This window comes from Schistocerca gregaria, chromosome X (genome assembly GCF_023897955.1).
Source record: "Schistocerca gregaria isolate iqSchGreg1 chromosome X, iqSchGreg1.2, whole genome shotgun sequence".
Lineage (NCBI taxonomy): Eukaryota > Metazoa > Arthropoda > Insecta > Orthoptera > Acrididae > Schistocerca > Schistocerca gregaria.
Genome location: NC_064931.1, coordinates 692,514,229 through 692,934,616, shown reverse-complemented (window position 1 = coordinate 692,934,616; position 420,388 = coordinate 692,514,229). Strand labels below are relative to the sequence as shown.

The following is a 420,388-nucleotide window of genomic DNA, read 5'->3' as shown; positions in this document are numbered from 1 at the left end:
TCGAAATGAAACACAGAGTCATCAGCTATCCTGTCACTGTGACAGATGAGTTTAAATGTAGAGGTCGTCAGTCACCTTCGGAGAGCAGTTTGGAAACACTCTATGATAACCGCAAATCTCTTCCAGTTACCTGATGTTGTAACTGTCTTTTATTTAAAATCATCCTCTGTGTGTGTGTGTGTGTGTGTGTGTGTGTGTGTGTGTGTGTGTGTGTGTGTGTGATGATAGCAGCAGCAGCAACATGATTTACACTGTGTGGTGACTAGTTTTCAGTGAGAGGCAATAGATCGGAATGTGTTGATGTCAGTTTAGAGCCTGACACATACCTCAAAGTCGTGTCGGAAAAAGCAAAATATATGGCAGTGTACAATGTGTGTTACAGCAGAAAAACGTGTCTGTTGCATTACTTTGTGAATAGGTCTGTAGGCTATGCTATCCATTATTTAAGTAATTTACGAGTTGTTTGCATGTCTGTACATCAGTGCAGTGCATTATTTCGGTAATTTACGAGTAGTTTGCAGATCAGTATGCTGTGTAGTGTGACCCCAAGAACATCAGAGCGAGTGTTTTGTATCAGTGTATTAAATGAACTACATGACATCCATCGTTAAATAAGTTGTTCCAAAATAAATAAAGTACAGTCCTTCCTGTCAAGCAGCCCACAACTGGTTGAGTCCTTTTCCCGCCATTTTTTCCAAACAGCCATGGGACGACAGCACCCTCTGTTGGCAGTACTGTGTACTAGGTCAGTTAGACTCGGGACGTCAGGGAGAATACACTGGATACAGCTACTGCCTATGACAACCGAAATTGTTTAAATAAAGACTGCCTGCAAAATAAAGACTTACATCCATCCTATACAGCAGCCCAGCACAGGCTGAGTCCTTTTTCCAACAATTCCAAGGGAGAGGTGGCGGTCGGATGACTTCAGATAGTGGAGGTAGCCCAAGTGACCTTTTTTTCCCGCCATTATCTTATGTTAGTGGAGATGGTGCAATTGTCCTATTTTTCCCGTCAACATTTGAACTTCCCACCATTCTGTTGTGGAGAGGGTGGTAGGGAGGGGACTGGGTTAGGATAGTGGAAGTAGCATAAATGACCAATTCTCCTACAAAAATTTGAACTTTCCACCATGACATCGTTTGATGTTGCCATATCTATCGCCGCCATCTTGCATCCGCCATCTTGAATAAATTTTGCAACAGTCCAATGTAGGGTGGTGGGGGCTTTGGCCCCTTTCTACTGGCTCCTCAAATTTCTATATTAATCTTATATTGTTATAAAAAATTTAAAAGTATGGTATCTAGTTCTCCCTATATGTGACCTTCTGCAGGAATTAACGTCAGGAAAGATTCTGCTGCTTCTCCATTTGATGTAAATTACCTCAGCATTACAGTCAGCTGATCAGTATAAAACTGAAGCTTATCGAGAATTATTTGACTTCAGTAACTATAACAATAAATTTTAAAACCTTGTTTCCCAATATATCAATAAGTTTCTTGCAAATCGTTGAAGACAAATATGACTGTTTTCCCTTACTTAAATTACAATATTTGGATAAATGAGAACTAAGGAACGAGTCTTATTCTGCGAATCCTAAAATTCCCAAACTGTTGTCATTATGTTGAGAACCAAGAATTTCATTATCATCATGAAATGATAAGTCACAGGATGATAAAAATTTAATCACTGAGACCACACTGAGTAAAACTTTCACTGAGTATTCCCTTTCTTGAATGTAATTTGCGATTTACGAGTATATTGTCTTCTTATTGCGTGTACACATACTCGGAGCGTTTCGTTATTCCCTTGCGACTGAATTCAGTGCGACGCTTTTTTTCCAATCAGAAAATCCAATTTGAAATTGTGATTGGCTTTGAGCTCCAGGGAAAAGAACGCATGGAAAACAGTACACTTCTGCTGCAGACTGAGAATACACGAGCCCACTCTCGGTTAATTTTACCACCACATATATGTTTCCGAAAAAACAGACGGTGAGAAAAAAAATTCTATCGTCGTATTGTGAGCTCGAAGTAGAAAGATCACAGTCAAAGTGTTGACATTCGTTAGGATCTCTAAAACACCAAAAATCTTGTATTTTGTTTTTAATATTTTGCTATAAGCCAATATCAGTCTGGTATTCTACTCCTAGATGGGGTAGCAATTGGAACTCTGTCTCGGCCTCACTTTGCTGTGCACCCACTAAAGTAGCTGTTTCTTCATTCTGGTCATTATGTTTAGAACACTAGCAATGAATCTCTATTGAGACCACCACTATTCTGATATACCCTAAGGCTGATTTTACGTTGGCTGGCAACTAAATCCGAGTTGAAAAAGATTTTTTGTCGCGTTCATCAGGCTCATTTTGGTGCTCTTGCAGCTTTTTACGTTTTCCCGAACCACTTTCGTGTTCCCTTTAGAGTACCTTAGATGTTTTTATTTTCCTGAAAGGAAAGATAAATAATGGTGTGATTAGAGCGTGGACCTAGAATGTACAACAGACATTTGACAAATAAGCAATAATTTATGTATTTAAATAAAATTAACTGAACGTAGATAGTTACCTACCCTATATGTGTATATATTACTTATTATTTTCCCACCTGGCTATTAGGCGCATGGAGAGAAAATGAAGAAAGGCTCAATATGAAATAGTAACACTTTCTACAGTATCCACAAAAAAAACCTCAGCACTTCGCACTCGACAAATTCTATAATATTAGATGAAATATGTATGTAAAATAAAGTCTCGTAATCAAACTTACGTTGCATCGTAAACGTAACTTCAGTTTATTACATCCACCGTCTCGCCGATTTTCTCGAACCTTTGCACTCTTTACAAAAATCTAGCACTATTATCCAAAGCGGACCTAGGCGCTTCAGTCTGGAACCGCGCGACCGCTACGGTCACAGGTTCGAATCCTACCTCGGGCATGGATGTGTGTGATGTCCTTACGTCTACATCTACATCTACATGACTACTCTGCAATTCACATTTAAGTGCTTGGCAGAGGGTTCATCGAACCACAATCATACTATCTCTCTACTATTCCACTCCCGAACAGCGAGCGGGAAAAACGAACACCTAAACCTTTCTGTTCGAGCTCTGATTTCTCTTATTTTATTTTGATGATCATTCCTACCTATGTAGGTTGGGCTCAACAAAATATTTTCGCATTCGGAAGAGAAAGTTGGTGACTGAAATTTCGTAAAAAGGTCTCGCCGCGACGAAAAACGTCTATGCTGTAATGACTTCCATCCCAACTCGTCTATCATATCTGCCACACTCTCTCCCCTATAACGCGATAATACAAAACGAGCTGCCCTTCTTTGCACCCTCTCGATGTCCTTAGGTTAGTTAGATTTAAATAGTTCTAAGTTCTAGGGGACTGATGACCTGAGATGTTAAGTCCCATAGTGCTCAGAGCCATTTGAACCATTATCCAAATTTGTAAGTTTTCAAATACGTACACTAGTGAAACCTCTTAATTTTGTTTCACTGTCGCAAAATTCGCAAATCACAATTACAGAAAAAAATGGAATTTAAGCAACTGCAAGTGTTTCCGAAGTTTTGTTTATGTTACAACATACACTACTGGCCATTAAAATTGCTACACCACGAAGATGACGTGCTACAGACGCGAAATTTAACAGACAGGAAAAAGATGCTGTGATATTCAAATGATTAGCTTTTCAGAGCATTCACACAAGGTTGGCGCCGGTGGTGACACCTACAACGTGCTGACATGAGGAAAGTTTACAACCGATTTCTCATACACAAAGAGCAGTTGACCGTCATTGTCTGGTGAAACATTGTTGTAATGCCTCGTGTAAGGAGGAGAAATGCATACCATCACGTTTCCGACTTTGATAAAAGTCGGATTGTAGCCCATCGCGCTCCAAAAACTCTTCATTCTGAACGCACAATTACTGGTATGTGTAATAATTTATTTTTTTATGGCCAAGAGAAAGAGCATTTGGGAAGTCCCCGATTCGTTGGATACATACACGGGAATTTCGGAAGATGAGTTGAGGTGTGGTGAATTTGAAGACAATTTTGATATGAAAGAGGAAATTATTTAAGCTAACAACCACAGTAGTGAATCCGGCACAGTCACAGGAAGATGACAGTCAGGAAACAGATGCATATGATGTTGCGGAAGGTAACTATACATTTTATACTGGAATAAACGGTGAAACGCTTTGGACTAGTTAGCCCCTAACTGTAGGGAAAACAAGTGCTAAAAACTTTATCAGAACTTCACCGGACCCAAAAGAGACTGCCAGAAACGCACTTTCACCTTTGCATGCATTTTATCTTTTTATCACTAAAAACATGATACAAGATATCGTAGCTCATATCAACAGATGGCTTGGGAGATCCTACGAATTCTAGCGGGAATTTCGCAAGATGAGTTGACGTGTGGTGAATTTGAAGACAATTTTGATATGAAAGAGGAAATTATTGAAGCTAACAACCACAGTAGTGAATCCGGCACAGTCACAGGAAGATGACAGGAAACAGCGGCATATGATGTTACGGAAGGTAACTAAACACTTTATAGTGGAATAAACGGTGAAACGCTTTGGATTAGTTATCCCCTAACTGCAGGGAAAACAAGTACTAAAAACATTATCAGAACTTCCCCAGACCCAAAAGAGACTGCCAGAAACGGACTTACACCTTTAGATGCATTTTATCTTTTTATCACTAAAGCATGATACAAGATATCGTAGCTCATGCCAACAGATGGCTTGGGAGAATACGTAGTGATATAGAGCTTGCGATTGCAAAGGCACTTCAGCAGAAGAAATTCATGCTCTTTTACGTTTCCTTCTTAGAGCAATTAGGTTTGACAGTATAGAAACAAGAATCGAACGAAAGTCTCCAGATAAACAGGCACCCCTTTCCTGAATTTCGCCAAGAATTTATAAATAACTGTATTGCTCACTATAATAATGTCAGCGAATTTCTGACAATTGATGAAATGCTGCAGGCTTTTAGAAGCCGTTGTGGGTTTGTAAAAAATGGTTCAAATGGCTCTGAGCACTATGGGACTCAACTGCTGTGGTCATTAGTCCCCTAGAACTTAGAACTACTTAAACCTAACTAACCTAAGGACATCACACACATCCATGACCGAGGCAGGATTCGAACCTGCGACCGTAGCAGTCGCACGGTTCCGGACTGCGTGCCTAGAACCGCGAGACCACCGCGGCCGGCGTGGGTTTGTACAGTACATTCCAAATCAGCCTGCGAAGTATGGTATCAAAATATACGCCCTTAATGACGCAAAAACATTTTCTACCTTCAATTTCGTAGTGTATTGTGGTAAACATTTCGCTGGGCCATATGTAAAATCAAATAAACCTGAAGATGTTGTCGAAAGATTTGTAACTCGCAGAGAGGGCATGACTCATAACTATTACACCAGTTATAGTCTAGCTCAGAATATACTAGATAAAAAGTTGACCACCATCGGCAATTTGAAACAAAAACAAAAAAACAAGGAAATTCCACCTGAATTTCAGGCTAGTAACACAAGGGAAACCAAATCGACACTCAATGGATTTCAGTACGATTTCTTTTTATCTTCAACTGTCACTAAAAAAAAAGAAACAAAGCTGTGATCCTCCTCTGTACGACACATGATACAAATGAAATTGACGTCGAAATCGGAAATCAGCAGTAAATTTGGACTACAACAGAACCAAAGGAGGAGTGGATACCGTGGATCAGATGCGTGCATTATATACAACAGCCAGAATAACCAAGAGATGGCAGCTGGCATTATTCTATCGACACCTTGATATCACAGGAATAAATTTGAACGTCATCTTTAGCCACAATATTCCAGACAATAAAGACAGACGACGACTTTTTCTAAAAAAAAACTATCGTATAGTCTTATGAACGCTCATCTAGGACAAAGAGCGAAACTAGCGAACTTTCCCAAAGATATACAAATATTCTTAAAAAATTCAGAAAAGAAGGCTCAGTTCATGACGAACCTGAACCTGGAATATGTCACGCATGTGGACGACACAAAAGTGTCAGGACGAAGAAATCATGCAACAGTCGTGGAAACAATGTCTGCAAGAAGCATTCTCGTCAGAACGTTATGTATTTCTCTTGTGATGCCGCTAACCAGCGGATGGAAATTTGTTCTGACTGAAGATATTTATTTAAGCAAGCTGATTTTTTCTTTTACTTTTATCCGAAATAAATAATTTATTCCATGACATGCTGGTTTACTTTAGTTTTTACAATTTTGTGTGCCTAAAAACTATAACAATGTGAAGACAAAATTGCTGTGTGAATGCCGCGGCGCGCCCACTCAAGTGAAATCAGAAGGCGCGCCCACCAGAGAGTTAAAGACCTTCCGATGCTTTCTACTAGATCGATAATATAATCTATAAGCAGGAGCGATCCTATCGCACTTCCTTGTGGTACTCTGGAAGTTACTTTTACATCTGCCGATTTTGTTCCGTTAAGCGCGACATGTTGAGTTCAATCTGGAAGTAAGTCTTGAATCCAGTTACTAATCTGTTCCGTTACTCGACGGTGTCAGATGCCTTCCTGATTTCAAGGAACGCGGCATCAGCTTAAACGTCTTTGTCTACAACGCTGTGGATCTCATGGAGGAAAAGAGCAAACTGAATTTCGCAAGATCTGTGTTTCTGGAATCGTTGCCGATTTTTGTAGAGGAGATTTTCGTTATCCAAATACGTCAGAATTCGTGGGCGCAAAAAATTTTCCATAGCTCTAAAACAGGTTGACGTCAATGATATATGCATATAATTATGTGCGTCTATCCTACGGCCCTTCTTGAGAACGGGGATGGCCTGCGCCTTTTTTCCAGTCGCTAGGCCCTCTTCGTTGCTATTCAGTTTCGGAAGACCGAATTCAGTATTTCGGCCTTCTGTCTTTTATCTTCTCTTTCAATGCCAGTATGACCACTGAGTGAATGAACTGAGGATTTCGAATCGCTTACTGATTTTACATATGACAATGACCTCTTCTCTCATTGCTCCAATTACGCTTATCTCCTCCTCGTTCAGCGTTTGTTTGTCAGCTAGGTACTAACTTCTCTCGAATCTGTGATGCAGTTCTCTTTGTTTAAGTAGCATTTTTTTTCGAAAAAAAGTGTGTGAAATCTTATGGGACGTAACTGCTAAGGTCATCAGTCCCTAAGCTTACACACTACTTAACCTAAATTATCCTAAGAACAAACACATACACCCATGCCCGAGGGAGGACTCGAACCTCCGCCGGGACCAGCCGCACAGTCCACGACTGTAGTGCCCCAGACCGATCGGCAGCAGTTTTTTAACACGGATATTAAACTACGGTGGGTCTTTCCCTTCCCTTAAGAGCGTGCTCGCAACATACATCTCTCCTTCATACTGAATGATGCTTTCGAATTTTTTCCATTTGTCCTCCATACCTTCGTCCTTGTCAGTGAATATTTGATGCTGACTACTCAGATACTATGCAATTTGGATCCTGTCACTTCTGCTGAGCAAATATATTTTCCTACCTTTCTTAACGTGCCTTGTAAAACTTGTAATTAGTTGCTACCACAGCATTATGCTCACAGATACCTTCCTTTGTCCATGTCTCTTTGTTGCTAGATCTGAGGCGTTACGTTTTCGAGCTGGTTCTGTAACTATCTCCTCGAAGTAATTTTCGGACAATACATTCAGAATAGCGTCACACGAATCACTGTCTCTGTCAGCAGTTTTGATAGCATGACTCTCCAATCTATACCTGGGAAACTTAAGTCACTCCCATTATAACAGCTTGATCAGAAAAATTACTGACGATATTCTGCAAGTTCCCTCTGAAGCGCACTACCACTACAGCTCCCGATCCAGGTGGCCTATGAAAGCATCTGATTACCATTTTTGGGAGACCTTTGATGCATAACATCATCCACATTGATTCACATTCGGAATCTATAATAAGAATCTAGTTCTTTACTTCTACAAATATGCCGCCACCATTGGCGACTAATCTATCATTATTATAATTATTTCACCCTGTACTTGGTATTTCGTTGCTATTCATTTCTGGATTAAACTAACTTTCTGTTCCTAATGCTATCTCGGCATTATAATCTTCAATAGGCGATACTAATTCTGAGACCTTTCCTTGGATGCTCCTGCAGTTTATTGATATCATATTTACCTGTTCTGTGTCCAATCTGCGAGGTCGAGAATTCACTGAAAATTTTGTAGCTGCTGTAACTTCGTGTTTTGAAGGCAATTCGTCTGTGATCCCAAGGGAGAGACTGGTTCCCTAATCTAAAAAACACCGATGTGCATACCACACGTATTCTGCTCCCTAGTAGTCGCTTCCTACGTGTAGTGCATGCTTGACCTCTATAGCGGAGGTCAAGAAATTCGCACCCATTACCTTCGCTGAGGAGTCTGAGCTTCTGGTTTAGAGCTAACACTCTGCTTCAAACCAGAGGACCGCAATCGACTCTGGCTCTGGGTGTGATGTCACAAATAGTCATCTTAGCCTACAGCGCATGTGTCATGCTAGTTGCCTTCACCAAATCAGCCATCAGCCGAAAGGAGCGGATAATAGTCTTAGATCCCAGCCGGTAGACCTCATTCGTGCTGAAATGTGCAACTATTTGCACCCGGTGTCACCCAGTGCACTCGAAAGCCTCCGACAGGGCCTTCTCCACATCACTGACCAGACCCCCCTCCCCCGGCAAATGTACCGAGTGCACACTGGGATTCTTTCCCCCGTTTCCTTGAGGGGCTCCACTGCCTGCCTAAAATTAGAGCTCCCAATAACCAGCATACCTGCCCTCTAATCTTCTCCAGACTGGGCAGGAAAATCGGCCACTGACTCAGCAGGAGAGGCATCCTGTGCTTGTTCAGAAGTATCAACAATGGGTAGCACTTCATACCTGTTGCTAAGGCGTAAGTAGCCAGCGATGTAGCCTGTTCCCTGTTTTGTCTTCCACCCAATTATATGCGAACCCATTCAGATGCCATGGTGGCCCAGTGCTGGACTGCAGGCATACTCACCATTGAGGTGCTGCTTGACCACATCTGACCACCACAAGGAAGGATCGCCATATTCTGTGCCTAACACATTATACACCTTCACGTTTTCACCTGCCGTCTAGAACAAGTAGGACACCCTGCAATATCCTGTATCATCCTGCAACTCTGGTTGGAGAGTAGCAGCAGCTGGACTAGGATGGTTCAAATGGCTCTGAGCACTGTCGGACTTAACATCTGCAGTCATCAGTCCCGTAGAACTTAGAACTAATTAAACCTAACTAACCTAAGGACATCACACACATCCATGCCCGAGGCAGGATTCCAACCTGCGACTCGAGCGGTCGCGCTCTTCCAGACTGAAGTGCCTAGAACCGCTCGGCCACACCGTCGTGCGCTAGACTAGGAAATTACAGTTTCATGTGTAGGGCGCCATTAACACTACAACACAAATGGCTGCATTTGGAGTGGCTATGTGACTGAGAAGCGCCGAAGAATCACAGTTTTGCAGCATTGCAAATGTCTATCATCTGAGCAGTATGTTGACCTGGGAAGAAGTCCCACTCTCCCATTGTTTTTGAGGTGGACTCTTGGTGTCATGATGTGTTGAGCAATTGGGTATGATTTCAGGTCATGACTGGTAGTGACTCAGGAAGATGTGCTGGCGTGATGGTATGTCACTGACATCTTGTGACCTCACGTGTTACCTCCAATGTGACTGTATCGTGGTGCTATTTTTCAGTAGGACAATGCTCTTAACGCATGGCACGTGCCTGTCAGAACTGTCTGCTGGTGTTGAGGTACTCGCATGACCAGCAAACTCCCTGGATCTGTCGCTAATAAAACGTATGGGACTAGCTCGAATGTCAAGACCATCCCATTGCAATTATCCAGGATATCAAGGATCACAATTGTGGGCCAGGTTGCCTCAGGACTGGACACAATGGCTTTATGATACTCTTCCCAACCGAATCAGTCCACGCATCCAGACCGGAGAGATTGGCTATGAGCACTATGGAACTTAACTTCCGAGGTCATCAGTCCCCTAGAATTTAGAACTACTTAAACCTAATTAACCTAAGTAGATCACATACATCCATGCCCGAGGCAGGATTCGAACCTGCGACCGTAACGGTCGCGCGGTTCCAGACTGTAGCGCCTAGAGCGGCTCGGCTACTACGGCCGGCAGACCGGAGAGATTGCAGCGTCATACAGATAAGTAGGTTCATACTGCCAAGTTCCTTGTAAATTTGACTCAATCTTTCGACTATCGAAATGCACCACATACACTTGCAACCTATTTAGTCTGATTTCGTTTTCTCCTCCCGTTGTGGCAATTTCCCTTTTGTGTTAAGCAGTGAATTCATCCGAAAAGAAAATATTTTATGGAAACCAAATAACATGTAGGCAAGACACAAAATTGACTGTGGCCAGCCTGTGACTGCCTGATATATCGGGATACCCCATTTCTGATATCATGCAAGCACTGAGTTTTTCGAATGCCACCATAGGGTGCTCCAGGAGTATCTTGATTTGGGGACAACTACCTCCAGCAGAATCATCTGCTGTAGACAACAATACGCAATCTGATCAGAAGTATCTGGGCATGACTATGCAGTTAGGAATTGACCACTAGATGTCACAAGAGGTAGATCCAGCATCGTAAAAGGAGATGGGGAGTATTGTGTTGTCTGTAGTGAACAAAAGAATAAGTTGGTTACGAGAGTTCAGTGACTTCGAATGTGGGCTTCTCAATTGATGCCACCTGAATACCAAATCCATCAGCGACAATTTAACACTTCTAAATCTGCCCAAGTCGACTGCTTGTGATGTGACTGTGAAGTGGTAATGAGAAAAAATAACCACAACTAAAACAAGACCAGACAGACTTCACCTACTGATGGACATGGGTTGTCGAGCATTGTGGAGAGAGGTAGTAAAATAGAACACAAAATTATTGGATTGAATCACCTGAGAGTCCCAAAGTGCTACCAAAAGTCCAGCTAGAGCAAAGGCTGTACGCAGTGAGTTAAAAAGAACGGGGTACAATGGTCGGCCTTCTCCTCACTGCGACTGTATCTAATGGTTACTGCTCAGTAGTTGTTCTTCTAAACAGCAGTCGGTACCAGCAGATCAGTTGTACTTTGCCTAATATTGCTCGTATTTTAGGCACTTGGGCTATGCACTGCTTTGTTGTAAAAAAATAGTTCGATGTAGTCACAGGGTCGAGCCGTGCACTTCTGCTTTCATGCCACGCAGCTAACTCGCTGCTAATAACAACATGCAGCTGTGATACTGCAGCCAAACAATCTGTGCACCGGCTAGAATTTCGAGTTAATAAAATACGCAGAAATACATGATAAAAGTTAAACGAATAATTTAATGACAAGGGTTCTATTCTAACGTCTGTAATTGATACAGACGTCAGGGATAATGTGGAATAATGTTTATTCAAGAAACAACATCTTAAATAAACGGGAAGTGGTCCTACGGTATTCAGTTAGAGTAGAGATAAAAATAAGCTTCTCAAATGCAGCAAAGTTACATTGAGAGCCTTACGAGCCGGGTAGCAAAATCCCAAACCAACTTGTTATCAAAGATACGCGAGAACTATGCCCATTTCATGATCACAATACATGAAATATTCATCAGCTCGAAACAAATCAGAGTTCAACATGACGATTCGAAAATTATAACACGCGATAGAAAGAATAGTAACTCATACTCTGTCTTTCCTCAACTCCATGATACGAGTGGAAGAGGTTAGAGTCCTACTATGGAGCACATTCAGCCCAGAAGCAAGCACCTTGACAATCGAATACCCCTCGTTACCAGAGGCAGGGCAGACTTCTTTCAGAACTCGCGTTGAAGTGTACAGAATCGCTTCCTTGAGCTCTTCGCTCGAAAAGTTCCGGTCTCCACTTGAGTACAGCACTGTTCCACCACTGTTCACCTCTCATTGGCTGCAGCCCATCCCCACCAAAGATACATCGTTCTCTTGCACTACAGACATACTTTGACTCACTCCACTGCATTCCCGGACCAAACTAATATATTTTAATAATTTTTAAAAAAAGAAACTTTATAGACATTTGGTTACACTCCATTTACAATAACTATAAACAATAGTTGGTTCATAAGTAAATAACCCAGCATTCTTGTGCAAGTGCGCTCTCGTTAAGTGACAACGAACTGTCGTTAAATATAGTTTAAACAATTATTTAGGACTGATTGTCAGAAGCGCCTTCTGGCCTTCTTTTACAAAGGTGGTGCCCACTAACACATGAGACTGACCACTGTCAAATTAGCACAGTTTCAATAACACTTGCAATCGACGTTTGAATCAAGTTACTGGCACTGAGGTAAACTATTCATTCAATAAAAATACAAGTATGAAAAAATATGAGGTATTCATGCTGCATTCATCTGCTGTGTAAATGTGAAGGACGCGATGTTCTGGAAAACATTTGTATAATGAAAAAGATATAAATAACGTCGTCAATCAGTAAATAAAATACACTCATGCTCATAAACTAAGGATAATTGCAGAATGTGGTGCCAGGGAACACACACGACACAGATCTGTAAGTCCACGGTATTGGTGATAAGGCGAGAAAACCGTCAGGAAACACATGTGCTACAAACCGCCACTGTTTCCTGCGTATGTACCCCGACATCAATACGGGACACACAAAGGCAGACATACTGGTGCAAAATGACGTCCTGATACACATGACCTGTTAAAGTGCCTCTGTCAAAAGCATGCAGGGGTGTACGTGCATCAATCATAATCCCACCCCACACCACCAAACCACCACCTCCATACAGGTCCCTTTCAAGGACATTAAGGGGTTGTTATCTGATTCCTGGTTCACGCCAGATGAAAACCCGGCGAGAATCACTGTTCAGACTATACCTGGACTCGTCCGTGAACATAAGGTGGGACCACTGTTCCAATGACCATGTACTGTGTGCTTGACACCAGGCTTTACGAGCACTCCTGTGACAATAGATCAGCGGAATGCACCTTTCACGTCTCCAGGTGTATAAAACATGTCACTTCAGTCGTCTGTAGACTGTGTGTCTGGAGACAACTGTTCCAGTGGCTGCGGTAAGGTCCCGAGCAAAGCTACCTACAGTACTCCGTGGCCGTCTGCGGGCGCGGATGGTGAGATATCGGTCTTCTTGTGGTGTTGTACACTGTGGACGTCCCACACTGTAGCGGCTGGACACGTCTCCTGTCAGCTGGAACCGTTGCCATAATCTTGAGCTCACATTTTGTGGCACACAGAGGGCCCATTCTGCGACCTGCTGTGTTTGACCAGCTCCGGTCGCCCTAGTATTCTACCCCTCATAACGTCATCAATATGTGTTCTTTGAGCCATTTTCAACACACAGTCACCATTAGCATGTCTGAAAAAGTCTGCACACTTACTCGTTGCACGGTACTCGGACTTACACCAACACACTTCTGCGTATGGACTGCTGCCAGCGCCACCGTGCGACGACCGCAGGTCAAATGCACCGCTTGGTCATACCCCGAGATGATTTAAACCCGCAAACCGCCCACCAGATCGTTGTTTCACCATGTATCAGCACTATCGTTAATTTATGAGCATGCGTGTAGATACAGATTCGTAGCGTTCAGCGATGATAGCTACAGTGTAATGCTATCATCTGAGATAGATTATGTTGAAATCGCGTAAGGGGATTAAAAGTTGTTAATTCAGGGGTTTACTTTGCAAATGTTTGTTCATTGTGAAATATTACATTTTTTGTTTTAAAGATACGGAAATATTGTCATGTCACTAGACATCCCTCAATTTTCGGAGATCGCAAACGTATTCAGATTTGCATTAATATTTGATGCTGGTTATTGTCGAATCTCAAAAAGCTTTTACTTGCCCATCTTTGATAGTGTCTGAGACTCCGTCTTTTCTGGGCCATATTCTGCACAAAATCAATGTGAGCGTCAGCCGTTCAGATTCCCAGCTCTGGGATTTACTCGCTTCAGACGAAGTGCTCATTATCTCTCCACCTGGCTGGCCAGAAACCTTCAAGTACCAAGGCTTGCCGCGGCACTCCATGAGACCCGGGCCCGCTAGTGTTCTGCAGTGCATCAAATTCACCTTACTTCGCAGCAACTCTAGGCGACCGATTAGCTCGTCTAAATACGCGTAACGCTGCACCATCGGCCACAGACATTGTAGCCAGTAAAGAGTGATGCCAGTGGACAGTGGATGACAGGAAATGAGTGATACGGAATGCTAAACCATGTCATACAATGTAGCAATCCAATGGAGGGGTTTAGCTTTCTCGAATTCCTGCAGAATGATATCTACCATCATTTTTAGTGGCAACAGTGAATTACAGAGGAGGCGGTATTAAAGTATGGTGGTGTTTTTCGATGGTCGAGTGTGGTGCCCTTATTACACTTTAGAAAACATTAAATGTGAATGGATATGAACACATTTTAGAGCACTGTGTACTTCATACAGTGGAGGAACAGTTTGAAGTTGATGACTGTGTCAGCATGACATTGCACCTTTTCGTACAAATGGTTGAAATGGCTCTGAGCACTATGAGACTTAACTTCTGAGGTCATCAGTTCCCTACAACTTAGAACTACTTAAACCTAACTAACCTAAGGACATCACACACATCCATGCCCGAGGCAGGATTCGAACCTGCGACCGTAGCGGTCGCGCGGTTCCAGACTGTAGCGCCTAGAACCGCTCGGTCACTTAGGCCGGCGAACCTTTTCGTAAAGCTGCTTTTGTGAACCAATGCTTTGTGGGCAATAAAATTTGTTAAATGGACAAGTCTGCCCAGAGTCATGACCTCAACCTAATGGAACATCTCTGGGATGGATTAGTAAGTCAGCTTAGCTCCAGACCCCAATGTGCAGCCTCACTACCCACTCTTGTTTCTGCTTTTGAGGAAGAATGGGCTGCCATTCCTCTTGAGACATTCAGACACTTCATTAAAAGAGTCGCTAGAGAAGTTCAGATAATCATAAAGACGAAAGGTGGACACACTGCATTGATACGTACGTATCGATTTATGTCCTGAGTCGGCTTCACTGGCCCTAGGAGCTACACTTCCTGCTCGTAGTGAGAGGGTGCGCGCTGCTGTCTGGAATAGTTCTAACTGGTGCTGAAGAGCGGAAAGGAGGTCTTCTCTTGTCTTTGGAGAAGAGAGCAGAGCGTACGCCGGTCAGTGATTTAAACCTGCACTTGTCGGGATCATGAGCTAGTTTAAACACCTGAGATGGACAGGCATTAAGGCAGGCAGTCTTGTAACCACCACTGACCAGAATATATGTGGTGTCACCGCCAGACATCACACTTGCTAGGTGGTAGCCTTTAAATCGGCCGCGGTCCGTTAGTTTACGTCGGACCCTCGTGTCGCCACTATCAGTGATTGCAGACCGAGCGCCGCCACACGGCAGGTCTAGAGAGACTTCCCAGCACTCGCCCCAGTTGTAGAGCCGACTTTGCTAGCGATGGTTCACTGACTAAATACTCTGTCATTTGCCGAGACGATAGTTAGCATAGCCTTCAGCTACGTTATTTGCTACGACCTAGCAAGGCGCCAGTATCCGTACTATTGATATTGTGAATCATATACCATAAAGAGCGACGTTCTCCATTAATGGATTAAAGTTAAGTATTCCACCAACTACGTCCGTTTATCTCAATTCTAATTCCCTTGTCATATTCCAGACCTCACGCCAGCCTGCGTGAGATGAGACGCGTGCATTTCGGCCTCCTTTAGAAAAACACGGTTGGCTCTCCTGCCAACCACAACAATATAAATATGAGGTTGCAGCATGCTGTTGCTGGCCCACTGGATCAGGGTGTGGGACGTGGAGGCCACGCCGTGCTGAGGGCTCTCGTCTTGCTCTCGTCTCTGTCATCTGATTAACGGTAAGAACTCGTCGGATACTTCATTTCGAGTAGAATTTCCTCAGGTTGACACTTAAATTCATTTGACGATTATGGTGTCAATTGTCGGTGATTGACTATAGGCCGTTTTTCGAGTTCCTGGGTTAAGGCATGGAACTGCACGTTGTGCTTGTCAAATGCATGGATACCAGCGAATGCTTTGTGTACAAGTCTGCTACACATGTCTGGAGTTCTTTCATAAAAACAAATTTTTAGTGACTGTTTAAATTCTTAACTGTTTTAAAGGACAAAGTACACTGAAAGCTAAACGAGGCTATGCATGCTTCTTCCAACAGCGCAGGCGATGCATTCATTGAATGAAATGTGGTTGTGATTTTTTTTCAGCACTCACTATTGGACAACAGAGAAATCGCGGAGAGCTGTTGGTTCTATGGCATCTCACAGGTGATCATGTTTAGCAGGATGATGCGCCAGCTCATCACTTCCATATTTTGTTAGACTGTTCTGAGGACCACTCCATGAACTGAACCTCTGTTTAATGAGCGCATCGGAGACGACATCAAGCAATTTGTGTGGTAGATTTTGATCCATTTTCAACAAGATTACTAGATTTTTTAGAGGTTGAGTGATGATGAGTCTTAAACACATTATTTCTCTCAGGGGTCTATGTCCCAGGAGTTACCATCAACATCAGGATGAAAGACCATGCAACACAACTAGGTGCCTCAATGTCAGTCACCCACCAGCTCTGTGAATCATAAATTTATAAGTAAATGTGTCAATTAGACCTTGTAGCTTTAATTATTATTAATTAAAATCCATGGAGAAGAAATAAAAACTTTGAGGTTCGCCGATGACATAGTTTTGTATTCAAGCGGAGCACACGTGGACGGGCGATGACCCTAGCGAAGATATGGGTGGGTAAATCCATTGACGTACGCGACTTTGGCAAAGGGTAGATTATTATGAGGCAGAGCCTGTGAGCGAGTATCTCAAAAACGGCGATGCTGATCGAACGTCCACGTGCTACTGTCGTCAGCATCCACGGAAAGAGATAGGACAGTGAAACTACCACTAGGAGCCAAATAGTTGGATGTTTACGACTCTTCACACATGTTCGGAGGCTTGTCTGCTCTGTAGAGTAGGATAGACAGTGATCTGTAGCATATCTGCCGAAAGAGCACAGTGCTGATGCACACACAAGTGTTTTGGGGCATACCGTTCGCCGTACATTGTTGAACATGGAGCTCCGCAACAGACCACCCATACGTGTTTACATGTTGACCCAATGACATCGCCAATTACGATTGCAGTGGGCACGGGACCACCGGGACGCGACCGTCGATCAATGGAAATGTGTCGTCTCTTCGGTTGATCACATTTCTGCTACACTAGGTCAATGATCGTCTCCACAAACGCCTTCATCAAGGTGAACGGCGGCTCGAAACGTACAACGCGCAACGGACGCAGGCTGGTAGAAGCAGTATTATGGTATGGGAGACATTCTCCTGCCCTTGCATGGGACCTGTGATAGTAATTGAAGATACGCTGACAGCGATATCATCTTTCGGCGGTATAATTACCCGTGTCTCGGAACCAGAGCCGTGCCATAGTGGTTTGAGGGGTATTATAGTGGACGCACGTTGATGTCTCGGCGAGGAAATTCGACTGAAGTAAGTCTTGTGGACCCCATCTGGGTCAGGAGTCATTACCGCGTACGCATATCAGTGGTTCGTTATTTTCGTGAATTATATGGCCTGTGCGTAAACATCTAATGTCATATACCTCCAACAAACTATCGGATAACTGATACGCAGAATCAGTGATGATTTTCGCACCAAAGACAGTCAAACAAGCTTTTAAAGAGGTGGTCATAATGTTTAGGCTCATCACTGTATTCCCTTCCTCGCCGATTCTGTGGAAACTTCCTCATTCCTTACCTAATTTCCAACGTTCATCTGTAGCATCACATCTCAGATGCTTCTAGTCTCTTATGTTCCGGTTTCCCCACAGTCCATGTCTCACTGCCATACAATGCTGTGCTCCAAACGCACTTCTTCAGAAATTTCTTCCTGAAATTAAGACCTTTGTTTGAGACTAGTAAACTTCTCTTGGCCAGGAATGTCGTTTTTGCCAGTGATCATCTGCTTTTTATGTCCTCCTTTCTCCGTCTGTCACAGGTCATTTTGCTGCTTAGGTAGCAGAATTCCTTAACTTCACCTACTTCGTCATCAACAATTATGATGCTAAGTTTGTCGCTGTTCTCACTCCTGCTACTTCACTTTACTTTAGTCTTTCTTCGATTTACTCCTAATCCATATCCTGTACTTATCAGGTTGTTCATTCCATTCAACAGTTTCTATAATTCCTCTTCACTTTCACTGAGGATATCAATGTCATCAGCTAAACTTGACATTTATATCATTTCACCATGAATTTTAATTTCGCTCTTGAACTTTTCTTTTTATTTTCGCTACTGCTTCTTCGACGTACAGATTGAACAACAGGGGCGAAAGATTACACCCCTGTCTTACACCCTTTTTAAGCTGCGCACTTCCTTCTTGGTCGTCCACTCTAATGGTTCCGTCTTGGTTCTTGCACGTATTGCATATTACAAATCTTTCGCAATAGCTGACCCGAATTTTCTCAATATATCGAAAATCTTGCACCATTTTACATTGTCGAACGCTTTTTCCAGGTCGAGCAATCGTATGAACGTGTCTTGATCTTTCTTCAGTTTTGCTTCCATAAGCAAGAGCAACGTCAGAACCTCTTCTTTGGTGCCTTTACTTTTCCTAAAACCAAACTGATGGTCATCTAATGGATCCTCTATTTTCTTTCCCATACTTCTCTATATTATTCTCGTCAGCATCTTGCATGCATGAGATGTTAAGGTGACTGTGCGATAATTCTCACGCTTGTCGGCTCTTGCAATCTTGGGAGTTATGTGGATGACTATTTCCGAAAGTCAGATGGCATATTGCCAATCTCATTCATTCTACAAACCAGTGTGAATAATCGCGTTGTTGCCACTTCCTCCAATGGTTTTAGAAATATCGATGGAATATTATCGATCCCTCGTACCTTATTTGATTTTAAGTCTTCCAAACCTCGTCTAAATGCTGATTTAAATACTGGATCCCCTATCTCTTCCCCATTGACTCTTGTTTCTTTTTGTACCACGTCATCAAATATGTCCTGCCCGTCATAGAGGCTCTCAATGTACTCTTCCAACCTATCCACTCTCTCCTCTGCATTTAACAGTGGAATTCCCATTGTGTACTTAATGTTACCGTCATTGCTTTTAATTTCACCGAAGCTTGTTTTGACTTTTCTGTTCCCTGAGTCAGTTCTTCTGACAGTCATTTCTTTTTCGATTTCTTCACATTTTTCATCTAGTCATCATGCCTTAGGTTCCCTGTTCTTCCTGTCTAAGTTTTTTAATAAGTACTAAGTACAACATCCCGGTACTTCCTTTTTTCGTCCATCAGTTGAAGTATTTCTTGTACTACCCATGGAACTTCAAGCGCATCTCATCGTTAGTTATTATTTCCGTATTCCACCTGTTTGCGGATTGATTCTTCCTGATTAGCCTCTTAAACTTCAGCGTACTCTTCACCATTACCAAATTGTAATCTGAGTCTAGATCTACCACTGGGTACGCCTTAAAATCTAATATCTGATTTCGGAATCTTTATCTGATTATGACATAATACAACTAAACTTTTCCTGTACCTCCTGGCCATTTCCAAGTACACGTTTTCCTCTTGTGATAATTGTGCAGAATTTTCGGTATTACCATGTGAAATGTATTGCAGAACTCAGTTAGTCTTTCTCCTCTCTCATTCCTACTGCCAAGCCCATATTCTCCTGTAATCCATTCTATTACTCCTTTCCCTGCAACTAGATTTTAATCTCCCATTGCTATTAGAGTTTCACCTCCCTTTTCGTACTCTCTTCATCTTCTTCTTGCACCGTCGGCATGTATATGTGAACTGCTATTATCGGTGCTGGTTTGCTGTCGATTCTGATGAGAAGAACACTATCACCGAACTATTCAATTTAACACAGTCCCTGTCCAACTTTCCTCTTCATAACGAGTCCAACTCCCGTTATTCTATTTTCTGCTGCTGTTTACATTCCCCTTCACTCGTCTGATCAGAAATCCTGGTCTTCTTTCCACTTCACTTCACTACCACTGACCATATCCAGGCCGAGCCTTAGCATTTCCATTTTAAGATTTTGTAGCTTGCCTACCACGTTCAAAATTCTGACATTCCACGCTCCGACTCGTACAATGTTTCCTGGTGCCAAGGAATCTAATTGTCCCACTAGGATATTAGCTACAAATCTATCACAAATATCAGTGGTCTCGTCGACTGAAAGCCAAATGTAGTAGTCACCAATGTATGTTTTAACATCAGAGATAGTCTTTTCATACACCTGATTCAAATATACACTCCTGGAAATGGAAAAAAGAACACATTGACACCGGTGTGTCAGACCCACCATACTTGCTCCGGACACTGCGAGAGGGCTGTACAAGCAATGATCACACGCACGGCACAGCGGACACACCAGGAACCGCGGTGTTGGCCGTCGAATGGCGCTAGCTGCGCAGCATTTGTGCACCGCCGCCGTCAGTGTCAGCCAGTTTGCCGTGGCATACGGAACTCCATCGCAGTCTTTAACACTGGTAGCATGCCGCGACAGCGTGGACGTGAACCGTATGTGCAGTTGACGGACTTTGAGCGAGGGCGTATAGTGGGCATGCGGGAGGCCGGGTGGACGTACCGCCGAATTGCTCAACACGTGGGGCGTGAGGTCTCCACAGTACATCGATGTTGTCGCCAGTGGTCGGCGGAAGGTGCACGTGCCCGTCGACCTGGGACCGGACCGCAGCGACGCACGGATGCACGCCAAGACCGTAGGATCCTACGCAGTGCCGTAGGGGACCGCACCGCCACTTCCCTGCAAATTAGGGACACTGTTGCTCCTGGGGTATCTTCGAGGACCATTCGCAATCGTCTCCATGAAGCTGGGCTACGGTCACGCACACCGTTAGGCCGTCTTCCGCTCACGCCCCAACATCGTGCAGCCCGCCTCCAGTGGTGTCGCGACAGGCGTGAATGGAGGGACGAATGGAGACATGTCGTCTTCAGCGATGAGAGTCGCTTCTGCCTTGGTGCCAATGATGGTCGTATGCGTGTTTGGCGCCGTGCAGGTGAGCGCCACAATCAGGACTGCATACGACCGAGGCACACAGGGCCAACACCTGGCATCATGGTGTGGGGAGCGATCTCCTACACTGGCCGTACACCTCTGGTGATCGTCGAGGGGACACTGAATAGTGCACGGTACATCCAAACCGTCATCGAACCCATCGTTCTACCATTCCTAGACCGGCAAGGGAACTTGCTGTTCCAACAGGACAATGCACGTCCGCATGTATCCCGTGCCACCCAACGTGCTCTAGAAGGTGTAAGTCAACTACCCTGGCCAGCAAGATCTCCGGATCTGTCCCCCATTGAGCATGTTTGGGACTGGATGAAGCGTCGTCTCACGCGGTCTGCACGTCCAGCACGAACGCTGGTCCAACTGAGGCTCCAGGTGGAAATGGCATGGCAAGCCGTTCCTCAGGACTACATTCAGCCTCTGTACGATCGTCTCCATGGGAGAATAGCAGCCTGCATTGCTGCAAAAGGTGGATATACACAGTACTAGTGCCGACATTGTGCATGCTCTGTTGCCTGTGTCTATGTGCCTGTGGTTCTGTCAGTGTGATCATGTGATGTATCTGACCCCAGGAATGTGTCAATAAAGTTTCCCCTTCCTGGGACAACGAATTCCCGGTGTTCTTATTTCAATTTCCAGGAGTGTATTTTGCGCCATGTCGACTCTCCTTGTATATTTCGACCGCCGATGGTCTCAACGAAGCCCTTAAAAGTAGGGTTCCTTAACACATCCCATGGAACCACAGCGAACACTACAACCTCACGCAAGTCTAGATGAAAGCTGTATACTGCACTACTTGTCGTACGGAAAATATGTTATTTGTTCTTCTTCCGAAAGTAGTCCGTAATTTGAGCTGTGGAATCTTTATACAGAAGGAAATAGGACCTATTATTGTGGCTTGCCTAAAATTAAAACAAAGAACGCAAGTGAGATGGAACTAACTAATAAATGAGAACGTGATTACACAAAATATCATATTCAGTTGAGGCGCATTTGCATGTCAGCAAACCAATTCTTATTCAAATGGCTCTGAGCACTATGGGACTTAACTTCTGAGGTCATCAGTCCCCTAGAACTTAGAAATACTTACACCTAATTAACCTAGCGACATAACATACATCCATGCCCGTGGCAGGATTCGAACTTGCCACCGTAGCGGTCGCACGGTTTCAAACTGTAGCACCTAGAACTGCTCGGCCATCCCGGCCGGCAAACAAATTCTGAATTTCGATTTTAAATATTCGAAGTAATAAGGCTATCAAAACGACTGGTAGATAAAATGAAAAATAACCAGTGTTTATTTATTTGCTTTTGACAGGCGTGGCGAAAAATTACTCAACCGTTGAATGTGAAATTAGTCTCCTCAATCCACTGCCGTAAATGGCCAGTTTTTTACGATTTCTGTTTATACATGAAAGAGTTACACGTAAAACGCACTACTCAATGAGGGTCAACACACCACATCATTTTACTTTGTAACTACGCTAGTAAATAAACGTGTTACCCGTTTTTTTGTCCGCCCCCGGTAGCTGAGTGGTCAGCGTGACAGAATGTCAGTCCTCCGGGCCCCAGCTCTATTCCCGGCTGGGTCGGAGATTTTCTCAGCTCAGGGACTGGGTGTTGTTGTCCTAATCATCATCATTTCATTCCCATCGACGTGCAAGTCGCCGAAGAGGCGTCAAATCGAAAGACTTGCACGCAGCGAACTGTCTACCCGACGGGAGGCCCTAGTCACACGGCGTTTACATCTATCCGTTTATTCCTTTAATATACCTCTCTGTCGTCGAGCAGCATTTAAGTAAAGGCTGGCTGGGTTTAAATGGAAAAACTGGTAGAAGCCGACCTCGGCGAAGATCAGTTTGGATTCCTCAGAAATGTTGGAACACTTGAGGCAATACTGACCCAACGGCTTATCTTAGAAGCTAGATTAAGGAAGGGCAAACCTACGTTTATAGCATTTGTAGACTTAGAGAAAGCTTTTGACAATGTTGATTGGAATACTCTCTTTCAAATTCTGAAGGTGGCAGGGGTAAAATATAGGGACGGAAAGGCTATTTACAATTTGTACAGAAACCAGATGGCAGTTATAGGAGTCGAGGGACATGAAAGGGAAGCAGTGGTTGGGAAGGGAGTGAGACAGGGTTGTAGCCTGTCCCCGATGTTATTCAATCTGTATATTGAGCAAGCAGTAAAGGAAAAAAAAGAAAAATTCGGAGTAGCTATTAAAGTCCATGGAGAAGAAATAAAAACGTTGAGTTTCGCCGATGACATTGTAATTCTGTCAGAGACAGCAAAGGACTTGGAAGAGCAGCTGAACGGAATTGACAGTGCCTTGAAAGGAGGATATAAGATGAACATCAACAAAAGCAAAACGTGGATAATGGAGTGTAGTCGACTTAAGTCGGGTGATGCTGAGGGAATTAGATTAGGAAATGAGACACATAAAGTATTAAAGGAGTTTTGCTATTTGAGGAGCAAAATAACTGATGATGGTCGAAGTAGAGAGGACTGGCAATGGCAAGGAAAGCGTTTCTGAAGAAGAGAAATTTGTTAACATCGAGTATAGATTTAAGTGTCAGTAAGTCGTTTCTGTAAGTATTTGTATGGAGTGTAGCCATCTATGGAAGTGAAACATGGACGATAAATAGTTTAGACATGAAGAGAATAGAAGTTTTCGAAATGTGGTGCTACAGAAGAATGCTGAAGATTAGATGGGTAGATCACATAACTAATGAGGAGGTATTGAATAGAATTGGGAAGAAGAGGAGTTTGTTGTACAACTTGACAAGAAGAAGGGACCGGTTGGTAGGACATGTTCTGAGACAACGAGGGATCACCAATTTACTATTGGAGGGCAGTGTGGAGGGAGACCAAGAGATGAACACACTAAGCAGATTCAGAAGGATGTAGGTTGCAGTAGGTACTGGGAGATGATGAAGCTTGCACAGGATAGAGTAGCATGGAGAGCTGCATCAAACCAGTCTCTGGACTGAAGATCACAACTACAACAACAGCTTTAATAATTTACAAATGGAAATAAATATTGATCTTTTTTTTTCAAATAGTCAATATTTCTATATTTTCACAAATCAAATGTGCCACAGCGTAAGAGTGTGAGGTAGATGTAGGTAATAACAGATTCTTATCTTGCGCAGACAATCCTTTTCCAAGTTAACCATTTGATTGTACCTAGCAGGCCAGTTCCCTGTCTTCCTGTAGTGTTGTCATTGGATGAACTTTAAAGCTTTCTTTATAATAGTATAATAAAGTTCTTGATTGCAGCTCCGTGTTCTTGCTCTGTAGCAGACTGCTCCACATGAGTTCATTAACGAAAAAATCCTATTTGTTTGTTCAAATATCGCAAATCAATCTTTTCTAGCTGAAAAATAGTGATCTCAGACACTGGTGCACTGTGATCTTCTTGATGTAGACACATTAACATGCGTTACCATATTCCTGACCAGTGACTCATTTGTGCTATCAACCACTCTCTCAAAAGAGGCTGCTCATGCTAAGATTAATCACAAACATTATGTTTGTTTGCTGCAGACTGTACCAACAGAGATCCTCATACTTTTTATAAGTTGATATGTGTAAGAACAAAGAACTAATAAACTTTTATGTAATTATGTACAGAAATTACATTACACCATATATGATTTGAAGTACATTGTTGTTTTCCGTTTTTTTAGTTGTTCAAGCAACCTACTGAAATATTCATTCCTCATGTCCTACAAATCATTCAGAGACACTGACCATGCAGTAAGGAGTTGATAAAGAATACTAGTTGCCAGGAACCAATTCTGTATGTATTTAGTGATTATTGAACTGGTATATCCCATTTGTGCCTACACTGGTTAAAACAAACATATTAAAGACACTAAAGACGGCTAATTTGAAAGAAAAAAAGGCTGCTGACTCATCAGATATGCAAAGTACATGCTATTTATCTTACACTTCCTTATCACTTATAGATGAATGCGATGATGAGTGTTTGATTACAGCGCAACTAAATGATGTAAAAAGAGCCTGCTCACAATTACCAGTGTTATTTGTCACTTTTCTAGCATGAGGTTTTACTCTCCAACCAAAGAATTTGCAAAAAGAATTCCTAGCAATTCATGTTTTACTTTTATTTCCTGTTTGAACAAAATTCTTATGTTTTGTTTTAGGTTAGAATGAACAGTCAAGCTGGCAATAATATTCATTTATTAACTGGTTTTGGCATATGTAAAGGCCATCTTCAGAATTTTTGGTGCCCTATGGCTGGTGGTGGCGGCGCCTTCGTTGTCTCGATTGTAAACTTTAGTTTTGCTTGTTCTCCGTTGGTATTTTGTCAAAGGCCTTTATATCAGGAGATAATGGCTCATTACGAATCACAGAGAACGATATGAAGTTTGTGTGGAAATGATTTTTGCTGGCTCATTTAAAATTAACCTTAATATATAAAAATCATTACAAATTAGTTTTCACTTTTAATTTAATATAAACTTTCATAACCATGTACTGAGGAGTTTGGGAGTAGAATTTTAGTCTACGAGATGGGTACATGTAATTATTTTGTTTCTTGTATCATGCATATGTCGAAAATAGTTTTTTATAGGTAATTCTGGATTTTTATGTATAAAGATAAACAGTTCATAACAGCAAATAGATGAAATAGTTACTACTTTGGATCCATTAATAAAGGCTGGTATGAATCTGATGAATTAATATATATATATATATATATATATATATATATATATATATATATATATATATATATATATATATATATACATGGGATGATACTGTCATTGTGAAGACACACTGTTTGGCTTGTTTGCAAAGTAAGTTATATGAAAATAGCGGATAATTCTTTTTTTGTAGAAACATCCCCAGGGATTTCACAGAATCTACTTTCCTAAGTTCCTGTTTTTCTTGGGTTATTTGCAAGCTATGTAATTTTGATTGTTCCATTTTAAACTGTCATGTTAGTTGGGTCTTTTATGTTCAGTGTTAATACATTTACCTCAAACCAATTTTCTAAGCTATTTAGAGTGTCATTAATTCTTTGAAGATTTTCTTCTGTTGTAACACTTATAAAGCTACAGACTAAAACTGAATTACCAGTACACTGATAATGTTACACCGATGTAAGGGTACTTATTTGACCGTTATTGTGCATAACAGAATGGTATCAGACGACTTTTGTTTCTCTAAAGAGTCTTATCGAAGGGAAGCAGTAGCAGAACAAATATGAATCGAACAAAGGGTCTATTAGTAAATAAGTAAGCTGCAGTTAGGCAAAAGGAAACGGTCACCAGTCTAATTTGGCATAGTTGTGCCAAATATTAGTATGGCTCAAAAGGAAGTTGATTATTGTAATTTCCTTTACTTGATGCTTAAACTAATAAATAAATACTAAGAAATTACTTAATTTATGAAGCAATGTAACTATAATTTGGCATGAACAACACAGAAGCAATATTAACCATAACTGCAACAACTGCCTCTCAGTAACACTTACTATCTGATACTGAAGTAGAAAAGCTAATGATTTCTCTAGGTAAATAATTACTGATGGTGGAGCAATAATAACTTGGACAAGATGTTCTTTTATCAGCTTAATTACTGTAAGATACTGTCCTTGGAATGGTTGGCAGGTAATTACAGTTTTCATTCCTATTATTATTTGTATACCCCCAAGGAGCATTATTTCCTTACACTAGTTAGTTCCAATGGAACATTTGATATCTTGATCTACGTTCTATAGTTTGAATAGATGTAACAAGTTCCTTATTATAGCATACAAATGTAAGAGGGCTGGCAAGTGCACTGCATTAATGCTGTAGGCGTCTACTTTATCAGTAGAAGAGATCAAGGTGGAATATTTTAGTTACAATGTAATGTGATAAATGCTATTAATTACACACACATGAAATCATAAACACTGTTACTTTCGCACCTGCACAATAATTAATTGTTATACTGACCCTACACTGTCTACTAGCCAGTAACTATTATGAATCATTACAGTCTTTTCGGGTAACTGTAATCCTGTACTGAGATTTCAAAGAAAACGGTCTTTAAGCTGAGTACTTTAAATATTTTCTTCATAACTGTACTTTGGTTAAACGTAATCTATCCTTTAATGAAAACTACATGCGGTATTTCGAAACTTTGACCCACTGGATAATTATGAAATATACTACTACACAAAGTTTATTAACTCTAGTGAACGTATACTAAAATGGCTTTTCAGCTCAATATAATAGGGTATTCAGAAATATCATAGCACTTGGGATAGGACTCTTTCTGGGTAAATGACTAAGGATAAAATACGGGAGCTCAACACAAAGTTTACAGAACGCAAAGTTATTATTGAAAAAGAAACCACATAACTGGTCCATGCAGTTATGTGGTACTCATCTGATAATTTGAGATGAATGTAGTGTTAGTACCGCTCTCCTGTACTATTCAAAAAGAACGGCAAAAATATCCATGGCTCTTCCTACGTTACATGTTCTGAAAATTCCCTTCTTAGCGTCGAATTTTTGTAGTACAGAGTAAACCAATGTATGTCATGAATAATTGATCAAATTACACCCACATCCAAGGTTATGTTATATAAACTTGCAGTTTTTCTTGCAGAGTACAGTTCACAAGATGTGAACACTTATCCTGCTAGCTTTGCATGAAGTCATTCCACAGAGGAGTTTTGCAGTTCGACCATGAGATCGACCTTATCGATTCCCGCAAAGCCAGTTTCGTCAGAGATGGGCTTTCCTCTATGTATTACATGTTCACAAACCTACATGTGCTATGCATGAATCAGGTTTAGTAGTAAAGTTTTAACGTTTTCATTATTTCACGGTCTTACATTTGAAATTACATCTATATGTTAATTACACTTACATAAACGCTCATAAATAAAGAATAAAACATTTATATGGATGTTACATCAAAGATCATTGTTATACAGAAATCACAATAAGTAAAAACAGACAAAACTGTTAGATGAGACAGTTATCGGTAATAATGATAATAGTGCTACACACTTTCAAAAAATACAGATGTACTGTCTGCAAATAAAACTAAGTGGGATGATATTTAGAGGTAAATCATTTACATGAAACAAAATATAGGATCGAGCCTAAATGGAACCCTGTCGGACTTTCTGTGAAATAATTTTCCAGTATGAGAAACAACTTCCTGTACCTGACATTACAACTATCCTTCGCTTTCTGTGTGTTAAATATGATTTGAAAGATTTTAAATGCTTCTGTTTAATTTCTATCTTTTTAATTTATTTTCCAGTAAGGGGGGATTTACACAGTCAAAAGCTTTTGTAAGGTCACACAGAGCTGCTATGACTTTTTGAGATTTCTCCAGAGATAAGCAAATTTTCTCAACAAAATTACTGTTGGCACATTTTAGCCTTCCCTTACTGGAAGCCAAACTGATTTAATGTGATGATATTAGATCCTGCTATGAAAATTTGAATCTTGATTGCAGCAACTTTTTCGAATACTTTTGAGAATATTGGGATAAGACTTACTCGGCAGTAGTTTCCTACATATTCCTTTGAGCAGTTTTTGAATAATGTCTTTACTACTGCATACTTTAGAGCATCTGGGAAGCATTCTTCTTCAAATGATTGGTTTATTATTTCATATAGGGGTCCTGACATAATACTAAAAGTTGTCTTCAGTGCTCTTGTCTTCATTGCATTCTATCCAATTACGTTTTTATTTTTAACTAATAACAGTACCTTATCTACCTCTTTAGTAGTAGTTAGTTAAATTTGTGTGCATTCCGTGTTGTTTGAACTCCTTGATGTATGGCAGAAAAATTAAACTCGCGAAATTGAAGTAAATGATTGGAGTCGTTGCTTTTGCACAGGCCTGCTGCAGCATCCAAACTGCTGTCGAGATTGTACTACTGTAGTAACTGAAGATCCATGTAATTTGCCAGCCGAAGATGGGTGCAAACCCGAAATGCATATTGTTGTAAATAAAAAAACGCATTAAAAAGTGGCTGGTTGCCGTATTTTTTCAGTGAAATATCATTATCCACTGCCACGGAGCTCAACAGTCCAAATAAAATGGACAAATTGTTATTGACACTACCTCGCCAGGTACTAAGAGTTTTACATGACTTCAGAAAGTACAAAATTAAGTTATAAAAAACAATTCTTAGTATCAAGTTCAATAAAAAGTGTTTAAGTGCGAATGTAACTCCAAAATATGTCAAAGTGAACATCAACAGTCAAAGTAAAGCAGCGAAAATAGCTAAAGAAAGAAGTGAAATTATATGGCTCCAACCTGAAATCCGAAACCAACACAGAAAGTAGCAGTTTTTAAACCACCAGTTATATAGACTACATTCAGAGCTAGATAAACAACTTACTCCCACACAATTCAAACATGCATTAGATTTTGTCACTATAATAGCTATGAAAGAACAGCATAAAGTCAGATGTAGGCATAACAGTAAGTTGAAAAAGCTTATGACACAAGTTACAAAGGTGAATGACAAAGTACCTTCCACTACGCATAAATTCTCCAAACATCTAGTAAATTCAACTAACATCATCTTCAGTGATAAAGAAGTATGTTTTCTGAATAAAGGGCTTCAACATAATATCACCCATCTCTGGCTGAAAATAATATTAAAGAATTAATAGTAGGCACCAAAATAGCCTGTGATACTGCAAAACTAACTCAGAATGATCAGATTGCCATAGGCCACAAAGTTAACAATTTTATCACCAAACAAATAGAGAAATCAAATAATAATAATACACTCCTGGAAATGGAAAAAAGAACACATTGACACCGGTGTGACAGACCCACCATACTTGCTCCGGACACTGCGAGAGGGCTGTACAAGCAATGATCACACGCACGGCACAGCGGACACACCAGGAACCGCGGTGTTGGCCGTCGAATGGCGCTAGCTGCGCAGCATTTGTGCACCGCCGCCGTCAGTGTCAGCCAGTTTGCCGTGGCATACGGAGCTCCATCGCAGTCTTTAATACTGGTAGCATGCCGCGACAGCGTGGACGTGAACCGTATGTGCAGTTGACGGGCTTTGAGCGAGGGCGTATAGTGGGCATTCGGGAGGCCGGGTGGACATACCGCCGAATTGCTCAACACGTGGGGCGTGAGGTCTCCACAGTACATCGATGTTGTCGCCAGTGGTCGGCGGAAGGTGCACGTGCCCGTCGACCTGGGACCGGAACACAGCGACGCACGGATGCACGCCAAGACCATAGGATCCTACGCAGTGCCGTAGGGGACCGCACCGCCACTCCCCAGCAAATTAGGGACACTGTTGCTCCTGGAGTATCGGCGAGAACCATTCGCAAACGTCTCCATGAAGCTGGGCTACGGTCCCGCACACCGTTAGGCCGTCTTCCGCTCACGCCCCAACATCGTGCAGCCCGCCTCCAGTGGTGTCGCGACAGGCGTGAATGAAGGGACGAATGGAGACGTGTCGTATTCAGCGATGAGAGTCGCTTCTGCCTTGGTGCCAATGATGGTCGTATGCGTGTTTGGCGCCGTGCAGGTGAGCGCCACAATCAGGACTGCATACGACCGAGGCACACAGGGCCAACACCCGGCATCATGGTGTGGGGAGCGATCTCCTACACTGGCCGTACACCTCTGGTGATCGTCGAGAGGACACTGAATAGTGCACGGTACATAAAAACCGCCATCGAACCCATCGTTCTACCATTCCTAGACCGCCAAGGGAACTTGCTGTTCCAACGGGACAATGCACGTCCGCATGAACCCGTGCCACCCAACGTGCTCTAGAAGGTGTAAGTCAACTACCCTGGCCAGCAAGATCTCCGGATCTGTCCCCCATTGAGCATGTTTGGGACTGGATGAAGCGTCGTCTCACGCGGTCTGCACGTCCAGCACGAACGCTGGTCCAACTGAGGCGCCAGGTGGAAATGGCATGGCAAGCCGTTCCACAGGACTTCATCCAGCATCTCTACGATCGTCTCCATGGGAGAATAGCAGCCTGCATTGCTGCGAAAGGTGGATATACACTGTACTAGTGCCGACATTGTGCATGCTCTGTTGCCTGTATCTATGTGCCTGTGGTTCTGTCAGTGTGATCATGTGATGTATCTGACCCCAGGAATGTGTCAATAAAGTTTCCCCTTCCTGGGACAATGAATTCACGGTGTTCTTATTTCAATTTCCAGGTGTGTAGTATAAAGCACCATGACAGAACAATAATTAAAAGTGTTAATAAGAAACTAAATGACAGTAAAGCTTTAGTAGTAAAAGCAGATAAAAACAATGCTATTGTTGTAATGTATGAAAGTGAATATGTAAGAAAAACCATTGAATTTTTCAGTAACAATAATATAGTAGAAATTAGGTCTGATCCTACTCTTAAGTTACAGAATAAACTTAAAAATATGATGAAAAAAAGTGAATTCCTCTTAAATGCAAAAGATATACATGAATGCACTGTTATGAACCCTTATGCACCACATCTACGATCACAACCTAAGACCCATAAAGTTAACTGTCCCATATGTCCAATTGTTAATTCTCAGAGCAGCCCAACTTATAAAATCAGCAAGAAACTGAATGAGGTCCTTAGCAACATATTCAAATTTGAAGAGACATACTCAGTAAAGAACAGTTATGAACTTATTAATTGTCTAAAGGAAATTCAGATTCCTGATACTGCTAGGTTTGCATCACTTGACATCACAAACCTCTACACAAACATACCGGTCAAAGAAACAATAGAAATAATTAAAAACAATTTACTTAAACATAAAAATTTGGCATTACCAGAAATATATGAATTCATTGATCTATTAACACTAGTACTGTCACACAACTATTTTTCTTTTAATAACAAAATGTACCAGCAGAAAGAGGGCCTGGCTATGGGTAGCTGCCTTGCCAGTTTGCTTGCAGATATTTTCATCAATAACTTAGAATGTAAATTTTTTAAAGAAAACCCCCAGATAGTAAACAAGATAATTTATTACAAAAGGTATGTTGATGATATAATAGTCTTATTTGATGGCACAGCAGAAGAAATTGATAACCGTGCAAAAGAAATGAATAAAATGCATCAGAACATCATCTTCACTGTAGAACACCAAACAGAAGTAGGTTTAAATTTTCCGGATCTCTGCATAATTAGCTCCAACAACAAACACAAATTTCAAGTATACAGGAAAATAACATACACAGATAACACAATTAATAAGTCATCCTGCCACCCGGATAAACATAAGATGGCTTCATACAGAGTAATGCTAAACAGAATGCACAAAATACCACTAGAACCAGCTGACCAAATAGAAGAACTAAACACCATCAAAGCAATTGCTTACAATAATGGTTACAATCCAAAATTAATAGATGAACTAAACTCTAAGATAAATCCCCACATAAACAAATACAATAACAAAACTACATTAAAGAATACCACAACACAGCCAAATGAAAAATATATAAGCTTGCCATTTGTAGGAAATCTGCCATATAAAATAGCAAACTTGTTCCAAAGAACAGATATTAAAATCAGCTACTATACAAATAACAAAATAAAGGACAAAGCTATCCATAACATTAAAAATAATACCAAACCGTACAATCAATCAGAAATATACAAACTTAACTGCAACTCATGTCAAAAAACATACATAGGCCAAACAGGGAGAAACTTCAGCATACGGTTTCGAGAACACAGGGATGCTCTTCGTTTAAAAAACTTAAATAAATCCACATTCGTCCAACATGTAGCAGAAGCAGAACATCAAGTAACAGACATATCCCATAATCTACAAGTTCTCCACTTAGCCAACAAAGGAAAAAGAATGAACCTCCTAGAAGAAATCGAAATTTATGCACATAAACATGCATCCCCTTCTGACATACTTAACGACCAAACAGAGCTGCCAAACCGAATATTTCTAAAAAAACTTCCACACTCTACTTATCAAACAACTTACTAAGCACAATCAAGAAATAACATAATCCATTATTAACCCAACAAATGCATGTAATAATATAAAACATAAAAATTTTAATTCTAAAATCTTAATTCTATCTTTGTTATATTGTAAATGTATGAATTACTGCTTTGTATAAATGTTTTATGTTAGTTTATTATCTTCAATACTACAAAAAAATGTATACATCGTACTTAGAATACTTCTATCAGCCAAGTCAATATTTAGAAAACAATAGCTTATCTTAGAACCTCAAAACTTTCGTAAAATTATAACTCTGTCCATAGATAAACCATTTGTATCTGAACAAAAACTGTCAGTCGACAACATGGCGGATAACGCAGTGTGTCTGTGCAAAATACGCGATAGAAAGTGTTTGTGTTGTTGCAAAAAAGAAGAAAAGACAAGAAAAAACAAGGAGAGCAGAATGTAAGTAAAATGAACAGCTGATAGTGTGCGACTTTAAACTCGCAAAAATGGAGGAAATGATTGCAGTCGTTGCTTTTGCACAGGCCTGCTGTAGCATCCAAACTGCTGTCGAGATTGTACTACTGTAGTAACTGAAGATCCATGTAATTTGCCAGCTGAAGATGGGTGCAAACCCGAAATGCATATTGTCGTAAATAAAAAAACGCATTAACAAGTGGCTGGTTTCCGTATTTTTTCAGTGAAAGATCTGGATATTATTTGGTATTCACAGAATAATGGAATGACTGTAACATGTTGAAAATCAGATGCCAAGAAGAGGTTTTATAGAGCATACGCACAACAAGAGCCGTGAGTACAGTTAGCCGCCATTTCGCCTGCCACTAATCTTCACCACTGCTTGGCAGACTTCATACATTCAGTGACGTAATATATATTGGCATGGACCAGTTAATTTTTGTGTTGTTTTAATAATAATCACATAAAACCTCAATTTGTGTTGAAAACCATAACTTCAAACATGATCATGAACCTATGCAAGGTCCTCACCTAAGTGCTACTTAAACCGAGTACCTGATTTAAATGAACAATTCTCGCATTCATGTGTTTAAAAGTGATTTTTAGTCTAAAGTAAAATGAGAAGCAAAAATTAAAGTAAGAGTAAAATTTGGATGCTTTGTTTATGGAGTACTCCAAGTGAAATTGTTATGGTATGAAGTTTAAGCACAAAAATTTAAAGATAAATGAATAGGAAAATGAAAACCTTAATTCTTTAAAAGCTAAAACCATAAAAGCGAAGTTGGATAGGCTTTTGCTAAAATATCGTTAGTTTATATAAAATATAGTTTTGTAAAATTAATGTGATAGATCATGTAAATATTATTGCCAAGAGTACCTGCTTTACAGGTGATTACAGTACAAGTACATATAAATCTTTAATGAACCTATTTGCGTTAGTATTATTAGAAGTGAAGTTAAGTACATTTTCAAAGATAGTGTAGTTTTGGTACCCATCAAGAATGGTTCCTTTTGAAGTTAATTAAGGCCAGTGTTTCATTTTATTACCTTGCAAAGTAATTTAAATGAATGATTAGCTTTTAAAGATAGTTTTTACTTTTGCAATAATCAAAGAACCTGGACTAGTGAAAATACACCAGTTTATGGGTCCCTAGCATATTGTCCTATTAAATAAAAATGAGCTATTACTGTTAATAAGGGAAACTGCTACATGTAGAGGAGCTTAAATAGTGTATTTAAGATGTTATTCATCTTTATCTGTGTTATTCATGTCAGTCAAGATATGAGCCCCTCATGTCCAAAATTAATTCTGCACATCATGCAGTGATGTTTCAATATTTTGATTAAGTATGCTAATGATTGTGGCCGTCATTGTTATGAGCTCGGTGCAATTTTGCTCCCCATGATTTACTGGTATGTGTGTGTTATTGGTCACTGCTGCTACACACAGTACAGAGTGCACTGTGTCAGTTTGTATCCTGTTTGCTATCCAAAGGGAAATCTCAACAAAAGTAACCGCAATAATTAATATCCAATTTTCTCAAATATATATTTCCAAATTAATGTGCCTAATTAGGCTGGCTGTATGCCTCATCTGGGCCTGTCAACACCGATATTGGACTATTGACAACTGGAGACACGCTGCCTGGTCAGACGAGTCTCGTTTCAAATTGTATCCAGCAGAAGTATGGGTATGGAGACAACCTCATGAATCCTTGGACCCTGCATGTCAGCAGGGGACTGTTCAAGCTGGTGGAGGCTGTGTAATGGAAGGAGCGTTAGAAGTTGGAGTGACTGGGACCTCTGATACGTCTAGATGCAACTCCAACTGGTGACACGTACGTAAGCATCCTGTCCGATCACCTGCATCCATTCATGTCAATTTTGCATTCCAGTGGACTTGGTCAATTCCAGCACAACAATGCGACACTCTACACGTGCAGAATTGCTACAGAGTGGCTCCAGGAACACTCCTCTAAGTTTAACACTTCCGCTGACCACCAAACCTCCCAGACATGAACATTATTGAGCATATCTGGGATGACTAACAACATGCTGTTCAGAGGAGATCTCCGCCGCCTAGTACTATTACGGATTTATGGACAACACTGCATAATTCATGGTGTCAGTTTCCTCCAGCACTACTTCAGACATTAGTCGAGTCCATGCTACGACGTGTTGCGACACTTCTGCTTCCTCACGGGGGCGCTACACGGTATTAGTTAGGTGTATCAGTTTCTTTGGTTCTTCAGTGTATGTTAACTGCACGAAGGAAGACCCCTTCAGAGACTGTATGTTTGCCCAGTATCATCGAAGGAGGATGGAACTTTCCCTGGAACAGGGCCGAAATGTGCGGTGACACATCGCATAGTCGACCCTAATCATCCATGGATAATATTACTTTGATGTCACTAGATCGAGGGTATTCAAACACTACCACCAGGTAGTACTCCCTCTTAGGTATTATACAGACACTGACATGCTTACATCTACTGGTGTTCAAACAGTAGGTTTGGCTGAACAGCATTATGTTCCCGTCAGGTGCCTGTTGCTGCAACGACTTCACCTCACCTGCATCTAAAACACGCATTATTATTTAAGTTTCTTTGCTCTTTTTCCCCTATTCATCACCTTCGGCGCTAATACTTACACTGGCTCACAGTTCGGTGTGATGACACACGTCTTAACATCCTTACCTTACCTCTGACATTTCTCGCCCAAGAGTGTGAACTATTTCTCGATTGCTGTAAATATATTTTCGCAACCTCTGTTACGATTATTATTATTGTTATTATTAATATCTTGCGTCTTCATCAGTCGTTGTCACTGTCAAGACGCAAGTGCAGCGAGAGAGTGCTGTGCGTGGACACACCTGTATTGTGCCGAGCGCGGGTGGAGAGGGGGAGAGACCGGACGTTGCGCGTGGCTGGATGGTGATGTCAGCGAAATAAGACACGCATGCCGACTGCAGTCAAGTTTCGCTCCCACGAACGCAGAAGTGGTCGGTGGAAAGGGGTGGGGTGGGGGTGGGGGCACTCGAGGTGCGGGGATGATTCATGTAAAACTAGCAGAAATTCGTGGCCCTCACCCCACCTCCTTGATTTCAGCACACGCATGACGTCACGCTTCTTGAAATGAGCTTGGAGATATGGAAGCTCTGCTGAAGCTGTCTGCAAAATGTGACGTGCGCAATTGTCTCAGCTGTTGTTTTATTAATTTTTCAGCCATCTTCTGACTAGTTTGATGCAACCCTCCACGTATTGCTCTCTCATGACAACCGTTTCATCTCAGAGTACCGTTTGAACCTATGTCCTCAATTATGTATCCCTGCAATTTTTACCCTATACAGCTTCCTCTAGTACCATGGAAGTTATTCCTTAACGTCTTAAACAGACGTCCCACCATCCAGTCCCTTCTTCACGTGTCTGTTTTCCGTAAACACCGATCAACGAAAACATTATGACCAGTTCCCACCGCGTCGTTGGATGCTTCATGTCTCTTGATGATCAGTGGCCACTGTGGCGTTGGACAAAATGAATACACTAAGCAGATTCAGAAGGATGTAGGATGCAGTAAGTACTGGGAGATGAAGAAGCTTGCACAGGATAGAGTAGTATGGAGAGCTGCATCAAACCAGTCTCAGGACTGAAGACAACAACAACAACAGCGGGTTTGTCCCAACGCAGCGGTGTGTAGACATATTCTCAAAGCGACAGAACGGTAACAATGCCTCGTACACAGTTTCATTTCAGTGCGGGCTACATTTCCTTCAGAAACATAAAAATGAGTAGACTGAAGTGCAACCGATGCAGCAGCGTGCTGACACATTACCTACTTATAAAGACGAGTGACACTGCGCAGTACACATTCTTGATTTCACTGCAGTGTATAAGTTTATTTGTTACGTGTTTCCTTAAAATGTGCAAATTCGCATTATTGATTTTCGTTATCATTAATTCAGAAAATCCATTAAAAACCTTGAGTTTTTCAAAAATTCTCTTTAACACCTATTTTTACAATGAAAGTTCTATTTAGGCCCTTGTAGGAATTTGAGTACGATTTACCCGCTCTTCGTTCCATTGTCACTAAAAACCTTCAAATCCACGCCCAGTTATGAAACATCCTATCAAGAATCATGTCTCGCCTTTTGAAATAGTCAGGGAGCAATCATAAAACGCTGTTACCTTAGTGTAATAATCTCTGTTCGTCTCATTGCGCCTTTCTTTCAGTTACCTTCGGTAATATACTGTATGGTCCCAGTTCCCTTACTTAGCAGTGCTGTGTCATTAGAAAGTTACTTCCACCCTTAAGTTTTACACACTAGTGCATATTTAATGTTGAGCTTTCACCATGTCGAATGTTCTCGTAATTATTTGCTTTATTCAACCTTAAGTCTCATAAGTTTTCGTGTGCGAATCTGTGCCTTTCCGTATTAAATTTTTCATCCACCTTCTTTTCCTTTCTTCTTACAACAAAGTAGAGCAGCTACACAATCAGCAACATCCAAATCGCTTATTTTTACAGTCCAGACTAAATACTTTTATGTTATCTAGAGAGACCTCCAGTATAGCATTTCCAATAATATTGACCGACTAGAGGTTGTTAAAATGCCATCCCTATCATTTAGATCTCCGCTCGCAAACTGTTAACATCTCCGAAGCGTCTCTATAAAGTAGACATTCTCCCAGCGTTTTTAGGCAAAGGATGAACTTTTATTGAAGTACTCGTTCCATTTAGGCATGTACCGAAACCTCTCCACTTGTTTTGTACTCCACTGTTCCAGTTAGTGCTGTAAGATGACCTCGCAGCGGGAGAAATATATTTTTGGGCACAGTTCAGTAGTCTCGTGCGCGGCATCTACTCAATCTGCGAGGCATTTGAAGGGTGACATAAGAACTGAAGCATGTCGAACAACACAAGTGCGGAACAGCTGTAACAACACAGCAGCTGGCTCGTTAGAACCCCTCTTTTCCTGTACTTTCCGCCGTGACTAGCAAACGGGTCTGCTGAAGACTGGTGGTCATACTGCCGATAGTTACAAAGCTCCGACTTTAGCCTCGGCCCAACTGTGGCCATTGAAAGTTGCTGTTAAGGTAAGCTGGAAAGGCAGATTGCTCCGTTACACAACTTTCTTTATAATTTAAATTCTAATATAAATGTATGTGTTAGGAAATCTCCGAAATTATCTGTCCAGAGCTTAGGCTTTACGTACGTGGAATAATGAACAGAGCAGAAGAGAGTACAAGATTTTAAAATAGGCCTACGATGTTATAGAAGAATGTTGAAGATTTAGATGGGTAGATACAACAACTAATGAAGTGGTACAAAAACAGTTGTGAAAAAAAGAAACTTACAGCACACCATTTGACAGGACACATATTGATACTTCAAGGAGTCGTTTGTATGGTAGTTAAGGGAAGTGTGTTATTGTGTGTAAGAAGGGGGTTTCCAGTTATAATTATGGAGGAAGACCAAGGCTTCACTACGGTAGGGAGATTCAAATGGATGTATGTTGCAACAATTATGCTGAGATATAGGAGACTACACAGATTCAAATGGCTCTAAGCACTATGGGACTTAACATCTGAGGTCATCAGTCCCCTAGATTTCGAACTACTTAAACCTAACTAGCCTAAGGACATCACTCACAGCCATGCTCTAGGCAGGATTCGAACCTGCGACCGTAGCAGCAGCACGGCTCCGGACTGAAGCGCCTAGAACCGCTTGGCCATAGCGGCCGGCGACTACACAGGATACACTAGCGTGTAGATCTGCATGATACCAGTTTTCCAAGTGAAGACCACAACTACTACCACTATTTCACCTGAACTGCATTTTGACTCGCTTATAATAAATAAATAGTCCCATACTTGGGAATGAGCGTTGAAGGAGCAGATACATGAATTCAGCACCGCCGTTCGTGGAGGCGAATTGCCATTGCCTTCCTCCTATGTGCTATCAAGTGTCAAATGTATGCCTGTGTCTTGTCGATGACTGTGATGGGTGCTTGTACAGTTTGTTTTGTCATGGATGAAGGGAAGGGAGCTGGTGAAACCCAGTGTTGATACATAGCCTACTGCTCTCGAATAGCACCGAGGGGTCCGCCGAGCTTTTAACGTCCCAATCCGACGGACAATCACCAGCCTCAGTGTCACATAGCTTCACTGGAGAAAGACCTTCACCAGGTTATTCAGTGTATTGTGCTATATATCTGCGCGCACCCATGTTGCAATTTTTCTGATGTCATATACTCATCTTCCACTAGACCATTGTCTCACTGCCGGTCAGAGTGGCCGAGCGGTTCTAGGCTCTACAGTCTGGAACCGCGCGACCGCTACGGTCGCAGGTTCGAATCCTGCCTCGGGCATGGATGTGTGTGATGTCCTTAGGTTAGTTAGGTTTAAGTAGTTCTACGTTCTAGGGGACTGATGACCTCAGAAGTTAAGTCCCATAGTGCTCAGAGCCATTTGAACTATTGTCTCACTATTTGTGATCTCATCGAATCCAACAAGAAATTTCCTTGATAAATCCGTCGCTGTTCACGAGCTACAACTCCTGCACACCTCCACTTCATTTTCCTTACGCTCACGCTCATTGTACTGTATGACAAACATGTCCCGGAATGTTCTCTGAAAGTGGAGACAGCTCCTGCTGCATGACTGACTATAAAACTATGCGAGATAACGAATAAAACAGATTCGTGCGAAATGCAACATGTGAAAGACTTGAAGTATACCGCAAGGTGCAGAAAAAAGGCCTCAAAACGTATGAAACATAAAAATCAGGCATGCCTGGTCTGTTTAAATGGATATTTCTCAACAGCAGTCAGCTCTCAATCTGCGATAAATAATGAGCCATAAGATAGCACCTTCTTAACAGATGTATTTTCTTAAAATATTGTTTCTGTGTAGACAGTACAGAAAGCCATCATCAGAACGTCTACTGGCGCAGTAAGTGACGACAGCGTTGCCGATATTATTATTCTAGTTCTCGCAGACCTCTTCAACATTTGTCTGGTTAATGGTAAACATCCTACCGAGTGGAAATAAAGCATGATTCGGCCAATACCAAATAATGATCACTCAAATAACGAGGCGACATAGTCCAAGCACCATGTCACCCACAGTATGTAAAGCAATGGAAAATCGTTCAAGAATAGCTTCAGATTTACGATTGACACTTAAGACGTCTGTGTTCCTGCAGTGCTTCTATCCTCAGAATACATTGAATTTTCTCATTATGAGAGTATTGAAGGGCGACCTGTTTTAATTCATAAAATACCATTCCCAAGCCAAGCTAGCACAAAATATTTTTTTCTTTTTAATAAAAAACTATTTTTTGCAACCTTGGCGTTTGAATGGTTTTTAACAACTTCATGACACGATGCATTTCAGTCGTACATGTGGTAAACATTACTAAGTAGATTAAAGTAGTGCGACTATTTAATGATGTCAGCTGTTTGTGACGCATGAAAATATGTGCTGAACCAGTATTCAAATCATTCCGAGCACGCCTTCAGGACCGATCCAAATTTTCAAGTGTCATGTAGTCACACCCATTATGCTCACACAATTCGTGATTCCCGCACAGGGACCCATATATTATATAGTCATTTAAGCCATCGAGGCATGCTCACATCATTCATGGTTAAAACGTCTGTGTTTATACAGTCTCTGTATTTTCACAATACAATGGTCTGGGAACCTTATTTGGATTTTAGAATTTGAGCTGAGTAATTAACATTCTATTGAGATTGGATAAAGACAGTAGGGCCCTAACTGATAGTATTTTATTTGCTGAGATTCAAAGCAAGAAAATAACTGCTTACTCATTAATAGCTGCTCTCTCTGACCATGATGCAGCTAAGATAGAGAAGATAATGTCTTACAGTATGGAGATTCCTCAGCGGGAAGCAGAAAGAATAATTAATGATATTAAAAATAATTTACAAGAGATGACCAGGTATTAAATTTATGATTAACTTAATGCTAACACAAAATTTAATGCATTACATTATAAATTAATCTAATTATTTGAATATAGCTCTCTGCAAAAGCTAATCAAAAAGTACATTAAACAGCTATGTACAAAACCATAGGTCACTAGGAGGATTAAAGATCCTCTTGAAAAACGAAAATGCGTCTGTTGTAAGTAGGCTGTTTAGGTTTATATATTGGAAACGCCACGTAGCGCTCTGTATGATAATCACTGACTGTGCTGTGTGCAGTCTGTGGCTAGTTTGCATTGTTGTCTGCCATTGTAGTGTTGGGCAGCTGGATGTTAACAGCGCGTAGCGTTGGGCAGTTGGAGGTGAGCCCCCAGCAGTGGTGGATGTGGGGAGAGAGATGGCGGAGTTTTGGAATTTGTAAGACTGGATGTCATGAACTGCTATATATATTATGACTTTTGAACACTATTGAGGTAAATACATTGTTCGTTCTCTATCAAAATCTTTCATTTGCTAACTATGCCTATCAGTAGTTAGTGCCTTCAGTAGTTTGAATCTTTTATTTAGCTGGCAGTAGTGGCGCTCGCTGTATTGCAGTAGTTCGAGTAACGAAGATTTTTGTGAGGTAAGTGATTTGTGAAAGGTATAGGTTAATGTTAGTCAGGGCCATTCTTTTGTAGGGATTATTGAAAGTCAGACTGCGTTGCGCTAAAAAATATTGTGTGTCAGCTTAAGCACAGTCTTGTACAATTTTTCTAAGGGGACGTTTCACTGTTAGCAAGAACAAGTATAAATCCTGCAATAAGATAACACTATAATAACTGCCCCCAATTACTAAGAAAAGTTATTAAAATCAGGGAACATGCACATAACGTCAGAAATCAGCAATTCCCACAAAAGACTTAAGTCTATATGAAATGTAGCGAGGAGAGAGACAGAACAACCAGCCACATAACATGATAGCATCACTACTGAACTGAATGGATGGGCTATAAATCTGAGTTAGTGGTTGCATATAAATGTAATAATAATTTCTTAAATGTTGTAGAAATACAGGGATAAACAGTTCTAGAGACAAATCACAACACCACACTGAAAAAGCAACTCTCACAAAATCCAGTCATATGAATGTGTCACCAATTTCTCCATGTGAAACTAGGAAAATTGTATATTCTCTCAAAAATAAAAGCTCATCTTCTTTTGATGGTGTTTTAGTTGAATACTAAAGTCGTTTGGTGATGGGGCTACGACATCAATTTTGATATCAAATTGATAAGTAAATTGATAAATTAATTACCCACCACATGTGTTTTCCCCAGCTGGCACGTGGGTCCGTGTCCCTTCCCTCTCCCTTTCCTCACCCCTCACCCTCATCCTCCCCCACCTACCCTGTTGCCAGGAATTTCGAATTTTGGTTAGAAATTCAAAAAAATGATAGGAATTTAAAAAATGCCAGTAGTTTAAAAAATGGCAGGAACTTCTCTGTCCCAGTGCTGTGTTGATGTCCCACCCCACCCCCCATCCAGTAATTGGCTGAAAACTCAAAATGGTGGAGGCTGTTTCGGAGCTCGAACCCCAGCCCTGGGCAGAAAGCCCATGTATACCTCCCAACACATGGAAACTGTCCAAAGGCAGGTGAGGAAGATTAGATTAGTGTACGTTATTTATATCCCCAGGCTTACTTCAGAACAAGCCACTTTACTAGCGGAATACAGCTACTTATACAAAGAAAATTCTTTCAGTGAAGCAACTGTGGAATCAGGGAACAAGCTTTTTTCCTCTATAAGGGAGGCGAAAAAGGATAAGTGAATGATACTATTGAAAATTTGGATCTGAAAAGAGACAGCCATAAAGCTTGGAGACTTCTGAGACTCCTAAACAATGATCCGACTAAGACCATTACACATCATAGTATCACTGCCAATAAAATAGCACATCAGTTACTGGTGAACGGGAAGTCAACACACAAATCACAAAAACCGAAATTGCAAAGAGAAGATCAAGAGGAGAGTAATGACCTTACATAATCATTCAGCATGGAAGAACCACAGAAGGCTATCAAACAAATTAAAAATGGAAAATCAGCTGGCTTGGATGATATACGAACCGAGCAAATCAAAAACTTCGGCTTAAATACAAAGAAATGGATACTGCAACTTTTCGATAACAGTGTAAGCAGCAACCGAATTCCAAAGATAAGGTGGAAGAGTAGAGTGATTACTTTGCTGAAAGCTGGCAAAGAAGGAAAAGATCCAAAGAATTTTAGACCAGTTGCACTACTCTGTCATCTTTACGAACTGCTGGAAAGACTGAATTTAAAATTGCCCATTACCTGCATTTTACCCCTCACTTACATCTCAGCATTCTGGATTTCGTCCAGGTAAAAGCTGTATTGGACAATTGCTAAATTTCACTCCGTTTATAGAAGATGGCTTTGAAGCTCGGAAGGTGACAGGAGTGGCATTTGTCGACTTATCAGCAGCATATGATACGGTCAATCACCAGCTACTACTAGTCAAGAACTACAATCTGACCAAGGATTTAGGTCTAACCAGACTCATCACGTCCCTTCTGCAGAATGGCAGCCTCTTCGTTGACTTTCAAGGACAGTGAAGTCGACGGAGACTACAGAAGAATGGCCTCCCACAAGGAAGTGTTTTGACTACAATTCTGTATAATGTATACAGGAAGGACCAACCTATAGCCCCAAACACCAGGAGCTTCTTATATGCTGATGACCTCGCTCTAGCCACACAGAACACAAATTTTGAATCAGTGGAGAACAACCTCAGGAATCCCCTTGAAGATCTATCCAAATACTACTACATAAACCAACTTAAACCAAATCCTTCAAAGACCTAAGTGTGTGATTTTCATTTTAGAAACAAGGAAGCCACTAGAAAGTTGAAAATAGTATGGTTGAGGGTCCAACTGGAACACTAAGAGACTCCAAAATACCTTGGAGTGACACTTCATAGATCCCTCACTTTCAAAAAGTACTGCATGAAATGAAAGTCGAAAGATTCCACAAGGAACAATCTCCTACAGAAACTGGCCGGATGACAATGGGGTAGTTAACCTGAAACAATCTGAACATCTGCAATGGCACTATGCTATTCTGCGGCAGACTAAGCCTGTCATGTTTGGTATAATTCAACTTATGCCAAACAGGTGGAGGTAGCGCTCAACGAAACCTGTAGAATTATAACATGCTGCTTGAAATCCACTACAGTCGCAGGAATAGCACCACCACCTGTTCAAAGAGAGATAGCTGTCAGCAAGGAAAGAAAGGCAGTGAAACAGGAAATTACTTATCCAGTGTATGGGCATGAACCTCATCCGCAACGAATGAACTTGAAGAAGAGTTTCCTTAGGACATAAAAGGAACTTAGAGCCACTGCTAAAAAAGCTAGGCTGCAACTATGGAAGGCTATGACCTACCTCCCTCCTGATAGGAAAAGAGTTATTGAAGCTTCTCCTGCAGGCAATGATGTGGAATGGACAACTTGGAAGTCCCTGAATAGACTGAGATCTGGAGTTGGAAGATAAAAAGTTAACTTGGCAAGATTAGGATACACTGATCCAAATAATATTCGGTGTGACTGTGGAGAAGAACAGACTGTTCGGCACATGCTTCTGTGTCGATTGTGCCCAGTCTCCTGTACAGAAGATGATTTTCAACAAGAAACAGAAAATGCACGGGAAGTGACCAAGTTTTGGTCAAAAATAATTTAATCATAACTGTGTAAAATGTATGGTCATGTACCTGTATGTTTATGACACGAGAATAATAATATATTTTGGTTGAGGAACTGAACTGCGTAATTAACCGTAAAGATCGGTCCCAATTACATATCTATGTGCATAGTGCTACACAAGGAGCGAAGAAAATCGCAACATAGCTCACAAATTGACGATGCCATACAACTGGTGTTATCCAGATGGCAAAAAATTTCACAATACTATTCGAAAGTTGTGAAAGACATGCTCAAACTCCACATAGGACGATCCCATCACCTACAAGCAGGTGGGGAAAAGAGTGGAGTGGACGGTACTATCTTTATTTTTGGCAGGAAACATGTCCAACAAACGAGATGCTAGTGCTGCACAGATTGCAGTTTAATAAGTGTATTGCCCGTAAGCACACAGCTGAGGACTGTGTGTATCGCTGTTTGACGCCAGAGTTCGTTACAGACGCCTCCCGTTTCATTGCTCAACATTCACCTTGCAGCCCAGGTATTCTAAATTTGGGAAAGCCAATAAACGCTACCACAACTGATGGAAAACGCTTCACTGTTCTAAATGCACATCGAAATTGTGAAAAAATACCAGCACTCGTAATCAATGGGTCATAATGCAGCACATGTCCTGGGGATTTGGGAATGTCGTTGCCCCAAAAGATTGCACCAGAAGATGGGGACCACAGTTGCACTAGTGATGTGCGGTCACGAACATACCAATTTAGAGCCACTCATACCTCTCTTCATCCCTCCCTCTCCCTCCCTCTCCCCACCATAGGTGGGGGCTGTTCTACCTTGTCGCTGATGGTCCACAAAAAGATTCATCTGGTGGCAGTCAAACAGTCTGCGGAATTCAGACCTCCTGCGCGCCGCTAATAAACGTATTTCTCAGAAAGACTGGAACAACAATGAAATTCGAGAGAACTCTCCAGATCGCTTTTGCAAATGGACAGCTGCCACCGCTTCTGCACACTGCCTATGCTGACTGCCGCCCCTTGCTGTATCTGGGAGCTGACTTCTTCACTCTAATGCGTCCCCAATGAAGCATCTGGCTAGGTGGTCCAGATGGTGGGTCAACGCTAACGACACTGACATACACAATAGGCCGTGACTCCGGCGGGCTACAGAACAAAGTGGGAGAAATGACGGCTACCCCAAGCTCAACTGCTCCGCATTGTCCCCCCATGGCGCTGGCATACCGCCCCCCTCAAGCACCTGCTGTTCTGCGGTGGAGAACACTTCACTGTAACAATTTATTTAACGTCAATGCACCTCTTATAAGCAAGAATCTGTCAAAAAAATAAAACACTATCCCAACGATAGTAAACGTCCTCTTTGCACGAAAATAAGCGCAGTCCGTTTTCTTTTAGTTTTATGAGCAAAATCGCTGTTATTTGAGAGCATGCAATATACTGAAATTATAACATGTCGTGCGCGAGGGCATTACATTCCTTCCATATGGTTGAATTATCAATATAGAATGGCATCTATATAGTCATTCTTTTACGTTCGACTGCAGGATAGAATTCGTTTCTCTTTCTTTCCTCCTGTACCCGTTATTTTGCGACATCCAACGAAGTGAAAAAAAAACCTCATTACTACCGCCGATTACATATGCCCAAATTGTAGAGGTCGGCGCTATACATCTGACAGATATATTAACGTACGTTAAAAAAAATTACCGTAAGCAATTTCTTTCAATTGATGGACAAAACTACCTGGTTTCAGAGCATTGTTCATGTTCAAATCAGTGTCTATAAGTAAATTGTCATAGACATATGTATTACAGACACTTCAGACGAGTGAAATAACAATGCAGAATACTGACTTTCACGCCATTTGCTCACATGTCGGAAAAAGCACAATCATTTTACGTTCAACAACAATACAGTACAATACATTCTGGAACAATACAGTATAGTTCAAGAGGACATTATTGTTTTGTACAATATGGCAGGTCCCGTTTTACCAATGCAATGGTATAACACATTAGCGTTTAGAAAACATTAAAAAAACGTGAGAGCATGTCTTGCAATAGAACCTTATAACGTCAACAAGTAGAGAACCATTTACGATTCCTCCAATACATCGAAAACAAATGTCTTCTACATGCTGACATCTGACATTTTTGCTCCATAGCTCCCCTCTACTGACCTCACTGCAGAGTTTCTTATGCCTGTACTTGAAGAAGAAGTCCAAATACAGCAAACTATCTTCTGCAATAACAGCAGATTCTTGCATTGCAGTTTCGTAAGCAATTTGATCATCACAGAAACACTATCATTTCTGGATTCTACAGTGACCTGTAATTGAAGTGTTGTCTACTTTGTAAGTAGAGGTTATCAAGTTGGTATTTGTGGTAATACATATGTTTAAACACATAATCATGATGATTATAATAAAAACAGTCATGACTCCACAAGAACAGATACAATCGATTTCTACTAGTTTTATGAGTGGCATCATTTGAGAGCATTCCACGTATTCAAATTCCAAAGTGTCATGCAAGAGGGCATTACATTATTTTCAGATGTTTGAAATACTGATACTGATCAGCACCTATACAGTCATTTATTACGTTTGAGAACACTCATCATAATTATTTTTTAACACCCTGAGTAGGTAAAAAACTACGAACTACCTGCGTCCAGACTTTAACCAATCACACCTCTCCTAGTAATAGAACCTACTATAAGATTTTACCTTCCGACATATCGAAAAAGAGAATACTGTCTGCATGTTGACATCGAGCATATTACATATACACGTACTGCTCCATTGGAGAAGGCAGCCAGTGATCAAATTCGCCTGTGTAAAGTTTTAACTCCTGTATTGGAGGTAGATCATATTCCACAAACTATCAGTCACAAGAGAGGGCTCCTGTGTTGTTCTTTCATAAGCAGTTTAATATATTGTTTTTCAGCTGTAACACCTCCAAGCTCTATATGACTACAGCTTTGTACGCTGCCATACATTTTCTTTTTCTATCATGAGTTCGAGGTCTGTGGCAGGTGCCAAACCAATATTAACATGCTTTAACCCAGTAGCTCTTAAAGAAAGCTGAACATCATATGGTGTAACCTATGCTGCTCCCACAGTACACAGGATGGAAGAAATAAAACACAGGGGCGATGTTTCTTATTGACAAAAATGTGGAAGACAGTGCAACATATGGAAACTGGAAGACTGTGCGATGTTGTATAGCGTTTCCAAACAGCTCCCCAAAGTTGATGACCTATACAGTTAATCTCATCTTCTAGAGTAACAGGGTTGCAGATGTCTCATTGTTCCGATTAAAAGAGCATTGTTTCCTCATTTTGTGGTCATTTACATGATAATCATTCTGGTGCTGACCATCGCTGGAAGCTGCTGTTCACAACATATGCAGATTAGCAGAAATAAAAAGAGGTACTGTAATCTCATTGGTGAAAAAGAATGGAGAGGGAATCACAGGATATGGAGATAGGACGAGTCTGAAGCACTGAGGAACACATTCAAACAACTGTCTGAAGATGATGACATCTACATTTAATACCATGATTCACAGTGACAAGTGGCAGTTTTCCAGTGTTCCATCAAGACTCTCTCCATCTCAAACAAGACGTGTCAGTCAATTATTATGTGTCAACCAACAGCACACCAGTGGATGGATGGGATGAAAAAGACACCATTGATATGGCATGATGTACTATCATAAGCGTTTGATACTCTGCAGTTACCATATATTTGACTGCAAATGCGGATAGATGACTGTACAGTATCTCCATTCGGCCATATACACCAAAGTAAACCAAACAGTGATCTACGCCTATGCATTTACGTTATCTACATATTTCTAGCACATCGATCATAGTACAGAATTTACGATTACGACTGGTGATCTTTCCCTTTGTGGATAGGGGAGGGTTTCATCTGAATGCACATGATTTTTAAGCTCTGCTTGGTATCGACTGTCCAGGTACCAGGAACCCATCTCAATTCCCCCCCCCCCCCCCCCCCGCCCTCAGTTAATGGTGCTTTTTCTTTGATTTTATGTATTCTTGGTCAGTTAATCCAATTTTTACAAGTTTTTCGCAATTTTACTTATTTTGTCGTCTTGCCCTCAATTTTAGGTATTTCCCATCGATTTGTCGCAATTTTACCAGGTTTTCCTCGATTTTTACCGATTTTATGTGGTTTTTTTATTTTTTGGATACATTTCCGTATGTATATGATCATACTACTGGCATACCCATGCGTTGTGTGATATTACACCACTGGGTGTGACAGAAAGCTGCATATCACATGATGTAAACTATGGTGCTCCCACTACCGACAGGATGGTTGAAATAAAAGTCAGTGGCAGTGTTCCTTACTCACGAAAATGTGGAGGACATTGCAACACATAAAAACTCGAAGACTTTGCCACATTGTGGACCGTTTCCAAACAGCTCCCTGACCACTACATTTAATCTAATCTTCCATGGTGACAGAGTAGGAGGTGTCTAGGTGCTCCTTTTCGAAGAGACCAAAAGCAATGATTCTTCGTAATGCAGCCATGTACGCGATCACTGTTTTGGTGCTGACCATCCCCAGGAGGTGTTGCATCCACCAAGACTCTCTCCACCTCAAATAAGTCATGTCAGTCGATTATTATATGGCATTGCGTACCAATGGACAAACGGGACGGAAAAGACACTGTCGATAAGGGATGAAATACTGTAATAAGTTCCACAGTTGACAGCGCTATAAATTTTAGCAATTTTAAAAGTTTTTCTGTAACTTCAACTTCATCCAATGACACGGCAGCATGCTTGCCAGTTTCTGGATCCTCGCCAGACCAGTCCTCCACTACTTTGCGTGTTCCATATAAAATATTGCGAATGAAGATAAATGACTATCCATTACTTCCATTCATCGTGAATTCTCGGACATATACACCAATGTATACCACACAGCATCCTATACCGATGCAGCTAGGTTATCTACATATTTCTAACACTTCGATTATAATGCGAATTTGCGATTACGATTGCCCATCTTCACCAATGTGGATATGATTCACAGTGTATTTTCACATTCTTAGGGTAAAGTTGGAGATTGGAAGATCTCCCTGCATTGTTTTGACCTACCCTCCCTGTAGCACTGTCCCTGATTTAAGTTGCAACTGACTAGAAGTAGGTGGGTACTATACCTGCTATGTTTCACATCTCATGAAAGAACAAGACAAGCTGAGTCTGTAAATGCTGTTCAGCAAAGACTGTTCAACACCAATCTTTCTGTCGATATCAGTCCAAGTGCACAAGATCTCTCTAGATGCATGCATCTTGGCGAGGTTTGTATTCAGCACCGGTATATAGAAGGTATGAGCACGTTGTGGCGAAATAATAGACAGTTAAGGAAAAACATGTGTATGCATGATGTACATCCAGACACACGGAATTTGAAGTATTTTACGTACATAATCTGTGCTAGCAATTCTGAAGTATTGTTCTAGTGTCTGAGACCAGTACCATGACTGAATTGGCAAGAGAGAAACCATTATAGCACATAAACATGCCCTCCTTAGCCTACACGACTGTACACTGAACCAGGCTATAATGTTAAAACCATGGGGTTCTGAAATATTAGTCATGCAGACTGCAATGCACTTAATACTCCAATGTAGGACATACTTCTATCCTACTCAGGTAAAGACAGCTCGTGCCAAAGAATGGCCTTATCGAAATAACAAAGGAGATTATATTCCATGGAAAGCAGTTAGATAATATTGCAGGCAAATATTAGTTTTTCTTGTAACAACCGAAGGAAACAGTATAGATGTAAGTAATATCAATATTACCAGCAATACCAACTTTATATTATTAATTTTCTTTCAGCTGCAGAACGAAATGCTGTGATTCCATTGATGTAATTCGATGTAATAATATTTTGGCAAAATTTCTTTATCTTCCTGCCAAAGGTGCCCAGGACCTACATTTACAGCGCCTTATTGAAGGAAAGGAACTAAATCAGAGGTGTCCTCGGACATCTCATCCAGAATGTTGTGAAAACTTCAGGGATGCAACGTTTCTTTACCGTATAATGCTTGGAAGTGAAATGAAATTGGTTTTCAACAAATCTTTCCTGAATATACATGCAGTGACGAATTCGTGATTGTTTCGAACCTGTAAATTGCTACTTAAGGGAATCACACCTGCTTATAAACATGGGAAAAACCTGAACACCAAGAAGGTACCAACCAATACCCTTGTACTAATTCATGAGCATGTAAAGTCTTTCTCCACAAAATCCTCACACTAGGCACAAAAAGAAGTAACATATTTTAAATCTAAACTAAATGTCTGGATAATGTACAGGATGTTCAATGACAAATATGAAGAGTGTAAAAATTCTGGAGATTCATTGTCCTAGTGGGCTGGCGACAATTTAATTATTCCTTCTTGTCAGCTAATCACTGTTTTCCTTGTGTTATCAGTGATTTTTGTAGTAAATATTACTTGGTACACCTTTTCCCTCCAGTGCAGTTTGTGGGCGATTGCCCTATATTCCAGGTATTTCAAAATTGTCATCAGTATTTAGCCTACATTTAGAATAGATTCTTCCTTCATAAGAGCCTGTTGTACACTTTCCTCCAACTAACAGGTGTTATTTTTCTTTGGTAACGATAGCCCTACTCACTGTAAAATATCATTAGGCATATGACATCATGGTCAGTTATATCGCAGACCAGTAGGCCGTGAAATGAAATTGGTTTTCAACAAATCTTTCCTGAATATACATGCAGTGACGAATTTGTGATTGTTTCGAACCTGTAAATTGCTACTTAAGGGAATCACACCTGCTTATAAACATGGGAAAAACCTGAACACCAAGAAGGTACCAACCAATACCCTTGTACTAATTCATGAGCATGTAAAGTCTTTCTCCACAAAATCCTCACACTAGGCACAAAAAGAAGTAACATATTTTAAATCTAAACTAAATGTCTGGATAATGTACAGGATGTTCAATGACAAATATGAAGAGTGTAAAAATTCTGGAGATTCATTGTCCTAGTGGGCTGGCGACAATTTAATTATTCCTTCTTGTCAGCTAATCACTGTTTTCCTTGTGTTATCAGTGATTTTTGTAGTAAATATTACTTGGTACACCTTTTCCCTCCAGTGCAGTTTGTGAGCGATTGCTCTATATTCCACGTATTTCAAAATTGTCATCAGTATTTAGCCTAAATTTAGAATAGATTCTTCCTTCATAAGAGCCTGTTGTACACTTTCCTCCAACTAACAGGTGTTATTATTCTTTGGTAGCAATAGCCCTACTCACTGTAAAATATCATTAGGCATATGACATCATGGTCAGTTATATCGCAGACCAGTAGGCCGACTAGGAAAGGGAAAGTTACAAATGCTTTAGAAATAGCATAAGAAAGACACAGAGGCATAGATATGTTAGTGCCACATGTTGTTCCTCAAACAATCGATCATAATTTAAGACCAACTTTACTTCTTTTAAGATTGTCTGACTATGAATATAATTATTATGTTATCATTAGATGAAGGGAAAATTAATAAAAACAGTTAAACATTATTCGAGATAGAGTTCCACATTCTGAAGAAATATTAAGAATGAATTATGGTCATAATTCTATAAATTTGTATCAGAGAATAAGACAAAATTTGTCTATTATTTGCTATCACAATTATTGTAATATTTTGGATGACCACTCTCAAGGAAAAAATGATTAATAATGCATTCAGCCTAAGTCAACAAATTTTTAATTGCATTCTTTTAATAACAGTTCTACACATTGGACAAGAAACAAGTTCTGTTATCCATTAACAAACAATTTTTTTACGAAAAATACGATTACAGTTTTTTTTACAAATTAATTATTTTGATCATTTAAGCATATAGAACAATCATTAGCTTCAGATTGCTGCATTACTACATGAGATGTTATGATAGAAACAATTTTTGATATTTTAAATTGTAATTCAATTTAACTTTGTTTTTAAATTCTATTATAAAATCTTCAGCCAACTCCTGCCTAGGTGATACAATACTTAAATACTACTTAAAAATCTCACCTAAACCCTCCAAACGAGTTATGTCTTGATGATATTGCTGCCCAGTCTACTTCATTCCGATAATCCCTTATAAGATTTTCATATAATATTTCTTTCGCTTGAACTATAAGACCAATATAATTTATCTTGAAATTCCTTTATGAAATTTATTGTCAATTCGGATTGTGTTTATTTTATTCCAGTTTGTTCTATCTTGAAATTCTCAAATAAAATCTTCAGATAATTTTTCTTTATTTGATATAATGCTCAAACCTAATTAGTCTTCAAATTCTCTTACGAAATTTTTAGTTAAGTTTCGATATAATAATGCATTCCAGTCTAATTTGTCTTGAAATTCTCTCATAAAATCCTCATATAAAACTCGTGTAGTTGATAAAATATGGGAATTAATTTTATCTTGAACTTCTCTAATAAAATCTTCAGATAGATTTCATTGTAGTATTAATTTAAATTCTCAACGTAACTTAACTTAAAATTCTCTAATAAAATCTTCAGTTAATGCAAAATATCCAGATACAAAATTCCATCCTTCTTTACTATATATCTCTTCCTTTTAATATGATCAACAATTACATTTTAATATGTGGTTATCAAACAAGGTTTATATAGTTCTCAATACACAAATTTCCAAATTATAATTAATCAATGGATTAAGTTTTTTCGTTTCTAATTTAGAATACCCTTGCTTTATCCTAATTAGATCCTTTATAGTCAAATTTAGTTCCTTAATGTTGTTGTTAATAAGATCTTTCACATTAAGTGCATTAGTCTCAGAGACATGATCAGTAAGTTCTTGTTTTCTTAGATTAGAATATTTTTCTATTCCTAATTATTTTACACTAGCTTTCAACTTGTTGGCTGACATATAAAAACAATTGGTATTTTGTATTTTTTATATCACATTCCCAAGGACAAATATTTGAAAGTGACAGCTTTAACGTCATTATGTTCAACTTCCCACCCAAAACTATATTCCATATACAGAAATAAAACATGATAATTCATTTGCTCTAGAATATAAAATGAAAACCTTAAGTTTATCAATGTCTATTTGAAGTCTAATAAATAACTTTTTTAAATAGATTCGATGAATTTAGTTTCTGATCGACTGAATAAATTCAACTCTAAGAAACTACATATACTTTTCAGTCAAATGAATTTAAGTCTGCTATCTTAATTTTCTGCATGCTAATCGTTTTTTGTAAAATGGAAATTAACCTAACACTACTTCTATGAATATATTTTATGTTTTACACATTCTTGACAAAAGAAGAACCTAAGTTATATTATTATTTTATAATTGAGTCTAAAAATAAATTTAATAATTAGCATTAGATTGTGCAATTGATAATATTAATTTTCAATATGCCAGATATTATGTAGTTTCAAATATTTGTAAAAGAAGAGTAACTTTAACTGTACATACATTGTACCAACAAATTGATTTCTTTTTACATATTTTAGCCTGAAATGTAACACTTCATATACAAAATCATATGATGCTCATTCAGTTAAAGAGCTGACATATTACACACCTATACAAGAATCGATAGTATACTTGGTATACCTTATTTCTGTCAAGAATGGTAGTGTTAGAGAAAGGGAGCCCCAATAGAACTGGAATAGCCCAATGACATTTAGAAAAAATATCAATAACAGTTAATAAATATTTGTATCTGTTATTTAATTTTGAAATTCCACTTATGTTAGTAGAGTCCATATCTTCTGTAGCAGACTGCCAAGAGAAATGAAATTTCTTCATTTAATATTTTTTCACACTCATTTATGTAATTCACTAATAATTCCTTCTCAGATATTAGAGGTGAGCGATTTACTCACACCTTCACCCAGAACACCTTTTAATGAATTTACTCTTTTTAGCTATACAAACTACACAAAGACCTTCAAACTGTCTTTCGTTTTTAGTTGTTACTCTCTAAGGATTACGTGTCTCAACCAATTTTTTGCACTTCCCACAGTACATATGATCCTTTTATACAGATTAAATATTTCATAAATGTTATATTATTGTTCCATTCTATCATCACCATTTGACAATAAAATCAGTTCTCCAAACATGAGTAATTCACCTGAAACAGGTACAGAGTCAACAGACTGATTATTGTCAGATACAAAATTTGTAGTTCATCAACATAATGTTTATGTATCTCTATTTAAAAATCAGTAGATAACTGTCACCATTTGCATTGTCTCCAAATAAAATAGTTCTCTTTATTTTTAGATCATATTCAAATGTGTAGTTTAGTATTTCATCATCCCCTAACAAACTTAAAATTCAGTTTATGTTTGTCACACATTCTTTTTTGAAGACCACTTAATTTACTTAAGTATGGTGTTAAATCTGTCTTTGAGAAATAATCTGCAAAAGCTTTTTCTGTTTCCTTTCTGTAAAGTTATTTTTTGGAAGTGTTACAGATATCACAATGAAGTTGATTAACCTTTCATTATGGTATGTTTTAGCGATATGATTATTGAATTGAGTTAGAATACTGGTATACTCAGGTTTTCTAATATATTCTTTTTCTAAATATTGTTTGGTAACTGCATCATAACCATTATTGGATCTGTTTAAATCTACTAATCTTCTACTTTTAAAATAGAGATGACTTTTAGTTACTTTAAACATCTTACATAATGCCTTTTAAAATTAGATGACTATATTTTCTAATTTTTGATGTATTATTTTTCAATGTTGAAAATGTTTGAAAATTTTCTAATATTATTTATATTTTGTATAAGTCTTAATTTTTTATTATTCTACTATTTTGCTCATTTTTCTTTTTCCCACAACATCTATTTATTAAATTTTAATATCATTAGTCTTTCGATTAGCAAATAATAGCTTTAACACAAAAATAAGCAAATAGCTGGCAATTACTTCATTAAAATCTTCTGTTCAGTGCTGATTATAGTACAGTTCACTTGAACCAAGCTATTTAACCACTTCTTTGGAAATATTTCCTTCAAATGACTAAAATATAATTTTTTATCTTACTATAATTAAAAATCCAATGTATACCAGGATTACTAGATGTATCTAAATTTACAAATCGAGATTCAGTATTTTTTGGTTTATTAGGTAATTCATTAGTCATGAACATACCACAAAAATGTTTAATTTTTAATTACTTACCAAATGTTTCAATATCGAAATTATTTAGTGCTTAGGACAAATGTGGATTACTTTTTGCAATTTATTTTATACTCCAGCGAACACTGTAGCAGTTTTTGAACTGAACCCACTTCATTTCTTCATCATTCCTTATGCCTTTTTTGTTGTTCTAATTCTTTATCAGTTTTTTTCTTGTTTATTACTGCATTTACAATAGCTGCAGATCCACCACCTAATGCACCAGTAGTGGCTAAGTATGGTAATGCAGCCAACAGTAATAGAAGAAATCCACCTTTATGTGTTGTTAGTCCTGATCAGTTTTGTCAAATATTCAATAATTGTTTTACAACAGGGATACCTAATGTTATAAGCAAATTTCCACCTGGTTTTCATTGCACTTATGAGCTCTTCAGTTTTTCTTTTCAATCTCTCTTTATTTTTGTGCAGAACTAAAAAGTTATCAATATTATTTAACAGTTCATTATTTAGTTTAATTTTATTTGATTTTGGTTTAGTCCAGCCACTAGGTAACAAATATAATTAATGTAGAAATTATTAATTTATATAGATAAAATTTTTATGAGAATGAATATTTTTAGGTAGCACTGAAATGGAGCCACTGAATTTTTTAGATAGCACTGATATGGTGCTATTGAAATTTGTAATTTTTCTGGATAGCGGTGTTTTATCCCAACTGAAGTTTTTATAAACACCATGCATTTTCATCACTTTCTAAACCGACACCTAATTTTCTCTTTATGTGTATTATTCCTCTAACTGTTGCTGCTGCAGTCTTTCTTTTGCAGCTAATTGAATTTCTTTATCTGCTTCTAGTCTTTCATTCTAAATCTTTGTTATCTCTATAGCCTATATCATGGTTTTTGCAAGCTTCATCTAGTTGATTTATTCCTTGATTTCTTGTAGCTAATGTATCACCTAATTTCGTTCCGAGGCCACAAAATCGATAGCCTGTAAGATGCATTTCAAAAGGAAGATTGTTAATTAATATACTTACTAAGTCTTTTCGAAATATTTCACTTTCATGTAATGTATATGGCACGTTATTCAAAAACATAATCAAAAATTGATTTCCTTTTTGATTATAAAATCACTACATTTATTAGTTAAGATCTTTGTCTTAACTACTTTTTCATTATGATTATTTTTAATTTAAGGTAATTCTTCGACATAAGTTACTGCCAGTGTGTCAATTAAATGTCTAACATCATTAAACCAAACATATTCAAGTGGTTTTTCTGTATATTTTTTAATTAAATTAATTTTTTAATTAATACCTCGTGTGGAATTTAGTAAAAGCATACTATGTTATAATTAATTAATATAAATTTCAGTTTAGCTGATAGAATGTTTATAAGGCATACTGATAATGCTGCTTGAGCTGGAAATATATAATCTGCAGAATCTGAGTGATATTGGATATAAGTTTGGAAAATAGATATCAGTAATTTCTTTTATCAGTTTATTGTATTTGTTGCCTATACCTGATTTGGATTAATTTCAGGATATAATGCTCATGAACAATACAATATATCTACATAATTGGATAAAACAACATCTCTAAATATTTTTACTCATATCATTCATAGTACCATGTTTCTTAGTTAAAAGATTCATTAGCCTATCTGTGCCTTTGTTTTCTTTTTGATTAATTTTTAATTTATTTCCATTGAATTCCACCAGCAAAAAACAAACAAATTTAAATGTGTCAACATGTTTTAATCCAAAAACTGCATCTTCAGTATTATTGATAAATTCTAACATTCTTTCACTAATATTTATTTTTTAACATATGATCAACTTTATCTTCGAATTTTTTCCTACTATTAGCCTCTTCATATTTATTCTACACATCTTGTATTTCTCATTCAGTTACCATATAGTCACAGTCTGGGTATTCATGTGGTTTAATTGCTGAAAATTCTTCTAAATGTCTATGATGATGTGAAACCATCTATTTTTCACGCTCTGTGTTTTCTTCAGTAGCTTTCAGAACATCATCACCTATACCTTCAATTCCTTCTTTTCCTTTATGTATTGCAGCAATAAGAGGCTGGTCTTATTTTTTATATTTTTCACATTTTGTTCTTGGTTGTTTCCTTCCAAAATTTGAATTGTTCTTTCATTTCATGGACATTTTGCTGTTTTGTTTAGATTTTTTTATGGTCTCTTGGTCATACAATGAAGTTGTACTTAGTCCTTTTGGAAAACATTTAATATAGAGGAAAAACATTAACAAATTATAAGTAATGATAATGTTTGATGAACGATTCGTTCACCTTATATTGTTAGGAACTTTTTTATTTTATGTCTGAACTTACCTTCATTCGGTTTTCAAGTCATGTCTATCATAAGAAACTCAAACTGATCATTCCAGTGTTTACTACACATTTCTTTAAAATCATCTCCAACCGCAGTGGCCCAAGCAGTTCTAGGCGCTTCAGTCAGGAGCAGCGCGACTGCTACTATCCCACGTTTGAATCCTAACATAGACCAGTCATACTGTACTGACAGTTAAACCCTGAAAATGTGGACTACAGATTATGAAATGCAGAAACTATCGCCAAAGATACTTCCTCAATTATACTGCTCTGCTACTGTCAAGGAAAGCTTGAATTTTTCGATGGGAAACAAATCTGTAATCACCGTACTATATCAATGTAGTAAACAAAATTTGTATCCTGCACTGGCCGTGGTGGCTGAGCGTTCTAGGCGCTTTAGTCGGGAACCACGCCGCTGTCGCAGGTTAGAATCCTGCCTCCGGCATGGATGTGTGTGATGTCCTCACGTTAGTTAGGTTTAAGTTGTTCTACGTTCTAGGGGACTGATGACCTCAGATGTTAAGTCCCATAGTGCTCAGAGCCATTTGAACGATTTTTGAACCATTTTGAACCAATTAAAATCATCAAATTTTATATCTACACCAAGAAATACATGGTAAATGTGATATAAATTTGTGTCATCCTGTCTGAAAATATTTTAAAAAATTGAGATTCTCACTGACACACTGTTTAGTTATTTTTGAGAAAGTTTGAGCTAAATAAAAACAATCTATTCCTCTATAACTACCTCTAGTAAAATAATCTCTAACTATATTCTGATTTTCAAGAATGGAGCCATCGAATACTATAAGTGAATTAACTTGACATTCATCTAGTGATGTAATTTCATCACTATTTGCAATGAGAGTACCAGTCTTCTCATCATGCTCGTCTTCAGTTTTTTGCTCATTTCTATAAAATCTTGTTATTTTGGTTGATCCACACTTTTACAGTAAATACACAAATGCTTAATTTTATTCCAGTTTAACCAATCAGAGGCTAAAATATAATTATCGATCATTAATGCCAGTTTTCCATAACCGCTTGGCCCTATTATTTCACATCATATAGAATTCAGTAAAAGCATACCATGTTCCAATTAATTAATATAAATTTCAATTTAGCTGATAGAATGTTTATAAGGCATTATGACAATTTACACTGGTAAACTAATATTATCGTTTCATTCAAGACAGATGCAGAATCTGGTGGACCAATAATTCATGAACGAAATTATCCTGTATATATTCCAATTGGTGATTCTATTTATGATTTAGAAATAACTACACCTGATGAAAATGACAATTTGATTGACTTCAGTGGTACTTGTGTAACAGATGTTTCAGAAACAGCTTAGTCATAGACCTTTTGCTACCGCTTAATAAAAGCTATTCTTTAATAAATAATTAACAGAATACAGAGTTATGATTTTTAATTATTCCCTGTGAATGAGAAATCTAAAAATAATTTAAACGTACCAATCAAGGATACAGACATTAACATAAATATTGGTGGTGGGTGGATACATCCTAGCCATGCTCAGTTATACATGAGCTTCAGTATTATTGGAATTGATGGTACAGATTATTATACATACAATGGAAAATCCAATAAAAAATTAATTGATAATTATGTACCAAAGCTATTTGTTTTTGTAACTCTAAATAATAGAAATAATATTTTATCTAGAATTGAACATCCTTTTATTTCATCATTTTTATTGTATTTGACTTCATATGTTACCAACAAAATAAGTATGGAAGGACATATCCTTCATAATAGAAAAATAAAGAGTAAGAAAAACGAAGTGCTTTATCCACTGAACATGCTTGGTGGTTTCTTTGAGGACTATAAGGAAATTTTATGGGAAGGAGATCTTACAGTAATTTTAGTTGGAGTTCCACTTCTGGAGATGCTCTTCTTAGATGCCTTGATTATAATCAGCCTGGAGTCGAAATAAAAGATACACTTCCGAAAGAAGGAAAACTTGTAACAAAATCTATGGAAATTCGGATACCAATCGTTAAATATGAGCCAAATTACACATTAGAACAATGAGGAAATATACTGAAAAATCTTAAAAGTCCCATATCTTTTTATAAACTGCAAACTGTAAAGGTTGCTGGAATGACTGGTGATAAAAATTTTGAGTTAGATATTACGAATTTCTATACCCTATAGAGTTTGATATGCGATATTTCCTATTTTTTGGATCTCAAAAAAATCGTAAAAAAATCAGTTGCTTGACTCTTCATTATTCCATCACGTTAAGCTACAGAATATGTACCTGAAAATTAGAAGAAACTAAGATTTGCATCAAGAGATGTGGAATATTTATCCATCAATTAATTTTCTCAAAGCATATGATGCATTTCTCGATATTAAACGAGTTACTCCAATCGAAGTAGACACTGGTGTAGGTCAATATAATTTCGTGATGAACTATCCTGTGTGATTAACATCACTCATAGGATAAATATTGTGACAACTCAGAAGACAACGATGAAATTAGTTGCTACTTTTAATGAAAAAATTCTTGCAGATTCTCTAGCATATGTAGTTATGTATTGTAAAAAGAACCTCACTTACGACAAGCAACACAGAATTTTAACTGAGAATTTTAAACCGAAAAATTGCATATCTAATTTCAACATCCCTTTTCATTTAGATAACGACAGCATTTTGATTTTTAAAATCGGTTGAACAGTTCTTTCGTGAAGTAGCAGTTGCCACAACACTAGCGATAACGGAGAATGAAAGCCAGCTGGCGACTCAAGGTGAAGACTGAGCGATATAAGATGGTAGCTCCTGTCTCTAAAGAGGCTCGTGACTGACTGAACGCCACGGACAGAAGTTGCGATGTACTAACAAAGGTCCGTTTCCTGGTTCACGAAATCACTAACAGATGTCTCATTTTTGTTCTCGAATCAACATCGCTCCTGAATTACCAACTGTATATACGATTTGTGAAGTAGTCTCGTTGCACTGAGGGGCACAGCTGAACTGGTTTGGCTGGCCATTACTGTTGTTATGTGCTAACGTTGTCCACAGCTCGACCCCATCAAGAAAACTAAAATAACCACCATAAGCAGCTCATCCATTGCATACCAATGCACACTGGAAAATACGCAACAGAAGAAGAATGGTTGAATGGTGGACAACAATTAGCATCCAAGCCGCAGTCCAACAGCGACATTCAGGAAAAAAAGGAAAAAAACGGTAGCTTTTCTTCAAAAGACGCTGAAGGCTTTGCGCTTTTGGGAATAAATTATTATGTAAACTAAGTCTACTACGTTCAACTAAATTTTATTTAGGAAGGCTTTGGGTAAAGAAGATTTATATGTAATAAGGGGGATTGCTTCCCTTATTTTCTTAAACTCAAATGTTTATCTTACATTCACCGTCTCCAGAAAAAATTAAGTTTTTATAAGAAAATAGTAAGCCAGAGTTCGTTTCCCTTATTTTCTTAAATTGGAATTTTTTTCCTTACCATCATCTTTTTTTTCATAAAAAGTCAAGTTTTCTTCCTATGATCACATTTTCAGAAACAAATTGAATTTTATAAGAAAATAGTAAGCCATGGCTAAAAAAGTGGGGATAGCAGTACATAAGTGTAGGTTTTTGGTAAGTTTTTTTTTTATAGGAAAGCGAGTGAACGAGCGAGCGAGTTTTCTTATCAAAAAGTGAGCCAGAACCTATACTTCTTCATTCAGCTTCAACCGACGCAGGGAAAGCTGAAGAAGTCTCGCTGCCATGCGTGCCTACTCCTTGCTGCTGCCTTTCTGCAGATTGCCGCCGTCAGAATCCGTCGCTGTTAAGTTTCCCTGTTCATTTACACGTTGAGGCCTTTTCTCTTACGTTAAAGTTCCGGTCTCTAGAGTTTGTGACTCTAGAATTTGTAACCATGATTGATACACGCTCTCGTGATTTTCCAGAACGGCAATAAGCAGCTACTGCTGGAAATGCTGAGGTAGATAATGCCGCTCTACTTCAAGAGCTGGTTAATGCATTATTGCTACAAAAATTTCAGTTACAGGAGCATGTTGCTAATCTAATACAACAACTTGAACGTGAAACTAGGCAGGCAGCAAGCAGAATTAGCGCAAGCATCTCTAGAGCCCCTGCAGGGGAGACAGTATCTTAGCCGGCTGAAGTGGCCAAGCGATTCTAGGCGCTACAGTCTGGAACCGCGTGACCGCTACGGTCGCAGGTTCGAATCCTGCCTCGGGCATGGATGTGTGTGATGTCCTTAGGTTAGTTAGGTTTAAGTAGTTCTAAGTTCTAGGGGACTGATGACCACTGCAGTGAAGTCCCATAGTGCACAGAGCCATTTGAACCATAAACAGTATCTTATGTACCAAATGTCGCTAGCACCCTTCCTGCAGTCTCTTTTGTGACCCTCCGTTGCAGGCAGACCTGGCGAGAATGTTACCACCGTTTTGCAGAATTTCCAAGACGTAGGACACCCTCATTCCCGCCCAAATAGCTTTTTTTTAGAATTTTCAGGTGACGTGCACACCTAAGTAGAACGGTGGATGCCTTACGCGATGATACATTTGATATCTTGGCGAAGGAGTTAGCAGAGCGCAACTCAAACAGAAGAGGTATCAGTTATTACGGAGACTGACTGTACACTTTGCTCCAGAATAACTGTGAAGATTTTGAGTCTTTAGCAGATTTCCAGGTTGGCCAGCGCCAAAATCTAGTGCCTGCAAGAGGAAATTGGCTCCTCTCTGCTAAGTCTACTTGGAGGTAAGTAACTTAAAATCTGTGTGAGCATTGATAATGCCAAGGTCAAGAACACACACGCCATCGGTGGGTGCTAGGTCGGACACTGTAGAGTCTAGTTATTTGGTCAATTATATCGGCTCCGACTTTAGTTTCATTACAAAACTTCGTAGTTACTGGAAGTTTCTTGTCAGAATTTCATTTATCTGACATTCAGCATTCATGTCACTGAGGATAAGGACTCTTTTCTTTTTCCATTGGTTTAATGTGGGAAGGCTGTCGTCTAAACTTTACAAGTGTGTTGCGTAAAATACATCGTCTCCGCCTCTCACTGCAAGAGGGACCTCTTTCAGTGATGTCCAAGGAGTGCCAATTAAACTTGTTCCTTTTTGTTTCAGCTCATCCGCCAGTTTCAGAGAGACGAAGAGGTTGTCAGTCGTGATATTACGACCACAACAGAGGATTGGCTGTCCCAAATTCATAACGACATGGTGATCAAGACGCTTGCTCGGATCACAAGTTACAATTTTGTACGATAAGGAAAGCCGTTCAGGAATTAGGGCTTGTCAGCAACACACAAAAAGTAGTATTTTATCCCATGCTCATCAGGTGTCCTCGGCATATACTGCATGCTTGGGCAGATGCACTTGCAAGGGTACAGTTACTTGTCGACAGTCATATTCTCGCCTGGCTTGTGGCAGGCATGGCAGTTGTCAGTAAATAAATTCCATATTTCTGAAACAAGGCAAAATTTATCAGTTTGTTTGCGTTGTCTCCTTGACGATATACAAAGCAGGAGAGATCTCTTTAAGTGATGTACGAAGAGTGTCAAATAAACTTGTTCCTTTTTGTTTCAGCTCATCTGACAGTTTCACAGAGCTATTACGATCACAACTGAGGGATGACTGCATATTTCTGCAAATCTGTTCCTTGATATTTTCATTGAGGAAAGGAGGCCCCCACGTATTGCTCCATAAGTCTTCCTATGAAATACCATGCGAGCCGTATGCTCCAGAAATGCAGAGTAATCCAATGAAAGCATCGAGTTCTTTTAGGTTTATGGACCACTCATTATTACTAAGAGTGTTATGAGCCTTTTCTTCAGTGTACTTTTTATCAGCTTCAGGATCGGGTTGCTGAAAAATAACCGCAATGCAGAGAGTGGGGAGTGTGATAATGTTCGTATAAGGGGCAAACATATATTCAGAGGCGAACTTGATTGCTTTATGAACCCCACAACCTCCCCTTAATGTACTGTTATGCTCATTGATTTATGATCCCCTGAGGGTTGATTTCTGACCATATGGGGATAATTCATCCTTGTGTAAGAAAAACCACCCCTCCTACTCCCTCTCATCCTCCCATACCCCTATGAGAATCCCTAACCCTCTCCCCCTCCCCCTCACTGAGACAAGAACACTTTTTAATTGAAATTAATTGACTAATTAATTCAATTGATCGATTAATTACCCCTCTCCCACCTGGAACTCCCTCAGCCTCTCCTTCCGCTCTCTCACTCCCCCCTCTCCTCCATCATCTGGAAACTGGCAGGAGAAAGACTCAATCTATGCTGGAGGGAAAGGATCTTACGAGAAGAAATTGAAATCAATCTGAATCACATAGCAGAGGATACATTGTTTATTTTTAAACCCAATTTGCAAGGCTTGGATTGCTCATTTATTTGGTGGGCAAAGCCGGCCGCGGTGGTCTCGCGGTTCTAGGCGCGCAGTCCGGAACCGGCTACGGTCGCAGGTTCGAATCCTGCCTCGGGCATGGATGTGTGTGATGTCCTTAGGTTAGTTAGGTTTAAGTAGTTCTAAGTTATAGGGGACTGATGACCACAGCAGTTGAGTCCCATAGTGCTCAGAGCCATTTGAACCATTTTGATGGGCAAAGCTCGCATCCAGCAACTACATCTACTAATTCCGTAATTACACTGCGCTGGATCCAACTAAGAGCTCTATCCTCACCCTATCACGAACTTACACTGTGCCATGTTAAACAGTTTCTGGCAGACAAGGAAACGTGTGTAATATTGTTTACTTAAAGAATTTATGGGATACAGGACAGTGTATGGAGTACAGTTCACTTATTTTTTTAAAGAGTTTGTCGGGAAATTGACTGCAGTCTGTTGAATGCTGTTTATTTAAACAATTTGTTGGTGACAAGGCATTCTGCTCCCCTGCACCCCTCACCACTAATGAAGACCTGTCGTTGGTAGTAGGCATATCCATCTGTTCTCACACTTCCACTTCTATGCACACCTGTAGCGGATTTCACAAAGTCATTTGAGAAGAAGTGGATAACATCTACCGTGTGCTATACTAACCCCTGCTTTGTCCTGAACTAAGCAGCACATACCTGGAAAATCCCCAGCCCTTCGGAAAATGGAAGGTTGTAGATGTCTTGGAAATATTCCCTTTCTCTATCTGATTTACTGACTAGTTAATCAAATTGATACTCTGTGTGGGACAGTTTTTCCTCACATCCTATGTGTGGATACTAGAACTGGAATATTTTGCAGGATTCGATCTTGCAGCCGCACAGTTTCCAAACCCTACTTTCCCTCTTCTACATTTTCTTCCCTTCCTTCCTATCAGTGGATACTGGCACAGTTAAATCATTTGGTAGAAAGTCCATTACGTTGAAGATGGCTAAATATTTCAGCTCACTTGCATGTTACGTCTTTAAACAATCTGCAGAGGGGTTGATTTAATATGTGGCCTTGCCATAGCACAATCAGAAACAATAAATTTATCAGTCAAGAATCTGATGTGCCGATTGGTTCCTTAAAGTACTATATAATCCCTAAGCTGGTCCTCTCAGCTACACCTGGACGATGAATGAGGAGGAGAAGGAGGAACGATATAATACCTGATAGGACAGTAACAACAACGAATACCACTGCCACTTTTCCGCTGCAAAACACAGTCCGCAAGACTATACTGAGAAGCAGTACACACCACATACATCAATCATGTTCCATTACGGAGTAGTAGGTGTGACTGTTAGATGTCGGAGATCGCTGAAACACGAACTCATGTTACCATGTCCACATATAGTGCCCCATGCCAGAGAGTCACGCTGCATTGGGTGCCACCGTCTACCCAGACTCACATATTTCATCAACCACGGGTCTACAACCTACACTTGTACATCCATTATACCTATTTCCGCACATGTCAGACGTTGTACATGGAAGCTGTAGCCGGCCGGAGTGGCCGAGCGGTTCTAGGCGCTTCAGTCTGGAACCGCGCGATCGCTACGGTCGAAGGTTCGAATCCTGCTTCGGGCATGGATGTGTGTGATGTCCTTAGGTCAGTTAGGTTTAAGTAGTTCTAAGTTCTAGGGGACTGATGAGCTAAGATGTTAAGTGCCATAGCGCTCAGAGCCATTTGAACCATGGAAGCTGTGTGCCCGGTAACGGCACATAAATACGACATTGGAGAGCCTGTGTTATTCTGATCACAATGCTAAGAGCCTTCGACCATGCATGGATGCATCGTAATCAGTATAATCCAGGCACTGCAATATCGTACTTAAAGACAGATATGTCCATTCGTTCTGGTCACCGACTACATCTGCCACGCACCTGGATGGTAGGCAGCCACATATTTACCATTGCAATTAGTATATTATATATATATATATATATATATATATATATATATATATATATATATATATATATATATATACATGGTGAGTCACCTAACGTTACCGCTGGATATATTTCGTAAACCACATCAAATACTGACGAACCGATTCCACAGACCGAACGTGAGGAGAGGGGCTAGCGTAACTGTTTAATACAAACCATAAAAAAATGCACGGAAGTATGTTTTTTAACACAAACCTACGTTTTTAAATGGAACCACGTTAGTTTTGTTAGCACATCTGAACATATAAACAAATACGTAATCAGTGCCGTTTGATGCATTGTAAAATGTTAATTACATCCGGAGATATTGTAACCAAAAGTTGACGCTTGAAACCTCCGACGTTCAGTTGCGTGTTGTAACAAACACAGACCACGGTCGGCGAGCAGCATCTGCAGGGACATCTTTACGATGACAACCGTGTTTACGAGTGTGGCTGTAGTGCACTGTTGTGGGTTGGTCTAGCTGTCGCAGTGTCCGCATGTAGCGCTTGCTGCTACTGTTATTCTGCATTCGTATCCGCACGCAAACCAACTGTAGTACACCGTGTTACCAGACGTCTGTGATAGTGTAGTGTTGTAGGAACTGTGACCATGGTGTATTCGAACCCTGAAAAGGCGGAGATGATACTCATCTATGGCGAGTGTCGTCGAAATGCAGCTGAAGCCTGCAGGGTGTATGCAGAACGGTACCCGGGCAGAGAGCATCCAACGTGCCGCACATTGCAAAACATCTACCGCCAACTGAATGCAACAGGTATGGTCGTAGCACGCAAATGGGTCCTTAACAGGCCCGTCACAGGAGAAGCGGATGCAGTTGGTGCATTAGCTGCTGTTGCCATGAACCCACACATGAGTACACGGGACACTGGGAGAGCCGGTGGTCTGAGTCAAAGTAGTGTCATGCGCATACTGCATCGTCACCGCTTTCATCCGTTTCATGTGTCGCTACATCAGCAATTACATGGTGATGACTTTAATCATCGAGTGCAATTCTGTCAATGGGCATTAACAGAGAATGCGTTGCAGTTCTACCTGTTTACCGATGAAGCGGGTTTCACAAACCACGGGGCAGTGAATCTACGGAACATGCGTTACTGGTCCGTGGACAATCCTCGCTGGCTCAGACAGGTAGAGCGACAGCGACCGTGGACTGTAAATGTATCGTGCGGGATCGTTGGCGACCACCTCATTGGTCCTCACTTCATTTCAGGGGCCCAAACAGCTGCAACATACATCGCGTTTCTACAGAATGATCTGCCAACGTTGCTCGAAAATGTCCCTCTGGAGCCGGCCGCGGTGGTCTAGCGGTTCTAGGCGCGCAGTCCGGAACCGCGCGACTGCTACGGTCGCAGGTTCGAATCCTGCCTCGGGCATGGGTGTGTGTGATGTCCTTAGGTTAGTTAGGTTTAAGTAGTTCTACGTTCTAGGGGACTGATGACCACAGCAGTTGAGTCTCATAGTGCTCAGAGCCATTTTTGTCCCTCTGGAAACGCGTCGACGTATGTAGTATCAGCATGATTGTGCACCTGCACATTCCGCAATTAACACTAGGCTGACCCTTGACAGGATGTTCGACGGTTGTTTCATAGGACGTAGAGGACGCATAAATTGGCCAACCCGTTCTCCTGATCTTACACCTCTGGACTTCCTTCTGTGGGGTACGTTAAAGGAGAATGTGTACTGTGATGTGCCTACAACCCCAGAGGATATGAAACAACGTATTGTGGCAGCCTGCGGCGACATTACACCACATGTACTGCGGCGTGTACGACATTCATTACGCCAGAGATTACAATTGTTTACAGCAAATGATGGCCACCACATTGAACATCTATTGGCTTGACATGTCGGGACACACTCTATTCCACTCCGTAATTGAAAACGGAAACCACGTGTGTACGTGTACCCGACCCTTCATGGTAATGTACATATGCGTCAGTGAAAAAGACAAAAAAAAATTGTTCAAATGGCTCTGAGCACTATGGGACTTAACTGCTGTGGTCATCGGCCCCTAGAACTTAGAACTACTTAAACCTAACTAACCTAAGGACATCACGCACATCCATGCCCGAGGCAGGATTCGAGCCAGCGACCGTAGCCGTCACGCGGCTCCAGACTGTAGCGCCTAGACACGCACGGCCACTCTGGCCGGCGAAAAAGACCAATAAATAGGTGTTAGCATGCGGACATAATGTGCTGTTCCAGTCTCTTCTGTACCTGAGGTCCATAACCGTCCCCTTTGGATCCCTACGTAATTCGGTGCTCTCCGATACACACGATCGAACATCGGAGGAGTGGTACTCAAGCATCCAATTTAGGTTACAATATCTCCAGATGTTATTAACATTGTAAAATGTAACAAACGGCACTGATTACGTATTTGTTTATATGTTCAGTTGTGCTAACAAAACTAACGGGGTTCCATTTAAAAAAGCGTAGGTTTGTGTTAAAAAACATACTTCCGTGCATTTTTTTATGGTATTAACCAATTACACTAGCCCCTCTCCTCACGTTCGGTCTGTGGAATCGATTCGTCAGTATTTGATGTGGTTTACGAAATATATCCATCGGTAATGTTAGGTGACTCACCCTGTATATACACTCCTGGAAATTGAAATAAGAACACCGTGAATTCATTGTCCCAGGAAGGGGAAACTTTATTGACACATTCCTGGGGTCAGATACATCACATGATCACACTGACAGAACCACAGGCACATAGACACAGGCAACAGAGCATGCACAATGTCGGCACTAGTACAGTGTATATCCACCTTTTGCAGCAATGCAGGCTGCTATTCTCCCATGGAGACGATCGTACAGAGGCTGAATGTAGTCCTGAGGAACGGCTTGCCATGCCATTTCCACCTGGCGCCTCAGTTGGACCAGCGTTCGTGCTGGACGTGCAGACCGCCTGAGACGACGCTTCATCCAGTCCCAAACATGCTCAATGGGGGACAGATCCGGAGATTTTGCTGGCCAGGGTAGTTGACTTACACCTTCTAGAACACGTTGGGTGGCACGGGATACATGCGGACGTGCATTGTCCTGTTGGAACAGCAAGTTCCCTTGCCGGTCTAGGAATGGTAGAACGATGGGTTCGATGACGGTTTAGATGTACTGTGCACTATTCAGTGTCCCCTCGACTATCACCAGACGTGTTCGGCCAGTGTAGGAGATCGCTCGCCACACCATGATGCCGGGTGTTGGCCCTGTGTGCCTCGGTCGTATGCAGTCCTGATTGTGGCGCTCACCTGCACGGCGCCAAACTCGCATACGACCATCATTGGCACCAAGGCAGAAGCAACTCTCATCGCTGAAGACGACACGTCTCCATTCGTCCCTCCATTCACGCCTGTCGCGACACCACAGGAGGCGGGCTGCACGATGTTGGGGCGTGAGCGGAAGACGGCCTAACGGTGTGCGGGACCGTAGCCCAGCTTCATGGAGACGGTTGCGAATAGTCCTCGCCGATACCACAGGAGCAACAGTGTCCCTAATTTGCTGGGAAGTGGCGGTGCGGTCCCCTACGGCACTGCGTAGGATCCTACGGTCTTGGCGTGCATCCGTGCATCGCTGCGGTCCGGTCCCAGGTCGACGGGCACGTGCATCTTCTGCCGACCACTGGCGACATCATCGATGTACTGTGGAGACCTCACGCCCCACGTGTTGAGCAATTCGGCGGTATGTCCACCCGGCCTCCCGCATGCCCACTATACGCCCTCGCTCAAAGTCAGTCAACTGCACATACGGTTCAAGTCCACGCTGTCGCGGCACGCTACCAGTGTTAAAGACTGCGATGGACCTCTGTATGCCACGGCAAACTGGCTGACACTGACGGCGGCGGTGCACAAATGCTGTGCAGCTAGCGCCATTCGACGGCCAACACCTCGGTTCCTGGTGTGTCCGCTGTGCCGTGCGTGTGATCATTGCTTGTACAGCCCTCTCGCAGTGTCCGGAGCAAGTATGGTGGGTCTGACACACCGGTGTCAATGTGTTCTTTTTTCCATTTCCAGGAGTGTATATACCTGATTGGGAAATTGCGTTTTCAAAGCATCAATAGCAGTAAGGGGGATGAAAGATTTTATGTTGAAAATTGTGTCCAGTAAGAAGACTGGTGTAGATATTTTCAGAGCCACAGTCGTCAGGAGTAAGTATTTAGATACTTCTCTCATTGTCAAATGTCACCAGATTGGCACTATGTTCGAAATATTTGATTGTAATTGTATTGATAAATATGTGGCTAATTTCCGAGGGGGACTCTGGCAGCCATCAGGGTGCGCAGCATAGGTAGCCAGTGATTGGAACGAATGGACATTTCCTACTTAAGGTGAGATCTACCGCTAAGCCTCACGAACTGGTCAGACAGATACAACTGTGTCGCCCTCTGGCCAGGTGAATAGCGAACTAATATTCAGCATGTGTTGGACAGCCTTCGCGATCGAGTGTGTTGCAAGAATTCTCCGATTTGTACATGGATATATAAGATGATTCAGTAACGATCACTCAAAACGTATTGATAACAACTGCATTATTAGTACTACAGTCGTCCTGGACACAATCCAAGGCACGAGGTCTTTACTGGCAGTCCGAGTTCAGTAGACCCTTCCTCCTCCATCTCATCCTCATCCTCTTCCTCCACATTATCCATCTTGGTGTAGCTGAGAGAACCAACTTAGGGACTATACAGAACTTTAAAAACCTAACCGCAACCTAAAATTCCCAACTGATCAGTTTATTGTCCCCAATAGTTGCACAGTGAGGGAATAATATTTTCCCCTGTTGTAGGACTCTTAAGATTAATTTGAAATAAATTCTGTATTTTAAAATAAAACAACTGATTTTTTAATTCTAGGACACTAGGAACAAATTTTGTATATTATAAATACTTTCTACGAAAATAGGACAATTTAAAACTAAATTCTGTATTTTATAAATAAAAGAACTAACATTTTAAATTTTAAAAATTCAGCATATTTGATTAATTAAGCAAATTCTATAATGTTAACTAAATGCCCCTTTTTTACATGATTTTAACGCAGTAATATGTATTAATTAACAAAACTAATTTATTTTTAAAAAATTGCACTATGAACATAAGTAAATTAATTAAATTGTATTATTTTACAAAACACATTATTTTAACAAAAAACATTATTTTCACAATGTACATTACTTAAAAAAATTTACACTATGAATGTAAGTAAATTAATTAAAATGTATTAGTTAACAAAGTACATTATTTTAAAAAATAACATTGTGAATGTAAAATATTAATTAAAACTATTAGTTACCAAAAGTAAATTATATTAAAAATTTCACATTGAGAAGGTAAGTAAATAAATTAAATTGAATTAGTTAACAAGTGTAAATTATTTTAAAAATTTTAGATTGTAAACTCTATATCATGAAATTCATTTTTCCTTTATAATTCCATTTTATTTGTCCTTTTTTCATTATTTCCAAATTAAATCATCAATAAAATTAGAAAACCAATTTGTTTAAACAACTTCAAAATCATTATTGAGTTCTAGACATTGTTGTTCTCCAAATCTAGTATTTAAATACTCACAGTTCGTAATATTATATAAAACATTTATCTCTAGCTCATTTACTTTTTTAATTTCTTTAGCAATGCTTATATTGCTGAGCTTCTTGATGAAAGTAGTTGCCAGTAACATAGAAAATTTTTATTGGTTTTACAAAAATAAATTTCAAGTTTGTATTTAACACATTTTTAAAAAAGTTTCATTTGGAACTTATAGCTAAGGAATCATTAAAAATTATTGTATTTTGTTTTTTATATATCTACCAAAAATTATTTATTATAAATGAAGAACCTAAATGAAATGCAATCTAAAATAAAAGAAACTTATGAACTAATTGAGCAATCTGAAAAAGATATTGGTTGTCCTATTTCTTTAAGTAATGAAAATAGTAATCGATTTCTTAAAACAAATTGGAAACATATTTTTCATAAAGAACATATTCATGAATGGATAAAGGAAAAAGAAAAATGTCCACTTTGTTGAAATATTATCAACAATAAATTGATATTAATGGTATGTTTGATGCTCAAAATGAAACAGCATATGATGGTGAATCAAAATATTATAGTGAAGCAGCTTATTATTATGATTTTGATTAATTAAATATTTAAATTGTAAAAATTATAAAAATTAAAAAAATTTTACTTTTTCAAAAATCTAATAGATTTTTATATATCACTGGAATAGTTTGACAAGAACATTATGTGAAATCGAATTTTGTAAATATTGCAATACAGACAAATCAGTTAATTGTTTTACTTTACATATAGGACTATGTAAATTATATTTAAATAAATACAATTTAAAACTTACAATAAAATTCGAATTCCTTGTGTATGTGGAAAAAGTGTTCCTAAATATTATTGCAAGGATCATTTACGACGAAATTCAACTAAAGAACATTCAAAAACGTTAATAAAAACGAGTAATTAGAAAAATATACTTCTACATTGAATGGTAACTGAAGAAACATCTACATTTACAAGGAAATGTAAGTTGTAAGGAAATTAAAGATTTAATTGGCTTTATATAGATTCTTAATGTAAACATAATAATAAATATAATAAGTGTCCTTCAGAATATATTAAGAATAAGAATGCATTAACTTTATGATTTACTATTTACTACATTACAATACAAAAAATTGTTTAAAAATAATTGATTGTTAACTAAATAGTAAACTATTTATCTTTTATGGTTAATTATCTAATAAATAATAATTCTTTTCCATTTATAATATAATTATCATTTATTTAAAAAATAAGAGAAGGTATATCACAATGTTGTAAAAGATGTCTAAAAATAAAAAATAAATATTTTAAAAAATTTAATAACAAAGATATATCAAATTATATAACATATCTAGATACAAATAAGTTATATGTTTATGCTATCAACCAATATTTACGATATAGTGTATTTCAATGGGATATACGAAATAATTTTAAATGTACAAAAATAAAAGGAATATCAAACAATTGTGAAAACAGTTACATATTTGAAATAGATTTATAAAATCCAAAACAATTACATGATCTACATAATGATTCATTATTAGCTCGAGAAGAAAAACTTGTTCATGAAAGTAACTTAATAACTCCTTCAGATAAAAAATATAATTATGTAGTATATTATAGAAATCTTAAACAATACTTTACTCTAGCAATGTAACTTACAGAAAAACAAAGTTTCAAAATTTGAAAAAAGGTTTAAAGGAGTATATACACTTTAGCACATGGTTAAGAAACAATGCTATAAAAATTTTTGAGATAGTTTTCTAAAAAATAATAAATAATTATGTTGTTGGTAAAACAAGGGAGAATATAAGGAATAGACGTGCTATAAAAATATTTTCAAATAGTAAAGTATTTGATGAATTCAATGTGGAACATCATTTAATGTAAATCTTGCTGCTATTCATATGTATAAAACAAAAATTACCTTTGATAAACTTATTTACGTTGTATTAAGTATACTTGATTTAGCTAAAGAATTAATGTAGATTTTTCACTACAGAGTTATGGAACCTAAGTATGGAGAAAATATTGAAATATGTTATCAAGATACAGATTGTAATATTTGTAATATTACAACTCAAAATATCTACGAATTTTGATAATTTTGATACAAGTAATGAATCAACAGATAATATACATAATATTCCACAAGTAAACAAAGAACGTATGGTAAAAGGGAGTATGAATGTAATGGAAAAGTGAAGAATTTTGAGGTTTACTAGCAAAAATGTATTATTATAAAGTTGGTGGCAAAAAAGAGAAAAGATTTAAAGTAGTTAGGAAACATGTTGTTAAAAACAAAATAAATTTAGAAGATTACAAATATTGTTTAACAATATAGAGCAAAAGAGAAAAATTAATTTAATGAAAAGTGAAAAACATGAAATATATACAAATCAAGTAAATAAAAAAACACTCAGTGCTCATGACAATAAAAGATAAGAATTGGAAAATAAAATAGATACATTGTGATATGGTCATTAAGGGTTATTAAAAATCTAATACATTTTCTTATATATAATTGTATAAGATTATTTCTACATAAAATTAAAAAATTTTATGTATAAAATTTTTCTACATCAGTGGAAACTTTTTACAAAAATCAAATAAAACACAAGGTTTTCTGTTTACTAAAATACAAACATTGAAGAAAATAAGCATTGATATAATTAAAATAACCGATGATAGATTTAAAATGAAAGATGGAAATATTACAGTAAAAGATAAAATTATTAAAGAAAAATACGATCAAATTTGGTGGAAATTGTTCATACTTATTTTAAAACTAATTGACTGTAAAAACTAAATAGTAAAGTAATACATTAAAATTTAATTGTCTAAAAACTATTTGTCTGTTAAACCAAATAGTAAACTATTTCTTCTCAAAATAATAGTTTAATAACGAAGTTATTGTTAAACTAAATAATAAACTTCTTCTTTATAAAAATACTTCATCTCTGTTTATCCAACAGTTATGTGAGTTATAAAAACCTAACCACTTAACATAAACTTAATTATCTTTCTTTCTTAAGACTTTTATCAACTATTTATACATCTGGTAATTTTGTTTTCTATCTTTTAATTTATATGTAATTTCTAATACTTCTGTTGACCAATTAGCTGTTTATCCTTTTTTCAAAAAGACCTCTAAGTTTACGAATTCTAACTTTGTCGACTTTTTAAAATTTAGCTTATTCATTAGATTACAATGTTACTTATTTTTAAATTATTTCATTAAATTCTATTGGTTTGATTTCTATTGTAGAATGTTTTGTATTGTTTTATTCAACAATTACATTTCTTACTAACTCGTAAAGCAAATTTCTTCCACATTTTTCTGTATGTGATCTGTTAAATCTTTCAACAACAGATGGTTTTAATTCTGAAAAAGTTGAATAATGAATAATACTTTATTTCATCATTATTTCTTCAAATTCTTTGTTATAGTATTCTTAACCATTATCTGTTTGTGAATAATTTAAATTTCTAACCAAATTTTTAGATTTTTTATCATTAACAGGCACAGCAAATGCATATTTTGAAAAACCTCAATTATTGTTAATAATTATTTATAATCTTTGTTTATTTCTGAAATTACTTGAATCAATTTCAACTAGATCAGATTGCCATAAATCTTCTATACTCAAAGAAAATATTTCTTGTTCCAAAATTCTTTCTAATTGTTTTATGTATTTCATTAACTAAATTTTTAAGAATAAAATACAAACCTTCATCTTTTAAAAAAATTTAATGAAATTGTTTTCGTATTTACAGATCGTACAAATACCATCAGTTTTCTGTTTTCCATTTTTTTGCTTATCTATGTGGATCATGTGTTACAGTAAACTTTTCACACTGACTCAATACATATGATCGTCATTAAGTACCAAATGTCAATTTTTATTTTTCATTTATATAGATAAAAAATTTAATAATTTGAAAATATGTCACCAAATACAAATATATTTATGTCTACAGGAAGAATTTTAACATAATTTTTTAATGTTACAATAACAAAATTTAATTTTAGTACTATTACTGATGAGTTTCTTTGTTTACAACATATACCTCATTACCTACACTTACTGTTATGTCAAAATCATCAAAGTTGAAATATCTATTATTACTTTCACCACCAACAATAATCTTTTTTAGTATGTAAGTATATTCAGCATCGTACTTTTTTACTTCACCACCTGTTGCAAAAGTAATTTCAATTTTTCGTTTATCATGGACTTTTTCCTTAAGATTATTTATCTCTTTAATGTTTTTAGCTACATAATCGAGATTTTCTGTAAAAATTTACTAATTCTTTTGTGGTAAAAATGGTGTTTCTTTAGTTAGATATATATTATTTCCAAAAATGTTCATTTCCAAAATGTAAAATATCATTAAAATGAAAATTCTAAGAAAAGAAAACTTATAACAAGTATACATAAATGATCACATATTATTTCATTAAAATTTTTATTCTTTCTGTATTGTAAAAAAGCTAATTTTTTGCTAAATAGATAACTAATTGTTTTGGTATATTACACCAAATGAATCGAAAACTAATTTTTTATGAATATTTTAAAAATAACAAATGCATTGAGTACCAGGATTATCAAATGTATCTAAATTTACTGTATCAAATCCAATTTTTAATGGTTTATTTTTTTAATTCATCAATCGCATTTACACTATGAAAGTGTTTAATTTTTTATTCTTTAGTTAGTTTTTTTATATATCAAAATTACTTGATCAGTTAGGATATATATCAATTACTTTAGGAAATTTTTTATTTAATCCATAACCATTATTTTTTCCATTTTAAATTTTTTTGTTCTTCTAATTCTATATCATTTTTCTTTTTGTTCAGTACTGCATTTAAAGTTGCTGCAGATCCTCCAGCTAATGAACCAATTGACACTAAATATGGTAATGCAGCTAATAATAATGATAAAAATCCACCTTCTGTTTTGTTTGATATTCAATAATATTTTTTCAACAGGACTATGTTTAGTTATAAGTAAATTTCTACCAGTTCTTTCCTTACATTTTGTGGGTTAATTAAAAATGGTTCAACTGCATTTAATTTTTCACTATTTAATTTTAATTTAATTGACTTTTATTTAGGTTTACCACTAACTAGCAAAGTATTATGAATTGTACATTTCCTCATTTATATATTAAAAATTTAATAAAGATTTGTTTATAATATAAAAATTTATAAAGTTTTTTATTGTATAGTTAAAGTTATTAAATATTTTTATATAGTCTAAATATGTATAAAGATTTTTATAATATCCATCCATTTTAATCAATAATAGCATTAAATTCCCAAATCTAATTTTCTTTTTCAATACATTATTCCTCTATCGGGTGTTGCTGCAACGTTTTCACCAAAGGAAGCATCATTTGAATAGATTCGTTCTTTTGCAGCTAAATGAAGTACTTTGTCAGCTATATGTCTATTTTCTAAATCTTTATTATCTCTATAAGGAATATCATGTTTTTTACAAGCTACATCTAATGGATTTATACCTTTATCACCTTCAGGTAATCTTTCTTCTAATTTTGTACCTGGATGACAAAATTTATAACCCGGAAGCTGCACTTCAAATGGCAATTTTTATATCAAAGTATTTACTAATCTTTTTCGATATTTATCACTTTTCGAAAATGTCTGTGGAAGATTATTTAAAAATCGAATTAAACATGGTATTTCTTTTGGCTTATCAATTATAAAATCTCTAAATTTTTTTGTTAACATGTTTACCATAATAACTTTAGCATTATGATGGTTATTATTTCTAGCTAGTTCTTCACCAGGAATTGCTGCTAATCAATCAATTAATTGTCTAATATAATTTAACCAAAGATATTCATTGATTTATCTGTATTTTTTTTAAATAAATCATCACCAATTTTTTGTTTTTAAGGCAAACGTTATTCTGCAGATTCTATAGTTCTTTTCTTCTTAAGTTAGGAAAATATTCATCAACAATTGGTTTTATTAAATATAAATATTTATTACCATAATTTGATCTTATTTTATTTGGATTATTATCAGAATATAATGCTCCTGAATTTAATAATTTATCTGCATAATTTGATATACCTTCACTATTAAACTTTTCATTTAAATCATCTATAGTAATTTGTTTAAGAGTTAAACGTCTCATTAATCCATCTGTGCCTTCATATGTTTTTTACCGTTTGTCAATTTATAGCCATTGCAGTCTACAAGCAAATTACTAACATATTTAAATGTAGTAACAGATTTTAAACCAAATACTTTATAGTGACTATTATTAACATACTTTAACATTCTTTCACTAACATTTATCTATTTACTTTCATTTTTCTTTTTCTTTCGTTTACTTCTTGGTATTTATTAAATGTATTTTTAATTTTGTTGCACTTAATGTATAATCTTATTTTGAAGAATTAAAATCAGACCAATCTCTTAATTTTTTAATTGGTGATAGATCTGCAAAATGATATGGAATCATTTGTATTTCAACTTCCCTATTATCGTCATTTGCTTCAAAAAACCTTCAATACTTTGTTATACTTTTAAATAGCATAATTATAACACGTTGATTTTCCTTCTTATATTTTTCATATTCTGTTCTTGGTTGCTTTCTCCAAAGTTTAAATTGTTCTTTTACTTCTTAAAACTTCTTTCTGTTCTGTTTAGATTGTTTAACAACTTTTTCATCATACTTTGCAAACATTTATTATTGGAGAAAAAACATTAATTATGATTATGTTTATTTAATATGTATGTTAATGTTTTTGTTTAATGTTAAACTTAAAGATAAAGTTAAGTGTTTAAAGTTTTTTAAATGTTTATGTTGTTAAGAAATGTTGTATTTCATTTCTAACCATACCTCCATTTGATTTTCTAGACATTTCTATTGTTAAAAAACCGAATTCATCATTCCAAGATTTAGTACAGAATTCTTGAAATTACTAAACTTTAAATCTCCACCAACAGACTCATGGTCAATATGATTTAAATTTGTATCATCATATCTACAAATATTTAAAAAAATTAAATTTTGTTTAACTAAGTGTTTTGGAGCTTTTGAATAAGATTGATCTAAATAAAAGCAATCTATACTTTTTGTCTACATGTAGTAAAATATTCTCTTACAATATCTTGATTTTTCCCATATAAAGTCGTCAAATACAACACCTGAATTTTCTTCACAATCATCTACTGGAATAATTTCTTCTTTATTTTCAAAAAAACTTACAATTCGTTTACTATTTTTAAATTCAATTTTTTACATTGTTTATAAAATCTTGATATTTTGGTTGTTCCAAACTTTTTGAATAAACATTGAAATTTTTAATTTTGTTACAATTTAACCGTCATGGAGCTAAAATATAATGATGAATCATTAACAATGTTTTTCCACAACCACTTGGTCCAATTAATACATATCTTATTGAATTTGATAAAAGATTACCATGTATGTTTTTAACCTATTTTCTGGAATTCTTACTTGTGGTTCCCAATCGTTTTCTTCATTTATTAATAATTTTTTTCATTTATAAATACCTTTTTCCCATTTTTAACATTTTTTAATTTATTAATAAGTTTTTCAATTATTAATATTATTTTCAATGGTAAATAAGTAGTGATAAATCATCTACACTTAGAAAACGATCAACTGTTCCAATATGTGATAACTATACTACTGTGTCATTAGTTTGTTATTCAACTATTTAACACCAAATATTACCAAAAACATAATAAACTTTATTATAATAGAGAAACAATTCCTGTAGGTCAATATAGTGTGAAAAATTTTTCAAAAATTGCACATTTGAAAAAACCCAATATACACATAAAAGCAGATGAAATTTTAAACAGAAATCTTATTGAAAGTGGTGAAAATTGTATATGGATATAGCAGATCGTATTGGAAGTTTACTTGGTTTTAATAATCAAGTTGTTCATGCTAATGAAAAAGCTGAAACTAAAGATGTTCCTAACATAATTCCTTTTGAATTAATCAATATACATTTTAATCTTGCTGATGGAATTTATATAAAACATAGTGATCATTTTCAGCAAGAAATTAATATTATTGCTTCATTTAAATATAATGCAGAGTTTAGTGAACCAATAATTTATGAAAGAAATTATCCTGTAAATTTTCCTATTTTTAATACAGTTCAACTTTCACAAGATACTATAATTGATGAAAAAGGTAATTTAATTGACTTTAATTGTGTTACTGTAACAGATATTTAAGAAATATCGTAATATCTTAATAAATTTTTCCTTAATAAGTAATGAATGAAATTGAAAGTTATCAGTTTTGTTCGTTTCCTGTTAATGAAAAACTAAAAATAATTTAAATCTTCCTAACAAAGATACAGAAATGGAAATAAATATTGTTGACAGTTGTCTACATCCTAATCATTCACAGTTACACATGAATTTTAGTAGTATTGGAACTGATGGTACCGATTATCCAACTTATAACGTAAAATTAAACAAAAATATAATTGATAATTATGTAACTAATTTGTTTGACTTTATAATAATAAAAAACGAAATAATATATTATCTAGAATTGAACATCCTTTTACCACATCTGATTTCGTCTTTTAGTGACAAAATAAGTTTAGAAGGACATATTCTTAATACAAGAAAAATAAATAGTAAAAGAAATGAAGTACTTTATCCATTGTCATTGTGGAATTCTTAAAGATTATCAAGAATTCATATTTGAAGTAAACTAAACTGTAGTTTTTACATGTAGTTCATCTTCTGGAGATGCAAATTTTACATTGGTTTGATAAAAATGATGCTGGTGTTGAAATAAAAGATACACTTCCTAAAGGAGGAAAAAGAGTTATATAATCTATGGAAATACGTGTACCTTTTGTTAAATATGAATTAAATTATGAACTTGAACAACATGAAAATATTTTAATAAATTCTAAAATTCCTATTTCCTATTATTAACTTCAAAAAGAAGAAATTTTGTAGATTATCTGGCAAAACAATTTTGAACTAGATATAATACATTACTATAACTCTATAGACTTTGATATGCCATATATTGTTTCTGTTGTGTTTCAGACAAATCGTAAAAGTAATCAATTAGTTGATTCATCATTATTTGATGATGTTAAACCACAGAATATATATATATAATAGTAACAGTGAAGTTTTTCCTCAAGAAATGTGGAATATTAATTCACCAAATAATTTTCTAAAAGCATATGGTGCATTTCTTGATTTTAAAAGATTTACTTTACTAAAATCAGATATTGATATTAGTCCATTTAGTTTTATAAGTAATTATCCAATTTATGTAATCAATATTACACATAGAAAGAATGTTATAACTACACAAAAAACAAATATGAAACTTTGTGCAACTTTTAATGATAAAATTCCAAATGACACACTTGCTTATGTAATTATATATGATAAAAAGAATCTTATATATGATTCACAACATAGATTACTTTCTGAAAATTTTTAATTATTCTATATTAATGAAAGAAAAACTTTAAAAAATTTTAATAGTGCTAACTTAATGCTTATATACATTTCTGGATCATTTTAAGAAGCATAGAAAAAATAAAAAATGAAAATTTTAATTATATTTACTTTGGTTAACTAATACATTTTTATTTATTTACTTATATTCACAATCTAAAATTATTACAATAATTTCCTTTGTTACAACTAACACATTTTAATAATTTACTTACCTTCACAATGCGATTTTTAAAAAATGTACTTTCTTAGCTAATAGATTTTATTTATTTACTTACATTCTCAATTTGATTTATAAAATAATATACTTTGTTAACTAATACATTTTAATTAATTTACTTATATTCGCAGTTTAAATTTTTTTGAATAATGTTCTTTGTTAAAATAATGTACTTTGTTAAATAATACAATTTAATTCATTTACTTGTTCACAGTTTAAATTTCTTAAAAATAACTTACTTTTGTTATCTACTACATATTATCATGCTAAAATCACATCGTAAAAAATAGGTATTTAGTTAATGTTATAAAATCGGTTTAATTGATTAAATATACTGAATTTTTAAAACTTCAGTTGTTTTATTTATAAAATACAGAATTTATTTTAATTTTGTCCTAGTGGCCTACAACTAAAAAATTTGTTGTTTTATTTATAAAATACAGAATTTATTTTAAGTTTGTCTTAGTGTCCTAGAACTGGCAAAAATATTCTACTAACGAGCACACAAATCATTCAAACCCCTCCACAGATTTTCTAAGGACAGAGCTATGTCCAACATGAAGGACTTCCTGCCAAATGATCTAACTGTGCCAGTATCCACCAATAGGAAGCAAGGGAAAAAATCCAGAGGAGGGAAGAGTAGTGTTTGGAAACTGTGTGGTTGTAGGATCTAACCGTGCCCAACATTCCAGTCCTAGTATCCACCACCAGGAAGCATGGAAAACATGTCCCACACAGAGAGTATTGTTTTAATTAATTAATCAGTCAGTCTGATAGATTGAGGGAATAATTCCAAAATACCCACAACCATGCATTTTCGAAGGGCTGTGGATTTTCTAGGTATGTGCTGCTTTCATCAGGGCAAAGGAGGGGTTACTGCAGCTCACAACAGACACTACCTACGCCTTCTCCAATGTCTTCGTTCCACCCACAACATGTTTTCTTGCGGTGGAAGAGTGAAAACAAAGTGACATGCTGACTACCAGGTTAGTTCTGCATGAGTGGCGAGGGCGGCAGGGAAGGGCGATGGAAGGGAGGAGGGGTGTGGAGGAACACTGGACCTGTGTGTTTCTGCATACGTTGGTTCACACAAACAGGAGACAGGGAGAACAACTTGAGACAGGGAGAGTGAGAGTTGGGAAGTGAGTCTGGTACCAAATTTCAAAGATATGCCGCTATCTGATGCTCTGTTTGCAGATGACTATTGCAGTCCAGCAGTTGGGGATGTCCCTTGTCGTAGGCGTGTGCAGTAGCCAGTTCGATCAGCCTGGCAGTCATACATGATCAGGAGCTTTTGTTTTCGCTAGATACGTTTAGCGCGATCTGTGACAGTGTAATTATGTGTGGTCAGTGTTTCATGGTGTTATTCCTTTGGAGAGTGGAATAAAAAAGCGCCGCAATTGTTTAAATATTACATACTGTCTTCTCATTCACAAATTGTTATATAAACAGTATTCCATGCACTGCAGTCAGTTTCCTATTAAATTCTTTAAAAAAGTAAGTAAGCTGTATCCCCTACACCATCCCATATCCCACGAATTGTTTAAATAAACAATATTCCACACATTGCCTTTTTCAACCAGAAATTATTTAACATGGCAAAGGGTAGGTTTGGGATAGGATCAGGATAGAGCTCTTAGGTAGATCTACCTCATTGTAATTATACAATTCAGACATGTGGTTGATGGATGTGAGCATTTTGCTCCAAATAAAAGAGATCCAATCCCTGCAAATTAGGTTTTATAAATAAACAATATATCCTCCGCTATGTAAAGCATAGTTTACATGACGACACTAGGTTGCAAGCAACTGCACTACTGGCCACTGCGCATGCACGCAGCGAGTTTGTACAACTTGTAGGTGAAACTAAAGAGTTTCGGCGTGCTCCAACTTTGGCGACACTAATTGCATGGGTTTTGAAGTTATGTGTGTTCGTAGAATGTAGACAAATTGAAATATGAAGTGGGGACTGGAGAATAATGTTTGCTTTTTGGGTAGATATGCTTTGCATAGGTGTATATGGATTTTCAGTGATGCCAGTTACAAAAATAAACAACATATTGCTACTCCTGAGACCGTCATGTGCGATCAGAACACAGATAGTTTGACTATACCTGAACTGCAGGGCAAAATTTCTTGAATTAGAAGCACATGTACAACTGAATTAAGAAATGCACTTGTCTACAAGACTAAAATCCCATCGTTCGAGTTGGCTGACTCCTTTTTTTTAAGGAATATTGTTGACAGGAGGGAAGGCTACACAAATCAAGAAGCTACAGTCTTTATTCAATATTAATCTATTTAAAACGTCGCAGCAGTGCTCCCCATTGACATATGTTTGAATTTTGGAATATTGCCACTGTACAGATCTATCTTCAAGAGAGAAGTTTGCAAACCATTCTTTTCTTAATGCGGCCTGCTTCGAATAATTACTGCTGTCAATGTTAATAATTGTTACAGTTAATGTTAATAATTATTGGTGTAAATATAAAAGCGTCATCATCAACTGAAACCGCATCTTACAGCATGTCGAGTGTTCTCGATTGTAATACATGCAATGTGATATGTAATTTCAGTTCTGGCGACAGTGCTTCATGCATTACAATACCTTTATTTCTTATCGCACAGTTAACTCTATTTAGAAGGAACGTTAACAGTTCTGGTGACATTCTAAGATAATTAAAAGAACTTCTTGGGTCTTCCATTACAAATTATTTCAGCAAGGATGCTCAGCAATAGAGCTGACGTCTTTTCTTCATACAGCCACGAATCGAAACAGGTTTCTCAGTTTTTCCTTATGCAGCGATTCCACTCGACAAGCTTTAACTCTATCACAACTCGTGCGACGTGCAGCTGCAAAACTTTCATTTCAGGCACGACTCAGGAACCTACAAAACGACTAAACTGAAGTATATACTGGTTTCGCCGTGTCTACAGTCAAATATGAAACAATTTGCGTGCAACTCATTCCACGCAACGAGTCTCGCAACCCAATGTCGTCGTGTAAACTAGGCTTAATACAGATTCATTTCAATTTCGTATCGTGAGATCCTTCCTCTCCAGCACAGATTCAGTCTTTCTCCCGCCTCTTTGCAGGTTGGGGAGGGAAGGAGAGAGTGGGGGATGGGGGGGAGGGCTGAGGGTTTCCACAGGAGGAGGTTACGGTAATTAATTGACCAGTTTTATTAATTATACAACCAATTTGGTGTCAATAGCGTGCTTGTATCAGCCAGAGCAGTTTGGGGAAACCATACCTCAATATTGGCCAGTGCAGAAAGACGTACATTTTATATTTGTGCACCTAGAAGGTGTGATTGCAAAGAGCATGCGAAAAGTGGCAATTTCATGCACAACGTATGAGAAGTTTCAACAGGTGTTCTTGACGCTACTGGTTGCGACGTAACAGGCTCTTTCTCACATCGACGTGAATTTGCAACATAAATTGTCCACCTACCTCGATACTGCTGAAGATCTGCACACGTACCTCCTGACTGCAGCTACTTAAGAGATCTCAGAAAAGCAGTGTTGAAGAAACTGAGATTTCATAACTACACGTCGCAGGCCGCTATAAGCACAAAAAGCTGAAAATAGTCTTGTGAACTCTAAAGAATAAATCGGAAATGGGTTGCTGTTCAGAGGTCCTTTTAAACTTGCATTAGCATTTTTTATTGCTATTAAACAAGATCATCAGCCCACATGTGTTCAAATAATTAAAGTTCCTGTTCACAGTCCTCATCACAGTCAAACAGCCGGAACTTTTCCTATCCAATTCCGAAATCATTTACGAGAATAACACAGTCAATAAACTGCTACTTACTTTTGCACTCGGCATTCAGTGGTTGTCTTTAAATAATGTTTTTGCTCGCCATAAATACTCAGTAAAATAAATTTACTTAGTACCACCACACTTTTAGTTCAAGGTTTACCCAGGCGATTTTCTCCAGAACAAAATATCTCTCGACTCTTAAAATTTCACAAATAGTTCATGGTAAACACCAGCTACCTTTATCACTGTACCAAAACGCGGAAGTCACAATATCACTTCATTTTACACATAATGCGTTCAGACACCTTCAGCATGACCGGCTCCTTAGAAAGCTATTCCACACTTCCTTCTTCTCTCTACCTCTACCAGCCCCTCTGTCTCATGCGTTAGGTGGCAAAACCGTCTCACTTCTTATTGGCTGTACAGAATTACAGCCAATCAGAACTGACTTTCAGCATGCGGCTCGCACCAAAATCTAGCAAGAACCAACCATGCTCTCAGCTCATTGATGTCATTAAAATAAACAACACAAAACTCTCTTGTTAAACAAATAAAATGAAATATAACTTTAAGCTGTACTTTTGGAATTTAACTATATATAGTCGCGAATTTTCTGGCTGTCTCTTAGATGTTCAAACATACTTGGACATCTGTCATCCACTAGTAGGGGAACCACTAGTGGATTCGTTCCCATGATACAAAGCTGGAACACTTGCGAGTTCCTATAGAGAATTACAAACTGAAAATTTAATATAGGCGAATGTCCCACATACACTCACACAAGTACTCTCTTTCACACTCACCCTAACATAAAACATAAATATCTACTTGAAATTCTTAAAGTTATTACTACAGCAAAATTACAAAAGGTTTTCTAAAATGAGAACTTCCCAAATTTGAATCTAAACACTGAAGGTGTTATATCTTTTCAAATAGTCACAGCTGGTGATATTGATTTAGTTTTTTAAGTGTTGGATAATTACGTTTTTTGCTGACTTTTCTTTTTTTTGTAACTTACAAATTATGTAAGTTATTGACTTCAGATTTTGACAGATTGATCCTTTACACAACAGAAGGTTATGTACCTAATATGAAGTTCCTCAGGCTATATCTAGATCAGTTATTAATTTTTATAGTTCCAGAGAATGTAGCTACTCTGTAAGCGCTTCTACGCTACTTTCACCGCTGCAATCACGCCATATGGTCATGACGCACATCTGCAGGACACAGCTCGCTCGTCGCAGATCGTATAAGATTCTGACTGCTTACACTGGAGCCCACATACATTCTCAAAAAAGTTTTAATAGACAAATTGGCGATCGTGCCCTAGCTGCGACGCCTCATGGTCTTGCACCACCCAAGACAGAATAAAACACGAGCTTATGATGCACAGAGATGTGGAGTCTTCTGGATTTAAATGCTCAGTAAAGTTTTTCGACTAGGTGACCAAGAAGAATCTGTACCTCGATGTACCATGTAGCGACAGCGAAATCATCCGCATGTGCTTCAAGAAGTATTGATAGGCTAATATGGGGACAATGTCAAGGGGTTCATAGGAATTTTGTGTGAGGTAGAATTTGTGCCGAATTAGGAACAGACACGTAACAAAAGACGACAGCATGACACGAAGTTTGGTCAATGCCAAATTATATAACCAGGGCAATTTTAAGAAACCAAACAGCTGGCAAGGTAATGGGACCAGGTCACACCTTAACACTTCACAATTCTGAAACCAAAATGACAATGGGCGGAACTGGAAAGTAAGTCAAAGAAATGATGGGTCGCGTTTTCAGCATAACGAGCCTGCATGAAATGAGACACAGCCGGAAGTTCAGATCGTAGAGAGGTCTGTCCACCGAATCCAAGAAGGAGAACAGATATGATTAGAATGCAAGGTGGGCATGATTGCAGACACACCCCAAACAGAAATCGGATGCAGTCATCTGAAAATGTTAAGATTTAAATTGTAAATAGATTAGGAACTTATAAATAATATAGGATAAGTTAGTACTTACGAAAAGTAATGAAATATGTTCATTTGGGGCGTCATAAGAACTGTCATACGCACGAAAATATTAAAATGTGCTCATCTGGGATATCATAAGAACTGTCGTAACAACAATGGAGATGTTTGAGGAGTAAGACACTACACTTACATCAGGGCACTTTTAAACCAATAAAATTAAAGACAGGTATGTTTCTTTTGAAATGGGCGGCCATCCCAGGTACTGCAAACATGAGTTCAGTGAAAAGTTATGTGTCAACCCTTTGGACAACGCACTTTACCCAGAGAGGTGTAATGAAACATCATAAGTCGAAGGCAAACGAACTTTACACTGCCTTTGATATGACGAAATCTTCGTCAGGAGTCAGATCATGCAGGCAACCTGTGTATTTGAAAGACAACAAAAACTTAAGATTTTCCAGTTTGGATGACATAATGGCGTCAGGTGTTTCTTGGTCAAATTAGAGTCGATTCATTATTACTGTATTTCTTACTGAGAGACCGACATGAAAAGACCACTTTATGAGGTGTGTTGACGTGAGGGCGATGGTTTTTATCGAAGTTTCAGAGGGCTTGTTTGCAGTGCGCGGAAGTTTATTTGAGGAAACATATGGCGGTAAGAAGGAGGAGAGAGTTCGTTTGATGCAGGTAGGAAGGGAAAATAGTCTTATAATGTTACAAGGATAATATAGTGTAAGTCCGTACAAAAACAAGATTTGTCATGTGTAATATTTTAAAACCAATGTAGGAATGTTCAAAAGATTTGAGACATAACTGACTTGAGAAATAACGGGGAGAAACAACTTGGGAATTACCAGGAATCGAAGAATGGGGAAGAAGGAACTACAGATGAAACTAGAAGGGGAAAAATTAACTGTAAATGGTACATAGCACTTTTAAGTTTATTTACTGAGACATTTTACATCACCATGTCTTATGAAGAAAAAAATGTGATACACTTGTATGGGAGACATTACTACAGTATATTCAGACCTGTTCACAGATGGTGTCACCAGGCCATCTGCAATATTGTTTGCACGTCGAGAGGCCACATCAAAGAACAGGGTGATAGCATTAATAATTTCGTTGCTAACTTTAATAATGGGACTGTAGTTATTTTGGGTAGCAAAAACATTAACTCCTTGAAACGGTTAAATGTACTAACCATCACAACATGTATTCACCCCTCATGCCCATCTACTATAATCACCATTTTTTCAATCATGATGTAACTCATTTTAAATTTTATTCAAGTAGAGTAACTTGATCATCTTAAATGTAAAGCCCAATAATCATTTTTAAATGTAAAGCGAATTAAATATACGAGCTTGTAGTGTTTAGTAATCTTCTACCTTTAAGTGAATAACTGAAGTGTAATCCCAGTTAGTTATACATGGAAATAGTGTTAGGCAATCTTGTGTCTTTGATTCAGTAATTATGTAAACATGTAGCGTTCAGCATGTGTGTGTAGAATGTTGGAGAGGGTGAGAAACGGCGACCAAAGCCTAGCAGAACACACACACAACAGAGGAGGCTGGAACAGGAGACCAGATGGGGACAGGGTGGACATCTAAGGGCTCTTATGCAGCTGACCACATGAGAAGAAAAATGCGCCGGGGGCAGAAGGAGGCAGCCTGTGGCAACCCCTGTGGAGTGCCTTTGACAAGCAGAGCGGCAGCATCTGTGGCGCAGCGTGCGCCACTGGCGAAACAGGTATTCTGGGTGCAGGCAGGCGGCGTCAGAAGAGGATGCGGAGGGCGCACTATTAAAGCCACACTACCCAGATCTCTGGATATGCAGATTTTCGCAGTTCTGATAAAAATTAGAAAGGACAGACGCTGTTAAACTACCACAATTACGTCAGTCTACAGTCCTCATCAGTAATGCTATTTAGGTGGGTACAAGGCAATATTATGATGTGACATTGTCTCGAACGCTGAGTTGATGTCTTCTTACCTAGGTCTTGCTAGTAAACACAAAGGTATAGGTTGCGCAAACTTCTGTTCTTGAGCAATGATTCCATTTAACATTTTACCACTACCATAAGTAGAACCATCCTAAAACCAAACTTGGTACCAAAACAAGAAAGAAGACTCAGAAGAGTACAAGTAAGAAGATCTGGACGCACAAGAGGAAACATATTCAAGAAACAAGTCTCAAAACACAAGAAACCAAAAACTCAAGAAAACAAATAAGTCAAAATAAAGAAAAAAGGTTTCTATTGCACACAGGTGGAGTTCTGTCACACTACCTCAAGCAGCCAGAACTTACGAATGTAATAGCAGAGGTCTGTAGAATGCATCCACAATTGTGAGATGTGAAATGTGTGAATTCCTAAGAGACCAAACTGCTGAGGTCATCGGTATTGCGAGACGCTTATTACACTAGCAGCAGAGGTCAGTCTCCAAATATGAGGTAGTTCAGAAGTGCAATCCATATATCTCTTTTTATCACAGTACCATGGAGTGTGGTCAGCCGTCTTCAGTCTCTGAACACTGATTACACTATGACTTTGAGAGTCTACTGCATACTTGTGGCAGTATGATACCCCTACCAACAGTTGAACAACTGTCATACCTGGGTCTTCACGAGTCAGCAGATACTTAAAATTAGCGTATTAGCTCTTCTTAGAGTTGAGCGAATCCATGCACCACAGTGGCGTGATAGTATGTGTTGCTGTCAAACTCCACGCAGTGCCTGATTCTTGTAGGTTGAACCGCCAAGCCACAACGATAGCCTCTGTCTCGTAAAGCTTCATATATTTCTGTTTAAGAGATTACCATCTCAGTGTATAGTGAAAAATCTCTAGAGCAATTTTTAGTGTTTCTTTACTCTCCTTGTCATATTTTGCGTACATTCCAAACTCAGTAGCACAAGTTCAGATCTTGTATCTATTTTTTACACACTTCGATATGGCTAGGTACTGTGCTTGTTGTGAGCTGACACAAGGAGATGGTTCAAATGGCTCTGAGCACTATGGTTCAAAAATGTGTGTGAAATCTTATGGGACTTAACTTCTACGGTCATCAGTCCCTAAGCTTACACACTACTTAACCTAAATTATCCTAAGGACAAACACACACACCCATGCCTGAGGGAGGACTCGAACCTCCGCTGGGATCAGACGCACAGTCCATGATTGCAGCGCCTTAGACCAGAGCACTATGGGACTTAACATCTGAGGTCATCAGCCCCCTAGAACTTAAACTACTTAAAACTTACCAACCTAAGGGCATCACACACATCCATTCCCGAGGCAGGATTCTAACCTACAACTGTAGCGGTCGCGCGGTTCCAGACTGTAGCGCCTAGAACCGCTCGGTCACAGCGGCCGGCGGACACAAGGAGAATTGGCTGCTGTCCATAAACAGCTAGAAGTTGCGTTGGCTACCGTCGACATGCTTCTGGCCAATGTTCAAAGCTGTGGCGACATCTGGGTGCTGGTGAAGAGACTTGTGACACCTTTGGTGCTGTGGAATTCCCTGGTGACCCAGGTGGAGTCTCTGCATCTTTTTATGTGCAACATCCGATCGATCTAACTACACTCGAGAGTAGGTGGCTGACAGTGGCCAGTTCATGTGTCACTAGGCAGAAAGCAAAAGAGGGATCACGACACACGGCACACTCACTACAGTAGTGGGGCAACAGTGTCGTCGCCTCACTCTGCATTGTTGCCAAATTTATTCAAAATGGCGGTTCCCAGATGGCGGCCATAGATGTGGCAATGTACTAACGTCATAGCGGGAAATTCCAATTTTGGCGGCAAAATAGGTCAGTTGGGCTACCTCCACTAACCTAAATCAAACACCCTTCCCCCCTCCCCTCACTCATCTGCAAATTAGTGGGAAAATGACTCAGTCTGTGCCTGGCTGACAGATAGGATGGATGTAAGCCTTTATTTTGTATACAGTGTGCTACATTGTTTGTTTAAACAATTTGAGTTGTTATTGATTGAGCACTAGACAGTAGTTCCATCCAGTGTGTTTGCTTTGATGTGCAGAGGCCAACTGACCTGGTTTACGCCACCTCCGCCAGAGGGCACTGTTGGAACTTCCCTCTCCCCTCCCTTCCCCCCCCCCCCCCCCCTGCTATGACATAATGCTAGATGGAGGTCCAGAGAAAAATGGCGGAGTACTCTGTCTTACGTGTTCAATGGATGAGAAATCTGTGCTGGAGAAGGAAGAGTTTAACCAGTATATTAGCTGTAATCTTGCAGCTGAGGGCTGTGTCTATAGCCACTTGCATGATGTTTAGAAAATGATGAGATTTTGCGAATTTATAAAGAAGATTAATACACTTCATCAAATAATGAAGATGCAGCAGGATGGGGCTAAATTACTTTTCACAACTCATGCTGATAAATGCGTGTGCTATAACTGTGAAGTACAGTCTTCCAAAGCGCAAGAGACAAGAAGTTCCCCCAAGTCGGCACAAGCATCCATGTGTGCAATTGAGGAAATGCTGCTGATGAATAGGGATGAATTTAATAAGTGTACTACACGCAAGTACATAGCTGAAAACTGTATCCATAGCCTCCTAAACAATGAGTGGAGTGAAAAGATAATGGATGACCGTGTGATGTGAAACCTCCCAGTCCTCTGTACATGTTGGCAGCCTGTCAAGGAATATTTTAGGAAATAGTTTAAAAAAAGTTTTTTAAGGCCCCACTCAAATCTTGTCTAGTTTTCTCCCAGAGCAACTTCTGCTGTACCTATGTGACACAAGTTGCCTGCCTGTCAGAATCGAGGCAGTTATGTCCAGTAAAGCTGCTGACAAAAGACATCTTAAGCTCTCTGCTGAAACTGCTAGCAAACTCACGCCATCGGTTTTAGCCAATAGTGTGCGTGGAATACAGGTCACATGTGTCACTCTGGAGGATTCTGCAGTGCAGAAGACAGCCGCTTCTCTGTCTTGTGATCCAGACCTCAAGCAGAACAGACATCTTTCGTGAGAGGCAGAGCCTACGGCTCTGCGTTTCACGACTGACCATCGACATCAATTAAAATGAACCACCCTCCCTTCCATTACCCACTTCAGTTAGATGTTCGACCTCCTACACTGGCCCAAACCTGGTAACTTCCTCCCTAGGCGCGCATCTTGTATACCTTACATTGAAATATATTCTCTATATTTTAGCTCATTTTTTGTTCTTCCATTGAAGGGAAGCCTTGGATGCCCACTTACAAGTCCTGACAGCACGACCTCCTGTACAGTGTCATCATAAGAAAAATTCAACAACCTTATCCCCCTTCACTGCCTATGTACACTTCATCCCTGAGACACTTCACGAGCTTTTGTGGGAAATACCTGAGCATTCCCTTGTCTTTCAGCATGAGCTCCATCAGGAGTTTTTAAATCCAATTGAACGTGTCTCTAAATACACTTTCAAAAAGATCGATGCATAGTAGTTAGCCTCAATTTAGCAATGTATACCGCCACACTTGAACACAGACTCTAAAAAGATTGCGGCAGGTTCTGGCATACACGTGTGAGATTTCTCCGTCTTCATTCCTGACACATTTCGCGCTTTTGTGGGAAATAGATCCCGAAACCTATATCAGCTGCAATATCCGCTTTTACACCCCAAAACGGCGATATTTGGAAGTCGAAATAAATATCTCTATACCTCTAAACAGTACAGTCACCACTTTTCGAATTTTAGTTGCTTGTTTGAAGGCGCTGCGAGTCCTACAGCTGCTGTGGTGTTCGTCACTTATCCGAAACGCCGAATGGGCTAAGTTTATATTTGCTGTTGGAGTCAGCGATGTTAAGGCTCATATATTTTATATTATTCACTTCTCGAAGCACATTTCTGTCTAAGCACGTAAGTGAAAATCAAAACAATTACATACCTAAAAGTTCATGACATATTTCGGATCCCACAACAGACCGTGGAAAAAAAACAAACACAGAAACAGAATTCGATGTACTGTCCTACAGACTAGAAAAATGGCTGGAATTTTCGATGTCCTACAACTGCTGGTCTGGAGATACTCTAAACCCACAATGGCGGGTGGGGAACAGCATCCCGCCTGTCTGAAGCAGAGGAGGATGGTCTGCTTGGGCTTCTCTCTGAGCACTCGAACAAAGAAGACATCACGTAATTCCCAGACTTCACAAAACTTTCCCTAGATTCCTTGGCTCCATCTTGTTCGAACCAGTCTGTAGGGGCTTCTATGTCCCAAAGAAAGGACATCTTGTGACTTTCTGACGTCATGGCACTTCCTGTGAATGGAGCATTCTGTTTGGTTCTCACTGAATTTACCCATCAAACTGCTGTTGTGGGAGCTCTATCCACCAATTTCTGAAGATGGACAAATTACGAGAGTTTCAGCGACAAACTATTTTGCCAGATCGAGAACCATAGACCAGTCATATTGTACTGACGGTTAAACCCTTAAAATGTGGACAAAAAATTATGAAATACAGAAACTGTCGCCAAAGATACTTCCTCAATTATACTGCTCTGCTACCGTCGAGGAAAGCTTGAATTTTTCGACGTGAAACAAATGTGCAATCAGGTTATATCACCACAAACGATTGTAGCACCGTACCATATCGATGTAGTAAACACAATTCGTATCCTGCGGTGGCCGAGCGGTTCTAGGCGCTTGTCCGGAACCGCGCGACTGCTACGGTCGCAGGTTCGAATCCTACCTCGGGCATGGGTGTGTGTGATGTCCTTAGGTTAGTTAGGTTTACGTAGTTCTAAGTTCTAGGGGACTGATGACCTCAGATGTTAAGTCCCATAGTGCTCAGAGCCATTTGAACCATTTTTCGTATCCTGCACCATACAAAATCATTACTTCTGCTTCCTGCATATAGCTAGCTCATACATTCACCGCGGAGACAGATAGAGCCCAAAAAACACAAGCGCACGCACTATATGTACTCACAGCACTAGATATCCCACGAGGTTAGTCGGTCATCCACCTCGCAAATGGTCACGAGTCAATTGCCCGTTTTACGAGAAAACACGAAAATAGAGAAAACTGGTAGTTCCACTTGTATTTTTAACGAACAGCCATGTCACTGATATAATAGAATCCGGATCAACCTGCTACTTCACTAAGTCAACTATAGTCTTAATACTTATAATGGTATGTGTTTCTCATGTTTAGAGAACCGGCAAATGTCTCTTCCGCCTGTTTTTCACCATCTAGATGCACACAACACACATCACAAACGATGTTCTCTCAACCAAACAAAGATGGGAAATGTGTAGAATGGCAGCACAAGCAGTCAACTGGTCAATTTACATTGGAGGGAATAACTGTCCAGTCCAAACACTTGCCTGTATTGCATCTTCTCAAATTTGCATGGTGAATACTCACACCACACGCAATCACGAAGGCTGCCCAACACATACTGGGGATTAGTTCACTATTCACCCGCCTAAAGGACGCCGCGATGTATGGAGATGTCTCATTTGTTTTTCTTGTGCATGGTACTGGTGTATCTTAGGAAGAGAGATGTAATCGTCTTAGAAGCGACCAGCTTTTAAAAAAACACGATCGCAATGACTATGTTACTGTCACCCTGCATAAAATGTAGTCTTGGCTTTACAGGCGCTCATAAGTATCGCTAACAATAACCATGTTGAAAACTAAACAAGCTTTATAAATCGAGATATGGTATTGCCTCCGAATGAATTAGTGTTCCCCATAAATACAGCGACATTGTACGAGGGTGAGTCAAATGAAAACCTTAAATTTGTAATAACAAATCGAAATTTCGCGCCGTTATCCTGTAAGCTGGTATGCGTGCTACAGACAGCGTGGAGAATCGTCTGTAGGTGGCAGTATAGTGCAGATGCACGCATACCGTCGCAGTATCAGTATAAAAATGGCCGCCCCACTTGCGACTTGCACCAGGGACGAACAGCGTTCTGTTATTCGGTTTTTTCCGTAGCGAAGGTATGAAAACTATTGAAATTCGTCCAAGAATGAAGGTTCAGTACGGTGATGCATGTTTGTCACATCAGCAAGTCTACGAATGGAGTAGGAAGTTCGCAAATGGTGTGACTTCAGTGGAAGATGCTCCTCGTCCAGGTCAGGCACAACGAGTTGTGACTCCACAGAACATTGCAGCAGTTAAGGCCATAGTGAAGGAAAACCGCCGAGTGACACTGAATGACATTGCAGCCTGTTTAGAGACTAGTCATGAGTCATCGCACCACATTGTGCATGATGTGCTCCAGTTTCACAAACTGTCTGCAAAATGGGTGCCACGGCAGCTGACTCCTGCAATTAGAGAACGACGTGTTGATATGCTTGTGAAGAACTTCTTAGGCGCTTTGAACGAGAAGGTGATGGCTTCCTTGCAAGAATCGTTACTGGGACGAAACCTGGGTTCACTTCCACCAACCGGACACGAAGAGAGTGAGCAAGGAATGGCGCCATTCCTCATCACTAAAACCAAAGGAGTTCCGAACAGAACCATCAGATGGGGAGGTTATGCTGACTCCCTTTTGGGACGAAAAAGGCGTCGTTTTGGAGCATTACATGCCTTGAGGGACCACTGTTACCAGTGCACCATACACAGATCTCCTAAAAAATCATCTGCGGCCTGCAATCAAATCAAAGCGACGTGGATTGCTGTCAGCAGGTGTCCTGTTGTAAGATGACAATGCAAGGCCCCACACTACCCGTACAACAGTTGCAACAATCACAGACCTGTATTCTGAGTGTCTTCCTCATCCACCATACTCACCAGATCTTACCCCAAGTAATTTCTATATGATTGGCCCACTCAAAGACGCAATGGGAGGAAAGAAGTTCCGTTCTGATGAAGAGGTACGCCCCACGATGCATGAGTGATTGCGCAGACTAACCAAAAGAATTTTTTTCTAAAGGAATTTATGCACTTTGTAAGCGCTGGAGGACTTGCATTGAGTGTGGGGGAGATTATGTTGGAAAGTGATACAGCTTTGTACCAATTCTGCAGAATAAATAATATTTTAAAAAATATTAAAGGTTTTCATTTGACTCACCCTCGTATATAGACGGTGATCGCTGGGGTGTGTATTAACAGGCTGAAAGCGCAGGTGCGCGTCGCCAGCGGTGTAGGGTCGTAATAAAATCAGCATTCCCTCCGAACTTTGAAAGTGATTAGGCTAAGGAACGTGGTATTAAGCCAATATTTCCAACTTCTTCATGACGCCGCTAGATATTTCTCACGCAAACAAACAAACAGTATTTGCAACACATTCTATCTCGATGCCATGTCAGAGGTTGTGCGATATGTTCACTGGGTTATAGGCATGGGAGGATAATGGTTGATTGAGAATTATCACATACAGTAGATGGTGAGCTATGTGACGAATCACTCAAAAAAATGCAACACTAGCTTGAGGTCGTAAGAAATGTGCCAAATCCTATGACCAGTGCATTGGCTTTTCAGAGTTACAGTGTTTCGCTTTTAAGTAGATATGCTGTCTGTGATTTGGATTCAAGTATTTCCATTCAACCAGATACTTGCACTGGATCCTATGGAGATGCTTTTAATGATTAGAGCCACTATAGATGAATCATATTAGTGGCACTTTCATATCTCGAAAGGAGTCCACTTTTTCGAACCTATCTGCTAAGGACCCTATGCAATACAATTCCAACGTGGTTTTAGACAGTTCCTCTGCATCTTCTAACTGTTCCTCACGCTCTACCCCACCCTCCCTGCAGCTTTGTCCATGTGATCGTCACAATTTAAGTCGGGACTGAGCAGAAGTCGGAGAGTGCTATATCTACCACCTTCTGCAACCCGTGGAGAAACAGAGTGAACTGGGTTAATGTGACAGGACTGTGTTCTGACCACTTGGTGGAATTGGGAACATATTGTCGTAGCTCTGCCAACTGTATACAGCATGTAAGGCCAACGCCAAACAAAGCTTTCTCCTCCAACATGAGATAGTAGAAAAAACAGTACAAGCAGTTATGGGACCGACGATTTTGTTACTGCATTGCAGTACGTCTCCATACTACATACAGGTACTACCGTTCAAAGGAGATCTGCGCCCTTTAGGGGGCATTCATGACTGCCACCCAAACATTCTATTATTGTTATTTTGTACCATCCAACAGAGGAAAACTATGAACTATAAAACCTCCACTAACATCATCCGATAGAAAACTCTGTAAGATTTTACCACATCTCTCTCTTCCAATATATTGGGAAACAAATACCGTCTGTGCGCTGGCGTTGAGCGTATGTGACGATCGTATTAAATATACATGTATTGATCCACTGGAGCAGGTGGCCAGTGATCGAAGTCGCTTGCACATACCAGTGTAAAGTCTCATCACCTGTACTGTAGGTGGACAATATCCCATAGACCATCAGTCATAAAGAGAATTCCTGTATCGTCGTTTAACACATTGTTTTTTTCTCGCTGTAACACATCCAAGCAGGTTTACACACTGCCATACATTTTGTTTTCTCCACCACAACATCGACGTCTGTGTCAGGTTCTAAACTGACATTAACATGTTTTGATCCATTGGCTCTCACAGAAAACTGGACATTGCATGGTGTAAACTAGGCTGCTGCACCCACAACACGCACAAGATGATTGAAATAAAAGATAGAGGTGGTCTATGTTATTGACAAAAATGTGGAAGACATCACAACATATGGAAATTGGAAGGGCTTTGCGGCATCATGGAGCGTTTCCAAACAGCTGTACCAAGGTGACTGATGGTCTCTACATTTAAACTCATCTTTCACTGAGACCAAAGTGACAGGGTAGCAGATGTCTCGGTGTTCCGTTTCGACTGATTCCTGATATTGCAGTCATGTACACAATCACTGTTTTAGTGTCGTCCATCCTCAGAAGGTGTTCAAATGGTTCAAATGGCTCTGAGCACTATGGGACTTAACATCTGAGGTCATCAGTCCCCTAGAACTTAGAACTACTTAAACCTAACTAACCTAAGGACATCACACACATCCATGCCCGAGGCAGGATTCGAACCTGCGACCGTAGCAGTCACGCGGTTCCGGACTGAGCGCCTAGAACCGCGGCAGAAGGTGTTGCCCCCACAATCTCAAACAAGTGATGTCAATCACCATGTGGTAATCAACAGGTTACCAGTGGACAGTTGGGATGAAAAAGACACCGTCGATGTATGGTAATAAGCATAACAATTGATAGTACGATCAATTTCAGCATTTTTACCAGTTTTTCTGTAATTTCAATGCCGACCAGTACTATATACTAGATTGAGAATGTAGATATATGACCATGCAGTATGGCGATTCATTGTTAATTCTAGAATATATATATATATATATATATATATATATATATATATATATATATATATATATATATATGCGCGCATGTCGAAGGGTTAGCACCGCCTAATGGTGTATAGTAAATATAAGAGTGTTGTGATGATATAACAGACGGTTAAGAAGGAGAAGAAGAAGAAGACGAAGAAAGCATGTGGTTTTATGCATGATGGAGCACCAGATGGAAGGAATTTGAAGCATTTTACATAAATCAACTGCGCTATCAATTCTAAAGCATTGTTACAGTGTTTGAGTTAGTGTCGAGAAGGTATTGGTAACAAATAAATGATCACAGAACATAAACACATGGACTTCTAAGGCTACAAGGTTCTGTATTTACAGACTCTATAAAGCCAGGTGCTTTCCGAAATACAGTGACAAACTTTAACATGATGAAACTACTCCCTTCTACGCAAAAAAAATAACAACATAAAGCCGTGCACAATATAGATTTTCGTGGGTGTGTATCGCCCACTGTTCACATCCGATCACGGTTCAGCCCCATAAGAGGATCGTCAGCAGAGGAGAATTCCTCTTACAATGAGACAAACGCATAGCAGCGATGGTTCACATGTGAATTCACGCGCTATGGTGCCACTAACTCTGTAAACAGGGTACCTGCCAAGCAGTTGCATACACGGGGATAGTAGAACCTCACAAACACCCTCCACTAACTTAGAATCACTGTAGTTGTGAAACTGAAGACTCAATTTATGCCCAAGGTGCAGCCGGGGAATGGCATGCGTCGCATAAAACTTCGTTCATCTAGAGGAGGGTGGCAAAACTGGTTTTCCATCAATGGACATGTTTCATCATCACACATGAGTTGGAAATCCTCTGATGACTGTGGTATCGACAGGACTGCTGTTAATGATCGCAGGTAGATAGGCTCTAAGCCACACAGAACATTCAGTTGTATACATGTCGAATGTGGGTTGTACCACACAACTGATACGCTCTGAGGGAACAATGGAAAACAAATGGTTAAATGCATGACAAATGACCTGCAGCAATATCTCCCTCTCTCCAGACTGCATCACCAGTCAATCATTAACTCATACCTCATTACAACCTCATCTCAACCGATCACTCCATCCATTTTTTATCATCCTTTAAGGCACATGCAAAAGAATTTACAGGCAGATGGTTCTCTTTTTCAGCAAAGCATCAAAAACAGCAGTCAACCTGCACCTATCACCATTACCTCAGTAGACATACAAGAGAAACTTGTTAAGAAAACAATATAGAAACTGTTTGTAATGTATTTGTTAACTGACACCACAAGGTTGTGGTTAGTGGAGAACACAGAGAAGCACATTCTAAATATTGTTTGTTAGTGTTTAAAATACGGGTCAAAACCGCGATTCATTCTGTAGTTGTATACTGCAATCCCCCAGCTGGTAATACAACGCTCTTTACCTAAGCACACATATAGTTTCCGTATTTCTTAATCTGTAGACCGCTTTTCAGGTTTTAACTGTCAGTGCAATGGGATTTCTCTCTGGTTTTCGACTGCACAGAATAGTTTGACGCTGAAAGTCTCGTAATTTTTCCATCTTCAGGAAGTGGTGAACAGTGCTCCTACACCGGCAACGGCAGTTTCGCGGGTTAATTCAGTAGCACCTAGCAGAATGCTCTATTCAAAGGAAGTTCCATGACGTCAGAGAGTCACAAGACATCCTTTGTGCGGGGTATAGGAGCCTCCGCAGACTAGTTCGAACAAGACAGGGGCAAGGTTTCTACGGAAAGTTCTGTGACGTCTGAGAGTCACGTAATGTCTTCTTTGTTCGGGTATTCAGAGACAACAGAGACAAGGCCGAGCAGAGTATCCTTCTCTGGTTTGGACAGACGGGATGCTGTCCCCCACGCGCCATTGTAGCTTTAGAGCATCTCCAGACCAGCGGTTGTAGGACATCGAAAATTCACCGAAAATTCCAGTCATTTTTCTCGTCTGTAGGACAGTACTTCGAATTCTGTTTGTGTTTTCTTTCACGATCTGTTGTGGGGTCCGAAATATGTCATGAACTTTTAGATACGTAATTGTTTTGATTTTCACGTCTGTGCTTAGACACCAACGTGCTTCGAGAAGTGAAGAATGTAAAATATAAGAGCCTTTACATCCCTGACACCAGCAGCAAATATAAGCTAAGCCTACTTAGCGTTTCAGAAAAGTGATGAACATCAGAACAGCTGTAGGAGTCGTAAATCTTTCTCTGGTAGCGGCTTCAAACAAGCAGCTAAAACTCGAAAAGTGGTGGGTGCCCTGTTTAGAGTTACAGAGATATTTATTTCGACTTCCAAATATTGTCATTTTGCGGTGTAAAATCGGATATTGCAGGTGATATCGGTTTCGGGATCTATTTCCCGCAAAAGCGCGAAGTGTCTCAGGGATGGAGACTGAGAGGATTCACAAATGTGTGCCAGAACCTGCCGCGATGTTTTTAGAGTCTGTGTTCAAGTGTGGCGGTATACATCGCAAAATTGAAGCTCGCTACCACTCAGCGATATTTTTGAAATTGTATTTAGAGACATCTCTAAGACTGTACTTCCAATATGATGGATGCCCGGTACATAGCTCGAGTGCGGTTGAAGCGGTATTGAATAGCATGTTTCACGACAGGTGGATTGGTCGTCGAAGCACCATGCCACGACCCGCACGTTCACCGGAACTGATGTCCTCGGATTTCTTTGTGTGGGGGGAAAAAATGGGGCTTAACTTCTGAGGTCATCAGTCCCCTAGTACTTAGAACTACTGAAACCTAACTAACATAAGGACAGCTCACACATCCATGCCCGAGCCAGGACTCGAACCTGTGACCGTAGCGGTCTACATCTACATCTACATCCATACTCCGCAAGCCACCTGACGGTGTGTGGCAGAAGGTACCCTGAGCACCTCTATCGGTTCTCCCTTCTATTCCAGTCTCGTATTGTTCGTGGAAAGAAGGATTGTCGGTGTGGGCTCTAATCTCTCTGATTTTATCCTCATGGTCTCTTCGCGAGATATACGTAGGAGGGAGCAATATACTGTTTGACTCTTTGGTGAAGGTATGTTCTCGAAACTTTAACAAAAGCCCGTACCGAGCTACTGAGCGTCTCTCCTGCAGAGTCTTCCACTGGAGTTTATCTATCATCTCCGTAACGCTTTCGCGATTACTAAATGATCCTGTAACGAAGCGCGCTGCTCTCCGTTGGATCTTCTGTATCTCTTCTATCAACCCTATCTGGTACGGATCCCACACTGCTGAGCAGTATTCAAGCAGTGGGCGAACAAGCGTACTGTAACCTACTTCCTTTGTTTTCGGATTGCATTTCCTTAAGATTCTTCCAATGAATCTCAGTCTGGCATCTGCTTTACCGACGATCAACTTTATATGATCATTCCATTTTAAATCACTCCTAATGCTTACTCCCAGATAATTTATGGAATTAACTGCTTCCAGTTGCTGACCTTCTATTTTGTAGCTAAATGATAAGGGATCTATCTTTCTATGTATTCGCAGCACATTACACTTGTCTACATTGAGATTCAATTGCCATTCCCTGCACCATGCGACAATTCGCTGCAGAGCCTCCTGCATTTCAGTACAATTTTCCATTGTTGCAACCTCTCGATACACCACAGCATCATCTGCAAAAAGCCTCAGTGAACTTCCGATGTCATCCACCAGGTCATTTATGTATATTGTGAATAGCAACGGCCCTATGACACTCCCCTGCGGCACACCGGAAACCACTCTTACTTCGGAAGACTTCTCTCCATTGAGAATGACATGCTGCGTTCTGTTATCTAGGAACTCCTCAATCCAATCACACAATTGGTCTGATAGTCCGTATGCTCTTACTTTGTTCATTAAACGACTGTGGGGAACTGTGTCAAACGCCTTGCAGTTCCAGACTGAAGCGCCTAGAACCGCTCGGTCACACAGGCCAGCTCTGTGGGGAACGTTTAAGGATATTTGCCATCGTGATCCACCGACAACGCCTGACAACATGCATCACCGCATTGTCAGTGGATGTGCGAACATTACGGAAGGCGGACGACTCGCTGTTGAGAGGATTGTCGTTACACGTATTGCCAAATGCATTGAGGTTGACGGACGTCATTTTGAGCATTTATTGCATTGATGTTGTGTTTACAGGTAACCACTCTGTAACAACCAACTGTTCGTCTAAAATTGTGAGCCATATGTTTGTGACTATTACAGCGCCATCTGTCACAAAGCGAAAAAAAAATGGTCCAACTAAAACATTAATATTTCTTTACGTACTACACGAATAAGTAATAAAAAATGGGGGTTCCTATTAAAAAAAAAAAAAAAACGCTGTTGATATCGGTTTGACCTATGGCAGCGCCATCCAGCGGGCCAACCATAGCGCCATCTGGTTTCCTCCTTCGAGCTCGCAGAGTTTCGTTTTTTGTAGTTTTTTCTTTTGATGCTTATTTCGTGAGAAATTTGGCCCGGCCACTATCAATGGACCACCCTGTATAGTCCAAACAGTGTTACTGTTCATTGTGGCGTCCCCTGCCCGGATCACGGTTTGATGGCACCTTCTGTGACCGTCAGATCGTAGATAGTGTTACATAGAGAAGTTTCTGTTCCCCGTGTTTAATGTGGTATACTGGGTAGAATAGATTCGCGTTGCTGATGCCTAGACATAGTACTAATGTTTAATTATTGTATTTTCATGTTGTGGTTGTGACTTGTGTGTCACTTGATTGTTTGTTTCTGACGGCGGACGGTGTTGTGCTGATTTGTTAGGATTGAGATTTTCGTTTGTGAGTATTGACAAGCGTACTGTTATCTGAATTCGTTGTCAGGAAATGGGAATCAATAGCTCACGGGAGCGTAATTTAAAGTAGAATCTGAGAGGCATAGGGATGTGTAGTGTTTAAATTCGATTGGGTCAGAGTTAGAGTGCATGCTTGCAAGAAGCAAGGCACGTTTGCTACAGAGTAGCGGAAGTAATTGTGTTTAATTATTCATGAATCCACGTCAGATCATTAACGGTGACCAGGCAGATATTACACAGGGTTCTCAGGTAAATGCAATTACAGACCCGGCAGAAATGTCGAATGTAGAACCTGCAGAGTATGACGACATGTCTCGGTCAGGCCGCTGGGACGAGACGCATCGTCCGTGAGAAAGGTAGACCACAATCACCCAGAATCACGAAAGAAACGTCATAGAATGATGGAATCTCGTTCATCTAGTCCGGAAGGTGTTAGCGTTGGATCTCAGTTTGAAGCTCTCATGCAATGCATGCAAGAGACAGACGGGAAGAGGCAAGAGGCAGAAAGGAAGAGGCAAGAGGCAGAGAAAGAGATACGGGAGGAAGAGGAGGAAAGACACGAATTAGTCATAAGATCGGTGACAGAGAGTATAGATGGAGTCAAGAAACAGATCGCAGGAATCCAAGAAGAGCTACAGAATGTCAAGAAAATGACAGTAGAAGCGCGCGAGGTCGCGGACCAAGCGAATCGCGATGCCAAAAAAGCGTGATTGGTAGCGCAAGTAGCACGAAAGGACGCATCAGTGGCCAAATAACAAGTTAAACAGTCACGAAGTGAGGTGAGTAAGACAAAAAAAGGCATTGCAATTATCCTAAAGCAAGGTAAGAAAGTAGTTCAAGAAACGCAGGAAAAAATGAGTGAAGCTGCGAAGCGACTTGAACAGATAGAAATCAAAGAGGCTGAAATCTCCGAAGTTAAAGATCAGCCGACCCGGGTCGCCGCACAACAAAACGAGTTGACTGAGGACGTTCAGCAGGCACATCAGCGGGTCGCGCAATCGCAAATACACTCCCGTCCGGTAGAACGACATTGAGAGAATCACAGAAGTGAAGAAAATGTTTTGCGACTCTCCCAACTGTTATATGTGGACACACCCCCTGCACATGGGCTAATGTAGCAGGAATATGCCGTAGCGGAACGCGTAATAGGAAATGCTCCGTCGGTAACACGGAGCATGTCAGAGACCGGGCCCGGAAACAACTGTACACGTCTATGGAGCTCAGAAACGTTATTACGAGATTCTGTCAACATGAGGGGATACCATAACAGTGCATGAAGATCGTTGGGGCACGGATACATTGAATAAAGGCCTGCTGACGAGAAGGAAAATTCATACGGCGGATACGTCGAACCTTTCGACCACAAATTTTTCTTGAGCATCCAGAATTTTCAAGTCTACGAGGAGGCAAACAACGCACTACATCCAAAGGCCTGGATGGCACAGTATGATCACGAGCTACCAGAACCTTGGCCACTGAAGTAGAAGCTCCAGTTTATCTGTGGTTTCTTAGAAGGGTCGATTGCAGAACATATGTGTGGAGCACAGAGTTGTCGCTCCTACCAAGAATTTAAGGACTTTGAAGCATCAGGATTCCGCAGGCCTGTCAAATTCTTCGAATCCCTGGTCAAGAAGAACCGTTTCTTGGATCAACCGTACAGTCCCAAGGAAATTATAAAACACTGCTACATTAAGGGGACCAAACCGTGGTTCAGGTCGAAAAAAATCAATTTTCGGTTTTCATCATATTTCGGTAGATTAAGGTTTTATTTAAGTATTCTGAAAAGGACTTTGCTGAAAAAAAATTTTTTCGTGCATTTAAAGAGCATTTTCCTACCACGTGTGTTTATGTGCTACGCCCACTTTTCTGTAACCCACTTTTCTGCACAAATTTTAGATCTTTATATCCCTACATTGCACGTTAGGTTTTTTTTCTTACTCCTCAGTGTGTTAGCTATCGTTGGAATGCAACGGTCGGTATTCTTTTGTTTCTGCAGTCTGTAAACAGAATGCTCAAATATGTGTGAAATCTTCTACATCTACATCTACATCTACATCCATACTCCGCAAGCCACCTGACGGTGTGTGGCGGAGGGTACCCTGAGTACCTCTATCGGTTCTCCCTTCTATTCCAGTCTCGTATTGTACGTGGAATGAAGGATTGTCGGTATGCTTCTGTGTGAGCTCTAATCTCTCTGATTTTATCCTCATGGTCTCTTCGCGAGATATACGGAGGAGGGAGCAATATACTGTTTGACTCTTTGGTGAAGGTATGTTCTCGAAACTTTAACAAAAGCTCGTACCGAGCTACTGAGCGTCTCTCCTGCAGAGTCTTCCACTGGAGTTTATCTACCATCTCCGTAACGCTTTCGCGATTACTAAATGATCCTGTAACGAAGCGCGCCGCTCTCCGTTGGATCTTCTCTATCTCTTCTATCAACCCTCTCTGGTAAGGATCCCACACTGCTGAGCAGTATTCAAGCAGTGGGCGAACAAGCGTACTGTAACCTACTTCCTTTGTTGTCGGGGGATTGCATTTCCTTAAGATTCTTCCAATGAATCTCAGTCTGGCATCTGCTTTACCGACGATCAACTTTATATGATCATTCCATTTTAAATCACTCCTAATGCGCACTCCCAGATAATTTATGGAATTAACTGCTTCCAGTTGCTGACCTGCTATTTTGTAGCTAAATGATAAAGGATCTTTCTTTCTATGTATTCGCAGCTCATCACACTTGTCTACATTGAGATTCAATTGCCATTCCGTGCACCATGCGTCAATTCGCTGCAGATCCTCCTGCATTTCAGTACAATTTTCCATTGTTGCAACCTCTCGATACACCACAGCATCATCTGCAAAAAGCCTCAGTGAACTTCCGATGTCATCCACCAGGTCATTTATGTATATTGTGAATAGCAACGGTCCTATGACACTCCCCTGCGGCACACCTGAAATCACTCTTACTTCGGAAGCCTTCTCTCCATTGAGAATGACATGCTGCGTTCTGTTATCTAGGAACTCTTCAATCCAATCACACAATTGATCTGATAGTCCATATGCTCTTACTTTGTTCATTAAACGACTGTGGGGAACTGTGTCAAACGCCTTGCGGAAGTCAAGAAACACGGCATCTACCTGTGAACCCGTGTCTAAGGCCCTCTGAGTCTCGTGGACGAATAGCGCGAGCTGGGTTTCACACGACCGTCTTTTTCGAAACCCATGCTGATTCCTACAGAGTAGATTTCTAGTCTCCAGAAAAGACATTATACTCGAACATAATACGTGTTCCAAAATTCTACAACTGATCGACGTTAGAGATATAGGTCTATAGTTCTGCACATCTGTTCGACGTCCCTTCTTGAAAACGGGGATGACCTGTGCCCTTTTCCAATCCTTTGGAACGCTTCGCTCTTCTAGAGACCTACGGTACACCGCTGCAAGAAGGGGGGCAAGTTCCTTCGTGTACTCTGTGTAAAATCGAACTGGTATCCCATCAGGACCAGCGGCCTTTCCTCTTTTGAGCGATTTTATTTGTTTCTCTATCACTCTGTCGTCTATTTCGATATCTGCCATTTTGACAACTGTCCGACAATCTAGAGAAGGAAGCACAGTGCAGTCTTCCTCTGTGAAACAGCTTTGGAAGAAGACATTTAGTATTTCGGCCTTTAGTCTGTCATCCTCTGTTTCAGTACCATTTTGGTCACAGAGTGTCTGGACATTTTGTTTTGATCCACCTACCGCTTTAACATAGGACCAAATTTTCTTAGGATTTTCTGCCAAGTCAGTACACAGAACTTTACTTTCGAATTCATCGAAAGCCTCTCGCATAGCCCTCCTCACACTACATTTCGCTTCGCGTAATTTTTGTTTGTCTGCAAGGCCTTGGCTATGTTTATGTTTGCTGTGAAGTTCCCTTTGCTTCCGCAACAGTTTTCTAACTCGGTTATTGTACCACGGTGGCTCTTTTCCATCTCTTACGATCTTGCTTGGCACATACTCATCTAACGCATATTGTACGATGGTTTTGAACTTTGTCAACTGATCCTCAACACTATCTGTACTTGAGACAAAACTTTTGTGTTGAGCCGTCAGGTACTCTGTAATCTGCTTTTTGTCACTTTTGCTAAACAGAAAAATCTTCCTACCTTTTTTAATATTTCTATTTACGGCTGAAATCATCGATGCAGTAACCGCTTTATGATCGCTGATTCCCTGTTCTGCAGTAACTGATTCAAATAGTTCGGGTCTGTTTGTCACCAGAAGGTCTAATATGTTATCGCCACGAGTCGGTTCTCTGTTTAACTTCTCAAGGTAGTTTTCAGATAAAGCACTTAAAAATATTTCACTGGATTCTTTGTCCCTGCCACCCGTTATGAACGTTTGAGTCTCCCAGTCTATATCCGGCAAATTAAAATCTCCACCCAGAACTATAACATGGTGGGGAAATCTACTCGAAATATTTTCCAAATTATTCTTCAGGTGCTCAGCCACAACAGCTGCTGAGCCCGGGGGCCTATGGAGACATCCAATTACCATGTCTGAGCCTGCTTTAACCGTGACCTTCACCCAAATCATTTCACAATTCGAATCTCCGTCAATTTCCTTCGATACTATTGCACTTCTTATCGCTATAAACACGCCTCCCCCTTCACTGTCCAGCCTGTCTCTGCGGTATACATTCCAATCTGAGTTTAGGATTTCATTACTGTTTACATGTGGTTTCAGCCAACTTTCTGTCCCTAGTACTATATGGGCGTTGTGACCGTTTATTAATGAGAGCAGTTCTGGGACCTTTCTATAGACGCTCCTGCATTTTACTATTAGCACATTAATATTGTTATTCCCTGTTGCATTTTGCCTACTCCTGCCTTGCCGCGTCTCAGGAGGCGTCTTGTCGGGCCTAGGGAGGGAATTCTCTAACCTAAAAAAAAACCCATGTGCACTCCACACGTACTCCGCTACCCTCGTAGCCGCTTCCGGCGTGTAGTGCATGCCTGACCTAATCTTATGGGACTTAACTGCTAAGGTCATCAGTCCCTAAGCTTACACACTACTTAACCTCGCTGATGACCTCGATGTTGAGCACCCATAAGCGCCACCCCCCCCCCCCCCCCAACTACTTAGACCGCTTTTTTTTCCTTTTTTTAATATTTTTATTTTATTATTTTCTTATTGCTATTTTTATGTACATAAATAAATAAAGAGAATTACCTCTTCCACTTCAGGCGTTGGCCCTTATCACCCATACTCCCCCCAAAAACCTATATAGCTTACAAACAAAAACCGGCCTCGGTGGTCTAGCGGTTCTAGGCGCTCAGTCCGGAACCGCGCGACTGCTACGGTCGCAGGTTCGAATCCTGTCTCGGGCATGGATGTGTGTGATGTCCTTAGGTTAGTTAGGTTTAAGTAGCTCTAAGTTCCAGGGGACTGATGACCACAGATGTTAAGTCCCATAGTGCTCAGAGCCATTTGAACCATTAAAAGCAAAAACAAAGCTAGTGCCACCGCCACCTTCATCCTAAAGCTAACTAGGACGGCCGTTCGCCACCACTTCAGGTTCCGCCCATGAACAAAAATTAAATATGCCTCTGAACATTTTATTAAAAAAAGAAAAGGAGAAAGGAAAGGCTACAATACTTTATTATATTTTATTTGTTGCTCACTTTGTTCTTATTTTGTTTTTATGTATTAATTTGTATCCTTTTTTCTCGGAGGTTGTCCACAGCGGCCAGACGGCGTGATGTCCTGGTCGTCTTCTCGTTCAGCGAGGGTGAAACACCCTATATTACTGTTGATGACTCTCATCAGTCCATCATGTGCCATCTCTCAGTCTCTTCTCACACCTGGTACACCCCAATGGTCTGGAGGGCACGTAAACAACGAACCCAAGTAATTCGCAAAGAGCGTACCATACGATGCATTGCGCCGTAAAATCGTGTAGTTACTCGTTAAATAACGGCAGAAATCTAGCAACCCTGCAACGCTCTCATTAAAAAAGTATGACAATGCCATACCCTTAACCCACAGCGTGGCGTTATGACGAGTAGTAGGGAAGTAAGTGACGTCGGGATGGATCAGCTCGGTGGGATCTACGGACTGAGGCGTCCGTCGCAGCAACAATGCCAACATGCGCCGTGTTAGGACCCAGCAGTCGGCAGCCGTACCCCAAATGAAACTGTGCATGTCGGTGTCGACAGCGGCGCATCTTGGATCATGTGTAATCGTTGTCGGGTGAGGAATTTTTCGGTCGTTATCACATACCACAGCGCCCTGACCGTGGTTGGAAGGAAAGTGGAGTGTATGTTACTCCACACACGTCTCCAGCCAACCGCCGGATGTCGGCGTTCAACCGCATTAGCAGGCAGCGTTCGTTGAAAGTAGCAGTAGAAGTCCTTGGTGCTAGGATCCCGCGTGGTCAGCAAGGCATCCAACAGATAACTCACGTGGACTAGATAGGTGCGAATGTGACGTAGTGCTGGCGTGATATGTCCAACAGAACTCAGCGGATGGACGGATTGAGGCACCACCTCCTGAATCAGTGTACCAGGGAGGGTAGCCTTGTCCGAAGTACTGAGGCGATGCATCGTCCGCAGGAAGAAAGCGCGCCCTGTTGTGCACGTTCATCATTCCAATGCCGCCTGCGTGTGTGGGCAACGTTAGCGTGTCGTAACGGTTCTTGAACACCCTACCCTCGCTGACGAAATGGCCGAAGACCGCCTGGAACTTGGCAGAGACCGTAGTGGCCATCGGGAGAACATGCGTGTAATGATTAAGTTTCGGAGCGAGGTACACGTTGACAAAGTATACCCGCATGATCAAGTCAAGTGTTCGAAAGTTATGGAGGCGAACTTGCGTGCGGATCACATTAAGTAGTCTGTGATGCGTGTATGCCGCTGCACGCTGCACGTTCACATGGAAGGTCACTGCCAAACACTTCATCTCCGGGACTTTGGTAATGGGCACTGGCGTACTCGTTTGCAGTCCTCAGCCCACATCAATGTAGTGCGACTTTTGCAGGTTGATACGGCTCTCGGACACCTCTCCATATTGCTGAAGCCACGCGATCGCCGTACGTATATCTTCTGTGGACCTCGCCAAGAAACTACATCGTCCGCATAGGCACAACATTTAAAATGCACATCGCGGAGGCGAATGCCCTCCAGACGCTGTCGTAGACCATGAAGTGCAGGCTCGAGGGCGACAGCGAAGAGAAAGGCTGACAGGGGACATCCTTGTCGCACTGAGCGCCCTGTAGTGAACGGTGACGAGCGGTAGCCATTGACCAGAAATGTGGAAGGGGCTCTGTGAATGAGACGGAGAACCACACCTACCGATACTGAGGACAGTCCCATCTTCTCTAAGACAGCGTGCAAAAAATGGTGGTCATCTAGGTCGAATGCGTGGTCTAGGTCAACCACCACGAGGGTGCCTTATAAGCGGCATGCTGACATGAGCACAACCACATCTCTATAAGAGCTTAACGCCGTGTGGAGATTACTGCCACCTCCCAGACGTTTGGTCGGCATGAATGGCATCTTTGACAATAGCGACGAGGCGAGCACGAAGAACGCGTGCAAACAGCTTGTAATCCGAATTCAATAACGTCAACGGCTGGAAGTCCCTCCAAAAATTCGAGGGGGATGCGGAAGTCCGGATCCAGGACTTCACAGCACATCTGCCGCCAAACTTCCCCCATCAGGTCAGAAAAGGTGCTATAAAATTCAAGTAGAAGACCATCAGGTCCAAGTGATTTGTTCCTCGCACCCCGCGAGAGGGCCATGCGCATTTCTTCCTATGTGACGGCCTCCAAGAATGTGGCGTCGCCTTGCGCCCTACCCGAAGGTAGCAGGTCATGTAGGACGTCCTCAGTGTCATTGTCACGCCGTTGATCTGCTAGACAAAGAGTGCGGTAAAATCTGTGAGGGCACGGCATATTGTGGTGTGTGTCTCTGAGCGTTGCCCATCCGCAGAAATAACTGCCGTGATGAGTCATCTCTTACGGTGTCTCCGTTGTCTGATGATGTGATAAAGAGAGGCATGTTCCTATGGGATGGAACTTGCAGTCTCGATCGAACCCGCCTGCCGTCCAATCTGTCAGCCGTGATCTGCAGAAGTCATGCCTGTGTCTGGTGGACGGCCATTTGGCGCTCTCGCGAAGGTGGTTGAGACGCTAGTTACCGCAAGACCGTGTAGTAAAACTCAGAGGTGGATCGGAGCCAAAGCAACCTGTCTCGTCCGTATGCCATGAGCGTGTGACGAAGAGCTGGTTTGGCGCAGTATGTCCACCATAGTGTCGTGGAATCATAGGTATGACGCTGTCACTCACATTTGTGCGAGGTATTAGTGACGGCTACACGGCAAGCCTCTTCCCAGAGAACGTTAACGTTAAGAGTCCAAAGTCCTCTACTACGGCTTGTCTGTTGTGGCAGCGTCACGGTGCAGATGAAGGCCTGATGGTCTGTGAATGCAGTGGGCCACAGCTCAGCACCGACAGTTGCTGTCCAAAGACCTCGGGAGACATAAATCCTGTCCAACCTGCTGGCCGAGTGGCTGGTGAAGTGTGTATATCCGCGTCGGTCACCATGGATTAGGGTCCATGTATCATGCAAAGCGAGATCTCTGACCATAGCATGTAGGGCTGGACATGGGACATGGTGAGGTATCTGATCCTCAGGGCGTAAGACCCTATTTAAGTCCTCGCCCACCACCAGGTGCTCTGTAGCGCCTTGAAACAATGGAGCTAGCTCATTGGAGTAAGAGAGTGTTCGCTCTCGACGCTTCACAGTACCAGTAGGGGCATACAGATTCACAAGATGGACAGCGCCGATGGTGAGCGCAGTGCCCTTCGCTTATGGCAAAAACTGAATATCCGTTGGTTCGATGCCATCGCGTATTAGTATAGCCATACCACCACCACCGTCGGAAGTTGGGTTGATGTAAGACGCATATCCATAAACATCCAGGCGCAGATAAGGCCGTACCTCTTGAAGAAACACGATATCATTGTCCGCTGCTCGAATCACGTCCTTTAACAACTGAGTTTTGATCGTGGAGCTAATGCCGTTGACATTGACTGTACCTATCTGTTACACCTGGATCATTTGATAGTACGATGACGTATCCCTCAGTCTTTTAAATCCTGTATGTGCTACATCGTCCGCCCGACATTCCCTGTCACACACACCGTATATACTATTGTTCGGTTGAGACATGATGTCCGTCCGACGATCCGCCGGCCGCAGGCATCTGGTTGTCACTCGAGTCTGATGTCATTCTTTCCATCTCCATCTCGGACGCCCAATCACCAAATTGGTGGTGTGGTACATTAGGCGACGCATGACGTTCTTCCGATGTCTTTGCTGCATAATCGCCAGGGGCTCGTCGGTGAGCTGAGCATCGTCAACTTGTCTTTGTCCTTGAGCGGACGTTGCCAGCAGCAAACCAGGAACCGTTGGTGTGAGGTCCACAGCCCCTGCCGCAGATGGATTTTCCTCATCCTCCTGCAACGTGTCACCATCTCTAGAATCATTTCCTGCAGGTAGCCTCCTCTTCTTTTGTCACTTGGACAACTTCTGCTTGCGGGAATGCGTGTCCGCCTCCTACGGACCACGGCAAACAGTAGGCACCTCCCGCATCTCCGTGTCAGAGCTCAAATCGATTTGCTGATGCTCTCCTTCCTCACACGGCTGGGATGCAGACGTGGTCGCTGCTGTTGAAAATTCAAACAGGAATTGATAAACAGCCGCTGCGGACTCAGCCCGAAATAATGCTGCAGAAACTATCGGAATGAGCGATGTTAACCCGTTAGAGTACGAAGATACAAGAGAACTGCAAAGGGAAGAGAAGGTGCAGTATGTAAATAGTCTCCATGGATGAACAGTTTAGCGTAATTTAATGTTGATATTGTGTTACTTAGCGTAATTTTCCATTTGTTACGTTTCGGTGTTATTTTGCTTGTTTGTCATTTCGATTAGTTTTCAGCATGAGTCCATGTTGAATGTGGTCAAATGAGTTGCGTATTTGTGACATGTTCACACCAACATTTACAGGAAGCTGTCAGATTGAATTAAAATTCCGTTGCTAGTTATGCGTAATCACCAGTTGGCACTTTTTGTGGCATACCAAACCAGGCACGTTGCAATACTGAGTACTCCAAACAACTGAATACTGCTATTATTTCTTTGGGACTCACAGTTCTGGTCCGATTTCCGCAACTGAGCGTCGTACTCTGTCATAGCATTCTCGTAGAAGAGCCTTCATAATTATCATCATGTTCGATGAAATTGATTCTATTTACTTTCCGTGGTTTCTTGTACACTGTCCAAGGGACGGATGGATGTCACTTTATGTTTTTCGTGGTGTCTAGACGGTAAATAGTGCCACAAAGCATGTGCGTCTTTATTTTCGTATGTGTTTCGTATGGTGTTAGCGGTCCACACTTTGGGCGCGTGTCGATAAAGATACAGGAAAGGGCCCCAGAACTCGTGTAAAAGTGTTCAAAATCGCTCCCATGGTTTCTTCACTCCATAAGTCCCATTTGCTGAAGGCCATCCCCACGAAAAATACATTGTCCTTAAGCTCAACAGACACGGTTTGATTCAAGTTAACTACGAGGGTCGGTCAAAAAGTAATGCCTCCCATTTTTTTTCTAGTTAAAAAAATTAAGTTAAGTGAAAAATTTGAATTTGGCGCCATTCCTCAAACCTTCTTCTGCAATCCACTGCAGTAGTAACTTTCTGTGTCAACAGGTGGCAGCACAGCAGAAGTTTGTAAGATGGCAGACATCGATGTTCGTTTGAGACAGCGTTGTGTGATTGAATTCTTGAATGCAGAAGGTGAAACGCCCATACGCATTCATGAAAGACTGAAGAAGGTGTATGGTGTTGTGACAGTGGATGTTAGCACTGTTAGACGATGGGTTCGTCGTTGTAAGGAAGCTGAAGGGCAAACACTGTTGACTGACGAAAAGCAGAGCGGCAGGCCGGTGAGTGCAGTGACTCCACACAACATTCAGCAAGTTGATGACATCATTCGTGGTGACCGACGGGTGACTGCAGATGAAGTGTGTCGCATTATTTCTCTTAGTAAAGGCAGTGTGATCACGATTATTAAACAATTGGGGTACTCAAAAGTTTGTGCACGGTGGGTTCCAAGAATGTTAACCGATCAGAATAAAGAGGCAAGGAAAACAATAGCCTCCCAACACTTGCAGCGCTTCCGTTTGGAGGGAGATGAGTTTCTGAAAAAAATTGTGACCGGGGACGAAACATGGGTGCATTTTTTTGAACCCGAATCAAAGAGGCAGTCAATGGAGTGGCGTCACACAAGCTCGCCGAGGAAGAAAAAATTCAAAACTGTGCGATCGGCAGGGAAAGTTATGGCAACAGTTTTCTGGGATACAGAGGGTGTGATTCTGGTTGATTTTTTGGAGCAGGGATGCACAATAAATTCTGTTCAATACGTCACAACCCTCAAAAAACTTAGAGCGCGTCTTCAGCAAGTTCGCCCAACAAAATCAATGGCAGATGTTCTTCTTTTGCATGACAATGCAAGACCACACACCAGTCGTCACACCTCTGACGAGATTGTCAAAATTGGATGGGAAGTTTCGCCTCATCCCCCATACAGCCCTGACCTGGCACCATCAGACTTCCATCTGTTCGGGGCACTAAAAGAAGCTCATCGTGGGATTCATTTTGAAGATGAGGAGGCCGTCAAAACATCCGTGCGTCAATGGCTTAGGAAGCAGAGCTGTGATTTTTACCGTGCTGGGATACATGCCCTTGTTCAAAGATGGACCAAAACTGTAGAGATGGGCGGAGATTACATTGAAAAATGACAAAATGATCCTCAATGTTGTGGTTTTCAACCTATGTAATTGCATTTAAATTTCCTGACAATTAAACGTAGAAAAAAAATAGGAGGCATTACTTTTTGACTGACCCTCGTACTTCCTAGACTACATTAATATATTACAACAATATCTAAATAAAGAAATGCCATAAACATTTGGTTGCACTCATATCATTTACAATAAATATAAGTTATAGCTGGTTCATAAATAAATAAGGCAGCATTCTTACGCAATTGCACTCACAATAAATGATAACACATTGTCCTTAAGTATCGTTTTAACAGTTATTTATGCTTTCTTACCTGAAGTGTGTTTTGCTTCTCTTTTCAATTGTGGTGTCACCTAACAAATGCGGTTGATCACTTTTAAACTGGCACAGTTTTTTAATAGCACTTGCATCCAACATTTAAATAAGTTACTGGCACAATAGTACACCATTCATTAAATAAAAGCACAAGTATGACAAAATATGAGGTACTTACGCTGCATTCATTAGCTGTGCAAATATGTAGAATATGATGTTCTGGCAAACATTTGCACTATGAAAAAGATGTAAAAGACGTCGTTAATAAAAATAGTAACAATAATAGATACAGGCATGTTTTTTAGGGATGATAGGTACAGTGCAATTCTATCACCTGGAATAACATGTGTTGAAACCGCATGAAGCCCTTAAAAGGTCATGGTGAAAATGTTTATTTGCTGTGAAGAGGGTCATGGTGAAAATGTTTATTTGTTGTGAAATATTATTTTCTGTAGTTTTAAAGATACTGAGATACCGTTGTGTCATTACATACTCCTCATTTTTCTGAGATCACAAATGTATTCAGATTGGCATTTATATCTGATGTGAGTTATTGTCGCATCTGTAAGAGCTGTAATTTACCCATTGTTGGGATTCTCTGACTCTCAGCCATTTCTTTGAGCATCTCCTGCACAAATAGCATGGGAGTAACAGCCATCCAAATTCCCAGCTCGGGAATTTTCTCCATTTCAAGCGACGCTGCTGGTCTTTGTACCGGTCACCTAGCTGGAAGCCGGAACTTCGCAGCTCGCATTGACACCTGGGCCGCTAGCGTTCAGCCGTACAAGTAAATTCACCTCTTACCAATAATGGATTGCCGATTAGCTCGCCTAAAATGCGTAACGCTACTGTAGGATGTAATACGTTGATACTCTACTTCAAAAAGAGGCATTCAGGACCCATAATGATTTATAAAACTATGAGCTGTATACATACACTACTGGCCATTAAAAATGCTACACCACGAAGATTACGTGCTACAGACGTGGAATTTAACCGACAGGAAGGAGATGCTGTGATATGCAAATGATTAGCTTTTCAGAGCATTCACACAACGTCGGCGCCGGTGGCGACACCTACAACGTGCTGACATGGGGAACGTTTCCAACCGATTTCTCATACACAAACAGCAGTTGACCAGCGTTGCTTGGTGAAACGTTGCTGTAATGCCTCGTGTAAGGAGAATAAGTGCATACCATCACGTTTCCGACTTTGATAATGGTCGGAATGTAGCCTATCGCGATTTCGGTTTATCGTATAGCGACATTTCTACTCACGTTGGTCGAGATCCAATGACTGTTCGCAGAATATGGACTCGGTGGGTTCAGGAGGGTAATACGGAACGCCGTGCTGGATCCCAACGGCCTCGTATCACTAGCAGTCGAGATGACTGGCATTTTATCGGCATGGCTGTAACGGATCGTGCAGCCACGTCTCGATCCCTGAGTCAACAGATGGGGACGTTCGTAAGACAACAACCATCTGCACGAACAGTTCGACGACGTTTGCAGCAGCATGGACTATCAGCTCGGACACCATGGTTGCGGTTACCCTCGACGCTGCATCACAGACAGGAGCGCCTGCGATGGTGTACTCAACGACGAACCTGGGTGCACGAATGGCAAAACGTCATTTTTTTTCGGACGAATCCGGGTTCTTTTTACAGCATCATGATGGTCGCATCCGTGTTTGGAGACATTCCAGTGAACGCACATTAGAAGTGTGTATTCGTCATCGCCATACTGGCGTATCACACGGCGTGATGGTAATGGGGTGCCATTGGTTACACGTCTCGGTCACCTCTTGTTCGCACTGACGGCACTTCGAACAGTGGACGTTACATTTCAGATGTGCTACGCCATGTGGCTCGACCCTTCACTCGATTCCTGAGAAACCCTACATTTCAGCAGGATAATGCACGACCGCATGTTGCAGGTCCTGTACGGGCCTTTCTGGGTACAGAAAATGTTCGACTGCTGCCCTGGCCAGCACATTCTTCAGATCTGCTTAGCAGAGTAACGCCGGCACGGTAGCTCTGCGTGTTTGGTCAGAGGGTTAGCTACCCTCTGTAATAAATAAACTGAGTGAACGGATCAATAAACAGCCTGAACGAGTGTCATCGGACGTCCGTCCCGAACAAATTCAATGAACGATATACACTCCTGGAAATGGAAAAAAGAACACATTGACACCGGTGTGTCAGACCCACCATACTTGCTCCGGACACTGCGAGAGGGCTGTACAAGCAATGATCACACGCACGGCACAGCGGACACACCAGGAACCTCGGTGTTGGCCGTCGAATGGCGCTAGCTGCGCAGCATTTGTGCACCGCCGCCGTCAGTGTCAGCCAGTTTTCCGTGGCATACGGAGCTCCATCGCAGTCTTTAACACTGGTAGCATGCCGCGACAGCGTGGAAGTGAACCGTATGTGCAGTTGACGGACTTTGAGCGAGGGCGTATAGTGGGCATGCGGGAGGCCGGGTGGACGTACCGCCGAATTGCTCAACACGTGGGGCGTGAGGTCTCCACAGTACATCGATGTTGTCGCCAGTGGTCGGCGGAAGGTGCACGTGCCCGTCGACCTGGGACCGGACCGCAGCGACGCACGGATACACGCCAAGAGCGTAGGATCCTACGCAGTGCCGTAGGGGACCGCACCGCCACTTCCCAGCAAATTAGGGACACTGTTGCTCCTGGGGTATCGGCGAGGACCATTCGCAACCGTCTCCATGAAGCTGGGCTACGGTCTCGCACACCGTTAGGCCGTCTTCCGCTCACGCCCCAACATCGTGCAGCCCGCCTCCAGTGGTGTCGCGACAGGCGTCAGTGGAGGGACGAATGGAGACGTGTCGTCTTCAGCGATGAGAGTCGCTTCTGCCTCGGTGCCAATGATGGTCGTATGCGTGTTTGGCACCATGCAGGTGAGCGCCACAATCAGGACTGCATACGACCGAGGCACACAGGGCCAACACCCGGCATCATGGTGTGGGGAGCGATCTCCTACACTGGCCGTACACCTCTGGTGATCGTCGAGGGGACACTGAATAGTGCACGGTACATCCAAACCGTCATCGAACCCATCGTTCTACCATTCCTAGACCGGCAAGGGAACTTGCTGTTCCAACATGACAATGCACGTTCGCATGTATCCCGTGCCACCCAACGTGCTCTAGAAGGTGTAAGTCAACTACCCTGGCCAGCAAGATCTCCGGATCTGTCCCCCATTGAGCATGTTTGGGACTGGATGAAGCGTCGTCTCACGCGGTCTGCACGTCCAGCACGAACGCTGGTCCAACTGAGGGGCCAGGTGGAAATGGCATTGCAAGCCGTTCCACAGGACTACATCCAGCATCTCTACGATCGTCTCCATGGGAGAATAGCAGCCTGCATTGCTGCGAAAGGTGGATATACACTGTACTAGTGTCGACATTGTGCAGTCTCTGTTGCCTTTGTCTATGTGCCTGTGGTTCTGTCAGTGTGATCATGTGATGTATCTGACCCCAGGAATGTGTCAATAAAGTTTCCCCTTCCTGGGACAATGAATTCACGGTGTTCTTATTTCAATTTCCAGGAGTGTAGAACAAAATGAGATCGACAAAAAAAGAAGTGATGGCCTGTTTGTCTACCATGTAGCGGGTCCGGGTTCCACTCCCGGAAGGGTTGGAGATTTTTCTCCACTCGTGGACTGGGTGTTGCGCCGTCCTCATCATCATCTCATCATAATCGACTCGCAAGTCACCGTTGTGGCGTCACCTGAAATAAAATTGCACCCAGCGGCCGAACTTCCACGGATGGGGCCTCCCGGCCATCAATGCGACACGACCGTTTCATTTCATTTCGATCCTGCACATCCAGATGACTGACACTTTGGCGTAAGAAAATCGGTATGGAAAATTCTAGTGAGACTAGATCTGAGAATGCAAAGAACTACTACATATCTGCTTTAGAGTGTCTGCCTGGTTGTGACATACAATAAATTATGCCCTATTTATATGTATGGCAGATGATGTTTATCGAGCAGACGTATTAAAATTACCGAAGATGTATACCTAAGATCGTTCTGCAATTTTGTGTACTGAAGGTGAGTAAATACTACCTTTGATGGACTCAGCCGTGACGTCTTTTCTCGCTATGAATCCTAAAATTCGAATACATCTTTTTGTAGCTGGATGTGTACATAATGTGGACGACTGTAGTTTCAATGTATTCAGTAATGGTAGGATGTAATATCTCGATATTCTATAACAAAATGAGAATCAGGACCTATAATGGTTTACAAAAAAAATGTGTTACAGTGGCAAAAGAGTCACTGCCACGAAGACAGCACCCTTGTAAAACACATTGTTTGACCATAGCACTTTTGTTTTCTTGTGGGAAACAGTGTATGAGTCTGTCTTGTGACACATCGATCGTAATGTAACACCATATACATCGTAAGAATGGATCCCACCACCATGGCAAACATGACCCAAGTTTCTGCATATTTGTCCTGGAACGTCTTTCTCCTACTACAATCGACTTTATAAAATATCACTGTGCAGTCAGACTCTGGAACCATAACACTCGGAAGTATTAGGCTCCGATATTACCTGATTTGTGATTTGTAATAGACAACATTGTGTTGTCAGCGCTCTAACGATATGTGAGAGGCGGATAAGTGGTAAAATCTTAACGGCCAACATTTGCTGATGTAACTGCAATGAGTACAAATGTGGAGCGTTCTTGTTAATAATGTTTTGTTTTAGTTAATCAGACCATATACTGCAGCTCACAGGAATGTAATACAAATTAATTTTCGTACGTCCTTATTCCTCTGGCTGTTGCACGTCTTCGCCAGGCAGCACATACTGACAACATTATAAATCACCAGTTTCTTCCGATACAGACGGCACGTGGCCGATCCTCGGCTACTGTTTCAACTGCAGCACTGCGATCGAGGCGGTGCTGTTTATAAGACGAAAGCCGTTGGAAAACAATTCTAGATTGTTACTCGTTGGCGATTGCCCCCATCTCTCAGTTAGCGTATGATTTTTTCCGTGGTTACTTGGAGCCAATGAGATGACTCTCTGTCTGTCAGACATGCGAGAGAGGTGTTGCATGACCGAATACTAGTCAGTATTCTCAGGCTTGTCTGCAGCCTGAGAGTGGCGATGTCGGCCCTCGAGCTACCTACATCTGTAGCGCTAGCACATACGAGCAGGATGTTGTGATAAATATGGTGCTGACTGCACTGGTACAAGGTATATGCAACTCGCTTTTCCAGTCATCATCTCGGTCCGGCACACAGTTCTCATCTGCCAGGAAGTTTCATATCAGCGCATACTGCGCTGCAGAGTGAAAATCTCATTCAGGTATTATACTACATCCACCCCGACCAACTGCAGAGGAAATTAGTGGGAAATATGCAGTCTCGCCGATGCTCAAATCGTTTTCGCGCCAGTCGTTTTTCTTCAATTAAAGCATCAAACTGAATCCAATTTCCACTTCCGCAATGCGGCATCTTGTGCGTTTCCTTCTGTTACTCTTACCTTTATTTAAACAAAAGACATAACATTAACTTCTTACAGATGTATACGGCCACTTTGTTTCGTCTTGACACATATAAAGCTAATAGAAAATATTTGTGGATACAGTAACATCATCTGTATCCAACTAGGCACAAAAAACAATAGGTAGGCTACGCTAGAGTGCGCATTATGCTGCACACAATAATTCCATGCTACACTTTTGACGCCCATGCTTGTCTTCACGAACCCGGTACCTACCTGTACGAACAACGTTGACTTTAGAGATGTTGAAAGCGACCGCCTTCTATTAGCAGACACTTGGTTGCACGCTGGATCATACTTTCCGACACCCTAAGCAACACACCTTCATCCACCTTGCCGAAGTGCCAAGGTTGCGTACATCCGTGGGTGGAGTACTATAAATTTGTCCCTTTAAGTGTTACCAAAAATAAAAATATTGTGGATTAATTTCCGGGAAACATGGAGGCCAGTACACTGAACCTCCACGAACTATCCATTTCCTTGGAAATGTTTCATTTAAATAGTTAACGCACGTCCGTTCCAAAGTGTGGCATCAACATACTGAAACCATAGCTGTCGCCGAACATCAAGTGGAAAGTTTTCCAGTGAGTCAAGCACAGTATTACAAAGAAACGTAGGATACAGGGACGCATTCAGCTTGTCCGGCAATAAATAAGGGCCGAGAAGAACTCCTCGCACGATTCCAGCTCGCAGGTTTATGCCAAAGCTTGCCTAAAAGCCACGTTCGTGGGTGACATGTATCTTGTGTAATGGCCAATAATGGTTGTTGTGGAAGCTGAAGACCTTCGCGAGTGATGTTAGATTCGTCAGTCTATATCAAGTTAATTGATAAAATGTTGCTTATCTTCCACTTGGTGTAAAAGCCATTCACAAAACTGGGCTTCTGCCTGCTGGTGTTAACGTGTTTTTCAATGTGCAACACTTCGACAACAAGTCGCGTGTGTTGTTCACATTTCTGAATCACGCTGGTTACTAGTCTTTGGAAGATTCACTTATCACTACATGGTGCTCGATCTCTAAGGTCGTATTTAATAGTACTGTGACCTTTGCAAGTACATGATTTTGCATGTAGGAAGAGTTTACTTTTGGTTGCACTGTGACCATTTCTCAGACACATCTACACGTGGCAAAGTCATATATGATTCCGGAATGAGATTTTCACTCTGCAGCGGAGTGTGTGCTGATATGAAACTTCCTGGCAGATTAAAACTGTGTGCCTGACCGAGTTTTAATCTGCCAGGAAGTTTCATATCAGCGCACACTCCGCTGCAGAGTGAAAATCTCATTCTGGAAACATCCCCCAGGCTGTGGCTAAGCCATGTCTCCGCAGTATCCTTTCTTTCAGGAGTGCTAGTTCTGCAAGGTTCGCAGAAGAGCTTCTGTAAAGTTTCGAAGGTAGGAGACGAGATACTGGCAGAAGTAAAGCTGTGAGTAGCGGGCGTGAGTCGTGCTTCGGTAGCTCAGATGGTAGAGCACTTGCCCGCGAAAGGCAAAGGTCCCGAGCTCGAGTCTCGGTCGGGCACACAGTTTTAATCTGCCAGGAAGTTTCATATATGATTATTTCCACAGCTATCTGTGAGTCTTATGGTGACGTCGTATACTAATACCACGAGAATTACAGAACTGGCAGGTCTATCCGCCCCTTTCTATGTGGCTCTTGAATTGTATTTTAGTCGCCAATTTTTGTCTCCGATATACCCGTGTAGTGGGTGGATATGTGTGTTGTGTCAGTCATGCTCGCGTTTAAGAGATACTCATTATTAATGCACTGTTAGCAATGTGTTTCTTTGCACAGGAGCCCATATATTTCCTCTGGTAATAATGTAGATGTCTGCGAGTTATGACTAGTTTGTCTAGGTGATTCATAGGGAAATTATGGATAGGTGAGGAGAGGAGTGCTTGGTATTTAAACTGTTGGCAGTGTTTATCTCCAAAGGCATCCACAATCTACAACAGGTTTTGATGTGGCGGGACACAAACTTCCTGGATGACTGTGCGTCATTTGCGACAGCTGCTAGGTCGGAGGTGATTAAACATAACATTGTTCAAATTTCTCTACCACACGTGGGGAGATGGTCTGGCGTAGTATTAGACCGACATGTGGATCACCCCCGTTCACAACCCAGTAGCCACGATCGTACGAGGAGTCCCATACCATATCAGCATTGTCTGACAAATACAGGGGAGGAGTTCCTCGTAATCTAGGTGTGTATCAGTCTTTGATATTTCCACTTATGTCTTGGGATCTGTTTGCCATTATTACCGCAAGCGGGAGATCTCTCACCCATCAGTGTTAGGCACCAACTCCAACTTCTCAGCAACTGCTGGGCACTGTGTGTGCGCGATCATCGGTGTTCGTGACTACACACAGCACGTCGAAGTCGGAGGGAGGTGCTCTAACCTCCAGCACACGGCATGATTTTCACTGGGGTTGTCACAGATACTGGACGATTCTCTCTAGAGGTGTGCTACAAATACGGTATCTTTTGTTGGAGGTACCAGGATTTTACCATGACAGCACATAATCTATTAATGTAGTGTGGTATTTCTTATATAATATCTTTGGCTTACAGAATAGGCCCTGCTCTGTGATGTCAATGTGTTCATTTATAACACTATGGTGTAACACCGGGACCAAAGCTGACAACCATATCGAGAGAGTTTTAGTTTCTTGGACAAAAATACATAAAATTGTGGAAATCCCTTTAAAAATACGTAAAATTGAGAAAAATATGTAAAACGGAGTAGTTACATATCTTCCTACGTGAGGTCTCTGCTGGTGCCACGTAATATACTTATTAACGAATAAGGCTAAAGTGGTGTAACTTAATGTAATTTGTGGTTAGCAAATATACACATCCTCTCCCTATGCTCTCCAGCTCCTGAGTAACCACTTCCACACAAGTGTCCCAGTTATAAAAGATGAAAGTGTGGAGGGGGTGCATGATCCTCACTGGCTCAGAGGGGGATCCTGCTATTTTTATGTCAAATGACAATTGCCTGGGTGACCCTGATGAATTCCCGATCGTTTCCCGAGGGAAAGGGAGTGGGTAAAGCAAAGAGGCCAAGTTCGTAACCTGACAAAGTATGTGTAATATGACACTGGATGCTTTAAGATCATTATCTCAGCCAGAAACCGCCATGTAGTCCTACTAATATCTACTACCTACTCACAATGTTTGCGAAAAAACAACTGGAGATTCTCTAAAAATGTGAATCGAGTCTGGTGAGTGACCATTTTAGCTTTTAGTAGGCTTAAGACAGACAATACAAATAATTGTGAAAGGTCTATCCTTCACAGACAGCTGCCCTTCAATTGTAACACTTACTAATTTACGACGTTTAGTGTCCAATCTGCGCACTGTTAGTAACTACAGTCTATCTGGAAAAACAAATCGCTGGAAAAGTCTAGGAGTTTACAACTACACCCTAGTCCCTAAACCTAGCTACTGAAAAGCGAATAGCCGGAGCGGTGGCTGAGGGGTTCTAGGCGTTTCAGTCTGGAACCGCACGACTACTACGGTCGCAGGTTCGAATCCTGCCTCGGGCATGGATGTGTGTGATGTCCTTAGGTTAGTTAGGTTTAAGTAGTTCTACGTTATAGGGGACTGATGACCTCAGATGTTAAGTCCTATAGTGCTCAGAGCCATTTGAACCATTTTGAAAAGCGAAGAAGACTCATTGACAAATTCTATGGCTATTCTGGCCCTTGGTAGCTGTGTCTTCGAGACACTAGCTATGGTCACTGTCCAGCCTGTTCCAGGATCACATCGGCTGGCATTCTTCCTGGTAGTAGTATCACAATCTTGGCAACAACATATGATATGTTTGGCAATTCTGTGACCGATGAGTTATTTCCTGGATGGCACAGAATTATGCTGCTAAATTCAGTCGACATATTTTATAATTTACATTGAATAATCTGAGTGTTATTAACACAAGATGTGAAATAAGGTTAGCAGTTTATGGTTTCAAGTCTAGGAAACTCGCTACACACGAGAATTGTCACAATTTCGTCTCTTACGTTGCGCTTTAACAGTCCTAGCCACCTATTGATCAATACGGGATAGAACAACGCCGTAATGCTCTCTAGTCACATGGTTGCCTATAAGTCGAAGACTGCTTTGCATTGTGCTTCCTGTCTCGCTGAAGGTTAAATTTTTAGCAGCTTTGTGACAGAGCTACAGGCAACCAGATCGAAAATCAAAAAGGGAATCTTAATTATTTTGTTTATGAAATGCCAGATTTTCATACACATTCAGAGTGACCCTGGACAGCAAGTACACATAGACCGTTTCAAAGTGCAGAGTGAGTGATATCTTACAAATTTGTGCTGATGTAGGTTACGGGTACCTTATATTTTATTAAAATGGAATTTCGACGTAAGGTTATTGTGATACGCTGTATTTCATTTCTATTAGTACAGTGCATATTATTATAGCGTTTTCCATTAGTTTGTTGAATGCAACAGCAAACCTGAGACACAAATCTATCAACAACAGTATGTTCTCTCACATTATCTAAAACAGTCTGGCAGCATGTGGAAAACTAATGAATCTGAGATAAAAATGTTGTCAAACTAGGTTGGAAGTGTATTTTCATCCTGAAGGGAATTATTTCGACTGTTTTTCGTTAAAGAGCGAGAAAGGTAATACACTCCTGGAAATTGAAATAAGAACACCAGGAATTCATTGTCCCAGGAAGGGGAAACTTTATTGATACATTCCTGGGGTCAGATACATCACATGATCACACTGACAGAACCACAGGCAAATAGACACAGGCAACAGAGCATGCACAATGTTGGCACTAGTACAGTGTATATCCACCTCTCGCAGCAATGCAGGCTGCTATTCTCCCATGGAGACGATCGTAGAGATGCTGGATGTAGTCCTGTGGAACGGCTTGCCATGCCATTTCCACCTGGCGCCTCAGTTGGACCAGCGTTCGTGCTGGACGTGCAGACCGCGTGAGACGACACTTCATCCAGTCCCAAATATGCTCAATGGGGGACAGATCCGGAGATCTTGCTGGCCATGGTAGTTGACTTACACCTTCTAGAGCACGTTGGGTGACACGGGATACATGCGGACGTGCATTGTCCTGTTGGAACAGCAAGTTCCCTTGCCGGTCTAGGAATGGTAGAACGATGGGTTCGATGACGGTTTGGATGTACCGTGCACTATTCAGTGTCCCCTCGACGATCACCAGAGGTGTACGGCCAGTGTAGGAGATCGCTCCCCACACCATGATGCCGGGTGTTGGCCCTGTGTGCCTCGGTCGTATGCAGCCCTGATTGTGGCGCTCACCTGCACGGCGCCAAACACACATACGACCATCATTGGCACCAAGGCAGAAGCGACTCTCATCGCTGAAGACGACACGTCTCCATACGTCCCTCCATTCACGCCTGTCGCGACACCACTGGAGGCGGGCTGCACGATGTTGGGGCGTGAGCGGAAGACGGCCTAACGGTGTGCGGGACCGTAGCCCAGCTTCATGGAGACGGTTGCGAATGGTCCTCGCCGATACCCCAGGAGCAACAGTGTCCCTAATTTGCTGGGAAGTGGCGGTGCGGTCCCCTAAGGCACTGCGTAGGATCCTACGGTCTTGGCGTGTATCCGTGCGTCGCTGCGGTCCGGTCCCAGGTCGACGGCACGTGCACCTTCCGCCGACCACTGGCGACGACATCGATGTACTGTGGAGACCTCACGCCCCACGTGTTGAGCAATTCGGCGGTACGTCCACCCGGCCTCCCGCATGCCCACTATACGCCCTCGCTCAAAGTCAGTCAACTGCACATACGGTTCACGTCCACGCTGTCGCGGCATGCTACCAGTGTTAAAGACTGCGATGGAGCGCCGTGTGCCACGGCAAACTGGCTGACAATGACGGCGGCGGTGCACAAATGCTGCGCAGCTAGCGCCATTCGACAGCCAACACTGCGGTTCCCGGTGTGTCCGCTGTGCCGTGCGTGTGATCATTGCTTGTACAGCCCTCTCGCAGTGTCCGGAGCAAGTATGGTGGGTCTGACACACCGGTGTCAATGTGTTCTTTTTTCCATTTCCAGGAGTGTACATTTGAGGGCATAAAGTGAGAAGAATAAGTGTGTGACAAATGATGTCCCATACAAATTCTGGATAGTTTTGTTTGTGAAATGAGCAGAGTGCGTTACTGTGTAGTAGCAACATGTGACAGTTCTGTCGGTCGTTTCTCTCACAGTCAGTCTAGCTGTCACCATGTAGCAGCATAGTCTTCTGTGTTTGTGCGTGCGTGTTTTATTTTACTCTGTCTCGTCAAAGGATAAAATCCGAAAGCTAGCAAGTCGTCTTCCTCTTTTGTGTGCCTATCGGCGACTCAACATTTCTGTTTTCCTTTCAGTGGTCTCCATTAATCCTAAGGTATTTACGTTCATAAGTTGCAAGTATGGAAACTCCAAAACGTAACTGCAAAATGAAAACTACAGCTTCAAATAAGACAATGGCACTTAATAAATACACTCAAGTGCGCGTCATTTACGACGGCGGCCCAGTTTAGGTTCGTTCTGCGCATCTGACGTCACAAAACAGTCAGCCAATGAACAGGGAACGACGTTGCCAAAACTCGACTGCAGTGCAGAGCACGGACGAGTGTCTTCAGTTTTAGAAACTTTCAGTCATAAATTAAGTAATTAAACAAAAGCAAAGTCTTGATAGCAGACTTTCTTTTATAGAAAGCTTGGAAAAAGCATTCTTTATACCAACTGCTTCATATTCTTTTAATTAATTAAACAAAACAAGCGATAAGCCTCCTAATTCAGGCGATAGCAAGGAAAGGTGTTTTTATCATTCTCACTAACCGCTTTTTCCCAATAAAGAACAGCTGTAATTGTTTCTTTCCTATTGTACTTCGACGAAACGTGAGTAATTCCTAGTCATACCAACAGTGTTTGTCGGTATTTTGCGTGATACTTTAAACTCCTGCGGGAGATCCCTTGAATGACGAATTGCGTTAGTGTAATGGTTAAAGTGTTTTGCTGCTAAGCAAAAGATTCAGAGTTCAAACCTTGTTCGGTGCTTAATATTTTCTTTATTTAAAAAGAATATCGAAGTGTCTTACTTAATGAATTTTATTCGTTTGAATGTAATTTTTTAAAACTTCTAGTGGCAACTAAAATCGACCATACGAAAAGTATACACTATGGACTTTTACCTCTGCAAACTCTTCAAAATTTTGTGCAATTATTTACTACATCTAATGCTGCACAATTAAGTAAGTCATTTATGGGGTAAGGTATCAGTCAAGAAGATGTGTAACAATCAAATTTTTGGGCCAAATAGTTTTTGTGAAATTGAATGATAAAGTGTGTCAAAGCAGAATAAATGCATACCATCACGTTTACGACTTTGATAATGGTCGGAATGTAGCGTATCGCGATTTCGGTTTATCGTATAGCGACATTCCTGCTCGCGTTGGTCGAGATCCAATGACTGTTCGCAGAATATGGAATCGGTGGGTTCAGGAGGGTAATACGGAACGCAGTGCTGGATCCAAACGGCCTCATATCACTAGCAGTCGAGATGACAGGCATCTTATCGACATGGCTGTAACGGATCGTGCAGCCACGTCTCGATCCCTGAGTCAACAGATGGGGACGTTTGCAAGACAACAACCATCTGTACGAACAGTTCGACGACGTTTACAGCAGCATGCACTATCAGCTCGGAGACCATGGCTGCGGTTACCCTTAACGCTGCATCACAGACAGGAGCGCCTGCGATGGTGTACTCAACGACGAACCTGGGTGCACGAATGGCAAAACGTCATTTTTTTCGGATGAATCCATGTTCTGTTTACAGAATCATGATGGTCGCATCCTTGTTTGGCGACATCGCGGTGAACGCACATTGGAAGTTTGAATTCGTCATCGCCATACTGCGGTATCACCCGACGTGATGGTATGGGGTGCCATTGTTTAACGTCTCGGTCACCTCTTGTTCGCATTGACGGCACTTTGAACAGTGGACGTTACATTTCAGATGTGCTACGACTTGTGGCTCGACCCTTCACTCGATTCCTGAGAAACCCTACATTTCAGCAGGATAATGCACGACCGCATGTTGCAGGTCCTGTACGGGCCTTTCTGGATACACAAAATGTTCGACTGCTGTCCTGGCCAGCACATTCTCCAGATCTCTCACCAATTGAAAACGTCTGGTCAATAGTGGCCGAGCAACTGGCTTGTTACAATACGCCAGTCGCTACTCTTGATGAACTGTGGTATCGTGTTGAAGCTGCATGGGCAGCTGTACCTGTAGGCTCCATCCGAGCTCTGTTTGACTCAATTACGGCCAGAGGTGGCTGTTCTGGGTACTGATTTCTCAGGATCTATACACCCAAATTGCGTGAAAATGTAATCACATGTCAGTTCTAGTATAATATATTTGTCCAATGAATGCCCGTTTATCATCTGCATTTCATCTTTGTGTAGCAATTTTAATGGCCAGCACTGTAGGTTCTATTTAGCAGTTGCCAGAGAGCGCCAGAAAAGAGGCCTTATTGCGCGTGCGCAGCTGTAGTGATGTAGTAAGCCCGCATGTTCGTATGTATAAAGCACTAAGAGAGCGCCGACCATAGTGGCCGAGCGGTTCTAGGCGCTTCAGTCTGGAACCGCGAGACCGCTACGGTCGCAGGTTCGAATCCTGCCTCGGGCATGGACGTGTGTGCTGTCCTTAGGTTAGTTAGGTTTATGTAGTTCTAAGTTCTAGGGGACTCATGATCTCAGATGTTAACTCCCATATTGCTCAGAGCCAATTGAACTAAGCTTACATTACGCCACAAAAGAAACAAGACATCAGAGGATACTCCAAGGGCATCGGAATTTCGTAAACCATACTGAAATGCATAATTCGGCTTGAAGTGCACATTGGTGTTTTCGAGATTCACAGTGCTAATAAGCTTTTCAGTGTAGTTTTTGGTATGTACATTTTCTTGGAGTAGCGCTACTGCAGTATGTCATATTTGGTTTTTTATTATGGCATAATGCCATACATGGCAGAAGATGAAAACGTGCACTTGAAAGTCAGCGAACAGTTGGAACTAGCCAATGCTGTGGAACGAAACACTTCGTTTCAAATAAATTGATTGCCTCAGCGGAGAGATTAATTACGCCAAATTTCTTTAGCAAACTGACTAAACTAACGTCCTTGTTCTGTAAGGTGAATAATGCTTGACTGCTAACAATTTGGAAATCAAATAAAATCAGGAAACAGAAACTAATAATATTTTTTTGCCCTCCTTAATTATGTGAAGGTATTATAATTCAATTGAAAGCTCCCGGTCGTAGAAATCCGTTTTGTTTTCATTTGACGTGGGAGCTGTAAACGAAGATGAAATAGTAAAATCACTTAACGCAACAAGGGTCAGGTGGAGACAAACCCCCTCCCCACTACAACTCAGAAAACTCTGCGAAATGCGCGAATCTGGCAGCTACGGCGCGTGAGAAAAATTTTTCTCGTTAGCATCTGACTGCTTGCTGCCGATACAGCAAACAGCTACACTTCAAGTAGCGGGAAGCGGGAGAAGGTATTACTCATAAGCGAGTCAACTGGGCATGCCCAAGAGCCCGCTGGCAACTGGTCAAACGAACCTAATGTAAACCGTTGTGACGTCACGCTCATAGAAAGGTTACTGCTACGAAGTATTACGTAGTCTTCGCCCTAAGGCCTTTGACATACTTTTGCTGTTTGCAGACGTTTGTGCGTGCACGGTGTTTTGTTGTTGCAAATGGCGCATTTCCTTTGCCACTAAAGTTTTATTTTTTTCCCCTCTCGTTCATACTTGATTGCTGCAGTATCATTCTCCAGTAGCAGGATAGAGTAACATTCTTTGGTACAGAATCAATTTTTACCAGTCAAAATTACAAAAATTTAAGTGAAAGCTAAAACAATTAAAATTCCCGGAATTCCGAAAAAATTCACGGGTTTTTCCTGGTTTTCTCCCGGATGAAAGAATTTCCGGGTTTTTCCCGAATTTTCCAGTGGTCCCGGGTCGTATACACCCTGAAATTTAAAGGAACATAAAATCTCCAAGTTTAGCGATATTTCACCGAATTCGAAACTTAGTGCAGACTTCAACATGAGATGCTTGACAGAAGATCCAAAGTGACTCTGGTCACATGTATAGCACACCAGCAGCAAGAAAATTAGGACCTTCATTGTGCGATACCAATAGTAATATTACCAATGTCAGCGAAAATAAGAGAGAGATATTATACATAGTTTTCCGAAATTCCTTCACAAAAGGCAACTATTGCTTCATTTGTACGAGTAATTAGTGCTCTCAACAGAGCATCCCAAATTGATTCCACATGTCTAGATTTATAGAAGACATTTGATACTCTTCTTCACAAGAGACTTCTAATCAAATTTCATGTCTATGGAGTATCGCTTCAGTTATGCGACTGGATTCTTTATTTCCAGTCAGAAAGGTCACTGTACTTAGTAATCATTGAATAAAACAGAAGTGATATCTGGCGTTCCCTAAGAAAGTGTTACAGGCTGTCTGCTGTTCCTGAGACAATCTGAGCACATCTCTCAGAGTATTTGAGTGTGTAACTGTCATTTAGCGTCTAGTAAAGTCATCAAAAGATCAAAAGCAATTGCAAAATGACTTACACATGATATCTGTGTTGCATAAAAAGTGCCAATTGCCTGTAAATTATGAAATGTGTGAAGTCATTGATACGAGCACTAAAAGGAAACCTTTACATTTCAGTTTCATGATTAAAAAAAAAAAAAAAAAAAACACTCCGTCTTCAGGCCACGAGTGGCCTACTGGGACAATCCCACCGCCGTGTCATCCACCGTGGAGGATGCAGATAGGAGGTTCGAGGGGTCAGCACACCACTCTCCCAGTCGTTATGATGGTATTCTTGACCGAAGCCGCTACTATTCGGTCGAGTAGCTCCTCAGTAGCTCCTCAATTGGCATCACAAGGCTGAGTGCACCCCAAAAAATGGCAACAGTGCATGGCGGCCTGGATGGTCACCCATCAAGTGCCGGCCACGCCCGACATAGCTTAACTTTGGTGATCTCATGGGAACCGGTGTAACCACTGCGGCAAGGCCGTTGCCTCCATTTCATAATAAAGCACACAAATCTAAAGACTGTGAATTCAACTAAATACCTAGCAATTACAATTACGAAGCACTTAATTAGAACGATCACATAAATAATGCTGTGTGTAAGGCAAACCAAAACCTAAATTTTACTGACACACCACTTTGAAGATGCACCTTACAGACAGGATTGAAGGACACTGAGGAATTGCAAGGAAGGGTGGCTCATTTTGTATTATCGCAAATTAGTGGAGTGAGTGTCACAGGTGTGATATGTGAATTGTGGTCACAATCATTAAAACAAAGACTTTTTCATTGTGGGCAGATCTTTTCATGAAATTTCAATCACCAACTTTCTCCTCTGAATCTGAAAATATTTTACTGTAGCCAACATATATTGGGAAAGAGAAATCTGGAGCTCGTACAGAAAGATTTAAGTGTTCATTTTTCCCATGTGATGTGTAGGACAGCAGACAAAGAGTCTGAAGGTGGTTTGAAGAACCACCTGCCAGGCATTTAAGTGTGAACGATACAGCAGTCATGTAGATGCAGATGTTCTTGAGATAAACTCTGTATCTCCTGTATTATCCACGGATTTCTACTCAGCCTTGTCTTTCATATTCTCTGATGCCTTCCCCACTTCATCTCTCAAAACTACCAATTTGTCTTCCACCGTATTCACTTTCCCTGTTACAGTGAACTTTGCCTAATACTCACTTTGAAAAGCTCAATAATTTCTGGTTCCTTCGGGTTATCCAGGTTCCATTGTCTTAATTTATTATCTGTTTTCAATTTCTTAAATTTTCATCTATGGTTCATAACTAATAAATTGTGGTCTGAGTCCACATCTGCCCCTGGAAATATCTTGCAGTTTAAAGTCTGGTTTCAAAATCTCTCCCTTACCATTGTATAAGAATTCTAAAACCTTACAGTGTCTACAGGTCTCTCCCAAGTATACAACCTTCTTACATGATTCTTGAACCAAGTGTCACCATTGTTTAAATTATGCTCTGCACAACATTCTATCAGTTGATTACTCTTTCATTTCTTTCCCCTAGTCCATAACATCCTACATATTTTCCTTCTCTTCCTTTTACTGCACTCGAATTCCAGTTTCCCATCACAATTAAATTTTTCTCTTCCTTAACTATCTGCATTATTTCTTTTATCTCATCTTACATTCTCTCAAGCTCATCATCATCTGCAGAAATAGTTATCACATAAATCAAAATACTGTGGTGGGACCAGCTTTGTGTCTATTTTAGCTATGATAATGTCTTCATTATGCTGTTCATAGTAGCTTACACACATTTCTACTTTCTTATTCATTATCAGACATACTCCTGCTTTACCACTATTTGATTATGTATTTGTAGCCCTGTACCCATATGACCAGAAGTCCTGTTCTTTCCACAACCACAGTTCAATAATTCATACTATATCTAACTTCAGCCTACCCATTTCCCTTTTTAAATTCTCTAACCTCCCTACCTGATTAAGGTTTTTAACATTCAAGGCTCAGACCCATACAATTTTTTTTCCCTGATGACTATCTCCTCCTAAGATGTTCCTGCACTGAGATTTGAATGGGGGACTAATTTTCACATGAATGTTTTACCCAGGATAGCCTCATCATTTAACCATAAAGAAGAGATGTATGCCCTTAGAGGGAAATAATGGCTATAGCTTCTCCTTGCCTTCTGATGTTCACAGTACCATCACAGCATGACCATGCTGGCTAACTTTACTAGGTCAGTACAATCAATAATCCACACGGTTACCCCTGCAACAACTGAAAAGGCTACTGTCCCTCATCAGGGACAACATACTTGTTTGGTGTCTCCATATATATCCCTCCATCATGGTTGCACCTACGATATGGCTACATGTAATGCTGAGGCACTGGAGCAACCTCTCCTCCCTTCCCCCCTCCCCACCCCAGTACTGCCACAAAGGTCCTTAATTGATGCAGTTGGGAAAGGCACCTAAAAACAAAAAGACCAAAACTCTCAGTTGTCTATGTTGGTATAGAGTTTAGACATGAATCATAATTCAAAAAAATGATGAAAATTGTAAGAACAAAGGTGGATGACAAGAGTAAATGGCCATCAGAATTATCCCACAAACCAAAATAGTACAAATCTACATCTTTCTTTGAGTAGACATATGGTTCAAAGGCACTGAAAACAAACATAATGCCTATCATGTTCGCATTTTCTGTATAGTTGGATTGTAGTCCATCCATCAAGTCCACAATGTAATATAACAAAGATATTTGAATCTTGTTTTGAACCTCAAATCAGGTCAGACACAGGTTGCAGTCTCACTTCACAAACAATGGAAAATTGTGGTGTATACCAGACTATGAGTAACAATCCCAAAATAGAACTGGTATCTTATTCAACTGCATAAAAAAAATTAACATTTGTAGTATAAATGTCTGCAAAGTTGTGTTAATCAGGTAAACTGTGTGTTAGTAGCTCAGAGCAGTTGGCTTCAATAGTGGAGGTCCACTGAGTATGCCATTCACAGACTTTCTGAACAGGGCCTGCTTATTGTGGAATCGACAATGAAAATGGACAATGAAGAAAGGAAGAATGTGCTTTTTAAACCTGAATCCAATATATTATTATTATTACTTTTATTATTAGTAGTATTACTATATAATTAGTCCAAAGTGTCATGTAGTGAACAGTATTGGCAGTGTACAGCACACAGGTGTGTAACAATGGCCATGGTCAGTGTTATTTGCAGTGAAGATAACTATGTAATATATAAAATCTAGATATTCTGTAATAAAATGATGGGTTTCACAATCAATTTCTGTTGTTTTCTCCATTGCCTACATTCACTTATGCTGTGCACAATGAGATAATATGGATTCCAGTCTGATTAAAGGACAGATGTGAGTTAGTAATTGCTGCCTGCTATCTTTTACACGTTCAGTTCTTCTGTGGAATAGGAGTAGTTACCAAGGAAAAATATATCTGGTTTATTTTTAAATTTTTGTTTGCTGTCTGTTTGATATTTTATATCATTGGGCAAGAGAACACAAATTCTTGGATGCAGCAATGTGGACTCCTTTTTGTGATAAAGACAACCTTAATGTGGAGTAATGAATGTCATTTTTCCTTCTGGTATTGTAATCGTGTACATCATTGTCCCTTTTGAACTATAGTGGATTATTTACAATAAACTTAATGAGGTATCCTGAACAGTGTGAAGAACTAGTCAGGATGTCCAACTCCTTAAACAGGTGTCTACCAGATGAGCATGGGTGATCATCACATATTATTCTTACAGCACGTTTTTGAGCTATGAAGACTATCTTTCTTAATGATAGGTTACCCCAGAACATTATTCCATATTATATTATTGAATGAAAAGATGCAAAAAATGTCAACTTATTGATCTGTCTCTCCCCAGACTTGCAATGATTCTAAGAGCAAATGTGGATGAACTGCACTGTTTTAGGAGTTCTAAAATGTGTTTTTTGAATTAAAATCTCTCATTGATATGAACACACAAGAATTTTGAAGCTTCCATCTTATATTTATTTCCTCACCATGTGCTCCTCTTATCACTGTTTTAGTACCCATAAAAGTGTAAAACTGCATATTTTGTGTCTTTGGCAGAAAATCAGTCAGTGATATTTTTTAAGAACATTGTTTGCCATTTCTTCTCTATCTGTATGTATGCTATGGTTAATACAATACTAGTGTCATCTGCAAAAAGAACTAACTTTAGTTATTGCATATTATATGGAAGATAATTTACATATATGAGGAAAAACTGTGGACCTGAGATGAACCTTAGGGAACCCCACATGTGATTAGTCCTCAGTCAGAATTATGTCCCCAGACTATATTGGTTGAATTACTAAATACAATTTTCTGCATTCCTTTGATTAGATGTGACATCCATTGGTTGACTGTACCATCAGTCCCATAAAACTTCAATTTATCTTTGAGAATTTAGTGATTCACACAGTGAAATGTCTTAGGCAGATCACAGAAAATACCAACCAGCAATATTTTACTATTTAAAGCTTTTAAAATTTGGTGGGCAAACATGTAAATGGCATTCTCAGTGGAGCAAATCTTCTGAAATTCTAATTGTGATTTGCTGAGGATGTTATTGTTATGAAGGTGAGAAACTATTCCAGAATGCATCACATGCTGAAAATTTTTGGAAAATGATACCAGCAGTGAAACAGATTGGTAGTTATTGACTGCTCTCTTAAACTGGGGTTTAACACTGACATATTTGAGTTTCTCTGGAAAAATGTTATCTTCAGTACTCTATCGGAAACACATCAAAACAAGACAAGCTCTTATTTTTTGAGAGAATGTATAATTTTCCCAGTTTCACAAAGAGAAGTTGGTGAGACACTCCTTTGATTGAATTTTATGAGAGTTACTTTTTCAACTTACTGCTATGATTTTTCTCCTGAACTGTCTGCCCCTATGAATCCTACTATAATTAAAATGGTTATTAAATATATTTGCTACTTGTGACTCACCATTTATAGCTCTTTCATTCAGAGAAGAGTGCAGTCCCCCATTCAGGAGCTGGGACCTGAACGGCATGGCTTACATACCAGGGTTTGCATTCATAATCACCAGTTGGTAAGGCTGTGTAAGCAGTAGTTCCAATGATTTTATTAAAATGTACCAAAATTCATTTTGATGAGAACAGAGTGCTCAAAGACAGTCAAAAGTGGACATTTGCAATAATATCTGTTTTGGATGACTGTTCTGACAAGTTATATTAATGACGTTTCATAGGCCTTTCTTATTGCATGTCATAACTGTGTGGAATTTTACTCAGATGCCACTCAGACACTTTATATTAAAACTAAATAACAAATTGTAGAATTTTGGTGGGTATAATGGCAACATATTAAACATCAAGAGAAAATTATACTGTTTATAAAATGACTATATCAGGATTTAGTAACATGAGGCCATGTTTGATATAGTCACCGACTTCTAGTGTGACTTTTGCATATGTAATTACAACAGAACTTTAAGTACTAATTTGAGCAGTGCTCCACAGACTAAGTGGTAATTAACAGTACAGATGAGGAGGCAATTTTGTGACCTCATTATTTATGATTATGTGCTTAATTTTTTTTTTTAAGTACTTATTTCAAGTAGTAGCAAACGTCATCCCAGAAGTAGAATGAATATGCATCTGCTTCAAAGCAAATATGTTGCAGTCTAAAGAGACATGCAATGCAGTCACAGCTATTCTCAGCTGAAGAACTTCATCTGTCACACCAGGTCAGGCAGCAGAATCTATGGAGTTTATTGGGGTGGTGAAACATTATCTTGCACCAGCACAGCAACAGCAAGAGCAGTGCCACAAGCCAGACTGGTATTGTTGTATAGAAATATCTGTTGTAATGTCTCTTGTAGTGGTCTCTTCGCGATATTTTCAGAAATTTTGTAAATTATATAACTCAGTACACATCTCAAAATATCTCTTCTTATCTTACTGATTCCTAAACTTTAATATACGATGATTATCAATGCAAAGTAGTTTCAAGCCCTATTATTCCTTGGAGCATCCATTTACTCCATGGAATAGCTTCTCTGCTATCTATGTTTTCTCTTATGAAAAGAATGAAGGAGATCTTGCCGATTAGCCATGAAAGAAGGAAAATGAATATGTATGTATTGTTGAGCTACTCACCATCTTGATGAGCTTCTGCATGAGAAGGAATTTAATACATGAATTAAACTAAAGTAAGTGTGTTCGCGTATTATTTAACTGATTATTATTGTCAGTGTCTGCTTACTACGCTGTGCTGCACGGGATCAGTGGGGAACGTCTGATTTACACTGGACAAACCTGTCGTTTTGTATGCTCAAGATATCCAGTTTATTATTTCAAAAAAATAGGCTAACAAAGTCTTACTAGCAGACCTCTGGTCTTCCCCATGTGATCACCGAAAGTTAATAATTATTACAAATGTTTTCAGGAGATCAAATGACTTCGAAATTGCTTCACTGCCTTATGGAATTTAAGTTAAGCTCAATTTAATCAGGATAGAACAGTATTGAACTGTGTGAATGTGATAAGCCTGCTTTGTGAATGAAAATTACCTTAATATACGCATGTTTTTTACTATACTTATCAGTGAAGCTAAATCAGGCCAGTGTGAGAGAGGTTTTCAAATTTTAGATCCCACAAAAATTAAACTGTGTCAAAAAAAATTCCTTAGTTTCTTGTTTTAAATGATGATGATGATGATGATGATGATGATGATTTGTTTGTTGGGCACTCAACTGCACAGTTATCACCACCCGTACAAATTCCCAATCTTTACACAGTCCAATCTCGCCACTGTCAGAAATGATGATGAAATGATGACGACAACACAAACAACCATTTCCCAGGCAGAAAAAATCCCCAACCCAGCTGGGAATCGAACTTCTTGTTTTAAAGAATTTTTATTTATGCACTGATAGAATGAACAGAAGAAATCCTTCATTCTGTTTCAAAAGTGTGAACCAAGTAAAATAGTACAATGGGGTTGAGTGTTCTCTGAATTTTTATTATTTATTTTCTGACAGTACAAAAGAAATTAGCACATCAAATTTTGTTAAGTTGTAACATGAAAAATGTGCAGAAATTGTATATCAGTAGTGATAAAAAATATGCTTTACAAGCTGAACACTTACAGTTTCGTTGCAGTTGAAAAAATTATGATAAATATGATGACCTATATAAAGCATTTTATTCTGAAAATTCCACATCTTTATATGTGAGATCCCCCTTTGAGAAGACAATGGAGAAGAATTACAGTCATGTGTCAAGAACAGACTGGAGTAAATTACAACAGTGAGGTATTTTAACATAAATTAATCTATCTTTCCTTTATTTTTGTGAACAGGTTAGGAACATCAAAAGGCACAATTTTCCATTGGCTTATTAAGAGCTTATACATACATGTTTCATACATCTATACACAATATACAGACAAGGAGATGGAAATGGTAACAAAAATTTTGTAACTCAAATCTGTGTGAAGAGTAAAATTTCATTATTTAGTATCTCATATGTAATTACAATTTTGTGAATGAATCCTGCAACGAAAGAACATGGAATAGTAAGTACTATATAAAAAGGTTATTCCAGGGTGGGAAGAGAGTGATGAATATTATGACTCTGACCAGTAAACCCATACTTTTGAAAATGTTAAAAAAAAAAAAAAAAACATTTAAAACATTTTGTCTTAAACCTTCTGCCAGTCTCACAAGAACAAAAATTTCTGCAGCAGACAGTACCCCAGCTTTGTTTGCAATTTTGTTGTTAGCCAGAATGTATGTGTGATTCTCCTTCTGACAGTGTTTTACCTTACGAAATCCTCTTTTATTCCCTGCAAAGTGCAGGTATGCTCTTACTTTCTTGCCATATATTAAAAACATTATTTTTCCCTCTCTGTATTTTACTCAAAATATTTTTTTATTTGGCAAGCTAACTGGTCTCCAATTTTCACATATATTAATTCATATTTTGTATTCTCTTTCTGTTCCGGTCATTTTTCTACATTTCTATTGCAGTAAGTTGGTCTGTTCAAGTGTCTGATACTAATCATGACTCACAATTCATTTACAACATTTCTGCAATTACTTTGACAAAATTCCCTATAGCTTCTCAGTTTCTCTCTTTTTCTGATTAGTAATAGTGTGAACTTTATTTTTAGAGCACCATTTATCTAAAATGTGTTTCGTTTCAAAAATTTCCTTGCAGTCTACATTTTTTTATGTGATGAAGAGAAAGTCCCTGGATAGGATAAACCTACTTTCAGTAAAATTTTCACATCAAGTATCAGTGTTAAGGAATGAAAGACACCCTCCAAAACAACTGAACTTCTGTGCTGCCACAGAAATGTAAGTTGTTGTCAGATCTCTCTAAAACATCTAAACTGAAATACTGTGCAAAAGAGCAGGGGCCACTGAATGTGATGGAGGAGTGTTGCATTAAGAAAAATGAAGTGAGTGAGCTGTAATTTGGGGAGAAGGAAGTGTGAGAAGGGTATAAGAGGAAAGGCACATAGGAGGGGGGGAGGGGAGGACGAGGGAGAGGGAGGAGGAGGGAGGGAGAGGGAGAGACGGGAGAGGTAGGAGGAGGGAGGGAGAGGGAGAGAGGGGAGAGGGAGGAGGGAGAGAGGGAGGAGGGAGAGAGGGAGGAGGGAGAGAGGGAGGAGGGAGAGAGGGAGGAGGGAGAGAGGGGGAGGGAGAGAGGGGGAGGGAGAGAGGGGGAGGGAGAGAGGGGGAGGGGGAGAGGGGGAGAGATAGGGGAAGAGAGAGGGGGAGAGGGGGGAGAGAGGGGGAGAGGGGGCAGAGGGGGAGAGAGAGGGGGGAGAGGGGGGAGAGGGGGAGAGGGGGAGAGGGGGAGAGAGGGGGAGAGGGGGAGAGGGGGGAGGGAGAGGGGGAGGGAGAGGGGGAGGGGGAGGGGGAGGGAGAGGGGGAGGGAGAGGGAGAGGGGGAGGGGGAGGGAGAGGGGGAGGGAGAGGGGCAGGGAGAGGGGGATGGAGAGGGAGAGGGGGAGGGGCAGGGAGAGGGGGATGGAGAGGGAGAGCTTTAAGGAAACTGCAGTGCAAAACAGCACACAAAATTGGCATGTAATACTGCATCAACCTCCTTCAGCTGCTATATACCAAATTATTAGTTCTATTACAAATTATGCCACTGATCAATTTTTCCTCTACTACTACTGCCCAACAAACTGTGTACAGTTCATCCCCCAGATTATCATCATTTATATTTTACTTTATGTATTTCTTCCTGGCATTTTTGGCATCATGCAGTCAAAATAGCAGTTGGAAGAGAGGCATTTTTTGTAACAATACGGACTGGAAAACATCTCAAAGCTGTGTTAACTTTATTTCTGTAAGACTTTTTAAGGGAGCTTGAGTACTGTTCCTCCAGTTTTATTTCCTTGCTCTCATGATTTTCATATGTAACTGTAAAAACCACTGTGCTATACAGTGATACTTTGTACGTAAACCCACAAAAACTGTTGTTTCAACAATTGTAGCTCTATGTATTGATTATCTAGGTGTACCTAAAGCCACAAAAACTATTGTATCAACAATTGTAACCATATGTATTCATTATGTAGGTCTTACTGGTCCTTGACAGGCAATTAACATTTATAAACCTATGAAAAGTATGACATAAATGCAATCTGCACTGACATTATTAAATAATAACTGCAGTTCCTAATTAAACATGAGAATATGGCTGTTCAGTTATATCAAAAGACAGTGTACAAACATAACTTATACTTAGTAAAATATTTAGGGTATTGTACAATGATCAAATGAACATATTTGAGAAACTCGATGTTCATCCCTATGTGTGACGGACATCCTCAAGGAGGTTGTAGCTTCTATGAAAATCTGATTCATCTCCTAGCTCAATATTGACTAATGTAATTTTTTTTTTTTTTTTTTGCATGCTCCCACACACAGACAAGACATCGCATTTTCAAAACTTCAGCACAGTTTGCCAGTGTTGATTATTATTGTCAAATATCACCATTGCCCCATAGAGCAAAACTAATACACATCTTCTGCACAGAAATCCAGATACTATTCAGTTTCGCACCCTCCACCTTATGAGTACAATGTGTCTTTAATGACCATCTATCACCACTCTGAGTAGCCTACGGTAGTATCTGCTCAAGGCTGCCAGGATCTAGACTTTATGAAATTAAATCTGATTTACTCCTGGCAGCAAAGCATATTCCACAATAGTTGATGTGTTTCTCCCCTTCTACAGTTGAAATGTTGTTCTAGATGTTTTTGAGAACTCATTTTGTTGTACACATGCACAAGTATTCACAACTACATGGTATTCTGTAAATTCCTGCTTTTTCCAGCAGCGTGAATACATACTTGGCCGACCTTCGGTGTTCCAAAGTAGCTTGTAGAGTAGAGTGATATTTCATTTCTTTATCATCTTTCCTATGTGGTAAATATCCTTAATAAACAGTAGGAAAACCTCAGATTTTGCAAACAACTGAACATCACTATGATCTTTTCATGGTAGTCTTAACGCACTTTTTATATTAGTGAATACCCATTGTCCAGCAACACACTGGTAAGAGACTCCAGTTCTGCATCAAGCAGGTCCAGTTAACAGATGTACCTCTATCTCTATGTGATAACTTTTCATAACACCACACTTTTGCTATGGACAGTGATTTGAATCCTGATGTAGGTAAGTGTGTGTGTGTGTTTGTTTGTTTCAGTATACTATGTGGCCAATGCTACCAGCATCTTTCTGTCTCTTTCTGTCTTCTTTAAATAGAATGACTCATTCAAAAAATATACATGGCTTGTCCATGGAGACTGCCCTAAGCCCAGTGGTAGCAAATATCTTCACTGAAAACTTTCATGAGCAGACACTGCAAAAAGCCACCAAGAAACCAAACATATGATTCCATTATGTGGATTATATGTTTGTGTTATGTAGATACTGCATATCACTGCAATTAGTAATTGTTGCTTCTGAACAGGGCTTTGAAGAAACTAAACATTTAAGATCCTCAGCCCCTTATTGACTGCCTAGGATGGAATCTATGTAACCCATCTGTATGAGTCTGGAGTGTAGTCTACTTGCATGGGTCAGAGCGTTTTCTAAATGTCTTTGTAACATTTGTCCAAACTGGGACATGAGTACCTGCACGGTATTCACCTAATGGGATGTGAGGAACAGCTCAAAAACCACATCTAGGCAGATTCTCACCAGCCCCCCGTTGTTAATCTGTGAAGCAGGTTTGATATGGGTCAGGTTTGCCTCCCCACACCCCAGAAGTGATGTACTAATTTGCTTCACTATCCAAGTGGGTTAATCAACACGAAGGTAAGGTGTAAATTGGACCTTCATAGAAGCTACGATCCCTCACAAGGATGTCCTTTGCAGATGGCAACAAAAGGTCAGAAAGTTTACATTTTATGAATGTAACTTAACAAAGAGTTTCTTCCAGTCTCAAAGTATGCTATAAAAATGAGTGCTTAGTACTTGTGATATAGTGCTGCTCTCTGCAATAATTTTTTATTTGAGGATATATTTTTACTCTTTGGAGAGTAGCATTTGTGCAAGTAAAAACTGCAAGCTTTACTGGGTAGAACAGATTCCAGTCTTTCACAGTTAATTCAGGGTAGCTTGAGCATGCATCACAGATTGACTCAAAGGTTCAACTTGCCACTGGTTCAGCTCACTTACCTACTTCAAGTGTTCAACAAATCAATGTGGTTTAATTAGAATAACAGGGCTGTGTGTGTCATTTAAGAGTAATAGCAAGAAGATTGATTTGAAACACTTAACATCAACATTACATAAGTACAGTGACATTACTAGGTGTTAAATCTGATACCTAAATACTACATATTCCGAAAACAGTTTTATCTGACATAGAATTCAAATTATGCAGTATAAAAATATAGCAAAAACAGACAAATTGTAGAACATAGATGAAATTTTAATACTTAAAATCCATGAACAGCAGCTAAATAAGATAGATAGATAGATAGATAGATAGATAGATAGATAGAGAGAGAGAGACAGAGAGAGAGAGAGAGAGAGAGAGAGAGAGAGAGAGAGAGAGAGAGGGGAGAGCACTATTCCTTTGTATTTTTGAAACAAAAATACAACTTTTGTTTTCTTTCATTAAGATACTCATTCAGATAGTAAAAAACACAGCATTAATGTGTAGTACAACATATCGCCAACACCAAACCTGATTTATTAACGTTTACAGAGCTGGAATAAAATAATAATGATATAATATATATAAAAGAGTGTGTGTCAAACATCTGATGTATTCAATAAAATTCTCATTTTTCATGTCATTAATTTACCAAACAAGTACCCAAAATATCATCATAAGAAATTTATAAAAATGCTAAGATAATCATATTCCAAATGAGTTTCTCACAGCCCGATCAAGTTATAGAAATTAATCAATAAATGAATATTGCAATTAGCTGAACATATTTTAACTTTAATGAACAAGAGAAATACCTTAACAACACAGTTATTTTAATAATAAAACAATAACACTGTAATATTTAAATTCTGTAATAATATCACATTACACACATACATGAAAGATTCCTCTCTCATATGATGCGGTTCCGACATCAGTACCACAACCAGAAGATTACTTTTAGAACTCAAAGTAAAAATTCACTTACAACCTAATCTGCTATATAAATTTATACATGAATAACTGAAAAAAGCAAGAATTACAAGAAGAGCAACAACAGAGATGAAACACTGACTTTGCAATAAATAATGACATACCGTCATGACCCGTTATGTTGAGTGACTTTGATAGTTGAGGGCTTCCTTGTATGCACATTGCTTTCATGATTCCATTACTATACATTGATATGAAACAATTAGCTACACGTGAAGCCTATTTCAATCACTTGCAATCATTTGAAATTTTGAATAGTACTGAGAATGGGTGAACCACCTGTTTTCCTCTTGGCAGAGGAATGTGCAACTAGTTATTTTTGTGGAATGTTAAGTTGGACACAACACTGTTACCCCACTTGGTAACCAACATCTGTGGACCAAATTCTGTTGTATGACAACAGAAGGTGCAATATTTCTTTTGTAACTTTCTTAAAATAATATTGTGTGTGTGTGTGTGTGTGTGTGTGTGTGTGTGTGTGTGTGTGTGTTTTAGGGAGAGAGGGAGAGAGAGAGAGAGAGAGAGAGAGAGAGAGAGAGAGGGGGGGGGGGGGGGGGGGGGGACGAGGGGGTGATAAAATTTAAATGCAGAGGTTATCTTTTCTTGTTTTCAAGCTTCTGCTGTAAGCAATATGAATTTTTATATAATTCAAACTTCTCTCATTACTGCAGAATTGAGTCCCATATTTAACACAGGTTTAATTTTGATTGCAGGCTTCAGTGATATACCAGTAATTAACATTTGTGACCACAAAAACAGCTCTCACTGAAAAACAATTTTTTTTCAGAAAAAAGGAGAATGTAGTGTAAACTAAATATCTACAATATAATTAGTTCAACAAAATACGGACTAAAGAAGTTAATGATTTCATGACTATTACATTTTATCTACATGGGATGAAATTAAGTCTTGTCACATCTTTGAAGATGCACACAATGCATAAAACACAATATACTCCAGAAGCTTTCAAATTTTTGTACGCTTTCATCATAGGTCCATACCTACATTTGTTACCTTGAATTTTTTCAATAAAAGACAAATTATACTCTCATAGATATTATAATTGGTTTTTCTTCACATTTCCACTCTATTTTGTGCTGCTGAAAAACTATATTTTTAGAAGGTCTGTTATACAAAGTATTTGTTCAATAGTTCCTCCTCTTATTCACTAAAATCTGCACTATTCAATGGTATAAATACTGGCTCTGTAGCAACGCTTGGCACTGATTGTCTCCCAAGTGTATTCATTAACATTGCACTTCAGTGATAAGTCTTATTAAATGTTAAATGTCTCAGACTTCTGATACAACACGAGTTTCACACACACACACACACACACACACACACACACACACACACACACACACACACACACTGCTTTGCACACACACACACACACACACACACACACACACACACACACACACACACACACACTGCTTTGGGTATTTACTTACAAGGATTACAACAATAGCATGAGTTTTTGATACCACACAAAATATGTTCATATGTTCGTACACCAAATTTTAATTCTTCTCTGTTTGCACAGGTTGAAGAAAAGCATCCTAATACAGCTGCGTACCTGTGGAAGAGGCAAAAGGAGGGGAATCTAGTTCAGCCTCCTCAGCCCACTGCTGATGAGATCCCAGTAGTGTGTGTGTATCTTCATCCACACAACGCTGAGGGAACGTGACACCATCTCCCAAACTGAAAACAATAATCCTAGCAAAGCTCTGGCCCTTTGTTTACTTATACAACAAAATAATGCTATGGGCCAAAAGATTAATATTATAAACTATATACACAGAACTACCAACACACACATACATCAAACAGTTTTTTTGACTACACACAGCTCACAAGGCATATAGGCAAGACTACACACAGAATCATGCAGGGATGCCAGAGTGACTGATATTTCATTATCTTTTATAAAAATGAAACATTTCTGAGTCTAATATTTGAAGAATACACTGTCAGATTTTTTTTGTTGTGAACATACTATTTCTACCACCATAAAAGTTAGTGCTTCTACTCCGAACATTATTAATAACATGGAGACTACTATTACTATTACTATTACAAAACAGTCAGTCTTGATGCCTGTATATCAGACAGAATTTTTACTTGAAACCTGTACAGATTTAAAAACAAAAGATTCAAATTATTTCATTATTCACCACCATAAAATGTGGTGAATAGCTTTAATCTAGCATTTCGATTCATGTTTGTGAATTCAAGTGTGCTGTTATTAATCTATACACAGGCATTTTTGGATACTTTTAAAGCATTATGGCATTAATTTATGTTCTCATCTACACTTTTTTGTTTACTAGACATTTACTGTGATTTAAAGCACAGGCTGTTTGTCAAAAGCTAGTGATCGTAAGAGTTTAACTGGATAAATCATAGTGTTTATATCTAAGAACATCTAGACTGTAGCATGTAAAATCTCTTGTTACATATGTTGAAAGAGATCAAATACTGGTAGTATTACTTATCATCTCTATCAGTATAATTTTTTTTCTTTTTTTTTTTTTTACCTTACCTGTTGCCATACAGCAGCTGCTATGAAACAACAGCCACATACGAGGACTTCTAATGCCATATTCCTGTCTTGACAATTTGAGAAAAGAGCTTTAGTTTCCACATGGCTTGCTTCCGTATTAAGAGACCATCCATCTATACAGTCTCTCCACATGTGTATGGGGCATCATGGAAGGAATCTGAGCATTCATGAAGTAAAAACAGAAGGACAATCATGGTTTGATATTCTGCTGATGAAGAGTTCATTGAAGATTGGAGCACAAGCTCAAATTTGGGAGGATGGTGAAAGGAAATGACCATATCCTTTTTAAAAGGTCCCATCCTGGCACCTGCCTTAAGTGATTTAGGGAAACCACAGAAAACCTAAATTTGGATGGCTGGACGATCATTTGAACCACCATTCTCTTGAACATGACTCCAGTGTTGTATCACTGTCCTACCTTGCTTGATCACTCATGAAGTGCTTCAGTGACAAAACAAGTGAGTTGCTGGGAGTACACTACACTGACTTCATGTAATAAAAACCTGATATCATTATATGCCTTGTCATTGTGTTGTAAACAGCTTTTGTCAAATTGAACTGAATCATTTATTTCAGAAACTCGTCAACAGTCATTTTTTCATAAAATTATGTTTTTACAGAATCAATAACTCTTACTGCAAACACACACAGAAACCTGTCAGCTGTCATGTGTCTTATGGGCTAGTATACAAACTAAAGATTGAGTTTAGTGCAGAAAACTGTCAAGTGATATCACTTAACATGTTTCTTCAGTAAAGTTTCATGTCTGTTGTCAACAGTGCTCTGTTGGTAACTTTGGTTGTTTCTGCTTTCCCAGTTGCACCACCTGTGTCTTTTGTCATCACTTCGTAGCTGTTATCATTGAGTTGTCATGTGCAGGTTAAACTAGTGGTGTTATAACAACTAATGTAGCTTTAATTTTGTACTGTTTCACAGTTTGTTTACAGCATCTAGTAGTAGCTGTGAGGATAAACCACAATCAAAATAGTAAAATGGTGTTATTAATAAAGAAAATTACAAATGAAATTTTATGCAAATTGCAAAGGTAAAACCGTGCCGATGAAATTTGTTCCTGATGAAATTATGTGCCACAATCCATGTAAATGCTGTTTATCAACTAGTAATGAAGCATAAAATGAGACTCTGAATTATTTTTATGGACTAGATACTAAAAACAGTCAAGATACATAGCTGCAAACATTAACAGAAGTATATTGTAGGGTTGAAACAAACACAGGCAAAGGTCACTTTGATGCTATTGCAACTAAAGCTTCATGCTCAAATAAAAAAACCTCTAACAATTGCTTGGTGTTTTTATTTTCAAAACGCAACACAACACCAAATTTCGCCATTTAGCTTTCAAAATATGTTTTTTAAGAAAAACCATTTTTTGTTGCAGAAAGCAGTTAACTGCAGTAATTACAAATTAAGGAATAATTGTTATAATTTAGTTATAGGCAACATCTACTTTGAAAGCTTGTTATTTACTACTTCGAATTTTATGAAGTCAAACAATGAGTTGTTATCAACAGCAGAATGTTGTCTCTAGTTTCCCAGAAGTTTCACAAAATGCACTTAGTGAGTTTATAAAATAAAAAATTCAGTTGTGGAGGAAAGCTTGGTATTATCACTGTTGATATACAGGATAAGTCACTTTGCCACCTAGAATAACTCCGAAAGTATGATAGTAGCTGAAATGTTTGTGGGACAAATGTTGCATGGGACAACAGGGGCTGTAATATGATGTTGGTTTTTTGTTGCTAGGTGGGGTCATGTCAGAAATACGAATGTCAACTTTGCTTTTTTTACACGGGATGCTGTAGTTTGGTACTTATTTTCTGATAGCGGCTATTGAGACGAATCCAGTGATGTGTAACAGTAAGGTCTTTGAAGGTCAAAGAAGGTATTCCTTATTACTGCAGCACTTATTGAAGCACATGCTTTGACAGCTCTCTCAAGTATCTCACGCAAATAGTAAATATTCACTGAATACGGCGTATTCATAAAACTTGCCATAGAAATGTTAACACCATTTGATGGTTTCACAATACAACACTAATAGGAATGGCAAGACTAGTATCGTTAAATCAATTGAATGTGAATGATGTATTCCTTCAAAGAACAAAGTCAATATGCTTCTCATTTGTGGAGAATGCCAATGAAATTCGGTGAGAGCTACAGACTTATACACTGAAAGATATCCTCAACATACTCACCCTACACATCGTACATTTAAATATGTGTATGATAAATTGAGAAGAACTGGATCTTTAATACATCGGAAACATATCTGGCAAAGGAAAGTTACTAATGAGGGAACGGAAATTGGTACTCTTGCCACTGCGGTTCAAGGTCCTTGTGTTAGTTTGTGTCAAATTGAAAGGGAATCTGGCATGAGCCAGAGTAGTGTTGTTTGTGTTCTGCATCACCATAAATATCAGTCTTACCACATCAGTCTCCACCAAGAATTAACTGGTATGGATTGTATGAGTTCTGTTGCATTATTGGGCAACTGAAAATCCAATTTGAACACGGCAAGTTGCACACCAAAAACTGTGGTCGGTGAATGTATGGTGTGGGATTCTGGATTACAGTATTAAAGGCCCCTATTTCATTGAAGGAAATCTTTATGGTAGGAAGTACACCACATTCCTGCAAGAAACATTAGGTCTGAAACTTCTGGAAACATTAGGTCTGTTATTGGAAGAAATACTGAAACTTCCTGGCAGATTAAAACTGTGTGCCCGACCGAGACTCGAACTCTGGACCTTTGCCTTTCGCGGGCAAGTGCTCTACCATCTGAGCTACCGAAGCACGACTCACGCCCGGTACTCACAGCTTTTACTTCTGCCAGTATATCGTCTCCTACCTTCCAAACTTTACAGAAGCTCTCCTGCGAACCTTGCACGACTAGCACTCCTGAAAGAAAGGATATAGCAGAGACATGGCTTAGCCACAGCCTGGGGGATGTTTCTTTAAAGTTTGGAAGGTAGGAGACGAGATACTGGCAGAAGTAAAGCTGTGAGTACCGGGTGTGAGTCGTGCTTCGGTAGCTCAGATGGTAGAGCACTTGCCTGCGAAAGGCAAAGGTCCCGAGTTCGAGTCTCGGTCGGGCACACAGTTTTAATTTGCCAGGAAGTTTCATATCAGCGCTCACTCTGCTGCAGAGTGAAAATCTCATTCTAGAAGAATTACCTTTAGGAACAAGGAACAGAATGTGGTATCAACACGATGGGTGTCCAGCACATTTATTGCTGATGGCTAGAAATGAGTTTCAGAGACAATTAATTCCCAAATCATTGGATTGGACATGGAGGAGATTTGTTGTGGCTGTCTCATTCGCTAGACTTGATGCCTCTGGATTTTTTTCTTGTGGGGACTCTTAAAAGACATTGTTTATAAAGATGTTCCAACTACACCTGACAATATGCGAGAGAGAATTGTCACAGTACGTGCTTTGATAGGTGCGAATGTGATAAGGAATACCACTCAATCCATAATAAGAAGAGTGCAGCTCTACATTGACACCAATGGTCATCACTTTAAACACTTTCTGTAAATGGACATTCATGCCGCCTTTGTGACCTTCAATGGCCTTCAAAGGCCTTACTGTTACACATCATTGGTTTCATCTTGATAGCTGATATCAGAAAATAAGTACCAAACTATAGCATCCTATTTAAAAAAACAATGTTGACCTTCATATCTCTGACGCGACCCCATCTAGCAACATAAAACCAACATCATATTATGGCCCCTGTTGTCCCATGCAACTTTTGTCCCACAAACTTTTCAGCTACTATCATACTTTTGGAGTTATTCTTGGTGGCAATAGTTAAGTGACTCAGCCTGTATATCAAGTTACCTGTGTTTATCAATGTCTTGTGTCTGCTTTAATGCAAGATATCTGCATAAAGAACATAGATATTTATTACAAAGGATATAACAAAACCAATTATTTGTATAATCAATTGCTAGGTACAGAAATAAAGTGTACTTTATTTGGGTCAATTGAATCTATTAATACCAGATGTCGGCTTCATTCTGTAATGTAACAATGATGTGGAGTGTAATGCATGCAAACAGAAAGGGAACAGAACACTGACAATATTTCTTATGCATCTATATTACATTATTACATTAGATTAATACTTGCTCCATGGATCATGAATATGACATTTCATAATGACGTAGAAAGTGTCAGCTTAACTTAAATTTTCTTTAAAAAATACAATTTTTTTTCCTACTACATATCTAAAATTTCATCTATTGAGTAGGAGCTGTCATTCAGAAACTCTTTTAATTTGTATTTCAATTCTGGTTGGCTGTCTGTCAGACTTTTAATGCTATTTGGTAAATGACCAAAGATTTTTGTGGCAGCACGATTAACCCCTTTATGTGCCAAAGTCAGATTTAACCCTGAATAGTGGAGACTATTCTTTCATTTAGTGTTGTAGCTATGCACTTCCCTATTATTTTTGAATTGGGATAGGTTATTAATAACAAATTTCAAAAGTGAATATGTGTATTGCAAAGGTGCTGTGAGTATGCAGAGTTCCTTAAATAAATGTCTGCGAGGTGATCTTGCGTGGGGACCAGCTATTATTCTGGTTACATGCTGGTGAATGAAAATAGGCATAGTAGGCTAACTTACTGTCATGTTTATTACCAGACTTTGCAATAACATGAATGACATAAGTAGATGAACCTACACATTTCAGCCGATCATCAATGTGATTCTTCCAATTCAATTTCTCATCAATGCATAAACCCAGAAATTTTGAATATTCTGCCTTAGCAACAGACTTCTGTTCAAAGTCTATATTAATTGATGGAGTTGTACCATTTATTGTACATAATTGTATGTACTGTGTTCTTTTTTAAAATTTAGTGAGTCCACTTGCATAGAACCACTTAATAATTTTGTGAAATACATTATTTACTATTTCATCAGATAATTCTTGCTTGTTGCATGTGATTACTATACTTGTAACATCAGCAAAAATAACTAGCTTTGCATCTTGGCAAATATAGAGTGGCAAATCATACAAGTGACCCAAGCCTCAAGCTTGAACCCTGTGGGACACCATTTTTCAAACTTCTACATTCTTCCCATTAAATATGAATTAAACCACTTGTGCACTGTCCAACACATACCACAATACTTAAGTAAGCTTATCTAGAAGAATTTCATGATTCACAGTCAAAAGCCTTCGAGAGATCACAAAAAACTGCAATGGGCGTCATTTGGTTGTTCAGAGCATTTAATATTTGATCAGTGAAAGCATATATAGTATTTTCTGTTGAAAGGCCTGACATTTTGTTAGTACTTCATTTTTACAAATGTATGAAGCTAGTCTTGAATACAATACTTGTTCAAGAATTTGGGATAAAGCTGTCAGAAGTGAGATTGGGTGGCAGTTGTTAGCATCAGACCCATCCCCTTTTTTATGCACTCATTTAACAATAGCATATTTCAGTCTATCCAGAAAAATGCCGTTTCAGTGCGGTACTACATACATGGCTCAGAATTCGACTTATCTGCTTTTAATACTCTATTGGAAATGTCATCAATTCCATGTGAGCTTTTACTTTTGAGTGAATTTATTATTTTCCTAACTTCAGTACGATATGTGAGCTGAATTTCAGTTTTATCAAATTACATAGGTATTTCCTCATCCACATATAGCCTTGCATTTCCTAATGAATAGCTGGATCCTATTTTCTCTGCAACACTTAAAAATGATTATTAAAAATATTTTCTGCTTCTGACTTTTTATTAGCAAACTTTTCATCGAGTTTGATAGAAATACAATCTTCTTGTGCTTTTGGTTGCCCTGCTTCCATTTTAACAATATTCCAAATTGTTTTAATTTTATTATCAGAGGTGCTAATGTCTGACATAAACCACATACTCCTTGACCTTTTAATAACTTTTCGTAACATAGTGCAGAAATTTTTATAATGCTTTACTGTTTCTGGACTGTTACTCCTAGTTGTAAGATACATTTCCCTTTTCAGTTTACAAGGTATTTTTATCCCTTTTGTAAGCAATAACTTTTTAGATAGTTTCTTACAATTATGCTTCACTGTTTTCTTAGGGAAGCTGTTTTCAAATATATTCACAAAGACACCATTAAACAGGTTAAATTTTAAGTAAGCATCAGGTTCCCTGTACACCTCATCCCAGTCTAACTGTTGGAAGCTTTCCCTAAAATTTGCAACTGTTAAATCATTAATTGAACCCACTATTCTGGAGGACTGTTTTACATTACTGCATGGAGGTATGTCGTATACTGTAACTAGTGCATCATGATCAGAAAGACCATTCTTAACAAGAAAAATTTTTATTTGATTAAATTTATCTTTGTCTTTAAAAACGTTATCAACGTGTTGCTTTCCCATACAACCTGAGTAGGAAAATCAATAACCGATTTCAAACTGAAAGAACCAAGCAATACTTGAAGGTCATGTTTTCTATCAGAAAATCTACATTGAAATCCCCACAAATTATAATCTGCTTCCCCCATCTGACAAATAGCACAACAAAGAATACAAGTTTCTCAGAAATAGCTGAAAATTTCCCAGTGGGGACCTACACCCAGCTGCCATTATATAAGTACCATTATTTAGTTTAAGTTCACAAGCAAAGTTTCTATATGTTGCTCAACACAAAATTTCTTGGTTTCTAAAATTGTTTTTTAATTTTTCAAACTGTTTTATTTTTGTATTAGTTTTTTGCCAGGTTAATTTTCCTTTGTAGCCCTACTGATTGGGTCATGTATGGTTGAGAAAGTAGAAGAACTATGGATACAGTAACATTTACACTATCTACAAATATTAATGAGGATATCTACACTGCATCCATTATATCATTATTGATGCAAATGTCTGCACACAGCAATAAATATCTGCACCCACATAAACCACGGGTGACAAAGGGACAACGACTATCTGATTACACGGACATGGAAGCTTGAAGGTGTTGATTAAGGACAGATATTCTTTTAGAAGGGCACATCCCTGCCCACAGTGGGGTGCTATTTACTGTTTCAATTTACTTACCTCCCAATCAATGCACACAGTGGGTGCCTGGAGAGTGGTAGGAGTAAGGTCAGAGGCAGACCAAAGAAGAGAGGTATCTGGGAAGTTTTTAAGAGATTTGTGTGGGGGTTTATTTATTTTGCTTGAGAAATTTAGAGTTTGTAACCCAACAATCCTTTGGGAAGGGAGGTACTGCTACCAGATTGTTTTGCTAATATGAGACCAGCACTGTATTTTGTGGATAAAAGTTGTGGGTCATACTGGACAGGTTTTTAATTCGGAAACTCTATTGACTTAATCTATTGTGTGTTAATGTGTTGAGTTCCATCACAGTAAAATTAAGGATTACTGCAATGAGCATAATCAATTTCTTCACTGTAAAAGGTGACAGTGTATGAAATTTGATAGCACATTCTACAGTAAACAAAAGACGAGACTGTATATGCTAATAGCACTTCAAGACAAATTTTTGTCTTTGAAGATTTTACTTGGTGGCTTAACTGAATTTAATTTCATAATTTATGAAAATAATTGTATGGGTATTCTTTTTCATGCCAAGTAGAAGTTGCCATGAGATTAAGTCTTAAAATTTTCAGTCCCATACTGTGATTACTTTATCAGAGTAAGAGAGTGTTCAGCAGTGAAATTATGTGCTCGGCATGTAGATATTTGAGTTAAGGTAAAGTACAGTATACCAAAAGACTTACAAACCCTCATATTCCTTAACGTGCACCATACTACTTCTAAGAAACTGCTTTTTGGTAAGTAAGAATTTATAATGAATCCATTACAACTGTGTTTAGGATTTATGGAGTTCAAGAATGTTTTGGACTCTATTTTGACACAATATAATTAGAGAGCAGTTCAGAAATATGAACTGAATCTCCATATGTAAATTTATTGTGCAACAATTACAGTACAGCTACAGTTTCTATCAAACCAAATCAAGAGAGCACAAAATTCAGAACTGATAAAGGAGTTAACTAAGTTAAAAATTTTATGTAAAACTTCCATATACTTGGAAGACACAACAGACAGCTTGAATGACCTCCCAATTTGCAGCCGACTTTCTTATGCCGCACCACCTTTTTTTTTTTTTTTTTTAAAGATACATATGAGAACAGCAATGAACATTAACTGTAGTGATATTCAAATGTTGTATAATCACTACATTGAAAGGAAGACGCTGAAGATTAGTGATCATGTTATTTCATTAATTCATAGTTAAAATTTTTATAAACAGGTGGGATACACATGGACATGTAAGACTAAAGATAGCAACACGTGAAGAAGTGTGGAAGATGTCTTTATCCAGAAGTGGATGAATAATGACTGGTAGTGGTGGTCAATAGAACAGCAACTCACGATGGGTGTCTCCCTTGAGACAAAGCAATATGAAAAGTCCTACAATGGGAACTGAAAATTTCACACAGTATTAAATCAATTTAACATACATTTTACCATGAGTGAAAGAATGAAACATCCTAGACAAACATTCAGGAATGGGCCCTACAGCAACAAAATTAAGAAAAAATTTGCTTTAATATATGAACCTAAATTAGATGTTGTCTGCATAAAAGGCTTTAATTGTTATAACAATACTGTTACATTTGTTCTACATATTTAACAATTCTTAAGGTTGTAATGCAACAAAATGAAAAATTAAGTATCTTTCATGCTGGAACAATTCTTAAAAGTTGAGCCACAAACAAATTCAAATCATATTACATGCTAGTGCTATTTGATTCCTTCAGTTTGTAGGGAACTCAAAGTGAATAATGCCAGTGCCATCAAATAACATTTACTCAGCATTCAGAAGTACTGAAAGCAAAGTCAAGCACTAGAAGGAAACTGTAAACAGCAAAAAAAACAATTAATGCGTGAGGCAACCTAAATAGAGTAACAGTAATCTTTAAGATATGAACAGGTGAAGCACATGTATGAAGGAAGGAGTAAAAGTTACAGTTCATCATAGACATGAAGCACTGAGTGGTCAATTGGTGCATAAACAAGGTTGAAAACATTGCTACACTTTTAGAAAATGTCATCCTATAGAGCTAACTAATGTAGGATGACATTGTACCAGCACTGCACCTAGACTTTGCTCTTTCCATTATTGTATTTCTCCCAGAACATCTCTTTATCATATAAAATACATATATGGACATGTAAAACACAATTATCAGAAGATTGCGTGATAAGATATCAAAACGTTTTACTATACTGTTCTATCTCACATAGTTCTCACATATACCTCAACTTGAAAACCAAATCACAGCTACATGGCTGATAGAAGGACGGTGAAATCTAATATCAGTAGGTAAAGGCAAGTGATGACACAAAGTAAGTTAGAAAGTGCAGATACATTAATAATAAGAAATATTTTACTCATATATGAATATCATGCAATACCACAACAGCATTTCAGAAAAAATACTACATACAACTCGCCTACTCGTTTGTGAACCTAAAACATAAGGAACAGAAAACTGCTAACATTGAAGATGTTTTTCCTATTTTTTCTATCACTACTGTTTTTATCCCAATAACAACAGTTTTCATTACATTAAAGTTTGGGTAGTACAACCACAAAGACAAAGAAAAGCAATCATTTCTCTAACTCTGATAACTTCAGAAAAATGTGTAATGTTTTTGGGAGGCATTTATGAGGTGTGTTCAAAAAATGCCAGAACATTCATAATTTTGCGGTTGGCATCCCTGCACACTCCTGTTTTAATGTGTAACTGTATGTCTGTTAGTCATTGTTCAGAGCTGTATTGAGTAGAACGTTGTGTCAAACAATTTGCAAATTTCAAGATGGTAGAGTTACAGGAGTAATGTGTCTACATTAAATGTTGTATGAAACTCAAGAAAACATTTACAGACACACGCCAAATGATGCAGGAAGCCTACACTGATGAGCTGTACTCTGTGTTATGAATGGTTTACATGGTTTAAAAATGGCCAGACAGAAGTTAAAGATGACCCTCATCTGTAAGTGTCCGAGCCTCTGGAGCCACCTGCATAAAGCTGAGTTCCATACTTTTCAGTGGGTTATCTGAATTTCTCCAAGGTCATAGTCCCTCCCCCCCCCCCCCCCCCCCCCCCATGAAACTGACATGCACACCAGATTGTCAGTCCCAAAATTCATGGTTCAACTTGATATTGGGGAGTGACAATGGAAGCAGCAATGGAGGTGTTGCCGCTCACTGGTCCACATCAAAGTGGTCAAACTGAACATCGAACAGCACTCTCGAGAGATGTTTTTGATGGTATTTTGTCCCCCCTCATGGCATAAAGTTAATCCCCATTGACAGAGTCCCCTGTTGGGAATGATCCATGATTTCAGCATCACATGTTGGATGGACTAAGTAAATCAAGTATGTATGTTGTTCTGTTAGACCCTGGTTGTCTTTAATGGAACCCAGCATAGTTTGCAATTGCACTGGAGGGTGGAAGACAGATTTTATTTGATGTCTCTTGAGCAGCCTACCAATCTTGAAGGAAATGCCATCAACATAGGGGCAGAAAACTACCCCTGTGGAGTTCTCTGTTTCTTCTGAGTGTTCTTGAGTTTTAGTGCAAGCTTGTCAAAATCCGTTACAGCTCTGTTTCACAGAGTACCCATTTTGTACAAACATGGAATGAGGATAGCTAAGCTCTGCTGCTAAGCTCCCTTCATCTGAGATAACTCTAGCCCAATGAAAAAGATTCCACAATACGACACTGCGTTGATATGGGTGATGGTAACTCAAACCTTGTAGATATAGGTCAGCATAAGCTGGGTTACGAAACACACAGGGACCCACGGACTCATGGAGTTGTCTTCTTTTCTGTGGACCAAGACATCTACGACCAGCATGTCTCATTTTTCTCCACTTTGTGCTGAAGCAAATGCTAGGATGGAGGGAAATAAGGTGTTCCAGAAATGCTGGAACCATTTCTGTTCTGTGTGACCGAACTACAAAGGTCTCATCCCCCCCACCTCTGACTGAAGTTCTTTTTCTTTGAAGTCTTTCATAAAAAGGCTAGCCACTATGGTAGACAAAGGGCTACCCATGGCAACACCATCAGTTTGCTCAAAATATTGCTCATTAAATGAAAAGTATGTCGAGGTAAGCACACATTTGAAAAGATGTGAGATGTCTACTTCCAACTTAGTTCCTGTAAGTTGTAACAAAACTTACTAATACATCAGCTGATTTGAGACACAAAGTCTTCAGTCATTGTATCATATCTTCTGAGTTTCGAATGTGATGTTTACATTTTCCTACAAAAAGACTCAGAAGATCCTATACTGCTTCTGATACGGCAAAGTGCAACCCTTCCTTATGGATCTTAGGCAGCTCATAAAGTTGTGGCAGAACTGGTGCTTGTACTCTCAAGCTCTTTTTAAGATGTTCAAGAAACTGTCTGGATTTGAGGAAGTGAATGTCTTCTGTTGTACTGTATCAGTTGGATCCTTCTGGAGGTGATGATATGCTGAGTCGTGTTGTAGATCTGTCATCTTGACAAAGTAAGATGTTGCAGGCAAAAGAAAAGTAGTGTTTCCCTTGTCAGTACATATCATCACTACTTCTGTGTCTTCTCTTAAAGAACTGAGAACTTTCCGTTCTTCATTGTTGATTTTCTGCTTGGGTGCGGGCACACTGGTTATTTATGGCCCTCCAAACATCTTGCCTTAATTCTTCAGCAGTTTCACTCAGTAGTTTTCAAGACACCTTGCTCAATGCACTGATAAAAGTGTTGATAGGCAAGTGTACGCAACAGGAGTATGCACAAAATTTAGTCCATTTTCCAACACCAATATCACAGTGTCCCTCAGTTGTTTACCTGAGAAATTAAACACAGTACATCTACATGGTTGATGTTCTTGTGATAACTGTCATGTAAGGCAATGGAACTTGGAGTTTGACATGCAATGGCCTGTTGCTTCATCCAGTCTGAAAGTGATCCCATAACTCTGCCCACCCACTCCCAGGAATCTGTTGACAGGCACGGCGGGATATTCAGATGTAGTGAAAGCAAGCTCCTGGAGATACTCTCCAATTCTCAGCCAGTATACCAGCTTCTCTCTCTCACCAGAGCCATGCTGGCCCATTGTTTGATCCTCTTGGTGGCTGCAGAATCTATATAATCAGTAAACCTGGTGAATGTCGGTATAGTTCGCTGGTTCCAACATCTGAATAAAAATCTGATAGAGCAAGTGCAGGTTGAAATGGGAAACAGATCCATAATGCATTTCAGCCGGCACGCACTAAAGCTCAAGAACAGACAGAAGAAACAGAGAACTCCATGAGGATGGTTTTTCTGCCACATATTGTTGGCATTTCCTTCATAATTGGCATGCTGCTCTCAAGAAACATCAAATAAAAAATATTGTCTTCCACCCTCCAGCACAATTGCAAACTATGGTGGGTTCCGTTTAAGAAAACCTGGGTCTCAAGATACCAGGGATATACAAAATTCCGTGTCAATGTGGGAAATCATACATTAAGATGTGTCACACTGTCAAAGATAGACATCACACCAGATTAGATCAGCCAGAAAAGTTTGCTGTGCTGCCTTGACATGGTATGCAGCATGACTTACAGAGACACAGTTCACTTCGTCGGCTTTCATGTACTGAGACTCGATCATGAAAGAAGCAGTCAAAATATGTGTAAGTAACAACCTAATTAATAGAGAGATGGGATTTCAACTGAACAAGGCATGGGACCCAGTATTGGTGGTACTAAGGCATCTTTGGCCGCAAACGGATGACTCCAAGTCAACACAATAGAGAATCGGAGTCCGCACACTTAAACTGGGCACCAACACACGGCCCCCACACACGTTGGGCCGCAATTTGCGGCCATGCATTTCCTGCATCCTGCATATGAAAACAGTGCCCCATTTCTCTGGCAGTGGCAATGGAAGTCACCGTGATCTATGATTCATCTACAATGACGTTACAGGCCCACTCTTTGGAGCTAGCGCTTTTCTAGCAAGTCAGTGTATATATTGGCGAGCCACTGCAGCAACACTTCAGTAAGCACCTGAAGACTATGAGCAGCTGTCTCGTTGAAATATTGAGCAGCTTCCACATTATCCGACTCAACACTTGTGAACCAAATAAAGAGTTATTATGTCAGGAAAGTCTTAAACAGCACTTCTGGTACCTCTACAGGGAGGAGATGGTCAACAGAATAAGTGAGTTTGATAAACTCCACAACAAGAGAAACAGACTGCTGTGCTCACTCGCATTTTTACTGACATGTCGGGACCAGCAAACTACACCGACATTCGTCAGCTTTGTCCATTATACGAACACTGTGGCTGCCAAGAGGATCAAATGAGCCAGCATGGCACTGATGAGAAAAAGAAGCCGGTATATTGGGGCAGAATTAGACAGAATCTCTGGGAGCTTGCTTTCACTACATCTGCATTTCTCACCGCTTCTGTCAGCAGTTTACTGGGAATGGGTGGACAATGCTATGTAGCCACTTTTGGACTGGACACGGCAACAGGCTGTGGCATGTCTGCTTCCAAGTTCCACTGCCCTACATGACAGTCATTGCAAGAACATCAACCATGTAGACATACTGTGATTAATTTCACAGATAAACAATTGGTTGACGGTGCAATATCAGTGCTGGAAATGGACTAAATTTTGCCTATCAAGGATGTTATCAGTGCACTGAGCAAGGTGTCTTGCAACTTCCAGGTGAGGCTGCTGAAGAAATTCGGTGAGAGGCTTGCAGGACCATAACCAGGATGCCCGCACCCAAGCAGAACATCAACAATGAAGAATGGATAGTTCTCCATTCTTTGCGGGACAACACAAACAATGATTTTAGACGCTGACAAGGGATACACTCCTTTTCTTTTGCCTGCAACATCTTACTTAAGCAAGATGACGTGTTTACTACAAAATGCAGTGTAACATTGTCTCCAGAAGGATCCAACTGATAAAGTACAATGGAAAACATTCGAGCTCCTCAAATGCAGACAGTTTCTTGAACATCTTAAAAAGTGCTTGAGAGTACGGGCACCAGTTCTGCCTTGACTTTATGAGCTACCTAAAATCAATACGGAAGGGGTTGCACTTCGCCCTATCATAAGCAACATAGGATCCCCAAAATATTACCTAGCAAAACATCTGGCTTCTCTTCTGAGTCCTTTGGTAGGAAAATGTAGACATCACATTTGAAACTCAGAACATATGATACAATGGCTGAAGACTTTGTGTCTCGAAGCAGCTGACGTATTAGTGAGTTTTGGTGTGGTCTCTTAGTTTCTGTAAGTTGTAATGAATCCCCCAGAGGTACTCGTGTGAACTAAGTTGGAAGTGGACATCTCACATCTTTTCAAATGTGTGCTTACCTCGACATACTTTTTATTTATTGAGCAATATTTTCAGCAAACTGATGGTGTTGCCATGAGTAGCCCTTTGTCTAACATAATTGCTAACCTTTTTATGAAAGACTTCAAGGAAAAAACACTTCACTCAGAGGTGTTGAAATGTAAATGTTTCTGGAGGTATGTGGATGACATCCTTGTAGTTTGGTCACATGGAACATCAATGGTTGCAGCACTTCTGGAACTCCTTACCTCCCCCCATCCTAGCATTTGCTTCACCACAGAAGTGGAGAAAAATGAGACATGCTGGTCATAGGTGTCTTGGTCCACTGAAAAGAAGACCATACCTTGGGTCACAGTGTGTTTTGTAAAACAGCTTACACTGAACTATATTTACAAGGTTCAAGCTACCATCACTCATCTCAAAGCAGTGTCGTATTATGGAATCTTTTTCATTGGGCTAGAGTTATCTCAGATGAAGGGAGCTTATCAGCACAGCTTAGCCATCTTCATTCTATGTTTGTACAAAATGTGTACTCTTGAGAAACAGATTCATAATGGATTTCAATGTGCATGTACTAAAGCTCAAGAACAGTCAGAAGAAACAGAGAACTCCATGGGGTGGTTTTTCTCTACTGTGTTGATGGTGTTTTCTTCAAGACTGGCAGTCTGCTCATGAAAGAGTGAAGATGGTGGTTTTAACATTTCAGGTATTCCACATAGTCTTTTCCCAGTTGAGTGCAATGCACAGAATGTTTATAAGACCACAGGAAATGATCAGAATACATCCTCCCTTCGGTTGTTGTTCAACATCACACGGCTTGACTATAAATGGTGGTGTGTATAGGTGTACAGAAATAAATTTAAATTAACTTTATTTTGAGTACTATCATTGACAAAGAAAATGTCGGATTTGATATTCACCAATGTATCCTGTATACATTACTGATCCTTCCTCAGAGCAACACAAATTTTTTATTAATCAGATACAAGTTTTTATTTGATATCTTATTTACATTGTATCTTTACTGTATTTATGTAATTTATATCTGAAACTATGTACACATGACACTTTCCATAACCTTGCAATTCACTCGCTACCTGGATTTATGGAACACAAAATAAATAAATAAATAAAAAGTTAAAATAAAGGTTGACCCTTCATGTGAATTTTTGCACTATGTCATTTTGCAGTAGGTTCGTAATAATAATACCAAGTTATATCACCCTTGATGATTTTTTCAGAAAAGATATGTCCGGTTTCACGTTTCAATCAAGTTGCAGCATGCTTCCACACATTGTGTTGTTCTAGGGTCAAGATATGAAGGACAAACTTTTCATACACTTTTCTCTTCTTCAAAAAGTTCTGTTGAATGTCTTGAGAACACTTGATTTAGAGATGTTGCTGCACTTCAATTTGTGACAGAATAATACTGACACACTGTGGCTGTAAGTCCACTACTTAATACTGCCTGCTCACAACTGAGTGGTCGAATGCACATCTGTTATATTCAATCATTAGTTCAAGCTGCCACCATAGTTACTGCATTGGTGTCACTTACACACCAGAAGTAAAAGCAGTTTCACTAGATGGGTAGTGTAATAAGTAGTAATATACAAACAACAGAGGTAATGAATGGTAAATGCTACTTTCAAAAAACGTAGCAACTCGTTTTCTGCAAATTGCCAGCCATTCCCCTCCCCACCCCTCCTCTGAAATTATATATATATATATATATATATATATATATATATATATATATATATATATATATATATATATATATATAAAACACACACACACACACACACACAGCTTTGGACAAAAGCTTTATCAAGAATTAACAGGAAATAACAATTTTTATTGTATAAATCTCATGATACATCCACTGCAATAAGTAGCAAGTCAAGGACAGATTTAGAAATCGCTGCTAATCACAGTTTCACTGACATTAATAAATGGTTTAAAGTTAATTCACCATCATTAAACTCTGAAATGATGCAGTATATGCCGTTTAGAACCTATAAGAGATTTCCTTCCAGCATGTGTATAACATATGAAGACATGTAGATGGAAGAGGTTGACAGTGTTAAATTTCTGGGATTACAACTCGATAATAAAGTCAGTTTGGAAGGGAATACCACAGCATTGCTAAAGCACCTAAGCAAGTCTGTATTTGCAGTGAGAATTATGTCAGATGTAGGAGATATAAATACATAAAAAACTGCACACTTTCATGCTATTACAAGATCATAATCTGTGGTAACTCATCAAATCAAGCAAAAGTTTTTAGCCAATAATAAAATGCCAACAGCTGGTATTATTTGTTATGCAACCAGTTTCAGCACTACATTATACCATCTTCAGGCCTGCATATATCGAGTAACCCTGGTGTTAGAAACCAATGCAGCACTGTCAACTGATATCATGAAGATTTTTTTGCCATGGGCATGTGCACTCCTTGGACAGTTGCTGACAACAGTTGCTCACCACTGTCCAAGGTGCCCACATGCCCGGGAGAAAAACAATCTTCATGATACCAGTTGACAGTGCTGCACTGGTTTCTAACACGAGGGTTACTTGATATATGCAGGCCTGAAGATGGCATAATTTAATGCCAGTTCATAATTTAATGCCAAAACTGGTTGCGTAACAAATAAAACCAAAATAACAGTAGTTGGTATTTTACTATTGGAAATTGACTAGCCGAAGTCCCGCACTCTGGACACAGGGTGGAGTTACATTCATTAAATGTTTTCAGCATGCAAAAGTGTGTAATAAGAATCATTTGTGGTGTAAATTCAAGAACATAATGTAGAAACCTGTTCAGGGAACTTCGTATTCTAGCCACTGCTTCCAGTATATTTATTCTTCTATGAAATTTGTTGTAAGTAGTATATATATCTATTTCCAACCAATAGCTCAATACATAGTATCAATACTTGGAATAAAAACAACCTACATAAAATGACATACCTTGCTCTAAAAATGGGTACAATATTCAGGAACAAACATATTCAATAAATTGCCAGCAACCATTAAAAACTTGGTTTCCTAAAAAGCATGGTTTAAACAGTGTTTTAAAGACTTTTTGATAGGCAACTCCTTCTACTATATAGATGAATATTTTAACAAGGACTGTTAGACCAGCATAACTAAAAATGTCTGTTAGATTTCAATTTTGACAGCACTTTGACACAATAGTTAAGATTAGGTATTTTTTGTACGATAAATTTATTAAAAATTCATTACAATGTTTAATTCTGACAGTGTATTAATCCTTTAAATATTAGTAGTCCCGGTTTACTGTAATGTATTCACCTATTTTGACACTTTCCTGACCAATGATCTGGGTAGTCAGTATTGTATTCAATTGTTTTATGTTTTTTATGCTACACTTTCTGAGACATTCCACACCCATGACAATCATCTCATTTTTGGGTCTACGGAACAAAAATGAAATCTAATCTAATCTCTTTACAAATAATATCATTACTTGTGAAAAGTCTGAGACTGTAACTAACGCTAACTGCACAGTTTATGCATACTGCATTAAGGAAACACAGTGACTATCTTGTAAAATGTTTTTATTATATATATTTCAGTCTCAGGTCACAGAAATGGTTGTATGACCTAAAATAATAAATAATAAGGAATACTATCTGCTTGGTCATTAATGTCCAACATGAATAGTAATTACACTATTAAACTTCCCGTGACACAAAAAATATTACTTTTGTTTCTGCAATAACCCTCCATACAGGATCACATACTGTGCTCTAGCTGTTAAGAAACTTAAACTCAATCACAAATCTGGTGAGAGATCCTCAGAAATCAGTTTTTAGTACAATTATAAATCCTGGGACTTCACATATTGTGTATAAAGACAGCAAGTTGGGTGTTGCATGATCAGCCTTTTCAGAAAATGTAATATTATTCATCGTTGGAGGTCATTTCACTTTCAGGCAGGTTATTATGTTAGGACTCAGGAGATGTCACAGAATTATGCTACAAATAGAAATGATGAGTGACAAGGTGGTAGTAAAATGGATTAGTTTCACTACCCTCCCCCCCCCCCCCCCCCCCAGCCCTAGACTCCTCATTTTTTATTTAGACTTGCACACTCTTCCAAACGCAAATGATAGTTCTTAGCTAACCCTTTAGCTAAATTTTGGTCAAGAGTGGAGCTAATTCATTTGCAAATTCTGTATAACATCTGACAAGACTTCTGTCAGGACCTGACATCATCTTGAGTTTTAATAATTTCACATGGGTTTCCTACATCACTAGTACTGATTACTTCGTCATCAATCTTTGCAGCACTAAAAGAATTGAATGGTGGTAACATTCCATGATTTTCTTTTGGGAAGTGACGTTTGAAGATGGACTTGAACATTTTGGCTTTTGGTTTGCTAATATTTATCTTGGTCCCTGTCTTGTCAACAAATACTTGAACATTAAGTTTTCTTCCTGTGATAGCCTCCACCTAAGACCCACATACACTGTCCAGTCATGTTAATGTGACCACCTGTCAAAGCCTGAATAACTGCATTTTGCAGTGCAGACCACTGTGAGATGTGCAGGAAGAGAGTCAGTGAGGTTTGGAGCATACCGACAAGGATATGAAGCTGTGCTGACTCCAGTGCCAGCTGTGCTAGGTTTCTTGGTTGAGGCTCCATGGCACCAACAGCCCAATTGAGGTGGTCCCACAGATTCTCATCTGGGTTTAAATCTGAGGCATTTAGTGGCCTGGGGAGTACAGTAAACTCACCCTGGTACTCTTCAAACCACACACATACACTGCAAGCTGTGTGACACATTGCACTGTCCTGCTGGTATATGCCATTGTGCCAAGGAAAAACAAACTGAGGGGTGGACACAATCCCCGAGGATAAATGCATATTTATGTCGATCCACTGTATCTTCCAGAATGACAAGATCATCCAGGGAATACCACAAAAACATTCCCCAGACTATAATGCTCCTTAGACGTTTCACACAATTCATGCTAACAATCATGGAGCATAAAAAATAATTCACCTGAAAAGGCTACCTCAGTGGATGGCCAATTGCAGAACTGGCTTCCAAATTCCATCTTCATTGTTGATGAACAGCTGTCAGCATGGGTGCATGAAGGTCACTGAGGAGACACTGTTGGTAACCCCTTGGTTGATCTGCACAGTCAGTTGCTGAACAGTTGCACGTCTATTCACCTGTACACATCTCAAACCATCATTTACTTGTGTCATCTATGGCCTGCATTGCAGCACAGTTGTCTTGGTACAAGTTGTGGATAGCGCAATTTTGCCATGCACAGTATACTTGAACAACAGTGGCACACAACCAGTTTGCAAACTTTGCCATTTCGGAAATGTTTTCAACATTGATCTGAAAGCCAATGATCTTTTGGAGGTCAGTTAAATCACTCCTTTCTCATATTATGACAATGACTGTATTGTTTTCCATGTCCCCTGACATCAAACGTAAGTGGCAGCCACGTCACTGTGACTAGACTATGTACCTTTGTATTTCACCCGCAGCATCTGCAACAATATATTGTCATAGTATAACCGAAGTCTTCACACATTGAACTTGTTGTTGTACCCAGGCGCATTTGAATTATCATCTGCCTCTCAGTAATATCAGCACTTGTATTTAGTGTGATGGTGTATTGGTTAAAGACACAGATGTCGGTTTTCCATAGTTTTCTTAAACATTGCTCATCATGAATGGCAAGATGGTTGCTTTGAAAAGCGCACGGCTTATTCACTCCATATGTTTAGTTCATAAGAGCTGATGCTGCTCCTCTCAGGGCCTCATTATCAAAGGAATGTTAAACCCTAGTATTTGTTCCATCCATTTTTTCAGTCATTTTTCAATATTACTTTGAGGAAGCAATGGTTTACAGCCTCTAGATTTTTTTCCTTTTTTAAAACTATGGTTTGCACATAGCTGTATTGTCCTTTCACTAAACAATTTATTTCAGTTAGAAATGGACCAGCTTCTACGTGATTATTCTACAGTTCACTATTAATCGCCTGGCAAAAGGTTCATCAATCCACCTTCAAGCTATTTCTCTACTGCTCCACTCTCGAACAGTGGGCTGGAAAAAAAACACTTAAATCTCTCTATTCATGTCTGACTTCTATTATTTTATTACAATGAACATTCCTCCCTATGTAGGTGGGTGCCAACAAAATATTTTCTGAGTAGAAGCCTACTGCCGCTAAACTCTTGCATATCATTACCGACACCAGAGAGATGCATATGACAGATCCTACAACCCAGAAACATGAATAATGGACAGTTATTACAACAGACAATTTTGTTTATTCAGAAATATAAATCAACCACATGGTACTAAATAACACACGTTGTTGTTGTGGTCTCCAGTCCTGAGACCGGTTTGATGCAGCTCTCCATGCTACTCTATCCTGTGCAAGCTGCTTCATCTCCCAGGATGTACTGCAGCCTACATCCTTCTGAATCTGCTTAGAGTATTCATCTCTTGGTCTCCCTCAACGACTTTTACCCTCCACGCTGCCCTCCAATACTAAATTGGTGATCCCTTGATGCCTCAGAATATGTCCTACCAACCGATCCCTTCTTCTAGTCAAGTTGCACCACAAACTCCTCTTCTCCCCAATTCTATTCAATACCTCCTCATTTCTTATGTGATCTACCCATCTAATTTTCAGCATTCTTCTGTAGCACCACATTTCAAAAGCTTCTGTTCTCTTCTTGTCCAAACTATTTACTGTCCATGTTTCACTTCCATACATGGCTACACTCCATACAAATACTTTAAGAAACGACTTTCTGACACTTACATCTATACCTGATGTTAACAAATTTCTCTTCTTCAGAAACGCTTTCCTTGCCATTGCCAGTCTACATGTTATACCTTCTCTACTTTGACAATCATCAGTTATTTTGCTCCCCAAATAGCAAAACTCATCTACTACTTTAAGCGTCTCATTTCCTAATCTAATTCCCTCAGCATCACCCGATTTAATTCGACTACATTCCAATCTCCTCATTTTGCTTTTGTTGATGTTCATCTTATACCCTCCTTCAAGACACTGTCCATTCTGTTTAGCTGCTCTTCCAAGTTCTTTGCTGTCTCTGACAGAATTACAATGTCATTGGTGAACCTCAAAGTTTTTATTTCTTCTCCATGGATTTTAATACTTACTCCGAATTTTTCTTTTGTTTCCTTTACTGCTTGCTCAATATACAGATTGAATAACATTGGGGAGAGGCTACAATCCTGTCTCACTCCCTTTCCATCAACTGCTTCCCTTTCGTGCCCCTCGACTCTTATAACTGCCATCTGGTTTCTGTACCAATTGTAAATAGCCTTTCACTCCCTGTATTTTACCCCTGTCACCTTCAGAATTTGAAAGAGAGTATTCCAGTCAACACTGTCAAAAGCTTTCTGTAAGTCTACAAATGCTATAAACATAGGTTTGAATTTTCTTAATCTAGCTTCTAAGATAAGTTGTAGGGTCAGTGTACTCCCTAACGTGTTCCAATATTTCTACGAAATCCAAACTGATTTTCCCCGAGGTCGGCTTCTACCAGTTTTTCCATTCGTCTATAAAGAATTCATCACAACAAAGTGTTAACATTTTCTCTTAACAATTTAACTGTCCCAACAGGAATAAAATCAGCAACCTCTTTCATTTCGATCACTGTCTAATAAAAATGAGAAACTGATGAAAATGTAAGTAAAATTTGTAGCCACAGACACCTGAGATCTGACCCAGAAATGCATCACATATCAATAAGGAAATAAAGGACACTGAGAAGAGACTGAGTTTATTGTTAGAACACACAAACTTAAAGCAACAGTCACAGCTGCCTTAGAAGTATGTACTGTCTGTTAATAAAAATAACACTTAGCATATTCTGGCTTGTATTCTGCTTCTATTGTTTTCATAATACTGTTCTATTTCATGCTCACCGGATGAGCACAGACAATGACCACTCCTCCTCTTACTTTTAAAGTTGTACCCCCAAGTATAGAGCTGTGTGTCAGCCATGAGATGTATACTACAATACTTAGGTCAAAAAATGATTAAGAAAATTCAAAGTGCTCCTTAACTGTTACAGAATGGGTACTCAACTTCTAAATGTAATGCTGCAATTAAAAGCCTATCACTTCTCAATTTGATTTTAAGCTCACCTGCCTTTTCTGTCATGATAAAGTATGCATGACACTGTGGTAATGTGTATTTAACAGAATGTTCATGGTGGAAGAACAATTTATGGTACCAATGTTTCCATGATGACTATCACTTTAAAAATTGTAAATCATACCATAATAAATAAATGTGTATGCACCTACTGCAATGTTGCTAAACAAATATGCTCTTTGGCCTTGGAAAAGTTCCACAGCTACCACATGCATTGAAAAATTACAACTTATGAAATCCCTATTGGTCAGAACCAGATTTTAAACCAACATATATAAAGTAGAGCTGGTAGTTTTTGCAGATGACGTTTTATAAATCTGGTTAGAGATACTGCAACAAAATTAATTTTTTATGATGTTTCCAAAAGAATTACTATATGGGTCTTTGACAAAGGCTTCTCTTTTCCATTTTGGGGAAAAAAACACAGTATATTAAGTTCAGTAAAAATGACTAGAGTAACCCTAACAATTAATGTAACACATGAACAGAAATTATCGAATATGACAGAATGTTCTAAGTTTTTGTGTGTACATACTGATGAAAATTTAAACTGGAAGAAACAAGCTACTGAGATTCTCAAGCATCTAAGTTCAGAAATTTTTGCTATTTACTTCACTAATAGTCTTAAAAACAAAATATTATTCTTAGAAAACTCATAACTTAAGTAGAAAGTGTTGATTATCTTGTAGGTACCACTTCAAGGAGTTACATATCCGAACAGAACCATATATGTTTGCTAAAGAAATTTGTTCTGAGTAATCCATGACAATTTGAAAGAATACTTACACCCATAGATGAAACAAAGAAAGAAAATGCTTTTTGTTTTTGTATTTTTTATGACACAGTCACAAGAGCATTTCACAATGTCACAACAGGTTTCAATCAGCCAGTTGTCACTTTGTGAAATGCTCATGTGATTGTGCTGTAAAACAAAAATGACATAATCAGTATGCATCTCCATGGGCAATACGTCATTTTTTTCCAAGGAAGAATGAATGACCGTGCCTCACTCCTTAATAAAACTGTCAGTTACTTAGAAAAGAATTAAATATGATGCCACAAGAAAGTTTAATCATTTTTCTAATAAAATAAAATTTGTGACAGTCAATAAAGTAAATTTTAAATCTGATCTGAAATTCCTTCTGGACAAGTCCTTCTATTCTATTGATGAATATTTAACTAAACACTAGTACCATAGTAGGCAAGTACGTTACTTTGTTGTTATGTCCTTTATCATTAGTACCACAAGCAACGACAAAGAGTATTAACGGTATGTTCGCATTGTAAAATTCGATACAATTTGCTATTTAATAATCTGCAAATGGCCAACATGGAGCCGAACAAACAAACAAATCACGTACGGGCTCATTAAATAGCCAGCAAATTAACTTACTCCACATAACTTTGATATAAAATTAACAAACAACAGGCAATCTGTCATTTGGTTAATAACTTATCTGGTATAAAACTACTGTTAATCCATACAGACGGTTTTATAATAATGTCAGCATACATATGGTACTACTTTTATACACTGATGAGCCACAACATTATAACCACTGGTCACTGTGAAATTGTGGGCACATGATACGGTATAGAAAGTATATGAGCAGAGCAGAGACGTATGGAGAAATCATTTTAGTGACACTACAGGCAGCAAATAGAGTTATCCTCTGAAAACAGTGACTTTGACTAAGGACAGATGGTTATGGTCCAGTGCCGGGGAACAAGCATCTCGGACAGGCAAAGCTGGTCAACTGCCCATGGGCTACTGTCATGAGCATCTGTGGAAAATGGTTGAAGACTGGTGAAACCACATGTAGGCAACGAGGTATTAGATGTCCACATCTGATCACAGAATGTGGAGGTCAGAGGCTTGCCTGCTCTGTAAAGCATGATACACACTGACCTGTGGCAGACCTGACAAGATGGTGGTGGTTAGTGTTTAACGTCCCGTCGACAACGAGGTCATTAGAGATGGAGCGCAAGCTCAGGTTAGGGAAGGATTGGGAAGGAAATCGGCCATGCCCTTTCAAAGGAACCATCCCGGCATTCGCCTGAAACGATTTAGGGAAATCATGGAAAACCTAAATCAGGACAGCTCGAGACGGGATTGAACCTTCGTCTTCCCGAATAGACCTGACAAGAGAGTAGGGTATTATTGCAAGTGCAACTGTTTTGGAACATGCTGTTCAGTGTACATTGTTGAAACAGATGACCTCTTTGTTTTCCCATGCTGACCCAACAACACTGTCAGTTACATTTGCAGAGGGTATGGGATCATAGAGATTGGACTGTGGATCAATGGAAATATATAAGCTGGTCTAATGAATCACATTTCTTGTTAAATCAGGCCGATAGTCATGTCCTGATATGCCACCATATAGATGACAGCACGAAACAAGCACTCTGGAATAGATATAGGCCAGTGGGGGCAACATTATGCTACGCAGAACATTCACCTTGGATTCCATTGGACCTATTGGAGTAATCCACCACACTATGATAGGTGTGGACTACATGAAAATTATTGCAGACCATCTGCAGCCCTTTAAGCTTTATGCCTTCCCTGTGGGCAGTTGCATCTTCTGGCAGGATAACTGTCAGTGTCACAAGGCCACAATTCTGCTACAGTGGTTGACAAACATGATAGCGAATTCACATTTTTGTCTCTGCCACCAATTTGCCAAATATCAATCCAATGGAACACACTTAGGATGCCACTGGGAGCCAGTTCTGTATCCACAAACCACCCGGTGCCACAAACCTCCGGAAAGCTATTGAGGGCTTGTCGAATCCTTATCAAACAGAATAACTGTTGTATTGTGTTCGAATGGTGAACCAACATGTTGTTATGTAGGTGGTCATAATGTTACAGATCATCAATGTATTTAAATGGGAATCATAAGATAGTGAATGCACAAATTATTGCACAATATGTGTAATGTTATTAGTAACATTGTTCAAATAATTTTGACTTTTCTAATGATAGATATTAGTATCCTTCACAAGTACAAATCAATTCCTGTTTTTCATCATCAATGTGAGCAGGTAACTTTTTCCAATGATAATCAAGCTCTATGACCATCATGGTTGCAAATATGAGGTACCCTTACAACTATCATTGAAAATGACCAAAAGCCAATTGTAGAGAATGAGAGGTATAAATTGAAAAATAAGGTAAACAAATCATAGGCAGCTTGGCGTTTTTGGATTTCTGTTATTGGGAAAAAAATTTCACTCTTTTATTCAGTCTACAATGAATACAATAACAATTAATTTCAATAGCTTTCACTATCACAACTTACAATCAACAAAATCGAAGCAGACTTATTACATAACTGAAAACACTGACTCAAAGATTTATTCACAAAAATAAACATTCAGATTTTTGTTGCCATACCAAGCAACAATACGACTTAGAATGGTCTGATTGTTTCAGTTAAGAGTATCTACAACATTTCACTCATCAACGTCTTTAAAAAATACACATTCATCCTATAAAAATGTACCACACTTTTTCATTAATTCATCAAAGTGCATCTATGCTCATGTTGTAACCTAGCTCATTTCAATGCTTAAATAAGGTTCACCACTTTCACATCCTCATTTTTCTCCTATTATTGCCGAGTATAGTGTTAGCGTATCATTTAAAATCTAAAAAAAGATCATGTTCCATGGGATGAATACTGTAACTATGCATGTATATTAAATACTATGGTCTAAATGTATTCAATATTCATAACTCCAATACAATATTGACATCCAAGACTTTCCCTTGGAACATTTCAGACTATTTTTTCCAATTATATGCATAAGTTTACACTATTTCCTATTTACCATTGTTATAAATTTGCATGTTAAGAGAGTCATCATATTCACTTCATATACTTCCGATAATATCTGTCAGCTACAAGAATTGTTTTGAACATTCTGAACTCTAAAATTAGATGCTTTAAAGCAAATGATTTCATCAGGTGGTATTACAGATGGAATGTTACCATTATTTTGGTGTAAATGAATATCTGATACTCAACTGATGGTGTGCACTATCACTGAGCAGAAACATCCAAATCAGCAGTTACTGAATTGGTGTAATGAAAGGTGCACAGTCACATGGGAGAGCAGAGGGGTGACTGAACTGGTTTTGCAAATAAATATTATTACGCAGTGCTGCTGATACATTGAAGGCTCTCTACTCTGTAAACCTGGCATTTACATTTTCAGATTTCCTTTGATAACATTTGAAATTTCAGAAGATGTAAATGGTGGTAATAAACTTTATTGCAGCAAAACTTCATAAATAACCATGTGGATTCATAATAATAACACGAGTTCTGACTCCACTTAACTTTTTTCTTTATGTTGTGCTCACATTGCTCTATGCCTAACGTGACAACTGTGAACATAAGGGTAATAAGTTAAACAAATACTTCAGTGTATCAGTACAACCTGCAGAAGCAGAATGGATTCAGCTGAGGTATGGTGAAAATTAGATAAGTCAATCTCTAACAACCATTCAGAAAAGTGGTACACTGAAAATGCTACTATGACTGTACTGACATTATATGATTTTGGCGTATGCATGTGTGTGTGTATGTCAAGTGTGTAAATACTGTAAAAAAATTACTTTTAATAACTGATGATCCATTTTTCTGATGCATCAGTTTATCTCTAGTTGTATGACTAAATGAATATATGTTGACAGTTGAGAATGAGACGGCACATTACACAGAAGAGCCTATGTAAAGCTAGTATTAAGCAAAGAAAGGAAAGATGAGAAAGTTAGAAGAAAAATACAGCAAGGGCAATACAAGGGAAATTAACATGAAGGGAATGCCATAGAAAATAAAGAGGAAATAAATGAAGATTTGATGTGTGATATGATTCTGTGAGAAGAATTTGACAAAGCACTGAAACATCTAAGTGGAAATGAAGCCCCTTGATTAGATACCAGCCATGACAAAACCATTTCACATGACGTGCAAGACATATGAGGTAGACAAAAATACCATTATACTACATGAAGAAAGTAATAATTCACACTCTAAAGAAGGTAGGTACAGTCTGGTGTGAATACTATCAGCTCGATGAGTCATGGTTGCAAACTATTGACATCAGTTATTTACAGAAGAATGGAAAAGGTTGAAGCTAACCTCTGTGAAGATAAATTTGTGTTCCAGAGAAATGTATGAACTTGCAGGGATATACTGACCCTATGACTTATTTTAGAGGATATGTTAAGGAACGGCAAACCTATATTGACAACACACACTTTAGAATTCTGAAGGTAGCATCGGTCTATACACTGAGCAAGTGACAAAGGAAGGCAAGGAGAAAATTGGAGAGAGAAGTAAAGTTTAGAGAGAAGAAACATAAACTTTGAGGTTTTCTAATGACACTGTAATTCTGTCAGAGATGGTACAGGACTTGGTATTGCAAGCATCTTGAATTAGGTGATACTGAGGAATTAAGTTAGGAAATGAGACATTATAAGTAGTAGATGATTTTTGTTATTTGGGCAGAAAAATAACTGATGACAGCCAAATTAGAGACAATATAACATACAGACTGGCAACAGACGGAAACGTATTTCTGTAAGTGAGGAATTTATTAACATCTAACATAAATTTAAGTGTCAGGTTGTCTTTTTTGAAGGTATTTGCTATAGCAGGAGTAGTCAACCTTTTTTACGTACTGCCCACTTTTGTATCAGTGTTAGCAGTAAAATTTTCTAACCACCCGCCGAGTTGATAGCAAGATAAAGCATGTAATAATAATTACTTACAAAATAATTTACATCAGAAATTTTTGATAATCTAATGAAAATGTTTTTAAAACTCCTGCTGCCTAGCATCCACCATGAAAGCTGGAACGCCCACTAGTGGGCGGTAGAGACCAGGTTTACTACCACTGGTCTGAAGTGCAGCCACATATGGAAGTGAAACCTGGACAATAAGCAGTTCAGACAAGAAGAGAATAGCAGTTTCTCAAATATGGTGCTACAGAACAATGATGCAAGATTAAATAGGTATGTCAAATAGCTATTGAGGAGGTACTGAATCAAATTCAGGAAAAAGTTAAATGTATGGTACAACTTGACTAAAGGAAGCTATTGGTTGATAGTTCATGTCCTGAGGTGTCAAGGAACAATCAGTCTGGTAATGTTGGGAAGAGGAGGGAGGTGGTGAAGGGGGGTAAACACTGCACAAGGGAAGTGAATACAGCGAGCAGGTTCAAACTGATGTATATTGCAATAGTTACTCAGAAACAAAGAGCTTTCTTGTGAAATGGATAACATTGAATTATGAGCTGTGATAAAGTACTTAATTTTAAGAGATTTAACCCCATAGAATATTAAAAGAAGAGGACATAGACTTGTAATTAAAGGATTATTTCCCTTTATTTGCTAAGGTTAAGAAATGAGTTACAGTCTGTAAGTGAGGTCATGTGCTCACTGCCGAATAACGGGCACATGGGACACTCAGAAACCTGCGTGACCACCAAGACTGTTGCAGGAATTCACAATGCAGCACTCAGTCATCAACAGTTGAAGATACACAAGCTCACTGACACTGAATGGATATTGAAACGCTGTGATTACCCTATTCTATCCCAAGTTTTGGGTATAAAAAACCTTTCTGCTCAAGAGATTCCATGTTAACTACTGACCAAAAACTTGCATGCAAATGAACAGCACTAAAAATGTCTGGATTTATTTAATTTCAGCCAGTTTCTCAATTATTTCATAATAGCAGATGAAACACGGATTCATTATCACAGGCCAGAGATAAGGAAGCAGTTGAAAAAAGCAACAATGATCTATTTTTTGCAAAAGTCATAACTGCCATTTTCCAATATTCTCACATTGTAGAGCTCAAAGACTATCTTCATGATGGCAAAAGCATCACTGGGAAGTTATAACTTCTGTGTAAGACTAATCAATCACAACTTACAAACAAGTAAGTTTTCTTCCATCATGAGAATATATGTCAAATAGTTCCTACTGAACTGCACAACTTTCACTTCTACATTTGCCAGATTATCCACATATTACATTTTGTTACCAAATCACAATATATAGCTGCAAGATCAAGGATTAAAATCGAATTATAGGTTGAAGCTGATACAGATGCTTCATTTGGAGAAATCTCATTTTAATGTGGGCATTGAACAGTCTTTGTGAGACAGAGAACTTTTAGGACATAATTCATAATTTAAGTCTCAATACTGGGTATGAGTGACTTTGTACATCTCTTATATGTTAAGCTCTGTAACAATTTTTGTTAATCTGAGCTTGCCTTATAAGTTTACAAAACATTGGATTTTTATTACAAAAATAATACGATACAAAAATAAAAGTCAAATATTTTATTAATTAAATATGAGATCTAACATGATGTACTACTCTGTAAAAATGGAGAGGTATCAAACTGGTAAATAAGATTTTAACTGTGTTTAACAAAAAAAGGTAGCAGAAGAACTGAAGACAAATTTATAATATACTGAAAAGGCACAGTAATATACAACAGTCATACAACAGATTCATTCAGTAAGTTGCTCACAGCACACACAACTGAATTGCATCTCACATTTGCGCGCACCCCCAACATCACCCACACACCTCTTTTTATGGACTGCAAATATATTTCATAAAATAAGGATTTAGGACATATGAGTAGCTGAAGTATTCTGCAGCATTTCTGTACAAATGCCGTGGCAAGACAACGTGTACTGCTGTTGACATTAAATTCAGTTAAAATTTACATAGTAATATTGGGTCTTAATGCTCAACAATGACAGGTAACAGTGCTTCGTAGGCTGTGAAAAGTGCACAGCTGAACATGTGTGCATGCGCGCGCACACACACACACACACACACACACACACACACACACACACAACATAATACAGTGCAGCACAATCATGCAAATATGGTCCAGCAGAAGATATAATGAACTGCTGTTGTGAACTTAACAGGTGATCTCAAAAAATATTCAAAATATGTTTGAAAGTTTATTTTTATCTTGCCTGCAATTTCCCTTTGGCACTTTTGTTATGTGGTACAAAGTTTCTTAATCAAATGCTGAAAAGAATGCATGTCAATTTGCTGTATGATCACACAGAGGCTGTTTTGGATGGTGGTGATGAGGATCATGGTAATCCCCTCTATTGCTTGTTTGAGAGTCTGAAAATGCTGAACCTTCTTGACATGCTGTTCCATCCTGTGTGTCCCTGTGAGGAAAAGGTTTCCATAAATGCCTACAACTGTGTTAGGCTGAATATATTAATCAATTAAAAATAGTGTCATGACCTTCGTTATAATTTATTAGTGGGGTGGAAACTGATTTCTAGAGTACTAACACAATACTGGGGGCCACTCATTTGCAGGTGGTAAATGAATTTCACAGCATATCAGTGCATTATAAATTTAACTTTGTTCATGAGTGGAGGCCTATGTACCTGAATCTCAGTCACTAAGCAGAAAAGCATAAAAAAGCCACACAAGATGATTGTGTGTTGTTTTTTTGAGGTGTTCTAAGATTATATTGAATAATAAATGAATTTCCAATCTAAGCATGTGAACAGTATAAGACAAAGCAATTTAACCACAACTTGTGCCATTTTTTTTAGCAGATGTCTAAAGAGGGATAACTTGACAATTCCATTTTTCTTACAGTCCCTATCACCTATCTTTCTTTTTAAGCCTCATACATGACACCACTGTATAGATAATAACTTAGAAAAGTTTAAAATATTTTGAAGAAGTTCTACAGTAATACTGATGACATGACAATACATATATTCATGTGCATACACTGATCTGGAGCAGACTACTCATGAAGCTTCTCATGACGTAATGTTGAAAGAGATTTTTTAATTTCTAGACAAACTTAAATCTTTTATATTGCATTATATGTTGACAGGTAGTACACAGATCACGGATGTCATTTTGAACATAATATTCTCAGTTTACAATAAATAATATAGGGGTGGTCCAGGAAGCCACTTGTCTTACTCTCAATGAGGTGGGTCATGCATTAGCTGGACTCACTTTGTTATGTTGGCTTGAGAAAAGGGAAAGCCATTTTGTCTTTCATATATGACACCTGATTTGAAAATGGGCAAGAGTTGGTCATCACTACCTACAAAATCTATTGCTGACAAAATTTTCTTTACCCAATCCTCCCCCGAAAGTGATGAGCTTCATAAAAGTGAACCTGAAATTAACTCACAATTACAATAGATAACACGTTTTATACTTCAATTCTGTGAATAACTCCTGTAGCATATTGGGAAAATGACACTAGTAAAACAATTAGTTTTACTATATTGCCATTGAGTTGTCCAAGTTGGGCAACTTCAACAGAAACACATAAACACACATTACAGCTTTATATTTCCATTCCTATTGTTTTATTTACAAAATCAGAGGCTGCTAATGATATTTTTACATAAAGATAATTGAAACTTTGCATACTTTTGATTGAGTTTCATGTATTTGTTGACATTTAGTTCAGTTTTGTGGTACAAGGTGAATGAACTGCAGATTGCTAATTTGGCAAGAACATATGATTTTCTGCAAAAGAATGTTATTTTGTAAACAAGAACAATAAGTTATACTATTTTTCACCAGTGTCAAGAGTTTTTACATCAATGAGTTTGGATAAATTAAAATGCAAAGTGCTGCTGTTAAGGGGAGACAGAGGGCAAGTGGGCTTCAAAAATTTGATATTTAGATTTTAGCATATTTGAAATGCCTGGTCTTTCCTGCATGAAACAGTTTTTGTTTTATATAAATACAACAATTTTTTCATGAGATACGATGGTTTTTCTGACACTGTGCAATCTGGCATTTAAATGCCATGTCTTCCTTTTTGCGCCATGCAGAGATAATGCACAGCATTCTTTTACTCCTTGTGTATTATTTCATGCTCCTATTGTTTTATCACTTCAATGTTTCCTACCTTGTATCTACTATCGATACTCATTTTTCTGATTTTGTTTGTTGTTTTCAAACATTAATGGTTGTACTTAGTGAAGTTAGTTGTGAGTGAAGTACATGTTGATTTGTATTTCCTTTGGTTCTGCGTGTTTTCATAAAAATGTCGCAAATAAAGAAATTCTTACCTAAATTAAAATTCAGAGGAATTAAATATGTAAAGATAAATGAGGTTAGTGGGTCAAGGATCCAAGAACGTTAGAAATAAAGAAAATCAGCACATCAAGAAAGAAACTGCAGTGTCTTCAAGGCATTTCCTCCCAGTCAGATTGTTGCGATGAACATTCGTTTGGAAATATTATGGTGAACCTTAGCATGCTCTGTGATTTCATTTCCAAAAATACTGTGCGTAGAATATGTGGAGGTGACGTATCTTTGGGTGAGAATCAGCATCTTCATAAAGGTATTGTGTCAAACCTGGCATTGAGTTGTACAAAATGTGGTGCAGTTCCTACAACGGCATCAAAATGGCAAATAATAATTTAGATGAGAACAACATGGGAAGGACATATTGCACAAATGAAGGATGGAAGATGGACAGAATCAGTTTCAGAGTGGAGTGCCAGAGAAAAACGAAGACCACTAGGGAGACCACCTGATCGCTGGGACAAAGAACTCAACTGGCAGAAGACAGCACTGGACAGAGATGTATTTAATAACTTGAAGAGGCTACATCTGATATATATTGAGTTATCTGAACAATAAATAAATAAAGGGATCCTAGTGTTGTACGATAGCGATCAGCTGAGAATTAGCAATCTTTCACTGCAGCTGCAAAATCAGTAGTCTAGCAAGATCAACAAAAGAGTCATGGTTCACTCTGCACAGTATGGATTTACAAGGTGGGCATCATGTACTGGGATGTCTACAAAGGTAAAAGTATGAGATTATTAGCATCTGCATGGTGGAGCAGAAGTGTTATCTGAGACTAAAACACTACAGAAAACTAGCTACAGCTAAACAATCAGAATGACTGGGAAAGAAGTTGAATGTCAAGATGTCCACATTACAGGAAGAGAAAGATACTGAAATGCAAACTAAGGGAAATGATTCAAATTAAAAAGGATCCAAATGACACGGCTAATAGACAACTACACACTTTGTCAGCTGTCAAACACGAGACACAGTGTGTATGAGGGGCAACAAAATCACAAGGCGAATAATGATCGTGGTGTACCTACATTAATAACAATGTCGTCTTAAGCTGTTCATCCAGGTTATTAAGTCACAATATGGAATGGGAGTAATGGTATAATATAAAAGACAATATATGTGCCTGTGAAGCCCTTGGATGATAGCCCTACAAATAGTTATATGCATGAAAAGTTTTTATTTTAGCACAGTAAAGTGCTATATGAGCCTTAACATACAATAAATGTATTTATAAGAGTCTAAGACATATGCACTGTATGGAATTTATCACAACTGTGTGTATGTCCTTGTACAGATAGACAACTTGGTAAGCCTTACTTACATTCCAAATGTTGGATTTCAATTCTTTCTATCAAAATTTCAAAAAGTTTCTTTGATGTGGCTCTTTCCTGTACCTTCAATTACAACACAATAAACTAATACAATACAGTAATTTCATTGTCCTTAAGGCTCACAATACAACCTCATGACCCAGGATTTTAGGGGGTTAATGATAACAGACTGGCATCTAAGTTCTTCAAGAGCATGTTAACATTTCTAACAAGCTTCTTAAAATGCCAATTACATATTCCTGAAATGCTGCAGCCAATGTACAGAGACTGTTTCACAAGTTGCAATGGCATTATGTCTTCCATACAGATGAAAATATAGTACACGCAGCAAATACACTTGAAAATGTGTGTCGTAAACTACTAAATGCCACTAAAAGAGGCTACCTATGAACACTGGTGTTTAGTTAATAGAACATGCACATGAAACTATAAGCTCACCATGTTTCAAACTGAATGTAAGTCAAATTGCTATCATATGTAAGATTTGCAGTTTTCGAGCCTGAAATGACTGTTCTGTCATAGAAATTAACAGTATAGACACCGAATGTGAGTGTTGTCTCATATCAGGCTGAAGCAGATTGAATTGACATCTTCAAATGTGGCTAAATAGACTAACTTTACCAGACTCAGAGTGGACACCAGTGGTGGTGTTAGAGGGTGTTACTGAACAATGATGCACATGTACTAGAAGTGTGACTGCATTATCTATGCATAATGAAGAAAGGAAGTAACATGAAACTTCAACATTCTATTGATGACTGGGGTCATTAGAGGTGGAGCACAAGCTCAGCCCAGGGAATGACGTGAAAGGAAACTGGTCACATCCTTTTATGAATCATCCTGATATTTGATTTAGGAAAACCCAGAAAACTGCAGTCTGGATGCCTGGGCAAGGATTTGAACTCCAGCCCTCCCTAATACAAGTCAAGTGTCTTCACCACTCTGTCACTACTCTCAGTTGTGCATAAGGATACTTCCGTTGTGACAGTATTCTGATTCTGATGACGTGTGCAGATGGAGTGTCCCACCAACTAAAACAGGCACAAAAAGTGGACTTCGAAAACACACGTTGCATCACCACTGGCAAAAAAATATTGGGGATTTGGGATTATATTTTGCACGATGCCAGATGTATGAAACATTTCTGTCCATTTTGTCCACAATAAAACAATATTTGTTGTTTATGTAGTTCTTGGTCATTCACTGCAACTTTCTCTTACAACTACAATCTAATTTGATGACAGTGTTGGTTAGCACAATGACTGATAAAATCTTTCATGGCTGATGAAGAAGGGTACATGTATCAATTGGGGGTAAGGCCCCCTGGCTGGGAAATGACCAAGTCAAAAGTTACAAGCAAAGATCATTTGGATACCACTGACAGTCAACCTCCTCTTCTTCGCTTTCCATATCTTGAGAGGTGGCAGTATGGACCAAAATTACTGTGAAACACATCTCCTCTACTGAAAAAGTGCTAATAACTCCTAAGGTATGCATTTTAGAGCCCAATGTTTACTTGACAATTTTTGCTTTCGTTTCTGTCCATACTATCTCCTACTAAAATAGATATTGGAAAGAGCTTTTTCACAAATTTTAGTAAGCAGATGGTCATGTGATTCTGTTGTACATGTTATAGTATTAACTCCATATCAAGTGACATATTGAGGCAAGTATTGCTTTTTAAACGATGAACTTTACGACATTCAAAAGTTCTTAAAAAGACAAGTTCTGTGATATAACACTTGGGTTAATGTTGGCGCCAAAAGTTTTCACAAAAATATCCAAAAATGTGAATGGCAAGGCAGCCAGAATCAGCTATTGCAGTGTAAACACCACTCAGTAGGGCTTCCATGTCTGGCTCCATGATTGTATCAAGCCATTTGACTGTTAACTTGTTTCCACAAAAATTGTTACTTAAACATGAATATACACACACATTTGAAGTAGTTTTCCTATGCCCCTTCTGATGCAATAGAAGTTGGTGTACAGCTGCTCCATTTACGGCAATCATACCTGACCTTGTATCTTTGTCATATAATGTATGACCAAGTGGTAATATATATAGGAAAGAACAATATTTCTGTTGAGCAGGGGACCACAGTGAGTTATTGTTTTGAAAATAATTTAATTATCTCACACAATCAGAATTATTTATAATGAAATGGCTGGTTTCGGCTAGTGTTGGACAGCCTCAGATCACAAAATGCAGGACGTGGTTCAATTCCACCACTGGAGAAACCAAATTGTTATTCAAACTGATTGACGCAATGGGATCACCACTGTAGTGGCATCGAGCCATGCCTTGCACTTTATGATCTGAGGATGACTGATGCTAGCTGAAATAGGTCATTTTGTTAAAAATGAATGTGACTATTAATAACATAGGTCCATCTTCTTGCTGCATATTACAATGTAGACTCAGGTGAGAGCCCTACTTGGCAGTGTTTACATCACAATAGTCAATGCACATTTATTGGATACTTCAGCGAAAAGTTTTAACATTAACATTTACAACTGTTATTTCACTGAACTTATCTTTTCAAATCCCATTTAAAATTATGTTGTTCCATTTAAAATTATTATTCTTGCTTTGCTATCTTGATTCATAAAATAATTAAGATTATTACCCACACAACAAAATTATGTGCCCCTCTACCTATGATCACTTACCAAAACCGTGTCTCAACATCTTTCAACGTTCAAGAAATAAAACTGCTCAAAGGTTTAGGTGATCCATCCTGTACAATACACAGTAAAAGTCCAGGAACAAGAAACAAAATTATGACAGACTGACATAAAATTTAGCCAATACATAATATGAAACAACCCCAGGTGGGGAGGGGAGGGGGGAAGGGGGGGGGGGGGGGCAAGCTGAAGAAAATTCTGAAATCATTCACTGAGGAAGATCATACTACAGTTCCTCCTTTAAACAATCAGGTGAACACCAAAAACACAGATATCAAAATGCGTGACTGTGAGATATAAAATGAACTAAAATCACACTTAGATGAAAGGAACTGGACCTGACTTTACAAAGATGAAGTGAACAAAATAAAAGCATACAGAATATAAGACCAGCTCCATGGTTGTACTGAATAGTTTACAGCAGTTAATTTTTAATGTACAGAAATCTTCAGATATAAAACTAGCTTCAGGCGTACCTGAAGAGCAGGTTTGTAGGACCATAACTGTTCACAGGACATATAAATAGCATAGTACATATCGTAGGGAATGCCATACGGCTGTTTGTGGATATGCTCATGTATACAGAAAAGTCACAATGGCATAAAACTGCAGAAAAGCTCAGGAAGACTTTCTGATGATCAATAGTTTGTGCAGGTTTTGGCAGCTGGCCCTAACACAAACAAATGTGAATTATCACACATAATTAGGCAGAAAGACCAGTTATTGTTTGATTACAAAATTACTAAATGGTTACTGGAAAAACAACTTCTATTAAACATCTGGGACTATTTGTATAGTGCTATTTAAAGCAGAAGGACCATATAAAACTAATTTTAGGAAAGGCAGATGCTGGACTGATATTCATTGGAAGAATCCTCAGGAAAAATAGTCCGCCCAAAGAAGAGGTATCTTATAGAAATCTTCCTTCAACATATATCCAAGTATTGTTCCTCACTCTAGGTTTCTTACAAGGAACAACTGGTAGAGGGAGCACAGAAATTTTCAAGAAGAAAAGCACATCTTATCATGGGTTCACTTATAAAACATGAAAGTCACAAAATGTTCACCCACCTCCGGTAGCAGCAAATTCCGATACTCATTCATCATGGTGTGATTTAGAGTTAAAATTCCAAGGGAATCTGGTCTTCAAACAGTAAACCAACATATTGCTTCTCCCTATATACCCCCCATGAAAAGACTATGAATGTGAAATTAAGAGGAATTTGAGCTCATGCAGGGTATTGGCAGTATTTCTTCCCACACTTTGTGTGTAACTGTAACATGGAAGGAAGGGCCAAATGACACTGGTACATGAACTACACTCCACCATATACTGGAACATGGCTTGTGGAGTTTAGATGTAGATCTGCAAGTACCATGTATACTGGTATGAAATGAGCATTAAGATACAAATCTGTCGATACAGAACATTTGTTGTGAACGAGCCTTAATTTTTTTTAATTTTTTATGGTTCATATGACATCTGTCACAGATATTTAGTACACATTAAGTCATGGAACAAACAACATCATTTGTTTTCATCATGTTAAGAATGTCGAATTTTCTACCAGAAAGTGATGATTTGCGGAAAGTATTAATTTTTTGTTTTCATTTGAAAAAAAGTGGTGCAGAGTTGCATCAAATGGTTGTTGAGGCATAAGGTGATCATGTTCTATCAGAAGCAACATGCAAAAGATGGTTTCAAAGGTTCAGAAATAATGATTTTGATGTAAGAAATGAACGTGGAAGACCACCGAAAAAGTTCAAAGATGCCGAATTGCAAGCAATATTGGATGAAGATGATACTTTGAGACAGAGGCAAATGGCAGCAATGCTAAATGTTGCACAACAAACAATTTCTGACTGTTTGAAAGCTATGGGAAAGATCCAAAAGTATGGAAAATGGGTGGCACATGAATTGAATGAAAGACAGACAGAAAACCGAAAAACCATTTGTCAAATTTTGCTTCAACGACATGAAAGAAAATAAATTTTGCATCGAAATGCTACTGGCGATGAAAAATTGATTTATTTTAAGAATCCTAAATAGGAAAAATCATGGGTTCATCTGGGACAACCATCAACATCGTGTGCAAAACCATATCGATCCGGCAAGAAGACAATGCTCTGTGTTTGGTGGATCAGAAAGGTGTGGTGTATCATGAGCTTCTAAAACCCGGTCAAACTGTGAATACTAATCGCTACAGACAACAAATGATCAATTTGAACTATGCATTGATTGAAAAAAGACCAGAATGGGCCAGAAGACATGGCAAAGTAATTTTTTTTTACACGACAATGCACCTGCACACAAAGCAAAACTCTGCACACAAAGCAAAACTGGTTCAGGATACAATCAAAACACTTGGCTGGGAGCTGCTACCCCACCCGCTGCATTCACCAGACTTGGCCCCTTCCAACTACTATTTGTTTTCATCAATGGGACACGCATTGGCTGAGGAACACTTAGATTCCTACGAAGAAGTCGAAAATTGGGTGTCAAAAGACGAACATTTCTATTGTCGTGGTGTCCACAAATTGCCAGAAAAGTGGTCAAAATGTACAGAAAGCAATGGTCAGTACTTTGAATAAAATGTTTTTAATTTTCAATTCTAAATTAGTTTTTCATTTTCACAAAAACGCTCATTTCATACCGGTACACCTGGTAGACTAGGTTGAAGAAAGACACGAAAGACAATTCAGATATGGTCATGAATAGACTATGTTATAGTGGGAAACATTATAGTTTATATAGCCAGTAAATAGAAGTTCGATTTACTTTGTGCACATTTCTTTAATAGTGCATCAACTGTTTGGATTTGTAATGGAGAATATAATTTTTTTGAGACAAGCAAATTTTTCTTCACAGGGTTCTTGAGCAAGCTACCATATTGTGACGTGATACTATTACAGTATTTCAGCAGATTCTGTTTTCCATCAAAGTGTTTTCACAATATCACCTAAAATCCTGACGTGTTCCCTTTGGTGAACTGACATAAGATAGGTGCTCCTAGTATCACTACAATGTTTCCAATGATTGAACTTACAAAACTGTACCATTTTGGAGCATCTGCTCATAATAATGTGTTCTTGTATGATTCTTTATAGACATGAAGAAAACTGCAGTTTGGAGTGGTTTGTTTGAAAGAGTCATGCAAATCTGCAGAATGAATAGAGCTCACTATACAAGAAGATTATATCAAGATAATAAGAAGAAACTGAATATCACTGGCAATAATTTTAATTTTTGTGAACTTTATGGCTCTGCACCAAATTTTGAAAGATACAGAAATACAACATATAGAACAGTTGACTTTGTTATTAGAAAAAAATTACAAAATTCTACACAAGTTTAAAGATAATTAAATGTTAAGCTAGAAACAACTGCATCATATTTTAATGCTTTTTGCAATGAAAACTGTATTCAACATGCATGATGTATGTTATGGATTAACTGCCTCTACACTTGCTTCTTTTGGTCACAACATGCTCAATGTTTTTGTATCTCAAAATGTCATCATTATACAACAACAAGCAGCAGAGATATTAATGCCAAGAGAAAAACATGCATCATATACAGGGTTGCATTTCATACTGATGCACTTAAAATAGACATCTATCACATTAAGTTTGTAGTTTGCTTCATTGTATTGCAGGCATAAATAAATATGCAGTATTAGGTAACTACTTCCTTGCATAAACTGTAACTTAAAAGTGACACTCTAATATTAATCTTTCACAGTAGTTGTGTACAAAACCTCTGCTGGTTCATTAAACCCATCCACAAAGTCTATGAATCATTTGACAACAAAACATGTCAAACCATATGGAGTATGATGATAATATTGTACACTCAAATGAGTCCTCCCTGAAGCACAAACGTAGTATTAGGATCATTCAGCACAACTGCATCTTGTCTACAGGCAGTATTGGCACTGGCACTGGCACTACCGATGCTATATTAGTGACACATGAAACTGAAGGTGACATACCATAGGACTTGGAGTACACAGGGAAACATGCTAAAGCTGTTTACAAAGCATATGTTTCTGACCTGGTCTGTGTACTGCCCATCGAGTTGTATGAGCTGGGTTGGTGCTGAGCCCGGACTGGAAAAACCACACCATCGCCCAGACTAAAACAGAAGCACCACCTTATCTCTAAATATCTGTCCAACAAACACTTTCGGTGGTCCTATTAAGTGTATGAAAGAAACATCACAATCATTGTGACATCTAATAAAACAGCCCTTGGCACAATAAAATTCTTTTGTCACCAGAGAGCAGCAAATTCTGGTATACGAAGTGCCCAAGTATCCCACCGATGCCACTACTAAGCACTACAATAAGTACATGACTCAATAATGATGAATAATGTAAAACAATGTGCCACAAAGAAAAGCCATTAATTCAGGCAGTTCAAGCCACTCCACACACACACACACACACACACACACACACAAAACAATTATATGTATAAAAGCAAAATAACTTAAAACTGTAAGCAAGAACAATAACAGTGATGAAATACTGACAATAAATGAACTGAAAATTATATTTGTCAGATCATTGTCTTGATTGGTAGGATAACACACATGAAGACGATACAATTGCACACATTTTGAGCTGGTGACCAACACACATTAATTGTGGAAGCTAAATGGAATGGACTTTGATTCTTAATAACCCAGTACTCATTTTTGATTGTTAATAACCCAGTACTCAAGATCTATGGGTGCCTGTGAGGAACCTGGATGTAACAGTCAAATAGTGCATTTGGTGGAGTTGTCAGAGACAGAATACGAAGGTCAGACTGGAATTAGAATGTTTGTAGGTTTCCTAACAGAACAAGATTATGTAAGCATTAAACATAAACAGAAAGAGGCAAAATAGAAAACAAATGAAACACTGCAAAGTGATAAAAATAAATACAATTGCAATCGACTGATAGTGAGAGTAATTTATGATTGGTTACAGTTTGGTTATGCCTTTAAAACACACGCTTCTGCTAAACATTCTGTTACTATTCTGAATTCTTTTTCCTAAAGCTATGGGGAAAAGAAACTCATTTAACAATGATATAATTTCAGCAGTTTTGGATTTTATGCACATTTGTGTCAATGGTGTATTTTTGGCTAATTATGTCCTTTTGCTGTAACTTTCCATGCTGGTGAACTAATAAAGCATAACGTTTTAATACTTGAAATTAATTCTTCCTGTGATATTTTTGAATTTGGTTCCATTGCAACATATTTACAGAAGATGGTGCTCTTTCTCAGAATTAAAAACAATGAATTTAAAAATTATTTTTGTCCACTCTTCCATCTGCATTTTGAGCTATCCCCTCTTTTTTTTGTTGTTGTCTTGGCCTGATCATGTTTGGTCTATTGTACTACTAGCAATAGTTAGATTTGTAAGTTAAAGTAGTACATAACTATGAAAATAATTTTTTGTACTATCAAAGACTCTGCAATACCGATCACATCATTTTCTATGATAGCAGTTAATTGGACAAAGGGTACTGTGTTTCAAGTAATTAAAGAGTAAGAACAACCTTAACATAATCACGTAGAGAAGGAGATTTTCCTGAATAAAGATAAAAGAGTGCCAAAGGCATTGGAATGAACAAGTAGTTGCAGAGCAAGCCCACAACAGCTAAAAACATTAGTGAGAAAAAATAGTATTGTGTAAGAAATGTACTGAAATGAATCAAGCATCTATGTCTCACTTTTGGTCTATAGCAACAAACTTTTCACTATTTACTGCTTCTAGTATTGAGGGATCCTCGACTGTCATATTAAGGAGACGAAACAAAACACGGGCCAAAAATGAAAACCTGAGAAGTCAGCATGATTTCTTGTGATACAAATTTAGGGAGGAACTAATTATACAGTGATGAGGGAATCTCTAATCTAGTATTGACAAGTACACATATACATAGAATTGAAACACTAAATTCTCAACTAATAATGTGCTCTGTGGTTTTACATAGATGTTTAATTTGTGTTGCAGCTATAGCTACTAGTTCATGCACAACTTATTTTTTAATTTTAATAGCAGAAGCGAAGTCATTTACTTCCAAGATTTGACACTACCGCATGTCCAGAAAACTGCATTAAAAATTTTAGCAGGATCACTTGAAATCCATTATTAGGATGCTCCACCATAACACCATCTTATTCAGTCAGAAGCTGGTGCAACATCTTGTGCCTCATACAATGCTAAAAACTGTTTACAAACAGAAAAACACATTTACACAGTTTCTATCAATATTACTGCCACAACCAATACTGCCTATAGCAGCTCGATGGTGAAGGGAGAATGAGTGCTGGAGTGTTGTGACAGTAATGGTGAAGAAGGTTTCACCTTCTGACTCACCTACAAGTCAAAGTTTACTTAGGAGGCATCCCTGTGTTGGTACTTAGTTATAAGTGGGCCACTACATTTGCCAGAAATACTCCACATACTTCTTTAAAACTGATTAAAAATTTTATTGAGTTGAGGAACTCTTAAAAATAACTGCCTTTTAGTCTCTGTGACTATTTGTAAGGCAATCCTTGCACCTTAAAATACTGCAACAGTCACAATCAGTTCCAGTCTCTCTTCTCATACAACTGCAGACAGACATTTCATTCTACTGAGTAACAGGTTGCTTCATGGGCTTTTATAAGTATTATGGGATGACTACTTCAATAGCTTAGATCCTGCTGACATGTTTCACCATATTCTGGATACTTACTTCTTTATCTTTCTTACATGGACTGCTCTATCTGTTAACATCTACTGAATTAAAAGAAGATAGATTACTGCTTAATGTTTCATCACAGACAAGTACTTTGGAGTCCACGCACAAGGCTACTGGTATACCTTTTTGAAAGGAATAATTCCAGCATTTGCCTTGACCAATTTACAGAAACTGTAGAAAACCTTCAAATGGATGTCCAGATGGGTATGTGAAGCCCATTATTCCTGAAAGTGAGTTTAGTGTCTTAAAAATCGCACTACTTCACTCGGCCCTTCGTAAATAGAGAAACTCATGACTACCCTACCTATTGGGAAGGTGTACTGAGAGCACAAAATGCATTTTTCATATCCAAGTTCCCAAAAAGAAGAGTAGAGACTACAGGGAGTTGATTAATAGTGTGTATGAAACTTCTTTGGTCTATGGTCTTGGGGGACAATACTGCCTGTAAATTTTTGGAAATGGGTATAGGTCATGAGTGGAAAGTACAACAACAGCTACCCCACCTCCATTTCAGTCATCACTAACCCACACATCAGTTGTGAAAGTAGACTTGTTGAATGACATTAAAATTTTCCAATTGTCAATAACACATGTTTTGGGCTCCTCACCCCACTGAAGCTGCTTCTTTGGATGAAACTGCTTCTTTGGATTAACATGGTTAACAGAAAATTTAGCAAAATCAGCTCTAACATTAAAGTTTTGTTCATGTAATTTACATCACACCATTTTCTTCATCTAAATAACTTTTCTAAAGAACTGAAAAGTGTACTTCACACCATCACTACCTTTTCTGTGCAGGTTGTAAATGGTGTGAAGGAAATATGAGTGTAGCTCCATATGCACCCTCATCTATTTTATCTTCTTACTATACTACTCCCAAGAGATTGGAGATGAAGGCTGCAGAACTGTTTTGCAATCTGCTTCAGATGTTGCAGCTTTAAACATAATTTAAGAGCTCTGTAATTTTACTTCTTAAGTCCATGTCAGCTTTCTGAGCATTTCTGTAACACTTCAATATGAGTTTAATCAAGTGGCCACATATCTAGCAGACTTATCAACAGTTTCTTTGATAATTTCTACATTAATGTAAACTGGTGAGTACCTCAACACTGGAGTAATACCCAAAAAATTTCAGAAGTGTCGTGAATGCAATATACTTTGCCGCTCCTCTACATGCTTTGAGGATTCTTCAAGAAACTAGATATTAATTATTATGATATAGTCAAGTGGCAGATCAATAATGCTAATTTTGATATCAGTCAGTAAAAGATACAGTGTCAAATTTCTTTCAGAAGTCTAGGAATATGTAATATTTCTGTTGGCATATTTCCATCATTTGCAAAATAAAATGTGGGGGATGTGAAAGGGAGGGTTGGGGAGGGGGAGGGGATGATAAGTTGCATTTCACATAGGTGAAATTTCAATTGATGCATAATTTTAATCAAAAGCTTTTATGCCTAAATAATTCTTTATGGTACAGTTCAGAATATGTTCTAGATTCCTATGACAGAAATTTATTATATTCATCTATTATTGTGGGTATATACTCTTTTACCCCACTTATAAACAAGAGTAGGCTCTATTTTTAGTTACTTGAGATATTCACAAGAAATTTAGATTAAGGTGGAGCTGACAGCATTGTGTACTTAACTGTAGACACTGATAGGATTTTCTGAAGTATTTGGCATATTAGTTGGTCTCAACAGTCTTAATTATTTTTCAACGCTGGAGTTTGGCACTTCTGCCAATCGTCAGAGTTTGTTCAGCATTCAGAGGATGGAATGTTACTACAATCTTCCACCACTAATGATTACTTTAAGATTTCAACTTCCCTGTACTACTACCTATTTTCATGCTAATCTGAATCTTGTATGATTTTATAAAAGCTTTTCGATTGGTAAATTACTTTACACTAGACTTTCTAGCTGTAACGTATATGTCCACAAATTACTGGTAACATTTGCTTGTTGGTATTCTGCAATCTTTTTTCTATCAACATTGCAATGAATTGTTTTCCCAATATTTCATGAATGTTGTGTAACTTGTCTACATATGTTCTACTTAAGATAAATATTCCAACTCTTGTTGGTGTTTGCTCATCAGTGCCAGGAAACAGAAAACTGTCTCTGCATTTAGTAACCATTGCAACTACAATGGTATTGTGATCACTAATTTTTCCCCTTTTGTTAACAGTGAAAGGTCATGTTAGGTTAGGTTTTGTTGTTGTAGTTGTTGTTGTTGGTGGTGGTGGTGGTGGTTGTGGTCTTCAGTCTAAACACTGGTTTGATGCAAATCTCCGCTATAGTCTCTCCAAAGCGAGCCTCTTCATCTCTGCACAAATACTGCAGCTTACGCCCATTTGAACTCTAATACTCTAATGAAGCCTTGGTCTCCCTCTAGAATTTTTGCCTGACACTTCTATCCATTACCAAACTGATTATTCCCTGATGCCTCAGTATGTGGCATATTAATCAATCACTTCTTTTAGTCAGGTTATACCATAAATTTCTTTTCTCTTCAATTTGATGCAAACCTTAAAGTTTCCATTTCTTTTCCTTAAATTCTAATTCCTTTTCCAAATTTCTCCTTTGCTTCGTTTATTGCTCGCTCAGTGTCCACACTCAATAGCACTGGGCAGAAGGTACAACCCCATCTCACTCCTTTTTCAACCACTGCTTCTCTTTCATGTCCTTCATCTCTTGCAGCTGCACTATGGTTTTCGCACAATCTGTAGATAACATTTTGCTCCTTGTATTTTATCCCTGTTACCACCGGATTCCAAAGGGTGTACTCCTTTCAACATTGTCAAACTGTTTTACTAAGTCTATGAATGTTATAAATGTAGGTTTGCCTTTCTTTAGTCTATTTTTTAAGATACGTTGTAGGGTCACTATTGCCTCGCATGTTTCTACATTCATCAGGAAACCAAACTGACCTTCCCTGAGGTCAGCTTCTACCAGTTATTCCATTCTTCTGTAAATAAATAATGCCAGTATTCTGCACCTATGGATTATTAAACAAATGGCTCAATAATGTTCAAACTGTCAGCATCTGCCTACTTTGGATTAGGCATTATTACATTCTTCTTCAGGTTTAATGGTACTTCCACTGTCTCATTATCTTGCACATCATGTGGAATAATTTTGTCATGGCTGGCCCTCCTAGAGTTCCCAGTAATTGAAGGGATGCCATCCAGGGGACTTGTTTCAACTTAGGTCTTTCTGTGCACTGTCAAATTATTCTTGCAGTATTGTATCTTCCACCTCATCTTAACATAGTCTCCACTGTTTCCCTTATACAGACCTTTTATATAATCCCTCCACCTTTCCCTTCTTTGCTTAGTACAGGCTTGCTATCTGAGCTATTGATATTCACACAGTTGCTTTACTCCAAAGGTTTCTCTAATTTTCCTATAACCAGCATGTATCATTCCCCTAGACCGGCATTCTTCTACAGCCTTGCATTTATCATCCAGCCATTACTGCTTTGCTACTGTGCACTTCCTGTCAATCTAAATTTTTAGATGAAACTTCCTGGCAGATTAAAACTGTGTGCCGGACTGAGATTCGAACTCGGGACCTTTGCCTTTTGCGGGCAAGTGCTCTACCATCTGAGGTAATGGTAGAGCACTTGCCCACGAAAGGCAAAGGTTCCAAGTTCAAGCCTCGGTCCGGCACACAGTTTTAATCTGCCAGGAAGTTTCATATCAGCACACACTCAACTTTAGAGTGAAAGTTTCATTCAAATTTTTTAGATGTCTGTATTCACATTTGGCTACTTCATTTGCTGCATTTTTATATTCTCTCCTTTTGTCAATTACATTCAATATCTCATGCAATGTCCATGGATATCTATTTGGTTTTGTATTTCTGCCTATTTGATCCTTAGTTGCCTTCACTTTACTATTTCATCTCTCAAAGCTACCCATTTGTCTCATATTGTATTTTGTTCCCATTTCTATTAATTGTTGGCTAATGGTACCTTTCAAACTCAATGTCCTCCGGTTCTTTAAATTTAACCAGGCCCCATTTCCTACCTATCTGCAATTTCTTCAGTTTGAATATGTAGCTCGTAACTGCTATAACGCTGTACATAATACTTGGATTTGCACTGTGGCACCAGGCCACTGGCATGCTACACTTGGAATATTCCACCGACGGCACTGCATGGCCTGGCCATCAGAGGCCACCTGCTGTGGGCCACACCTTGTGCACACGGCACGTTATTTGGCATGCCATCTACCAGAGCCCTCCTCCTTATAAGCGCAGTGCAGCAGGCACTCGCTCCCATGTTGTGTTCATACTTACTGTCAGCAACTGCATGTATCAGATCAGTACTTGGATTATTTCTTCTATGTTTATGTCTACATTCTCAATTGTTGTTTGTTTGTATGTGGAAGAATAATTAATTCTGATTCATTGTGACCATGCTGTTGTTTGTGTCTTACAGTACGATATAACTGGCAATGAGTCTGGTTTGCACTTCTGTGGGCTCAGTCTATTTGGTTGTTCCTTCAGTTCTTGTGACCACAGTGGCAGTGCTCCAATCTCTCCTTAAGCAGCAACAAGCTCTTACGGTTGCTATCACGATCTTGTCAGCCACACTACCTGTGCAGTCTTCCACGCTGTCAACATAACCACCACTCTTTCCCCCTTACAATGATGCAACTGAAGATTTGGTGCTTTTTTTGGAATTCGCCTTGGACCTACCAGTTGTTCTAGTTAGCCCCAGTCCAGGAACTTGCATTACTTTCATTTGACGAAATGTTGAAGTTGTTGTCAAATTATCACCATAAATGCATGCATGTCATTGCAGCGCATTTAGAGTTATGACATCATCACAAACAGTTCCACCAGTCTTACCGGGCTCGGGTAGCTACTGGCCATATGCCACCCACAGCCTAATGCCAGGTGCCGTCTGACCAGGTGAACACGGCACAGTGCTACGAGTGCATTCTCAACTGTAATTTTCTTATTTTCAGTTCTGATATTTATTTTGCACCTAAATATTCAATACTGTGTGCTTGAAACTTATGAACATTGTTCGAGATTTGTAAAATGAAGAGTTGCAAATGAAAAATAGTCTAACATTTGAGACATGCATCAGGAAGGGATATTCTTGTTTTCAAGAAAGAGCATTCTGGCATGATTTTCCACATTCAAGAATTCTCCATAATAGAAATATGTTGTGAACTGTGACAATTTAAAAATCATTTGACATATGCATTTAACAGGTAAGGTTCAGAAGTTGGGAGTAGGAGTGCTGCATGCTCTAATTTGAAGCAACAGAAATCAAATGGATGGTCACTGCTGCATTTTTGCTCGAAAATCATCAGCTCACTCAGTGAGAATTCTTGCACAATACTGTTATTGGTGACAAGTTATGATGCCTTTAACTTATGAACATGAAATTAATAGCCGAGGCCTAAGAAAAGGTGTATACTTGAGCAAAAGGTAGTCTGAACACAACAGTTTGTATCCCGTGGCCCAAAAAGGGTATTGCACACTACGAAACTCTCCCCAGGAGTGCCTATCGCAGCTTGCACTTGCTGCCAACAACTAACATGCATTCGATCATGCCGTAATACACACAACCTACAAAACTGCATCAGGTGTTGCTTCTATAATGAACTCTACTCATTTCACAAACAAAACTGTCCATAGTTAGTCTGAAATCATACCTCATGCACTTATTCCATCTAATCTTATACCCTCAAATGGCAAATGTTCACCATTCTCACTTCTTACTGGAGAACTGGCTAGGAAATACCTTTCTGGATGAAAATGCACTTCAAACCTGGTTTTGGACATCTTTAACTAAGATCCAGTAGAATTATACAGGTGTGGAATGGGCAAAACATCTGAGCATTGTCAGACTGTTTTAGATAATGTGAAAGAATCATCTGCTGTTGATTGATTTCTTTCTAATCCAAAATGATAGAAAAAGTTATTGCGTTACATGCTGCAGTAATACGAATGAGATACTGCTCACCAGAAAAACCATACACCAAAAGTCTATTGTAATACAACATAAGGATTCTCTAACACAAACAAGCCTATGTCAGCGTGAATTAGCAAGATATTATTCACTCAGGACTTTGAAATGGTCTACATTTACTTGATGTACCGTGTCACACTCAAGTAGTATGGAAATATGGCAGTTTATACATAAAATAGTAAGATTTCATTATTGATTTTTATCTGTCTGCCTGTAGCTCTGTCACAAAACTGATAAAAATCTTTCAGTGACACTGGATATGTGAGCTAAAGCAGCCTTCACAGGTAGTGATGTCACATCACAACTGGCAAAGAGCTACAGCATTTGGCTCTCCCCTATTGAAGCAGTGGTGGCTATTACTGTTATATCACAACATAAAAGATGATATTAACTGCAATTTCCATGTACAATGACTTTCTTGGATTAAAAACATTAAACTGATAATCTTTTTTCACATCTTATGTGCAAATCACTCAGGTTATTCAATGAAAATGATATGAATAGATTGAGTTAATTTAGCAATATAATTCTGTACCATCCAGAACGTAACTAGTCATTCACGGAGTTACCAAGCATATCCTGTGTTGCTCCCAAGATTCTGCTATATTACTAGCAGGAAGAATATCAACCAATGTGTTCCTTGAGTCAGCTGCAAAGCGAGTACAGAATCTGTCTAGAAGAAGTGGCTGCCAAAGGTCAGAATACCAAAAGTATGTGTCACTAAGTCTTGTTCGTATGTCCGTAACAAGATTTATTGACTAGAGAGTACTGTAAACTAAAGATCATACATCAAGAACTGTCACAATTATTTGTGTATTTCTGTCTTAAGCATACCAAAAAGTAAAATGCTAATTACTGGATATGATTTACATTTCTGGAGCATCTCCAATGTTTATACTTGTCAATTTTATGAGTAGGCAACACATCTCTTTTATAATTATAAACTTGGACAATATTTTTCTTGAGACTGGTGTCATTAATGCTGTCCCCAAAACAGATTAATGAAGAGAGAACAACACAGCATTGATTTCAGGATGTGAACATCCACAAGGAGATTTCTGAACCTATGAAAAAAAGTTCCAATCAAGAAAGGCTAATGTGCACAAAACCACATACAATGACAGACAATGTGAGCTCAAAATGCCATTGAAAATTAGACCAGTCACAGCTAGTGAAACACCAAGAATGTGAACAGTCTCTCATTGCTGTAGTAGAGACACAGACTGAAAAGAGCAGGTTTTCCAAAACATAAATGACAAGAGCCATTGTAATTTAGTCATAAAATAATAATCTTGCAGTTGAAAATGCAATTTTCCAATTCATTATCACTTATTAAACACTGGTTGATCAGAATATTTCATCAATGTTACATGCAAATATCTAGCGAATGTAGTAGAATTTTTCAGTTCTATTCTAGACAATACTAGTGATTTCCGAAGATTTGTCTTACTATCTGTGTAATACCACATTAATGGCATTCTTTCCTTAGACGTTATTTGGTGATGCCATTAATTCATATCAAATGCATGCAATTCAGAGTGTAGCACCTACAGAGTCTCATAACTAATGGTCAGTAAGTTTCAGAACAGCAGAAGCAGGATTGCGATGAGGTTATTGCTTAACTAAATACAACATATAAAATATGTGTAGTGACTGCCATTTCGGTTGCACAGCAGACAGTAATGTTTGTTAAATAATTATCTGCAGAATTAATGTAATCACCACAAGAATGAACTCTGTGCCTGCTTGGCCATAATGAGACAAGTGCTTTGTATATTAAATTGAGGAGATTGATAAGTGTTTCCTTCAAAAGTTAGGAGTTTTTGGTTCCATTTCCTGCTGCTTCTTAAGGGAAAGGTGGGATGGTGTAGCAGGCCAGGTGTTCCTAGTCACACATCGGTAGTGTGTATGATTGCTTGTGGAGCATATGAAATAGGTAGATCTTAAGCAGAGTAGTTGATCATGCACCAATGCCCACTTGCTATCTTTACTTAGATAGTCAGTGCTAGAATAAGTGCATCACCACTAGCACCATTCAAACCAGGTGGACAGTGTAACAAAACCACGTTCACAAAAAATGGTTCAAATGGCTCTGAGCACAATGGGACTTAACTTCTGAGGTCATGAGTCCCCTAGAACTTAGAACTACTTAAACCTAACAAACCTAAGGACATCACACACATCCATGCCCGAGGCAGGACTCGAACCTGTGACCATAGCGGTCATGTGGTTCCAGACTGAAGCGACTAGAACCGCTCGGCCACTCCGGCCAGCTCCACATTCACAACGCATCAAAGCATCATACTATCCTGATCATACAGTTGTTACTATCATCTACACACAATGCTTACAATGTGACTGCTACTTAGGCTTTGTCCAAACAAAGAAAAGCAAACAGTGCCTTATGAATAATAATTTCTATTTGCAGTACACCTAAGACTGAGCTCTCAAACGACAATAAGAAGTTAGCAAAGTGGAACGAGGGGCAGAGCCTCTACATATTTTCTAGAGCTATTGCAGTTTGAGCTTGATTAATTCCTGACAGTTGCACTCAAACTGCCCCTTCCAGCTATCAGAATATTCATAAGGGTGTTATCAAAGTTTAATTGCTTCAACAGTTGAATACCTTAAGCAGTACTCCATTTTGGGTTGAATACAATTTTGAATGTGACATTAATTTGTCTTTCAGTCCATATCCTGAAGACTTTAGGAATGATGTCTGAACTGTTCCGACTGTTGTGTTGCTGTTGCCCGACTTCTTGAAAGAGCTGTGGCCTCTGACAGTCACTGCTGAATGCAGATATGCACAAAAAGGGATACACACCTTTACTGCATGTTACTCATATAATAACTAGTAGAACAACAAGAAGAACCAGTAAACTGAAAAACTTGATGTCCACAGGTCCTTATATAAGTATATGGGAGCAGTAGTAATGTGTGAAAGGAAACAGCCTGTTTAACTACAGGGTGGAGAACTCCAGATTTTTGCAAAGTTTCTGTAAGAACCTGTCACATTGTGCTTCAGAACCCTAAAATTTTTATTTTCTCAATTCATGGTAAAGCAAGTGCTATGAGATAAGAGGAGAAAATGAATTATCTATTTCTGAGAAAAATTCATTCCTTATGTTCATAGTTCTTTTTGTGTTGCATAAATTTTGTTATCACCACATCATACTTTGTCATTTTGCTGGTCCACATGGTAATGATGCTGATACTTCTCCCCACACATTCTTTATCAGGTTGAGGTCCAGCAATCATGGAACAAACGCCATTAGCTTTATCCTATCTTAGGCCTGAAGCCAACCCTGAGCAGCTATGCTTTGATGGATGGAACTGTGGTCCTGATCGTAAATTGTTATCTATCTCATCATACTCATAACACACACACAGTATTAGTACTTTCTACAGAATTTATGAATTCAGGTCTTGTCATAGTCGAGAGAAGAAGATTAAAGAGTCAGATTAGGAATGTGGTTTACCAAGTCAATCAATGATTAGAATCATACCCAGCCGACAGCCATATTATGACCAATCAGTTGAATCCGATACGAATGATATGGTATGTTATCAAACTGATAAACACAAAATATTAGACAATTTAAACTTCTGTGATGCAACAGTATTGTGGAGAAAAAAATTCCCCTGGATGGAGTAACAAGCAGCAACTGAACAAGAAAATTTGAGGAATATCACGTAGTAGTAGTTGCAAATTTAGAAAAGAAGCATGACAATGCAGATACTATCTGTGCAGTATGAAAGCAGGTATTTGAAGTAACTTCTCAAAAATCTATACAATAATTAATGTCAGTGAGGAAAAAGACTAAAGAGATCAACAGAGATGCAAAAACATAGGGTACTTAAGTTAATCAAGTCCAGCTGTTCAACTATCCTATGGTTACAGTTACAACAGATGCTTAACACATGTGAATGGAAGAATAGTAATGTCAAAACAAGCATTTATGGGTAAGACATTTTAACAATTTAATCTATGAGAGGAAATACATAGCTCTAATGCAGCATCAACAGTATGCAATCTATATCTCAAAGAATCCTGAGGAAGCAAGCAGAGAACCAGCTGAAAGCAACAGTAATTTACACACAACAAAGAACAGAACAATCTAGATGAAAACATTAAAAAACTGAAAGTACAACAAGGACCAAAGAAGGCAAATGGACAAAATAAAAAAAATGGAAGATGCAATTCATCCAATACACCTTTAGACACATCATACTCCTCATCAATGTATTTAGGGACAACATGGTCAGCTAGAAGCTACTAATTACAGTATGGGTTGTATTCAGCAAAGAAGAGTACCCCTTACAGCATATCTGTATTCAGCACTGACTGCCAGAGGTCACAACTTTTTCGAGAACTCAGGCAATAGGCAACAGCAGTCAGAACAGTTCAGGCCTCATTGGTTGGTTGATTGACTGAGGGGGGTTCTGTGACTAACTGGCAAGTTCATCAGTCATCAGTCCTGCACTTCAAATATTACTTGCTTATGATAGAGGTGTCCGCTAAAAGAGGGCAGACCCAGTCATAGAGGTCAAACAATAAAATGAGGAAGCTGGAAACACAGATTGTAGAAGGCATAAAAGGGTAAGGAAATCTAAAACTGAAAAAAGAGGGATAAAAGAGCAGTCTTTCCAAGTGGGAATGGTCATGGGTCACAGACCCAAAAGGTGGGAGATTAGATGATTAGATTAGATCAGATCAGATTCAGTTTCGTTTCATAGACCCAAAAAATGAGATGATTCTTGTGGGTGCGGAACATGTCAGAAAGTATAACATAAAAACATAAAACCTTTGAATATAATACTTACTATCCTGATCATTTGTTAGGAGATTGTCAAAACAGGTGAATACAATGTGGTAAACTGCAACAGCTAATATTTACAGAATTAACATGCCGTCAGAATGAAATATTGTTATGCACTATCAATAAATATATCATACACAACTATACTAATCTTGACTGTTGTGACCAAGTGCTGTCAAAACTGAAATCCAACAGATATTTTTACGTAAGCTGATTTAACAGTCTCTGTTAAGATGTTCATTATGGAGTTGGAGGAGTTGCATAAAAAAAGTCTTTCAAACACTGTTTAAACTGTGCTTTATCTGAAACCAAGTTTTTAATTGTTGCTGGCAATTTATTGAAAATGTGTGTTCATGAATATTGGACCCCTTTTTGGACCAAGGTAAGTGATTTTAGGTCTTTATGTAGATTATTCTTATTTCTTGTATTGATGCTATGTATTGAGCTATTGGTTGGAAATATGGATGTATTATTTGCAACAAATTTCATTAAGGAATGAATATACTGAGAAGCATTGGTTAGAATACAAAGTTCCTTGAACAGGTTTCTACATGATGTTCTTGAATTTACACCACAAATGATTCTTACTACACACTTTTGCACCCTATAAACTTTTGCTCGGTTTGATGAGTTGCCCCAGAACATGATTCCATATGACATTATAGAATAAAGTAAGCCAAGTATGCAACTTTTTATATACTTATATCTCCTACATGTGACATAATTATCATTGCAAATACAGACTTGTTTAGGCACTTAAGCAATTCTGTGGAATGCACTTCCCAACTGAATTTATTATAGAGTTACAATCCCGGAAATTTAACACTGTTAACCTCTTCGATCTCCATGTCTTCATATGTCATACACATACTGGAAGGAAATCTCTTACAGGTTCTGAACTGCATACAGTGGGTCTTCTCAAAGTTTAATGGCAGTGAATTAGCTTTTAACCACTTATTAATGTCAGTGAAAATTTGATTAGCAGCTATTTCTAAATCTGTACTTGACTTGCTGCTTATTGCAATGTTTGTATCATCTGCAAATAAAACAAATTTAGCATCCGGCAATGTAAGAGATGAGAGGTCGTTGATTTACACAAGAAAAAGCAATAGACCAAAGATGGAATATTGAGGAACACCACATGTAATTAGTTCTCAGCCAGATGAAGACAGACTGCTTACTGCACAGGTATTCTGCAACAACACCCTTTGTTTCCTGTTACGTAGATAAGACTCAAACCATTTCGCAGAACTGCCGGTGACACCATTATATTCTAATTTACTTAAGAGAATGCTGTGGCTCACAAAGTCAAAGGCTTTTGACAGGTCACAGAAAATGCCAGTAGCCTCTAATTTATTATCTAATGAATTACATACATTCTCACTGTAAGTGTAAATAGCTTTCTCTGTATCAGAACCCTTTAAGAAATCCAAACTGTGACTTGATCAATATATTATTATATTATTTGCAGTCAGATGCTTAAGGAAACACTTGAACACAACCTTTTCAAATATTTTTGAGAAAGCCGGCAAAAGTGAAATTGGTTGATAGTTTGATGGTATCTCTTTAACCTCCTTCTTGTAAAGAGGCTTAACTTCAGCATATTTTAGCCAGTCTGGAAATGTTGCATTGATAGGAGACTGATTACACAAACAACTTAAGATAGAACTGATTACACAAACAACTTAAGATAGAACTCAACTCGCATGAGCACTCTTTGATTAACTTTGTTGATATGTTACCATACACAATGGAATACTTAGATTTTAAGGGTTTTATAATGTTTGCTTCTTCTATGTGAGTGTCATCTCCATTTTACTGAAGTTATTTTTAAAGACTGGTCTCAGACACTCCACTGCACTGTTCACCAAACCTGATAATCCCAAGCTGTCAGAAATGAAGTACTTGTTTAAGTTTTGCACTACTACAGGTACTTGTTACCAAAGTCTCATTTATTTCTAGAGCTATCTGTTCCTCTTTCGTTTTGGCCCCAGATGTCTCTGTATTCACTACATCCCATACAGTTTTTATTTTGTTGCCTGATGTAATTATCTTTTTCTCATAATAAAGCTGCTTTGTTTTCTGGATTACTCACTTCAGTATTTTACTGTATTCTTTGTAAAACATTACAATTCTAACATCAGTACTGTTCCTAGATAGCAGATGCAGTCTCCTTTCTGTCCCACATGATATCTTTATTCCTTGTATAATCAATGGTTTATTTTTTGACTTCTGTGTGATTTGAGTTACCTTCAGGGAAAACAATCTCCAAAAGTGGAGGTAACTTTATTAATCTATGCTTTGTATTTTACATTTGAGTCAGAAGTATTGTAAACATCTATCCAGTTCATGTCTTTGAGCAATTACTCAAATTTCTAAATTTTTTACTTATTTATTACCCTCCTGTCCTCAGATTTAATAGATTTTTTATCCTGAGAAGTTTTTTAACATTTAACAAGAGATGCTGCATGTCATGATCAGATAGCCCATTTATGTGATTTGTTTTTATGTTTTGTGATATGACTTTTTTCTCTATGTTTGTCTACAAAAATATTATCAATAGCAGTCTCAGAGCATTTACATATCCTAGTAGCAAAGTTCACAGTAGGAACTAAATTGAATGATAGTGTTGCTGACTGCAACAATTTTTCATTGACAGAGCTCTTCAATAAATCCACATTAAAATAACCAGCAATCACTATTTCCTTGTTTTTACCATAAGATGGGACAGCAGAGCATCCAGATTTTTTAATGAAGAGGTTAAAATTTCCTGAAGGTGATCTGTATATACATACTATTATAAAGGACTTCTTATGAAATACTACTACTGTTGCACAAGCATCTAAGTGCTGCTCTGACCAAAATTTATTAATATCAGTATTCCTGAAATTGAAACAGTTTCTGACAAATGTGGCAACTCCTCCTTTCTCCATATTTTCTCTATGGAAGTAAGAAGTTAAGTTGAATCCTGTAACATTTAACATATCTATACCAGTGGACACATGATGTTCAGAGAGGCAGATTATATCAACTGGTTTGCTCAACTCTAATTCTTCAACACAAATAAGTAACTCATTAAGCTTACCCCTTAGTCCTCAGATATTCTGATGCATTAACAATAATGACTTTGTGCACTCACTGAATTACAACTGAATGAACCTAATTTTCCTGCCAATTTTTGAGTATCTCTAGTTTCAATCAGAGGCTGTCTGCATGACAGGTTGATAATTGGCTCCTTTTACCGACCTCCCGACTCAGCAGCATTAGTGGCAGAACAACTGAGAGAAAATTTGGAATACATTTCACATAAATTTTCTCAGCATATTATAGTCTTAGGTGGAGATTTCAATTTACCAGATATAGACTGGGACACTGATGTTTAGGACGGGTGGTAGGGACAGAGCATCGAGTGACATTATACTGAGTGCGCTATCCGAAAATTACCTCGAGCAATTAAACAGAGACCCGACTCGTGGAGATAACAACTTGGACCTACTGGTAACAAACAGACCCAAACTTTTCGATTCTGTTAGTGCACAACAGGGAATCAGTGATCATAATGCCGTTGCAACATCCATGAATATGGAAGTTAATAGGAATATAAAAAAAGGGAGGAAGGTTTATCTGTTTAGCAAGAGTAACAGAAAGCAGATTTCAGACTACCTAACAGATAAAAACGAAAATTTCTGTTCCGACACTGACAATGTTGAGTGTTTATGGAAAAAGTTTAAGGCAATCGTAAAATGTGTTTTAGACAGGTACGTGCCGAGTAAAACTGTGAGGGACGGGAAAAACCCACCGTGGTTCAACAACAAAGTTAGAAAACTACTGCGCAAGCAAAGAGAGCTTCACTCCAAGTTTAAACGCAGCCATAACCTCTCAGACAAACAGAAGCTAAACGATGTCAAAGTTACCGTAAGGATGGCTATGCGTGAAGCGTTCAGTGAATTCGAAAGTAAAATTCTATGTACCGACTTGACAGAAAATCCTAGGAAGTTTTGGTCTTGTGTTAAATCAGTTAGTGGCTCGAAACAGCATATCGAGACACTCCGGGACGATGATGGAATTGAAAGAGAGGATGACACGCGTAAAGCTGAAATATTAAACACCTTTTTCCAAAGCTGTTTCACAGAGGAAGACCGTACTGCAGTTCCTTCTCTAAATCCTCACACAAACGAAAAAATGGCTGACATCGAAATAAGTGTCCAAGGAATACAAAAGCAACTGGAATCACTCAACAGGGGAAAGTCCACTGGAGCTGACGGGATACCAATTCGATGCTACACAGAGTACACGAAAGAACTTGCCCCCTTCTAACAGCCGTGTCCCGCAAGTCTCTAGAGGAACAGAAGGTTCCAAATGATTGGAAAAGAGCACAGGTAGTCCCAGTCTTCAAGAAGGGTCGTCGAGCGGATGTGCAAAACTATAGAGCTATATCTCTGACATCTATCTGTTGTAGAATTTTAGAACATGATTTTTGTTCAAGTATCATGTCATTTTTGGAAACCCAGAATCTACTCTGTAGGAATCAACATGGATTCCGGAAACAGCGATCATGTGAGACCCAACTCGCTTTATTTGTTCATGAGACCCAGAAAATATTAGATACAGGCTCCCAGGTAGATGCTATTATCCTTGATTTCCGGAAGGCATTCGATACAGTTCCGCACTGTCACCTGATAAACAAAGTAAGAGCCTAGGGAATATCAGACCAGCTGTGTGGCTGGATTGAAGAGTTTTTAGCAAACAGAACACAGCCTGTTGTTATCAATGGAGAGACGTCTAAAGACGTTAAAGTAACCTCTGGCGTGCCACAGGGGAGTGCTATGGGACCATTGCTTTTCACAATATATATAAATGACCTAGTAGATAGTGTCGGAAGTTCCATGCGGCTTTTCGCGGATGATGCTGTAGTATACAGAGAAGTTGCAGCATTAGAAAATTGTAGCGAAATGCAGGAAGATCTGCAGCGGATAGGCACTTGGTGCAGGGAGTGGCAACTGACCCTTAACATAGACAAATGTAATGTATTGTGAATACATAGAAAGAAGGATCCTTTATTGTATGATTATATGATAGTGGAACAAACACTGGTAGTAGTTACTTCTGTAAAATATCTGGGAGTATGCGTGCAGAACGATCTGAAGTGGAATGATCATATAAAATTAATTCTACATCTACATCCATACTCCGCAAGTCACCTGTCGTTGGTAAGGTGGGTAGCAGGTTGAGATTCATTGGGAGAGTCCTTAGAAAATGTAGTCTATCAACAAAGGAGGTGGCTTACAAATAACTCGTTCGACCTTGACATGAGTATTGCTCATCAGTGTGGAATCCGTACCAGATCGGGTTGACGGAGGAGATAGAGAAGATCCAAAGAAGAGCGGCGCATTTCGTCACAGGGTTATTTGGTAACCGTGATAGCGTTACGGAGATGTTTAGCAAACTCAAGTGGCAGACTCTGCAAGAGAGGCGCTCTGCATCGCGGTGTAGCTTGCTCTCCAGGTTTCTAGAGGCTGTGTTTCTGGATGAGGTATCGAATATATTAGTTCCCCCTACTTATACCTCTCAAGGAGATCATGAATGTAAAATTAGAGAGATTCGAGCGCACACGGAGGCTTTCAGACAGTCGTTCTTCCCGTGAACCATACGCGACTGGAACAGAAAAGTGAGGTAATGACAGTGGCACGTAAAGTGACCTCCGCCACACACCGTTGGGTGGCTTGCGGAGTATAAATGTAGATATAGATGAATTGTGTACATTAAAATTTGCTTTCTGGCTGCCTGTTTTATCAATGTGAATGACATTTTGAGCCTGTTTTGCTTCTGCCATCCGTATCCTAAAAAACTGCTGATCTGGCACTTGTAGCCACTGGTACTTTACCACTTGTGACAAGGAAGAGAGGCCCTAACAATAATGACCGTGCCCCTGCTCCAGGAGTAAAGCAAAACCCTATAAGTGAAAGTAAAAACCACTTTTATGTAGGAAACTGGGGACCAGTTCAACCATCTGTAAATCGTCCACTAATATTAAAGGGGTAACCAGAGGCCCAACAGAGGTTACAAAACCGTTGATGGTAATGAGGAAAAGTGTGACAGTTAACACAAAAACCCTTGCTGAGTGAAGTGTCAACTCAAACCTGGAAAGGCCGGTGTGATAAAAATTCATGGAAAAAAAATTGCAACAGGACCACAAAAGCCTCAATCATGGAGGGTAACTAAAATGTGACATTACCAAGCCGTGCCGTACGCCTCAAGTAGGTCAAAGCCAACCATGACAAAGTGCCAGTGGTTTGAAAAAGTCCGTTGGATTGGTGTTTCCAGTCAGAGTAAATGGTCAGTTGGAGATTGTCCTTCCCAGAAACTGCACAGATACAAGGACAAAAAGCATCAAGACTTGGGTACCCAACATAGTCAGAAGCTAACCATCCACTTTAGCAGTATACAGAGTATGTTGGTCAGACTACTTGCGCAACACAGGAAAGGAAACATTGAGTTTTTCCCCGGGCTTAAGGATAGGGATAACTATGCTCTCTCACCATTGCGAGGGGAAGGCAACCATGAGCCAAATGCGGTTGAAGACCCTGAGTAGGTGTTGCCTGTGGGTAATGTCCAAGTGTTTGATCATCTGGTTGTGGACGGGACCTGGACCTGGGGCCATGTCACGTGAAGAGATAAGAGCCTACAAGAATTCTCATTCAGTAAATGTTTTATTATAGGATTCAGCTTGGTGGGGGTTGAAACAGAGGGGGGGTCTCTTTAAGTTGTCATTTCTGCTGGAGAAGGTAACAGGATAGGAAGAGGACACCAATGCTGTCACAAGGTTTTCTTTGAGGACTGAAGGAACAGTACACGGAGCACCCTGTACGATAAGACCCTGCATAGCTGATTGTCACTGGCAGCTCAGAAGGCTACAGAACTTGGACCAAACCTGTAATGAAGAGGCATATACCCCCAGGAAGAAAACATAGTGTTCCCAGCATTCCTTTTCACTCTGCTTAATAAAATAGAGAGCCTCAGCACAGAGACACTTAAAAGTGACAAGGTTGGTCTTGGAAGGGGGTCATTTAAATCGTTGCAATGCCCATCGGCAGTCCTGGATAGTGACTGCTGGTCCACCGGACCAGTTGACAACAAGGGGGACCTGTGGATAGGGGGATAACAGTGCCAGTGGCACGAAGAAGCATGGCAGAGACGTATTGCATGACCACATCAATGCAGTCCAAGAGAGAGGTATCGAAGTGCACAGCAGATGCATATAAAGGCCAATCGGCTCTGTGGAATACCTAACGTGGGGGTCTGTCTATCTCGCGGCAGCAGGGGAATGATAGAATCACCTGGAAGTGGTCACTGTCACAAAGATCTTCATGGGGTGACCAATGCAGGAAAGGAGATTTTGAGATAGATAGCAGAAAAGGTGCCATGATCAGTGCCGAGGTGTGTAGTGTAACCATCATTTATGAGACACAAGTCAAAATCTGTAATAATTGGTCAGTTAGAAGATTGTATGGGTTAAACAAAAGGTTTAAAAAGCTATTTTTTTATTTAACTAAGGCGTTTGATTGTGTGGATCACAAAATATTGTGCCAGAAGTTGTACCATTATAGAATACGGGGAGTAGCTCACAATTGGTTCACCTCTTACTTTAGCAACAGACAGCAAAAGGTCATTATTCACAGTGTTGAGAATGCCTGTGATGTGGTGTCTGAGTGGGATACGGTCTGTGGGTGGTGCCCCATGGATCAGTGTTGGGGCCACTACTGTTCCTTATTTATATAAATGATATGCCCTCTAGTATTGTGTGCAACATTGGCTTGGTTTCAAATAGTGGAGTTCATGGCGTGTAGAAAATAAACTACCGCTAAATCTCAGTAAGACGCAGTTTTTACAGTTTCTAACACAAAATTCAACTAAACTCGACATTTTAATTTCACAGAATGGGCATATGATCAGTGTAATTGAACAGTTCAAATTTCTAGGTGTTCAGATAGATAGTAAACTGTCATGGAAAGCCTGTGCTCAGGATCCTGTTCAAACACTTAATGCTGCCATTTTTACTATTCGAACGTTATCTGAAGTGAGTGATCATGTGGCATAAAAATTTGTCTACTTTGCATATTTTGATTCACTTATGTCATATGGTATTATATTTTGGGGTAACTCTTGCCATGCTAAAAGGATATGTTTGGCTCAGAAATGGGCGGTTCAGGAAATAAGTGGTGTAAGTTCATGAACCTCTTGTCGACCTCTGTTCACGAGTATGGGTATTTTGACATTGGCCTCTCAATATATATAGTCTTTACTGTCATTTCTTGTTAACAATATTAGCTTATTCCCAAGAATAAACAGCTTTCACTCAGTTAATCCTCAGCACAAATCAAACCTGCATTTGGATTGGACTTCCTTAACTCTTGTGCAGAAAGGTGTGAAGTATACTGCTGCATCCATTTTCAATAAGCTACCACTAGAATTTAAAAAAATCTAGCAGTAATCCACTCACTTTCAAATTGAAACTGAAGAGTTTTCTCATGGGTCACTCCTTCTATTCTGTTGAGGCGTTCCTTGAAAAATTAAGCTGATTCTTGTTGTATTGTTGATTGCACTTGACTGCATTTACTTAAACTTATGGATAGACTTTTTTCTGGTTCATTAACATCTTATTTTTATCTGTTATTACTTTTATGTTGTAATTTAATGTACTGACATGTTCCATGACCTTGGAGATTTGCTCCTCAATTTGGTCCTATGGAACTTGACGTATAAATAAATAAAACCCCTACCCATCGAAGTGGATGGTGTGCACTGAAGTCCCTGAGGAGATGGTGTGCAGTGGAAGTTGCTGTATTAAGGTGGGCAGGTCAACATAAGAAAGTGACCTACCTGGAGGGAGATAGACATTGCATATGGTGATTGCGGGGGTCGTTCTGACTTTTACCACTATTGCATCCAGGTTGGTATGAAGGGGGTTCCATTCACTGACGACATTGGTGCGAACCAAAGTGCAAGCAAAATCCTCCAGACACTATCTCGGGGCTGGCCCAAATTCAACAAAATACCCGATAACCATGAAATGTTGGAGAGTGGTCATCACGGAAGTGCATTTCCTGAAGATTCCTGAAGAGCAAGACAGAGTGCAGAATAAGAGGAAACAAACTGTTGTGTTTCTGGTAGGTGATGAAAATATCTGTTGCAGTTCACTGGATTATCATGTGGCGAGAATTAAGGTTAAACATACAGAAGCTGAGGGAAGGTCATGTCACCGGGTCAGTGGTCGTCACTGACAAGTATGAGGTGGCATCCATAAATGAGATATCAGACTCAGGTTGTAAAGGGGGAGATGGCACCTCCAGGGGCACTGGTGGGGCCTCGTACTACTACTACTACTACTACTACTTCTTTTTTTATTATTATTCTCTTTGAGAGGTTGAGGAGGGCAAGACACACAGGGAGAGCAGGCTTCCATAAGATCCAGAACTGAAAGAGAGTGAGTGACGTTGGGGTGCACAGATGGTGTTGCCCACGGCAAAGTTGTGGGAGCAGGCCTCCAGCCTGAGAGATGGCAGAGAGAGTGGTCCTGGGAAGGGTAGCCCATCACTGGCAGGTATTGCAGAAGGGGCTACTTCTTCACACGGGGAGGGGTGGCGGCACCCGGAAGGGAGGGCGTGGGAACCAAGGGAGAGGAGAAGATGAGAAGGGGATGGGGCTGGGGTAAGGAAGAGGTAGAAGTGGGAGAGGATATAAGGGAAAAAACAGAAGAAATCAACACTGGTTGGAGGCAGTCATATTTTTGGACTTATACTCCTGCACCAAGCAAGATTCTTCCTTGTAAACTGGGCAATCTGGTGAGCATGGACAGTAGCAGTCACAACAGTTGACACACACAGTTGGTGTAACACAGGGGCTTCCCTCATGGAGTGGGTAGCCACAGTCACCACTCTTAGGGTCTGCTGTACAGCAGGAAGACATATGCCCAAAATGCAAGCACTGAAAGCACCTAGTGGGTGGCAGGACATATGGCATCATGTCACACTGGAAACACACAACCTCAACCTTCTCTGGGAAGGTATCCCCCTCGAAAGCCAGGTTGTCTTTGCGTCACTTCTGCAAATGTCGAACAAAATGAACGCCGCGTCATTCCAGAGTAGCCCGGAGTTCCTCATCAGTTTGCAGGATGAGCTCCCTACAAAAAATCACTTCCTGGATCATATTCAGAGACTGGTGAGGGGTAATAGACACCGATAAGTTACCAAGGTGATCAAAGCACAGAGGGCTGCAGATTGGGTGGCAGAAGAAGCGTTGATCAACAGGGAGCCCATCAGAATCTTAGTAGGAGACTCCAATTCACCAGACTTGTCGTCAATATTCTCCACAAAAAAACAATAGCTTTGTGGTGGTGACTGTGTCCCCATCGATTGTCGATTCTAGCACAGAGCACATAGCGCGTAAAGTGTTTCATCCTAAGACAGCGAGCCTGGCCTCCTCCCAGCATGTAACTAGAGAAGAGAATGCTGCAGGGTCATGCAAAGCACCATTCATTCAATGATTTGGCCATTTGAGAACGGCCACATTTTTGTAGCTTGATACACTTAATGCACCAATCATCTGCTCTGATACCACTCACTCCGATCTTATTGATTGTCTTAGAATCATCAGTGTAAAAGTCGATGGCACCCCGGAACTCTGCTAAGTTGGCACATACAAGACGCTGGAAAACCATAGGAGCGACAGATACCTTAGGACCCTGGAATAGATAGGAACCATCCGGGGTGGGGGGTGGGGGGGGTGGGGGGGGGGGGGGGGGGCGGGGGGGGGGTTATCTACGTCTACATGACTACTCTGCAATTCACATTTAAGTGCTTGGCAGAGGGTTCATCGAACCACAATCATACTATCTCTCTACTATTCCACTCCCTAACAGCGCGTGGGAGAAACGAACACCTAAACCTTTTTGTTCGAGCTCTGATTTCTCTTATTTTATTTTGATGATCATCCCTACCTATGTAGGTTGGGCTCAACAAAATATTTTCGCATTCGGAAGAGAAAGTTGGTGACTGAAATTTCGTAAAAAGATCTCGCCACGACGAAAAACGTCTTTGCTGTAATGACTTTCATCCCAATTCGCGTATCATATCTGCCATACTCTCTCCCCTATTACGTGATAATACAAAACGAGCTGCCCTTTTTTGCACCCTTTCGATGTCCTCCGTCAATCCCACCTGGTAAGGATCCCACACCGCGCAGCAATATTCTAACAGAGGACAAACAAGTGTAGTGTAAGCTGTCTCTTTAGTGGACTTGTTGCATCTTCTAAGTGTCCTGCCAATGAAACGCAACCTTTTGCTCGCCTTCCCCACAATATTATCTATGTGGTCTTTCCAACTGAAGTTGTTCGTAATTTTAACACCCAGGTACTTAGTTGAATTGACAGCCTTGAGAATTGTACTATTTATCAAGTAATCGAATTCCAACAGATTTCTTTTGGAACTCATGTGGATCACCTCAGACTTTTCGTTATTTAGTGTCAACTGCCACCTGCCACACCATACAGCAATCTTTTCTAAATCTCTTTGCAACTGATACTGGTCTTCAGATGACCTTACTAGACGGTAAATTACAGCATCATCTGCGAACAACCTAAGAGAACTGCTCAGATTGTCACCCAGGTCATTTATATAGATCAGGAACAGCAGAGGTCCCATGACGCTTCCCTGGGGAACACCTGATATCACTTCTGTTTTACTCGATGTTTGCCCTCTATTACTACGAACTGTGACCTTCCTGACAGGAAATCACGAATCCAGTTGCACAACTGAGACGATACCCCATTGGCCCGCAGCTTGATTAGAAGTCGCTTGTGAGGAACGGTGTCAAAAGCTTTCCGGAAATCTAGAAATACGGAATCAACTTTAGATCCCCTGTCGATAGCGGCCATTACTTTGTGCGAATATAGAGCTAGCTGCGTTACACAAGTGCGATGTTTTCTGAAGCCATGCTGATTACGTATCAGTAGATTGTTCCCTTCAAGGTGATTCATAATGTTTGAATACAGTATATGCTCCAAAACCCTACTGCAAACCGACGTCTATGATATAGGTCTGTAGTTCGATGGATTACTCCTACTACCCTTCTTAAACACTGGTGCGACCTGCGCAATTTTCCAATCTGTAGGTACAGATCTATCGGTGAGCGAGCGGTTGTACATGAGTGCTAAGTAGGGAGCTATTGTATCAGCGTAATCTGAAAGGAACCTAATCGGTATACAATCTGGACCTGAAGACTTGCCCGTATCAAGCGATTTGAGTTGCTTCGTAACCCCTAAGGTAACTACTTCTAAGAAACTCATGCTAGCAGATGTTCGTGTTTCAAATTCTGGAATATTCCATTCGTCTTCCCTGGTGAAGGAATTTCGGAAAATTGCATTCAATAACTCCGCTTTAGTGGCACAGTCGTCGGTAACAGTACCATCGGCACTGCGCAGCGAAGGTATTGACTGCGTCTTGCCGCTTGTGTACTTTACATACGATCAGAATTTCTTTGGATTTTCTACCAAATTTCGAGACAATGTTTTGTTGTGGAACCTATTAAAGTCATCTCTCATCAAAGTCCGTGCCAAATTTCGTGTGTCTCTAAATTTTTGCCAATCTTCAGGATTTCGCGTTCTTCTGAACTTCGCATGCTTTTTCCGTTGCCTCTGCAGCAGCGTTCGGACCTGTTTTGTGTACCACAGGGGATCTGTTCCATTTCTTACCAATTTATGAGGTATGAATCTCTCAATTGCTGTTGCTACTACATCTTTGAATTTGAGCCACATCTCGTCTACATTTGCATAGTCAGTTTGGAAGGAAGGGAGATTGTCTTTTAGGAAGGCTTCTATTGACACTTTATCCACTTTTTTAAATAAAATTATTTTGCATTTGTTTCTGATGTATTTGGAAGAAACAGTATTGAGCCTAGCTACAACGACCTTGTGATCACTAATCCCTGTATCAGTCATGATGCTCTCTATCAGCTCTGGATTGTTTGTGGCTAAGAGGTCAAGTGTGTTTTCGCAACCATTTACAATTCGCATGGGTTCGTGGACTAACTGCTCGAAACAATTTTCGGAGAAAGCATCTAGGACAATCTCGGAAGATGTTTTCTGCCTACCACCGGTTTTGAACAAGTATTTTTGCCAACATATTGAGGGAAGGTTGAAGTCCCCACCAACTATAACCGTATGAGTGGGGTATTTATTTGCTACGAGACTCAAACTTTCTCTGAACTGTTCCGCAACTGTATCATCAGAGTCTGGGGGTTGGTAGAAGGAGCCAATTATTAACTTGGTTTGGCTGTTAAGTATAACCTCCACCCATACCAATTCGCACCGAGTATCTACTTCGACTTCACTACAAGATAAACCACTACTGACAGACACAAACACTCCACCACCAATTCTGCCTAATCTATTTTTCCTGAACACCGTCTGAGACTTCGTAAAAATTTCTGCAAAACTTTTATTATGGGAGGAAAGACATGTGGTGCAGTCCATTGAGTGGAGATGGAGATCCCAACAGAGCGAAGTGAGACACATGCCAACCGGCAATCCCATCCATGGACAGGTATTACGAGGGAGACATCCCTCATTGGCAAAGAGCACAGGTTACACAGGATGGTCAGGGAATTGATGAATGGTAACTGCGTGAGGAACAAGGAGTTGGTTCTGTCGGATATGTAGAGAGGAAATTCCTGCTTCTGTGAGGAGACTATCAACAGGACTAGTGCAAAAGGCCCACTGGATGGCGCACTGGAGCTGGTACTCAGCAGATGCTACTGAGTGGGAGCTGCACCAAACAGAAAAATAGTCGATGTACAACTCCGGGGTAACCAGAGGCCCAACAGAGGTCACAAGCCCATTGATGGAAATGAGAAGGAGTGTGACACTTAGCATAGAACCCTGTGGGATACCATTCTTCTGAATCAGAGGTTTGCTGAGTGAAGTGCCAACTCGAACACAGAAGAGCCGGTGAGGTAAAAACTTGTGGATAAAAATTGGAAAATTACCATGGAAGCTCCAGTCACAAAGGGTAACTAAAATGTGATGGCACCAAGCCATGTCATACACCTTATGTAGCCAAGCCATGTGATACACCTTATGTAGGTCAAAGGCAGTAGCTGTCTAGTGATGTTGGGTTTCTCCCAGGCTTATCGACGAGGATAACTACACTGTCTTGTCATTGTGATAGAAAAGCTCCCATGAGCCAAATGGAGTTGAAGACCCTGAGAAGCTGTTGCCTCTGGAGAACGTCCAAGTGTTGGATCATCTTCTTGTGAATGGAATCCAGGCCTGGGGCTGTGTCTCATGAAGATATAAGAGCCTGCACCAATTTCCCAGTAAAAGATGCATTATAGGGCTCAACATGGTGCAGGATGAAACAGAGGGGGGGTCTGTTCAACTCTGAATTTCTGCCAGAGAAAGGTAGTAGGGTAGGAGAAGGATAATGATGCCGTCGCAAAGTGTGTCGCTAGGCGTTCTGTGAGGACCAATGGATCAGTGCACAGAGCACCTTGGAAGTTCTGACCCTGGATAGTTGACTGTTGCTGGTGGCCCAAAAGGCTACGGAGCCTGGACCAAAGCTGTGATGAAGAGGCATACATCCCCAGGGGGGAAACACAGCACTCCCAGCATTCCCTTTTGCTCTGCTTAATAAGGTAACAAGCCTTAGCATGGAGAAGCTTAAAAGTGAGGAGGTTGGTCAGTGAAGGGTGTCCCTTAAATTGCTGGAGCACCTGTTGGCGCTCCTGGACAGTGACTGTGACACCCATGGTGTATCATGGTACTGGTCGACGATGAGGGGGACCTCTGGATAGGAGGGCAGCAGTGCCAGCAGCTTGAAGAATAGTGGCAGAGTTGCTTTGCATGACTACATCAATGGAATGCAAGAGGGAGGTGGTAAAGTACACAGCAGACATATATCAAGGCCAATTGGCCCTGCAGAATGCCCACCGTGGGGACCTGTCTGCCTGGCAGCAGCACGGGAATGATAGAATCACCAGAAAGTGGTCACTGTCAAAAAGGTCATCATGGGATGACCAATGTAGGGAAGCCATGAGGGCAGAGGATGAGATTGTGAGATTGATAGCAGAGAAGGTGCCATGAGTGGCAATGAAGTGGGTAAGGGAACCATCATTGATACACAAATTGAGAAAACACTTGGGGGCAATTTGTTCTGACCCTGATGCAGCTGTATGGTGAAATTGTTTCTGGAAGATTTTGCTATCACTGGTGGTTTAGCCAGTGAAGTGAATTATCTTTGAAGTTCCATCATACATAACTTTAGCACACACCAGGAATAAGATTTTAAAAAAATATATACAGTATTGACGAGCCTGAAACTCACGACTTTACATTGCATGACATTTACCACTATATAGAAAATGAGCACATATAGCTTTGTACGGCTCATGAAGAATGACAGCACTTTCTCTGTAGACTTCAGCATCCTACAGTGTTGCCAGATTGTGCATATGGCTGGACTTAGAATTCTGAGGGGCAGCCGGTTATATTGGCCACCTGAAGTGAACGACTCCAAATTAGTCTCTGAAACAGCTGGCCGGTGGTCACGTTTATGTCTGAGACTGTATGTTGAAGACCTTCAGTTATATCTAAGAGCAATACCAATGAACCTGAATACAGCTGCCAAGAATCTCAATATTGATCTATGTGCACTATCAAAATAACACTGCTGGTTGGTCATTCTAAGCTCATTAGCTCAAGATGTCATGAACCCCTACCATCTTTATTCATAAATATGACAAATATCCACTTCTCTGCTTCAGCTAGAAGTCTAGAAGTAATAATAGATTTAAATCTAAATTGGACTGATTACATAACTGCAAGGCATCAGCATCTCTCCATACCCTACAAAAATATAAAGGGAATACAAACGTCTAAAAAATGATATTGATAGGAAGTGCAAAATGGTGATGTAGGAATGGCTAGAGAACAAATGTAAAGATTTAGAAGCATATATCAATAAGGAGGGGAGGGGGGGGGGGGGCAATATATACTTCAAGAAGAATGTAATAATACCAATTCCTAAGAAAGCAGTTGCCGAATAACAAGTCAAGGTTGCAAACTATTAACTTGAATTATTTACAGAAGAATGGAAAAACTGGTAGAAGACAACCTCAGTGCAGATCAGCTTGGATTCCGGAGAAACATAGGAACACACGAGGCAACACTGGCTGGAATAATCTCTTTGAAATTCTGAAGGTAGCAGGAGTAAAATGCAACAAATGAAAGGCAATTTACAACTTTTACAGAAACCAGATGGTAGTTGTAACAGCTGAGAAACATGAAAGGGAAGCAGTGGTTGAGAAGGGAGTGGGACAAGGTTTCAACCTATCCCCAATGTTACTTAATCTGTATATTGAGCAAGCAGTAAAAGAAGCCAAAGAAAACTTTTGAATAGGAATTAAAGTTCAGGAAGAAGAAATATAAATTTTGAGGTTTGCCAATGACATTGTAATTTTGTCACAGATAGCAAAGGACATAGAAGAGCAGATGAATGGAATGGACAGTTTCTCAAAAAGAAGATATAAGATGATCAACAACAAAAGCAAAATAAAGATCATGGAATGTAGTCAATTGAATCAGGTGATACTAAAGGAGTTATATTAGGAAACAAATCACTTCTAGCAGTACACGAGTACTGCTTAGGCAGCAAAATAACTGGTGATGACCGAAGCACAGAGGATATAAAATGGTGACTGGCGATGGAACAAAAAGTGATTCTGAAGAAGAAAAATTTGTTAACACTGATTATAGATTTAAGTGTTAGGAAGTTTTTCCTGTAAGTATTTGTATGGAGTGTAGCAATGTATGGAAGTGAAACATGGACGATGAACAGTTTGGACAAGAAGGGAATGCTTAAAATATATTTAAATTTTTTTTTGCTGAAGTCTAGATGGGTAAGTCAGGTAGCTAATGAGGAGATACTGAATAGAAATGGGAGAGAAAATAAATTAGTGGCACAACGTGGCTAGAAGAAGCGAACAGTTGACAGGACACATTCAGAGACATCAAGGGATCACCAATTTAGTACTGGAGGGGAAGTGCATCGGGGGTAAAAGTAGTAGAGGGAGACAAAAAGATGAACACAGTAAGCAGATTCAGGATGTAAGTTGCAGTAGTTATTTAAAGCTGGAGAGGCTTGCACAGGATAGAGTAGCATGGAGAGCTGCATTGACCTAGTCTTCAGACTGAAGACCACAAGAACAACGTGCACAACCATCCTGGTTGCAAGCAGACAAGCACAGAAATTTCCATACTCTCTGTGTTCTCTACCGTCTTATCAATGAACACTGTCCGTCACATTTCTCCTCAAACTTAGTGCTCTTGTCTGAACAAAAATGGCAGAAACTTTCCCATGAGAGCAAAATCCTTTCTGCCCCACTCCATCACTCAGCCACCTTCTCGAAGTCCTTCTCAGCAGCAGGAACTTATCTCTAGAATAACCTCCCACAGTATATTATGGAACTGAAAAACATTTCCAGCCTCAGATGACAGGTAAAGACAATTATACTAAAGCAACGATAAGATTACTATTATAAATAAACTGGAAGCCATCTTGATCACTTAACTTTTTTAATGGTGACCGATTTCGATCTTTTTAGCAGATCATCTTATGGACCATGAATGTCTGCCAGAGGCAGTGGCACATGGCAATCCTCTTGTTTGTGGCTGGTAGTGGAGTAGGCAATACTGCCCATTTCTGAGTCAAAAATATCCTTTGAGAATAGGAAGAGCTGCCCCCAAGTATAATACCATATGTCTTAAACCAATGAAAATAAGCAAAGTAGAGTACTTTTCGTGTTTAACTATCACTTCCTTCAGATACCATTCTAATAGTAAAAATGGCAGCATTAAGTCTTTGAACAAGATACTGAACATGGGCTTCCTACGACAGTTTACTATCCATCTGAACACCTAGAAATCAGAATTCTTCAGTTTCATTCATCATATGCCTGTTCTGTGAAATTAAAACAGGCAGTTCAGGCACGCACACACACACACACACATTATATAACCAGTTGTGAGCCACTCCCATTATTCCATACTGGTCCAACTTCTAGAGCAATATTTTGTGACCAACACAAACAAACACCTTAGTTAAAAAATAAAAAAATAAAAAAAAGATGCCTAGCATTCAAAACCTTTTGTCTAATCCATCCAGTACCTGACAGAGAAAAGAGAATATAGCATTTTCAGTTGTTAAACTACTTCTAAAACCATTTAGAAATCACTGATGACATAGAAATAGGTCTAAAATTGTCTACATTATCCCTTTTTATAAAGTGGCTTTACTGCCAAGTACTTTAACCGTTCAAGAAACCTACCATTCCTAGAGTAAAAATTACAAATATGAATAAGTACAGGGCTAGCATGTGCAGCACAGTACTTAAATATTCTGATAGATAGTCCATCATATTCATTGGAGTCCTCAGTCTTCGGTGATTTAATTATTGACTCAATCTCCCCTTTTTCAGTATCACAGAGGACTATTTCAGATATCAGTCTCAGAAAAGCATTTTCTAAGAGATTTATATGATTCCCTGTAGAAACTAAGTTTTTATTTAATTACCAGCAGTGTTCAGAATGTGTTTGTTAAATACTGTACAGATATCTGACTTATCAGTAACAGAAACATTTTTACTACGTACTGACTTCATATTGTTGACCTCGTGTTGTGGACCAGACACTTCCTTCATGACTGACCATATGGTTTTAATTTTATCCTGTGAATTAGCTATTCTATTTGTGTACCGCATTATCTTTGCCTTCCTAATAGTATGTAAGAATTTCGCAGATATCCTATTCCTTCTTCCACTACTCCTCACCCTCACACCCACACACTCACTCTCTGTGTGTGTGAGTGCATGCTGTTGCTGGCGTAATTCGGTATGTGGTGGATGGAGAATCATGTATTTAAGCAACAACTGCATTGCTCTCCTCAGCAGTTGATGTTAGTGGAGTCCCAACACTTTTTCCATTCACTACCACCACATACCATCACAGGTAGAATTTATTCTTTTCATGTTGTATGTCATGTATATTATATGTATATGTATTATACAATGGTAAGACAGAGATTTAGGAACCAGGTTTTAAGTTGTAAGACATTTCCACGGGCAGATGTGGACTCTGACCACAATCTATTGGTTATGACCTGTAGATTAAAACTGAAGAAACTGCAAAAATGTGGGAAATTAAGGAGATGGGACCTGGATAAACTGAAAGAACCAGAGGTTGTACAGAGTTTCAGGGAGAGCATAAGGGAACAATTGACAGGAATAGGGGAAGGAAATACAGTAGAAGAAGAATGGGCAGCGCTGAGGAATGAAGTAGTGAAGGCAGCAGAGGATAAAGTAGGTAAAAAGACGGTGGCTGCTAGAAATCCTTGGGTAACAGAAGAAATATTGAATTTAATTGATGAAAGGAGAAAATATAAAAATGCAGTAAATGAAGCAGGCAAAAAGGAATACAAATGTCTCAAAAATGAGATCGACAGGAAGTGCAAAATGGCTAAGCAGGGATGGCTAGAGGACAAATGTAAGGATGTAGAAGCTTATCTCACTAGGTGTAAGATAGATACTGCCTACAGGAAAATTAAAGAGACCTTTGGAGAGAAGAGAACCACGTGTATGAATATAAAGAGCTCAGATGGCAACCCAGTTCTAAGCAAAGAAGGGAAGGCAGAAAGGTGGAAGGAGTATATAGAAGGTTTATACAAGGGTGATGTACTTGAGGACAATATTATGGAAATGGAAGAGGATGTAGATGAAGACGAAATGGGAGATACAATACTGGGTGAAGAGTTTGACAGAGCACTGAAAGACCTGAGTCAAAACAAGGCCCCCGGAGTAGACAACATTCCATTAGAACTACTGACGGCCTTGGGAGAGCCAGTCATGACAAAACTCTTCCAGCTGGTGAGCAAGATGTATGAGACAGGCGAAATACCTTCAGACTTCAAGAAGAATATAATAATTCTAATCCCAAAGAAAGCAGGTGCTGACAGATGTGAAAATTACCGAACTATCAGTTTAATAAGTCACAGCTGCAAAATACTAACGCGAATTCTTTACAGACGAATGGAAAAACTGGTAGATGCGGACCTCGGGGAGGATCAGTTTGGATTCCGTAGAAATGTTGGAACATGTGAGGCAATACTGACCTTACAACTTATCTTAGAAGAAAGATTAAGAAAAGGCAAACCTACGTTTCTAGCATTTATAGACTTAGAGAAAGCTTTTGACAATGTTGACTGGAATACTCTTTTTCAAATTGTAAAGGTGGCAGGGGTAAAATACAGGGAGCGAAAGGCTATTTACAATTTGTACAGAAACCAGATGGCGGTCATAAGAGTCGAGGGGCATGAAAGGGAAGCAGTGGTTGGGAAAGGAGTGAGACAGGGTTGTAGCCTCTCCCCGATGTTATTCAATCTGTATATTGAGCAAGCAGTAAAGGAAACAAAAGAAAAATTTGGAGTAGGTATTAAAATTCATGGAGAAGAAGTAAAAACTTTGAGGTTCGCCGATGACATTGTAATTCTGTCAGAGACGGCAAAGGACTTGGAAGAGCAGTTGAACGGAATGGACAGTGTCTTGAAAGGAGCATATAAGATGAACATCAACAAAAGCAAAACGAGGATAATGGAATGTAGTCAAATTAAATCGGGTGATGCTGAGGCAACTAGATTAGGAAATGAGACACTTAAAGTAGTAAAGGAGTTTTGCTATTTAGGAAGTAAAATAACTGATGATGGTCGAAGTAGAGAGGATATAAAATGTAGACTGGCAATGGCAAGGAAAGCGTTTCTGAAGAAGAGAAATTTGTTAACATCGAATATAGATTTATGTATCAGGAAGTCGTTTCTGAAAGTATTTGTTTGGAGTGTAGCCATATATGGAAGTGAAACATGGACGATAACTAGTTTGGACAAGAAGAGAATAGAAGCTTTTGAAATGTGGTGCTACAGAAGAATACTGAAGATAAGGTGGATAGATCACGTAACTAATGAGGAGGTATTGAATAGGATTGGGGAGAAGAGAAGTTTGTGGCACAACTTGACTAGAAGAAGGGATCAGTTGGTAGGACATGTTTTGAGGCATCAAGGGATCACAAATTTAGCATTGGAGGGCAGCGTGGAGGGTAAAAATCGTAGAGGGAGACCGAGAGATGAGTACACTAAGCAGATTCAGAAGGATGTAGGTTGCAGTAGGTACTGGGAGATGAAGAAGCTTGTACAGGATAGAGTAGCATGGAGAGCTGCATCAAACCAGTCTCAGGACTGAAAACAACAACAACATGTCATGTATTTAATATGTTACTATTACTATCAGACTTCCCTATAAATACTTAGGTGTATGAAAGAATTAAATACTCTAATGTTGTCTAATCTTATAATATAATATGCACTATAATGGATCACCTGTGACTATACTTGTCTTATTGATACAATATTAAACTACAATTCTAAACTAGTATTGTCTCATATGGTCATCTTTTCAATTTTAATGCTCTAAAATAGTCATTTTTGTAGAAAGTATAGTCGGTTAAGGGTTCTCATTAATAGTGCAAAACAAATGTTATCAATTTCTTTACCCAAATTTGTTTCAGTACATCTGCAGTTTCTTCTGTAGGCTTTTTTATTAATTAGATATCTGAACAACAGCTGTTGTAAGTGTGGCTGACTGCCATGTGACGAACCTTGGTTTGCAGCTGCAACTACCAGTGCAATTTTTCCTTGGTACAGAGTGCACTCAGCCTCGTGAGGCCAACTTAGGAGCTACTTGACTGATTAGTATAGGTTCCATGGTTAAGAAACTCGACAACAACTAAGAGAGCAGTAGATTTGTTGAAACATTTCTGGCTAAATAAATTGAGAGAAATGGGTGTTTTCGCAAAATCAGGCAGACTCCGTTACTGTAACTTATTCTCCGGATGATAAATTTTTATATGTGTTGGAGTTTCCCAAGTATAAAAAAAGTAATTTGTGTTTCAATTTGATTTTTGTATTTTCATCTATAAGGGTACTCCCATACTACAGGGTGTCCCGCATAAAACTGATATGCCCCATCTACCAGTTGATCATATCTAGTCAAACTGCTTGTGAAGTGGCACCCCTGCCTCAAAAGTTGGCTACACTGCATTTCATTGGAAAGGTGAGTGCAGCTCTGTGTTTGTACGTCAGTTGTTGTGAGAAGCTTATATTGTTGAGCTGTTACACAAATGTGGCAGTCTGCAATAGAACAGTGAATTGGTATTACAGAGAGTTACATAAAGACAGGCTCCATCAAAGAATGTGAAGAAATTCTACAAGTGAAATATCCTGGTAGTACATTCCCCACGAAAAGCACCTATTCAAGATCTGTACAAGAATGGCTGTTCTGCACATATACTGAATGGTTTCTTCCCTTGTGGATGAGTGCAGTAGAATCATTCTAAGGATTTACAGATATTAATAGCTGCAGGGAAAGCCAGCGAAGTCAGAAATGACCGGAATTGAGCACCTTTTTAGCCACAAGGAACTGCAGCCAAACAGCTAATGGTGGCTCCTATGCCTCTGCACACAAATTCAGTATACAGCTTGTCCTAGAGTCTCCTGTTGCCTATCTGATGTCCTCATGGTGTATGAAGTCCAGCATCTTTAAATATGTTGGCTTTGCCAAGCCATAGACCATACATCCATAACCAAGACATGAGCACAAGAAACCCTTATAGAACTGCAGCAAGCAGGATCTATCTGCATCACACTTCTTCCCATTTAAGCACTTCATGATATCCAGTGCTTTAAGGGCTCTTGTTTTGAGCTTCTTGAGATGTGGCAGCCATGTAAGTTTGCTATCAAATAAGAGATCTAAAAACCACAATATCTCCTTAAAATGTAAAATAGTATGCTGCACCCTTTGTTCTCTTTTTAGACCTGTGGAACTATTATGATTAAAATAAATACATACTGTTTTCTCTGAGGAGCAATTCACAGCCTGTCCAATCAGACCATTCTTCCAGTTGCTTAAATGTCAACTGTAACTGACAAGAGGAAGATATGGGACTAGACGAGGAACAGAAAATAGAAAAATCATCCACAAACAATGAGCACTGCACAGGACTTCTCACTGTAGACAATATGCCACTGACTGCAACTGTGAACAAAGTCATGCTTAAAATGCTCCCCTGTGGGATACCATGAACTTGGGGGAAATCTGTCAGAAAGAGTATTCCTGACTTCATACCGAAAATAATGTTCAGCAAGAAAGGACAACAGGAAAATGGGGAGGCAGTAAAAAAAGTCCCATTCATGTAGCTGTCAAAGTATATTGTGTCTCCACATAGTATCATATGCCTTTTCATTGTCAATAAAGATGGATATTAAATGCTGTTTCCACAGGAATGCCTCTTGTATAGCTGCCTCCAGTAGCGTGAAGTTATCAAGAATGGAACAATGTCTTCTAAATCCACAATGGAAATACCTGAGGAGATTTTGAGATTACAGAGTCCAGACTAGGCATGAGTTGATCATCCGCTATAGAGTTTTTCCTACAGAGCTTGTAAGAGTGACACTCCGATAGCTGCCTGGTAGTGCTTCCCTCATTTAAGAATGAGGACCATTACAGATTCCCTCCAAGAGAGAGGACATTCTCAATCTCTCCATACCTTATTAAAGAGAGCAAATAAGATTTCTTTAGATTGAGAGTTAAGGTGCCATAGCATACCATAACATATAAAGTCTGGTGCAGAAGCAGTCTTGGGGGTGCAGCTAATGCTGTGTCCAAGTGCCATATGGTGAATGGAAGGTTACAGGCCTCGGCATTGTTGGAGGCGAAAGCAAGGCATCTCCTCTCCCAAACTTCATGATGGGCACAGAAACCTGGAACTGGACTCATGGATGATGTTACATCGTTAAAGTATTCCATTGTCGTTTACAGCAGCTGAAGAGACATCCTTTTCCCATACAGCAGTGACAGAATTTCACGGATTAGACTTTAGAAACTTGGGCCATGATTGCTTCTTGCTCTCCTTCAATGTCTGCTGGGCTTTTGCTCTCACTAACCAAAAGGCTTGTACGTTCTCTGCTGTTGGACAATGCATGAACGTGCCCAGCACTGCCTGCCTGTCCCATGTTGCACAGAGACACTGATCATTCCACCAATGAACAGCAGGTTGCCCTCTGTGACAGTCTGACAATTTAGGTATAGATGCATCAGTGACAGTGTGGATTATATTGGTAATGTGACCCACACAATAGAGGACACTGTCCCTGTGCTCAAGCACAGCTGGCTGCTATAAGGCATCCAGTTCACCTTGGGTAGCAGCCCTTCGTCGTAAGAGTCGGACAGTAGTATGAAAGTGGTCACTGGGGTGGAGGTCGTCTGGCGAATGGGGGGTGACAGAGTCCACAAGAGCAGGAGAGCAAGCTGTCAAATCAATGGTGGAGAATGTCCCTGTTGCTGTGCAAAAATGTGTCATGGAGCCGGTACACAAAAGACACATGGTGTCAGTTTGCAATACACATTCAACCATTCATCCTCTTAGGCAGGTGGAGAGACTATCCATAGAATATTATGAGCATTACAATCCTCTAGGACCACAAAAAGTGGCAGAAGCTGGTTGATCAGCTCAGAAAATGCCTCGCCATGCAGTGTTGCCTGTGGCAGAAGGCAGGGGGAATAGAAGGTTACCTGAAAGGACAAAAATACACAGTGACAGCAACTGTTTGTAGTGTGGTGATTAGGGTTACAGGGGAGGAGTAAAGTGTGTCAAGATGAACACTGCTACTCCTCCCTGAGCTCTGTCACCATGAAGGTGATCTTTTCGATATAGACAATAACCCCTAAACACAGGGATATTGGAAACCTTGAAACATATTTCCTAAAACACACACACACACACACACTCTCTCTCTCTCTCTCTCTCTCTCTCTCTCTCTCTCTCTCTCTCTCTCTCTCGTCCGGTGTGCGTGAGGAACTTTAGTTCATCCACCTGAACTCTGAAGCCAATTAAATTCCACTGTAGGATGTCCATACCTTATTGAGAAAGTTTGTCTTTCCTTTCTCTCTGCACCTTGGCAGGGAATGTGAGGTAATTGGTGGTGGACTAGTAGGACTAGATGGGGCACCAATTGGAACCACATCCATTGCCAAATCGTCAATAGTAGCAGTAACAGCTGGTTTCACTGCCAGCACTTTAGGTACTGTTCCACTGGACTTTGACTTTGTCTTTGTCTTTGTCTTTGTGGCAGTTTTCCCTTGTTGGGCTGAAACACAGGAAGGGTCCTGAATGAGTGTGCCAGTCAGTGCCCATGGGACAGTTGCTGCTCGGTGCAATGGCTCCACACTGCAGTCTGGGAAGTTTGTGTAACTGAGTCTCTGGCAAGTGCAGTGTTACACAAGCCTGGTGTTGGCATGTGCAACAACAGGAGCACATGTCGGTAGCAGAAGTTGCCACTTCCATTTGTGTCATCAAACTAACTTTTAATGATGGGCTGTTTCACAGCCAATTCAAATGAGGTAGCGTATGATTGGGGCTGCATGGATTTAAACAGTTTCTTTACTTCTGCATGTGACACATGATGTGTAACTTAAAGTGCTCGAATTTTCTTTTTATCCCTATAGATGGGGCACACTCTACCCCAGACTGGATGTGAGTTAGAGCAATTAACACACTGATGGAGATGAACATTCCACACCTGGTTCTTGACTGTTTGACCACAGTTCCCACAAGTAGCACGACCATTACATGCAATGGTAGTATGACCAAATCTTTGACACTTGAAACACCATATGGGATTTGGAAAAAAAATGGGTGAACTAGTAAGCACAAGAAACCTGCCTTAATTGGGCTGGGCAGGTTTTGCGTATTGAAACTTAGAATGAATGTAGGTGTTGTTTCAAGCTGCCCATTCACTCTCTTCTTCACATTTTGAACCTCCATAACACCTTCGTCTGCCCATTCCTGTTGTAAGATTCTGATTTCCTCATCTATAGGTCTTCACATGTTACCACCTCAGAGCTGGAATTTAAGGCTTTATGCAGTTCAACAGCAATAGGGTATTAACCTGATGCAGCTGCTTTTTGAAATCTCTGTACTTCTCCTGCAGTTGCCATTTCAATCAACAATGTACATTGTGAAGACTTTTTATTGTCTTCAGACCACACATAATACCATCTAAGCCTTTCTGGTTGTAGAATGGGGACACCTTAGCTGTGACCTGTTACCACAACTGATTTTACATGTCTGAGTACATTCAGGAGAGGTACCCTCACAGTTTCTCTTGTTGGGATGGGTAATAGTGCTCACCAGTGGCCCACCTGATTCGCTAAGAGCAGTTTTTTTAAGAATTAAAGAGGCACCATGGTCGTACCAAGAGCAGCTACAAAATGGATGTCCAGCCAGACAGAGCCCCACTTGCCTGGGTAAGCCTTTAAAGACTGAGGTGCAGCAGGTTCCCCAGAGGCCGCCCACTTATGGCTGTTATTCCTCAATACCCATGCATACCATCAGCATGCAACACAACTAAGTATTGAGGGTTTTTTATTTATTTTTTAATATACAGAGGTTAGTACCATCCTTGTGACCCAGGGAGTTAAGCCAACATCCCAGGTGACACACAACATTCCACCACCATGCTGCATGATGTTCGACGAAGCACAGCCAGAGGTTAGAGTGACAGAACTGGCGGCACTCACCAGTCCCCAGCTCGGGCAACTACGGATCGCCAAGCCCATACTCAGCAAATGAATGAAGAGCCTTGTGAGAGGACTAGTTGGAGGCAACTTTTAATCTATCGAGTATAGAGTCTATGGATTCATTGCAGAGGGGGGGGGGGGGGGGGCAGACAGTCATGCAGAATACTTTTGAATACCTATTCTGAAGACTGTCTTTAGCAGCTTGCTTGCCAGGCCACACACAACAGAAATATTTTAGCTCTTGTAGCTAAAAATAGGCCATACAATATTGACAACATCAATACAGATGCAGGGATTAGCGATCACGGTGTCATTGCAGCAACTATAGTTATGAAAGTTAATAAATCAGTCAAGAAGGCTAGGAGAGCGTCTCTGCTAGATAGAGCAGATACACAGTTGTTAGCACCTCTCTTAAGACAGTTAACTGACATCACTTAGTTCCAGTAAGATGAATGTAGAGGAATTATGGACAAAGTCTAAGCACACTGAAAATCATGGTCTGGAAAGTTATGTGGCTAGTAAGTGGATAAAGGATGGAGAACTCCAGCCATGGTTTACGAACAAAATTTGGAAGATGCTGAGGAAGCAGAGGATGTTGCACGCACTGTTCAAAAGAGAATTCACAGATGACAAAAAGCAATGGTTAGCAGAGATTCAAACGTCTCTGAAAATATCTATGGGCAAAGCATACAACAACTACAACCATCACACCTTAGCAAAAGGTCTGGCAGTGAACCCAAGAAAATTCTAGTCCTATGCAAAATCTCTAAGCAAGTCTAAGGTTTCCATTCAGTCCCTTGTTATCCAGTCTGGAGTGGCAGTTAAACATTGCAAAATGACAGCTAATGTTTCAAATTTCATGTTCAAGAAATCATTCACACAGGAGATTCATACAAGCGTACTGTCATTTGACCATCTGACAGACTCCCGTATGGACGACTTAATAAGAATCCATGGTGTTGAGAAACAACTGAAAGATTTGAAAGCAAATAATTCACCAGGTGTGGATGGAATCCCAATTAGGTTTTACAAAGAGTACTCTACGGCATTGGCCGCTTACCTAGCTTGCATTTATTGTAAATCTCTTGCCTAGCACAAGTCCCAAGCGACTGGAAAAAAGCCAGGCAGCTCCTGTATATATGCACAAAAGAACAGACCCGCAAAATTACAGACCAATATTACTAACTTTGGTTTGCTGCCGAATCCTTGAACATATTCTTAGTTAGAATATAATAAATTTTCTTGAGTCTGAGAAGCTTATGTCCACAAATCAGCATCGTTTTGAAAAGCATCGCTCGTGCTTGCCCTTTTCTCACATGATGTACTGCGAACTATGGGTTAAGAGCAACAGGCAGATTCTGTATTTCTATATTTCCAGAAAACATTTGACACGGTGGCCCATTCCAGGCTATTAACGAAAGTACGAGCATATAGAAATCCAAAGGTACAAGCATGTAGAATATGTTCACAGACCTGAGAGTGGCTCTTAGACTTCTTAAGTAACAGAACCCTATATATTGCCCTCGACAGCGAATGTTCATTAGAAACAAGGGAATCATCAGAAGTGCCACTGGGAAGTGTGATAGGACTGCTGTTGTTCTCTATATACATAAATGATTTGGCGGACATGGGTGAGCAGCAATCTGCGGCCATTTTCTGATGATGCTATGGCATAAAAAGTGATATGAAATGGAACCAGCATGTGAAAACTGTGGCAAATGGTCAACTTCAGTTTAATTGGAGAATTTTAGGAAAAAGTGGTTCACTTATCAAGGAGACTACACATAGGACGCTGGTGCAAACTATTCTTGAGTACCGTTCAAGTGTTTTGCATCCATACCAGGTTGGATTGAGGGAAGACATTGAAGCAATTCACTTGCAGGCTGCTAGATTTGTTAACGGTAGGTCTGAACAACATGTAAGTGTTACAGAGAAGCTTCAGAACTCAAATGGGAATTCCTGGATGGATGGCGACACTCTTTTTGAGGAACACTACCGAGAAAATTTAGAGAATTGACACTTGAAGCTGACTGCTCAATGATTCTACTGTTGCCAACATACATTGTGTGTAAGGACTATGAAGATAAGATTCAAGAAATTAGGGCTCATATGGAGGCATATAGACAGTCGTTTTTCCCTTGCTCTGTTTACGATTGGAGTAGGAAGTGAAATGACTGGTAGTGGTACAAGGTACCCTTTGCCTAGCACCATAGGGCAGCTTGTGGAGTATGTACATATACGCAAATGTAGATAATTCTGTATATGATGTTTCAATGAACTAGTAACATAACTTGAACATAAACACATTATTCTCATACCTTTCCTTACAAGAATTTTAATCACCAACATTCCATCCAGACTATCACCCATACTGGTATTCCTGCAGTACATGCAATTGTGTCAGGTAACACTTCCTTAAACATGAAATTTGGTCTCATCTGTCCAAATGATGTGTTTTTCCAAACAAGGATTTTCCATCAGCATTCCTAGTCATTTTTCTGTAAAGTCCAAGTTCCTAGCTGGATGATCATCTTTAAGATCATTTACCAAACAAAGATGACATTACTTTCATTTCAGAATCTCCATTATTTTCTGCAGTGTTGTGTGTAAAAAGTTCAACACACTTGATATATCGCCTTTGAGATTTTGGCTTCCCTGGGAATGAGTTAACACCTTCCAACAGAGGAGAACTGTTATCACTGCTATGCATACTCTGGGGCCTTCCCGCACCCTTCAAGTGCCAAACACTACCACTAGCATTAAAATTTATCATTTATTTTGTGATTGATAACACAGAGGGGCCATTTCTTCCACCTTCACAGAGAGGCCATTTCCTCCACCTTGACAGTCGTCCTCCATATCACCTCCACATAATTGTTTGTTGCAGAATACAAACACACATAATGCACATGCTGTTTCAAAGACAACAGCTCCACATGCTGCTTGGTGTACAGTAAAAGCCATCAGCGCACAGACCATGTATTCGAACATCAACATTGAGCATGCCAAGTTTTTGACATCAATGTGTGGAAAAATCATGGTGAGAAATCATTCCAAACATGCAGAGCACTATCTTCTGTGTCAGATATTCTTAACAAGCATTTGAATGCAGACCAGTGAGGAATGTAGGCCAATGAGATGGAAGAATGCCACCTCTTTTTCAGTACAGAGTCGCGAGATGGCAAACTGGCTTTCTGTTAAAGCCCATATGTACACATTCCATTTCTAAGCACTAGCAAATTGAGGATCTCTCGAAAACCCATCATTATATTTATGATTTGTTATAATAAAATGATAGGAAATGCCATATTGGCAATTAATAACTTGTGTATTATGAAAGTATGCCATTTACAAAGCAACAGCAAATTGAAGATTCACCCAAAACATGGTATTCTTGGTATAATTTGTTGTAATTAAGTGCCAGTTAATAACTTATTTACAACTGAAGTTTTCAGGAGACGGTAAGATGTGAGGTATGGCAGTATGTCATTCATGGCTGGTGTAATGTAATGAGTAAAGAGACAGAGTTCTAAGGTGTCAGGTAATGTGTTGCTGGTTCACATCTTGTTGGATCCAAATATTATTTTACCAACCTTCACATTTTGTAATAGTTTCTGATACCTTCTTGTTAGTGTAACTGAAATATATTCTATAATATTCGATGCTATGCAAATGTAAGTGTGCTCTTTCTGGGGAGCGAGTTGTTTGACTGGCTTTATCTACAAGGCAGCTTGCACTACCACCAGTAAGATAAACTTTCTTGTTTCAAGTCTTGTATTTGACATGTTGTGAAGATTTTGCTACTGAATACGAACAGCAATCCAGGAAGAATGACCTTGGGGTGTTACTAAAAAGTGAGAATTATAAAATACCTTTCACCTTATGTGGAGAACTATTGTAAATTTTTATTGCATTAAGCCAACGTCCTTATTGACTGGGCATGGTACTTTTCTTTTTACCTTATAACATGTTCATGGGTATACTAATTTTTATTTATGTATACTACAGACAGAACAACATGATTAGCACACAGACAAGGGAGCCCCAACATGATTAGCATGTGGACAAGGCAGAGAATGTGCATTTTAATAGAGTTCACATGAGAATTTTATGCTTATCTCTACCATAACAGTGTGATTTGTAAGCCAGGTAAACCCAAAAAACTGCTGTTGGAGCACGCTGCAATCGTGAATACCCCATTGAGGTACACACCATATGAACTAGAGACATTGTTTCTGAGCATTCAGCACTTATGTTGAGCTTGGCATGCTCAACATTTATGTTAAAAAGCTCAGTCCACATACCAACAGCTTAACAGTTCTAAGTTTAGGGACCATACTGAAACACTGTGTCTACAATTACAAATACTACAGTTAGTCAATCATCACATACATAATTACGGGCCACCCTGTACTTCAAAAATTACATTCTTAGGAGACGCCTCTGAACCCTTCAGCATTAAGTGATGAGTTCAGCAGGGCATTGGACTCTCTCTGTTTCTCTTCAATTTAGTATTAGATAAGGTCATGTCTAAAAAGTGCCATCACAGAAGTTACAAAGAAAACCATATGTACGAGGATGGTAACTGTGAAGAATCTATGAGTAATTAGAGAAATTCTTCAACTGATTGAAAAAAAAGGAAGTACAAAAAAATTCAGGGAAATTCAGTAATTCAGAAACATAAGTCATTGAGCAATGAAATAAATAGGAAGTGTAGGAACTAAGGTGAAATGGCTGAATTAAAATTGTGAAGAAATCGAAAAGAAAATGACTGTCGGAATGACTGACTCAGTACACAGAAAAGTCAAAACAACCTTTGGTGAAATTAAAAGCCAGGGCACTAACATAAAGTGACACTGAGGGTCTCTACGAGAGAGAGGGCTTGTCTGGCGATGTGATGGTAGAAGAAAGAGGAACGACAGGGAGGAGATAGGGGATCCAGTATTAGAAGCACAATTTAAAAGGGCTTAGGATGACTTGCAATGGGAAATGAAGTACCGTGGTTCTTGACAGAGCGTAGAGGAACGATGTTGCAGACCTGCACCGCTGTACTAGGAAGGGTCGTAATGGAGATGGTTCACCGTTGCCTTCCTCCAACCGTAATGGGGATGGATGATGATGGTGATGATGATGATGACAACAACAATACCCAGTCATCTCGGTGACACGTGAAAATCCCTGACCCCGCCGGGAATAGAACCCGGGACCCTGTGCTTGGGAAGCGAGAACGCTGGAGTGAGACCACGAGCTGCGGACTTAGGATGACTTAAGATTAAATAAAGAAGAAGGGATAGATAATCCAAAATCCCCAGGGAAGTAGCAATGAAAGGGCTACTCACGTTGAAGTATAGAATCTAAGATTGGCAATGCACCACCAGACTTTCTGAAAACCATCCCACACAATTCCAAAGATAGTGAGAGCTAACAAGTGCAAGAATTATTGCACAATCAGCTTAACAGCACCTGCATCCAAGTTGCTGACAAGAATAATATATGGCAGAATGGAAAAGAATATTGCGGGTCTGTCAGATGACAATCAGTTTGGCCTTAGGAAAAAAAAATGGTTCAAATGGCTCTGAGCACTATGGGACTAAACATCTATGGTCATCAGTCCCCTAGAACTTAGAACTACTTAAACCTAACTAACCTAAGGACATCACACAACATCCAGTCATCACAAGGCAGAGAAAATCCTTGACCCCGCCGGGAATCAAACCCAGGAACCCGGGCGTGGGAAGCGAGAACGCTACCTCACGACCACGGGCTGCGGACTGGCCTTAGGAAAGGTAAAGGCATTGAGAGGCAGTTCTGAAGTTGTGATTGATAATGGAAGCAAGACTGAAAAAAGTCAAGACATATTCATAGGATTTGTCACTCTGGGAAAAGCATCTGACAAAGTCGAATAGTGCAAGATGTTCAAAATTCTGAGAAAAATTGGGGTAGGCTGTAGGGAAAGAGGAGTTATATACAATATGTGCAAGAACCAAGAAGAAACAATAAGACTGGATGATCCAGAATTAAGTGCTTGCATTTAAAAGTGTGAAAGACAGGAGAATAGTCTTTTTCCCCTACTGTTCAGTCACATTGACGAAGAAATGATGGAATTAAAAGAAAGGTTCAAGAGTGAGATTAAAATTGAAGGTGAAAAGATATCACTGACGATTTTGCTATCCTCAGTCAAAGTGAAGAATTACAGAATTTGTTCAATGGAATGAAAGGTCTACTGAGTACAGAATATGGACTGAGGGGGGGGGGGGGGGGGGAAGAAAAGAAAAAGAGAAAAAGAGAAAAAGAGAAAAGAGAGAGAGAGAGAGAGAGAGAGAGAGAGAGAGAGAGAGAGAGAGAGAGAGAGAACACAAAAAGAAACTTAATATCAGAAAAGAGCGTCATGAGGTAGATGAAGTTTAGGAATTCTGCTACCTAGGCAGCACAATAACCCATGATGAACAGAGCAAGGAGGACATAAAAAGTAGACTAGCACTGGCACAAAGGGGATTCCTGGCAAAGAGAAGTTTGCTGTATCAAACATAGGCCTTAATTTGAGGAACAAATGTCTGAGAATGTGCATTTGGAGCACAGAATTTTACTGTAGTGAAACACATATTGTGGGGAAACCAAAGTGCACTGAAAAGGTACGGAATGAGGTGGTTCTCTGTGGACTAGGTGAGGAAAGGAATATGTGGAAAACACTGACGAGGAGAAGGGATTTGATAAGAGGACATCTGTTCAGATCAGGGAATAACTTCTGTTGTACTAGAGAAGCTGCAGATGGTAGAAACAGTAGAGGAACACAGAGATTGGTATACATCCATCAAATAATAGGGGACATAGGCTACAACTGCTACTCTGAGATAAAAATCTTGGCATAGGAGAGAAATTCATGGTGGGCCACATCAAACCAGTCAGGAGACGGATGACTCCATAAAGGTCATGAGGGAGTGGGATAAAGAAGAACAACAAGAGAAAAACATAAAAGGAATCCATCCAGGACAAGAAGAAAGATTCAAGGTGAAATGTCTCACTTTTCGTGACAATACTGACTGTAATACTATCTGAGGACAAAACAGATGCAAACATTTCACAAAATTGCACTTTAATCAGATAACCAAATCATATGAGAAAATAGAATATATTTAATGCAAGCACAACTGAAAAAAGTGTACACAAATATCACACAGAAACATCAAAAGAATTGATAATTTCAGGTATTTGGGAGAACAGATACAACAAATGTATCAGATAACACCACAAGGAAAGAAACATCAAAGAAAATGGAATTAGCATACAAACTCGCCAAAAACCAACATAATAAAATATCAGTATAATTCCAGGCAAAAATTAGACACTATGCAACAGAATAAATGACAACAGGCTAACCAAGAAATTTTTCAATTTCATTTCCAAATTAAAAAACTTCAGAGGCTGTCCAAAAGATACAAGAAGGTATTTTAGAAGACTTAAAATCACAGAAGATACCATACAGCACAGGGAATATTACAGGGCCATCAGCCAAGGCATGAAATTCTGGGACTATAGTCTTAGTTTATATGCATGTTAGAATTGGCCAACTCAAGTAAAACGAAAGGGAGGGTCAGCTTGAGTGTTTAGAAGTATATTCAGATTAGAGTTTTGGCACTTTTGCTTCAGAGAGTGTTAATTATGTTCTTTATTATTATACAACTGAAGTATGTTTACAGATATGCATTTGCTTCATACATTAATAATTTACATAAATGTCACATGGTACAGTCAAGTTCTCATACTTGGGACAGAATCCTAACTTGGAACATTTTGTCACCTTTTATGTTGACAGTTGGAACAGCTCTATGGGAGATTGTAGCTGGTTGCCAATTTATTGCAAATAAAGTTCAATTGTTGTTCCAGTGAACAGACCTCCAGTTTTTGAATTGTTCTTGCAATTAAGGTACCCTATTTAAGCTAAAATCTTTGCTAAACACATGAAAATTTTTATATTCATGATAATTGGGTTTCTGTAAGTTACCTTGTATGCATCAGGTTGTATACATGGACAAGGAAAAAAAATTCCCGGATTTTTCCCGGATTTCTCGGTTGAAAATACACTTTCTCCTGGGTGAAAATAAATGTTTCCCCGTGTTATGAGAGAGTATACTTTTCCTCAGCACTGTAAAACTTATCAGTCTTTTGAATGTTTATGGTTTTATACGCCAACGTTGAATTTCGCGAACTTTAGAAAACGAAACTCGGGGGGGGGGGGGGGGTCACGTTTTGGAAAGACCTTTGATGTACAGCAGAGCAACGTGTACACTGCATATGTTCGTGTTACGAAGATATAAATTCGAATTCCACCGAACACCGCACGTTACTTTCCAAGGCATTGAAATCGACATTGCGACGTGCTTTTGTAAGCCAGTTATGGCTCATATCATGTGATCTCGCCAGCTGGTGACAGCGTAGGTCACCTGATGTACTCAGCCAATAGCAAGATCACTCTTAAGTAGCGCGAACACACAAATAAGAAAAGTTAATTGTTTAAATTAATATACATAGTGTTGCTACAAGAAAAACAGAGGTTTCACATATAATCGTAGTCTCGAAGACTAATAAGCTGCAAGAGAAGCTAAGCTTCCATACATAATGTTGATCTATTTTACGCGTGTTACACTTAAAGATATATCACACAAATGTGCCACTAAAATTTTAAATAACGACTTAAATGTCTGATCTTCTGGGCTCGAAATTCTTCTAGATGGTAGTCCTCAAAGAGTTGATTTTTAATTGACAGACAAACGCTCTGTGGTTTAAGAAATGCATCGTACATTCTCGCATATATTTCATCTTGTGTAGAAGGACATCTACTTTGAAAGTAACGCTTATCAAACCATCATCCCCAATAAAACCTGACAACAACAACATATTTTAGCCTTCCGAAATTATGTGAACGTATTTTGTTTTGATAGCTCCCGGCCACTGAAATCCGTTTCGTTTTCATTTGAAGTGAGAGTAATAAATGAAGAGGAAACAGCAAAATCACTAAATGTAAACACAGGTCACTTGGATACTACCCACCACAACTCAGACTGCTCTGTGCATCAGCCTCGGATCTACGATATTTCCGAACTGGGGCAATACTAGGTAGTGGCGCCCAGCCACACATCCGTAGCCAGAAGCGAGAGAAGGTACTACCCATACGTGACGCAACTGCGCATGCACAAGAGCCCAACTGCAACAGCTCAAACGAATCTAATGTCAACTGCTGTCACGTCACACACATCGAAGGAAATTTGTTGTTATGAATCAATGCATAGTCTTTCTAAAGCCTTACACACTTTGCTGTTGGCAGACACTTGTATGAGCACTATGTTTTGTTGTTGTATATGGCGGATTTCCTTTGCGACATAAGTTTTATTTTTGTTTTTTTCCTCTTGTTAATGTTATGTTGCTGCAGTATTATCCTGCAGATGCGGGATACAGTAATATCCTTTGTTGGAGTATTGGTTCTTACCAGTCAAAATCACAAAAATTTAACTGAAAACTAAAACAATGAAACATTCCCAAAATTCTAAAAAATTCCCGAGTTTTTCCCGGATTTCCCGGTTGTCCCGGGTTGTATACACCCTGATGCATGTAACTCTAAGAAAGTACATAGCTGGTATCACTCAAGTGTTATAATGAAAGCCTAGCCATGATTTTTTGTTTAAATCTTCATGTGTTTCACATGTATGTACTTTTACAATAACAGTTACACTTAAGCCAAACTTTGGATGTTGTTTTAAGTCAGAATACAAAACTGATTCAAAATAATTGATAGGTTATTTTTATATTATTGTTTTACTTTTGAGTTTCAGTGAGGGAAAAGCTTTGTTTGATCATACACGACTTCGAAAGCCTACTATATCTTCAGTGAAAGTGCCATGCAGAATGCAGCTGAAGCCTTAAAATGGAATGAGCTATTTGAAAAAGAAGAAGAAGAAGAAGAAGAAGAAGTTTCAAAGTCATTGATTCAGAGGTGGATAAAAATGTAGTGCCGAATCCTTATAGCTGGGCCACTGTTTTCAACCACAATGAAGAAAAAGATATGTCCAATTTCTCAGCTTTTTAAAAGTGGAGTGGGGATTCTCATTTGCAATCTTTGACATTAGATTTGCTGTGGAGAAGTTTCTTGATAAAAAGGGAGTGGTGGAAACTTGATACAAGAACAATTTCTGCAGCTCAAAACAGGCAAAGACACATTTATCAAGGCAAAGTAATGAGCTAAAAACTCGAATGTGTAATAACATTACATGAGCCTGGACAGCTGTTACACCTGAGCCTACAGATGAAAATTATTAATGAATTGGCCAGTTCCTTAAAAGAGATGTCAGCCCATGCAAATATCAGTTTTAGTGAGTCTACTATGCAAGATAATGCAGGGAAAACAAAACTGATTGTAAACAGAAATACAAGCTCCCACAGAGGATAATGGATGTTACAAGGAAAAACGTTTCTGTTTTCTGGTGCAGCTAATGGGGGTTTTATTTCTACCTTATGTGGTTCACAAGCTGGATAACCTGTATAATACATGAACAGAAGGTAAGCTTATAAGCGCAATATACCACAGGACCAAGTCAGGTTGGACAGAGTAAGTTCTTTTTGAACACTGGTTTCAGATTATTGCTGTGCACTATCTTAAAGCCTAGGAGATGTTCCTACAGTGATTATAGGTGAAAATGTAGCTAGCCATATATCAATCAACACTGTCGAGCAACGCTCCAAGAACAATATATACTTCATTCTATCTCCACCCAAGAGCACACATTTATATCAGCCATTGGATTTGGCTTTTTGCAGACTGCTAAAACAGGAAGCTGTTGTCTGAGTGGAAAATGAAAAACAGAAAATCAGCAAGAAAATATCAGTTCCCAGATTATTAAAAAAATGCAATGGATGCAATTAAGGCTACATATCTACCAATTGGAAAGATCGGAGTCGTCCTGCTGGAAAAGGCTGCAGTTCTCAAATGTTCACCTACAGTGTCAACGACAAATGACACAAATAATGCCTCATGATCTACAGCAGCATGGTCTGAATCCTTTAAGGAATTTCTGGGATCAGGATGAGAAAAAAGATCACTGTCACCACAGAAGGGGGGGGGGGGGAGGGGGGAGGGGGAGGGGGAACTGAGAATGATGTAGTACAGGTACCTGAAAACCTAGAAGATACCAAAGGGCAAAAGAAAAAGTCTGTCACAAAGAAGTCAGATAAATGCAACAAGAAAATAAAGAACAACTTACGGACATATGATGAGTCTTAAGGAACAGGACGTGTCTGCAACATATCACTCCATAACAACAATTCTTCAGTTGGTGGAGCTAGTTATCCATTATTTAATGAAGATTTATGCCAGTGATTAGAAACAGAAACTCAGTTTGAGCAAAGATTGTTGAATAAAGAATTTTGTAATCGTTAAGGTCACCTACTACCAAGACAAGAAGATAAAACATGAAAAGGTCTTTATCAACGAGTTATTGGGCAAGAAAAACAGCAGAACAAAATTACATTTACATCTACATCCACACGACAAATCTGCAATACACAATTAAGAGGGATAAATGAACCACCTTCAAGCCATTTCTCTACTGTTCCACTCTTAGAACAGCACAAAGGAAAAACCAACGCTTAAATCTTTCCATGTGAACTCTCTGATTTGTATTATTTTATTACAATGATCAGTTCTCCATATGTGGGTGGGCACCAAAAATTTTTTTGGATTCAGAGGAGAAAGTCAGTGACTAAAATTTTGCGGAAAGACCCTGCTGCAATGAAAAATGCCACCCCGACTCTCATATTGTAACTGTGACTCTCCCCTCTCCCCCCCCCCCCCCTTCACTTTGTGATAATACAAAAGAAGCTGCTCTTCTTTGAACTTTTTCAATGTCCTCTGTCAAGATAATCTGATGCAGACCCTATACCCTGCAGCAGTACTCCAGAATAGGACGGACATGCATAGGGTGAAGGCAGTCTCTTTTGTAGACCTGTCGCATCTTCTAAGTGTTCTACCAATAAATCACAGTCTTTGGTTACCTTTGCCCACGCCATTATCTATGTGATCATTCCAATTTAAGTTATTCATAATTGTAATCTCTAAGTATATAGTGGAATTTCACAACATTTTGACTTCTGTGAGCTATTATGTAACCAAAACTTCATGGATTCATCTTAGTACACACGTGGCTAACTTAACATTTTTCATTATTTACAGTCAACTGCCCTGCCATTTTTAGCACCATACAGATATCTTATCAATAATTTTGCAATTGGTTTTGATCTTCTAATGATTTTACTAGATGATAAACGACGGCATTATCTGCAAACAACTTAAGACAGCTGCACAGATTGTCTCCTAAATTGTTTATATAGATAAAGAACAGCAGAGGGCCAATTTCACTGCCTCAGGGAATGCCAGAAATACTTCTGATTTACTCAATGACTTTCAGTCAATTACTACAAACTGTGACTTCTCTGACAGGAAATCATGAATCCAGTTTCAAAACTGAGATGATATTCCATAAGCACATAGTTTCAGTACAAGACAATTGTGTGGTACAGTGCCATAGCTTTCTGGAAATCTAGGAATACTTCCTTGTCAAACGCCAGAATATCACTTCTGTTTCACTCCATGACTTTCCATCAGTTACTATGAACAGCGACTTTTCTGACAGGAAATCTCAAATCCAGTTGCACAGCTGAGATCATGTGACTTAGGTATGCAATCTGATTAGAAGTTGCTTGTGAGGAATGGTGTTAAACATATTCTGGAAATCTAGAAATAGGAAATCAATTTGAAACACCCTGTCAACAGCACTCTTTGCTTTGTGTAAATAAAGAGCTGGTTGTGTTTCAGAAGAACGATATTTTCTGAATCTGTGTCATCTATTAATAAACTGTTTTCTTCGAGCTGATAGCCTGTGTAATGCAGTGTATTACTCCTACTTCATAGCTGCCGATACGGACAAGGGGCTATTAGTAATAACATGGCAAATACGGAGGAGGCTCCGTGGCCCCATCACAGAAAATTTCAAAAATTAGAAGCCTAATTTAGGCTAACACTTTGGTGTTACAACATTGCTATCTGAATTTGCTGCAGTATTTGGAGGCCTTTTAGAGTATTTACTTTTTTTATTGTGATCACTTTTCACTTTCCTTCTTAGTGCAATCAACATAAGTAAATCCATTACTACTGGTACTTTGAACATCTACAAAAGCTTCCATCATTTTTTTTTTTTCACTTTCACTCTGGATATCATTTCCACTGTTTAGTTTTGCATTATGATTTGCTTTAGGTTTGCCTTATAGAAACTGTTAACAATTGCTGAACAAACACAAAAAAGTCTAATTCCTTGCATTTTTGAGAAAACAACTAAAAAACTCCTTAGCAGCTAACACTATACACATGTAGTGCTTTTGAATTCTAAAAGTGTGAATAAAATCACCAAACACACATAAAGTCACAAAATTACTGAAAACTGATCAGTCTATAATAATTTACTCCTGGCACAAAAATAAATAAATAAATAAATAAAAAATAAGTAAATAAATAAATAAAATTAAATAAAATAAATAAAGAAGACTGCCATTAAGTATAGATAAATGGGCGCGCTGTGCATCTTATGACATTATGTGGTTAGAGAAACTTGCCTCCATGAAAAAAATCGCAATAACTTAAATACGAATATCGTTAATATTGTGATGCAACTTTGTTCAAAAGAAATTTTATTCCAATTCTTTAAACTAATAAATAAATAAATGTCAGGTGGCACCAGGACCTGGTACGAGTCTTTCAATTGGATGTCACTTTGGTTATTTGCATATCCTCAACACCAACGGCATTTAGTTTTCCCTGAATGATCACCGACCCACCCAAGTACTAGCCAGGCGATGTTGCTTAGCTTCAGTGATTGGGCAGGAACTCGTGTTACCAAAATGGGAAGGCCTTTGGCTACCCTTTAAGCTGACAAGTGCAGAAAGAAAATTTTTCATCACCACTCAGCATAACCTACGTAAGTAGCCATCATGGCTAAATCATTCTCTGAATGATTTACTATGTATTACTGAAGGAAATCATTAAAATCTGTACAACATTTTAACAGTACAGTATATGATTAGTGAAACTTAAACAAAGCCTTTTCCAATTTTTTAAAACATCAAATCCTAAAATGTCTATTTCCTTAACGTTTTTAGCAACTTTCTGTAACTGCATAGTTAAGTTGGCAAATCCATAACAGTTACAGATAATGTGTAATCATAAGCAGCCATGCTAGTTCCTTACTCAAGCACTGGTGTGACCTGTTCAACTTTCCAGCCTTTACGTCCTGATCTTTCATCGAGCAAGTGACTGTATATGATTGTATGGAGCTATCCTATCAGCGTACCCTGACAACACTCTAAGTGGTATGCAATGTGGACCAGAGAACATTCCTTTACTAAGTGATTTAAGCTGCTTTGCTACACTGAAGACATCTACTTTTAAGTTACTACTCATGTTGGCAGCTGTCCTTTATTCAGATTCTTACTTTGTCTTCTTTGGTGAAGGATTTTTGGAAAATTATTTCTAGTAACCCCCACTTTAAGGCCTTTTCACACTGGAGATCATGACACGTCAAAAAATTTCACAATGCATTTCAAATGAAGACATTCACATAGGCCGTCAAGGGAGCATCACATCACATATTTTATTATTGTGCTTTGTTTTCATGGCAACCTGCTAATGTTCCATAACAAATTGAATATTTTTTACACTGAGTATTCTTCCACAAGAGGGGTCAGATATCTGAAAGTGAAAAATTATTTGCATTTTACTGTAACAGCAATTCCATATCATTTCAGATAATGGAAATAGCCTGTCTATTTGTTTGCATGCTATGATTTCATTTTTGTTTAAGAAGTAACTTCATACAGAATATTGTGCATAATGATTAAGGTTATTCATGACTGGGTAAATACCTGGACAATTTGTTATGCCTCAACATATAAATGTGCAGACTATTATAGACAATAATACCCTGTGTAATTCTAGAGAAAAAATTCTCAAGAGTTAAGATTAGAATTGTTCTGCACCATTACTGTACCCTTTCTACAATGTGTATTTTTCGCACTTTCACATTGTTCTCACTTCTCTAGAGTATATATGTCATACACACTTATGTATTCTGGATATAGCATTATTGTATTTCTGTTGCTGGAAGCTATTCTTGTCACCACACAGTCACTTTAATCAAAGATGGATGGGAAATTCATATATGCGATCCATGAATTGTAAAAAGTATTTTTCTGTGTGTTTCAATGGTTTGTTGCATTTCAGGGGCCAGTGAGGGGGAAAAGCCAGCGTTTTCCTGTAAAGTTTGAGAAGCCATCCAAATCTCACACTCTAGCTGACCCGAGTTCATAATATGGTGGTACACATAGGGTGTTCAACAGCAAGGTTATTGGCGACTTGTATTCAATGCAAATGGTCATTAATCTGTTACCTCTCTAGTTTCTCCAGCAGGACTGATTAATAGTGTATTTCCAGATGTCCTACTGATGTTCCCATTTTATACCACAAAATGGAAACAACAACTCTGTAGAACATCTGGTACCATGCCATTAATCATTAATCTGTTTTTTGGATTCAATATTAGTCTGGTTTACTACTTCATTTTGCAACCTAGTGTTCTACAAGTAATATTGATTGAGCAGGTCATTTCTGTTATCTAAATATTTCATTCAGTGAATATCGAAATCTCCACTAATATTCATACACTCCCCTTTGATAACTCACACAATAATGTTTCTAGTTTTGTAATGTAAACTTGAAACTTTCCTAGCAGGAAGCTATATAACTATAATTATGCCATTAGGTAGAATTAGTTTATGGATATTGCTGGGAGCAAAAACTGTTCATTTCAGAAGATATGAATTTTATGATATTTTTAATATTACATTACAACTAATCCATTATCCCAGTTCCTCAGACAAAAATAAGATGCTAACACTTTACAAAGGTATTTTATAAATGTGTACCTCTGCCTGAAATATTAGCACAATTCCTCATTGGGCTCGTTCTGGCGAGGAACCACATGGAACTTAATTATTCCTCATATTTAGTTGTCTGGTGTGGAAAGGTCTAGGCTTTACGGCAGCTTTTTTCCTGGGGCTTGAGATGTTGCTAAACCATGCCCAATCCATGGTACTTTGAAACTGTTCATCATAATGGCAAATTATGCTGGGGCTCAGTTCTGCAGGAACCACAGGAGGCCCAATTCCCTTGTATTCCAGCTGAAGTATTAATTCTGTTTGCTACATGTCCATGTAAGAATTTCCTTCCACATACCCTTCAAAAAAATATTTTCCAAACTGGTATCATGATGAGATCTCACATCAGTCAACATGAGGGCACTTTCTTTCCATTATGGCAAATACTGGACATCTTCCTTTGATTAAAAAACCACATTTCTCGTATGTGAACTTTTATATATTGCACATTCATCACAAAATAACATTCTTGAATGACCCAAGTGGTTCCTTGGATAGCATAGTAAAGGAAGTAAATGTGTTTGATATGTCCTTGATGAAATATCAACAATGGAAGGAGTAACAGTAATGCTGACCGAATAATTGAGATTTTCAGTAGTTGATAGGCACATGACAAACTGAAAATTGTGCTAAGCTTTTTGGTAATATCCCTCAGATTTGACTACAGAACACACACACACACACACACACACACACACACACACACACACACACACACACACAATGTGTGGCTACATTATTCCAAACACCTACATTGTAGCAGCACCTCAGTTCAATTAGAAGGGAGCCACTTTAAGGTTGGAGAGAGAGTGCTCAACATAGGTCGAAATGTAGCCTTAAATGGTTTAATACTGACCACTATCAATCTCACAACTGATAACATGACTGTATGAGGGGAAAGTGGCTAATCATGATGTGGTCAATTACAACTTGACATGATTGAAGAGTACTCAACCAAAATCTTCTGTAAAGTGAACCGCTTGATATGACAGGAGGCTAAGAGTTTTTATAAAATTGTGAATATGGTTCAGAATATTTCTACTTCAACCAAATTTTATGTAGCATTGTGCAAGTGCATTTGGAAACTGTCCAAAGAGCACAGAAGACTGCAACTCCTACTTCATATCACACTCAGAAAATTCATTGACAAAAACATCGGTCTAAATTACACTTCCAAATCTCTTTTTAATGTGGTCACACACTGTTGAGTGTGGTATGCTAAGTTCAGCTGCTTTTTGTGAATCAATTTCAATGGAGACATCCATTAATTGATCAACTGTGTCACACATTTCCTCTTGCATTTTCTTATGTCCACTACCTAGTCTGCCTTTTTATTGCCTGAAACAAAACATTTTTCTTGCTGTCAAGTATGTTTGGTTTATGAGGGCCTGCCAAAGTGATCTAAAAATATACTCATTTCATTGAATTCCGCAGTTCATTGAATTCAATGAACTGTGGACGAAGTATGACCAACAGGCATTACGTGCATTGATCAAAAATGATAGTACATTGAGAATGGCTAGTTTCTAGCTGAAATCTAGATCTGCCAATAAAATTTTAAAAAATGACAGATAGCTGAAATCTATTACTTAAAAGTCAATATAACAGTCACTGTGTGCAACAGCCTTCTGAATGGAATGTAACCTGATTTTTTAGGAATGTTATTTAGAAAATTTAGAGAACCCCCATTTGAAGCTGACTGTAGAATGCTCCAACTGCTGCCACTGTACATTTTGCTTAAGGACCACAAACATAAGAGAAATTAGGGCTCATATGAAGGCATATAAAAACTGTTTTTCCCTTGCTCAATTTGCAATTGGAACAGGAAAGAAAATAACTAGTAGTTCTTCAATGCACCCCTCACCACACATCATTTTTTGTGGAGTATGTATGTAGATCCAGGAAGCAAGAAGAAACTTTGTATTGATTTTAACACTACATTTCTCAGCTTCACTGAACCGTTGATTTCATACCACAGGTCTGATGATGAGGTTTTTCTGAACCTTGTCATGAGATGGTTAAAAAAAATGGCAACCAAGACAAGTGTATTACCTTTTAGTACCAAAGCTCAAAGCTGGTCACAGGTCTTTGTGAAGTCTTTTGTCTAAAGGGGGGGGGGGGGGGGGAGGATCACACAGAAGTTCTGCTCTGACATTTAAAAGCAGGTAGAGATGGGCTAAAATTGTAATGAGTCCTCCATTGCAGAAGTTTAACATTTGTCATGTGTCTCAAAAATCTCCTGGAACTGGCAGACTGCTGCACAATGGAAAGGATTTATGTCACCCATATCACAAAATAGTCCTGGGACTACTGGAAGTAGTGGAGTGAGAGAATGCTGTCAATGTGTATGAAGCACAAAAAGAAATACCTAAATTTGCAAAAATTGACACCAAAATCTGCAAAAAAATATCACTGAATGTGGCCATAAAATAAAGCATTTTGTTCCTAATGTTAGAGGAGGAGGATCAGTGTTTAAAGATCCTGATGACAAACGCGGTCATTAGAGATGGAGCTCAAGCTCAGATCAGATATGGATGGAGAAGGAAAATAGCAATGCTCTTTCAAAGTAACCATCCCACATTTGCCATAAGCAATTTAGAGAAACCATGGAAAACCTAAATCAGGATGCCCGAATGCGGGTTTGAACCATCGTCATCCTGAATGCAAACCCAGTGTGCTAACCACTACACTACCTCATTTGGTTTTTCCTAATGCTAGCTATAACCTTTGCTCCTTCTGATTTCTCCTATTAGACTTTCTATCCAATAACTAAACAAATATTTTTGATTTTCAGTAAAAAGCTACTTCTGAATTTTAATGACTATTAACAGTCAACATATTACTTCATTTCTTTATGTGCGTGTCTTTTGTTCAGCATTTATTTTTTCCCATTTACTTTAATTGTGTCTTATATGTTTGTACCTACTTGCATACAGTATCTCATTTGCTTTTTGTACAACCCATTCTCTCTTCTTTGAGATAAAGTAGCTTTTACATTCTATTTGTAGATTGCATACATTTGCCATCTGAAGAACTATTTGGACTACTAATACACTCTGAGACAAAAAACACACACCATGAAGGAATTATCCAAATGAGATTGAACTCTCCTGGTCACTGGGCCGTATGGCCAGTGACAGGTTGATATCCCACCACTGTCCAGTGTGCCTCCAGACTCACCTATGGCTTGGAACCTTACTGATTGGAGTAGAATTGTCTTCATTGATCAGTTCTGCTTTGAACTGACCCACGATGACCAGTGAAGATGTGGCTCAAGACATCCTGGATAGCGGTGGGATACCAACCTGACTGTTGCCCGCTGTATGGCTCGACAACTAGGAATGATAGTCTGGGGCGTCATTTCATTTCATTTCATTTCATAGGAGGACCCCTTTGGTTGTCACTTTTGACAATCTTACAGCACAGTGGAGTGTCAATAATATTCTACACCCCGTTTTGTTTCCCTTCATGGCACACCATCCTGGATTTACATTTCAACAAGATAACACCCACCTGCATGAAGTGTGAGTTTCTACTGCTTGTCTTCATGCTTGCCAAACCCTATCTTGGCCAGTAAGATCACTGGATCTCTCCCGAACTGAGAATGTCTGCAGTATTAGGGGCAGAGCCCTCCAACCAGTTCGGGATTTTGATGACCTAATGTGCCAGTTGGACAGAATTTGACATGATATTCCTCAGGAGGACATCCAACAATTCTATCAATCAATGCCAAGCTGAATAACTGCATGCATAAGGGCCAGAGGTGGACATCTGCTAAATTTCTCAAGCTTTTTCCCTTCAATAAATCATCCATTTTTTCTGAAATTGCAATCATTTGTTTGTTTGTACATGTACATCACATCCACTGTTTTTGAATACCGAATAAATTTTCAACAGCCGAGATTCAGTATTCATAATACTACAGATCACCCCCAAGTTGGCAATGTCAGAAGAGTACATCTACTGATTTCCACCCCATTCAGGTAATTCCTTCATGATGGGTCAGTTTTTTGTCTTAGAGTATCAACTGTTAGCAATACAGACATCATGCATTGACGAAGTCAATCTTTGTCTTGTACATACAAAGTACCAGTTGGCAGCAGTAGGTTCTATTAAAGAACAGTGCTAATACAGATGTTATGATTATTGCAGTGAGGTACTATTGAACAAATGTCATTCACTTTGGAATGTTCAAATCTGAGGTCAAGCTACTTGTTCAATGAACAAGTAACTGTACGCCCAGATCATGCTATGCATATGAGATTTATCATAGTATCCAATTTGTTGATCTGCCACGGTACAAAAAAAAACTTTGTTATCAGGTTCACTAAAATTTTGCCATCAAGAGATAGCATTTTTTTTTATTTTTTTTTAATAGTGTATTGTCGAAATGATGCCTGTGCAACCTGAAAACAGAATTTCTTAAAATAATGTGCCATTATTAGTTAAACATTAGTGATATGAATCAACAAGACTTGTGGACCTTTTACTAATTGTTCCAGAATATGAAGAAAAGTGGTGGCCAAAACACAGAAGCACTTAAACATATAATTTATGAAAAAATAATTATCTGTGACTGATACTTTCCTGAAGAAAACTGCAGGTTGTCAGTTTGTCTGTCTTGATGCATGTTGCTACTATGTTACACATCATGTTTTCCATAACACTAGTAGGGAGCAAACTGCCCTTTATTGGGCTGTCTTCTCTCTTTTCTCCTCCTTTGTTGTAACACTATCTTATTTATCAGCATTTTAATCTGTGTGTGAAATAATACAGTCAACACATTACAGAGCCGAGTTAGTACAAAACTGATTTTCCATCGGCCTTCATTTTCTCATATCTGTACGAGTCTTCATTATTGTGTCATCAGTTGGAATTGAAAATTGATATCCTTTCCCAGGGAACAGAGTTGGGAAATTTATTTTATTACTATGTTCCTTATACATGGACACAAAACATATTTGACAGGTAATTTACTTTTGGCATGCACTGTATCCTAATTTCAAGGTTGACAGAAAAAAGTTTGTATCAATAAGAAGTATCAGTTACACTGGTATCACTTTACGAGTTTCATTTAAGTCTGCAGGCTTTCATGGCCATTGTCACTGAAGTTAAAATCTTCTGGGTCATTAAACCACATCCTATTTCCTCTAAAATAATCGACATTTCAAACCCTCTGCTGGGATCTTCCAGTGTCCACTACTGCTACAACACTGTCAGAGATTAGTGTTGCATTCGTGCTAGAGAAGTGGTAATATGGGGGCCACCAATAGTATCCACAAGAGTTTAGCCAATAACACCTCTTCTTCTGCATCAAAGTGGGAATATTAGCCTATGATGATGGCCCACCAATGGTAGCCATAAGAATTTTAATGAATATTACCACTTCTCCAGCATGAATGCAGGAAAACTCCCCTTTATAAGAGAACATGACACTGGTCTCTGACAGTGTTCTAGCAGTAGTGGACACAAGAAGATCCTGAGAAAGCTCCCAGCAGATGGGTCAAAATGTCAATTATTTTAGAGGAAATATGACACGGCCTAATAACCCAGAAGATATTGACTTCAAAATGAAATCAGTTTTATATGGCTACATAACAGTTCACACTATATGATTATACAGATATGTGGCAGGGAGAAAAATATTCATTCTTCTGTAATAGTAAACATACCTTGTGAAAACAGGTAAGAACCAGAGTTTCCTGTTGTCTCCAAAAACTTCCTGGAAGTTGTTATATGTCCCCAAGCTGAACCCATCTTTGTCAGCACCCGTACGAAAAACTGGAGGTCTAAAGGCCTCTGAAGACAAAAATTAGGAAAAAATGGTAACATTATTTTTCTTCTTCTTCTGTGAAGCCTCAAAAGATGGAAAATTCTAATCAAAATATTAAATAGTTTCTGTTAACTCTCATTCAGCTCATTCTTTCAGTTTTTTTCACCACTGATACCATTGACATCAATCTTAAAATTTATTGCTCCTAATAAAATTCTGATACATTGTTATAGTGTCAATCTTTCACCTGAGTAAAATAACTCAAGCCCCTGTATGAACTTCTGTAAGAGAAAGTTCTGTTTCAAGCCAAAATGAACCTCTCATATAAACATGATAATCAAAGAATAAATTGTGCGAGGTGGCGATGTATTAACAGAAATAATGGCTTAAAACCAAAATGAGCTGAAAACTATGTTTTTAAGGAAACCTTTACACCATTTCATAGTCACAGGACACCTGCACAAGCTATATATTACAAACTTAACAATTGAAAACAACCATTTTAAATCATCTATCAGTATCATAGCTGCCAAGTTGGCTGTGGTTGCATTGCAACACAGAGCACAATTCTTATCATCACATATCCTTTCCAATTTTTACTCATACTGTAAAACTGATATAGTTGAGAGAAACTATATTTTACACATTACCCATTTCAATTGGATAACTTTTGTTCAGTGGTGTGATGTGCATTGTTATCAGTAGTAGTAGTAGTAGTAGTAGTAGTATTAGGATGCACAACAGCTGAGGTCATAAGCATCTGTGTCATAAATTGTGAATGGTCAAGTACTGGAAAAGTTGAAGTTTATAACACTATGGGCCTAATCGACTGTAGCTGAGAGATAACTAAAAACAATCACTTCCCCTCTAAGGTGGATGCTCAAACAATTTAAAATCAAATTTCCTTCACCATATTACCACGATGAATAAAAATTAAAACACAATCTATGGTTCAAGCTGTATCTGCTAAAATATCTGATAATTCAGATTGCAAACACACATTAAAATGTAAACGGTAATAAAATTGGCAATGAGTCAGAAAATGGCACACCGTCCACGGTTAGTTGCAGTAAGCACAGTGGTGTGGGGTCTCCACCTACCAAATGACAGTGACTGAAACAACAGTGCCCAACACACAGGCGAGCTAAAAGTGTTTCCTCACGAGGAGAAGGGCAAGGGGAAGTTGTCCAAGCTGATGGAAGGTGTTTAATTTTCCAGAATATGTCCCCATATAGAGAAGAATATTGTTCATGACAGAAAGACACTATGTTCCTACATGCAGCAACACAGAGATCATCTGATGGAACAGATTAGCTAAAAGGTCTAGGCAGTCTGCCAGCAGCATTGGTAACAGTATCAATAGCTTCATTCCCTGACATTCTGAGGTGACCTGTGAATCACACGAACATCACGTTGCCTCCACCATCAGCGAGTGAGTGAGTGAGTGAGTGAGTGAGTGGAGGCATTAGTGGATTCATTGTACTAAGGAGTGGTATATGTATAGTACACAGAGGCTCTGAATGGTACTAAGTGAACTGGAACACACAATACATAACTAAGAAGCCTGTGTCATCGAATGTACTGGGTGGCCTAGTACAGAACAGAAAGCTCTGCAGCAAAAATCGAGCACTGGTCTAGAACATGGTATCTAAAGGAGGAGGAGGAGGAGGAGGAGGAGGGTAATCTCCCTCATGAACATCCTTGCTACAAGTTACACATTTGGTTGCGTTTTTACAGGATATGTGAGTATGGTTATAATGCTGACATTGGTAGCAACGCATTGGGTTTAGTATGTAGGGTCCAATGTTAATGACTTTATAGTCCACCTTCATCTTCAATGGGAGCTCCACATGACTGAACATTAAGAAAAGGGTGCGAGTAGGCACGAATTCTGCATCACCCCTTTACACAACCCAATGGGCTGCAGTTATGCCATGATCAGATAGATAATGTCTGGTATCTCCTTCAGTTATACCATCAGTCAGCCATGTGACAACACGTCAAGAATTCAGTGTTGAATGAGCCTCTACACAAAAGAGTATTCATGGAAGCTTGGCCTTAAGCAGTTTTTGGGCTTGAAAGGTATTGTCTGTTTCTAGAAGCAAATGTTCCTTTGTGTAAGCAAGTTTAGGACTTTAGTGGGCCTGCAAATGTGTCCACACATTTCTGAATGATGAATGCGTTCACTGTAGAAAATATCACCCCTCCCTGGGCCTGACCTTTGCCAGGAGGTACACAATAGCCCTACCTGTCAATCCTGGTGCTGGGAGTTACACATTACGTAGTCACCCTTTACGTGTCAAATGCATGAAGCGACCTTCAAGCATGCACAGCAAGGAAAAAAGACAAAAAGGGAGATTTCAAATGCTGAAGTTCAGGAAGGAAAGGAGAAGGCAGAACAACAAAGGAGATAAAGGGGAAAATGATACATTTGTAAGTTTCGTTTACCTGATTTTACACCAGACCTGCTCCCAAAGGGAGGAGATTAAGAATAGTATGAGGATGCAGCATGGAAAAGGAAGGAGTACTGCTAGGGCAGAGACCCCATATGCACCAAGCACGTACTCCCAAAATAGTTGAGAGTCTCCTAGGGGGAGTGTTATCATTACTTTGGAATAGATTAAATTTGTATAGCAGTGTAAGTTACAAGACCCAAGCTTTCTCCACACTTATACACTAGTTTTGTTTACAGAACACTAAGTGGTTAACACTTTACTACTACTACTTCAACTGTCTCCCATAGCACCATAGCAGTACACTATGCCACATAATATATGACTGATTAAAAAAATAAAAAATAAACAGCTAGATTCAGCAATTTCAATGTAAGATCAAGGCAACACTATTCTGGCCACTGTACAAGTGTGCAATGGGACATGAAAGTGGATTAAATTAGATCAAAAACAAGAATAATAATTAACTAATTAATTAAAGGCTTCTGCAAGAGACATGACACAGTGGCACTAACAGTTGAAGAGCTTCAACAGTCTGCTAGTATTTCCCAAGCTTTGTGTGTGCAGGCAGTGCACAAGTATCATCAGAGATTTTATTTGCCAATTTGTCCATTGGTTACTGGAGCTTACAGTTGCAAAGGACTGGTGGCACTAGCCAGACAATACATCACAAATCTAAGGTTTACTGTCTGAGCATTCTCTCATTATCTTCAGATTTTCTGTAATGTGAATATATCCCCAGTTCTTCTAACAAATCCTTTTTATGCCCTGTGTGTGTGTGTGTGTGTGTGTATGTGTGTGTGTGTGTGTGTGTGTGTGTGTAGGATTCAATGTACTCTGTGTACCTGGTGTTGAAGCATAGGCCTGTTTGTTCTAGGCAGAACATGGAGCATTCCTGGCATTTTACTTTGTATATTCCAGAGCCTGAGCATGGCTCATGATTATGCTTTATATTATGTATTAGTTTATTTTATGCAGAAAACCCAACTTCTACTTTGTGATTTTTGAAAATCTTTGTCTATGTATGGGATGCTAGAAAAACATTTGTGCTTGCATCATTCTTCACTTTGTCTAGGATAAATACTGTGTACTGAAAGTTGTGTGTGTGAAGTTAAAACGTGTGCAAGATTCTGCACATATGAACCATAAGGAAACCAAAAGTACAAGTTCTTCCAAATGTTGCCACTAACTACACTCCTGGAAATGGAAAAAAGAACACATTGACACCGGTGTGTCAGACCCACCATACTTGCTCTGGACACTGCGAGAGGGCTGTACAAGCAATGATCACACGCACGGCACAGCGGACACACCAGGAACCGCGGTGTTGGCCGTCGAATGGCGCTAGCTGCGCAGCATTTGTGCACCGCCGCCGTCAGTGTCAGCCAGTTTGCCGTGGCATGCGGAGCTCCATCGCAGTCTTTGACACTGGTAGCATGCCGCGACAGCGTGGACGTGAACCGTATGTGCAGTAGACGGACTTTGAGCGGGGGGGTATAGTGGTCATGCGGGAGGCCGGGTGGACGTACCGCCAAATTGCTCAACACGTGGGGCGTGAGGTCTCCACAGTACATCGATGTTGTCGCCAGTGGTCGGCGGAAGGTGCACGTGCACGTGCCCGTCGACCTGGGACCGGACAGCAGAGACGCACGGATGCACGACAAGACCGTAGGATCCTACGCAGTGCCGTAGGGGACCGCACCGCCACTTCCCAGCAAATTAGGGACACTGTTGCTCCTGGGGTATCGGCGAGGACCATTCGCAACCGTCTCCATGAAGCTGGGCTACCGTCCCGCACACCGTTAGGCGGTCTTACGCTCACGCCCCAACATCGTGCAGCCCGCCTCCAGTGGTGTCGCGACAGGCGTGAATGAAGGGACGAATGGAGACGTGTCGTCTTCAGCGATGAGAGTCGCTTCTGCCTTGGTGCCAATGATGGTCGTATGTGTGTTTGGCGCCGTGCAGGTGAGCGCCACAATCAGGACTGCATACGACCGAGGCACACAGGGCCAACACCCGGCATCATGGTGTGGGGAGCGATCTCCTACACTGGCCGTACACCTCTGGTGATCGTCGAGGGGACACTGAATAGTGCACAGTACATCCAAACCGTCATCGAACCCATCGTTCTACCATTACTAGACCGGCAAGGGAACTTGCTGTTCCAACAGGACAATGCACGTCCACATGTATCCCGTGCCACCCAACGTGCTCTAGAAGGTATAAGTCAACTACCCTGGCCAGCAAGATCTCCGGATCTGTCCCCCATTGAGCATGTTTGGGACTGGATGAAGCGTCGTCTCACGCGGTCTGCACGTCCAGCACGAAAGCTGGTCCAACTGAGGCGCCAGGTGTAAATGGCATGTCAAGCCGTTCCACAGGACTGCATCCAGCATCTCTACGATCGTCTCCATGGGAGAATAGCAGCCTGCATTGCTGCGAAAGGTGGATATACACTGTACTAGTGCCGACATTGTGAATGCTCTGTTGCCTGTGTCTATGTGCCTGTGGGTCTGTTAGTGTGATCATGTGATGTATCTGACCCCAGGAATGTGTCAATAAAGTTTCCCCTTCCTGGGACAATGAATTCACGGTGTTCTTATTTCAATTTCCAGGAGTGTACATACAAAAAAACAACTAACTAAACACTGCAGCAAAGTCAACAAAACAAAGCAGCATATCAAAAACATAACATGAAATGGTGTAGAACAAAGAAAAAACATAATTGAAAACAGAAATCATTTCCCAAAATGTATTGTGTACAATATGAATAAAAGAAAATCATGATCTGGTAACAGAAAAGTTGTTTATAAACAGTCTCAGGCTTTTGCAAAACCATTTATAATAGACAGAATCACATTTACAATAGTTTAAATAAAAGTCTGAGCTTTTTCTTAGAACATAAATTATAAGTGGAATGGTCAAAAGTTGAAATTATAAAAATATGATTAAAATAAACAATTGGTTCCAGCTGAAAATGGTACATTCAGCATCGACAACCTGAAAATATCTTCTAGTACCATCTTAACAATACCAACAAATATTCTGTAATGTGTACAAAGAAGGGAAAGGTACTTTATGACCAGCACGAAAAAACTGGAATCCTACACTGGGTTACTTTAAATCAAATGCCATTGTAAGACGATAGTGAAAGAACTGCTTCCCTAGTTATGAAAACTGTGAAATGTGTTCAGTTTGCAGAAAATGAAATGTGCGATGAGTATCTCCGTGTCCAACAGTTTGCACCAATGAGAAAATCAGTGGACAGACTGCCAACAACACTCTGCAAACTCAAATATGGGTTGAAATGATTTCTCAGAATTATATGCCATTCTCTAATTTATTCAAGTTAGAGAATTTTCTCTTTTTCCTTCCTGGCACTAATGCTGCTACTGAAACGGTATTTCCCCCACATGAGTAATATATGGGAGAGTGAAAAAACACAGAAATCTGTAGAAAATATTAAAGCAATGTTAGTGAGTAGAGGGAATTATGATGAAACTCAAGTTGAACTTTTTCATGTGGCGTTGCCTTGAATTTTTTCATGTTCTGTTGACATATTGAAGAAAATACACAGCACTGTAAATACAGCCAGCCTGCTCGCACACCATCTTAGAAGGTACTAATAAAATACAAATTAATGAAGGAAACTGAAGTGACCTTCTGAATTTATTGCATTTAATTAAGATTTTTTCAATTTTTAAATATCAATACTTGTTATGTGTACCTAATTGGGTCTAAAAGTACAGTCACCTTATTTAAGTGGGGTCCTTTTCACCCTGTGGTTTATGTTGACTGCTTTTTAAACCTTCCTCAATTTAATATAATCTTGTAATTCTAAAACCTGGGATAGTTGCCAGCAATTCTCTCTCATAATGTAATAGTTTTGTTGAGTGAATTCTCTTCTTGTTACAATTAGTGCCTTTAGGATCACATAGAGCTCTGCATCACAGACTATACATTCACCTAAATGCCAAGGCCTCAAAAGCCTTTCTTGAAAGGCTAGTGGACAATGGACACTGTGCCCTTTACTACAACCATGTATGCAAATATGCATGCATGCACACCTGCATCAAGTTGTTTAAATAACAATCTGATTTACAAGATTTCTTGTACTTTGTCAAATTATATACAGCATGGGCCTCACTACCATTTGTTCCAAAGCAATGTTAAAACATTCAAGTCTGCAACACCAAGTTCAGATGACAAATAGTCTTATTACCCTTCTGTTGTTTAGAATGCTTGTTTCACTGAGATTGGAGACTGGTGGATTCACCAGCAATGACATGCATGTCACGCACTACAGGGAACTTCTGCAGGATGATTAACAGCAGTTCTCCAGCTATGGTGTTAACATTAGGTAGAAAGCTCTGCCAAAAATTTTGACTGGGAGCGGCAAGGTTCAATGTTGGGATTAGGTTGGTTCGGTTCGAAGAACTGTAGTGATTGCGAGAAGATACAGTTCATCTAAAAGTGAATAATTATAAAAAAAAATTATGAGAAATCATTTCAACCCATATTTGAGTTTGCAGAGTGTTGTTGGCAGTCTGTCCACTGATTTTCTCATTGGTGCAAACTGTTGGACACGGAGATACTCATCACACATTTCATTTTCTGCAAACTGAACACATTTCACAGTTTTCATAACTAGAGAAGCAGTTCTTTCACTATCATCTTACAACGGCATTTGATTTAAAGTAACTCAGTGTAGGATTCCAAGTTCTGGAAACTTTCTTCCATCCACTTCTTTAAGGAGGATAGAATCATTTCATAGAAAAATATTGCAGTGCTGCCGAACCTTGTTACCTCTACTGGAAGCAGGCCTTCCTCTGTTTCAAGCTTTCCAATAAGTGTTTTAATTACTTGGGGGAAGAAACTGGTCTTCAATTTTGGCCTCCAAGGTAGTTTTCAACTTGCTAATACAATCTGTCACTTACATCACTCATATTATAAATTCAGTGTACTATGTACAAAACAATAATTTGTAATACTTGACTTGTTCTATATCCCATAACCTGTTCATATATGCATCTATGCAACTATAAATAAATAAATAAGTAGCATAAGTGACTCTCCAACTTTTTTCATTGCTTCATGAAATGTTGAAGCCTGGCTGTGAAGAGAGCTATGATCTTGCTGCTCTCAGTTGCAACCAACCTCTCGCCCTAACCACACAGTTTATCACTTTTTAAATAGAATGATATAGATCCACATACACTGCAATTTAATGAAAAACTAGAAGCACACATGTGGCATCTCCCTTTTCTTTTTGAGTGTGAAGAACTAATGCCACAGAAAAATGGAAATTCTTTTTGAAATTGTTCATTGAAGGAGCACATGAACTACTTTGAACTCGTGCTTGCCACTGAGTGCAATATCCTTGATGCCTGTACTCGTCCTGGCCTCAATCTCAGGTAATGAACTGTCCCATCACCCTCGTTCTGCCTGCTTAGCTTATGGTAACATGCTTTCCTACCATGCAGTGGGCCCAAATTCGGTTCCGGCCAGGTTGGAGATTTTCTCTGCTTATCGACTAGATGTTGTGTTGTCATCATCATCATCATCATCATCATCACCACCATATCATATCATATCAACACTGACACGCAAGTTGCCCAATGTGGCAGACAGCGAGGTCATCGGTCTCATTGGATTAGGGAAGGACAGGGAAGGAAGTCGGCCGTGCCCTTTGAAAGGAACCATCCCGGCATTTGCCCAGAGCGATTTAGGGAAATCACGGAAAACCTAAATCAGGATGGCCGGACGGGGGATTGAACCGTCGCCCTCCCGAATGCGAGTCCAGTGTCTAACCACTGCGTCACCTCGCTCGGTTACCAGACTAGAGAGTTGAGAGTTTTGGGAGGCTAGGCAGGTTTCCTCCAGATGGTCGATAAATATGTTTGTGTAGGAGGGTACCATGCAGGAACCAGATTTATTTGTAGACTTTCTCTTCAAAGGAAGAATAGTTCTGAGTCAGTATATAGGTGGAATGAGGTATAAGAAATGAGATGGTGTGTTTGGAGTTTGAAGGATGCTGGAGAGTTAGTGTTCGAGAGCAGGAAGACCCTGGGCATGACAAATGTTGGTGTATAGGGAGGTGGCATCAACAGTGATCAGTAGGGATTCAGGAGGTAAATGGATGGGGATGGTGTAAAGTCAGTGAAGGTACAGTTTAGTATCTTTGATGTGGGAAATAGGTCTCGGGCAATTGGACAGAGGTGGCTGTCAACATGAGTGGAAATTCTTTCAGTGGGGGCACAATAGCCAGCAACAATGGGGCATCCAGGATTGCTAGATTTATGGATTTTTTGGAAAATGTAGGGGGTGGGTGTGCGGAGCATTGTTGGAGTGAGGAGAGGAGACAAGACTCAGGTGACAGGTTCTGTGAAGGGCCTATGATTTTCAGTAGGGACTGGAGGTTACATTGGACTTGTGATATGGGATCACTCTAAAAGAGCTTATATATGGAGGATTCAAGACAGTTGTTGGAGACCTTCCATCAGGTAGCCACTGCGACTCATCACAACAGTGGTGGCGCTTTTGTCTGCAGCGAGGCCAATTAGTTCTGGATGTATGGCTGTCTTTTCTCCTGCTGAAAGGCTCGTGTTCTTAGGAAGGGACCTGGGGAAAGATGGCGACCCAAATCAGAGGTACGGAATTCCTAGAACTGACTAGAGGTTGTTAGGTGGGAGAGGGGAGGGTCACAGTTGGATGGTGGTATGGACTGGGAGCGGCAAGGTTCAATGTTGGGATTAGGTTGGTTTGGTTCGAAGAATTAGTGGCAAAGAAGTGTTTCCACTTTAGTGATTGCGAGAAGATACAGTTTATCTAAAAGTGAATAATTATAAAAAAAAATTAGTGCCAAAAATTTTACTGTGCAAGCTGGTGGTGGCTCCATAATGGTGTGGGCTGAGTTTACATGGAATGGACTGGGTCACCTGGTCCAACTGCACCAATCATTGTCTGGATATGGTTATGTTCTGTTATTTGGAGACCATTTGCAGCCACTCATGGACTTCACATTCACAAACAACAATGGAATTGTCACGGACAACAATGCACCATGTCACAGGGCCACAATTGCTCATGATTGGTTTGAAGAACATTCTGGACAACTCAAGTGAATGATCTGGCCACCCAGATCACCCGACATGAATCCTATCAAACATTTATGGGACATAATCGAGAGGTTATCTCATGCACAAAATGCTGCACTGGCGATACTTTTCAGTTATATATGGTTACAGAGGCAGAATGGCTCAATATTTTCGCAGGGGACATCCAATGACTTGTTAAATCCATGCCACATTGAGCTGCTGCACTAACCCAGGTAAAAGGAGGTCAGAAACTATATTAGGAAGTATCCCATTACTTTTGTCACCTCCGTGTACAGACGTTTATTGAGGGAAATTTTATTACTATGATTTTCACACATAATCTCAAACTTTTTATCATTAACTGTAGTTGCTTAGAACTCATTTCCAGACTAGCTTGAAAACTATTTTTGTGAAAGGGTAAATTTAGCTACCAAATTTTTGATATGTCCCAGGTTCACAAAATATAATAGATGCCAGTTTCATACCATCATTAATACTTCAATGTTTCTGTTAGTATTCACTGTGCAAAGAGGCCTGATGTATTACCATCTCCAGGAGAACTGCATTCAGTGTACAGTGTACCTCCAGAAACCATATTGATGGTGGGAAAGAAATTATTTGCTTCCTAGAGCCTATAACAAGGGACTGTTGATTATTCATTCACATGTCTTCCCTAAATAGGTGATACATGTTATGCTACAGTAACTATTTGGATTGGTGCAATCTTTTTCAGTTTTAGGGCAGAGGCTCATAACTGCTTCCACCCAGGTATTAGGGTACTGCTCCCAAATTCTGATAAAAATCACAATGAGCTGAAGGCACTATTTAACTGGCACAACATATCAGAATGCACTTTGTCTATCTCTGGTGCTGCATTACGAAGCTGTCCGAACACTACCTATACAATGAAAATGGCTGTGCCCTGTGGGATTCAACCATGATCTTCTACTAAGTCTTATCTGTATTGGAATGCAAAATCAAGATTGTCATTGGATTTTATTTTGTGGATGAATTTTGACATTATTTAGACTGCAACTACTGGAGTAGTGAACTCAGCATGTATGTCTCTTGTGGCCATTCACCTGGATAAATCATTCCTACTGCCACTAATGCCTGTCAGTGACTTCCATATAATTGTTAACCACATATGGATATTAAGAAATCTTGCTTCTGTTACTTTATCTCTGTCTGATAAAGTGCTAATCATGTGCTCAATCAATTTGAAAGGTTCAAGGTTGTCAGCTGATGAATTGTGACTGAAGTTTCCTAAGGCAGCCCAACTATCCCTGATGGCAGAATCGCACTTCATGCTCTTCCACGGGGCTGGCCATCTGCTATGTTTTAAAGAATACATTTGAATGCTGTCTGTCAGACATTTTATTTCACTGGATAATCAATCAAAAAATTTGGTAGGAGCATTGTGTACCTCTCAACATTTTGATTTATTGGATGGGGTCTATGGAAATTGTCTGTGCTTATTTAGTTATTTTGCTCAAGGAGTTTTGTGTGAGCATTGTGGGGTCTGGATTTCTAGTGATACAAACCATAAAGAGAGGAAAAAAAAGAAGGAATTGTCAAACATATTTTGTTACAGCGTAGAGATCCAGCTGCAGAAAAAGTACAATGAAACATTTATTTAGACCTCCAAAAAATGAAGTAGAGTTTTTAAAATGTAGCAAGCAATGCTGTGAGAAGCAAACTGGTTTATAATGAGTGCTAAAGAAAGAACACCAAAGTGTACAAAAGTGGAAGTTTTGTTATTACATAATAAACTGAGAACAGTCGACGTCAAAATTGATCTACTGCAAAGCCAATCGTAGATGGAAAGTGTAAGATGGCTTAATCATATCTGTACCATTAAAGACTTAGTAGAATCATAAAATCATAGTTGACACGATGTTGAGGAAATGACAGTTGAGAAATAATGAGTGACTGTGGTATAATAATGAGTTTCTTCTGACAGTATATATATATATATATATATATTAAAAACAAAGATTCCAAGACTTACCAAGCGGGAAAGTGCCGGCAGACCGGCACAATGAACAAAACACACAAACACACACACAGAATTACTAGCTTTCGCAACCGATGGTTGCTTCTTCAGGAAAGAGGGAAGGAGAGGGAAAGACGAAAGGATGTGGGTTTTAAGGGAGATTTTCCCCCTAAGGGAAGTCTTTCCGCTCCCAGGATTGGAATGACTCCTTACCCTCTCCCTTAAAACCCACATCCTTTCGTCTTTCCCTCTCCTTCCCTCTTTCCTGAAGAAGCAACCATCGGTTGCAAAAGCTAGTAATTCTGTGTGTGTGTTTGTGTGTTTTGTTCATTGTGCCTGTCTGCCAGCGCTTTCCCGCTTCGTAAGTCTTGGAATCTTTGTTTTTAATATATTTTTTTTTTTACATGTGGCTGATTTCTGACTTCCTTAGCTTTCAAATGTTACAATGTCTTCACATCCTTACAAAACTATCATCCAGTGTGAATATAAATGTGAATGTTCACTGATGTCATATGTAAGCCAAAGGTGAACTTTAGGTAGACATTCAAGGCAAAATAAAAGCTACATTTTGGTAGCTGCAAAAAGAGGCCCTATATGGTTCACAACATATGCCACACATTCTTCTGAGCAACTCAGCTAAATAATGTTTGGTATAACATCTGACATGTTATACAGTTCACTAAGCATGAAAAGCTACAAAATACACAAAATTTTTGTACCTTTTAAGGGGAAATTCATGAGACATGCAACTATATTTATGTGTATTACAGATTAACAATAATCTGTCATAGATCCCTTAAAGAAAAAACCATACCCAGTAGTTCAAAGAAATCACATGTCGCACCCATCAACAAAAAGGGTGGCAGAAGTGATCCACTAAACTACTGTCTAATATCCTTGACATCTGTTTGTTGTAGAATCTTAGAAAATATTCAGAGCTCAAACATAATGAGATATCTGCAACAGAAGGAAACCTCCTTCATATCACCAGCATGGATTCAAAAGCACCATCTGAAACCCAGGTCTCACTTTTTTCACATAACATACAAAAAGTCACGGATCAGAGCAGTTAGGTAGATGCATTATTTCTCAACTTCCAAGATTCATATGAAGTTCATTGGCTTGGAAAGCTGCTCAGAACTGTAGTGAGAACATATTGACAGCCTAGCAGCCAGACAATGCTCCTGCCAACACATCAACATCAGCAGAAGCTGCTGTCCACTTCCTTGAGGTGTCAGATTAGTGTAGGACAGTGACCGACTGCTGCATGACAACAGCCGAACACTGGTCATGGGCCTCTGTTCCAGAGATTTCCAAATGACACAGAGAATTGGCTTTTCCACAAAATCAGTGCTGGGGACCAGTATTTTAACCCCGACTTCCCGCCCATCATCATTGGTACAACAGGGCCATATTAGGACACACCAATTGTTGCCGAATTTATGATGCAGCCCTGACTATGATATTTGGACAGTAAACGACATACTGTCATCTGACTGCCAGCAATCTGCTCCCACCTCCAGGGTTCAGGCAACACAGTTTGTTACAGTCAGCTCCATGCCATGGGAGACCGCTGTCACCTGCCACAGCTCTGCAGGCTAGGCATGCCTGTCTAGCCCTGACTACCAGTTGTCTCGTAGCTGTACTGCCGCCATGTTTCACTCTGCCAGTGTATCCGTACTGAAGTGCTCATGTCTGAGGAATGTCGTCCACTGCCTGTTGCCTGCCAGCTGCAGATATACTACTGTACATTAATGTATGATTTTTATTGAAGAGTTTTGGCAACAGACTAGCTGACTACATTGTTTGCTCCTCCACTCACCTCCAGCAGAGAGCCACTTGTCCACACCTTCCCAAGGTAGCATCCCATTGCAATATTAGTGAGTCACAGTTGCAATCAATCACCTCATAAAATACCTGAGTGTAACACTGTAGGGATATGACAAGGAACAATCGCAGTCTCAGTCATAGCTTAACTGCTGTTCATTGGAATACTAGGGAAATGCAATCAGTCTACAAATGATATTGCAAACTAAATGCTCATGTGACCCATGTGTGGGTCCCATATTTATCTCACACACACACACACACACACACACACACACACACACACACACACAATGAATTCAAAGCAGGGCAGCACAAATGGTTACTGGTTTCTTTGGCAAATTTAAGAGTTTCACAAATATGCTGAAAGAACTGAACTAGCAGTCACACAAATACAGACAAATTATACCATGAAAATCTACTAAAAAAGTATCTGGAATCACCTAAGTAACAAATTTAGAAATGTATTACAATCTCTTATGCATTGCTCTCAAAGTAATTGTAAAGGCAAGATTGCACTAAGTACAGCATGAACAGATGCATTTAACCCCACTTTCCTCCCCATACTCCATACATTAATTAAAAGGGAAAAAAGCCCTAATAACAGGTACAATTGGACGCACACTCTACCGTGCTCTTCACTGTGCAGAGTATAGGTGTAGATGGCTCTACTACTGGAAAGATGTTGCCCATGTGTTCATCTAATGGCATCGCAGATTATTGAGAACATTGTTCCAACAGTACAAAATTAATGTATATGTTTAAATGAAGTGGGTCAAAAACAAGTACTAAATGTGTGTACTACATCAAAGTGCAGTAGAGCAACAGTAAGCATTCATTGTGTTCCAGGGAGTGTAATCAAGTGGATGGGGGAGGTATGTGTGGTAGAAGTGTGAGGGAAGGTAGGTCACTTCCCTCATTCATAGGTCTGCATACCGCAAGTCGAACAAGTGAGTTCCCACGATATCTATCCCACTACATCATATGAGGCATCTACAGGTTGTTTCACAAACTCATACAGGCCTTCCACAGTATGCCTAACGAATCACTGGCAACACAGTGTGACGACATACCCAAGGAGTGTTTATTTTGCACAAACTATTTTAACACTATGTGGAGTTCAGATATGAGTTACTACTACTGTAGCCAATGCATAAGCACAGAATCTATGCAAATCCCTGTAACTGTTCTAATACACTACTACAGGAGAAATTGATTCTTGGTCAACCTGTATGGATACTGTAGTGTTCTTCTGGGAAAGACAACTTCCCACACCCTGAGCACTGCTCGCCTTTCAATTTACAGACAGACTAAACCTCCTTAGCATTTCCTGTCCAGTTCTCTTATGTGAGTAGACAAAATAACTTCACTGATCTTGTGTTCATCTAGTGGTGAGTACCCTATGTAGTGTACTTGAGAAAGGGGTTGGATTGGTAAATGTGGCACCTTATTGCTGTCTATCATTATCAGCATGCTGTAAGGATGACCAAAAGGTTACTGCACTTCTTTTGTCATTAATTGTGATACTGGCAGACAGCATAAAACTTTCCCATTCATGAATTGCTGGCACTTGTAAAGTGGGCTGGACAAAATGGAGCCACTTATCACACATCCACAGTGCATCTTCCAAGATGGGTGTGATTAGGCCTGATGGAATGGCACTGATCATGGACAAGTGTAGAACAGAAATCTGCTCTTGCGCACCACTTGACTTGCATTTGAGTACCTGAATTTCTGTAAAACTAGGTGTCATACTTCTTTTGCAGAGGGAGGAAGATGTGTGTGAATTCCTATGGGACCAAAATGCTGAGGTAATCAGCCCCTAGACTTACACACTACCTAAACTGATTTGAGCTAAGAACAACACACACACCCACGCCCGAGGGAGGACTAACATCCGGCAGGAGGGGCAGCACAATCCATGACATGGCACCTCAAACCATGCTGCCACTCTGAGCACAGAGGGAGACAATTTAAGCCTCTGGGCCTCTTCATAATCTGGGAGAGTTAAATCTGTGGTGATGAATTTGCTAGACCTCATGCTGTGCCAAGTATTCCAGACAGTGATAGTGGAGATAATGAAATTGACATTGTCAAACACATATGGACAGCATGTTACACTTGGAACAGGATCTTCAGTGTGGCAGACAACTGACAGCTCAAGCTGTTGAGCCTTTTTACGCAACAACTCACTCAACAACTGCAAATAAGTACTCATTTAATAAACAAAGTAACTCTACAATACGAACTCAGTGAAATTATTTTGTCTACTCACATAAACGAACTGGACAGGAAATGTTGGGGAGGCATAGCCTGTCTGTAAAAAAACACAGCAGTCACGGTGGGGGAAGTTGCCTTTCCTGGAAGAACACTACAGCATCAAGATGACTTAGAATCAATTTCTCCTCTAGCAGTGTAGAACAGTGTGCAAATATATAGATAGATTCTGTGCATATGCATTGCCTGTGTTAGTGTTATTAGTAACTTATATCTGCATTTTAGGTAGTGTTAACACATTTTGTGAACAATAAACACTCTCCTGGGATGTCTGCACACTGTCGCCAGTGATTCATAGGCATACTGTGGAGGAGAATGAAGAAATGTACAACGAGATAAGAGAAGTTATTCAGACACTGAAGGGAGATGAAAATTTAATAATCATGGGGGACTGGAATTCGATAGTAGGAAAAGGACGAGAAGGAAAAGTGATGGGTGAATATGGAATGGGGGTAAGGAATGAAAGAGGAACCCGTCTGGTAGAATTTTTCACACAGCATAACTTAATCATTGCTAACACTTGGTTTAAGAATCATGAAAGAAGGTTATATGCATGGAAGAGGCCTGGATATACTGGAAGGTTTCAGATAGATTACACAATAGTAAGACACAGATTTAGGAACCAGGTTTTAAATTTTAAGACATTTCCAGGGGCAGATGTGGACTCTGACCACAATCTGTTGATTATGAACTGTGGATTAAAACTGAAGAAACTGCAAAAAGGTGGGAATTTAAGGAGATGGGGCCTGGATAAACTGAAAGAACCAGAGGTTGTAGAGTGTTTCAGAGAGAGTATTAGGGAACACTTGACAAATATGGGGGAAAGAAATACAGTAGAAAAAGAATGGGTAGCTTTGAGAGATGAAATAGTGAAGGCAGCAGAGGATCAAGTAGGTAAAAAGATGAGGGCTAGTAGAAATACTTGGGTAACAGAAGAGATACAGAATTTACCTGATGAAAGAAGGAAATATAAAAATGCAGTAAATGAAACAGGCACGAATGAGTATAAATGTCTCAAAAGTGGCTAAGCAGGGATGGCTAGAGGACAAATGTAAGGATGCAGAGGAATATATCACTAGGTGGGCAGAGATGTGGCAGGAATTCATTTCCAGAAATCTTGAGGGAAGACACTTATTATTCACCTTAAGTGTTTTAGCAAAATTGGAAAATCTAGAGGCTAGTTACATAGCACCTGAATCACACTTCTCCCTAATACAGGAAACTTCCCTGGTTTCAGAAGCTGACTGTGCGAAAACTATGCAGTATACAGAAATACAGCATGTACCAGTGGGTAAAACATCTTTTCAAGTGTGACATAGTTGCAGATTGAACCAATAGGAGACACATGTCAGTACCTTTAGACAAATCACCCACTCCATATTGTCACATTGAATTACTTAGTGCCTGCTGATAGGCAACCCATAAACAGATTTCCAAAGTGAGCTGCTGGCACATCAGCACCAGTAAAGTGAGTTAAAAACTTTGAGAGGTGCTCTATCCACTGATGTGTATATATTTTCTGTACATCTAGTAGTTTTCATGCATTCATGTAATTGTCTTCCAGAACCCTGGAGGTGCTTATGAGTAAACCTGTATGCATGTTCTGTCTTAACCATTGGACTATCTCATTCAGTAGAAAAAAAGAAATCTAATTAGTCTATAAAAGTCTGTGTGTCATAAATGGCCTACAGTTTTATAAACTTCCAGCAAACTTAAGAAAAAAGGTAATGTGAAGGCATCTCAACATCACATTACAAAACTTGAAGTTAAATGATGAGCCAGTATAAATGTTCAGTTAAACAAAAATAGTAACATTCAGAAATGAGGATCAAAATGACAGAAAACTTATACAAGCTTACCGAGTGTAGATCTGTTCTTCAGAACAAGGTAGCAATGGTAGGAAAACAAAGACGCAAGACTAACTGCGAACATGACAGCCACAAAAAAAAGGAACAATATGTGAAATCTTCCAGCAGTCTTCAATTCATCCTGAAATAGAAAATCGTTTCCTCACATTTGGTCAACAATTTCAAAATTTCAATTAACTATTAAAATACAAAACAGAAATGAGGCTATATCTTTTATATTAAGAAAAATAGGAATAATATAAATTATAATATGATACATACAAAGCACAAATGAATGAATGAATGAATGAAATTTGCTCATGAAAAATAAAAATATTTCACCACTATTGCTGCAAAGCTACATTCCACAACTACACAAGAAAATATTTACCAGAAACAAAGACAATCTATTCCAGAAACAGGAATAATTGCAATAAAAAAACAAAGCACTCACCTTCCAAAAGCTTACGAAGTAAGGCAATGATGTAAATGCGATGAAGAGGCAGTACAGAAGTGCATACCCCAGAAATAAAATAAAAAATTTGTAATTTGTAAATGCCACACAGTTGTTAACCCATGGACAATGGTGATCCATTTTTAGAACACATTCACCACATGCGCTACAGTGATGTGTTCTGTCAGGTTTTATGTGCTGACATTTTCCACAGTATCTGATATCTAGGAAACAAAAAGAAAATAACAGTGAATGACAACATATCAAGTAAAGATAATCATCACTCACTCAGTGACAGCACAGGCAATGAGAAGAACACACTATGTCTAGGGCATGTACCAAATCACCAGTTCTCTCAAACACCTGAGATTTGTACCTTTACTGATTTAATTTAAAGGTGTTATTGTGTGTCTCATGTGTTCAATTCAGTTCTTGTAGCTTCACTTGTAAGGTAAATGATGATGAATTTACCCTCAGCTGTAAATAAACAGAACACATTTTTGTTTTTATCAGGTAAGTTAAATCTCGGGAATTCAATACAGGAAATATGGCATAAATATGTATCTCAGAGAGCTAGTTGTTTTTCTTCTTTTTGTTTCAGCCATCTGTGGACAACATTAATTCAGATCAGCTTTTTTTCTCCTGATCTTTATCCTTGTCCACCATTCTTTCATTCAGATACTTCTACATATGACACTATCAACCATAGAATGCTCTTGAAAAATCCATACAACACACACCATCAGCTCAAAAAAATTACTGGATTCTTTTTTTTAAAAAAAAAAAAAAAAAAAAAAAGACTGTTTTGTGTAACACAGGGGAGTAGGGAAAGTTAATGGTACCAACAAAAGGATGGTCACTCCTAGGGCAGTGTCCTGGCCTCTTTTATTTAATGTATACGCAAATAATTAGCCAACACCAGAACATATTATTCATTTCTTGCAGGTCTATAATTTGGCTATTGCCTCACAAGGAAAGAACTTTGAGGAAGTACAAGCAAAACTGAAATACTTGTTAAGCATCATGTTTGAATATTACCCAGAGAACTCCCTCAAACTAAACTCCTTGAAGAGACAAGTTAGTGCTTTCCACCTTCATTATAAACATGCAAACAGAAATTTGAATGTCACTTGAAATGACAGCAACATGGAAGACACAGAAAAACCAACATATCTGGGTCTCCTGTTGGACAGGTCACTGACATATATATCATTGCGAGAAGACCTGCCAAAACGTTGCCACCAGGATCATCATCTTGAGGAAATAGTGAACAGTAAACGGAGAGCCAAACCTACTATATTAAGAAAAACTGCCTAAGCACTTTGCTTGTCCAGTGTGGCATATGCATCTGCCATATGGTCCAGCTCTGCCCATGCCAAAATGTTAATACAAGCCTAAACGGTAAATGCAGGCTAAAAACAGAATGCATGAAACCTATACCTCTTGGGAAGCTACAAAAAGCAGCTGGATTCTCAGATCCTGAATCCTGAAGAACTGCACACTAGCATAAAAAAAAATAATTAAACAGACTTTCAATGAGCACCACCCCCCACATGCTTCATGCAGACCTGATGGACTTATTTCCCACAAGAGATTCCCTAGTACTGAGCTAAATGAGCTCCCAAAGGACTACCTTGCCTCCCAAGAGATATCCAGTGACACTACATCATGTTGGAGGTTTGCAGAACACTAAATGAGATCAGAATCTGTGTAGTGCCAGTGAAGCCAAATCTAAGTAAATGGGGCCTTAAAGATGAAGCAAACAACAAATGCAACTGTGGAGGAGTCCAGGATACGAATCATCATCTACAATGTGCTAACTGTCCCACAAGATGTTTCATTAATGACCTATGGGTTGGCAAGAAAGCAACACTGGACATCACCAGATACTGGGCTGAAAATATTTAAAAGAAATTTTCCTGACACAGGAATGTCAAGAACGTAAGCATGAAACAAGTTGAGGCAGCAGACACAAATTGTTCCTTGCTCTCAAGTTTCATAAGTGGATGTTATGTGTATGCTTCTCATTCAAAGGACTGCTAGACCTCTTCCTATGGCTGAAAATGTTTTACTCCTGTGGTATAACACTGAACAATGGAAGAATTGTTCACAGTTATACATGGAGAAATTTAAATTACTTTGCCTGTATTTCCTTGGTTACTTGCATAGTCTCTCTGTTTCTATGTGTAAATGACTGTATATTGTCAAACAGTGGAAAATCCAAGATGGGTTGTAACAATTTTATGAAAAGCATAGTTGCTACTCACCATTAGCAGAGATGATGAGTTGTAGATAGGCGCAACAAAAGATTGTCAAGCAGTGAGATTTTGACCAAAAAGGCCTTCATTGGGGAGGAACACGCGCGCGCACACACACACACACACACGCACGCGCACGCACGCGCACGCACGCACGCACGCACGCACGCACACACACACACACACACACACACACACACACACACACACACACACACACACACACACACAAAGAACACAGCCAGCATTTCAGCTTTCAGGAGCACCACAACAACAATTCATTGCAAGATGGTAGTTTGCACATCAAGTTATTGGGCTCACCTCCAGAAATTGTGCGTGTGGTTACAGGTAGATTCTGTGCAAACTGCTCCAGAATTTGGTTTTCTGCTTCCACATTACCTGCTTCTTCTAGTCTCTGGAGTTCTTCAGGTGGAATTTTGAACTGCAAGGCAAAAAAACACACACACTTTGAGCAATATACATTACAAATGTCATATAATATGAGGAAGAAAGTTAATCATGTAATGTTTTTATGCTAGTATACTTAGCACTTCACCTGAAAATGAATTTGAGAACTAAAAAAGGTTTTCTTGCTACTGAAAGGCTACATATTATTTTATTTCTACTTCTTTCATTGTCAGTTATTTTGATCCCACAATACCAAAAGAACTCTACTGCTTTCAGTGTGTCATTTCCTAATGACATTCCTCAGCACCACCTACATTCTATTTCTCTTGTTTTATTTTTGTTGCCATTAATCTTATGCCTAGTTTAAATACATTCTCCATCCCGTTCATCCTAGGTCTTTGCCATCTCTGACAGAATTATATCATGGCAGACCTAAAATTTTTTTAATTCTTCTCCCTGAATTCTAATTCACATACCAAAATTTCTCTTTGATTTCATTTACTGCTTGCCATATACACAGTCTGAATAACATAAGAGATAAACAACCACTCTGTCTTACTCCCTCCTCAACTAATGCCTCGTTTTCATATCCTTCAGTTCCTATAACTGCAGTCTGGTTTCTGTGAAAGCTTTCTCTAAATCTACAAATGCCATAAATATAGGTTTAATTAAGCAATGGAAAACCCAGGATGGAATAATGACAATATTATGAAAAGGAGAGATTGCTACTCACCATTTAGACACTGAGTCTCAGACAGGCGGGGTGGGGAGGGGAAGCGATTAGGGTACAGGTGGGGGACAGAGCTGCTTGTGGAAGCATACTGGGATGACGTAGACAGAGGAAAGGGCAGCTGGATGCCGTCCGAAGGTTAGATGAGGGGGCGGGGATAGCAGAAAAGGATAGAAGTACAAAGACTCTGGATGAGTAGAGGGATGCGTAGTGCTGGAATGCGGACAGGGAAGGGGATGGATAGGTAAAGGACAATGACTATCAAAGGTTGAGGGCAGAAGGGTTATAGCAATGCAGGATATATTGCACTATGTCTATTACAGAGATATGAGCCACGAGGCATGGGGATAGGAATAGGGGTTGTGTAGGGATGGATGAGGATGTTGTGTAGGTTAGGTGGGCAGTGGAATACCACAGTGGGAGGGGTGGGACAGATAGTGGATAGGGCATTCCACATTTCAGGGCACAACGAGAGGTAGTCAAAACCCTGGTGGAGAATGTGATTCAGTTGCTGCAGTCCTGAGTGAAACCGAGTCGTGAGGGGAGTGCCCCTCCGTGGCCAGATGGTGGGACTTGAGAAAGTGGTAGATGAGTGGAGATATAAGGCATGGGAGATTTTCTGCTACTTCGCCCCCCCCCCCCCCCCCCCAGCCATCCATCTAACTGCCCCACTGCAACAAGCTGCCCTACCCTCTCTCCATCTCATACCTATATGCTCCACAAGCAGCACTTTACTGTCCCCCACCCCTATCCTGGAATCACACATCCCCACACCCCCCAGCCCCAGCCTCCTCCTTACCCCTATCCCCCATATTGCTTCTCTCATCATGCACTGCTTGTCACCGTCTGTCCTCAGTAGCCAGGGACTGTAGCCATATGAGTACATGTGCGTATGCGGTCTAATGCTGATAAAGGTCTTTCTGGCCTAAAGCTTACTTTTCTGACAGTCTTTTCGTTGTGTCTATCCACAACTCAGCATCTACTGTATAAGATGAGAAGCAATCTATCCTTTCCAAATATTGTCAGAAATGTAGGTTTCACTTTCCTCACTACCTTCTAAGCTGTAGCGCACTGTTCCTTTATATCTCCCAAACCCAAACTGATTTCCCTTCAAGTTGGCTTCTATCACTGTTTTCATAAATAATATGAGTTATTTTGCTCCCATGAATTGTTAAACTTGTGATTTTGTAGTATTCACATATATCAGCACATTCTTTGGTATGGGGATTATCACACTCCTCTTCAAGTCTGTGGGTATCTCACTTGCCCCTTAAGCCCTGTACAACAGGTCAACAGATCTGTCATGATTAATTCTGCCAAATTTCATAAATAATTCTTAGGGAACATCAGCTACTACAGGTGCCTTATTTCGAATTAAGTCTTTCAGTGCTCTGTCACATTATCCTTTCAGTATCACATCTCTAATCTCATCTTCCTGATCTTCATCCACTTCCTTTTCCTTTTCCAGAAAGTCTTCACAGTTCTCTCCTTTGTATCAACCTTCTACATTTTTCTTCCAATTTTCAGTCTTTTCTTATCTGCTTTGTACTGGCTTGCAGTCAGAGCTCTTGGTATTCACACAGCTGCTTCTCTTTTTCTCCTAAGACTTTCTTATACATGGCATCATGTTTCCCAAAATCATGAAAGCTTCTACAACTTTCCAGTCCTCTATCACGATTAAATTTTGTCTTAACTACCTGAATAATTTCTATTATCTCATCAAACATTTCTGAATCTCTTCATAATTTGCAGTAATTTTAGGAAATTTATCCTCTTAATAGTGTGGTTGAGCCTGTCTTTGTGTGTATTTCAGCTTTCATTATTTATAGTCATTCACCCACTTTCATATTAGTGAGATTATCAGTGCCCTTGCAGAAATTAGTAGGAGCAAATGTAGTTAAAACGTTATAAAACAAGAAAGAGTAAGTTTTACATAATTATGCTCATTGGCTCGCAAACTCCTTCATGGTCCAATAATACAATAACAAAAGCCATTAATTAGCTTTTATTTTTAGGCTACCAGTTTTGACGATACATTACATCATCTTCAGGCCTACTTAAATAGAGTAACATTCATGTTTCAAAATACAGCAGCACAAAGGTTACTCTATCTTAGCAGGTCTGAAGATGACATAATGTATCGTCGAAACTGGTAGCCTAAAAATAAAACCAAATTAACGGTGTTTGATATTGTATTCTTGGATATTGTCCAGGCATAGTCCAACACTCCAGACAGAGGATGGAGCTTCATTCATCACTCATGGTCAGTCACACAATCACATTATCTCACAACCTGTCACATAGCATAAATACATTATCTGATAAGCTGTAAGATAGTGTAAATATGGTCAGAAGTTTTAATATTGCAAATTAAAACACAATTAATACAAGCGAAAAGTTAAGCAGGAATCTGCGGCTGGCTTATCACTTAAAAGAAAAGACCACAGATGAGCCAAACACCCTGAGAACACATTAAAAACTCCTCCCTAAAGTTTTAGGGAACAAGTCTGACATTTCATGAAACGTTAATAGTCATACAGCATTTAGGTAATTGACAGTTAAAATAGAGGACAAATCTGTCAGTAAATTAGCTGCTGCCCTCTTGACTGAATATAAAACAATCTGCTACAATGTGGTGGAGCAAGATCCGTACACCATGAGCACCACACACTGGAGAGTCCTATTGCTGTAACAAGAAGCCACACATCATAGGGCTATGTCCAATGTGAAAAAAGAGTGTGAGACTGGAAGGAGGTACACCACGACCAAACTATCAACTTTACTAGGCACAGTTTATTACCTATCACTGCCAACCAACCTTCTTCCTATCTAAGCACGACTGTGTACTTCAATAGGGAGGTGATAGAATGTAGGTGAATGGCACACTGAATTATCTTACCTTCTGCACCTGCCATTTTGTTTCCCTTAATACCTATGTGTGCTTGTACCCATCAGGACACCTCCTTAGCAGTTACAGTACATCTCTTCCACTCCAATATCTCCTATCCATGTCTCTCTTCAAATCCTCAGATCTATCTACTGTACACGATTAAGGGATCTAACATTTCGTACTCCAGTCCACAGAGAGCCAGATTTGTCATAAGAAATAATAACATCCTTCCAAGTAGTCCTCAGCTGGAAACCTTATCTTCAGAATATTTTAGACAAGAGAATCTCATTATCATTAAACAATGAATCAGAGCTGCACATACTCAGGAAATATAATGGCTGTTGTTTCCCCTCACTTTCAGCTGTTCCTTGTACCAACATAGAACGGGCATATTTGATGTATGTTAGAAGGCCTGATCAACCAATTACCCAGTTTGTTATCCCTGAAACCACTGAAAAGGCTGCCAATCCTCTTCAGGAGCCACAGCAGTCCACCTTCCCCACACACATGCCTCTGATGTGTTGCCCCTATAGTAGTTGAAGCACACAAGTCACCCCATCTCATACTTATGATATTAAAACAGCAACTTTTTGCTTGCCCTCAATAGTGAATCTTCTGCAAACCAGTTTGCATGCAAACTTTATTCCAGAGGTTTTCAACTGCTTGTCTACTGGGATGAATATGCTTCCTCTTGCAAGCACAAGAAATTGCCCATCAAATTGGTAGACATAACAGCAACTTTATTCAGACTTTCTACTACTATTGTTCAAAGCAGAACATTGACGATCTGCCTCGTAGCAGTCACTCATGGTCAGTGGCCAATGACCTCTACGGACAGATTACACATTGTATGTTACTCCGAGGAGAATATGGCAAAATTGTGTGCCATTCTTTATAGGCAACTGTGGAGGCCCTGTCAACTCAAACAGTATGCAACTTCACACAATGAATTTCACCTATAGGTGTCAATTACATAAAGTGAAGAGTGGGTGTTGGTGTAGGTGTGGGTAAGAAAGGCCACAAAGAAGAATGCGGATATGGCCAGGTACCAATGTGTGCACCAAATCTATTGCTGCAGCCTGCCATTCTGGTGGCAGTAATGATGTTTCAAAATGGTTCAAATGGCTCTGAGCAATATGCGACTTAACTTCTGAGGTTATCAATCGCCTAGAACTTAGAACTAATTAAACCTAACTAACCTACGGACATCACACACATCCATGCCCAAGGCAGGATTCGAACCTGCGACCATAGCGGTCGCTCGGTTCCAGATTGTAGCGCCTAGAACCGTACGTAATGATGTTTGATACATATTATTTACTGGGCATTGTTGTTAATTCTGTTGATCACACTACAAACTATTTCATTTATTTCCATGCTAGTTTCACTATATGCTGTACTACTAGGAAATTCAACCAATACTGTGACTCTGATTAGTGGTTGTACAAGTTCTCTTCCAGATGTTTTTGGGCTGGAAGATTGCACATACAGACTAGAATCTGTAAAATCGGAACTTTCAATCAACACTGTTTTAATACAAATAAAGTGGGATGACTAACTTTTAAAATTCATCTATTCTGTGGTCTACATTATTTGCACTATCCATCATAGTAACAGTTTTCAGAATATCTTCTCAGTACATCAAGATCTGAGATTTCAGATACATAAAACCAGGTGCCAAAATGACAGCTAAGGAGTAGGTCACAAGAGGCTTCTCAGATCATTTCTTAAATCATTTATATAGATCAGTACCAGGGCAGGGCCCATAACACTTTCTTGTAGAACCACAGATATCCCACTTCTGTTACACTCTAAGACTTCCGGTCAACTACTATGAATGGCGACATTTCTGATAGCAAGTCATGATACCTGTTGCTCAACTGAAAATCGAAGGGATTGTGAAGCCCAGTGCAAGACTAAACCAAATCCTCACCAGCACTGAAGATTCCAGACATGTATCAACCAATGATTTTGCAGTTCCCATAGATGGCTCAAATGATGTAACAGTAATAAAAAATACCTTAATGCTATGACTTAATAGAGTCATCATGTGTAAACAATGAAATAATTAAAGTTAGTAAGTATTTTGAATCTATCTGCAAACAATTTAAGAATGTAACACTTATTGAAATTAAGAATTCTGTTACTTGTAATCATCCATTGTGAATAATTTTAACTCCAAGAGTTTGCCATACAAGACATGGTAAGAACCCAAATGGATTAAGAAAGACTTTGTTGCCCCCAAAATATACTCAATGTGTTGCATAACAAATTAGCCTGCTCTAGCAAGTCAGATGACATGTCCCAGTCCTCAGAACCAGATTAGGTAAATGTGTAAGCCTAACCAGGCCTGAGATATAGTGGTCTTGGTCAAAGCTAAGAAAATCATAACATAGAATAAAAGACACACTAAAAGTAAACATTCAAACTGGGCCCAGTATAAACACTGTACCTACTTGTGGAAAAAAAAAAAGCTAATTTTCTTACACACAAATGTGCAGTCCTTAAAAGAAAAGTTACTTAACAACAGTACTGGCTGGATGAAATTAATTGCAGTATCCTCTGTGTGAATGAACAGCAGATTAAAATTACAGACATAAAATTGTTTGTGCCATTTGGTTACTCTCTGGGATCTAGTTACTGTAGAATAAACATTGCCCATGGTGGAGTGTCAATCTACACCAATAAGAATATGAATCTGGTATATTCAACAATAGCTCTCACCAGTCCATGTATAGAAGGTGTTCTTAAAGTATCTGCTATGGCATTACAAATCCAGAAACTCATTATAGCAGCTGTTTACCAAACACCATCTTCTGATGTAGAAACATTTGCAGAAAAACTGTTTTAATTTTGCAGAGTACTAAATATAAGCATAATAAAACTTTTATCATAGGAGATGTTAACCTACATATAAGAGTAAAGATAAAAAAAATGTGATTTTTTTACTACAAATGTTATGATCAATGAATTTTTACTGCTTAAATGATAAACCAACCAAGGTAGAAGTGACTTGACAACAGAATTAGTAATGTGTGTAGAAGATATGTAGACTGTAACACTATCAAATTAGGAACATCTGACCATGCTGTCCTACAGCTCAAAATTGGAAGCCTGCCTAGCCTATGGATAATTCCAAGATGTTAACTACAATCTGAGTTCTCAATTCAAATAATACTGAAAGAACAAGGAATGAATTGAGACTAATACAATGGTTCAGTATATCAACCAGTGAGAAAGATACTAATGAATTCTCCTCCTCCTCATTTTCATTATAAAACATTCACTAGACAGCAACTGTCTCCTTGTAACTAAAAGATGCACAACTAGCAATAGGCACGGACCCCAACATACAAAAATGTGGTATACACAACTACTCAATAAAATCAAAATAGTTTCCCTCGTGTTTTGAAAGCAATATATGAAGACTTTCCTACTGGCTTGCTAGGCCTAACACAAGAAAGAATTTTCTGTGGGGGGGGGGTTGTCTTCCTTAGCCTCAGGAGTTTCTCCTCCACCACAAAGCACTGGTTCCCTTCTCATTTAATTCTCAGAAAGGAGGGTTGCCTCATCTGCCAGCTAAGCTGTTCCGAAGTCTTTCTTCTCCACCGTCACTGCCATTAAGATCTTCACCTGTTACCCTGGACATGGGTTCCAAGTTATACCCCACAGGATTGGGTGCCTGCCTGAACTCTGCAACCCTATCCCTCCGGCCTACTTTAAGTGTAGGATGCCCACCCCCATGATGTCGATGTGCCAGACATGAATTACCCCAGTGGAGGAGTAGGGAATGGGACCCTACCTCCTTGGAGCCGGGTTAATGATTGTGTATGGTGCCACAATCAAAAAATGGAGCATGAAAACTAAAAATGATGAGGACCATAAAAGATATATAGAGTGAAAGAAGAAGTGCAAAGAAATAGTGAAGAAAGCAAAGAAAAAGGCATAGGAATAGTTTTAAAAAAAACTTGAAGAAGATGTGAAGAGCAATAAGAAAATGTTATATAAAATGACAAAAAATAAAAGGAAGGATTCTGAAGAAGTACCAGTAAAGATGGAAACAAGAGTTTGGTACTGTGATTGAAGATCCAGGGAATATAAAAGATCTCTGGAGAGAACATTTTACAAAACTGAGGAGCAGGTGCACAAAGAAACAACAAATAATGGAGAAACAGAGAGAAGTTGGGAAGCAGAATTAGGACAAATTACATAAGAAGAAATGGAAATAGATGAATAGAAGATGATTAGGGGGGAAAGTCCCAGGACCTGATGAAGTATCAGTGGACATGATACGAGCAGCAGGTCCAGTTGGAATGAAGTGGCTGTATAGAGTACTATCAAGTATGTGGAGAAATAGTACAATACCTGTCAACTGGAGGAGACATTGTTCCCATTTCCAAAAAAGGCAATAAAAGACTTTGTAAAAACTACATCAGAATAACCCTTATGAGTCATACAGCCAAGATTTTTGAAAGAATTTTACAAAATCGAATAAGTGAGAAGAAAGAGTAGGAGCTGAGTGAAGAACAGCATAGGCTTAGGAAAAGAAGAAGCATGATCAATTGGTGAAAAAAAGTTGGGAGTATAACAAAAGGGTGATAATGGTTTTTATAAACATAGAAAAGGCATATGACTCAGTTAACAGGGAAAGACTCTGGGTGGAAATGAAGAAGATAGGTATAGAAGATGGAGACATAATGTAATAAATGGTAATATGGGGTGATAAAGAGGTAGATGTACAGTTACAACTTGATGCGTGGAAGGAAATAATGAATAGGTATCGATTAAAAAATAAATCAAGATAAGAGTGAAGTAATGGTATTTGGAAGAGATAAAGGTATCAAAGGGAATATTAATTTGAATGGACAACCCCTCAAAGCATTAGACAGTTTTACTTATTTAGGGAGTGAAATATCTAGTGATGGAAGAATAACCAATGAAATTAATAGGTTACAGAAGGGAGACAATTTCTACCAAACAATAAAACACCTGATTTGGAATAAGGAAACATCAGAAAAAGCAAAACTCCTTATGTATAAGAGTTATTATTTCCCTATTGTCACCCATGGAGGAGAACATGGACAATGACAAAGACTGCAAGCAGGGGAAATGAAATTTCTCAGAGCTGTTGAGGTAAAAACAAGAATGGACACAGTAAGGAATGTAGATATTGGAAAGAACCTTAAACAAGAAAGTATGAGAGAATAAATTAAAAAGAAATTAAGATGGTATTGGCATGTTAAGAGGATGCATGGGCAGAGGTTCCCCAAATTATGGAAGAACTAAAGATGGATGGAAAAAGACCTAGAGGACGCCCAAGAACATGGCGGAAAATGGGAGTGAGAATATCTGCAGAAAGGAGAGGTGTGACCCGGCAGCAAGTGGAGGAAGAAAAGTGGTGGGAGGGCCAAGCCGAAGGAGAGGACTCGTCAGCACCCAGACCTGACAGTAGCTGGAGCGGGATCTGGATATAGATAGATAGATAGATAGATACATAGATAGATAGAGTTTCACTCATGCTGAAGGACAGAATTGCTGACAGTTGTGAGAACAAGAACAACTATATAAGCTTAAGAAAGATCTTACAATTCTGAAATTAGAGCAGCAAAAATCAAAGGAAATGAAGAATACAGCCTAAATTATAAAAATTAATGTAAAGCAGCTTGGAATGTAGTGAACAGTGAGATAAAAAACAGCAAAGGAAGATACCAATATTCCAATTAACTGTAGCAATCTCAATGAATATTTGTAAATCCTGCAAGTTTCCTTTTATCACATAATGATAATAAATCTGATGCTGAGGCCCTCCTTTTCCAATCACAGAATAAACCAAATGAAAGATTCAGTTGGAGATAAATTACTGCTAAAAATGTTAATAATGCCATAAATGAGCTGAACAGCTCCAGAAAAAATGTCTACTATGACTCCTGTAACTATATTCTCAAATCCATAATTAAGGAAATCAGAAAGCTTCTGCTCTATCTCGTAAATAAAATTTGTAATTATAGTACTTTACCTGAATGCCTTAAAACAATAGTTACACTTCGAGTACACAAAAAGGGCGACAGAGCCATACCAGATAGCTATAGTCCATCATCAATTGTCCCTATAACACCTAAAACCATGCAGAGTTGCATATGTAGACAGATCTACAGGTATTTTGAGACTATCATGTTGTTGAATAAAAGCCAGGTTGGATTCACATCAAAACAATCAAGATCAATCCACTTAAAATCTGTTAACTACAATTCACAATGGTTATGAAAGGAAACTGATCACCTGTGCTACACTTACAGACTTACATAAGGTTTCTGATCCTGTATCACTTAAGATTATTGTGAAAATGTTAGAAGACTATGGTTTTATATATAAAATCACTGAATTTAGTTAAATCCTACCTAAGCCACAGGCAACAATTAGTGCATGCCAACAAGGAGATGTCAAAATTAATGGAAATTAAGAGAGGAATACCACAAGCCTCTGTCATTGGGGCATTCATTTTTCTTGATGACTTCTCATGCTGTAAGGCATGCATAAATCTTCTATATGCTGATCCAATGAGAGTATGCAGGTAGTTACAGACAAAAATAAAAAAAATAAAAACTGAAAAAAGGGGGTCAGTAGTGTAAAGAAAGCTAACGAGTTGTGTATAAATTAAAAATGAGGGGGAAATATATTTCAATTTAAAGGCACAGCTGCAGTATTGGGTACTGTTATGGAGAAATTCATTACATAAAAGCTGCATTTTCAGATGGCAGGAAAAAGTAGTCAGATGTACTCAAGGATTGGGTCCTACAGAATCTGTAAGATATCCTTCAGTCAACTCAATATAATGACACTCTCAAGTCTTTATGTATAACTGCTTAATATATTTCAAAGAAAATATACAGAAATTTACTCCAACAATACACATATATAGCACCAGAAACAACTGCATTCTAGACATACCATATTCAAGGCTGTTACCAATACATAACAGCCACAGTCAGTGACAATCCTCACTCTAAGCAAAATTAAGGTACTATTAGAGATGTGGTTTAAAAATATAGCATATTATTCAGTGGAAGAATACCTTCAAAGCAATCTGAAGGACATGTATAATCAGGTAGAAAATCCTAATTCCTAATAACATTATCATAGCTGTGCAAGCATAATGTAGGATTGTGTAGATATGTAATGAGATATACTAGAATGTGGTTATGTAGTGAGAATCAATTTGTAAACGTGTTTAAAACTGTATGTATTTACTAAAAAGTACATGTACACGTATAACTTCAACTGACAAAGCCAATTGCATGGTAGATATGCTACAAGGTTAATAAATAATCATCTAAACTAAGACGATACTACACAGGCACAAAATGTGATTAGACGATGCTTACAAATTGCAGTCAGTGATGTAAGTCTATAATTCAGTGGGATCATCCTATTTCCTCTCTTGTCTATTGGTGTGACCTGTGCAACTTTCCGGTCTGTAGTCACAGATGTTTCGTTGAATGAATGATTGTATATGATTGCTAAAAATGGAGACATTTCATCAGCATGCTTTGAAAGAAACCCAACTGGTGTACAATCTGGACTGAAAGGCTTGCCTTTATTTTTTTTTTTGAGTTGTTCCACTACACCAAGGTTATCTATTTCTAAATTAGTAATGTTGGCGGATTTTTTAAATTCGAATTCTGGAATATTTACTGCATCTTCTTTGGTGACAGGATTTTGAAAAACCATGTTGAGTAACTCAGCTTTAGTGACACTGTTGTCAGCAACATTGCCATTGATATTACACAGTGAAAGTAATAATTCTGTCTTTCCACTGATAAACTTCATATATGACCAGAATCTCTCTGGATATTCTGTTAATTTTGAGACAGTGTTTCATTGTGGACACTATATGAAGGATCTCACATTGTCTATGCTAAATCTTGGAGATTTTGCATTCTTTTGAATCTGGCAGGCTTTTTGCATTGCTTTTGCAACAGTGTCTTGACCTGTCTTGTGAACCAAGGGATATCTATTCTGTCTCTTATTAACTTCCTCGATACAAAACTCCCACTTCTTCATGTTGCTGCTACTTCTTCAAATTAAAGCCACATCTGGTCTATGCTTAGTTGAAAGGAGTAGTGACTGCGTCTTAGGAAGATGTCATGCAAATTTTATCTGCTTTTGTAAATTGATATACTTTGCATTTACTTTTAGTAGATTTGGATGTTAAAGTATTCAGGATTTATTGTGTCTAAGAGGTCTAATATGTTGTCACAAACATTTAGATTAGATTATATCAGATTAGATTGAGTTTTCATTCCACAGAGCCAAAAATGCAACAATTCTCACGAGAGCGGAACATGTCAAAGTATAACATAAAAAACGTAAGACATCTGAATATAATACTCACATCCCTGATCATTTGTCATGAGATTGTCAAGATGTGTGTACATATTACAGTAAACTGGAATCGCTAATATTTACAGAATTAGCACACTTTCAGGACGAAGCATGGTTATGCACTTTTAATAAAGTTATCATACACAAAATACCGAATCTTGACTGTTGTGATCAAGTGCTGTCAAAACTGGAATCTAACAGATAGTTTTACTTAAGCTGTTCTGACAGTCTCTGTTTAAGAGATTCATTTGCAGAGTAGAAGAAGTTGCCTACCAAAAACTCTTTCAAACTCCGTTTAAATTGTGCTTTATGTGAAACGAAGTTTTTAACAGTTACTTGTAATTTATCGAAATGTGTGTTCGTGAGTACTGAACCCTTTTCTGGACCAAGGTAAGTGATTTTAGGTCTTTATATAGAATATAATATTCATATTCCCAGTACTGATAGTGTGTATTGAGCTATTGAATGGAAATTGAGACATTTTTTGCAACAAATTTCAACGAAGAATAAATATACTGAGAAGCAGTGGTTAGAATACCCAGTTCCTTAAACAGGTTTCTATATGACTTTCTTGAATTTTTATCACAAATGAGTTTTATTACACGTTTTCACACTCTAAAAACTTCTGCTCAGTTTAATGAGTCACCCCAGAATATGATACCACGTGACATAATAGCATGAAATTAAGTGATGTATGCAGCCTCGCCCCCCCCCCCCCCCCCCCCTTACAGCTGACGTCATTCACATTGCAAATGCAGACTTGCTTAGTTGCTATGATAATTCTCTGGTATGCTCTTCCCAACTGAATTTATTATAGAGCAGTATTCCCAAAAATTTAACACCGTCAACCTCTTCTATCTGCATGTTATACACATGCTGGATGAAAATCTCTTGCAGGTTCTGAACTGCACAGAGTGGATCTTTTCAAATCTTAATGACAGTGAATTAGTTTTAAACCATTTATAAATGTCAGCAAAAAGTTGATAAGAAGCCATTTCTAAATCTGTACTTGACTTTGCCTTTATTGCAAGGTTTGCATCATCTTCAAAAAACTAACTGAGCATCTGGCAATGTAACAGACAAGATTTAATTCATGTACACAAGAAAAAGAAACAGACTGAAGATGGAATCATGGAACACCCCACATAATTAATTTCCAATCAAATGAAGACTGACTGCTAATTCCACATGTATTTCACAATGACACACTTTATTTTCTATTAGTTAGGTAAGACTATAACCATTTTGCAGCACTTCCAATGACACCATATATTCTAATTTACTTAAGAGAATGCTGTGATGCACACAGTCAAAGGCTTTCAACAGGTCACAGAAAATGCCAGTAGACTCTAATTTGTAATCTAATGAATTAAGTACATTTTCACAGTACACGTAAATAGCTTTCCCTATATTGGAACCCTTAAGGAACCCAAACTGTGACCTGGGCAATATTTTATTTGCCGTCAGATGCTTAAAGACAAACTCATCAAATATTTTTGAAAAATCCAGAAAATAGTTTGATGGTATATTTTTATCCATGTGCTTAACTTCAGCATATTTTAGTCAGTCTGGTAATGTCCCACTAATAAAAGATTGATTAAACAAATAACTTAAGATAGACTTTACTCACATGAACTTTCTCTCAGTAACTTCATTGATACGTTATCATAGCCACTAGAATACATTTATTTTTAAGGATTTTATGATGGGTGCTACTACTCTGGGAGAAGTGGGCATCATTTCCTTTTTACTGAAGTTATTTGTAGAAACTGGTCTCATGTGCTCCATTGCACTGTCTACTGAACCTGATAACCCCAAGCTGTCAATAACAGAAATGAAGTACTTGTTTAAGAGCTTTGCAACACTACATGCAGTTGGTTGCAGTTGTTACCAATGTTTCAGGCTCTGCCTGTCTCTGTCTATATTATATCTCTTTTATTTTGTTGCCTGATATAATTAGCTTTTTCTCATAATAAAGCTGCTTAGGTTTTTGGATTACTTGCTCATATATTTTGCAGTATTCTTTGTAATCCATTACAGTGCTAACTTCAGAACTGTTCCTGGATAATAAATACCATCTCCTTTTTGCCCCACATGATATCTTTATTCCTTGTGGAATCCATGGTTTATTTTTAGACTTCTGTTTGATTTGAGTTACCTTTAGGGAAAACAATTTTCAAAAATGAAAGTAACTTTACTAATGAATGCTTTGTATTTTCCATTCAAGTCTGAAGTACCGTAAACACCTATTCAGATTGTGTCTTTGAGCAATCTCCTAAAATTCTCAATTTTTTTACAGATTTATTACCCTCCTGTACTCAGATTTAATAGATTTTTATCCTGGCACAAGATGCTTCATGCCATGATAAGACAGCCCATTTACTATTGGTTTTGTAGTATGACTTTTTACCCCTAGATTTGTCCACAAATATATTACCAACAGAAGTCTCAGAGCATTTACATACCCTAGCTACAAAGTTTACAGTAGGTATTAAATTGATTGATAGTGTTACTGATTGCAATAACTGTTCACTGACAAAGCTTTTCAATAAATCCACATTAAAATCACCAGCAACCATTATTTCCTTGGGTTTTTTTTACTGTGGGATGGGACAACAGAGCCTCCATATTTTTTTATGAAGAGGGTAAGATTTCCCAAAGATCCTCTGTATATACTTACTATTAGAAAGGACTTACTATGAGATACTACTACTGTTGCACAAGTTTTTAAGAGCTGCTCTAAGCAAATTTTTTTAATATCAGTATCCTTGAAATTAGAACAGTTTCTGACAAATGTGTAACTTCTCCTTTCCCCATATTTTCTCTACTGAAGTAAGAGGCTAACTTAAATCCTTTAACATTTAACATGTCTCAGCCACAACCAGTTTGCTCAACTCTAATTCAACACAAATAAGCAACACCTTAAATTTACTCCTCAGTACTCAGATATTCTGACACAATGAGGATAACTGATACTGTGTACTGGCTGAATTGCAACTGGATGGACGTAATTTTTCAATCAGTTCCTGAACATCTCCAGTTTCAATTATAGTACTTTTTGCACAAACAGTTTATATTAAAATTTGTTTTCTGGCTGCCTGTTTTATGTGCGTGAATGTCATTTTCCCTTCATGAGGGTTCCTGAAGTAACTGCACAAAATGATTTTTGGAGAAAGCATTTAGAACAATTCTGGACAATATTTTATGCCTACTACTGACATTAAACATGTATTTTCATCAATGTGTCAAGGATAGATTGAAGTCATTGCCACGTACAATTATACATGAAATGAGACTCAAATGTCCTTGAACCCTCCAGTAACTGTATTGTCCAAGTTGGGAGGTCAATAAAAAGAACAACTTATTAACTTATTCCTGGGCTCGAGTATAACCTCTCTCCATACTAACAAACAGCAACTATCAACTTCAGTTTCACTATAGGGTAAACTACTTTTAACATCAACAAAAATGTCACCACCATCTTTATTTAATCTACCCTATCCAAACATAGTTCATTGATAAAAATGTTCACTGAATGATTTTTGCTTCAGTGCTTTCTACAAGGACTGAGAGCTCAGGTTCTTTCCTGACAGACGCAACAATTTATGAAGTAAAATTTGAAAACAAATTGAAAAAGTTTCTCCTTGACAATTTCTTAAAATTCCACAGAAGAATTCCTATTATTGTAATGTGAAAAACAAGGTGGGTAGGCATTACTAACTCAAATCTCTCTCTCTCTCTCTCTCTCTCTATATATATATATATATATATATATATATATATATATATATATATATATATTAAAAAAACACCACCTTATTCATGTTCAGTATGTAGTCATATTTACAAATCAATTTGCAATGTGACTGTCAAATGACTTGTTCCAAATCATTATCATTCATCGTGCAAAATGATCCATAAAACATGAAAATAACTAACTACCTACAACTATAATACAATTTATCTGTAGGTCTACACTTGTTCTTTGTTTGACCTTCTCTGTTTGAGTCCCTGTTTGTTCTTTTCAGAGACAATCATGTGTGTAATGGGCCCTTTATGTATTATGGGGGTCCCAACACCTCTTCACCTTATAGCGCCAGTCAAGGAATCTGCAGCCCACATGGCTGCAGAACTGGCTGAGCCTCTGATTCAGACACTCCACCTGGCTCTGTACTAAAGGCCTGCAGTCAGTCCTCTCAACAAAGCTACAGGTGGTGAACTCCATCTATACCTTGCAGTCAAGATTAGCTCTCTTTACCACTGCAAATACCAGCTGAAAACAAGAAAAAAATCTTCCTATACCAAATGACATTAATACCACCAACATAAGAGATCACCTGCAGCTGGCTGTACTTCGTGTTCTTTATCGAATCCATGAGAACATACCATATGAACTCAAATTGCCATTGTCTGTTAACGGGGCAGGCTTAAGTGGCACATCTCCGCCATCTCATGGACAGTATGCAAAGGATGACCCAAAAATGTTAAATGTAAGGGATGCAGCAAATCAGTATTGAATATTAACCAGCAGCAGGTTATGATTTCACCAATGCATGCTTTCAGAGTGCCTTTATTTCCAGTTATTGCTTTGCTTCTATTTAACAAAAAAAGTTATGCATGTTTAGTTTATAAGGGTTATTTTGCCATTCTCAGCACTCCTTCATTTGCTACATCACAGGCATCACTAGAATATCTAGTGGCTTTACCTAACTACAATGCTTGGCACCCAATCACATCCCAATTATATATTATATAATGCCATTCTGTAGCAGTTAAGACAATCAGTTGCTCTTTATGAACATGGGGGAGGTAAATGTAAGAAGCTTGAGCTTTTACTTCAATCTGGCATGACAAGAATACTAAGACTATGTTATACAAGGATATCATTGCAGAAAACTTCACTTCTGAAGTAATATCAGAGTGTTAATCTGAGGTCTTCCGACTTCTGAATACTGAGAACTAAAAACACAGGAGGCAAAGAAAGTTATGCACATAGTACTTAAGAAAATTCAAACAGAAAACTGTGTATTTGTGGATTAATTAGCAATACATGAATCACTGAAGTAAACTTTAAAATACATACCTGACTTGGAACTTTGCCTATTTTTGTAAATATTGTCTGCCAGTACGCCCAGCAAAAAATGGCGAACAACAGATGGAACAGAAGTAGGTAAAACACTGAAAAAAGAGAAAGGAGAACCAATTAGTCTTAATGAAGTAAATTTTCAGCAATGAAATGTTTCTGATTAATAAATATAACAGATAGTTTTAGAATAGTGGATCACTCACGCTGAGGTGACAAAAGTCATGGGATAGTGATATGCACACATACAGATGACGGTAGTATCACATACACAAGGAATAAAAGAGCAGTGCTTTGGTGAAGCTGTCATTTGTGTTCAGGTGACTCATGTGAAAAGGTTTTTAACATCATTATGGCTGCACGACGAGAATTAACAGACTCTGGACATGGAATGGTAGTTTGAGCTGGACAGCATGGGACATTCCATTTCAGAAATCTTTAGGGAATTCAGTATTCTGAGATCCACGGTGTCAAGAGTGTGCTGATAATATCAAGTTTTAAGCATTAGCTCTCACCACAGACAACACAGTAGCTGATGGCCTTCACTTAATGTCCGAGAGCAGTGAGTGCTAAAAGACAAGCAACACTGTGTGACATAACCACAGAAATTGATGTGAGATGTACAATGAACACATCCATTGTAACATTGCAGTGAAATTTGGTGTAAAGGTGCTAAGGGCCCCAGACAACCAACACAAATGCCTTTGATAACACTACAACATCACCTGCAGCACCTCTCCTGGGATCGTGGCCTTATCATTTGAGCCCTAGACAACTGGAAAACCATGGCCTGGTCAGATGAGTCCCTATTTCATTTGGTAAGAGCTGATGGTAGGGTTCGAATGTGGTGAAGACCCTACAAGCCACGGACTCAAGTTATCAACAAGGCACTATGAAATCTGATGGTGGCTCCATAATAGTGTTGCCTGTGTTTACATTGAATGGACTGGGTCATCTGGTCCAACTGAACCTATCATTGACTGGTAACACTTATGTTCGGCAACTTTGAGACAATTTGTAGCCATTCGTGAACTTCACGTTCTCAAACAATGATGGAATTTTTTTAATGGATGACAACGCACCATGTCGCAATTGTTTGTGATTGGTTTGAAGAACATTCTGAACAATTCAAGCAAATGATTGGGCCACCCAGATTGCCCGACATGAATCCCATTGAACATTTATGGGGCATAACTGAGAGGTCAGATCGTGCACAAAAACTGCACCAGCAACACTTTCGCAATTATGGATAGCTATGAAGGCAGAAGGGCTCAGTATTTCTGCAGAGGACTTCCAACAGCTTGTCGAATTAATGCCACACTGAATTGCTCCACTGGGCCCAGCAAAAGGAGATCCAACATGATATTAGCAAGTATCCCATGACCTTTTGTTACCTCAGTGTATTACTATGAGCTTAAATGGCTTTTAACAGCTTTTTAACAGAAATTGTAAGCAGTGAAGAACAAATCATTTTCTCAGTACCTCTGTAGCAAATATACTGGTGCTACAACCAAAAACACAATGGAGACACTTTTGTACCATACTCCAGTGTGTGATACTGCTTAGTCCATTTCAACAGCATGGACAAGGCTACTAAGTACTCTCAAGATGAGGAACAAGGAGAGGTTCCCAGCGATGGGATTAACTTTTTTGCAGCCATTTATACAGTGATGCAGACTAAGATCCCAGCTATCATACCCTGCAGCTTTTCACCCTGTTGGTACTCGTTTGTGAATTATTGATGAAAAAGAAGTCTGGAATTTCGTGTGATGCTCTACAGCCAAAAACAGAAATATTGTATAAAGTGTTTGTGTACCACAATGGTTCAACTAGAGTCCTCACATGTAAAAGGTGACGTGTTCAAGTCTCTTCAGGTGATTTAAAAATATATATTTTAAATATTTATTGAAATGACTTTAATCATTATTTTTATTCAGCTACTTGATTTAAATGTATTTTTTTTATTTCTGTTCCTTTGTCACATCATTTTACTCATCATACCAACTTTTTTTCATTTGCTCTTATTTTCTTCCTAATATTATTTTTCCACTTGAAATGTTTTTTCATGTTATTTTAATTACTTTTATGTACTTATGTCAATTTAATTTCTTCCATCCATGTTATCGTATTCATTATTTCTATTTCTCATTTTGCTTGAGTTATAATTACATTCTCATTGACAAAGCTCTGAGAGGAAAAAAAGAATAACTGGAAGTAAAAAATGAGAGCTATTTAAAAAGCTAATACAGTGATTAAATGTGACAAACAAAAGTAAAAAATACACTTAAAGAAACTGATTGAATAAAATTAATAATTGAAGTAATTTTGATAAAGATTTAAAAATATAAGAATTCATAGTGGCTGAGGAGTTTCGATCTCACAACCTTTTGCATGTAAGGGCTGTACATTTAACAATTATGCTACACAACTATTTCATATAATACCCCTATATTTGAAGTTGTAGAGCACCAAGCGAAATTCTGAAAAATGTTTTCCTTGATTACTCACAAATGAGGGCTCACCAGGGTGAACGACTGTGATGTGCGATGCCTGGGATGTTATCTTACTTCATTGTACAGATGTTTTCAAAAAGTAAATCCCACTGCTGGAGACCTTTCCTTGTAAGTACTTAGAAAATGTGAATGCATGCACAAGAGGCTTATACCTTCCTAAGATATAGAGAAGGAGCAAATGTCGTCATTCATATAACAAAGAACTTTAAATTGTGACGATAGTGTTAAATAGCACAGCTCCAACTACAGTGGTGAGAGCATCTGCCAGCAGCGGCAGCAGATTATGTTTCCATTTCTACACAATGATTTGTTTAGTGGCTTTCTCATGTGTGGCTGTGAAGAAGTGAATATTATCCATGTATTTACCTGCGGTGAGCAGAGTTTTTTTAAACTTTTTTGTAAGTGTTTGTAAATATTTTAAGCAGTAACTTTGGTGAGCTAAGTTTCTAGTGTACTGATACCCAGTAACTGTAACTGTGCAAGCACTAGTACCCATCTTATACCAAGGAACTGCTGGGTTACTGTTACATTCCTTCTTGTAGAGATGAACATAGTTTTATGATGGAGAGAGACTACACCTGTTGCATACAGATGGAGGGCAATTGGCTACAGCCCTGAAACAGCTGGAAGCTGTTTGGCCATGGTAGACAAGACTTCAGTCTGCTGCCCTGGGTTCTGGTGGCATTTGGACACCTGAGATGGAAACTATAGCACCTCTGATGCCTATATTATCGGCAGGAATCCTGGATGTTGAAGCACCTACAGATTTGCTCATCCTAGTTAGTCAACATTCACTTATGTGTGAATAGCGAACAGTAGTGGGATAGTGAATCTCTTAGCAGAAGTAAGTGAGTAACTGCCACACAGCTGGGTCCTTTGCACTTTAAATGCTGAAAATACATTTGAGCCAGGAAGGTTTGCCCTGTCTGGTGGGACTGGAGCAAATCTTCCTGTAATGTGAAGACACTGGGAACTTCAAAATAACGCACACGATGGAGCACCTTAGGGGAATAGAAGGTAGTTCACGAAGAAAGACTAGTGTCTACTCTGTATCTCTGCCAGGGTACTCTTCAGAGATGTTGAGATGGCACTGTTGCCAGCTATGGAGAATAATGGGTGCAGCCTGCTGCAAATAATGACACACATCTGCTCCAGTGACACCTGACACCTGCATTCTCAGGCTATCTTTAGTTCCTACAGCGGGATGGCTCCAGTACTGAAGGTAGCTAGCCTCACACACAGTAGATTCTAAACTATCTATTTGCAGCATTTTTACCAGAACAGATTGGTGTCCTCTGTCTGAGTAGAAGGCTTAAATGAGAGGCACAATCGGTTATATTTGTCTTATAAATAAAAAATGTCTTCTCTTGCTACACTGTGTTTTATTTTCCCAGACATGTTAGGCGTGTTCTCACTTTAAGACCTCATCGTTAGGGTCTATAATGATACAGTTATGATACACTTTTGTTTTGATATGTATTATTCATAGGTCCTAAAACAATTCACTTCTTGCTCTTTATATAAATAAGCGATTACTTACACCTCTCCCCATTTTTAGTTGACATCGGTGTTTCCTCTGATCTGGTCACACTACCGCTTTATTTATGAAACACAAGAATGTTTTTGTGTTTTGAACATTTTTCTTCCCACTTTTCATTTTGTTTTCACTTGTTGTTGTGATGCACTATCAGTCTTCTGTCACTAATATAGACATAACACTAATATAGGCATTACCACTTAAGAGTTCACTGTGTATCTCATCCTGTTTGGTTTGTTGAGTGGAAATGACTGTTTCTCTGGTTTTGCTGATAAGTTGCAAGAAAATCGTCCTAAAATACATGTAGGATCCACAATGACTTACACAGCAGGCATTGTGAAGAAGAAAATGAAAACAATATAAATGAAGACAAAAGAAAAATTAAAAAATAAGAAGTCTGCAGGCAAATATCAGGTCCCGGGCTATGATCTCTAGTCATGCATAGGCAGCATACAAGCCTCATTAATTCAGGTGTATTTCCAAAATACCAGCAGGACGCATGAGTTGCTCTCTTACGAAAGAAAGAGATAATGCAGAAAGTATTGAAAACGAAAACTACAGGCAAGTTTCACAACTGTCCACAATCTCAAAAATTATTGATGCCATCATGAAAGATGGACTAATGAGTTACATAAATAAATATAATCTTTTTAATAAAGCACAGTCTGGTTTTGAAAGTGGAATAAGTACTGTATCAGTCACAACAGTTTTCACAAAAGTGGTACTTGCCACTCTTGACAAGGATGACTGCATTCCAGACATAGTCAGACTTGTCCAAATCTTTTGGCACTGTTGACCACAAAATACAACTAAACAAGCTGGAAGCACTAGGTGTAAGAGTAACAGCAAATAGGTGATTCTAGTCTTTTTTGGAAAACAGGTTGCGAAAAGTAGGGACTGTTTATGTCTGCAGCTGATAAATTTTTACTAAAATAATTGGCAGACATGAAGCATATGAACAAAGGTGTACCTCAAGATCATAATATATATATCAATTACTTTCCAGCCAGTATAATACATGGAGGGGGGGAGGGGGGAGGGGGTAGAGATACTGGTGAAATATTTTGTGAAAAGAAATAAAATAGAAACATTTGATACACCTTTCAATTATGCCCTAAAACATGCACTGCAAATGAGACTGCATAGTCTGTATAATCCACCAGACAAATATACTCTAGTACTGTTTAAAATTCTAAGATCCCAAGTTAAAAACTTAACTTTAAATCTCAATTGGCACTACATTTGCTGATGCCAGAGCTGAGAAAAAGTTTACAGAGAAGAGTATGCAATCAGGCCAGTATGTATGTTAGACCAGGGCTCATCAAATGGTGTGAAATACCCCTGCCATCCTGATGAAGGGCGAAGACAGTTACTGAGCAAAGTATGTCTTCAAGTAAGCAGATTCAGAAAAGTAAAAGTGAGAAGGTTAAAAGTGTGATGTACATCAGATGGACCATCAATAACAAAAAGAAGAGGAGAGAAACAGGTAAGGCAGCAGGTGGGCATCCCCGAATCTTTGCATGTGACAGGTGTTGTCCACCAACAACAGTCCCACCCTGCTAGAATGCATTCGAGGTGTTAAAGAGCACCCACAATTCTACAGAGCGCAAATTCTAAAGTAGAAAATCGGATTTGGCAGAAAATTAGACAAAACTGGATCTTAAAGCATTTAAAGTAGAGGAAGAGAGGTATGAAAGGAGCTGGTCAAGGAGATAGATAGCTGTCCCCCCACATCCAGCATGCAGCGGGAGATGCCCCTAAGTATCCTGGCCCTGCCCTGAAGGTAACTTAAAACCTTATATCCAAAAATAAAAACCACTTTCACAGAGACAACAGAGAACTAGTCAACTGTGTGAAATGTCTGCTAATATTTCAGGCAAAGAATTCTTGAGGCAAAGATTAGCATGGAGGGCCAGAAGAAGGGGGCATTCCAACAGAATATGAGCTACTGTATGTAAGTCTCCACAACTACAATACAGGAGTTAGCCTTGTATGACAAGTGCAGAGGTGACACAGGACCATGGACTACTACTGAGAGGAACAAAAGGAAGAGTATCGTGCAGCAGTGATCTCATCGATATCGCAGAGTTTATTAGAGTGGGCAGTAGCCAACCACAGGATATTCCATTGAAAGGTGGTAATCAATCCACCTTTCATATGATTTTGGTGTTTTATAATTTTGTGGTTTGATCAAGTCGGAAGAGTATCTTTTCACTGTGTGCATTTTTGCATATTTTTACATGCCAGGTACGAAGACCATGCTGGAAAATGAAACTAAGTATGTTCACTGTTTATTTCATTATAATTAACAATCACTACAACATGTACCTGTAACCACATGTCCTAAACATGGATGCTCACAGGATTGAATGACTATGGGCATAATTAAAAATTACTGAATGAATTCAAGTGGAAGTTCTTGGTTAAACTTTCCAGTAGAAGCCTGGAAATGGCACTTGAAATTTTAAAGCTGCCTCAAGGTGCCACTATGGTGGGTACGGGAGTGCTATCTGCAAGGGTTCTCATACCAGAGGCTCTTGCAATTGGCTCTCTCAGACTGCACAACAGGGACCCTTTTGTTCAGATTTTTAGGCATTAAACTGACAGAAAACTTCGAGAACGCACAAACAGGAGTCGTTTCTCCTTACTACTCACTGCAGGTGATCCCTGGTTCCACTTAATGATTCGTGTTGCAGATTGATCAGTTCACCTCCCTTCAAGTTTTTCGCTCTCAGTGATTGAATGCAAGGCAGACTGGACTTTGGACAGAAGTTATTGGGGCACTGACAAGTACTCATGGCAGCGTCACTATGATGGCAGTGAACATGTGGTGCTGCCGCTTCTGTGAATACTTAAATGGTGATCTTGGATGGGAACATACTGAGATTAAATTAGATTATATTCAGTTTTCATTCCATAGACCCTAAAATGAGATGATTCCCGTGGGTGTGAAACAAGTCAGAAAGTATTTAAAAAAAAAAAATTGAATACAATATTCACTACCCTAATATTTACAGAATTGATACACTGTTAGAATGAAAATTAGTTATGTACTTTTAATAAATTTATCATACACAACACCTAATCTTGACTGTCATGACCAGGTGCTGTCAAACCTGAAATCCTACATAAATTTTTACTTAAGCTGGTCTAACAGTCCCTGTTAAGAAATTCATCTGTAGAGTAGAAGGAGCTGCCTATCAAAACGTCTTTCAGACTCTGTTTAAACTGTGCTTTATCTGAAACAAAGATTTTAATGGTTGCTGGCAATTTATTGAAAATGTGTGTTCCTGAATATTGGACCCCTTTTTGTGCCAAGGTAAGCAATTTTAGATCTTTATGCAGATTTTTCTTATTCTTAGTATTGATACTGTGTGTTGAGCTACTGACTGGAAATAGAGACTTATTGTTTGCAACAAGTCTCATTAAGAAATAAATATACTGAGAAGCAGTGGTTAGGATACGCAGTTCCTTGAACAGATTTCTGTATAATGTTCTTGAATTTTTACCACAAATGAGTCTTTTTACATGCTTTTGCACTCTAAGAATTTTGCTCGGTTTGATGAGTCACCCCAGAATATGATCCCTTACGACATAATGGAATGAAAGTAAGCAATGTATGTATGTATGTGTATATATATATATATATTACATCTGAGGCTTTTCTAGTTATGTACTTCCTTCAGCTTTACAGTCATTTGTGACAAGTGTTATGGGTTTCTCTTGAGTGTTAACCTTGTTATCATTTTAATAAATTCAGGGGCAACATAATCCTGTATGGGGACATTAACATCGACATTAATATCATAAATGAATCCAGCAGCACCCTCATAAATATCCTTCACAGTTTTCCCATGTCCCTATTGGTCAATAGTGCAACAAGGGTTACTGCAATGACTGCATCAGTAATTAACCATGTGGCCACAAATATGGACAGGGAAAAATGTGATGTAGCTGTAAAAGATCTCTGACTATCAGACCATCTCTGTCAAATAACAACAGTTAAATCAGGCACTGAATCATTCCCTAAACTACAAGCTTACAAATGATGTCTATCAGAAATCAAAACAAAAGATTTTTCAAATAAACTAGAAAAACAAAGCTGAGATGGAGTGTGTAAGGAAACCAATGTGAATATGAAATTCTCTAAATTCTCCACATTCTACACATTATTTAAATTGAACTTTGAAAAGGCATTTCCAAAAGTATGCATGTCTGTATCAACCTCTCACAAAAACAGATGGATAACAGCAGGTATTAAGAAGTCCTCCCAAACACTTAAATACCTCAATGAGAGTTGCAATGATCCATAATTCTTAAATTTCTGTCACAGATACAAAAAGATCTATAGGAAGATGATGATTGCTGCAAAAAAGTCATTTAATGATAATATATAATGCAGAGAATAAAAGCAATCTGGGATGTTGTAAAAAAGGAAACAAGGAGAGGCAAACAAAACCAGAATAACATACTGCTAAGGGAGGGGGATAAGGTAATAAATGATTCGCAATACTTAGCAAACTATGTAAATGAGCATTTTTCAAGTATTGCAGAGAAGTTACAGCAAAAATTCTCCAAAACAAATAATATAACACCTGTAAATAATGTTACACTAAATGCAATGATGTTACTTCCAACCTCAGAGAGTGAAGTCAATGAAACTGTTCAAAAACTAAGAAATAAAAAGGTAGTGGGCTTAGGTGAAGTACCAATGTGTGTACTGAAACATTTCATGGAGATTATACAAGGCCCCTTAACAAGTACACTCCTGGAAATTGAAATAAGAACACCGTGAATTCATTGTCCCAGGAAGGGGAAACTTTATTGACACATTCCTGGGGTCAGATACATCACATGATCACACTGACAGAACCACAGGCACATAGACACAGGCAACAGAGCATGCACAATGTTGGCACTAGTACAGTGTATATCCACCTTTCGCAGCAATGCAGGCTGCTATTCTCCCATGGAGACGATCGTAGAGATGCTGGATGCAGTCCTGTGGAACAGCTTGCCATGCCATTTCCACCTGGCGCCTCAGTTGGACCAGCTTTCGTGCTGGACGTGCAGACCGCGTGAGACGACGCTTCATCCAGTCCCAAACATGCTCAATGGGGGACAGATCCGGAGATCTTGCTGGCCAGGGTAGTTGACTTACACCTTCTAGAGCACCTTGGGTGGCACGGGATACATGCGGATGTGCATTCACGGGATACATGCGGACGTGCATTCTCCTGTTGGAACAGCAAGTTCCCTTGCCGGTCTAGGAATGGTAGAACGAGGGGTTCGATGACGGTTTGGATGTACCGTGCACTATTCAGTGTCCCCTCGACGATCACCAGAGGTGTACGGCCAGTGTAGGAGATCGCTCCCCACACCATGATGCAGGGTGTTGGCCCTGTGTGCCTCGGTCGTATGCAGTCCTGATTGTGGCGCTCACCTGCACGGCGCCAAACACGCATACGACCATCATTGGCACCAAGGCAGAAGTGACTCTCATCGCTGAAGATGACACGTCTCCATTCGTCCCTCCATTCACGCCTGTCGCGACACCACTGGAGGCGGGCTGCAGGATGTTGGGGCGTGAGCAGAAGACAGCCTAACGGTGTGCGGGACCGTAGCCCAGCTTCATGGAGACGGTTGCGAATGGTCCTCGCCGATACCCCAGGAGCAACAGTGTCCCTAATTTGCTGGGAAGTGGCGGTGCGGTCCCCTACGGCACTGCGTAGGATCCTACGCTCTTGGCGTGCATCCGTGTGTCGCTGCGGTCCGGTCCCAGGTCAACGGGCACGTGCACCTTCCGCCGACCACTGGCGGCAACATCGATGTACTGTGGAGACCTCATGCCCCACATGTTGAGCAATTCGGCGGTACGTCCACCCGGCCTCCCGCATGCCCACTATACGCTCTCGCTCAAAGTCCGTCAACTGCACATACGGTTCACGTCCACGCTGTCGCGGCATGCTACCAGTGTTAAAGACTGCGATGGAGCTCCGTATGCCACGGCAAACTGGCTGACACTGACAGCGGCGGTGCACAAATGCTGCGCAGCTAGCGCCATTCGACGGCCAACATCGCGGTTCCTGGTGTGTCCGCTGTGCCGTGCGTGTGATCATTGCTTGTACAGCCCTCTCGCAGTGTCCGGAGCAAGTATGGTGGGTCTGACACACCGGTGTCAATGTGTTCTTTTTTCCATTTCCAGGAGTGTATAATAAATGAATCCTTCACAACAGGCACATTTACAGAGCAGTTTAAAACACACAAGAGTTGTACCTTTGCTTAAGAAACGTAATGCACAAGAAATAAAACTGTACCATGAATTACCAAGAGAGATAAAGGAAACTGCAAAAATACATTTATTTAAAAAGGCAGCTAAAAAGTACCTGTTACACATTGAAGGATTAATTAGATAAAACAGAGTAGGTGTTTGGGAAAAAAAAAATGTTATACAAATAAATAGTAATGATTATAAAACATCCAACATTCAACATAACACCTTCACACTGTCTTTTCCTTTCTTTTTCCCTTCTCTAGAAAAACGTACCTCCAAGCCATGCATTGCACAATACTAACACCTCTTCCTCTTTCTGAGCTCAACATCTCACTCATTATAGAGGGATGCTGACTTAGTTTTTTAGGATAGCAAATGGGAAGTTTTGGTACAAAAAATGGCTCAGAGATCACCTGTGTGTGTGTGTGTGTGTGTGTGTGTGTGTGTGTGTGTGTGTGTGTGTGTGTGTGTGTGTGTGTGTGTGTATAGTTGTTATGAAACAATGTGTGTATAGTGTGTGGAGTGATTGGTAGTGAGATATGAGTGAACGGTGTGGCATTGCACTATTTAATAAATTATTTGTAAAAAAAAAAAAAAGGTACTGTATACCACGAGTAAATTTAATGATTGTCTCCAACTAGAAGTCTGTAAATGTATGCGTATACAAATTAGCTTATTTTAAATTGGTCTAAATTTGTAAATTATTTGACATGTCCTACATCTTTGTAAAAAGAGATCTACGGATGAACAAAGCTACTGCTGCTGCTGCTGCTGCTGCTACTTCTTCTTCTTCTTCTTCTTCTTAACCACCTAGGCCACCCGGACACACTTTTTGACCAACCCAAATTCTCAACTCTTTGCACACCAATGCAGCATCCCTGTTCATGTACCTCTCACTCACAGTGCAACCTGTATTCCCACACACCCCACACATCCAGAATTGCTACAGAGTGGCTCCAGGAACACTATTCTAAGTTTAGACACTTCCACTGGCCACCAAACTAATCTGTATCCTGGTAAAAGAAGTCTCTGAATCATCAAATTATTTAAGTGGTTCTCTCATATACCAATAATTTCAGAGTCAACATCTATAAGCAGTTCACTGACTTTATCTCTAATGCCTCTTATATTTTGATGAAATATGCTAATTCCTTACATTCTTGGAATCATGGCGTCCTCTGAAGGTGAGCCCTTTGTTAGAGGGACTCCCTTTAAGCACATGTACCTATCAGCTGACTTCAATCTAAAAAACGTGCAGCTCTAACATCAAATACTACAGGAATTTTTCCATGATGGAGCCCACCATCACCCACTACACTGTCACCTATAAGATTTGCCAGCCTCCCCTTCCCATACCTATTGAAATGCAAGCCATGCCTAGTTGTAGTGTCCCGGAATAGTAAAGAGTTGGAAACATGGAATATTGTCAAAGTTTCGTTGCCTATGCCGAGAGCCAGAGGCAGTAGGTTAGGCAAGAGCTAAGAAGTAAGGAATGTGTCATCACGCAAGTGCAATGGCCTGGTTACACACAACAGGCGTGAGAGAATTGCTTAGCAAGCGGGTTTGTGTTAGACAGAGACTTTCGTAGAGTGCAAGACAGAGGTATAGCGTCAGCTGTACTGCATTTCACAACTTCGCTTAAGTCTGCCGCAACAACACGTAACTCTGTCGCAAGAACACCGAAGGGGCGCGAGTACGACAGATGAATCAGAAGTGGAACGAATGCAGTCATTACAAACGAGCATAACGTCAGGACTTCGCTCGTGTTTCCTTTAAATACGCCAGCTTGGATAGCAACAAGACACTCGCACTCGCAGTTAGACTTGCAGTGAGATGTGTACTGGGTCGCTGCGTAGTGCTCAGCTCGGTGATCGACATGTTAATCTTTATTAAGGAGATGTTGCAGTAAGGGCGGCCCATCCAGCAGACCAGCTCTGGTCCCTCTCTGCTGCCACTGTCAATCATCAACCCAGGATTAGCAGACATCGTGGCAGACTCGCTTGCTGACCACATCAGTGAGCCGTCGTCGATATTGTGCGGGGCCTAGGCCCTGTGCATCCGCCGTCACAACCGGGTGAGCCGACGACGCTGGGGGACTGCAGCCCGTTCCGCCCGTCCACCATGGGCGAGCCACCAGGAGGAGCAGGGAAGAAGACGTGGTGGAATAGAGTGCACGCTTCTGGTGCCGACAGCGCCGGGGACTCTAACCCGGGGCCATCTACGCGCAACGGCCCGCTGTCCGCAGCCGAGTCGAGCGCCAACAGCCATGCGCGGCCGATCTAAGGACATTCTTCCTCTGCGTCACAGCACGCGGCACTGCGCTAGCAAGACTGCGCGGCCCGGATCTGGTGTCATCGCTACGAGTCAGCGAGGACTCAGGGAAGGTCGTTGATATCACCAAGCCACACTGTACTCGGCAGCAATAAAGTTGTTATGTTTCTTTGTTGTTTCTGTCGCTTCTACAGCCATTTCCTAGCATCCTGACAACTGGAGAGGTCACTGCTCGGCCATGCAGCCCACCGTAGGCGACCGGGATCACCAAATCTACTGATAGACCCAACTGGCACCACTGAAATGTGACCCATTCCCTCTGCCACCAGTGCTCTCCCCACAGCCCCAGGTTAACGTGCCTAACAGACGCCTTAAGATGGGGCCAATCATGACGCTGAAACAGTTGCATGAAATGCACATTAGTGCCACTAGTTTGAGTAGCTATCTTTACCAGGTCACCACATAGATCATATTCCCCGTCCCTCTCAAGACTGTTCCCTTCTCCACCCACTATCACTACATGAACCTCCTCCATAAAATTCCTACATGACTCTCCTATGCTGTGCGTCACCTGAGCCAACCCTGCACTAGGCTTCACAATGCTGGTGACGTGGTACTCACTCCCCAATATTTCCTGCAGCTGCTCGCCTACACCTCTGCTGTGCAAACTATGTAGCAGCAGAACCTTCTACTTTCAGTTAGACTTGGCAACTGAGCTAGGCCTCCTAACTGCAGAGGACTGCTGCATATTCCCTACATCTACAGCTACAGCTACATGAGGCTCCTCTCCAATCAATTCTGATAGCTGGTCAAATCGATTCCATATACGCAAGTATAGCTGTCTGAGTACCTCCTCTTCCTAGCAGCCTTCTTGCCAACTGCCAGTTCCCATTCCCCACCACCCTTCACCCTATCTATATCCTCCCTTGTGCGTTGTAACTGCACCTGAAGGGCACAGATCTTACACTCCTGCTCCTCTATCAGTTTATTTCTACTACACATTCTGCATTCCCAGGAGAGGATCTTGCTAGAATGCTCACTGGCTTCACTACTGCATGGATCACAGTTAGATGGAAGAGTTAACTGAGTGAGGTATGGATCAATGATGGTTTTAGATTGAGTCTCATGGATAGGATCGGTGGCAGAAAAAGGAGACTGAGAGAAGGTCTTCAACAAGTCCAGCATGATTGAATTTGGGAGTGGGACAAAAGATATGGCATTGGGAAGTACTGATAGTTCTTTGGGGCTAAGGCTTTTGGAGGACACATTCGGAAGTGAGTTGCAAGTCTGCCTAGGTTTTAGATTCTGTATGGTAGTGGGAGGGATTTTTCTTAGGGTGCTAAATGTAGGAAGTCTGCAAGGCAGGGTTTAGCAGCTATGAGGAGGGGGGGGGGGGGGGGGGGGGCCTTGATTGAGCCTCTTGTAGAAAGGATGCAGACAGTGCTAGTCCATGGTGGGAATATGGGGTGAACAGATTGGAGAGCATTTGGCAGTGCTATTGTGCATGCTGCACTAGTTCCTAGCGAGCAAAGGTTTCAATCTGGAACACAGGATACAGGAATTTGGAATTGCAGAGCCACTTGTGGATCCACTTTCGAACAGGAACACACAACCAGACGTAACGTGTGGTGGATCAACCTTAGAGCCCAACCCCATACATAACGCATGTGGATCCACCTCAAGACACTTTTGGATTAACAGGTGGTGGATCCATCTTCTAACCCTTTCCCGGATGTATCATATTGTACATCCGCTTCCGAACATTGCTCTGGATATAACACATGGCAGATACACACACGAACACTAGGTCTGGTCTACTTTGGGTCATGGAAGCCACCCACAACACAAACATAGACATAGACATACAGAAAATAGAGCAAATTCATTGGAACTGTAGAATATGTGGTTGGACGCATTCGAGTATAGTACTGTATTATACTGCCAGAATAATGTGTTGTTCAATCGCGTACTTAAAAATGATATTCACAAAAGGACATCTAGCACACAAATTAGCGTGACTGGAGTGCATGTGCCATCACTGTGGATCTTAGTGTAAAAGGAGGTGTGATAGGCACAGTAGAATGCCTTGGATGGTTGATATTACTGGGGAATCTAGACAATCTTGCTACAAATATTGGTAATATAAATTTATCTTTGATGTCATTCTCCTTAGCAGAATGGATTTAAATGTAGTTATACCAGTTGCAGAACTATTTCCCGAAGACTATTTTACTACTTGCAGGGATGTAGCATTTACAAATATAATAAGGAATTGGTTGAAACCGCAACTTTGTGATTGGTAATATGAGTGCATTGTCTCTATGTGTGTGTGTGTGTGTGTGTGTGTGTGTGTGTGTGTGTGTGTACAGTTGTCAGTGGTGGATGGTTGCGGTTCGGACGCATAATTGGCTAGCTGATCATCTATAAATGATGCTGCTGGAAAGACGCGCTCTGGAGGGAGGGAGGGGGGGGGAGGGGGAGGGAGGGAGGGAGGGAGGGAGGGAGAGAGAGAGAGAGAGAGAGAGAGAGAGAGAGAGAGAGGAAACACTTATGGCCCAGATGGTACCTGCTGATACGGTGCCAACTAAGGAATACCTTACTACTGGGATAACGTCCTGACAGGTTTGTGGGTACGTTTCAGAGTATAAACAGAAATAACAAAGCAATATGCTACGATTGTAGGATGCGACATCTGCCAGTTATGCAGAACACCATTTTTTTCTCAGTATCCAAACTTTTTCAGCACACCACTGTGCCAACATCAGTGGGATTCCGTTTTATTTATTCTTTACACTTAGTGTGCATGATTTTTCCGGATCACTTGTATATTATTTCCTACCGGTAGCTTGTCATATTTTCGTGTGGCAAGTCCTTTTATTCTCCGCATCATTGTGTGGTGTCGTGATGCAGACGTAAATATAACACGTATTTTCCACAAATAAGGTCGTAAAAGTACTTTTCACTTCACCAAAACACACTGTGTCAGAGTATACATGGAATTGTTTCCAGCCTTTGAGGTTCAAATACATCCATCATCTGCACCATTCGTTGTGCATGCATTTAGATCATCGGGAAGAGAGGAAGTATTAGGATTTTTTAGTAGGTTAGTGTATGAGACGCGCAAATATTCGCGTAGAAATTTACCACCACATGGGTTTCTCAGAAAATGACTATCTAGATGTGAAAAATGACAAAAATCGGGGAAAACCTGGTATAATCATGAAAAATTGTCAAACATGTACAATTGGGGGAAATAAAATGAAATACGCAAAATGGTTTAAACTTAGCAACGTTATGGAAGTTCACTGAGAATACATTAAACCAGGGAAAAATAACAATAAATTATTACGGACTAAAATCAATGAAATTGATTGTTGTGAAGCTCCTTAACAGTGGAAAGAGAGGGACATTCTAAAGACGTGTCAAGGCGAAATAGCTACATTATCCCGCACATGAGCAAGACAATCTAGCAGCGGTCCACGACTTCTGTATGCAAGAGGAGATAGTAAACTGGGGTAAGACTTTTACATATTCTCCAGCTACTGATTGTCGAAGTTATTTCCACGTAAGATGTCAGTGTTTCTTAGCATGCATTTACAGCTGCTGACGATCACAGCTCAAGAAACCTATGTAGTGTTTGTGTTACAAAGAACCGATGTTTCTTTTGGTGTGCGAGCTATTTGTTTTAAGATCTTACAGTTTGTTATCATTGTTTATCGGAAAAAAACTTGCAGGGAGATTGTATGTCATGCTCTGAAAATATATTGTAATAGTAATACCGTTGCATTCCGCACGACCAGTAGGTCGTAAACCACATTGCTCTAAAACTATAGCGTTATTAGTTGCAGGACCGTGTAGCCTTAGGAGTACCTGAGATTACGTTCTATGATCATTTCTCTATTGACAGTACCTTCTTGGTACTGACCCCAGACATTATAACACTACTTTACAAATGGTAGCACAGTTGATTTACGTAAAATGCTTCAGACTCCTCTCATCTGGAGATCCACCATGCAGAAACCACACATTTCTTCTTAACCCTCCGTTACATGACCACAACGCGATCGTGTCTACTATACACCGTTGTTGTTGTTGTTGTTGTTGTTGTTGTTGTTGTTGTCTTCAGTAATGAGACTGGTTTGATGCAACTCTCCATGCTACTCTATCCTGTGCGAGCTTCATCATCTCCCAGTACCTACTGCAACCTACATCCTTCTGAATCTGCTTAGTGTATTCGTCTCTTGGTCTCCCTCTACGATTTTAACCTCCACACTGCCCTCCAATACTAAACTGGTGATCCCTTGATGCCTCAGAACATGTCCTACCAACCGATCCCTTCTTCTAGTCAAGTTGTGCCACAAACTTCTCTTCTCCCCAATCCTATTCAACACTTCCTCATTAGTTATGTGATCTACCCATCTAATCTTCAGCATTCTTCTGTAGCACCACATTTCAAAAGCTTCTATTCTCTTCCTGTCCAAACTATTTATCGTCCATGTTTCACTTCCATACATGGCTATACTCCATACAAATACTTTCAGAAACTACTTCCTGACACTTAAAACTATAATCGATGTTAACAAACTTCTCTTCTTAAGAAACGCTTTGCTTGCCATTGCCAGTCTACATTTTGTATCCCCTCTACTTCGACCATCATCAGTTATTTTGCTCCCCAAATAGCAAAACTCCTTTACTACCTTACGTGTCTCATTTCTTAATTTAATTCCCTCAGCATCACCCGACTTAATTCGACTACATTCCATTATCCTCGTTTTGCTTTTGTTGATGTTCATCTTATATACTCCAAAAATGGTTCAAATGGCTCTGAGCACTATGCGACTTAACTTCTGAGGTCATCAGTCGCATAGAAATTAGAACTACTTAAACCTAACTAACCTAAGGACATCACAAACATCCATGCCCGAAGCAGGATTCGAACCTGAGACCGTAGCGGTCGCTCGGTTCCAGACTGCAGCGCCTAGAACCGCACGGCCACCGCGGCCGGCTTATATACTCCTTTCAAGACACTATCCATTCCGTTCAACTGCTCTTCCAAGTCCTTTGCTGTCTCTGACAGAATTACAATGTCATCGGCGAACCTTAAAGTTTTTATTTCTTCTCCGTGGATTTTAATACCTACTCCGAATTCTTCTTTTGTTTCCTTCACTGCTTGCTCAATATACAGATTGAATAACATCGGGGAGAGGCTACAACCCTGTCTCACTCCCTTTCCAACCACTGCTTCCCTTTCCTGTCCCTCGACTCTTATAACTGCCATCTGGTTTCAGTACAAATTGTAAACAGCTTTTCGCTGCCTGTATTTTACCGCTGCCACCTCCAGAATTTGAAAGAGAGTATTCCAGTCAACATTATCAAAAGCTTTCTCTATACACCTCAACATACACGCGTCTGGAGAGTTCTTGTGCACTTGGCTGGGTGGAACAGTCTTTGTTGAAAGGTAGTTAAACTCAGATCGCTTTGTTGGACATGGGGTGTAGCAGGTATAGTACCCTCACCCTCCTCAGTCGCAAATTGCAGGGAGGGTTGGTCAAACACGATGCGGGGAGATTTTTCTATCTCCAACTTTATCCTATTACTATGAGAATACTCTGTGACCTCCATCCACATACGCAAAGAAGGCCAGTCATAATCGTAAATTCCGCACTCTGATCGAAGTGGTAGAAATACGTAGATAACCTAACTGCATTGCTATAGGACACTGGTGTACTTTAGTGTATATGTTTGAGGATTAACTATGAATGGACTTACTGCACAGTCATCTACCTACATTCGCAATCTAGTATATGGTACGTGCAAAGAACTGGAAGGGTTGAATTAGCGACGATACACAAATTGGGAAGCAATCTGCTGTGGCGTTTAAATTATCGAAAAACTGATAAAATTGCTAAAACTGATCGCACTATCAACTGTGGTGCTCATTACAGCACATCATACCCTCTATCTACTGGTGCGCTATTGGTTACCATATAACAACTTTCTGACACCACTTGTTTGAAATGGAGAGTGTCTTGGTGGGAGCAAGATGACCAGAACCGAAAAAGTGATCGCGTGCATGTCTGCAATATGAGGAATCAATGCTCTTGGTCTCTTTAAGATGGAATATCTAGTCACCTACTATCCCATCACTGTGGAAGGTAAGCTTAACCCTTTCACTGCTCCAGACGTAAATATACGCTAATTGTTTCAGTGCTCCAGACGTATTTATAATATTTGCTATAAAAAATACTTACAGCTGTTCCCTGCTACTGTCGTATAGTTACGTATAAAGCCGACAATCGGGCCAGCAAGTCGGAGGTAATTGTTGCGCAAGTATTCAGTTTAATTGTGGGAATACTAGGAAATACCTGAACTACTACTGAATGCTGAATTCTCTTTCTGCTGAGTTCATTCGTATCGCTACATTACCTAGTTTGTGTGCGGCCATTTCCGCGTTACGGAATGAAATGACGCGACGTTACCGTCCGTTTACAGACGATGACCTGCTGAGTATTCTAAACCAAAGTGACGACGAGGACATCATCATGTCCAGTCCAGCTGATTATGGGTGGACAGATGACGACGACGACGACGACGACGACGACGACGACGACGACGACGGCGACGACGGCGGCGACGACGAGCTGGCAGATAAATCTGTCACCATAAATATGAAAAATATTTGTGAATCAACAAACGTTGAAGCAGTAAATGCAAATCCAGATTTTGATGTTATCGTCGATTATTTCTCCGATTCCGAGGAAGAGCCTGAGCGTATGCCTGAAAAAGCTCCTAAGAGACACAAAATAGTTGATTTTAGATGGAAAGATTCTGATTTGGACCCTAAAGTGTATAATTTCGATCACTGTGGTATCGGTTGCAAAATCGTCAATTTAGATGATTTATGTACTGTATACGACTGCTTCCAGGTTTTATTCCAAGAAATTGTGTGCTACATAGCTGAGCAATGTACTTTATATTATGAACACCTTTGCAAAGATGCCAGTGAAAAATCAAGACTGCGACGTTGGAAAAATACAAACAGTAAATTTTCTGATGGCTCAAGTGAGAAAAAATGAAATAAACAGTTATTGTACCAATGATCAGTTACTGTCTACTCGAATGTTTGCGCAAATCATGCCGAGAGATAGATATCTTCTGTTACCTAGAATGTTACATATTGCTGATAACAGCAAGGACCCTGGAGATGCCAAAATCTGGAAATTACGTCGAATTGTGGATCACTTGAGGAAAGTATTTCCAGGTGCTTTCTATCCTTTAAAAAATTTGTGCATTGACGAAAGTTTAGTTCTCTTGAAAGGTCGTGTCTTCTTCAAGCAGTACATTCCTTCCAAACGCCACAGATTTGGTGTAAAATTTTTTGTGTTATGGGATTGTGAAAGTGGTTATATTTTTGACTTTATTATTTATGTGGGTGCAGCAACAGACGTAAAAAAAGAAACTGGCTTTGGTGTAAATGTTGGAATACCTGGAGTTATTGTTCTCACTTTACTTGAACGTTACCTTGGTAAAGGTCACACATTATATGTTGACAATTTGTACACTAGCCGAACGTTATTTTCTTATTTGCGTGACAGAGTGACTAATAACTGTGTAACTGTGAGAACAAACCGCGAAGGCATGCTTGCTTTATATATAACTTAGAAAACGCGAGGTAGAGTTTATGTCAACAGATGAACTTCTTGCTCTGAAGTGGCAGGACAAGCGGGAAGTGAGGATGCTTCCAGCTCTTCATACAAGAGAAATTACTGCGTCTGACAAAATTGACAGAACCACGAATGAACCAAAAACTAGCTTGCATCGTAAGCTACACTGAAAATATGGGGGCCGTCGACATGAGCGACATGATGCTAAGTTCAGTAGAATGTGTACGAAAAACTGTAAACTGGTACAAAAAAAGTATTTTTTCATTTGGTGGATCTGTCTCTGCTCAATGCGCATGCATTATATAAAACTCAAACGGGACGAAATATTCCAGTATCTGATTTTCAACAGAAACTTATGAAGGAAATCCTAGAGATTCACCACCAACCGCAAACAGAGGGAAGTCGTGGAAGGCGATCGGCTGATGGTGACAGTCCTTTACGCCTAAGCGAGCGCCACTTTATCTCGCTAATCCCAGGAACTTCAAAGAAGAAGACCGCCCAGAGAAGGTGTATTGTATGTGCAAAACATGATAAACAAAGTGACACAAAATACATTTATGTAAAATTTAATGTGCCTTTATGTTTGAATTTTTGTTTCGAGAGATATCACACCTTGAAGTATTACTAATGTAATGTTTTTTTTCTCCTAATACAGTACCTTTTTTGAACAAAATAAGACTTTCTGAACAAAGATTTTAAACAAGGAAACGATTTACACCGACAATACTGGATTTTGCGTCTCATTTTTATCTCAATAATAACTGTAGACTGCTACAGTCGTATTTATACGCACTAGGTGAAAATAACGCTCACAGGGCGGGAGCCGCTGAGAGAAAATGCGCAGTGAAAGGGTTAAATGTAGAGGTCATCATCGCCTTCAGACCTGCTTCGAAACGCTACACCATGGCGCAAACTCCTCCATTTTCATATTTTGCGATGTCTTCAATATTTTTGTCGATAAGGAACATGAACTCTGTCTTTTATTTCAACCATCATGTATGTTGTGGGAACAGCATAGTTTACGCCATGCGACGTCCAGCTTTCTGTGGGTGTCAATGAGTTCATCATCATTAGTCGTCTGCCAAAAGGCAGGTTTTTACATGGTACTTCTCCTAGCTGTCCAGTCTTTGCCATCCTATTCAGCTCCGAATAAGCAAATTACATTACTGGTCGCCTGCTCCAGTGGACCAATATACACTCCTGGAAATTGAAATAAGAACACCGTGAATTCATTGTCCCAGGAAGGGGCTTTATTGACACATTCCTGGGGTCAAATACATCACATGATCACACTGACAGAACCACATGCACATAGATACAGGCAACAGAGCATGCACAATGTCGGCACTAGTACAGTGTATATCCACCTTTCGCAGCAATGCAGGCTGCTATTCTCCCATGGAGATGATCGTAGAGATGCTGGATGTAGTCCTGTGGAACGGCTTGCCATGCCATTTCCACCTGGCGCCTCATTTGGACCAGCGTTCGTGCTGGACGTACAGACCGCGTGAGACGAAGCTTCATCCAGTCCAAAACATGCTCAATGGGGGACAGATCCGGAGATCTTGCTGGCTAGGGTAGTTGACTTACACCTTCTAGACCACGTTGGGTGGCACGGGATACATGCGGACGTGCATTCTCCTGTTGGAACAGCAAGTTCCCTTGCCGGTCTAGGAATGGTAGAACGAGGGGTTCGATGACGGTTTTGACGTACTGTGCACTATTCAGTGTCCCCTCGACGATCACCAGAGGTGTACGGCCAGTGTAGGAGATCGCTCCCCACACCATGATGCCGGGTGTTGGCCCTGTGTGCCTCGGTCGTATGCAGTCCTGATTGTGGCGCTCACCTGCACGGCGCCAAACACGCATACGACCATCATCTGTCTAATACAACAGTAATATCATAATGCGATAGAATTTCAAGTGTGTAGCAGTGGCCTGTGACTGGGCGGGGATCTCTCTTACCCGTGCAAATGATGTGGATTCAAGTGCTATATAACTAAGACTGGAGAATACAGTATGTAAGCAATACTCTGACGAAGGCTTCTTCAAAGTGTTCTGCGTCAACATATAACAGTACAACTTCTCAAAGTCGTCACGAAAGTGACTGCAGTTAGCGAATTAGGAGATAATATGAAGGTTTTTACCGAGAGACTATCAACAGCAGAAGTTCCGTCTTCTTGTTTTCTCAATAAATAAGAGACAACGTTCTTCCGCGAGTTGTGTGCGCCTATAAATGGATGGACGCACATGTCAATAGGTAGACTAAATTTATAGTTACATCTGCATTCTTACTTCGCAAGCCATCGTACGGGGTATGGCGGAGGGTACCCTGTAAAACTACTAGTTATTCCCTGCCCTATTCTACTCGCAGATAGAGCGAGGGAAAATAACTGCCTATATGCTTTCTTACGAACGCTGATTTCTGTTAACCTGTCTTCATGGTCCTGGCGCGTAACATAAGTTGTCGGTAGTAGAATCCATCTGCGGTGAGATCCAAATGTCGGTTATCAATAGGGTTCCTCGAAAATAACATTCCTCTCTCCAGGAAGTCCCGTTTGAGCTACCCGGCAAGTGTGATCCAAGCGCTGAAGAAAAAAAAAATACTCGCCATGAAAAGTGGCTCTCATAATCAATTAATTAGCCTATCAATTTGATATCAATGACATGCCATTTGGTGGGTGGACGCGAGGGTTAGGGTACCACAGATACAACTCGTGAGTTGGAGTGGTGATCAGGCGTTTCTTCGCTGTGGCGATAGCTTTTAACGAGGTTTCACTCTCCCACCTACACATGGAAAGATAAGCCTCGTAATAATATCAGATGTATTACTGAATTTATAAAGTGATACATAGTATAAACCTGTTATTCACAACTTGTGTGTGCTGTTACCTTAAGAGGCTTTGTAACACTATTGGCCATTAAAATTGCTAGACCAAGAAGAAATGCAGATGATAAACGGGTATTCACTGGACACATATTATGCTAGAACTGACACGTGATTACATTTTCACGCAATTTGGGTGCAGAGATCCTGAGAAATCAGTACCCAGAACAACCACCTCTGGCCGTAATAACGGCGTTGATACGCCTGGGCATTGAGTCAAACAGAGCTTCGATGGCATGTACAGGTTCAGTTGCCCACGCAACTTCAACACGACACCACAGTTCATCAAGAGTAGTAACTGGCGTGTTGTGACGGGCCAGTTGCTCGGCCACCATTGAACAGACATTTTCAATTGGTGACTGATCTGGTGAATGTGCTGGCCAGGGCAGCAGTCCAACATTTTCTGTATCCAGAAAGGCCCGTACAGGACCTGCAACACGCGGTCGTACATTATCCTGTTGAAATGTAGGGTTTCGCAGGGATCGAATGAAGCGTAGAGCCACGGATCGCAACACATCTGAAATGTAACGTCCACTGTTCAAAGTGCCGTCAATGCGAACAAGAGGTGACAGAGACGTGTAACCAATGGCACCCCATACCATCACGCCGGGTGATACGCTAGTCTGGCGATGACGAATACACGCTTCCAATGAGCGTTCACCGCCACACAAGGATGCGACCATCATAATGCTGTAAACAGAACCTGGATTCATCCGAAAAAATGATGTTTTGCCATTCGTGCACCCAGGTTCATCGTTGAGTACACCATCGCAGGCGCTCCTGTCTGTGATGCAGCGTCAAGGGTAACCACAGCCATCGTCTCTGAGTTGGGAGTCCATGCTGCTGCAAACGTTGTCGAACTATTCGTGCACATGGTCGTTGTCTTGGGAATGTCCACATCTGTTGACTCAGGGACCGAGATGTGGCTGCACGATCCGTTAAGCCATGCGGATAAGATGCCTGTCATCTCGACTGCTACTGATACGAGGCCGTTGGGATCCAGCACGGCGTTCCGTATTACCCTCCTGAACCCACCGATTCCATATTCTGCTAACAGTTATTTGAGCTCGACTAACGCGAGCAGCAATGTCGCGATATGATAAACCGCAATCGCGATAGGCTACAATCTGACCTTTATCAAAGTCGGAAACGTGATGGTACGCATTTCTCCTCCTTACAATAGGCATCACAACGTTTCACCAGGCAACGCCGGTCGACTGCTGGTTGTGTATAAGAAATCGTTTGGAAACATTCCTCATATCAGCACGTTGTAGGTGTCGTTACCGGCGTCAACCTTGTGTGAATGCTCTGAAAAGCTCATCATTTGCATATCACAGCATCATCTTCCTGTCGGTTAAATTTCGCGTCTGTAGCATGTCATCTTCGTGGTGTAGCAATTTTAATGGCCAGTACTGTATGGGGGCGAAGCATTTGGTTACTTCAACAACTCGAAAGTGAGGAAGCATCCTGTGACAGCGGCAGATCGTAGCAGTCTGTCATGAACCAAAAATGCGTTTATATTCTATTCCTCTCATGCAGAACAGAATAGATATTAAACTGATAAGAACAGATATTTTTACCTGATGAGAGACTACATAGGGGAAATATAGGCAATGCTGTGCTGTTGCAGGATTTTCACAAGTACGGATACTTCAGCAACGTGAAATCGTGTGCACACCCTGATTTCTTTTGTCTTCAAAAGTAACTGTTATAAGAAGGAGAAATCTACATTTTCCATGAGAAATTCGAGGTGTATGGTGAACAACATTCCTGTTGGGAGTGGGTAAAATGGATTTTTTTAAACTAGTGGGGGCCGGGGCTGGGTGGAATTGATTAGCACCACTGTATACATCGAAACAGCTGCTGCTGGATTCTAAGCGTGCTGCAGCCGCCGGAAGGAATGGTCACGAGAAGTCGACGACCAGATGTCGTGGATTAACTGCCTGTAATAGGCGGTTAGGTACAACGAATGGACCGATTTGTCTGCTCTTGTCTGAGGCAGCGGGGGCTAACGAAGTGACTAATGTGCTTTGTGAGCGACGATAAAAGCGGATGTGTGTGAGAAGATTGAATATGATGGGTGTTTGCACTGGACGATTATTACCCCCATGTAAATTGATCGGCTGACTGCTTGGTGACAGTCTCTCCAACCTCTGAGCATTCGGTAGGGCCAGCTTGTGGATGCCAGGAATGGGTGTGCAGTTACCGACATAGCCAAAGTTTCGTCTCTTTCCTGACCGGCACCCGCTAGGTGGCAGACTTTGCCACCGCTGCTCCCGGCAGTCGGTACGCTCCTCATTATTGCAAGTGCGTGTGAACAGTTCGGTTTTTTCACCAGATATGTTTAGTGGAAACGTTGCAGTGGAGCAGAGTGCTTGTGCTCTCAAACATCGTTGCACACAAGACCCTTACGGTCTTTTTGTAGCAGAAATTTAGTTACCTGATGTGTATGTTTGTGAGTGCTATACAGACGTTGCAAGTTTTTTTATTATGAATAAGGATCATTGTGACGCACTTGTGTTTTAGGCCAAAGCAACGAAGAGGATTTTCCTACCAATGAGAGGGGAATATATTCCAGTCAGCTAAAATGGCTCTGAGCACTATGGGACTTAACATCTAAGGTCATCAGTCCCCTAGACTTAGAACTACTTAAATCTAACTAGCCTAAGGACATCACACACATCCATGCCCGAGGCAGCATTCGAACCTGCGACCGTAGCAGTCCCGCGGTTCCGGACTGCAGTGTCCAGTCAGCTAACAACACAATTAAAGTCCCTTAAAGATCGTCTAAATAATAAATCGAGTACCTGTGTAATTTTATAAACGAATAAATTATTACCTAATTGCTGTATCTCGCCGTGAAATTATTAATGTGCAATCTCATTTAACCTTAATGTATAATGCGCTTTTGCGAATCCTTGTTACTTCCGATAGTGAAATAAAATTATATGATATTTATTAACAGATATTAAACATTCACGCGTTCCAGAACGTCTCGCATGAGTCATAGGCACATTTTACCAGTTTGGTGGTGGTGGTGGTGGTGTGCCACGATATGTTGACCTTGAACCCACATGCTAACATGGTAACATGGTTCAAATGGTCATTTCTGTAGAGCGTACTAATACACATGTCCTGTGAATGTAAACGTGTCTAGTCTTTCAAGGTGTTCTGTTCTTTATGAACACGAGTGTAAATAAAGTTTTGATAGTAGCACTTTCAGTCTCTCTGGGAAAATGCATTACATATTTCACGTAAGACAGGGTTTATTATTTGGGAACAAATCTTTAGTAGGTACTCTATTGGAAATACCATCAAAATTAGATGAGCTATTTTTTGAATGAATATATAATATTATTAATTTCAGAAAGAGAAGTCCGTGACAATATGGTTGAATTTAATGAAACTTGCTTCTTCAACATACTCCTGTGATTTCCCTCTCTGACTGTTTGTCTTTATACTTTATACTATATTTAAGGAATGATTATTAAATATATATGCTACCTGTGACTTATTTATAGCCCTTCCATTCAGTTCAGTAGTTATGTTATCCTGTTCTGTAGCTGGTTGTCGTGTTTCTCATTTCACATCTTTCCATATAGCCCTAACTCTGTGATCGGAATAACTTATGTCTAACATTAAGTGTGTGTTCCTTTATGTTTTTATTAACTTTTCTTAGTAATTTTGAGTACTTTTTCTAGTAAGAAATTACTGCATGTGCTCTTGCCAACAGATATATTTCCCTTTTCCTTACACGAGACACTTTAATCTCTAGTGATACATGGTTTTCACATGGGTTTTTTCTGATTAGCTTAAGCGGAAAGCTATTTTCAAATAATGATCTCAATTTATCACAGAACAGATTAAATATTATGTTAGCATTCGGTTCAATATAAATTTCACACAGATCGTCTCCTATAAAGTACTCTTAAAAGTCAATTGAAACTTATTAGCTGAGAGGCTGTGATCGATGGATAAAATTTCCAACTGAAGTTTCGTCTCCATCTACGGGAGACATCTTCTGAGGTCGTCCGGCTACTGCCACTTAGGCTCCATTTGGCTCCAGGCACGCTCGCATTTATAGGGCGCATAGAGGGCACCACCATCCGTCACATGATGCCGACGGTATGCCTATCTTTGGAAGGCGTCATCATTCTCGATTAAGAGTAATCTATTGTCATTCTTCTGGCGCAACGTCGGCATCCATATTTTGTCCAACTTTAAAACTTTCTCTTTTCTATTAAAATTGTTACGGTGTTTGTGAATTTCTGTTGGTTCTCTATACATGCGCGCATGATAATGGGATGTTCGTGCTAGAACGCTTATCTCATTACATTTAATTTCGTGATTCCCATCTCGAAAAACATGCTCAGCTACGGCCGATTTTTCGATGTGTCCTAAGTGACAGTTTCTTTTATGTTCAGCTAAGCGGGTGTTTACACTTCTTTTCGTTGTTCCAATATATACTTGTCCACAACGGCATGGAATTTTGTATACCCTAGGTGTTAGGGGATGTCGGGCGTCTTTTGCAGTTCTTAAATATTCCTTAATCTTCTTGGTGGGTCTGAAGATTGTTTCAATCCCATACTTGGCCAGCACTTTCCCGATACAGTACCTGACATAATTAATGAACGGTAGGAAAACTTTTCTAGTAGGTGACCGTTGTTGCTCTGGACTTCTGGATTTTCTTTTTTGATGGAGGGCTCGATCAATTTCCTTGCTGGTATATACGTTTTCCATGAAGGCTGACTGTAGGTGATTCAGTTCATCTTGTAAGTAAGCCGGCTCGCAGATTTTGTTGTCTCTGTCCACCAAGGTTTTCATGACACCTCTTTTTTGCCTAGGATTATGATTAGATTCCTTGTGGAGGTATCGATCCGTGTGAGTGTTCTTTCTATATACCTTGTGGCCCAGCGTCCCATCCACCCATTTAATTACCTACACATCCAGGAAATTGAGTCGTCCGTTGCTCTCTTTCTCCATCGTAAACTGTATCTTCGGGTTAATGCCGTTCAGGTGCACCAAGAATACATCTAACTCTTCTTCATCACGAGTCCACACCACAAATGTATCAACATAGCGGTACCATTTACAAGGCTTTTTTACTGGCAGTCTGCAGCGCTCGCTGTTCGAAGATCTCCATATATAAATTGGCAACAGCTGGGCTGAGGGGGCTTCCCATCGCCACCCCGTCGATCTGTTCGTAAAATTCTTTGTTATACTGGAAATAAGTTGTTGTCAGGTAGTGTTCAAATAAAGCCACTATGTCAGTCTTAAAAATATCTGCTATATATGAAATAGCTTCGTTTACAGGCACCATGGTAAACAATGACACTACATCAAAGCTCACAAGAATATCACTTGGGCTGACGTTAATCTCCCTAAGCTTTTCAATAAAATGCGCCGAGTTTTTAATGTAACTGTCGGTCCTGCCTACGTGTGGTTGCAGCAAGCAGGCGAGATATCTGGCCACCTCTTGTGTTGGAGTTCCTATGGCACTCACAATCGGTCTCAACGGGACCTATGGTTTATGTACCTTTGGGAGTCCATAAAGTCTGGGTGGATACGCTTCCGTTTTGCAGAGTCGTTTTTTATCATCCGAAGAAAAAGAGAAGATTGTTTCACCAATTGATTGTTATTTCTCAAAATTTTGGTTGTAGGATCCTTCTGAAGCTTTTTGTACGTAGTGGGATCTAAAAGGTCACTAATCTTCTTGTGATGATCTTCGGTGTTCAGCAAATCCGTAGCATTTGCTTTATCAGCTGCAAGTACAATAATGCTCTTATCCGCATTGATCTGCCTCAGTGCCCTCTTTTCCGCTTGAGACAAATTGCTGGTAGGTGGTTTCGCTTGGCGTAATATTCTGGCCGTTTCAGTCCTGATTTCATCCGCGGAATGCGATGATAACAAACGGATTCCTGCCTCCACATTCGCTATAATGTCCTCCGTAGGAACCTTCAGTGGCGTGACTGCAAAGTTGCCTCCTTTCGATAGAACTGTATGTTCCTATTTTGTTAATTCTCTCCCAGACATGTTAATCACAGTTCGAGAGTTGCCAGCGACTGGTGTTTCACCTCTGCCTTTCTGTAGGCTCTCGAATTTCCTCTTCTGCCTATTAGTTGCCATTTCTGCACTCAGCTCCATGGTCCTGAACGTTAGACAGTCCACCTTATTCAAATCATAACACTGCATTATGTTACTGATATACAGGGTGTTACAAAAAGGTACGGCCAAACTTTCAGGAAACATTCCCTCACATACAAATAAAGAAAAGATGTTATGTGGACATGTGTCAGGAAACGCTTAATTTCCATGTTAGAGCTCATTTTAGTTTGGTCAGTATGTACTGTACTTCCTCGATTCACCGCCAGTCGGCCCAATTGAAGGAAGGTAATGTTGACTTCGGTGCTTGTGTTGACATGCGACTCATTGCTCTACAGTACTAGCATCAAGCACATCAGTACGTAGCATCAACAGGTTAGTGTTCATCACGAATGTGGTTTTGCAGTCAGTGCAATGTTTACAAATGCGGAGTTGGCAGATGCCCATTTGATGTATGGATTAGCAAGGGGCAATAGCCGTGGCACGGTACGTTTGTATCGAGACAAATTTCCAGAACGAAGGTGTCCCGACATGAAGACGTTCTAAGCAATTGATCGGCGTCTTAGGGAGCACGGAACATTTCAGCCTATGACTCGCGACTGGGGAAGACCTAGAATGACGAGGATACCTGCAATGGACGAGGCAATTCTTCGTTCAGTTGACGATAACCCTAATGTCAGCGTCAGAGAAGTTGCTGCTGTACAAGGTAATGTTGACCACGTCATTGTATGAAGAGTGCTACGGGAGAACCAGTTGTTTCCGTACCATATACAGCGTGTGCAGGCACCATCAGCAGCTGATTGGCCTCCACGGGTACACTTCTGCGAATGGTTCGTCCACCAATGTGTCAATCCTCATTTCAGTGCAAATGTTCTCTTTATGGATGAGGCTTCATTCCAACGTGATCAAATTGTAAATTTTCACAATCAACATGTGTGGGCTGACGAGAATCCGCACACAATTGTGCAATCACGTCGTCGTCATAGATTTTCTGTGAACGTTTGGGCAGGCATTGATGGTGATGTCTTGATTGGGCCCCATGTACTTCCACCTACGCTGCTAGAACATGTGCCTTTACAAGTACGAAACAACATGCGGTTCATGCACGATGGAGCTCCTGCACATTTCAGTAGAAGTGTTCGTACGCTTCTCAACAACAGATTTGGTGACCGATGGATTGGTAGAGGCGGACCAATTCCATGGCCCCTACGCTCTCCTGACCTCAATCCTTTTGACTTTCATTTATGGGGGCATTTGAAAGCTCTTGTCTACGCAACACCGGTAACAAATGTAGAGACTCTTCGTGCTCGTACTATGAACGGCTGTGATACAATACGCCATTCTCCAGGGCTGCATCAGCGCATCAGGGATTCCATGCGACAGAGGGTGGATGCATGTATCCTCGCTAACGGAGGACATTTTGAACATTTCCTGTTTTATTCTTTTCTTACGTAGGGTGGAGGCTAATAAAAGTGATTCGGATGAGTGGATACTATTTTCAAACCATTATTGGCAGCTTTCACGAAGGAGAAGATATACAGCTATTTCCAAAACAGGCTGGAGCACCAGCCCATACAGCTGGCCGAACCTTGTATTACATTTACACTATCTTCACACCTGACGTAGTTGTTAGCAGGGATCAGTCCAGTCGCAGCCCTAGCTGGCCACGCGTCACCTGATCTGCTAGAGTGCAATTACTTTGTGTGGGGAGCCCTCAAGTCTAAGGTGTATAGCTACAATCCTCAGTCTTCGAGAACTGCAGCAGAACATTTCGGATAAGACTGCAGCAATTCCAGCAGTCCAGCGATTCGACCTCACTAACTTGCTGACCAGGGCCTGAAAGTGTCAAAAGATGAATGGTGGTCACTTCAAATATCTGCTGTAGTTAGGTTAGTACTGTATTTCCCTTCCTCTTCTGTGTATCTTTGTAATCCTCACTCTGTTCTCTGGGCCACTTTTATTTTCCCCACCCTGTACCTATGACATTTTGAATTTCTTATCATCCAGAAAAGAAAATGATATGCATTCACGAAATCCATTTTCATCTATTATCCTGTGAATATGCTCCATCACTGAAACCAGAAGATATTAAGGTTCAAATAAAAACAGTTGATTGTTAATGTGCTTTTTTCAGTCGCTTAATGGCTGTTGAATGTCATTAACCAAAGCATGAAAAAGTATTTGGAACTGACGTTTGTGCAACAATCACAACAGACTCATGGGTCCCCATCGAAGCAAACAGTTCCAATATGAAGATAGGTTAATGTCACTGACTCATCTCTGAAGTAGAAACAAGAGTGCTCTGGTCTGAAGATTGGTTCCACTGACCATACTTATTGTCTGTTATTTTAGTCTACTATTCCTTCCACTGGCATACATGAGCTGGCTGGACAGCAAAGCAACAGCTCTTGAGCATGGTGGAGGCAGTGAACTTATACTGCTCCTCCAACAAGTTATCTTGATTGTTCTAAAGCTTCCTAGCAGATTATAACTGGGTGCCATAACGGAACTCAAACAAGGAACCTTGTATTTCAGAGAGATTGATCTTACTTACTGTGAACCTAGGCATAATTCATGAACCATCTACAGAACTTCACTTTGGCTAGTATCTTTCTCCTACTTTCCGAACTTCATTATTCTCTTGCATACCTTGCAGGGCCAACACTCAGTTTTAATCTTCTAGGACAGTTCAAAACATTGCACACTTCACTGCAGTGTGAAAGAGTCATTCTGGGATTTTGGCTGTTATTCAAGCTTCCTTAGTTTCCTGGATTCCAATGTGATGTGGTATTCAGGCAATCACTATTTGCTTCCAATGCTTTAGTAGCAGGAGACGGCAAATAGAAACAACAGTGGAACCATGAGAGTTTCACAGCTAATAGCCTTCAGTAAAATCCTAAAACTGGTGCTTGGTCAAACTACAATAAAAGGATGATTATAAAACATATCTGCAGTTCTTTTCTAAACACAGTCAAAACTGATATAACTCTGGGCTTCATAAGAAGCCAGGGCTGTGGTTTTTTTCACCTTGGCACAATGTATAAATATCTGTCTCATCAATTTCAAAACTGTAACTCTTTACACGAATCTCATTAGCACGCAAGCATCATCAAATTGGATAAGGACTAGCGCCCCAGCCTCAGCACAAAAGCTGTGGTTTAGGTTGCAGACCCACATCCCATGAAACCAATATCGAGACAAGACACTAAAAATGCTAGCTATCAAACAGGAGTACATGTGTTGTGCCTCCATTTATACATTTATACTCATCAGGCCATATGAAGTGAATGTGGCATTGCTCCAGTACCCTGTGATTGGCTGCTACTAATACAGGAGTAAGCTCTTACATAATCTATATTGAATCTTACAGGTATCCCATTAGGTTCAGTCACCTTTACACTTTAGTCCATTGAGAAAGTGTGGTTGTTTTTTATTCCAATATTTGTCACCTCAGCATTTATATCGTGGCAGAAAGGAGAAACCATAGCACAGTCTTCCGCAGTTAAACAGTTTTAGAAGATGGGCAATATTTCAGCCTTCCGTCTGTTTTCCTCCATATAGTTAGTCAGCAGTACATTCTTGGAGCAACTGGACAAGACTGATAAATTTGCTAACTATATATAACACCTAAACTACTTACAGATGGGTACACAAAATTTTGCTGTTGAATTAATTGAAAGTTTTTTGCATCGCAATTCTTTAACTGACTGTGTCTTAATTCAACTTTTGTTAGTCAGTAATTCTTCAGTATTGTATAAATGAGATGAAACACACACTGCTTGCATTGAAACTTTTTAATACAGCTTTGGAACCATAGCATGTCTTTCCCATCCCTCAAAACTTGCTCAACATATACAATCCTAAAATATATTCAACACTGCTCTTAATTTTGTCCACTGATAAAATTTTCAAGTGAATATCTGATATCAACTGCTCAGGCAACCTGCAGTTTTTTTCTTGTCACACTTTATAACAATTATTATTTCCCTGCCTTTTTACTGATGCTACAATAGCCTTATGGTCCCTGATTGACTCCTCGACTTTAACTGAAGTACTGAGTTTGGGGTCTATCACCGCGCCTTCTAAGACATTAACCTCGTGTGTCAGGTCTGTAACTAATTGTTACAGGTAATTTCTGAAAAGACTTTAAACAATCTTACAAGGATTCCTGTCTATATAATCAGAAAAATGTATGGATAACATTATCGAAGATTCTCTTTTAGTATTGCACCGCTATGGCTTCTGACACAGAATGCGGATTAATGCATCTGAATAAGATTTTCCCTTTACAGCAAATATATATAGCACGGACCAACCTATCTGTGCAGTATATAGTCTATATGAAGAAAATGTCATCTTCCCTCCAGGAATTCCCATTTGAGTTCCCGGAGCATCTCCGTAATATAGGGTGACACACAATAACGGGAATGTTTGAAATAAGTAGTGGCAGTCATGGGCAGGTGGCAGCACTGCAGGTTCATGACAGCGAGTAAACACTCCACCACTTCAGTAAACATGGATCAGTGGCACAGACACCAAAATGCATTATCCATAAAAATGTTTTATAAAAAACAATGATACTTTAGTAGCGGCGCAGAGGGAGTTTCAACTTTTTCCGCCGAAATACGCAATAAAATGTTGGATTAATGACTTTGAAGAGACTGTATCTGCTCTCAGGAAAAAAATAAGACGACCAAGAACTGTCCGTTCTCCAGTGAACATTGATGTACGCGACTCTGCCTTACTGAGCCCACGGCGTTCAATTCGTAAGCAAGCGGCAGTGGTTGGAATGTCCCGGACGAGTGTTCGCAGAATTCTTCATCTTGATTTAAAATTTCATCTGTACAAACTACAGATGGTGTAACAACTGAAGGACAATGATTACCGGTTACTATTAGGATTCTGTCAACAAATTATAGCAAAAATAAACAATGACGAATTTCTAAGCAAGTTGTGGATGTCAGATGGGGCGCATTTCCATCTCTCACGTTATGTGAATAAACAGAATTACTGGGCAAACAAATCCTAATGACGTTAATGAGTGCCTTTCACACGCTAGTAAAGTGGCATGTTACGTGGAGATGTTAGGAACTTTTTTCACACCTGCATTGAACAACTTTCCAAACGTTCAAGAAGCCTGGTTTCAACAGGGCGGTGCGACATCACACACTGCACGGCAGTCAGTGGCATATGTGCGAGAATTGTTCGGCAACCGTGTTATCTCGCGATTCGGTAACATTCCCTGCCCCCTAGAACGTCAGATTTATCCATTTGTGATTGTTTTTCTTGTGGTGCTACCTCAAGAGCAAAGTCTACACGACACAACCAAGAACCCTGGATGAGTTAAAACAAAGAATTCGGAATGGAATTCACAGTATCCCAGTTGAGATGTAGCAGCGGTCAATGAGGAATCTCAACAACTAATGTATTCGTACAGGACACCGCCATCTAAAGGACGTAGGCTAATTTTTTTAAAAATGGAAAATGCCATCAATGTTTTGTAAATGGCAAAGTTGTAAGATTTCAATTACTACGAATGCAATTTCTTTCCCTCATTACTTCTAGTTTTATTGGATTGTGGAAATTTTCCCGTTTTCTGTGTCACCCTATACTTGTGCATTGCTCGAAGCTACGAAAACAAATCTAGCAGCCTGCCTTCGATGTTTTCCTATTGGCCAAGTTACACACCTGTATAGGACCACTCTACAAACAAATGCTTTCACGATGTGTTTCCTTATTTCCATAGTGTTGCTTTTGCTGGTAAGTTCTTTCTTAACCAATTTTGCGAACTTGGTCTGTAGTTTCCTGAATGCAAGCGTTGAATGTAAGAGGAAAAATAGCACGACCTCGTCTCTAGTTTTTGCTTCTTGTTCCTCATGAAAGTTCCTAATCACAGCCACTTCGTTCTTATAAAAACTGTATCACTTGCATGTCTTTGTACTTTAGACTGGCTTTCTTCAGTACTCTAAACATCTTTTGCCAGATAAGATTATCAAACTCCTTTTCCAGTTTTACACAGGCAATATAAGTTTATTTTTTTTATTTTTCTGTATTTGCTTTTCGATAAGAAGCCTCAGTGACAGAATCCCTTCTCTTGATGTTAATCCCCTCGGGAATCCAAACTTAGCTTCACTCATCATATCCTCCGTCTTCTCTTAAATTCTCCTCATAATTATCTGTAGGGGCCTATGAGAATTTCTAATGCATTCAGTATCAGGCTCGACGTTCGGTACTATTCATATTTTGTAGCTGCCACCTCCTTCGGTGCAGTTGTAAGAGTCGAGGGACATAAAAGGGAAGCAGTGGTTGGGAAGGGAGTGAGACAGGGTTGTAGCCTCTCCCCAATGATATTCAATCTCTATATTGAGCAAGCAGTGAAGGAATCAAAAGAAAAATTCCGAGTAGGTATTAAAATCCATGGAGAAGAAATAAAAATGTTGAGGTTCGCTGATGTCATTGTAATTATGTCAGAGACAGCAAAGGACTTGGAAGAGCAGTTGAACGGAATGGACAGTGTCTTGAAAGGAGGGTATAAGATGAACATCATCAAAAGCAAAACGAAGATAATGGAATGTAGTCAAATTAAGTCAGGTGATGCTGAGGGAATTAGCTTAGGAAATGACACACTTAAAGTAGTAAAGGAGTTTTGCTATTTGGGGAGGAAAATAACTGATGATGGTCGAAGTAGAGGGGATACAAAATGTAGACTGGCAATGGCAAGGAAAGCGTTTCCCAAGAAGAGAAATTTGTTAACATCGATTATAGGTTTAAGTGTCAGGAAGTCATTTCTGAAAGTATTTGTTCGGAGTGTAGCCATGTATGGAAGTGAAACATGGACGATAAATAGTTTGGACAGGAAGAGAATAGAAGCTTTTGAAATGTGGTGCTACAGAAGAATGCTGAAGATTAGATGGGTAGATCACATAACTAATGAGGAGGTATTGAACAGAATTGGGGAGAAGAGGAGTTTGTGGCACAACTTGACTAGAAGAAGGGATCGGTTGGTAGGACATGTTCTGAGACAACGAGGGATCACCAATTTAGTACTGGAGGGCAGCGTGGAGGGAGACCAAGAGATGAACACACTAAGTAGATTCAGAAGGATGTACGTTGCAGTAGGTACTGGGAGATGATGAAGCTTGCACAGGATAGAGTAGCATGGAGAGCTGCATCAAACCAGTCTCAGGACTGAAGACCACAACAACAACAAAAAATGGTTCAAATGGCTCTGAGCACTATGGGACTCAACTGCTGTGGTCATTAGTCCCCTAGAACTTAGAACTACTTAAACCTAACTAACCTAAGGACATCACACACATCCATGCCCGAGGCAGGATTCGAACCTGCGACCGTAGCAGTCGCACACGGTTCCAGACTGCGCGCCTAGAACCACGAGACCACTGCGGCCGTCCACCACAACAACAATGGGGTATACAGGAGTCATTATTATACTGGCCAAACCAATCCCTCTTTTAATGTTAGGTCTAAGAAACACACACAGACATGCAACAAAACTTTCTTGGTGTTGCATTTAGCAGGAAGTGGTCATACTATATTCTATAGGGAGCATTGAGAATAGTACGCATATTCTCCACAGGGTGCAAAAAGGCCTTGCTCTTAACTTTTTAGAAGCACTTGAGATTCATAGAGCGAAAGAACCGGAACTGGCAAGAGTGCCTATGGGCAGCGCGATTTTGTACCCAATGCCTACTTTGCTTTATTTGACAATGGTCTACATTAATCACTGAATGCCTCACTTGCATATATCTTGCCTTGTCATTATGTACTATAGAGTTCGTTATATATTTTCTTCATTTTCTTACATTGATGTTATTACTCTCTAGTTTGATTGTCCCTTCTCTGTTTATATATTCAATTCACTACATAATTTTATTAATTGACTGATACAATGGTTTTTTTTTTTTTTTTTTTTTTTTTTTTATGGCGCATCGCAGGGTACGAGAGACCGTCTGCCGGTTAAGTTCCTTTGACCACTTCTCACCTATGTTGCATTCTGATGGCTACACCAAGAGATCACCTTTGCATCATTCCCTAGTTATTCCATCGTTTTTATATTATTCTATTAGCCCCACATAAGCTTGTTCTTGTGTGTGTTATTATTTTAATCTGAAATAACCACAAGGATGGTGAAGTCTTGGGTGATCAGCTGAGTCAAGGCTTTGTTCTGCGACTAACTTGGCTGATAACCTGAGAAGACTTCATCGAGATTCGCCGAGAAAGTATAAATTCGCATACAACCACAAGAGTATCTCAGAATCACATATAACTTAACCATTACATTTCCAACAGTTTTAAATTAAACTTTATTTACATTTTTATCATATTTCATTTTACATCACTGTATACTTTTACACTTGATACTTCCACAATAGATTTTATGTAGTGTTTATTTCACTTTTATGGCATTTTGTTTAATTTTCAGGGTGATCTGAAACAGTCTGAGTGCTTGTAAGAGTGTTACAGGGTAGATTGTGCTCAGAAATAATTGTTAAGAAAAAATTTGAAACTTTACACAGTTTCCAAGTAAACTATCACTGAAGTTAGCCAATTAGGCCACTGAGTGTGCAAATTCAAGTGGCTTCAGGGATACAATTAGTGTCAGTTGTTATAGTGTACATGCTAGTGCCCAAGACTGCTCTTCCTTTGGTTCAGGAGGACAAAGGTTCAAACCCACATCAGGCCATCTTGATTTAGGTTTTCCATGATTTCTCTAAAATGCTTCCAGCAAATGCTGGCATGGTTTCTTTGAAAGAGGCATGGGCAACTTCCTTTTCGACCCTTCCCTAATCCAACGGGACCGATGACATCACTGTTTGGTCCCCTCTCCCAAAATCAACCAACAAACCTTTGGCTCGGGTTCGATCCATACTGCCATCCCATGTCCAATTTTCGTATCACCCTCTTGTTCACTTTCAGGAAACCATATGAAGAACATGTTCAGTCTAAGCTTTTCTGGCTGACTGCTTCAATTTGCATGCCCGACAGCTTGTTTGGCTAACTTCAATGCTAATAAACACAGATATGGCCCACCATTATCAATTTTTTTCTTAATTATTTCTTAGCGCAACCTATCCAGAAACATGCTTACAAGTTCTTCAGACTGTTTCTGACAACCCTGTATAACTGAACAATACATGTAGGATTACAGTAGTGACGTCTATCGAGCTTAGGAGTAACATTTTTTGTGGCTACTGTACCACAGTAGCACTGTTAAAAGGATGACACTGTCATTGTCATGGTCATGGTCATGTTCTAGTTTACACCATATTTTAAACATTCTGGACAATGCTAAGCTGATTTTGTGTGTATTTTTTGATTATGCCACCATGGCTTTATTATAAGGATCATTCAAATGAAAATCTTATTATTGCTATAATATTGTTAGTTGCAACAATGAACAAAAACTTACACTTAATTTTTCAACATCATCTCTTGTTATTGAATGCACATATTCCATTGCTTCAAAATGTATAGATACCAAGGTGGAAGAATTCTTTTGGTCACATGTGCAGCCAGTCATGCACTGCCATTGTCACCTCTTAAATACCTGCCTCCCACTACTACTTTGAAAGCACTGAACAGATGAAAGTCACTAGGAGCGAGGTCTGGTGAATAGGGACGATGTACCAGACATTTAAGTTTAATTTTCATGAATGGTCTCAACTGTCTTATGGGCAGTAGGCCGTCAGGTGCTGTCACTGTAGCAAAACTCTTGAAGTCTGAACTCCTTGTTTATTCCTGTCTGCATGGTGAAGTTGACTTTTCAGCATGTCTGAATAAGAAACACTGGTTACTGTCACTCCCATATCAATGTAATGTTCCAAAATTACTCCATTTGCATCCCAGAAGACAATGAGCACAGCTTTTCCAACATATGGTGAAGTGCTGAATTTCTTTTAAGTTTCAGTGATGAGCTGTTACTCCATTCCTCGCTTGACCTTTATGTTTCTGTATGGTGACAGTGGACCCAAGTCTCATCACATACAAGTTTTTCCTAGAAATGCATCACCTTCAATGTGGCAACGATGCAGAAGTTCTTCCCAGGCAACGACGCAACAGTGTTTCGATCCGGCAGTAAACTGACATGGAACCATCTTCAAGAAACCTTACTGAAGTGCAGCACATTGTGAGCAATATTCTGTGCTGAACCAATACTAGTCTTCAAACTTGTGGCTATTTTGTTCAGAGTTACACATCTGTTCTCCTTTTTGAGCTCCCCCACCAAGGTAATATTCTCGTCCATCACTACACAGTAAGCCTGCCCTGGTCTTGAGGCATAACCCACCGAAGCTACATCACCTTTTAACTTTCTACGCCTCTTTTACACTTGCTGCAGTGACAAACAATCACCATACTGTGCAATGAATTTCTACACACAAAAAAACACATCAGAAATCACTGCTCATTCACAGTGTGTGTTGACTGTGAGGCAGCCATCTTTTTGTGGATGCTGCTGCCTTCTCTTGCAATGCAGCATCATTCTGCTTTCTGTTGGTCACTTTGTCACTTTCCGAACCTACCAACTCTGTCACACAAGTTTTTGAAATTTTATGGAGCTTTTAAGGTTTTCTATTGAATCACCTTCATATATTAAGACATGTTTTAAAGCAGGTACACACTGTCATATTTTAAGCACATTCCTTTTCATTGTGGCATATTTTATTGTCTTAAGACGTAGACTGTCTGCCAGTTGCATTTAGGTTTCCAATGTTTTGTTGCAGGTATGAAGATTCTCATTGCTAACTGAACCAGTAGTCTAAGAAACAAGTAATTTTGTGATCTCAGAAAGAAATAAAATAAAAAAAATATTCTGAACTTACGTGTATTTTTCCAATTAACTACTACAAAGTAACTTCCAAATGGCAATACACTGCTATTCTAAATTTTTTCAAACAGTTATTAAAAATTTTAATTCTGGACTATTCTAATCCAAACTTTACTTTGCACTCTTAACAGAACAATATGCAGTACTGATCTGAAACCACTGTTAAGATAACACACTATGTAAGCTGAGAATATTTTTCATGCATTATTCAAATAAAAATTTCTTGGTCTTTCAAACAAGATAGAGAAAGTAGTGAAAATGGACAATATTTTTTATGAGATTCTCTTCTGTTGGCAACTGGCGATGTGTCAAGATTGGTTCTTGCTCCTTGTTTCACAGTTACCACTGCATAACAGACCAACCTCTTTCTCACATCCATGCTGGAACTCTACAGTAGTTTATTCTGCTATTACAAATGAAAGTGTGGCCCTCAATATACTGGACACAGGAAAGTACCTGTAAAATTGGAACCAGGTACAGGGGTTGGACACAGATACTACTCAAGCCTGCAGGCTGTGCTGTTGTATTTGACCATGAACAGTACCTGTGCGATGTCTTCAGTATGTTGCAAGAGTCAGGTCATGATCAGAACAGTGTTCTGTATATTTTTGAATTTGTTATGGCAGAGCTAAGTGAGTTTGAATGTGGGCAAATTGTTGGTGCTCAAATAATGGGTGCTTCCAGAACCAAGGTACTTGCTTGGTATTTCAAGAGGCACATTTAAGTTTCTACTGTGTACAGGGAAAGCAGAAAAATTCATCCAATATGTTGCAATGCAGACGAAAGTGTGTGTTTAGTGCTCATGACAGGTCAGCTGCAAAAGTCCCTGCTGAACTGAACTTGTGAAGCCTGTGAGCACAAGAACAACATAGGAGCTCTGTAAGCACAGAATTGCAGGGTAAAATGAAATACCAAAACCATTCATCAGTGAAGCAAATGCCCATAACAGGAAAACATGGTGCCGGAGCCATAAAGCCTAAACTATGGTGCAATGGAAGAAAGTAATTTGGTCACACAAGTCTTTGATTATGCTGTTTCCAACTTCAGGCCAAGTTAATGCCCCACAGGTGAAACATGGTAGGGGTTTGGAGACGATTTAGGCAGTCTTTGAGCCAGATGGTTACTGTGCGAGGTTGAGTTACTGCCAAGATGGTGTGACCATTCTGGCTGATCAAGTCAAACTCATGTCATGGTACAATGTTCATTCATTAATGGTGATGCTGTGTTCCAAGATGGCAGGACCCCTGTTCTGACAGCTTTCATCGTACAAGACTGACTTTGTGAATTACCACATCCCTCCAGACCACTAGTCACCAGATTGCAGTATTACTGAGCCTCTGTAGACTACTTCACATAGATCATCATCGTTACCTGAACTTGCCACTATTTTGCACAAAGAATGGTATAAGATTCCTTTGAAGGCCATACAAGACCTGTATTTATCCATTCTGAGATGGCTGGAAGCTGGTTTGAATACCAACAGGTTTCCTCAACCATATTAGGAATGGTAAAATTGCGGTGCTTTCGTATTTTAGTCCATGAAATTTTTGTCCAAATCTTGAAATTTCTCCTGAAAATGATAGGTTTGACAGAAAACGACAGATCTGAAAAATGTTTTCCTGTCAGATTCGATCGGCTTTAAGTCTAGGAAGTCTGATTATTTAATGTTGTTGATAAAGCCTACATGATGAACAAATATTCTGTTTGACATAAAAATTGCTAATCTAAAATCTTCAGTGGCATTTATGCTCTTGCTAAGATTTGTCATTTATCACTCTCAATGTATTAACACACACAGCTTAAGTGGGCACATCAGAGAATATGTAGTGTATTATATAAAATGACACTGCACTGTGACCATCTTTTTTTCTGCATGAGAGGCAATTCTTTGGAATTGCAGCAGCAAACTTATTTTCTTTGTTCCTCAACAGAAACGTGACTGCCTCTGAGAACAGCTACTGCTGTCATCCATTTCAAAAGAAGAAAACTAAAAAATGTTCTGCTCATTGGACCATCATACAAAATGGTCACACTATATTTAATTACTTTTGATTGTGTTTTTTAGGAGGAAGAGCAATGTTAAAGACAGAGCTGGAGCTAACTTTATGAATGAGTTCACATACAGCTACTCAGGTGTGTTTATATTTTGCATTTGCGACTTTCACTCACTTTCATATTTTCCTAGCACTTTCCTTTGACACCATGTGGAAATAAAATTCCCTCAAGTTCCATATTTCAGCCGACTTATCAAAGGATTATTACTATAATTGCACTATAATATTTTAAAATTAGTACTATCAGGTGCCATAACTAAATGGCTATAGTTTCATTAATTAACAGTTATTCTGAAAATAACACAAGATTCCAGAAATAGTATTGGGAACTGGTGGTGAAATAGTGCTGCTTCATCTGCTAATGTGCAGATGCACTGAATATGCACAGTCCCACAACACGGATTTTATGGTCTTACGTGCAGCCCAACAATCCTAGTTTCCTCGCAAGTGTCAGCGTTTACTACATTTCTTTTTCGACTCACCTTTCTCTACATTGTTGACCACTGTGACTGAAATAAGAAGAAAACGAAAATTAAAAAAACAATATATTTCCATGTGGCACACAACATAATAATTGACACAAGGCTGTTTATGTAAACAGGCTTAAGTGTGAAACAGAATAAACTGAGAAGTATACATGCTATGTTGTGTGCAAAAGAAATGAGCAAAGTGACTTTTTTACACATGTGGATTATAAGGAAAGCATCTGGGGAGGAGGAAGAGGGAGAAATATCAAAATTGACAGTAGTAATTCTGCATGTATAAAATGCTTTCCCAGTAAAACTCATTACTTAATATATTCAAAGCTGTAACTAACTATACAAAGAAGAAAAGTTCTTTCATCATTCAATTTGCTTCTACTATCCTTTCTTGTAGTAAATGGGACCAAATGTGGCAAATAAAAGTAGCTGTAAGTACCAGAAAGAACTGTTATTTAATTAAAATTTGTTCTACGAACAGTTGCTATTGTTCAGTTACCTACTGCATGCAACGATGAAACAGTAACACTTCCCGTCAAAGGAAAGTTTGATATGGTGGAATTTAACACCTTGTCAACAGTGGGGTAATTTAAAATGAAGCACAAAGTCATTTGACAAGAAACTTAATGCTTTGCCTGACTGACTATTGCAGCATACACAGAAAGAGATTTGGGGAAACTATCATGCTCTTAATATGTTCAATTCGAGATCTTGACTCCATGTATCCTGAATGCAAAGTCATTTTATTAAGCACTGGACCATCTCACTTGGTTCCCACTACAAACAAATGGTTACTCATCACGCACACTGAAGTCTTATCAGTTAGCTTCCCTCCCATTTGCAATATAGTAAGAGTACTGTGTGACAACTTTACTATTCTCATTCTCGTTTTTACATTAATGAAACTACAGTTTGGTTACAATGAGATGTCAAGTAAAGGCAACATTCTTCCCTGTAATACTTAAGACCTATTCTTAGTTACACAAACAGTTTCAGGTTATATACTGTAGAAATTTGAGTGCTTAACAAGAGCAAAATGCAACAGACATTAAAAGGGCAGAGAACTCAACACAAAATGCTACTATTCATGGCCAGTTTTCAAACAGTCTGCAAATTGGAAATGTAAAATTACTATGACTAAGAGATGACACAAATGTGTACTCACTCAGTACAATCCTTCACATTGTACGGAAACAGTCTTGCACATAAATAAATCGAAAGTTGTGTGTGAATTTAAGGCGTAGAGGGGGCAGAAGGGAAGGGATTACAGATGTCAGCTGCATCGGGACATTATGCAGAATCAGAGGTGACAAGTGTAAATATCTACCAGACAGGGATCTCTTGCTTACTGGACAGGTGTGTTAAGCACTGCACCACCTGGGACATCGTGTTATCACAAATGCATGGACACACTCAACATGCCTCACAGCTTACACGCACTCCCACCGAGCTCCGCCTATCCGCAGTCCCTGTCTGTTTCCTCCATGCTTGCTACTCTGAGATTCCCGTAGGTCAGACATACCTCTGCATCCACACTGAGGAGAGTGGATTCATTGCACATCTGGGTGAATCAATTATATGAATACATGGTGTCTGTTCCTTCAGACATGTTGAAAAGAGCACACACTGTGCATTGATATAAATCACAAGTTCTCATACATACTGAGAAAACCGTTTTCACTTTTAACAAAATTTGTGCTATATCCCTGAAAGTAATAGCAATGACCACATAAATTACTTGCAAACTCACCCAATTATTGTTTGTAGCAAGATCTTATACTACATCTCACACCAAGATTTCTACATATATTTAACCTGATGCATGGGGGAGTGACAATACAAAGTATAAGAATGATTAGCAATGTAAAAAAGTAATAATAAAAAAATTTAATACCCACACACATCACAATGTCAAGGAAATATTTGAACACTATTACGTAATGCATTTTCTACACACTAAATCATTTAATTTTTAGGTTTCTAATGGATAAGTTTCCACTGAATCTCTCTGTAATTTTACTTTCACTTTTTTTATAGGTCCTTTATTATCTTATAGTATGATTTTTTCCCCAGGGAATATATTGTGACCCATCTCATCAACAATGTAACTCACCCAAAAAAAATAATTATGTATAAATCTATCAATGATGTAGTTATCCGTATATGAACTGAGAACTTCATTCGAATTAAGCCTTTCCTCATATGCAGTCTTCTTAGTACAGTCCCCGAGGGACACAAACCAGAGACTTTAAAGACTGTTTAATGATGACAATGGAGGAAGTGGTTGCTTCTCAACGTGTTAAAACAGAAAGTAAATATCACATATTGTAGCTTGTATGATTGTGCGCACATTTATTCTTGAATAGAGCTAAACTATATTCATGGCATGAAATACTTATAAAACAATAATTATCTGCAGTAAGTGCTAGAAGATACTCCCTGGTATGTGTGACTGACTGTTCCTAATAAAAACAGGAAGGAGCCAACCACTGTGAGACCACGTAAATGTTGGGTAACAGTTTTACAAATGGATGTTAAAAATGCTTAAACAAAAACCTGTGACTCAATTTAACAATAAATATTAAGAGAAATAGACACAGTAAAAAATTGTAAAGCCAGTTTAGATAATGATGGATGGCTCCATCACTGACTGAAGAATTAAGCAGCTATTCAGATACATAAAAACAATCCACAGATAATTTAGGCAAGAATTGTGACAACACAGAAATCTTAAAACCTTCTCCATACTTGCTTGTTATTTAAAACAGTGGCGAAATGATTACCAACAAAACTTGCTGTTCTCACCAGAATATAAAATTCAGTCAAGTAAGATGTGATGCACCAACAGTGGTACACCGCAAGCACAGCCCAAAGGTGAGTCGTCCTGTCAGAGGAGATGACAGTAAGAGGACAGGGCCCTACTCTCAATCATGTTAAAGTTATTTCTTTCCATGCGTGTGACGAAGAACGTTCACTACAGCAAAATTGTATGCCTCACCAGTCTTAATTCATTACTTTGTACCTCCAGCCAATCTCCCAGTGATGGTGGTGGTTAGCGTTTAACGTCTCGTCGCCAGCGAGCTCATTAGAGACGGAGCGCAGGTTAGGGTTAGGGAAGGAAATCGGCCGTGCCCTTTCGAAGGAACCATCCTGGCATTTGCCTGAAACGATTTAGGGAAATCACTGAAAACCTAAATCAGGATGGCCGGAGACGGGATTGAACCGTCGTCCTCCCGAATGCGAGTCCAGTGTGCTAACCACTGCGCCACCTCGCTCGGTAATCTCCCAGTGACTTAACTTTCCACCTCAAATAATGAGGAAATAGTACCCAAGAGGACAGTACAGGGAGTACATGATTGTCTTTGCATGCATCTCTTCTTGCTCTACTATCTTTCTCATTCCCCACATTAGCTGGTACCCTGCAGAATGATACTTCCTCCCTTGATACTATAAAGGAAGAAAATAGTTTAACACCCAGTTGCCAGTATGGTCATTAGACACAGAGCCCAAGTTCAGTTTATGGAAGGATGAGGAAGGATACTGGCCATGCACTTTTCAAAGGAACCACCCCAGCATTTTTCTAGAGCAATTTATAGAAATTATGGAGAAACTAAATCTGGATAGCTGGATATGGATTTCAGCTATCATCCAGAAGTGAGTCCAGTGTGCTTATAACTACACCACCTCACTCAGTTTTGACATTATAGTATGTAAAGTGCTCTTACACAGTTTAGACCACTTAGTATGCTGGGTTGTTGTTGTTGTTGTTGTCTTCAGTCCTGAGACTGGTTTGATGCAGCTCTCCATGCTACTCTATCCTGTAGAAGCTGCTTCATCTCCCAGTACCTACTGCAACCTACATCCTTCTGAATCTGCTTAGTGTACTCATCTCTCGGTCTCCCTCTACGATTTTTACCCTCCACGCTGCCCTCCAATGCTAAATTTGTGATCTCTTGATGCCTCAAAACATGTCCTACCAACCGATCCCTTCTTCTAGTCAAGTTGTGCCACAAACTTCTCTACTCCCTAATCCTATTCAATACCTCCTCATTAGTTACGTGATCTATCCTCCTTATCTTCAGTATTCTTCTGTAGCACCACATTTCGAAAGCTTCTATTCTCTTCTTGTCCAAACTAGTTATCGTCCATGTTTCACTTCCATACATGGCTACACTCCAAACAAATACTTTCAGAAACGACTTCCTGATAAATAAATCTATATTCGATGTTAACAAATTTCTCTTCTTCAGAAACGCTTTCCTTGCCATTGCCAGTCTACATTTTATATCCTCTCTACTTCGACCATCATCAGTTATTTTGCTCCCCAAATAGCAAAACTCCTTTACTGCTTTAAGTGTCTCATTTCCTAATCTAATTCCCTCAGCATCACCCGATTTAATTTGACTACATTCCGTTATCCTTGTTTTGCTTTTGTTAATGTTCATCTTATATCCTCCTTTCAAGACACTGTCCATTCCGTTCAACTGCTCTTCCAAGTCCTTTGCCGTCTCTGACAGAATTACAATGTCATCGGCGAACCTCGAAGTTTTTACTTCGTCTCCATGAATTTTAATACCTACTCCAAATTTTTCTTTTGTTTCCTTTACTGCTTGCTCAATATACAAATTGAATAACACCGGGGAGAGGCTACAACCCTGTCGCACTCCTTTCCCAACCACTGCTTCCCTTTCATGCCCCTTGATTCATATTACTGCCATCTGGTTTCTGTACAAATTGTAAATAGCCTTTCGCTCCCTGTATTTTACCCCTGCCACCTTTAGAATTTGAAAGAGAGTATTCCAGTCAACATTGTCAAAAGCTTTCTGTAAGTCTACAAATGCTAGAAACGTAGGTTTGCCTTTTCTTAATCTTTCCTCTAAGATAAGTCGTAAGGTCAGTATTGCCTCACGTGTTCCAACATTTCGACGGAATCCAAACTGATCGTCCCCGAGGTCCGCATCTACCAGTTTTTCCATTCGTCTGTAAAGAATTCGCGTTAGTATTTTGCAGCTGTGACTTATTAAACTGATAGTTCGGTAATTTTCACATCTGTCAGCACCTGCTTTCTTTGGGATTGGAATTATTATATTCTTCTTGAAGTCTGAGGGTATTTCGCCTGTCTCATATATCTTGATCACCAGCTGGAAGAGTTTTGTCATGACTGGCTCTCCCAAGGCCGTCAGTATTTCTAATGGAATGTTGTCTACTCCGGGGGCCTTGTTTTGACTCAGGTCTTTCAGTGCTCTGTCAAACTCTTCACGCAGTATCGTATCTCCCATTTCGTATTCATCTACATCCTCTTCCATTTCCATAATATTGTCCTCAAGTACATCGCCCTTGTATAAACCTTCTATATACTCCTTCCACTTTTCTGCCTTCCCTTCTTTGCTTAGAACTGGGCTGCCATCTGAGCTCTTGATATTCATACACGTGGTTGTCTTCTCTCCAAAAGGTCTCTTTAATTTTCCTGTAGGCAGTATCTATCTTACCCCTAGTGAGATAAGCTTCTACATCCTTACATTTGTCCTCTAGCCATCCCTGTTTAGCCATTTTGCACTTCCTGTCGATCTCATTTTTGAGACGTTTGTATTCCTTTTTGCCTGCTTCATTTACTGCATTTTTATATTTTCTCCTTTCAGCAATTAATTTCAAAATTTCTTCTGTTACCCAAGGATTTCTAGCAGCCCTCGTCTTTTTACCTACTTTATCCTCTGCTGCCTTCACTACTTCATCCCTCAGAGCTACCCATTCTTCTTCTTCTGTATTTCTTTCCACTATTCCTGTCAATTGTTCCCTTATGCTCTCCCTGAAACTCTGTACAACCTCTGGTTCTTTCAGTTTATCCAGGTCCCATCTCCTTAATTTCCCACATTTTTGCAGTTTCTTCAGTTTTAATCTACAGGTCATAACCAATAGATTGTGGTCAGAGTCCACATCTGCCCCTGGAAATGTCTTACAACTTAAAACCTGGTTCCTAAATCTCTGTCTTACCATTATATAATCTATCTGATACCTTTTAGTATGCTGGGTACATTTACTGAATAGTCTGTAGGGCACTTTGGGAGAATCTGAGATGACAAAGGAAGTTATTCTGTCAATTGCAGTTCATGTCCTCTGGTTCCTTAAGGGTTCCATAGAGCTTTACATCAAAGACTTTAAAAATAATTTGGAAGTTTCATACTAAAGACACTATCAGGGAAACTGCTTAGAAGCTGGCAGTATGACCCTGCTTAGAACCCTAAGTGTTAAATTTTGGCACTTATCTAAAAACTAATAAAAACTTGTTTTAATACAATATATTTACAAAATTTCTCAAACTCTGCAAAGTTTATAAGAGCCAGTCAGATGAAAATGAGACAGACATGTGGGTAGGCCTATACTGCCAAGGTTGTTTTGACTATACTGCACTAGTCTCACTGAGAAGCCTTTACACATCCTCTTTACAGTCCTGATCTTTCCCCATGTGACGTCCATATTTTTGGAGTTCTTATTAAAGATATTTGCGGCTGTCTATTTGCTTTAGGTGACGAGGTTCACACCTGAGTATAATCGTGATTCTGTAGGCAACTACAAACATTTTTCTATGAAGGCATTGACTATCTTGCCTCACAGTGGGGAAAACATACATATTAAGTTATGGCATTTATTTTTTAAATAAACCGTTTCTTTACTTTTTTCATCTATCTCATTTTCATGTGACTGCTTTGGCCTCACTACTAACCAGGAGGGTACTTGCCCCAACCTTGTTTTAAAACATTCAAGTCTGCACCACTGTGCTCCGCAGGCTGCCCAAACAACCTCGCTGCCCTTTTGCAATTTACATACATTTGTTCTCTTGATGGTCTAGTAACAAGATTAAGGGTCAGAGAGTGAGGGGTTGACCCAACATTATAAACATGTCACACTGTGAGGAACTTTACACCGGATGTTTGAGAGATGGATCCCCAGGCTTAGCACAGAGGCTGAGGATGGTTGTGTATAAAACACAGTCATACTTCAGACATGACCAAACAAAGGATTTGTAAAATAGAAAATCTGTCTGCCTCCACTACACACCACTACGGCACTTTAAAATGTTTAGAGCTCTTGCCTTGTGATGTTTCATATGTGACAGCTACGCGAGTTTCTCATTTACGATCAGACCCACGAACTTTACTGATCCCAATTAAACTAAGAATAATGTGCCTCAGTCATAAATCAGTTTGACTAAAAACATGATGTACACAATTAAAATTGAAGGCTGTGTTTGTTGGCATAAATCTAATTTTCTTAATGCTAGTGGCAGTTGTCGAGCATTTGTTTCAAGAAGAAGACAAAGAGGATTGAAAAATTGTTCTCAAGAAGAGCATCAGACAGGGTTCCTAACTGGACACTATGCTGTTGCCAGCTGTTACAAAAGGAGTAACACTTAAAATGATCATCTGAGGGCATCATTCTCCTGGGTATGTCGATATGACGGTGCTTCTGAACCTAAAATACAGGATCACATCATAGAGGGACAACAACCACAGAAGCCCCATTAACACAGTTGCCACATGAGAATTTGTCTCCATAGTGTGTCAGAGGCCTTTTCAACATAAAAAATTGCTGTCAAGTTATGACAACATAAAAAAACCTTTTGTATTGTTTCCTCAACAAGCATGAGGTTGTTAAGTTTATAGTGGCATCAACGGAAAACCACATTTATGACCACTGTGAAGTTTTTTGTTCTCTAGAACTCATACTAAGCAGCTGTTTACCATTTATTCCAGCGCCTTCTCCATACAACCAGTATGCAATAAATAGTTGGGCTGATACAACACTTTCCGAGTTTTAGTAATGTGCTCATGATTACTTCCCTCTAAGAATCACAGTATTGTATCTCAGGTTCTGTTAGAAGAAGAAGAAGAAGAAGAAGAAGAAGAAGAAGACGACGACATGGGGAGGTAGAGTTTTCACTCAATATTTTAAATATTGCAACATGTCTAGTACACTTTGTCTGGCTCTTTAGTGTTGCTGGAGCTCTAGTCCAAACATGTCCTCGCAGTTAATTCCAGATTCTGCTTGGGTGTAGGAAGAAGCTCGTTTGGCATTAGATGGAATTTGTTCAAAGTATTTGAACATTGTCTGGGCTACAACAACCAGAGTAATGCTTACAGCACCATTCCTGAATGGCCCCTGCAGTATACACATTACCTTACCGATTGATCCTTCGCAGTGATTCCCATTTATCTGCTGATGATTTAAAACAATATACTGCAAAAATTCCTGCAATGAATACAATAAAGCACTGCGTTTTTGTCCAAGCTATGTGAAAGGCCACCAGATTATAAGCAGATAAATTACACTGAAACTCTCAGAGCCACTTGCTTGTCCCTGACGGCTGGTTTGCACTCCTTGGACCATAATGGGAATGGTCGCCTCCCATGTTTACAGACAACTTCACAACAGACATATCTGCAACCCTGCAAATGACAGTTACAATTTCTACTGTGTCCTACATATTGGACATTTGTTAAAATACAGCCAAGCTGCTGTAAACAATCCAGCTGGCTTTGTTTAACATCCATTTGGGTGGCTTGGAGGTGGGTGTTAATGTACCTAGCAGGTAGACCCAAATGAAAAGTTGTCATTACAGAGCAAACCCTCCTCCACATCTCCAAGAACAGCAACAGCTAGTATATGAGTGTGAAGCTGCAGGTCGATGGGTGTGGACGACTTGTTAGCAGTGCTGAAACTTTTAGCTTTCTCAGTAGCAACTTGAAATGCAGTATCTTGTCTCCAATCCCACTTCTCTCAATGTTCTCATCCACATGTGTTACCAAGGACACCATTTTTAATTTTAGTAGTTAAGCCTATTTTAATACCCCATCCTAGGATTGAACTCCAGTGTTTCTGAGCTACCTTTCTTGGATTTTCCACCATTAATAATTAACTTCCAACACATAATACCACAATTTTCCCCTTCATGCCATGCTAACATCTGAAACAACAAAATGATCTTCCTTTATAAACAGTTTACTTGCTTTTATCAATAATTTCTCCATTTCCTCCTAATTCAACAAAATCTGGTTTGTAATGCATAAACTATGATATTAGATGGAAGACCCCCTCCACCTGCATCCTCAGTGGGGGCCTGTCTCACCACCTCCTTTGGTACACCCCCAATTGCTGTATGGCATGGTGTTAGATATTTTGAATTACTGAAAAACAAACTCTAAGAGACTTCTGAAGTAAACTGGGCATACTGCGTACAGATTTAGACCAATGTAAGAGAACACACATTGATTTAAGTGACTCCCAAAACTGTATCTGAGCACCTTACCTTTCTTGCTTATACATATAGGCTCATACTTTACATTTCATTAACACTATATAACTCCTATCACCCAGCAATTCTATTCCAAATACCTCATTTTTACACTATTGCCCACTTTCCATTGTTATGCTGTTCAGGTTCCAAGCATTGCATGCCGCTTATTTTGTATTGTGGAGGCATAATATACTCTTTTCTCACTATATAGAGTTCATAGAGCATCTACAAATCTGTGAACACAGTTACAAGTAAGAAAGGGGGCCTGTAGTTATGCATGAGATATCAAAGAGTGAACTTCATGGAGTTCTCAGTGTAAACATTGATAATGGGATGAAGAAAGGAGTTTTCAACAGAACAACATTCTGCAATTGTGTCTTTATGTGCAGCCAGTCTTACTATGTGGCAAATAGCACATAAAGAACATGTCTCCTTGGGATGTGTCTATTATACCTTGCAGAAGCACGTGGATAGTGGCCAGAATATGGACCTCTAAACGTAGGCCAAAAGTCACATCAAAGGGTGGTGACAAAAAATAGTAATCACAAGCTAATGTGACTGCTTCAAAACAGCACCTGTTTTAGCAGCAGACCTCAACCATAATAGGGGAAGCTGGTGAGTAAGTACTGTGAAAAAGACTTCTTCAGTCACTGAACCTTAATGGGCATGTGGCAGCTGAGAAACCATTACTGACTGCTATTAATGGGCAGAAGAGGCTACACTGGACAAGACAACATGAAAGTTGGACAGTAAATCAGTGGAAAAAGGTGTGTTTTACTGAGAAAGCCAAATTTGAAGTCTTTGACAAAAAGTGATGCACATTTGTTCACTGGTGTAACATTCATTCACCTGGAAACCAAAGTGTATTTCCAACATTAAACCATGGAAGGGATTCCTTCATAGTCTGGGGATGTTTTGGAGGCAGTAAGGCTGGTGACCTTGTACATATAAACGGAACAATGAAGAAAGAGGATTACCATCAGATTCTACAGTATCATGTGGCAAGGGATTTGTCCTACAACAAAATAACAACTCTAAACACACTTCAAAACTGTACAAAGTGTATTTGGCAAATTTAGAAAAAAAAAAAATGAACTGAAAAATATGATCTGGCTGCATCAATCCCCACTAACTGTTACTATTGAACTGCTTTAGGATCACTTGGACAGAGAAGTTAAATGAAGGCCTATTACCAACGCTCATTACCTCTGGACCTGACGAAGACGAATGGCGGCATATTACCAAGGAAATCCAAGAGTGTGTTGCATATGCAGAAGAGTGATTAAAGCCAAAGGAGGCTACTTTGAGGAGAGTAAAATTTGACTGCATGTATTTAGTTACAATAAAAGATCATCACAAATCTGACTTGTAAGGATTTCTAGCATTTCTGGTTTCATTTTTCTCAAGATCACTAATGTTTGAAAACTTTTGAGCAATAGTGTACATCTGTTTGAAAGGCAGAGCACAAAAAAGGTATCAGACAGAGGACCTTCCAGTCGAAGAAAGGCACTCCATGCCTGCCAAAAGCACCCTGAAAAATGTTTTCTGTAATTTTTATTTTATTTTGAAAGGAAAATAGAATGAATTATCAGAAAGGTTGTTAACAATTCCTTGCTCCATCCTGGTCCATCTTTTGTGGCAGTCCGTTTACCATGAAATTAAGGCCTAGGAGGGGAGGATCCTGTGAGGAAAGTAAGTCATATGTAAGTTGTTTTGATCCCAAATGTGAGAAACTGCAGTAGCTGTTTGGTGTTTACGAAGCAGTCAGACAGATGTCATGAACACAATTTTCTGAATGCTGTTTCCATCATCTCATTGTGGCAACAAATAGTATTTTTTTTATATGTATTTCTCACCATATTATACACAACACACAGGAATGATTACTTTACAATTTGTGCAGACATAAGCATACTTTCCTTCCAAGACACTTAATAGAACTAGCATCACAATTTCAAAAACTTAACTTCAAGTACGACTAAACAGTCTACTTTGCAATTATTCACATAATTCGGCAAATACATTTATTTAATGTGTATTATTTCCAGTTTCCATACTTCAGAGGAGTGTAACAAATCATGAGCCCATAACCCCATTCCTTCCTCCCTACGCCTTCCTGATATGGGCAATGCCTCCCCTCAAAGGCCTTTGCGTGTTGCTCTTCTCCAGTTGTAGCAGTGATAAAAGCTGCTTATTTTATAGTTCTCTATTGTTTGTTAAATTCTCCTGTACATTACACCAATTATGCCTGCAACTATCTTTTTTAGCTTTCTCTTATGTTTACCTTCGTCTCCTGTTTGTCACTTTGGGAAACGAAATGAACATGAAGTTCAATCACCTAAATACTAAACTTGTTTTCAGACAGATTTAAGATTTTTTGTATGAACTATAGTATGGTAGAGTCAGTCAGATGATACAATATCTAAATCCAAACTGAAGACTACAGAGTTTAACTCCAGCTGCTTGTAGTTTTTTTCCTTTCACCTATATACAATTAACTGTTTGCATGAACCAAACAGACAAATTATCTGCCATTATTTCAGAAATGTCTAGGCCATATAGCTAATCTGACTAATAATATCTGGTGCTGCAAAAGTAGTCTTTCTGGCAGAGGCCCAAATCTCAACACAGAGCCATCAATGATTTTCTCCTCTCCCTCACATCTCTCTCCCCCTCCCTCTTTTAGGTTTCTGTACCTCAGTCAGTAAAAAATGGAAACCTTATAGGCTCACTTTGTTGTGCATCTGTCTGCCAAAACTCTTTCTCGGAAGAAGGTAGACATAGCAAATTAATTTTTTTGTGTCACACACCAAGGCCTATAGTCCCTTATGGTGTGCAAAATTGAAGCGTCTAAGTCAAGGCAAGCAAAAGATGCAGCCATTTATGTAACATATTTTGGTACTTGCAAACTCACTCATCAAAACTTATAGAGTACATCTCGTTGACCTAAAATCATGAAATTTGGAAGCAGCAAGGTTTAACAGCAGAAGTACAGGGTTAAAAAAAAAAAAGTCAGAAAATTAATTTGTAATTATATCACATGAAACAATATTTCTTTGGCATTTGTTATTCAACTTCAAATTTAAAACATACTCTACAGTCTTTAAATTCCTAGGTTCAATGTATCTCAAGTATCAGTGTTGATAACAGGCAAAAATCATCGAGTTTCTCTGTTACCAGGCTGGATGAACTGTCTATATACATAATTAAATTTCTATGAAACCCTCACAGTGCAAGTCCCGGCAATTTTTTTTAAATGCAAGCACGCACACTTCTCCGGTGCAAATGAACTATTAATTTTCTGAAGCAAGACAATATTTATGTGTGAAATATTTAGTTTTCTCCCTTAGTTTGCCGAGGAATCAAAATCAGTTGGCAAGCTCTATGTGCTGTAAATTTGCAAATCATCTGATCCACAATTGTGGGGCTGCACTTTCATTACTTAAGTAATTTGCTGCTGTATGTGAAGTAGAAGTACGGCCTTGCCTCTGACATTTATGATGGTTCTGTAGTTTGTAATTTTGTGTGTGTGTGTGTGTGTGGGGGGGGGGGGGGGGGGGAGGGGGGGAGAATACACAGTTAAATGAAAAACTCATTTCACTATATTTAGAAAACACAAGTGAGTTTGCTACTAATTGAAAATTTGACATTTCTTCCAGTTTTTGTATACTACCTTTGCTATGCCTAGAATTCCAAACACTTTCAGTCTCATTGCTACAGAAACTCTGCAGGACTATTACAAATCGTGTTACTGCACATTGCAATACCTTTCTGGCAATTTCAGCTATTGTGTCTTCTAATTGTTTGCTCTTCTTTATTTAGATGGCCTTTTGCAAAGCTGCTGTGCATTAGGAAGCTCCAGCTTTTCAGATTTTTAAGTTTACAAATAACCTGTTTACACATTTTTGCATACAAGAGGATAGGCACTAGAATGACTTCTCCAGCTTCTTTTTGTTTTGTTCCTTGACGATCACATCTTTGTCACAATGACTACACATGCCATTACATTAAATGAATAATCATTATGACAAAAAGAGCAACAATGATGATGACGACAATAATGTGACTGTAGAAGATACTGACAACTAGCTATTGGGAACGTGACACTAAAGCACAATTGTTAAGAAAGAGCCTTGGCATTGAACTACAATGATTTGGAGAAAAAAATTTCCCCAGGGGGAACTAACTATCATTTTTAGTTGGATGGTAGGTAATCCTGCAGAGGGAAAATGCCACCAGAAGCATCCATTTCCACATCCATTTTTCATTCATTGTGTTGTTATTGTTATGACAACTGACCTCCACATGCCCTATCGACAGAGGCTACTTTACACTGACAGACAGACAGGTTAGTAAAACTATGGACAAACTTGAATGCTCAATTACTGAACAGAAGCTGGATGTTAGAAAGGGGGAAAACTACACAAACCACATAGCAGAATATTGTATCTACCACATAATAAAAAGAAAGATGAATTTCAGGCCACTGAGGATGCTTTCCACATAAAAGAATTGAAATACACATGACAATAAACAAACTGCCTTCAATTCGCTGCATAGACAGAACATACCTCCAAAAATTTGTAGCAACTAAGGGGAGGCAAATAAAAAAAAAAAAATAGAGAGAGAGAGAGAGAAACTTATTTTATACTGAGTGGGAACTGTGGCACACAAAAAAGTGGCACAATTTTTGATGTGATAATCAACAAATTCACTGATTCCCATTCTCTGCAATCCCATATTTTTCAAATGGGTGGTATAGTGATGGATGACAACTTGTCACAAGTATTCTCAGGTAAGAGAATTGCACTTTAACATTTTTCCAGTGAATTAAATGATCAAAGAAATTTTTGGCTTGCAGGTGGTCATTGTTGTCCACACTGTAACATTTCAACTGGGACCTGCCTGTTATACTCTGACGAGTCACTGAAGACTGACTTGATTGTGGAATGGGGGGAAGTCTTCAATGGCTCACCTGAAGATGACTGGCTGGAGCCAAGTCAAAATATTGTGGATGGTAGAAACCACCACCACCACCACCACCACCACCCAGATGCAAGCTAAAATTTCTTTGCTCACAAAAGTTCCATTTTGCTTCAAACTGAAGCAGTATATTTGCATTCAAATTCTTGGCATGAGCAGGTTCTGCAAACAATGGAGGTAGATATGCTCAGAAGAATGCTTTGTGCATCCCAAATAGATCACAACACCAGGAAAAGATGTCATTCCAAAATCTCTAGGGATCTCTTCAACATTAGAGAGTTGACAAGAAGAGTGAAAGACTAGGCTGTCAGCCTTAGCCAAAGTAGTAGGTGACATCACGAAAAATTAGAGAATTGCTGGATGGATACCTTTATCGAAGACATGAAACACTTAAGTCTGCCCAGATGATAAAGTGATCTCAGAAAGCCATCTTTTGGGATTAATTTCAACAAAAATGTTTTGACATTTTCACCTAAGTGGTGCTCTGCAATTTCTCAGTATTTCTGCAAAGGTCTCACTGGAATTTAGCAAGAAAATGGCCATCTGTTCATTCTGTCTTCCTACGAGTATAGGGAACTTTACCCATTAACTAATAACCGAATAAAACAGGCTGATGCAGTATTCTATGATAAATTGAGCAACAGTTGTGTGTTTTATCTTTGGACATGCCTTGCTGTTGACACACTATTAGCATAACATGCTGATTCTGCAAGTAATCATTCCAATGAACCTTGTTTGATATCGCAAAGCAATTCCTCCTTAACAAGTGACACGAAGCTACAAAATCGGAGACCTTGCAAAAGCAAGGCACTAAATATACATGATTATTTTTATATGATAATATTTTATCACTGTTTTAAGAGCATGTGTTAGGATTCAAATGCTTGATACCTTCTAAATTTACACTGTTTAGTACCAAACCTTTACAGTCTTGACATTTTGTTATAACTTCCAATTTTTTCAACAATCAAAGCAGGTAACCTGCAAGGGACATGTATATTAACATTCGTCTCTACTGTAGTCAGGATTTGACTTTATTCACTACAGTTTTTTACTATCTGCTAGCAGAATTTCGAACAGCTAAAAGTGGTTTTAATTCTGTCAAAAATTTTATAATTCCCATCACAGGTAGGTGACTTGTCCACAAAACAAACAAACACTTAAGTAAAAGCAGCTGTTTGATGTTACTTTATTTCATTTTAATGTGGTGACTTTCTAGTTCATGTATTTGCATATTTGTGCTGCGTTATCAAGTAATAAAAAATATGTCAATATTCAGGATTTTGTGAAATGTCTCTAGATAAAACTTTGCTACAGTATTACTGAAGATTTTTCACTGTATATTAAAGTAATAGACCTGCACCTATGCTTCAAACTTATTCTCATGATTCCTAGTACTGGTTGCATACCAGGATGAGCAATTATCCTTTATGCCACTATACTTCATAGCTTGAGGAAAAACTTAATCTACAGCTCAAATAAATTTTTTTCGTCGAGGCTTTCAGAGCCAATCGCCGACGTATTGGCTGTCGGCTTTTGTCTCAGGATTTTTAACTGATGTTCAATTTTCCTGATGTTTTGCCAGTATAAGTGGGTAACATTGGCAAAGGTATGCCTTCTATTGCTAGTCTGTCAGCAGCTTTAACAATGTCAGCTTTGATGTGGCCAGCCCCTTGTGCTGGTGAAACATCAGGAAAATTGTTAAACGTCTACCAAAGATCCCCAGAGAGACACTAATAGATAATATCTCATCTACACTACTGGACAATTAAAATTGCCACACCAAGAAGAAATGCAGATGATAAACGGGTATTCATTGGACAAATATATTATACTAGAACTGACACGTGATTACACTTTCACGCAATTTGGGTGAATAGATCCTGAGAAATCAGTACCCAGAACAACCACCTCTGGCCGTAATAACAGTCTTGACATGCCTGGGCATTGAGCCAAACAGAGCTTCGATGGCGTGTTCAGGTACAGCTGCCCATGCAGCTTCAACACAATACCACAGTTCATCAAGAGTAGTAACTGGCGTGTTGTGACGGGCCAGTTGCTCGGCCACCATTGAACAGACATTTTCAATTGGTGACACATCTGGAGAATGTGCTGGCCAGGGCAGCAGTACAACATTTTCTGTATCCAGAAAGGCCCGTACAGGACCTGCAACATGCGGTCGTGCATTATCCTGCTGAAATGTAGGGTTTCGCAGGGATCGAATGAAGGGTAGAGCCATGGGTCGTAACACATCTGAAATGTAACGTCCACTATTCAAAGTGCCATCAATACGAAGAAGAGATGACCGAGACGTGTAACCAATGACATCCCATACCATCATGGCGGGTGATATGCCAGAATGGCGATGACTAATACACGCTTCCAATGTGCGTTCACCGCGATGTCACCAAACACGGATGCGACCATCATGATGCTGTATACAAAACCTGGCTTCATCTGAAAAAATGATGTTTTGCCATTCGTGCACCCAGGTTCATTGTTGAGTACACTATCGCAGGCACTCCTGTTTGTGATGCAGCGTCAAAGGTAACCTCAGCCATGGTCTCCGAGCTGATAGTCCATGCTGCTGAAAACATCATCGAACTGTTCGTGCAGATGGTTGTTGTCTTGCAAATGTACCCATCTGTTGACTCAGGGATCGAGACATGGCTGCACGATCCGTTACAGCCATGCGGATAAGATGGCTGTAATCTTGACTGCTAGTGATAAGAGGCCGTTGGAATCCAGCACGGAGTTCCGTATTACCCTCCTGAACCCACCGATTCCATATTCTGCTAACAGTCATTTGATCTCGACCAACGTGAGCAGCAATGTCGCAATACGATAAACCGCAATCGCGATATGGTACGATCTGACCTTTATCAAAGTCGGAAACGTGATGGTAGGTGTTTCTCATCCTTACACGATGCATCAAAACAACGTTTCACCAGGCAACGCCGATCAACTGCTGTTTGTGTATGAGAAATCGGTTGGAAACTTTCCTCACATTAGTACGTTGTAGGTGTCGCCACCTGTGCCAATCTTGTGTGAATGCTCTGAAAAGCTCATCATTTGCATACCACACCATCTTCTTTCTGTCGGTTAAATTTAATGTCTGTAGCATGTCATCTTCGTCATGTAGCAATTTTAATGGCCAGTAGTGTACAAATTACTTCTGAGAAAACTCTTTTCTGGCATAAGCCAAAGCTCCCTCTGGCTGTAGTGTCACTATTCTCATTTTTATACAAATAGGCACTTCACTTTTACAGAACCTCAACCACATTGGACATTTATTTTATCACACATTCAAACCAAACAATCAAAAACAAATCATATTCAGATAACCCACAAAAATCACGACCTAAAGAAAGCAGTTTTTACAGTTCTTTGGACTGCATCCGAATGAAACCTCATTTCATTTGTGGTCATCACATATTGCACACTTGACAAATATATTAAATAGTCTGTCATTTTCTTTGACAATCTTACCCAATGTAACTAGCATGTATGCAAGAAAAATAGTGTACCACAGTTACTTTGAATCTGTGGTTAGGTGTGGCATAACCTTTTAGGAACACACAGGAATCGTGAAAAGAATACTGACCTAGCAAAAATCACCAATATGTGCCACGAAAAGACCAGAGTGCCTTGTCCACTGTTAAGGGATCTGAATATATTAATTGTTATATCCTTTTATGTATATGAACTAATTCTTTTTAGACATAACAAATAGCAAATACCCAGTAAACCCCCAATTCATTAAATAATTGAAGACAGACACACTTGCACCCCTTATTAAGCACAGGAAAGTTTTTCATGCATCTCAATGTTGTGAAGGGAGAGGGGGGGGGGGGGGGGGGGGGAGGCAGTGAGCAAAAGTTTTGCGTAGGCTTGTTGCAAGTTGGTAAGTGTGCGTGGTCATTCTCAAATACTGGATGAATGTATTTCGTTTATTTGTGCACATGTCTCAAGGCAGAATTTCTCTTTGTAAAACCTTATTGCGTTAACCTATACTTCTTAATGAGTAATCTTAAATTACAAGTTTATGGCAGCATTTTAAATTATTTAATAATTATGTGAAACACTGAAAATAAAATGTGTGTTGCCTTTGGAAGTTGTTAGATAGGAAACCTGCAGTCGGATCTGGGATAGTTAAGATTTCCAGCAAATAAGGAAAAATTCCTGCTTCATAGCAACTGTCTATAGTCCTTTGAGTGAACTCCACACTATATGGGAATGAAGATTTGTAATTAACTATAAGGCAAAATTGTAGGTAGGACAGTAGTTTTCTGAAGAGAAAATTGTACATCATGTTAGAACATAAATGCTATTCTTAGTAGGGGTGTTTTTGAATGTTTGTCATTTGCAGAGGATGCAGCCAACAGAACTGAAATGCGTAAATGTGCAAAATATTTTTTAAAGAATGAGTCAATCTTCCAGCAGTGTGTGAAACTGAATGTCATCTTATAATTAGATTTTATGACACCAAATACCATAGAGCTAGACTTCATAGTATATCGTAAACTCTTAACTTGTGAGGTACTTATTCTGGGACATAGTTTGTGGTAAAGCCTACCAGACTGCTTTACTTAATTATTTCCAAAGATTTATAGAACTATCTAATCCGATTGTGCAGAATAGTATTTAGTGACTGAACAACAACTAATAAAATACTATATACTGACATAACTATGTATGTATGCTTTGGACAAGTTGCTTTAATTCAACATAAAAAATTATGGGAAACTCACTCATTTTGACTGCAATCTTTGTACTAAGTGGATTAGTAAAAATATTAATTTACTGCATATTTAGAGTTGAATGGGAGCCACTCAAGAAAAGCTCGACATATGATAATGTAGTTTGTTTTTGCATTTTTACAATAATCCAAGCTTTGTTACCAATAATGCAGAACAGCAATGTTTTTTAAAGAATACAAAATGTGTGTATAACATTCACAGCTATCATTTTGTTATAAAATAAGTTCACTTAGCAATAGACGTGCCAAACAACTCAAAGAAACAATACTATTATACTGTAACCAAAAGAATACAGTACATATTTTTTCAATAAGGAAAACTGCTTGCACTTCACAACTGTTCAGCATATTGTTTGCATAGTTCTGTTTTTCATTCCAGGCACTGAATTTTTTTTACACAAAAAATAAATGTCTCCCTCTTCTCACAATGTTCACATAACAGCTGGTTTTCCTCTTTTCAAGCTTTTCTTTTAGTGTGTAAGTATCCATTTCTTCCGATACCCCCAGAACTCTTCAAATAAATGCAGTTATGTTTGAAGGGAGCTATATACCATAAATTAGGGGTGACCAAGATTTCGGCTTGCGGGCCATGCCCGGGCCCCAGTGCCAAAGTGCTCAGCCTCGCTTCACATTTCCCCCGCCGCCTCGCCATGCTGTGTGGGGGGGGGAAGAGGGGCAAACAGCAAATGTACCCAGTACGGCATTTAAATTGCAGGAAAATTTTACTGTATTGGACTTTTTTTCATTTCAAATTTCTCAACAACATAGATCTCAAACAAAATAAGTTGTCAGTATTATTTATTTTTGGCGTGTCGAAGGTGTAATACAATTTTTATCCAGTACAAACAGTATGCATAGGAACAGATGAGGCAATTTCATGTAGTTTCGCACTCAAGTTGCCACCTAATCATGACTTATTTAGTTTCATAATCGAAAAGTGATCTTTCATACAAATATGTCAATTGAAATATTGTAGCACTTTTGAAACCTCATTATGGAGACTTGGAAAATCTACATGAGAAAAGCAATGTAGACATCCGGACAGTTTTAACATAAAAAGATTTTTAATTAAAACCAGAATTACTGTGCAGCTCAATCAGTTACATCAGGACATGCAGAGGGGCACTTTCAGCTGAAACAGCAAACGATCTCAAAAACAGCACAGAAACAGATGTAAGACTGACAGTGTCCTCATAATATTTAGAAAACTATCACTAATTCTTGCAAGGACATAATGAATTCTTCAAACCTCACACTTTAACAACACTGAGCTTAGGGAACTGGATTGTCTTTGTCAGATTTTCTTTTTTAATGTATCTCCATCAAATCGGAAAAAATTTACCTTGCAGTGTCTTATTGTGGGCACTGTGTGCTCAAGTCCACTTAAAAAGCAAAGCCTGCCATTTATTCCGGGTGTTCCAATTTCCGTTCCTGCACTCCTTTTTCCTTCATTAATTCAACAATAGCGAGATAAATCAAAAAATCATTCCAGGCATGCCCCTTTTCTTAACCAATGTACTTTGCACTAATGTATGAAGTCTCCATACTCTTCATTCATCTCCACTGAAAACTGTTGCAACTGACAATGAAATAATGGACACAGCTTCAGAAATTTTACTATTCATATCATCAGTTTCTTCAAATGCTATATGCCTGCACATTTAGCCCAAAGTGTTTCTTAATGTACAGAACTATGAATCCTGTCTGTCAATCATTTTCATTTTTTGCTCTTTTACTGTCATCTAAAAGTTTTAAATTCTTCCTGTATGGTACAATAATCTCATTTCATATCAAATAAGAAGTACCCGTCACTTATGATGATTGAGAATTCTCATCCCTCTCTCCATTAGTCCCATTCATTTTACAGGATTGCGATGACAGTTCGCCACACTGCCCTGTGAACGACCGTCATACCACGGACGAATAGAAAAGGGTAAACACTGCTGACACCATGATTCTGATGAACTCAAGAGTTGTGCTGACCGCAAAATGCCACACCACAATACTACTTGAAATGCTGCACTGTTCTGGGTACTTCCGAGAAGGACCGAGAAAAGCCAACTGACAGGCCAGGCCTTGCCCCGCCTGCAGCCCACACACGCTGAACATGTAAAGTTTGGCCATGCCATGCACAGCCCTACTATCAATGAATTGACAGCACTAATGTCCAAAATCTGGTAGAGTATTGCCAGCATTTCTCATCCAGAGAATCTACTCCTCCCTTAGTCAGATTAGAATTTTCTAACATCTCCAGTTTCTAAATGGTGGTGTGAACAGATACCTCATGATACATAGATGATAAAACAATCATTGTCTTGTACTTTTTTTTGGCACATACAAGACTACAGCCTTGCCTTTTGTAACTCCAAACAGACAGAAACTACTTCCTCTGGATTTACTGGGGTGGATTCACTTTGTATCTCTCTTATTTTGCTTCATTGTCCCTACATGAGTCAGTCCTTGGTCTTCATGATATCCACAAGCTCTACAGAAGAAGACCAATCATCCCTTGTGACATTCTTATATGCTCCTTGTATAGGCTCCAATAGGCGTATTGGAGATTGTCTTTGTTTAGAGACCCTTCCATCTTCTTCTGAAAGTATATCTCCATCAGAATCTTTAACAGCATGGATATAACCATTTTGTAAATATCCATTTCTAGTATCTGAGAGACATCAGTTTGATGCCGTATTTGGCAAGTTTCTTAGTCATATATAATTTGCACTTGCACTGAGTACGAAAGCTTATGAACATCTCATCAATGCATGATGAGGTACCAGTGGTATACACAGCTTGGCAATTGTGCACATAATTCAAAAATAATTCAGAAGTTGCAACCATAGGATCCGTTTTCCTCCTCTCTTCTCCGGTAGCAGCATTGTTAAAGTGTTGAACTGAAAGTAGTAAACTGAATTGATGTTCACTCATGACGCGCCAAAATATCTCTCTGCCAGACCTATCTGTTGCAAAAATTGCCCTACTACAGTCATGATTTGACTTTAATGCTGCAGAACGCAATAAATGTCCTAACAAAGGACAGGGCTCTGTAATGTGTGTCGTGTATCAGTGCAGTGTGGAACTTAATATTTTGCTTTTCAATTACCATCTTCATGTTAGTCCAAGCTACTATTTCTTTTAACATTTCCTCTGAGGTGGACAGAGAGAGGGGTCGACAGAGAGAAGGAGATACAAAACCACCTCAGGTTCACTTGAATTTTCTAGTATACATGCTTTACCTTTACACCTGGCAACCGAAGCACAATATTGTGTTTTTGCATCCTGCTTTTTTATGATAAACGGATCACAAGACCACTGGAACCAGTTTTTTCCATAATAAACCTTACTATAAACATTGCTTACTCCAACACCTTTCCTTTCATCAGCAGAAATTTCAGAATTTAATCATCATGTACTCTCATGCAGAATTCTTCCTTACACTCATGAACAGCACTTGCATCATTTAACCATGATTGTATTATAGAACTGAAGTGTGGATCACTTTGGCGAACACTGCTACACATGGGCTTACCTCCACTTGACAATGTTGCTTGTAAGGTGCACAACATAGACCACATTTGCTAATAGTAATGCTATATACTTATATGGATATGGTGTCAGTTCTTTCGGACATGTCTGAAAGAACTGACGCCATATCCATATAAGTATATAGTTCTGGCGATATCGGCCATCACCTCCTCCTCCTGTGCGGATGCACACATATTCCCCGAACTCTTACGGGACTTGGAAGAATATTTTCCACGAGTAATGTGCCTGTTGGGGTGGGACACTACGAATGTAGTGTGTGGACATACAAGGTGAGAATGTGAGTCTCGCAGAAGGTGTGCGCGAGATAGTCCCTGCAGTCGCACTATCATCTGTGCCCTCGGTGGCTCATATGGATAGAGCATCTGCCATGTAAGCAGGAGATCCCGGGTTCGAGTCCCCGGTCGGGGCACACATTTTCACCTGTCCCCATTGATCTATATCAACACCCACGTGCAGCTGACGGTATTAATATTATTCTAATTTAATAATGCTACAGTTCTTATTCAGTAACAGCTGGAGAAACTGAAACCTCAACAATGCTGAAGGGCACTAAATGTGTAAGGTAGGCAGATGTGTGGAGAAGCAAATACAAAACAAGGTGTCAACATAGAATTTTCGAATTATCAATTGTGAGGAGGACCACACCTCACAAAGGTTAATGAGGCTCGTGTACAATAAATCCTTAACTTATCTTATGAGATGATAAACTCCCGATTCTGATTCAATTAATGCACAGCATATTCATCTTACCACAATACCCAAGTCAGCAACTAATTTTCCACTACAACTTTTACATTTTAAGTATGTCAAATGATACCCAAATGTAAGCATTTGAATTCATGTATAAGTGTGAAGTACTGTTGGAACAATACGCTTTCAACAGAGCTATACTAACTCTTGCAAGCACAGAACAGACTTCGTAAAAATAGTTGGGTTGGAAAATTTCTACTATCATATTTACCCACTTCATAAAACCAAATTTGTGTCCAAATGGTAATTTCACGATGTGTGATGAAAAAATGATCTTGTTACACTGAACAGTTGGAAGAACCACTGAATTCATACAGGAAAAAGTTTAATCCTTCTTAGTATGCAGGGTGACAATTACTGAACTATATGAAATAAAATAATCATAACTTCTGTACAGTTTGTGTTAGGACGTCCTAACTGCATAGTTGGCCACGGGGTACAATGGGAATTAGTACAAATATGTATGGTTTGGTTTAGTGATGAAGCCCACTTTCATTTGGATGGGCGTATCAATAAGAAAAATTGGTGCATCTGGGGGACTGAGAATCCACATTTCACAATTGAGAAGTCACTTCACCCTCAACAGGTAACTGTGGTGTGCAATGTTCAGTCACAGAATAATTGGTGCGATATTCCTTGAAGGCACAGTGACTACCGAATGGTATGTGAAGGTTTTGGAAGATGATTTCATACCCATTTTCCAAAGTGACCCTGATTTCAACAATATGTAGTCCATGCAAAATTGAGCTTGACCCCATCAAAGCAGGAGTGTGTTAGATGGCCTGGAGGAGCAGTCTGGGTTTTGCATACTGGTTTTGGGGCACCCAGAGGCTACTGACATGGGCCTCGATTGGCCACCATATTCTCCAGATCTGAACACATTTGACTTCTTTTTGTGTGGCTATATTAGAGACAACGTGTATAGCAATAACCCAAATTAATTGCTGAGCTGGAAACAGCCATTCAGTTGGTCTCTGACAGCATCGATGTTCAGACACTTCACCAGGGCATGCAGAATTTTGCTATTCGTCTGTGCCACATCATTGTCAATGATGGCAGGCATATCAAACATGTCATAACCTACATCCGAATATCTGTAGTGACATTTACATGTTGAATAAAGTGTGTGCACATCATAGTTTTAAACTAATTTAAGTTTTTTTCATATAGTTCAATAATTGTCACCCCGTATGAGCTGTAAGCTACATTTTAAAAGCTTACACAAGCCAAACAGGAAATAAACTTGAGCTTGCATAAAACCATTTAATTGCCTTATCAGTTTCTCACTAACTTCTGTATAATCTAAAAGGAGAAATGTATGTTAAATGTACAAGTAATGCTACTTTAGAATTTGTGCACTTAGAGCGTCCGCAAATAGAAAATTAAATGGAAAAATAAGTGGCTGTATTAAGCAGTAACAAAAACCAAAACAAAAATAAACAGCCTTCAGTATTAGTTACTAAAGACACTATACACCAAGCATAGAGCACATGACGTTCCCTCTTCCTGTTCATGTTTTAATACAAAATCATGAAATATCAGACCATGCAAAATGACTAAATGGGGACTCAAATTACTTCTAAGATCCAAAACACCATGTCACAAAGCAGAGCAACATTAAATTTATGTTCAAATCAGGGATTCTATTTTAAGCTACAGTACCCTATGGATAACAAATTTTTGTTAGTCTAACACATGTTAATGGAAAAACTTTCAATACTTGTTAGTAAACGTTGTCCCACTTTTCTTACAAAACCCAGTTTCACTTAGTGAATTGATACACACTGGTTCTTCCACCCTTTATTCACTAACAGTTAATTTGCTTCAAATCAGGTACCCGGAATACATAATACATAGAGATGTACCATGGTCCTGACAAAGAAAATCTTTTCCAGTCTGTCAGGAAAGCAGGGGTGGTCATTAGATGGTAAAGCTTCATGTAAGCTCTGAGTGAATGCTTAGAAGGTGCCTTTTAAAGCAGTGGTATCCCTAAATTACTTAGTCCAACAATTCTAAACCCCACCCCCCTCCCCTCCCCAAAAATATGGGTAACATAACAAAACTGGGTGGCACAGACTTTTTGCAAAGAAACAAAATATGAATTCAAAAATTAAGTAACTGAAAAGAAACAAAACCAAAACTCTTACATTTTGACATAATTAAAATTCACATTTACACTAATATAATATTTATTGACAGGGATGCATCATTACTGCACAATGCATTCAATAATCAACCTTTTAGTTGTAATTTACGAACAAGTTTTGTTATTATTAGTGACACCCTTTGACCTGGCTTGCACAGCAGATTTTCGAATGATAGTTTAATATTACAGACAGACACAGTGTTCTTTTTCTATGTTTCATTGAGATCTGTAGTTTGTCTTTAGGCCAGCAAATATAGAAAATCCAGTTTTGGCAGAGGTAGAATGGTGAAATGGGTAATAGTATATGAAATGCTCTTGCTTTCAGTGCACAAAACTCTTTGTCCTCACTGCCCAAATTTTGAAGAGGAATTTCTCACTGAACAGTCTTCTGATTTCAACACTTCCTGTTAAGTCTATGAAGGCTGCTTCTTTAGCAGCTGAGAGACCTTCGTGAGTCTTTTTGCATTTTGTCTATAAGACAATAAATTTACTTATTACTCAGTAATTTGTAAGGCTTGTACCTCTAGTGTCCACCTTTCAATAATTTGAAAGGTGGAAAAAGATTGACTTACGTAGATGCCAGGGTGGTGCTTAGTATAGGTCCAGGCCAACCACCTCTCCTATCCTCGTAACATGTTATTTGTGATGCGTGTTTTATATTTTGACCCACTGATTTACACTATAGTACCTTGACAAAGCCATCATTGTGAGATGATCCTCAATTGAATAAAGATAAATAAATAAAATTAAAAAAATAAACACTGCCACTAACAGCATGTTCTACAGAGTTCACACAGAATCATACCAAAATGTTTTATTTTCACAACTTTTAATACAATTGTCAATGTTACCAATAGTGATCTTCTGTAAATTATTTTTCTGTTTTACCTAATGTTACTTCTGTATCACTATGCTCTTTGATGTAACATCAATGTAAATGTTTTATTCTTTATTTATGACAACGCATTTAATTGTAATTAGTTTATGAATATAATTTCAAAAGAAATGTGCCATAAAAGAATGTAAAAACTACAAAAATTTAATTGCAATACTGGTTCCTGCATAGGGAAAGTATGTTTGTAATCATGTAAAATGTGGAAGCAAGACCCTCCAGTGTGTCACGAGTCAGTCTGTGGCCAGCGGACCATGGGTGCTAATGTTGTGAACTGAAAGAGGCAAGAAGAACTGCAAGATTATGGTGATCATGCTCTGATGTGGAAGTAATGCAGCTTATTATTCATGGTGTACTTTGGTTAGCTCTGTACTACGAAAATCTTTTGCATCCCATTTTTGAATAGCACTAGAGTGCGATTCTGCCACCATCTTCATCTCAACTTATCAACTGAGTACTGTATAACTGCATGGACCATTATCTGATTTCATTTTCAATAATAATTTTGTGTTCTGTTAACTCTGTCCTGAGAAACATTTTATCCTTAGTCATTTACCTAGACAAGTGCTAAGATGAATCCAAGTATCCTGTTTTGCTGAACTGAAAAGTAATTATTTTCCTCAACGACAGTTAACAGACTTTGTTGAGTTATGAAGTTTTGATATACTCCACATAGTTTTGATGTATGGACAGTTAAAGCACTCAGTTCAAAAATTACTTTGAGACAATAGTGTTTACAATTTCATGTGTGAAGTAGTTAACCGTGTTTCCCATTTTGTGTCATGACTAACATTCTGAATCTACCGATAACTCAGTTTCTGGGTCCCCATGCTGGTTGTTGGGCCAAGTTTAAATGTCACATTACAAAAAATAGCAATCAAAAATAAGCAACGGGCTACAATTATTCAAACTATACTGGATCTAGTAGAGGAAAGCATATTAACAGGGGAAATACAGTTGGATCTGATGTCATTGCTAATACTGGTGTTCATATTCAATCTTTCCCAACCCACCAGTCACACTACAGTGGCAAATGTATTGTGTATTTGGATTCCAGCTTAAACATGAAAAAGATGCACGAGTTTTTTGTGATAAAGACCCAGAATTGACAGTGAAGTATGAATATTATCTCAAATACTTCAATGAAAATTTTCATCATAGACTCAGTCGCCCAAAAGTAGATGTATGTGCTGCCTGTGAGGAGCTTCTAGCCAAAATTAAATCTCTGTTCCTGAATGAAGTTGCAAAACAAGTGGCCGACGCAGAATCGGTGATGTGATAAAACTGATTTAGTCAGCCTGGTGTTTGATTATAAGCAAAATGTTTTTCTTCCTTGTCTTCCTGTACAGGAAATGTTCTAGTTATGAAAACTGTGGCATTTTGTATTTGGAATCCATAATGTGAAAGACAACACAGCACAGTTTTACTGCTACCATTAAGGTCAGGTAACCGTGGTCCCAATGAAGTGTACACATTTCTCAGAGACTACATAAGTGGACTACCTGACTCAATGAAAGAACTAAATATGCTCAGTGATTCTTGTGGCTGGCAAAATAAAAACAACAATGTTGGACACTGATTTATCTCACAGTGACTGGGAAGTTTTAGATAATTCAGCATTATTTTCCTGTCTGAGATCACTCCTTCCTCCCATGTGATACGGATTGTTCCATAATAAAGAGTCTTATGACAACAACATAGAATATACTCTGTCAAATGGTATGTTGAGATGATAGGTAATTCACGAAAAACACTAACTTCATTTCAGGTCAAGATTATTGAACTTAAAGATATTACTGGATTTAAGGAATGACTGCCACACCACTTTAAAAAAATCTTCATTTGCCAAAAATGTCAAGCAAAGGAAAGATTTTTCACTTGCTAAATTTTGGCATTTGACCTATAACCATCAAAATTTGTTCAGAATGGATAGATGGACTGTTTTGCAATACATACAGGCTTTTCAAAGGAAAACAAATACCTGATTATCCCAAAACTGTGGCATATAAAAGTAAGATTCTTATAAAATGAAGAAGCTGCAAGACCTTAATAAAATAGTGAAGTACATTCCACTAGAGCATAAAGAGTTTTTTTTTAACAACATTCTTCAGTGGCCTACAGGAAATTATTATTTCCAGTCTGATGGAAATTAGGACTTCCAAGAAGACAACACAGTATAATCTGATTAAGATTATAAAGTGTTAAAGAATATTGTTAATTAAAATTTGTATACTGTATTGCAGTACATTGTTGTTCTTAAGATGTTTTACTAAATAAATATCAGTGTTTTCAAATGTTTACAAACACAAATAAAAATAGTTGTGCAAACCTATGTTACTGTGACATTCTTTGTCAACTCCCCACGAGAGGATCCTTTATTGGAAAATGGACGAATGTCCAACTTCCAAAGAGGATGGCTACAAAAATATTTATCGAATGTGCTGGAATGACTCATCACTGTGTACAGATAACCTTGTTCTACAAGTTTTTACTGGATCACTAAATTGTAGGAACAGTATTGTAAGTGTTAACAAGTTTCTTTTTAGTTTTCTCTAAACAGAGTTGGACTTTCTTCGTTTTTCCAATCAGTCTTTCAGTCATCATCCTCTTCCTACTGTAATGTACAGAGGAGACTTATTGAGAGCCAGTTGTTGCATACACACCTTAATAATTCTCCACTGTAGTTGAACATTACTTGTTAAACTGTGCTATCAGCAAAACAGAAGTTTAGCCTCAAGTAAAAGTAACCCACATAGTTAGCTTTCTTTGTAACTCACACTAGTACCATTATTTTTTTACGTAATTATAGTTTGCATGATTACTAATAGAACCTTGGTTCAATTCCCATTTGTTTTGCTATTGTTTCCTCTTCATAACAACATTTCTACAATCGAAAAATAGTCCGATACATTTCCACACAGTCATGGTAACAAAAAGCCTTTCACGGGAATAACATTATCAATTTAGTACTAATATAATAGCAGCTGGTAGTTTTATAAACTCTCAAGCAACCCACTGTTTACTACTGTACAGATCACTGGCTTTCTCAAGATGACCAAGAGTAAATGGCTGGGAATAACAGTAAAAGAAGATCTCCAAGTTACAGCAGTCCTATAAGTCTGAACATTATTCTCATCAAGACAAGAGCACTTATATCTTTGGGGAGTGCAGGCAAGGGGGCCGCACAGCCCCCTCTTAGCTCTCCGAGGAAGAAAAAAGTATCAGACAGATCTTTTTTCCTTGAGAAAATAATTTTAATGTTGTTATTACACATTAACAGGGCTGGAACTGGAACTTTTTTATGGCTACTCAGAAGTTGCCATTCATGTTCCAAAACATTGAAAATATTCCACAAGCCGATGTCGAGGTAATTGCTGGGACCAGAGAAGCTATGCTTTTCACACACATTCTCAACAAACTGTGTTCTGGCAATGCTACGAGGGCTGGCTGAACAAGCAGCAATGTGTTATCGGTGGCAATCGCAAGCTGGGAAAAATACTTCTGCCGTGGAATGAACCAAGTGATCTAAATGCATTTCGTAGGCATTATCAGTTATGCTTCCTTTCAATATGATTATAACATCCATTCAAAGCCACGACACAACCTCCAAATTATTTCAGAATTTATCATCAGAACTGGAAAAATAATGTAGACTCTACACTTCTCCTGGTGGTGTTACACATACATGGCCTGTACTGAGGAATAGTGTAAATTAACACTTTGTGCACTACATTATATATTTCCAATGGATGTTAGCCCAGATTTTGTGCTCCTTACAGAACTGATGCATATTTACATTCACTTGATATACAATAGGTTTGAAACTTGCTGTTCTAAAATGAAAGCTGTGTACACAGTTGCAGGCATAGAGTTTTTGTTAACACTGTTGTACATAAGTATATTAAACTATCACAACAACCAGCAAACAAGCAGTAGTAATCTTTAGTTTTTCTTCCACTACTCTGTTTAGATGCTTCAGTTTTCCACAAACACTGTACTCATAATAGATTCATAGTATTAGTCATGGACAGATCAATTAATTAGATACCAACAACTCCTCTCACTGTGTATCTGCAAGGCCCAACATAATGGTATATCATCAATACCACAATGACTTTAGAATGCATCCTGAAACTTGACTAGTACAGTGAAGGAAGCGTCTCATAGCTTTTTTAAAGGAACAGTTACATAATTTGCCTAGAGTCAGGTTTGAGTGTGATAGTGCCATCAAAATCTTGGTTGCAGTCACAAGACTGTTCTGTAGTATATGCAGATGTCTATGTGATTTATTACATTTCCTCCATATTGAATAAAGTTCATTACTAAAGCATATGAACTTTGTCTTGTAATGACTAATTTCAGTACAAATCCATCATAAAAACAATACACCCATATTTAACTGTCTCTTCGTAAATAACAGCCGTCAAAGTAAATTTATAAAATCATTATATAATTGACAAATAACCTATGAATATTTTGATGCACAATATGTACAACTACAGAGTATCAATTACAAAAACCTCAGGGGGAGACTGGAGAAGTACAGGCAGAACTTACTCTAATTTTGTTTAGAGAAAGCCAGAAAACTAAAATCTTTGTGGTGGGACACATTTGAGCCTCATTCATTCTGTACACTAGTCCAGTACCTTCTCCACTATGCCACCTTGCTCGGTTCATTTCAATTAAGTTACACAAATGAGATTCTTGCCACAGGGTATTTTGTCCGACCTATGCATTTGGTTTGTATTCCCCCCCCCCCCCCCCCCCTCAATTGTTTCTATGCCCCACCTTAATTTGATAGCAATGCAGCATGGATTTGTTAAGATTATTCATAAGTTCCTCGACAATGGAGGAAGAGGGAAGGGGAAGGGCGCATTTTGCTGGTACCCAACAAGAGCCAGCTGCAGACTTTGAAGCAGTCATGGGAGAACTTTGTTACTGAGTATCACTAGTTTCCTACAGCTGGGAGCACATTACCCATGTACACTCATGCTCATAAATTAAGGATAATTGCAGAATGTGGTGCTACACAAAATGGCACTACACAAAACTGGTGCTAATAGCATAGGCACATAGGGAACACACATGACACGAATCTGTTAAGTTCACGGTATTGGTGCTAAGTTGAAAAAACCATCCTGAAACACATGCGCTTCAAAACACCACTGTTTCCTGCGCATGTACACCGGCTCCGATATGGGATATGATCACCATGTACATGTACACAGGCCGCACAACGGGTTGGCATACTCTGGATCAGGTGGTCGAGCAGCTCCTGGGGTATAGCCACCCATTCTTGCACCAGTGCCTGTCAGAGCTCCTGAAGTATCGTAGGGGTTTGAAGACGTGCAGCGATACATCGACCGAGAGCATCGCAGACGTGCTCGATGGGGTTTAGGTCTGTAGAACAGGCAGACCATTCCATTTGCCTGATATCTTCTGTTTCAAGGTACTCCACTATAGCAGCTCAGTGGGGCCGTGCATTACCATCCATCAGGAGGAAGGTGAGACCCACTGCATCCCTGAAAAGGTGGGCATACTGGTGCAAAATGACATCCGGATACACCTGACCTGTTACAGTTCCCCCGTCAAAGACATGCAGGGGTGTACATGCACCAATCATAATCCCACTCCACACCATCAAACCACGACCTCCATACAGGTCCCTTTCAAGGACATTAAGGGGTTGGTATCTGGTTTCTGGCTCATGCCAGATGAAAACCGGCGAGAACCACTATTCAAACTATACCTGGACTCATTCGTGAACATAACCTGGGAACACTGTTCCAATGACCATGTACTGTGTACTTGACACCAGGCTTTATGGGCTCTCCTGTGACCAGAGGTCAGTGGAATGCACCTTACAGGTCTCCAGGCGAATAAACCATGTGTGTTAAGTCGTCTGTAGACTGTGTGTCTGGAGACAACTGTTCCAGTGGCTGCGGTAAGGCCCCAAGCAAGTCTACGTGCAGTACTCCGTGACCATCTGCGGGCACTGATGGTGCGTTATCGGTCTTCTTGTGGTGTTGTGCACTGTGGACGTCCCGTACTGTAGCACCTGGACACGTTTTATGTCTACTGGAATTGTTGCCATAATCTTGAGATCACACCTTGTGGCACACAGAGGGCCCATGCTATGACCTGCTGTGTTTGACCAGCCCCCAATCGCCCTAGTATTCTACCCCTCATAACGCCATCAATGTATCCTTTGAGCCACTTACTGGCTGCACCATACTCTGACATGCACCAACACACCTCTGCGTATGTGGACTGCTGCCAGGGCTACCGTGAGACGACCACGGGTCAAATGCACCACATGGTCATACTCAGGTGATTTAAACATGCAAACTTCCCACCAGATAGTTGTTTCACCATTTATCAACATTATCCTTAATTTATGAGCATGAGTGTAAATTATATTTTGGCATGCTGAAACGTACTACCTATGACTTTTTTAACTCAAAACTTTTTAAATAAAACAAAATTCATTAAAAATCTACATCTTTATTCATCGTGTCCACATATTTATTTCTCAATATAGTCATCCAGGTGATGAGCTACTTTCTTCCAACAACAGACATGTTTGTTGATACCCTCACTATAGCTTGTTTCACTGTTGATGGAGCCACAATTTCACTTCTGTTTGCACTGCTTCAATCACTATCAAAGTGAAGTGCTCGTAAGTGTTCCTTAAGTTCTGAAAAGAGATGAAATTATCTGATGGGGGACAAGTCTGAATTGTACATCTACACCTATATCTATATCTGTATCTGTATCTGTATCTGTATCTAAGTCAGCAGTCCACCATACGGAGCATGGAGGAGGGTATCTCGCACCATTTGCTCTCCTGTTCCACTCGCAAACAGAATGAGGGAGAAATGGCTCCAGATGAGCCCTAATTCCTCATATATTATCTTTGCGGTCCTAATGTGATATGCTTGTTGGAGGCAATAGAATTTTGCAATCAGTTTCAAATGACGGTTCCATAAATTTTCTCAATAGTGTTCCTAAAAAGAAAAAAAAAAGAAAAAAAAGAGTCTCCTTCCCTCCAAGGATTCCCATTTGAGTTCCTGAAGCATCTCTAACAGCTGAGAGTTCTTTGATCCCATCAGCAACACATTTAGCAAACCTCTCTGAACTACTTCAATGTCTTCCTTTAACCTGACCTAGTACAGATCCAAAATACTCAAGCAGCACTCAAGAATAGGTAGCACTAGCATACTATATGCTGTCTCCCACACTTGCCTAGAATTCTCCCTACAAACTGATGTCTACCACCTGCATTCGCTACCACAACCCTCACATGCTTGTTCAGTTTCATACTGCTTTGCAGTGTTCTGTCCAGATATTTAAATATCATGACTGTGTCAAGCAGGGAACCAATAATGCTGCATATGGACATCACGGGTTTGTTTTTGCTATTCATCCACATTAATTTACATTTTTCTTGTGTAGTGCACCCCTGACCTATCAAGAAGAGTCCTACAAATCACCAAACGATAACACATATATAGAAATCTGCAGTCAAGACCATCACGGAGTTTATGAATTCTTTGACAATGCACTTGGCTCCAAACCAAAGGTTCCCAATCAACTATGAGAACAATGCCACAAATTGTGAGCCCTGATTGCATCCCACATGTGAGGCCAGCCTTCACCACTTATGCCAGCCACTTGTTCGACCTGATGATAACCTCAGAATCCGTGCGATAGGCATCACCTGAGCCAACATGAGGCACAACTTGCAGATGACTGCACCCTGCACGTTCGATAGCTGCAGGCAAGGCCACCTCCACATCTCTGATGAGGTCCCCTGACAGACATGCCAAGTGCACATTGGCGTTCTTTCAAGTCTCAAATTCTATCTGCTTAAGGTACTCTGAAACACGCATAACGCTGGAACTCCCAACAACTAGTAACCCCCCCCCCATGTGTCTGCTGAAGCCCTGCTGAAGGAGCAGCCACCTGTCCACTCACAGGTTGAATGGGCGAGGCCCGGCAGTTAGCCTTCACATTGGCCCTCTTTCTTGAATGATGCAGAAGTGTTACCACCCACAACTCATATGGAGCCTAGGAAGCAGAACCTGTGGGTGAAACAAACAACATCTGAGGTGTAACGTCAATGTGCCACATTCTCTGCCACTGCTACACCCCAAGCACATTCAGCTGTTCATAAACTGGCCAGCTCCTCCTGTGTCCACATGCGGCATGTGTCCAGCTCATCCTCTGTCCGCCATGCAGCATGTGCCAATCCTACCCATCCTAGCAAGACAAACTGAAGTAGTAAACTAAAAAAGCAGACAGAATCCTAGCTATGCACCTTGCTTCCCTCCTGATGTGTCACTAAAGGTTGCTGATGCTTAAATGAGCTATGGAGCTGGGTGGGTGTTCAGAAGAAATGAAAACAGCTCTACAGACTGCCCGAATTTACAGTTACAAAAGGTGAGCTTACACCTCTTAAACAGGAAAAACACGCACAAAATTTAAGAAATATACTGCAGCAAAATACAGAGAAACATGAAACACTTAATGTGCCACTCTGTAGCTGTGTATCAGCTAAGAGCTGGGGCCTGAATGTGTCATCGGTTGCAGTATGCAGTCATCCACTCAAGCTGAGGTTAGCACAACAGTTTCCTTCATTACGAGCATGAACAAGCCAACATTGCACATGACTTATGTCAAGACAATCGTCACTGTACATAGCATTCATTTTTGTATAGATTTAAATTGGAGTTACATTTTTTGTGGTTAGAAACTTTATTACATAATGCTGTTTCTCATGCACTGACGTAGTTATGTTACACACCACCGTGTTACATGCTACAATTCAGAGCCATCTAGTGGCACAGCATTGCAACTTGGGTCAGCAAAGTAGAGAAGTCAACTAAGTGATACACTCTTCAAGATACCTTAACAAATACTGTTAACAGAATAAAAAAAATTCTGAGGCATTGCTTTTCAGCACGGTCTCATATCTTCTTCACAAAAACTCTTTCACTAACAAAGCTCTACAGAGACAGTAATTACCTTTGCAGTTTTTTCTGTCGGTGAAAAATTACCCTGATATGTTCCATGGCATTCAGATGTGACTGAAAGAGCGCACAGATTACTGAATTCCTGCATATTATTGAGTATTTGAAAGTATATTCAACATTCGATACTTAGTGTGAAATGAAATGTTATCACTGAGTAATGTATGGCACTCAGTTTCATTCCTTTACTGTTTCAGGCATTATACAACTCTACGCACGAGTCACTTTGTTCATCCATTAATTTACACTAGCAATTTTCACATCCACATACTGATGTTCTCTATTTTTATGAACTTTCTGAGATGACTGGCTACAATCATATAGGTGTAGAAATTCTGTGTATGTGGCCAAAATGTAACATCAAGATTAATACGTCTCCCTCTAGGTGCTAAATGTGGTCTGTTATAGCGACATCAAAATCCAGAATACTGAAAGAAAGTTCTCCCACAAATGCATAAAATATAGTTTTACAACAAAATGAAACGGAGTAGATTTCCACTCAACATGGAGAAGGCATTAAGCAGCAAACAGGCACATTTAAAATTACATTTAAATTGTTACATATATTGTTATTGCATCCAAGAGCTGTCAATGTCTACAATGTTTTTTGTAGTATATGTGGGTTATGTACTGAGTTTATGCTGAAAGTAAAGTGACAGATCCTTCTGACCAATGATAAACCATTTTTAACATCTACAGTTCAAATAATTTGAAGCACTTGTCCGCAGAAGGCAAAGGTATCAAGTTTGAGTCTATGTTTTGATCTGGTGGGAAGTTTAAATTTGAAGATAGCAAAAATAACTAGAAGTTTAAGGTCACATGACAGTGTCAACACAATCAAACAGAGAAGTTATACAGTTCAAGAACTATTTTCTTGGCAGGAGTATCATATTGTCCTATAGTGAGCAAAGAATCATTAATCTTTTTCCCATTTTGAGGAATGTCCTGTTATTAACTTACCTTTGTGATTCAATATTATTCTTTTAGAGCCACAAAATTTATTATTACAGCTGACATCAATTCTACAGTACAGATTTATTAAAGTAATTAGTAGCATAAAAACTTCACACAGAAAACAATTACAGCATAATTACATTTCACTCTGAACAGGGAACACTTCATAACTTCGTTCTAACAGCAACCTGCTGTAAATCCACCAGTCCTATGTGTCACAAAAACACAATACTATTCAATGAGATTGTGTCAACTCATATGTGCAGACAACAACTTCCATCTCAATATGAATAATAAAATGAGTGCTAGAATAGGCTCACAACTGTCTGAGCTCATCAGCATTAACCTGCCTTACAAAACCAAAACAGTTCCACAACAGGTTCCCCTCATCCTCACAATTTTCAGTCTTTACATTCAATGGGAAATGAAGTCTTAAGTTTTCAAGGCAAAACTTGGGTGTATAAAATTAGATTTTCCCGTCTTTACTCTGATAATGCTACAGCACTTTAGTACTGTCGGGAGTGATTAGTGTCAGCACAAGGTTGAAAATCCTGTGTAAAGTCCAATTAACTCTCATTATTTTTGTCGTTTTCAGCATTGCGTATCCTAATTCACTCACATGTCCATCAAAGATTCTTATACAAAAGTTGAATGAAAAGTAATGCCTCCATCTTTGTTAACTGGCTTTGATGGGAATATTTTAATAAATGAAGTTCAGAAATAATCCTTAGCATGTGATCCTTAATTACCAACATTCACTTTCCAACATAATCATCAGCCAATTAGATACACTTCTGCCTAATGATCAACAAGTTTTCTGTAGCCATCATGGAAGAAGTTGACACACTGTTGCCACAACTAGTTTTACAGTACTGTCGACGTCTCCATCAGAAGCATATTGATGTCCCCACAGATTGTCTCATTATCAGAAACAGGTAGAAGTCAGATGGTGCTAAATCTGGACACTATGGAGGATGCTGTACAGTGGTGAGATTCAGTCTCCGAAGTTCTGTTGTGGTGGCACATGAAGTGTGTAGTATGGCATTGTCATGCTGCAGGAAAAAATTTCCCTTTTCCTTTCGGACCCTTGTTAGCAGTTGTTTCAGAGTTCGCAGCATTGTGACGTAATGCCCTGAATTTATTGTCGTTCAACGATCAAGGAAATAAACATGGATAACACCATCTGTGTCCCAGAACACTGGCCATGATTTTTCCAGCTGAGGACTGTATCTGTAATTTATATTTCTGGGGCGAGCCTTTGTGTCGATATTCCATAGACTGACATTTCGTCTCTGGGTGGTAATGGTGTACCCCTTTAATGTCTCCTGTCACAATTGAATGGAGAAAGGCATCACTTTCTTCTCTTAACGCAAGAGGAGTTCCTGGCAAATTTCAAGTCTGTGCGCTTTCATTTCAGGAGTCAGCATCCGGGGTACCCATCGTACCCAGATTTTCCGATAGCAAAGCAAAGCAATAATGTGACCCACATGTTCTTGTGAAATGCCAATTGTGCTTGCAATTTCTTTTCGAGTGATACAACAATTGTTCTGAATCAATCTGTCAGCATTTTGCTTGTGAAACTCGGTGGTTGCTGTCACAGGACGTCCAACTCTATCACACAAGGTCAGATGTTCCCACCTCAACAGCTTTAAACTTACTCACCCAACAATGAACAGTACTCACATCAACACAATCACTGTAAACTGCATTAATTCTCTGATGAATCTCCTTTGGGGTGACATCATCTGCTGTCAAGAATTCAATGACTGCACATTGCTTAAATCACATTGACCGATTGTTTGGGCAAGGCTCCATACTTTACACTGTAACAATACAAGCATTCAATGCTAAGACTGCCTGCCAATCAGAGCTGTGGAGAAGAGGCTACAGAACAAGCCAGTACCTGCTGCATACCAATGCTGCCAACTGTCAGAGTTATGAAGGTGGAGGCATTACTTTTCAGTCAACCCTCATATTTAACACTTTTGCATCCCTAAAATCTTTGTCCTTGTCAGATAATGAAGCCCTCTTTCCCCTGGCCTGTAAGCAAACCAGTCTCATGAAGTATTCTATGCATATTGAGCACTCTAGCAGTTGATAATTGCTTGCTCTGCAGTTCATGTAGCACAATAATGTCTCATCATTCTATTTTCCTCCCTCTGTTATTCATTAGTTTCCCTGGTTGTTTGTAACTTCTTCAAGCTGCCTGTGGAACTTATCATCACTTTGAGATAATGGATTCTTTCGGACGTATATGGCAGCTTAGACATAGTATGTCTGATGTATGCACCTGCACCTGCAAGATGATACATAAGTATCACAAGTCAGTTCAGATATAACCCAATTACAGCTACCCTCATTTAGATGATACTCTGTTCCAAAGTTATACATATATATTTTAAATATATAACGGTAAATATTAACTAAAAACATATGTATATGCATTTCTTCAAAAGATATCACCCAATGAGCACTTCCTGATAAAAATCAATAGACAAACATTATTTTAAAAAACTTTTGCTTCTACTTTGTTGCACAGAACATGTTATGTTTGTTCTAAATTTCTTCTAGGAAACGTGCTGTCTAAGGGAGGTAAATTCATCAACAGATGTCCAAAAAAATTTAAATATGTGTGAAATCTCATGGGACTCTAAATTATCCTAAGGACACACACACACACACACACACACACACACGCACACACACACGCACACACGCACGCACACACGCACACACGCGAGGGAGGGAGGACTCAAACCTCCACCGGGACCAGAGACACAGTCCATGACTGCAGCACCTAAGAGTGCTTGGCTAATCCCACGCGGCACAGATGTTCAATTTCTTTTTTAAAAAAGGTACAGTGCATGCAGATGTTGCCACATTGAGAACACACACAAAAATTTACTACTTCCCCTACAATTCCCACAATGTATAACCAAATGTTAGGAAATAATGTATACTTACATATATGCAATAATCAACTGTTAATTAGAAGTGGCAATACAGTGAAAACGAGTTACTCATACAAAAATTAAAGCAATAGGAAAACCTGGTCTTTCAGCATATAATTTGCAAGCCTTCTTAGAGTGAGTAGGGAACTATGTATCAAAATTGTGTTCCATTTCAGAAACTGAGGCATTCTACCAGGCTAGGGCCTATGGCAAACAGGTCATTTTGCAAGAAATGCAACTGAAAGTTTGTACCATTTTATTTAATATCACTATCAAGTTAAACGTCGAACTGAAATAAGTTCTGATATAATGAACACTTTCATAAAATACATATTGAGTCATTCTTACGATACGTACATATTTAAACATACTGAAATGTAATTTAGTTATTGTACTTAAGTGCCCTTTTCCAAAGAACACAAAATGATTGGCACAAGTGAAAAATTACAGTCAAATACCATGTATGATTTGTAGGAAAATAAATAAATTGAAAGAAACAAAACGTGTGTGTTCAAAACACTTTTCCAAGTAAATCATTTGAACTTCTCTTCTCCAACATTCAAGCCAGTTCCTGCCTGATGGTGACATGAAGACAAAAAGATCTGTACCATCTTTCACTTTTGCTGATTTAATGACATTACAGGGTGCCCAATTCAAGTTAATGTTCATGTTTAGATTCCTTTTCAACCTAATTTGCAGTGCCTTTTCAACCTAATTTGCAGTGGTACTTTAATCACAGTGTAAATTGTACAACACAACAAAGAACAAACTTTTGGGTATTTCATTTGGACACATTTCTGGATCTAAAATATATTATTCATTTTAGTTTTCCTGAGAATAGAGGCTTCAACAGTTGTGTCTTGTACTTTATAATGTCATGATCCATTACAACACAGAAAGGTGATGGGTTAGAACAACATTCAACCGCAGCCTCCAGTTACGGTTTAGCACTGCCGAATACTGTCTTATTCTTCACAACAGATTCAACAATGACAAAACTACAAGCAGCTAGCTCAACAGCCCACACGCAATGGTAATATCTTAGATCTTTTAGCTACAAACAGGTTGGACCTTTTCAAAACGGTCACTATAAAAATGGCAATTAGCGAGCATGGTTTCATAGCAACTATACTTATAAAAAAGAAAATATCAGTCAAGAAGGCTAGGAGAGGGTGGCGGGCAGGCGGACGGGTGGGGGGGGGAGAGAGGGGGGCACGCAGGTGGGGGGGGGAGAGAGGGGCACGCAGGTGGGGGGGGGGCGAGAGGGGCACGCAGGTGGGGGGGGGGGCGAGAGGGGCACGCAGGTGGGGGGGGGGGCGAGAGGGGCACGCAGGTGGGGGGGGGGAGAGAGGGGCACGCAGGTGGGGGGGGGAGAGAGGGGCACGCAGGTGGGGGGGGGAGAGAGGGGCACGCAGGTGGGGGGGAGAGAGGGGCACGCAGGTGGGGGGGGGAGAGAGGGGCACGCAGGTGGGGGGGGGAGAGAGGGGCACGCAGGTGGGGGGGGAGAGAGGGGCACGCAGGTGGGGGGGGGGGAGAGGGGCACGCAGGTGGGGGGGGGGAGAGAGGGGCACGCAGGTGGGGGGGGGAGAGAGGGGCACGCAGGTGGGGGGGGAGAGAGGGGCACGCAGGTGGGGGGGAGAGAGGGGCACGCAGGTGGGGGGGAGAGAGGGGCACGCAGGTGGGGGGGAGAGAGGGGCACGCAGGTGGGGGGGAGAGAGGGGCACGCAGGTGGGGGGGAGAGAGGGGCACGCAGGTGGGGGGGAGAGAGGGGCACGCAGGTGGGGGGGAGAGAGGGGCACGCAGGTGGGGGGGAGAGAGGGGCACGCAGGTGGGGGGGAGAGAGGGGCACGCAGGTGGGGGGGAGAGAGGGGCACGCAGGTGGGGGGGAGAGAGGGGCACGCAGGTGGGGGGGAGAGAGGGGCACGCAGGTGGGGGGGAGAGAGGGGCACGCAGGTGGGGGGGAGAGAGGGGCACGCAGGTGGGGGGGAGAGAGGGGCACGCAGGTGGGGGGGAGAGAGGGGCACGCAGGTGGGGGGGAGAGAGGGGCACGCAGGTGGGGGGGAGAGAGGGGCACGCAGGTGGGGGGGAGAGAGGGGCACGCAGGTGGGGGGGAGAGAGGGGCACGCAGGTGGGGGGGAGAGAGGGGCACGCAGGTGGGGGGGAGAGAGGGGCACGCAGGTGGGGGGGAGAGAGGGGCACGCAGGTGGGGGGGAGAGAGGGGCACGCAGGTGGGGGGGAGAGAGGGGCACGCAGGTGGGGGGGAGAGAGGGGCACGCAGGTGGGGGGGAGAGAGGGGCACGCAGGTGGGGGGGAGAGAGGGGCACGCAGGTGGGGGGGAGAGAGGGGCACGCAGGTGGGGGGGAGAGAGGGGCACGCAGGTGGGGGGGAGAGAGGGGCACGCAGGTGGGGGGGAGAGAGGGGCACGCAGGTGGGGGGGAGAGAGGGGCACGCAGGTGGGGGGGAGAGAGGGGCACGCAGGTGGGGGGGAGAGAGGGGCACGCAGGTGGGGGGGAGAGAGGGGCACGCAGGTGGGGGGGAGAGAGGGGCACACAGGTGGGGGGGAGAGAGGGGCACGCAGGTGGGGGGGAGAGAGGGGCACGCAGGTGGGGGGGAGAGAGGGGCACGCAGGTGGGGGGGAGAGAGGGGCACGCAGGTGGGGGGGAGAGAGGGGCACGCAGGTGGGGGGGAGAGAGGGGCACGCAGGTGGGGGGGAGAGAGGGGCACGCAGGTGGGGGGGAGAGAGGGGCACGCAGGTGGGGGGGAGAGAGGGGCACGCAGGTGGGGGGGAGAGAGGGGCACGCAGGTGGGGGGGAGAGAGGGGCACGCAGGTGGGGGGGAGAGAGGGGCACGCAGGTGGGGGGGAGAGAGGGGCACGCAGGTGGGGGGGAGAGAGGGGCACGCAGGTGGGGGGGAGAGAGGGGCACGCAGGTGGGGGGGGAGAGAGGGGCACGCAGGTGGGGGGGAGAGAGGGGCACGCAGGTGGGGGGGAGAGAGGGGCACGCAGGTGGGGGGGAGAGAGGGGCACGCAGGTGGGGGGGGAGAGAGGGGCACGCAGGTGGGGGGGAGAGAGGGGCACGCAGGTGGGGGGGAGAGAGGGGCACGCAGGTGGGGGGGTGAGAGAGGGGCACGCAGGTGGGGGGGGGAGAGAGGGGCACGCAGGTGGGGGGGGAGAGAGGGGCACGCAGGTGGGGGGGGAGAGGGGCACGCAGGTGGGGGGGAGAGAGGGGCACGCAGGTGGGGGGGGGAGAGAGGGGCACGCAGGTGGGGGGGGGAGAGAGGGGCACGCAGGTGGGGGGGGGAGAGAGGGGCACGCAGGTGGGGGGGGAGAGAGGGGCACGCAGGTGGGGGGGGGAGAGAGGGGCACGCAGGTGGGGGGGGGAGAGAGGGGCACGCAGGTGGGGGGGGAGAGAGGGGCACGCAGGTGGGGGGGGAGAGAGGGGCACGCAGGTGGGGGGGGAGAGAGGGGCACGCAGGTGGGGGGGGAGAGAGGGGCACGCAGGTGGGGGGGGAGAGAGGGGCACGCAGGTGGGGGGGGGAGAGAGGGGCACGCAGGTGGGGGGGGGAGAGGGGCACGCAGGTGGGGGGGGGGGAGAGGGGCACGCAGGTGGGGGGGGAGAGAGGGGCACGCAGGGGGAGAGCAGATACACAGTTATTTGCATCTCACTTGAGAGAGTGAATTTACATCACTTAGTTGCTGTAAGATGGACAAAGAAATTGTGGGAGAGGTTTAAGATGATTGTAAATTGTGGTCTGGAGAGTTACGTGCCTAGTAAGGAGATAAAGAATGGAAAACAGCCATCATGGTTTTAAAGGGGATTATGACTGTACAAATCATAATATCCTTTTAAGTAAATTATAATATTATAGTGCAATAGGAAATGCTTCAAAATGGTTCAAATCTTATATCTTTCGCAAGAAACAATGGATGTTATTAGGAAAGAGATGTGTATTAAGCTATCAGGCATCATCCAACTGGGAACTAATTACATATTGAGCCCCACAAGGTGCAACTTTAGGGCCCTTACTTTTTTCTTGTGTATATGAATGACCTTTCATCAGTAACATTACCAGATGCCAAGTTCTTTTTATTTGCCGATGATACAAACATTGCAATAAACAGCAAATCTAGTGTAGTCTTAGAAACATCGGCTAGTAAAAATACTAGAAGACAATTATCACTGGTTCCTAGCCAATTCTTTGTCACTACAAAAAACACACTACATGCAGTTCAGAACTTTTAAGGGGTGTCCCACGAGTATATGCCTAACATACAATGACAAGCAGATAGAAGAAGTGGACAATGTTAAATTCCTGGGATTACAGCTTGATACTAAATTGAACTGGGAGGAACACACCACAGAACTGTTGAAGCGTCTTAACAAATGGCTCTGCACTGTGGGACTTAACTTCTGAGGTCATCAGTCCCCTGCGTCTTAACAAATCTGTATTTGCAATGCGAATTGTCAGACATAGGGGATATAAAAATGAAAAAGCTCGCATACAATACTATACTTTCATTCCATAATGTCATATGGGATTATTTTTTGGGGTAATTCAGCAAGCCAAGCTAAAGTTTCCCAGGCACAAAACATGCAGTAAGAGATATATGTGGTGTGAAGTCAAGAACATCCTGCAGAAGCCTGTTTAGGGAACTTGGGATACTAACTACTGCTTTCCAATATATTTATTCCTTAATGAAATTTGTCATTAGAACTATATCACTTATCAATCCAACAGCTCAATTCATGGAATCAATACTAGAAATAAGAATAATCTTCACAAGCATTTGCTTGTCACTCTTGTACAAAAAGGTGTGTATTATTCAGGAACACACATTTTCAATAACTTGCCGACACCCATAAAATGCTTAACAATTAATGAAATTCAGTTCAAGAGAAGCCTAAAGGATTTATTGGTGGCCAATTCCTTCTACTCCATTGATGAATTTCTCAGTAGAACCAATTGAGTTGTGTGTGTGTGTGTGTGTGTGTGTGTGTGTGTGTGTGTGTGTGTGTGTGTGCAATCTAACTTCTGCACCATTTCATAGAGTAATGTGTTCATTGTAAGTAAGTATTATAGTAGTTCTATTACAGGTATATTGCCTTATAAACAAAAAAACCTTTTTTGTAAATCATTGCATTAGTGTTTGTAAAATGATCCTTTCATATAGCGTTCATTAAAAAAATGACTATCATCCAACTTGGGGCCTGTGGAATGGTACATCAGCTTATTTGTTTCAGTTGTAAATATGTGTCATGTATTGTTGTTTTTCTTACATGTTCTACATCCTGGAGGACCTCCTCACTACAGATCAATTGGAATGGAAGTTAATCTAATCTAATCATCTTCAGAGTATGTCATGTTTCCAAGTAGAGAAGGAATTAGTATATTTCATCATAATATAAGAGGCATTAGAGATAAATTTAGTGAAGTGCTTATAGATGTTGACTCTGAAATTATAGGTATGTTAGAGCACCACTTAAATAATTTGACGATTGTGAGGCTTCCTTTACCAGGATACAGATTAGCTGGCTGTTTTTCAAGGAGTCCATTGCAGAGTGGGGGAGTGGCTATGTACGTAAAAAAAAAACAGTATGCCGTTTAAGTTCATGGATGTATCACAGCACTGTGGTGAACAGGTATTTGAATGCTGTGCAGGGGCAGTTGAATTTAGCGAAAATTAGAGTGTGTTCTTGATTCACTTTGTAGGAAGTACCAGAAATTAGTTGTATATGATGACTTCAATATAAATTTTGTATATGATGGTGCAAGGAAAAGGATGTTGGTAGATCTCCTAAATTCATATGATTTGGTGCAGACTGTATTTTTTCCAACTAGGGTGCAGGAGAACAGTAGCACAGCCATAGACAATATTTTTATTCATTTTTCATTCCTAGATGGGCATTCAGTTAAAGCGTGAATGACCTTTCAAACCATGATCCACAAATCTAGGTTAATGCGAATGATTAGCAAGAACAAACCTGTAATGTTTGGTTACAGTATTACTAGAGTCCTGCTTGACACAGTCAAGTCATTTAAATATCTGGGCGTAAGGCTGCGAAGTGATATAAAATGTAGTGAGCATGTGAGAACTGTGGTAGGGAAGGCAAACAGTCTCCTTAGGGAAGAGCAGTTCACCTGTAAAGAAGACTGCAAATAAACTGGTGAGACCTATTCTTGAGTACTGGTCACGTGTTTGGGATCCATAGCAGGTTGGATTCTATGTGCATCATCCCTGACATTGTGCATTGCTCCAGCTGAATATGCATGCTCCATATGGAGGAGAATGACACATGCTTAGACATTAAATGCAGCACTGAATGACTTGTCGATTAATTACAGGATGCCTGAAGCCTACAAACTGTGATCTGCTTTAGTGTGTTGTGGAATAGCCCCCCGCAGATCAGACAGCAAACGTTTGCGATGGTCAAACTAAGCAGGCAGTACAAAGATAGAAGACATTCCCTGCACACACATCATCCAGCGGTGGCAAGACTTAAATCTAGGAAAGATTTCAAAAAAGTCTAATGTCCACTAAACGAAAGCCAATCTAGAACTAGAGAATCAATGTGGGAACAGAAATTAGATAAAGACAGTCTTAACAGTTGGAACACTAAATAAAAACTTCCTGCTAGATCACAATTGGAACGGTGAGTCTGGAAGAGCCTAAACAGACTTAGGTGTCAAATGGGAAGGTCACAGGTGGGGGACAAATCGAAAATGAGCCCTACCGATGTGGAGGAAAACAAATGATGAAACACCTGTTGACCTGTCCATCTTTGCTGGCCCCATGCACTTTCCAAGACCTCTGGTTGGCCAATGATGCTGCAGTGAAGTGTGCTGAACACTGGAGAGAGATATGAGCCTTGCTTTAGACCATGACAACACCCTACGATACGTGAAGATCATGATGTATAACTATTAGCCTATTAATTAATTACAGATGTAGCTCAGACACGGTTAAATAAAAAAAATCAAAGTAATTCAGAGGTGGGCTGCTAGATTTGCTGCTGATAGGTTCAAAGAAGACACAATTTTTACGGAAATGCTTCATGTATATCATCTACATCTACATGGATACTCTGCAAGTCACATTTAAGTGCCTGGCAGAGGGTTCATCGAACCACCTTCTCAATTCTCTATTATTCCAATCTCATATAGTGAGCGGAAAGAATTAACACCTATATATTTCCGTACGAGTTGTGATTTCCCTTGTTTTATCGTGGTGAGCATTTCCCCCTATGTAGGTCGGTGTTAAAATATTTTCGCATTCTGAGGAAAAAGTTGGCAATTGGAATTTCATGAGAAGATTCTGTCGCAACGAAATGTGTTTCTCGTGTAGATGGGCACATGGGGTGTTTCTGCACTAGCAGTTTCTGTTCCTCCACATGTGTCCTGAGCCAACTAATGTTCCATTGTAATACAGGAGCCACCTACCATGAGGATTGCACTTTCACCCCGTCTTTCCGCTAGGGAGGGGAGCCCATAATGGGTGGGGTCTCAGTCTTAGGGAGAGATGGTTGGCCCAATCTGCATGGTCTTATAAATCTTGTTGGCCCCACCACAGGAGGTAAGTCATGTGGTTTTAATCTCTTGTATTTTCCATTCTTCAAGGAAGACTTGACAGTCCCTACTCCAGACAGAGTGAGTCCTAGAACAATTGACAAATTCTGAAGAGATGAACATCTGACTACTCCATGGGCAGCCTTACTGCATTTGCCACAATTGCCTTCTCCCTTACAGCCCAGAATGGTGTGCCCCCAATCACCGGAATTCGAAACAGTGCATTGGGTTGGGGACATAGGGTCACACAGTTAAGCAAATAAAACCTGCCTTAATAATTTCTGTGAGTTTTGTGCTACTGAGAGTAAGGATGACTCAGTTGGATTCAATCAGATCGCCTTCCATGCTTTTCATAACATCCTGCACATCTACAATGCCTTCTTGGCCTATTCAACTTTCAAGTCATCTCTGGAGATGTCCACTGGGTATCTGCATGTCGCAACACCTTTTCTGTAGTTTAATGTGGCATAGAGATCAGTCTCGATGGCATATTACCTAAGGCTTCTGGCCTTCTACAGGTTTGCTACTTGTTGGCAATTTGATGTTTACACCAACACTGCCCCATTTCGTAACCACCTAACTGATTTTAAAGTACCTGAAATCGCCTCTAAACCAGTCCATATTTAAAAAGGAGACACTTTTTCAGAACTCTATTTCCTTTTAACCAATAGAAACATACTCTGAACAGCAACATGCTTTCCGTCACTAAACTTATTAGAATTCTTTAATATCCCTGAGTTTGGAGGAGTGGCTACATGAGCCCCCTTATTTGTTTGGATGTTAGTGCCTACCAGCATCTTGGTCCCATGAGCAGCCAGGGATATAAAAGTCCACCTAGACAGAGCCCAGTGTGTCTAAGGTAGTCTCATACAACTGAGGTTGTCCTCCAATGACTGTTCAATCTCAACAGCCATGCATCTCATCAGTGAGCAGCACATATGCAGATAGAGTTTTTTTTTTTTTTTTTTTTTTTTTTTTTTTTTTTAAATAGAGGAGTTTTTACTATGCTTGTGATCTGCAAGGTCAAGCCGAGGTTCCTGTTCCTTTGACACACAATGTTTCACTGCCAAGCCATACAGTGGTCGATGAAGCATGCCCAGAGCTTATGGTGATGGGGGACTAGCAGCAGAAATATTTCTGTTACTGATAAGCCAGAAATACGTACAGTATAGTCTGTCTGTCTGTCTGTCTGTCTGTCTGTCTAAACTCCAGAGCAAGCAGCACTTTTGGTGGGGGAAGTGGCCTTTCCTGGAAGAATGCTGGCACCGGCCTACAGGGGCACCCAAAATCTGTTGCCTGTTATCTGTCTAGCGGTGTAGATCGGCGTGCAGTGATACACATCGTTTCTGTTCGTGGGATCTTAGTTGCCGATGTCAACGAGTTAATTTTGTGTACTTACTGATATACTTCGATATCCAGAAGTGATGGATAATAGTCTAGCATTGCAAGAAAATGTGCAGAATACTAAGAAGAGGAAGTATTTTGCGGAGTAACGAGTGTCTGATCACCTATAATGTTATTACAGCATGTATTAAAGAGGCGACCCAAATAGAACTGTTTGCTAATATTACCAGTACCAATCAAAGGCCTGCAATTTATGCAAAAGTCAGTATTACCCAATAGGACGCATAAGGAAGGAATGAAAAATAAGCTGCATGGTTTACTGGAATCACCATGAAGGAAAACTAATAATTTTGGGAGGAAACCCATCGTTATAGACAGTTTCAAAATCACGTATAACCTTTGTTGCTTATGGAACACTAAATCTCTGTGTCACTATTCACCTGATTCCGAGACATATTCCTTAAAACATGTGCGCAAAAGCTATTCTAAACACTGGTGAAATTTCCTTCGAAACATGTACACCGATTCTGAACTAAGCAAAAAGCTTGACATACAAGGTGTGTTTGCATATTAATTTTTATATTTTGGTAAGAACTTTATTTGTTAATCTACAGCAATGTAATCCTCATCAAAATATTCCCCATTACATACTATACCCTTATGCCAGTGCTTTCTCCGATTCCCGAAACACTTTAGGGACTGTTTCTTCGGGATAGTTTATAGGTCTCTCAAGTGTGCATTTATAACCTCATCCACGCTTGTAAAACCAGTCCTTAAAGGCCTGCTTTGAAAAGTTTACACCACTTGTCTGCCATTGGTTTACCCACAACAGGCTCGCCAAAAGCAATATTTACCATTTCTAAAAATGTTATCCACTTTATTCCATTCTTATAACAAAATTTAATACACATTCTCTAATTTATTTTTATATAAAACAAATGTTGATGCTACCAAAACAAATGTAACCTTTCTGACAGCTGGCAACAGAGTGAATACCCAATATGGATAACATTTTACACATACTTTTGAGACATGTTTATGAAGACAGTGACAAAAAAGTAGTGCAAATCGGACTAATACAACACACAAAATTATGAATTACTGCTTACTTTTTAAATACTCTTCATGTTGCAAGAATTTTTAAGTTTCAATGCAGTACTCCAAACGAAACTTCTACCTTTCAGTAAAAACACAAAGTAAGAACAAGCCTTAAATTCTACTCACTGATTACATTATATGGGGTTCGTTTTACGAATAGCAATAGAGGAACACACATTCACATGAACAGGCATTTGGTTCTATGTTTGTAGTAGAATCCTGACTTCCATTCTTATGTTAATATTATTTACTCTATTATCTTGTGTTTCGGAAGAAGCTATCCTTTTTTTGTAGTCCTTATAGTCTTAATGCATTTGTATAAAAATAAATGGAGCCAAGATGTATCTATCTGTACGTAGCGGCACCACAGATTTAAAACGCGTGCCGTGGCAGTTTCGGTACTATGTTGTGAAACAGCCTGTAGAAGTGCCATATGATGTAGCTGGGTTGGCAGAGAGGGGACTCTGCTCACTCGTCAGTTTACCAACAGACTATATTTAACAATCATTTTCTGGGCAGTGTTGGTGAATTACATAAAAACTTAGTTTCTACAGGGAATCATGTAGCTCTCTTGGCGAATGCCTTTCCAAGACTGAAGTCTGAAATACACTGAAATACTACTCTATGATACTGACAAGGAGGAGATTGAGTCAATAATTAAATCACTGAAGACTAAGGACTCTCATGGATATGATGGAGTGCCTAGCAGGATATTGAAGTACTGTACTGGACATGTTAGCCTTGTATTTAGCCATATTTGTAATTTTTCCTTTAGGAATGGACAGTTTCCTGAACAATTAAAGTACTCAGTAGTAAAGCTGCTTTATAAAAAGGGAGAAAGGTATAATGTAGACAATTTTAGGCCTATTTCTTTGCCATCACTGTTTGCTAAAGTTATTGAAAAGGCTGCATATGTAAGGATAATTTATCATTTTATATCACACGATTTGCTATCAAATGTACAATTTGGTTCTAGAAGTCACTTAACACCTGAAAATGCTATATTCTCTTTTCTCTGTGAGGTACTGGATGGGTTAAACAAGAGGTTTTGAATAATAGGCATATTTTTTATTTTAACTTAGTAGTTTGTATTGATCACAAAATATTGCTAAAGAAGTTGGACCATTTTTGGAATATCGGGCGTAGCTTACAACTGGTTCATCTCTTACTTTAAGAATGGACAGCAAAAGGTCTTCATTCACTGTATTGAGAATGGTTGTGATGTGGAGTGAGTGTGGTACGGTCAAGTGGGAGGGGTGCCCCAGGGATCAGTGTTGGGGTCACTCCTGTTCCGTATTTATATAAATGATATGCCCTCTACTATCATGGGTAACTTTACAATAATTCTGTTTGCTGATGACACTAACTTGGTAGTAAAGGATTCTGTCTGCAACATTTGCTCGGTTTCAAATAATGCAGTACATGACGTAAGTTCGTGGGCTGGAGAAAATAAACTAACACTAAATTACAGAGAGACTCATATTTTACAGTTTATAACACACAATTCAACAAAACCTGACGTTTTAATTTCACAGAATGGGCATATGATTAGCAAAACTGAACAGTTCAAATTTCTAGTTGATCAGATAGATAGCAAACTGTCATAGAAAGCCCACATTCAGGAGCTTGATCAAAGACTTCATGCTGCCACTTTTACTATCTGAAGTAAGTGATCATTCGACACAAAAATTAGTCTACTTGGCTTGTTTTGGGGTAACTCTTCCCATTATGCTCTAGGAATATACTATAATCCCCTATGTATCACCCACATAGGGATCATAAGAATAACATCAGAATAATTACTGCATGCATAGAGGCGTTCAATCAATCACTCTTCCCATGTTCCACAAGTGAACGGAACAGGAAGAAACCCACATAACTGATACTGAGAGACATATCCTCCACCATGCACCTTACATTGGTTTGCAGGGTATAATAGATACTTGCAGAGTGTCGATATAGATGTACATGTACACGTAATTAACCACACCACCACACACACACACCACACACACCCACCACACACACACTTCCTTCTTTAAGACTTCAGAAAGGCAAACCTATGTCAAAGCTGGTAAGGCAATGCCACTGTTATATTTTTTTTTTAGTGAATACACGATTACTCTCCAACATTAGCTTTCTACACCAGCACAAAAGCTGCTTTTCAGATTACCTTTGAGAAGTCACAAAAACATAGGGCAGATAAATTTACTTCCTGTGTCCATTTTTGGACCCACACTTCAAGAGCATACATGGTTTTGGATTCAAACTTATCAGGCACTATTAACTTAATTAAGTAACAGTGGTGTAGTACTATTAGAAAGTATCACCACTGGACTTTTACATCGAAACTGACAGTAGTAGACTCTTCATAAACACAGAACAGTTAAAGATCTTTAATACAACTTGTGAAACTGGACAGGAAACATAGAATTCAGACATGGAAACAAAAATGTACATTCTTTGTGGCTACTTGGAATATTCAGGGAGGAAACATCAACATATGGAGGTTTTCAATGAAACTAAATCAAAATAGACATTTGTGAACTGGGAACGGAAAGGCGGAACACTCATTCAAACAGCCAAAGAGTAGTGTGTCTATAGTGGCCCACAAAGAAATAAGGTTAAAAACGGCAAACAAACTGATGAAAGAATTATATAGATAGAATTCTAAAAGTAGTTAAAACCACCATTACATCACACTGGTTTCCAAAATAAAGGCACCACAATGGTTCATTAGGATGTTGGTTTATTTTATATTTTATAGTCCACGCATATTGAAGCTATTGATGCTTTTAAAGACAGTTCAATATAGAATGTTTAAAATGGGATGTGTTTCAACTCTTGGGTAAGATGTGGCATAGTATGGCACCATTACCATTTTGTTGCACTACATTCTGGACAGCATAGAGAAACTTACAGGGCCCATTTCAATAGCATTATTAGCAGCACAAATGAATTACGAATTTCAACAAAAGTACCTGCAATTATTTAGGTGTTTCCCTGTATGATAAACTGCTCCCTGAAACACGATGCCCCTGTATTGTATTTCACCGCACGGCAGAACCCTACCCACTCATGGGAGAGCGTATGTAGAGACTGTCAGGCCATTTCTGGGATCCATGTGTCTAATTGTGGTGGACAATGCGTCTAACTTCCCTTACATACCACTGATAGCAACAGCAATGGCCAGAGCTACCATCTATGCACTGGCAATGATCTTTGACACCGAAGGTTGCAGCACATCTTGTTCAACATCTACATCTACATCAACACACTGTACACCACCTAACATCATGTGGCAGATGGTACCCGGTATCACTACTACTAATTTCCTTTCCTGTTCTACTCGTAAATAGAACAAGTCAAAAAAGATTGTCAATATGCCTCCATATGAAGCTACCTTCTCTTATCTTCGTAGTTCTTAAATGCAAATATGTTGGAGGCGACAATCATCCTGCAGTCAGCTACAAATGCCAGTTCTCTTAAATTTTCTCAATAGTGTTCCTCAAAAAGAATGTCACCTTACCTCCACGGATCATCATATGAGTTCCCGAAGCATCTATGTAACATTTGTATTTTGTTTTGAACCTACTGATAACAAATCTACCAGCCAACTTCTGAACTGCTTCGATGTATTCCTTTAATCCAACCTGGTATAGATCACATACACTCAAGCACTACTCAAGACTACGTCATACTACCATCCTATATGTTGTCTCCTTTACAGATAACCACACTTCCCTTGAATTACCTCAATAAACAGTCAACCATTCACCTTTCCAACTGAAATTCTCACATACCCGTTTCATTTCATATCGTATGGCTAGATATTTAAACAACTTTACCATGTTCAGGAGGACACTACCTATGCTGTAGCTGAAAATCATGGGTTTGTGTTCCCTATTCATCTGCATTAAATTACATTTTTCTACATTTAGAGCTAACTGCCATCTACAGCTACATCTACACGATTACTCTGCAATTCACATGTAAGTGCTTGGCAGACGGTTTATCAAACCACAACCATACTATCTCTCTCCCATTCCACTCCCGAAAAGAGCGCGGGAAAAACGAACACCTAAACTTTTCTGTTCGAGCGCTGATTTATTTTATTTTGATGATCATTCCTACCTATGTAGGTTGGGCTCAGCAAAATATTTTCGCATTCGGAAGAGAAAGTTGGTGACTGAAATTTCGTAAATAGATCTCGTCGCGACGAACAGCGTCTTTGCTTTAATGTCTTCCATCCCAATTCGCGTATCATACCTGCCACACTCTCCCCCCTATTACGTGATAATACAAAACGAGCTGCCCTTTTTTGCACCCTTTAGATGTCCTCCGTCAATCCCACCTGGTAAGGATCCCACACCCCGCAGCAATATTCTAACAGAGGACGAACGAGTAAATTGTAAGCTGTCTCTTTAGTGGACTTGTTGCATCTTCCAAGTGTCCTGCCAATGAAACGCAACCTTTGGCTCGCCTTCCCGACAATATTATCTATATGGTCTTTCCAACTGAAGTTGTTCGTAATTTTAACACCCAGGTACTTAGTTGAATTGACAGCCTTTAGAATTGTATTATTTATCGAGTAATCGAATTCAAACGGATTTCTTTTGGAACTCATGTGGATCATCTCACACTTTTCGTTATTCAGCGTCAACTGCCACCTGCCACACCATACAGCAATCTTTTCTAAATCGCTTTGCAACTGATACTGTTCTTCAGATGACCTCACTAGACGGGGTAAATTACAGCATCATCTGCGAACAACCTAAGAGAACTGCTCAGATTGTCACCCAGGTCATTTACATAGATCAGGAACAGCGGAGGTCCCAGGACGCTTCCCTGGGGAACACCTGATATCACTTCAGTTTTACTCCATGATTTGCCGTCTATTACCACGAACTGCGGCCTTCCCGACAGGAAATCATGAATCCAGTCGCACAACTGAGACGATGCCCCATAGGCCCGCAGCTTGATTAGAAGTCGCTTGTGAGGAACGGTGTCAAAAGCTTTCCGGAAATGTAGAAATACGGAATCAACTTTAGATCCCCTGTCGATAGCAGCTATTACTTCATGCAGATAAAAAGCTAGCTGCGTTGCACAAGAACGATGTTTTCTGAAACCATGCTGATTACGTATCAATAGATCGTTCCCTTCGAGGTGATTCATAATGTCTGAATACAGTATATGCTCCGAAACCCTACTGCAAACCGTCAACGATATAGGTCTGTAGTTCGAATGATTACTCCTACTACCCTTCTTAAACACTGGTGCGACTTGCGCAATTTTCCAACCTGTAGGTACAGATCAACCGGTGAGCGAGCGGTTGTATATGAGTGCTAAGTAGGGAGCTATTGTATCAGCGTAATCTGAAAGGAACCTAATCAGTATACAATCTGGACCTGAAGACTTGCCCGTATCAAGCGATTTGAGTTGCTTCGCAAGGTATCTACTTCTAAGAAACTCATGTTAGCAGCTGTTCGTGTTTCAAATTCTGGACTATTCCATTTGTGTTCCCTGGTGAAGGAATTTCGGAAAACTGCGTTCAATAACTCCGCTTTAGCGGCACAGTCGTTGGTAACAGTACTGTCGGCACCGTGCAGCGAAGGTATTGACTGTGTCTTGCCACTTGTGTACTTTACATACGGCCAGAATTTCTTCGGATTTTCTACCAAATTTCGAATCAATGTTTCACTGCGTAACCTATTAAAGGCATCTTACATTGAAATCCGTGCCAAATTTCGCGCGTCTGTAAATTTTAGCCAATCTTCGGGATTTCGCGTTCTTCTGAACTGCGCATGCTTTTTCCGTTGACTCTGCAACAGCGTTCGGACCTTTTTTGTGTACCATGGGGGATCAGTTCCATCTCTTACCAATTTATGAGGAATGAATCTCCAATTGCTGTTGCTACTATATCTTTGAATTTGAGCCACATCTCGTCTACATTTGCATAGTCAGTTCGGAAGGAATGGAGATTGTCCTTTAGGAAGGCTTCTAGTGACACTTTATCCGCTTTCTTAAATAAAATTATTTTGCGTTTGTTTCTGATGCATTTGGAAGAAACGGTATTGAGCCTAGCTACAACGACCTTGTGATCACTAATCCCTGTATCAGTCATGATGCTCTCTATCAGCTCTGGATTGTTTGTGGCTAAGAGGTCAAGTATGTTTTCGCAACCATTTACAATTCGCATGGGTTCGTGGACTAACTGCTTGAAACAATTTTCGGAGAAAGCATCTAGGACAATCTCTGAAGATGTTTTCTGCCTACCACCGGTTTTCAACAAGTATTTTTGCCAACATATTGAGGGAAGGTTGAAGTCCCCACCAACTATAACCGTATGAGTGGGGTATTTATTTTTAACGAGACTCAAATTTTCTCTGAACTGTTCAGCAACTATATCATCGGAGTCTGGGGGTCGGTAGAAGGAGCCAATTATTAACTTTGTTCGGCTGTTAAGTATAACCTCCACCCATACCAATTCGCACAGAGTATCTACTTCGACTTCACTACAAGATAAACCACTACTGACAGACACAAACACTCCACCACCAATTCTGCGTAATCTATCTTTCCTGAACACCGTCTGAGACTTCGTAAAAATTTCTGCACAACTTATTTCAGGCTTTAGCCAGCAGCTTTCTGTACCTGTAACGATTTCAGCTTCTGTGCCTTCTATTAGTGCTTGAAGCTCAGGGACTTTCCCAGCACAACTACAACAATTTACAACTACAATCCCGACTGTTCCTTGATCCAAGCACGTCCTGTATTTGCCATGCACCCTTTGAGATCGCAGTCCACCCCGTACTTTCCCGAGGCCTTCTAACCTAAAAAACCACCCAGTCCACGCCACACAGCCTCCGCTACCCATGTAGCCGCCAGCCGAGGGTAGCGAACTCCTGACCTATTCAGCGGAACCCGAAACCCCACCACCCTATGGCGCAAGTCAAGAAATCTGCAGCCACCACGGTCTCAAAAAAGTCTGAGCATCTGATTCAGACCCTCCACCCGGCTCTGCAGCAAAGGTCCGCAGTCGGTTCTGTCAACGATGCTGCAGATGGTGAGCTCTGCCTTCATCTCGTAAGCAAGACCGGCAGCCTCCACCGAATCAGATAGCCGCTGGAATCCAACGTGACACCAGCTAGAAATTTTGTCTACATCACCTTGTATCCTCCTACAGTCACTCAATTTAAACACCTCACCGTACACCACAGCACAAACACCAAACAACTGCAGGTTGCTGCCCACACTGTCCGCAAAACCATTTATGTATAGACAACTACAGTGGTCCTATCACACTTCCTTGGGGCACTCCTGACGATACCCTTATCTCTGATGAACACTCACCAACGAGGACAACATACTGGGTTATATACCTTAAGAAGGCCTCTAGCCACTCGCATATCTGTGAACCTATTCCGTATGCTCATACCTTCATTTACAGCCTGCAATGGGGCACTGTGTCAAATGCTTTCTGGAACTCTAGAAATATGGACTCTAGCCTGTTGTCCTTCACCAATAGTAGAGGCAAGCTGAGTTTCACACAAGTGATGTTGCCTAAAACCACTGATTAGTGGACATAAGCTTCTCAGCCTAAAAAATTATTAAACTGAATCTGAGAATATGTTCAAGGATTCTGCACAAACTGGCATTAGGGATATTGGTCTGTAATTTTGGGAGTCCGTTCTTTTGCCCCTCTTATACCCAGCAGTCACAGGCACTTTTTCCAGTCACTTGGGGGCTTTGCACTGGGTGAAATATTCACAATAAATGCATGCTAGGTAAGGGGCCAATGCCGTGAAGTATTCTTTTAAAAAAACATACAAGGATTCCGTCCAGATCTGGTGACAGACTTGTTTCCAACTCCTTCAGTCATTTCTCTATGCCAGATATACTTTTTACTATGCCGTCCATAGAGGAGTCTGTTTGGTCACATGATGGTATGTTTGTACAATTCTCCTGCATGAACTATTTCTTTAACGCTAAATTTAAACCTTCGGCTTTCATTTTGTATCTTCAACTGCCTATGTCAGACTCACTCAGCGATTTTATACATGACCAGAATTTTCTCTTGCTCTCTGCCAGATCTTTTTCTTAGCTGACAGTGGTACTAGTTGTATACTTCGCGCATAGATCTTTTCACACATGCATGAATCTCTAATAAACTTTGCTAGTCATTTCTGCATTCTCTTTTGAACCGAGAGTGCAACAGCATCTACTTCCTCAGCAGTTTCCAAATCTCATTATTCAACCACAGTAGGTCCTCCCCATCCTTAATCCACTTCCTAGACATATTTTTCCAGGTCAAAGTTTACTGTCTGCTTAAACTTTGCCTACAATTCCTCTACGTCCATACTACTAGAACTGAGTGATGTCAATTCGTTGTCTTAAGTGAAACGCTAAGAACTGCTTATCTCTTCTTTCTAGCAGAAACACTCTCCTATCCTTCTTGTCTGATTAACTTTCATAACCATAGCTGCTATAATGAATTCACAATCACTAATCCCAATTTCTATACTAACGTTGTCAGTAAGGTGTGGGCTATTTGTACCTACAAGGTCTAAGCTATTTCCATTGTGCGTGGGCTGCTGAACAGTTTTCAGAAAATGTGAATCCCCTGCAATGAATTCATAGACATCCCAGTGTATACTCTGTACATTAAAGCTGCCTCCATCTTGTCTGCATGATCTTGGTATTTCTGCACTACTGACCATAGACTTTCTTTGAATGACTCTAGAACTGTCTCAGCAGAATCAGGTAGCTGCTAAAAACATCCAATAATTAATGAGGTTTCACCTAGACTTGTTTATGTGACCAAGTAACTTCACTGTCACTCTCAGCTTCGACCTCAATAGAGATACTTTTGTCAACTGTGATGAACACTCATTAAATAGCTCAATGCTTTCAATGTTGGATTTCAGCCACTTCTTGGGCCAGAAAATAATTTGAGCGCAATCACTTTCCTGGAGGGCATTAAGTTCAGGAACTTTCGACAATTTACTGATAAAATTTTGACGGAGCATCGTCAGACTTTAAACTGTTTTGCCAGTGAAACGGAATTGAGCACTTCACCACTGCCCTCTTTCACCCACAAAGTCAACAGTGTTGAACAGTTGGTCAGGACATTCAAATCTCAAATGTGTACAGGCCTGACATAACACACATCAAGGATGCACTGCCAGGTCTTGTTTTTACATAGCAGCACACAGTGGTGAACAATGTACACGAACCGAGTCTTTCGAATGGTGCATGCACCGCACACTGTTAGACCTGCTTCTTCCAGTTCAGCATACCTAGCCCACACGCTGTTAGGCCTGCTACAACTCAAGATGATGTAGCAGGTTATGGGAGTTGACAGTTTTTTTGCTTTTGCAGCCAATCAGGAACAGCTTACTCATCACCATATTTAACAATCATTTCTTCAAATGTAGTAGAAAGTAAATGGAAAAATCTCTCACAGGAAAACTCCCAGCAGTGTGTCGAAAAATCACCTCTCATAAAATTCAATCTCAATGTGTCACCAACTTCAATTCCTGATATCAAGAAAATTATACATTCTCTCAAATATAAAAGCTAATCTGTTTTTGATGGTGTTTCAATTGGAGTACTTAATGTGGCATTTTTCCATTGAGACTGAAATATGGCCACGTTAACACACACACTCTCTCTCTCTCTCTCTCTCTCTCTCTCTCTCTCTCTCTCTCTCTCTCTCTCACACACACACACACACACACACACACACACACACACACACACACAAAAAGGGAAACAAAGTTTCTAAAACAGGGTGTATCCGTGGACAAAAAACCCGGATTTTTCTATCTTATACTTTTTCTCGGGTGAAAATACACTTTTTCCGTGTTAAGTGACAGTATATTTACCCTCTGAACTGTAGAACTTATCAATCCTTTTAATAGTTAATGTTTTATACACCACCGTAGAACTTAGAAAACGAAACCCAGCATTAAAATAAATAAAAAGTTCTGGAATATGCTTTGATGTGCAGCAACAGGTACACTGCATATTTCAGTATTACGAAAGTATAAATTCGAATTCCAACAAACACTACACTTTAGTTTCCGAAGAACTGAAATCGAGATTGCAATGCCCTCTTGTAATTAAGTCATAGATCATGTCACGTCATCTCGCCAGCCGATGACAACAAATATTTAGAACATACGACAGGTGACGTAGCGAGCCAACAGCAACATTACTGTTAAGCAGCATGAACACACAAATAGGCAAAGTGAATGGTTTAAATTAATATACATAGTGTAGCTACATGAAAAGTTATGCTTTCACGTATAATATTGTCTCTAAGATTAATAAGCTGCAAGAGAAGCTAAGCTTTCACATGTAATATTGGTCTTTTTTGCCTGTGTTTCGGTTTAAGATACATCACACAAATGCGCCAGTAAAATTTAAAATAATGACAAAAATGTCTGGTCTTCTGGGCTCAAAATTCTTTTCAGTGGCTGGTCCTCAAAGTGTTAAAGAGAGAGTCAGACGCTCTGTGGTACAAGAAATTCATCGCGCATTCTCACACGTAACAATTTACTTTGGCTAAAAGGTAATTTGCTTTGAAAAAAACGCTTTTCAAACCACCATTCGCAATATTTTCTTGAGACTTGTTAGAAAGAGGTTTGTTTCAGCAGTTGCCAGAGAGCACCGGTGGAAAACAGGCATTAATGCGTTTGCGCAGCTACGATGACGTAGGAAGCCCGTAGTTAGTACGTATAAAGCATTAAGAGACCTTACATTACGCCATAAAGGAAACAAGATATACTCCAAGAGAATCAAAATTTCGTAAACCACACTAAAATGCACGATTCGACTTTAAATGCACACTCGTATTTTCAGATTCACAATGAAGTATTCATTTTTTTATTTGTCGTATGAAAATACACAAACACGAGAAAGAAACAGACAAATTACTAATATAACAAATGTTAACAATTCCAAACAAACATCACTAATATAACAAAGTTAAGGATTACAAACAAACATCAAGTCTATTGATAAAACCTATCGGATTTGGAGTTGCGAGCAGGAAGTCGTAGGGGCTCTCATTATAGGCTCTTCTGGAACACTCTTCAACAATGTGCCCAATGGTCTAATGTTCTCCGCAGTCATACTGAGGGGATGGTATTTTACCCCATTTATACAGGGAGTAAGCACATCTACCATGACGAGTTCGAATGCTATTTAGAGTGGACCATGTTTTGCGTGGTAGGTCAAAACCAGGTGGCTTTTTTGTGATGCAAGGCACGTTATGACTTTGCCATGCATTTCATTTTTCAGGCCATGCGTTTGTGATACTGAAACCTTCTCTTGCACATGTCCTTGATGTTCTTGTTGGCGGGTTCCTGGATCGAAGCCTATTAGTGTTTGCAGCCTCAGTGTCTTGGTAGATTGGCAGGCTTCCATTTCCCCACGATTTTTTTGAATTCACGTACAAGGGTGTCAGTACGTCGCAGGTGTGGCGTAGGGATGTGGCTTAATATTGGGAGCCATTACGTTGGAGTGAGTTTAATTACTCCAGAAATCATCCTTAAGAGTGTTATTCGACTGGACATCCACCTTTTTTTACATGTGGGCTGTTTAGCCAAATTGTAGCACAGTATTCGGCAGCCGAGAATACAATTGCTAAAGCAGAGGTGCGGAGAGTGGAGGCCGTTGCTCCACCAGGTAGTACCACAGAGACTTTGAGTAATGTTGTTCCTTGCCTTTAATTTTTCGGCAGTATTTGTTAAGTGCTCTTTAAAAGATAGTGTTCTGTCCAGCATCATGCCCAAGTACTTCGGAGTTTTACTGTGCCTGAGAATGGTGTTTTCAAATCGAGTGTAGAGTTCCTTTCCAGCGAGTTTGTTGTCGAGGTGGAAGCAACTAACCTCTGTTTTGCAAGCATTTGGTTGATGTCTCCACTTACGGAAATATTCAACCATCATCTTCAGGTCTTTCATTAGGATATCCTCAGATGCCCAATCGTCAGCATACCCGAACTTCCTTGATTGTGTTTCCGGGAGGTCTGCAATAAAGAGGCTAAACAGCAGTGGTGCGAGCACTGATCCTTGTGGTAAGCCACTGTTTAGTTTTTTGATGGAGCCGTAGTCAGTGCCCATACTTATCTGGAACGCCCTATCATTGAGCATTAAGTGTGCTATAGATTTGCAAGGAATTACTCTGAGAATTTTGTACATGATGCCATCTTTCAACACAGAGTCGTAAACTGCTGAGAGGTCAATAAAGGCCACTGAGGTTTTCAATTTTCTCTGGAATCCCGCCTCAATGAAGTAGTGAATGACAACACCTGGTCAGTACAACTTCTTCTTGGCCAAAAGCCCACCTGTTCAACTGGGATCACCCTGAACAATTCTGGGCTAATTCTGTTATGTATAAGCCTCTCTAGTAATTTGTAAATTACAGACAGCAGGGCAACTGGTCTGTAGCTTTTTTGATTATCAGCTGGCTTCCCAGGCTTTAGAATAGCTATTACCTTAGAGCATTTGAGTTCTTGTGGGATATTGACAGTTTGTACAATGTTTGTAAAAAATCGAGCCAGCCTTACTTTTGTATACTTGCCACAGTTTATTATGAATTCAGGGTGAACGTTGTCAAAACCTGGTGCGTTTGTTGGTTTGACATCTTTCAGAGCTTTTTCTATGTTTTCACTAGAGAAAGGGTGAGAGTGTTCAGTTTCTGTGGCTTCATTTTTTTAAGATTTTGAGTTCTCTCACTTGTATGTGCTTTATCCTTTGGTGTCTTAGACGTGTTAACTAGATGTGCAGCTATGGCATTTGGTCTTACAGCTGCTTTTTGTCGTGCTGGCGGGCCACTCCCGAGTTCTCTCTGCAGTGACCATGCTTGCCTGCTAGATGTTTGGAAATTGAGGCTTTCTACAGTTTCCGTCCACTTTTGTCTTCTGGCCGCATCCAAGCTGTGAAGCAGTTCATCCGCTATTTCCTGATCTCCAGATTAAAGGACGCTCTGGTATAGTTCTTCGCTGGTTTGGGACTATCCAGGGATGTATTCTTTGCGGTACCCTCTAGGTATGTGCTTCTTGGCAGTGCTTATCATGGCACCAACAAATCTTTCGTAATTTTTGCTAGTAGGTGGTAACAATCCCAAACGTTTGTCCAGGTCTGCAGAGAACCCAGTCCAATTGGCTTTTTTAAAATTCCATCTTGGGCGAGGAATAGAGGTAATTAGGGGAATTTGAGTTCCTACCTCTATTATGATTGTACAGTGTTGCAAAATGGGCAGAAGACGAATACTTATTCCATGTATTCGATGCTAAGGATCTATTTACGTTTAGATCAGCTGCCTAGAGACAGGAATACAACCATGACCCGTGTTTCGTCTCGTCCAACAACAGACCAACCTTTCATGGCCTCGTGTAGAGTTCTGCCCGACTTTCCGCACAGTCAACATCATCCAACAATGAAGTATGTTCCAACCTGATAAGCTTTTCAGTGTTGTTTTCGGGATGTAAATTTTCTGACTACCAGTACTGTATTATCTCATGTTTGGTTCTTTATTATGCTATAATACCATACTATATGCGAACTATAACTTGGCATGCGGCCACCCTAGTTCCGGATCGGAAAATATCGGCGGCAGTCGGGAGATTTCGTGGCGGCGTGATTTGTACATGTTGCCAACTGTATGGCGTACACTGCATTTGTCACCCGCCTTGTTGCCTGCTTTGTCGGTCGCTTAGCTGTGCTGTTGCTGTCAGTGTGTAGCAGCTGTGTTTTCACTGTTTCGAAAATGAGTGATGATCCGGCTGCTGGCCCATCGCAGGAGTTACTGTCGACTCCAGTTCGGAAAAATAATCCGGGTATAGGGACCGCTTGTCGTAAAATGATGAATGTAGTGCGAAGTGCTGCGATGACGAAAAAAACAAAAATCGCTGTTACAACCAATTTGACAGTCTTCCCTCAGAGCTGCGACGTACACTGGGAATAGCCTGCGTAGTACTGCGAGAGTTAGAGAATTTGCCAGGAATCACCCAGACGTATCCCCAGGAACTCCTGGCAAAGAGAGGTTAGTTTCAATTATAATCCTATAAGAGAATATTTCTAAATAGCTCTAAATTTGGTTGTAATTAATTTAAAATGGGTACTCTTTTACTGATAGAGACAGTGAAAAGACAGATGCTTATAGTAATGACTAATCGTACACTAACCCACTTATCAAAATATTCGAATGCAGTTAGTAAAAAAAGCGTTTTATTCTTTTCCATTTAGAAGAATACGCGGGGAAACAATCAGTTGTTGGTGACTTCAACAAACGAGTCATCAGGGACACAATAGAAGAGTTTTACACTATGCGAAAGGTTGTGCCCACTATGCGAAAACTTCCTCCAGTTCTTGAATGGAAGATTGGTTGGAGATGGAGCACCATCACTCAGAAACGTGTGTAAGTCCATTAGTTTCGTGTGGAGAAAGGTTGGAAACAAGAGGACTTTATTACTGGAACGTGGTGACATTGTGCATTGGCAGTCCCGGTTCCTCGTCGAGTTGAAAAATATCAGGGAGGCTGCAAAAATATCAGGGGGGCTGGCACAGAATTTTTATTTTGACAAATCCTGGATGGACAGTAACCTAACATGCGGCAAATGCTGGCAAAAATAAGATGGGGTGTTACTGCGTGGGGAAGCGTCTCCAGAAGACTAGTAGTTGGACATGTGGGTTCTAAAACCGGATTCGTTAGGCTGGCAGAGCTAAAGTTCTGGGACAAATTAACGCAGGGAGATTACCATGGGCAGATGAATTTTAATTTCGAAAAATGGTTCAAAGAACTTTTACTCCCAAATCTTCCTCCACACACTGTAATAGCCATGGACAATGTACCTTACCACAGCAGACAACAAACCGCCAACCTAATACGATGGGACAGTATCTATGATACAGTGGCTGCAGAATAGAAATGTGATGGGAGTATGACAAAGAAGGCTCTGCACTCCCAGATTCCTGAGAATAGGGCGGCAGCGAAGTCTTAAGCAGTTGACATACTGGCAACAAGGGCCACAAAGTAATTCGCTTTACGCCATGCAATTGCGATTTGAATGCCATTGAGCTAGCGTGGGCAAAAATAAAGAGACTCTTTCGGGAGAGCAACATTACAGGTGACATGTCATCTGAAAATATTTACTCCTGCAAGCACTTTTTTTCAGGCTGTTACTGCGGAAGACTGGAAAAGTTACTGCAAAAAAGTAGAAGAGCTTGAGAGGAAGTACTGGAGGCATGGCGGTGTGATAGCGTAGTCATTGACAACCTCAATCTCGACGTCGGCACTTCAGAATACCAGTGACGAGTCAGAGAAAACGATTACGTGCGAAAGTGAAACTGTTAATGCATCGGAATTAGAAGCTTCAGCAAAATTGGCCTGTTTCATCCTTGTTTTATTATACGATAATGCTGAAATGTGTGGCATCCAGTAACTTTAAAAAATAAACAGTAAGCTACCTTCCATTCCTAGTGTCTTAAGTTGTTCTTTTACCCATTTATTTTGATACGGAAACTGATAACGAAGAACATTAATGTCTTTATTTAATATGTTAGAACAAACAGTCATCTCAATTGCGATAGCACGAAGTATTTAACTGACAATTAACTATGTCCTACACACAGTTGCTTGTGTGGATGTTTAAGAAACACGTTTGTGTTGCCTGCACTGCGCGCCTGCAGCACATGGAGGCGGAGCTTGTTCCGCTCCTCACCCATAAGCAGGACTTGGGTCACGTGACCCGCTGATCGCGATGCTGATTAGCTACTGATTTTAACTTTCAGCCAATCAGAAGAATGGGTGAGATCTGAGCAAATGCAACATCTCTGCCACACACGTTCTCGTATTCACACTTAATGTGTGCGAATTTACTTTAACTTCGTGAGACAATTATTTAGTTGAAATGACTGGTTCTGTTGTGTTATGTATATGACAGAATATTCAGCGAGAAAGCATTCGAATGCTCATTTGAGAAATGTGCATAAAATACAGCCAGGTGGCTTCTCTATCAGAACTACTGAAGTGCAGAAAAGCAATGTTCTGGTCATGGCCGAAATGTGTTCTGCACTAACTGACTACAAATTCCACTTTCTTCTTCATGAAGCTCTATGGCACCAACGAAATGGTTCCCCGTGCTAGCTACAAAAAAGTGCTCAAAAAGTGGCTGCAGCTTTTTTGTCTTGTTTTTGGCTAAGTTGCGAATACATGTGGAGCAGGGAGCACATGGTTGAGATGGTAAAACAAAATAGTGAATTCCAAACGAAGGACGCTAAGTGAAGTGTACACTGCCTACTTAATATCGTCTGTTGTTGATTATTACAGACCTGCCTGACCTGTGGCTATTAGCTCTTGTTTTTGTTGGTCAATAGAACATGTACTTATTTGAAAGCCTGAAAAGATGCATTCCATATATACTGTAAACTCACTGTATGCTGCATTAAGTATAGGTTAAATTGCTGCAGTAACACAAATTTAAATGATTAAAATCACACCAGTAACCGTATGGTGTCGGTAACTCTTGAGGGTATTTAACAGTGCAGTTTTTTTCCTCTCTCTCTTCTCCTGCTGTTTACTTTGCACTTGTTGAATCTGAAAGCAATTATTTTGTCTCTCGTTATGGCACTAAGCATTTACAGTATGGCACTGCAAAAACCACCTTTCTGTGCCACAGACGTGGCACATATTCATCGAAATAAGATGGCAAAAGGTTGTGTATGTCCCAGGGTACTTGCAAGATGGGGAACCATTTCGTTGATGACATAGAGCTTCATGAAGAAGAAAGTGGTCATTTACTACAGAACACATTTCAGCAATGACCAGAACATTGCTTTTCTGCACCTCAGTAGCTATGGTAGAGAAGCCATCGCTGATGAGTATTACCTTAATTGTAGAATTTTGCTGGCCTTTCAGTGATCCCAAGTAAATATGGCGTGAAAGTTTCAGAATCCATTGCCAGGCTTTCTTTTAGTTATTTAGTTACATGTAGTTTACTTACTTTTTGCAGTGAGGGAACATTGTTTTTTGCTGTTGAGAAATTGTTATGGATATGTGATCCGGAGCAAAAGGTGTGAATATATTGATTGGCAGTTCATATGAATACAATTTCTGATGGTAGTATGGGGGTTGTTTGGGGGAGGAGACCAGACAGCAAGGTTATCGGTCACATCGGATTAGGGAAGGACGGGGAAGAAAGTTGGCCGTGCCCTTTCAAAGGATCCATCCCGGCATTTGCCTGGAGCAATTTAGGGAAATCACCGAAAACCTAAATCAGGATGGCCGGATGGGGGAGATGGTAGCATGAATGCAGTTGTAAAAGACCAGATGTTGTGATCCATATTGACCACAATAAAGGCGATTGTAATGCCATTTACTTGGGTGTGTGACAGCAGGTGTATTACATTAATACAAGCGTGGAAATAAGTTCTGAAATACTTATGTACTGCCCTGTGTTATTGCATGTGTCATAGTAATTGTTTAAGAATAGATCATTAAAGCATCTGAATAGACTAAAGGCAATACATTTATTTTTTCTTGTCCAGCATGTTAAACAGGATGGATCAAACTCAGAACTGGCCTCTTTGTAGTTGGAGTGATTTTAAAAAGTTGCAGGTAGAATTGCTGAGGTGATCACTTTCCAGAGAATTCTGGATGATGTGTGGGACTCCATTCACTGAAGCAGAGTGGAGAGGCTGCATCTCCTGACTCGACGTGACATTCATAACATTAAGAGAGACTTCACCATTGGTGATGATCGCAGCACAACACTAGTGAAGTCATTGTTAGTATGTGGTTGGAGAAAATGAAAGACTGTGTTCTCTACAAGAAAGAAGGTGAGGCCAGGGAAGATTTTGATAGCACTGACTGTGATAGTGTTAATGACAGACTACCAGAAGCAATTGTTGGAGAGTCTTGGACAAAATATTGTATGTGTAGACTCCACACACTGTACAAATGTTTACAAGTTGCTGGTGACCACATTGTTAGTGGTAGACGACTTTGGTTCAGGTATGCCTGTAGCATTCTGTGTTTCAAATCAGACTACTTCCATAATGACTCATTTCTTTAGTGCTGTGAGAGTCATAAAAGAGTCAGTATTCATGTCTGACGACACTCATACTTTCCGCAGTGCGTGGTCACAAGTCATGGGACTTGCAGAAAATAATCTGCCGTGTGCTTGGCACATAGACCACAGCTGGCAGAATAATTTGAAGACAGTTATTGGCAATGAAGAAAGAAAGCACTTCTGTGGAAAGTTCTTTGTACATTGATTGAAGAACTGGGCATAGACAATTCTGATGAGCTGTTGGAATCTTTCGTCGGGCAGCTTCAAGCAGATGAAGGTACAAGAGATTTTGGTGTATATTTCTCTTCAAATTACTTAATCCGGCCTCAACAGTCAGCATACTGTCACTGTCACAACCTGGGTATAAATACAAATATGTATATTGAAGTAATGCAGCCAGTTTTAAAATATTGTTGTCTAGAGGGAAAAACAAACAATAGACTTGACAAACTACTTGTGTTGATGAAATTAGTGTGTGACAAACTGTGTGCTCGAATGGTTAAACTGTATAAGGGTGGCCATTCATATAAAATCAATGTTATTGAGGACAAAGCTTAATGTAGTGTTAAGGAGAGTGACATAACAGTCAATACTGATGGCACAAAGTTTCGTGTGAAATCCCAAACACATTGTGTTTTAACATGTACTGCGATTTTAAATAACACTGAATGTAAATTGGAGTGCAAGATCATGTGTTCCAAATGTAATATATGTATACATACTTTCAGTTGTTCCTGTGCGGACAGTTTAATTCAATTGAATATGCAGACACATTCATGCAGTGTCAATGACCAATACATTACATTCCAGTGCCACATTTACACAAACTGAAGCAACTGTGACAGAAGAGGCTTGTGCCATATTGTGTTCACTGCAAACAAATACTAATGAGCATGAAAACACATCTCTGGCCCGAGAACTAGTGTCCACGTACCAAATTCTGATTAACCGTGTCAGTTCAGGTAAAGTGTCCACAGAAATCCTGAAGTCACTACAGAAATATGCAGCTCATTCACGGTCACTTTTTCAATCAGACTGCAGGGAAGCTCCACGGCACCCCAGCACGAGAGAGTAAAAGTGCAATGAAGACCTGGTAAATGTAACCAACAGCCAAAGGGCTGTTTGAAGAAACCAACCCTTCCTGAAAAAGCAAATATTGTTTCAGCATTGAGGCAGCCTGAAAGTGAAATATTAAATGTTCTCACTGATTCTGACCATATTACACTAAGTTTTAGGTGCGTGTGTGGGCGCACGCGCTCACGCTTCTGTACACTCCATGGTTTGTAGGCCTACTGGGGAAACTCACCACGTAAAATAAACGAGTAACACATTGTGCTTGGTACCCCTGTTGGTGATGTGGAAACACAAGCAATATTAATAAAGAGACTAAAAACTTTTTTGCAATATTGTCTTTCAATTGATACCTTTATCCTTTTATTTGCATGTGCAACTAAAACCTTGATTGAAAATACTACTCTATTATATTAAAATGAATTGCTGTGTAACTAGTGGAGAAAATTTAGTTGTCTGCAGAACAGTGTGTGTGGCATGAATTTGAAGCCCCTTATCACATGATGGACTGAAGTCTGTTGTAACAATATATTGCAAAATAAAAATGCTTGCATAACAATTACAAGATATTTTTCACTTCTGAATCACATTACTAGGAGTTCAACAGAATAAAATTCAGTGCACTTAAACTAAGTATCTGATTCTCCCTTATATTTATTTAATAGATCTAAATGTGGTAACTTCCTGAAGAATTTTGTACTTGCATTCCTAGAGTAATTATTCACCAAGGAAATTTTGTGGTAAAGAATTTCACACATTGTTCAGTCTGAGTAAACAACGTTTCTACATCATCCAAGATGCAATTACAGAGCAGGGTGGCACAGTATGATTTACAGAATATTGAGAATTGTGGGACACCATTTTCTTTACTACAATTAATTATTTCCTTTTCAGTATCATTCCAAGCTGCTTTAGAATTATTTTTAGAGTTTACAATCTCATGTTCTTTACATCTAGCAATTATACTTTTAGTTTTATATACCTTTCCAAGTCTTCAGTACCTTTTGAAGTTCATCTTTCAGAATAGGAGTTTTTATGTAGCTTGATGCTGTGCAATGCTTATTTGGCAGAATTTACCAGTAGGTAGCAAAGAGGAAAACAAACTATTTTGGAGTCTTTCACCCAATTTTTATTGGTACAGAAGATGCTGTAACTGATTCTTTCTAGTCAGTACAGCACTTATTTTAAGTTGGCCTTTAAGAGACTTTACAGTAATGTTGAGAATAATGTCATTATTACCGAATAAAGGTAGCCTATTCCTATGTTACTGGATCTTAACTGTGCACTTGCTTTCAATGAATATTTTTTTTTTACTACAAGTTGTCAGTGATTTTTTTACAAACAAATGTGTGTGAGCTGCAGTAACTATTCACAGTAAAGATGTGTTACGTGTTTCACCTTTTTTGTTCGCACTTCACTGATGAGAACACCTCATTCCTGTTTTCACAGTTTTAGAGCATTTTTCTGACTGAAAGAGGAATTTGCATTTGGTAGGCTGGTCACATTCTTCCTTTTTTTTAGCAACACATATTTCTCAGCATGATATGTTTCAAGTTTAAGAATTTTACAACAAAATGGACACTGTGCTGCTAGGAAATTGAGAGCAATGGAAGTACTAATTGATTCTGAGGTACCAGAGATTGTGTGAACATGGACTGGAAGAAAATGTAATCAAGAGGCACAACGTTCTTCCATTTGACATATGAAGTCTTCCATTTGTAAGGTATGTGACCATTCAGATTTTCCATGTAGTAATTCCACGGAAATGTCTTAATTGCTAAAAACTTTATGTATGATGGGTTTTGAGACATCGAATAATTGAGGCAAATTTACACAAAAGACAAATTATGAAAGCTAATACATAGTAATTATGAGGCCAAAGTAACATCAGGAATGGAAATACATACTGGGTACAAGTACCTACAATATGGTTAGGCAGGCTTATAGAAGCTAGCAATACAAGAAAAACATACCGTCTCATAATTGCTGTTAGACAACATTTGGAACAGAAGATATCTGGGAACTTCATGTCAGACTGAAGACAGCAGACTGGAGGACTGTATTGTTTTAACTTGGTGCCACACGGCAATGTCAAAGATTTGAAGCAAACCAAGACATAGCTTTTATAATACAGAAAACAATGTAAATGTTCCAGCCACATTTTTGGATACAAGAGACTTGCATGTTTCAGTGGACAGGGACATAAGGGAGGCAGAGTTGCTGTATACTTAAACAAAAACGTGGACAGACAGAAACACACAGAAATTGTCTTGAAGCAGCAGCTATACAGAGAAAGGAACAAGAGCTTAATATAAGGGCAGTACAGATCTCCAAGTTGTCAAGTAAGACATTTTCTCAAGTAACTTTATATACTACTAGAAAAGGATACCAGAGAATTCACTTATATAATGGTAGTAGGTGATAATATAAAACACTAGAATGCAGTTCTCATTCAAGAGACTTATATGATCAAATTAAAACTTCACAACCTAAATTGAGGGGGGGGGGGGGGGGGAGAGAGATACTACTATAGGGATAGGGATGCTGCTGTGCTGTTCCATCATTTGGAACACCGGTAGATCATGTCATCAGTCTATACAAAAAGTTCAGGTATTAAATATTACTTTCAGACCATTGCAAGCTGTTGATAGAAGTAATTGACAAATCAAAACACAATGCATACACATTTATGGATGTAAGACATAGTAAAAATAAAAAAAAAATACTAAAGATGTTACACTTAGCTCAGAAAGATGGGGTAATAATAATAAAATTTTATCATCATTCAGTTTGTTAAAGCAATAGACAAAGTCAAAAGCATACATTTCCCAATGTACTTTAGTTTGCATGAAATGGGAAAAAGTAGGAACCTCATGTTACCAAACAGTACTTTCCTCTTAAAAAATTCAACACTGTAAAAAGGATTGTTTACTAGTAGCTTATACAATTTGGCTTTAAAAACATTTACAGGCAATTCTTTTAAAATCTTTGCTTAGTCTGTTAAACATCCTTAGTCCAAGGACTACGTAGGAGTTCTGTGACTTACACCGTCTATGATGTGGCATGTCTACACATGTTCTGTTTCTAGTATTATAGCTAAAAATATCACTTCTCAATACAAATTTTGAAACATTGTTCCTAATTTACAAAAGGAAATTATAAACGAATAGGTTTACTATTGTTACACATTGCAATTTAACAAACAGAGGTATACAGTGTTCTGATTTACTGTAATCAGTAATTATACTCAATACTTTCTTCTGCAAAAGCAAAATACTTGTGAGAATTACTACCCCACAATAAAATTCCACATGATATAATCCTTTGGAACATATCTTTTTAAATTCCTAATTAAATAAATGACTCTTGAGTGAAAATCTCATATTTTTGATGTGTGGTTCCCAGGTCAATTTGTTATCAGTAGTAGTAACACCTAAGATTTCAACAGTTTCTAGTTCACGGTGGTTAGGGATCTCCTTCAAGCTAACGTTAAGTTCCTGGGGTTTACTTTTAGCAAGAAGCCATTCACTCTGAACTGTAATGAAGATTGAGCAAGGGAACTTTTGGTCAATGTTTTCAGTATGGCTAGATCTGTGCTTTTATTTATAAAAGTTGTGTCATCAGCTTACTTCCATTCTGCCCTCTCCAGCACTGTTCTCCACTGTCCTCCGACTCAGAGAATTTTGTATCTTCTTCCACATCATCTATCCACTGTTTTCGTGGCCTTCCTCTCTGTCTTCTTCCGGCTCGTCTCCCTTCAAAAATCTTTTTTGTTGTTCTTCCAGTACCCATCCTGAGGACATGCCCAAGCCAGGCTATTCTTCTACTTTTTATAATTCCTTGTATGAAGTGGTCCAGCTCAGTACTCATTCTAGATCTCCAGAAACCATTATTATCCTAGATTGCCCAACACATCTTACGCAGCAATCTGTGTTCAAATATCCTGAGCTGTTCCTCGTCAACACTCGTTAGCGACCATGTTTCACATCTGTAGGTTACGGCTGGCCTGGTCATGATCTTATATAGTTGCAGCTTCAGCTTCATATTTAATAACCTAGGGGCCAACAATTTCTTAAACATGGGAGAATCTACTACCACTTAGGATTCACAGTTTTATTTCAGTTAACATGGAATTTGTGCTACTAATATTAGAGCCCAAATAGTCAAAGTTCTGCACATGTTCAAAATTTAAACCACCTGCTGATTATTCAAGTTATTATTTTCCTTCCTGGTGAAATTCATGCACTTAGTCTTCGTTTCATTTATAAAAAGGCCTCTAGGTCTTGCGGCTTTTTTTATCTCACATATTGTCCTCTATAGTGACATTTTACTAATAATTGTTACATCATTGGCATATGCACACGAGTCGACTTTGTGCCTATGTAACCAGATATCTGAAGCTTCTGTGTGGCTGCTTTGAGTCAGATTGAAAAGCATTGTAGAGAGTGTGTTCCCTTGTCTGACACCTTTACTAATGCTAAACCAAATGGTCAGTTCTCCATCCCCTCACACTGCAGCCTTGGAACCTGTCAATGTTGCTTGAATAACTGAGACATACTTCAATGGTATACCAAGCAGCAACGAATCATTTAGCATTTGTGCTCTATCTAGACTATCAAAGGCCTGCTTGAAGTCTACGCAGAGGTTATGAATCTCAATGTTATACTCTTATGTCTTTTCATGTATTTACCTCAACACAAATCTCTGGTCTGTCGTTGAGCTATTAGGTCGAAATCCACACTGATACTCCCCCAAAATGTCTTCTGAATATGGTGCTAATCTGTTGCAGATAATACTCGAGAAGATCTGATAGGTTACATTCAGCAAGGTAATTTGAAGAACAGGTCTTGTCTCCTTTCTTGTGTATTGGTTGGATTACACCTAAGGTCCATTCTTCTTGGATTCTTTCCCGATTCCATATCAACTTAAGTTTGTGGACCTGCTTTTGAAGATCAGTTCCCCCATTTTTTAGCGGTTCTGCAATTACCTCATTGGTTCCTGGTGCTTTATAATTTTTTTAAACAATGAGCTACCTTCCATACTTCCTCTGATGTTGGATCCTCTATTTCTGAATGATGGTATAATAGAGTGGCTGCCATTCCTGGTAGGATTGTCCTCCAAATTCCCTTGAAATATTCTCTCCATCTATCCACAACACCTTGTTTATCTGTCAACAAATTTCCCTCTTTGTCCTTACAAGCTGTTATTTTTGGTCTATATTCTTGAGTTCCTTTCTGGTAGTATTTTCTGCTTTCATTCCTTTTTTAGTGCTCTTCCATCTCCTCTCTTTTCATGGCTTCCCTTTTTCTCCTCCTGCATACCCTTGCTGCCTCTATTCTCTTTTCATTGCATAATGCCTGATTTGATTTAGTATTCTGCTGCAAGCATTTCAGCCTTGCTTATCTCTTTCTGATCCACTGTGTCTACATTCATCGTACCAGTCTTCATTCCCAAGTCTCCTTACTTCTCCCAGTATTTCATGTGCTGTTGTCCTAATGACATCTTTAATAGAGTTCCATTCTTTGTCTATATCATCTCCACCATCTTTTGTTTGTAACTTGTGTCTCACTCTGTTCGGGTACTCCTGAACAGTAGACCTATATTTCAGTTGTTCTATATTCCATTTCTTTACTCTGGTACTGCCTCCTCTGGCAGCCGTGGCAAGTTTCTGTCTCACTTTGGCTCCTAGTAGGTAATGGTCAGAACCAGAATTAGCTCCTCGGAAAGTGTGCACAATTTTCATATCACATGCCCACCTCTTTGATGTCAATAAATGGTCTATTTGGCTAGCTTCATTTGTTTCTGGTATTTTCCACCCTTCCCAAACACTTCTGGATGCCTCTTCCTTTCCCAGTTATCCATTATAGTCACCAAGAACTATTTTGGGATCATATTTGGGTATTCTGTCACACACCTCCTGTAGTTTGAACATTGAAGATGTCTACAGTATCTTCATCCAATTCTTCCATTGGTGCATATACATTAATAAAGGTCACACTGTGAAATCTGCCTTTCATACGTTGAGTACATATTCTTTCATTATATGGTGTGAAGGCAATAACTGATCTATGCATATCCTTGGAGACTATAAACCCAACTTCATACTCCCCTTGTTTTTCCATCTTTTGCTGAATAGTACATCGAGAATTTCTGCTTATAAATCTATTCACTTCCCTTCCACCTGATTACCTGCAGTACAACATCTCCTATTCCATACCTTAGCGTATCTTCTGCAACACTATTCATCACTCTTGTTTGCAACAGCATGCGCATGTTCCATGTTCCAAATATAAGCGTTGATGAATCCATATTCCTGTTTCCTAGCATAGTTTGTCTACTTAAGGGCAGTCCAGCATTCCTTGTTGAATTATTCACAATAATAGATTTTTTACAAGGCAGGGGTATCAGCCCTGTGCTCAATTCCCAACCTGGAGGACCGGGCTTTCATTTCAGGATTAGCTCCCCTAGAGGGGTTGATGACCTAGCCTATAGAGTCCCCCCCCCCTATGGTGTGGGACACACATCGTCTAGCTCCTCAGTTGAGACCACTCCGGCTGGCACACATCTCAACTTCATCAGAGCACACAAACCCTCCCACCCACCCTGGAGGTGCCTATGGTAACGCAGTGTGTGTCCCCTGGGAGGGGATCATTAACAGAAACAATAAAGATCCGAGCACTCACATTTGTGGCACTCCAGATCTAATATAAACCAAATTTGACTTAGTGAATAATATTCTTCTGGGTATTAAGACACATCATTGCTAAAAACTAACAACAATAATAAACTAAAACAGACATTTTGGCCAAATTGCAATGGCCTCCCTCAGGGCACAACTTGTTTTGCATGGGGATAGGTGCTTCTATTTATTACAGACTATCAATGTTTGTTGGCACTGTCTTAAAACTTTTAATTGGCCCTCTAATATGATTGGCTAGTCATGATGTAAGGGAAGATGGAATAAAAGAGGCTATTTGTGGATGTCCATGTTGTCAATGATTGGTAGCAGTCCACCAATCAGTGTTTGGCTTCTGGTTGGCAAGTTTTCTTCCTGGTGTGCACGGAAGTGGACTGACAAATTTGACTTCTTTCTACCAATGCACACAACTTGTTGGCAGTTCTCTAGGAAAGATTTAAACATGTTTATACTGTTGCCAACAAAACTTTAATAGAGTAGCTTAGTCAACAAAGTATTATGCTCTACAGAATCAAAAGCCCTGTTCAGGTCACAGAACAAAGCCAGAGCATAGCCCCTAGCCTTGAACACAAGTAGAACAAATTTTACTTGTGAATCCACCGAGTCAGTTGCGGATTTACCTTTCCTGAACCAAAATTGTTTATCACTGATTATATTTGATTTGCCCAAATAAACACTAACTTTTTTTATACAGTATTGTTTCAAAAATTTTAGAAAAAAAGGAGTTCTGGATATGGGCCTATAGCTAGTGGTACAGTTCTTTTCAACTTTTTTATACATGGGTACAACTCTAGAAATTTGTAGTTTCTCAGGGAACCTACCTCCATCTAGAGATTTATTTACACAATAAGTTAAAGCATAAATTGCACCGTCAATAACATCTTTAAACAAATTACATGAACAAATCATAGTAATCAACACTAGCTGAAGGTTTGAAATTTTCCCCTATTTTCAGGATAGTACTTTGATACACTCCTGTGAAACAGCTTGGAAAAAGCTTTTCAAAGCAGTTGTCGCTGATGCTAAGTGAAGTTTTAGGAGGTTTGTTTATTAACTTCTAATATCTTCAAGAGAACTGGCGTTCTATGGCTTGGAGCTTGGATTGCCAGATCCCTTAATCAGGAAGGTAGGTTAGAAAATTTAAAAAGGGAAGTGTTCAGGTTAAAGCTAGATACAGTGGGAATTAGTGAGGTTCAGTGGCAGTAGGAACAAGACTTGTGGTCAGGTGAATATAAGATTATAAATAGAAAATCAAACAGGGGTAATGTAGGAGTAGGTTTATTAATGAATTAAAAAATAGGAGCTTCGATAAGCTACGAGTAGCATAGTGAATGCATTATTGTAGCCAAGGTAGACACGAAGCCCAGGCCTACCACAGTAGTACAAGTTTATATGCCAATTAGGCCCACAGATGAAGAAATGTATGATAAAATATTCAGTTAGTGAAGGGAGCTGAAAATTTTAGTTATGGGGGACTGGAATTTGATAGCAGGAAAAGAAAGAGAAGGAATAGTAGTAGTAGTAGTAGTAGTAGTAGTAGTAGTAGTAAGTAGTAGTAGTAGTAGCAGTAGTAGGTAAATATGGAATGGGGGTAAGGAATGAGAGAGGAATCCAACTAGTAGAATTTTGCAGAGCATAGTTTAATCATAGCCAACACTTGGTTTAAGAATCATGAAATAAGGTTGTATATGTGGAAGCGGCCTCGAGACACTGGAAGATTTCAGACAGGTTATATACTGGTAAGACAGAGATTTAGGAACCAGGTTTTAAATTTTAAGACATTTTCAGAGACAAATGTGGACTCTGACCACAATTTATTGGTTATGAACTGTAGATTAAAACGAAAGAAACCAAAAAAAGTGGGAATTTAAGGAGATGGGACCTGGATAAACTGAAAGAACCAAAGGTTTGTGGAGTGTTTACAAGAAAGCATTAGAGAATAATTGACAAGAATGGGGAAAAGAAATATGGTAGAAGAAGAATGGATAGTTTTGAGAGACGAAATACTGAAGGCAGCAAAGGATCAAGAAGGTAAAAAGATGACGGTTAGTATAAATCCCTGGGTAACAGAAGAAATATTGAATTTAATTGATGAAAGGAGAAAATATAAAAAATGCAGTAAATGAAGTAGGCAAAAAGGAATACAAACATCTCAAAAATGAGATTGACAGGAAGTGCAAAATGGAAAATCGGGGATGGCTAGAGGACAAATGTAAGGATGTAGAGGCAAATATCACTAGCATAACAGTAACACGGTTATAGAAAATCCATGGATAAACATTGGGGCAATAAAATATTGTATGCTGCAGTAAAAGTAAAAATATAATGAGAAAGGAATGGATCACACCAGTCATTCAATGGGCAAGATGGAACCTGAAAAATCCATATGAGAGACACAAAAATATTAAAAATCTAACCAGTAATGACGACTACACAAAGAGAAAGAGAGAGATTCCCACCGATTGCTAAAGGAAATAAAGATGATGTACTTGAAGAAAGCAAGTACCCACTTAATACTGCTGGATTTTGATCAGCACAGACAGAAAAGAAATAAGTACCAACAATAATGAAAACATAATAGGCCCTACCTGTAAAAAAAGAAGGAAAGGAATTTTTGGACCCACACTTCATAACTTCCATCTTCTATGAACACAATCTTAACTGTGGTAGACAATCTCATACGACAAAATCCCACAAAACAAAAATAATAATATATTTCTTTAAGCAATGTAAATGTAACAATGTTTATCCCTTTCAAACAAATGATACGGAAATATAAAAACGCCATAGGACCTGATGACAGTTTTACAAGAGTAGTTAATCACTGTTCAGAATTTCCAGTAGAGCCACTGACATTTCCAATAAAGAAGTGTACGGAAGAATCCCCGAGCCTCAAAACCAACACAGTATTGGGCTAACTGCTTTTCACTCTCTATATAAATGATATGAAGACACTAAGGGGTCCAAATACATTCTGATGATATGGTCAACGGAGGCGACCAATTCCACCAGTCGGCTTTGATCAGTGATGTAAGTGTGGTGTGTGTGAGATGTATGATGGTGCGGAGTTTAGTTTATGAGTGTGTTTTGTTTGTAGATGTTGTCTTGTTGTGGTTGGTGGTGTCCTCTGGTGGTATGCATATAGTCTGCGTGTTGTGTGGTGTATTGAGTTCATTTGGGTGTTGGTGCTAGAAGTGTGCTTTTATTGATTGTGGCTGCTATAGAAGAATGGAAATTGGTTTCAGTGAGTTAAGAATTAAGTATCTGTTGTGTTTATGTTATTGTGGTGGTGTTTGCTGTTTGTCACATGGTAAGTCATTTAATTCAGTTTGTGGCTTCTATTGTTAGGTAGGGATATGACCTCTAGGTTTTATAGTGGGCGTCTGCGGGCTAAAATGGGGGACGAAACGTTATCAAGTTTCTGCAACTTTTTGGGCTTGTGGTGGAGATGGTTAGCCAGAGTTCTGGCACATCGGACCAAGGACTGTTGGTGAATTTTTGCTTTTGTGGGAAGGGTGAAGGTCGGGAATGGGGGGAGGGGGGGGGGGGGAGTAGGTCGTAGGTGGGTTGGGAGTTTGTTTTGGTTTGTGTGTTTTTGGGGTCACTGACCTAGTGTGTAGTGCCAGAACTTTTTTTGTGCTAAGTAGTCATCTTTTTGGGTCTATTATACGTGTGTTATGATGTTCAGTGGAGTTTTTGTGTGTTGTTGGGTCGGTGTTATTAACTGCACGTGTTGGTGGTTGACGTTTTGGCATAGGCACTTGTGGTCGATTTATGTATCTTAAGGGAAGTACTCAATTTCAATTTTTTTGGTATCGTCAGTTTTAATTGAGGCGGGCAGTGTCACCACACCCAAGATTTGTCGGATTCCACTATCAAACTGTATCTGCAATCTAAAGAATCATGTAGACATTATGGACTATGAAATCATGGAAGTAAAATCACTGAACTGGGAGAGCTCAATAAAAAGACTTGCCATAAATGAAACAACTATCAGGGCAAACCAGTACATAACAGAAATGACAAATTCAGTTACATGACTGTTACAAGCAAACTGATTAAATGGAATAGACCTACTCTATTTGCATGAATAGATACAGTGTTTTTAAAGCACACAGCCTAAGAACTCTGCACTGACTACCGACTGTGTGTGTGTGTGTGTGTGTGTGTGTGTGTGTGTGTGTGTGTGATGGAACACTGCAAGAATTTTAAGCACCTGAATCAATAATGAAATAAAATTTCTGTACAGATATAGAAGCACAACAACTATCACAAGAACCTTCCTTAGGATCTCTAATTATATTATCTGACAACTGAAGAAACTTTTCGTTTATCCAAGGAAAGTATCATAATACGATACTGTGACAGTTACACATATTTAAACTGAGCGCCAAATATGATCCTGTATTTTGACTGATGTCATAATCGTAAATTCGACGAATAATTTGGTGTTACACAGAATAACATTACTAGGAAACCAAGTTCAACGAGAATACCAAACCACTCATAACAATACTTTGACAACCCACAGCACCGACAGATGCAACGTGCATCAAATTTTGTTGTATAAAGTTTTTTCCATATCTTTGTAAATGGGAACAATTATGTTAAACCATGTTACGTGCAAGGAAAATGTTATATGGTCTTACACTTGCTACACGGCCACCCTTAACTTGTTTCTAGTTTACATGGACGTATCAAAATGTGGGAAAACCGAGTTAAGAAAAATCATTTGTTGGTATTTCAAATTATTCGCAATTCAATGCCAATAATCTTTTGGAAAAAAATAAATAAACGCCATAATATTAACGTAGCTGTATTGTTTCGCTTTTAATCACAACAAACATGTACTGTAAACAATCATAAGAGAAGTGTAACAATATAGATTTGAAAATTCATTCATAGCCAACAAGCCACCAACAAAACAACGTAAAGTATACTCACATATACACAGCTGAATTACGTATGCATAATACGACCACACGACGATCGTAACTATGAAGAGCACAGGAACCCATTTAACAGTTTGGAAGCACAACATATACAGTTTTGTACGGTTATGATCGTTAGTGTTCGATGGCATCATTTGAAACATCCATACACTTTCATTTCTCTGTCACACACACATATCTACACTACAATACACAGCATGACAACTATACATCCGTATACCCAACGTGATTCCATTCAACTACCTAAGTACAACACAAAGATATTTCAGTTACGTGACACTCCCACCAAAGATTTGTCATGTTTCACCTCGCCCTGCAAATCGATAAATTAATCACAGACCATATATAGGCGTGAAAGGTAATCTGAGTAATTTTAAAAAAGTTTGCTCTGGCCCGTTTAAAATAATATAGGTATAATATTGCGGGCTATTTACATTTTTTACATGTCATTATCAAGCATGGGACTTTTGCAAAGACCATACCGGAAGTAAGGTGTACAATTATCTTACAGAGCAAACCTTGATCATAGTAGCGACAATAATAATAAATTACTCAGATTTAACACAAGTCTTGCAGTAATATGCTGAACATGATACTGCTAATGACACTACCACTAACACCATTACTCCTAATAAAAATAACAATAATGAAATAGTCTCATTTTCATTTTTATAAAGCAGTTAACTTCGACTGCGGGAATTCTGAGTGGCTTGAGTAGCCCAGTAGTACAGTTACCATTACACACCCGAATGAAGAAGTAGGGTCGTCGTCAAGAAATCGTAAAATGAATGCCAAAGTAGAGAGTACTTCGAGATTGACACACACGATTATAGTAGGATTTACTTAATATTCCTCAGCGAAATTAAATTACACAGTCGTGATGCCACAACAAAATAAAATTAACCGGAGCGTCTTGGAAATCCAAAAGAGACACAAAACCCAAATCCAGCACTTTCTTGGTAACTTCAAATACAAATTTATAAATGCCAGCCACGAAGATGAAATAGCTGAGTGAAGCTCTCCTCGAAAATAAAATTCTGCTTTACTATAATGCTATCCACTCTACTTCTATCTTAGTCAATGAGGCCAAGGATCTTCTGAAAGGATCTGGATTGTGCAAGATAAGCCAAATGCACATAGCCTCTGTTATAGTTAGTAAGGTGAAAAGGATTGTCAGTAAAATTCAAAATAAAAATTCGTGTAGCTTTGTCGATATTTCCACTAACGTACTTCAGCACTTTCATACTCCCATTTGTCTAATACTTTGCCTTGTATTTAAAGAATCCCTTCTACAAGATACTGTCCCAGACAGAATGAAGCATGACGATGCGAAATCAGTATTCTAGGAAGAAACTGATGCTTCAAATTACTGCCCTGTTTCGCTTTTAGCATGCTTCTCCAGTATTCTCCAAAAACTTAAATATAAGAGAATTGTGGAACACCTGAACATTCATAGGGTTCTTAGCTATTGTCAATTTCGATTCCAAACAGGCATATCAACTAAGATACTATACTTTCTTTACCAATACTGTTTTGGAAGCATTGAACAATAGGTTGGTTTCAGCGGGTATATTTTGCAATTTAACCAAAGCCGTCGTCTGAACCATGAAATCCTCCTTTCGAAAGCGGTATAATACGGTCAAAGTGACACAATGGGAATGAGGCTTCTATCATACCTGTCTGATAAAAAACAGAGGGTGTCGTTGAATGATTGAGATGGCACAACGGCCTCATCTGGTTGGGCAACAGTACGTAAAGGAGTGCCTCAAGGTTCTGTGCTGGCCCCTTACTCTTCCCTTTTTTTAAATGACCTTCCACTTTGTACAAAAGCTACTAACAAATTTACTTTCTTTGCACATGGTACATATTACACACCTTTTAATTGAAAAAACACCTGATAATGACAGTGCAACATTTGCCAACTTCGTGTGCCATGATATCCATAAGTGGTTCAGCTGCTATGGCCTCAATTTAAAAAAAAGAAACAATCCCTTGGGTCTCAGGCAGTCAGGGAGGACATACGTCTAAGCTGTAATAATCGAAATATATAGCAAAGTGATTCTTCAAAATTTGTACACCTGCACATTGACAATAAACTAAACTGATCTTGCCATGTTCCAGACTTGAAAAAAAAGACTTAGTTCAGCAACGTAAGCTCTATGTATGATAGCAGTAGCTGCTAAGGCTGCTTATTTTGGATATTTTCTTTCATTTTTGCTCTGTGGAAAAATATTTTGGGGTAAGCAACTAATGTCAAATAAAGTATTTGCACTTAGAAAAGAGCAATCCAAATTCTAGGTGGAGTTAACAGAATCCAGTCATGCAGAAATCTTTTTAAAATACATACAAAATTGACAAAACCTCACAACAGTGGATAGGCACTTGGTGCAGGGAGTGGCAACTGACCCTTAACATAGACAAATGTAATGTATTGCGAATACATAGAAAGCAGGACCCTTTACTGTATGATTATATGATAGCGGAACAAACACTGGTAGCAGTTACTTCTGTAAAATATCTGGGAGTATGCATACAGAACGATCTGAAGTGGAATGATCATTTAAATTAATTGTTGGTAAGGCGGGTAGCAGGTTGAGATTCATTGGGAGAGTCCTTAGAAAATATAGTCCATCAACAAAGGAGGTGGCTTACAAAACACTCGTTTGACCTATACTTGAGTATTGCTCATCAGTGTGGAATCCATACCAGATCAGGTTGACAGAGGAGATAGAGAAGATCCAAAGAAGAGCGGCACATTTCGTCACAGGGTTATTTGGTAAGCGTGATACCGTTACGGAAATGTTTAGCAAACTCAAGTGGCATACTCTGCAAGAGAGGCGCTCTGCATCTCGGTGTAGCTTGCTCGCCAGGTTTCGAGAGGGTGCGTTTCTGTATGAGGTATCGAATATATTACTTCCCCCTACTTGTACCTCCCGAGGAGATCATGAATGTAAAATTAGAGAGATTCGAGCGCGCACAGACTCTTTCCGACATTCGTTCTTCCTGCGAACCATACGCGACTGGAACAGAAAAAGGAGGTTATGACAGAGGCACATTAAGTGCCCTCCGCCACACACCGTTGAGTGGCTTGCGGAGTATAAATGTAGATGTAGATGTATATCCTATCCCTTATGTGATTTATTGTTAAGAAATTTCCCATGCACAAAATCAATAGCATATACAATGACTATGACACAAGATCGAAATTTGACTTGCACATTGATAGAAACAACTTGAGTCTAGTGCAAAAGGTCATTTTCAAGTATCTAAAACGGAAGTTTCATACATTGGATACATTAATGACACTTGTAATTTTTATGTAGGAACAAGTCATATCTGTAGATATACGAGGTGCATTCAAGTTCTAAGGCCTCCGATTTTTTTTCTAATTAACTACTCACCCGAAATCTGGCGTTACTTCTCGACGTAATCGCCCTGCAGACGTACACATTTTTCACAACGCTGACGCCATGATTCCATGGCAGCGGCGAAGGCTTCTTTAGGACTCTGTTTTGACCACTGGAAAATCGCTGAGGCAATAGCACTACGGCTGGTGAATGTGCGACCACGGAGAGTGTCTTTCATTGTTGGAAAAAGCCAAAAGTCACTAGAAGCCAGGTCAGGTGAGTAGGGAGCATGAGGAATCACTTGAAAGTTGTTATCGGAAAGAAACTGTTGCGTAACATTAGCTCGATGTGCAGGTGCGTTGTCTTGGTGAAACAGAACACGCGCAACCCTTCCCGGACGTTTTTGTTGCAGTGCAGGAAGGAATTTGTTCTTCAAAACATTTTCGTAGGATGCACCTGATACCGTAGTGTCCTTTGGAACGCAATGGGTAAGGATTACGCCCTCGCTGTCCCAGAACATGGACACCATCATTTTTTCAGCACTCTCGGTCACCAGAAATTTTTTTGGTGGCGGTGAATCTGTGTGCTTGCTTTGAGCTGACTGGCGCTTTGTTTCTGGATTGAAAAATGGCATCCACGTCTCATCCATTGTCACAATCGACGAAACGAAAGTCCCATTCATGCTGTCGTTGCACGTCAACATTGCTTGGCAGCATGCCACACGGGCAGCCATGTGGTCGTCCGTCAGCATTCGTGGCACCCACCAGGATGACACTCTTCGCATTTTCAGGTCGTCATGCAGGATTGTGTGCACAGAACCCACAGAAATGCCAACTCTGGAGGCGATCTGTTCAACAGTCATTCCGCGATCCCCCAAAACAATTCTCTCTACTTCCTCGATGATGTCATCAGACTAGCTTGTGCGAGCCCGAGGTTATTTCGGTTTGTTGTCACACGATGTTCTACCTTCATTAAACTGTCGCACCCACGAACGCACTTTCGACACATCCATAACTCCATCACCGTATGTCTCCTTCAACTGTTGATGAATTTCAATTGGTTTCACACTACGCAAATTCAGAAAACGAATGATTGCACACTGTTCAAGTAAGGAAAACGTCGCCATTTTAAGTATTTAAAACAGTTCCCAGTCTCGTCGCTGGCGGTAAAATTCCATCTTCCGTACGGTGCTGCCATCTCTGGGACGTATTGACAATGAACGCGGCCTCATTTTAAAACAATGTGCATGTTTCTATCTCATTCCAGTCCGGAGAAAAAAAAATCGGAAGCCTTAGAACTTGAATGCACCTCGTACTAGGCACAGTATAACTTACTTTACAGATGATTTTTTGGTAACAGATTATATCATATACGTCGTTGCTCCTATGGCAACATATCATACTCATAAATTAGTTTGAGGTGTTCACACTATTTTAGAAGCATGTCACTTTCGCGCAATTGTTGCAAAGCTCTTAAATAATGTACTTAACACTAGGAAGATTATAATTATTTTACAGAATTTTGCTATTTAACCTGCATATGCTTTTGTTCTCAGTTATGTTTAATTATCGTTCATCATTGGTGTAAATGTGACTATTTGGAATTTCTTTAAAATAACTTGTAAATATTTGTTCTGTTATTGTAGGTGCACGTCATTTTTGAATAGTTGGTACAAAGATCTTATATGTCACATTTATCACAGTATTCTAATGATATAGTACTGAGAACCACAAGGGTCAAGTAAAAATGCTTTATGATTCCTTGACGTTTTGCATTACATTCATGTTTATTAATGAGTGTAGTGATAGTTTTACATTTTGTGCTTCTGTAATGTTTCGCCGTAGAACTGGTAGAAAGTTTGCTAGGAATTTCCCATTTCGCAGGTCTTTTTGCTCACTTAAAACTTTGTCTGATTGATCTTTTAGATGTATTCTTTAATATAAATATTTCTATATTGTAGTGGTGAAATTTGCTATTACCATTTTGTGACTGAACACGATAACCTATGTCAGCACAGAAATTTTTATTTAGGTTAATGACATACTTCAAGCCTAGGAAATTTATAGTTTTTAATGTGGAATATTTGTAATTTACTATTTTATTGTTTTATACCACTGTTTCATGGCAGAAAATGCCTAAGCTTGTAATTATTAGCATATTTTGTTCCTAGACACATATTACAACTTGTGTCTATTGTCCCTGTTCTTATCTATAATTACGACTCATTCCATATCCATGAAATTCTTTCGTATACTGGATCAAAAAAACAAGAATGAATAAATAAATGATTCTATTGCAAGAAATGCTTTTCACAAGCGAAGAAATCCTTAAATTGCGCTGATATTTTTTCTGTAAGAGAGAGGCCCTAAAGACAGTCATGAAGAACAAATTAGCTCTCAGCACATCCACTACTGTTAATAATAGGTCTGTCCGAAAGTTTGATACTGTCAATAACAGACTGTTTTCTAACACTGAGGTTTCAAAACAAAATTGATATTTCTATTAATGTACATGCTCTAACAACGACAAAAACCAGAAGAACGCTGATAAAACAGACAAATTCTATAATAAGGTGGTTACCAGAGTGGTTAAGATCGCAAAACGCCATGTGAAAATGTGATTGGGTGACTTTAATGTCCGAGTTTTTTTATTTATTTAGTCTTTTTGTCGCATGTACTGGTAGTACAATGTACAAGTTGATATAGGACTTAACTCTAACCATTACAGAGAACAGTTCTCAAGGTTATATGTAGTTCTACATGTTAGTAATTACAAAAGTTACCGATCTATACATTAATTGTAGTTCAAGAAGTCAGTTACTGAATAGAAGCAGTGGTACTATAAATATTATCTAAGAGATCCTTTAAAAGCATTAATATTATGTATTTATTTTAAATATTTGGTAACTTGCTGAATAGTTTAGTCCTATATAGCAAGCATCTTTCTGATACAAACTTGTATTAGCTGGGAGTAAATGCGAGTTGCCTTTTAATCTAGTGTTGTGATTATATAAGTCACAATTTTTCTGATCTATTACCATTTCCAATTACATTTTTTAATGCAAATGAGTGTGTCAAGAATAAACATGCATGCTAGTGATAGCATTTTCCATCTTTAAAAAACTGACTTACGTGACTATCTAGCTTTGCTTCCTGTAATAATCCTAGTGGCTCCTTTCTGGATTCTGAAGGTCTCCAGCACTGCTGGTGAATTTCCCCAGAATATGAGTTGAGATTTTAAATATGCATTTTAAGCAGATATTAGTGCCTGTGTGTATGCCTCCTGCTCGAGTCCTTAAGAGATAACAGCCTGTAATCTGTTTGTCATTAATGTATTTGGCATTTATGTCTCATATCAAGTATCTTCGAATCCAAATGCCAAGAAATTTTGTTACCTATTTATTTATTCATTGATTTATGTGGGAATTATAATTTTCCATTAATGTCCACCCATTACTGGCACCTGCCCAGAAAGCAAACATTATGGTTATCATCCAACACAATAATGAGCGAATTCCACACAGACCATGTTGCTTCATCTTGAAAGTGCGCTCCAACATAATGAATATTACAGTCAAAAATAGTATAAATGTAAATTATCATCACTATGTTTCCGTAATAAAGTGCAGACTCACACCTGTTAACAGAAGGAACAACACAGCAGCTTGACACCAGTTTGACACCAATAAACAAAATGAAAAAGAAAATGAATCCAAAGACCTAGCTCAACCAGTGGAGAAACATTTAAGAAATACAAAAGATAGTTGGTAAAAGCTGTCAAAAAATAACAGGGATCAAAAAGAGGAAGATATACTCTTAGCATAGGCCTAATGACAACTGTGAACAAGGACTGTTTAACTGCCTAGAGGAAATGTCACACTTCCTAGAGGGAAGTGGAGTGCATCATATATCAAACGCAAGCATTAGAAACAGCTATGTGAATGAATTTAGTCCTTCAAATATCACAGAAGCTTTAAAAGGAGAATATAAGTATACAAAGCCCCCTCCCACTGTTTTCAAAAGAAAAATGGACCCTTGGAAATGTGAAGTGAAGAAAACTGAAATGATTGCTCACCAATTTAGGAAAAGCAGATCCAACAAAAGCTATTAGTCCCATTAGAACTTTAAACCAAGAGTTCAGAATTGACTGATTCCTCCCTGGGATTAGCAACAGTTTTTTGGTAGGTTTGTGGATGTATGTGGCTTTAGATGTCTATGCACAGGTCATGTAATTCATGTAAATAATGGACCACCAATTTCCGTATGTGGTGATGGTACCTGATAGCGACCCAGACGAGTCCCATAGGATTTATATCAGGCGAATTTACTCGCTGAAACATCAACATGAGTTCGCTATAATGCTCCTCAAACCACTGTAGCACGGTTCTGACTCCGAGATACAGACAATTATACTGCTGAAAGATGACATCGTCATCAGAGAAGACATCAAGCATGAAAGGATGCAGGTGGTTCACAGCTGTCAGCGTGTCTTCGATTACTACCACAGGCCCCATGCAAGTGCAGGAGAATGCCTTCCATAACTTAATACTGCTGACACCAACCTTCATCTGTGGTTCACTGCACATTTCGAGCCAATGTTCACCTCGATGGCGGCGTTTGTGCAGACAACCATCGACCTACTTCAGCAAAAATGTGATTCATTTGAAGAGCTGACACGTTTCCATTGATCAACAGTCGGATCCTGATGGTTCCTTGGGTACTGCATTCATAATTGACGATGTCGTTAAGTCTACTTGTGGACACATAGGGATACTCCGTTATGGAGCTCCATGTTCAACAATGAATGGTGTACTGCAATAAATTTATACATGCATTGTGATCTTCTGGCAGAGATGGCACAGATCACCATCTATCCTAATTTACATAGCAGACAAGCCTCCAAATACCACGTTCTGTGAAGATAGTTTTATTGTCTTTCTACATCTTTCTGTAGATGTTCAGGACAGTAGAAGGTGAACATACAACCAACTTCGCCATTTTCAAGATACTCTTTTACAGACTTTGCTTAATAATAATCTCCTCTTTGTCAAAGCCGCTTATTTCAATGGAACTCCTCATTTGCATCCCATATCTTCGCTAGGGTGATGCCCCTTCCATGTCTGCTCAGCTTACATACTTTTGTTACTGCGTCACTTGCCAGCAATGCCTCCAGGTGCTGTCCAACGTCGTAGTGGGCAGTGGTCAAGTTGTGTTGGCCCATCAGTGTATATTTGTTTTGATGTTCTCTACCTCCCATATTAATTTGAATGAATAGTTTCAGAACACCCTGTCTACAACAGATGCTCACGCTCTACCTCCCATGTGAGCACTGTGCGTACAGTGGGGTTTCGATCACATCAGTACAAATGACTCGCTTATCATCATGTCGAGATAGACAGATTCTCAGTTTGATGAAGTGTGCATCTCATGTATTTGCAATTGAATACTGAAATGCCACACAGTGTGCAGAGTTGGGGGCACAGCACCGCCAGTACTTCAGATAGACTTCAACTGTGAGGACCACTGATGGTACATGCTGCACACCCTTAGCCTGTTTAAGGGTTGCACCAGCGTCTGTACAGTGTGCATACATTTCTGAGAGGAGACCTACAAACTACACAATCGACAGTATATTCATCTCCTGTTTCACGATACCGATAACCTGATTGTTGACAGGTGCTATGCCATTAAGAATTATTGGTTGCATAACTAGAGTTGTTGAGTGCGTTGGGTGGCACCTTATTACTTTGTAGGGATGACAGCCCTTCACCTAATAGATGA

General features: G+C 39.6%; 1 protein-coding gene across 5 annotated transcripts; it reads right to left on the bottom strand.

The window, feature by feature from the left end:
• Nucleotides 1-146,729: 146,729 nt before the first annotated feature.
• Nucleotides 146,730-411,536, bottom strand: LOC126297552 (palmitoyltransferase ZDHHC15B). Of its 5 annotated transcripts, XR_007552542.1 has the most exons (10): nt 411,254-411,506; nt 331,156-331,182; nt 288,526-288,620; nt 271,354-271,474; nt 268,775-268,998; nt 268,333-268,462; nt 250,723-250,849; nt 188,782-188,862; nt 178,587-178,790; nt 147,042-147,109 (listed from the first exon to the last, which is right to left on the bottom strand). XR_007552542.1 is itself a non-coding variant. In XM_049988478.1 (9 exons), exons 1-9 carry the CDS (start codon nt 411,402-411,404, stop codon nt 146,968-146,970), a joined length of 1,098 nt encoding a protein of 365 aa, XP_049844435.1. In that variant the 5' UTR covers nt 411,405-411,536; the 3' UTR covers nt 146,730-146,967. The 5 variants fall into 5 exon arrangements, 4 of the variants coding, with proteins under 4 accessions (XP_049844435.1, XP_049844437.1, XP_049844436.1 ...); XM_049988478.1 differs by lacking the exon at nt 178,587-178,790 and having other exon boundaries at nt 146,730-147,109; nt 411,254-411,536; XM_049988479.1 differs by lacking the exon at nt 147,042-147,109 and having other exon boundaries at nt 178,559-178,790; nt 411,254-411,536.
• Nucleotides 411,537-420,388: the final 8,852 nt, after the last annotated feature.

Coding starts and splice junctions, on each gene's coding strand:
- LOC126297552 (XM_049988478.1), bottom strand. CDS start 411,404: ATGTTTCAAATGATGCCATCGAACACTAACGATCATAACCGTACAAAA. Junction 331,183..411,253: donor CGTAATTCAGCTGTGTATAT/GTGAGTATACTT, acceptor TTCTTATTTCAG/TCACAGTGGTCAACAATGTA. Junction 188,863..250,722: donor TTCTTACCTGTTTTCACAAG/GTATGTTTACTA, acceptor CTTCTGTTTTAG/TCTGGGCGATGGTGTGGTTT.